The 576716-nt window shown below is 41.5% G+C and overlaps 2 protein-coding genes and 5 long non-coding RNA genes across 10 annotated transcripts; 6 read left to right on the top strand and 1 right to left on the bottom strand.

The window, feature by feature from the left end:
- Positions 1–7469: 7469 nt before the first annotated feature.
- Pcdh8 (protocadherin 8) lies at positions 7470–11819 on the bottom strand. Of its 2 annotated transcripts, none has more exons than XM_005070924.4 (3): positions 9195–11819; positions 8812–9019; positions 7470–8444 (listed from the first exon to the last, which is right to left on the bottom strand). In XM_005070924.4, the coding sequence occupies exons 1-3, from the start codon at positions 11817–11819 to the stop codon at positions 8068–8070; spliced, it is 3210 nt and encodes a 1069-aa protein (XP_005070981.1). In that variant the 3' UTR covers positions 7470–8067. The 2 variants fall into 2 exon arrangements, with proteins under 2 accessions (XP_005070981.1, XP_005070982.1); XM_005070925.4 differs by having other exon boundaries at positions 9486–11819.
- Positions 11820–180032: 168213 nt separating this feature from the next.
- Positions 180033–182460, top strand: LOC121138753. The gene is made up of 3 exons (XR_005875614.1): positions 180033–180116; positions 181013–181173; positions 182358–182460. It is a non-coding gene; the product is annotated as an uncharacterized LOC121138753 (long non-coding RNA).
- A 14197-nt stretch (positions 182461–196657) lies between these two features.
- Positions 196658–207398, top strand: LOC121143510. The gene is made up of 3 exons (XR_005880740.1): positions 196658–196866; positions 198358–198522; positions 204143–207398. It is a non-coding gene; the product is annotated as an uncharacterized LOC121143510 (long non-coding RNA).
- A 16641-nt stretch (positions 207399–224039) lies between these two features.
- On the top strand, positions 224040–246315 carry Olfm4 (olfactomedin 4). Its single transcript, XM_005071027.4, has 5 exons — positions 224040–224307; positions 229633–229785; positions 235323–235535; positions 237643–237802; positions 244328–246315. Exons 1-5 carry the CDS (start codon positions 224053–224055, stop codon positions 245143–245145), a joined length of 1599 nt encoding a protein of 532 aa, XP_005071084.2. The 5' UTR covers positions 224040–224052; the 3' UTR covers positions 245146–246315.
- Positions 246316–259093: 12778 nt separating this feature from the next.
- Positions 259094–269680, top strand: LOC121138750. 2 transcript variants are annotated; one of them, XR_005875609.1, is made up of 3 exons: positions 259094–259195; positions 262471–262567; positions 269433–269680. It is a non-coding gene; the product is annotated as an uncharacterized LOC121138750 (long non-coding RNA). The 2 variants fall into 2 exon arrangements; XR_005875611.1 differs by lacking the exon at positions 269433–269680 and adding an exon at positions 263107–263246.
- A 24289-nt stretch (positions 269681–293969) lies between these two features.
- LOC121143470 lies at positions 293970–561169 on the top strand. 2 transcript variants are annotated; one of them, XR_005880658.1, is made up of 5 exons: positions 293970–294098; positions 302399–302525; positions 554969–555100; positions 559824–559983; positions 560293–561169. It is a non-coding gene; the product is annotated as an uncharacterized LOC121143470 (long non-coding RNA). The 2 variants fall into 2 exon arrangements; XR_005880669.1 differs by lacking the exons at positions 554969–555100; positions 559824–559983; positions 560293–561169 and adding an exon at positions 374617–377791 and having other exon boundaries at positions 293973–294098.
- Positions 436087–445159, top strand: LOC121143488. Its single transcript, XR_005880697.1, has 3 exons — positions 436087–436311; positions 438687–438878; positions 444877–445159. It is a non-coding gene; the product is annotated as an uncharacterized LOC121143488 (long non-coding RNA).
- Positions 561170–576716: the final 15547 nt, after the last annotated feature.

Raw genomic sequence — 576716 nt, 5'->3', positions numbered from 1 at the left:
TAAGGACAACCATCTAATATTTAGCATAGAAAACAATTTGATGTTTTCTTCCACTTTATAGTTTACTGTGCTTGCATAGAGCAATGAGGACATTTGACAGTTATCTGGATAACAAGGCTACATGAATTTGGCAGCAAAATGGGCAAGATTATTCCAAATCTCTATGAATATGCCATTTTATACAGGGACTCTCTGGAGTTGTGTCTAAGGAGATACTGCAGCATCAAGTCTGGAATTGGGAGACTTTGTTTCCTGCAGACAAGGTCATTTGGATTTGGGCAGGGCTGATGTTGGAGTCATTAGGGCAGTCAGGGTACACGGAATACTGAATGTGATGAGTGGATCTGATTTGAAAATGTATTTAGCATGGGCCTTACGCAGGGGATATGGTAACTTGTAGATGTAGTCTCCTGTGTTAGATGTGTCACCATGACCTTTTGGGCTCTGCCTTGTGAATAATTCCATTTAGCAAGCAGTTTCTGTTGAATTCCTGTTATGTACCAGCCAGTGTATCCAGTGCTGTGTGTACAGAGATGAAAGACACAGGTAGTCCTTCACTTCTTGGGATGAAAAGGTAAGAGAGATAAAGTGGGGAAACAATTGCCTTCAGTTTAGGCTAATGCTGAGAAGGCATACAGGAGGAGCCCTGTCTTGCTTGGTTGGGGACTGGTAGAGGAACCTGGAGGAAACTACTGAGCAGAATCCTTCTCTAATGAAGTGACCTCTGAGTTGTCTTGAAGGATAAGAAGAATAAACTGAAGACAAGAAAGGCTGGTTTGGGAAAGGAGATAGAATATCGTATTCAGAACAGGGTGGAGAGAAGAGACACGGTAGGACTGGATAGCCATGTGTGCAGGGGGGGGCAGCAACTGTTCATGGGAGGCTGAGGAAGGAGACAGGGTCTAGAGCATGAAAGGTTTAGGATGCTAAAGAATACATCTCGAACTTTATCTTAAAGGTGAATCAGTCATAAGGATAACAATCGGATGAATGGGAAGAGGGTGCATTAAGAAGACTTTTGGGATAGAAATATGGCAGCTGGGAGTTACCAATGCATAGATGACAGACAGGAGTTTGTGCTGGAAGAAGCCATGAAGGTTTGAACAGGGAAGGGCACCTCATTCTTTGACAGATAGATTCTGATTTTAATCTCAGCTCCCTTTTCAAACATTGCCCATTTGAGCTGTGATAGATTTGACTACCTCTCTAAGCCTCGCCTTCTCCCTATGAAAGATGGCTCAGTGTAAGGTTGTGAGGATTGGGTGAGGTAATACCAATGAAGGGTTTGATGTAGTGACCAAATCATGTACTACAATAAAAATGAGTGTAGGGTTGTGAATGTAGCTCCGTTGTGGACACATGTTTGTTTGGTTCACAGTATAAGATGGAGAGGTAAGATTGACCCAGTCTAGTGAGGACCTCTTTGGCTAAAACTCACCATGGTGAAGAGAATCTCTATGAGAAGAGATGAGTGAGAGAGATCCCATGGTGTGGGAAAATGGTCCCAAAAAGGAGTTGTACTATTAGGAGGTGTGGCCTTGTTGGAGAAAGTGTGTCACTGTGGGGGCTGGTTTTGAGATCTCTTTTGCTCAAGCTTCCCTCAGTGTGACAGCCAGTCAACTTCCTGTTGCCTGCAAGATATAGAACACAGCTGTAACTCCAGCACCACACCTGCCTGCACGCTGCCATGCTTCCTGCCATGACGATAATGGACGGAAACTGTAAGTGAGCCACCTCAATGAAATGTTTTCATGTATAAGAGTTGCCATGGTCATGGCATCATTTCACAGCAATTAAAACCCAAACTAAGACACGTGACAACAAAGGAAATGAGAACAGAGTCAGGTTGGTCTTTCTTTTTCACAAGCTCCTATCTTGGGAATTAAATGCATGCCCCCGCCCCTGGAATTTACTGAAATCTTCCCAGAGCAACCATACCATTGCTTAATCAACTTATACTAGGTCCTATCTCTTAAATAATTCACCATCTCTTAGCATTGCTATGTATGGAACAAGCTTCCAACACATAACCTCCTCATCAAGTTGTACAGCCCCCTTGAAAGCAGAAACTGAAACAAAGATGCGGTTTCTGGGAACACGGAGATTAAAAACTACTGACAGCCTTTGACTTTATAGAAGTTAAGTGCAGCAGTAGTCCTCAGCTCAGGCTATGCTGAAGAAACAGGATGTACCTTTTTCTTTGCTGTGACCAAAATATCTGATGGGAACAACTTGTTGGAGGACAGCTTATGGGGCAGGAAGGAGTTATTCTGCTTAACATGTCAGAGGATTCAATCCCTCAGTACAAGAAGGACATGGTAAAGTAACTCATTTCACACCCTTGTGGACCAGGAGGCAAAGAAGCTGATACTCTATTGGTTTTCTTCCTCATCCTCTTCTTCCATTGAGACCTCCTACCCATGGGGTATGCTGTCCACATTCAGGATGGCTCTCCTTCTTCAGTTAGTCATCTCTGGCAATACCGTCGCAGTCACACCCAGAGTGTCCCCATCAATTTCCTAGGTCAGTGGTTCTCGTTCTCAGCCTTCCTAATGCATCAACCCTTTAACACAGTTCTTTATGTTGTGGTGACCCCCAACTATAAAATTATTTTCATTGCTACTTCCTAACTGTAATTTTGCTATTGTTATGAATACTAATGTAACTATATGATATGTAGGATATCTGATATGTGATTACTATGACAGAGTCATTTGACCCCAGAGGGGTCATGACCCTCAGGTTGAAAACCACTGTCCTAAGTGGTTCCAAATCTAGTCAAGTTGAATATTATCACACACTGGAAACAGTCTACTTGGGAAAGAATCACAGGAACCATTAATGAGGAAATGAGGAGAGTGGACTTGGGTGTCTTTACAAAACCAGTAGGAGTTTATTACTGGGAGGGCAACTGGAGATCCTCAGGGGAACTTCTAGAACAGAGCTCAAAATGGGATTCTTCCAAGTCATTGGAAGGTGTGGGTATTTCTGCCAGGTCCTCCACTCATTGACTGAGATTGAAAGCTTTAAGTCCCCAGTGTGTTCAGATTGGACCTAGGAGGTCTGAAGTCCTAGGTATTTCTTAAACTACAGTGATGGGTATTTAAGATAGACACTGTCAAAGTGTCTGAGGGACTTCAGTGTCTGAGACGGACTCAAACATCTACATAAAGGATATAGGTAGATCACTGTATTGTACACAGAGGGGTGAAGGGATCATTAAATACATTTAGAAGGCAGAACCAACAGGTCTTGCTAAAAGATTGGTTATTAGGTCCAATGAGATGGCTCAGTAGATAAAGGTACTTTGCCACTAAGCCAACAACCTTAATTTAATTCCCAAGACCAACATGACAGGAAGTGAGAACTAACTCTTGCAAGTTGTCTCTTGATCTCCCCATGCGTGCAGTGATGTGAATGGGCACATGCACACACACAACAAACAAAATAAACAATAAATGAGTAAGTTTAATTAAAAAAGGAAGACTGATATTAGGAGTAAGAAATAGGGGGCATTACCACTCCTAGGTGAATAGCTGTAGGGTTTTCATTCCCAAGCAGTCTGCCCTAGGCACATATAAGTAGGAGCAATACTAAATGGGGTCAGCAGGTTGTACTTATGTATACATACAAACATACATATATATGCACATATGTAACAAGTACAACAGAAGAAGGGAAGGAGAAGAGGTCATGGATTTGAAAGCATGAGGGACACAGGAGGAGTTAGAGGGGAGAGAGACGGATGGAAATGATGTAAACCTGGTGTTCATGTATAAAATTCTAAAAACCATCAACTAAAAAAGAGAGGGCATTAAAACAATGTTTATATGTTTGAGTATGCGCTTCCATCTACCGGACTTTAGACAACTGCCATGGGGGTAGTTCGGGGTTAATTGCCTCAGAGAAGAGGAAATAATTCTCATTTGGACATGCTGAGTCGGAGGTGTCTGCAATCCAGTCAAACGTCAGACTGGGTTAGCAAATAGCATTTTCCTATCTCCATGTTACTCTGTTCAGTTTCAATTAGACATGTTGAAATTTTTAAGAGAGGTTTTGTGGAGCAAGTCCTAACTCTGATAATAAATGAAGATTCCCCCTCCTCCCCACACTGACAGAGCACATGTAATATGGGGGTTTAAGTAGTGACTGTAAAAATAGCTTGGTGCGTGTTACTGTCTGCTGCTCACTTAGCTGCTCTTGATCCTGTTGGTGAGCTCTCCTGCAGTTTGTTTTCCTGTGAGGGAAGGGACGATAAACACTCTTTGAGTTACTGCACAGCTGTTGAAAATCAGGACAACATTTTGAGGTCTCTTCGGAGTTGTTGCAGAGCCCAGCAGTCTATCGAGTATTGTCTTCCCCTGTTTTAGTCTGCTTTCAAAACTTACTGCATTCCAATTATACTGTTGTCGCTGAGTTCAGTACCAAAGTGAATGTGCTTGCCTTCTAAAATTGAATCTTCAGATGATAAGAGCTTATATTTGCCAAGTGTAATAAGCCAGATAGTTAGCTAATTATAGCATGGAACTCATCCTGATTATATATATTTTTCTCTCCATAGGCATATATCTTTGCATTTGGAGACACACATCCTGTTTTTGCTCTATTTCCGAATGCATTTTTCAATAGATATTGAAACCACTTACATTTTAATTTTCTGAAGTGGTTTCTTTGATGGGTATTTTATTATAGGAAGAAGTTTAGGGCACCCAAGCCAATGGAGCCAGAGACAAAGACATGAAAGACGTAAAGTCTGGTTTGGCTTTCTTTCCTGGTGACCTTCCTCTTCCCCCAGGGCCATCCCCTGTCCCGGTGCTCACTGCCAAGGTGCAGTGAGCTTCCACCCACAGAGTGGCATTTCCGTCACAGTCACAGACCTGAGAGGCTCCCGAGTTTGCATGTGATGCTTGTTTGTAAACTGTTGGCTATGCAGGGGGTGCTGGTCTACTTGGTGAAAAAGGAAGAGGCAGGGAGGTCAGATGCCCTGAATCTACTTCTTCCCGTGTATGGTGGGGTGGGCTGAGAGTAACTCTGGAGACAGGTCCAAAGGAAACAGCCAAGAGGAAGCAGGGCAATATGCAGTGAGATGTCACTCTAGACCATTTTCTTAAAATGTAATCAGGAGTAGACATTTCTAGAGAAAAGTAGAAAACATCTCTCACTCTGGTCCTTAGAACACACCCCCTTCCTCTTTTTTAATCTAAATAATTTTAAGGAGTGAATTGTTTGCTTACTTTGTCAAAACAGTGTCTTTTCCTCAAAGAAAGAATAACTGGAGGTTTTGAATTTCAATTTTTTGGACAAGTAAAATGTCTTGCTCATTTCAAAATAAAATGCTTCTGTCATTATTTTATTTTGAATATTTAAAAGTTACACTTACTGATATATTTTGAGTGTTGGGTACACACACATGTGCTAGGGTGTATAGAGGTCAGAAAAACAACCTACAGGAGTCAGTTAGTTTCATCATATGAGATGGGGGTGAGAATCAAACTTAGATTGTTAGACTTGGTGGCAAGCACCTTTGCCTGCTGAGTCATTTTTTTCTTAATTTTTTTTCATTGCAGATACCGACCCCTGTTACCCCTCCCTTCCCTTCATCTAACCCCCTACTTCCTCCCATCCCATCTCCCATTCACTCCTCAGAGGGGGTAAGGCCCTCCTTGGGGAGCCAACAAAGTCAGGCACACCAAGTTGAGGCAGGACCAGCACTCCCCCATCCCCAAGGCTTGAGTAAGGTATTCCTCCATAGGGCATGGGCTCCAAAAAGTCAGTTCATGCACCAGGGATAGGTCCTGGCCCCACTGCCAGGGCCCATTCCCAACAGATCACTGCTGGGCCATCTTGGCAGCCCTCATTGTTTCGATTATGAAGGCTCCAGTCACCAACTATAAAGAGACAGCAAGCTTTTAGCATCTTCTGCTCCACATTCGATGGGACTGACTCAAGAATAAACTCCACTTGTTACGGGATATCTCCTTGGGGATCTGTCTTCTAGAGATGGGTCTTCCTGACTTGGCAGATAAGGTTGGTAACCAACAAACGTCTGGTGTTTGCTTTTAGATCCCGAGGACTGGGCAGCCAGCCTGTCAGGCACACGTGCAGTTTGGTTGCTGGGAGAAACTGCTGAACTTTGCACAGGCTGTGGGTGGTGCAGCATTTGTGTGCCTGACCCGCTGTTCAGCTTGGAGCTACCACTGGCTTCAATTATGACTTCCACAGGCAGCTTTGAGGGATTCTCTATTCATTACAGTGGCTCACTCTATAATTAGCAATAAAGGAACACAGGCACTTACAAATACAAAGGGCTAAACAATAATCAAGCAGAAAGGCAAGACATTGAACTTTTCCTTCTAACTCTTTGTTTCTCTCAAATTAATAAGCCTTCTACAAACTTCTTCCACTGCTTCCGTTTACTGAGTAATCTGGGTGCTTTCTCTAACTTGCTTATGCCTCAGTTTCCTGATTTGAAAAGTAGAGTTTAACTATGGTTCCTGTGGCATGGAGGTAGTTGGAGGATTAAATTCACAAAGAACACTCTGAGAAGAGCTTTGCATATAGAAAAGCCTCCTCAGCAAATGCCAATTCTCATTATTATCTTCATTTTAATTTTAAATGAAATCGCAGAAGACACAGACGTAGATGGTTTCATGTCTTTTTATCTTTTGCATTCTGGAGACAGGGTTTCATGTAGTCCTGGCTGACCTTGAACTCCTGGTCCCTCTGCATCCATTGCCCAAGAGCTGGGGTGAAAGTCAAGTGCCGCCAGGTCTGATTTACTGGCTGTCTCAAACCTTCCAAGTCCCCCTACCCACACCATCATGCACCCATGCAAGTTACTGGCAGTATTTTGTCAGTCTTGTTTCATATAGTTCCCTGATTTTCCTGTTGAATATGTTGAAGCAAGTCCTAGGCATCGTGTCATTTCATCCACAATGTGTGTCCCCCTGCCCCTTTCTTCTGCAGTGCAGGGAAATCAAACCCAGAGCAAGCACTCCCACACTGCACGATGCCTTCATCTCACCTGTGTATCTTTCTGACGCTACCACCTTAATAAGAGGTTTTGCATCGTCTTCAACTCAAGGCCAGCCCCTAAAGGAGTTACTGGGCTCTGCTAGAACCTCAACAAATGTTTGCTTAATTAGTGGATGAACAGCTCAAACTTAGCTTTCCTTCACTTTTTGGTAAATGCTCGATAGACATTTGTTGAAGGGGTAAATGAGGGCAGGAACTTCATATAGTAGCAGATGCATATGGACTCATAAATGCTTTTACAAAGTCAACAAATGTTTCTAGCTGTTGGGCAAGGTTTTGCAATATCCCCAATCCCACTGGCTCAGCCTCACCAGAAGCCCTAACAATGCCTGAATAATTAGCTCTTGAAAAGAGGTTTTATTCTGGTACTGGAATTATTTGTGAATGTCTGACTTCAGGCAACTCCATGAAAAGCAATTAGCAGATTCTTCAAATACATGACAAATCCTTTATTACTGTGCTTATAAGTGACACGGCTTACAGAGAACCAAATGTAATTAAATAACATTAACTTGAAATCTACCACAGACTCAAGATCTACAAGTTGTTAGACTTGGCAAGGCAAAACTTCTCAAACAGGTTGTTTCTGGTGAAAGATAAAATTCCATTAAGCAATTCCAACATGTTTTGTTTTTGTTTTTGTTTTTTTTTTTGTCTTACAGACAATCCTTTGGCAGTAACTTCCACTTAGCTTTTATTATATAAAAATATAACAAAATTTCAGTATATACAAACATTACATTACACAATGTACAGGTTAAAAACACTAAGAAAATGGCAAGCCACAAGTGAAATTAAAGTGAATAGCATGATAAGAAAAATTAAATACTGCACACATTTCATAAAAATTACATTAACTACATTTTTTTGTTTGCAAATACCAAACAGTACCAATGTGATTGGAAATAGCTTCCAACAGCTTCATTTTAAGGCACATCTTGCATATTTATATATACAACACTGAAACCGGTCAATAACTTAGGGACGTCTCAGGGTGACCTGTATATGTGTGTGAAGACATGCAGCATAAGGTTACACATTTTCATTGGCCCCCTTCTTCGGGGACACATATCTACCACCAGGAGGGGACTCATAGAGGGGTACTCCAATCTCCTGCAGGTCTGGGAGCCTCCCTGGACGAGGAGGGGAGAGCAAAGTGACTGTCCTGTCATAGTCTCTATGCAGCACTTTCTCATAGACGCTCTGCAGCCCCACTGTCTTGGGCAGCTGAGCTTGATAGTAATTGTCCCTGCGCAGGGGATCCCGAGGCAGGGATGTGCTCTTACAGAAGGTTGACATCTGGGCTGGTGGGTGAGGAGGGGGGTGCGCATTGGGTCCTGCACAGGATGGACTCCAGCAGCGATCAGAATGGCCCAGGATCTTGCACTCAGCAGTGCACGCCCACAGTCCTAGGGAAAAGAGAAAGAATTTCTTGAGGTCAGTACACGTAGGCCTCCATCTGCAGAGGGTCAGGGGAAGCTGAAGGGGAAGGCGTGTTTAAGAACCTAACGGCATATGCTTTCCATAAAGATAACTTTATATGATGCAAAGTGTAGCTCTTTTTCTGGGAGGAAAACAGCGACAACGACACAAAACATTAAGCAGAATACCCCTCTTCCGTGGCTGGCGTCACATCTGACAGGATTGGGGTCCAGCTGGGGCTGGAGTATTGAAGAGAGGGATGAGGGAGAGGGTGTGGGACTGGGCTTTTTGAGGAGGCAAGCAGTTGGGAAGGGGAGTGGACCGCTGACTTGGGTTGGGGAGAAGCATCCTTACCACTCTGCATGTGGTTAATGAGGTCCTTTTTCAAAGCGTCCCCACTGATGTCGGAGTCGCTGTCATTGAAATCACTGTCTCCTTTTCCGCTGTCTTTGCCGCTGAATTTCTCAGCTTCTCGGCCAGAGATGGTGTTGAAAGAATGGCCCTTCCAAACCGCCACGGGGGGCGCAGGCTCCTTCCCAAAGCCTGGAGAGGCACCGTAGGGCTGCAGTAGGGAAGGGGGGAAGAAGGTGTGAGGGTTGGACAGGACACACACACAAAAACAAGTGTCACAGGTTAAGCATCGCCCCGAGAGAACCCACCCTTACCCCTCCTGTCTCCCTTCTCCCAGCCTGTCCGCGGAGCACGGAGGGGGGCGCCCAGCCGAAGGAAGGCCTCACCTCGGCATGCGCGCCTCGGAGCCGCTGCTGCCCCTCGAAGTGACAGGCGCTTTCCCCAGTGGCGCTGCCGCCCTCCGAGCCCGGCACTTCGGCCGCGGCGACCGCGGGCGGGGGCGCGTCGGCCGCGGGGCTGCCAAAGGGCGCTTTGCCGCTGCCAGGGAAGGTGAGCACGTCGAACATGTTGGGCCTGGGCCCAGCTCCCCGGGCGGTCTCCTCCGGGGAGCCAGGGGCCGAGGCTCCGCCGCCCGCCGCCCCGGGCCGCTCTTCCCGGAGGGCCCCCCCTTTGCGCACCTCCTTCTTGCGGCGGTTGCAGGTGGTGGCGATGGCGATGATGGCGGCAAGCAGCAGCGTGCAGCTCCCGGCTAACACGATGATGACGATCAGCGGCGTGTCCCACTGCAGCGAAGGCCCCGACGGTGCGAGGCGAGAGCCAGGTGGCCGGGAGTGCTCTGGGCTCCCGGCACTGGCAGGTGCAGCTGGCCCGCCGCCGGCTGTCACCACGAAACTGACTGTGGCGGTGGTGGTGAGAGGGGGGTGGCCGCCGTCGGATATGACCAGCAGGGCCCTGAACACGCGGCCAGGCGACTCCTGCGAGAGGTCTCCAGTGAGCACGATCTCCCCCGTGCGGCGCCCTATGGAGAAGGCCTCGTGCGGCTCCTGCTGAAGCAGATCGAAGGCCAGTTCCCCGTTGGAGCCTTCGTCCGCATCCCGGGCCTGGATGCGCGCCACAACCGTGTCCTTTGCAGTCCTTCCAGGGACTGCTACTTCTAGGGAGCCATTGGCCGGCGCCGGGTGCACGAGGATCGGAGAGTGATCGTTCTGGTCCAGCACCCTCACTTGCACCAGAGCGTTGCTGGAAAGCTGAGGCGATCCGCCGTCGCTGGCCTGGATGCGCACGTCGAGCTGGCGCAGGGTCTCATAGTCAAAGCTACGCAGAGCGTAGATGGCCCCGGTAGCCGGATCTACTGAGACATAAGTGGACACGGCTTCCCCAGAGCGGCCCACTTCGGCCTCTACCAGCCTGTAGGTGACCTGACCGTTGCGGCCCAGGTCCGGGTCGCGGGCGGCCACTGTGGCCAGGTAGGCGCCTGGAGGGTTGTTTTCACGGACTGACACCTCGTAGACTGGTTTGGTGAAGAGCGGAGCATTGTCGTTTTCGTCACCCACGCGCACGGTGTAGGGCCTCACGGTGCGCAGAGGGGGCGCACCACGGTCCTCGGCCACCAGCGTCAGGTTGTACTCGGCGATGCGCTCCCGATCCAAAGACGCCGCGGTCACCACCAGGTAGCTGCCCGCGTAGGCCGGCTGCAGGCGGAAGTGCTCGTGCCCGTAGAGGGCGCAGCGCACCTGCCCGTTGGCGCCCGAGTCCCTGTCCGAGGTGCTGACCAGTGCCACCAGGCTCTCCCGCGCCGCCCCCTCTGGCACCAGCGAGGTGGCGCCGGCTTCCTGGGTCCCGGGCCCCGCCGATGAGGCCGTGTCCGCTCCTCCGAGTGCGGCGGCGGCAGCTGCGGCGGCGAAGGGCGAGGCGGCTGGAGCCCCCGGGGCGGCCAGGGGGGTGATAGAAATATCGGGAGCGTTGTCGTTGACGTCTCGGATGCGCACGATGACCTTGCAGGTGGCTGTCCGGGGCCCTGGGCCTCGATCTTGAGCCCGCACGTCCAGCTCGTACGTGTCCTGGCGCTCGTAGTCCACCTGTCCGGCCAAGGTGAGGCGGCCAGAGCGGGGGTCGAGCCGGAAGAGGTGGCGGGCTTCGGGAGGCGTGCGGGCGCCGAAGGTGAACACCACGTCGCCATTGGGACCCTCGTCGGGGTCCGCAGCGTCCAGGTCCAGCAGCAGTGATCCCACAGGTGCATCCTCGGCCAATTCCACCTCGGCCACAGCACCCTGAGGGAAGGCCGGGCTGTGGTCATTGGCATCTAGCACGCGCACGCTGAGGGCTGCTGTGGCGGAACGTGGGGGTCGCCCTCCGTCCTGAGCCACCAGTTCCAGGCTGTAGGACGCCTGGCTCTCGCGGTCCAGCTCCTGTAGCAGCACCAGGTCCGCACACTGGGCACCATCCGCGCGCGTCTGTAGCTCCACGCGGAACGGGCTGTGAGGCTCGGCCAGGCGTACACTCTGTAGCCCGTTGGCACCCACGTCCTCGTCCACAGGCACCTCCAGGGGGATGCGGGTGCCTACCGGAGCACTCTCTGAGACCTCCACCGGGATCTGGGCTCGGGGAAAGCGGGGAGCATGGTCGTTTACATCCCTCACCTCCACCTCCACGTGCACCAGTCGGAACTGCTCCTGCGAGAAGCTGACCACATCGAAGGCCAGCACACACTGCGGGGCCTGGCCGCACAGACGCTCCCGGTCCAGGCCCGCGTCCCCGACGGTCAGCTGCCCGTCTCCCTCGCGCACCCGGAGCAGAGAGCTGTTGAATTGCTTCATCAGGCGGAAGCTTGTGTCTCCAGACACTTTCATGTGCAGGTCCTCTGCAAGGGTCCCGATGACCGTGCCAGGGGCATCCTCTTCGAAGGTGCTGTATCGGACTGTCTTGCTCTGAGCCACCGAGAGCACCCAGCAGAGACTAAAGAGCTGCAAGGGGAAAAGGCAAGGGCTGCCCCAGCACTTCACAGGACTCATGCCGCCAAGCCCCAAGTGCTATTCCAAAAGGCTAAGCTAGAGTCCTCTCCTCTGTGCAGATCGGAGCGTGAGTCTCAGGCTCCCGGGAGCACGCTGTTTGCGAGCCCTGTGTGGGTGAAGTCTGTGAGCCGCAGCTCGGTCTCGGTCTCGGGCTGGCTCGGAGAAAGCTCGGACCCGCCCTCACTCGGCGCCTCCTCCTCCTCCTCTCCCTGGGCTGGAGCTGCGCCGCCGTGCGCCGCCTCCGTGTTTATAGCTGCTGATATGCAAATCACCGGAACCGGGCAGCCAATGGCCGCTTAGCCATCGCGCCGTTCCTCTGCCAACCGCTGACTATCCTTCTAATGTGGAAAGGCTTGGAGAACACAAGAAAGGAAAATGAGGGAATCTTTCCTTTGTTTTAAAAACTCCTGCTTCCATTTTCTGCTAGCACCTTGCTTGTAGATAAGTTAGCACCGGGCTCTGGAGTAAACGAAGCGGATGGTTTTGGTGATTGGGCACCCGGCACTCCTGCTCCCCCCTCCAACAGCCCTTACTAAGCGCGGACAAGCTGGGTTTCTCTTCAGAGGCTCCGGATCTCATATCTTACCCCCTCCGCCCCTTTATCCCGCATCTTGAAGGCTTCCACACTTGCTTTGCGGAGTGAGGCTCTGTTCACCTCTTCTCCCAGTTTCCCACGGTGCCGGGAACAGCCTGTCAATGAAGCAGCCTGAAGGATAGACCAAAATTGATTTTATTCAAATTTGTGTATGCGATTGTGTTTTGCTCGTGTGAGCCCTGGTGCCACTTGCCTTTCAGAAAAGAGCTCTCTGATACATGTTAGTATGCATGTCACTGTTCGAATGGCTTCCTTAAGCCCTAGGTGCTAGCAGGCAAGGAAAAAAAAGTTCCAAATAGGATTTAGCATAAGCTTGAGGAGATTTGGAAAGGTTTCAAAGATCAGTCCGAATCAAAGGCTTATGAAGCCCTCGTTAGTAGTGGAAATAGAATGGCGTGGCAGGCGATCCCATTGGAGGCCCCAACGTCTGTATTATTTCACGGTGACACGCAAAGGGGGAGAGGAAAGTTGAACAGTTTCCACAGCGAAGTTGGGCTAACTTGAATATAATGAGCAAACGCCACATGTATCCATTATGCTCCTCTATTCATCCTCAATCACTGCCATAATTCTCAGGCTAAACGGTGATGGGCGCTGAATTCCACACAATACCAGGTTCGTATTAAAGTGCATTTAGAGACCTTTTCCTCCTGATGCCTTGTTCCGCCTATTTAGAGGATTTTCTTTCTGTTCTAATAGGGCCTCACTGGGAGCAACACTCGTCTGCTTCCAGAAGAACAAAATCGCAGCATGACGTTGAAACCTGGCAGAAACCTGGGGTAACTTAACCATCTGCGTACGAAAGTGTGGAACTTCAGCAGTACCCGCACCCCCTGCGTGGGTCCTCGAGGTGCCTTCACAGGTACTCCCCCACTCCCATAGCTGAAGGGCGGGGAGCTGTGTCAACTTGGAGCAAGACTGATTCTATTGAGCAGGGAATGTAAATACAAAGGCAGAAGGGTTACAGACACACACCACACACTTGAAGAAGTAAAGAAGGCGACGAGCTCGGTAAGCATTCGGCCAGCGTTCTTCTGAAGCTGGATCAGGGTCCTTGTGTACGGACCTTTTCAAGTCACCCCCCCTTCAGACTCATTCGGGGTGTTTTCAGAAGAGGAGCAGGGGTTTGCCCAGAGTAGGAGAGCCCCTGGGAGCTGGGTCTGGGTGAGCAAGATGGAGTGATGTTTGGAGCTGACTGGGAGCAGGAAATGCAATCTTAGCCATCAGTAAATAAAAGCCTTCATGAGGCTGAAATGGAGGTGGGCTTCCTTCATCTCCTCCACCCTCCAGTCCTGGCGCTCGCAGGCAGTGAGGTCAGATGTCTGCAGCCACTCGGGGACATGAGAAGGGAAAAACTCCAACGGAACCCTAATTTCTAATTTCCCCCTCTACTTCCCAAGTGTCATTTGCTCATCCTGCTCTTGTTCAAGAGATAGTCCTTGGGTGGAGGTACATACATACATACATGCATGCATGCATACACACAGACACACACACACACACACACACACATTCAAAATAAATGCTCAATCTTCTTTCGAACCCCAGAACACCCTGATGTGGGCCCACATTTGACCTTTGGCTCTTCCAAGCTCACTCCAGCTCTTCCATCACGGCCTTGCTGGAGCCCAGACTGGAACATGTTCAGAACCTGACTGATGGACAGCAGCCTCTGTGCTTCCGCTGCTGGGATAACACAGGAACTCGGTGTTTCAGGCTCAAGCGCTACAGAATGCCACGGCCTGAGCATGGGAGCGGGCATGAGGTGGGTCTCGACCACAATTCTGTGATCAGACCCTGAGATCCCATATTGGATCGCGGGAGCTCAGAGGAATGCTGAGTCTGTATACCCTGTCCTGTGCACTTCAGTCACCTTTTTTTTTCTCAAAGGCTGAAAAGTGTTTGGAAGGAGCAAAAGGATCGTGAAAGCAAGTTAGAAGCCCAGTCGCTGCAGGAGCTGTTGGGGAGGTTAGCCCCAGGTTCAAAGACAATATATTGTCTGCTGCCGGGACTTCAGCAGCTTGGAAGTGGCAGCCACTGAGGCAGAGGGAAGCCGGGGCTGAGGCAGGACTGCTGAGAGCACCGTGAGGTCCTTACACAAGGGCTGGGTGTCCAGGTGTAAAGGCACGCGAGCAGGGAGCTCCCGCTGGCTCTCCAGATAATGGAAATACGATTTAAAGCAGCGCATCTGCGGACACTGTGACTCCCCGCGGAAGAGAAATGCCCGGGGGGGGGGGGCGAGGGCTGGAGGAAAGTCGGGGAGGGCTGACATCGAAGGGAGGGGGTAGCAAGCCCCTAGCGCGGATCCACCCACAAAAGCTGCCCTGATCGTCTGGTTATCATGCCAAAAGGTCTCAAAGCAGCCCCTTTCTTTCGGTTTTAGCAACTTCGCCGGCAACTGTCTCGCAATCCTGAGAACAAACAGTGCTCCACAATGGCCGAGTTTTCTCGGGATGCAAATGTCGCCGGCTCGGCGGATCTGGGTTTCTGTTACAGCGCCTAATGCCGGCATTGTGAAGCTCGCGTGCAGACCTCGGGATTGACACAAGCATCACGTGACGGATTAGGGCTCTAGGAAAGTTTTCAAAGCGGCGACAATGGGGGGCTCAGCCTGATCCGCTATCTCCCACAGTTTAGAGGGAAAGAAAATCAGGATATATTCTCATATGTAATAGGATTATCTTTTCCATTTCAAGTTCTATACGGCATGTAATTTATTTTTAATTAGGATTATATCTGCCAGGAAAGGGAACTAGACTTCTGAAAGTGTAATTCTAAGGGTGGGTGGAGAGAGGGGCTATTTTCTAACATTTTATCTTAAAAAACAACACCAGCAACAACAACAAAACCCAGGGCCCGTGCATTTTCTCCCCATAAGCTCACTCCATTGACTAAATCCCCATGGAAGTATGCAGCTCTGCCATAAAGAACAAGTGAAATCACGTTTTGTAAAAATCTCTTAGAATTCCCGAATCCCTGCGTTTTACTTGGATTGACGTGTGGACATGCACCGGAGCTCTTTTGAATACTAGAAATGCTTACCCTAATTTCTTTCACTATCAGTGCCATCATAATGAGTTTTTAACTTTATACTAAGGCAAAAAACAGCATTCTCCATAACATGATTACACTTCAGCAGTCAAACAATGGGATAGTTTTGTGTGATGGTAACTGCTGTTTACACAGTGATTTTGCATTAATTCCAAAGCCAGATGATCCTAAACTCTGGGCCACTTCCAGGTCTTGGCCACCCATCCTTCTGTGTTCTTTGGGTGGTGGGAAACTCTTGGGGAGGTGCTTTACCTAGCAGGAAGTACCACAAGGTCTTTGTCTTAGGCTACTATTATTCTTGGTCTCCAATCTCGTCATCATTGAGAAACCACTGATGTGTTGTGTGACCCTGGGCACATTACCTGATCTCTCTGTGTCTTATTCTCATCATCTGTGAAAAGGGGCACCTGCTAAGACTGTCTCTGCTAAGACTGTCTTGAGAACCGTGCAAGATGATATATTACCAGGTGGCTAGGAACACATTTTATTCTCTTCAAATCACAGGGAAAATAATATCAGAGACTATGCAACAGACACTCTTACAGGTGGGGAATTTGTTCAGGAAAGAAAAAGGGAAAGGAGAAAGAAGGAAGAAAGAAAGGGGGAAAAGAAAGACAGACCTATTCCTGTTTTGCTTCTTTACTTTCCATTCTCTGGAAATAGTAGGCTACAGTGGTGCTAAGGTGCTTAACGGAGAAGATGATCTTGTGAGAATTTGAGTAACATTCCCATTCTCTGGTTATTTGAAAGTCTTCTCTAATTGAAACAGACTGTGATTAAAAGTATCAGCAGACCTTTTCCCTACCTGGTTCCATAAAAGCCATCTGTCATATTTGAAACCAGATGCATGTAGTTATTTGATGAGCAACAACCCCTGGTTCCCGAGGACTAAGAGACTTTCCTCTCTGGCATGCTACAGAGCAGCAGACAACCTCCTGTGAAAAATGCTTGGTCCTGTGCTTCTTCTTGGCATTGACCCACTAGAGCTGCCATGATCAAACACTGCCCACCTAGTGGTTCAAACAACAGAAAAGTACTTTCTCATGCTTTTGGAAGCAAAAAAGTTCATGCTCAAGTCCAAGGTTGAAGGTCTCCCTTCTTAGCTTGTAGATGGCTTCCTCTCCACATGACCTCATGTCGTCTTCTTTCTGTGTGCATGAGCAGTCCCCGGTAACCTCTTCTAATTTTAATTTTCTCTTTAGAGGTCCTGTCTCTAAGCACAGCTGCATTTTGTAGTGTTTCAGTGTTGACCTCTCAGAGCATGACTATTCAGATGACAAATTCAGTCTATTACATCCTCCTATTACATCCTCATCTTCTGTTAAGTCTCAGACGCTGTGACATGTGCTATGAGAATAGAAATCAAGAAACAAACAACCTAGTGCAATATAAATAAATGGCTGAGGGAAAAAGAGTAGAGAAATTTCTTATCTATAATTTCAAATGGGTAATCAAGGTCAACATGCTGGCTACTTTTTGTGTCAGCTTGACACAAGCTAGAGTTCATCTGATAGGAGAGCCTAAACTGAGAAATGCCTCAATAAGATTGGACTGTAGGCAAGCTTGCAGATCATTTTCTTAATTAGTGGTTGCGAAGGGAGGGCCCAGCTCATGGTGGGTGGTGCCCATTCCTAGGATAGTGGTCTTAGAAGAAAGCAGGCTAAACATGTTACAGTGGACAAGCCAGTAAATGGAACTCCTCCTCTGCTTCAGCTGCTACCTCCAGGTTTCTGTGGATTTTCTTTGAAGATGAACTGGTATGGAAGTATAAGTGAAATAAACTACTTTCTCCTCAAGTTGCTTTTGCTCCTGTTTTATTATAGTGATAGAAAAAATCCAAACAAGACAATCAACATCAAAAGTAACTCCTTAGACATGATGTGATGAAAATGGTCCTTTATGTCTGTGATCTTCCTTAGAATCAGATAAGCCTTGTCTAACCATGAGAAGCATATTGCACAAACCTCAATTGTAGGATAGTCTGCAAAAACTGATCAATATTCCTCAAGACTATCAAGGTCATTAAAGAGAAGGAGAATTCAAGAATTCAAAAGGTGCCTAAGGAGATATAAAAAGCAATGTAGCTTCCTGGAACAGAAAAAGGACATCTGTGGGAGCTGGGGAGACAGCTTAGTTGGTTAAATGCTTGCCATGCAGACACGAGCCCTGAGCTCTGATCCCCAGAACCAGAATGAAAGCTGATGTGGCTGCCTGCTCTCAGTGTTGAGGAGGAAATAGAAGCATCCCTGAAGTTTGGGATGGTCACGCTAGTCAAAACAGAGCTCTATATCTACTGAGAGATCTTCCTTTAAAAATAAGGCATGGAGTAGTGGAGGAAGACACTTGGCATCATCCTCTGTCATCAACACCCATGCTTACATACATGCATGTGCATGTATAGATGTATGTGCCCACACAATACATAAACACACACATAATTTTAAAAAGGGGGAACATTAAGGGGAAGCCAAGGACATCTGATTGCACTTTGAGTAAAATCAGTATCTCCACACCAGTCATTAAACTGTAACAATTTGGATATGAGACATTCTGCGATGAAGGTTCCCAATGCTGATGGTCACAGGTGGCTCCTTACAGAAGAGTAGAACACTTGGAGACATGTCACAGGCTCCGTAGGCAGTGCTGCAGGCATGCTGATGAAGCCCAGAGGGAGTGGGCAACAGTGTGGTGATTAAGAGGGAACCTAGGAAACCTTCCAAGGAGAGATACCAGGAATGGAAATAAAGTAGGGTAAAAGGGAAGGGAGGGGTGGAGGTGAGAGGGGTGTTCTATGCAAGGGTGACACTGAAGTATGAAAAGAGCTGAGTGGAGTGTTTGATCCATGAAGGGAACTGGCAGGTACAGTGACAAGGGAACTTGGGTAGGCCACATTCAAGAATTTGGATTTTCTGCCATAAGGAACTATTTCAGGGATGCTGCCCCTGAAATCAATAACTAGGCTTGTTAGGTTAAAGGGCAATGGAAGAGGAAGTTCAAACTCTCACATGGAAGAAAATCATAGTGCAACCCAAACTGTGACTAGTTTTCTAGAGGTAAGGCTAAATCCTAAGAGTCTCAGGGGACAGAAAGATGCTTTGCAGTGGTACTTGCTTATCAGTAAGCCGAGGCGAGCATTTGATTTCCTAGTATAAGACCTTCCCCTCTAACCAACTCAAGCAGCGTGGGAGCAGTTCCCAATGACCTCCATTCATCACATACCCACTGGAGAATGCAGCTATCTGAGAGCCTCTTCTTGGATGTTTAGTTTCAGGGAGCACACACAGTAGATATGACTGGGAGAGAAAGTTCTCATTTGCTTTGCAAGTTAAGGCTTCTTCATTATCAACTAGGATGGAATCTTTATCTCAGTGTGTCTTGTGTTGGTCATCTGTCAAGGACAAGGAGTAGGATGGGGTCAGGTATTCCATGGCTGTTTAAGGTGTTCTTGAAAGTAGAGACGTGAGGAGGTACTTGGGAAAGTAAGATTTTTTCTGGATATTTTTGGCTGGAGACGGTAGGGCATGGGCTAGTGATGCCTGGTTTATGGTTCATGGACATTTTGAGTCAGAATTAGACAGATTGCATAGTTTATGGCAGAAAAAGAGGCTCTAGGAAATCAAAGGAACCCTCAGTAAGGAGGGAATGAAACACAAATCTGTGCTTAAACTGTGTGCCGGAGTTCTAGAGTTCAATAAATTGAACAGATTAACTGCTTTTCAGAGACTAAAGCATGTTGCTACAAATTTAGGGTTTCCTTATTAATAAATTTCATAAGATTTAAAATGACTTAAATCAGAAGGAGAGAGTCTTTTTTTAAGACAGAGAGAATTTTAATCACTACCAGTTACTCCCCCTGCCTCCACCCTCCAGAGTCTTTGTTCTGGGTGAGTGCAAAGGACTTCTGACTGAGGCCCCAATTGCATCTGGGACTTGAACTCCCATGCTCTAAGTGGATCACAATCCACTTTTGAAATGGAAATGAAGTCCACAAGGCAGTCCCAGCACTAAACCCAGAATGAGGTCCACCCAGGGCTCGGGATAGCCTGGTGTTATAAATTTTGCCGTTGATCTGAGAACAGTTTTAGGCCATTGATCTCATGTCACCCAGAATCGAGACAGAGTGATGGCTGATAAACTGCACAATGACAGGCTGTAGCCTTGGAAAAAAAATCCGAATCAGGGGGAAAAAAAGAGAGCTGGTGGATTGCTTATCAGGCTCTGAATTCCCCTCACTCTGAATTCCTTCTGACCACTTCAGAAGCATTTATTTCCAGGTAATTTTACAGTTGTCTCTTTGTCCTTCAGAGGTGCTCTGGTCTATGAAAGCTCTCAGGGAATTTAGATGAAATCATTCTTACATGTATTGCTCCACAGCCCCCAGAAGTCCTATAACACTGCTGCAGGCCCCAGCCTGGAGGAGGCTCTCACCTCCTCAGATAGAAATGGTGCTATAAACAACCATAAGTGTTAATATTCATTTATGATTTCTTACCGGAATGATCCAGCCTCCAGGCCTCAAACATTGCTTGTATTAATAGAGGTCAATGTGGAAAAGTGTACAGGGGCACAGGGCCAGAGTAGGAGACAGGGTTCTTCCTGGATGATATTTTAATGAGTGGTCCCCCCATGACACATTTTGTATCCTTGTTTGAGTCCAACTCCTCTTCGACAGGGTGGCATAACTCTTGTGTTAGCCCAAGAAGGCCTGGGATACTTCCAGAAAACAAAAATTGAGTAGGCCAGGTGAGGAGCCTGGGCTCAGACTAGGGGAGTACAGCAGATCATTTGTGTTGGGGAATGGACAAAGGCTAAATTCTTTTTGCTCTGACCCCAGCTCCCTTTCGGTGTCCAGTGTGGGAACCAGGCATAGGGAGGAACGAGCTGTTCTCTTCATTGAATCTCGAGCCCTCCCAGGCACAGCTGTCCACAGGGCATCAATCTTGCTTTGCTTTGCCTTAGGAGCTTTGTATAGTGGCCTCTCTTCTCAGGGCCGGAGGAGAGGGTTAGATGGTGGGATCAGGGTTCCCACAGGGAAGAATAATATGACAAACTGTCAGAACATGGCGACTGTGTAACTTCTGTTCCCTCAGTGGTCAGGGGGCCCTGCTGGGCCCCGAGTCCTACATGGCTGGGAGCTGGAAGGAGGGAACAATATTCAGTGTATGAAAGATTACACACCTTTCCATCAAACCCAGTGGAGGATTTTGTTGGGATTTTGTAAAAAGAGGGCTGGAGTGGCTTTGCCCAGGAGTGGAATGATGTGAATAGGTGATTTTGGAAGGAGAATTCTATGGGTAAGAAGCTATTGGGGTCTATTGGGATCAAGCAGAAAGGCCATGGGGGTCAACAGTGGAAACAAACTTGCAGGAGGAAACTGAGATGGCCATAGCAAAATAGCATTTGCCCCAAAATTTTGAGAGTATTTTGCCCAGGATAATCGCATTAGCGGGTTCATCAACCGATGCTTCAGGGACAACCAAGCCTTAGTAACTTCAAACCTTCTTTCTTACTCTGTATGTCTGTTGCATTACTGAGGGAGGTGCTCTAGGCTTCCTTAGTTGGAGACCTGGGTTGATGAAGAGCCACCACTTAGAACTTGGTCTCTGCTAACGCAGTCGGTATGTGGCCAGTTGTACACTGGCTTTTATGTTTTGTGCTCTGTTTTTATTTCATTGCAAAGCTCATTAGCCTTTAAAGGGAGCTTGAGGAAACAGAGTAGCACCATTGGATAAAACTTTAAGGAAGCTCAGGTCTAGAACAAGTGCTCTGAGCTTGCCTCTCCTCCTTGGGTCATAGATGAGTCTTTTCCTTTCCCCCTTTTTAAGTGGGAGGAAAATGGCAGTTGTGAGAAATGCTACTCAAAAGGCATATGTTCCTTGAAATTCAAGGAAGGTCAGAAATAAATTAGAAGTGTCCTCATGTGACACATTCTTTAAAGTAGAGGCTAAATTACAGCTTCAGACTAATTAGTGTGAGGAAATCTCCGGAGAGTGAAAGATTGAGTATTGGTAATGGGATTACATGTCCTCTTGCTTGTGCTGGGGGAAAACTTGCATAAAGCATCTTCATTAATCATAGTCCTAATGGCTTTTACTTTTAGCACCATCAACCGACCACCAGGATCAAAAACATTTTACTGAGCAACTTTCAAAGTGTGTAAGGAGGTAGTGCAGCGTGCTTTGTAGTTGGGTTAAACCATCTGCCTTTTAAGAGTCTAGGATCACATGTATGGAACAATTCAAGGCAGCTAAACAAACATCAGGAGAGGTAAACATAGAGAGTGATGCATTGCAAAGGCTGAGGAATAAATGTAGGTAGATTTTTTGTTACTTTGTTTTTGCAGGGTAATCAGTAGAGAAGGGACCATGAGCCATTCTTTGAAAGAATTGAATTTATTTATGTATCATTCACATTGGTAGGCACTGGGACATAATCTCTTTCCTTATCTTTTGTATATTATGATCAGAGAAAGGGCAGCTGCACCCTTGAACAACTTCAGTGGAATGTGTTTACTTATAGAGTACTTGCTAAGCAGGTCTGATAACCTCAGTTTGGACCCCTGGAACCCAAGCTAGAGATCATGGTTGCATGTCTGTAATCCCAGCATTGCTATGGTAAGATGGAAGGCAGAGACAGGAGAATCCTCAGAAACTTATGAGTCAACTCATCTTGAGAACCACACAGTGGCAAACAACAAGAGAAACACTGCTTTAGACAAGGTTATGTGGAAGACTAGTACCAGAGGTTGTCCACTGACCTTCACATGAGTTCCATGGCATGCAGAAGTTCTCACAAACAACCATGAGCACATAAATATCCACAAAAATAAATAAATGTTAACAAAGTAGAGGTTTGCCTAGGAAAGAGAATCAGATTTGGGAATTCATTTAAGAAGGGGAGAAAACATCTCCATGACTTTTTGAGTGAAGGAAGTTAGGCTAAGCATTGGGTGCGGTAGTAAGGCTAGGGCAGGAAAATCACCACTCTGTGTGCCCTGCAGTTCTACTGGGGCTGCCATTTCTCAAAAGAGCTGGGATTGGAAGACTTCTGGGCATGGTAAGTATCATTTCACATCTTTTTGGAAGTCGGCAAGGAACACAGGAAACATGAGACTGTACTTAATTATAGAGTTTAGATAGCTGAGGAAACATGGGGTGCCATTCAGGTGTGCTGGTCTAAATACATTATTTCAAGCTGGTTAAATGATGTAGATAATTCCTACTTTAACTCACTTGTCCCACACTACCGTCTCGCCAGCAAGAACGACGCGGCACACTTAGGATCCTTCTGCAGAACAGCTTTAATGCGTCTTGAGAGGGAGAGCATAAGCTTACAGAGCGGAGACCCGGGGAGTGAAAAGCCCAACCCTTATATAGCTCAGCAGTCCCCGCCTCGGACGTGTCATCTCCTGACTGGCTCCTGCTCTTCAGCCCATATGACGCCACGGGAGAGGCAGAGAGTAAGGGATGGAAAAGTAGCAGGCACGCACGCACCAAGGTTGTTTACTCCAACCGACAACGGATGTCGGCACCATCTTGTAACGGAGAATGTGGGGGCGGCTCCCCACACTCACTCAGAGTTGAAATGAGGGGCCCACGTCTAGTTATGAACTATAGAACATTATAGACATAAACTACAGTGTTATGGAGACGCTGAAACTATGGGGGCACTGAGTCAGCATTACAGAGGCAAGGATATGGGCAGTGGATAATGAGCTAAGGGAAAGGGATCAGAAAGGCAATAAAGAGGCTAGATCTGACATCCCTGGGAAGGTTTCCGAGGCCTTTCAACCAAGGAGTATGGAGCAGTGGAAAGGGGGAAAGAGTAACGTTCAGTCTTCTGGGGATGGAAGAAAGTGGGCATGGATTAGACAACACATCCTTTTACTGTTTTGTACTAACTGCATGGTCCCAAGAACCACAAAGGAGCAAGAGTTGTAGTGAGTGAGTGGACAAGTGAGGGAGTTAGCAAGAAGGCTCATGAAAAGTCAGTCACACTTTGGAGGCTGAGGCAGGCAGATTGCCATGAGTTCAAGGCCCAGCCTATATAGTGAGTCCCAGGCCAGCTTGGGCTACACACCTTTACTAACAAGACAAAACAAAGTAAAACAAAAACCTCAACAAAACTCCAAAACACCCAAATAACATTCTTTCCCTACACATAGAGTCTCTCTGTGTCAAGATTGGAGATCTTCTGAAGCAACAGACCCAGATCCTTGATTTTCTTGTTTTAGGGGAAGAGGTGTCAATTCAATGCCATTTTAATGTGTTCAAGACACCTTCCAGTTAATTCTAACGAATTTATGCTGGTAGAAACAATTAGGCAGATTCGGTGTTACTCAATTTAGCACTGGCATCTCAAGGTTGGTCAGGCAAGGCTTGAGGCTGTACCTTGGACAGCACCACTCTAGCTGCTGGAGGGGAGCTACAGGAGATGCAGGCTGGGAACAAGTCCCATCCATTCTGCGGGCTCTGGGTTCCAAAGGAAGATACATTTGATCCCTCTTCCTTGAAACCCCCAGAATGATTTGTGTCTCTTATAGCAGGGATGGTGGCCCCCACAACTACCTTTGTCCAATGCGGGGCTGGTCAGGTCATCTTCAGTCTGGCCCCTGGGCAGAATCTTCCCAAGGGAAGACAGCAAGATCCCAGTAGCATCATTCCCCCCAGGCTTCAGCTCTCTTCCTGTTCAACCCAGCTGGGAGGCAAGTCAAGTTCAATCACAGATAAGCTCATATTACATGTCATTTATCAAAATCACATTCCCATATTAAATTCTGTCTCTTAGAGGAAAAGCTATAGTCTTAGGACAGAACTTGGGAAATTTGTCACTTATCTTGTGTCCTTTTAATCTGCCCTGGCTGTCTCTTCATGCCCTTCTGCCCTGCTCTGTAGGTGGTTTTCATGGCCTCAAATGTGGCTTTCTGCTGATAATAATAGCAATAATATTTCTAATAATGGTTGTGAGTGTAGAGCACTTGCTTCTTGTCATGCGTCGAGCTAGGCGGTTCACTCACTCATTTTAATTCTCAAAGCTGCTCTGCAGTGTGGGTATTATTACAACAATTTTCAGGGAAACGAAAAGTTCAGAGAAGTTAATGTCTTTAAGGGCTCCCAGCTGGTGAATGGCAAGGAACGACTTCAATTCTCTCTGTTTTGAAGGGATCTTACTGTATAGCATAGACCTAGAACTCATTACATAGCCCTGGATGGCCTTGAACTCCTGATCCTCTCTCCTGGGTGCTGGGACCACAAGTGAGTGTTGCCACACCCAGCTTGAATCAGATTCCCCCCATCTTTTCCATTCTATGAAACCACACCTCATCACAGCCCTGGTTCCCAAGGGCTCTTTGGATTCCTTGGTCTCCTTCCACAGACCACTCGGGGTTTGCTTCTGAACTCCCCACTTTTGTTCACCCCCATGTTGAAGTTGGGGCTCTTATTTGGATACTCAGCTGTACTTTCCCAGGCAGCAGGCAGGCAGATTACCTCACTCCACGACTTTTTTTAAAAACCATTTTTTAAAATTTTACTTCTGGTATCGCTTCGTGTCAGCACTAGTTGCTTAGTCCCTCAGCAGGATGCTCTTCATTCTCTTCTGAACCCTTTTAACCTGCAATAAAAAAATGGCTTATGTAACCTTCATCAAATGAGTTTTGTATTATTTGGAACTTTCAGTGTATGTTTCCATCCTAGTCCTCTCTACTCAGCACTGGGTGATTGAAAGAAAGCTATGACGTTGAGACAGCAGTGGATCATGCACTTTTGTTCCTCCTTTCCTTTGGGTGGTACAGTCCCATACTGGGCATGGGCGTGGCAAGCGGAGCATGGGGCTGGAGTTCAGTCTCATTGGCTTTCCTAGTCATGAGAACTTGTGCAATGAACAATCTGTACATGGTAACACTGGAAGTGAACCTTCAGCTTGTCTTACTTTTCACTTCACTGGAAGCATGATTTCAAAATATCCCACAAATGATACAGTAAATGGTCTTGGACTAATCAGAATGGTCATAACCTTGGAGCAGCATCTACATGCTACTTGCTGACCCGGACACTATCCTTTTATTGCTGTGTTGAGGGAACTTGGAGGGGCCCTGGGTAGTTGCTAGGTAGGGCCCGGAGTTCAAAAGCAGGTGGTAGTAGTTTAACATTTTGACGTCAGGCACAGCTTTTTTGGTGCACATAAGCCAAATAGTAACTGTGTTTATCACACTTGAATTCTTTAGCATCTGATACAAATATACCCATCAATGGTACTTAAATATTTTTCACACTTCACAGTCACTATATTCCCAATGACAACAAGGACCTCAACATAAAAAATTTTTACAGGATATGCTCCTAAAATTTAGGAATTTGAAGTGTATTTATAATGGCAGTTTTTGGTGATTTGCAGATATGCATCAAGGGATCACTTAAGATATCACATTCTCTAACTTCTTCCAATTACTTCACTTCCAATTTCCCTTCAGGAGGAAGACCAGTTCCTGGCTAAGAAGAGGACCAACAGAGACAAAAATGTGCAAATGGGCTACAGGGTAAAGAGATGCACAGATGTTAAACCCAAGAGGTGTTCTACATAGAGGATAAATCTGGTTGCATTCATCTAGACACTGTCTGCCCATCCAACTGCCTGCCCATCCATCCATCCATCCATCCATCCATCCATCCATCCATCCATCCATCCATCCATCCATCCATATGTCTAGCGGATATTAGTCTATCATCTATCATCTGTCTTTCTATCTGTCTATCACTTATTCTATCTGTCTGTCTGCTATCTATCTTTCTTTCTTTCTTCTTCTTCATCATTATCCATCCATCCATTCATTCATCCATCCATCCATGAATGCCTATGTCCCTGTTCCCTGATTATCTATGGATAAAACATTGATTGTAGGATTTTTTTCATTGTGTAGAAAGTAGAAACCTTTGGAAGAACCAGAGGGCATGGAGAGACAGGGTTATGTTTCTGGGGCTGTGGATGAAGGTGAGGTTGAATTTCCTCTCTCTTAGGAAGGAAACAGGTGTGCTATGCCACGTGAAGGGGCGGTGCTTCTAGGGAACCTATCTCCTAAGGTTTCCCAGCCTCACCCAAGGGAACCATATGTTGTTCCTGTGCACCTGCCATGAACACTGATAGACGAGATCATTCCAGAAGCCCCTGGGACCTTTGCTTGAGTCTGCATGGGAAGCTGATACTGCCTGTGTTGTATTTCTGACCTGCTCATCAGGAGGTATGTTAGAATCCTATTTAGTGAAGAAAATAAACTGATGTGGATTTTTCACATCTGTGTTACAAACAACATTCTATATCCTTTTAAAAAGCCTTCTCCTGTGTGCTCCTTCCTTTCCCCCTCCCTCCTTCCCTTCTTTCCCCCTTCTATCTCCATCTCTCCCTCTCCTTCTGTCTCCACTCCCCTCCCCACCTCATCTCATCAATGGACTGATCCCTTGATGAAGCTAGCATTTCATAAAGATGAAGTTAGCAGTTTTGGGTGACATTTTTTGGGTGTCTCTCCACTGAAGACAACAGAAACCAGTAAGCAGCTAACAGCCCAAATGTCAGGGAGCCCTTGGCCAGCTAATTCTGCCATGGTCATTATGGTGGTGGGGGGGGGTTGGCTGAATTTGGGCCTCACTCTATGTTTCCCTTTGACTGGAAACTACGGTGCAGACAATCAAAGTCAATCTGTGGTCCTGGAGGAGATGCCAAGGATGACACTCATCTGGGCTCTGACTTGAGCCCATGGGTCTAATAGGGCCCTTGGGTACCTCAAATCCCATTTCTTCTTCCTTAGTGAAAGGGCTGTAAATCTGAGCTGGGCAGATGGCCATCTAGAATACACTTCATTTCTCAGCCTGCCTTGTAGCTGAGAATGGCTCTGAGATTCAGTTCTGGCAATGGGATACAAGAAGAAATGTCATGTGTAGTTTTTGGGAAACGGCCTGGGTTCCTGTGACTCTCCCCCGTCACTCCCATCTAGAATAAGGGTTGGCAAACTGTTGCTGGAGAGGGCCAGATAGTAAATATTTTCAGCTTTGTGAGCCATCTGGTCTCTGCTACAGCTTCTCTACTCTGCTGCTAAACTGTTGAGCAGCTATAGAATATACTCAAACAAATGGGTGTGTCCCATTTGTCCTTGTATGTTCCAATAACAACTTATTTAGCAAAACAGAAGGAGGGTCAGATTTGGCTTGTGACCTGTAATTTGCTGACTGCTCATCTTTGGGTGTATATGGAGTGAGTAGGTGGGCTGAGGAGGGTGGACTTGTTGGAACCCGAGGTGAAAGCCCTTTCCTGAGAATGGCAGAGAAATAAGCTGGAAGAGGCCTCCACTCCTAGTCATTACAGAGCTGCCCTGCAAGCTCTGTGCATTTCATTTATGCAAGAGAAGTAAACATCCATCTTGCTTATGCTACTGTCAGTTGCAAACGGACCTAATCCCGAGTAATAGATCATTCATGTGTGGGTAAGCCTAGCCCACTAAAGCAGGAAACTATTGAACAATTAGACATCAAAGCCCCAGCAGGAATGAAGTACACATTTTCCAGGAGTGTGGGTCTGTGCTCTGTTTGCCTCCAGGATTTTCCACCTATCTCTGTTAACCACAGTCACAATCAGAACGTTGAGAGTGGTCTTTGTGCAAGCCACACAGTGGGGAGCGGCACACAGGGAAAACTGGTATAACTCAGTTGGGGAGTGTTAGCTGGATGCAGCATCCCACAGCTGGAGCTGCCAGCTCCCTAACCTGGACCCCAGGTGCTCTGACACACGCTAATGAGATTTAGAAGGTGTAAACGCAAGTGTTCCAGAGTTTTGGCACTTTTTAGTTTGGCTGTCAGTCAGAACCCTTGTCTGGAATCAGTATTCCTGAGAAAGCCTACAGAGCCCAGAGGTAAACCTTCCCATGCTTTAGTTTCTTGTGTCCTTGGGACTACAGAGCTCTTAGGAAGATTTGAAAGCACAGCTGTTAGAACAGAGCATCTCATGCAGACCGAGAGAACAAAGACCAGGAATGGGCAGATAAGAACTTTATGGAAAAAAGGTGCAATTTGGCTCAAACATGTTTCTTGCCCTACACCTGCAGAAATGAGTGGCTTGCCCTGCAAGAAGCCTTGTCCCTCTTTCTAATGCTCTAAACAGTGCTACTGCTGCTGTAATGTGCATTTATGTACTGTTTTCAGTGATGTAAAGGGCTCTGTGTGTGTGTGTGTGTGTGTGTGTGTGTGTGTGCACGCACACTGGTGACTTGATTGTGTTGTTCTTGAGCCTAATTTCTGTAAATGATAAAATTGTGTTGCAGGGACAAAGGTTGGATATGCTTACTAGATCATGCTTTGCTGTCTGGTTTCAGACATTGTTGTACCTGGTTTATGACATCGTCTGGCTAACTCCTGCCTTCCCCATCAGACTGTCTGTCCCTAGAGAGTAGGGGCTGTGTCTGTATAGTTACAACAATATTCCTAGTAGTCAACAGAGAACCTGGCATACAATAGGTGCTCTATAAGTTCTCTATCTTTTTTCATTATGGCAAAATACCTGGGGAAGTATAGGAAAGATATTTATTTTAGAGGTTTCAGATATCTTTCAGGGGCATATCCTAGTAACCACTTTCATCCAGCCTCACCTGTTACTTCTACCTTATGGTCTATCTTACTGATGCCACCACATTATAAACCCATCGACGGAGTGATCTCTTGATGAAGTTAGCACCTCAATAACCCTGTCTCCTCTCAATCTTGCCATCAGTCAGGGACCAAGCCAGAAACCACACTGAGGGCCCACATATGAGCCATCTGGGTAATACTTTACATCTAAGCCACGGCACACATGGATATACAGGACCATCTACTTGGAATGCCTTACGTTGATGTGTTCTGTTCTCTCAGATCAATTATGTAACTATTTTCCTAACATGACTGGCTCTGCCCCTTGCCTCCAGCTTCTCATGCCCCTCTCAGGAGGGGCTACACCTCAGCAAACACCAAAACATCTGGTTGTGTGGCAGGTGGCTGGCCAGAGTTTTCCAGAGGGTGTAGGTCAAAAGGATGGGGAGCTGTGAACGGCAAGAGAATTCCGCTTCAGATGGCTGCATAACTATCTGCTTTCACAGGCTGCAGGCTAATCAGAATTTCAAAGGATACTTTTAAATGTAATAGAATTCTACCTGAAAGAGCAATGAGCGGGGCCCTGGAACTGTTTATTCCTCTCGTTTCTATTCTAGGCTTGTATCAAAGATAGCTGGGGACTTCCGATTTTATTTCCATTCCTGCTCAGAATGGAAAAAGCTAATGTGCTGATGGAAGATGGTGGTGGGGAGACCACAGTGATGTACTCCACCGGCTTCTTGCCTCGGGTATACCAGGGGGCAGAGGAGCACAAACAGTGAGCGGAACACACGCCATTTTAATCAACTGCTGAGCAAATTTGCCTCCATCATTTGTAAAGGTCCTGATGCTGAGGTCTAATTGCCTCTCCCCTGTCCCAGGTCAGCTCAGGCTATTCTTCCTGGATTAGATAAACCCTCAAACAGACACGGTTCAGTCAGTAAAGAGCATGCTAAGCAAACACGAGGACCTGAGTTCAGATTCTAGCACACACACACACACACACACACACACACACACACACACACACGTGTTGGGCCTGGTGGCTCATGCATGTAATAGGAGTCCGTGGAGGCCAATTTCTGGAGTTCACTGGTCAGACAGCCTAACTAAATCAGCAAGCCTCAGACCAGTGAGACACAATGGCTCAAAAAGCCAAGTGGATACAGTGACTCAAGAATGTCACCCACAGTTGATCTTTGGTCTACACACACACACACACACACACACACACACACACACACACACACACTAAACAGTCTATACTTTTCATTGTTTGTCTCACTTTTGCTTTTGGCCATAGGAATCTTGGATAAAGTTTGTTATAAGGAAAAAACAGTCTAACTACCAACAAAGCCCTGTCTCAAAATTCTGGCAGGAGGGGTCCGGTGCCGGGAGGCAAGTACGTGCATATGGTATTTAGGAAGGGTTGCACCTGCCTTGTCTCCCACCAGCTGCCAGACTGTTGAGAGCAAAGTGCCGCTCTTTCTGGAAATCCTCAGATGGGGAACCTCCACAAGGAGCCGACAGAAGCTTTCTGGGATCGATTGCACGGAGACTGTGCCAACCACTATTTTTGAAATTTGAACTGAGTTAGCACAGGTAATGTATTTAAAAGCCGTGGTTTTGAGGTTTTGACACCCTGCGAGTCTTACATATGCCCAAGACACGACAGAAACAGCGCACATCTGCTGTACTCTGCCACACGCAGAAAACTGTCATCTCTGTAAGTTGCTTTGTGACTAGGTTGCTGGTGTTGCTTACACTCAGTGTCTCATCTGAACAGTGGTAGAGCCTTCAGGCCACAGCACAGAGATGGCCAGTGTAAGAGACACTCTCTTCTCAGACCTCTCAGCCTACCCTGTGCAAAGACTCTAGGCTACTTCTCCTTACACCTTGACCTTCAGGCGCTGTCTCCTCCTTTCTGGTTCCTGGAGTCTAACCCCTTACAGACAACTTCTGAAGTATGAAGTGGGGTTCCCAGCTGTACCCACATTAAACCTACAAGGCCCATTAGAATCTCAATGGTTATGGAGAGTTGGAAAGTTGCAGGTCCGGAACTCAACTGCCTTGGGCTACTTTAGCCCCATAAATAGGCATTTACTGCCTCATTCTGTGTGTGACGTAGCATGATTGTGACTGCTAGGCAAATCCATGTGGAATGTATGGCTGCACTTCCAAGCTGAGGATGTTACCAGAGAGTGTCTGAGACCTATAACAGATTTCCATATTTTGCTGGAACCTGGCCATGTGATGTTCCTACCAGCGTTTTTTAAAAGTATTTTGATCCCAGATTGATTGTGGGAGGGCCTAGGCCTTACCCTGGATGAAATGACAGACTCTGGAGATCCACCATGGAGGACCTCACCCTCCCTGGGGATCAGAGTGGAGATCGGGTGGGGGGCCTGTTGTCTTGGAGAGTGGGGGAGGAGGGGAGGGAGAGGGAGCTGGGATTGACATGTGAAGCAAGCTTGTTTCTAACTTAAATTTAAAAAAAAGGGAGAGAGAAAGAGAGAGAGAGAAAGAGGCTGAGGGTAAAGGATGCTGGGTTTGAGGCTAGTCTGAGCACCAAAGTAAGACCCTGTCCAGAAGCAGAGGAAGTTTCTTTTAAAATTGGGAGAGATGAGGGTACGTTGCATGGTGAAGGAGAAGCTGCAGTCAGGCTGCCAGATTGCCAGAGGCAGAGAGCACAGAAGTTAACTTTTGCAAAGGGGGGATGCAGAGACAAGCAAGGTCAGTACCACAGGCACAAAGGGCTCTCCAAAGAGCGTGCTTAGAGTTACTGCGTGCACATGCTCTTTCCCAGTTAAAATGAAGGAAAAAAAAGAAGGCTAAACAATAATAAGAAAACCACTAAACATAAAAACTAAAATTACTCAGGATTCCACCATGTCAAATTAGCTACTGTTAGCATTTTGCATGTATATTCAGCGTAGTTTTAAATAATGGCGATAGTGATAGCCTCAAAAAGTATCTTTCTTCCGATGGATGTACTTCAGATTCTCCTCTGCTGACAAACTTAACTTATTTTCCTAGATGCATTTCCTTAAAATAAATCTGAAATTAGGAGTCACTTGGTATAAGTTCATACTTGTTGAATGACTCACATGTCTCTGAAAAAAAAACATTTATCAATATAATCACATAAATGAAACATTTTTAAAAGAAAAAAAGCATTTTGATATATTATTTTCTTTGTTTTAAAACTATAAAAAGCTCATGGAACAGTTGCCATGGAGGAACATAGCACTTGGGGGTCATAATCACTTATATTTGAATTCAAAATAAACTGTCTCTTATTCCCTTTGAGGTGAGAGCTATGTTTTTTAATTAATTAATTTAGTGTGTGTGTAAGAATAGTAGGAAGCATGTGGCTTAATTGATGGTTATCCCAACAATTCATGCCTGAGCATTACTCACTAGAAACTCTAGTTCCTTACAGATCACTGCTCCCAAGGGACACAAGTAGCCAAAGCTGTGTTTAAAAACACTCAGGGCTCTCCTGTGCTTTCTGTTGAGTGCAATAGTATCATCTGATTAATAATCAATGCCCATCTGACACCTGAGGGTCCAAAGAGATAATCCTGAAGTAAGCTTACTGATTTGGTCTGATTTGGTCTGTTTCTACTCTTCACCACTGGCTTCTTTTAATGAGTCCTCTTTAGGTTCTGGCCTTACTTCTGGACAGCCTGAAAATCCATGGGCTCCCATAGCCAAAGTGCTTTAGCCCACAAGTCATGAAGGTACACTGACTGCTGTTGCTATTAGTGCCTTTGTAGCATTCACTCATGTATTTACTGACAAGGATGTAGCTGTGAGAAACTCTGTGAGGGCTGGGTCTGAGGAATGACTGGTTCTGTCCTAAACCCCAAGGACTTGAATTAAGTCCCAGGGCATGGCAGTGACACACTGTGAGATGTTGAGATTTCCTTGGGTCTTTGATGTTGACGTAGATCATGTGTATGATTTCTCAATTTGTAGCCATAGGTCAAGACCTGGCTTTCCTGGGTGCAGGATGTTTCTCCATGTGTTGAGTGATGGGAATACTTAGTTTAGTGCATTGCTTCTGTACTGCAGAAGAGAATGGCTTTCATCTTTTCCCTCCATAGAAGTCCAGGATAGTATGTCAGAGCACCTGGAGGGACGGGACCACCATATTTTATTCATCTTGGCTTCTTCGGCTGCTAGCATAAAGCCTAGCATGTAGCAGGAGCTTTCACAATGAATAGTACGTGAATGGGATGTGTCTGCTCAAAGTGCATACCTAGCTTCAGGATCAGTGGGGTCACCTTCCTAGATGCAAAGAGAACTTTATTCTTCCAGTGTGTGGTGCTGCTTCTGAAATAGAGACCAGCAGGCAGAAAAGAATGGTTTGTCAGTTCCCCATGGATGAATCCAAACTGGAAACGGCATAAACTAACATGATGTACAGACCTGTTCTGCATTCTGCAGTGTGCTGTGGGTGAGGTAAAGACCCTTGCTAAAAGTAGGGTTTTGCTAGAAGAGGCTGTGCAAAGAGACAGATCGGAAGCTTTGGGGACAAAAGCAATGTACCTGTGTCCCTTCTACACATATCCCCCTTGAACTGAGATTATGTTAGTTCACCAAATAGCACATGGAATTTGGGATTAGTTACTGAAAATGTAATATGTGTGTGTGTGTGTGTGTGAGAGAGAGAGAGAGAGAGAGAGAGAGAGATCAATAAAAAACAAATTTTTACCAAGTAGAACTGGCAGAAGATATGGAAATAATAAATTAGGGAAGGTAATAGCAAGGGCTGGTGTGTGGGTGCCAGCTTTAAGTAGGTTGTAGGAAGTTAGCTGAAAACTGATGCTGGTAGGAAAGATCTTACGTTAATGAAATGAGGAAGTGAGCCACCCAGATTTCTGATGGAAGAAAATGACAGAGGGAATGGGGATGGAAAAATATAGGTGCATTGTGTTTGGCATGGAGAGCAGTGTAGATGGCAGTGGACCATGGTGGATCAGGGAGAAACTGCTAGAAAAGGAAAGGAGAAGCAGATTACATGTCTTTTTTAAACTTTTTAAAATTTGAATTAGAAACAAGCTTGTTTTACATGTCAATCCCAGTTCCCTCTCCATTCCCTCCTCTCCTGCCCCCCACCCACCCCATATCCCATCCCCTTTCTGCTCCCTAGGGAGGGTGAGGTCTTCCATGGGGGATCTTCAAAGTCTGTCATATCATTTGGAGCAGGGCCTAGACCCTCCCCTGTGTGTCTAGGTTGAGAGAGTATCCCTCCATGTGGAATGGGCTCACAAAGTCCATTTGTATTCTAGGGATAAACACTGATCCACTACCAGAGGCCCCATAGATTACCCAGGCCTCCTAACAGACTACATGTCTTTCTGTTTCCTCTGCACTTCTAGTTTTCTCTGCCTTGTTCAAGAGCCTACAGCAGGCCAATCACTAGGCAATTTGAGCCAAAAAGTGTCAGAAAGGTAAAATAAGTAGTTGTAGTCTTAAGACTAGACCACACGTGGAGATTTGCCAGCTCTGAGTCTGGTATAGTAGAACAGGAAGGAAACCTGGAGCACTGAAACTAGCAACCATGAGTGGTTGAATAAGACTGCTATTTGAAAAGGTATGGGCAGGTGTCTTAGGGTTTCTATTGTTGTAAAGAGACATCATGACCACAACAATTCTTATAAAGGAAAACATTTAATTGGGTGGCTTACAGCTCATAAGTTCTGTCCATTATCATCAGAGCAGGACATGGCAGCATGCAGACAGATGTGGTGCTGGGGAAGGAGCTGAGAGTTTTACATCTTACAGGCAACAGGAAGTGAACCCTCTCACTGGGCATGACTTGAGCATTTATAAGACCTCACAGCCTGCCTGCACAGTGACATACTTACTCCAAGAAGACCACATCTACCCCAACAAGGCTGTACCTCCTAATGGTGTCACTCCTTTTGAGGGCCATTTTCTTTCAAACCACCACATTCCACTCCCTGGCCTTCAAAAGCTTGTAGACATATCATAATGCAAAAATGCATCCAGTCTAACTTGAGAAGTCCGCATAGCCTATAACAGTCTCAAATTTATTTAAAAGTCTAAAGTTCAAAGTATCTCCTGAGATTCTTGCAATCTCTTATCTGTAATACTCTATAAATCAAAATTAAAAAGCAAAGTACATACTTCCAACATAAAATGGCACAGATATACATTACTGTTCCAAAATGTAGGGAAGGGAACACAGTAAGGAAATACTGGACCAAAGCAAGACCAAAAACCAGCAGGACAAACTCCAAACTGCACTTCCATGTCTGATGTCAAAACATTCATCAGATCTCCAAGTCCTTTCAGCTTGTTGACTGTAACATGCTTCTTTCTCTTGGACTGGTTCCACTCCCTGTTAGCAGTTCTCCTTGGCAGGTGTCCCATAGCTCTGTCATACCCAATATCTTGGGGTCTCCAAGGCAATCCAGGCTTCACCTTCAGAGCTTCACAAAATGGCCTCTCCAGGCTTTCATTTAGGAACACCCTGACACATGCCTGGCCTCAGTGACCTTCCTTAGTCATGGAAGAAGATTCCATAATGCCTTTCTTCTATCCTTGACTCTAAATCCAGAACCACATGGATGAAACTGTCAACTTCTGTTGCTTCCTGGTGCTGGAACATAGCCTCTTATTCAATTACATCTTTACCAACTTTCTGTTTTCCATAGTTTCCTTCATTGGCTAAGCTTGGTTGTCCTTAACTTTGCTCTGTAAACCAGGCTGGCCTCAAATTCAGAGATCTGTAAGCCCCTATCTTCTCAGTGCTGGGATTAAAGGCATGCATTACCATACCTGCTTTTCTTTAATTCCTTTTCACAAGTTGGAAACTTAGCTAGATGGGATCTTTCCCAGAAGTCACTATTGCCGTTATTCATTTTTTAATCTGCTTATCTCCTTGAACACAGGACTTAGCTCCATTTCACTTCCTGGTGCTCTTTTTCTCCTCAAATTGTACATTTTGTATTTTCCCTTGCTCAGCTTGTTCCTTTTCATTATAAATCCTTATTAGAGTCAACACTAATAACCACACAGCCGAGTCTATATTAGGCTGTTTTGAGATTTTCTCTTCCAACAGAATTAATCCAAAATTCTTCATGTTAGCCTCAGGTAGACGTTTTGGACAAGGGCAAAAAGCAGCCATATTAATCACCAAAATATCACAACAGTCTCTAGGCAACATACCAACATTCTTTTCCTCTGAAATATTTTCATCTAGGTACCCACAATTCAAATCATACTCAGCACCACTGTCTTCCATGTTTATACTAGGATGTCCCATTAAGCCTCACTTAGGACATTCAACTGCCTTTCTAACTAATCCACAGTTCCAAGGTCCATAATCCTTCAAACAAAAGCATGGTCAGGCTTATCACAGAAATATTCCAGTCCCTGGTATCAGCTTCTGTCTTAGTTAGGACTTCTATTTGTTGTAAAGACACACCATGACCATTACCATTCTTATAAAGGAAAGCATTTAACTGGGTGGGTTATAGTTTAGAGGTTCAGCCCATTATCATCATGGTGGGACATGGAGGCATATAGGCAGATGTGTTCTTGGAAAGGGAGCTGAGAGTTCTCTGTCTTGCAGGCAACAGGAAGTGAACTGTCTAACTGCACATGGCTTGAGCATATATGAGACTTCAAAGCATGCCTTCACATACTTCCTCTACAAAGACCACACCTACGCCAACAAGGTCACACCTCCTTTCAGGTGTCATTTTCTTTCAAACTACCACAGCAAAGTACAGGGACAGGAACAGGGGATAGAGCAGTTTCTGTGGGCCAATAATTTCAGGAGCCATTGCCTGGGAAAAGTATGAGGAGTGAACAGTTATTGAAGCCATGAGGTCAGTATAGGAGGCTTACCTAGAAGGAGCTGGGAACCCTGTGGCAGAAGCCTCATGCTCATCCTCCCCCGCATCCTTCTGATACTGACTCCTAGGGACTGACTTCATGTGCAAACTGGAGGTCAGGCAAACTTACTGATGTGGTTCATGTGGGCCACAATAGCCCTGTGGAGGAGGTGATTCATAGGCATCCAACCTGAGTAAGACTGAACAGAAGATGAGAGTGAGAAACCACAGCCTAAGTGAGGTGGAAAATCTCAGATTTGCAGAGTGGGAGATGCTCTGATGTACCCCTGCTGCCTAGAGAAGACAACCGATTGTCAGCTTATTAGCTAGTAAATGTTCACACTGGAAGCTTGAGTGTGTGTATGTGTGTGTGTGTGTGTGTGTGTGTGTGTACATGTGTGTGTGTGTGAGACTCTGATGTCCCCTCTTCCTGTTACGTGACAAAACTTCTCCTGGGGAGACCCAATACACACATCTACTCATTCCAGATAGGGAACCCTTGATAGAACAAATTACAGATACCACCAAAGTTCAGTTTGGTGAACCATGAGTTGTACTGGGGTTACTTATAGGGATACAGGTGAGGGGTTACTAACAGGAGTATAAATGGCTCAAAGACAGCTGTATTACCAATCTCAAACTTAGCATGGGTGACATCTCACAAAGTGGAGAACCTGGAGCACACTGCCTAGCCTGAAGTCACGTTGGAGAGTGTCCTTTCTGGGTGGCCTCAGTTGGTCTAAACCTCTTCCAGGCAGCTCAGCTGGCTTCTGCTTCTTTCAGGCAGCTGATCTGGTCTCAAGCCTTTTTTGCATCTTGGCTTCCTTAGGGTCAAGTTCAGCTTTTATTGTTTACTCCAGCAGGGAGGGGCCTCGTGAATCTGGTCAGTTTCAGAGACTTCCTGAATCTGTTTTGAGCCATTTACCTTCATGTTTAAAGAACTTCCCTGTAGGGAAGTTTCAATCTCTGAGAAAACTGTTGCACCACACTGCCTGATCTGCTACTGCTACACATGCTCACAAGGTAGAAGATCGCCTTTTAGAGGGATGATGCTGGCAGAGTCTAATCTCTGGCCTATGTGGATCAGAACAGTCCAGTTATCTGCACTGCCGCTGACTGTACTGTTTCAGTTAATGTGACATAATGGGGGCTACTCCTGGGAAGGAGGATGAATTGTGAGAGCCACAGCTGCTGAAGGACTGAGGATTCACTCCAGTCAGTGGTACTGAAAATCGGAGGTGTTTGTGGATTTGTTTCATTCTGTTACTGAAGCTAACTTTGAAGTTGATGCTACAGGTGACCGGGAATCTTTCAACTTCCACTACTTTTTAGACAGAGCCTCAGTTCTCCAGAGGCCTGCTGGGTTGTACAGAAACAGAGTCTTGCCCACCTGCAACATTCACCCTGTGTGGGTCCTCTGCAGCCTCAACCACTCTGGAGCCTCTCTGATTTTTCTGTCTGTCCTTTAACTACGTTGCTTTTAAACGTGTGCTTTAGCTCAAAATTTTCTGGTGGAAGGCCTCTCTGATGCTTGGATCAGATGTGGTCCTCACTTGCTCTCATAGCACTTTCCTTGCCAAGGCATTCTCAGGTTTGTAGTTGAATGTATTAGTTGAATAATTTGTTATTTACTGTCTGCTCCCTTCACTCCTATTTGACTGTAACCTCCGGTATTTGCTGCTGACAAATGCCTGTGCCTAGGAACTATCAGTAAATATCTGAAAGAATTATTGACCACAAGAAAAAATGAGCTAAGAGTGGGTGTACACACCCTGCAGAGGAAAGACATCAGAGGCATAGATTGGAGAGGACACTCCCGCCCGCCTTCTCTCCTCTCCGCTGGTCTTCCTTGGTCCTGGGAGGAAGGCAGACGGAGGCAGCTGGCAGGAAGCAGCAGCGGACAAGAGCAAAGGCGCAGGAGAGCTGAGCAGCCGCTGCCTGGATACCTGGGGAGGATGAGAGAAGCTGTTGTCAGATGAATCAACACCGAGCAGATGCTCTCCAGCAAAGGCATGCTCACCCAGGCAACATCAGAAGAAAGACTCAAAAGGGTGAGAACAGAGGACTACCCACTCTGCTGAGTGATCCACAAAGGTCCAGGCTGGAGGCCTCATGTGATTACAGGTTCAGGCCATCAGAAATTATCGTAACAAGAGGACTGTTGACATCTGGGGAAGTCAAGGGCCAGCAACATCAAGCTGGCTATTTATAAGATGTGTGTAGCTCTCTAGACCATCATAACAACAAACACATCAAGGCTTTGATAGCCTGTTATTAGAATTCACCAGTCTCAACCTAGGGAGTCATCAAGGGCAAAGAATAAAATGTCAAGACTAGAGTCTATACCTTTATTTTATGATGACAGATTTATACGCCGGGATGGGCTGGGCTTCACGAAGGTGTTCACATGACAAACCTAGGCCTGACAGGTTCTGAGAAATTATGTCTGGCCCTGAAGGAGGGTAGAGTTAGAGTTTACAGGGAGTCCAAAGAGATTAGTTAGGGGACCCACAGGAGGGACAGGGACAGTTCTGGTGAGAAGCGTGAGAAAGGTCGTGGGGACAAACCAGAGAGTTGAGCATTAGGAGGGAGGCAGGCAGACAAAGGGGGTGTCCCTGTTTGCACAGCCATCACAGAAATCTTCATTCTTGCCTCAGGTTTTGACCTAAGGGTCACTAATGGCAACAGCTATTCTTTGATGTTGGCCAGTTAAAGAACTTGGCTGCTAAAGAGTTATTGTCCCCTGCTTTTACTGTTCTGGAGTTGGAGGCTTCCTTCTTTTCTGCTCACCTGTTGTTGTTATGGGGCCATTTTCTCCAATCATAAGCTATCATGATTATAATACAGTTGTCACTCTGTATCTGTGGGTTCTGTGCCCCCAATTCAACCAACTGTGGATCAGGAAAAAAATCGTGTTTGTACTGGACATGTTTGGACCTTTTCCTTGTCACTTTTCCTTAAACAATGTAATATAATATTTGCAGCTGGTGTGTTTACACTGTGTTCGGTGTGAGGGGGCCACCTAAAGATTTAAAGTATGCTGGAGGATGCTGATGGGGTATGCTCACACACTGTGTCACTTACACGAGGGCCTGAGCATCTGAGGTGGATGTTGGCAGCAATTCCCCAGAAACCAAGGGACGATTGTAGTCAGTACAATAACAGCATGCCGTACAATATGCATGTTTTAGAACCATAGTAAAACGTAATTGAAGACAACAAGCAGTGAAAATAACTGGTAGGACGTGAGAAACAAAGCGCGTTCTTGTGTGTTGCGGATTCTTGAGGAAAACAAATGCTTCTGGTGAAGTGGGCACTGAAGCCCGAAGGATGGGGCCAGGCCTGGTCACACCCGTCAGCAGTCAGCACTCACTCTATTTGTGACCTATAGAGGTGGGGGCCTGTGCTCGTTTCAGACCCCACAGCCTAGCATTTCAGCGTGCAATAGCCGTTCTCCTAGTTGTGAGGGCTTGCCAGCCAAATCCGAACGTCTGCCAGGAGGCTCACACCGCGCGCTCCCACTGTGTAACCTCGCAGTAGTTGGGCAGCAGAGTCGTAAAATACGGCTCTCCTTCCCCCAGCCTTGAGCTTCTCACCGCCCACTCCACACTTGGACACGCCTGCTTCCTGCTCTCACTTCACACAGCTAATCATCCGATGTGACCCCGGTGCCCCCTCTCCCAGGCTAACGTGCCTTAGTTTTTACGAATTGTAAAAACCTTCCTTATGGTGTTACTATTTGCGCTTTAAATAGCTACAGAGAAGAAATAACACCTAGTGATCTGTTTGTTTGCTTATTAATTCTGTGTCCCTGTTCATTCTTTCTCCCTTTCGTATGATAGTTTTTACTTCCCTTTGAAAAGTTCACACGTGTATGCAATATATTCTGATCTTGCCCATTCTCACACTTGCCCCCTCTGGGACCCGGCAACCTATCTCCCTCCCGACTTCATGTTCTTCTTTTTGGGGTTGGGGGTTCGAGACACGGTTTCTCTGTGGCTTTGGAGGCTGTCCTGGCACTAGCTGACCTCCAACTCACAGAGATCCGCCTGCCTCTGCCTCCAGAGTGCAGGGACTAAAGGCCACCGCCCGACTTCATGTCTTTTTTAAAAACAAAAATTGTTACCAGTAGCACCTCAAGTTTAATTAGTGCTGACCACGTATGCATGGATGTGGGTCCATCGACTGGGTATGGACAACCTGTCAGTAGGTGGCCCTCAGCTCCTTCGTGTTCCATCTGGCTTCAAGTCAGAGTGTCACCCTCTGCTATCTTTAGTTTGAATCTGCTAACCACATAGTCTCACAGTCTCTCTCTCTCTCTTTGACAATATTGGTTTCACTCTTAACTTTTAAAGGATCTTTGTTCTGGCTATGGAACTGTGGGTTAATGGGGTCATTCCTCTGCCCCACCCCCACCCACGCCCAGTGTTTTAGAGGTGTGATTCCATGGACTTCTGGTCATCCTCCTTCCCCCCTTCTCCCCCTGCTTCTCCAGTCCTCTTTTCTTTCTTCCCATTTTCTGGCGATAACTCAGCCAGCATTTCTATTATTGCTCCCTGCATGTGAAATCTTATGTTCTCTGATTGTTTTCAGAATTTCCTCTTTACTGTCAGTTTCCAGCAGTTTGACAATGAAGTACCTACATGTAGCGTTCTTTGTATGCTGCTTGAGGCTCACAGAGCTGCTTGGCTTTATATGCTGAAGTTTTTCATCGAATGTAATTTTCAGCTATTCTTTCTGAAGAGTTTGGCTCTTGATTGAAAACCCATGTGTTAGTTTTCATTGCAGACTATGGGCTAGGAGAAAGAGTTGGCTCACAAGCCTCTGGGGGAACTCTCCCTTCCTACAGCCCCTGCCCAGCCGGTCTATGACAGCCTATGAAAGAGTTGTGGTTAAGGACTCAGGACTCTCAGGCGGGTCGGGCGTTTTGCAGCTCTGTATTGCTAGCCTTGTGCCATTGTCTGGCTCTCTCTCTTTCATGCCTCATGCAGAGACATCTTCAGACGCCTTCGCTGAACCACTCTGCTATAGGGGAAGAGGAAGCCTTGAAGATGCTGTTCTTCTCTTAGTGCTCACTGGTCTCCTACTCTGGTCCTTTCTGTTTCTCTTCCCTGGAACACCCCTAGTCCAAGAGACCGTAGGAGCCTTTTACTGTGGACTTTGTCAAAAGTGAGATAACCTCCAGTTGCTCTGACCTGCCTGCCCAGAAAATGGTTTGCTATTTCACAGGTAAATGAAGAATTAAGAGAGGCAGATGAAGTAAACAGGGGACGCCGTACCTTCTCTAGTTCTAATTCTTTCTATTGTTAAAGTGTGACTGGAGACTTGTAAAATTACAAACACTTTCTTTTCCTTGAGGATTCCATAGGTGAATACAATAAAAAATGATTACATCTGTCCTAGTTTGGGTTTTTATTGTTGTGAAGAGACACTATGACCACAGCAACTCTTATAAACTAAAACATTTAATTGGGGGTTTTACTTACAATTTCAACAGTTCAATCCATTGTCATCATGATAGGGAGCAGGCAGACATGGTGCTGGAGCTGAGAGTCCTGTATCTTACAGGCAACAGGAAATTGACTGACAGTCACACCGAGGGACGCTTGAGCACCCCACAGTGATACGCTTCCTCCAACAAGACCATAGCTCCTAATAGTGCTATTCCCTTTGGAGGCCATTTTTTTCAAACCACTTCTTGAACTACTTCTTTTTCTTGCTAGTAAGTCCAATTAGTGCTGTGCGTGGGTGTTGGGTCATTCTTTGTATCATGGGAAGTCTACCAATGGGAACACTGTAAAAAAAAGGCCGGTTTCCCTCCCTCTGTAGCTATCAACCGTCAATAGCTCCTCAGCATGTGGTGGGACCTGAAGACCTCTTCCCTTATCTATGTTGGAATTTTGAATATTGGCTGGTTTTGCACAGATTGTGTCCTGAAACAGCATTTCACAGAACTTCTTTCCATCCTTTGGCTCTTACATTCTTTCTATTTCCTCTTCTACAACGTTCCCTGAGCTTTGGTGGGAGGAGGGGGGTGAGAAAGATGGCCCCTTCAGAGCTGAGCATTCAATATCTTATTCCTAGCACTTTGACCTAGGATGTATCTCTGCATTGATGGCTGCCCAGTGCGAGAGACTTCTCTCTTAGCTCTGTTTTTTTTTCTGGGTTTTAAGTCCAAGGCCTTGTGTCTGTGCTGTGTCCTCCACCACTGAACGACAAGCCTAGTCAGTGCTTTCATTCTGGGCTTGTTCCTTTGTCTCCTCCCACACCTAAGAGCTCAGTTCTTGTTTCCCAGCTGAGCTAAGGTCTTGGTATTTCTTCAGTAATTTCCCTCCTCTGCTATCATCATCTTCTCCTCAGGGGAATCCAAATTGCACCAGGTAGACTGTTTGATATTGTCCTTAGGACTTGGAGGCTCCATTCATTTTATCAGCTTTTCCTTCTCTTTTACAGATTGGATAGATTTTTATCGATCTGTTTCCCAATCTACTGGATTTTTCTTCTGTTGCCTTCAATTTACTCAGAAGTACATGCAGCAAGTTTTGATTTCCAGTTTTAAGTGCTCTCTCCTTTCTCTCTTGAAAGTCTGTCTTTTCATTTATGAAGATTTTATTTTACCTTGATGATTTTGATGTATTTCCCTTTATTTTTTTGAGTTAGTCTGTCTGATAAATTATAGATATGCCACTCTTCTTGCCTTTACTTATAACTGTATATATTACATTGTGATTCTTGGTGTATCTACTAATTTTTGATCACAAACTGATATTGTGTGTGAATCAGTGTAGGGAGTGTAGTTTGTGATATCTCTTAATACTAACGTTGTTGCTTATGTAGCCCAGGCTGGCCTTGAATTTGCTATGTAGCAGAGGATGGCCTTGAATTTCTGATGGTCCTGTCTTTACCCACTGAGTGCGATGATTAGAGGTGGGCTGCCATGCAGATTTTTGTGCACTCTGCCAAGTGAGCTACATCCTCCACCCCTCTTCCTTTTAAAATTATTTTTGTTTTAGTGGCAGTTAATTACTTACAGATCAAAAATGAACTTGGGTGGGTCTGCTTTAATGCTTTCTCAGGGAGTATCTGTGGAAATCTTAAGACTTTCAAAGACTTTTAAGTTGTGGAATTTAACTTTTTAACCTTTTACTTAGTTTGTGAGAACTTGGCTGTCAATTTGGGAAGGGTAGACTATTGTAAGCTGGGGTGTGAGCTTTACTCCTGAATCGACTTCCAGTGTTTCAGCTGGATGCTTGGACTGTGAACAAAGTGTTATCAAGGTCTCCAACTTACAGACTCTGCTTAGCTTTAGCATGTCAATTCTGATCCAAACTTTAGAAAGGTCCCATTATCATAAGCCTGTCTAGATGCCTTTTACTCATGTATAGTTCAGCCCTGGGTTGAGCGGTTGCCGAACTTCACCACATGGACTTACGAGGACTGCATTGCTTATATCCTTCAACTTTTCTGCCTAGTATGTTACACTGATGTCAGCTGCTCCAAACTACAACCTCTGCCTAGGCAGCTCATCAGGACCACAATGCTTTGCTTGGATTCCTTTACTACAACACTGCTGGAAATGGTCCTTTGGCACCAAGCTTGGATTTCAGCTAGTCAGTTTGCAATCTCTCAAGAAACCATAGTTGTCCCTGCTCTACAAGTATGAGGGCATGAATTTGAACTCCCAGCACCCTCCTATAGCATTAGGACATGGCTTGTGCTTCTGTAACCCCATCACTGGAAGATGGGAAAAGGTGGATTCTGTGAGTTCACTGCTCATCCAGCCAAGCTGCGTGGTGAGCATCCACTTCAGGCAACGGGGGACAGGGATTGAAGAAGACATCTAATGTCCTGCCCTGGCCTCTGAATATGCACACATGGACATGCATATGGATACACTCACATACATCACATACACACACTATAGCACACACACACGCACGCACGCACGCACGCGTGCGCGCGCGCGCGCGTGCGTGCGTGCGTGCGTGTGTGTGTGTGTGTGTGTGTGTGTGTGTGTGTGTGTGAGCAATACAGTGATTCTGAGTTTTTGAAAATAGTCACCTGATATGATTCGATAGTTTTAAGTTGTTTGGGCAACAGACATAATCCAGCCACTATTGCATTTCTTTTCTTTTTTTCCTTTGGTGCTTGGAATCATGCTCAGGGCTGTCATGAATGTAAGCAAGCACTCTCCCACTGAGCCACACCTCCAAACCATACCATGACTCTTTGAACAAGAGAAAGTGCTGATGAGTGTGGGGAGAGCTTAGAGTCGGAACACGAGGAGTATTTTCAGGCTTCTAACCTGGAAACTAAGGTCAAGAGGATGAGGCTTGCAGAAATGCAAGCAAAATTAAAGCACAATGGAAAAGACTCCTGTGAGCTATTTATAAATTGAATAGAAAGGATGAAGAAGGCTGAAAATAGGGCCAGAGAGGGTCTAAAAAGTCATTTCTTAAGCGGTACATATCGCAATGTTGGCAGATGAAACGGTATGATTTGAGCCATTTATTGAAAATAATTCAGTGTAAGGATGAAGATGGGGAGAGGGTGGGTTTTTGCTGTGACCACACTGGCCACAAGGTGAGCATTGCCAAAGCTCGATTATGACACGTGAACATGTGCGATAGTATTTTTCTACTTTTGCAAGTGTTGGGCATTTTCAAATTTAGAAAAATTAGAGGAAGGAAACACGCTAGAGCTGTGAACGTAAGGGATAGAGGTATGGGTGAGTTTGACTGTCTCACGCTTCGCTTCAGTGATGTCCTTAGGGACATATGTGCTTGAAGATGTCCCTGAAGATGCAAGTACACCAGAGCTGAGGCTGCAGCATCCATGCTGCTGCCTTGACCAACCCTGATTCAGGGCAAGCTCTTTATATCAGCTGGGAAAGCACTGAGCAGTTCCAGTCTAGACTGCAATAGAGAGGTTTGGTCAGACCTTATTCACATCTACCTGAGTGGTTCCTAGAGTGATCTTTTGATGTGTTTTATTGTATCTCCGTTTCTAGTAGTATTCCCAACCAGCTGTGTTCTGGGATCTGCCTGGAATCTCCCTAGGTCTTGCTGTCACGAACTGGTTTCCCTACAACTAACCATGGAGTCTGTAATTGAGCCCATCAAGCTTGTTTCTGAAGGCGCAGAAATTTTATTTTCATTAGTATTTTTGAATTTTAATTTCTTTTGTGTGCACGGGGTGGGGCAGTGCATGCTGAAGTTAGAAGACAACTTTGGGCATCAGGTCTCTTTTTCACCATGTGGATCCTGGGGATCAAACTTAGGACCTCAGGCTTGGTGTCAGGTGTCTTTACCTGCTGAGCCACCCTGCTGGCCCCCTCAGAAAATGTAAAGCTAGGGATTTTTCTTTAAGTGATTGGGAAACAAAGAACAAAGGCATCACCATTTTTTTCTCTTGCTGTTTACTTTCTTTTCCATTTATTCAACAAATTTTGCTTAGGTAACACTATATATCAAGTTTTGTGTTATTTGCTGATTGGGAGATCAAGCTGATCAAAGGACAGACCTGCCCTCAAGAATATGGGAAGGGGAAGGTAGGTATGGGGGCTTTGAGGAAGAGTTACAGGTACAGAGATAGATGTTTGTATGGGGAGTTGGATACAAGGGGCAGTGGTGATCACCACTATAGTCTTTTTCCTTGGGGGTCAGTTTCCCACTGCTTTTTCTACTTATGCATTATCCAGAGTCCTTTGAATACCAGTTTCCTCATTTCTAAATAAGGCTACTTACAGCTTTTATAAGTATCAACGTTTTTTATGTCTAAAAGGAATTTTGCAGACCGTGGAGGATGCTGCTGACACTGTTGATGGAGATGGTGGGGGGATAACGATGCTCTTTCCTTCTTTCCAGGCATGCTCAAGATGGATCACTGTGATCACTGATTTTACCAGGTGACATTCAAGGGACCATTGCCATGCACACTCAGCCACAGTAAGATAACCTGGGGGCTGCAGGCATTTCCAGGAAAGATCCATAAGCAAGAGGAAATTTCTTTTCTACATGGGTAATAAATCTTCTGACTATTGACTTTTAAAAGCGTAGAGCAAAATGTCTTTTTTGTCTGTTTAATACCAAGCACCACCTTAACATTTGTTTTGCTGCACAGTTTACTGAGGGCTTCCACAGTCATAAATCATCAATGGCTCATCAGAACCCCTTCACTTGGCAGGATAGATTTAATTTTGACCCTCACTCACAGCTGCGGAAAATATAAGCCAGAGACGTTAAATAATTTGTCCAAGATATATAGCTAGCAAGGACAGAACCAGCGCCTGAATTCTGGTCTTTTCTTTTCTCATTTTTGAAATCATCAGTTCCTCATGGCAAGTATCTGTAATGGACAGGACTCCTCTTTGATGTCTATAAAAGGTTTCAAACTGTTTTTTTAAATGTTTAAAAAATCATCCCTATTTTGACATATCTTGGATGTCTGAAATGCCCCAGTCTCAGTGCAGTCACAATAAATCAAGCAAACAAATAACCCATCCCCATTGTGCTGTGGATTATTTCCCCATGAGGCAGATGTTTACTTTTTATAAATGAAAGCTCATTGTTGTCAGGAACATTTAAGAGGCTTAACCTGTCTCCTCTGGCATATGGCGCTGGCTTTTCATGATAAAAGTCATTGTGTGCAGTGGTAGACTAAATTGCAAGGCTTGTTCTGAAACTTCATCAGTTACTGCTTGTGAACAACACTGTTTTCCTATGCAGAGGCTCATCTGGACCTCTTCCACTGAGAAGGGGCGGGAGGGGGTGAGGCTGTTTCCTTTGGTAGAAAATACTCATATTTTAATGGGTATGATGTCATGAATTATTAAAGTAGCTCAACTTTAAAGCTGAGCCGAAAGAACACATAGTGAAGAATGACCTTGAGACTCCTGAAAAATGGGAACGTTGACTGCGTGCCTGCAGACTCAAAGATGGATTTCTACTTTAGTTTATATTTATGCAACTGTGAAACTCGGTCCCTTGTTCCCAAAGAAATCCTTTGTGCAGCCGTGTGGAGAAAGTTATTACATTTTAGAGCAGAAGAGCTGTAAAGTTTCTTTCCCCGGGTCTCATGAAAGCTAGAGTGTGCTGGCGAACTTTGTGCTGGGGGAATGACCCTGAGGAATGAGATGTAGAGTCTCTCAGAAGACAAAAGGAAACAGGCAGGCATTGTTCTTTCTTTCTTTTTTTAAAGAAAGTACCATTAGGTTCTTAGAAAGAATTTGTGTGTAACCCAATGTCCCTCCCTCTACAGTGTTCACTTGCTTCTGATTCAAGGTGAATAAAAGGAAATAAACCCAGAAGCATGAAGGTCTGCCAGCTGCTCTGTTGCCTGAGCACATGACAATGCCTGTAGCAATCCCCACCATAACGAGTGCAGGTGCCCAGGGAGGCTGCCAGAGTGCTCATGATGCGACAGGGAATACTTCAAAGATTTGAGTTAGGCTCCAGGCTCATTCTCTGGACAATAGTTTGCTGGGAAAAATCATAGAAACTACAAGTGGAATGAGGTGTCCTTGCTACTTCCAAAATGAGGCAACGCTATGTCTAAACCTACAAAGAGGTATGACTTGTCTCCTATGCTCTTTGTAACATGATTGAGTTGAGTTTCTGTACACTTTGGGCTGTCACTTGGTGGTAGGTTGCTTTTCTCAGCACTGAAAGGCCTTGGGGTTTTATCTCTGTAGTGATGATGATGATGGTGACGATGATGATGATGACGATGAAGAAACCCATAGGAAGGGAAAGAGTATGACTGGAGAAGATGGAAGAAGCAGGATTTGTAAGTCTATTAAATGTTTGGTATTGTCTCCAAAACAATGCCTAAACATAAGCTATAACCCTATTAGAGATTGCAAAGTTCAGTGTGTAAGCTTTTTCATATCATACAGTAGACAGCAGAGCAGAACTTTATGTGACCCAATACCTGACACCAGATACTGAATGGTGAATAATGAATTCAACATTATTTTTATTTGCTCATTTATGATTCTTTGAGAAAGAATCATTCTGTGTAGCCACAGGCTGGCATCAAACTTTGATCCTTCCATTTATACCTGCTGGGTGCTGGGATCATAGGTACATGCCACCATGCTCAGCTGAATTCACCATTTTTACTGTTTGGCTCAGAATGACGGTGGCTGCCCTTTCTGTTTTCTTGTTTGTTTGAACTCTTTGGTCCTTACATGTAGGATGTCTTCTTGTCCTTGTGGATCCACTTCTCCATCCTTCTCTATTCTCTCTCCATCCTTCTCTATCCTCTGTGCCCTGGCAGATGACAGGCTCCTACTTTATAGGAGCCCTGTCTTCTGGCTTATAGTTGGGTTGGGTCAACGAGAGACACAAACAAGGCTTTGGTGAAAGCAGATGTTTGGAAATGAGTTATGTATCAGTTTTCCTTTGTTGGTTTTGTTATCAGGACAGTATATCTTATTAATAATGTAGCCCAGGATGACCCATTCCTGATCTTCCAGCCCCCACTTCCCAAGTGCTGGTTATAGGCAAACCCTGTATCTTCCATCTTTCTGATGGCTTTTTTTTCTTGAACACTATGATGCCTTCCCTCTTCATCCTGTTTTCTTTTCTGGGTTGTAGCTACTGCTGCTAGAGCTTGCTTCTTTAGTCTTCAGTAGTTCTCTGCTGTTGCTAGCCTGTGAGAACTTTGTGGATTAGGCCCACCATAAAACAGTTGGATTAGCCAAATAGATTACTACTTTTTGAGACCATAAGTGATAGAGGCATATGGTACTTTAGTGATGATGTAATGTCCAAGTTTTGCACACATCAATGACTATTTTTTTTGTTTTGTTTTTCGAGACAGGGTTTCTCTGTGGCTTTGGAGGCTGTCCTGGAACTCGCTCTGTAGACCAGGCTGGTCTCGAACTCACAGAGATCCGCCTGCCTCTGCCTCCCGAGTGCTGGGATTAAAGGCATGCGCCACCAACGCCTGGCTTCAATGACTATTTTTACCATGAGAATGATGACTTTTTTTGTGTCTTGTTTACCCCTTAAGAATTTCCTATTTATAACTTGCACCTGGGCTATTTTTCACCATTCATTCCTTTTTTCTTATTACATGGTGTCCACATTTTCTTTACCCCACCACCTCAATTTGAGTCTGGTGGACCAGAGGAAGCCTATTTCCATCAATGTTTTAAGACTGAGTCTCTGTGGTCTCTGGGCAGGAGTTGGTCTTTATTAGCATTTCTTTGCAAAATCATCTTTGAAATTGTCTTGAGAAAACAATGCACAGTTTTAGACCTTCTGGGGGGGGGCGTGGGGGGTATGGAAATCATTATGTCTCCAAAAAGAAGAGAGATAATGAAAATATGTTCAGTAAATAACATTTAGGATAATAAAGGATTCTAAAATAGGCAGAAGATTTAGATTCAAGGTCAATTTCTTCTTTTGTTGGATTGCAGCAAGAATTTAATGGTAATAAAATCTTTTTCCTGTATAATACTTTTTATATTAAAACTTGAGGCATTTAAATGAGGGATTTTATGTCTGCATGGTCTTTATTGAGCATGAAGGCTTAAAAAAAAACGCCTTTTCTTTTCTTAATACCTTTTTTTTTTTGAAAAGCCACTCCATGCCTCCTGAGCCCACAGAAGTGAGGATTGACAGGTTGGAGGTGACCAGAGACACTCACCAAGTGCCTTCTCTACACTGTCTGACCTCGGACCCTGTCACTCTGGGTATTTTTGTCTCCTGGATAGACACTACATCTTTGTTGGTGGCATGACAGCTTTATGAGGTGGACTCATGTCTATTTTAAGAGGAGTATGGGAGCATTTTAATGTGTTTTCTTTTCTGCTACTGGCAACTTACGTATAGCTCGTGTCTGTCAGTGGGGTAAGGCTGGTGGTCCAGCAGCACCTGGTTGCAACATTCAATAACACAGGTGAACAGTCTTATGACTCCAGGGGGGAAAGGCAGTGGTGTTTTCTCATAGTTTGGATTAAAATAGTTTAATCTCTTGAAGGCATAGTATAGATACTTACTGGAAAATTTGGTGTGTGTGTGTGTGTGTAGTGTGTATGTGGGTACATGTATGTTTTGTGTGCACACATGTGTGGCAGTCAGTCCGATTATCTTGCTAAATCCAGTATTCTAGTCAGCCAGCTCTGGAGACCCTTTTGTCTCCACACTCTCACTACTGGGGTTACAGATGTGCATGGCCATACCTGGCTTTTAATGTGAGTTCTGGGGGTCCTAACTTGGGTTCTCATGCTTCACTAGCAGGCGTTTTGCCGCCTGAACCATTTTCTTAGGCCCTGTTCTTTAATATAGAGGAATCCACGATCCGCTCCTGATGCTAAGATATCAAGATAAAATATCAAGACCTGGGTTAGTCTTACAGGTGGTGCCCTGTAAAAGTCTGTTAAGGGAGTTCAATTTGGGTACATTGGAAGTGAGCTGTGAAGGCTTAGGGGTAGGTTGCTGTCAGGTGTACCTGGTAGGAAAGCTCAGTCACACAGCAACTACATTATTTTTTCTTGGCCATTGGTGATTTTTGTGGATTAAACCATTGAATTTAGAATATTCATTACCGAAGTGAATTTAATCTAGAAGAAGCAAAACCAGTAGGCTTATAGCTTAGGAGTGTTTAAATTTCACATCCACAGAGGGAATTCTTTGCCTATAGAAGTGGATTATTGTTGGTGGAGATTTGACCTGTAGCAGGATGCACCTTGCAGTCTATAAATAGCTGCTCTTTGTGTTGGAAGACATTACCTGAAGAAGACAGGCCCTACACTTTACATTTTAGATTGCCAGAACTGCATTTCTCATTGGGTGGTTAATAACACCTTTTAAAATCTAAACATCGCTAGTACATTAACCTGACCTGACTGTTCTTGGCCACAACTTTATGCTTTAAAAATAGCCCTGAAGCAGGCACACTGGAGACAAAATTATTTAAACAACTGTTTTCCCCCTGCAACATCATGTAGACCTAAATTGTTTCTGTGTCTCTCTGTTCCCATGGCAGCACACAGTATGGATATCACTGTGGGAAGTTTGAGGGGTAGGGGTATAGGCGAGTGGATGCTATACTCTTTTGAGCCCTGAGACCAAAGTTTTCTTCAGTTTTATTTTCTAACAGGCTCAACCATTTCTGGAGGTTTCAGCGGCTATTCTTTAATTTTTATTTCTGATATTGCCAACTAGGTGTTTACCCATGGCTTCTGGAAATTAGTCAGAAGGGGTTTCCAGGAAGGGGAAAGATGGACAAACACTGCTCATTTATTTAGTGCCGAAGGCACTGGCTGCCAAAGAAAGGCCACTGGTGGTCCTTTTGCCTTTGTATATGTCATTGGACTTTAGGAAAAGACGTGACAAAGAAGAAACAAAAGAAATGAGAGAAGAGAGCTGAAGGCAGAAAACAAAGCTTGCTAAAGTTGGGAGGTGGTCACTATACATCCATCTATCTATCTATCTATCTATCTATCTATCTATCTATCTATCTATCTATCTCATAGGACCCAATGAATGCTATTTGCTTGCTTCCTGAGCAGATGTGGGACACACACACCTGCACAAACACTCACCCCAAAGGAAAGAGGGGGTGTCCCAGCAAGAGCCAGTTCACTTTAGAATTCTGGGTTTGTTTTTTGGGTTCTGAATTAATTAGATACCATGTTGAATTCCAAATGTGATAATTAGGCAAATTAGTGCTGCAGTGAAGTTATTAATGAGGCAAAATATGCTAATATGCTTTTGATAAAGAGCTCTTCTTCTGCCTTACCAAGAAATTGGCAAACATCTTTTATTTGAGGCCAGACAGCTTCTCAAGTGATTTACTAAAAAGCTTCTCGGCCGTATGTTGTGAACAAATGCTGTAGATAGGGGTTAATGTCTACATTTTTGATGTGGATAAGCCTCATTTCTACGTAGCAAGCCCTGATGCTCTTTGCCTGGCGTCCAAGCATCAGCAGTGTCCAGAAAGGCCAGAACCTTTCCTGTGTCCCCTTGATGCTGGCACGAAGGTGGCAAGTCCTGCTCACTGGGCTCATTCCTCCAGACAGCACCACCCATCAACACTCAACCCAAGGTGAATGGTGGCTGCCACCTCCTCCCCCAACGCACTCCTTTCTCTTCAGCAGACTTGGTGTCTCCTTTGGTTTTCAGATGTTCAAAAGTCCTTAGCCCAGAATCATTAGGGAACACATTTAGTGGTTTGGAAGTGATATGGCAGAATTTTTCTTTCCGATCTGAAGTTCACTCTGTAGATCACATTGTGCATGAAGAACTCTCCTGGGACCAAATGCAGGCGCATCCTACCAGAGAGAGTTGGTTACTAACAACAAGATGAAGGAAGGTATGAAAAGCAGCTCTCCCCCCCACATGGTTATTTCAATCCCTTCAGTCACAGGCACCATGAAGGCATGGCCTGTAGAACTTCTATTCTCTTGAAAATGTGACATTTGCTGCAGGTTCTACCATGCTTCCCTCATCCTCCAGGATGGGTTTGCCTTTTGTAAGTGTGCAGAGGGAAGTCCCTGACACTGTTTAGTTACTGTCACCCTTGCTTTGTCCTTGGCTGGTGTGCTTCTGGGTTGCGCCTGATAGCAGGAAAGAGGCCTTTTAGAAGAAGTGATGGCATCGGACATAGAACACCTTACAAAGAGGTGGCAGCAAATATGGAGTTGGCTTTCTCCTCAGACTCAGCAGGCCAAGGTAGGTGGCTTGCAGTTGAAGCACATCTTAGTTGTGTATTTTCTATGTTTCCATGACAATCTTTTTTATATTTTATTTAAAATGTTCTATTCATTTTACATACCAACCACAGTTACCACACATTTCCCAGTACCTTTAAGACATAGGCTTCTGGTAGGCACAATTGCCCTCCTGTTGGATGGATTGACAGCACGGAGGATGTATGTTTGAATCTGCGAAGTCTGTGAGGTGGAGACATCAGGGAATGGGGAAGGGGTCAGAGCAAGGACGAGAGGGCCCAGGCGGGATGCTCATGGGTCTTTGGCATGAAGCTGCTCCCGAGGTATGTAAACCCATCCTCTGATTCACTTGGGAAGCCTCCAGGGAACATGACTGAGAGACACACTGGAGTGAGAAGGCCTTTTGGTGACTACAAAGTGGCAACTGTGTTGGCAGGAGGTGGGTGTGAAGTTACAGCTGATATGCAGTTTCTAGAATATTCATGCCACACGAGTCCGGCACCCTGTAAAAGGGATTCAAAGGCGACACTAACACAGCCACACAAAGTACACACGGAGAAGAGTCGTGAGTTTAGCGGGAGACCGTCATTGCCTCCTGTGGGTGAGGGTCTCCTTCCGTCCCACTGGTGAGGTGTCCAAAGGGAGGTGGACGCGGAACATTTTTCCTTATTAGTCCCTGGCTCCTCTGTGGTGAAGTCATAATGACATGTGTGCGATTCTAGCATCCAAAGATGAAATAACTTATTTTTAATTTTTTGAACAACATATTTCTAAACAAAAGCCAATTACTATATTTGGTGCTAAATTGGGAATTAGAAGCCAGCAATCTGTTTCGTAAGTTGGAGGAAAATCTGGCTGTTTTGAATTTATTGAGTGATGGCACAGTACTATATTTTTATGAGCAAATTAAGATATTTTCAGGGTCAATTGTGAATATACTTGGTTTTCACGTCATGAGCCGATATTAGAACTTAACCCTTGAGTAAAATCTGAATTTACTGGGTATTAATAAGCGATGAACACATTTGCATGTAGCTGGCATGAATCAGAGACCTTAAACTTAGTTTCAAAGCAATATGATGCCTGTCCCTCCAGTCGCTGCAGGATTGCTTATCTGAATCCATTGCTCCAGGAGCCAGGGACTTTGCTGAAGCAATCTGCGATTTTCTTTCTTGGCTGGGATAAGGTTTTAACTAGGGCTGGGGGATGAGGATCTTGTCACAGGTAGGGGAGGTCCTGGCTCTGGGCTAACATCTATGTACACGTCTGCTGGATGTCTTGTCCTCATTCTCGTGTGGTGACCACTTGTCCACCCTGACTGTTCCTGGCTGGTGTCCTTGTGTGACCCTCTGTTCTGTTCCTGGCACACGCCAAGGAACGCTGTTCCCTGGTTCTTCCAGAAACACAGGGAACCCACAAAATTCCCATGGTCTTCCGTCTTCACACATCATGTGGTGTGCCTTTTGTCCCTGGCCCCCGTGGGAACTGGATCCCTGAACCTTAGCCATTCCTCAACATGAAGTTGGACTCTTCTCTCTTGGAATACCAGGTATGATCTGGGCAGGGCAGGGATAAGAACCCTCCCTAGAGGTCTAGAAGCTTCTAAGCCTCAGATTTCTCCTATGGTATCCTTTACCTAGGTGAGATACCTTTTTTTTTCCTCCCAGGAACAGGAGAATCTCTTGTGACTGATCACACTGTGTTCAAATCTTTTGTATATGCCCCGAGTTCCAGGCTTTTGAAACCCCAAACCTCTTTGTCTAAAACCATTTTTTCCTTCCATATCAGCCCTTCCCAGAGGAAACGGAACTAGAATTCTTATCTGGTGGCAGGACAGAAAGTATGGCAATTGCTGGACACACTGGTGAACACCAGGAAATGCTCCAAGAGACTACCATGACTGATAGCACTCAGCACAAAGAATTACCCACATTGTGCCCAAGTCCCTGAGGGGCCTTGTTTCTTTCCTGTATGCCACTACCACCAGCTTAGTGCTCTCAGGAAAGTGAGTACAACCTGGCTGAAAGAGGCCGGCACACTTACTCTTACTCCTGAGAGTAAGAGGCGGGGGTCTTCTTCCTTGCAAAATTATAGAAACTGTCTCTCCCAACAGTTCATGGCATCCCATGTCTAAGTACCTCTATGCAGCAAATCACACTGTTTATTGGCTGATAACAGTCTTTTCATGTATTTCAAAACACAGGTGCTAAAACGTTTGGTGTTGTAGGTAGTGGCAGTCATCTGGACAATAACATTAGAAAACAGATATCCCTGACTATGGAAGATACCATTTGCCTCCTGTATTAGTCAGTTTTCTGTTGCTTTAAGAAAATATCCAAGGCTGGGTACTTTATATAGTGTAGAGAAGGAAAAGAGGTTTTGTTTAGCTTATAGTTCTGGTGGTTAAATAGTCAAGATCATGTGACCTTACTGGATTGGTCTATGGCGAGTACCTACCCCTGCAGAGAAGAAAGGGAAACAGAACCACAGTGATGTGCAGAAATATCTTGGAGAGATGGGAAGCCAGGAAAGCAGGCAGGACCTGTCTTGTTATGTTACTGATTCCCTCTTGAGGAAAGTAACCAGTGTTCTGTAATAACTATGTTAATCCCACCTAAGGACAATTCTTGGAGTGACTTCCTACTTAAACATCCCCCCCCCCCCGCCTCTCTCCCTCCCTCCCTCCCTCTTTTCTTTCTTTCTACATTTTATTGATTCTTTGTGGATTTCACATCATACAACCCAAATTCCATTCATCTCCCCATATCCACCCTCTGCTCTTGTATTACCCAACAAACAAAATAAAATTTAAAAGAAAACCAAAAACCAAAACCAAAACCAAAACAAACAAGCAAACAAACAAAAAAGATCTCAGTGTGAAAGGTATTTGTGGCCCAGCAAGTCACACAGTATGCCCTGTAGTCCTTATATCTTTGCTTGTGTTTATTGCAGTGAGTCACTGGTCTGGTTCTGGGCCTCTGGCTTCTGCTACCGTATCAATACTGGACCCTCACTGGGTATCTGTCCTGTTGTTGCCTTGTGTCATGGAGACCTTGCAGCTTTGGATCTTCAAGTCTGGCCCCTTCATACACTCCAGCAGTTTGTAGATAGCTGAGGTGGATGTTGGGGTGGGCTAACTCACAGGCCTGGCTTTGGGCCTGGGACCCACCATTTCTTAACACTGGCATTCTTGAGGCCAAGATTCTCAGTCCCTTGAGGGGATACACTCGATCTGTATCCAAACCATAATGCCCTGCAAACCCTGCTGAACTCTCTGGAAGCCTTTGAGAGCTAAAAGATCATAGGCACGAGTCATGGAGAGATAGACTCTGTAAGCTTGGGAGACCCAAGACAGCAAAGAGTTAGAAGATGTGGTGCCAATGGAGTCCCTTATATTTTTTTGTGACAAAGAAAAACCAAAGCTTTTAGTTTTTTCCCATTGGAACTTTTGGTTTTATATTATGAAAAACATAAAAATCATAAAGCTTACCATTTTATCTAAGTGTTATTAAATATATTAAATATTTATATATATTATATATATATCAGCCACTCTCTCTTCAGAACCTTGACATTATTCTGTATTGAAAAGTTACCCATTAAGCAATGACTACCCATGTTTTCTATTCTTGGTCCCTAGCCTGACTGATAACCTCTGCTATAATTTCTGCCTGTATGAGTTTGGCTTCTCCAGGTACTGCGAGTAAGTGGAATCATGCAATGTATGTCATCTCTGCTTTCGGTCTTCTTACCTAGCACATTGTTTTCAACACTCATCCATGGTCTAATGTGATCTGAACTGTCTTTCGTTCTGTTCTATGTTTTGAAGGGAAGAATGTTTTCCATTGCATGCTGTGCTGTATTTTCTTTGCCCTTTCTTCTGTTGATGGACATTTGGGTTGTTATGTTCTGTTTGTTTACAATGCTGCTAGAAATGTTTATGTACGAATGTATGTCCATGTCCCCACTTCCTTTAAGTTATTTACCCCAAAGTAGGGACTGTGGAACTCCATGGCATTCTGAGTCTAAGTTTTTGAGGAGTCATCATCTGGTTTTGCGCAGTATTATTACTACTTTGCAGTTCTACTGGAATTTCACTTTTTTAAAATGTTTTTTTACATCCTCACTTGCCACTTCCTGCATCATAAAAATGTGTATGGAATAGTATCTCATTGTGGTGTTGCTGTGTCTTTCCTTAAGAAACAGTGGCGCTGAATAACTCTCCAGCAGCCATTCCTAACCTGTGGTTGAATGACCCTTTCATAGGGATCCCCTAAGACTACCAGAAAACACAGATATTTACATTACGATTCATAACAGTACCAAAATTACAGTTGGAAAGTAGCAACAAAAATCATTTTATGGTTGGGGTTCACCACAACATGCAGAACTGTATTAAAGGGTTGCAGCCTTAGGAAGGTTGAGAACCACTGCTCTACAAGCTTATTTGGAAATGGCTATTCAAGTTCCTTGTGCACTTGAAAGTTGTTTTATATTTTTTCTGTTGTTTGCAAACCTCAGACATTTTTTAGTTCATCATACTCTGTTGCCCTTAATGTAATGTCTCTCTGCAGGGTGAAGAGGGCCAGAGGACTCGGGGAGACAGAGCACTGAGCTCTTCACCACACAGGATCATGTCCGGTGTTCCCAGCATGGGAGGCTCTGCCCAACCTGGCCTTGTAGTTCTGTCTGCTTTGTTTTTCTGTTGCTCGAGGGCACTCCTTTGTCTGTCCAAGGAACTTTCACTCCTCCAAGCCTTTGCTGGCCTTACCTCTTCTCAACCACTCCCACGTGTTTTTAGGACACCTCATTCGTTCACCCATTCATTCACTCATGAAATGTTCTAGTACACAAACTATCACCGGGTACAATGTATTGTGCCAGATTCTGGGGAAATGTCAGTGAGTAAAGCAGTTTCTGCTTCCAGTGAACTCCCTGCTTACGGGAGGAAATGGCAAGTTATCTGGCAATCACCATTCATTGTGAGTAACTGCTCAAATGGAAGTGAAAAGAGTACGGGAGATCATCTTCCGGAGCTGAGAGCCGGTGTTAGAAGTATTTATGGGCTGTTGTGAACAAACTCATCTTCTACCCATTAAATGTAAGCTTGTGTTTCATTATTTTTATCTTTATTTTTATTTTTATGCCTCTTAACCAAAAACCATTCCCAGTCAGTCTCTGGCGTCTGTAAAACATAGCCTGTCTTTGTGAAGAGTGTGGAGCTGTTTCCCTGCACACCGAGAGGCTGGCTACATTCAAGTGGAGATTGGAGGGGGCATCTGGAGGCTCGCTGGACTGACTAGACTTACAGAAAATCCACAGCCACTGGGTAAAAACATGTGGTTTTCATTCCAGTACCATCCACAGTGTGCAGCACTGAGCAGGGACTCCCAGTAGTCTTGGACTCTACGAATCATGGTGGGAAGTATTAGTTCATTTACCAACAAGATAGAGGGAGTAAAGTCCTTCTAGAGGTGACCTACCATGTTGAGTCTGAGCCAGAAGAAGCACATGGCGAGAGCTTTATTTCTCTTGAGAAGATGGCTTGTCTGCTTGTCCGGGCTTTGGCATCCCTAGAGGAAGGTGCGAGGATCCTCCTGAAAAACTCAAGAGGGAGTCATTATAAAAGCAGAAAGTGTATGTGTTGGGGGGCATTACAGAGAGACCAGATCAGTGGTTATATAGACAGCTTCATACTTGAATGCAGGCTTTAACTAGGCAGCAGAGAAAGGACACTTTGGCGGATTACCGTGAAGGAAGAATCAACTGATATGGATTTTGAGGGGTAGGAAGTGGGAAAAAAATAAAAAGGATTTAAGATATTGGTTTTAGGATTAAAAGGGGGGATTTAATTTGCAAGATAAAGGATTTACTGTTAGAATAGTGACAATTAAGCCCTGAACGCATGCAGTTGGAATTGCAGCCCTCAGGTGGCCCTCAAATGCCCCAGTGTGGGGGAAGCTGCACTCTCCTTGGCATCTTCTGCTTTGTGAGGACAGGATGCACATGACGGAAGCTGCGTATAACTGATTGTACAGAGAGAAACTCTCCTTTTAGCTAAAACTTGTTATTTAAAGGATTATTTATTCTCTCCTTTGAAATAGCTCCTTCCCCGGCTTTGACAGGGCTCCAGTGCCTGGCTGACATCAGTTCCAGCAGGCAGGATGAGAGGCTTAAAATCCGACTGCAGGAAGCCATCAGCTCATCGAGCAAATGATAAATCATCCCAAATGCATATTGAGCAGGGATCTGTGATATTTCTAAAACACAAACAAAACTGCTGCTAGATCTGTCCTTCCAGTTACCTGCACTAGCCCTGGGTCAAGCATGAGCGTGACAGCATTTGGGGGCTCTCAGGCTGCATGGGTGTTTATACATGGCTGGGGAGAGCAGTGCGGAAACGTGGATGTCCTGGGAAAGGCACACTTTCCACTGATGCTGAGTCACTCGGGTGCTACCCCACAGGGAAGTGAACTCGGTTATGTGGGCTGAGTGCCGAAGCACAGCCCTCACCAGTGTGCCTTGCTTCAGCAGACGATTTTCAGCACTGTTTTCTACCCTTCCCTGCTGCTTAGGGGCTGTTCCAGATCCATTATTCAAGCCAAAGCCACTTGGCTGTGCCCTAGTGGGAGAAAGACTGGGAAAATCATGGATCTGCCTTTTAGTAGCTGTGAGATTTTGGGCAAAGTACTAACATCTCTGCTTTGGTTCCTTATTTGTTAAGGAGAGGAAATAATATGCCCCTTTAGAGAATGATTGAGAAGAACAAGTAGGGCATGTTTGGTAGAATGTGCCCTTGATGGTTGGCACCTAGGAAGTGGTTTCAAGAGAGATCTCTACCATGGTCAGGTGAGCAAAACGTAGAAGCGTCTTCGTTTCTTTGGAGTTCTTGGTGTCCTGCTCCTCTTCCTTCCTCTAGACTCCATTCTGCCAGGTAGTGGCAATGGAATCTTGCTCTCAGTAAAACAATGCAAAACCAAAGCCAGCAGGAGCAACAACTTGTCCCGCAGAGATAGGGGTGGAATGAAGATAGGAGATGAAAACTTACATCTGTAATCCCAGTACTCTGGAGGCTGAGGAGCTGGTTCTGGGTCATCCCGGGCTGTAGAGGACAGTGGCAACAGAAGGAATCCTGATCAGTTCAGGGTCTTGCGCTGTGCACATTGTTATGGAGGAGAGCTGGTCCCTAGTAGCTGTGACCTCAGGGCTCCTCTCCCCTGCATTTTCCATCAGCCCTCTAAGCTTCTGTCTGCAAAGATGGCAGCTGCGTTTTATTCCACCTGCCAGGCTCTCCAAGCCTGCCTTTTACTCCTTTTGTTTACTCATTCTGTGGCTGATGAGTAAGAACTTGTCCGCTTCACCACTGACCACCTACAGTCCCTCTTCCGCTTTCCCCGGTGCTACTTTCTGGCAAGCTGGCTTCCTCTGGAAAGCTTGTAAATGCCCTCCAACCTTGTGAGGTCTTCACTGTGTCTTTTCCGCTGCACGTGATAGCCACATGGGATGTCTAGCTACCTTTTCTCACACTCGATTTTTCTGTCTTCCTTGTTGTGCCCAGCCCATCGGAGCAAGAGCTTTCTGGAGATATTTTGCAATGTAAGAAGTCTTTGCCCTTGACTGAAACTCCCAAGCCAAGAGTTGACTTTTTCTTTCTCATGGCATTTCCGAGATGCTGTCTCTTTCCCAAGGCAGTGAGTACTGGATGCTGAAGTGTCTGCCTGGGGAGACAGGGGTGGGCAGAAAGAATGAGGGTGTTTGCAGCATGTGTGAACGTCGCTTAAAACCTCAAGGCGTGTTTCTAGCGCATGGCCGTTATTACATCTGCCCTCCACGCAGTTTCTGCCCCACGGGGCTGACTGCACATTGATTTGCTTCAAGGCTGGAGCATTTGAAGATGATTCTGTTTTGACCTGTTGTTGGTAAAGTAAAAGAAAAGAAAATTAAAGAAGCAGAGAGAGAAGCTAAAAAGAAAAGTCGGACCCTTTCGGTCTGCAAAGCATTGGCTGAACATAGAGCTAAATGCAACTCTAGCCTCATTCTGCTTTTCTGTCTCCCAAAGGTCATGCCATTTTTCTTGATCTGTTTTCCTATTTCCCTGCTCCACTGTTCATCATTGGATGCTCTGCTACCTAGGCAACAGCATTCGGGGCAGTTCTCAACAAGTGAATTACTGGAGAATATTCTGAGATCCATGAATGCAGAATTTTCTGTAATCTGGAATTTGTCTATTGTTATTACTATTTTTACTGTCACTGTGAAGCCTCGTGTTCGCTCAGGGAGTCCGTTTGGATCCCTGTGTGTATCTTGGGTATTCAGGAGACCAATCATACTGATGCCAAGGGCATTTCACTTCATCTTGTTTTCTGTTGTCTGATCAAAGTTCTTTTGAACTGTACTATTTTGTCAGCTGGACATCAGGGGTCTAGGCTTTGGCTTTTACCTGTGTGGCAACCATGGGGAAAATGTAGGCAGCATTATTTGGACACTTGCACAGGATTTGCTATTATGCTAAAACAAGATTTGTAAAAATTGAACTATGAAAGCAATTCTAAAAGGTTTGCCAGGGGCAGCAGCAGCAGTAGCAGAAGCAGCAATAGTTTAGCTTTGGTTTATCAATCAACTATTTTACATCTGGTACTCTATTATTTATAGACATGGCCCCATTCAGCTTTACCAACTAATTTTAAAGGCTGATGTCTTTCTTTTATTTTATAAATAGGAAATGGGCACTAGAAATTAAATGACCTGTCTTTGGTCACAGAGTATAAGTGGAGCCAGCATTTGAAACCATGTAGGTTTAACCTCGGAACTCTTGTCCATTGGGCTGGAGTGGGGCCATGCTGCAGTTCTTGCTGGTATCTTTCTGGTACTTTTGAATTACTAGACTGGTCCATGCCCAAGAGATAGCAGGCATACATCAAAGCTAGAAGAAAGTGATTGATGGCTTAGATTGGAGGTTAATGTTCTGTGTTCCTAGGCATTTCCTTTCACCAGGGGCATGAAGATAATAGGTCTAAGCTCTCCTTCTCAGTGGTCCTCTGTCTCCATCTGTCCTCACTGCTTGGTTCAGATTTAATGCCATCATACCTCAGAGTGCTGGGAGGTGTCCTGAAGCCTGTTTTGTTTACCTCCAATCCAGGTTGTTAATAGCAACCAACAGAATCTTTTTCATCTGAAAACCTGTTTACAGCCACTCACATTCGTCAGGGAAGGTTTCACTTTTCCAATGGCCTCCCAGGCCTCTAATGGTCTGGTGCCTTCAGCCTTAGGCTTCTTTTGTTCACAATGCACAGTTCTCTGCTTTGAGCCTTGAAAACAGAATCTCTCTCCTATCTCCAGGCATTTGCATGTTCTGATCTCTTGACAACAGTGGTTCTCAACCTTCCTCATGCTGTGACCCTTTAATACAGTTCCTCACATGGTGGTGACCCCAGCTGTAGACAGAAGTTTCTGTCCATCCTGGTCCTGTAGCTATTCAATCCCAAATAAACACACAGAGGCTTATATTAATTATAAACCGTTTGATCCAAAGCTCAGACTTCTTATTGGCTATCTCTCTTAATCATTAACCTATTTCTATTAATCTGTGTATCTCCACATGGTCTTGGCTTACCAGTGATGGCCAGATCTCTTGCTTCCTTGGCAACTACATGGCATCCCTCTGACTCCGCCTACTAACTTTCTCTATTCCTGTTTGGACCCCCCCCAATCCTGTCTGTCCATTGGCCAAAACAGCTTTATTCATCAACCAATGAGAGAAACATATATCCACGGCATCTCCCGTCATCCAGTCACAAAATTATTTTTCGCCACTACTTCATCACTATAATTTTGCTACTGTGTTTTCTGATGGTCTTAGGTGACCCCCATGAGAAGGTCATTTGACTCCAAAGGGGTCGCAGCCCACAGGTTGAGAAACACGGCTCTGCAGGTGTACCACATTTCTGTTATGACCCATCTAGCTTTGGTCATATCACAGTTGTCTGTGTGTGTCACTCCCCTGGGCAGTTTTCCTGAGCTTCTCTGACGGGATGAGGGGTACTTCTGGTGTGCCCCACCACACCTTGTCCTACAGCACAGCATATGCTGTAGCCCTGTTACTGTCCTTCTGTATTGATCTAGCATCTGCCATAAGTCCCAGTGAACAGCTCTGGGCCTGATATCTGGTCACCATTGAACACAGCTGTCCCATGGAATCTCCAAGAAGATTGGTTCTGTCCTTGGCTATGGAGAGATAGCCAAGTCTGTATAAGAAAATGGTACGGGGTTTGCAAAGAACTTCTGCAATCTCCCTCATACTCTTATCTACCTCTAATTTTTAAAGATTTATTTTATTTTACTGTGTCTATATTTGTCTGTGTGTGGGCATGTAAATGTGCATTTGGGTATCTGTGAAGGCCAGAAAGAGACAAGAGATCCCCTGGAACTGGAGTTACAGGTGGGTGTGAGCTGCCTGACATGGGTGCTGGAAACTGAACTCAGGTCCTTTGTAGGAGTAGCAAGGACTCTTACACTGAACAATCTCTCTAGCCATATGCCACATGCTTTAAATCACAGATTACTCATAATATCCAGTACAGCACCTATGACACATAAATGTTTCTGATTTTGTGTTGTTTAAGAGTAATGGCTGGAAAAAAGACTTACATATGTTCAGTACACATGCAATTGTATTTCAAATATTTTTCTATCTGGTTGACCACAGATGGAGAACTGTCAGACAACCGTATGTTTTTGTTGGATAAATGTGGAGTTAGAGGTGATGTTTTTTTGTCACATTTTCTGAATCAGAATAGCATGCTGAACCTTGGGTTTGGGAAGGTCATTATCTTGAGAATCAGTTTCTCAAAGCAACAGATGAAAACGGCATCTGAAGTCCTTGATATGGTCTTTCTGGAACTGTGGGCAGGCTTTTATTAGATGGTGAAAATCTAAACATTTCAAAAGGCAAGAGATTCAAAATGACACTTAGAAGTACAGATCCAACAACTCTCATTTTTTTCCCCATTTCTAAAGTCAGTTGGTTACCAAGCTGAGAGGCCCAGGAGAGCTCACATCGCAACCTGATTCATGAATATTCCCTCATCCCATTTTACAAGATTAAAAGGGGGGAACTATAGCTCATTGCCACTTCCTCACTGCCCTCCGTTCCCAGGACTTAAGCCCCTGAATACATCTGCTCTGGGTCTTCTTTTTGAGTAGATAGCCAGAGTCTGGAAAAGGCCCCACGCTAGGAGGACCAGATGGGACCATTGACTGCGTGGAAGAGTTAAGAGAGCTCTGACTCCTCTTCCACAACCCCCTTGGGATTTTCATACAAATTAAGTCTCCCCGGCCCCTTCTCTTCACCCTCCTGCTCTTCCCCAGTGTGGTTTCCCAGGCTTCAGGCTTTGTGTCTATTTGCAAGGCACACACAGCAAAGGCAAAAGCTCAGACTCCTGTTTGCTGTAAATGCAGTGTTCAGACGGAGCCCCACAGCCCCGCCCTGGATGCGCAGTCTTCTCTTGTTGCTCTAGCATCTCCCTGAGCCCTGGGAACAGGGCAGGACAGCCAGCAGAGGGTGAGCAAACAGACAGGAGCTGCATTTAGCACCATCTGCCGCTTCCACCGAGGTCACTGGGATAAACCGATTTGCTAGACAAAATGGTTAACAACTCATGAATAAAATCCTGAAGAAAAATTCCAAAAGGGATTTCCATGCTGTTTGGTGTCCTTCATACCCCATGCCCCAAACTGCTTTTGAACATGTGTTTTCCCTGGGTTCCAGTAGGGGGCAGCTGCCATTAGGCCTGGAGAGAGAACTCTTTTTTTTTTTTTAAACTTTCTAAAAACTATGTGAGATGTTTGTTTTCCACAGAAACAAGTCCCCTAAGTGGTTATCAGTACCAAGTGGTCAGCTTGAAAAACATACATATACTAAATGGACCCAGCAGGCTGTATTTGTTTATATATAAACAATAATAATTAAAGAAAAAGGAGTCCTGAGTTTGGAAGGGGGATACCTCTGGCTGAGTTGGGGAATCGGGTGAAAACAGTAGGGGTGTACAGAATTTTAAAAAACAAGCATATAAAGTAGAACATATCAGCAGTAAAATGCACACTAGCATGCATGTCCCCTAACAAACTCTTTGAGGTTAGGAAGAGCAATGCTGTCTACAGTTTATATGGTACATAACTCCCAACTTCCTGTAAGACTCCTTCCTTCATGCAGAAGGAGGAACTCTGGATTGAGTTTGGGTAATGATTTTCTTGAACATTCAACATATTCAAACATGCCCTTAAACACTGGTGTTTGTGGAACATTCTGCCATTCTAGTGGTTGGGAGCATTATATACATATAATTGTATTTTTTCTTCTGTTTTCCTCCAAGATTATGTTTATTCACTTTTTTGTTTCTCTATAACGACAATAACAACATTGTCCTTGGTGTAGTTTATTTACCTGTTCTACAGACAATGGGTGTCTGGGTTGTTTCCATTTTTTTTTTTTTTGGTAACTGTGAATTACACTGTTGAGATTATTTCTAGTCTCTATAGCAGCACAATGGGTATGTGTTTCTATAGGAAGCATGGGAATAGATGTCCTCAGTTTGACTGGGTAATGTCCTGCACTTTCCCAGAGTGCAGACTCTAAGATGTCCAGACAAGCCATGAATTTGCTAATACTTGCTCTTGTCAGATTCGAAGGCTAGTGTCATTTCACCACTGTCCGGTCACTGAGTGACCGTGATTCATACGCTGATCACCTGGTCCTTGCCTGGTGCTCACAGTCATTTTATTTGTAGTCTTTCCTCAGGCCGGGCACACCTGAGACACACCATGTTGTCCTAAGTCTGGGTGGGTAGACACAGAGGTCTGCTAAAGCACACCAACATGCTGTCTTTCTCCAGGTTAGATTCCTGCCAGGCTCCGATGACATGACGGAAGCCAATCAACCCAAGTGTTCCTGGGAGTCAGGTTAAAACCCGGGGTCTGGTTTGGTAGATCTGGCATGGAGCTTAAGATGCCTCACTTCTAACAAGGTTCCAGGTGACACTGTTGCTAATGGCCCAGGGTTTCTGGGGCTTTGCGGGGAAGGGCTTCTCCTGGAGGTTGAGAATCAGGTCTTAGAGCAGACTGAAGACTTCCTGTGAGTAGCAAGCTCCACCCACTACTCGCTGGTACCCAGAACTGAGTGGACACTAGACAGACATTCATCTCTTTCTACAGAAGTTGAAGTCTAATTGAGAGTTATAGATTTCCCCTTTAGTGTAGCTCATACCATCCATCCATTATGCACAGGTTAGCTTTCACCTTATCATATGTTAGGCCAGATGACAACTTTGTATGGTTTGTTTGTTTGTTTGTTTGTTGAGATAGACTTTTGGATTGGGCTCTGCCTAGAACTCACCAAGTAAGCTGGAGTGGGCTGGCTGGTAAACTGAGATGAGCCAGTTTCCACGTCCTTAGTGTTGAGATTACAATGCCACAATGCCTGCCCCTGCTCTTCTGTATGTGTGTGTTTTCTGAGGATCAAACTCAAGATCTCATGCTTGCCCTTTTGACTGAGCTATCTCCTCAGTCCTGATTGTATTTTAGACGCCCTCCCTCTACCCCTTATGAGTCAGCTGGGGCCTTATAGCCATTTCCTCTTAAACACAATGCTTCTCAAAGCATTCTGAGCCCCAAAGCATCACTGGGAATTTGTCAGAATGGCAAAACCTCAGCCTTACCCTAGACTTTTGAGTCAGAAGCTGGGAGTGAGGCCAACCATCTTGGGTAACTGTTACTTCAGGTAACACCTATGAATACATGTTGTAGGCTAAGACCTGCCTTTCTAAGATACCTAGTATTAACCTTAGGCAAATTTCCAAAGCAGAAGGCCTTGGGACGCAGAAGCCTCTGAGGGGTCTGCTCAAGTTTCTGGAGCTTGTTACATAGTGGATGATTTTACACCTGGGAGCTTGGGCAATGATTCCAAGAAGGAGGTTTGAAGGATGGCAGCTCCAGGTAAGGAAAAGCAGAGGCAAATGATCTACCCCCTGGGGATAATTGTTTGGCTTTATGCAAATGTTCTGAGCCATAAAACCAGCCAGTGATGTCCGGGAAATATACATTTCCCATGCAGCATGGTCTAGAGTGTTATCAGTGCTGGGTTTCCAAGCCCCTATTACACAAAGCCTTAACCGCATGAAATACGCCACACCTGCTAAACGAAACGCACATGGGGACATTATGTGAGTTTCCAACAGCATTTTATTTTGCATAATATAGTTTTTTTTTCAGTCTAGGAATGGTATATTAAAAAGTCAGCAGGCACAGAGAGCTTGCTTTGAAATTATTATTACTTCGCTCTGGTGCAGCAGACTTTTATTTTCTTCTTCCTGCTGCTACCGCGCAGAATCACAGACTATTCTGTCCAGAAGGAACCCTGGAGATCAGCGGCTGTGTCTTTACAATTCATGGGTGAAGATATTGCTGTCTGAAGGTGTAGGTTGATTTGCTCTGAGCAGAGCACTGTCTGTGGGCTGGTACCTGCACTACTGATTATCAGCCTATGCTAAACCTGTTGGTCCTACCTGCCTCCCCACTGGCCCACCTGGAATTCCAGACCAGGTGAGGGACCTGGGAAAGGAAAATTACCTCATGCTTTCTCTTGTGCATCTTAGCTTCAGAGGGCTGTGTGTGTGTATATATCACTGGTCTTAGCTTAGATGCCCTGAGTATCTTGCCTCCTTGAATTTACAGGTCATTTTGAAGTATAATTCAGGCACAAATATGTTCCATTTGCAAAAGAGCGCAGGGGAAGGTTTTGGTCTCTAGGAAGCCAGTATCATTCCTCTGGCAGAGCAATTTATCAATCACGTGTGTGAAAAGGGAGCTGCCTGTGTGTTGCCCAGCATAATTTCGGAAGGGTGTGGTACCAGCCTTGGTGTTCTGTTGTCAACCTCGTGAAAACCTTAATAAGTTTGGAAAAGGGAGTCTACAATTTCATTTTGTACAGGATTCTGCAAATTATGTCTGGGCTCTTCTCAAATCTTTCCTATTCTTCACTCCACATCCCTCACAACTCAGCTTCTCCAAGTAACCTTTAATGATTTCCCTGGGGAGTATCGCTCGAGCTCGATTATGCCTCATCTGAAATGCTTGGGACCCAAAGTGTTTTACACTTTGGAATACTGGTATAAACATAATGATACATTTCAGAGATGGGACATAGGTGTAAACATGAAATTCACTTAAGTTTTATATATCCATCATACTAATAGCTTGGAGGTAATTTAATTTAGTTTTAATAATTTTGCGCATGAAACTAACTTTGTGTGAATCAAACCTTAGAAAGTAAAGTGGTCACTCACAGCCACTCATATGGATTGACTGTCTGGGCATTTCCACCATTATTGACTCAGAATTTATGTTATCAATAACCAGTCAAAAATTTCACATTTTTTCACATATACTTAGCAGTATAAAATATGGCTGCAGTTATTTCATGGGAATAAACATGAATTTTCTACTTGTGACCTCATGTTGATGCTTGAATAGTTTCTGATTTTTGAATATCATAAGTTTTACATTTGGAGCAGGGATGTTCAATCTGCATTAGAATGTTAATTTTGTATTAGTGATGAAGATAATCTCTAATGTTCATTGCTCTCTACCAATGCTGTGAGGTTCCTCAGGAAAATGGGCATCAGTCTATCTCAATATTCAACAATTCCAATCTTAGGCATATACCCAAAGAATGCACATTCATACCACAAGAACACATGTTCAATTATGTTTATAGCAGCATTATTTATAATAGCCAGAACTTGGAAGCAATCTAGATGCCCCTCAACTGAAGAATGGATAAAGACAATGTGGTACTTTTACACACTAGAGTACTACTCAGCAGAAAAAACAAAGGAATCTTGAAATTTGCAGGCAAATGGATGGAACTAGAAGAAACCAATCACAAAAAGACAAACATGGTATGTACTCACTCATATATGGATATTAGACATGGAGCAAAGAATTACAAGCCTACAATACACAACACCAGAGAATCCAGGAAACAAAGAGGACCCTCTAAGAGAGACATACATGGTACCCCAGAGAAGGGGAAAGGTGCAAGATCTCCTGAGAAAATTGGGAGTACGGGGTAAGAAGAGAGGTAGTTAGGATAAAGAGAAGGGGAGAAGAGGAGGGGAGAGGATGACATGAGGGAGCAGGAAGATTGAGTTGGGGGAAGAATAGAGGAGAACAAGAAAAGAGATGCCATAATAGAGGGAACCATTTTAGGTTTAAAAGAAATCTGGCTCTAGAGAAATGTCCAGAGATCTACAAGGATGACCCCAACTACCAATCTAAGCAATAGTGGAGAGGCTACCTTAAATGCCCTTCCCCAATAATGAGATTGATGACGACTTATATGCCATCCTATCATAGTTAGGAGGCCTGGGCAGTCTATGAGGCCTCTGGTAGTGGATCGGTATTTATCCCTAGTGTACGATTGTACTTTGGGAGCCCACTCCACCAGAGGGATACTCTCTCAGCCTAAAATATGGGGGTGGGCCTAGGTCCTGCTCCAAACGATATGATAAACTTTGAAGATTCCCCCATGGAAGGCCTCACTATCCCTGGGGAGCAGAAAGGGGATGGGATAAAGGGTGAGTGGGGGGCAGGGGAGGAGGGGAATGAGAGGGAACTGGGATTGACATGTAAAACAAGATTATTTCTAATTTAAATTAAAAAAAGAGAGGAGAAAAAAGACTAACCAAAGCAAAACCCCCTAACCCTTTTCAGTTTACATTTTATTATCTACCTATCTACCTATCTATCTATCTATCTATCTATCTATCTATCTATCTATCTATCTTACATCCCCATGCAGCTTCTCCTCCCTCCTCTTTCTCCAAGTTCCTCCCCCAGTCCTTCCCCAACCCTATCCATTCCTCCTCTCCTTCTATTCAGAAAATACCAGACCTCCCATGGTTATCCACAAAACATGATATATCGAGTTGTAGTAGGACTAAGCACCTTGCCTTGTATTAAGGCTAGGCAAGGCGCTGCAGTATAAGGAGTAGGGTCCCAAAAGCCAGTAAAAAAGTCAGAGACAGCCCCTGCTCCCACTGTTAGGAGTCCCATAAGAAGACCAGGATGCACGACCATCACATTTATGCAGAGGGCCTAGGTCAGTCCCATGCAGACTCCCTGGTTGTTGGTTCAGTTTCTGTGAATTCCTATGAGCCCAGCTTAGTGGATTCTGTGGGTTTTCTTGTGATGTTCTTGACCATTTTGGCTCCTACAAACTTTCCTCCCTCCCTGCAGTAGGATTCCCTAAGCTCAGCCTAATGTTTGGTTGTGTGTTTCTGCATCTGTTTCCAAGAGTTGCTGGATGATACCTCTCTGATGACGAGTGGGCTGGGCACCAATCTTTAAGTATAGCAGAATATTGTTTGTATTCATTATATTGATTTTTCTCCTCCAGTCATATCGGTTTTATCCCAGGTCTCTGGGCCATTGGGGTGGGTTCAAGGTCATGGTATGTGTCTCAGACTGGACCAGTCATTGGTTATCTATTCCCACAATCTCTGTGCCACCCTTACCCCAGGACATCCCATAGGCGGAACAGAGTATAAGTTAAAGGTTATGTGGCTGGATTGGTGTCTCAGTCCCTCCACTGGAAGTCTTGACTGATCAATAGGAGAGGACTAGTTCAGGCTACATAGCCACAATTGCTAGGAGTCTTAGCTGGGGCCATCCTTGTAGATTCCTGGGAGTTTCCCCTGTACCAGGTAACTTGAAATACACACTCTTCCAGTTGGTTCTTTCAGTAATCTGCCCCCAACCCACCCGCGCCATGTTCCCCCATGTTCCTATCTTAACACTCCCAGTCCACCCATGAAATATCTCCTATTTCCCTTCTCAGGGAGATCCGAGTGTCCCCCTTGGGCCCACCTCATTATCTAGCCTCTCTGGGTCTGTGGGATGTATCATGGTTATCTTTTACTTTACAGCTAATATATACTTATAAGTGAGTACATACCATGTTTGTCTTTCTGGTTATGGGTAACCTCACTCTTAATTTTTTTCTAATCTCATCCATTGTGTTAGAATTTCATGATGTCATTGTTTTTAACAGCTGAGTAATACTCCATTGTGTAGATGTACCATATTTTCTTTATCCATACTTCAGTTGAGGGACACCTAGGTTATTTTGAGTTTCTGTCTATTATGAATAAAACTGCTATGTACATAGTTGAGCACGTGTCCTTGTGGTATGATTGAGTATCTTTTGGGTATATGCCCAAGATTGGCATAGCTGAGTCTTGTAGTAGATTGATTCCCTTTTCTGAGAAACTGTTATACTGATTTCCAAAGTGGCTGTACAAATTTGTACTCCCACCAACAATGGAGGAGTGTTCCTTTTGTTCCATATCTTCTCCAGCATGAGTTGTCATTTATGTTTCTGATCTTAGACATTCTAACAGGTGTAGCATAGAATCTCAGGGTTATTTTGATTTGCATTTCCCTAATAGATAAGAATGTTGAATATTTCTTTAAGAGTTTCTCAGCCATTTGAGATTTTTCTGTTGAGAATTCTCTTTGAGATCTGTACCCCATTTTTAATTGGATTATTGGATTGTTGAGTTCTTTATATATTTTGGAGATCAGCCCTCTATCAGACATGGGGATGGTGAAAAATTTTCCCCATTCTGTAGACTGCTGTTTTGCCTTATTGACAATATCCTTTGCCTTACAGTTTCATAAGGTTCTACTTATTATATTGTTGATCTTAGTGTCTGTGATATTAGTGTTCTGTTTAGGAAGTTGTCTCTTGTCCAAGAATTGGCTATTTCTTACTTTCTCTTCTGTCAGGTTCAGTGTAACTGGATTTATGGTGAGGTCTTTGATCCATCTGAACTTGAGTTTTGTGCTGGATAAGGATCTATTTGCATTCTTCTACATGCTAGCATCCAGTTATACTACTACAACTTGTTGAAGATGCTTTCTACTTTCCATTGAATAATTTGGATTTCTTTGTCAAAAACAAGGTCCATAGGTGTGTAGATTTACCTCTGGGTTTTCAGTTCGATTCCATTGATCTACCTGTCTATTTTTATGCTAATGCTATAGCTCTATAGTGGAGCTTGAAGTCAGACACAGTGATACATGCAGTAAGTTCCTTTATTGTACAGTATTGTTTTAGCTATCCCAGATTTTTTTTTGTTTTTCCATATGAAGTTGAGTATTGTTCTTTCAAGATCTGTAAAGAATTGTGTTGGGATTTTAATGGGAATTGTGTTGAATCTGTAGATTGCTTTTGTTAAGATGACCATTTTTACTATGTTAATCCTACCAATCCATGAGCATGGGAGATCATTCCATTTTCTGGTATTTTCTCCAATTTCTTTCTTCAATCATTTTGAAGTTTTCTTGTCATACAGATTTTCATTTGCTTGGTTAGAGTTACACCAAGATATTTTATATTATGTGTCACTATTGTGAAGGGTGTTATTTTCCTGATTTCTTTCTCAGCTTGTTTATCATTTGTATATAGAAGGACTATTGATTTTTAAAAAGTTAAACTTGTTTCCAGCCACTTCACTAAAGGTATTTATCGACTGTAGGAATTCCCTAGTAGAATTTTTGGGGTCACTCACGTATGCTATCATATCTGCTGTGAATGATGATACTTTGACTTCTTCCTTTGCAATTTGTATCTCCTTGATCTACCTTAACTGTCTTATTGCTCTAGCAATAAGTGCTATATTGAATAAATATGGAAAGAGTGGACAGCCTTGTCTTGTTTCTGATTTTAGTGGAAGTGCTTTGGGTTTCTCTCCATTTAATTTAATGTTGGCTGTTGGCTTGCCATATATTGCTTTTACTATGTTTAGGTATGTCCATTGTATCCCTGAGCTCTCTAATACTTTTATTATGAAGGGGTGTTGTAGTTTGCCAAAGACTTTTTCAGCATCAATGAGATGATCATATGGTTTTTTATTTCAGTTTGTTTATATGGTGGATTACTTTGATAGATTTTTCACGTCCCTGCATCTATGGGATGAAGCCTACTTGAACATGGTAGATGATGGTTTAAATATGTTCTTGGATTTGGTTTGTGAGTATTTTATTGAGTATTTTTGCATCTATGTTTAGTGGTCTGCAATTCCCTTTTTTGTTGAGTCTTTTTGTGGTTTGGGTACCAGGGTGACTGTGGCCTCATAAAATGAATTTGGAAATGTTCCTTCTGTTTCTATTTTGTGGAGTAATTAGCTGTGGTATTAGCTCTTCTTTGAAGGTCTGGTAGAATTCTGTGCTGAAACAATCTGGCCCTGGGCTTTTTTTTTGGTTGGGAGTCTTTTAATGACGGCTTCTATTTCCTTGGGGGATATAGGTCTACCTAAAATGTTTATCTGATCTTGATTTAGCTTTTGTAAATGATATCTAGTGATAAAATTGCCCATTTCTTTTAGATTTTGCAATTTTATCAAGTACAGTTTTTTAAGTATGGCCTAATGATTCTTTGGGTTTCCTTAGTGTATGTTGCTATGCCCCCTTAATTTTGTTGATTTGGATATTCTCTCTCTGCCTTTTAATTAGTTTGGATAAGGGTTTTTCTATCTTGTTGATTTTCTCAAAGAACCAACTCTGTGGTTTGTTTCTATTTTATTGATTTCAGCCCCGAGTTAAACTATTTACTGCTATATACTCCCCTTGGGTGTGTCTGCTTCTTTCTGTTCTAAATCTTTTAGATGTGCTGTTAAGTTACTAGAACTAGAATTCTCTAATTTCTTTGTGCAGGCACTTGGTACTATGAACTTTCCTCTCAGCACTCCTTTCAACGTGTCCTATAGGTTTGGGTATTTTGTGTATTCATTTTTATTGAATTCTAGTAAGTAATTTATTTATTTCTTCTCTGACCCATTGGTAATTCAGTAGAGAGTTGTTCAGTTTCCATGAGTCTGTAGGCTTTCTGTTATTGAAATTCAATTTTAATCTACGCTGGTCTCATAGAACACAGGGAGTTATTTAATTTTCTTATATTGGTTGAGACTTGCTTTGTGACTGAGTAATGTGGTCAATTTTGGAGACAGTTCCATGAGGTGCTGAGAAGAAGATATAGTCATTTATGTTTGGGTGAAATGTTCTATAGATATCTGTCAGGTCCTTTTGAGTCATAATGTCTGTTAGTTTTATTATTTCTCTGTTTAGTTTCTGTCCAGATGACCTGCTGTTGGTGAGAGAGTGAATTTTTGAAATCTTCCATTATTAATGTATGGGGTTTGATGTATGATTTAAGCTTTAGCAATGTTTCTTTTAGGAATATGGGTGTCCTTGTATTTGGGGGCATAGATGTTCAGAATTGGGACATTATCTTGGTGGATTTTCCCTTTGATGAGTATGAAATATCTTTCTTTGTCTCTTTTGATTAATTTTGCTTTGAAGTCTGTTTTGTTAGCTATTAGGATAGCTACACCTGCTTGCTTGTTAGGTCCATTTGATTGGAAAATAATTTTCTAACCCTTTACTCAGAGGTAATGTCTATCTTTGATGTTGAGTTGTGTTTCTTGTATGCAGAAGAAGGATGCATCTTGTTTTGGTATCCATTCTGTTAGCCTGTGCCTTTTTTATTGGGGAATTGAGTCCATTGATATTGAGAGATATTAATGACCACTGGTTGTTTGTTCATGTTACTATGTTGTTAGTTCTAGTGTGTGTATGTTTTCCTTCTTTTGACTTTGTTGGTGTGAGATTGTCTATTATCTGGACTTACGTGTGTGCAGTTAACTTCCTTCGGTTGGAGTTTTCCTTCTAGAACATTCTGTAGGGCTAGATTTGTGGACAGATATTGTTTAAATTTGACTTTATCATGAAATACATTGTTTTCTTCATCTATGGTGTTTTAAAACTTTGCTGGGTATGTTAGTCTGGGCTGGCAACTATAGTCTCTTTGAGTATGTATTACATCTGTCCAGGTTCTTTTGGCTTTTAGAGCCTTCGCCTAGAAGTGTCTGTCTTTATATGTTACTTGGTCTTTTTCTTTTGCAGATTTTAATATTCTTTCTTTATTCTGTATGTTTACTGTTTTGATTATTATGTGACATGGGGAATTTCTTTTCTGTTCTAGTCTGTTGGTGTTCTGTGAGCTTCTTATACCTTCATAGGCATGTCCTTTAGTCTAGAGAAATTTTTCTTTATGATTTTGTTAAGTATATTTTCTGGGTTTTTGAGCTGGGATTTTTTTCCTTCTTCTATTCCTATTATTCTTATGTTTGGTTTTTTTCATGGTTTTCTAGATTTCTTGGATATTTTGTGTTAGGAGTATTTTTTCTTTTGCTCTAATGTTTTCTTTAACAGATGAATCTATTTCTATGGCATCATTAATGCCCGACATTCTCTCTTCCACCTCTTGAATTTTGTGGGGGATGCTTGTATTTGTAGTTCATGTTTCCTTATCCAGATTTTCCATTTTCTAAATTGCTTCAGTTTGTGTTTGGATTTTCATGTCTTGGATAGTTTCCTTCACCCATTTGTTTGTGGTTTTTTTTTTCTTGGATTTTTTTTTGGGGTGGGGGGAATTTGTTGATTTCCTCCAATCTTTTATTTGTAGTCTCTCAATATCTTTCCCTTTTTCTTCTTTTTCTTTGTCTTTTGACCTTTCAAGACAGGTTTTCTCTGAGAAAAAGTTTTGTCTATCCTGGAACTCACTCTTTAGACCAGATTGACCTCAAGCTCATGGAGATTGGCCTGCCTCTGCCTCCTGAGTGCTGCTGGGATTAAAGGTGTGCACCACCACCACCTGGCCTCCTTGATTTCTTTAAGAAAGTTTTTCATCTCCCCTTTCAGGATCTCTATCATCACCAGAAAGTTGGTTTTAAGGTTGCTTTCTTGTACTTCAGCTGTGCTGGAACATTCAGGGCTTGCTGTAGTGGGATGCCTGAATTCTGGTGGTGACATATTGCCCTGGCTGTTGTTGTTTGTGTTAGACACCTGGATTTGGAGTGATTACAGGTCTAGGTACTAATTTCTGGAATTGCCTTCTTTGGATGTGTGTCTTCTTCCTTAGTTTCTGTTTTGTCTTTGGTCTTCTGGACTCCATGGCCCATGGTTCAGTAGAGAGTGTCTACATGCCCTGGGGACTGGACTTCTGATGGCCTGGACAACCTCTGGTCCAGCAGAGCGTTGCTGCCTAAATTTGGGACTGAAGTTCTGTCTATGTATGTGCATGCCTTCTGAACCGGTTGGGGATCCTGTGGGGTCCAGATGCCAGCTTAGCTTCTCGTGGGGTAGGAGGCTTCTGTGGGCACAGATACGGTGATGAGGAGAGGAGGGACAGTTGGATTATGCACAGGTGGCAGTGTTACCTGGGAGTCAGGATGCTGGCCTGGTCTCTGGAGGAAGTGGAGGATACTTCCAGGGGTGTGGGCCAGGATGTGGTGACCAGGAAAGGAAGGTTGGTTGGGGTTAAGTTGGGTGGGCACAGGCAGGGTGTGTGTGTGGTAGGTGATCTTACCTGGGATTCAGGATGCTGGCCTGGCCTCTAGGTGGTGGGAAGCTTCTGCCAGAGGCATTGGCTGGAATCAGGTGGCCACCCCCTCCTATTCTGAGATAGCATCTCTCAGTTGTCCAGGTTGAGCTTGAACTGACTGGCCCACGCAGGCCTTGAACTTCCCCTGTGCCATCCTCATGAGCATCTGGGGTTACAGGTCTGTCCCACCAGGCCAGGCTCTAGGTAGATACTATTACCATCATACCACTTAACTTAAGAGCAGGTGGAGACTTACAGGTATTAACTGGCTTCTGCTGACACAGGTAGGAGTTAGAGTTGGCACTCACGTTAGCCTGCACGGAGCAGACCTACCCTCCTGCACTATACAATCTTCAGGTGTTGTTTGAACACTGCCATGGTTCTTGTCTCTCCACCGTAACTGTAGGGAAGACGTTGTGCCCTTCATTGCAGAGATGGGCCTTTTATCTAGTTTCACCAGGTGCCACGCCCAGCGCAAGCAAGGCCCTCCACGAATATTTATTCAAGAATGCATTTGGTGAGCTGGGTGGTGGTGGCGCACACCTTTAATCCCAGCACTTGGGAGGCAGAGGCAGGCAGATCTCTGTGAGTTTGAGGCCAGGCTGGACCGACAGCCTCCAAAAAACAATACAGAGAAACCCTGTCTCAAAAAACCAAAAAAGAATGCATTTGGTGAAATGTAATGTATATTTGCCATATCAGAACTTCCTGCAAATTAATGAGGCCTTCAGGTTTCTGCTTAGATTTCTCTGTGAACAAAGCTGCACAACGTGGATGGTGAGAGGGCTGTGATACTTTATGTTTGACTTCATGAATTATTTATGGAATTAACACTGGAATCATGATTAATTTGTGGAGGTAAAGAAGTTGCTGCGTGGCTTGGTGCCCAAATTTTCCTGGCAGGGATAAATTACTTTCCCAGGGGCTGCAAGGTGAAGCTTTGGGATGTTGGTTTCCAAGGGCAACACATACTTGGACTTCCGTCTTTCTTCTCTCTCTCTCCTAGTAGAAAAGCCAAGGAAGCACAAATTATACCTAGACCAATGGTAAAGGCTCTGTCTCTCAGTAGTAAGCCAATTTGGATCCCCTGGACATTTGACTAATGGGTGTCTTTTAAGATCACTGGAGGAGTGGTCTTAAATCCAAGGATGCCTGTTGTGTCCCTAAGAGGGGGCAGAAGTCCCTGGCAGGGTAACACAGGCGTGGAATATAGAACTTTACTGTAACGGTGACCAGTGTCAGAAATTCATGTCCCTAAGAGTGGTAGTGTGGGTCATCCCTGCAGGCAATGTTCATCATGTACAAGTCCCAGAGAACAGAAAGGAATGAATAGCTAGGGACAAGGACAGAAACAGGGCAGAGAGGAACGAGTGACACCAAAAAGGGCAGGGGCAGGACCTGGGAAAAGTAGAAAAGGCGGAGGGGATTCAGGAAACTGACAATGGGAGATGGAGTCTGTGCTGTCTGTGGCCATTGTGACTTGGGGTTCGTCGTGACGGTACCTCTGCTAGAAACACGCTCTCTTTTGCTCTAGGTCTGCTCTCTTCTGCTCCAGGTCTGCAATGGCTCTGTGTGCTCCCAGTTCCCTGCTGGCCTTCAGATGAGCAAGAGGCCTGTGTTACCCAAAGAGGGGAGAGCTGGGAAAGCAGGGAGGGGCCGCAACTGAGTGGAGTCCCGATCCTGCTCCATCAGCAAGCTTGCTTTCTGAGACCCGCAGTCTAACCATAATCTCTTTTCATTTCCTCAACGTATCGGGAGGAAATAACTGCGGCTGGGTTCAGCAGCCCTCACTTCTGAGCAATAAACTACAAACGATTTTAAACTACAAATGATCAGTTTACTTTGATGCTGCTGGAATTCCCTCTGCTAGTCTTAGCGGTCCCTCACCGTTCACTAGCTGCCGAGTCACACCGGCACACAAGCTCCACCTTGGCAATGAGCCCTTGACTCTCCCTGCCTGTCACAGTGTGTTAATTTATTCTGCTGCTCCTCTGCAGGCTTGAGCCGTGCTCTGGGCTGACTTGCCGTTGTGACCATACTCGGGGCTCTAACCCTGTTGTCCCAGCCTTTACAGTGGAAAAGAATTATTCTACACTCCATTTATTTCCATAGAAAAGAACGAGGGAGCCCTGCAGGGTGAAGGCGAAGGCGAAGGCGAGGGCTCCAGATAAGTGTTTTCCCCTCCATATTACTTATTTATTAAAGCCAGTGAGGCATAACTAAGAGAAAGGAAAGGAACCAAGGAAATAGAGAGTACAATGGCCCCTTAGTTTTTAATGGGAGAGATGGCTGGAAGTGATTCCTAAATTATTAAATAAATCGATTTGATTCTAGAAGCTGGCCTCCAAGGTGTGTTTGTCAGTTTCATTATCATTGTCTTCAAGGGTAACCAGAGTCACTCACAGAGAAAGTTTTATTTTCCCCTCTGTTTTCTACGAAAGACTGCAATTCATAGCCCCCTGCCTAATTAACCACTCTGTCATGTGGTGGGAACAGTGTTCTCTTATTTCTGTTTCCATTCTGATCCTGTTTTTCTCAGTGGCTCACAGATGTGTAACGAGATCTGGTCAAATGTAGGGCAGACACCCTTTGGAGGCTCCCAATCCCATTTCAATTACAGGACCGTTGGCTGTAGACAAGTCCTATGGTAATTTGTCTACACAGGAGAGCTCTGTCATTTAGCTACCTGCCAAACAGAAGCCAGCGAGTACCGTAATCATAGATTGCGCCATCCCCGGTGATAAGGACAGCAGCACCTTGGTGCACTTTAGGGGAATGCTAGGTTTTATTTGGGGGGCTGGTGGGGACTGCAGTGGTGTTTGTTGCTTTCCTTTGCCCCATTTCCCCTGAAACGCTCTGACTGCTTCCAGCCCAAGGGTACACACAGAAAAAAGATGCCTGAACATCTACATTTTTTTTCTTAATTATCCTCCCGAGGAAAGCAGGCCAAGCACCAGGGTGCAAAAAATTTAAGCCATAAATAACAAGCCGAAGGGAAATAAAAGAAATGGCACAAGAATAAACTAAGCTATTAACTGAAAGCTTTGCACCACCGTCCTCCTCCTGAAAAATCTACGGGAAGGTAGTTAAGTATTTATTTTCCAAAGGGTGTCATTACGACCTGCAGCAATTAAAAATGGATGAAGGAAACACGGGCCTTGTGATTTCCGGAGGTACTTGAGGCCCTTTCGGGTAAACTGTTCCCACTCCTGCCCTGAGGACAAGAGGTGTTGAAGGACAAGGTTGGGTCTTTTGGGGATACTACTGCCACTCAGGACTCTGGTTGAAGGCAGGGACAAGAGGATTTGAGCAAAGTCCTGGGTAGAGGAGGGGCCCCTCCCTGCATCACCGCATAATTGTTTCTGTCAACTTGGTACACCTGGCGTAAAGAACTCCATTCACACCTGTAAACCTGTCAGGTTTCCAATTATTGGTTGACTTTCAATTTTCCAGATGCTCCCCCCAGCCTTGGGGACGTGGAACAGTTGTGCATGCCTTGGCAACCTGGATTCTTGGAGAATGGTGCATGCGGTGGGTATATGGGGGGGGGGCTTCTCTATCCAGTGCTGCAGGTAGCTAGCATTACATACTCAATCTCACTGAGCCTCAGGAGTCCTTGGGATGGTATCTCTCCCCCCTCCCCCCGCCCCCAGGAGCACCTGTTTTGGTGGTTAGGGCTGGGCAAAGTCTGAAGGGGTCTGTCTCAGCAGGTGTTTAGCCGCCAGAAACCCAGCCCTTTGCCAGCTGCTGGTCGCCATTCTGGGTGCAGAAGGGAATGTGCGGTTAAAGTGTTCTGAAGGCTTTGCTCGTCACTCAGCTCGAGAAAAATGCTGTAAGAAAAGCTGGCTGCAGCAAACTGTGCATAAGAAAAACTGAGTTTTGGAGAATGAGCCATGGCAGACTGTTCAAACTCTGGGTGTAAGTGTGCGTATAAAGGGCTGCGATGGCTTACATAAATTCCAGGATGCATGCTGGGCTCTTAAAATGAAGTGCAGGGGTGGGGTGTGAAAATAGGATGAGGAAGCTGACATGAGGTAGGGGAAGGCAGCCATGCTGACAACATTTATCCCAGGATCTCACTTATGCAAAACTAATATTTCTAGGTATATTAAAGTTGAACAGCTTCACTCAGCCCATCTTTCCTCCCAAAGTGCCGCCGCTGCAGAAAACCTCCTGGTGCCAGGTACCAAGCGATCAGTTTTCTGTGGGCCCCTTTTATGCAGTATTTAGCCCAGTTGCTCCACAGCTTCTGTGTGTGTGTGTGTGTGTGTGTGTGTGTGTGTGTGTGGTGAATAAGAGGCAGACAAGGAACAGAGCATTTGCCACAGCGCAGGGGAATGCCTTTAGTAATTGCTTTTCTTCACCCCCCAGTCCCATGTCCTGATCAAATGGCCAGAGGTAGGGAACCTTCTCAGAAGGCCTGGGCTCTCTGCACAGGATGTGGTGCCCTTTGGGCAGAAAGACTTACAAGAAAGAGATCTCCAGAGACCTGTCCTGAGAGTGTCTGGACTGCCAGCCCTCTAGCGACTGTATGGCTGTCTCCTGTCTCCTCAGGGAGGGACTGACCTGAGATCTAAAGACAGAAATGTCAGGGTGGCGCTTTTACCTCAAAATAGAGAGGAACTGTCTAATCAGTTGAGTTCCCAGATGTCTGGCTGAGCCACCTCCCAGATGCCCAGTTCAGAGCAGTGGGTGCCAAGGACACATTGTCTGTCTGTCTGTCTGTCTGTCTGTCTGTCTGTCTGTCCCACAGGGATCTTGAAACAAGACAGGAGCAGATGAAGAAGTGCTGCTTTAAAAACCCGAATTAAAGTTTAAATTTAAAAAATGAGGCAGAATAAAATATTTCCCCTGTCTCATGTACTTTGTGTTTCCGGAGGACTTTGTTTCACTTCATCAGTTGAAAATTTCGTAGCCAAGTCGAGATGCGTAAAAGACAAAATTTCAGAGTTGGAATGCAGAGCAGAGTCAGACGTTTCAGCAATAATTTTTATATTGATTATACATCGACACGTCACAAATGTTGAGTTAGAGCACACTTTTAGATCGATTTCATATTAAAAAATGTGGAAAAAAGTTACTGGCAAAAGGAAATTCCATATGGCGCTTATGATGACACATGTGCTCTTGGACAGCTCTCCTTCATATCCCTGCCAACACGGGCAGCTTGTGATTCTCTAGAAGCCTGCCAGTCCCTCGTGTGGATTCGTGCTTCCCTTTAGATCAAAAGATCTGAAAACACAAACACATGTGGCTTCCATGATGGCCACCCAAGACATTTTCTTGATGACAATGCTGGGAAGCATGGCAAGGGCCCAGACTGCAGAGAAGCAACCAGAACATCTATGTCTGGTGCTCTGAGAACTTCCAGTGAAACTGATTGCATAAGGGCTTAGCTCGCACATTCAAAAGCGGGTATTTAAAGCGATAGGCTGGGGCTTCTTTTAAAAATCAGAATATATAACCTGACTTCTACTCACAGCCTTTCTGAAGCACTTAAAGTTGAATAAAGATCTTTTATCGTTCTGTGCCATTAAAACACAGCCCGAGAAAGGCCTGGAAACACAGTGGCAGACTCTAAATTAAGCAATAAGATATGCACTTTTAGTTTCCCTAATTACCTACCATTGAAAGTAGGTTGGAGCTAAAATAAACACGTTGTCTTGAAATAAGAATTAGTATGTGCCAGTGCTTCTGGGGGAAACCCCATTAAACAATTGAATTTTAGAATATTTTGCATTGTCAAAAAACCCAAAGGCATTCTTCCCTTTAGAATTGAATCTTCATTTAGAAGGTTTTTTTTAATTGCTTGTTCCATGTGTTTTACAAAGTGCCTTTATCGAGCTATTATGACATTTTGCTCATTATGTATTGAACCCTGTCACATCCCATGAAGGAAACAAGCACCGTGCCTGTGGCTCCTTGAGAGGCCAAGTGTAAACACATGCTTCCACTGGGGAAGAGCTGGGCTCATTTTGAATAATTTTGTTGGGAGGACTGGAAAAAGATCCTGCCTTTTCAATCCACTAGGAATATTTTAGAAATGGAGATGAGAAGAGGAGAGCAGACAGCAGGGTCCACAGTGGGACAGGGCTTGCAACTGAGGATTTAGGGCCAGGTGTCCTAACCTAGACCTCTGTCTCATCCTGCTAGAGTTACACGACATGGCTTTCAAGTTAGAGGTAAACAGTAATTGCACCATGCAAGGAGATGTATTAGCTTTTCTTATCACAGTGGCCAAATGCCTGGGAGAGACTACTATCTATTTTAACTTACGATTTCAGTGCATGGTTGTTTGGCCTCATTCTTTTTGATCATCATAGTGGTGGGGGCATGTGGTAGAACAGAAACCAGAGTAAAAGGGAGGAAAGCTAGGACAAGATACAACTCCTAGGGACATGCCCTCCCTGAGCTATGTCTGCTAGCTAGCTTCTACCACCCAAAGTTTCTAGACAATCTCAAAACATCACTATAAGCTAGGGACAATGAGTTCGACACATGAGCCTGTGGGGGAAACATTTCATATTCCAACCACAGCACAGGATATTCTCCTTTTAGAGAACACTGAAGCAAAGATGAACTCATTATAAACGAGGCTATGGGTATCACGGCATGGACTCATCACTACTTCATGATTCCAAAACTTGTCCCCTCTTCCATAAGTCAGACACGAATAGATCAGGAGAGCAAAGAATCCTAGAGACTTGGGATCAAGGCATATCTTACTCTAGCTGAGAGAAGAAAATAAGAAATACAATTCAATCTGGATTATAAACCCAATCCCAGAGCTTGTTATTGGAAACTGGATCAGGGGAGGTGTTGATGTTAGGGCTGGGGGAGACAGTTTAACTATCGCCTTTTATAGTGGAAGTTTGAGAAGACAGTTTAAGTATCACCCTTTAAAGTGAAAATGCTAAACAGTTTAGCCTAGGCTGTTATCAGGCTCACAAGTGACATGTCTTTTTAAAGAGGAAAGAAAATGCCATTGTGAATACCTGGTCACAGGATATTTTAAAAAAATGTACCTTGCATTATGACCTTGTTGTTTTGGACAGGCTGACTCTAAAGAGAGGGTTTCAGAACCTCTCACCTCTTTCTCCAGAGGAACACTTAGGGCTCTGTCATACAATAACCATAAAGGAGCAATGGCCCCATAAAAGTCCCTAAACTCATGCTCCACTTTAACCTATAATGGTTGTACAATGTAACAAGCTGGGAGAAGGAAGGATCTCCTATTTTAGTTCTTTGCTGATCTAGGAGAAGTAACTACCACGTGTCAGGGGCTTTACATGTCCCACCTTCTAATTCTCACATTAATACATAGTGTAGGTATTCCATTCTGGAAATGGGGACATGGTGATTAAGTAACATGCCTGCATTAAAGGCCATTGAGCAGAGGAGTTAAGATTTGTTACTAGGTCTTCCTGACTTCAAAGCCGTGCTCTCTTCCCAGTACAGTATGTTGCTCTTCCCAAGTTCCTTTCAGTCTCTAATCAGTGTCTTTCTGGCTATAATTTCGGCTCATTATCTCAGTGCCTGGAAGAAACTGAGTATTTCTTCTTAATATTCCATTAAAACTCCTTTTCTGTGTTTGAGGATGGCTACCTCAGCCTTCTGCTTTTTAAAATTGGCTGTACCTGTGCTAGAGAACAGTAGTGCTCCTGTCCTTGAAGCAGCTTTCCTGGACTTCATTGGCATGTCATGTGTATCTACAACTCCTGCTTGTAGCAAACCAGCTGTGCTTTTCTTTCGTTCCCTCATCCATCCAGAGGAAGTGGTGGAGTATAGATTATGCGTCAGGCACCTGACTGGATGCTAGGCAGCCAAAGAATGATGCTGTGCTAAAGAGCATAAAAGAGGCAGCCAGATGTGTCTGAATAGGATGGGAGCCACATCACAGGCCTGAGTCCAGTGTGATAAGTGAAAGCATGACCAGCGGATATGGGGCTGTTGGGAGGAAGGACAGGCAAAGCATATCTTACATGCAGAGTCTGGGGCATGGTCATGCATTGTGGGAAGTGTTAGAGGTAATTTGGTTCTACAGGAGTATGTAAGATACACATTGGAGAAAGGCAAAGGACTATTTAGTACAAAGGTCAGATGATCATGGGCACTTCATATGTCAAGTTCAGGGGCTTATACTTGTAAATTTTTAATTAAGAAAAGAAGAAAGTAGAGGATCTCCTGGCCTGGACACTTCAGGTAGGTAGACTCACCCCCAATGCACCAAGCAATCACAAGTCTGCTGATAGCACTGTGCTAGTCCATCTCCCATCCACTGGGAGAGGGAGTGCCTCAGACCTGCCTGCACCCACTGTGAGAACCATCAGAGTATTGGACTTGCTTGTACCCACAAGAGAACCTTGAACCTGTACCCACCTGGAGAGGAAGAAACCCCACCTGCACCCACTGGAAGAAGGGATGGGAAGACAATAATATAAGAACACATTCAACAACAGAAAAACCAATATGACGCCACCAGAATCTAATGACTCTACACCCGCAAGATCTGAACATCTCAATACAGATGAAGCAGAAGAGAATGACCTTAAAAATAACTTCATGAAGATAATAGAGACCCTACAAGAGGAAATGAGCAAACCCTTTAAAGAAATGGAAGAAAAGCAAACCAAAAATTGCAAGAAACAATTCAAACAGTACAAGGGGTTGAAAGCTGAAGTGGACACAATAAAAAAACACAGTCTGAGGAAATTCTGGAATTAGAAAAGATAGGTAACTGATGAAGAACTACAGATACAAGCATAACCAACAGAATACAAGAGATGGAATAGAAAATCTCAGGTGTTGAAGATGCACTAGGAGAAATAGATTCATCGACCAAAGAAAATCTTAAGTCTAACAAATCCTTGACATAAAATATCCAGGAAATAAGGGACACGGTGAAAAGGACAAATCTAAGAATAATAGGTATAGAAGAAGGTGAAGAAACCCAACTCAAAGGTGCAGAAAACATATTCAACAAAATCATAGAAGAAAACTTTCCCAACCTAAAGAAGATATGCCAATGAAAGTACAAGAAGCATACAGAACACCAAATAGAGTTGACCACAAAAGACCCCTCATCACATAATAATTAAAACATCAAACATACAGAATAAAGAAAGAATATTAAGAGCAGCAAAGGAAAAAGGCCAAGTAACATATAAAGGCAAACCTATCAGAATGACACCTGACTTTTCCATGGAAACTCTGAAAGCCAGAAGGAAATGGATAGATATTCTACCAACACTAAGAGACCACAGATGCCAGCCCAGACTACTATACCCAGCAAAAGTTTCAATCACTATAGATGGAGAAAACAAGATATTCCATGATAAAGCTAGATTTAAACAATACATATCCACAATTCCAGCCCTATAGAAAGTACTGGAAGGAGAACTCCAACCTAAGCAAGTTAACTATACTCACAAAAACATAGGCAAAAGATAATCCCACTTTACTAAAAGACAAAAGAAAAAAAGGCAAGGAGAATCCACACACAAGACTGCTACCACCACCAAATAAAAAACAAACAAGAATTAACACTCAGTGGTCCTTAATTTCCCTCAATATTAGTGGTCTTAACTTGCTTATAAAAAGACACAGGCTAACAGAATGGATACGAAGACAGAATCCATCCTTCTGCTGCATACAAGAAATACGCCTCAACTTCAAAGACAGATGTTACCTCAGAATAAAGGGTTTGGATAAGTTTTTCCAATCAAATGGACCCAAGAAACAAACTGGTGTGACTATCCTAGTATCTAACAAATTAGACTTCAAACTAAAATCAATCAAAAGAGATGAAGAAGGTCATTTCATATTCATCACAGGAAAAATCCATCAGGAAGAAGTCTCAATTCTGAACATTTATGCTCCAAATACAAAGGTACCCATGTTCATAAAAGAAACATTATTAAAACTCAAATCACACATAAGACCTCACACAGTTATAGTGGGAGACTTAGACACCCCACTCTCACCACTAGACAGGACCACCAGACAGAAACTTAAGAAAAAAGAAAACAAAGGAACTAACAGAAGTTATGTCCCAATTGGATTTAACAGACATCTATAGAACATTCCATCCAAAAACAAAAGACTATACATTCTTCTCAAAGCCACATGGGACCTTCTCTAAAATTGACCATATACTCACAACATAGGTACAAAAAATTGGAATAACCCCCTGTATCTTAACAGACCATCATGCTTTAAAGGTAAAATTCAACAGCAACATAAATTGAGAAACTCTACAAACTCATGAAAATTGAGCAACGTGCAATTGCACCATTCCTGGGTCAAGGAGGAAATAAAGAAAGAAATTAAAGATTTCCTAGAATTCAATGAAAATGAAGACACAACATACCCAAACTTATGGGACACTTTGAAAGCAGTACTAAGAGGAAAGTTCATAGCACTAAGTGCCCACATGAAGAAACTAGAGAATAGTCACACTAGAGAATTAACAGCACAACAGAAAGCTCTAGAACAAATAGAAGCAAACTCACCCCGGAGTAGATGCCAGGATATAATCAAACCGAGGACTGAAATCAATAAAGTCAAAACAAAGAAAACAATACAAATAATCAATGTAACAAAGAGTTGGTTCTTCAAGAAACCAACAAGATAGACAAACCTTTATCCAAACTAACCAAAAGGAAGAGAGAACATGCAAATTAACAAAAACAGAAATGAAAAGGGGGCATAAGAACAGACACTGTGGAAATCCAGAGAATCTTCAGATCATACTTTGAAAACCTGTACACCACAAAATTGGAAAATTTAAAGGAAATGGACAAATTTCTGGATAGATATTATTTACCAAAATTAAATCAGGAATAGATAAGCAATTTAAACAGCCTTATAACCCCTAATGAAATAGAAGCAGTCATCAAAAGTCTCCCAACTAAAAAAAGTCCAGGGTAAGATGGTTTTAGTGCAGAATTATACCAGAAATTCAAAGAACAGCTAACACCAATACTCCTCAAATTGTTCCACACAACAGAAGCAGAAGGGTCATTGTCAAACTCTTTTTTGAGGCTACAATTACCTTGGTACCCAAGCCACACAAAGATACAACTAAGAAAGAGAACTATAGACTAACATCCCTTGTGAACATTGATAAAAATACTCAATAAAATACTGGCAAATCAAATCCAAGAACATATCAGAAAAATCATCCACCATAATCAAGTATGCTTTATCCCAGGGATGCAAGGATGATTCGACATAGGAAAAATCTAGCAATGTAATCCTCCATATAAACAAACTGAAAAAGAAAAAACACATGATCATCTCTCTAGATGCTGAAAAAGCCTTTGACAAAATCCAACACCCCTTCGATAAAAGTCCGAGAGATATCAGGGATAACAGGAACATACCTGAACATAATAAAAGCAATATACAGTAAACTAACAGTCAGCATCAAACTAAATGGACAGAAACTCAACACGATTCCTCTAAAATCAGGAACAAGACAAGGTAGTCCACTCTCTCCACATCTCTTCAGAATTGTACTTGAAGTTCTACCTAGAGCAATAAGACAACAAAAAGATATCAAGGGGATACAAATTGAAAAGGAAGAAGCCAAACTTTCACTACTTGCAGATGATATGATAGTTTACATAGGTGACCTGAAAAACTCTACCAGGGAACTTCTATAGCTTATAAACACCTTCAAGAAATGGCAGGATACAAGATTATCTAAAAAATCAGTAACCCCATTATATGCAGACAATAAATGGGCTGAGAGAGAAATCAGAGAAACATCACCCTCTACAATAGCCACAAACAACATAAAATATCTTGGGGTAATGTTGACCAAACAAGTGAAAGACCTGTATAGCAAGAACTTTGAGTCTTTAAAGGAAGAAATTAAAGAAGATACCAGAAAATGGAAAGATCTCCCATGCTCTTGAATAGGTAGGATCAACGTAGTAAAAATGGCAATCTTGCCAAAAGCAATCTGCAGATTCAATGCAATCCCCATCAAAATGCCGGAACAATTCTTTACAGAACTTGAAAGAACAATTCTCAACTTTATATGGAAAAACAAAAGACCCAGGATAGCCAAAACAACCCTGCACAATAAAGGTACTTTTGGAGGCATCACATCCCTGACTTCAAGCTCTATTATAGAGCTGTAGTCCTGAAAACAGTTTGGTATTGGGACAAAAATAGGCAGGTCAATGGAATCAAATTGAAGTCCCTAATATTAACCCACACACCTATGAACACCTTATTTTTGACAAAGAAGTTAAAATTATACAATGGAAAAAAAGAAAGCATCTTCAACAAATGGTGCTGGCATAACTGGATGCTGGCATGGAGAAGACTACAGATAGATTCATGTCTATTGCCATGCACAAAACTTAAGTCCAATGAACCTCTTAGAAGAGAAAGTTCGAGGTACCTTTGAACAATTCAGTACAGGAAACTACTTCCTGAACATAACACCAATTGTACAGACACTGAGATTGACTATTAATAAATGGGACCTCCTGAAACTGAGAAGCTTTTGTACGGCAAAGGACACAGTCAGCAAGACAAAATGGCAGTGTACTGAATGAGAAAAGATATTCACCAACCCCATATCTGACAAAGGGCTAATCTCTAAAATTTACAATGAACTCAAGAAACTAGTGTCCAAAGCACCAAATAATCCAATTAAAAAGTGGAGTATAGAACTAAATAGAGAATTCTCAACAGAGGAGTCTAAAATAGCTGAGAGACACTTAAGAAAATGTTCAACATCCTTAGCCATCAGGGCATTGAAAATCAAAACAACTCTGAGATAACATCTCACTCCTGTCAGAATGTCTAAAATCAAAAACATCAATGACAGTTTATGCTGGAGAAGATGTGGAGAAAAGGGAACACTCCTCCACAGCAGGTGGGAGTGCCAACTTGTACAGCCACTATGGAAATCAGTATGGAGATTCCTCAGGAAAATGGGAATCAGTCTACCACAAGACCCAGCAGTTCCACTCTTAGGCATATACCCAAAAGATGCCCATTCATACAATAAGGACGTCTGTCTGTTCCACTATGTTCATAGCAGCATTATTTGTAATATCCAGAACCTGGAAGCAACCTAGATGGCCCTCAACTGATGAACAGATAGAGAAACTGTGGTACATTTACACAATGTAGTACTACTCAGTAGGAAAAAAACCAATGAAATCTTGAAATTGGCAGGCAAATGGATGGAACTAGAAGACACCATCCTGAGTAAAGTAGTCCAACCACAAAAAGACAAACATGGTATGTACTCACTCATATATGAATTTTAGACATAGTGCAAAGAGTTACCAGCCTCCAATGCATACTGCCAGAGAAGCTAGGAAATAAGGAGGACCCTAAGAGAGACATATGTAGTTCCCCAGAGAAGGGGAAAGGAACAAGATCTTCTGAGCAAATTGGGACCATGGGAGGAGGGGAGAGGGAGGTAGGAGAAAGAGAAGGGGAGAAGAGGAGGGGAGAGGAGGACATGAGGGAGCAGGAACGTTGAGTTGGGGGAAGCATAGAGGAAAGCAAGATAAGACATACCATAATAGATGGAGCCATTTTAGGTTTAAAAGAAATCTGGCTCTAGAGAAATATCCAGAGATCTACAGTGATGCCACCAGCTAACAAGCTAAGCAATAGTGGAGAAGCTACCTTAAATGCCCTTCCCCAATAAATGAGATTGATGACTACTTTATATGCCATCCTAGAACCTTTACCCAGTAGCTGATTGAAGCAGAGGCAAACACCCATAGCTAAACACTGAACTGAACTCCTGGAATCCATTTTCAGAGATGCAGGAGTGATGGGCATAGGGGCCAAGACCAGGCTGGTGAAAACCACAGAAACAGCTGACCTAAACAAGGAGGAACACATGGACCCCAGTCTGATAGCTGGGAAACCAGCATAGGACTGATCCAGACCCCCTGAACATGGGTGTCAGTGAGGAGGCCTCAGCAATCTATGGGGCTTCTGGTAGTAGATCAGTATTCATCCCTAGCAGAGGAATGGACTTTGGGAGCCCATTCCACATAGAGGGATACGTTTTCAGCCTAGACACAGGGGCAAGAGCCTAGGCCCTGCTCCAAAGGATATGACAGACTTTGAAGATCCCCCATGGAAGGCCTAACCCTCCCAGGGGAGCAGAAAGGGGAAGGAATAGGGTTCTAGTGGGGGGCATGGGAGGAGGGGAGGGAGAGGGAACTGGGATTGACGTGTAAAACAAGCTTGATTCTAATTAAAATAAAATCAGAAAAAAAGAAAAGATGACAATATGAAGAAAAATTTAATAGATGAACATATCTGTCTTCTTTTTTGTTTTGTTTTGTTTTTTTGTTTTTTGGTTATGGAGACAGAGTGAGTGTGATAGCTCTGGCTGTCCTGGAACTCACTCTTCAGACCAGGCTGGCCTCCAAATCACTGAGATTCACCTGCCTCTGTGATTAAAAATGTGCACCACCACCACCTGGCCCCATTTGTCATCTTATTGCCAATAGTTTAAAAATGTTAGTTACTACGGTTTTTTTTCCATTTTACAAAGAGATCCAACAATACAGACATATTTAAGGTCCCTTAGCCAGTGTGTCTAACCTAATTCTACTCTTTGTGCTCCTTTCCCTAGGCAATTATCATTCATTAGATATTTAATCTTTCAGGCCATTTAAAGCATGTTTCATACACAAAAGCATTAATTTTGATTCTTGCTTTTTTTCTTCAACTCTTTCAAGCTCTGTTCGCACTGATAGGTCACCTCATTCATTCTGAATGTTGCATAAAGTCCCATTTTATGAGACGACATTTTATTTGTCCATTCCTTTATTGATGAGGTGTTGGTTATTTCCAGTTTTGTGCTATCAAAATGAAGTTGCCATCAGTACCTTACTCTTATTCCTCTAGGGCAGCAATACCCATTTTCCTTGATGATAAAGGAGTCGTTTGGAGAGGCAGGGTATTCATCAAGAAAAAAAGAAAACAACCCAATGGAGTAACATGAAAAAAGGAAAGAAACACAACAGAATAACAGGAAAAAACCTCCCAGATTTCTCAGACCTTACTGTAATGAGATATCCACCCCTTCTGCACCTGTAGCACTGACCTTTTGGGCATGGTCACAGGTGCAGATGTGGCAGAGAGTGGGTTTTAGGTCTGGGGCGGGACAGGTGGCTTTCTTCTTGCTTCTGTTCGGGTCACAGACAGCATTCTGGTTGAATCCTTGGAGCTGCAACTTGCCTTGGTCACCTGCTTCTTGTGTAAGTGCATTCTCCCCAAATAAAGTTACATTATCCTATTTTGAAACTAGTCCCATGCATCTTGATCAGTGCATCCACACCTTACCCCTGAAGACCCTTACTCAGAAGCCTGGTGATTCATGGGAAGGTTATTTTTGGTAACTGTGGCTCTGGTGACCCTTTCCACTCCCAGGTTCTGGTTTATCATGTCTTTTGGGGTCACCCCAACCTAGTTCACTCACTAAGAGGTCTTATCTAGGTATTGTAATCTAAGCAGAGAGATTTTAGAGCACATCCCCGCTTCTTACCAGGGAGGAAAAACAACTTACAAGAGCAAAACCCTTGAAGCCAACGCCATCCGGAGAGTTGGTTAGAGAGCTGGGGTTGACTTGGTGATCTCCTGACTTCTGAGCCGTTGCTCCTTCTGTCTAAACTACACTTGTAAGCCACAAGACAATCTTCTGTTTCCACAAATAAAGCTTACCCCTCCCATCTCTAGGAAATAGTTGCTAGGAAATCAGCCCACTATGATGGACGTACAATAACACTGATGTCATTCTCTATTAAGGAAGGGGTTCAACACAGTTGACCAAAGTGCATGAGGCTACTCAACATCTGTCTGTCACACAAAGCTCTTTCCCTAGCCTTTGTTACCAGAATACACACCCATCTCTCCTGTGTCCTTGCCTTCTGTGGCTAACAGAAGCTCATTTTTTTATAAAGTTGATGGCAGTGGCTTCCTGGTCAGAAAAGCTTTGAGGGAAATGATGCCAGGGACTGCAGAGGAGCCTGCTCTGACCTGCGGAGAAGAGGGGATTTTTTTAAGTCAGGAAAGAAGATATTGCTCTCAAGTGGAAACCTTTTTGAGCCTTTATGACAGCCTCTTGGAAGGAAATTCTTTTGTGTTGAATGTATTGATACAAATTCAGTGCCCAAGTCTAGATCTGCTTTTTCAGAGGGCAAAAGTCCTTTCAGTGTTGCTATTTCTACATGTTTAGTCAGATGTGCCACCGGCCTCCTAGGCAGAGTAATTCTGTAGATAGTGGCAAAGATCTTTTATGTGATTTGGCATCTGAAGAATAGGGTTTGAGTCCTGGCTCTGCTGCATCTGAGCTGTGTGACAATTAATTGTGTGTCCTCATGTGTCAACTCAGCTTCCTGGGTTTAAATTGGCAATGCAAGGGCCAGCTCCTCAAGGACGTGGACTGCTCTTCATCTGTTCCTCTGCTGTGGGTTGGGCACAATGCTGGGAACTGGAAATGTGAAGTGTGGTATGGTCTCCACTCTCCTGGTGCTTACAATGTACATGAAGAGATAACCAACCAATCAATTACATTAGTATGTAAATCAAATGAATAGCTGCCTTAGGGGACATAGAGTATACAGTTGTCTGAAAGTACAGAATTCTCCCTTATCATCAGGGATACTGAAGCCTTACACAGCACTGAACTCTGTGCTGTTTAGACCTATGCAATCATGTACACATTTAATGCTTTTCCCTCCTAACTAAGCGCTTACCACACATATGCAACCATATATTTGCAGTTTGATATGCATCAGCAAAACTCATAATGTTTTCCTTATTGTAGATGTTGGAAAACTCAGCATGTGAATTTTTCATTATTAATCAACAATGTGCCTCTTTCTACTTAGAGGAAGCATTATATGACTTCTTTTTGGCATGTTCAAGTTGCCAGTGTCTTGCTATGGGGGCTTTTCCTAACCCAAATAATGGTTTCTTGAACAACAGTGATGCAGCTTGGCAACGGCTGACCTAATAAGTGGGTTGACTTCTGAAAGACTAAAGAGCAGGAGGCATATGAGCTTTAGATACACCAGTCAAAGGGATGGTTCACCATACCACTTAGAACAGCATGCAGTTTAAAACCCATACGTTGTTTTTTTTTCTGACATTTGCCATTTAATAATTTGGACTCTGGGTAACTGAACCTACAGAGAGACTGCAGAGAAAGAGGACTATTGTATCAAAAGAACCTGAGCCACCTGAAAAGGTAGAGTGAGGATGGAGACAGAAAATGGTTTGGGGAAGGCCTCCCGGAAGAAAAATTACGTGAGTGAATAAAAAGTGAGTCAGGGAGATTTCACAGTTCAGAGTGGAATTAGCATATTCTTTTAGAAGGAATAGCACGTTCAATGTCCCTGGGTTAGGGGTGTGTGCAGAACATTTTAGTCAGTGAAAAATGCCGATGTGCTGAAGTTAAGACAGAGAGGGGCGAGTGGTACAGGGGGAATGTGGAAAAGCAGGCAAGAGCCAAGCCAGGGAGGGATTTGCAGGCGACAGCAAGGATGTGTATGCTGAGAGCAAAGGGTGGCAACAAAAGGCCTTTAAAGTTTGTATGTGCACACTGTGAGCTCACACATGGGCACACACTTTGTCCAGATGTGGCTGAATGGAAGAGTGGCCAGAGGGGATGCTAAGAGCTGAATCACAGTCAAAACAAGAGACTGCCATTTGTCAGCTTAGGTGGATGGCACGGAAGACTCTGACAGGGAGGGAGCAATGAAAGGGACAGCTTTCTTGGTTTCTGGTTCATAGAGCAGGCTGGACAGTGGTGACATTCTCTGAGACAGAACCAGGTAGGAAAGTCCAGTTTTCAGAGGAGAAGGTCCTGAGTTCAGTCTCAAATGTGTTGAATGTAAGCCTCTCAGTTTTCATTAGTTCTCATTATGTAAATTTAAATGGGGAAGTTGAGGGGGCATAATCTCTCCCCTCCACTTGTCTCCTCTGACACTGCTTCCTTCCAATGCCATAAAATGAAAGAAAGGAAAGATTTTAGATAAAAATGTAGGTCTGACACTTAGAAGTGGACCTGACCAGGAGGTGAAATAGAGTGTGTCTATTGGGGGATAGTGGTGGCTGCAGTCATTACTGGGAACCTCTGCAACACATCCATGTGAACATAACTCACCCCTTACATTCTCTGTATAAGAACTCCAAGGTGCATACAGCCTCTGTAACTTACCCGTAGTCACACAGTAGGTAATTTGGGAACAGAGACTATGGCTCCAGGTCATGTATCATCAACCACTTCTGTATACTGCTCCCACTAAGCTGTCTACAAGTCTTTGCTAACCCTCCCAAAAGTTGCTTAGGTAGCATGCATTGGGAAGAAACAAATCTGAAATCCTTTCATCTTCTGCCTTCTGCCTTCTGCTGTAGATTTCCTTGCCATGAGATTGAGGTCTGGATCAGTTACCTTTTATTTCTGCCATAAACCACCAAGTGACTTAGAGAAGGAAGGGTTTATTTGGACTTATGGTTCCAGAGGGATAAGATTCCATCATGGTAAAGAACCTGCCAGCAGGCAATAGGCATGGCAGCTGGAGTGGCAGGCAGAGGGGTGAGAGGTCACATCTTGAGCCACAAGCATGAAGCATAGACAGAGAGAGACAGAGAGAGACAGAGAGAGAGACAGAGAGAGACAGAGAGACAGAGACAGACAGAGAAACAGAGACAGAGACAGACAGAGACAGACAGAGAGACAGAGACAGAGAGACAAAGAGAATTAGAAGTGGTGTAAGTCTTTAAACTTGAAAAGCCTGTCCCTAGTGATATATTTTCTCAAGCAAGACAACTCCCCCTAAGCCTCTGAAGAGTTACTATAGAAGCAAGGTATACAGACAGCATCCAGATCTTCATAGTATACAGCAATGACTTGGGACCAAGTCCTCAAGTGTCTGAGACTATGGGGACATCTCATTTAAACCATCGTGAGGCCCTTCCAGGTTTCCTAACTCATGTGTGATAGATGCACTTTCAGTCATGTCAGAAAGTGCTTTGTTGCTTGCTGAGTCACACTAAGTCACAGGGGGTAGTTTGTGGGGTGGCTTTTAGTAATCCCATAGCTGTAGTAAGTCTATATTTCAATTTTTCTGTGTGTTTTTTTAAGTTTATGTGTGTTCTGGAATAATTATGAATAACTCTTCCATTCACTCAGGAGCGTCTCAGTCTAGATGGTAAACAGCATGGTCTCTTATGATGGTCAGTGATGTGTCAACTTGGCTAGGGTAGAGTGCCCGGCTACTCAGTCAGACAATGACCTAGGTGGTATTGGGAGGGCATTTCGTAGAGGTGACTCAAGTCTGTAAACAGGTGCTATAGGTAAAGATTATCCTAGATAATATGGCTGGCTAGCTTTAATTGAATGAAAGACTTTAGAAGCAGAACTCAGGTTTCATAGAAGAAGCATTTCTGCCTGTGAATAGAGGGACTGACCCACACCCAAATGTCCTCATCTAGTCTCTCTGAGGGTTTGCCCTGTGCCAGTGATGGAGTTTTGGTGCTCAAATGTTTGAAGGAGGAACACATTGATTTCACAGTAATGCTTTACAGTAGAGAATTGTCTTATCTAGAAGTTCATAACACTCTCCATAAGGATACTGGGGATTCTGAAGATGGGGAATAAGGAGAGAGTGGCCGTTGGGAGACCGGTAGAGGATGCTGCTGTGAAGGGCCATGGAGCTGGAGAGGGTTGAGAGGTAATTGAAAACAGGAAAGCACTGAAAGGGTGTGTGTCAAATGGTGGCCCCAATGAGGATGAAAATGACCCTACAGGAATCCATGAACAAGGAAGTCAGAAGGAGAGCTTGTCAACCTGGAGCACAGCATTGGAGTGACAGGTTTACAAGGTGATGCAGTTTCCACTGACAACAATGTGTGCGGTGCTGGATATGGGTGGTAGGGACTTAGTAAAGGACCTGAATGATCTACACAGATATTTATGGTACAGAAGAGAATTCAAGGTTATGACAAGATAAAAGGATGGACAATAAGAGCAGAAAACATGGGGAAGGAACCAAGAGTTCTATATCTGGATTGGCAGGCAGCAGGAAGAGAGAATCACACTGGACCTGGCTTGAGCATGTGAAACCTCAAAGCCTACCCTCTCAGTGACACATTTCCTCCAGCAAGACTATTCCCACTCCAACAAAGGCACACCTCCTAATAGTGCTGCTCTCTATGAGCTTATGGGGGCCATTTTCATTCAAACCACAAGGACATATCCTAAGCAGTGAAGGGAACTAAGAATCAGAAAGCAGAAGTCATTATCAGGTTGTTCTCCCATCTCTGGGTAGCCCAAGATCACTCAGCATTTGTGCACAATGTCAAATTCAGAGGGGGGTCTAAACCATAAGAACTCAATGCATAGTCACAATCCAGTGATACTTCTATGTGTGACTTCTGTGTTTTCAACTTAGAATTTATCTTCTATTGGTCATGGGATAGCAGTACTGTGTGATGGCATTGTCAACTGAAATTCAAGGCATTTTGAATCATATTAAGGCTTTACAGGGTAAAGGGGTTTCCCCATCCTATGGTATTAAGAAAGCTTTTAATGGAAGACAAAACGACATGCTCTTTGTGCCTTCTTATTCGTTTCTCCTCTGACTGCTCCTTTGTGAGCTTTGTATGTTTAACTAGAGCACTAGTGTCCATCCAGACTACTGGACTCTTCCAGGGCTCCTCTGAGGGATGATTTCACAAGTGTATCACAGAGCGTCCAAATGTAATTGTAAAGACATTTGCTTCATGGTAATTTAAAGCATTAAGGAAGGATAGTAATTTCACTTCTTAGCTAAGGAACTAGGTGTAGGGAAGGTCAGACTGAAATGAGATCACGTACTGGCGGGTGGCAGAGATTAGCTGTGAAGTTGCAGGTACCATCTAATAAGTATGATGTTTAAAGTAGCCCAGGACCTTGCATGGCTTATTTTAAATATTGCTTATAACTATCTTATCCTTGCCATTTTCATCACCACTGTTCCAACTTGTATATACAGGACAAGGTGCTGATAGGAAAGTTATACTTCCCCTACAGGTGGATACTTGGCAGGTGGCAGGATGGGAATCCAAGCTGCCTGCCTCCTGAATGGCACGGTGAGCACCTATCCTGTTCTGCTCTATGTTATGCTGCTCTCTTGTACTATTCTGCTGCAAATACATAGTAATTCACCTCTGCCAGACAATGATAGCTATGACTGCCTGTAAGGTACCAGAGAAACTGATAAAACTGATTGGAAGGGTTTTCAGGTTGTTGTGACTCAGCCACACCCTACTGCTACATGTGAGAACCTTCTAACTGATTGTTGAGCCATGTGGTAGGCTCATAGGTATCCTATGGGGGCTATAGAGGTTCGTTTAGATGGCTCGTTCTTGTGAAATAATCCCCTATGTCTATCATTTTAGAGAAATTCTTTGGAATCAAACCAAGAGGGTGGAGAAAACTCAACCCTGTTTTTCTCTACACTTGCTAGACTCTGTAAAGTGATAGGATTATATCCCCCAGTGGTGACGAGTAAATATATCTAGATGACGGAACAGACACAAAGAAGGCAAGTGTTATGGCCGTCTGCTGACTGAAGGGGAGAAGTAGTATTTTTTTAAAGAGGGGTGCCCTAGATTTTCATTATGCCCCAGTCATTAATAAAAGCTATTTCATTGTCCCAGTCTAGGACCAGCTGTGCATGACAAGAAGCGTGGACAACCCATTAATACCTAGGCCAGTTATCAAGGGTGAGATGGAGTTCACAAGAAATTTTTCAAGGAAATCGCTCTCTTTTTTCCTGGTTGAGAATCAAACCCGGGGCCTTGCACATGCTAGGCAAGCACTCTATAACTGCTACCACTGAACTACTTTTACAGCCCTGAGACTTTGTATTTCTTATAGGTACAACGGCTTTCTACCAGACTAAGCCATTTGCCTCTTGCTGGCTGAGAAGTTGTTGTTTCAGAGGCTTGGGTTGCCCTGAACTGCAAGGTCAGAGTTCCTCCCAGAAAGACATATTGCAGAAAGAGATTTTAGAAATGTAATTATTACATGGCTTCATAACCACACACACACACACACACACACACACACACACACACACACACACACAGAGGAGAAAAATATTCTCACAATCCTGCCATCTCAGAAAATCAAATTCTCAAGTTTTTCATGTTATTATACTCATAGATAAAATATAGTTTAAGGTTTTCTTGTGTATTTGTTTAGGGTTTCCCCCCTCCATTATAATGTTTCTCTATGTGTTTTATTTCCTATAATGGAACACATCTCTATTTTTTTCCATTGATGTTTTTCCCTTCAAAAGTCCTCCAGAATTTCTGGAACAATTTTCTTTTTTATCATTTATGATTTCCAAATCAATTAAACATATAGTAGGATGTGATTTACTTGTATTCCCTTGTAAGACGAGGGAAATAAATCCATGCATCAGAAAGAAATACTTTGCTATTCTCTTGTAATATTTAATTAAGTTTTCCATATCTCTGCCAAAGCTTTATGTTTATAAACACAAGGATTCTTTGCTACGAGTGATATTTTGTCCTGTGGGGGATGTCTGTTTATGTCTGCAGGTAATTTTGGTTGTCATTATGACTAGTGGACACTCCTACTACCACCTACTGGGGACAATCCAGAAATGTTGCTCCACAACCTAAAGTGCACAGGATGGTACCCACTGAAGGGAATTAATTATCCAGCTACAAATGTCAATGAAACTGAGGCCAAGAAACAGTTCCAGTGTAAACAGGTACTTCACAGTTCCACAAGCAGATGTCTGTTGTACCTCTGCCCTGTTTGGTGGGTAGGGCTATTTCCTTGGATTCTTGGCAAATTTCTTATACATCAAGTTTTGTCTTCCTTAAAAAGCTTACCCTAATGCGAAGGGGTTGTGAAGGGTAACTAACACAAGAATGTTGGAAAAGCCATATGAAAGGATACTGTTTTATATACTTCAAACATAATATAAAAGTTTAATTGAGTTATATTATATAGAGAACTGTAATCATCCCAGAAGCCATGGATTGCCAAATAAAAGGCCCAGTGCCAGGACAGACTATCTCTCCTTGAGTTGTTGTTCTAAATTATCCCCAAACCTGCACCCTTTCCCCCAACAATATATGCTATTGCCTCTGCCTTTGGTTGTTCTCTAAAACTTGATGGTAAAACCATATTGCTGAAGATACCATACACATTGGTCACAGGACATGGAGAAATGAAGTTGGTACAGATAAGGAGGTTTCCTTCTTTCTGTCTAACTTTCTTAGTACTTGAAGGTACTGTGTAGGCTACTGGAGAGGAAGAGTCATCAACAGTCTTGCAACTGTGAATCCTGTGAACTTCAGTAATGACTGACGTGAAAAGACAGGCCCACGGATGTCATAGTGACATTATGTCATAGTGGCATTAGCATTATGGGTGTAACCAACTGTGTTCTGATTGGATTTAAGGCCCATCCACAGAAGGTATCACTTGCTTGGTACCTCGAATCTAGTCAAGAACTCTTGGAGAGCTGAAAGGCCCCATAGGCTAACCCAACACTATTATTCTGCTTAAATGCATACGGTATCAAGCTGTTCTCCAAACTCATGTGTCTGCACCGATAAGTTAGTGCTACCCTCAAACCCCATCAAAGCAATTTCTTTGTGCTTTGTGTGGACAGTGATTAACTCAGGAACGCATAACTGGTGAGAGTGTAGAGCATGTCTGTGGATTTCTCAGACACAAATGGGACCCCATCCCCAAGGCTCAGAGACCAAGACTGAAGAGAGGGTGGAAGAATTGTAAGATCAGATGTTGGGGAAAACTGAAGTGAAACAGTGTCTGATGTGATACTACCCCTGCGCTTGTGGACTCACAGCAGCTGCGGTTGCCTGAAGAATACATGCACAAGACAAGCCACTAACATTCTGGCATGGAGTGAGAAGGAGGTCCTTAAGGCCCGTCCCTAACTGAGGAGCTGTAGACAGTTGATGGTTTCTGGGGGAAGGAGAATAACTTTTCTTTATGGGTGTTTGTGGCTCCTGGTAGATTGACTCCCCCCCCCCAGCAGATGGCCTCCCATTCAGGAATATGGGGGGAGCAAAAATTGGAGTTGATAGGTTATCATGGGTCAAAAAAAAGAGGACACCACATTTGTCGAGGGTAAGAGGCTTGGAAGAATTAAGAGGAGGGGTTGAGGGTGAATACGATCAAAGTACACTGCATGATATTCTCAAAGAATGAATTAAAACAATTTAAAAGTACACCCTGGGTTAACAAAGACAATTGCCAGGCCCTTCTAGGAGTAGGAATCATCCTTCGACTGGGTACCAACTTTCTGACACACAGCAAGGCTGTTTGTGGTTCCAGATACTGAAGTCTAGATGAATGAGGCCCCTCAGGCAACAAGAACGCACTGGAGAAGACGCCACACCACATTTTGTTTGGTGAGTCAGTCTGGGCTGCACCCAGAGAGCTCTGCAGCTTGGCCCACACTGCTTATCCACATTTTCTGTTGTGAGTTTTCTCTTAAGTACTCACTGCTGTCTTGCTTGCTGCCTGTTTTTCTGAGTTTACCTCTGTCTCCCATGAAGGAAGGTTTTCTGTATGTTTTGTTTGCTGCTGTTTCTTGGCACCCAGAACAGTTCCTGGCCCATCATAAAGCACACTGTTTAACTATTAAAAACAAAGCAAAACTAAAACAACTGAATGGCCAGTTTACCAGCACACATAGAGCTGTTATTCTAGAGCCTCACCACACCTACTCACTCCCTGGGGAGAAGAGCCCAGAGAGGAGAGGGAGCCCTGGGCAACAGCCATCCATCCTCCATGGCAGATGGCAAAAGACATCAGAGGGAGGCACAGATGGGAACAGCTGCAGGTCGTCACTCTAGCAGTCATTATTAGGTATCTTTTCCCTCTGGGGGGCTGTGCTCAGTGTCTAGGGGCCTGTGCTGAAGTGTCCTTGTATGGCCTCTTGGAGGCTATGGACTTCCCTTGTTGCCTCATCTGAAAGCTGACAATCCCGTTGTCTCATGGCCTTTGGACTTTTCCCTTAGACCCCTTACAAACCAGAATCGGTGAACTCAGTGTGTGGACGGCATATCTTTTGAAGGCCCACAGTCACCTCTGATAGTCTGTTTCTGAGTGTGTGTATTCTGGACTCATGGGAAACAAGACTTCTAACAGCTTCTGAGCGCATGTAACCCACACCATCCTTCAAACATCACCACCACCAAGTAAATGGAGGCAGCGGGGACGGGGTGGGCAGAGGTGATCTGGCATTCCTTGGGCGGACGATGACAGCCCTGCTGCCGGCCTTGCAGCCCATCAGCTGGCAGCCTTGGAGAGCAGCATTATGTTTCACGTCACTCAAGGCAGGTGAGCCAAAGGCATGTTTCACTGGCTGCCTCTGCAGCTGCAGCTGCAATCAGGTGGCCCTGTCTGCCTCGCCTTGGCAGCTCAGGTTCTTGAAAGGCTGGTGACAGGGGCAATCATCTATACTTGGCATAGCAAACCCAAACACACTCTGAAAGGCACAGCTGGGCCAAGCTCAGCAACTTTATTCATTAGGCAGTTAATCTCGAGGCTGTCAGCCTAGGCCACAAGGGCAGGCTCAGCCGGGGAAGCTGTGTTCGAAACAATTCAATCCTGTGCTGCAATACTAAGCCTGTGCTGGGTACAAAGCACTGGAGGTGGCTGCCTAGGAAGGAAAGGATGGGACAGTTCCTTCCCCAGAGAGCTCAAGTGCTAACTGCTGTAGGAGCCACAATGGAGGAAATGAAGGATGGCTGGAGTTCAAGGTTGGATGCGAAACTATTAATTTGAACAGTTGGGACAAATAGAAGTCCCAAAGCTTGGATACAATTTCTTCTTACTTCCTTTCCCGTTTTTTTTTCTTCAGTGTAATTGATGGGGAGAAAAGATCTCTCATTACCTTTAGGGATGTCCTCCTCTGACTTCCCAGAGCCTGTGAAAATATTACCTTGGCAAAAGACATTTAGGAGCTGTGGCTCAGTTAAGGATGTAGAGATTGCCCGGGACCATGTGAGCCTGCATGGAATTGGAAGAGACTTTGTAGTGGGGAGACTGGAGGCCCACATGAGAGACAGGGTGGAAAATCCTACACCACTGACTTAAAGACAGAGGATGGGGTCCAAAGCTAGAAGCTGGGGAAGGCAAGATGGCAGATTCTTCCCATGAGCCTTCAGGAGGGGCACAGCCTTCCGATGTCTGTGGACTCCTGACCTCCAGAGCCATAAGGACATAAGAGTGTTGTCAGACCAACTAACTCTTGATGCCTTGCAGTTGTAGCAATGGGAGACAAATGTAGGCATATTCTCCTTCCTTTTCTTTTCCTCTCCTCTTCTCTCCTCCCGTTCCCTCCCTTCCCTTCTCAATTCTCACCTGAATTTTCCTTCTCTTCACCCCCCCAGTTACAAAACTAATGCATATTAATTTTGTGAATTTCAAACAATAGGAAAAGGTACAAGTTCAAGAAGAATTTCCCAGATAGTCCTGTTTTCCAGCTTGATGAGAGCACAGTAGCCCAGAGTGAGCCTCTTAGGTTTACCGCTCAAGTCACTAACTGCTTACATGATGTTAGGCAAAATTTGCCTTGGTTTGTTCATAGGACTGCTATTTTATTAGTGCCTAGAAGAATTAGTTGTAGAAAACACTTGCTGAGCGGCAACTCTTAAGAGCATTCTGTGCCTTATTATGTTGTGTTCAAACACAGACAGATCGACTTAGACAAACAATACATATGGGCTTGTTTTTAATAAGGTGATACAGTATAATAGGTACTATTATGCAAGGACCTTGCTTGTTGGGTGAAGGGGGTGTATTGGAGTGTTCTGATAAAGAACTGAAGGATTAGAAGAATGAAATCTCTCCTTAGTTACCTACTGAGGCCTCAGAGGCAGAGTGAGACCTCTGAAATATGGACAAGAATGCAAGGCAACTTGAGCTGAGAGAGTATCAAGAGGAAGGAAGGTAAGAAGAGAGAGACATAGAGAGAGACAGACAGAGACAGGGAGAACATGAATGAGCCAGGGTCTCGTGTATTTCAGGCTATCCTCAAACTTGCTATATAGTCTGACTTGACTTGATCTTGAACTTGACCTTAGGATCCTGCTGCCTCCACTTCTCTAGTGTCTAGATTACAAGCATGCATTCCCATGCCTAGTTTATGTGATGCTGAGGATGGGATCCAGGGTTTTGTGTTAGCTAGAGAAGCACTCCACCAAGTAAGCCATATCCCAATCCACAGCTGAATAATTTCTTGAACTATGGAGCAGACAGTGTAGGTAGCAAGTAAACATTACTATGCCACACCACAGTACCTGGGTGCTGGCTAGTTTTAATGCCAGTTTGACACAAGCTAGAGTCATATGGGAAGCAGAGATCTCAATTGAGAAAATTCTGCTACCATGGGCAAGCATGTAGTACTTTTTTATTGATTGACAATTGATTTGGGAGAGCCCAGCTCACAGTGCGTAGTCATGTGCTGGGCAAGCCTTGAAGAGTAAGCCAGGAAGCAGCACTCTTCCATGGCCTCTGAACTGGCACCTGCCTCCAGGTTTCCACCCTATCTGAGTTCCTGTCTTGGCTTCCCTCCATGGATATATAAGCCAAATAATCCCCTTCCCCTTCAAGTCATGATGTTTTATCACTTCAATAAAAACCTTGACTAAATCACTCGGCTAGACTCTTAGGTGTCTTTCTTGACTTTCATTTTTGTCACTGCTAATGTACAGTTAATACAATACTGTGTGAATTTTGCTACTAGCATCCAGAGTTTCCTAGGCTCCCTCATCACTCTTGTTCTCTAGATAGTAAGTGAAGCATCGTATCTTTGTAAAGGGCTCTCACATCTCTCATCCACACACTGGGTTGTGTTTTCCAGTTCGACATTCCTTTTATGTGCTTCATACGATCCTGTGGCTGTGTGTGCATTTCCACACTGCTCCACTGCTCTGCATTCGCCTAATTATGTGTACATTTCTTCCACTAAATTGTGAAGGCCTGAGTATAAGGCCTGGATTTTACTGATCTTGGTATTTGCAATGCCTACCCTATTGCTTGACCTTCTAAAACACACAGGGATGCTATTTTGAATGACCTTGGGTAGAACAGGTAGTTGACCAGAGTTGGAAACATGGGTTGGGGCTCTGGTCAGAGGTCAGAGGTGCAGAGACAGAATGTGGGTATCCTTCAAAGATGCAAAGTAATGGTTCTGGCTACAAGAGGATCCACCAATGATGCTGACTTAGGAAGTGGTTTAAAATTTAGGGATTGCAAGATAGATACCATCAAAGGCAACCAAGAAAGTTTTCAGAGAGTTGGTTAGGTACCCAGGCTGGTTACATAGCAAGGAAACTAGCCTGTCTTGAAGAGGAGGGGAACAGGTGTGATGGCTATTCTTTCCATGTCAACTTAACTACATCTGGAATTCACCAGTACCCAGTGGCAGGGTACACTTGTGAGATTTTTTTTTCTTAATTAGATCATTTGAACTGGGAAGATTTACCTTTAATGTGGGCCACATCTTCTGCTGGCATCCTATATAAAGGACATGGAAGAAGGAAGCTTGCTGACCTTTGCCTGCTTTCTCTTGCTATCTTACTAGTAAGTCCATCCCTTCACTGGCAAGTCTACTTCTTCAGGATTCCAACACATACTGAAGGCCAACTGAGACATTCAGCCTTATGGACTGAACAACCGCTGAATTCTTCGACTTTCTGCTGGCACACAGCTATTTTTGGACTAGCTGGACCATAGGATGTAAATCATTCTAATAAATCCCATGTTTATTCATATTATAAGTTCTGTGTCTCTAGAGAATCCTGGCTAATACACTGGGCAACAGAATGCTGTATGAAAGTCAGGTAGTTGAGGAGTGTGTTATTTCTTACATTATGACAATGCTGGAAGCAACATTTGGGGGGTAGCACTGATGGTTTCAGAGACACCAGTCTGTCATGGTAGGAAAGGTGTGTCAGAGCATGGAGGTTCACATCCTGTGGGCTGGATGCAGAGACAGAAAATGCCCGTATTAATGGACCTTTTCCTTTTGTGCCATTTAGGTTCCCAGCGTAGTGACACCCACATTCAGGGCATGTCCTCCCCATTTGGATAATCTTCTCCAGAAGTATTCTCATGGATACACTAGAGGTGTGCTTTATCTCTCAGTTCAGTCAAGTTGGTAGTCAAGATTAACTATCCCACAGAGGAATGAAGACGATTCTCTCTGTGGTGTTTGGGGAATCATTCCTGAACTTTTGTGAGTTGTGGCAGCGGGGATAAGGAATAAAACAGAGCTGGGTGATGGGACTTTAAAAGCCTCTGTGACCCAAGGTGCCACAAAAGGAAAGAAAAGGAGGATGGGAAAAAATCGTACCTGAGCAAATAGCAGGGTGACTTCCCTGACTGCAGGATGAGTGGGAGGGCTTGGCAGAGGCTGAAAAGTGGAAGAGATGGGATCAAGAGAGGGGAGGGAAGCTCAGGGGAGGAGAAAGAGGTCAGCTTCTGTGAGAAAGAATGCTTTCTCACCAGGTAGGCTCTGCTCATCTCCTGGGCACTTCCCTGGGGAGGGAAGGAACAGGGACAAGGCTGGTGAGACAGTAGGCAGAGCTGAGGCACCACAGTGCCAGAAGTGTGGGTGGTGCAGGAGGGTGGTGTCAGCCACCCTGGGGACTTTAAGCGGTCTCACATGACTCGTGATTGTCTCTGGTAAGGACTTGCTTTTCTAGCCCTGTTGGACAGGAGGCTGAGGAAGAAGGGGCAGGAGGAGGTGAGGAGGCATGATTTGAAGAAGGAGGGTAGGATGGGGAAAGCAGAGAGGGTCTCCTCCTCTTTCCTCTTCCTCCTCCTCCTCCTCCTCCTTTCATTTTCTCTGCCTTATCCTTCCCCCAACTCTGTCCTGTCTCATCTATTCTTATTGGCTATATTTGGGATACCCTCATCTGTCCATAATCCTGCATGAAATACTCTTGTCCAGGTCACAAAGTCCTATGTGTGAAGTCATACCATCTTCACCATGTGGGAAATCACACTGTCTTCACCATGTATGAAATCATACCATCTTGCTGAAGGCTTAAGTCCTGTCAGACTTTGCACTGACCAGACACTGATACAACTTTACAGAGTAGCATCTAGCTAGACTAAATGCTGTCTCATTCCTCCTGGTTTGGAAGATGAGTGTCTAAAGGGAAATATCTGTGGGCCCATTGTTTTCAGAAAGCCTCATACAAATCTTCAAATGTACTGGAAGTCCTCTAAAAGCAAGTTCCAGGCACGCTACGTCTGTGTGCCCCGACCCATGCATACGTCTGGAGGATTCTGAGCAGACGACTCTTTCTCAGTGGCTTATGCATTACAGTGAACTGGCTGGAATCATGGTGCTGTTGAAACCCAGCCTAGGGTTGTCAGCTTGAGAGGAGAGTAGAGCACTGGCCCTATCAACGGGAAGGCTCTGGTCCTTTGTCAGTTGCTGTTAGCCTCCAGGTGCAGCTGTTTACTTTTTTGGGATTCATTATTGGGGCATGTGACGGTCGCTGAGAAGCCTACAGATATCAGCCTTGAAGATGTAAGTCTGGTCAGCAGATGGCCCAGTGCAAGTTGGCAAAACATACATTGGTACTTTCCCTGTGGAGGAGTTAGGTCATTGACTTTTGGTCATGAATGCTGCCCACAGTCATATCATCAGGGATGACAAATGTGCATGTGTGCCAAGAGGCAGTCGGGCAGAAGCTCCGTGACATTCTCACTGCCCCAGTGCACTCTAATTCTCTGGTTCCCTCCCATTCTGCCCTTCATATCTCTTCCTTTTGTGCTCTTTAGTTGCTTCTAGGCAGGGGCTACGTCATAGTCTTAGAACCAGGGTTATAGTTGGGAAACTTTTGCTTAGAAGACCCTTCTGAGAGGCACAAGAAAAAGCGTACTGCTCAGTAGGCTGGTAGTCTACCTTCCTAGGGTTCAGGACCCCACTTTCAAAGTCTTGCCTCCTCTCTCGTCTTACTTTGTACCCCAGTGATCCCTCACCGGGTACCCAGATCCCTAGGGGACTGAAAACATGCCTACCTGCCCTTTTGCCTCTCTTCTATTGATTTCTTGCATTTCACAGATGGGACATATTTGATTTATCTGAGCAGCACAATGAAAGCAGAAGCCAGCCTTTGTCTAAAGTCTTTATTGTCTTCCGCACGCTGCTATCCATGTTGCCTTGGAGAAGGTGGGGGTCCAAGGACACATGCAGGGAGAGCTCCCACTTCCACAGAACTGTGCACCCAGGACCTTGCCTGGAGGAAGCTTGGAAAATGGGCCTCTTGTTGCAGAACAGGAGCCTGTCTTCCCTTCAGCCACAGCCTGATATTTGTCACTTTGGATTATTTCCCTTATACCTGGCACCAAGAAGCACACCATCAATTGCAAGGATTCCCAGGGAGCACTGTTGCGGCATGGAACACAAATGCCATTTCCTCTCAGTTCCTGCTTCCACATGGCCTGCCCAGTGCATTTGTATTGTCTCCAAACCTGGCACTTTGAAACAAATGAAAAGGCCCCTGAATGACAAACACAGCGCAGATAGTGGGAGGGCCATTTGCAGGGAAATGGTTGCAAGGAGAATCGGTACTTTATGAATATTCACTGAAGTGTAAACCTGCACATTGCTCATACGCTTTTCTGCATTCTAATTTGCCCATGAATGCAAATGAGTCCTGTTTCAAATAGAGAGGGGGAGAGCGAGCTCTTTGCAGAACACCTAATTGAAAGATGTTTGTACATCGTGTTTGATATTTAGTAAACAGAGAGACAAATCTGATCATTTTCTAAATGAGACCTCAGAAACAATAAAAAATAATGATCACAAAAACCTGGAGAGTTGGAAATGTGCAGAGCTAAATGCTTCCTAAAAAGAGGGACATAATTACTCTGTCTCTGGGTGCAATTAGTGTCCTAATTATACGAAGGTGTATTTTGCTTGTCTCCTCACTAAACCCTTTGTTGAGATTTAGTTGACTCCTCAAGGAGCCATACGACAGAGGGGATGGGCCCTGTATGCAGAGTAGGCAATGGATGGTCCTGGGGGGAGAGGGGGTAGATAGATGACACTTGGGGAAGTGCCTTCATCCTTCTTTTAGACTGACAGATGGCTTCAGTCTGGGTTGGACTGCTTGCTGCTGCTTTCAGTGCAGGAGTGTTACCTTTTTGGATTCATGAAAGCCACTCAATCAAAGATAAAAAGGCAGGCCAGTGTGGGAATCAATAAAATCTCTACTTTCAGCTGGAGTGTCTAATAGTAATTCTTCTCGTGTCACTGCCTGGTTAAACAGTCATACTCCTGCTAAAAGCCCCATAAGACATAATAGATTCATGTGGCTTTGCTCTATTGTGTTGCATGTGGCCTGGAAAAGGGAAAAGGGGGTTCTGGTTTTTTTTCCAAAGACAAATGAGACACTGAGGCATTGTGTGTCCAATTGCATTTTCCCATTGTACTCTCTCACATCAGAGCGGGGAGATGGTTTCCTCTGGTGGAGCTTTTCTGGACATACCTGATACAACCCTTGCAAGCTCTCCTTTGGAGACATTTTATACTGATCTTCAGTCATTCTGTTGCATACATTCAAAGACTGTGTGTTTGTGTGTGTTTTTATTGAGAGAATCATAAAAACAAGTGTTTTTTTTTATCTCAAAATGAATCCGTTGAAAACATTGAGATCTGTCTCTGAGAAGTCAGCAGAAAATGCCGTACATTTCAGGGCTGAAATGGAGAGGACAAATGGCATCACAGCAGAGTTGCAGGCAGGGACTTTGTGATGGTGTCTCATAAACAAGTGGATTTGGAGCTAGGAGGCAGAGCTGTTCTGAAAGTGGTGAGTGGCCGTGTGGTCAGGATCTGCGTGGGCTGTTTTCACTCTTGCTAGCATATGCCAGGGTATGTAAGTAGTCCCATGACTGGAAGCAGTAAACCATAGAAGAGTCATGCTTTCTCTTTCAATCTTCCCTTCACCAGTCTTATAGAGAATACACACACACACACACACACACACACACACACACACACACACACACACACACACACACAACAACAACAACTGAATTATCTGCTCGGTATTAACTAGAATCAGCTGGGGCATAATCCACACACCACCTTCTAGGGATTTTGAATGAATTTCACCATCTGGGATGAGAAATGAGTGATGACAAGCCACCCTTTGTTGACCATGCTCAGGAATGCTTCTTGTCAAGCCTTCTGCTTACCCCTCCTCTCCTGAGTTCCTTCAAGCAGCCAAGTCCATGTCCCACCTTTTGGTCCCTCGGAAGATTTGTCTTCTACTGTCATGTCGATCCAGAGCCTTATCTGGCATATCAGGAGGGATTGTAGCAGACAGAAAAATATTTAACGTTTTCCTCCTGGCTGACCCCTCATTCTCCTCCCCAGGAAAACCTCAGCAGATGTAGACAAGATTTTAATAGCTACATAAAGAGAAGTGCATGACAATCTCATTAGGGGCGTCAGAATGGCCCGCCGGAGGATCTCAGAGGGGACAATATATCAACGTCTACTTTGTTACGGCATCCCTGACGATGGTCATTTGCCCCTCCTCATAATCGCCTATTCATCACCCAATTGCCCAGCTTCCAATAACGCTTCACCCTCACTGGCCTGGGCCTCCCTTTGAGGCCTGCTACAATTGTTGACACCACTCTTTAAGTGTGGCTAAATCAGGACCGGTAAGTGACAATCATAAAAAAGCAGTTAGTGGGCCACCCCATTGCTTGCTGTGATATGGCACATTAGAACTCTTTTCTTCACCATGAGTCCCAGGCTGCACTTCATCCAAAACCTAACATCTGCAGGAGGTCAAGGCAGTGAGGCCCACGGGTAGCAGGGAGGGCTTCCCAACCATCTGCCAAGGAAAAAGGAAGATTCTAAACATTCCGAAGACCTTCCTGCTTCAAGCTATTTATCGTGGTCGAGGGTAAAAGAGTTATTAATGGTGCCAGCCCATTGTCTGCCTTATGCATCTCTGAGGACGATGGACATAATTAAAATCAAAGTCAAAGCTGACTTCATTTCCCCCCTTAGAGGCTTAAATGGCCCGGAGTCATTTCCCACTCTTTCTTTTCCACTTGTACCAGTCCTCCTGAGCTGCTGAAAAATTCAACATTCCTATAAACTACAGTACTTTGTAAAGGTCACACGCCAGTTAATCTGAACCCAGGGTCTGGAGCCCAGTGCATAGTCGCTGCGGCGGTAGCTGTCCAGCCCGGTGATGTGGGGGCAGCCTGTGGAGAGCAAAGAGCTGCACGAGACAGAATACAGAGCCCTTTAAATATTGCCCAGCATTTCCTGGATCAGCATGATATTTAAAGATTTTTGTTCCACCTGCCTGCGAAATATAGAGTCCAGCCGAGAGGCAAGAAAATGAATATGGATTTCTTGCCCTTTCAGTGTATTCACTCCAGAAAATAGCCATTTCTTCCTTTCTTTTCTTTTCTTTTTTTTTTTCTTTTTTGCCGAGCTGGGAACTGCAGGCTTCAGGCAGCCACGATTACAATCATGCATCATGAATGAAATGTGCCATTTGGAGAAAATCAGCCACTCATTCCATTTCAAAACCCCACACAAATCAATAGTGCTAGCAGAGGTTTGGGGCCGAGCTGGATGTTGTACTTGAACTGAAGTACTTTCTCAACACACGTCTGATACTCAGAGCAGCAGGCAATGGTGGACTCTGTGCCTGGGGTTTGAACCAGGAGATTACCAGCCTGCAGAAGCTGGGTGAGTTCTCTACATGATGAGCTAGAGAGACAGTGTTGATCGTTCCAGCACTGGGCATGGTTACAGATCATGCTTCCTTACTTGGGTTCTTCCTGCAACTAGATTTCACTAAGCAATGTGTTTAAAAGATTTATGTGGAGTACTTGGAGATAGGAGAGCTTCCACTATAGATGCTGACCCTTTCTTCTTGTGGCTTTTAGATATCAACAAGGGAGATAGAAATGTTACTGGATATCATAATATAGCATAAAATGTACAACACTTGGGGGATTTTCATCCTTTTACTTCCCATTTTCTTATGGGAGAAATGAGGAACTCTAAAGAACCAAACCCTCAAGGGATTCACAGTCAGACGAACAAACATTCCCGCCACACCTTGCTCCCAGTGTTTGGTTTCCCTTGTCCTAAAGGACATCACAACTCAGCTGCAGACATATCTTCATGCTGATGAAATGTGAAGTCGCAGCAGATGTGCCTGATAAGTGTTATGGATTTGAAGATGTTTTGGCAGTTCAGAGTTCCTTGGGAGTTTAGAGGGGAGAGAGATGGTAAAGAGCCCAGTCACTGCCAGATACACTTTTCTCTGCACTGTCTTAACTATTCCCTTGGCTCCCATTACTCACACATGGACACGACTCCTAAATCCATGTCTTCAGCTGAGATATTTCCCATGAGCCTCTCTCTTGGCCAATCCTACTCTTTTTGCATCTAAGCAAATGCAAGTAGCTTTTGGTCCAAGAGGTTTTAGTCTTTGTGCCAAGTTAGATCTCCTCTCGCATATTCCCATGTATCCTGCTCTTTATCATCTCACTCATCACAACCTTTCTTGCAAATACATGTCCAATTAATCTGTCTCTTACGCTGCAATGGCCTCAAGGAAGAGACAATGTCTAGTTAACTCACTTATATCTCTAGGTCCATTACAATGCTGGGAATTTGATCTGTATTGTATGTAGTTTCTTATATAAATTATATAAGAGCAATTATCTAATTCTTCTAGAGAATAAAGTTAAAGACTATCTTTTGTTACCGCTTACATCCAGACCGTTTCACCCTGTTTGGTTCAGTCTAAGTATGGCAGTATGCTGTCATGTAATGGGTTGTGGGGTCTCAAGCAGATTTTTTTTTTTGAGAATCAGAGGTTAAAATAAGGCTTAGATGTCAGCATGTTATTTGAAGATGTAAGTGAAGAAAGAAAGGAATCAGGGAAGGATGGGGAGCCAGCTCTAGGTTGTATGCCTTTGTGCTTGTCACTGCTGTCTATGTTATAAACCACACACATTGCCACCACCAAACAACTGATCCAACCACCCAACCAACTAACAAAACTAGCCATTTGCTTGACTGGTACATTGCCCACCCATACAGAATGTTTCTGGATACAAGGCAGAAAAAAACATGCCACAGAATAGTCTGCAGAAGGAGAAGGGACAGGGATTTGCCCTCACGCTTCTATTCCCATAGGCAAAAATTGAATATCACAGGGAGGGGACTTTCTTATATTATTACCTGGTGTGTGTGTGTGTGTGTGTGTGTGTGTGTGAGAGAGAGAGAGAGAGAGAGAGAGAGAGAGAGAGAGAAGAGAGAGAGAGAGAGGGAGGGAGAGAGGGAGGGCAGGAGGGGGTAACTAGTGAGTCTCTAGTAACCTTGCTTGCCATCCCTGCTTCCTCAACTCTAGGATTGCAGATGTGTACTGCTCACCTGGGATTCATATGTGAGTTCTGGGGATCATATTTAGATTCTCAAGCTTGCACAATAGGGGTACTTTCCAGCTGAACCATCTTCTTGGCCCCAGTGCGATCTGCTTAAAAGCTACCCAGGAAGTTCGAGCCCATGCCTACGAGGTGACGTATCCAAGTTGCACAGTTGCTATGAGGAGGCTATTGCCTTTAAAGAGCAAGGCCTGCCTCCAAGTTGGTCCTTGATTAGAATCTGGGGATTTAAATTTCAGAAGAGTTTTCACCATTTCTTCCTGAGAATGGCTGACTGTTTCTCATTGTTTTGGTGTATGTGTGAGCAGTGTGGTTTATATTGGGTCCTTGATTCCCTTCCAGGAGTTTAGAATTTTGATGTGTGCTGGCAGGGAGGTACCTATCTGGCCAACACTCAGTAAATGCCTCTGTGACACTGAGTCTGTAATCCACTTCCCTGGTAGATGACAGCATTTCACGCGTGTAGTCACAACCTGTTGCCTGGGGAGTTAAGAGAGTCCTTTTGGAAGCTTGTGCCTGATTTCCAATGGATTTTGTGCCAGTGCTCTTTTTCCTTTGATGATTTTGCATTGTACTCTGTGACTATAATAACTTTTTTTTTAACGATCCCACGTGGAGTTTATTGGTGGACGGGGAGGGAAAAGGGGGGTGAGAGGTAACCAACCCGTGTGGAGTAGAGAGAGAGAGATATGAGACAGAGAGAGAGACAGAGTAAGATGAGAGTAAGAGTGTAAGAGGGAAAGAGAGTAAGAGCAAGAGCAAGAGAGTAAGAGCAACAGAGCGTAAACGGGCAGGGGTCAGTCCTTTAAAGGGGTCCTTTGCACCTGCGTGGTTCTTACGGAACTCTGGGCTGGCCAGAGTGTTGCCTGAGTGCATCCTGCCAGGTAACAGGGCAGGCCAGAGTAATGCCTGAACCTTTCATTCCCACCTTTATTTATGATTAAAAAGAGATGGGGTGTTAGACGTGGCAGGTTCGGGATCAAGGACGTTGAGTTCTTAAGACTGCTTCCTGCTGACCTTGGGGCGTCGATCATCTTTGGGGGAACCTGAGAAAGTTGGGGTGGTGTTGCCACGCTGGTTGTTTTACTGTAGTCTAGGCTGTATGGGCCTCTGTAGTCCAGGCTGTATGGGACTGTCTGGCGCCTCTGTAGATCTGGCAAAATGTTAGCAGAGTAGAGAACAAAGTTAGTTTTAAATTTTTCTTTCTTAGGTCCTGGTATTTGAGGGGAAGATTATAAGATGAGGGAGGGGGTTCCCGAGGGGTCCCAAGATGAGGGAAGGGAGTTCCAGGACCAGGGAGAGGTTGAATAATATCTGGAGTGAATCTGACCTGTTTGGATGGGTCCAATTTGGCTTTCTGGAACTTACAAGAATCTTTTGAGTTTGTGAAAACATAAGTATTAGACATATCAGCAGCATATTTGTGTTAGAAAAGACTTGGCTGAAAGCATTAACATTTTAAAACTGACAGATATTTTAGCACAATGAAAAGCACCTTAATTTTCAGCTTATAGTTATGATCATATAGTGGTATAGTTGTTTAGTACTGTTGGAGTTAGATTAGTAGCTTATCAGAACTTTATTGATTAATGTTAAGACTATGAAAAGTAGTATAATGAAAGAGAGAAACCTGGAACATATTTTTTAATGTCTCAACTTAAACATCTTATATAGATAAACTTTAGAGTACTCGTTCCTGAAATCTGTTTTATGAAAGAGCTTTGCCTTGTCTGTTACTTTAAGCTGGCAAAGCTACCAGCCGTCAAAAGCATCAGAGTTCTTGAGAAGGATAAGATTTTACCTGAGATTGGAGAATGAGAGACTTAGTAGCTGACCGCATGGACAGCCACCCCCAAGGTCCTCCACAGTTGTTGAAATCAGAGGCTCCAAGAACGCCTGCCTTTTGCTGATAGTGAGACCTGTGGATTGGGACTTTTTAGGAAGACTTTCCTACCGTTGACCCAAGCAACATGGAGAAAGTCGATTCCAGTGTCCTCTTGTTCACGGCCTGAAGAGTCCTTTGAAGCAGTTGAGGTGAAGGGCAGGGTTGCTCAGTGGCCAGCATTGCCACTTTTGTGGGCAGTTTCTTCAGTGCCCACCAGTCTTCTTAGAGGAAATGGGGTGGTGCCAGCAGCTAGCCTGTCTCTGTTATAAAAAGCTTTTAAATAAAACATTTAAATGCCATGTTCTCTAGATCTCTGAGCATTTTGAGGACCGTTTGTCTGTTTAGTATATCTTAGTAGACAAATTTTATCTTTAGTGACTTGCCTTAAGCGCATAGATGGCTAGAGAATAGAAGTAATAGAAGCTTTACCTTTGTAACCAGCTTACAGGAATGACTGGGTGTTGTATTTTGTTAATCTGAAGTAGACCCTTAACTTTAAATGTTTATCATCATTTAAAAGATATAACAATTTAGAAATACTTGATATTTAGTATAGTTGAATTAAAGTTACCGTATTTTTTACACATACATATAGACACATTAAACAGGATTGGGTAAAAGTGTTTGACCCAAACTTATAGTAAACAGATTTAAAGAGACAGTCAGTGATGAGAAGTAAGATAGAACAGGGAACCCTGGAAAGGCACAGTATTCCATAAACAAGCCATGCACAACAGGGCCAGTGAAAGATGAAATTAGAGACAAAAGTAAAAGCGCAAAAGAGACAAAAAGTAAATGAATTGTATCTGTTGGCAGGCTTTGCTGACAGAAGCTGGCTGGTCTGAGTGGGCGTGTCTACAGCTAGGTCACGTGGTAAATATGGCGGACTCAGTAAACACGTTTCCAAGCTAGGCCACATGGTTTAGATCGCCAAGATGGCAGCCTCTATAGGCACACTTCCTTCTGTCAGCAGAAGTGGCCTTTTTCCTCCACGAGTGAGGCAGAAAGATGTGTGACCACCGTAGGTCTAAGAAACAAATGAATGGCCCGTGCCAGGATATAAAACCCGAGAGACCCTCGTGGGTCCGAGCAGTAAAAAATTTAAAACTCAAACTTCATTTGTGGGGAAAAAATGAAAAAGTCTCAGAATGTCCTGAGCAGATGCTAAACTGGGATAAACAGGAGAGAGGCAAAACAGAACACTCCCAGGTGGAAGGTGGTTCCCGCCCTGAGGCAGGTTTAGCCACCATGGGAAGTGGCGGGAAGCCTCTGTGACTGGCGGGAGTTTTTAAAGCTAGAAGAACGAGATTTAGAGGAAGAAAGAATGTTGACGAGAATGTTTAGGAGAGAGGTAGAGAAAAGCTTGAACATAGGGCAACTCCTTCCATCGACCAGATCGCTGGCAGTGGTTAGAAAGATCATATAGAACATCCGGATCTAGAGAGACATTAGGTGGCCAGTGAGATTTATTATCTAAAAGGTACCTAGGCCATTTCTTAGTACTGAGAAAAGTGAGTCTGGATGCCTTAACTAGAGGCATTAAGTGAAAGGGTTTTAGGTTCTCCAAGAGGCATCCCAGAGGAGAGGATGGGTTAATTTCTTTTGTTGGTTTGTTACCCATGGGCCCAATCTAAAGGAAAATAGAACGGCCAAATAAACTCTTCAGAGCTCGTCAGCCCTAGAGTCTAGTAAGGGCGGAGAAGACCACCCGAAAAGGAACCAGCGTCCTAAAGGTGAAGAACCACCGTGGGGGGCGGCAACCGTGATCGTGAAGATCGTGGCTGGATGAATTCCCCACGTTTCCAAAAACACCATAAGGGTGGCAGATGCTCAGCCGTCAGCCCTTAGGGTTTAAGGAAAGGTTTCGCTGACTTAAAGGGGGTCCTTACCAAATTGCAGCCGGTGTTGCATGTAAAATGTAGCATTCTGGTCGATGGAAAGTGGGCCGTTGGTCCGATGTTACAGGTTACCTGCGTGGTCACCTGCCAGGTCGGCAGGCAGCAGAGCCGCAGGGAGAGCATGTCCAGGTCAGGGAACCAATGCTGTTAAAATGTTTAGGTTTATCCAGTAAGGAGACACAAACCGCGACTCAATGATCCCACGTGGAGTTTATTGGTGGACGGGGAGGGAAAAGGGGGGTGAGAGGTAACCAGCCCGTGTGGAGTAGAGAGAGAGAGATAAGATATGAGACAGAGAGAGAGGCAGAGTAAGATGAGAGTAAGAGTGTAAGAGGGAAAGAGAGTAAGAGTAAGAGCAAGAGAGTAAGAGCAAGAGACGTGGCTATAATAACTTACAGCTGGGAATACAACTGTATGCTGTAAGCACTCCAATGACTCCTAGAACCTGCGGGACCCCTGGCACGGAGTGTGGCGTCTGACGTCAGGTGGAAGCACCAAACTGGCCTCAGGAGTTGGTTCAGCAAGGTGGTGACTATGGCTAAACAAGAGGTGAGGCCAAGGAGGTACAAAGATGTGTCAGATACATGTAGCAAAGGATTCCAGATGGACTTCTGCTGCTACCAGCTGTGCAAACTGCTGGGTGAGTTAATGTCTCTATGGATCAGCTTTTTTCTGGATAAAGTAGCAAGTATGCTGTCTGCATTGCAGCGTTCAAAGATTGGTATAATGTATGAATTTCTTTCATCTGTTTATTTTGGGGAAAAGGTTTCTTTTTTGCAGTTAAAAAATAAACCATAATGGCTCCTTCTATTATGGTATCTCTCATCCTTCTCTCCTCTGTTCTTCCCCCTACTCAACTATCCTGCTCCCCTATGTCTTCCTCTCCCCTCCTCTTCACCCCCTATCTTTCTCTGAGTTTCCTCACCCCACTCTACCCCCCTGTGTTCCCAATCCTCTCAGAAGATTCTATCCTGTTCCCTTTTTCTGGGTTACCATGCATGTCTCTCTTAGGGTCCTCCCTGTTTCCCAGACTCTAGGGTTGGAGATTGTAGGCTAGCACTCAACTGTTTCAAGCCTAAAATCCATATATGAGTGAGTACATACCTTGCTTGTCTTTTTGTGACTGGGTTACCTCACTCAGAATGGTTGCTTCTAGTGCCAACCATTTGCCTGCAAATTTCAAAATTCCATTTTTTTTCTGCTGAGTAGTACTCCATTGTGTAAATGTACCACATTTTCTCTATCCACTCTTCAGTTGATGGACATCTAGGTTGCTTCCAGGTTACGGCTATTACAAATAATGCTGCTATGAACATAGTTGAACAGATGTCCTTGTTGTGTGAATGTGCATCTTTTGGGTATATGCCTAAGAGTGGAATTGCTGCATCTTGTGAGACTGATTCTCATTTCCCTGAGGAATCTCCTTACTGATTCCCAAAGTGGCTGTATGAGTTGGCACTCTCACCAGCAGTGGAGGAGTGTTCCCCTCTCTCCACATCCTCTCCAGCATAAATTATCATTGGTGTTTTTGATTTTAGCCATTCTGACAGGAGTAAGATGGTATCTCAGAGTTGTTTTGATTTGCATTTCCCTGATGGCTAAGGATGTTGAGCACTTTCTCAAGTGTCTCTCAGCCTTTTAAAACTCCTCTATTGAGAATTCTCTATTTAGTTCTGTGCCCCACTTTTTAATTAGATCCTTTGGTGTTTTGGAGACTTGCTTCTTGAGTTCTTTGTAAATTTTGGAGATCAGCCCTCTGTCAGATGTGGGGTTAGTGAATATCTTTTCCCATTCTGTGGGCTGCCTTTTTGTCTTGTTGACTGTGTCCTTTGCCTTACAGAAACTTCTCAGTTTCAGGAGGTCCCATTTATTAATTATCGATCTCAGTGTCTGTGCTACTGGTGTTATGTTCAGGAAGCTGTCTCCTGTACCAGTTCGTTGATGGGAACCTTCTACTTTCTCTAAGAGTTTCAGTGTGGCTGGATTTATGTAGAGGTATTTGATCCATTTGAACTTAAGTTTTGTGCAAGGTGATAGACATGGATCTATCTTCAGTCTTCTACATGCCAGTATCCAATTATGCCAACACCATTTGTTGAAGATGCTGTCTTTTTTTTCCAGTGTATAATTTTAGCTTCTTTGTCAAAAATCAAGTGTTTGTAGGTGTGTGGATTGGTATCAGCATTTTCAATTTGATTCCATTGGTCTACCTGTCTATTTTTGTGCCAATACCAAGCTGTTTTCAGGATTATAGCTCTATAATAGAGCTTGAAGTCAGGGATGGTGATGCCCGGAAGTTCCTTTATTGTACAGGGTTGTTTTGGCTATTCTGGGTCTTTTGTTTTTCCATATAAAGCTGAGTATTGTTCTTTCAAGGTCTGTGAAGAATTGTGTCGGTATTTTGATGGGGATTGCGTTGAATCTGTAGATTTCTTTTGGCATGATTGCCATTTTTACTATGTTAATCCTACTATGTTAATCCAAGAGCATGGGAGATCTTTCCATTTTCTGGTACCTTCTTTAAAAAAGACTCAAAGTTCTTGCTGTACAAGTCTTTCACTTGTTTGGTTAGCATTATCCCCAAATATTTTATGTTGTTTGGGGCTATTGTAAAGGGTGATGTTTCTCTAATTTCTTTCTCAGCCCATTTATCATCTGTATATAATAGGGCTACTGATTTTTTTGAGTTAACCTTGTATCCTGCCACTTTGCTGAAGGTGTTTATCAGCTGTAGGAGTTCCCTCATAGAGTTTTTCAGGCAGTGAGATGTCCAGAGACCTACAAGGATGACACCAGCTGGCAGTCTAACCAATAGTGGAGAGGCTACCTTAAATGCCCTTCCCCGATAACATGATTGACAACCTCCTTGTATGCCATCCTAAAGCCTCCATTCAGTGGCTGAAGGAAGCAGAGGCAGACACCCACAGCTAAACACTGAGCTGAACCCCTGGAACCCAGCTGCAGAGAGGGAGAATTGATGAGCAAAGGGGTTATGACTTGGCGGGGGAAACTCACAGAATCAGCTGACGTGAACAAGGGGGAGCTCATAGACCCCAGACTGATAGCTGAGAGGCCAGCATGGACTGATCCAGATCCCCTGAACATGGGTGTCAGTGAGGTGGCCTCAGCATCCTTTGGGGCTTCAGGCAATAGATCAGCATTTAGCCCTGTCATCCAGATGGACTTTGGGAGCCCATTCCACATGGAGGGATGCTGTCTCCTCCACCTGGAAACATGGGGGAGTGCCTAGGCCCTGCCCCAGATCATATGACAAACTTTGGAGATCCCCCATGAAGGGCCTCATGCTCCTTGGAGAGTGGAGTGAGGATTGTAGGAGGGGTTGGTGGAGGGCTGAAAGTGGACAGGATAGGAGGGGAGGGAGAGGGAGCTGGGTTTGACATGTGAAGCAAACTTGCTTCTAATTTGCATTAAATAAAAAAATTTAAAAACTATAATTACATCATTTCCCCTTTTATCTTCTTCCTCAAAACCCCTCCTGTGTCTCCTTCCTGTTTCCATCCAACTTCATGGTCTCTTTTTATAGTTGTAATTGTTACTACACATGAAGTAAATACATAAATAAAACCTGCTGAGACTGGTGTTAGTTGTATGGATATGATTTCAGGGATGTCCACTTGGCATTAGATAACCAATTAGGGGGTTCATCCCTGGGAAGACAAATTGTTCTTCTTAGGTGTCATTAGGCGCTTGTAGCTCTTTACCCAGGGGATGGGGCCTCATGCAGTTTTCCCCTTCCGTGTTAATGTGTGCTGTCATTGTTCAGGTCTTCTTAGGCAGCCATATTGTTGGGGTTTCATAGGTGTAGCTTCCCTATCATTTCTAGGAGACACAATCCTGCAGCAGACTTTTGACTCTTGCAGTCTCCTTGTCTGTCATGTTCTCTGAGTCTGGTGTAGAGGTATCAGCTGGGGTCGGCCACCCCACAGCCAGTCATTCTCTACCTTCAGCCATCTGTTCAAAGAGAAGCTTCTTGGATGATGGTGAGAGCTGCACATATTTTCGGGTATGAGGGTGATTACGCACAATGCAGTTAGGAATTGTATTGGTGCAGCAAAGCCAGTAGTAGGCTCTCCTGTAAGATCTATGACCTCACTTGTTCCGGGTAGTTGGCGAGGCTTAAAGACTAGGCATGATTTCCCTCTTGCTGAGTGGGTTTTAAGTCAAATTAGGTGGCTACTCATTACAACCAAGGTATGAATTCTATGAAAACACCTATAGGTGTGTCATTCAGGGCTGGTCGTTGTTGCTGTTCACAAATCCTACAGTTGGGTAGGACTAGTGAGTGCTTCCTTCCCTTGGCAGCATGGATAGCACTTTCCAGTACAATGAAAGCTAGTTCTCAAGAAAGAGGCTTCCAGGTCAAATCCAGTTTGAATCCCGAGTTCTATGTCCATAGTATATGTGTCTTCAGCAATAGGGGCTTACCTTCAACTCCTCAGGGACAACTAAGGACAACAGCAGTAGCATGCATTGTTTTGAGAGTGAAACCCTGGGGAAATGTTTCTTGCTCCCCTACCTTCAGGCTATAGTGGTTTGATGGAGTAACAGGAAGGTTTGGAGAGAGTGGAGGCACCACTGTGAGTGAAGATGGCCTTGGTATATGAGAAGAGAGTCATTGTTTCAATCTCTCTGTTATGGAAGGGGAGACTGTCTAGTAAGATGTTACCTGCTTTTAGGACATGCTATGGCAGTAGGTCTTCCTGGATATAGAAGTATTCCCAAAGAAGCTCTCTTGGAACCCATCAGGTTATGACCACTCTGGTTCTACTCCTCGATAACAGTTATTGCATGGCTTTTCCTTGGGAGTCTTTCCACTCAACCCAAATAGAGAGGTTAATAACATACTTAAATCAAAACCACCACCAACAGCAAAAAGATTCTATTCAAGTCCAGTTTGATGAACCAATGAGTTTTCTTCCAGATTCATGGTCAGAGTTGACTGATGTTATCATGGGTGGTTTTGGGGGTAACTGCGTCATTGAGAAGTCAACCCCAGTTAGGGCAGTGGTTCTTGGAAGCTGTGTCATTAGAGTTTCTTTTGTGACTTGTAGGCAGTCATATTAGAAGATTCTTTCTCCAGTTTACTGCCTCTATAACCTCTAGGAAGGGCCTTGTTAGTCTTGTGAGTTTTGTAAACTTGCCATTTTTAATGAGCCTCATAATCTCCTTCTCTCTATCTAGAAAGACAAGGAGAGAATGCTTCAATCTGGAAAACCCAGGTCTATAATATTGACTGTCCAAGGCTTGGCAAGGCCAAGATGACACAGAAAATTGTTTTCAAAAGTTGTGCTAAAATTGTGTGTGTGTGTGTGTGTGTGCACATGCTTTATGGGTATATGGATACTTGCATATCATGGCACATATGTGGAGTCAGAAGACAATGTCAGGTGTCTGTTCTAGCCTTTCACCCAGTTGAATCAGGGCATCTCCTGTTTCTGCAGCACTGCACAGTCCAAGCTACCAGTTTCAGTCAATTCTCCCGTTGGTGTCCTGGGATTATAGATGTGTGACATTACATCAGACTTTTTGCATGAGTTCTGGGCATTGAACTTGGGTTGTCAGACCTGCATGGCAAGTACTTTTACCTGCCAAGCCTCCCTCCCACCTTCCATTTGGGACATTCTTATTAGTGTCCCATTTTCTTTGACAATGAGTGTGACAGACTTTGATGATCCCCCATGGGAGGCCTCACACTCTCTCAGGAGTGGATGGGGGATGAGTGGGAAGATGGTGGGGACAATGGGAGGATGGGAGGGAAAGGGAACTGGCATTGGTATGTAAAAGTATCAAAATATTTATAATTAGAATTATTTGGCTATTAACATTAGACTTGGACTAACTTAAACAAGAATCCATTACTGGAAAGTTTCAGAGTGGCTTGTGAGGCTTCCTGAATGACCAGATTTAATGTAGGGATGAACCTGGGCAGGTCTCAACATCTCAGCCCCATGAACTTTCTAGAGTATGGTTATCAGATGGAAGTTCTAACTACTTGGCCCTCTTGTTCTTCAAAGCTGACAGGACTTTGGAGAAGGAGTATGCCTGGGAGTTAATAGGAAGAAAACAGGGCAGACAGTTCTCCAAAGAAAGGAGATGGCATGGACTGAAGCAGGTAGGTCATTGACTCAGATCTGTTTTTCTAAAGGCACCTCTGTCCTAAAGGGCTTAAGCCACTGGCCCACTGACCACTACTTTGATTCTGGGACTTCTGGAGCATATTTCTACGTGTCTGTCTTAGTTAGGGTTTATATTACTGTGAAGAGACACCATGACAGCAGCAACTTTTATAAAAGAAAACATTTAATTGGGGTGGCTTACGGTTCAGAAATTTTGTTCAGTATAAATATAGTGGGACATGGTGGTGTGCAGACAGACATGGTGCTGGAGAAGAAGCCAAGGAATCTAAATCTTGATCTGAAGACAACAGGAAATGAACTGAGACACTGGGCAAAGATTGAGCATATATGAGACCTCAAAGACCACCCACACAGCGACATACTTCCTCCAACAAGGGACCTACTCCAATAAATCCACACCTCCTAATAGTGCCACTCCCCATGAGCTTATGGGGGCCAATTACATCCAAGTTACCACAGGGTCTTTGACAGATTTTGTTATTTTTGAGGAGTTTTTAATGACTTCCATTCCTTTATGACTTTTAAATGTATCAAAACATGCAAATCTCTTGCAGTCACCTTGACTTAATCTTAATGATTTCATCAACTATATTGCTTTCACTATTTGCCTCCCTAATTCTTTGAAGATGCTCTGCTGTCTGCTTGAAGTGATTTTTACTAGTCTACAAATGCTTACTCACCTTCAAGCTCAAATGTCACCTCCTCTGTGAATCCCACCCTCCCTGAAGTCATGCAATTAGAGGCAGAAGCTCATGTACATATCCAGGTCCCCTGGCTGCTGCTAGCTTTGTCATCACAATAAAGTGGGTACTAATTAGGGCCATGGAGTCAAATAACCCCAGGTTTGAGTACAAGTTCTCCATTTATGCTCTAAACTAACCTTGGGGTATGACTTATCATCTTGGAGACTTTGGTTTCTCTTTTTTAAAAGTGATTTTTAATGTAACCAGTTTCACATGAAAACCAAACAAAATAGTACATGTAAAGAGGTTTGTACAATGCATGCATGACTCACAGTGAGTATTCAACAAATGTTGGCTATTATTGTGGTACTGTATTTCTGTCCTGGGAAGATTATGTAAATGAATTAAAATGTAGAGAGTTTCCAAATTCCCTGGGGCAAGTAGAGTAGCTGTAACATGCAAAGTCTTGGAAAGCCCCTGGGAAGAGTCAGCATTGAAAGTCTGCTACTATAAAAGTTGTAAACAGATATGAAAATACTAATTAGGCAAGGGTATAACTTGCTATCCTAAATAATGAAATATAGTCTGTGGTTGTTCATGGTTCAAAATAATAAATTCTAAATTAGCCACTCAGAGCATTATTAATAACTAAACACAGACTGCAAACAAACGGAAGTTGTACTTTTGATGCTCATGAATTTAGCAACAAGAGAAAATACCAAGATCAGACCCTTTTGAGATTAACTGGGCTCAGTGAGATAGTTTTGGTTTAGGGGGAGATCACCAGCCTTAGACCAAGAATATCTCAGTTGGAGTCCTGATTCTGCTGGTTGCTGGGTATGTGATCTTGGGGTCAACACATGATTTAAGATCACTTCTTCACCTATACAAAGAGAAGACACTCTCATCAGGCTGCTAAGTGAAAGGCAAGATAATCTACAAGAAAGGAGCTGAAACAGTGCAAAATTGCTTTTTAGACTATAAAGTATGGCTGATTCAGGAGTACATTTAGGAAGACAAAGCATTTACTCATCTTCCTCCTCTTGTTACCTTCATTCGTTGATGAGCATGGTATACATTTCAATGGGGGCTAAAATAGACTTCAGAAAGTGTGACATCCATGTTCAAGTACCAATAATCTAGTTGAGAAGGCAGTGCCCAAGCATTGCATAAGCAAATGCTTCTTTTTACCTGGTTGTTTCATTTATGGCCAGGGAGACACAATGGGAGAGAATGGTTAGGGGTCACTCAAGGCAAGCCATCTTGGATAAGATCATAGATAGCATCTTGTACTACAGTAGGGAAAGGGTAGGGGATGAGAAGGAGCACAAAAAAGAGTAAGACAAATGAGAAAGCAATAAAGATGTGCTTAGCAATGGCCAGTCAATAATTCTTTGGGGGCACATTAATGTTGGGTATAATATGAGTGAAATGCTGTCTAAGGTACCCGCAGGAGAAAGTGTGGCTTCCCAATCCTAAGGGCTTTAGCACTGGATTGGGGAACAGAGGCTGGTGTGAGACAGTCCTGGCAAAGCTCTTGCGTCTTTGTGGGTTAAGTGCCACCTACACTGAACTGTGGGGTTAAGTCATTTGGCAAATTCTGGCTGATGTATTTCTACAGAGGGAGACTGTACCTTTAAATCCACAGCTCAAGAAAACATGTCAGTTTGCCAAGTTTCTGCTAAGCCATCCTGAAAAAAAATATTCAACAGCTTTCACCAGCCAGAGGCTCCAATATCCAATCTCTGTCTCAAATGATAAATGACATTTGTCAGTTGACAAAGTGAATGGCCTCAACCATTTGAGGACATGGTCCTGCTGTGCATAGCGCTCCTGTTGAACCAGCCAAGAGCACCTTGAGGTGAGAAAAAGCCTTTTTATTCACCAGTCTCCTAGAGATAGCCTGGAAGCAAGCTGCCTTTTTGTTGCTCTGAGGGCGGCTCCTTCGCTAGGAGCTGGCGCCTTGCCTGAAAGTACCTGTCAGGGCCAGAGACGATTTGTCAGGTCTGTGCAACCCGATTAGCCAGGGGTTGGTTGGGTACCTTGCAAGTGGACATGCACTTGAGCTATATTTCCGCTGGGATATTTCCTCCCTTTTATAGTGACCTTTATTTTTATTTATTTATTTATTTTTTGGTTTTTACGAGACAGGGTTTCTCTGTATTGTTTTGGAGGCTATCGGTCCAGCCTGGCCTCAAACTCACAGAGATCCGCCTGCCTCTGCCTCCCGAGTACTGGGATTAAAGTCATGTGTCACCACCACTCGGCTATAGTGACCTTTATTGCATTAGGACAGAAGTCAACATGGCACGACAAACCCTACCATAGTGACACTGGTGGAACAGGAAGAGAATAATTAATTTCACTATTTTGGTGCATCTCTCAAAATTCAGGGTGTTTAGTATGCTCAGTCCAGCCCACTGGATGATAGTATCACCACTCCAACCATTCTGACTGTTAAAATAATTTCCAACCTTTACTTCCAAGGATTGTAGAGAACCCCAAAGCACAAAGGAATACCGAATACCCATAGGTGTCCCTGTCTCCCAGCTGGTCTGTGATGGCTTTGCTATTTTCCAGGGTCCCAGGGGAAGGCCAGGGTCTCTGCGCTTCTCAAAATTGGTCTCTGTCAGTGTAGGATGGGCAGGGGTGGCCAACTGAAGGTTCAGAGTTGGGCTGCCCCCTCACTCCGCTTTCTGAGCTAGAAGTTCATTCCTTGCTAAGCCCCATGTATGTTCTTGAGCTCAGGTTGGGACTGGGATGTGGCATGAGGTCTAAAGAGCTGGGAAAAGCTGACAAAAGGCAACAGGTCAGACAGAGGAACATTGCCGAGATCTCATCGCAAACAGTTCCTAGAAAAAAAAAAGGTTTCCAATTTGTTCTTGTCTACAGTAAGGGCTATGGAGTGAGGATAGCTTCAAAGTTATCTGGTCTAACCATCTGTGTCATGGTTTCTAGTATGTGGTACAATGGCAGTTTGCACTGAATTGTGTAGGGTGCTTGTGGAAAAATGAAGATTCATGGTCCCTAAGACCTACTCTGCCAGATTCTCTGGGTTTCAGATTAGGAATTTGAGTATTCCATAAGAACCCTGGGTGATTTTTCAGGTTGGGGGTCTGAGAGAGCTAAGGATCCTCCTGACACTTGAGTCCTGCTTAAGAATCATGGTTACTGATTGCATATATGTGAATGTCTTCAGTGGAGCAGGATCCACTTTCTTTGGAGGGAGCTCTCTGTCTCTCTATATAGTCTTGCTTACCAAGCTTTTCCCAAGAGTGTGATGTCACTTATGGGGGGAAGAGCCCCCAAGCAGACACATTGATACTCTAAAATTAAATGAAGTTCCCTATTGTTTGGGAGAGTAGGTGTAAACACTAGAGAAACTCAATGAGAATTCTGATTTTTTTTCTACATCTGTATTGCTCAAATTTTTCTTTTACAGTAATTTGGGTAATTAAAATAATGATTCCAACACTGATATTATTTTATTTGTTCCTGAGTCTATTTTACACACACTTTACCCTTCTGTTCTGGGGGTGCTTATGCAGTGGGACACCCAATTCTTCTCCATCTGTTGGAGTGTCTGAGCACAATTGGCACGACTCTTCTGCAACACCAGCTCTCCAGGTCACGTGACCTTGGTTCCTAGGCCCTTATGTTTTGACTTGGTACAGAGCTCTAGAATACTGTCACTCGTCATAGAGTGGAGATGCTTTTCAGGTTCACTGTACATGTTCTCTGCTTTGTACCATGTGGTTCAGAGGGAAGGTGTCATTCCTACCTCTCAGAGCCCACTCTTTGGTTAGCACTGCTTAAGATGTTTTCTGGCATCCACACCACACTGACAACTCCTACTGGGCAGAGAGTCGGCTGACACCCCTACATCTCTTTCATACTGGCTCTCACCACCTTGCATTGCTTTCACTGGCTTTCTGGGCCCAAGTGAAGAACCTTAAGCTAATTCCTCTTAAACTTCGTCTTGTTAGGCTTGATTCGTTGATCCAGGAGGCTGATGCCTCTTTTCTTTTTGGATCTTGATTTTGCTCTCAGCAGAATTTATTTGACTGCAGGGGGGAAAATCCCTCTTTATTTTGAACTGGAGATTCTCCTAGAAAGTCAGCCTGCATATGGCATTTCCTAATACCCTGAACAAATGCAGAGCTTGCTGTCAGCCTGATTGGACAAAGCTCCCCTTCAGGGTCTGCTACCTGCAGGCTGCTAATGCAGGTCCCACAACATAAGCCACCAGGCTTTGAAAGGGAGCTGTGAAGACAGAAGCCCAACACCCCCAGACAGATGGGGGTCTCTGCTCCTCTGAAACACCCCCTGGGAAGACTCTCCAAAGCATCTCTCCAAAATGGGATGCCTGTGTATTGTGAGTGGCTTTATTGCTCAGAGCATCTGGATATGTTGTGATAAACAGCATGATAGATGATTTTAACGCTTCTAGAATGGGTTGCCCAGAGAGAAGGAATAGAACAGAGAACGGTTACCTCTCTATTGCTTGGAACAGAGCACATGAAGCTGTCACTAGATTTGTTCTTCTTACTTGTCCTTACTTGTGGTAATTTCAGCACCATGGGTCTGAGGAGGACTTAAGGTGATGATTTACTACAGGAAGTGAGCTAGATCGAGTGTTCATTTACATTTTCAGCCAAGATTCTTTGAGGCTTGGTAAAAGTCACTATGCTAAGCATTGGGGATAAATGGCAAGAATGCCAGGCATATGTTCTGGGATCACAGAACTTTGAGCTTAGTCAAAGAGGCATATGTTAATAAAACAATTGCTTGAATACAAGTGTAATTACAACAGTGGTAAGTGCAATCAAGAGAACATGTTGTTATGACTATGAGTCTAATTTCAGTCTAGAAGGTCAGAGAAGGCTTCTTTGAAGAGGCGTTTCTGCTGGAAACTGCAGGTTGAGTGGGAGAGAATGTGAGGAGGAGGAAGGTCTGGCCACTGTGTGGGAGACTCTGCAAATGGGGACATAAGAAAGCCCACGTGTCTGCATGAGGGGAGCAAAAATGGAACATGTTGCCATGTAATGTCAGAAGTGTCAATAATGATTGTGGTAATGATATTAATTAATGGTTTCAAGGTTGCTATGTTCCAGTTACTGTACTAACTGTTTCATATGTATTAACTCATCTATTCTTTCTGATGAACTTATAGAATTGGTAGTACCGATAAATGAACTCAGGAAATTATGCATACTAGGCAAACACTTTACAGAGTCTCTTTTTTAAAAAAATATTTCAATTCTTCTTATTTCAATTTTATAGGAGAGGAAATTGAGACACATGGAAGTTGAGTGACTTTTCCCAATTGGGAAGGGGCAACATTCTTCAGGATCTTAGGGTTCCTTTTAAAGCTGTTGGTACTTGCTTTAGGGACCATGAGAAGCTAACAAGTATTTTAAGCATGGAAGAAACATAGTAGCATATGTTTTGGGGAAGTCTGGCAGCAGTCACAGACTCCAGGTGAGAGATGCTAACAGCATGTGTGTGCGGGCTGTAGCCACGGAAGGGAGCAGATTGGTTTGAAAGTGAGCATGTGTTTAGAGTAAACCAAGATGTGCTAAGAGATTGGGCAGAGAGACGGTATCAAAGGCTTCATTTTTGTCAAATGAGGCAAATTGTGGATTCTACTTTGAATTCTTGAAATTTGATGAGTTTTGAGGGAGCCAATCCATGCTCAAAGAGAAGGACCAGTCTTTGATTCTAGAAGGTGCTTATGGAATGATAGTGAATGAAATAGCAGACTGGATAAGACTGCCCAAGGAGAGAGTATTTGGAGGATCAAGAGTACATGGGATAGACCCAACCTTCATGAACTCCAAAGAGTAATGGCCATCCAATGGAAGGTCACCTACCGAGGTACCTGGGAGTAAAAGCCAGATGAATGTGATGACACAGTTTCTGGAGAGAATGTACTCATGAGAGAGGCTGGGTGATGAGTTCAGTGTACTCCTGAAGGATGGAAGTCATCCATGGGACTCAGCAACATGGGAATTGTATTTGTTTTCATAGTTGCCACAACACATTTCCACTCAGTGGCTTGAGACAACATAAATGTCTTCTCTCACTTTTCTGGAATCGGGAAGCTTGAAACCAAGGTGTTGGCAGTACTGTGCTCTCCCAGAAGGCTCTAGGGAGCAGTTTTCCTTGTCTCTTCTTCTGGTTTATCGACTTGTAGATGCATTACTACATTCTCTGCCTCCATCTTCGTGTGGCCATCTTTCCTGAATGCTTAAGTGTCTGTACCCAATTATTATTTGATAAGGACCCCAATCACATTAGCATGGACCCACCCTAATATTCCTATTAAGTTGATGCCATTTAATGGAAACTTATTTTCAAATCAGGCCACATTCACAGGTTCTGGGGTTAGTACTTGAACACATCTTTTCAGAGGACACAGTTACCTCAAAACAGAAGCCGATAGTAACTTCACTCCTCTGTCCCCATGCCCAGACAGGATTTCTCTATGTAGCCCTGTCTGTCCTGGAACTCTTTTTGTAGAACAGGCTGCCTGCCTCTGCCTCCTGAATGCTGGGATTACAGGTAAAGGCATGCCCCACCATGCTTGGCAAAGTCAATGGTAACTTTGAGAGTTTTTGGTGGAAAAAATGAAAGGTGAGCAGAGTATGTTAAGAAAGGACTGGGAGATGGAAAATTATAACCAGGACAGAAAAAGTTAAGTTTTCCCCACTAAGAAAATTGGTCTCCTGGGCCATGAGAACACAAACCGAAGTTTGAAATGTTCCCCTAGGCTCCAGCTCCAGCACATCTGTGTGGCCTTGGAGAAGCCATTTGACCTCTTCAAGTCCTAGAGCAATCATCGGAGCCCTTTGGCCCACTTTTGGAATAACCTGGAGATCTTGAGAAGATCTTGGACGATATGGCCCAGAGGGGTTTTGTGGATTGACACAGTAGGCTGTCTTATAGGATTCTAGGGAAATTTCCCCAAATCTGGATATATGTAGACACAGAACTATGGAAGGCCTAGGTAGAACATCAGGACTTAGAGCCTCCTTCCTTTCTACCCTCCCACACAGCCTGAAGACTGGGCTGGGAGTAAGCTCCCTCAGGTACTTGGAGCACTTGGTCTCAGGGAAACTGTATTTGCGCAGCTTGTACAATGGTGTTCCTCTGCATTTAGTCATAAGTGGTCTCACACTCACTCTTGGAACCTCTGGCACATGTAAAGAAGTTAAAACTTAGACTTCTTAGCTCTTGGGTACCAATTAGGATCGCTGAGAGCCGTGTAAGCCTGGGTCTCAAGTTCAGCATCTTTTACCATGGCAAACCTGTGGTAGCCAAGCCAAACCTGTGGTGCCAAAGGGTGGGCTACTTTAGCATATGGTCAGGAAAACTGGCCTGTAGGTAGAAATTGGTTGACGAGGCTCACCTGAGCAAACCCAGGGTGGTTGGGATCCGGGCAGACAGTCTAGGTGCCAGCCACCATGGATGAGAGTCAGGCAAGTAGACCTGTGAGGAGGGGCAGATCTTCCTTCCATGAGGAAGAGCTAGTTGGCCACTGGGGCCCAGATGCCAGCAATGTTAATTTACTTATTGTTGGATTTGTTAGGTGTTGGGGCCAGACCTTGGACTGGTGCTGAGAGCTGCAGTAGGAGGCTGGTATTAAGGGATGTTGGATGGGGCCCTAGGTCTGGCAAGGGCTAGCAGGGGATTTAAACAGGTAGGGAAACTCCCCTCAAAGCAGATATATGTATACATAAGCTCCTAAGATCTCTCTCAGTGCATATCCCCATGCATTTACTATGGGTCAGCAAGAGGGTCTGCATTCCTAAAACTGGACCACAGTGTTGTTCCCTAGTATCTTACACAGCCAGTCTTGGAAAGTGATGCAGAAAAATGCTCTGGGATGATGCCTTTCATGTCATTTCATGGGCCACACTTTGGGTAACAAGGTGAAGGAAAGTAGGATTGATACCAGCATTTACTCTTATTGCTTGATTTGCAGGGGCTGAGGCTGTAGCTCCCAGACTCCCAGAGCTGTCTGCAGCGACTGTGTATCTCTCTGGAGTCCCATGGTCTGCTGGAACATCTGTGCTCTTTCCAGGCCGACTTTCTGAAGCAGACCATTTTGACATGGCTCACTTGCCATCTTTAGTACAGCCAGCATGCCGAGTCCAACTTAATAGGCCTAGTGTTGACCTGTCTGTGTCTTGCTTTACTGATTCTTAATTCAGACATTTTCTTTCAAGAGTCACATTGACTCAGCCCTGTCAGCCCACACTCATTCACACAGCTCTGCCGAGAGACCAACAAGCAGGGCTTCAGGTCTACTGTCAACCAGGGTGACGGGTACACACCTTCTGTGAAGATTTGAGGAGACGTCTTGACAAACTTTTCCAAATGGATTAGGAACTTCTAAGACAAAATTTGGAATTTCAGTGTATACCTTGGTGTCTTTCCAAAATGCAGATTCATTTTGGATTATTTATGGAACTAGATGGTTGCACACCATAATCCTTCTCTTGCCTAAGACCTCTGGGGAGAGCAAGGACTTGGCACAAGTCCCAAACATACCTCAGAGAGAAGTGACTAGGTAGGATGTAGAGGGTGAGGCCCTGTGGGTTGAGACAGCACAGGTAGAGGGGAAAGGAAATGCGAGAGATGTTTGTTCCTTGGTTTATCTACATCAGGGTGAATTCCACTGTGAAGCTGGCTGCAGAGAGAGAACCAAGGCGCAACGATCCAGCCATGTGCTTTGAGGTGTGGGAGGGTGACTTAAATCCAGGTGACAGTAATGGGATCCAGAACAAGGAAAAGCTATGGCCCATACATCTTCTAGTGCAATTACAGGTAAGGAAACAATATGCAAAAATTCTGACCTGCTCAAGGTTAAACTCCCAGTCAGCATCCGAGCCAGCCAAGCATGCTGGTGTTCTGACATCCAGGACGAGGTGAAAATGAGCTTTTCTGAATACAAGGGGGCCCACAGGAATACACACTTCCAAGCCTTTTGTTCACACAGAAGGAAGTTTGCAAAGCTGTGGTGGAGGACTCTCTGAAGAAGGGCAAACGGTTCCCAAGGGGGAGGAGCTGATTGCCGCAGGAGCTCTGTTGCCAGCACTATTAATTCACCCCTGCTGGATCTGTCCTGGAGGCCTTCCTGCACAAGAATGTGAGGAGTGTTGGCAGCTGGCTGAAGAAGCCCTGCTCCATCTCAAGGGAGGAAGGTGGGACTTCTCACAAGGTTGCTCCCTGGCCTCCACCCTGGGTCCCTCTCCTAGAAGAAAGGGTCTGTGCTTTCTTTGCAGCCTGAGTTAATGCTGCCTAGGATGCTGTGTTCCAGGGATGGTAGCAGATCTTGGAGAAGGGATGGAAGCTAAGCCAGAAGACATATTTATGCAAATCAAGCCTGAGTTGGGCTCCAGTAGGGCTTTGTCCCTGTCTTTGTCCCCTTCCCCTCAACAGAGCTTCATACAGACACCTTGGAAAGAAGGAAAAAGACCTGGGAAAGCATCCTCCATGCTAAGATCCTCAGGAGGGTTGTGTGCGCATGGGGAGGGCAAGGAGGCCTTCCCTCTGGAACTATTTCTTGCTAAAATGGTCCACAAGTTGAAATGCCTTTGGGGCAGAGGGGATTAGCAGAAAGAAAAGCTGGTTCAGGACACAGAACTGGGTTAACGGCTGCATTAGGTTTAGGCACAAGCCAAGCAATTCTTCTGTGGTCTAGAGGTGTCTAGAACTTTTTATTTGGAAGAGTTAGGTCACTTAAGGCTTTTGTGTACTGTGGTACAGGCTATGCACTGAATGGTTCCAGGGGCCATCTTTCTCATTTATGTAGGTTATTCAATTTGGGGTAACCTAGGGCAAAGCTTTGCGCTGTAGAGACACCCTCTATTTTTTCTGTCCACAGCCCTGTTTTCTTGTCTGGCAAATCATGCTCTTGAACTTTCTCATCTTCCCCCTTCCAACCCACCACACCTGTTCTGATTTCCGCAGCATAACTGACCATCACAGAGATGACTGACTAGTTTGTCACACTTTAAGGAAAAGGAGGTGACACAATCAGAGAGCCTGATGGGACCTGAGAAATCATATACGCCAGAGATTACAAACTCCACCCAGGAGCTTGACTTATTTCTTAAATTCAAATATGAAGTCTGTTCAGTGGGGTATGTATTTTCTATTTCTCCCCAACTCCAGGATTCCGTGCTGCTTCACAGTTACCTGCTTAAGTCAGTCAGCTTTACTTGTCTGTCTCAGGGTGGGTGCATCTTGGATTGGTGGAACCGCACAGAAAGTTCTTATTTTAAAAATTGACAGACGGAGGTTCAGGTGGTCCTATCTGCCATGTTTTCTTACTGTCTTTTCTCTTCAAGGAATAGTGTTTGTCTTTTTTTTTTTTTTTAAGAAGTGAGCTGGAAGGGAAAGTCTGAGGAGTGAACTTCAAGTGAGGAGATACTGCCCAGGGTCTCATTGGTTGCTTGCTGACTGGACTGTCTGAGCCACGTTGTTGGACCACCTAGCCTGAGATAGTCTCTCCACTTCATTCTTTGATTTTTCTCCTCACAGAAGGTGGGAGGTTCTCCTGGCAAAGGTTAATGGTTAGACTCTCTGAGGAATCCACATTTTATCAGAGTTTATGTGGCATTAATAACTTGGTCAAAACACACAAGTATCATTGTTTTAGTTGTTCATTGGTTAGTAGCTGAGAAACTAATGGGACTACTGTGTGAAATTTCCAATTTAAATAAAATGGCCTAAAAATTGGATGGATGGTTTAGTAGGCTTCTCAGTTTTGGCTGCTTTCTGCATGTAATCTTATGGTTTTTCTTATTTAAATAAATTATTTTTCATTTTATATACCAACTCCAGTTCCCCCCCTCCACTTCTTCCTCCCATCTCCTCCCTTCCCACCCCCCATCCATCCTTAGTGGGATTAAGGCTTTCCTTAGGAAGTCAACAAAGTCCAGCATACCAAGTTGAGGCAGGACCAAGCCCTTCCCCGTATCCCACTATAGGGAACAGGCTCCAAAAAGCCAGTTCATGTACCTGGGATGGGTCCTGATCCCACCCCCAGCACCCCACCCCCCAGTAGATCAAGCTATATAACTGTCACTCACATTCAGAGGCCTTGGTTTGGTGGCATGCAGGTTCCCCAGCTCAGTCCATAGTCCCTGAGCTCCCACTAGCTTGGGTCAGCTGCCTCTGCAGTTTTCTCCATCATGATCTTGACCTGCCTTGTTCATAAGATCCCTCCTCCCTCTCTTTAACTGAATTCCAGGAGCTCAGCCCAGTGCTTGGCTGTAGATCACTGCATCTGCTTCCATCAGCTACTGAATGTAGGTTCTGTGGTGACAATTAGGGTAGTCACTAATCTGATTAGAGAGGAAGGCCCATTCAGACACCCTATCCACTATCGTTGCTAGGAGTCTTATCTGGGGTCATCCTTGGGATTCCTGAGAATTTCACTAGCACCAGGTTTCTCCCTAACCCCATAATGGCTCCCTTTATCAAAGTATCTCTTTCATTGCACTCCCATCCCCCAACTAGGTCTCCTTGATTCCTCATGTTCCCATTCCCCATCCCCTCCCTTCTCCCCTCTCTCCAAGTTTACCCAGGAGATCTTAATTATTTTCTCTTCCTGGGACCCCCTATGTGTATCCCTCTTAGGGTCCCCTGTTTAACCTAGCCTCTCTGGGGCTGTGGATTGTAGCATGGCTATCCTTTGCTTTACATCTGATACCCACTTATAAGTGAGTACATGCCATGTTTGTCTTTCTGGGTCTGGGTTACCTCACCTAGGATAGTAACCCCATGTTTTATGGAAAGGTGTTTTGCTATAAAGTCAGCATTGTTTCTGTATAGTAAGGATTACACCTGGCTTCTGTCCCTGGTTACTGGAGGTACTTTCTATTATGCAGGGATTTCTCAAGTAATAATTTTTGTTATTTGTTTAGGCCCTCTGGACCACACCTGACAGCTCATGGTAATAAGGTAATGAAGTAATGAGGAGACGGTGGACTCCGACATCATTTATACTAATGAGGTAACTAAGGATTCATGTTTCCCAGGTCAGAAAGACTATACCTGTCATTAGAGGACTGGGGATTTGATCAGGAGAGGCAGGAACTGGAGATTGTGTTCTCTCACAACCCAACTGAAGTTACACGATCCAAGTCAACACATCTGTGTAATAAAACTCATATCCACATCAAAGCTTGAATGGGTTTCCCTGCTGAACAGTATTCTTGCCTGCATGCATTGCTATACACTGATACATATAGAAAGCATATAGAAATCCCTAATGGCAATAGATGCTGTACAGTGGGACCCTGTGGACTTTACATATGTATCTTCATTTGGTGGGTTTGAATATTATCTTTTTGCTATAATAAGCAAAATGCTTTCCTGAGTTCTGTGAATTATTCTAGCAAATTATTGAAACTGAAAGGAGGAATTTGTAGCCAGCTGGCTAGAAGTGAGAATAGTCTGGGGACCCCTAAGCTGCATCTGGTATCTAAATATGGGCAGTTTTGTAGAAATCTTGACCCCCCCAAAATTGGCCCAATTCTGGGTAGTAAGAATTAAAAAAAGGTGGTGGACAAGAGGCCACCTGTGTATAAAGCCCTAGAAGTCTCTACAGATGTTCCTTCCACATGTACAGTACACACTTTCCAGTAATTCCATGGGTACTTCTTTCTGCTCTCTTCATCCTCTTCTGGGTTGAAACAATCAATTCTGGAAAAAGTCTTCAGAGTCTTTGGAGATACTACTTATAGTTTTATTAGTGGCTCTCAGAGTGAGCAAAATATTGATCCAGAGTGTAGACTCTGGAGCAGATGGCATAGGTTCAAATCTTGGCATCACCATTAACCATCCTTGGGACTCTGAGCAAAGAAAATTACTTAGGCTCTGTGTTTGTTTTCTGATCTGGAAAATGGTGATAATGACAATCCTTGGCTCATTTGTTAAATGAGTAATTACACACAAAACACTTAAAAGTGGCCCAGAGCATGGGGAGATCTCCATCAATTATTATGATTATTATTCTCTATTGAGCTTTGCCAGACGAGGCAGTAATATGTTCTCTAAAGTGTTTGGGCTTTGGAGATGGATAGATCTGGGTTCCAAGGCCTGTTTCTGTCTCTGCCTGGCTGCCCAGCTTTCAGCAAGATGATGCTTGATTCTCTGTGCCCAAATTTCTCACCAATGTAGCAGATTACTGAGATTTGTAGCAAGTTTTAAAAAATGTATTAAATGATGTCATCTTAAGCTCTTGATCCATGATAGATGCTCTATGAATGGGAGCTGTGGCTATCAGCTCTCCTGGCAGGTGCTTGCAACCTTTCAACAATGCCTGAGGTCAGAGGAGGGGTGAAGTCATGCAAGTAGGAAGATAAGCTCGGTAGTGGTATGGGTGAGCAGGCATTTTGAGTTTCCAGCCCCGAAAGGAGACATCAAGTTTGGGTGAGGTTGCTTAGGAAGATGTCTGGTGCCTCTTTGGTGGATGTTCCCATAGAGCAGGAGAGGACGGTACCAGAAGCTCAGGGTTGATCACCAGAAAGTAAAACCCATTGCAATTCTCTGCATTGGGTGTTGATATTCATATGGCATGCTGTTTATTTATTGAATAGGTATTTGACAGACGTATACTCAGTAGAGCACATCAGCAGGGATGGTGTTTTACCAGCAAATAAATTAGAACCACAGAGTTAGTGAAAGCGTAACTAAGTACATGGCATAAATATGTCATTTGGCCACTATGAATTCATTCATGTATAGGAATCCTTAATGCATCTCTATCAAATCTTTAAGTGAAATGTTCTCTTTATATCAGACTTGATTTTTTAATTACTGGCAGCTATAATTTTCATGTATTGTGTAAGAGCTAGGAAGTCTAGCTAGAGACCTTAGAGCCAGCCCGGTGTGGTTGATCCCTTGGTGGCAGGACTGACTCCTCCCCTCCTTCCTTCTGCAGCCCATCCTCTTTCTCCTCCTGATGTAGATGAAGATCCCAATGAGGCTGTGGGGGATAGGGTGGGGCTTGGGAAGCAGGGGAGGAGAACAAACTAAGGCCTAGGTAAGGCGAAGGGAAAGAATGAGGTGCTGGGTCATCTAAGCCTGCCTCCACCCCTCCTCATGTCCAAGGCAAACATTTCCAGAGTGCTCTTGAGTGTGGCTTCAATTCCCCATTCCCTACTGAGAAGGAGCTCTTTCTGAGGCTTGCATTTGAAAGGGCAGTCACCCCCCACTGGCCTTTGCCTATTTTTTCCCCCTTGTGAAGAAGAAAGGAGGAAAATGGAGTCTAAGGCAGCAAAGAAGAGGCTGTCATCAGGCCCATTCCTCAAGCATCAATCATAGGTGGGGCGGGAAGGCCGTGAGTCCTGGAGTCAGGATGGGTGCAGCAGGGTCCCAAGCTGCTTGTTGAAACGCTGGAAAGTTTCCTTGTCTATTCAGATGTTATTAATGTGATGGGAAAGAGCTATCTCCCAAGCTTCCTTATAAAGGATTCGTACACTAAATGCTGTGTTCCACCTTGCCTTCCCTAACCTCACAAGTACCACACATCTTTAATTGTATATTGTCAATGGCAACCTAGGATTCTTATTCTGATCGTACTGGAGGTTCACAACTGCCCAGATGTCAGAAATTCCTATGCTGAAAACAGCATCTCTGATGTAGGTCTTCATAGCACACATCTCAAAGGTTCCATGGTAGAAGATTCTAATTCCAGACTCTTAGCAGTCAACCCAACCCCCTCTGCTTTTCACTTCCAGATGATGTAAGAGAACTTGAGGGCAGCCCAAGAAAGAAATCTGTTTCAATCAGTTTGCATGATCCAACCCTTTTTCTTTTGTGTGCAAGAAATAGTAAGAAAGTAAAAATATCTGGCATTTGCCCGGGACTCAAGAACTAATGGGTAATGGGAAGCAGAGAGTTGGGGAACTGATGTCCTTTGTCACTTCCTAGATATCAGATGAGCTTGTTCTGACCGCCTACACTGGCTCAGAGTTCTTTCCCGGGTAGATGACTATACCTGTTTTAGTTTCTGACACTGGAAATGGCAAATACGCTTTACTTCATGCTTTGTTCTGGCAGCAATGTGTTATTTACATGATATTTAGAAGGTCCTTTGAGTCACTGAATGGAAAAACTTTGGAATAGAGTTTGACTTCCTAAGTTGTCTCACCCACCTCATCACCTTCTTGAGGGAGCCTTTTAGTAAGAACCTCCTTGAGTGGTGCAAAATGAATTATGTTCAACCAAGGACAGACAAATGTCAGATTGCTGTAAATAGCACCATTGGTAACTACTCATCCATGACTTTACCATCCTCCATGGTTTTATTTCGTTAGTCAGTATACTATTGTAAAGCAACCGCTGGGGACATCCCTGGTGGCTATTGGGATGTGTGTGTGTGTAGAGGGAAAATGGAAGGCACAAAGTGTCATTTCTAAAAAAGAAAAAGAAAGAAAAAGGTCAAGTTTTTAATGGTTCCTATTTCAGGGTGGGAAAAAAAATCCCAAAGGTTTGAATGTCTTTGTTTGACCTTTGATGGAATAAAGTATGGACAGTGGGCTTCGTATTAGGGTCTGGTGACTTCATATTAGCCTGAGGTGTTAGTGAAGAGGATGTTAGGATGTTGTACAGTTTCCATTTCCGCATCCCCATATGTCCCAGATTAGTTAGAATCTACTGCGGGAGTGAGAAGTGGATTTAGGAGTCCTGTGGTTGACACACTGAAGAAGGTGCCTTGCCTGTCCTTGAGATGAAGAGAGACTCCGATGGTTACCTTACTATGGGGAGAGCTTGTGCAGATGGGAGCTGATGTATCTGAGGTCTGCAGGGGTTAGAGGTGGCTCTGACGCTGTGGTGTCTCAGTCAGTGAAGGTGGGAATATAAAGAAAGGCATGGTAGATGCCTGGTCAAAGCACAGATTGTTTCTTTTTCTCTTTTAAAGTATTCAACTGGCTGCAGCTGCCACTTTCCTTGTCACTATAACTAAATACCTGGCAAGAAGTAACTTAAGGAATGGTTTGTTTTGTGAGGGTACAGTCCGTCACGGTGGGAAAGCATGGTAGTAGGCTTGTGAAGTGACTGGTTAGTTTGCATCCTCAATTCAGGTTCATGGGATGGCACCACCAAAATTTAGGGTAGGTTGTACCACCTCGATTAATCTAGAAACTTCCTAGTAGACATGAGCAGGCACAGAGGTGCATGCAGGTATACTTGGAATGGCAACCTCAAGTGTCATTCCTCAGAAGGTATTTGCTTGGTTTTTTGAGACAGGGTCTCTCACTGGCCTGGAGTGCTGAGTAGACTAGACTGTCTGGCCAGCGAGCACCAGAGATTTGCCTGTCTTTGCATCCCTAGCGCTGAGATTACAAATGCACACTGCCATAACTGCCTTCTCTTTTTAATGTGGGTTCAGTTGCCTGAACTTATGCTTGAGAGGCAAATATTTTACCAACTGAGGCTATGCCCCCATCTCCCATTCTTAATTTTTTGAGGGATTTACATATTGTTTTCTATCATGGCTCTGAGAGAAAGAGAGTTTGGAAAGAGCAGCTCATTCACCTCAAGCTGTTTTTCCTTGAACCTTGCTGTCCCTTGGCACAACTTCCCTAGTGTTCTCTCTACCCTGGATGTTAAAGTGGAGGGCTGAAGCAGTTAAGGCATTTCAATAGGACTTCTGTGGTGTGAGCATGCGTTTGGGTAGTTGCTTTGAGTAATAGCCGATGGCTTGGAGAGAAGGTTGCCTTCCCATTCAGATTCCTCAATGGGGCTATGGAGTTTCTTTTTTTGTTGTTGTTGTTGTTGTTTGTTTGTTTGTTTGTTTGTTTTACGAGACAGGGTTTCTCTGTATTGTTTTGGAGGCTGTGGGTCCAGCCCGGCCTCGAACTCACAGCGATCCGCCTGCCTCTGCCTCCCGAGTGCTGGGATTAAAGGCGTGCACCACCACCACCAGGCTGGAGTTTCTTTTCTGGTGGTAGGGCAGTGGTACCAACAGCATTGTTCACAAAATGCTGTAGCTCCAATTCTAGTGTAAGTCACTGAGCTCTGCATGGGTTTCTCTTACCATTAGATTGAGCCAATGACCTCAGAACATATTGTGACAAGGGCATGGAGTTATGGAATGAGACCTGGACAGAATTTGCTGAGGCTGGTGTGTGTGTGCACTCGTCAAGTGGAAGGATGGATGCAAGATACAGAAAGAGCACACTGGGCTGAAGTTTTTCCCGACTTGCAGACACTAAACTCCCTAAATCATCACGGAAAAGCCACGAGAAATCTGGCAGGAAATCAGGGTGCAGATTGCCAAGAGATGGCACAAAGCTTCATTTTCCCCCCCACAATGCCTGCAATGAACTGGAAGGGCTGGGTGGAGCAGAAAAACAGATTTCCTGCCTCCTCCACCGAAGTCCCTTTTCAGCTGCATTGCCACAGTTTTACAATGTGTTAGAATTTACATTCACATGTCTGTTAACCATTCTGCAGTGCACTGAAAGGTTTTTATATGTCTGACCCCAACCTTTACCATATGGTGTCACAAACTGTGGAGCTGCAGACAGTGGGAGGCGGGAGGTGGCGGGTGGGGGCGGGCCTCAGTGGGACACATAGGAATTCTGTCTTGGTTCTTGGGAGGTCGTTCCCACAAAATCCTTTGAAAGGGAGAAAAGCCCCTCTGTGTCAGGCTGCTAAGTTCGGGTCCTGATTGGTGCTAATTTTCATTAGAAGTGTTAGGGGAATTTGTGGGTCACTTGCTGCAGATTTTAGACATCCAATTTGACATTATTTTTTAGGACCAGAAAGCACACTATATGAGCTCTCAGAGGTTAGAAACTGTGACTAGCTTGGCTCAGGACAGCACCTTCTGCGCTCTAGGGAATCCTGCAGGCAACGTTTCTAAAGCAAGGCAAGGAAGTGTTTCAAGACAGGTGCCAGCTTCCTGCTTTGAGGTAGAATGGCAGAAGAGTTAGGAGGATTAGTTTCTTAAAAGTTAGTCAGACTTACTTGTCCCTATGTAGGACAAATTCTGAAAATAAAGTATTTCCCTGAGTATGAACTACTCAGGAAGAAAGACAGAAATAGTTACTTGACTGTTTGAGGCCTGGGATGAATTTTTAGATGAGTCTTAGTCTCATTGGTTCATTAGAGGGACAACTGGGAGAGACGTAGGCTAATGCCAGTGTGGGTGTCCTATCAATGGCATACCCAAGAGAGCCATGAAGTCTTGGCCATTATATACATTTTCCTCCTCCCCAGGCCTGTCTCTTGCTGTACAGGAACGCGATCAAACTGTCATACCAGATTGTATCTTCTTTCCAAGGTCTCCCATGAGAGACAGACAGACCCAGCGCAGCATTTCATTATCTTGTCTTTCTCAACTAATATTTATTGTCTTGGGCCTTCTTATGTGTAGAGCGGTCTCCACCTATTATTAGTGCTAAGAGTTTAGACTAATCTGTAACCCAAGAGAGGCTGCTTCTAGTCCTAGTGACTGCAGATCTCTGTGGCCTTTTGTTCATTCAAGTGCATAATACATGCTTAGTATACACTAGGTGCCAATGTCTGACAGTAATGGAGATGGACCAGGAACCCCCAATTTTACACTTGGGTACCATGCTGTGGCTTTCTGTGGTTTGATCAAAGAAGATAGCATCTTTATTTGTGGAGCAGAGCATTTTTGATACATTTTGAATGAGTATGTCTTCCCCTGTTTTCTTCAGGAACTACTCATTAATTATCCAGTAGCAAGTCCAAGATGTATACCTACAGCATACAAGGCCTCATGATTTTGGAAGCATCTGACTCTGTTATCGGCAGTTCATAAAGAACAGATGAGACATCTATCACCCGACCTCTGATGACTGACAGTTTTCAAGAGTAGCTCCCTAGATGACAGTGGATCTCAGGGGCCAGAGTGCGCTCACAGTTCAGTTTCATAAATATATAAGCTAATTCAAATGCCATTCTCCTTCCATCTTTCTCCAGCCTGCTCGTTCACTCTGGCTTGGCTGCAGTGAGCACAACTTTCATGGCCTCCAATTTGGAATTTAAGTCCTTGTGCAGAATGCTCATTAGCTCCCAGCAGGAGCATGGCCCATAGTTATTTTTCCCTTCTTTCTTTCCTGTATGTTTTTCTCTGCAAACCTTTTTTCCTTAATTGATCAATTTTCCTGTTCAGAAACAGATATAATCAGACACATTGCTTGGTAGCATTTCAGAGAAGGCATTGGCTCTTTCTGCTTTAGACAGACATTAGATTGGACACCCTGGGGGTTGCCTTCCTTTTCAAGAAAAATTAAATGACTAAGTAAGAGGGTGCTAAAACACACTTGTATTACAGCTTGGCATTTAATTGAGAAACTTGCTAATGTGTCCTTTGAACTCTTGCTTTCCCCTTCCCTGAGGAATTGCCGATGCTTTGCTTTAATGGTGGCATTAAAATCTCAGTGTGACTCCGGGTGGCAAAGCTTTGGGCTCTCAGAATGCAAATTGTGGTTTTTCACTGAGTTCATTGGTCTAGTGATCCCGACAGCATCACATCCAAGTTACTGACAGTTAAAGAAAGTTTCTAATTTGGAAGTTTTCTCAGCTCTGGGGATCTCAAAGTATCCTTTTGGCTGTGGGTATTTCACAGCTCTGGCACTTCATGAGGCCAATCTGTAAGGAAACTCAACCACAGGTAGCAGACAGCTAGAAACTTCTCTCTCTGGATAGAGAGTGGGAGTCAATAGGCTTAGGAGAAAGGCAGACCCTGTCCTGAATCTGCCCACTGTCCTCCTTCATGGTTAAGACTCAATAACGTTTCAAGCTTCAATTTCTGCACTTTCAAAATGTAAGTAGTAGGCATAGTTCTCAGTTCATAACTACTTTTTTCACCCCTTTGGTGTGCGAGCGCAGAGGCAGAGACAAAACCCTCTGGTGTTTTTCTTCACATATCCTCTGTCTTTCTTTTGAGGCAAGACCTCTCCTTGGTCTAAAATTCATGAAGCAGGCTAGGTTGGAGCCCCAGGAATCCTCTGTACTCTATCACTGAGATACCTGTCTGGCCACCCAGCTTTTTTCCTCCGGATTTTAAAATTATAATTAAGAAAATGCATTAATTTTTATGTAATGTCTTTGAGTGCTTTCTTGCATGTATGTATGTATGTATGTATGTATGTATGTATGTATGTATGTATATATGTATGTATATGCCAGGTACCTGAAGAGGCCAGAAGAAAGCATTGAATTCCCTGGAACTGGAGTTATAGATGGTTGTGAGTCACCATGAAGGTGCTGGGAACAGAACCCAGGTCAACTTCAAGAGCAACAACAGCTTTTAACCTCTGATCTGCCCTCCAGCTCCTTAATTATAATTTTTGTTAAATGCTTTCTCTTTCCATTTCATACAGGTATATAATGTATCCTGGTTACTCTTGCCTGGCCCAGTCTGTCCCCCTCTATTCTCCTTTTCCCTCCCCCTTCCCCTCCCTACAAGTTCCTTGCAACATTCCTGTCTTTTTGTTTTGTTATGTGATCCACCGACTTTAACCAAAATCATCTGTGTGGCCATGGGTTTAGCTGTCCATTGCAGCCTTGTGGGCTACTCTGTGGACAATAAGTATCCCTCTCCCAGAATCCACTAGGTTTTTTTTAACATTAGTTCTGGGGATAATGTTACCATGAGCTACTTCTTAAGCCCCCGCCTACAGTTTATAATTAATTTGAACAAAATATAACTTCTGAAATTTTCTGACAACTGAACTCCCTAAGTATTATAAGGCTGCTCTATTTTGCCAATGAATAAGCCCTTTCATCCTTGCTTATGTCTTCCCATGACAAAGTACTGGAGAGCAGACCTTCCCTCTGCTACCACTCACCAAATCTAGCACAATGCCCTTGGAGCCATCTGAATCTTGGCCCCCTGTTAACTTCAGATACCTATCCCTGGCTCCTATCCACGTGGCTCGATCAGGTTCCCTGGTTCTCCTTCTGTTCTTTCATGAAGCTCCTGCAATAACTTTGTTGTTTTCAGGTGACACTGGGGCATGAAATTCTTTCCTGTTGCTGGGGCACCATTGTCTTGATTCATTGTCTGTTTCTCTCTGGATGCTTTGTGTCTCCCTGGACTCTACTTGTCTAGGCATATGATGTTTTCTCTGGGGTCCATTGTGTCACTCCTCCCTGTGCCTTCCTTCTCCCTAACTAGGAGTAATTTTTCCAGTCTCCAGGGAAACCCATGCTCTTAAATTTCACACAAACATTTAACCTCTGCCCAAGGTCCTTTTGAGCTTTACAAGCACATCAAATTTTTGGAATAGAATACCAGAACCTCTCCTCTCTATTCTTTTCTCTACTTTCTGCCTGTTTCATCTGCCCCCCTAATGTGATGACTATTGACTGGTCTAGCTGCTTGAATTGGGAGTGGTGACTAAGTGAAAAAAAAAAGCAGCAAACTACCTAGTGCAAAACAGAAAATCAATGAATAATTCCAAATATTATCCTGTCACACAGGGATAATAACATCCTCTCTGAAGCATTGTTGAAGAGTTCAGGCTGAATGTGAAATGCTTGTAGTGATATGCTCAAAGACAGGGCAGGAAAGGGACCCATGCTGTCTCTGCATCCCTGTGGTTCCCAGGGTCCCTCCTGCTCAGCCGCTTTCTCTTTTTGTTTTCCTTTGCCACTGTTCTTTGCTACCCATTTGTATGTCAGCCATCAGGGAATCACCCTGAAGTGCTCTCCTTTACCTCCTTAAAAATCATTTCTCTGAGTTTGTCTTCTCCTTCTCACTCCCTCTCCTTTCATGCATGTTGCGCGTGCACACACACACACACACACACGAACTTGCATGTGCACATGTGCAAACTTGTGTGACCACACAGGCATACATGCACACACACATGCGCGCACACACATGCATGCTCACAGATACACATACACACACAAACTTACATCTGCACACATGCACACATGCAGACACACATGCACACACATACACACATGCATGCTCACAGATACACGCGCACACACACACACACACGAACTTGCATGTGCACACATGCACACATGTGTGAACACACAGGCATACATGCACACAATGCATGCTCTCTCTCTCTCTCTCACACACACACACACACATACACACACACACACACACACACACACACACACACACACACACACGGCTTCCCATGACCGACCTGATAAGAATGAAATGCCAGTCTGATGGCTTAGCCTATGGGACCCTGGGTCTATGGCTGCCTTCAGTTCTTCCTGGAAACCTTCTGCTTTGTCTCCCATCCTACCTTCCCTATATCCACTGACACTGAAAAAAATGTATCTCCTTCCACCAGATCCTCCCATTGATGGCTGTGTGCCCACTTTCCGGATGACTCGTCCTACAGTGGAAGGCGTGGCCTCAAAGCTCCTCACATTAACTTTCTCTTCCTTCCCTTATTTGTTTCCTCTGCCTCCTCTCACAGTAAAAGTAACCTCATATTCTTTCTTCATGCTTTCCTCTTTCCTTGTCCCTTCTCCTCTCAGTACCCAGGGCTGCCTGAAAAACACAGGACACCCAGTGAACTTAGAGTTTCAGAGAAACAGTGAGCAAACTTTGTGGTGTGACTATGTCTTAAATACTGCATGAGGGCATACTTGTGCTTAACATTCGTTCAGTTTATCTAAGGCTCAAATTTACCTGGACATTCTGTGGATTTTTTATGCCCTATGCCTGCTTAAGTTTCCCTTTCTCCTTTGTGAGGCTTTCCTTTCTCCTACGGGCACTTTCATTTAGAATGAAAGTCTGCTCTAACCTCTTCTGCTACAAAACTTGAACAGACATGAGTTTTCCCCCTGACTCTATTCTCCTCCAAGCCAGTACCCACTCTATGTACTATTCCAACTTCCTTACCTGCCTATGTTTTACAGCATAGTTTGACAATTCAGTTTCCTTTAGAAACATCACAAGTATTCCCCAAATTTTATCTCCAGCCATCTTCATATCCAGTTAGGCTTTTCATTAGTGTCTTGCAGACATTTCCCCCAGCGTTCTGTATTCCCAAATGTCCAACAGTTAACTTTAATTGCCCTCTTGCAATTTATTCCTCTTTCTGCTGTAACTGCTTTAATTTAAAAGAATCTTCATAGATCTAGTTGCCCAGGCAAGAGCCTATAGAACCACATTCAACTCTGCCCCTCCTCCCTAATCTCCAGTGTTTCTGGTAATAGGTTTTATGGTACCTGCCTGGAATGGACATTTCTTGGGGCTATCTTCTTTATCTTACAATCACCATGTTAGATTAGGCTTCTATCACTTTACATTTGGATTAGTAACATTATTGAGTCAAAGGCCATGCTTCATTTTCTGTGTTTGATATGTATGCCAAATAAGCCTCCACGATTCTTGCCAAACTACATTCTTGTCAGCAAAGGATAATATTGTTAATTTCAAGTGAGCCTCTGCCAAGACCAAGTATTTTCTTTAAGAATAACTTTGGCAATGTGTTAGGTAAAAATATCATTTTGTTGTTTTAATTGCATTACTAATAAAGACTTCTTAAAGCTTCCAGAACCTCTGGAAACTCAGCTGGACTTTCAGCTTCAAATCACTCATTCTAGACCCCTTGGCATGTACAGTCTGCTCCCCAAATGGCTTCCCAAATGTTGCTCCCTGTCTCCACTGGGTGAAAGAGTACAGAAGGAGCATTAGATGACAATGTCCTTGAGATCAGGTCCTGTGCCTCCCCACACCATGTGATGTATCTACAGCACTTAGTAGGTGCTTAGCGCATAGAAGTATGATGCATAGCAATGAGCTCAATGGGAATTAAGCCTTTGTTGGAGGGAAGAAAGAGCAAAGGAGCATCTGGGAAAGAAATTACATTGGGTTGACTGATAGTGTGCCAGAGATATTCCAGGACCCAAGGTTCCAAAAGTGACTGTCTTCTTTGATGCTGCTCATATATGTAAGTTATGCTAGCAAAGTAGACCATTTGGGAAAATTAAAAATGCACACATGGTTGTATGTGCCAATCTTGCCTAGATCCTGTTTTACATGGCTCCTCATATGGTAATCCTATACAGGCCAGCTCTTGGTATCATCACTGCTGCACCCTCTAGTGGCCATTAGGATATTGCACAGCTGTCAAAGAAAGCTTTTCAGATTGAAATCCCCAAGCATGCAAATCCCACAATATCACGAAGCACTAACTCTGCTCATCTGCTTATTCCCTGTGTGCTTCTTCAAGGTCCAAACCCATCGTGGAGGAGGCTTGACAGCAGCCCACAATCTCCCTCTTCTTTCTTAGGGCACAGAGACACAAGTGCGCAGTAGCTTTCAGCAGCATCCCACATTCCATAAGGAGACTTGTGAATTCAATTCTAATAAGGACTCAGAGTTCTGTGGATGGCTGAGACTCCCGGTGATAAGATTACCAGTCGGCATTATGTTGCATGTCTGCATTGATTGCGAAAGAGGGGTATGAGCAGAAATTCAAAATGGTGGGAATTCTTCCACAGTTGTGACTTCAGGAAAACAAAGAGCCGTGGATTTGTATTCTGAGTGTGCTCCCACTTTTAGACTGACTGACGCTCACAGTTCACTCTCATTTTTCTTTAGGGAAAAAGAAACAATAACTCTGAAATACTGAGAGACTCTCTCCTTAAACTCCAAGCAGCACTGCAGCACAGCCTGTGCACAGACTGTCAGTCTATGCCCAAGTTGTCATTTTCTTCCTGATGCTTCCTTCCCTAGAGCCTGGTGGAGTCTCCTTGAGGCAGCTGAAGGAGTGACAGGTAGACGTGTTGCGGGGTTGGGCTGTTTCAAGCAGTCACATGAGGTGTGGAAAATGTGATTTATAGGTATTTTTTTCCCCAAGGGAAAATAGATTTCATTATTTTCCACCTCAGGTAAGGGGTAAACCTCTGGGCTTGACCTTGGAAGGTTGTTCAGCTATAACAGTGTGGCTGAAATGCTGATACAGACTAAACCTCATTAAATCAATATTGGTTATTCAAAATCATGCTTGATTGGATGCAACTGCTTTTCCCCAGCTGCCTGATGCCCCAGCCTTTCTTGGGCAAAAATGTGAGATGCTATAAAGTGAGTTAAGCTATTGAGATTTTCTGGTCCTTAGAGTTTTGAATTAATAAGGTTTTATTATTTTGTAAATTGAAGACAGTCCTAAAACACCAAGTCTAATATTGATTATAATCTACTACTGTCAATGTATGTTTATTAATAAAAAATCCTGTCTGTTTCTGTAAAAAAAAGTCATGCATTTTCTCTTCCTATTTATACAGGTGTATACTGCTTATTGGAAAAAATAAGCTTATGGGTCCCTAGGCAAATAGGAGTTATGTAAATAAACAGCCAATGGCTAATTATCCATGGCAACAGGCAACTGGGACAGCAGATGGGTGTGCTCTATCATCCGTCTTCAAACCTTCGCTTAGCTGGAGTGAGGGCAGGATGTAGGAACTGGGAAAAGACAGAGGATCCCAGGTGATACTGGACAATTTCATCCTCTGTCTTGTCACCAAACGAGTGGTGGGAGAGATTAGAGCCTGTTGTTTGGGTTTTCAGTGAAGAGTGTCAAAGTGCCTCAGAAGGGATTATGCAGGCAGTCAGATGCTAGGCTCATCCACAAATAAAAAAACAGCAGGTGCTAGCTGGTACAAACTCCTCAGCCTGTTCTGATGGGGATGGAGAGGGTGCAGGTTGCCAGGAAGTTGGCACTTTGGAGTCCACCGGGGCAGTTCTTCAGATCCCTTTGGTCATCGCCCATCGACTAAAGGGATGTCAGGGCTGAATTAAGGTGGGCCTTGGTCTGGATATCTTTTTCATTTTTACCTCTTTATTCTTTCCTTTGCTCTTCTGGTTGAGGTCTTTCACAAACCTCTTTCCCCTAAAGCCTTCCAAATTTCTAGATCTCCTCCCTGGGGAATGGGAATGCATCCAGATGGTATTAGGGCAAAGCTCCCAGGAGTACAGATTTGAACTGGCTTTAGTGAAGGCTGAGAAATAGCCTTCTGGCTGCTTTAGTGTTCTGGCATTGGACTGTGTATCATCAGCCAGCAAACTGGACAGGAAAAAGGCTGTCCATGGCTTGTGGATCCCATTCTTCAGCTGTTCCCTTTGTTTCAGGGACAGTTCTGTTACCATGAAGTCTAGAACACAGGGAGCAAAGATAGGCACTTGCCCACTGAAATGCAAATGTTTGATAACATCATATGGCATGGGCCATAGCCAAATTTCTGGTATGCAGCCTCCCACAGCCCTTGACTTTACATCCCAGTTAGGACCTTGAGTGATGAGTCTCATATTGACTGTTTTGTGAAAGCTGTTGACTTGCTCATCACGATGTGGCCTTAGCTATGAGCAGTACAAGCCTATTTTAAGAAATTCTAATATATGGAAAGAATAGAATAATTTATAATTGCAGGAAATAAGGGCATATCCAATCCCTTAACACAAGGTGTCATTCCACTCTATTTTTTCTTTTTTTGGTTTTTACGAGACAGGGTTTCTCTGTATTGTTTTGGAGGCTGTCAGTCCAGCCTGGCCTCGAACTCACAGAGATCCGCCTGCCTCTGCCTCCCAAGTGCTGGGATTAAAGGCGTGCGCCACCACCGCCCGGCGTCATTCCACTCCTGTGCAGTATAACTTTCCTAATAATTTTGCAGTCTTCCTCAATTTGGTCACCATACTTTTGCGATTAGCTTCTACAGTCAGAACAGTACAGTTTAAGGTAACCCAAGGGGTGCCTGGGCAGGAAGAGTTGCAAGGGAACAAATGAATAGCAAATTTATAATCCAGGATGGCTAGATTAGAGGAGCATTGAGGACACGTAGCAAATTGAAGACATTTCTCTTTTATTCACTCCTGGGTTTCATTTATTTTACCCAACACATTGTTTTCCCGGGACTGCTATGTAATGAAGCTCGCTCATGATTTGTCTAGTCATAATTAGAGTCTTCCTTTTTCTTGTTAGACAGTGATGTCAATAATGACTGCAAACATGCTCTCTCCCTTTAAAAAGGCAGAGAGCCAGCATCATTGTATCTGTGAGCTGATGTCAGATTTATTATGCAGAGATGCAAGCTTCACACGCCATATGTGTGCCAAATTTTCATCAAGCCTTTGGAAGGCTTCAATTGTGCATTAAGAAGGGATCTTGCTTTGTTTCTGCTGAAATTTTTGTCCTATTAAATAAAGAGTACAGAAAAGCCACACCTCTCTGCTTAGCAAGACTCATTTCAGAGCAGGCAAGAATGGAGGAAGGAGTTCAGAGAAGAGGGGGGGATAATCATGGAAGTCGAGGTGAGGGGTCAGGCAGAGTCTGATGAGGGCCATGGAGGAGGGGAAGGAGGAGTTAAGGGAGAAAAGGTAGAGATCAAGGGCCAGGGCAAGAGTGCACGTGCATGAGTGCGTGCATGCGTGTGTGTGTGTGTGTGTGTGTGTGTGTGTGTGTGTGTGTGTGCATGCTTCCATGTAGTATGCCTGTACAGAGGACAAAAGAAGCTGACACAACAGAGGAAAAGTGAAGTCGATTGACTTGCTTTGGCTGGTTCTCCTCACCTGGGCTCACACTCAGACATGCTAGAAAGGATAGTTTAAAAATAGCCTGACGTTATCACATGTAGTTGAGCAGACTGCTCCTGAGGGAGTACTTTCCTGGGTCCCAATGCTAGGATCCCAGCCATTTTGCACTGCAGAAGAGGTAATTTACTTCACACAGTGAGCACTTGGCTCCCTGGGAGAGGATTTCTTCCTTTCTGTCTCATGACAGAATGGGGTCTGATATTCCCAGCCTTGTTGGTGGGAATTACAAACCCATAAACCAAGGCTGAGAGATAATGAATGGGTTTTGATATTACTTGGGTGAGAAAAAGGCAGCCAATCTTTCCAAACCAGACCACTCTTGCTTGACAATTCAAGCACATTTTAGAAAACAAAGGTACCTCAAAGCTAGAGATGGGACACACATTCCTTTCTTCATGTTTGGTGATGGTGGTTATTTAGGCACTTAATTTTCTAGTGTTTACTCCAAAGTGCAAACATCTCAGCTCACCTCCCCTGGGCACAGGGAAAATAGGTTTGGGGTTTGATGAGCTGCCTGCTGCCAGTTGCTCTGTGTTGCATCAAGGTTTCTCCATACTGGACTCAACAGTTGCATTTTTCACCTACGAAAGAATTGCTATCAGAAAAGCAGACAGCGGATAATTGTATTTTGTGAGTTGACGGTGAAGCGACTCGGCTTCAGCCGAGGTCCAAAGGCTGATAATGTTCAACCAGGAGAAATGGTTTGTGTGAGAGAATTCATTTTGGGGTGCTCATTTTTACTGCCTGGGATTTCTTTTTATTCTTCTCCAACATGCAGTCCGAGGTTCAGAATTCTTAACGGCTCTGGCAACCGCTGCTGAGTTAGTGAGAGCACAGCGCTCTAAGGAACACGGTGGGTTCTGGCTATTAGAGGGAATTCTCACCCTTCATCCATCTCCTCAAACCTACCAGGAAAGAAAAGAAAATACGTGCCCATAAATATCCTCCTAGACAGGCAGCAAATGGGCTGGCACCTAGCCACCTGGCTGTACTGGACAAAGAAATGTGGGGCTGTTGAGTAGTCCCCATTCCAAGCTCAGGCTGGATTGTTCCTGCTTCTGCCCCAACCAGAATAAAGACACTTCAGAATTGTGCCAGCTACCCATGGGGGGCATGCATGTCAACCTAAAATCACAAGGACTTTGCCAGCACTGAACCCGTCAGAATGACTCTGCAGTTTTCTGGGTCTCTTGTTTTGATTGTGTTGTCTGGAATTTGAGGAAGGTGGAACAGAGACACATCTCCCCCCATGAGAAACATGCTTAGGGAGTGTGAGGAAGTAGACAATACCTGTAAATCTGTTCTTTGCACATAGCGGACTCTTTCCCACCTCTGTGCGTGCTATCCAACCCACTGGGAAATCCCTCCTTTCTCCCATTAGCACCCATTTACCTAAATTTTACTCATTCTTCAAGACTCATTAAATCCCATCTGCTTCATGAAGATTTTCCATCTATGAGTTCTCTCCCTCCCCTGATCTCCTACTGTACCTACAATCTGTGCTGAGATTTAATGCGAATATAGATGAAATCTTGCATCTCTTCTGACTTTTTTTGCCTCCTTCCTAAGGTTTGTACAATAATGGTACATAATAATCATCAAACAATATCTGTCATTTTTAGGGGGAGAGTTGCCTCTCACTTTTCTCTCTGCAGCAAAGATCACCGACTTAGAAAGTCATGGTTCATGCCTTGCAGGCAAAGTTTTCCCAGTGGCTTCCTGGGTCTGGAATCTCCTCATAGGGTACTGTGAAGGGTGAGAGATACTTTGAATGTTCCTAAGTCTCTTTTATTCTCGTTGCTATTATTTTATCAGACCAAGTAAAGACAGAATTACTGTGGCATGGGAGGGATAGACTTCCAGGCAAATGTGAAGCGATGATGGAATGTATGTAAATAGTTCCTAGGGTCAGGTTGTTTTTTTTGGTTTCTCTTTAATCTCCGAGGAGACCCCTAAGCAAATAGTGAGATTATGATGAAAACATGAAGCTAATGTCAGGAAGACACAGAACAGAAGGAATCCACCTTGCTCTCAAGGTTGGTGAAGTTGAGCGGATCATGGAAAGTCTCACAGGGCAGGAAACCTTTGAACTGAGCCTCAGGACTCCAAGTCTAGACATAATAGGGAAGTGCCAAAGAGGTTTGACCTAATTCTCATGCTCCAGATGTTGGCATGTGTGGATACTTAAAACACAGATGTTCTCTCTTGGGCTGCCACAGGACAACAGGGTCAGAGCAAGTGCTATTGTAGGAGAGTGATTCCAACTTCAGCTGCTGGGTGGCTGGGTCCCCATGAGCATGGTGGCTAGCAATTACAGAGTGAGTCTTGGAGAATTTTCTGACAGAAGGCAAGGGGATCTCTATTGGGAAGACTGAAATAAAACGGTTAGTGGTTAAGGACAGAAGGCTCAGTCCCAGAGGCCCTCTGTCAGGGATGTGTGTTAGAATAAGATCCAAGTAGGCCACCCTTTCATTGAGTTATCCCCACACTGAACATCGAGCTCATCAGAAGGCCTGCTGGTGAGTGGCAGTGGCAGGTTGCTAAGCGCTGTGTACACCATTAATTAAAAACCAACAAGAATGTGGCTATGGTTCGGATGCTTGCCAGCCCCAGTGTTTTTTAATGCCACCTTCAGGATTTGCAAAGAACCTGTTTGGCTTGGCAGGCCTGGATAGCAGTTTGGCTCTGGCAAGCTTTGTTTAAAAATGAACCACTCTGAATTGAAACCAGTGGAGAGGTGATTCTCTGTGGAGTGAGCACAGGCTGCCTTCTGTCTTTGGATTCTAATTAAAGGCCAGAGAAGGGGGAAATTCAGGGGCTAGAGTTGAGCCACACCACCTTTGTGTCCTGAGTACTGATGGAAACTTTCCTGGGCATGCTGTGTGGGGCATATCTTCAGAGGATTGTTGCAGGGCTTCTCTCTGTGGTTTGTTGGTTTGAACAGTTTGGAGGTTGGTTAGTACTGATGTATCTATCATTCATTCGAAAACATGTGTTGAGTATGCTGGATGTGCAAGCCACGTGCTAAGCATCAGGTCTGGAGATGGACTTTGTGTCCTTCCGGGGTTCACAGTGTAATCACAACCACAAATCACTGGACAATGGATTGAATGACAGGTGAGGATCCGGCTTGGTTCAAGAGAATGAGCAAAATTAGTCTCCAGTTTAATCACCCATGCACTCAATCATCCTTCATTGATTAGGCCTAATGTGCATTCATTAAGTGATTTCTAGGTGCCAGAGAAAGTGAGGGATTTTGCCTGAGGGTCTCAACCCTTTCTGTAAGTGTCAATAGACTGTTGGAGAAATAGTGTGATGATGAAGAAATATACACTGAATGCTGGGAGGGCACAGAGCCAGCCACCTGTTAGAGCAGGTGGTGGACAGTTGGGCAGAGGAGGTTTCTCAGGGCAGGAGGCATCTGAAGTGGGTCTTGAGAAAGGAGCGTTGCCAGGACAAGAAAATGATGGATGGTGGACGCTGAAGGTAGGGTGGTCCAGGCCGTGACAGCATAGGGAGAGCCTAGGGAGGTGATGAAGCTAGGAGTAATGCTCACAGAGCCCATGAGGCAGGTGGAAGCGGGCCAGCGCTTTTTCCTTGGAAATCTGTGTATCCATGTTGATTAGTATGCTACTGAGATGAAATTTAAGAAGCTTTCAAAAATTACACATTCTGACTTTGAACTGGAGCAGTAAAAAAAAAATTAGGCAAGCAAGAGACATTCAAACCTTCCAAATGCAAATTCATTTTTATACTTCAAACTAGAAGCTCAAATTAATGTTGTTTGTTTTTCTAAACCCTCTGCTTGTTATTGAGAACAGCCTCCAAGTTTCCCAGAGAGATGATCATAGCAAGAATGCCACAGATGTACTTTAAAACATCTGCTTCATCCTTCAATTAGTTCTGAGGATGAAAGCAGCTTGCTTATAGGCCAGGATCCAGGGACCAAGGCTAAAGTCACTAGGGCCACTAATTCTCATTCTGGAGATGGGAGGTTGTGTGTGTGCTCATGAGCTTGTGGACATGTTCATCTGTGTGATGTATGGGTGGCAGTCAGAGGCTGACAGGTTGTCACTAGGAGTCTTTCTCTATTGATATTCACCTGATTGACTGATTGTTTTACTTCAGAGTTGGGCCTCTCAATGAACCTGGAGATCACCAATTGGGTCCAGAAAGCTCGAGGGATCTGCCTGTTTTGGCCTCCCCAACTCTGTGATTACAGTTTTATTAGGAGGGGACTGGGGTCCGAATTTAGGGCCTCATACTTACACAGCAAGTAGTTTGCTACCTGAACCATTGCCCCAGCCCTGAGGGAGGTGCTTTTGTGAGAAGTCTTGTTATTCTGGATTTCTAGAAGGTAAAATTTCAGGGACAATTTGTAAATTTTAACACAGGCTATAATGGACAAAACTAGCAGTATTTCGAATCATTTCACAAGGGACATTTTAGAACACGCATACAGTTTTGCTATTTTGTCAATGTGGAAAAGACCCACTTATGCTTTCTGACTATATTAATTTTTAATTTAAATTTAATTAAATTAATTCAAATTAAGAAGGTGACCATTATCAATTTCCTTTCCTATTAGTTCCTTAATGCGTTGGCAAATTGCATTCTAAACTCCTCCTTCAATGAGCTGGGTACTTATTCATGGGTTTCCTAAGAAAAGATGAATTTGATCTTGATATGCTAATCCCATAGCTGTGGCAGCAATCAAGGAGTAGCTAGGGAGAGAAGTGTATTCTGGTATTAATTATGAATCAGGCATTAAGAACTGGTAAATAATTAAAGCTTCATGTGTCACAACACAAGTTAAGATCAGTGTGTTTTTTCATGACTAAATGCATTGTGGGGGGCTCTTTCTAGTTTTATTTTTATATTGGCCGAGCATCAGCTGGGATGCATATCAGTAACCCTTGTTGACAGGAAATGCACAGTACAAAACTGTATTTACTGTAGTGCATGGATAGGAATTAGCGCTTGGATAAGAATATGTTCGATTTAAGAAGCTGTGGCCTCACATTCCTAGATTTGGATTCATCAATCTTCTGCCCTTTCCTTAGGGTTTTTCAGTCTTTAGGAAGACTGTGCAGAATAACCATATGCTGGGGTAAAAGGTCAGAGTGGATCTCCTCTGGGGTTTGGCCCTCAAATGTGGTGTCTGGACCATCAGCAATGACATGGCCCAGAAGGCAGAGAAAATGCAGAGTCTCTGTTCCATTCAGACCTACTGAATCTGACCCTGCATTTGAATAAGGCTTCCAGATGGTTATTACATACCATGACTTGAGAAGTCCTGCTAAGGCAACTTCCAGCTTGGGGAGTTGGTGGTTTTCCAATCTATGTAGTCTTCCTCTGTGATACAAAGGAGCTAAGATCAACTCCAGTCCTCCAGATATGCCAATTGTTACCCTAAACTCATGAAAACCCAAATACTCAGATAGCACTCAGGTCTGTCTGAGGGCTTCTAAAGGTGTTAGAGGGGACGCTGTTGGATTTGGATCTTGGCTGTGCTCCTGGCAACATCAAGTGCTTTACTAACTTCTTAGTGGTTCAGTTTCAATGGGAAACCATTGTCTGTCTCACAGCACTGTTGTAAAGAGTAAATTAAACAATGCACACAGGAAATAATGCCGTTAGCACAGCTCTCTAAATAGTAGTTGTGATAATAATGGTGGTAGTGATGATGATGAAGGTGCCAAGAAAAAGTTACTTCCCTAGGAATCAACAGATGATAGAAAAGAGACAATTCACTTAGTGGTCAATGAAGGATGCTTGGCAGTTGCTTGGAGGGTAATTGGGTATTTTGTATTATGATGGTCTCTGCCCGTCAGATTCCTTGAAGGGTTGCTCAAGAGGTTTCCCAAATAGACTAGCCAGCAAACCCCATGGACCTCAGGTTTACAAGAGCAGTGTCCTCGTACCTGACTTCTTGATGTGGGTTCTGAGACTCAAACACAGTTCCTCAGGCCTTTGCAGCATGATTTTGCCCACTGAGCTGTCTCCAGAGCCTGGTAGGAGAATGTTTAAAGAGAAGTTGTCATGCTGTCTCTGCTTTGACCTTGTCATGGTTTTCTTCTATATCAAGAGTCAGCCAAATGTCCCTTCATGAAGATATGTGTTACCCTTTTCTCTGGAGGAGAAAATCAGTACCATTCTGGTCTTTTCTGAAGTTTAAATTCAGGAAGAAGGAAAAGCAAATGTTCAAAGTAGTGAGGCCTGAAAGTCTTAGAAATTTCTATTTCATAAAGATGGCTTAAAATATGACTATTAGAGACTTCTGTTAACCACTCAAAGCACAATGATGGTAATGGCATTCAGCCTGTCTCATTTTCCACCCCAGGAGACTCCCCTTTCCTCAGTTGTTCTCAGCCATTCCTGGTCCTGTGAAATATGAAAATGATGCTTATGACGATAATAAATCTTAACCTTTTCAAAAACAGAATGAGCTGTTAGTGGGATGGGGTTAAGGAGCCAGATGCTCAGGAATGTTTCCATTGTCCTTTGAGAATGCCAGGGACCCTTCTGAACAAGATCAAGAATGAGAAGGGGCCGGGTCTGCCTTCTCCCATTAGCCACCTCAGGTCACCAGGTCAGGGCACTGGCCTCCAGGAACCCACGAATATCAAACAAGAAGGGTGCCTTGTTCCTTATTCTCCAGATGGAAAACTGTAGAATTATCCATTATGGCATGAATTGCCACTTTATTTTCAAAGCAGTAAAAGAGAAGAAAAGCCAAACATAAAAAGAAAAAGAAAACTTCATCTTAAACCCTTTCAATTTTTCAGCCTATAAATATAGAAGTCAGGACAAGAGTCCTCTCTTTTAAAATATTTTATGTCAGATTGAACCATATATAATATTTAGCAAGTTTATTTTCTCTCATCTGGGAGGTAAAGGATTTTACCAGCTCCACTCACAGCATAATTTGTGGCTCACTGTTGAGATTTATTAGAACCAAACCCTCAACTTTCCATTTAAGTTTTGGGCACTGAATTTGATTGGATGTCAATTGGTTTTGAAGTTTTGAACTTGGGTCCAAAATTGGTTGCTTGGAGAATCTATGATGCTGGGTAAGGAGAGAAAGAGGACACAGGAGAGGAGAAATCTACCTCACACCTTTCCTCCACAGGGATTAATTTCTCTCTCCTTACTGCTGGTTGTGTAACCCACAAAGGTGTGTGGTGATGCCTTGCAAGGTGTTTTTTCCTCATTTGCCTGACAAAGTGGCCTGCCGGTTGCATGATATGGGATGTCCTTCTATATGCTGTAAATATGTGTTATTGGTTGATAAATAGAGCTGATTTGGTCAATGGCCAAGCAGACTATAGCTAGGCAGGAAATCCAAACAGAGATAGAGAAAGAAAGAAGGCAGAGTTCGGGAGACACCAGGTAGCTGCCGAAGAGGTAAGATACCAGAACATTTCCAGTAAGCCACCTCCACATGGCGATACACAGATTATTAAAAAATGGACTAATTTGTAAGAGAGTGTTAGCCAGTAATAAGCCTGAACATTGGCCAAACAATTAATTTAAGATTAGCCTCCGAGTGATTATTTCATAAGCAGCTATGGGTACCCATGAGTGAAACACTGTCAACTACAGTTACAGTCTTAGGTTCAGAAACCCCAAGGTCTGTGCATTTATCTTGCCTCTGTCACTTTCTGTCTATGGAAGGTAAGGCATGATGTGCCTCAGTCTCCTTATTTTCAAGGTACAAATATTAGTTATGTCTACCGGGTGGGACAAGAGTGAGAATTAAATAGTTGAGTTAATCTACACAATGAAAGTAAAAGCGAACCTATTATAAATTAATTATAATTGCTTGCTACTTTTCATTCTAGCTTTTTGAACTTGAGAATACGGGAAAAGCTTCTCATATTTTCGTAGTGTCAGGTGTAGTACCATTTTATAGTACACATTAATTTCACAGAAGTGTATTATATGCCTACATGGGGTAGGCCCTTTACAGGAAACATAACGTCTGCCCTTCTAGCTTGGTGGGGAGATGAGAAGATGTGTAGTGTTTCCAATAAAGGAGATGTGGGATGCTATTGATCATGTATCCTGGGTTCTTATCTCTGGTCTATAGGATACAGCTTAGGTTTCCCGGAGGGAATTGATATCTTGGAAGGGAAAGAACAAGGAATGTTCCCAAGGGAGACACACACCTATGAAAGTCATCCTGTGAGCTGATTGAATGAGAAAACGTAAAGAAATTTTGGTTGGTTTTTAAGAAAGTGAGGGAACCTCAACAACTTCTCAAGTGGTTTTTGTTGCATACAGAGTATCCAGATCCTCTTGACCATCATGTTTTAATTCCCCAAATAAAGACTGAGTGATGAGTGCTGGGGATGTAGCTCAGTCATGCCTGTTGAGTATGCTCAAAGTCCTGGGTTTGATTCCCAGCACCACACAGACCATATCGTAGTCCCAACACACAGAGGCAGAGTCATAAGGGTCAGAAATTCAAGGTATTTTCAGCTATATAGCAAGTTCAAAGCTATTTCAGGCTATCTGAAACCTTGTCCTTATTAATAGAATGAATGATAGAGGAGGTCCACCCGAAAAAGGTCCCTGTGCAAAAGACTCCATGCTGAGTCAAGACTTATGTATATCCACATGCTTCAGTAAGCATATTTTTCCTTAATTACTTTCTTACACATATATTTTACTGACATTGCCCTCTGAATCTTGCAATGTCTCTAGTCACTCACCATGATGGTGCTCATAGAAGAGTTCACTACAAGTAATGAATAGTTTTTCTCATAAAGAAAGCAGATCAAGCTTCTTTCCTTTCTTATCTAGAACTTGTCATCCATAATCTCTGCTCTGTCATTGTTGGAGTCTGATTGCCATCTGGATCTTTCTGATTACCCCTTTTACACTCAGCTTCCCCCTTACTGTGTTTCTTATCGTGAAAGTCATAAACTGAACGTTGATATGGAAGACAGAGGGTCAAGCAACAACAGATTGCTCACTCATTTAAAAGCTATGGAGGATAAGAAGTAAAACTATACAAGCTCTTACCTGGAAATCAAGCAGAGGTGAGTCATCATCTTCCTCTCAGAGCAGAATGGAAGGAATCCTTGTCTGTATTCCTGTATTCACCATGTTTCTCTGAAGATAAACCCTTGATTGAGTTGGAAGCTTGGCTGCTTCCTGCCCCTGATAGCTGAATCCCCTTGACTCTCAGTAACCTTCTCAGCATTTCACTCAACAAGATCAATAGCTTTCCATTAATCCTTCTGGACTTGGAGGAAGCAGAATAGATGAGAGAAGGCAATTCAAGTGATAGATACTTCAGAATCACCCAAAGCTAAATGGTTATTTCATATATTGAATCCAGGAGAGAGATTCGCTATAAATGTACACATTTTCCCAAGACAGGTGAGTGACTGCATGGTTTTCTGGAGCAAGGATGAATTGATTGTCAGTCTTTCTTTCTTTCTCTCTTTCTTTCTTTCTTCCTTCCTTCCTTTCTTTCTTTTTTCTTTCTTATTTTCTTTTGTTCTTCCCTTCTTCCTTCCTTCCTTCCTTCCTTCCTTCCTTCCTTCCTTTCTTTCTTTCTTTCTTTCTTTCTTTCTTTCTTTCTTTCTTTCTTTCTTTCTTTCTTTCTCCTTTTTCCCCCTTTTCTTTTTGAAACAGGATCTCACTGTGAAGCCCAGGCTGGCTTGAAACTCAGTACATAGTCCAGACTGCTCTTGACATTCAGTCCTCCTGCTTTCCCTCCCCGAATGCTGGTGTGATAGGCATGGTGACCAACATTTAGAGAATAAGCTAATTTTTGTGCTTTCTTTTTCCACACAAAAGAGAATGTCTGCAAAATAAATCTCTCCCTGGAGAACTTTTCAGAACCAGTGAACATGTGCAGCGGCTTCCTTTTTTAAAAAAGCACATGTTTTGTTTTAATGGAGAGTTTATTATTCTGTACATGTGGGAGATAGAATTGGGTTAGATGAGGATTTCTCACAAGAAGACAAATAGTATGAAGACAGAAGTGTGCACAGCAGCTTCTATCGCTGCTGCAGGGTAGCCATTCCAAGGGTTGGCATATGAGCCCAGGGGATAACAGCAAGGCTCTCTACAATTTGGATTCGGAATTTTCCTAAAAGCCCATTTGTGAGCATCTTTGTACCCAACCCACAGTGCTACCAGGAGGTGGCAGAGCCTGCAAGAGGTGGCAGGTAGAGGACAGTGGTGGGCTATTACAGGTCCGTCCTTGACTAGGACGGTGGAACTCCAGTCTCATTCTCTTTGTCTTGTAGGCTGTTGTGATGTGATCACCATGTGCCTTTGTGCAAGCCCCAAACCAACGAGTTCTTAGCTGATTATGAGCAGAAATCCTCAAAACTGTGAGTCAATATCAAACATTCTTCTTTTGTAACTTCAGTATCAAAGGTGTTTTGTTACAGGGTTAGAAAGCCGCCTAAGAAAGGCTTTAGTGAAAATGGAAATGACCACTCAACAATAGTAGCAACGTCAGCTGAACCTTTGAGCAGAGTTTTCATAATTTCTTTCTGGTAAAGACAAGGCCACTCATTTATTTATATGCAACCTAAATGATTATGTAGGTCTTGTATTTTAGCACTTTCTTTTAAAAACAGCATCCTTGAAGGGCAAATTTGATCAAAACATATTGTATGTATGCATTAGATTATCAAATATCGAAACATTGTATGCATACATTAAATTATCAAAAATAAATTAAAATATTATTAAAATCAGCATCTCTTAAAAGTGATCAAAATAGGGTATAAATGAAATGAGAAGTATCAGACTGCCTAAGGCTTGGAGTGGGAGGTAGCAGAAGCTGCTCTACGCTCAGCCATCTATCTCTCAGAAGCAATCATTTTGAGCTTTTATAGCTGTTGCCTTGCAGTTATTGCTGTTTTTAAGCTTATCAGTGTGAGTCATTAATTCTTCTCTTTAGGTAGTGTGGTCAGTTACTACACACTTTACTCCTTACACCTTCTGACTCTGACCTTCAAAAAATGTTTCTCAGATAAGGAAATGATGTGACTACATTGTTATGACTTTCTGGATACCTGTCTGTAGAATGAATTTTTCCCAAGAGAACTTTCTAGAATGACAGACTCTCTCTCTCTCTCTCTCTCTCTCTCTCTCTCTCTCTCTCTCTCTCTCTCTCTCTCTCTCTCTCTCTGTGTGTGTGCAGTGACTTCCTTTTTAGAGTCAATGGAGTCCCATGATTATTTTTCCTTCAGTAGCTGTTGTTTTCACTCAGGTTTGCAAATAATTTACCTGTTCTGTGCATTGTTTGTTTTCAATACATCCTGAACAATTTCCTATCTAGGAAGTCTTTTATTACCACATATTTATAACATAGCAGTGGGTTTCTATATGGTATGTTCATATATGAAAATATTATATTTTTATCATATTGCTCTGTGGTACTCAGATTGAAAGAACACATCAGCCTGTGACCATACCACCTAGAATGATTCCAGTCTCATCCGAAAGGATGTCTCACACTCCACCTGGGTATGTCCCCCTTCGTCAGTCTTCCGTGCAATTCTTCCTTTGTTGAGCATTTTCCATGAAGTATCATCTTCCTTAAGAGGAGCACTGTATCCTTCCTTACCTCTGGCATGTACTAGATGAATGTTCATTAAGAGTTTGATGAATGAATGAATGACTGTATTTCCATGGGGTGTTGAACAAATGAGTTTAGGCTTTATATGCTTGAATGAGCTTACTTTCAGATGTAAAATATGGTAATATAATTGCTTGAATCCATCAATTTCCTTCCTCCTTGTCTTTACATTGTACTCTTGAGTTCATTATGCAAATATTCATATGTTCTCAAGTATAACCTGAATTGAAACCAAAAAGTGGGTAGTACAAGTACTATCAATCACGCACAAAGATTAGCTATGAATACTTAAGTCTGGTAAGAAATAGCTGATATTTATTCAAAACTTTCATGCAATCTTTACACCTGGACAAGCTACTCCATACATATTGTTGTTACCTTGCATTCCTCCTTAGTGTTAACACTGACTGTAAATCATATGCAGTATCTTCTACTGTGCTCTGCACTTCCTGCCCCTCTTACTGGAATTTTCCTCCCTTTGTCCTTCACTAATCTCTTTACCACAGGTCATGCCTATGATTTCTTCCTGGCCTAGCTCAACTGTCTTTGACCAGGATTATTTTTCCCTATTTAAATTCTTCTTTGCCAACTGGAATTGAATTTTTAGTTGCGTGATTTTTTAGATTAGCGACTGCATCCCCTCCTAGACAGCAAGCATCCTAGGTGTGGGATCCCATTTGGATTTGCTTTTGTCTCATCTGTAGCATTTACATCATTAAAACCCTCAGTTACACCATTAAAAGCCTCCTTCAAGGACTGTAGATGGAGCTCAGGGAGAAATCCAGAGAATCATTAGGTCATACTTTGAAAACCTGTACTCCACAAAATTCGAAAATTTAAAGGAAATGGATGACTTCCTGGACAGCTATCAATTGCCAAAACTAAATCAAGAACAGATAAGCAATTTAAATAGACCTATAACCCCTATGGAAATAGAAGCTGTCATCAAAAGTCTCCCAACCAAAAAAAGCCCAGGTCCAGATGGCCTCAGTGCAGAATTCTACCAGAAATTCAAAGAACAGCTTATACCAATTCTTCTCAAAGTGTTCCACACAATAGAAGCAGAAGGGTCTTTGCCAAACTCTTTCTATGAGGCTTCAATAACCTTGATCCCCAAGCCACACAAAGATACAACTAAGAAAGAGAACTTCAGACCAATATCCCTCATGAACATTGATGCAAAAATACTCAATAAAATACTGGCAAATCGGATCCAAGAACACATCAAAACAATCATTCACCACGATCAAGTAGGTTTCATCCCAGGAATGCAGGGATGGTTCAACATACGAAAATCCATCAACGTAATCCACCATATAAACAAGCTGAAAAACAAAAATCACATGATCATCTCACTAGATGCTGAAAAAGCCTTTGACAAAATCCAACACCCCTTCATGATAAAGGTCTTGGAGAGATCTGGGATAACAGGGACATACTTAAACATAATAAAAGCTATATACAGTAAACCAACAGCCAACATCAAACTAAATGGACAGAAACTCAACGCAATTCCTCTAAAATCAGGAACAAAACAAGGCTGTCCACTCTCTCCATACCTTTTCAACATGGTACTTGAAGTTCTAGCTATTGCCATACGACAACAAAGGGGGATCAAGGGGATACAAATTGGGAAGGAAGAGGTCAAACTTTCACTGTTTGCAGACGATATGATAGTTTACATCAATGACCCAAAGAACTCTACCAGGGAACTCTTACAGCTGATTAACACCTTCAGCAAAGTGGCAGGCTACAAGATCAACTCAAGAAAATCAGTAGCCCTACTATATACAGATGATAAAAGGGCTGAAAGAGAAATCAGAGAAACATCACCCTTTACAATTGCCACAAACAACATAAAATACCTTGGGGTAACGCTAACCAAACAAGTGAAAGACCTGTATCGTAAGAACTTTGAATCTTTAAAGAAAGAAATTAAAGAGGCCCTCAGAAAATGGAAAGATCTCCCATGCTCTTGGATAGGTAGGATCAATGTAGTAAAAATGGCAATCCTGCCAAAAGCAATCTACAGATTCAATGCAATCCCCATTAAAATCCCAGCACAGTTCTTCACAGACCTTGAAAGAACAATAATCAATTTTGTATGGAAAAACAAAAGACCCAGGATAGCCAAAACAACCCTGTTCAACAAGGCAACGTCCGGAGGCATCACCATCCCTGACCTCAAGCTCTATTATAGAGCTATAGTCCTGAAAACAGCTTGGTATTGGCACAAAAATAGACAGGTAGACCAATGGAATCGAATTGAAAACCCGGGTATTAACCCACACACATACGAACATCTGATCTTTGACAAAGAAGCTAAAAATATACAATGGAATAAAGAAAGCATCTTCAACAAATGGTGCTGGCATAATTGTAGACTGGCATGTAGAAGAATGCAGATCGATCCATGTCTATCGCCATGCACAAAACTTAAGTCCAAATGGATCAAAGACCTCAACATAAATCCAGCCACACTGAACCTCTTAGAAGAGAAAGTGGGTGGTACCCTTGAACGAATTGGTACAGGAGACAGCTTCCTGAACATAACACCAGTAGCACAGGCAGTAAGATCAACAATTAATACATGGGACCTACTGAAACTGAGAAGCTTCTGCAAGGCAAAGGACACAGTCAGCAAGACAAAAAGGCAGCCCACAGAATGGGAAAAAATATTCACTAATCCCACATCTGACAGAGGGTTGATCTCCAAAATTTACAAAGAACTCAAGAAGCAAGTCTCCAAAACACCAAAGGACCCTATTAAAAAGTGGGCTGCAGAACTAAATAGAGAGTTTTCAATAGAGGAGTCTAAAATGGCTGAGAGGCACTTGAGAAAGTGCTCAACATCCTTAGCCATCCGGGAAATGCAAATCAAAACAACTCTCAGATACCATCTCACCCCTGTCAGAATGGCTAAAATCAAAAACACCAATGACAATTTATGCTGGAGAGGATGTGGTGAAAGGGGGACACTCCTCCATTGCTGGTGGGAGTGCCAACTGGTTCAGCCACTTTGGAAATCAGTGTGGCGATTCCTCAGAAAAATGGGAATAAACTTACCACAAGACCCAGCAACTCCACTCTTAGGCATATATCCAAAAGATGCCCATTCATACAACAAAGATGTCTGTTCCACTATGTTCATAGCAGCTTTATTTGTAATTGCCAGAACGTGGAAGCAACCTAGATGTCCCTCACCTGAAGAGTGGATAGAGAAAATGTGGTACATCTACACAATGGAGTACTATTCAGCAGAAAAAATAATGGAATCATGAGATTCGCAGGCAAATGGATGACACTAGAAGAAACCATCCTGAGTGAGGTAACCCAGTCACAAAAAGAGAAACATGGCATGTACTCTCTCATATATGGATTTTAGACATATATCTGGGGAGTGCCAGCCTACAATCCTATGGCCAGAGAGTCTGGGAAACAGAAACTTTATTTAGTGGCTGATCGAAGAAGAGGCAGGCTCCCTTGGTTAAGTACTGAGCTGAACTCAAGAAAGCCAGTAACAGAGAGGGAGGACTGATGATCAAAGGGATTAAGACTGGGCTGGTCTAACCCCCAGAAACAGCTGACCAGACAAAGGTTAACTCTTGAATCCCAGGCATTAGCCTGGGAAGCCAGCATGGGACTGATCAAGACCCCCTGAATCTGGGTGTCAGTGAAGAGGCCTAGGGATTCTATTGAGCCTTGGGCAGCAGATCAGTACCCATCCCAAGTATACACACGGACTTTGGACTCCAATAGAACAATGTGAGGTGCACTCTCACCCTGAACTCTTGGGGAAGGGTCTAGGCCCTGCCCTATATGAAATGACAGACTATGGACACCCCCATGGAGGGCCTCACCCTCCCTGGGGGAATGAGGGGATAACGGGGGGGGGCACGGGAGGAAGGGAGGGAATGGGCGAGGGACCTGGAACTGACTTGTGAAGCAACCTTGATTCTTATCTAAATTTAAACTGGAAAATAAAATTAAAAAAAAAAAGCTTGCCTGGCATGCACAAAGCCCTGGGTTTGACCTCTAGCATGGCAAATCACCAACTAACCACCACCTCCTCCTCCTCCTCTCCTCTGCCACCACCTCCTCCTCCCCCTCCTCCCCACCTTCTCCTCCCCCTCCTCCTCTACCACCACCACTACCACAACCAGCAACAACAAAACAAATCAGCATTAAAACATGACCCAAAACACACACACACACACACACACACACACACACACACACAGAGAGAGAGAGAGAGACTTATTTACTTATTTATTTATTTGTCCTAATTTGGTTTCTGTTCCTGTGATAGATACCACAAATAAAAATAATTGGGAAGAAGAAAGGGTTTATTTCAACTTCCAGGTGACAGTCTATGACTGAGGGAAGTCAGGGTAGGAACTCAAAGCAGGAAACTAGAATAGAAACTGCGGAGGTATACTGGTTACTGACCTTGCTCTCTGGATGGCTCAACTAGTTTTCCTGTACAGCTTAGGCCTGACTGTGTAAGGATGGTGTTTCTCACAGTAGGCTGCACTCTCCTCTCCTACCAATCATAACTGAAGACAATCTCTCAGAGGCATGGCAGCAGACCAGTGGTCTAGACAATTCTTCTATGGAGGTTCCCTCTTCCCAAGTAACTCTGGATTGTATCAAGTTGATAATAAGACTAACCAGGATATTTATACACCTATTATTTATTTATTTACTTAAAAGTTTTCTAACTAGGCTTTTGGAAAATTTCTTTCTGAATATGTTAGTGAAAAGTTTACTTTTGGGTGAAGGACTGAGAGGAATGAGTAGAATTGGGAAATAGAGATTCAGTGGGGTTTTGTCCTATTGGGTATGCAAAGAAAATATGAAAATTTCTCTTCATAATGAGTTTATTTAAATATGATGCACTATAACACTTCATCTGTCATCATGAATATTCAAGTCTTCCCACTTCAGTGAATTTTCTAAATAAACATCTTACCTTATTCAGTACAGAAACATTTAAAATATATTTTATATTTTTGAACAAAGTATTTTCACTATGCATAGAGATCTTTCTGTTTCTTTGAAAGAACACACTGACCCTAATCATTTTTCTGGTGACACTGTCACTTTTAGGGACATTAGAAAGTAAAATGTACTCATGATTGATTGCCACAAGTAAGTACGATATATGGGATAAAGAAATAGGTTAGCTATGAAGATCTTGGTTTTTTTCAATTTAAGAAATGAAATATTAGTCAATACTAGAATGTATTTCAAAATATGGGTATAGTAAAACCAAATAATTGCACTGCATCCGTTGTCTGTCTCCAGCCCCATCCTAAAACTGGGATGTCTTAATGGCCTCTAGGATGTGTTGGTTTCTAGACTCTTTACTCAGAACTTTATTTGGAGTTTTCTTTATGATTATCTTTCATTTTGATGGCTTCATAGTGCATTTTTGAAGTCTGAACAATGTTTTATTTAAGCTTGCACATTTGTGATTGTTTCTAAATTGGGCCCAGCATTTAGAAACACACTTTCATTTTGCTTAGTATTATGCTCACAAGGGCTATCGTTGTCAGTGGTACAGCTGTTTTTTTTCTTTTAATTTTCTGATGCATAATACACCATCCTGAGACTCATTTGTTTTTCGGCTATGCCTTTATGCTACTGCTATGAGCATACTTCCTCTGTGTCCCTAGTGCATGTATCTGAGAGGTTATCTCTGGATCTACGGTTGGTGTTGCTGAGTCATAGGTTACGTGCCTTTTAGACTAGATAAAGCCCAAATGCTCTCTGTAGTAATTGTGCGAATTTACACTCCCAGAAGCAAATTTAAGCATTTTAGTTCAACGTTCTATCACTTTGTGTTGTCAAACCTCTAATTTTTACCAAGCTGGCAAGTGTGAAGCGGTATTTCATTATGGTTTTAATTTGCATTTCTCTGATTACTAATGAGGCTGAGCCTTTTCTGCACATATTTATAGGCTACTCATGAGCTCTGTTTCTGTGAAGTGCCTGTTCAGACACCCTGCCCATTTTTGATTGAGTTTTGTTTGCCTCTTTTGCATGTTGATCTCTAGTTCTTTATGGTATATGTCCTTGAAGTTTTGAGATCTTTTATTGTAAGAGGTACTGCTCTTTTATTTACTACTATGAAAGAAGTATACTAACAAATACAGAAATAGACACAATGGATTATAAGATGCACCCCAATTAAAGAGCTGCTAAGACAGAAAAGAAATTTGCAATTTATAACAATGAAATATTGTATCATCTAGATTTTAATCCTTTGCCAATTAAACATATTTTCAAACATAGCCTCTCAGTTTGTGTTTTGTTTCATTATCCTTGTATATTCTCCTTTTGAAAGCTAGTTTTTAATTTAATGTAGTTCAATTTTAGCATGTTTTCTTCCACATTTTGTGTTTTAACAAGGGTTTCCTGCCTCGAGACAATAAAGAAATCTCCCTATTTAAAAAATATTTTCCTTTATATGTTTTATAGGTTTGCCTCCCATGTTAACAATTTTTAATTAACTTGGAATTGATTTTGGATTATGTTATGAAAGAATCTGCAAAGTAATATTAATTGCTCTAGTACTGGGTAGTCCTTCTTTTTTTATCTGACCTGTAATTCTATCTTAATCTCAAGTCAAGTATCTGAATCTGTGTGCATCTGTTGAGGGCTTGTAAGTCAACTCCATTGGCATTTCTCTTTATTTCAACACCACCACACAGTGCAGTGTGGATTTACTGTGAAGCTTGCTATGGTTTTGATGTTGATGGAACCTATGTCTTCAGCTACTGGTGTTATCTTGGGAAGCTCTGGAAACCTTAGAGGTAGGGTCACTGGAGATTGGGACACTTTGTTCCTGGTCCATGAAGGGTGTAGCTTTCTGCACCATACACTCCCACCTCCATGACATTCTGTTCAAGCTTGTGTGGCCCCAGTGTCATGGATTAAATCTTCTTAGACTACACATCAAAACAAATTCTTCCCTTTTAAAGTTGTATTTTCAGAATCCCATTACAGCAATACAAAATTAATAAATACAGAACCAATGAGACTTAAACCTCAATGCCTCATTCAGCATTTCTGTTGTACATGGATCCCTGATTTTTTTGTATTGTTGTGGTTTCTGTTCAAATGTGGATAAATTATAAAATACTTATGTCTTATGTATCCTATATCTACTCTTACATGAAAATTAATTACTAGTCATAAAATATTTTTTCCTTGTAGAACTAGGGATTTGACCTAGAACCGTGAACATACAATGATATAGCACTTTACAACTTGATTCCTATGGAATATTTTACATATTCTTGTGTGTATGTGTGTGTGCGCGCATGCATATGGCAAGTGTAGATGTCACTCCTCCTCAGGTGTCATCCATTTTTAAAAAACATATTCTCTTTTATTTTTATTTTAAATTTAAATTTAAATTAGAAACAAGGTTGCTTCACATGTCAATCCCAGGTCCCTCTCCCTTTCCCTCCCCTCCTCTTATGCCCTCCCACCAACCCCTCCAATATCCCCTCATTTCCCCAGGGAGGGTGAGGCTCTCCATGGGGGTGTCCATAGTCTGTCATTTCATCCAGGGCAGGGTCTAGACCCTCCCCCAAGAGTCCAGAGTGAGAGTGCATCTCTCATTGTTGGATGGGCACCCAAAGTCCATTTGTTTACCCGGGATAAATACTGATCTACTACCCAAGGCCCAATAGATTACCTAGGCCTCCTCACTGACACTCATGTTCAGGGGTTCTTGATCAGTCCCATGCTGGATTCCCAGCCATCAGTTTGGGATTCAAGAGCTAACCCTTGTCAGGTCAGCTAAAAAACATATTCTCTTACTGGCTGGGAATCTTCAAGTAGGCTAGGGATCCTACTGTCTCCATTGCTCTGATGCTGGGATTACAAGGGCACACCACCAAACCTGATTTTTGTATGTATGTTTTGGGTATAAAACCCAGGTCTTCATGCACTTTTATGACTAAACTCTCTCCCCTGCCTATTATTTCGGCCTTTGCTTTTTACATGTGTTTTAGAATAATTTGTCAAATTCCATAAATAGACATCAGCATTTTCATGGAATTATATCTGTGCACCAATTTTGAAAGCTGTGACACCATTTACAAAATTAGGCTGTCCAATTTATGAATTTGGTATATCTCTCCATGTTTAGCTCTTCTTCAGTGTTTCAAAATGGTTTCACAGTTTTTTAAAGAGCATTTTATGTGGCTCTTATTGGACTTAGAGTACTCTCTGTCTTTGGTAGGATATTATTAATAAATACCTTTTAAAATAAAATACTCCATTTCCAAGTGCCATCAATGGTTTATAGAAATGAAATTGATTTTTTAAATATTGATTTTGTATTTAACAATATTATTTAATTTTATTGCTATTTCAAGTAATTTTTCTCTAGGCAATCATGTAATATTGATATTATCAACTTTGATTAACTTTTTCAGCCATATTTTCCATTCCTATATCTGCTTGCTTCTGCCTCTTGATTGCTGGGATTAAATGCCTGTGACACCACCATACCCAGACCATTCTTACATATTTTATTTTTGCCTTCCTTCCAGCCCCTCCCACATCCTCCTTATCTCCCTACCCACTCAACTTTATGTTCTTTCTTTCTATGTTAAAAAAAACCCCAAAGCAGAAACAAAAACTAAATCCAATGAAACACAAAAACTTAAACATACAAAAGCCCTATAAGACTAAAAAAATCCCAAACACACACACACAAGTCACAGAGTTTGTTTTGTGTTGTTCAACTACTCCTGGGCCTGGGACCTGCCATGGAGTGTAGATGATAGACCCAGTAGTATTCCACTGGAGACAGCTGACTTACTCTTTGCTAGAAAGGGTCAGTTGCAAGTAACTTATTGATCAGAGGCAAGACCCCATGTCTACTTCCTTCTCTCACTGCTGGGAGTCATCTAGCTTGAGCCTCTGCAGATCTTGTACATGCTGCCACAATCTTGTGATTTCACATGTGCATCCATCCTCTTATGCCTGGAAGATACTGTTTCCATGGGCTTACCCATCACCTCTGGCTCTCACAATCTTTCTCCTCCTCTTTCACATAGATCCCAGAGCCTTGAGGGGAAGGGTTAGATGAAGACATTTCATTTAAGACGAATGCTCCAAAGTCTCTCACTCTCTGCACACTGTCCAGCTGTGGGTCTCTGTATTTGCTCCCATCTACTGCAAAAAGAAGTTTCTCTGGTGTGTGATGAGCAAGTCACTTATCTATGGGTATGGCAGTATGGCATTAGGAGTCATTTTATTTCTCTGGTATTTTAACAGAAAAAGAATTAGGTTTTCCCTTAGGCCTATGTCCTATCTAGTCTCAAACACTTGGTCACTTTAGCAGTGTCAGTTATACTTTTCGTTTCACAGAGTGGGTCTTAAATCTAATAAGAAAGTGACTAATTACTCTCTTAACATTTGTTTCACAATTGCATTAGTGCATCTTGCAGGCTTGTAGATGGGTGATGTTCACAAGTAAATGCCTCCATTAGTAGTGTGTATAACACCTTTCAACACCATGAATGCTAACCAATAGGGGTAAAGCCACTAGTTAGGCTCCAGCTTGACTTCTCTGGGTTTGATAACACAAGCATTATTTTCAGGAATAAAGTCCTATCATTAGTTTGTGGAGAGCCTTAGCAATAGCCTGTGATGTTTGGGGTGGGGTGAACATTTAATGATTCAACCTGTTCCTGACACCGGAGGTTTTCCTTGCTGTCATATGATGTTCACTTGTGACTAGTATTTGTGACTTCTTTTATATTCCTTTCATTTATGTATATGTTTTAGGAAGCTTCTACAGCAGTAGGTTTTCATTTGTTTTTCCAAATGGCCTTTACGTTAGTTGTCCCTCCCCATAGTCCCTTTTTTACCCTACTCCTCACTCCTTCCTATTTAATCCTCCTATCTAAGTTTCTCTTTTTCTCTACATAACACTACATTCTATTTCTCCTTCCTTGGCAGTTCCCCTCACCCTAGTTCCTTACTAGGTCCTAACTCCTTTGGTTATTTGGAATGAAACTCATATCAACATCTTAAAATACAACATCTGCATATAAGAAAAAACAGATATTTATTTTTTTGGGGGGTTAAGTTACCTCACTCAGAATGTTTTTTTCCTTCAGACCCATCCATTTACCTGCATATTTCATTTTCTTAACAGCTCTGTGATATTCCACTGTGTAAATGTATCACATTTTTATTATCCATTTGTCAGTTGATGGACCCACAGGATCTTTTCAGTTCTGCCTGTTTTGAATAGAGCAGTAAGGAGCATGGAAGAGCACTTATCTCTGTAGTAGGGTGGATCTTGAGGTAGAGCTATTCCTAGTTTCCTGAGTAACTACCACACTTATTTCCATAGTGGCATTGCTATCAGTAATGTGTAAATGTTCCATTTCCCCAGGATCACTACCAGCATGTGTTGTCATTTGTTTTTACAGTCTTGGCAATTCTGCTTGGGATAAAGTAGTTTTAATTTGCATTTCCCTGATGGGTAAGGATGTTGAAACATTTAAGTGTTTCTCGTGTTATGTTTCATCTTTTGAGACCTCTCTGCTTAGTTCTGTATCCCATTTTTAAATAGGTTATTTGTTTTCTTGATGCTCCCTTTTTAATTCTTTATATATTCTAGTTACTAACCATCTACTTGATGTTATACATATATGATAAATATCTTTTCTGTAGCTTGCTGCTTTGCTGGAATGTTGATGTTCTTTGCTGTACAGGAACACTTCAGCTTCATGAGGCCCCCTTTAAAATTGTTGTTCCTAGTGTCCATATTATTGATATTCTGTTGAGAAAGTCTTTTGGGGTTCAATGCCATTCCCCACTATCTCTTCTCTCAGGTTCAGCGTGTCTGGTCTTATGTTGTGGTCCTTGATCCATTTGAAGATGAGTTTGGTGCAGGGTGATAAGTATAGATCTGTTTTCATTCTTCTACATGCAGCCATTGAGTTTGACCAACACCATTTGTTGAAGATCCTGTCTTTTCCCCAGTGTATATTTTGGACTTCCTTGTAAAAATATAAGGTGTCTGAAGGTGTATCTGAGCCTTTAATTAGATTCCACTGACCAGTGTATCTATTTTTATGACAATCCCATGCTGTTTTTATTACTGTATCCTTGTAGTACAACTTGAAATTTGAGATGGTGATACTTCCAGCAGTTCTTTTATTGTTCAGGATTGTTTTAGCAATCTTGGGACTTCCTCAATGTTTGAAGGGAATGCTATTGAGGTTCTTATAACTGCTATCCAGGTGCTCCTCCTGAACTACAACACAATCTAATAGTATTTTCCAAAGCACAAAAGCATTTCATTTTGGTAACATTGGCTTTATTACTTCATTTTTAGCCATGAGTGCTTTTAGTGCAATATCTAAGAAAGAGTTGCATATGTCAACACCATGAAGATTTATGGCTTTTCTGTGAATGTTACTTATTAGCTATAAATTTTCATCTTCCTCTGAAAAATATTTGAATTTATTGAAATGACCACACTTTATTTTATCTTCTAATGTAGTGAAATACATTAACTTGATTTCCTAATGTTAAGCTGACTGTTAATCCTGTTATGAATTCGAGTTGTTCATGACATTTTAATAGATTGTTAGATTTGGTTTGATGATATTTTACTTAGTGATTTTGCATCTGTGTTCATGGATGAGATTGTATACATAATTTTCTTTTCTGTAATTGTCTTTTCCAGCTTTAGAAATAAGGTTGTGCTGCCAAACCAATAAATTGAATTGAATGAAGAAATATTCTGTTTTTTGCTCTATTCTGGAGTAGACTTTTAAAAGATTGAAATTATTATTCCTTGAATGTTTGTATAGTTTATTGAATAAATTATTTGTGGTTTTTTGCATGGAGATATTTGAAACTTTCGGTTACAAGTTTTAAAAATTTATTCTTTCTAGAATCATATATAATGTATTTTGATTATATTCACCCCAAGTTTTCCCAGATCCACCCCCTTTCTTATCAATCCAATTTTATGTATACTCCTCTTCAAAAACAAAACAAACAACAAAATGTGAAGACCAGTTTGTGCTACCCAAATGTTCTTAGATGTCTGGTTTTTCTCTGGAATGTGGTTGACTTACCAGGGGCAATATCCTTAGAGAAAACTGACTCCTTCTCTCCCAATAACCAACAATTGCCATTAGCATACATCTAGGTATAGGATTTTGTACTCAAACCCATTTTCCACAGTGGACTTGCACAGATCTTGTGTATGCTGTCAGTTTCTGAGAGTTCATATGTAAAACTACTCGATTGTATCCAAAGACACCGTTTCACTGCAGTCATCCATGGCTTCTGGCTCTTAACTCCTTTCACTTCCTCTACCACAATGATCCTTAAACCTTTGGGGAAAAGGGTGTGGTATATATATTCCATTTAGGGATGAGTATTCTGCTACCTCTTGTTTTCTGTGATGTTATTTTTATTTAACTTGATATATGAGTAATTGGTTGAGTGATTTCTTGATTAATGATTGATGTGAAAGGACCCAGTCCATTGTGGGTAGTGCCAAGTCTGAAAAAATGGTCTTGGCTTGTGTAAGAAATGATGTTGAGCAAGCCAAGAGGAGCAAGTCAAGCCAGTAAGCGGCATTCCTCCATAGCCTCTGCTTCAGTTCTTGCCTCTCCATTCCTGCTTTGAATTCCTGCTTCATTCTCCCCAGTGATGAAGAATGACCTGAGAGTTTTAAGCTCAAATAAATCATTTCCTCCCCAAGTTGCTTTTAGTTATGGTGTTTTGTCACAGCAATAGGAATGTGACTAAGGCAGGGGCCTTGGACAGTTGTGGGTATTTTCATCACCCAGTATTTACTGCAAATAGAAGCTTTTCTGATAAAAGTAGTGACATATACTAATCTACAGGCGTAACAGTAAGCCATAAGGAGATCGCTGTGTCCATTTAGCAAAATAACAGTAATGGGTTTTCCTCAACTGTGACCTGTCTAGCTATAGGTTCTTATCTCTGTAACAGTGCCAGGTACTGCTCTTGTGGAGCAAGACATACACCCAATCAGGAAGTGGTTGGTTACTTCTCTAATGCTCATGTCTCTGTTGCACCAGTGGGCATGTCTTGCCAGGCTACTCATTATTGTAGCACAAAAGGCTTATAGCTATGTAATAGTGATGCTTACTTTTCTCCTTTGCTATCATTCATAACTCCTTCCAGCAGTATGAAATCTAGAAAGTGGGAATGACTCTTCCAGGCCAGTACCATCTTGAAGAATCCCTTTCTCCACGAGTCAAGTATCTGGTGTCCATAGTAACAGAGTCTTAGTATCAAGTTTGGGAAGGTAATTGTCCCATTGCTGCAATGAAATACCTTGACCAAAGCAACTTGGGAAGGAAATGGTTTATTTCACTCACAGTTCCACATAACAGTGAGGGAAGAAACTCACACAGGGAAGGAACCTGGAGGTAGGAACTGATGCAGAGGCCACAGAAAAGTTCTACTGGCTTGATCCCCATAGCATGCTTAGCCTGATTTCTTATAGAACCCAGGATCACCAGCCCAGGCATGGCCCCACCCCCAATAGTCTGGGCCCTCCCCCATTAGTCATTAACAAGAAAATGCTTTACAACCCAGTCTTCTGGAAGCATTTTCTCAATTGATTTTCCCTCCTTCCAGATAACTCTAGTTTGTGTAAGTTGACATAAAAGTATACAGCACAGTAACCAAAATCATTGTCAATAACATGTAATGTTTGTGGGTCTTCAGGATCTTACTGGCCAAGGACTCCAAAATAAGTCACTTATTCCTGGCACTAGGCTTTTTATTTGTTACTTCTTTGGTCTAGTAGGGGCATTGTTGCCCCACTATAGAGAAACTCCACTTGAAAACTCTCTCTCTCTCTGTCTCTGTCTCTCTCTCTCTGTATGTATGTAAGTTTCTATTGTAATATTTTCTATATGACTTAAAAAAAGATCTTTAGTGTTATCTGTCCCTCCCCATATGTTCTCCTCTACCTTGCTATTCCCTCCTCCACTCTAATTTAACCTTTTCTGTTCCATTATCACCTTTAACCCTTTATACCAATGCATTCTATCTTCCGTTACTCGAAAAGGACTCCCCATGGTTCCTTATTAGTTTCCTGACCTCTAGGGTTATTCCAAATGAAATATTTGATTCAAAGGTTCAGAGAGGAACATTCACCAATGAGAGAGAATATGAAACATTCACCTTTCTGAGGCTGAATTAACTCACTCAGAATAATTGCTTCAAGCTGCATCAATTTACCTGTGAATGTCATAATTTTATTTTTCTTAGGTGCTGAATAATATTCCATTGTGCAAATATACCACATTTTCATTATCCATTCATCAGTTGGTGAACATATAGGCTGTTTCAAGTTCCATGCTATTGTGAATACAGCAACAACAAACACGGATAAGTCAGATATCTCTGTAGTGGGATATAGAGTCCTCTAGGTATATGCCCCAGATTGGCATGGCTGGCTCATGTGACAGATCTGCTTTCATCCTTTTGAGGAACCTTCACACTGAGTTCCATGGTGGCTACACAAATCTACACTCCCAACAGCAGTGAATAAGTGTTCCTCTTTCTCTGCATCCGTGCCAGCATTTGTCATCATTTGATTTTCAGATCTTAGCCATTTTGAGTGGGATATGAAGAAATCTCAAAGCAGTTTTTTTGTTTTATTTTTAGAACTTAAAAGGGATTTACCTGTGACCTCTTAGATATTAGCTTGTAAATACAAGACTGTAAATGTATTAAGAGACTATTTCTGTTAAAGTTTCCATTGTGTTTCACTTCAAGTCCTCACAAGTTGAAGTCTCATGAGGGATCTATGTTGGGCTATGTGAAACGCCTCATCTCAGACTTTCGTTTTCATGTGGTGGATAACTTCATTTCTAGACATTAACAATAGAAAGTTGCTCTACTATGGCTTCTAGGGGCTTCATCAACTAGAGTGCCTACAGTGTTTCTTTTCTGTCTTCGGACTGGGATCTTGATTTGGAAATGAAATATTTTATTGAAGATGCTGATGAGGGTTGTGTAAAACACAGAAGTGTGAAATATCTTCCCCAAATGAAATCATTTGTTAAATTAAAAGATTACATTTAGCTTTTTACAAGAAAGGAAAGACCAGGTGCTGAAGATGGCTGGGATTGTCCATCAGAAAAACCACAGAGAAATTAGATTTATGGTTCCTGTCTCCAGTACTTGTGGTACATCTCAAACTTTTCTTAAAGTCAATACCTGAGAGATAATTAGATACTTTCATTGACTTTTCCCCATCAATGACTTGGATGTATCAGAATTCCTAATTAATTCAATACAAACTCTAGCTTCTATAATTTGCTTGCTGTTTCCAACTGCTATGGAAGGATGGGTAGAATACATCATACTGACTTTACAACAGACAAAGATGTTGGAAAAGGGTATCATTTTGATGACAGTGATGTCTTCAATGCACCTGAAGACCAAATTGTGTCCAAAGCAGCAAACATATTCTTCTACCAGAGATGAGTATCTTCAGTGGAACTGGCTCCTCCTGTCTTAACCAAGAAACTTCAGCTGTCTCCCCGATGGTTAAGGATGTTGAACATTTGTTTAAAATGTTTCTCAGCTGTTCACATTTTGTCTTGGGAATGCTCTGTTTAGTTTCATTATCCATTTGTAAAATTGGATTGCTCATTTTCTTGATGTTTACTTTTTTGAGTTCTTTGTATATTTTAGATAGTAACCCTTTGTCAGATGTATAACTAGGAGAGAATTTCTTTTTCATTTTCTGTTCTTCCTCTCACTAGGGTGGTGGCATTCTTTCCTGTCCAGAAACTTTTTAATTCCATGAGATTCCATTTGTTAACTGTTAAACTCTTTAAAAATATTTTATTATTTATGTGTATAGATGTCTTGACAGTATGTGTGTGTGTACCACATGCGTGCCTAGTGCTTGAGAAGTCTAGATGAGGGCATTGCATCCCTGGGAACTGAAGTTACAGACAACTGTAAGCAATCATGTGGATTCTGGGAGTCAAATTCAGGGTCTCTGGGAGAATAGTCAGTGCTCTTAACTCTCCACTCAAACTGTTAATTTTAATGACTGCCTATAGGGTCTAATTTTTGATAAAGAGCCCAACAATACACATGGAAGGAAAGACAGCCATATTCAACAAATGGTGCAGGTCAAACTGGGTAGCTATATAGAAGAATGAAATTCTATCCCTATCTCTCACTTTTGAACAAAACTCAACTCCAAAATGATAAGATCTGATACACTGAACTGGTAGAAAAGAAAAATTCTTTACTTTAAGTTCTCAATTTTGTCTTAGACCTATTTGTGATAGTCTTATTCTAAACTTTACTACATGCAATTATATGTAACTTTTTAATTCCTGAGAACACATGTCTGTGTCTTTTCTCTTGACATATTAGTAGTCTGCCAATATTGTCTTTTATCAAAAGTCCAGTCTTAGTTTTGCTAGCATTCTATATTGTATTTACCCTTCTAATGATGAATCACCAAATTTCCCCAATCCTTGTTTTCTAGAACATGTTATAATAGGCACCCTATGCATCTGTGGAGGCACACCTAATCAGAAGCAGGATTTCTGGGCCATAAATTCTGTGTCTCACTGTGAGTAAGTAGCATGATCTGGCATCGAAGAGTGGTTCCTATGTGCACATTCATATCTCTACTTGGATTATTTTCCCTTCCCCCTTAGTAGTTCAATAACTATAACATGATATGTGTTCTTACTTGTGCTTGTGTTGTCTGGTTATTGGTGTATTTTCCTATGTGTGTACTGCCTGTTGTGAGTATTCTTTTGTAGGGCTATTCACACACATTCCTGATTTAAAAACAAAACAAAACAACAACAAAACCCCTCTATTATGGTTGACTTGAAAGCATTTCTTAGTTACCTTGGTCTTTTGTATGATTTAGATTGTAAATATGTTCTCCGATTTTGCTGGGCGTTTGTGCATCTTTTATCATGATGAATTTTGCTGAGTAGAAATCCTTACATTTAATGCACTTAGCTTCCATTGTTATGGCTAATGATTTATACCTCTGAAGTTTTGAAAAGTCCTTTCCAAGACCACATTATAAAGAAAATCTGTATTTGTTCCTAGAAACTTGTCCTCTTCCCCTTTATGTTTGTGTTCCTTATTCCCTCAGAGACTGTCTTTGTGTGAAGTGTGAGGGGGAGTTTGGTTTATGTTCCTTTTTGATGCAAGACAACTTTCTTAACAGTGTCTGCTAAGCCGTCTGTTCTTACCCATTGATCTTTATGCCATTTTTACTGCATAATAGATTCATATATATATCTATAAATTTGTCTGTTTCTCGAACAAAACATATTATTTTTTGAATAATGCCCTAAGTCCTGTTTTTAGATGCTGCACCTCTTCCTCAAGGCCAAGTTAACTGTGCATAAACATTTATTGTTTCACGTAAATTTTTGATTAAGTTTGTCAATGGTCTCAGTAAGTCTGAATGGTATCTTGATTAGGGTTGTGTTTAATTTACAGGTTAATTTTGGGAAGACAGATTATTGAAATGAAACATTTTTACTCATCTGACTGCTCATGTCTGACAAAGCTGTCATATTCAGAATACACGAAGAATTCTTAGAAATAAACAGTACAAAGAAAAACAACACCATAAAAATCGACAAAGCAGGGCCAGTGAGGTGGGTAAAGGCATTTGCCACCAAGTTTGAGGACCAGAGTTTGATCACAGAGTTCCATCCTCGGACCCACATGGTGGAAGGAGAGAACTTATTCCTGGAAGTCTTCTGACTTCTACATGCACCCATACCTACACACACACACACACACACACACACACACACACACACACACACGTATGGTGTATTTAAAAATGGACAAAGCATTTGAACAGAGTTTTCAAAAGAGAAAACATGCAAATAGCTAATATGCATGTGAAAATATTCTCTATATTGTTAGTCATGGGGAACTGTGAATATGAACATATTAGTAGTCTGCGAATATTGTCTTTTATCAAAAGTGTTGGAAATAAGAGAAGTTGTCTATGTCAGTTATTGGAGTGTCAAAATTTCAGCTTGGTGGAAATATAAATGTGTAATTATATTTTTGAAAAAGTCCTGGCAGTTATATTTTTATGAATTTACACTGACACCACAACCCAAAAAATACTATTTCTGTGTTTTTACCCACAGAAATAAAATGTATTTCTCCAAAAATTTTGTATAACAATGCTCATAGTTGTATTACTAGTAACAATTCCAAGCTAGAAAAAAACATCAAGTTATTTTTATAGGTAAATACTATAATGTTACACAGATGAATCTCAAGAATATTATGTCAAGCAACTGGACTCAGGAAGAATAGGTCATATCACTACATTTACTTGAAGTTTAGGAACAGACATACAAAACTAAGATTATAAAAATCAGAGCTGTGGTTTTCTCCAGGGAAGCCATATGGTCAGGAAGAGCCACTAGGGGATTTTCTGAAGTGAAGAAAAGAAATATATTTTTTTTAGGTGGTAGTTATGCCTATACACAATTGTCAAAATTTGTATCACTGGATATTTAAAATTATGTGCATGTGTTATTCTATATAAATTATTCCTTAGCCTCTCATATTTCACCCATAATATTTTGAGAAAAGAAGCCAAAGAAGGGTTGAAGCTCAGTGGTACAGCACTTGCCTAGCATGGATTCGATCTTAGTGCCACAGAGAAGGGAACCAAAGACTGAAGTGTTGTATGGTATCAAGGAATTGGGCTACATCTTTTATTATACCATGAAGAAAATAATTTATGTTTTATATACTTAAAAAGATTCTTAGTATTATTTATTAATATGTGTCTCTTTGTGCCTGTATCAAGGTTTGTACATACGAGTGTAGGAGCCTGAGGAGGCCAGAGGCACCAGATTTCCCAGAGTTGGAGTTGCAGGCAGTTGTGAACCAACTGGGAGTGTATCAGCTCTTCTGCTGTAAGTACTCCCAACTGATGCAACATCTCTTCAGCCCTGCTTTCGTGGGTGTCACATGATACATGATAAATACATGCATAGAGTTGACCCTGTGTGTACTATTTCCTCTCCTTATCATCTTTTCTTCATCAGATAATTTGAGGAACATTTATTTCCCAGATTGAATTTCACCCTGCAGATTTTATTTTAGAGTTTGTTGAGGGACATCGTCCAGTTCTAGGTCATTCCCTTTCAGTGCACTGCGATGCGCTCCTGTTCTCTGGTTGCCATGAGCACTCAGCTGTCTAATTGTCCCTCCTCCATGAGCAGTGTGTGTATTCTTGCATGTCTTATTTTTGTGCTGTTCTGCAGTTTCACTATTATGTATCTAGGCCTGAGTTTTTCTTTTAAAAGAATTCTGCTGGTTTGGAGGTTGGAGAGATGGCTCAGCAGTTACGAGCATTTGTTACCTCTGCAGAGGACCGACGTTCTGTTCTCAGCAGTCACACCTGGGGACTCATGACTGCATGTAACCCCAGTTCCAGGGCATCTGATGACTTCTTCGAGGGTGCTTGCACACACACAGACACACACATACACACACACCACACACACTCACACACACTCACACGAATAATATAAATCTTTAAAAATTCTGCTGCTTCGATTCTTCAGAGGTCCTGAGTCTGAGCTACCTACCATTTACCTTGGTGATTACCTCTTCCCCAACTTCTCCCTTCCCCTTTTGCAGCCTTAATTTAATACAAGAGCCCACTTCATTCTGCTTACCCTGTCTCTTAAGCACTTTTCAGTTTTTGTCCTTCTAGGTCTGAAGTTCTGCAAATTTTTATCACTACTAGTATCATTAGCCAGACCCAATCTGTTACTGAATTCATCTGTTGGATTTTAATTTCATATTTTTTTCATGACAAATAGGTTTGGCCATTTATTTCCCTATATCCAACATGTATTTTCTTTCATTTAAAAAATCATATATGTATGGGGTTTCAAGAATTATTAATTTTTTTATAAAGCACGTATTGTCTAGGGAACATATTTTTCCTTGTAGTCCTGCCTCCCTCTCTTCAATCCCCATCACTTCCCAGACAGTTTCACCTCTACTTTCATGCCATATAAACACACATGATTTTATGAATCTACATAAAAGCTAGAGTTAGAAATGAGATAAAACATATTCTTTTTTCTGAGACTACCTTAGCTATCTTACTACAATTATCTTTATATGTCTCTATTTTCTTGCAAATGGCATTGCTCTATTCTTTCTTATGGCTGATAAAATTCCAATGCCTATGGCACCACATTTATTTTATCCATCCCTCTGCTGTTGGATACCTAGGTTGTTTCCATAACTTATACACTGTGAATGGTCCTGCAATGGGAACTGTTGTTTAGGTATCCTGTGCCATGTTGACCTTTTGTGTTAAATATTCAGCTGTGCCACATCTGCGTCCCATGGGAGTTCCATTTTAGTCTTTGAAGAAGTTCCATATTGACTTCCATACTGGCTGGACTCATTTCTGTTCTGTCCAGTGGCAGGTATGAGGGCTCCCTTGTCCACTTCTCGTTAGCATTTGTTACCATTTCTTTCTTTAACGACTGTCTTTCTGATTGAGGCAACATGGGTTCTCGTGTAGTTTGACTCGCATGTCTTTGTTGTGTATTTTTCTTCGGTGGTCTGAGTCTTTGTTCTGGGATGGGCCCCGTTGATAACATGGAGAGCAAACATGGCAACCTGTTTTGTGATCTTTGTTTTTGTTTATTGTCACAAGATCCTGTTTCCTGGAATGTATTTATCACATGGCATTCTTAAGACTTGAGTTGAAGAGAATATCTTGTGTTTGTTCCTTCGGGAATTCTACCTGCTGAGGACCACTGTAGAGTCAGGTTCTGGCCCAAGGGACAGTAACTATGGGCTGAAAAGCAACATGAGGGTAATCTATGGACTACAAACTCTGAAGGGATGTTTCTACTTTAGTCAAGATGTAAAATAGTGCAGCTTTTAACCAATTCCTCAGGGAAGGTGTGAATTTACTCCTATTTTATCCAGTGTGGAAGTGTAGCTTCCCAGGAGGAATCTCAGGTCTGACACTGCTTGGAGAGGCCATGGTCCTTATTTCCTGTTCCCTTCAGTTCACCAGGCTGTGAAGCTTAAATTTATCAGATTAAGCAAATGCCCTTAAATTTCCTCCATGCTCCACTGAACTTCCCAGGATCGATCTTCATTTAGTTTTTGGCCTCTGAAATTTCATTACTTTCTTGCTGGTTCATTCTCACATTTACATAGACTAAAACAAAATCTATGTAGCTAGCATATTTGTTTACACCTGAAAGGGTTGATTAAGATAGCTAGTTTGTCTTGAGAAACAAGAGATTTATGTATTCATGTTTCATTTTATTCTTATAAAATGCCCATTTTATGTGTAAGTAAACATTTATTTTTCACAAATTAAGACTATATCTGGTATACTAATGTAGCTATATATGCATATAATTTATAAATGAACAAATATAGTTACAAGAAACCACATATCCAAATCACTCCATAACCCTTATCTATCCACTGAATGCTGTGGAAGTGGCAAAACGAAAGCTTGTAAGGCTTCTGGAACCTTCTGGAACTTCCAAGCTTCATTCTTGAGATTTCTTATTCTAGGGAAGATTCTAAGAATTATGCAAATTCAACTGGTTATTTTCTAACCTCCCAAGTCTAGAAAGCTTTCAGAGATGTGTTGATTTCCTCTTGGAGGTAGTGACTAGCTGTTGTTTTAGTCGGTGTTACCAACAGTTGGCTACAAATGACCCACCTATATGGTACCGGCCTCTTGAGAAAGTAATGGCTGTGTCTTCTCCAATGGGTTGCCCTTCAGGGCTCTAGTTATGACAAAGCTCTGTCACTTCAGAGAAAGTTTCTGAAGTTAGAGAGAGATGAGACTCATGATAGAGAAACACTTGTCTTTGTTAGATTGATAGGACCTTGGTAGAAGAGCCCACTTTTCGCCAGTTGCTGGCTAATGTCCTGGTTGGGAAGAGCAATAACCTCATTAATGAATTATCTCTTACTTACAAGACAAATTTGACTCATTTCTTTCCTTAAAAGATGGTGTCATTGATTAAAGGTAGCCATTTGTGACCATGGGGAGACATATCACCTCACCCTTTGAAGATGGCTGATGTTTGCATTCTCTGCTAGGAAGCAAACTAGTTCTCTGGATCACCTGGATACTTCCAAGTTATCTAAAGAGTGGCCTTACAGTTCCAAACAACTGTCAGAAAGAAAAAGGGATGATTAATACAAGTGTGTGTGTGTGTGTGTGTGTGTGTGTGCGCGCGCGCGCTTCCCAACTCTGGGCTACATGATATACAGAACATACATGCTGGCAGTGATCATACTGTTGAGCATGGAATTCACAGGCATGGTGAGATCCACGATGATGAGTCCGACTGTAGCAAAGCACTTAACTAAAGCTCCAAAGCCAGAGTGGAATCCATCACACCAATTTAGTAACTTACGACCAAAGCCGAATGCTAATTTTTACAAAAAAGGCATCAACGTTTCATCTTTGAAAAGTCGACTGAACTAGGTCGGATTAAAACTCAAGCCTATGTATTATTAAAATAATTGAATTGGGCTATCAAAATATCAGACGGAGCTTGAGTCAGGATTCCATATGTTCTTGATTAGAGATAAGTTTCTCCTTTATGAGCTAAATTAGACTGGTTGAGAGGGAACGGCAGTTTCACTAACAGACAATGAAATGATGGCACTGGTCCGATTAGCCTTCAGAGGGAAGGTACAGATGTGTCTGGAATCACAATGCCCTGCCTGACTTTCCTGGTGACTTTCCCGAACCCTTCTTTAACACGCCATTCACGAGTCTATGTCTTCGTTCTGTGAGGCATCTTTGACTGAATCTAGGGGTGGTCATTGTAGCCTGCTTGTGATTGACCTTTGACGGAGCCAACTGGCTGAACTGGCCGTGTCACTTCCCTGGAGGCACGGAGCCACACCCTGCGGGCTGTGCTTTTCATGAATGGCGGAGGAAACATTCGCAAAGGACACAGTTCCAGCATCCCACCAGCTGTGCTGTCTTTTCCGGGTGAGGCTGATTGCTTTTGGCCCTGCTAGTGCAGTGTTTTCCATCAAATCAGTCTCTCCTCTGTGGGGGATATTTATTATGTGCCATTTTCAAAATAAAGGGGACGCGGAGCAATCTTCCGGCAAAACCATAAAACATTTTATTATCCGAGACGGTGAGGGGACAGGTTTGACATACAACACTGGGAACGGCAACGGCCGAACAATGTGGTGCTAAAGCGTGATTTAATGAGGCTTGGAGGATTTAGTTCAGTCAGAAAAGTTCCACTCTGTCTCGGGCGTGGGGGAAGCTGAGCTGGGGTGGGCACCTGAATGAGAAGCATCTCTCTAGGTAGGCATCGGACAGCAACTGCTATCTGCCTTGTTGTCCCTGACAACCATTTTCGGGAGACTTCAGTGGTAGAAACTTCTGGCTGATTTAGTGGACCCCAAACTTGGCGCAATTTCTCAGTGGCTTCCGTTTTACAAGGCCAGCAGTTAATCTAACAAAAGCCTGAATTCATTTCCCTCTATACCCATTGATTGCCAGCTGAGAGCTGGATGCTGTCAACTCAACTTTTTTTTTATTTTAAATTGCATTCCACTGGAATTGAGGTCCTTTGCCCTCTAATCAAAGGCACTGTATCGTCTTGGGCAACAATTTTTATTTCTACTTTTCTTTTAGGGAGAAAAACTCATTAACAGATGGTGACTGGTTTTCAAGTCAATCATTGTCTTTGAATTTGGTCATATATGTCTTTCCAAATCAGCTGACTTGCATCTACCTGTATTCTTTTTGTAAAACAAATGGGTTGGTATATCAGTCTGTGAGTCATAAACATCAGATATTCACTGACAAGTTCAGGCATCACTTCATTATCTTCTGTATTGAAGTAGATGTATGTGTTCATGGAATATCTAGCATGTATGCTACCATGAGGATGGGGGTGGGGGATTCATGGGAATGTGGAAGAGGTAAATGTCTGAGTTCTTGTCCTGAAGGGGCAGATGATCTAGAAGGTAGGAATAGAATGTAGAAGGTGTGCATGAGTGAAGACAGAATTGACATTGCATTATTATATAAGCTCAGTGGAGATGGTTTGGCCTCAAACAGTGGTTTTAAATGATACTGGCTAACAGGGTTGCCTGGAATTGTTTAGAAAGACAGTTGATTAAGTCTGGCATTTGAGACCCCAATTCAATATGTATGGAAGAGTACATGTATAGTCACAGCTGGGTAACAGTGTCCTAGGAGAGATACAGTTATGTTTTGGGTTGTTTGCTTTGCTTTAAGATTGAGGTTTTACTCTGGATTTTTTTCTTTCTCCAGGTCACTAGGAGCTTCCTTTTCTCTAACCCTTGTGTGCATCTAAGCTATAGCTTCACCATTTCTTTATGGAAATTTCTTTTCAAGTCCAGTCATCTTAATAGCCTGGGCCATCAGAATATGTCCATAAATGTTTGTTGAGTGGGAGCATGAAATGATGGGGCTGGGAGACTTTAAGCAAGATTCATGAAATCTGTTTAGGAAGCATTGTCTTCACATTTATCAATATGGAGAGAAAGGTTGGCATTATGCTATCTTTTCCTTACCTTATAAATATTACATGTGACCCAATTAAATAGATATCTTTCTCTGGTGACTCTGGATTCTTTTAATGATAAATGTACAATACAAATTCTAGGCACTCTCAAGGACAGTTGACCCTAGAGTAATACTTTCATTCTAGCTTGTGTCAAGTGGGTGAATTTTGATGAGCTTATAACAGAGCTGCTTCTAGTAAAGTAAGTCCACTAATGTCTTCTAAAGGAGATGGCTGACTTTAAAAATGTTGAGAACAGTGAGGAGGCCTAGGGAATCTATTGAGCCTTGGGTAGCAGATCAGTACCTATCCCAAGTATACACACGGACTTTGGACTCCCATAGAACAATGTGAGGTGCACTCTCATCCGAACTCTTGGGGAAGGGTCTAGGCCCTGCCCTATATGAAATGACAGACTATGCACACCCCCATGGAGGGCCTCACCCTCCCTGGGGAAATGAGGGGATAACGGGGGGGGGGGGAAGGGCTCGGGAGGAAGGGAGGGAATGGGAGAGGGACCTGGAACTGACTTGTGAAGCAACCTTGTTTCTTATCCAAATTTAAACTGGAAAATAAAATTAAAAAAATAAAAAAAAGAAACAGTATATAATTTTAAATAAATATGTATAAAAAATGTTGAGAACATGTCTGGGGTCCAGAGTCTAAGTAGGAAATAGCAGTCCAAGAGCCTAGTAGTGACCCAGGGGGCAGTGACTCCCCACAGCTCTTCCATCTCATTGGTATCATTGGCCTCTAAGTTACTCCTTTCATTAAAGCATCCCTTTCAAGCCTTGCTTGCAGGTTCATCCATTTATTTGGTGAGGAAGGAATAGGAGATTAGTATTTCCAAGAGACCTGTGGTTAGGACTCATCTATAGTGACAAATTAACTATTGAGGCCTTTCTTTTTCTGTGAATTCATTAAACTGTGTTTATAAGTACCTCCCTCCCTGTTGTGATATGCAGCCTTTGTCATGATGAAAATGAGCCACCTATTCTAGATCACAGGAAGGGAGGCTTCTGCCTCTCAGAGCACATGCTGGCTATTTAGGTGCTGTAAATTTTGTTCCACGGGTTTCTGAAATGCAAGCTCATTTGTTTATTTGAGATCTCTAGCTCAGAGCCTTCCTTGGCATTGTCTCCATCTCCCTGGTGCTCACTGCAGGCTGGGCTGAGGGCTGACCTCCCTCCGCTGTTGCTGACAAGAAGCTGGCCTTCTGCCTTATGTTTAATTAGCAGATTTTGTCTTTCGAGATCAAAAGTGCCTTAAATTCTTTCCTATTTGGAAAAGCCAAGGCCCAAGGTAGTCACTCTTTAAGTGACTTGTCCCTCCAGAGTCTGGTTTTTCCATGGTGCCCCTTGTCTATTTATTCTGAAAAACAAAAACAAAAACAAAAAACAAAATAGCCCCGAGTTCAGGCTGCCATTAGGGAAACGTGACTCATTTAAGGGGAATCAAATATTCCTTCCCCTTCTAAACTGCTCTGGGGAGAGAACAAGAGAAGTGTTTCATGCTGGTGGTTAAAACAGGGGTGTGTTTCTTTTCTTTCCTAGTGTAAATGGTGATTATGTTATGACAAGGCAGATTTTGTCAAGACAGCAGAGCGTAACTAGCGACAGCCATTTGAAGGACTTCGGAAGGAGCTGTGTGATTAGTCCCAAACCCTTCTCCAAAGCGTCAGGCTGGAGTCATTTCCTGATGTCAGGGTGCTTCAGCATCCGCCTTGTGAGCAAAGCGATTCTGCATGTCAGATCCTGAATTTAAATGAATGTGAAGCTCTGTGGAGAAACCTCACTCCTCTTTGCAGCCACAGCTGGGCAGCCACCAGAGAGTTTTCAGGCTAGACATGTTTTTCCCCCAACATCTGTCAGCTTAGCTAAATCAGAACTCCAAATGAACAGTGTAATACCCAAGATCATTATCTGGATTTGTGACACTCCCTCCCACTTCTCCCCAGAGGATTTGGGATTCGAAATGAAAAACAACATTTGTAAGGGATCAGAAGAGGGAGGATTTTCATCTTTATTATTATTACCACTAATAATGCATTTTCATTAACATGGTTTTAATAGTATGGAACAAATAAAAATGAAACATGCCCCCGTCCACACTGACATGCTCTTTTGTGCCTTTTTGGTAAGGTACCGTATCTGCCACTCATTCAATCCAAGATAAGCCTATTAGTTAAGCTCCTGTCTACAGGTGCGGTCTACAAAGCTGTAATTTTCCACTCTCAGTTAACTGAAAACTTACAGATGGTCTCTTGGTTTAACATGTTTTCACAACATCAAAAGAGATACTCTCCATGTTCCAGATAGAAGGAGAGTTAATCTGCTAACCAAGTCAACAAGTGTTTATTGAGTGCCTACTTGATGTTCATCTAGGCGTTACTGTTGGAGAGCATGCATACTGAAGAGAGATTCTACCTTAATGAGAAAACATGACCCAAATTCATAAGCTTGTGGCCTGGTGGCCAGAGCACAGCATCTGAAATGTGTCTCACATGGTTTAGAAGTCCACAGGCCGGCAGGATGGTGTAGCAGGTAAAAGCATATGCCACACAATTCCTGGATCCACAGCAGAAGGAGAGAATCTCCACAAAATTGTTCTCTGACCTTCACATGTATGTTTATTTCAAACACCACACATACACGCGCACGCATGCATGCATGCATGCACGCATGCACCACTCCCTCTAAAATTAATGCTTAAAAGTTTAAGCACTATAGACATCTGGTTTCTTTTTGTTAAACTAGAGAGACACTAGTGTGTTAGGATTTGCTGTGTCTTGAATGTTCCTCACAGGCTTCCTTCTGTGTTGAATGTTTGCTCTCTGTATGGTGGTGCTATTTTCAGAGGTTCTAGAAACTTCAGGAGGTAGGCCATGAACGGTGGAGGAAATAGGTCACTGGGGGCCAGTCCTTGTAGTATCTTGTCCCCTGCTCTTCTTTTCTTCCTCTGTTTCCTACATTAGCGTAAGGTGAATAATATCCCTATGCCACACACACTTGCTGCCTAGATGTTTTGCCTTACCCAGATCCTAAAATCCATAGTCTAGGGACCATCTACTGACCTATCAGAGACCATGAGCTAAGATAAATCTTTCCCTGTTTAAGTTGTTATACCAGACTTTCTATCATAGCAAAGAGAAAGGTTAGATAATCTATGATTGCTGTGAGCATTAGCAACATCTGTAGAGCACCTGCTACATTGGAGACAAGCCAAAACAATGTTTTAAGTCGGTACATTACATAGCATATCATCATTTAACTCTCAGTATTAGTTATAGAAGAGCTTAGAGGCTGGAGAGAACAGTGCCAGTCAAATAGATGGGTAAGTGCTGAACCATATAACTAAGGTAGCACTTAGAAATGACAGAGCTGGATTGCTAGAAGGGAGCCTAGAGGAAAACAGGTCCAGCCAGCTCCTTCTTCCAGCACAGAAACAGAGAGGGGCTCAGACAAACTGCTCAGTAAATTGCTAGAAGGTGCCAGTTTGACCTGTATGTATGACCCTGCTTGGGGAGATGGTGCTGTGGAATAGAATCGTTATCAAACTTGGTGGCATATCAGGATATATCATGAGACTTTTGGGATGAAGAGGTAACAGGTAGTCTGTTCAGTGACTTGAAGTGAGGCCCAGAAGTAAGCTTTCTTAGCTAGTTCTTGGCTTGCAGTTCAGTCTAGTGGTGTAGCATAGAGCACTTTGGACTTGAAGTCTCAGTTCTGAAACTTTCCTTGACAATTTTCATGATCTGAGCAAGTCAACTTTTATGTTCTTCATGGGCTCAGCTGTCTCTTGAAGTCGTTCCGTTTCACCGACCGAGATTCTAGTTACTCCCCTTCTCATCATCACTCAGTACTACTGTTTCAGCTCAAGCCAGTGTATGACTTTTCTCACTGTGGTGACTGAATTCCTTACAAAAAGTAATTTAAGGGAGAAAGGGCTTATTGTGGCTGATAGTTGGAGGGGATCATTACAACATGATGGAGATGTGTCAGCAGGAAGAGAAGGAAGGCATGACAGCATAAAGCTGACTGGTTATCCTTCAACTAATCAGGAAGCAGAGAGTGAGGGACCAGAAAAATAGGGCTGGGCTATAAAATCTCAAGTCCTTCCCCTAGTGACTCACTTCCTCCCATGAGGCTTCACTCTCTTAAAGGCTCTACATCCTCCTCAACAGCATTTCTAGCTGGAGACCAAGTATTCAAACATTCAAATCAGAGCAGCCAGGATTGACATTTGGAAAAGATTTGACTTTGTTTGTAGTGGTTGTAGAGCCTACCAAAGTGGGAAAGGGAAGGAGACCATAAGCTGTACCTTGGCAGGGTGGAAGTTCCCTGGAGAGATGGAGACAGCTACAAAGTCACATGGTCAGAGGAGAGTTTCAGTCTGGAGAGCTCTGCGAGGTGGTATAGTTTTAACACTTTGTTGGAATACTTCCCAAATGGTGTTTTCTGGAACATTGGCTGTGAAACATACTCTGAAGAGATCTCTGTGTTAATAAGTTTGGGAGATGCTACATGCCGTATTATGGTCTAGGAGACTCATGGTACACGCATCCAGGGCTTTGAGGAATCCAATTAACCTTACTTAGTCTGGAATGTGTCACATTTATTTGGTCACAGAGCACTTAAAAGCAATAACTATCAATTAATGTTCCGTGGAACACTTTGGGGAAACACTATTATAGAAAACAGGGAGTCATTATGAGTTCTGTGTTCAGTTGTAGAGAACTTTTAGGGGAACTTGGGGAAGTGATCATTAGGAAGAATATTTAAGAAGAGCAGGAAATGAACTGGAATCTCTTAGTTTAGAGAAGAGAAACCGTATGTAAACCATTTCTAGTCGTGTGAATTGGTATAATGAGGAATTTGATTGATTGTTCTTCATATTCGTTGAGCTTAAAAGCCAGAAGGAATGGGCTTAAGAGTTAGGCCTGGAGATTTAGGAGGAAGAAGAAAAACAGAAATCTTTCTGATCAGGGATATAAACTAGAATAGCTTATCTAGGGAAATAATGTAATTTCCAGAGTCTCATCCATTTCGTGTAATAAAATGAGGAGGATAAACTAGATAAAAAGTCAACTTCTCTATGTTTTTGTGCCTGTCTTTTGGTATGCAGAGGCCTGTGTACTTCCTGTGAGAGCCACAAAGCACCATGGTCACTGAAACAAGGATCTAGCAACCTGAGGAACCTTATACTTGGAAATATCCCCGTTCTTGTTCAATTTCCTACCAAGGCAGGGCTATTTTTTGAAATACTTCTTCCCCGAGGCCTCCAGCAATGTTCTGGGAATAACTCCAGTGCTTGAGAGGTCATTACTTTTCTATGCAGGTCATTTCATTTACAGATATCTTTAATTGTTAGGAGGTTCTGCCTTACCAAGAACCAAATTTTACCTCACTGCATCTTCTCCATGTTAAATGGAATCATTTGGGTTGGAACTCTATAAAATATGGAGACTTCTTTTATCTCCGAGATAATCACTTATATGTTTCAGGACAAGTACCACATCTGAGCTAATTCTTCTTTAAGATAAGGAGCCAAAGTTCTTCCTAAACATATTCTAGTTTGGTAATGACCTTACAACATGATGCCCAAAGACTATGGGTTGATCATAGGGAATTGTATCTGTGATGGTCAATCTTAATTGTCAACTTGGTTGGGTTGGGAAATGCCTAGGATAAGTAGTAAAGCCGTATTTCTGGAGGTGTCTGATGGTATTTACAGAAAAGATCAGATTGTGAATCACGAGAGTTCTAACCTATTAATGGAATCCCTTGTTGGATCCAATACATATGATGAAAAGTAGGTGATGGGGCTTAGTTGGAGAAAGTAGGTCACTGAGAATCTATCTTAGTGATTGTATGTGTCCTTGTCCTTTCCTATATTCCATTCTTGCTGTTTTCTGGTTGATGATGTGAACATCTCTGATTTGTCAAGCCCTCCTCACCTTGGTAGACTATAACCTCTGAAACCATGGTCTTGTTGTGTATTTGATAACAATGATGATAAAAATAATGCATGGTATCTTTTGAAATGGACAAAACCTTAATTCAAAGAGACCATGTATATAGGGCATAAGTGTGAAACTAAAAAATTGTACTCCGAAAATGCAGAGAAATCCCAGGCATAGGAGGTAGGTGTAGGAGACCTGCACTAGAGTAAAGAAATGTTGGTGAGCACAGTCTCAGAAAATGACATTTTGGGAGGTGTTAGGAATTAGAAAGGTTTGTTGACTAGTTTTTATGTCAAATTGACATTGGTTAGGTTCTTCAGGGAAGAGGGACCCTCAACTGAGAAATTGTCTCCGTCAAATTGCCTGTAGGCAACTATGTAGGTCATCTTGTTGATGAATGACTGATATGGAAGGGCCCAGCCCACTTAAGGCTGTGCCTCCCCTGGGCAGGCAGTCCTCGGTTGTATGAGAAAAAAGGCTGAGCAAGCTATGATGAAAAAGAAGTAAACAGCACTCCTCCATGGCCTCTGCTCCAGTGCCTTCCTCTAGCTTCCTGCTTGAGTTCCTGTGCTGACTTCCCTCACTGATGGAGTATGTGACCTGTGAGTTTTAAGATGAAATGAACCCTTTTCTAGTTTTTTTATCACCACAGTAGAAACCTTAAGAGAAAAGGGTTATACTTAAACTTTCTAAGTCACTGAGTTCTATAACCAAAGGCATGTTCCAAACAATTAATGAAGTCCTAACAACCCATGACTCATCTTTCTGTGACCTATATAACTTTTAGCAGAAGTGGGAGATAAGGTTTCATGATGTTCCTGTTGGGGGTAGGCAGGGACACCTCAGTGCTTCAGAAAAACATCACTGCTTCGTGATACCTTCTGGGACCATTCTTGGGCCGCCTACAACGCACCATCTAGAAACAAAAGCCAGGTCGTGATCATTTGTTCTGTTCATTCCTATTTCTAACAGAGAGTTGCATCAACCAGCGTTTGTTCGGCAATCATGTCCCACAGTGTTCAAAAATATTTTTCTCTCTCACATACTGCTATCAATTAAATTGTTCCACATATCACTGTTAACTCTGAGCTTTAGCACAGGGTTTCCATTTGTTCGTGCCACATCTAATTTTATTTCTGTGTCTTTATTGATGTTGGTAAGCTGGTTCTTCGTGCAGTACTTGGTGGTGTTCCTGAATTGTCATGATCTTCACTTTGGATAAACATGTCTTCCATTTCTTCCCCAATGTTTTTGAACATATTCACCAGGGACAACCAAGGGAGAGGGTTCTGTGGGATGCTATTAGAGAATTTGCTTGAACAAGACGTCAGCATTTAATTGGCTCTTTGAATAACTGTCCAGCCAGCTGGCTTTCAGTCATAGCAAGGACTACTTTCCAGAATGTTGGTTTGCCTTCTTGTTTATAGAGAAGTAGCAGCTCACTAAAAGTTGAGATCATTATTTAGCAGCTGAATTATTCTTTTTCCACCAGATACTCATATAAATCTGGCTGATATAAAACCAGAAGTATTTTGATACAGAATACAGAAGTATGTTGTACATGACAAAGATTTAGCTGTCTTTCTCATGATATTGATCATGCCCTTTCAGTCACAGATATGTTCAATAGTCCACTGTGTAACAAGTAACAGGTATCTCTGACACCACTGGGTTCAAACTCTTTATCCAGTTAAAAGAATTAGCTAACTTAACTTTTAATCTCTTTTTTTCTCTTTGAGGTGTGTGTGTGTGTGTGTGTGTGTGTGTGTGTGCGCGTGCGCGTGTGTGCATGTTCCTTGGTTCTGATTTTCTTAATAGGCCACAGTCACTAAGACTGTGACTCTTGACTCCCCATTTCCACCCCTTGGATAGTTTGCTCCCTTCATTTGCTCTGACTAGTGTCTACTCTGCTGCTGTCTGAAGGCTCACTTCCTTCAGGAAGTCCTATCCACATAGTCCCTCCCATCCAGGCTTTCCCCTGTGGTCTTACCTGCCACTCAAGTGACCTTGCCTGTAGACCACATTCTCCAGACTTGGTTATAAACTCCTTGAGAGCTGAGCCTGTTCCTGGGTATATCAGATTCTCAGTGAGCCAGTTGAAGAACAGGCTCACCAAGAAGCACATCCAAGGGGACTTTGAAAGATCTCAAGTTCCTCTGTTAACGCTTGGAGTGTGACTCTGAACAAGCAGCTGCTTTGGGCTGGGGGCTTTAGATGATTGCAGAGTTTTAGGCTAATACAAAGAATACCGCATTAGGAACAAGTATCCCTGATCCATATTTGCCAAGAGCCCTGGGAAGTGTGCTTAACCAGCTCACTTGCTTCTCCCAGTCTCAATGTCTGCATTAGATAAAGAACTGGGACTGTGCAGTGAATAAATACGGAGTTGAATACATGTGACTTTTGGGTAAATCCCTTCATGCCTCAGTATCCTTATTTACAAATTCCCCATTACTTGGCAACACTCTGGTGTGGACTGGGTAAGCCCAGCTCAGTAACAGGGAGGAAAGGTACCAATGTATTGAATGTGAGTATACATCAAGTCATCGGCAATGTTGCGTAGCACATTATCCTCTCAGCACACATCCTGCAGCAGGAGGAAGAGGCTCAAGGTCGTGATGCTTGTCAATGTTAGAATGAGCTTCCCACTGTGATGCCAAGCTCATGCCTCTCCCATTTCACTTTGTAGCTCCGTTCTTCAGAGTCTGGCTGGACCTTGCACAGAAGCCCTCCGTACCTCTCCAGGGTTGAGACTGGTCCTTGGATGTCCTCAGCCTTAGGTCAGGAACTGGTGCTGATGGGAGGCTCTCCAGCCCGCAGGAGAGAGGTCTGGCTGTAGCTGGATGGCACTGTCCATGTGGCTGGCGTGCAGCTCTGCTTTCACACTCTCCCCAGAGGAGCCGGAGCAGGCACAGGGGCATCCAGGCGGCATGCATGTTTTATAAAAAGCCATCAGGAGCACCATCTTCGGACTGCAGTCATTTATCTGCACTTTTTCCTTGTAAAATGTTACTGACTGTTTTACACCGAGGGCAGTTTATCCTGAATGGGATGTACAGGCATTCAATTCACCTCTACTTCCTGCCAAGTCTACTTTTTCACCCCCCACCCTTGCTTCCGAAGTTATGTATGGTTCTAAGAGAGGAAACCATTTTCTATCCGAAGGGGAAAAAAGAGCTGACAGTTTTAAAGAGAAACCTTCCATCATAGGAAAGAACATTTGGTTGAAGAGATAATGCCTTTTTTGTTTGTTTGTTTTTAAATGGAACACCACTTTAGTGGTCTTGTGGTTCTCTGAAACTGACCTGGTCAGATGTTAAGAACTCCACAGAGATGATTCCTATCAGAATATCTTGTGAGGGTAAATGGAGGACAGATATGATCAGGCCTATTTTTCTAATGGGGAAATTGAAGCCCAAAGAGGTTAAATCACTTGTTTAAGACCACAAAGGTGCTGGTAGAAGCAATTGCCTTAGCAGCCAGGTTAATAACAGGGAAAGAAGGGAGGGAGGAAAAAAAACCCTCCTTCTGGTTAAGCACCCCTCCTCACCCACTCCAGCTCTCCCACGAGCATCTCCCAGTCTTTGAAACTGCTCTTTTCGTATGCGATTTGACGGTGAGTCTAAGTTTCTGTGATATTAAGCAATTGCCTGAAAGTCACACTTGGTTATTGCAAAGTAGGTTTCCAACCCAAACCTTGTGAGTCCGAACTTGTCTCCTCCCCAGACCCTCCAGCTGCCTTCATTAGTATCCGCCACTCGCCTGCCCTGGCTTTTGCAGGGAATCTAAATATAATGGATGGCTGTGCAGAATGCCAGGGTATTTTAATTTATAGAAAAGAATAATGGGGTTCAGGTGAATGCCCTCTTCGGTATATTCTCTTTGGAACGAGGCTTAGCTTTATTGTCCTTTCACTTCCCGTTAGTTCTAGCTAAAGTGATTCCATAATGACATATAAACCCAAACATGAGTAATTGATGGCAGCCTCAGGAGCTGGAGCAGGATAAAACCAGACCAACTCGAGTCTCCAGGGTGAAGAATTAACATTTATTGGTTTAGTGAAATGAATTTATGTCCCAATAAAGCCAGTTACGGACTAGACAGTGATTTAATGAGGTGCCTTTTATAAAAAGAACAAATATGAACTTCTGGGCCTGGGTTAGATTGTAACTAATATGTCACTTGCTAAAACACTTTATAGATATATTTGGGGAAAAACTGTAGTATTTCCATAATCCATGAAATTTATGTTTAACCCATTCTGTCTACAGAATTGGAAGCCAAAGGGGAATACAATCCACATCTCCGACCACCTGAGCAGCACATTTCTTCACCAGGCCCACAAGATCAGGGTTCTGAGTGTGTCTGGAAGCCTGAAGGGTAAAGATGAAGAAAAATGCTACCATAAAGGACAACAAAAGAGAAACTGAAACTAGGTAGGTCTGACTCCATTTCAGTCTTGGATGACCTGGTCTACAGAAGTAAATGAGGTCAAAGGGCAGAGAATAAAGGCTTCCAGTGCATTCTTTGGGGGTGGGGTTGGGGGCAGAAAAGGATCCAGTGGCTCCTGTCTCTTGTAGTTGACAGCCCTGGCTGCCATTATATGCCAAGGGATTGCTTTCTTCCCACTCTTGTTCTTTGCTCTTCACACAGAGAACTGTGGAGTTGGTTGTCTCTGGTGATAAAACTGTGCAGGTTCCAAAGCCCAGTCATTCCCAGTCTTTCATTTTGTGCTGTAGATCTAATCCACCAAGAAATCCCATAGGCTCTACTTTCAAAATGATATCTAGAATCTGTTCACGCCCCACAGTCTCCACAGCTTCCTCCCAGGTTCAGCTGACACTTTCTTCGCCCAAGTGGCTCAATAAATTCTTAACTGATCTTTCTGCCCCTGTTTCTGATTCTGCCCTGAACTGTTTCAAGTATACCGTTTGATTTTCACGTAGCAGCCAGACGTGGGGGGGTCCTCTTAGTAGAATCCATCTCCTTATGTTAGATTTTCATTCCCATGACAAAATACCTGAGCAAGCAACTTAAAGGGATCAGGACTTTTTTTGGCTCATGGTCTCAGAGGTATCAATCCATCACAGCTGAAAGGACATGGCAGAGCATAGGAGCTCACTTCATGGCAGCCAGGAAGCAGAAAGATGACAAAGGCCTGTATTGGTTGGCTCACTTGGTTTTTTTTTTTTTTGGTCCATGCAGGCCTTCAACTTCTAGATGGTGCTGCCCACATTCACCCTTTAGATAGTCCTCCCTGGAAATGTCCAGGCACCTCTCAATCCATTCAAGTTAATGGTTCACCAGCACCTTTTTCTTGATTCCAACGTGACAGTGGCTCCCCATCTCCCACAGAAGAGAGCAGAACCCTACAGAAGAGCCCACCAGCCCTACATGGTCAGGCACCTCCCAGAGTCCCCATCCTCTGATCTCATAGTCTGTAACCACATTCTTGAGGCATTCATACTGCCCCCCTGTTCTTCCAAGCCGGGTTGTATTTCTTCCTCCCTGGCTCTGCTGCCTGCATGCCTCTTCTTCCAGATATCTATGTATCCGACCCCTTGGCCACTTCATGTTTTTCTTTACACCCAGCTTCTCAGGGAAGGTCACTCTATCTTCTGTAAAGTGGGAACTCCTTAGCCTCCCAGTCGTCTTGACCTTCTACCTAGCTCTACCTTTTGCAGAGCACATATTACCTTTAACCTGCTATTCAATCTCCACTTGTTACTATGGATTTTGTTTATCTCCTGTCTCATAGGTGTAAATTCTACAGGGATGGAAATCTGCCTGTTATGCTTATAGAGCCAGCTGGGAAGTCTAGGACAGTGCCTGACACATAGGAAGTGATCAGGAGATGTTTGTTGAATGAATAAATGAACAAATAGGCAAGAAGTCAGCTGAAAGCCATCCTGAGGAGTTCTAATACTGAGAAAAAGAAAGCAGGACTAATTCAATTTTGTTCTCATAGTCTAATCTTTTTTTAAAGCTAATTTGTCATCACAGGTTTCATTTGCTCTTTAACTCTGGAAAAGAAGACTTATCAAATTGGCTTGAAGATATATTTTCTACAACTAGGGAGTTTTGAGATCTTGTTTTTAAAAAAGGCCTTCAATGAGATGAAGAGGATTTTTTCATTGGAATAATTATGACTGAATCTTCTGACTTGATCATATTGGACACTTTGAATTTGAAATGAAGTCTAACAATATTAGGAGAAATGCAACCTCTCATGATGTCACCACTGATACTGACAAAATGTTTGAGCACCCACTAGTTGCAGAGCACTGGGGGAAAATCCTGAAAGCTTTGAATGCACGGTGCACACATCTGTGCTGCTGTCAGGCCAGATGTACTAGTTGGGGAATTTTATGTTCCCAGTGCTTGGAAGCAAGGGTGTCATATTTCATGCATTTAAATGTACTCTGTGAGAAATTGTCTCCTAAGCAGAAAGGGTGGTCACCAGCGAATAAAGCAAAGAGTGTATTGGTTCAGCTAGAAATGTCCAGCAGCACTTGGGATGATTTTAAAAGAAAAGACACAAAACTTCTCAGGCACCGTGTAGACCACAGTTGTCATCCTAATTCACATTTGTACTGCACTGTGCAGCTTACAAAGCACTTGCTTGAAATAGACCATGTTGTGTCTGGTTTCTAGGGCAGGTTTGCCAAAAGCATGGTCTCTGTGGTGCATCGAGGATGTGGGGTTCAGGGTTGTCTGGGGCAAGGGGAGCTGCAAGGAGTAGCCTTCAGTCAGGCTGAAGGTGGGACAGTTACACACATGATGCTGTGCTCAAGAGTAGAGACTCCACAGCCGGGTCCTCTGGTGTCCCACCCAGGCCTGAGTTTCGCTTGCTGGTGTTTTGATTTTATCATCCGTAGAATGGGTTGAGTCATAGTAGGTTTACATATGCTGTTAGGAGGGGTCGGGGAATTTATAGAACAGAGTTCTCCAAAAAAACCTCTGGCATCTGGGGCGTTCCCAGGCATGTCAGCTATCAGAATTTAGGACCAGAGGAGGGGTTTGCTTGTCGTTCACTTCTCCTTCCATTTACTTGTCTGATTGTTGGGAAAAAAATCCTTCCTAGCAGTCATTCAGTTAGCTATGCACTTTTTAATATTATAAATGAACAGGACAATATGCAAATCAGATGAAAACCCAGAGCCCTTGAATAATATATGTATTTGTGTGTCTGTACAGTTTTGCCTGAAGTCCTCATTGAGAATATCTGGGTTAGGATGCATCAGAGAGCCCAGTTTGAATCTTTGCTTGTTGGACACTAAGTCTCAGATGCCTCTGTCCACACCACAATGAGTTATTTGAGTTTTCATATCGAGAATATAGGGTACTAGATGGGTAGACCCAAGACAGCCTTGGAATATCCTTTGAGGGACATTTGAGAAGCAACTTGATGTAGGCAGAGAATAGGCAAACAGTGGCACGGGTATTTCCAGACATGGGATTTTAGATGTAATTGACTTCTTGGGGCAGCCACCCTCCTCATCTCCACGATTCCCCCGCTCTTTGCCTCCTCCTAGGCTCAGTCAGTATCATTTCTCCCTGGGGACAGTAAGCTGCTGAGAAACCCCGAGAGGCAGAGAGACTTCCCAGGGAAAATGAAGGAGCTATGAACAGATCACAGTAGGGACTGGAAAAGCCACCTGACAAAGGCGAAGGCACCACAGAGGCAGAGCCGTGTAATTGGTTGTCAATATATGTATTCCAAAACACGGTCTCCAGGTATCCGACTTCCCAGCGAGATAAAAAAGAATCTTTCAGTGTGAAAGCTTGTTACATCTCAAAGGAAGCACGCTGGTACTTTGCAAGGACAGAGCAAGAAGGCAGCATCCTGAGAGCTGCACAGCACAGGCTTTCTCTGACATCTTGTCCTGTCACAGATGGGGAGGGGGTAGGTCTTTAGATTTCTGGTTTCCTTCTCTTTCTATTTTGCAGCTTCCCAGGGTGATGCAACCTGGTCCAATGCGCAGAGTTTTCTGTGGAGGCAGCAGCTGTGCAGTTTGGCCAGATCCATGCTGCAGAGGAAAATGCTGAGTCTCCTCTGCTGCTAAAAGAGGATAATATAAAAAAGAAACATGCTTCCCCATCTTAGGGACTCAGGGAGATTAATTAGATGTCACCTATGAGGTGTTTGAGGCTCTGGCTGAAGGAGATGCTAAGCGCCAGTTCCAAAGTTAGCTTCTTAACCCACCCCATATAAATGAATGCCCCCCCCATTGAAAACAGCTATAAGGCTTGATGATAGAAGCAGCTACTAATTTAATTTACTCAAAGACAATGAAAAGAGAGAGGAGATGCCACCCTGGCCAAAGCAAAAAGGACCTCCTCCAGGATTCTTGTCCTAGGGACTGGTGAGAATAGATGGGAATATCATGGCTGGGGCCAGGTAACCAGATACTTGGAACAGGAGTTTCCACCCAGCACCAAGACAGATGGTGTACCCATTGCTTGGAAGAGTAACTTTCTTTCTTACCTAATCTTTCTAGCTCAGAAGTGGGTGAAAGCCCAGGTTTCCTTCCCAGCATGTGGTGAAGACAGATGAGAATGCTGTGATGGCTTCCTGCGTGGGTGGTTAGCCCTTTTCTCAAAGCAGAGTATGACTTGATAGTCATTCTGAGCAGAATACAGACCTAACTTGATGCAAGAGTCTGCCACTTGTTAATTTATCAATTTTTAATAAGTATTGATTGCTAATCAACAATTGGCCATAGTCTGAGGAGGAGGAAAATGATCAAGATGGTGAAAGAAATAAGAAAGACCAGCTGGAAAGACAAACAACTGTCAAGCATGAAATTTCCTCTACTCACCCTCACCAGAATAGGGGCTCTACAGGGGCAGACTTTGTCTACTTTTTGAAAAATCTGTTTTGCTCACTACTATATTCCTAGGACCTGGACTAGGTCCTGCATGCCTGTTACTAGTTGCCCAGTAGGTGTTTGCTAAATACATGAATGGAGAAGGCAATTTCAGGTGAGGTCAATGGAAGAAATTAATCCGAGACAGTTAAAGGAAAATGAAGTAAAGGGGTGTATGATGGAACCCTTGGTCTCAGTTCCTCTTACCTACCCCACAGTAAACCCTGCAAAACTCGGGCAAGAGTTTAGATGTGAGGAACAGATTCTAAGCACAGAAAATCTGCTTGGTAAATACTTCTATTTACTTGTTTGTTTGTTTGTTATTTATTTATTATCCTGTCTGTGCATGCTGAAAGTCAGAGAACAACTTTTGGGAGACATTCTCCCCTTCCATCATGTTCTGGGACTCAAGTTGTCCGGCAAAGGTCATTGCCAGCTGAACCGTCTGAGTGGTCTCTCTCAGTTCATACTTTAAAATCCCTCCTGTAGCAACTTGGGGAGGAGAGCTAGGAAAGCAAGGGAAGCTAGCTATGGACTTTTCCCATGGTCTAGACAAGAGTTCATGATGGTTGTTGCTGGCAGGCTGGGAGGTCAGGTTCCAGATGCGTTCCCAAGATAGAACCAACAGAATTTATTAATTGGAGTAATGCAGAGAGCAAAAAGGTGGTGGGACCAGCTAGCCAGGGAGTGTGAAGCCTTAAAGTTAGTTTTCAGGGTAATATCTTGAATACTTACCAGGACATTTTGGCCAGACTTGAGGCGTTTATACATGACAAGAATGTGTGGAACCCAACTTTTGAAATAAAATATTTAAAAGAAATTTTAAATGACATTTTTTAAATCCTATGTATGTGTGGTTGTGCATGTGGAGGCCAGAGGACAGCTTGCTTGAGTTGTTTCTCTATTGGCCCTGGGGACTGAACTCAAGTTGTCAGATTTGGCAGCAAGCACTTTCACTCACCTAACCTTCCAGGCAGGCTTTTAGAATCAAAGAACTGGTGATATCTAGAACCTAAAATATCTTGTCTTATTCAAACCATGGTTTAATTGTTTTGTCCTTAAAAGGAAAGCAATAATTTCTCTAAATGGAAGTTTCTCAAAAGCCCAATATGTGGAATAATTTGATTGTTTTGAGAAACCCAGGTCTTCTGTATTTGTCTTCATTTTTCCCCCTATGTCTCTCCAGGTGTTCTCGCAATAGCAACAAAGACATCTTCCTCCCACTTACTGCTCAATTGATGCTAGAAATACCGTGGGTAGAGATTCATCCTGTTCACTTAAAACACCTCATCCTCCTAAACCGCAAAGCTCAAGGAGAAGAGCAGAGGAGGGCTTTGCTGAACCCCACACATCTTTAGGACTGGAGTCAAGGTGGTTGAGGGAGGCTGCAGGATTGTGATGATCTGGAATCCGAGGAACAGGAACTCTGCTGAGGAGCATGCAGCTGATACATCAGGCCTGCTGTGGTTGCTGGAACTTGCATAATGTTGAATTTTGCCTTCTAGATTTGTTCCTCTGACCTCATCTTCAGGACATTCTCAGTGCCTTCCCTATTTGCTTTGATGAATCGAGCTGAGACATTGTATCTTTCCCCATCCGTGTTCCTGGGTGATGATTCACATCGTTGTTAGTGACAGATACTTTCAAAAGGGCTTGGATATTCTTCTATGTGGGAGACACATTCTAATGGGCAATTAGACTTTGACCCTCCCCTCATTTTCAGAGTTGAGTAGAGGAGGTAACTGTCAACAACAGACAGTGATTCTCTTAGCTAGTTAATATCAAATTCCCAGGTACCCTCCCAGGCACTGCATGTGATTTTACCCGTGGTGGGAAGGATAAGGCTCTGGGAAATAATTGCTGACTAGGTGGATAGAAGTCATGGGCATTCACCCGGCATGCGGTACATCCATTTAAGATTGTGTGCAAGGAGCCTAGAAAACCTGACTGTTGGACCTCTAGGACTCTGATATGCCTGGAGACGAGCTAAGAGGCCACCAGAGGAGCCTGAACCCCAGAAGCCATCACCACTGTGGCAGAAGTCACTAGAGATTGACATCCACCTGGATTTAAAACTCTATGAAATGAGTTGACAACAAAAACCAAGTGACCACAAAAACCAGCTGCCCTGAACTTTAGATGGACACCCCAAACCAACTGCCACAGCTTTGGATTGCTCAGCTATAAAACAGGATAACGATAGTCCCATTTACCCTTCACTGCCTTTAAGGATCTCAAACAGCTCTGAGATTGTTGTGTATCAGCCCCCAAGAAACAAATCTAAATGTGCCCAGAATACGAGTAGGCAGGCACATTGCCTTGCTAACTGGGGAAAGATGTAGGGTAAGAGGATGGTGAGGCCAGTGACAAACTGAAGCACACATTTCATGCAATTTGGATTCTACAAAGCAACATTGGGCCATATGAAACCTCTGTGGGCAAAGCTTGCCTTTGCCTGTGAATTTTCCATTCCTGGATGCTGTAGAATAGGGAGGTCTACCAGCCTATGGAGTGAATATAGGAGGACAAGTCTTTTCATTGGTGCCTGTAGCAGAAAGCTCCTAGGATGTGGTGCTTGGGGAGGCTTCTCCTTCAGATGTTTTCTTGTGGACACTAGGAACTGAAATCCTAATTTCAAGGAATATAGGGCTGAGTATGGGGGAGAAGGGTTAGACAGTGAGTTTTATAAGATTAATGGTTTTCACTAAGACGTAAATACATTATCTACAATGGAAAACCTATTGATTCTCTTTTGGCCATTGGTGCCTAAGTACTTTAAGACAGGAATAAAAATCTGGTGTACTCCTTAACTTTGATATTGCCACATGACTTGCATGGAGTCTCAGGCACCTGACTAGGGACTGACTGGCATTTCAGACAGTACATCTAGGGCCCTGCCCTCAAGACACTTGAAACCTAGTGAGGGAATGTAAGGGCAGGATGGGGCCCATTTGCTCACCTCCTTATATTCAGGTGCCTACAGTACATGGGAAACAAAAACGGGTGGAAAGAACACATCCCTCTTCAATGCAGAAATGCTGAAAGCGAAGGTTAGCAGGGATCCTGAGCTTACTAGAATAGTCTAGAAGAGGATGGACTGCTGGTGGGTAAGCTAAGGATGGGGATTGATGAGGAACAAAAGGGGTTGTTAGGGATCCTTTGCTCCCTCCCGCAGGTCTGGGAGACTTGAGGTGTTGAGCACCCAGCTTGTCCAAGCATCAGGAAGGCTGACAAAGGGCTAGAATTCACAGAATCAGGGGATGCCTGGAAGGTGGCAGGATATGTCTTAGGACCCCTTAGGGCTCTTAGGAACCAACTGAGAAAACTTGGCTTATCTGCCAGCAGGCTCTCATCTGCAGTGGGATGGGAGGGTGAGGGATTGCTCCTCCGTCTTTCTAGGCTGATGGAAAGCAGGTGTTCCAAAGAACTGAGTTCTGTGATGTCTGCCGCCACTGGCCTCGTGAAAACCTTCCCTGGGTGTGAGTCTCAGACCATTTCCCGAGGTTCATATTCCAATTCTTGACCTGGCATCTGCTGAAGCGAGTTATTTCATTATCAGTGATAATCTTAATAACCGCAGGATTTTCTCTTGGTAGATTTACCCCCAGCATCGGCACTGTTAATTGCAACTCTTATCAATAGCTACTGGAGCAAGCTGCTTTGCAATGAAAACAAAGCTTCAAGGCTGGGCTCACAGCAAGGTCAGAATGTCCCCTGAGAGTCTGGAGGCAAGGATTTCAGCTTGTGAACAGACTTAGTGTTTTTTTTTTCTTGGTTCCCACAGGCTCTCCTTCCTTATTTCAGCTTCACCTGCCATGCCAATACTCAGTACATGGGGCCCGGTTTTGCAGACACTGAGCATGCCCAGTGACTCCACACCTGCAACTGCTGAGTCCTGCTGCTTCTCCCATAAGCATGCTGGCTTACTTAGGTATGCTAACTTTAAAAAGTGGGGGATAACCAGAGCCGACCCTGGAGTTGCTGTGAGGAACTGTGGGCTGGTTGAAAGGACATAGGTCTGGGGGCATGCAGCAATTGCTTTAATTTCTTGTCTTCCATTTACCACAGTACTCTGTGGCCTTGAGTTCTAACAGCCTTTTAGGAGTCTTAACTGTACACTGCATTTAATCATACTGAATCATACTGACTTCCACTTGGTACAGGGACACCAGCCTTCATTTCAATTGCTTGAAAGTAGGATGGTCCATGGAAATTATTTTTTTTATCAGAACAACATAGATATATTTATTACTTACAATATACAGGAACTGAACATGTTTTCTCTTCTCCTTTTCCGTTTTAATTTTAAATTAGAAACAAGCTTGTTTCACATGCTGATCTCAGTTCCCTCACCCTCTCCTCCTCCCCTGCCCCCACCGACCCCCTATCCCATCCCGTTTCTGTTCCCAGGGAGAATGAGCCCTCCATGGGGGATCTTCAAATTTGTCATTTGGAGCAGAGCCTCATGTGTCTAGGCTGAGAGAGTATCCCTCTCTGTGGAATGGGCTCCTAAAGTTCATTCACATACTAGGAATAAATACTGATCTACTACCAGAGGCCCCATAGATTGTCCAGGCCCCTTAACTGACACCCATGTTGAGGGGGTCTGGATCAGTCCCATTCTGGTTTCTCAGCTATCAGTCTGGGGTCCATGAGCTCCCCCTTGTTCAAGTCAGCTGTTTCTGTGTGTTTCTCCAGCCTGGTCTTGGCCCCTTTGTTCGTCACTCCTCCTATGCAACTGGATTCCAGGAGTTCAGCTCAGTGTTTAGCTGTGGGTGTCTGCTTCTGCTTCCATCAGCTACTGGATGAAGGCTCTAGGATGGCATATAAGGTAGTTGTCAATCTCATTATTGGGGTAGGGCATTTAAGGCAGCCTCTCCACTATTGCTTAGATTTTTAGTTGGGGTCATCCTTGTAGATCTCTGGACATTTCCCTAGTGCCAGACTTCTCTTTAAACCTATAATGGCTCCCTCTATTATGGTATCTCTTTTCTTGCTCTCCTCTGTTCTTCCCCTGACTCAATCTTCCTGCTCCCTCATGTCCTCCTCTCTCATCATCTCTCCTTCTCTTTCTCCTAACTCCCTCTCCCCTCCCCCCATGCTCTCAGTTAGCTCAGGAGATCTTGTCCCTCTCCCCTTCTCCAGGGACCAGGTCCACGGAGGTTCTACACAGCCATTTTAACCCCAGGTTAGATTGTCATCTTCAGATTTCACTTCTTCACTCTCTTCTTCATGTGCTTGGCCCATCCTTAAAGCGCATCATACCTTTGTGGGTATGTTATGGGGCTTTATATGGAATCTATTTTGGGGTTACTTAATTCAAGTTTTAAAATTTATATTTTCACCAAACATGAACTTGTCAAACTGTATACATTTATGAAGTATTAGGAGATGTTTCAATACAAACATACTTTGTATATTTAAGTCATGTTAAACATACCTGTCTCTTCCTTCATTTATCACTTCTTTCTAATGAGAATGTTCTAACTCTTCTTGTATTTGAGATATACAATACATCATGGGTTTCTATGAATAGTCTCTTGGATGATAATAACATACTTGCCCCTCCAATGGACTGTAGTACCCATCGATCCATCTTCAGCCCTCTCTTGCCAGTCTCTGGAAACCACCATTCTGCTGTCAATATTCTAGAAGAATTCCAAGTCGCAGTGTGATAATGCACAGTGCTGGTCTTTCTGTGTGGGGCTTATTTCATTTAGCACAATGAGTTCCATCTGTGTTATCACAAAAGACAGTTTCATTCCTTTTATGGCTGAGTAGTCTTACTTGTGTCTATGTACTACAATTCTTACCTTTTCACCAGTTGAAGAACACCTTGTGGAGCCTTGGGAACTGACCATATCTAGACCTTCTACTATTCCATGCCTACTATTACCTTTTGCTGCAAAATGATCATGCCTCTCCCTCAGTTCACTCTGCCAAAGACACTTGCCTCAATGGAGTGTTGGAAAGAAAACAATTGAACCCAAGAGATTCAGACTAAAGTGTCAATGACCAAGCAAACTTTTGCCTTTGCAGGAGTATTTTTCTTACAAGGGCCTTTGTACCTTTCAATGGAAATCCTGACCAATGGTAGAGTCACCCTGGAGGAACTTCTGGCTGGATGACAAAGGGAAGCCAGGGTTTCAGGTGTTGTGGGGGAAGGCAGCTTTGGAAAGGTTGGAGAAGTTGGATGGTGTTCAGTTGGTCTACATGTCTGGCTGCCTGAGTGTTGGTTCCTGAAGCTCCTTTAGACATTTGAACACTTCCAGGTTCACATCCAAAGGAAAAGGCCATCGGCACCCACACATTATTCTTTCAGAGATCTGAGGGATAAAGAGCTAACCTGTTCAAATGATTGTGTAGAATTTGCATGGCCCATTGTATTTTCGGAGTTCTTTTTATCTATTAATTAGTTATTCATTTATTTAATGCAGTTTTTAATTGTGTACTTATTCCATATTGCCAAGGTGGAATTATTCAGAGGAGCATTTAAAGGAAATTAACAGTACGACAGAACTTATAATTGTGCTTTAATCTTAAATTAATACCTCTCCCATTTTCACGTTACCAGGACAATTATCCCAAATGGTAGAAGAAGCAGGAAATTATGTATTGCCCTATGTATGACATTCCCTCCTAGAGCATATGCCATTTATCATGGCTTTTTAATCTCCTCCGCATGCATGAGAAGATAAAACATCTTAATATTTCAGTGTTTGGAGAAGATTAAAGTGCCAGCAAACAGTCTTGTTTGTTTTGTCCACTCCTTGAGCTGCATCTAAGTGGGTCAGAGTGACTTAGGTGACTTGAATACACTTTCAGGAATGTGGATGTTGACTTTGAGTTTCTAGGGACCCTGAAAAAGTCATGTAAGGACCCCTAGCAGTATTTCTTCCTTCCAGTACTTGCCCTTTTTAGACTGGGGTCAACATGTGTGACTCAGCTGAGCTGAGAATAAAGACAAGGACGGCCCTTGGACCCCTGTACTGACAGGGGATTTCTTTTATCTTAGAAGAGAACTCCTGAGTTTAGGCCCTCAGCCCACAAACTGAAGTACTGTTCTGCTTTGTCTGCTCTCAGAGGAGATCTGAGGAAGATGCTCTGGGCTCTTGCAACAAGCTACTGGACATTGCATTACTCAGGCTTCTCCAGCAAAAGAGCAACCATAGTGTGTGTGTATGTGCATGTACTCGTGTGTGTGCACCTGTGTGTGTGTGTGTGTATACTTGTGCATACACTGGGATTAAATATATACACTGTAACATTGTGTAGCTGAGGGTGGCCTTAAATTCCTAATCCTTTTACTTCTACCTATGATAACAAGTATACACCACTATGCCTGGATAATACACACACACACACACACACACACACACACACACACACAATCTATCTATCAATCTATTAATCATCATATCTAAAGAAAATTGGATACTGTGATTGTGGAGCTGACACAGTCATGACAGTGGTGGCTGGAAACTCATGTAATTTGGTGTTATAGTCTTGGGTCCAAACATTACAAAATCTAGAGGCAGAGTTCCTTTTAGGTGGGAATTGGTCAGGTTTTGCTTTTAATAACTACATTTACTTGATAAGACCTACCTATGCTATGAAGAGAAGTTTGTTAAGTCAGCTAACCAGAAATCTTAATCATGCGTAGGAAGAATTTTACAGCAACATCTTTGGCCAAACAAATGACCATCATATCTAGCTATGTTGACATATAAACTTGGCCTTCAAAGAGCCCAAGCATCCTTCTGACTGTAGGGTCTTTTCCAGATGACAGGCAGTGGAGGTGTGCCTCCTGCTTTGAGTATGCCCCGGGAGCTTGATTGATTCAAAATTTACTCTGTTAGTTGATTCTTTCTTTTGAAGAAAAACTAAGTGTAATTCTTGTAGGATTTTCAAGGTCAGCCAAGGTCATTCTCTCCTATTGTTATCTTTCCTTTCGTCCATTCCAGTTTTAGCCTCCCCCAATTAAGCAGAAAGACAACTTTCTACAGCTCCCCCCTCTTTGTGTGTGTGTGTGTGTGTGTGTGTGTGTGTGTGTGTGTGTGTGTGTGTGTGTTTGTATGTATGTAAGCTAGAGGACAACTTTGGGAGTTACTCACAAATGCCATACAAGGTCTTTCACTGGTTTGTTGTTCATTGATTCAGCTAGGCTGGCTGGGTAGCAAGGCCCAGGGATAAGTCTATCTCTGTATCTCTGCCTCCCCAGTGTTGTGCCTTGCCAACCGAGTTATTTACTAGCCTCTACATTTTGTGTAACTTAGTGTGGAGAAAGATCATGCTGGGCAGTGTCCTGAGTAGCTGTGTCCTTTCCTTCCATCTCTTCTCCCAAACAATAGGAGCTATTGGTCTGTTACACATGGGACATTGCTCCAGAGACTGTGGTCATACCCAATTGCCCAAGATATGTTGCAGATCCGCAACTGAGGCTCTGTGGGGAAACTGGGAAGGGGCCCTATTGGTCCCTGTGGACTCAGGGTTTGCAGGAGAGCTGAGGCCATTCTAAGTCAGCTGGCTTCATTCCCCTTCCAGTCCTTTTGGAAGCCCTTCTAATAAGGGAGAGTAACACTACTAATTTAGCCTGTAAAGAAATAGCTCTCTTTGAATTCTACCTCCTTGGCAGACTCCCAGGTTGTGATAATCAGCAACCAGACCCACCTGTCACAGCATCTCAGGGACCGCTTTGTTCTCAGGGAGCTATGGCTTTGGTAATCTAGTAGCTGTGGTAGATAAGTCACTATATTCGTGATAAGACAAGGCGTTTTCATGCCAGGGATCCTATCTGCCTTTAGTTCCCAGACCCTAAGTGGGATATTCCCCCAGGTGATGTCCTCAGTATTCATGTCCTGTTCAACATTGCTCATAGTCATAGATACTAGCTCCCCTTGGGCTTCCCGCTCTGACAATACTCCAGGCCAGCCTGTGCTTCTTCTGCCAGCTGGACCATCTCTCATTGGGAGCCAGCCAAAGCAAGTCTCTTGCTTTGTGCTGTCTCCCTCCTGTCATCATGTGTCTTCTTTTTCAGCCCTTCCAACCCACCCATCACCAAGTTCCCTCTGTTCTACTAGCAGAGGCATCTTCTCTTTGAACTTTTCGGGTCTGGAGACCCTCCCCTCCCTCCGTTTACCTTTGTATTGCTAAAAGCCCTGTCTCCTCTCACCACCTTGTCATTCTCTACCCCATGGTTGCTCCTCCGTCGTTATCTGATATATTTTGGGGTTCACCTTTATTGCTACTCAGAGACCAAGATACAAGTTCCATCAGTGGCATCCAGACCCCTCTGTGATGTCATATCCGCAGAGGCTATGGACACTTCAGTTGAACCTGTAGGACAATACTTTCGCATGGGTCACAAAGACTGTGTCTCCTTTACCTTGTACCTGGGACATATTACACAGCCCATTGTCCTGCCGGGTCTTTCCCATGAGCCCAGGAGGGAGGGACATTTGTTCCTCAACTTCACCTTCAGCCTTCCTGTCCTTTTTCATGTAATATCACATGTTCTAAGGAATATGGACCATAACAGAAGGCAGGAGCTATGTGGATCATAAGTGCAGTGGAGTTGACATGAGGTGATCCTAAATTATATTCTTGTGCTCAATGCAATCATAAAGGTTTCTGGAAGTAGAAAGAAAAACAGAGGAGTTGTTGCCGGAGTAATATCATATGAGGAAGGCCCTCTACACAGGCAGGAGACAGTCACATGCTAAGGAAGGGAGCTGGCCTCTAGAAGCTGGAAAAGGCCAGACAACAGATTTCCCCCTTGGAGTCGTCAGAAGGGAATACAGCTGTGACCACATCTGGGTTTTTAACTCAGAGAGAAAGGTGCGGGACATCTGACCTCCCCAGAAGTAAGATAACAGCTGTAAGCTGGTCTAAACTATTCATCTTGTTGTGCTTTGTTACACAGCTATGGAAAACCGATAAACTCCTCACATGGATATTAGGTACTCTGCATGTTTGCTTTGTGGCCCCAGGCCTGTTCCCAAGAAACTTGATAAGAGGCACAAAGCTGGCTTTTGTGAGTCCTGCTTCCTTGGATCCCCTTATCACTTGGGGTCTGGGGTTGGGAATGGGTGGAGGGTGAGTGAGAGTTTGCATTTTGACTCCTGACCATTAACTTTTCCTGGAACCAGGAGCCAATTCCTGATTTATTTCAATTACTTTCTGTTAATGGATGGTATTTTAAGATTAGAACCTGCCTGGGGGTATTGTATTTAAAAGGGTAGTAGTGGAGTTAAGAACTTGCTGACATAGAGAGGGAAGTCAGAATAATGAGTATCAAAGGGCTTTGACTGCAACCAGTTTTTACACCCTACCGAGCAAGGAGCCAGGAGACATGGGTTCGGAACTCACTTTCTCCTGGATGTCATTAGACATGCCTTTTCAACCTTACAGCTGTCTGAGCTGAGGCCCTGAGCTCCTTGTCTCTAGTGGCCCAGGGTACAGGACAACTGTGGTCCACCTTCTAGGTGTGCTCAGATTAAATGTTACTTTCCTATCATAACACACCTGCATACCAGACTCCTCATTTTGCTTGCTGGATTTCTGGATTGGATGCTGTCATCCTTATGTTCCAAGATGGCCTGTGTTATAGCCAACAACTCCCAAGGCTGTTAGCCACAACCACCTCTGTACTTTCTTTATCAGAGGTGGGGCTTCTCTCCTCATGCTCGTCTGGGTTCAGATAGGTGAGCTGTGCAGGACCTTGGCCACTTATTTTTATTTCTGGACAGCTACACAGTTTCTTTTTCTTCTGCAGGGGGTTAGTTCTTAATCATCTTGCTCCACCAACTCCTGTGAGTCACTCTTTGGTCTGCATCTGATGTGTGGAACAATGGCACCCCCCTTCTGCTCCGACACACCTATGTTCTACTCCGTGGGCAATGGAAGGACCACTTGGGGTCAGGGTCATGGTAGGAGTTCTTAGCTCTGCTGCCAGCCAGTAGGGGATCCTAAAGCCCTTTATTCTCATACAGTTTCTTTATTCCTTACTTATAGCAGACAGACCTAGGAAACAGACAATCAAGAAGCCCCTCTCAGAATCCCTTAAGAACTCTCATCGCCTTCTTGAGGTATCCGAGTCCCTTCACTTCCTCAAGTAACTTTCTGACTCCTGCTTGCTCAGATTTGGTGGGTGCTATTTTCTTACACTCCACTAACATGTTACCTTTAATTTGATATTTGATTTAAAGTGGCTCCTAATGGTCGGTTTCCTTATCTGAGTCCTCTTTTTAAAAATGTGAGTTTTATTCTCTGACATTTAATATAATTATATTGTTCACTTCCCCCTTCCCTTTCCTCCCTTTCATATATACATAGATATGTATATGTACATATACATACTTTAAATATATAAATAGAACATGCTCAGTCTGTATAATGTGACTTGTATTATGTTTTGAAGAATGATCATTTGGTATTGGATAATGAATTGGTGTGCTCTTCCCTGGGGAAGACTATTTCTCAGCATTCCTTAGTTGCCTGTAATTCTTTGTGTAGGGCTGAGGTCTGGTTAACTTTCCCCCATCCACACTAGCATGTCTATTGTTGCTTCTGTTCAGGTCATGCCTTTAGGTCCTTTTTAGATAGTCGTGTTGGTGAGGCATTATGGGTGTAGCTGCTGACATTCTAGGAGACAATCTCATCATAAACTCCCTGTTCCTCTGGCTCTTACAGTCTTTCTGTTTCCTTCTTCTGACATGATCCCTGAGCCTTAGGTGCCTTTCTTATATATCCATACATACATACTTTGGCCCATTGAATAGTGTAGTCCTCACTCTTTACCAAGGAGACTTCTCTTTGCCATGGATGGAGACCATTACAGATGTCCACAAGCAGTCAACATGAAGAGTTGTGGAGCCCAGTCCCCTTGAGTCCTCTTTATTCCTAACAGTCTATAAGCTTCTTATTCTGCAGATGGGGTGTATAATTTGTTCTTATGGAATCTCTGTGTCTAGAGCTACACTATCTTCTCTAGCTACTGCTAACCAATGGTGGCTATTGGATACTTGTTCTGACACCTCTGAATTGAGATATACAGGAAGAACAAAACCTACCCTAGGTTTCAAAGACTTGGAACCAAGAACAAAGTGGTTGAAAATTCTTATTTTTGCCGTTTAGTTTTGATAACTTATTGAAATATATCGTAGGATATGAGGTTTTAAAGACATCTTTCTAATTTTAATCACCAGTTTCATGTGACCACTTGTAAATTTAAGGCCTATATGGTTTGCATTTGCGGTTCACATTATAGTTCTCTTGGTCTCTGCTGGCCTGGAACATTCTGTCAGCCACATCTGTTGACAGAACAGATTAGTGGATGCATCCATGATGTCTTTCTACCTGAGGTTCAGGGCAAGTCCTTTTCTCCTGGTGCAACCCCACAGCTCTCAGGAGGGCAGCCTGGCTGCCAGAGGTCTGTGTCTGGACCCCAAAGGATGGAGTAAGCTGGGATAGAGCACCCTGTTTCAAGGCTGACGACTCATTCTTGCAGGCACACGGTCCACCTGTGTTCACATTTTCACCAGAGTTTGACACAGCATCTGGAACAGAACCGAGCAAACCCTATTTTGAACAGTTACAACATCCTCTGATGCCGCCGGGGTGTTTGCCTTTCTGAGCAGCATGGAAGGACACTTTGGTCCTAGAAATTCCTCCTCGTGTTTGAGAATCAAATAAGACGTACTGATTAGCTTCAGAATTTCCCCAAGAATCTTTTACAAACAGCACGAACAAAGACACCCCACCCCCAGGGAGATTAGTTGTAGTTTCCCTTGTCTATAGAAGTCTCACTTTTTCCTCATCCCGCCCTTTGAGGACTGATTGTGTAACTAAGTGGGGTGGGGAAACTTACCAGACCTTGCCTAATTGTCCCCCGAATTCTGAATTCTGATTTCTTGAGGATTTAGTGGTTGCTTCGAATAGGCATGGGTGTAATAAGGGCATGGTATTTGGAGGGTAATAAAGCTCTAATCGAATACAATAATTCTTTAGCCTAGCTGACATTTTAACGCCATGTTTTTAGTACATGGTAGGCTTTAGTTCTTAAAAGCATACCCAGTATTTATGTAGTGCTCATAAATTCAAATTCTTTTTATATAGTATCTCTCTTGGTACTTATATATGGTGCTCTTTTTAAACAAAAGTCTTCTCAGTGTTGTCTATCTTTGATGTCCACAAATTTCCTCACTACTAATCCCCTCATTATGTTTCTAGGTCCATCAGACTCTGTTGGCATCTGGCTCGGAAAGGTCACTATGACCGACACGCAACACCTTCAGGTGTCAACTCTTAGTCTTCACATCTCATTCGACCCAGCTGAGTCATTTGACACAGCTGATTGCTCTTTCCTCCTTGAAATTCTTGTTCTCATTTGGTTCCAAGGACGTCACACCTGCCTGGTTTTCTCTGACCTCATGGGCAACTCCTTTCCGTGTCCTAGTCAGAGAGCTCGGCGCTGCCTGGATTTTTACTTGTAGATCTTTCCAGACTTGAGATCTCATGTGTCTTTTCTTTTTTATTGATACTCATTACTGCTTTCATTGACTGTCACAGTTTTAAGTATCACCGATACACTAAAGATTCTTCAATCTTTATTATGTGCATAGGTCTCTCTTATTTCTGGAATCATATATGACACTTACATATTATCTGGGCCTGGGAAATCTAAGAGCCATCTCCAACTTTACACTCCTGAACAGAGCCTCAGACTTCCCCTCCCAACACGCTCCTTTTGTGGTCTCCATTTCAGTTGCCAACTTCCTTCTTCTGTTTGCTCAGTGCAAGTACCTCCGAGTTTCCCTGCATCCTCTTCCCCTCAATGCCTACAATTTTCATCAGGTGTCCCTTCCTGAATATGGCCACGTCTCATACTTGTCAATAGAGCTGGTCACCTGGTGCCTGATCTGAAACCCAATCATCCCCTGCCAGGATTAGCTCAGGGGTCCCCACCCCAGTTTCCCTCTTTGTTTCTGCTCAGGACTCTCTGGTCTCAAAGGAGCAGATCCAGCCAGAGTGTTAATCAGACTCGCTTCTCTGCTCAAACAGCTTCCACACACCCAGAGCAAGAACCCAAGGCTTCATAATGGTGTTAAAGATGACTGCTGACCTCAGATATCTCTCATCCACCTCCTTTCATGACTGGCCTCCTTGCTGTCCAGGGAACATCTCTCACAGGTGTTACGCTTACTCCTGGGGAGTACTTTCTCTTCACACAGCTCTGTGTCTTTCTCCCTTATTTTGTCCCTGCAACCACTCCAATGTCTCCTTCTTGTGGAGCTGTTCCCTCACATGCAAGCCTGCTGCATACCCTACTTCCTTTCCCTATTTTCTTCATTCCCTATTGCATTTTTTTTACTTACTTAACATGTCTACCTGATTCATAAAGGCAGAGCTCTTTAGTTCTGTTGCTGTATCCCCCAGAACCTAGACTAATCCCTCGTATGTAGAACATTCATCAAATATTTGCAAGTAAATGAACAGTTAGTTTAAAAAAATCAAATCTGCATATTGTTATTCTTTTCTCCTCTACTCTGTGAATGAAGGGACTGGGAACTCAATAAAATCCAAAACATGTACATACAAAATGAAACATAACCAAGCAGAGGCCCAGTAAAGTGGAAGCATTTGTCCCAGGGAGAGGAGGAGAGGTGTAGGGTCAAGGTGTTGTGTAGACTATTTGTTTTGGTAATGGTTAGTCTAATCACCAGAGGGCTGGAACAAAACAATATGCTTAAAAAATTCAGGTTCGTGTGTTTTACAGATGTACTTATTTAAAAATAATCTTATAAAATTTTCATGATGAAATCAAAGCCATAGCCATTCTCAGCACAGTAGCAAGATTTGCATACACTAAGAAAATATGAAAGCATGTAATATCATTATGTATAAACTGAAATGCAAAAAAATTTGCACTGTGATTAAATTAGAGGAGCCTCTGGCCCTGACATTATGGTATTTCTGGGCTGTGAATTGTCAATTGCTGTTTGATGGGCACTGGTGCCAATTCTATGTAACCCTTCTGCCTGATGCTACTTAGTCGGGTTTTGACTATATGGATTAGAAAATGTTTCAAGTTGAATTTGGAGATGTTTTTCCTCTGGTAGGAACTTTCTTAATCCTTCCAGAATGAATTAGATTCACCTTAGTACATTCAGATCACCTTCATGGGCAGGGGCCTTCCAAGTCACATAAGGCTCCCCATCTAGAGGGCTCTCACACTTGGTTTAAGGCATTGCTATCACTGACCTAAATTTCTAAATCATTTTTGAATTGGGGGGGGGTTGTACATTTTTATTTTGCTTTGTACTCTACAAGAGCCAAATCATTCCAGTAAGTATTGGCTGGGTAAGCTGAAGAGGGCTCAGCGAGGACCAGGATGGATGGGTCAATATCTTCGAACATAGTCACAGATGAGGAATTCTTACTTCATAGTTTGTGAAATTTATTTGTAAAAACTCCCTGCACATGTTTGGACATTGCTTCATTTAATAATTCATTAACTTTTTTTCCATTCAGATAACAGCTTTAAAATTGGTTTCCTGGTGTTATGGTTTCCCAGAATTTACAAATCTGAAGTTTTGTTAGAGACCTTGTTATACCTGGAAACATGTTTCTCACATTATGCTATTCCCCTGAGGAGAGAAGGGGAAATGCAATATATGAATTATTACATTCCTTTTTTAAAAGAAAAATTTATAGTTCAAATTTAAAATCTTTTTTTTTAACTTAGGAAGCTTTATTGGGGGAAGGCAATGGAGAGAGAGAGAGAGAGAGAGAGAGAGAGAGAGAGAGAGAGAGAGAGAGAGAGAGAGAGAGAGAGAGAGAGAGATCTGCCTCTTCAGAGAAATGGTGGAAATAGCTCAAATATGAAGTCTTAATGACTAAATATCCAAGGCCACAAGGGGAGGAAATCAAGTCTGGCCGGTACGGACTGTGCCTAATCTGGGTGTATGCCAGCTAGAAGGGTTGATGTCACACAGCTTAAGCTCACCATGATGATGAGAAGTATCATGTCTGTGGTCATGAAATCTTTGATGAGGAAAGCCTCATCAAAGGAGCCAAAAGCATAGACGTTTGTGTGAAATCTCTTCATGTTTAAGAATGTGGGAATCAACTAAATTGCATGTGAGTGCTTTTGGAGAAATAATTCTTAACCTGGTACATTTACTTGCTCTCCTATATCATTGGTACATTTTCCATTTTTTTCTTACAAGTTTTTTGAGACAAAGGAAAATGTCTGATGTCATTTTGAGTCTTTTTAGAGATAACTTCCATGGTATTTAACACTTGTAAAGAAACTTTAGTTTGGAGCCTTCATCTCTTTGTGGCAACATCACATAGATCCATCAAGAATTTGTGTCTTTCTCACAGTGAGAGTGCACATGGTTGGGCATAGCAATCAGCTATGAAGAAAGCAGGTCTTGCTAAGAACTCAGCTGACTTGGATGTGAAGCAAGCAGAACTTTAACAATGGGTCAAATAATTAAGAGTAGAAAACATTTTACTTCTTATTGGAGAAGCCAACCTACCTTGTATTTGAAAATAAAACAATCCATAGTATTCAAAATACATGTAAAACTTTGGAATATAGAGGAACGAAAGTGATGGAGTTTCTCAATGCACTCTGAAGATGGCAAGAGGAATTTCAGATTCTTGGTTCCAGATGTCTGGGCAGAGCCCATTTTGTGGTATGGAGATGTGGTGCCTCTTTAGAGAATCCTTGGAGGTGATAGGGGTTTTTTCATGACAGAAGAAATTCTCCTGAACACCATCATATCTCATTAGTCTGAAATATCTCTATGGAGGATGTAACATTCCACTTTCCCTGAAAGAATAATATTTTTACCATTCAACATCCCTATTCTCCTTTGCCATTTGAGCAGAAGTTTGCACTGGATTCCATTATTGCTTTTTAAAATTAGTTTAGTTCTGTGTTCTGTCAATATTTTGTGATATTTCTACAACCCAGAGTGTAAGAATTTGGTTGAAATCTATAATCTGGTGTTAACGTGTTCTACATCATGATGACTTGGCTAAGTCTACGTAGTTCCTAGAGATGTTGATTTGGGGGGTCTGATTCAGACTGAAGATCAGGAACTCAATGATGAGTTTGATCCAAGGATGAGTTCTAAGGACTGACTACGCAAGACTTCAAGGGCATGGGTAATAATCCTGGCCTAGAGCATTCAGGTGGCACTACTGCTGTTCATGTGGTTTTTCTTGCATAGTATTCACTCCCCTTTCTTCAACACTAATTTAAACAATTTGTGCTTTCTCCAGTAGTTATTTATGAATTTTCTTCATAACTCTTATTAAGTTGACTCATTCATTCATTCATTAGTATTCTCCTCAGTGTACAGATTCATGATATGATCTTCTTTCTCCAGACATTCACCATGTGGTTAGTTCTTCCCAGTTAACCTACCTGTGTCTGTCTAAAACTTCTTCTGGCGTTATGCAATTGGGCTTGTGTTCAACTTGTTTAGTCCTTGAAAGGGCCTGCCGTTGAAAATGACAAAACATTTTCTTTAGCAAATGTGCATTTTCCTTATTTTCTTTGTTTCTTTCTGGTTTTCTTTGTTTCTTTTCTTCTCCTTTTCTTTCCGTGTGTGTGTGGGGGGTGTGTGTGGTGTGTGTGTGTGTTCATACATGTGCAAACTAGAGGTCAATCTATGGTATCATTCCTCAGGTGCTGTCCATCTCTTACTTTGAGGCAGGGTCTCTCATTTGCCTAAAGTTCTCCAAGTAGGCAAGGCAGGATGGCCAGTAAGCTCTAGAGATTCATCTGTCTCCACTGCTGGGATTGCAGTAGTTTCTTCTTCCTTTAGAACTTATGGTAGGGCATGCTATTCTCCATGGGCTAGGCTCTAGTACACTTATTAACAAAGGGCTGATTTTTAAAATGAGTAAATGCTGTCAATTGATTTGTACTTTTGCACTTGCTTATTGATATTGCTAATTTTTTTGATGATTTCTAGGGTTGTAAACAACCAATGTGAAAGGGTCATTTAAACACAGCTTGTATTGTCAATTTGTAGACCAAACCTTGTCTCTATTGTCTTTGCATGTATTGTATACTCTACAAGCACTGTTTTCTGAAATTTTGTGAAAATGTATCTAACTTTTTTTATGATGGAAGGATTAAATTAAATAAGGTGATATCAATTCAGATCTTTCTTGTGTGCTGCGTCTTCTCAGGAAGCATGGCTTTGGTGAGTTACCCAAGAAGTGCATAAATACCAACTTCCATGCTGTCAACCCAGTATTACTGAAGAGAATTTCAGTGACTTCCTCACTATTAGAGAAGTCCATGTTGGGCTACATTTTTATAAATAAAACAATGCTTGCTTTACAGCCCTGATAATTTTCTTGTATTTTTGAGGCTGTCAAATAAGAGGCTTGTTGTTTCTTACAGCAAAGGTGTTTGCAGCGGAACTGATCAAACTATTATTGCTGATAATCTCCTTGTAGAGGCATCACCACTGCTTTTGTGTATTTGAGGTTACTAAGTTTGAAAACATGGAGGCATCCAGGAGCAAAGCAGCTTCTAACACAATGGAGTGCTGGTTCTCTTGACTAAGTCACCCCTCTGCTGGGGAGAACTTCTGCCTGTGTTCTGTAGGTTACAACCCCTCTGGTAAGGGGTCTTCTAGAGGGCTCACCTTAGAAGCCTTCAAAGGTAGCCATGACAACATGCAACCATTGCTAATGAGATATCCCCCCCCCAACAAAGGACCCAACATGCTTTTTGAAACAGGGTAAGGAAGGCTCATTATAGCCACAGGCGGAGGCTATCAACAAATGAGAACAGATTTTACCCTTTGTTTTGGTGGGAGTCAGGAGGAAGAGGGGAAGAGAGGGAAGGTAGAGGAATGCTCTCTTTTCTACATCCACATCTATAGCCTTCAATGTTAGTATAATGAATTCAGTGCTTCAGTTTTCTTTCTCACAAATGTCCTATGCTTTCTGTGTCTTGAGTTAAGCATTGAAAAGACTAGAAAATTTTGTCAAAAAGGCCAAGGCTGAGTTACTTCCAACAGGGAATAAGGAATTTCACAGTCTACATCCTGCTTAAACAGCTCCAGGAAAAAAAACCAATAGGATATCTAGTTCAATTTGAATATTAAACTGACAATATTTATTTTATTTTATTTTAAATGTATCCCAAATAGGCACAGTGCCTACTTAGGTTAAAACTAAATTGTTGCTTATTGAACTTTAAACATGGAATTGCATATAAGGAACAATAAGAGAGATATGAGCTTAAAAACACATTTCTTACTCTTTGAACAGCTAAACTAGATCAAGGTGAAGACCTTGATCTTCACCAAAGATTTCCTTTGGATTGATGTTAGGTGGCTGATGTTTCTAAAAAGCTCTGGCCTCTGGCATCTAGTCCCTACTAGATTTCCTAGCTGCTTCCAATGCTATTTCCCATGCAACAGGCATATTATTGACCTGAGTAGATTTCTAGGTGACTTGACAAGTGTCAGTATGGATAGTGGATGGAGGCAGCACCATCAGCCTGATTGATGAGTGGACTCTGAGATTGTGGATACTGGTCTGAGTGGTGTGTTCATTCAGTCCTCTTGAGTCAGGGACAGTGTAGAGCTCTGGATCAGGGGAACAGTTCAAGGGGAATTTGGGGTAGTTAAAAGAATCAGACTAGCTCTTATATTGCCCTTTCTGGCTTTACTTTCTCATCTCTCTACTTTCCATTCTCTTGAGGGTGTGAGTCATGGACCAAGAAAGGGTTTAAGACTTGGTTTCTTGAACTAGCACTATGATGATCTAGAGAGTCCATAAAGCTCACCAGGTTAAGCCATGGAAGAACCCTGCAAACCAGGTCTTCAAAATGCTCCTAAGAAGGGCTAAGGCAGAGTATAGACTCTGCCTGATTTTTCTGCTTTAGACTCAATAGCCTTACATAATGATCCAGGCTTTGGGGAATTAAACACAAAACCAGAAGGGCCTTGACATTTGTTTAGCACTTTAAGACATATAAGCAACTTTCTAAATACCACTCCACTGAGTTATACTAATTTAGGGATTGTTGCAACTTCAGAGAGGCTAAGTGACATGCCCAAGGTCGCCAGCTCCTGAATGACAGAACTAGGTTTTACTATTAAGGTCAATACAGTTTTCCTTCTGCAGGGAGGAAAGCTGAGGTCACAGAGGTACATGTGATGCTGGAGAGATGCAAAGGGAGCTGGGAGCTCAGGGCCAGGTCAGCTGGCTGACAGAGAAGGCACCAATGTGAAGAGTGAGCTGTGAGTCCTGAATACCTGGCTAGCACACACAGCACAAAAGGCAATGGAGGTCAGAGAATCACGTCCACTGGGCTTCTTTGCTTGGGTTGGGAGCAATACCCTAATCTAGAGGAATAATCAGTGGGTTATCTGAGTCCCTTATTTGGCTGGGTTCTTTCTTTTCCTTCAGAAGCACAGAGTGCAGAGTTCTGCGTGGACTTCTGTAAAACAAATTCTTGGTGTTGGTGTTGTTGTTAAAAGAATTTGGTATATGAACAGACAAGGCAAGGGACATGCCAGTGCCAACCTGGGCAGCAGGTTTTGAAGAAGAAGGCTTCAGACCTCTTAGAGGAGAGCTGCAGTCTCCAAAGTGAGCTCACCTCTGTCTCTGTCTCTGTCTCTGTCTCTGTCTCTGTCTGTCTGTCTCTGTCTCTCTCTCTGTCTCTCTCTCTCTCTGTCTCTCTGTCTCTCTCTCTCTCTCTCTGAATTCAAGAAAATGGGAGTGAAAACACGGAAGTCATTTCTAGGCAGAAGGCCAAGGGTTGCTTTTTTTTTTTTTAATCTTGGAGCCTCCAAACTGTCTCATCCACAAAGGCTACTTTGATTCCATCTCCTTCAAGGAAGTATCAAGTTGGAAACCAGATATTGGCTTGAGGAAACTTGTGTGAGTTAATATTTGTCGGGCTGGGGGGGGTAGATCTGTATCTAAGGACAGGTCACAGAGTGGGACTCTGTGGTATGGCATGGACAGGACTCAGTTGCAGACGGTTTTTACTGTCCTAGGGTGGGTCACATGTTCCCCGGCTGTTTCCTCTTTCTTCACATACTGGCCATGGGGAAATCCCCACTGGGCACTATAAGAAGCCTGGGTTGTAGGAAGAAGCCAGCATTGTACCAAAAAGGCAAGATGAGTTACAGCCTTGCTTTTCTGCTGGCCCCTTTTCTCTGCCTTGTCTCTGTCTCCGGGACTTCAGAGACCCTGACCTCCACCTCTTCCCTGGAGTTGGCTCCAGTATCACCCCAGGTGACAACTCCCCTGTTACCTCCAGAAGCCACATCTTGGGAAGAAGTTAGTACTGTGTCACAGGTGAGGGATTCTGGGTAAGCTATGTTCAATTCTCTTCCTCTCGTTTTTTTTTTTTTTTTTTTTTGGGCGGGGGGGACCTGAATACAATTTCATGGATGACTAGACCCGAGCACTTTAAAGGATTTATGACCCTTTCTGTTTACTATAGAAGCCTTGGAAATGAATTAAAACCTGGATGAAGTAATTAAATTGTTAGCAGGAGAGAGAACATCCCAGATTTCTACTAATGCACTTGGGGGAAGGCATGTTCTAAAGAGATTCTCAACCCAGGTTGACCAGTAGGATCAGTGGTGTGGAGAATCCTAAAAGTCCAGATGCTTTGGTTCTAGCCTGTGCTGGTGTTTACAACTCAGGCATTTAAAAAGTCTACTTGTTCTAATATGTAGTCTGGGATGGGAGCTTTTAGGATAGAGATCCCAGAGAAGCTGCTCTTGCAAAGTTTATTCACCTGATTTGCTGCCCAGAGGGAGCCTTTTGGGGGTAAATAATACACTCTGAGGGAGTGAGAGTCTCCATACAACAGCTGGAGCCCTGGTAGTTCCTGTCTACCTAGTTTATGAGGCTAACGGGAGTAAGGACGTGGTAAGGTCAGTAAAATGCTTGTGTAGTGAAGGGTCCTTCACACTAACATATACTGGTGTCTGTATCACTACCACCCATGTAAGAAGTCAGGCAAGGTAGCACCCATCTGCAACTCCATCACTGATTGGAGGAGGCAGGGACAGGAGGGTCCCTGGGCTAACTTGTCAACCATTCTAGCTTTTTGGTGGTCTCTAGGTTCAGTAACAGATCTCATCTCAAGAAAAATAAGGTGGCAAATAGTAGAGAAAGGCATCCGCTACCTCCCCACATACGTGCATGAGCACACACTCACACAAGCACACACACACACACATACACACACACGTACACACATAGAGAGAACATGGGTTAAAAGGAGAGGAACTATTAGTCTTAGGAAAATGCCACTGCAAGTGGAAATTTCCCAAGGGAATGCTAACTCTTCTCAATCTTTTTCATAAGGAATTGCTTGGGCTACTTCCAGTGTCAAACAATTGCAGCAGGGAAATGAACCAACAAAGGTACCATGTACTACAGGGATGGCCCAGGAGAGGCTCCCTGTAAAGATTGCACAGATTGCCTGTATAGATATTGCACAGAGCCTTTTGGCTTTCCTTAAATAAAAGGGGCATGGAGAAGCTGCAGGGCGAGGGACAGGAAACTGCTGCCCACTTTGCCTCCGGGCCTTTTTGCAGAAGTGCTCCTTTGCAAAGCCCCCAGGTTAGCCTTGCTGTAGTGTGACGTGTGCTTGAGGGTCCCCAACTCCATCAAAGCGCCTCCTTCAGAACAACGGGGCGTTTCATTTAGAGATCCTTCAGCCAGCCACTCTCATGAACTTGTCTGAGTGGAAGGATGCATAGGAAAAGGGGTGTCTCTTCGAGCATTTACATTAGCATCATTAAAATGTATAGACAATGAAAATGTGATCCACAAATGGCTTGCACGGGGCCTAGAGGCCAATGACATCAGAGATATTCAGTGCATGCCTAATGAATGCCCAGGCCAGGTTAGGACATATACAGCTTATTTAACCTACAAGTTCAGTAAAAGTAGCGGTCCCATTCTCGGGATGGTAAATCTGAGGCTTGCCAAGGCAAGGCCATGGCAGAGTCACTAAACTGAGAGGGTACATCTCCCCAGATTAGTCTGCTCATAGTTTGGTTGTTTCATTCAGGCTTTTATTCATTTCAAAGGAACCTGTTTGTGGAAACCATCTCTTTGGACACAGCTTTCTATATTTCTGGGGGTACAGGTGAAAATTGCTTTTAAAAGGACAAAGTTCAGAGGATCACAATCACAACACACCAGCTCCTTGGTCATCAGAAAACCCATATCTATTCTTACTTTGTATGAAAAAAATTCTGGGGTTAATGAGAATGGGTTACCTGTTTGGTTGTCTTTTTCTCTTTGTAAAGTGAGGTTAGCAATAATAATTTGCTATAAAACTTCACTACCCATCGAAGCCATCATTTGGATATAACATCTTTAGCTGAAGTAATAGAAAATAAAGTATCAGTGAAGAAACAGAGGAATTTAAAGTGCCCACTGTCTGGTAAGAAGACCCATATTTAAAAGTAAGTAAGAGCTAGTAGTTAAATTACAGAGGATTCAATTTCTTTCGTCGTTTGCTTATCTGCCTGTGGCGAGTGAGTCAGTATCACACTCCAACCTCCTTTTTATAGTGGACCAGGTGTCAATTCCACCATAAACCTAATTTTCTAGGGCTGACTGTCATCTTGATGAGCTTGTTGGGAAGTAGTGGAAAACCCTTTGATAACTGTCATTGAGCAAGTTCCAAACGTATCATTTTCTGTACTTTAGGAACTCTGAGTACCATTATTTTATGTCGTGAATCTTTGTGGGCACTTAGACTTGGCTGCTAATTAGAACCAATTGCGACCTTAAATCACAGATGTGAGTCGCACCGTCTGCTGGAGGGCTCAGAACACTGCGCACGCCTCCAAAGACTTGGCCACTTCCTTTTGTACATCTAACAGAGGCTCCTCACAGTCACTGGCAGGGTTAGAGCCACAGTGGTCTGTATGCTTCTGTCATCAGGGTCTGAGGCTGTTGGAAAAGTCCTTAGGGCGCTCGGAAAAAAGCGAGCCTGATTGGGCTAGAATTGGTTTTAATCAGCTGCTAATTCCAGAGCATGGGGTATTGCAGACCTTCGTAAATGTTAATTGAACATATATGAAGCGAGAACTTAGCCATTTAGTCACTCTTGTGGGGCACATGGGTTCTACTTGCCCTCCACAAGGGGATTATCCATCCCTCCAAAGGCCAAGGGGACAAGCACTTGTCTTTGTGTCTCGTTCTCCACATTTCATTCAAGTAGTTTGCGCCTTCACCGCAGAGAGACTCATCACCATTAGCTTCATTGTCTTTGAATTCCAGGAGCAGAAATATCTCTAATGGGAGACACTGATCAAACTTATGGACCGTTTTGATGTCAGCTGAGCATGCTGGGCTGATGATAAGCAGGATGGACTCTACAGCACTGGGACAGAGACGTTCAGTAGAAGCCAGTGGAATGGCTGTCAGCAGGGCTCATAATTATTTGCTTGTCTTTCAGGTGAACTTCAGGACTGAAAGTTGTTAGCTAGTGGTTCCTAGTTGGTTGTCTAGAGACTTCTTGATGATATCCGCTGTTTCCAGAATTGACAGAGCTTCTCGGAGAACTCCAGGAATGGTCCCCCCTGTCTCGTGAAGCTAATTAACCTCCTCTTGTCAATGCAATGCAAGAATTTTTTCTTTGCTAGATGGTTGCTATAATAAGGTATTTCTTAAAAAGTCTGTAAAAGACTTGCCATACCTGTGGTAGAGTATTTTGTCTTTAGATAGAGTAATATATCTGAGTCCAGTAGAATCCAACCTCTCCAACAGGTTTCTGGTGTATATTGTCCAGCCTTTATTTAGTTTTTGCCAAGACCCTACTTTACCCCCACTCTAACACCTTGCTCCCATGTGAAGCATAAATCTGCTTGCTTCTATGCCTTACTACCTGATTCTTACAGATGGAAGGATCTGTTTGGACAAGAAAGTACAGTGTCAAGACTTCTCTTGGCATGGAGGGCTGGGAAGGTAGCATAGCCGATAAATCCTTGCAGATACAAGGTCTTGAGTTTAGTCCCCAGAACGTGCAATTTAAAAGCCAAGTGTGGTAGTGTAGGTTGTTGCCCTGTAGTGGAGAGGCAGGATGAGCAGGATCTGTGAGACTCATGGGCCAGCATCCTAGCCTACTTTGTAAGTCCCAGGCCAATGAGAGACTGTCTCAAGAGAAAAAGGCGAATGTTACCCAAGGAATGACACTTGGGGTTGTCCTCTGGCTCCTACATCTTCCATGTGCGCGCGCGCACACACACACACACACACACACACACACACACACACACACACACACACACTTCATTTTTATAATCTTAGAAAATCTTAGGTTCCTTTAAAAACCACCAAAACCACCACCCTTTGCAAGAGCCTTAAATGGCCCAGAGGTCACTGCCTGAGTAAATCTCAATTACAGGTGCGTCTGTGCCAAGTTTGTTCAGGGGTCATGGAGATCAGCAGAGGTGGCTTGTGTGTGAGGCAGACTCACTCAACTGCTGCCAGCTGATGCGAACTTTGAAGCTTGGCTGGAGTCTCTCCAGGCTCAGAGAACTGCTCTCTCCTCTTTAGTGTCACAAAGAGTCCCTTCGGGCTGATATTCCATAGGTGAGCTTTGGGCTGGCCTTCAGATGAGATCATTAAAAGGCACAGCCAGTTGGCTGACAAGACTCACTCTGCAAGGCAATAGCAGTAATGAAAAAATGTTAATTGTGCCAGGATCCCCTTGGGGTAGTTCAAAGGGGACAAAAGAAAAACAGAATCTTTCAAACCTGTCATTCTAAAATATGCAGTGGCATCGAAGTGTGAGCCTGAATATCTTAAAGAAACTTCAAATATTTTAAAGCGATTTTTTTTGCAAGTGGTAAGCTAGAGAGTTTCTATTTGAGAAATTTGCAAGAAACCTCTAAACTTATATGCTCAATTTTTGAGCAAATAGATGGCTTGTTTCCATTTGGAAAAATGTGAATGTTTTAATTTCCCAGCTGAAGAGAGGATTTGAATTCTCACTGGATATCTTTACCACGGCCCACAAACCTCCATGTTTTCTTTATTCTAATTGGGAGGAACTGGGCTAGGATTAGAGAGAGAGAGAGAGAGAGAGAGAGAGAGAGAGAGAGAGAGAGAGAGAGAGAGAGAGAGAGAGAGAGAGAGAGAGAGAGAGAGAGAGAGAGAGAGAGAGAGAGAGAGAGAAAGAGAGAGAGAAGACTAGTAGAAGGAAAGAGAAATGACAGCACCCAATCACCTGTGGCGTGCCAGAGACTCAGCACACATCGCTTGCTTACTTCAGTCAGGGTATCTGAATTTCGTAGGGGAGGAAATAGACTTAAGAAGGTGTCACATTCAGCAAATGGAGAACAGATGTTCAAACTTAGTGCTCTTGGCCCCTCTTTATTTCTCTTCCTTTGCACCGAGATAGAGCAATTTCTTTAAGATTCCTCAAGCATGGAGAACCTTGCTTTTGATCCAAGCTGCTGACAGGGGCTTAGCCAACAGGTGGAGATAGTGTTGGCTTGTCTATATGACACTGTTCATTGATGTGTTGGACAGTACTTGTTTGCCTCTAGTCACTGATTTGCCAACCCAATTTCTGTCATTCCTGTTGCCTAGAAGGTTCATTTCCCAGCTTATCACTGACACTTGCCTTTTTACTATTTACAGCCACTTTCCAATTTCACCGGCTCTGTGGACAGCCATGGGACCTGCCAGTGCTCTGTTTCCCTGCCAGACACCACCTTCCCTGCCGACAGAGTGGAGCGCTTGGAGTTCACAGCTCACACCCTTTCTCAGAAGTTTGAGAAAGAATTTTCCAAGGTAGGTGTATTCTTCTCCAACAGTAGCTTGATGTATAATAGATCTCTGAGCTCCTCTTAGTAGAGAGTGAGAATCGGGGAAGAGAGTGGGATGGAGGCTTAGCACACGGTGTAGAAGTCACTGCAGGCCTCTGGTGCTGACACAGTGGGAAAGTGGGAAACCCTCGGTCCTGGTCCTTGATTGCCTGTGGTTTCCTCTTCTCTTTGGCTTTCATTTACCCTTCTGGATTTGACTTGTTTGCTCCTCCCTCCTCTCCTCCCTCTTTGGCTCTTGTCTGTCTTCTTCACTGTCACGTTTTCCCTCAGTTCTTTTTTTTAAGTATTTTATTTATTTATTATGTATACAGTCTTCTGCCTGCATGCAGAAGGCACCAGATCTCATTCAAGGTGGTTGTGAACCACCATGTGGTTGCTGGGAATTGAACTCAGGTCAACTGGAAGAACAGTCAGTGCTCTTAACCTCTGAGCCATCTCTCCAGCCCTCTTCCCTCAGTTCTTAGTCATTCTCGTTTCCATTGGTTTCCTATTCACTTGGCCTTACTCCTTCATCCTGTCCATTCTTCCTAGTCTTTCTCACTCTTCCTTTTTCTTCTTTTTATTGCCCTGTTCTTGTTGGTATTCTTTCACCTTTAGATGGCCCTTTCCTCATCCTCCTTCTTCTGGTCCTTTTGTTTTGTTTTGTTTTTTTTACTTCTGAAATCTTCTTTTCCCTATTCTTCACTTTCCTTCCTGCCTTTGTTCCTTCCATCTTTTACTTTCTCACCCTACTTTAATGATGGATATAGTTAAATCTAAACGACCCCCTTCTTTTTATCCCCCCAACCCATAGTTATTTTTGGTTGTTAGAACAGGAGCATTTCATTCCGTGTGTCTCCTGTGAGTCCAAAATCGAAGGCTTTTTTGGGGATTGAATGGAGATCAATGGGTCTTGCAGCCTTGGAGGAAACCTTAGCTAGAACCTTCTGGTCTCTGCTCTGTGCAGCCAGAGGAATTTATTCTAAAGGAGTTGTCTTTCTCTGAGCCTGCTGGAGCCATGTGACTCATCATTCCAATTTCAGGCCCTTCCAGCTTTTTAGCCAAGCTACAAATCAATTAGAAAGGCTCCCATTTTATGCCCAGGTGAAGTCCAGGCTAGAATATAATCACATTATGCATTATTTAATACAACCCCATTAATTTACAAGGAGTTCTGGCTTTCCTGCAGCCTTCTAAATAAGTTTTCCTGAGCAATTTAAGTCTAGCCACCACAACATTCAATACAGTTATCCTTCAAGACAAAAATTTCGGTGAGCCTGAGACCCTGCTTTCGACCTGAATTGGCAGATAAATATTCTAAGTTAAAATGAGTGTCCAGGAGAAATATGTTTGACTACTCCAGGAAACTAGCTTCTTAAGAAATAAAATGTCCTTGAATTAATCAGCAGAAAAGGCATAGCACTAAATTATAAATTCCCACCATCAATATTCATAGCCTTATTCCAGCATAATCAAGTAGAGATAAGAAGCTATGCATAAAAACATAACAAGTGGAGGAAAAGCCTAGGTAAAGGTCTTTTTCAGTTAGAGTCATTTGCTTTGAAATAGTGGAAGCCACTGATTTGCATGCCATCGTTGCTGGCAGGAGGATGAAGGGCAGTTTGAAACCTCAAGCTGCCCCAGACAGTGGACATGGCTTGCCATGTTTGTGAATGTGGGGCATTTAATGCCAGTGCTGTAAGTGGGGTGGGGCAGGTGAAATCTGCTTTTTGGAGAGAGGGACCAGAATAGGTGGGAAATTCTTCAGTTCTGAAGGTGTCAGTAGTTTGTGCCCCCCCACCACCAAAAAAAAAAAAAAGGAAAAAAGAAAAAGAAAAGAAACGGAGGCCTAGAAAAGGAGTTAACCATCAGCTGAGGTTTGCATGGCTTATTTGCTGTGGTGGGTGACACCAGTGATAAAAGTTAGCAGCCTTCATTTGTATTTGTCCAAATGCTTCCAGTATTCCTGTTCTTTCAAGCGTGCCTTTAATGGAGGTAGACCGTGTCTCCTCAATCCCACTTTACTGATGGAAAGCTCAAGGTTCACACAGGTAAAGAAGTGACTTTCCTGAGGTCATGCCTCTCTTGACTGCTATAATAAGGCCAGGGAGTTGAGTCTTCAGAACCAAGCTGGACCCCTTTCCTCATCCAGGCTGTTTTTACTCTTCTGAGGAGACTCAAGATACAGAGTAGGTCAGTTATGCCTTCAAATCCTGAGTTATCTCTTCAGCGGAGGGCTTCTCGATTTCTGGGTGAGTTATTACAGCTGTCCCCAGGCTGTCTTAGAAATAACCATTTATCTAGGGACGGGGTGGGGCGTGGGATGCCCACTCTGAGCAGGTGAAAGGCTTGAGACTGCCTACTATTAATTCATTATCTGTCAGTACACAGGGAAGTCAGGAAGCTGCCACTGCAGGAAATGCGGAAAGCATTGTAGACTTTTCTGTTGCTCAGGACACATCCTGTGTGATCATACTTAGGAAGGAGATGCCACAAAAGGCAGCTCAGGTTGCCTTTTTTTTTTCTTCTTTCTCTTGAGGTTCCTGCTCTTCAGGGCAAGTTATTTAGTATGACACATTTGCTAATAGATGCTCGTGCCTGAGAAGCTCGAGGCAGCCTGGGAGGTATTTGAACAACCCATAAACAAACAACATTGACTGAGCAATGCTTCGTGCAGTGGAATAAAAGTAAATTAGAAGGTCAGATTGAAAACCATGGGAATAACTATTTCTCTGCTAATTTCTAGAATTTATAGAGCATCCATTAGCCAGGCCCTTAATGTACGTACATCATCTCCAGTCTCTTCAAAATCTTGCAAGCTTGATGTCATTACCCTTGGTTTGTGAAGTATAGTAAAGCTTAGAGAAATTAAGTGATTTGCGCACTGGGTACTGAAGTTATATTTGAGCTCAGGCAGTTCTTGTACCAAATATTGCATGTTTTGATGATATTTTCAGGGTCAATTAACCTAATTGCATTTGCTTTTAAGGATATGTTGAAAATAACAGTATGTTTCAAAGTCCATTTACTTATTTCAAGTAATCTGGCTATAGTTATGATCCTGGGTTTTGAGGAACTATGAACCAGACTAATTATTTAGCTGAACAGCCAGACACACTACCTCCTTATTTATGAGAAGACTACCTTTATTGTAAGAAACAAACACAGAAACAAACTCCAAACAAACTTTGATTTTTTTTCTTAATTCATGGCATGTTCAAGTGCATACCAAATAAAATAAAGCAGAAGCTGTGAATGCCAGCCTGGTGATTTGAAGGCAAGCATCGTGAGTGTTCTTAGGCTCACATTTGCCACAGTGATGAAATTGGGGCAAAGATGTTGTTACAGCTGCATGTCCTCTCCATGTAAGACCCATATTCTTGCTAGCATCTTTTTACACCATTCCTGTCCTCTAAACAATCCTCAGTCATGGCAGTCAAAATATCTCTTGACATTACCCAGTATCCTCTGGAGACAAGATCCCTGCTTGGGCTTCCCCTCCTCTGTTGAGAACAAGTATTCTAAGTCAAGGAGGGAAAAATGTGATAAAGGTACTAAATGCCAGCAGTGTGGGACTGGACTCATCACTGGGTATGCTAGTCTGCCATTACTGAGCAGAAACTACAAGATCTCAGAGCTGTCTGTCTATCTCTGCGCACAAAATCTATACAACTGTAAATTTCATACGCCAAGCTTTCTGGCCCATTTTCTAGTTTTCTCCTGCACACCACAATCGGGGACAATTCCAGTGTTTCCCAGATACCATCCAGCTTCCCTCCAAACGTCAACAGAATGGATCACCCTTCAAAATTTCCTGCCAGATTTAGAGAGACCTTTGTTTTGTTGCTGAAATTGGGGCAGACCCAGCACATATTCTCACAGGTCACAAACTCCAGGCCATGCCTTGGTTTTCTGTGATAATCAGGGGGAACCTCATTTTATTTAGCAGAGATGACAGTTGCATCACTCATTTGCACAGAATGGTAGCTTTAACGTGCCACCAAAGTGTTCCAGGAAAGCTGAGGGTTTTTCATTTGTTCCCAGAGCTGGCAAGGCCAAATGCCAACAAGCACACTCATTTCTCAGACTTCTATTTCTGTAATGGATTGGTGCATTATTGTTATGCTTTCACCAGAGGCAAGGCTTTATGACCAATTTTTTAAAAAGGAAATCGGAACCTGAACACCTTATGTCTATGTTCTTTTTTTGAGGGGTAGGGGCTTGTTAAATGTACCCCCACTCTTTTTTTAATCTGTATGCACCAAAATATAATGATCTTCAATCAGCCTCCAAGTAATGGGGCATCTGATGGCAGTGAACGTCGCTTGCCTGAGGAGATACAGTAATGGTGCCAAGGGCAGCAGTTCCCATGCTCGTTAGAACCCTCTTCTCCTGAGGCCCTAGTTCTGAAGGTCTGGGGCCCATGAGTCTATTCTAATTTGCATGATGGGGTTAAGTGGAAGGGCTCCCATGACAGGCATTAGGACAGGCTTTGTCATTGCAAAGACCACAGGTCAACATCTGTCTGAATTCATCCACACACTTGCCATTAGTGCAGTTTGGGGAGAAGTATTACTTAGGCTCACATTTGAGAAAGAAACTGAGAGCAGCAACTTTTTAATGAGCAGGTCTTTGAAAAAGCCGTGACATTTCTTTTAGAGATCAGATACAAAAATGTGTCACCGACTGTTTATTGAAATATCCTTTCGGAGGTTCCAATTATACACTCAACCAACGAGGGGATTTTTGGAAGTATTTTAACTTAATGATCAGACATTCAAATATATGCAACAAATGTGTAATTTAAAGGTCTGATTGCAATAATCAGTTCATGGAACAAATGTGAACTCACTTAATGAAATGTGCACATTACAGTTGTGCCTACACTGTATAGTACGTTGGGTCATTGTGCTTCTTTGTAAAACGCAGAGGGGCTCAGAATTCTTGGCACATGATTCCCAAGGAGAGGATTCTACTCAGTGGAGATGTCCCCTCTTCTAGAAAATACTGAGACTTTGAGAGAGTAATGGCTCTAAACAAAATGATGGTAGAGGTAGTGTTTTGTCCCCAGAGAACATTTAGTAATGTCTTGAGACATTTTTGGCTGTCATAAATGGGAGCAACTGAAGATCCTACAATTCACTATATAGCTGCCCTCCCTACCCCAACACACAAGAAAGAGACCTACTTAAAATGTCAATAGCACTGAGGTCAAGAAATCTTGATTTAGAGCAAATGACCAGAGAAGAGAGATGATCCCAAGCAGTTCAATTCAATGAGCTAGCATCCTCAGACTTGAAAAAGGACATTATAATAAACATACAGATTATTTTCAGTGTAGGTAAATGTGACCAAAAGCCACAGTAATATGCTACTTTTAGTGGATAAAAAAGGGTAGCTATGTTTTGAAATGCTCCTTTGCAAATGATGACAAGGACCAAATAATCTTCAAGTAATTGTAGTGGAGGAAGTCTATTTGATGTCATCTTGTGAGTTGATGTAAGCTTTTTGCTTCTCCTCCAGGTGAAGGAGTATGTCAAGCTAATCAGTGTGTATGAGAAGAAGCTCCAGAACCTGACTGTCCGAGTAGAGGTCATGGAGAAGGACAGTATTTCTTACACAGAACTGGACTTTGAGCTCATCAAGCTAGAAGTGAATGAGATGCATAAGCTGGTCATGAAGCTGAGGGAGAATTTCGTTGGAAGCACAGACATTATTGAGAAGCTGGAAGTGGAGGTAAGGAATGACTCATTTAGTAAATCAATATTGTGTTTCATTCAGTGACTGAACAAGTGCTATCACCTGGATGGGATCCTCTTTCCTCAACCCTAATTTTGCTACTGTCTCAGGACCATGAGGCAATCTGTGTTCTGTTTTGGATGAATGCCTATACTTGTATAATAAGTTAAGCGTGTTGGGAACATGTTGACTGAGAAGCAGATGTTGGAAACGAAGAATTCTGCCCCAGACCTAAATCTCCTTTCTGTTCTTTAGGAAGTGAGGGTATAAATCTGAATTGGCCATGTTAAACCAGGTATCTTGTCTGTCTTGGATTTATCCTCAGGAAGCTAGAATTCAGTTTACCTGATGTGGATATATTCCCTTTTGAATGACCCCATCTTTCTCTTAGAGTTATTCTCTACATACTTAAATTTCGTGTGTATCTGACCTTACATAGATCTGTTTGGAATTGTTTTGTACAGGGTGATAGATATGATTAAATTTTAGGTCTTCCACATAGTTTGACCAGCACGTTTGGTTGAAAATGTTATCTTTCCTTCAGTGTGTGTTTTCTGCTTTTTTTTTCTTTTTGTCAAAAAATTAGTTGCCTGTAGTTGTGTGGAGTTGTATTTGTCTCCAATTCTATTACACTGATCAATATGTCTGTTTTTATGCCAATGTCATGCTGGTTTTTTTATTACTATGGCCCTGTAGTACAGATTGAAATCTGGGATGGGGATATGACCAACACAGCAATAAAACAACTCCCGATGACATATTGCTACATCCATAGATCAGTGCACCACTCAACACTCTGCAGAGAAGCATCCCCTCGAAATAGATGGGCATGAACACAGAGACTGACAGCTGGACAGTGTGCAGAAATTGAAAGACATTGGGGTGTTTATGTCTGAGTGGGATGTGTTCATCACACCGCTGCCCTCACTGCCCAGGGACCTGTGGAGAAAGAGGGAGTGGAAAGTTTGTAAGAGTCAGAGGTGGTGGACTATTTTAAGGAAATAGAATTTTCCAGATACAGCAGGGCAGATACATACACAAGCACACAGAAATCGACATAGGTACATACGACCTGCACAATCTAAAGCCCCTTGAAAATCCGAGCATGAAGGGATGGAGAGATGGTTCAGTGGCTAAGAGCACTGACTGTCCTTCCGTATGACCCGGGTTCAATTCCCAGCACCCACATGGCTGCTTAAAACTGTCTATAACTCATAGAGACATGCTGGCAAAACACCAATGCAAATAGCCAAAAATAAATGAATTTTAAAATTCTGAGTATGAAGGCGGGGGAGTGGGTATAATGTCCACCTCTGGCCAAGAAGCTATTTGTAAGTGATAGCTGCTGAGAGAGGGAAAATTAGTTTTCTTTAATTGGATGACATCAACCACAGCTCAGAACTCTGTGTTTTTAGTTGTTTTTTTTGTTTTTGTTCTTTAAGAGAGAGAAAGAGCATGAAGTTGAATGGATGGGGAGAGGGAAGACCTGGGTAGAAAAGAATATGATAAAAATATACTGTGTAAAATTCTCAAAAAGTAAACTGAAAAACTAAGAACATGCAAGTATTAAGGAAAAAATAGATTTCTTGGGAGTATGTTTTAGCAAAGTCTTTAAAGATCTGTGGATAAGATTACCATATTAATGTTATGGTTGGGCAATTTGTACCAACAAGAATTTACCAGCGCGGTCTTGACATGGCTATAATTGAGAATTCTAGTTACATATTTTAGAATTTATATTTTCTCTAGCCCTCACCATTCATTAGAAACTTAATTATAATACAACATGAGTAAACACGAGTTTATAGGGGAAGGTTATTAGAAATGAACCTTAATGGACATTTGTGAGTGCCTAGAGTGAGACTTACTCTATTATTAAAGCTGTTAAAATCTTTGCCATTTTCTTCATGTCACACACATTGCCTGAGCTGTGACAGGCATTCAGTCTAAACCATAAAATGTATTCTTCCAAATGAAACCATCCAGACCAATCTCTGGTGTATTCTGTGGCAATGTTTCACTAAATGACAAACTCAGCCCCAGAATGTTTATGAAAGAAATTGCACAATAATATAAAGTCACTCTGAATTTTTTATTTCCTTAGATAAGGAATATGACTCTCCTGGTAGAGAAGCTGGAGACACTAGACCAAAATAATGTCCTTAGCATTCGCCGGCAAATCTTGGCTCTGAAGAACAAGCTGAAAGAATGCGAGGCCTCTAAAAGTGAGCTGGTGCCTGCCACGCCCCCTCCGCCTGCTCCTGGTAAGCCTGCTATACTTGCACTTTTTTTTTTTTGCCACTTGCATGAGACCTCATAAGGAACCTTGAGCTGGGTGGGGAAAGGATTTGAAACTGTGGGGATGGAGGAATCCTGGCCTTTTTGCAGTTCTGGTTTATTCTTCCACATTTGAAATCTTCCCACCTTCAACGAGTTCTATTATTACTATGCTGGGGTTCACAGAGAAAAAAGCACAGTGAAGTTTTCTAAAACAAAATCCACCATTGCTCACATTCCTTTTGTATTTCCCTAGCAGGAAAAGCCTGTCTGAAGGGGAGAGGAGCTTTGGTACCAGGGAGGGCAGAGCATATGGGATCTTTATGTGACATTGCCTTCTGGTAGATGGAAAGTGCTGACCGGCTCATTTATGTTACAGGCTGGGTGTTTGTGTGCCTCTGTTTTTCTGCCATCCCTTCTTCCTGCCCTCTCTTCTACACTCCTCTGCACTTTACATTTAGTCCTCCCTGAAGTGCACTCTGGGTACAGGCTGCAATCTGAGTCCTGGGACTCACTGAGAATTAAAGGGACAGGGGCAACACATACCCTGGACATGCCTTGCTACCCATCCAGCAGGACAGGAGGCATCTCCCTCTCCCCCAGGTTAACTACAGAACAGTGTATGCTGGGGGAAGGAGAGACAGGTACTTAAATCCATCCACGGATGGAAACAGTGGAGAGAATAGCTTTGGAATCCCGGACTTTGCCAGCCATGTGCCTGCAGAGAAAAGATCCGTCATCTTACTTGTAAAATGGGAGAATAATTGTGCTCACCTTATAGGGTTGCTATGGGGATTAATGAGGCAGAGCTTGGGAAGCTCGGGGCTCTGTAATCAGCACCCATACACCAGAAATGGATATTATTAGTAATCACGATAATTGAAGTGAAAGCCTGGCTGTGAACAAAGATCGGGCTAAATCCTGCTGCACTCATGTACCTCCCTCCGGCCTCTCAGTCAACAGAACTCAGCCCCATCCTTCAGAGATTCCATAGCAAGGGAGCGTCTCTCGTGGCTCATGGTCTTGAGCGTCTGGGCCTCAATGGAAACTATGGCTTGTCATCAGATTGTGAAACCTTTGTTTTGTTTTGTTTTTTTAACAAATTCCAAGTTGCATCAGTCTTTTTCTTTGGACTGTAGATTTCTGGATCTTGCCCATATAGCTGACTTCTTTAAGGCTTCATTCAACTGGCTAGGATTGTAATTATGTGCCTCTTGGTCCTATTCAGGAGATGTGCCCTCCAGTTGTGGTCAGGGGTGTGTTCTAATGTGACTTACAGAGGGTGTTTAGGGTAAGGATCATGGTCTGTCTTCAGAGACAGAGTAAAGCCAAATTGGTTTGGAAAGTGTTATAATCACTCCAAAGCTGGGAGCTAGTTCTGATGGACCATGGCAGTCTTTCCAGGAAAGAGTCAGAGCAGTGACATAAGCCTGGCAAGGATGAGCAAGCAGCCATTTCAATGGATGGGCTTGAGTCTGGAGGATGTTCCTTTGTTTGAAGGCACACCAGCTCTCAGTGACACAGTTTATGTTGTCAAGTGTCTGTGATCTCTGGTCATCTCAGGACTCCCTAATAACATGAGTGTCAGGTGGCAATCACCTAAGGGTGATGGTGGGGGAGGGAAACACGTTGCTCAGTATTTAGGAAAGAAAGCAAACGAGCCGTTTGAGTTATTTTTAGAAATATTAAAAGACTTTGCCTTAGGCCTTCACACTTAGACTTCTGTGAGCCATCTCAGCCCAGCTGTGCGGCTTAAGCAAACCCAGCTCAGACTTCCACTCACTTTCTCACAACCTTGGCTGCGCCTGGATCCCCGCCAAACCACTTGGCCCTCCTCCAGCTTTGTTCATTTTATATTTATGATGTTTATATTAAACTGATTTTTGTCATGTTTTTAAATCAATTTCTTTCACTTGCTCTCTTTATGTTTGGATTGGTTGATAATGCAGAATTGGAAAATCCCCAGGCACCACAAACTTGTGAGCCTGTGGAGACTTTAATTAAAGTTCTTCACTATTATGGGACTTTAAAATCTGGCCTGTCTGCCTTTTTTTCACTGTGGAGTTGCACAGAACCAAAAAAAAGAGACCATATTTGAGCTCCAGCTCTAAAATAATTCTGCACTCTTTGGGCTCCACCGTGGCAGTTGTACTTTGCTAACCTAGTGGTCAGCTTGAACTTAGACCCAATGTGTTTTGTTTTTAATAAAATGCAATATAATATGTGTATGTGTGCACGAATGTGTGTATGTACATTGCTGCAAAAATCTTTTCCTACTTCATTTTACAGAACTTTCTAACTTAAAATAATTGATCTTCTGTTTATTAACATTTCCCCCTCAAACAATTGACTTCAGTCTATTTTTCTTCTCTCCATCTAAATGGCAACAGCCTACTGGAAAACACATGATGAGAATTCCCAGGGGTCACTGTTTTGTTTGGGGAAGTTAGGCTTTGCAGGTACATAGAAGGTATTCAGTATTTGGTGGGTGTTAGAATGGGACATAAACGACATGGGGTGACATGATAAAATCATAAGCTTAGAGATGCACAACCAATGACTCAGAATCAACTTATCAATTTTCTAACAATTATAATCATTTTGCTTGCCTAATTCTTGGATTGTTTTGGATTTTTTGGAGACAAGATTTCACTCTGTAGTTCAGGATGGTCTGACATTCATGCCGAGCCTATATCCTAATGCTCTAAGTAGTCGGCCAAAAAGTATGAGCCACTACCACCTGGCTTAATTGCCTAGTTCTTACAAGTTAATTGTATTTTCTCTAGATGTAGTACACAGACAGCTTAGCTGTCCAGGCAAGAATCTGCACTGACAGACCCATAATTAAGCGTTCTCTGCAGGCATACCATGTTTGGCTTTAAAAATCCACTCTATTAGCTTAAAAAGTTTACATAGCCATGTTTCAAGGCTCAGGACTATGAGAATACCAGCTAATGGATTGCATAGTGAAGAAAGTACCTTTGCATAGAGGATTCCCTGCTCCTCATTCTGTAAAATAAATAAATCATATGTGTAGCAGGGTGGATCTCCAGTGTTTTGTAAAATTAGGTTGGGTTTAATGATTTGCTAAGTCTTTTATTCCTATTCCCTTGTGTGGTCATCCTCTGTTTGCTAGATTGCTAGAGACTACCAGAATGGGTGAAGAAATACCCATAAGCCATCTTCCAAAAAACAGCTATGTAAAGCGGAACTGGTATGATCTGATTATAATGATGGTGGTTACTAGCGATTGAGTTGTATTTGCAAGCCTTATCGCTGTTCTTTTCAACACTCCTGTGGTTTAGGCGTTGTTTATTTAACATAAGGAAACTTGCAACATGCACCATGATATACAGTAACAAAAGAGTAGAATCAGGATTTGGACTGTAACACCTTCTCTGTACCAGGCTGGTGTGTGTCTGTAGCTGCTCTAACTAAGGGGGTGACCCTGTGACTTCTAGAATGGGAAGGCAGTTCAAACAAGGCAACTGGCTGATTAACTCTCAGTGATCTTTGCCTCCTCACTTGTAGAGTTGCTGGAAGGACACGCTGGTTCCTGAAAATTTGGTGCACATGTAAAATGATTCACTGGCCCTTGGCAGTTCTTGGATTATGGACTGGACAATTGCTTGTTGCCAAAGGGTCCTGGTGACGTTGGCATGGGAAATGACAAGAAAGGGAATAGAATATACTTAAGGTCTTGACATGAAGGCAGGGGCTAGGGAGGGTGTGAAATAGTGATGGGTGAGTGAAAGATTCCTGTAAAAGGGATGGGAGGAGAGGGCACTCTGTTGAGCAGGGGGCACGGGCTATCAGTTTGGATAGTTTCCTTGTTGCTTTTATTCCAACCATTGGAGAAGCCCACCACCCAAACACAGCCCCTTTTCCCTGACTTGTCACTCGCCACTACTGTACTGTAGCCACAGCCAGCAGTATTGACAAAATGCTTTTTTTTTGGTCCCTATTCCTACTTCCTTTTAACCAGATCCAGAGTGCTAAAAATATCCAAAGGAGGTAGAAGGTAAAAGGAAAGTAACAAAAATGGATTGGAGAGTATTTAGAAGTGATTGGGAGGTAGGAGAAGAAATTAGAGTGTCATTTGGTTTTAATACTTATACCAGGCCCAGTATAAATTTCTGGTCTGCTTAAGAAATAATAAACCTTAGTTATTATCAGTAGGAACATTACTAGTACTATATTGGAAGTAGAATTATTGTTTTGATGATGGGACCATTACTGCAATGTTAGCAGTATTAATCCTATATGTTGGTTCCTTTATGTCTAAAGATTTCACATCTGCGACAGAACAGACTATCTTTAACCCCTTGTTAACATGAGGATAAGTTATATGCATCACCAGCTTTTCTGAAATATTATGTTACTGTTGGTTTGGGATATTTTCTTTCCAGGAAAGTCACGTTCAATGTAGCAAGCAACCCTTGAGTCTTCCAACCTGAAAGCAGGGAGGTGACTTTCATTTCCTCACAGTGAAATGTACTTGCATAAATAAGCTCTCTGCTAGGTATTTTAACCAGAAAATCCAGTTTTGGCATATGGAAACTGGAGCAGTTTTTGTTATCATTAAACTGAACATACTGCTAACTTTATTTTAATAATTCATGCATTGTTTCATAAACAAAGGCAAACAAGCATTCATCTGAGAGATCACTTTTATGGGAAGAAATAATAATTTATAATTTTATTTATTATTTCCTTAGCAGAGAGCAGTCTCTTGGCTGAACACACGTTACCTTTTTTATTTATGAAATGGTGCATGCATTATTAAAATAAACCTGTGACTGCGTTCTGTTTAATGATATGCAAAATTATTTGAGGTTGGGTACAGTGTGGTTTTATTTCTTTACCTGTTGTAAGGTTGGCTGACTTTCCCACCAACTGTGGATTTATGAGAGCATTTAAAGAGCACATATTTAATTCGGGGACTGAAAAGTCCCAGCAGATTGGAAAAATAAAAGCAGGATTTCTAGTAATGGTTTCACTCCCCAGAAGTCCTTGAGTAAGGAAGGGAGAGAGAGAAGCATTTAACAAGGAGGGGCGCAGGCAGTCACTTGGCTCTCCTTACTTCCCAGAGCTAATCTCAGACGGTTCTGTGAGGCTCTGCTTTGGGCTCCAGTGCACACTTGTGCCCTCCATGACTCCTTGATTCCTTCCAGGCACTCAGAGCCAGAGATAACGTTCATGTACTGCCTCTTCCTTTCCCCCCTCCTTTGCTTACCTCCTTTCTTTCCTCCCTCCTTCTGTCCCTCTTTTCCTCCTCCTTCCTTTCCTCCCTCCCTCCTTCCTTTCCTCCCTCCCTCCTTCCTTTCCTCCCTCTCCTCCTTCCCTCCCTCTTTCCTTCCCTCACTCTCTCCCTTCCATGATCCAAGTAGTAAACAAAGTAAACTAACCTCAAATTTACTTGAAGTTGAATTTTTCTTTGTTATCCAAGAAAGTAGCTTATTAGTTTTTTAAGGATGATATTTGCTGTAATATGAGAGACAATATGTTCAGTTCTTTGGATAGATGTTGTAAAAATGCTGGAGGAATTTTATTTTTTTTATGGCTCACAAACCCTTTTGGTTGGCAGACATTTCAGAGGGTATACAAGCAAAGGGTCAGTTGCCCAGCCCAAGTAATTTATCCATGGGTTACCTGGAATGAAGAGTCAATGGATCAGTGCATCTGGTCCCACCTGATGGTACACATTTTGACAATGACTGTGTCAGAATGGGAAGGATGAAAAGTTTGCCTGCCACTCTATGGTGCAGCAGCAAATGGATTATGAAGAACAGGACTCATCTCTCTGAGGCAAGATGGTCACCAAGTGATTTATGTGCAGGGGTGTTCTCTGGGCACAGATTAGGCAAGTTCATGGCAAAATGACTCTAGTTCCTCAAGGTTGGCGAGCTTGAGAATCCTACCATTAAAGGACTCTGCCTTGACCTATGAAATACTGTCTTTATAACTTCCATTCTGAGATCAACTCAGAGCAACATTGGTATCTGCTGAGGATACACACTTGGGGTCCCAGGGAAGGCAAGGACAGTCCCCCGGGTCTATCTTTCATTAATCATAGTTTTTCCTAGAGCTGACCCTAGTAAGTAGCATCTTTGGCTTTATGAGGAAAGGACATGTTTCTAAAATGGTATTATTTTCTCAGTTTTGCTACAAAAAGTTAAGATACTTGCAAAATGCTTTCTGGGAGAAGAAAATATAGGAAACAACAACTTTCCCCCTTTCTTTCTGGGTTCTCAAAGTTTAAAAGGCGGCTTTATATAGTTATATTACATCTGTTTTCCAACTTGAAAACCTGCTGATGAGAACATGAGGCAGTGCTCTAGATCTGGCAGTGGGCTTACACCAAGATGGAAGCAGAGGGTGACTCCTCCTCCAGAGCTACCATTGTGATTGACCATGGCAGGGAAATTGTTGAGGGTCGATTTTGGCTCTAAGGATGTTAAATTGTTTAAGCATACACTTTCTCTGAGAATGTCTTCTTTCTTCTTTTGTAGGAAGCTGTAGTCATGGCGGCGTGGTGAACATCAGTGCTCCATCTGTGGTTCAGCTCAACTGGCTAGGGTTTAGTTATAAATATGGTGCCTGGGGTCGCGAATACTCTCCTCAGCATCCAGAGAGAACTCTGTACTGGGTGGCACCTCTGAATTCAGATGCAAGGGTTCTACAATATTACAGACTTTATAACTCACTGGATAATTTGTTAATCTATTCACATGCTCAAGAATATCAGATTCGCTATGGCCAAGGGGGTGGTACAGTAGCATACAACAACAACCTGTATGTGAATTGGTACAATGGGAGGAACATTGCCAAAATTAACCTGACTACCAATCAAGTTACTGTGAATCAACCTCTTCCTATGGCTGCCTATAATAACCGCTTCTCATATGCTAATGTGAATTGGCAAGACATTGACTTCGATGTGGACGAGCAAGCACTGTGGGTGATTTATGCAACTGAGGCCAGCACTGGTAACATAGTGATTAGTAAACTGAATGACACCTCTCTTGAGGTGGTAGACACGTGGGTTACCAAGCAGTACAAACCATCGGTTTCTAATGCTTTCATGGTATGTGGCGTTCTCTATGCTACCCGTACTTTGAACACCAAAATGGAAGAGATATTTTACTACTATGACACAAACACCAGGAGGGAAGGGCATCTATCCATCCCAATGAGAAAGATGCAGGAAAGAATTCAGAGCATTAATTATCATCCCTTTGACCAAAAACTTTATGTCTACAATGATGGTTATCTTCTGAATTATGATCTTGTCTTCTCACGGGAGCCCAGGCAGGTGAAAGAGAGATGAAACATTGGTTGCAAATGCCCTTCTCCATGTATTTAGACATCTGCAGGGAAATCGAGGAGTGTGTTTCTTTAGGTGTGATGCTTATTAGAGATATAGTTCTAGCACGATAGAGATGTAGGATATTTCTCTCAATTTGATTTCTCTTGGGAACCATCATTCTCTTTGGATGGATTTAATGACTGAAATAAGGTCCTTCTAGGTGAAGCTTTCAGAGGTTAGGGGTACTAAAAGTCTAATGAAGTCTCTAGTGAGGTGAAATCTGGAAATTAAGAAACTTAGGGGGATTCGATATGGGGATTCTTTGTCTAGGAAAATTTGCATAGCAATCAGTATGGACCATGTAGCCCATAGACTTGTCCATGGGGGAAGAAAACTGGGGATTAATTCGGTAGATTAACATCAAAAGGTGAATAAGGGGCCAAATATCCACCTTTGTTTTTTCACGAGCTCTCTGCAACCTGCTTTGTGCGTCCTGGGCTGGTAAATTTGGCATCTTAAATGATATCTGTTAGACATTTTGAGTTTTCTGGAGAAAAAAAAAACCTTTTTCACATTGAGTTATACTGAAAATCAATCCTAGAGGGGTTTCAAAGGACATACTTGACTTTTGTTTTCACTCATTCTTTAGGTACATAACTCAGTAGAACCCTTTACCTCACAATTCAGTATCCAAGGCAGCCATAATACTAGAAGTGGACTTAGCAACCAATTGCCTTTATCTACTGCTTATGTGTTTTTCTTAAAGGTTAACTAGTTTTCTATGAGACAGATATAAGATAAAATTAACTTTCTTTTGTCTTGTTATTCAATTTTGGTTTATATGACGTGAAGACTGTAAAAAACTTCAGTTGGCAGTGACAAAATGGTAGCATTTATAGTTGTATAATAAAGATCTTGGAGTAAGTTGTACCGCTTGTTTCATGTCATTCCTATGTTTAAGCCTGGAATTTATAAGACAGCGAATGTTTTTTTCCAGAAAGGAATATAGAAAAGCTCTTTGAAGTATCTGGTTAATCAGTACCAAGGCTGAGAGCCTGGTGGGTGCAGATGTTCCAGTTGCTTCAGATGAGTCTATCATAAGGTCTTGGCTAGTTTCCATCGATGTTCAAATCCTCATTTTTAAATGCTGTATTCCAATTTTTTAAATAAATGATTAAAGTGTGCATTGAACCAAAGACTTCTGTTTTATTTACTGTTTTTAATTTTAAAAAGACACACAAACACCCAATTTAATGCAGTGACCACATCCTGCTCTGAGGTACAGACAATGTATATCTCCCAAACATCTGTGCACATGCTAACAGAAAGTATCAATGACTTTCAGAAGAGCCAAAAGTGGATGATTCTTTATTATCCATTTCCCTTTGAAACCCATTGTTTTTTTGTTTGTTTGTTTGAGACAGGGTTTCTTTGTATTGTTTTGGAGACTGTCCTGGAACTTGCTTTGTAGACCAGGCTGGCCTCAAACAGAGATCTGCCTGCCTCTGCCTCCCCAGTGCTGGGATTAAAGGCATGCACCCCCAATGCTCAGCTGAAACCCATTCTTTCTGGCAGCTCTTAACATCTGGGTCTGCCCCATGATCTTCAGGGATATAACCTTATAGGCTTATTCATTTGCAAGACTGACCAGTTATTTTCAATGCTAGACTATATTTGTGTGACTTATGTTCCTTTCACAATTATGCTTCTAACAGTGGATCTAAAAACCTCCAGATCCCTCTCCAATAGTTGGTGTTGGATAGAAAACAAAGGGACTAAGAGGCTTTCATTAGAAAGAGAAACCTTTACCAAAGATGTGTATGAGAACAGTAACCCAAGTGGAAGGATAGAGAAACTAGGCTATTTATTCTTACCAAATTCTCATTTTAAATACATGCCAAGCTATTTTAAGCAATCAGAAATTATACTATTTGGTATTTTTAGCAAGATTTTCTCCCCTATCTGTTCAGGGCTCAGTATGGCCTTCACATTGCAACAGGATATGAAGATAAAGATGTACATGCTATCTGAAATACAGGTTTAAAACAGTGACATTATATTTAATCTGGCTTAAGGCAATTTTCCAGATGAGTGTTTCTATTAAGTACACGGAATGACCTCTGAAAATTCTGGAAAGGAGGCAGGAAGCCAAGGTAACCCTAGCAATCAGCTTCTCATTCAAACTGCTACAGAAGTGTTAGCCTGAAAATTCCCTTCAGACCCTCCTTCCTGCTGGCCATGACATGTCAGCTTGCAATGGCTGCTGGCAGAAAATCTCTCTGCAGGGAAGGCTGGATGATGGAGGGGTTTGAACTCAGGGGTTCATGCAGTGCCGTTCTACAATAGTAAAAATTAGCTCACGATTTATCAACTATTGTCGGCTTGACTCACATATTTGTGTGTGTGTGTGTGTGTTTGTATATGTATATATATATATATATGTGACCTTTGGAAATTTTATCTTAGATGTCCTTGTGTGTGTAGGTACTTGCACACACGTAGATGGGCATGCACGTACACTTGGAGGCTAGAGGTCTTTGGGTGTTATTGATCAGGAGCTGTCTTTCCTCTTTGTTGTTTGATACAGGGTCTCCCTCTGTACTGGGGCTTGCTTATGAGGCTAGGCTGGCTGTCCAGGGAGGCCCAGGGATCTTCCTGTCTCTGCCTCTTCAGTTATGGGGTTACGAGGGTACCCCACCACACTTACCTTTTTACATGAGTGCTAGGAATCAAACTGAAGTTCTCATCCTAGCATGGCAAGCACTTATTGATTAAGCTGTCATTTCAACTTCCTCTATGCATACATACTTAAATAACGGTTACTGATATATAATTTATATCTGTAAAATGTGCCTGGTTTTGATGTATAATTCAATGGATTTTGACAAATGGATAGTAATGTGATGTCTACCATAATTAGGAAAGAAAAAATTTCTTTCATACCTTAAAAGTGCATCTTGTCTCAAGCCCTTTTACAGTCAACGCATTTCAGCATCCACACCACTAATTGGTGTGTTAGACATACACAGTAGTTTTATTTTCTTCCAGGTCATCGAGATGGAAGACCACAGTAGCCCTTTGTGTCTGGCTTCTTCAGTTTTCCTTTTGAGGATAACTAGTGGATCTGAATTACACTAGGGCTTTATCAGGGCTCTTAAGGCTTCTTTCATTTTCCATTATTTTTCTTGGGGCTGCATAGAGTCCTGTGGGGTCACTAACTGTACTCTAGTGGCTTGGAGCAGCCATGAAGAGGAGTGGTTCCAGCTCTTACCAGTACCTCCAAAGCATGAAAGTTTCCTTGTTCCCAGCCATGCAAGAGACGTTTCCTCAACTCTCATTGCTGTGCTTTCAACATCTCTTACTCAAGTGAGATATGATGCTAATTCCTGACACATGGGGTGCCTCTGAGTGCACCATCATACAAAGCTGATTTGATTCTTGTACTGATTATTACGGTATGGCTGTAGGCAGGTGCCTTTGACTTTCCTGAGTCTCAATGTCATTTTCTATATGCTCATTCTGTGTGACCACCCAGATCAGAGTCTTTTGGGGTGAATTAAATGATGCTAAGCACATAAACTCTCAGGTTTGTGCTCTGCCCTTCACAAACAGTTACTTCTGTTTCTTTAGATTTTAGCTTTAGCACAGTCATTGTGTTGAGAAGGTAAAAAGATAACTAACTGGGGGTTACATTTCTATTTATGAGAGCTGCTGCAAGCAGTTTCTCTCTGAGCAGGTACACTTTGTCCTGAAAGAGTTACAAAGAATATGCTGTCTTTGTCCTTGCATCCAAGATTGATCTGTAGACTTGATACTTCCCATGCTTTGACTCAAAAAGATAGCCCAAGAAGTGCAGTAGAAACCCAGCCCGTTGTGGTTTTCTTTTTAATTTAGCTGAAGGCTGGCTTCGTTATGCTCTGTGAGTAAATTTAAAATAGATGCATATGTTCCCCACTTGCTTTGCTCTAGTCAACTGGAATATCAGTCTTCAGACCAGAGATGGGTATTACTTTGCTTGTCACTTTTAGTTAAGTATAGCTACCTTTTACTGGTTTGTTAAATTACGAATCATGGTGGCAGGCCTTTTCTCTTTAAGTTGTGTACCACTCTGAAGGGAAAGCCCTGCAAAAGAGGGACAGGGCACAGTGTGGGGCTACCCTCAGGATAACGTAGTTAGGATCTGAGACCATCCTCATCTCAAACAGATGTCATATCATGAAGAGTGATTAACCTCCTCTGTTCCTGAATATTCTACAACAACAAAAGGGTGGATTGCAACACAACAGAAATTAAAATGCAAGCACATTTATGAGGCATAGTCCCAACAAGTAAAACAGACCAGCTGGCCTGGCTCGTGGGTAAGGCATACTATTTAAGTTGTTAACTCAATTGCCAGGCCACCACAGTGGTAGCATGGGATGAAATTTGCATCTGTTCCTGGAGCTCATTCAGGGGGAACCACCCCTGAAATCAAGGTCCGTGGTGGAGAAAGACGGCCTTCAGTCTGCCAAAAGAGGATCTTTTTCATAAGGTATCACCCCAGGATTTCTTAGAGCCAGGATTCCTGTTATTAGGATGATCTCACAAACCTTGGCTCCCATGAGAATTACTTAAGGAAGACCTATGTGACTGAGGATTTTCAGATGGCTTGGATCTCAGTGGATGTGAAGGTAACTGAAGATGAGATGGAATGATGGCAGGGTTCATAGGCTGCCAAAGGAATTAGATCCCTGTGCTTCTAATTTCTACCCAGGAAATATAAATATATTGTCATTCCAAGTCTCCTCTTTTCTCCTCTCCTCTCCTCTCCCCCCATCCCTCTCCTCTCTCTCTCTCTCTCTCTCTCTCTCTCTCTCTCTCTCTCTCCTTCCTTTCTCTCTCTTCCTCCTTTCTTTCTTTCTTTCTTTCTTTCTTTCAATCTTTCTTTCTTCAAATTCCCATTTAACTTTCCTGAAAACAATAAACAAACATAAGGCATAAGACTTTCATTGCATGTCCACTGTGGTGCATTGAGAAATATCCATTGCTTTTGAGCTAATTATATGCCCCATATAAAGACTAAATTTCTGTCCTTTTATTTACATTCTGACAACCAACTCTATGTACTTTTGAACTGTAGCCAACAATTTCCTCTTTGTGCTTGGGGAACTTGGATTGAACTCAGGGCCTCATATAGACTGGGCAGCAAGTGCTTTACAATTAAGCTGTACCTCCAACCCTCAATAATGTTTTTATATAGGTATTAAAAGTGACTTACTCTAACTTTCACCTTAGTGGCTATTATCAGATAAGTTTCATTTTAAGAATAGAAACAGCTTCACTAACTGGGGTTCCACTACCTCTATTAATCAAACCTGATTAATTTAGTGATGCTATGACCAAATCCATGGCAAGGCAGTTTGAGGGAGAAAAAGTTAATTTTGGTTCATGGTTTGAGAAGAAATAGTCAGATATGACAGCAAGGGTCTGGGAGCGGCTCCGTGGTAACGGTAGTGTCTCACCACTCTTAGTTTGCATCTCACCAGGTCAAGAAGCAGAGAACAGAGGTCTTTAGAAAAATGGGGACCAGCTGTAGCTCCTGTCCTAGCGTGGTTTCTGTTGCTTCAAAAAACACCATGACAACACCAACTTGCGATTATTTCAGGTTACAGGTGATAGACTGTATTCAAAGGAAGCCAAGGCAGAAACGCAAGACAGGAGCTTGAGGCAGAAACCATGGAGGAACCCTGATGATGGGCATGCCTTCACTCTAATGCTGGGCTAGCTTTCTTATGAATCACAGGGCTCACTAACCAGAGAGGGTGATGCCCATGGTGGGTAGGGCCCCTCATACACATGCTCAGTCTTAATGCAGGGGCAGCGGCTTGGTCCTGCCTCAAATTAATGGGCCAGGCTTTGACGACTCCCCATGGGAGCCCTTACCCGTGAGGAGAACTGAATGAGGGTAGGCTGGGGGAGGAAAGGAAGGGAGCTGGGAGGAGGAGTGGGAGGGAGAACTGTGATCGGAATGTAAAATGAAATAAAATAAATAAATGAAAAGAAGAAAATATCGTACAGATACGACATGAACCAATCTGGCAGAGGCAATCTCCCAGATTCCCTCTGCTAACTCTGGCCTGTGTCAATCTGAAAGTTGAAGCTAACGAGGAGAATCCCTAAGGCCACCCCCTAGTGACCCACTTTCTCTGCTATGCCCCACTTGCTAAAGGTTTCATAACCTTCCAATACAGTGCCAGTATCTGGAGACTAAGTATTCAAATGGGTGAGCCTGGAGGGAACATTTTATATTCAAACCACAACAAATGGCTTGGCACAGCAACATGTTTTTTCTTCTTCAGTTCTGTGGCATGGATTTCACGAGTTTATCCTCATTAGTATTTCTTCTAACTTCTTCCTTATCCGCAGACCGTTTCTTCTCTCGTTCGTGTCCCAGTTGTGTATTTTTCTGGTGCCACCAGGACTTTCTTTCTTCCAAAATGATTCTCTCTGAAGAGCGACTCCAGGACTCAGACTTGTTCCAGCTAGCTCCTGAGGTCACTGTGACTGTCCATACAAAGCAGCTAGATAGGAGAAGAATAGGAAGGATGAGTGGTAGGTTGACTCAGCTCTCATCTGAAAGCAACGTTCATCATCTCTGTCTGTATCTGTTAGCAGAAAAAAAAATGGCTTTAGAGTAGCCAGTCAGTCTGCTTAACCACTGAAGGCATTACAAAGAATGAATTTACTTACTCTGGAAATCATAGGGAAGGCCAGAGGTGAAGCAACTAGAGACTGCCATTTAACATGTGACACTGAGGTCATGCTGCTACTACAATCCAGAAGCCAACGACTTGCATCTGCTAGCATCCTAGGTGTCCTCCTCGCATCCCTCTAGACGGGTACCAGACAATGGATCCCAGAGTCTGTCTGCTACAGCTCAGTGATTCTCATCTCCTTGGCCCTGTAGAAATCCTCTACATTCCAAATCTGACATAAATGGGCTTTGTTGACTAAATCTAAAGTACACACAGAAAAATATCTCCAAAGAACACATGGAAATGAGACTTTTAAAATAGTACACAAGTTAACAGGTACCCCTATGGCAATATCATACATATTTTGTTTCAGTTACTGCCTCTTTCCCTTCCGTCTCTGCCCAACCCTATACCATTTGTGCTCAAAACCATCCTTTCCTTGTGATATAGTGAAGAAGACAGGAGAGGCTGGGAATCAGTGTTAGTGTCACTATTGCTTTTGTCATTACTGATGCTCCCATTTTGCCTTAGGTGAATGTTCTCTCAGCACCTATAATTTATCTTCTGGACATGCCTGACTTTAGATGCTTCTCAATTTGTGCCGGGGCTTGTCTTAGACAGGCTTACTGTTAATTTTAAAATATCAAGTTAAAAAATGCACCGAATAGCTCCAGCCTACTCAACAACATCACAGCCAAGCAACTTGGTACACATTGGAATATTGTCTCCCCTCATGATTGTCTGGCTGACTGGGAGCTGTATCTGGCTGCTACTGCCCAGCATCTCATGAGTATTTTACTGAATATAGCTAGCCTGGGAAAAAGTCCAAATTCTAAATGTGAAGTAGGATTTCTGCAGAATCTGTATTGCTTTTGCACCATCATAAAGTTGAACCATTTTAACTCAAAGCCACCTGTGTATGTATGTATAAATATAGATTTAAATATATATATTACACAAATACATGTTTTTATATATTTAATCATCTCACTCCAGTGATAGCTTTGTCTGATACCAACATAGCAAGGAGAGGAGAGTCTCTTTCAACAGTGATGACTCTGAGTGAGCTTCGAAAAGGGAATTGACTTTTACAACTTCACAGCACCTCTGTTAGACTTCATTAGAGATGAACTTCTCTGTGTAGTGAATCACTCATGTCATCCATGCTGCCCTAGCAGGTGAACAGATACCCTCACACCTCCTTTGCCTTTGGTAACAATATTTTCTATATTTCAAATCACCCAGAGTTTCCAGAATTTGATTTGGGGTATTCCCACATCCTTTATCTCATTTCTTCCCTTGCCTGGTCAATGGGATCGTTTGACTGACAAGCTGCTACTTGGGGGAGGTTTCCTCAGAATTCTGAGGTGGTGCCACATCTGGGGGCCACACAGGCTTTCAGCCAGCTCCACCCAGATGGTCATGGGTGCACTGTGCTTTTCTTTCCACAAGGAACCCTTCACTGGAACTCAGGCGACACGTTTTTCTAGCCAGAGTTGAGAAGTCACCGAGGGAAGACAGAACTGCCCAGGAGAAGGAGCAATTCCAGCAGTCTGCACTCAGGGAGTTAGTTTGGGAAGGGAATATCTCATGGCGGTGGTCTAGCCCTGCTGAATTAAAAACATCCAGGGAGCTTTTTCTCTCTCAGTAGCAAAATAAAGTACCACATTCTTGTAGCAAGAGCACACTTGTTCTTCTTAAATGTTTTCTAGCAAAAGTCAGACGGTTGCCGTCACCTGACCTTGACATCGCCTTCCTTTCTGATTGAGCACTGGGCATTCTGTATGCCTGTGAGACGGCGTGCCTCTGGCTGTACCACATTTCTCTCATTTAAGCAGATGGGAGAGCAGCTATTTGAGAGAATGGGGCATGAGGCCAGAGAAGGTACAACCAGCAGCAAACAGACCAGTAAATATGGTTGTTATACATCTGGTAGGTTGTTCAACAGCGAAGTGGCTAATGGCGATGGTATTTAAGTGGCCATTAGTAGACTCTGGAATCTGTGAACCCAGTTAAGAAGCATTCTGGAAGCTCTCTCCTAGTGGTGTCTGTTGTCATTTGGCTATAGACCCCGCCAGCAGACGACCTCAGGTCTGCATGACTGTTACTGCCTGCAGGGGCAGAAACTTCATTTTAGTCATCAGGAGATGGAGATTGTAGAGTAGGCACCAGTATCTGTGGGGTTTACACAGAGGTGTATGCCTGCCGTGTCAAGCATCCCCAGTGTGAGCTCCTCATTAACCTTGTATCGACAAAGGCTAAAGTCAGTTAATCCCAGGGATTCAATAAGCGTGAGGGTCAGTTTATTGCCCTCCTGCCCTCTGGCAAACCTTAGAAATGGGTGGTACTTTTCATTATGAAGGGACCTTGTGAGAGGAGGGGTAGGTTGTTTTCATGCATGGCATAGACTGAGGTGCCAAAAGCCGCTCCTTGGCCTTAGGGATCTGCTCACAGTTAAAATGCACATATCTTTGGGAGAGATACTTTATTCTAATGATTTGGTTTTCAAAACCTTGACTGAAAAATTTAAAGCATGAGGCATATAAGATTTTGAGGGGGGTGGGGCTGAGTGCAGATGAGGGAAATCAGGATGATCCACGGTGTGGAGTAGTATAGGCAACAAAACAAAAATAATGCACACATATTTCATACTGTTTCTTTTTTTTCTTTTTCAGCTCCTTCCCTGGGGAAGAAAAGTCTTGCTTTTGTATTGCATTATATAAATATTAAAACTAAAACAACAACCTCACTGTTGTCTTAGTGTGGTACAGGCTACACAGTCAAGAGCAGGGATACAGGTCCTGCTCTCCCTCAAATTACATCCTGTTTAGGGGTGTGACTGCTTGGCCCAGACGGACAGTTGAATTCATGTGTTGCCAAGTTATTTGTTTGCTTGTGTTTGAGACAAGTTCTCAATATGCTGTCCAGGCTGGCTTCTAACTCACAATACTTCAGCCTTATCTTCCTGAGTATTGGGGGGTTTGCAGGCATGCATCTCCATGCCTGGCTTCAGGAGTAAATACTGCCGTGGACTTTCACTCTCAGAGGCGTTCCGGTACTATCACTAACTCATTAAGTCACCCTAACTGTCGCTACCTCAAAGGACAAGATAGCTTGTTTTGTATTTCTTGTTTATCTTTTTGCTCTTTCTGTTACTGCTTTGGGCAAGCAGCACGGAGACACGTGACCTCTACTGTCACATAGCTATTTACTGATGAGCAGAAACATGATTCCATTGGAAAGACGACAAGACTGGTCTCAAAGAAACAGGCTACACCGAATAATGGTGTAGTGATATGAAACACCCAGCCCCTGGGTACCTGATTCCTCCTCAGGCCCTGGATGCTGCCAGAGACCACTGCCAGGAAAACAAGGATGAGGCTCTGGAAATGGCCCAGGAGCTTGAGTGGAACTTTTTTGAAAGAGTTATGCTGACGATGTGGATAAGTGATTGGGGCATCTGATGGCAGACGTACTTAGCCACATCAGCTCTTAACTCCAGCAGGCACTTTAGACTGACATCTCGGGTTCCTCTCTAGGAGAGGGAATCTTGCCCTGCTTGGATGACTTGTGCTCAGTTCTGAAGAGATCCCTATACAGAGACACATACCATCACACAGACACTAAACACAGCGATATGATACCATGAGAAACCTCACAAAAAAAGATCAGGTTGTGGGGGCATCAGAGCACAAGAACCTGAGTTTAAATCCTCTCACCCCCATGATTTACTAGCTGTGATGTTCTTACCAGGTTTCCCAGTCCTTGAGTCTCAGTTTCCCTTGCTCTGAGGTTTAGCGGTTGTGAAGGTAAAGATTACCTTGTAAAATGTATTCCAAATTTTGGTAACATGGCTGACCATTGGGTTAGCTTCCAGGTGTCATGTTTCAAAACTTGAGCGTGGGGCAGTGGGAGGCATACTGAAGAGAGAAATGTTCTCTCTTTTGGTGATGAAGCCATCCTTGACTTCATTTTAGTTTTCATGTTCTTATGAGCAACATCCAGGTCTGGCCCAACTACTCCAATCTCATATGTGCACAGAGTCTAGTGTGTATCAGACTGCAGCTCATTCCATCTGTGATTGTTGTACTGTGGCTAACTGGAAGAATGAAGCTGGCTAAGGCACAGGAAAGTTTGGCATACAAGAAATTCAGGGTTGCTTAATTCTTTGAAGTTTCTGCATGTCATTCCTGGAGGGATTTAGATTTGGTGTTTCACCGTTAAAGACATCGTGGAGATCCTGCTTCTGTAGTTGGTGTTTTCTTTGGGCCACCAACCAGCTCCCAAATAAAGACACGGAGACCTATTATTAATTATGAATGCTTGGCCTTAGCTTACTGGGTTTGTCCCACTAGCTTTTTAAATTTAATGTAACTTGTTTCTATTAATCTACATATTGCCTTTCTTTAATTCTGTATGTTCTACTTTCCTGCTTCTTCCATGACCCCTGGTGTCACCCTGTCATCTCTTTTTCTTTCTTCCTTGAGCCAAAATTCCTCCTGATACTTACTCTTCCTGCATGGATGTTCTGCCTGTACCTCCTCCCTCACTATTGGTCATTCAGATTTTTATTTGACCAATTAGGTATCTTAGGCAGGCAAGGTGAAACAGCAATACATCTTTACATAATTAAACACATGCGATACATCTTTATACAGTTAAATAAATATTCTGCAGCATAAAAGATGGAACACATCCATACACAGTCAAACAAATGCAACACATCTTTGCATAGTTAAACAAATATTCTACAAGGCTTCTCTTTTTATTTCATGTGCATTGCTGTCTTTGCCCGCACATATGTCTGTATGAGGGTATGGGATCCCCTGGAACTGGAGTTATAGACAGTTGTGAGCTGTCATGTGGGTGCTGGGGATGGAATCTGGGTCCTCTGGAAGAATAGGCAGTGCTCTTAACTGCTGAGCCATCTCCCTGGCCCCTGTCCTACTACCCTCAAATGGTATGAAAATACTAGAGTCTCTCTTCATTAAAACCTGATCTCAGCCACTTTACATCACACAGCATCTGTGTTTGGCCTTGATTTTCCTGTGCACTGTCATAAGCAGGATATCAAGTGGTGAAGAGAAAAAATCAAGCCAGCTGCTGCCAGCCCAATGAGTGCATTGTCAGGGGAGAAAACACACCACATGTACCAGAAGTAACTTCCTCTTCTCGTCTTAGAAATGAGTTTAGCCATCCAAGGGATTATGATTCCCTTGGAGACAGGGAGGAATGTCAGAACTCAGTGTTCTTAGCAGTTTCCCAAGGGAATCATGGGTAAAAATTGATCTGCTCACCCCAAGAGAGCCATGTTCTCCTTACTGCATTGTCCCACTTGGTCTCCCTGGCAAACCCTCATTTTGGATGCTTTGCTGTGGAAAGCCTTGCCTGTGATATGTGAATGGGGTTTCAGGTCTGGGAAGGATGGCATTCAGAGGCCCTCCTTTCCCTGGGGAGAACTTCTAGCCGTATAACATGTTGGGTTCCTTTACCTGGAAGCCTACTAGCTTTGTCAGAAAAATGTAAGACAGACATCACTAGAGCTGGAAAGGTCACATGCACAGCTTTGTTTTATAGATAAGGAAACAGACGCACAAGTGGGAGTACTCTTCCAAGGCCCTACAACAGCTTCAAGTGGCCGAGCTGCATCAAAAGTGCCAGCGAGCTTTGTTGTGCTTCTCTTTGGCCCTGCCTGTTGGAGAAACATAGTTAGGGTTCACGGGACGGGGGGGAAGGTGGGGTGGAGAATGGCTCATCTTTCTAATTTCGTTCTGTTCCAAAGTGAAAACAATGACATTACAACAAAAAACAAACAATCCAAAAAAAAAAAAAACCACATTCTTACTTGTTCTTTATCTACTTGCAAACTCTAATGACTGGCTCTAGTGCTATCTAACATAGCTTACTTAATTAGAGAATTGCTAACAATGGAAAGTAGTTGTCTTTGGCCTTTTGTAATGCCTTCGACTACAACAAAGTCATCATTGGTACTGCAGTGACCTTGCCATTAAAAGGTAAATTACAAGGCAGAAAGAAAACCAGAGTCTACTCTGAAGGTCATACGCCCCTCTACTGAATATCTGATGCTCCCTTAATAGTAAAACATAGAGGGAAAGAAGGACATTGTGAGTTAAAGTGGGAGGGTTAATATAGTAACCGAGTGTAGAGAGATTGAGGCCACTGAATCTGACTTTGGCTTTGACCACTGCCCTTTCCCACCCAGGTGACTTTGATCAATTAACCTGGGTAAGCCTCTGTTTCCCCAACTGTAAAACTGGTCCAATAATTGTTTCTGTTTTGTAGTTATTACAAGGATTGAATGGGATGACACATGTGTGAAGTTCATAGTGCCTTACCTGGAACTTGATAATCTTCCACTGAACGCCTATTATTTTGATACTTACAAATGTAAATTCAAAAGTTCATAGATGTCTGAAGAAGGAAATGAAATCTGCTTCAATTCAAGAACCCTGGCATGCTACCCTAAAGTATATATAATTCAGTAGGTTATTTCTTCTTAATTCAACATCCTTTTGAGAACAGCTTCCCCTCAGTTTTCAAAAATATGATTTAGAAGCATGGCTGTGTAACCTTAATGTGCCCAGAGCTAAAGAACACACTGTTTTCACATCTTTAGATTGAGGAACTATCTGAAGAAATAGGATTTTTAATGTATGCAAGTGTTCCATACACATATAATAATCTAACCTTTCTGCTATTGTTGAGATTTGTTTCCCTTGTTTTTCCCTCCCTCCCTGCCCCTCTGTTCCGTTCCCTCCCCTAGCCCCCATCCCCTCTCTTCCCTCCTCCTTCCTTTCCGTGCTCTTTTCCTTTCTGTGCCTTTGTGCGCTTCCTAGCACATGAATCCTTGTGTGGGCCTTACTAATCATTTATGACAGATTCCTATGTGTAAGGCTTTTCAATTATAATCTTTCTTGACTCTTGAGAAATTATATATATGTATGATCATATTCAAACCCTCATTTCCCTCTCCTAACTGCCTCCATATCTCCCTAACATGTCCACATCTTAACCACCTCTCTCTCTCTCTCTCTCTCTCTCTCTCTCTCTCTCTCTCTCTCTCTCTCTCTCTCTCTCTATCTCTATCTCCTCAAAAAGAATCATTCTCCCTCACCCACAGCTGACAATAGCACTACATTAAAGCACGGGATGTGGAGAACAGCTCCCTGATCTGTTAGGCTTCCATTCTGCGCGCACCACATAAAGCATAGTCACCTACTTGACCTTCTGGTTCCAACCTCTTTCTCCAGCCTGTCATCCTTGTGACTGCCAGCATAACCTTCCTCCTTATTGTTCAGAGGTTTCTGTTCCCACTGGTAAGCACATTAAGCTACACTATGGCCATCTATAGTGTAGACACTGGTTATACCACCCTAATTGCAACCAAATTGCCTTACTTGCTGCTCTCTCAATGAACCTACCCCTTGCTATACTCATTACTTTCTTTGTTGTTTCCCTGGGTCTCTCTACTGAAGCTTTTCTATCCATTCTTATTCCTGATGCCCTTCTATCCCTATGAGGCCTGTGATAGGCCTCCCCTTGTCACACTGGAATCTCACCCTCGACGGCCATGTGATGCATATTCTTTCCCTGATCCAGCTTGCTCCGTATTAAATGACTTCCTTGGTTGTCTAACTCTCCCTTTGTCTAGTCTATACAGATGACACATTCCCAGAGGGCAGAACAGAAGCTGCCCACCTGTGTCTATCATCCCAGGCACGGAGCGCTTTGTACGTGGTAGGCGCTCATTTGTTCCAAGACAGAAGTCCTCAGACACAGCTCTCCTCTGGCTGTTCAAGTGTGGGAGCAGCACAGCTGCCTGGATTTATTGCTTTTCCCAGGAGAGGCAATTATAAAGCTTTATCTTCCCTGGTTGGCTTCCAGCCAGTGGCTCTGCACCTAATCTCTAATTTTCTTTTTGTTTAAAGAGATGCTCATTTTATTCAGCCAAAGTAACATGATGACAGTGATAAGGGAAGTTGCAACTACTATTGAAAGCCTACTATGTGCTAGGTAGTGTCCTTTACCTGCGGGGTCTTATTTGTTAATCCTCTTGAGAATTTTATAAAACAGGATGGCAAAGTTTATGGCAGAGAAGATAAGGCCTCAGAAAGGTCAAAACTACCTACCCCAGAGTCATGGAAGTAGTCAATTAGAAGCAGAGTCAAGAGTTCAACCTTGTTCATTCCAACCCAAGCCGGCTCCACCGAGCTGGGAGTGAGGACTTCCAGGCGGGCTGCTAGGAGACTCTGGCTTGGATTTCTTGGGGCCCCAGGTGAGCAGACTTTTGCAGAGGGGGAAAGTACACACCCCTGTTGCAGTTTAGCTATGCTTAGCCTCTTGTTTCATTTTATTAGTGGAAGTCCCTAGGAAAAGTCAGAGAAAAATCGTGTGATGTCTCTGCTTAGGTCTCAGTACTCTTTGTATGAAACGAGTAGCTTTTCTTTCTTTCTTTCTTTATTTCTTTCTTTCTTTCTTTCTTTCTTTTAAGAGAGAGAGAGAGAAGAATTTATCTGGCTTCCACGTTATTGTTCATCATCAGAGGAAGTCAGGACAGGAACTCAAATAGGGCAGGTACCTGGAGGCAGGAGCCAATTCAGAGGCCATGGAAAGCTTACTGGCTTATTCCCTAAGGCTTGCTCAGCCTGCTTTCTTTTTTTTTCTTTTTTCTTTTTCTTTTTCTTTTCTTTTTTTTTTTTTTTTTTTTTTTTTTTGGTTTTTTGAGACAGGTTTTCACTGTATTGTTTTGGAGGCTGTCCTGGAACTCACTCTGTAGACCAGGCTGGCCTCGAACTCACAGACATCTGCCTGCCTCTGCCTCCTGAGTGCTGTGATTAAAGGTGTGCACCACCAATGCCCAGCTTCAGCCTGTTTTCTTATAGAACCCAGGACCACCTGGCCAGAGGTGTCCCACCCACAATGGGCTGGGCCCTCCCCTACCAATCATCAATTAAGAAAATGCCCTACAGGCTTGCCTACAGCCTGGTCTTTTTTTTTTTTCCTTTTTTAAAAATTTAAATTAGAAACAAACTTGTTTTACATGTCAATCCCAGTTCCCTCTCTCTCCCCTTCTCCCCTGCCCCCCACCAGCCCCCTATCTTACCCCCTTTCTGTTCCCCAGGGAGGGTGAGGCCTTCCATGGGGCATCTTCAAAGTCTGTCATATCATTTGGAGCAGGGCCTAAGCCCTCCCCCTTGTGTCTAGGCTGATACAGTATTGTTCTATGTGGAATGGACTCCCAAAGTCGATTTGTATACTAGGGATAAATACTGATCCACTACCAGAGGCCCCATAGATTGCCCAGGCCTCCTAACAAACATCCTGGTGCAGGGGGTCTGGAACAGTCCTATGCTGGTTTCCCAGCTATCAGTCTGGTGTCCATGAGCTCCCCTTGTTCAGGTCAGCTGTTTGTTTGGGGTTTTCCAGCCTGGTCTTGACCCCTTTACTCATCACTCTTCCCTCTCTGCAACAGGATTCCAGGAGTTCAGCTCAGTGTTTAGCTGTGGGTGTCTGAGAAGCGAGTAGCTTTTAAGACTACAAATACTGTTAATTCTGCATAGATTTTATGTTTGCTCCTGAATTGTCCACGCTTCCAGATCCACTACTGTACCAATAGCCAAAGTGTGTGCTGGATATTAATTTATATAAAATCTGACACTCTGCTATACTACAAGGTATCTATTTATTGGATAAAAGTCATTAAAAGTAAGTATAATTTCTGCCAAGATTAAAATAATCTTAAATAGCTCACTTTATGAATCCAAATTGGTTATGTTGGGGGAAACTCCATGGTGATATTTGTAAAGAACCCTAGAAAACATCAGTTTAGCATAGTGCTTGAAGTAAAGTAGTTGATAAACACCAACAGAATAAAAGAAAAAATGGATTCAGCAATAAACGATTAGATAAGCGATGCTTTGGCTTTTTATCCATGGCAAGCAATAGGGTAAATGAAATTGATTAATTATTAATAGATTCACTTGGAGCAATTCTCTCTCTGAGGCTCAGTTTCATCAGTGCTAACAGGTAAGTTCAAGATTTACCAACCACCAATCATAAATTTTTTGCTTGTACAATTTCAAAGATGCTGGCAGAAGACATGCGAGTTTTGGGGCATATACAAGGACTTTATTACTCATTGCAAAGCAGAGTATGGACATCCCCGTATTTATATATATTTCCCTTGCAAATAGCCAAGAGGGATTTCAGCACACACAATGAGCTGTATTAAATGAGGAGACGCCAAGCATAGACCACCTGGGTTTAAAACGGCCAGTAAGTGTGCTTAGCATTTCCTCTGGAAGAAGCCACTTATCCTATTTTCCAGGCTGTTAGCTCTATCGATGTCCCTAAGAAGATACTCTGAAACAAAGGTAGCTGGTGTCTTGCTTGCAAGACTTATAGGATGCATGAGAGTCCTGAAGAATTGTCTTCCAATACCAACCTCATAGGCAAAAAGAAAAAAAAAAGGAGCATTAAAGGCTTAACACTTTCTATCTTTTGGGTTAGTAAATGCTATACTGTAGCCTAAATGGCTATAGGTCTCAGTGCCTTAAGCCATGGAACTGATTTCTCCATAACACATTTTCAGGTGGAATCAGTTGAGGACTCTGGTCCAGATCATCGTCTCTCTGGACTGCAGGCTGAAGGAGGAGGCACCGCCATATGGTTCATTGCCGCAGCAGAGGGTGAGTGTGTAAGATGGAATGCTGGTTCTTCAGAATGCTGCTCACATTTCATTGTTCAGATGATCAGATAAAGGCTGGACTCAAAAACAAAAACAAAAACAAAAAATCTTGGGATGTTTAGTTGGCAGGCATCTTAGATTACTGCCACGCAAATACAAAGTCCGTGCATATGGCTAGCACATGAAAGTGTGGTCTCTTTCTCTTTCCTTTCTACTCCTTGAGCCATTGTTTGGGCAGCATCAGAAGTCTGCCTGGCTCTTTGATCCAGAAGTATCTCATGGTGGTTATGGATTCTGATTGTTCTCAGTCAGTAACAATAGGATCTTCAGAATCCCAACCCTGCAGCAATGTGCCCAAGTTTGCAAATCAAGTTAATCAATACTAATTATTACTACGAATTCAAGATCATAAGCTTGTTGGTCAACATTTAAGAAAAGAAGAGCATGGAATTTCTCCCAATCCACAATTACTGCCCAGAGATACTAAGTAGATTGAGAAAGATGCTGAATTATTTTTGTTCACGATATTTTTGTTCACAGATTCAACAGCGGAAACACTTCCTGCCCTGCCCTGGTCACCACATCTGACTAGAAATCGGTGCATGCCAATAGCACAGGATCAGCATTACTGATCTTCACAACCTTTCCAGTTCTCAGATGAAAAGAATTGACAGTCCAATAATTCCCTTGTTTCTTTTTTTTACTCACTAGTTCCACCCCCCCCCCACGCTTGCCAGACACTATATTAAGAATTTGAGTATAAAACTGTCACTGTTGTTGGCTCCAAGGCACTTAGAGTCTAGCAGACTCAGTCTATATAAGAGTAAAAACAAAAGCTAATCCTTATTCCTGGCTTGCTCAATGGGATCTGAGGACAGAGCGGTGTTAGATGTTCATATTTTTTAAGGGTCAACAACATTGTATGGTTTATTTCCCTCACTAACCCCATGGGGATAGTAGCAGGAACCATGGCCACTATCCTGTGTAGTCAAAGTTCAAAAGATTATTTTCTACACTCTTGGGTGCCAGAGAAGCCAGGTTAGATCAGGTCCCATACTCATTTTATAGCTTCATTAATACATAGACATTTCTTTTTTCTCTTATTGAAAAAAGATTTTTTTGCATATAGTCTATCTTGATTACAGTTTCCTCTCCCTCTACTCTTCCTGGTTTCCATGATTAAGCTTCCTGTTCTTTCTTTTGTTGAGATCCAGCTTTAATCCCTGGTAGTCAGATAGGATGCAGTGTTATTTCATTTTCTTTTTATTTGTCGAGATTTGCATTTAATTCAGTCAATTTTGGAGTTTCATGAGGCGCTGAGAAGTAGGTATATTCTTTTGGTTTGGGTGAAATGTTCTGTAGATATGTTAGGTTCATTTGGTTTATAAAAGTAGTTAGCTTTGCATTTCTTGCTTTAATTTGTGTCTGGATGACCTATTAATGAGAGTAGGGTATTGAAGTCTCCCACTATCAATGTGTGAAGGTCAATATGTGATTTAAGCTGTAGTGGTGCTTCTTTTATGAACTGCCCTTGTGTTTTGTGCATACATGTTAAGAATTGCAATGTTCTCTTAGTGGATTTTTCCTTTGATGGGTATATAGATTTCTTTCCCTATCTCTCCTGATTAGTTTTGGTTCAAGCCTCCTTTGTCAGGTATTAAAAGGCTATACCAGCTTGTTTTCTTATGTGCATTTGCTTAGAATATCTTCTCACACTTTTTTAAAGCTTGAGGTGATAATCTATCTTTGATGCTAGGGTGTGTTTTTTGGATGCAGCAGAAGACAGATGGACCATGGTTTTACATCCATTCTCGTAGTCTGTGTCTTTATCTTGAGGCATTGAGACCATTGACATTGAGAGCTATTAGTAAGCAGAGTTTGTTGATTCTTGATATTTTATTTTTGGTGTGTTGTTGTTGTTGGTGGTGGTGGTGGTGGTGGTGGAGGTGGTGTGTGTGTGTGTGTGTGTGTGTGTGTGTGTGTGTTTGTGATTTGCTGGTCTGGGATAATTTATTTGTGTGATTTCTTGGTATGGTTAACCTCTTCATATTGAAGTTTTACTTCTAGAACCTTCTGTAAGGTTGTATTTGTTTATAGATACTGCTAATTTTCTCCATCTATGATGATTGAGAAGATTTTCTGGATATAGTAATCTGGGCTGGCATCTCTGGTCTCTTAGAGTTTGTAGAATATCCATCCAGGTCCTTCTGGATTTTAGAATTTCCATTGAGACATCAGGTATTATCCTAATAGTTCTCCTTTATATGTTACTTCATCATTTTCCCTTGCAGCTTTTATTATTCTTTCCTTTTTCTGTATGCTTAGTGTTTTATTACGTGCTGAGGGAATTTCTTTTCTTGTCTAGTCTATTTGGTTTTCTGTATGCTTCTTTCACCTTGAGAAGTAACTCCTTCTTTTGGTTAGGGAGATTTTCTTCCATGATTTTGATCTGGGTTTCTTCTCTTTCACCTATTCCTGTAATGAGAAGCTTTTTCCTGTGAGAATCTTTCCTGCCAGCCTGGTTCTAGAGCCGCATCAGTCCCAAATAAACACACAGGAAGCTATATTAATTATGAAGCTGTTGACCTTGCTTGTTTCTTACTGGCTAGCTCTGACTTAAGTAATTACCCCATAATTGTTAATCTAAGTATGTCTCTTACCGGAGAATAGTTCCGGGCTCCTACCCCATGGCGTTACATCTCGAACTCTCTTGTGTTTCTCCTTCCCAGAATCCTCCTGGACTCCTAGACCCACCCATCTAGATTCCTATTGGCCAACAGTGCTTTATTAACAAATGTACAGGACTTCCCCCATCATCTCCTCTTTTCTGTTTAAACAAAAAGAAAGGTCTTAACTTTAACATAGTCAAATTATATATAACAGAACAGTTATCAAATAAGAACATAGTTACAATATTTTAGCAAGATTTAAAGAAAATATCATCCATCCCATCCTTATGAGTCCAAAGTTCTATATGTATCTTTTATCATAACTAAGGAAAACTATAATTATAACTATCTATCTTCAACTCCATCAAAGACCACAGAAGGATAATATATAAACACTAGGATTGACAGAGATATCTTACTGCCTGGACAGTCACCCGAAGTTCCTCTGTAACGTTGGGGCATCCATCTTCAGCCCATAGGCCACAATGTGTCTGGAACACTTCTCAGCAAAGCAGGAAATTTCAAACTGTCCATCTGCATCAGCAGTGGGTCAGTCATTTTTCTGTGTCCTGCAGAAAGTCTCGTAGACTCTTTCATGAAGCAGGAACCTGTAAGACTGAGTTTAGCAGTCACTTTCCTGTGGGCCCTGCATGTTCAGTTTATACAGCAACAGTCAAACAGTCTAGGCAAGAGCAGTTTCTTGCCTAAATGGCTAATCTTGCCATGTTGAAAGCAAACTCCATAATGAGTTTCTTCGATGCCCATCTTCCTCTCAGACATAATTGGTGCTGCCAAGAGCAGACATTTCTCATTGTCAAGAAAAACCCTAAACCATTTTAAATGCCATTTTCTGAAGGCCTTTGAAAGATTTGAAGATTGTCTATCTTAAATACATCTCTATATATCTAGAAAACCTAACTTACCTAACTATAAATTCTATTATAAGTAACTATCTATAGTCTGCATTCAATTATGCATTACATTTTAAAAGATAAGTATAAACACAATACTTAATCAAGAGGAGAAATATACACATCACAAAATTGACCTTGAATTTGTGTCAATAAATGAAAAACAATACCCATACCATAATTCCCTTTTTTGCCATTAAAAAAGATTGGCTGTGATCACTAGCCAATTATAAACAATCCCATTTAAATGAAAACAAAGATTTATAAACAAGATGGGAATTAGGACGTCGCTCATTCCAAACTGCTTCATGCTGGAAGGGGGCGCTGTTTATACCATGGGGATCATGACAAAACTCAGAAACCTGTATAAGTCCTTATTTTCGGGGTCTGTAAGACTGCATCATCTTAGCTGTTTCGATTGTTGGAACACCTGGTCCACTGCTTCCAGGGGTCTTGTTTCGTCAAACCACAGAAGCCTGGAAGGAATCCTCAGCTTTTCATTTTCTGTAGAAACATAAATAAAAACTCCTTTTCCAAGTAACTATATCCTTATACTTAAATTTTGAAGTGAAGGCATTTTTAAAAGATATAAGTTGGATTAATTCAGCAGCATTTATAATCAAGTGTACTTTAGTAGCTGTTCCTTCCTGAGCAATTTTAAAACTGAAAAACATAATAGCATACAGTATCCAGACTCTCTGTGTATTTTCCATCTTTACGTGGCTTATTTATTTATCTATTATTACTTTATTTATTTTACTTTTATTTATTTTTCTTTGAGACAGGATTTCACTTTGGAAATCTGCCTGCCTCTGCCTCTGGAGTAAATCCTACCAGTGTGCTCCACCACAACACCAGCTTTTGTATTTATTTACCACTTTGCCGTTTCATTTTCTCTCTCAATCTCATGTATATTTTTAAACACACTGTAAACCTTTAGAGGTTTTGTTCATCCAAGTCTGACTTTACTGTAAATCTTTACGTTTTTCTGGCCACGTGTCTTATCTGTAAAACTGCGGCTGTTTCCAAGATGGCGGGCGTAAGCGTGATTCCAGCTTACCGCCTCAGTCCATGCTGACATCCAGCAAAAGCTGTCACTTCCAGCTGTACGTACACACCTTTTAATCGTTAGCAGATTCTCTTAAAACAACCTTGCTGCTGTTTTGTTTTTGTTTTTTTTCTTTTTATGCCGAGTCAGGAAGACTCCGGTAAGCGAGCCATGTGAATCTCGGCTTGTGGATAGCAAAACAGAGCCCACCTGAGAAAATGCTGCTACCAAAAATCTGTGCTTCTCTCTGTTCTTCTGTTTCTAAAATTCCTTTAAATCTTTTGTTATTTTGCGTGGAAATTCACTCTTTTTCTTTGAGAGGAGCCTTTCTGCCAGCCTGGTTCTAGAGCCGCATCAGTCCCAAATAAACACACAGGAAGCTATATTAATTATGAAGCTGTTGACCTTGCTTGTTTCTTACTGGCTAGCTCTGACTTAAGTAATTACCCCATAATTGTTAATCTAAGTATGTCTCTTACCGGAGAATAGTTCCGGGCTCCTACCCCATGGCGTTACATCTCGAACTCTCTTGTGTTTCTCCTTCCCAGAATCCTCCTGGACTCCTAGTCCCACCCATCTAAATTCCTATTGGCCAACAGTGCTTTATTAACAAATGTACAGGACTTCCCCCATCATATTCCTATTTTTCTTAGATTTGTTCTTTTCATAGTGTCCCAGATTTCCAGGATGTTTTGCACCAGGAATTATTTTTTAGATTTAAGATTTTCTTTGACTCAGGTATCTATTTCTTCTGTCCTGTTTTCAATACCAGAGATTTTCTCTTCTATCTCTTGTATTCTGTTGGTGAGGCTTACCCTGGAGGTTCTGTTAAAGTTTCTGACTTTTTAATTTCCTGATTTCTCTAAGTTTTGATTTTCTGTTTTGAATTTCTTTTCACTTTCAGGTTTTGAACTGTTTTATTCATTTGTTTCCACTGTCCATGTTTTCATAGATTTCTTTAAGGGATTGATTCATTAATTTCCTCTTTAAGAACTTCAATCATACTCATAAATGCGTTTTAAAGTTCCTTGCTTTATGCTTCACTTATGCTGCATTTCTCAGGGTTTACTACAGTAGAGTTGCTGCGCTCTAGTGGAGACATATTGTCCTGGATATTGTTGATTATTTTTGTGCCAGCATCTAGGCATCTGGGGTTTGTAATGGCTGTAATTCTAGTTGCCAATACCTGGTATTACCCTTACTGTTTTTTGGGCAGATGTCTTGTTCCTTGGTTTCTGTTCCCTTTCTGGATTTTAGGAGGCTATAGCGGCTGTGTGTTTCCTGGCAAGAAATTCTTCTGGGATCCAGCCAAGTGTGGCTATTGAGGGTTCCAGATTGAATGGGTTTCTAGGTCTTGGGAGTTGGTACTTAGGAATGAGGATGGGAAAGAAGTGGAGGTGCTGAGGAGTCCATATGAGGGAGTTGTCTGGGTATTCCACCAGGACCTGAGAATTGGGGAGAGAATGAGAGAAGCTGTAGCAAGTAGGTTTTTTTTGTTTTGTGTTGTTTTTGTTTTACTGAGGCAGGATTTCTTTCTGTGTAGCTCTGGCTGTCCCAGAATTGGCTCTGTAGACCAGTCTGACCTAGAAATCACAGAGATCTGTCTGCCTCTGCCTCCTGAGTGCTGGGATGAAAGGTGTGCACCACCATCACCCAGCCTGCACAGTAACCTTCTATAAAGCTGGGGGTGATACTAGAGGACTGTGCTTGGAGAAGAGGGAGAGTGAAGATCTGAAGCTAGATTGCCTGCATAGCGGGCTTATTTGCTTCTCTGACTGGGGTTTTCCCTGCAAATGCTTACAGGGAGGGTGAAGGTTGGAGGGGAAGATCTGTGTGATCCTCCATCTCCACTGGAGATGGGGGCCTAGAGGAATGGGAGACCACAGGATGTGTGGTCTGCTACAGAGCTGGGGGCAAGGTTGGATGATGGGAATTGAAGGAAAGGAAGGAGATGTGAAAATCTACAGTTAGCCAACCTGCTTCTCTGGTTGGTATGATTTGTGGGTCCCCAGGCTATCTATCTCTATATCTATCTATCTATCTATCTATCTATCTATCTATCTATCTATCTATCTATCTATCAACCTGCAGCTCAAAATCCAGCCTTGTTTGAAGGCTGAGGGCCTCTAAGCTATGTTCTTCTTAATTAATATGTTCGGCCAGTGAGTGAATTAGTAACCAAATTGGTGACACGCTGATTTGGTGCCAGACACTGAAAAGTGCCTATCTGTTCCACAGATTCCACATATACTGCTGTTTGCATAGCAGTCAGAAAGCACGTCGGTGATACTCATCACTTTGCAGAAGAAGAAATTGAGACCCCAGAGAACCAGACACTTTCTTGCTATTTCAAAGAGCCAATGCTATCATTCCACCAGTCCGTGTCAAAGCATGAAGCTGCTCCTGTGAACTGCTGGCAGGTCTGGCCAGAGAATAGTCAAGCTTATAGCAACGGCTCTTGCCAGACCAGACATCCCTAAATCCCCCTGCAATAACACTGGGTTATGAAATCCAGGCAGCTCATATAAACACACTCGTTTTGAGAACACCTGCCTTTCCTCACTGTGGAAGTGCACCCTGTGTGGCTTCTCCCCTCCTAATCTAATGAATTTCACAAACACTGACTAAATGGCTTCAGTATGGTGGACCCTGGAAGCTACCAGGGTGAGTCCAACATAGCTCTCTCCACGGCTGAGTAGTGAGACGAAGAGAGAAACTTCGATACACAGCAAGTGCAGTTCAAATAGACTTAGGGTTGTTGAAAGTCAAACACAACAGAGGATCTGGGAGAGCAGGGAAGAGAGAGAATCTGGCTTTGGGGAAGCTTGGAGGAAATGTGATTGTTTTTCAGTCCTTGGAAAGGGTAAACATGGGCACCCCAGTGCTAATGGTGATGGAGGGGAGTGAGTGGGGAGAGAAAAATGTATGAGAAGGAATTAAGTCAGGCAGGCAGCAGAAGTCACTCTTGCTTTTGGAGTCTTCCCTCTTAGGGAGAAGATCTCCGCTCTCTCACCACAGTGCCCTGCCCAGAACTTGCAAAGCCTGACTCATTTCCACAGAGTCCTTGAGGGAGAACAGCAGGCAGGAGCCTGGTGCAGCCAGGGAAGGGGAAGGGGGCTTGCTTCAAAGGTTAACTGAGAGGAAAGGATGCTGAGGACACTTGGGAAGTCTTATCTGAAAGGAAACCATCTGCTGCTAAGACCAAAGAAACTGTTTTCTGTCTTTTGCAGGCTTCTGGGCTCAGTTGTCTGATGTCCATCCCCCTGGGTTTGGTGAGCATGAGGGCCTGGTGGTTGCTCCCTGGCCTGTGACAAGTTGTAACTCGTGCTTGACACTGCTTGGTCCCCAGCTTCTGCACCTTTGTAGTGATGTCCTCAAAGTGAATCAATGACAGCTGTGCCTTTATGCCACCCCCCAGGGGATCTCTACTGCCTCTGTGTGAATGTGCCCTAACAGGAGTAATAGGGTAGGTTTTCAATCAACAACATAATCCTGGGTGCTCACATCTGGGGCAAACAATCCCAACGTTAATCCATCTGGAAGGAGCACGTCTTCTGCTGCTGTGTCTTCTGCTTTTCATTTCTGCATCTTTAAATCTCGTTGTGAAGACAGAACGAGCCCCCTGTAAGCCTGTCTCCTACCCTTCAGGCGGCTTTTTAAATGTTTCTTTATGCTTGGTCTCCTTATGCTCCTCACAAACGGAGCTCCTTTTGTCTGAAGGCAACACAGTTCTTTCAACAGCTAAGAAAACCTGGCTACCCCTCTCCCTTGAGGAAAGGAGCCATCATAACTGGTTTTCCTCACACCTGAGAGGAGATTAAGGAACGATGCATCAGTTGGTGAAGAGTTCCCAGCTCCTGTGACCACCTTAGAGCAACAAGGGCAGGAACCATAATCTACTATACTTATCCATTCTCTCAGGCAACAGACTCAAGGGTTCAAAATTGGACTTTGTATATTTATTCCTAAACACCTCTTTCCATATACTGTGTTTAGAAAATGTTATTGATCAATGGCCTAAGTCTGGTACTTCTGGATGTTTCCAGTGTCATTTGATGAGTAACTAGCATCAACATATCTGCTCATAATAAACTCAACACTGGTATATAGGGGAGGTGATTCTGAGGATATTTCTAGGCTCAGATGTTAAAACACCAGTGCAATGTCTGATCCAAGACTTGTTTCTAGGCCATTACATTCCTTATGTCCTTTAAACCAAGACACATAGAAATAAACTTTGGAGGAGAGTTTATGTTCATTTACATGTTGCAGATATGTTCACTTATAAAGTCAACCAGACCATTTTGATCAGTGAGTATAAAGCAGGCGGTTTTTCTAGATACTGTGTTATAGAAGAACATAAGAAAAAACCCATATATTTTCCCGAATGAATGTTGTATGTGAGGAAACATACATAAAAGAGATTAAAAAATGGGTAAATTAAAGATGAGGAGAACCAGCAGGAGCCTATGGGATAGAAATCTATAAACCATCATCAGGAGACAGATTTTATTCTTTTTTATTTTTATAACAGTCTTATTGCACATACCAATCCGAGTTCCCTCTCCCTCTCATCCTTCCACTCCCCTCACCCCTCCCACCTTATCCCCATTCCAAGCCCCATCCACTCCTCAGAGAGGGTGAAGCCTCCCATGGGGAAATCAACAAAGTTTGTCACATCAATTGAGGGAGGACCAAGTTTCTCCCCTTGAATCAAAGCAATTCAACGAAAATCAGGAACAAGACATGGCTGTGCACTCTCTCCATATCTGTTCAATATAGTACTTGAAGTTCTAACTAGAGCTAGAACAAAAGGAGATCAAGGGGATACAAATTGGAAGAGAAGAGTCCAACTTTTACTATTTGCAGATGAGATAATAGCATGCATAAGTGATTCCAAAAATTCTACCACATAACTATAGCTGATAAACACTTTCAGTAATGTGGCAGGATACAAGATTAATTTAAAAAAATCAGTAGCTGTCCTATATATAGACGATAAATGGGCTCAGAAAGAAATCAGAGAAACATCACCCTTCACAATAGCCGTAAACAGATTTTATTCTAAAGAGCAACTCAAAGGAATTTGATGGCTGTATGGTGCACACGCTGGAACACATTAGTTAAGCTACTGCAGAGTGTCTGGAGAGGTTTGACAGTGGCTGAGATGCATGGAAGTGAAAGGAAGAGATGACATTCACAAAGGTGCTGTAGTTAGATTCAACCATTTAGGACTGGACTAAAGAAATTGCAGTCATGTGTCTGTTTCTTATTATGTAAGCAATATGATTGCATCCTTTTAGGGATCCACCTTGTTTTCATGTGTTCCAAGGGCAAGAATGTGACAATAAGGTCTTGGTCCAGGACATTTGAGCTTTGAACATGGCTTTGCAGGATTTGTCACATGGATAACAATAGAGTGGAATTGGAAGCCATATCCATTCTAGTCTTTAATTCAAGTCCTCACTGCTTGCTAGCTGTATGAATACAGCAAAAGAATCTGTTTTTCTTTTTTGCAAATGAAACACTCCAATTTTTATTTCTGCATAGACAGACATTCTAAATCAGAGGAAGTTGTGAAACAGAATTCAGGAGCACCAACAAATTGACAGCTGTAAGTTTTCTGAATGTTCAAAAACCAAAACCTACTTCACAATCAAACACAATGAATCTGAAATTCTTGGGGTATAGCTCTATCCATGTTGTTTCATGTGACTTCCCTACAGGCTGGGTCAGCAGCAAAAAATACCTTTTAGTCTCTTTGAAACATATTCATGTTATCTGTAAAAGGATACATAGATCTCAGAGCTGGTGTGAAACTTAATGACATAAATAAAGTACGGACTTGATGTTTCCCTCACAGGGAGAAGTGGGGGCAGAGGCAGAATGTTCTATCAAAGGAAGGACTCCTTCCTACAGTATCTCCTGATATGAGTTTGGACCTTGGTGTATTTGCATCCCAACCACGAGCATCTTTGTATTCATAGGTAAGTGTCGGTTGGTTTGAGAGAAGAAAATGTTGCCTTGTTTGTGGAACTTTGACAGAAAAAGTTTGTAGGACTAAACAAATCTTTTGTTGGTTTTCATTTAAAGAATGGAACTCATGTATCTTATGCTGTCCTTAAACTTAATCTATCCTTCTGCTTCCACCTTCCAGGTGCTGGGGTTATGGGCATGTGCCAACAGCATCTGGTTTATGTAGTGCTTGGTATCAAATCCTGGGCTTTGCTGGGTTAACAAAGCAATCTTCTAACTTAGCTACTTCCCCAACTTTACAGAAAGTAATCCAGCTAGTGGTTTGCATTTCTCCTTGCTTCTAATGAGAATGACAGCAGAGTAGAATTATGAAGAATCAGCATGAAGAAGATACCCATCTTTAACTTGTGATGTGGTATCCTCTGGGTAACCTAGAGATGAGAGGTAAGCTGTGAAAGGAAACCCTGTAGGTCTCCTTCTCTTACTGGCTTTCATATCAGTGTGTGATCTTGAGTTGATAAGAACAAAGGAGCACCTCTGTAGGCATGTGCTAACTCTCTTGACACAGGAGGCTCCAGGCAGAAATCAAAACTGAGAGTTTGGGCCCTAGGCAGGCATGCAGAGGAATTTTTTGCCCTTCTCTGGGCTTCTGGTGTTTTTTTCAATGATGATGACTAAGTAATTCAGATCATGAATCATACCATAGTTTAACTTTGATTGATTGGTAGTTGATATCTGAGTATTAAAACTTAAGTCTCTATTATGGATTCTCAAGACAGTTCTCTTAATTGGCAGGGGATAAATGAGGAAGCAAGAGCAGGAATATACATTGGTTTAACTTTGATTTATTTGTAGTTGATATCTCAGTGCAGAAACTAAGCCTTCCCTCACAGAGGAGGAGCAGTGTGGTTGAGTTATGACTTCTGTTGTGAGCAGAGTATGGAACTATCAGCATATAGGACAAGCTTGACCATCTCTAACATGCATATTCAACAGTTCTCTGCATTTGCAGAAGCTAAATATTCTACCTCATGAAGGCCCAAGAGCAGAAAGTGAGGGCAGTGTCCTCCTAGGGTACCACTTTCTGAAGATGGATAGACTGCATTGTGTAAATCAGATGACTTGATTTTTCACAATATTTTCATTATTTAAAAATGTGTGTGTGTGTGTGTGTGTGTGCATGTGTGCTGTCTGTATGTCAGATTGTGTACATGAATGCAACTTTCAGAGACCAGAAGAAAGCACTAGATACCCTGGAGCTGGAGTTCCAGGCAGTTGTGATCTACTCAATGTGGATGCTTTGAACCAAACTCCATCCTCTGGGAGAGCAGGAAGTACCCTTAAAGGCTTAGCCATCTTTTCAGTCCTTTGTTTATATCCCTACTTATTACTATAATTTTCAAAAAACATTGCAGTTATGACTGTTTTGTCATGGGAACTGGTAGAGAGGAGTATACTCCCCAAGAACAGTTGGGGTAGTGGACTCACACAGAAGACAAACACACCCACTGAAGATGGAGGTTTCTGTCCTTCCAGGTTCCATAGCCCAAATAAACACACAGAGACATATATTAATTATAAAAACGTTGGCCGATGTCTAGCGCTTCTGATTGGCTAGTTCTGTCTTAATTATTAACCAATTTCTAGTAATTTATCTATTTCCACGTGGTCTTATCTCACTGGAGAAGGGTCTGGACCTGTAACTCCTTCCTCAGACACATGGTATCTCCTCCCTGCCTTCCTATTCCCAGTCCTCTCCTGATCTCGTAGCGCCGCCTATGCTTTCGCCTGGGTATTGGCCAAACCATGTTTTATTCATCAACCAACAAGAGAAAAATATATACAGAAGGACATCTCCCATCACACCCTTCTTCCTTGCACAGATTTTCTTCTCATTGCTAGCTCTGGGTGAGCAGAGTATCTATCCCCTGGGTCACATTTCACTTTTCTTTCAGTTTCATTTTTTCCAGAATGCTGCTGAAGACTACTGCCAATGCTATTGATTTCAACCCCATGAGAAAAAGAAGACAAAATACATAGCGAATATTAGCAGAATCTTAAACTGAGTATTTACCAAAAGCCTTTGTGTCTGTCTTTCATCTCACAATAGTCCTAGTTCTGTTTCCTAGTAGATATGACATTGTAGGAAACAAATTCTCAAAAGTGGCCCTCACACATCAAAAGAGCAATACCTGGAGTATTTCATGTCCCAAGCTGGCCACCTGCCACTGGCCTAGTGGGTGAGGCATGTGTGTACATTCATGTGTGAGTGTGTGTGCCCATATATGCTCTGTGTGGAGGCCAGAGGACAACTTTGGATGTCTTTCCTCAGGTGCTATTTATAGTCTGTAGTCTTGTCTTTCCTTTTTACTTCCTTTTTTTCTGAGTTCTAATCCCTGCCTCCTTGAGTAGAGCATGCTCAGTAGGCTAATCTGACTGGTCAATGAACCCTAAGGTTCTGTCTATTTCCACCATTGCAAAACTGTGATTTACTACTACTGGATTTGTTTTAACATGGGTTCTGGAATTGATCTCAGGTCCTTATCTTTCCCTAGCAAGCACTTTAGCAACAGAGATACATCGCTGTCCTGGTAGGTGGTTATGATGGAACAGCCTGTGGGGGATGGGTTCCAGGGGATAAATGGTCAGGTACTGCCTACCAGCATCCCAACACCCAGGAAGTGGGCAGAGATGCTTTGTGCTCCATGAGGAGGGAGGGGAACAGTCTTATCCCCCAACATGCACACTTTGAGCCAAGATTCCTGCAGGAGTTCTCAGGAGATTAAGAGTCTGAACAACACTTGGGTCAGGGGACCCTCTGAGCCTCTGCATTAAAAATACTTTAGCCACAAGATTCATTGTATGGGCTGTTTAAAATTAATAAAAGATTTCAAAGTACTGCATGGAATATTAGCCACGTAACTGTCACTGAGTTTGAATGGGAATTATATAGCTAAATCTCCAAGCAAGGTGTCCTTGTGTTTGTGTTTGTACTTGTGTTTATGTTTGTGTTTGTGTAGTATATAGTGTATAGTAGTGAGGGATGCTGGTATCACTGTGAATATTCTTAGAAACCTTTTGAGTATGCTATAATTACATTATTTCTACTTGTGTAGTGTTATTGTTCAATTGATGAATACTCACTGCTAATTATAATAAAAATGATTTAATTTCTCTTTTAAAAGAAAAAAGTCTGTCCTTGAAATGGTCCAAAATGTTATAAATGCTTGAAGCAGGCATGCCCCAGACAATCTGTACCATAATTACATCTGTATAGCTTAAAAACAAGGTGCACTGTCATTACACCTTCTGAGTGAGCTGGCAGAAAGACTAGAGGGGTTTATGAGCAGAGTTTACACTGAAAGCTAAATTTTGTTTATCTCAATAGCAATGCTTTTCCAGCATTATTCTCTTCCGGTTTCAATGTGTAGACTAAAGCCTGGGGATTTTTCCATGAGTTAGTGAGGAAGCAGATGAGATGGGCAGCCCCCAGCCTCACAGATAAGGGTGGAGGGAGAGAACACGATGCCACAGGGTACCCTCACTCTCCTGTCTGTGTGGATCTGGAATTAAGCTCTTTGACACAGGAAAATGGCAGAGTATTGAAAAGCTGGGCAGCGCCAGGGTTGAATTGTAGCTTTGCCGTTTATTGTATGACCCAAGGCATGTTTCCTTACTTCTTGTGCAAAAATATAGAGAATAACATTACCTTCCTTCCAGCATTGTTGTGAACGAAGGGGAATTGAAAGCACTTAGCACAGCATTTACTTGGGAACTGTTTATGCAATGTTGGCTATTATTTTTAAAATGTGCTTAATGAATGTGTGGTGAATGAATGAAGAATATTTGTTCTGATCACAAGATGCTCGGGGCAGCCTTTTCCATTTTAAGTTATACCAGAGAGAAAGCCTAATGAAGTGCCAGTCTCTCCCAGGGACCTTGCAACTTCTGGTCGTCAGCAGCCTGTTAGTCTTCCATTTTAACTGGGCGTCTGCATTCTGCAAAGCCAGCAATTGGGGCTCTTGTGGGAGTGGAATTAGGACTGGAATTAGGACTGGGCCGGAGGGGGCTGGAAGGCCCTTCTGTAGCTGTATATAGCTAGCATTCATGGAACTCTTGCTGGCACTTCAGATTAGAACAACCCCACCTGTAGGCTCAATTATAATTATTCTCACTTTACAGATGTTACATCAGGTACACAGAGGTTGTCCAGGATGCTTCCAGAAATTCCACCACTGGTTACTTATAGAACTGAGTTGAGAACCCAGTGCAGCAGGCAGGCTCCAGCATTTCCCTCTGGCCCACTGTCTTCTGCCATATGAGTCTGAGGCCGCTCCAAATATGATTTATACTGAGTCAGGACATAAGCTGTGAACAGGGCATTGGTCTTCAGCTCTACAGAAACACAGTTCAGGGTTGGGTGTGGTGGTGCACCCCTGCAATCCCAGCACTTGGGAAGTAAAGGAATTGTGAGTGTGAAGCTACTCCGGGCTACATAGAATGATCTTGTTCAAGAGAGAAAGAAAGGATGGAAGGAAGGAAAGAAGGAAAGGATATGCCCTGAGTGAGCTACCCAACTGACTTCTGGCATGAATTACACACACACACACACACACACACACACACACACACACACACACACACCCCACACCCCGGTTTTCATATCTTTTTAAGTCTTTCACAGAATTAGATAGGCAGGAGAAGATTTGCAATTGCAGAACCCTGTGCATCTAAATTAAAGAATTTTGAAGACAAGTGAATGAATGGATATTCAAATATGCCATGCTTGCTGGCAGGGCTTTCATGGATTCATCTTATTTCCATTTACCCTTAAACGTGTTTTAGGCTTGTCCACCTGTGCTGAAGATAGAGTCCCAGTCCTCCCTAGCATGTCTGCTTCACTTGGGAGAACTCTCTCTGGTTTGGGCAAGAAGAACTGGCTGTCACAGGGATGGTAGTGGGCAATCAGATGACTTCAGTCTGTGCTGTAAGTGTACACCCAACTACCCTTCCTCTTCAGGGAATGCGGGACTATGTAGATCAGACACGAGAAGAACTTGGGAATTAAGGAAACTGACACCTGGGGGACTGCTCCATTTGCAGAAGTTTCCAATCCTGTTGGAGCTGCAAACCTTTATATTCAATAAAGTTATCACCCAGGCATTCCATTCACGAGACAGTTAAGAGTGGAGATGACCTGTGGAAACCAGTACTCCTCTCTCAGTGAAATCCAAAGAGTGGAGATAAGGGCTTGACCTTTCACTGTACATTCCTCTCAACTCCCCTCTGTCTCTCTGGTGAGCAACTGGTCCATTTGTCTTTCTTCTTTCCTTCTTCTAGTTACATGGGGGCAGCTGAAGTCCAAGAAGGATCTGTAGGTGCTTCTAAAGGGTTGGACTAAACATTCACGCCACTCCAGTTTCTCCTAAAATTGGAGTCCTGATGGTGGTGAAAAGAGTTGGAAAAGTAGAATAGTTTGGTAGGATGGGTTTGGCAGTCAAATTTCTTAGGTTCAAAGCAATGTGTTCTTACTGGCTGTGGGATGCTGGGGGGCTTTCTCCCCCTCTCTGAACCTCAACTTTTCATTTGTAAATTTTGAATCAAGTGAAAACAAAACTTTCCATTGAGTGGCTTTGAGATTTAAATGAACACACATGGTGGCAACTTGTAGTGTTCTTGGCCTCTCATATGCAATCAGCATCAGTTAATATTTTGTCTCGTTTCTCCTCCCAAAAGTGAATTCCAGAGCACCCTAAGGTATGAATGACAGCCTTCCTGACAAGTGTCTGTTTCTTTGAGGCAAAGGAAAACAGAGTGGCATTAGAAAGAAATTTAGCAAAGGATTTAATAGAGACAGAGACACAACAGAGATGAGACCACCGCCTCTCTGCCCTCCTCTACCAGTGGGTCCTGAGCAATGGGAAGAGAGGGGCTGTATCTCACACCAACTCAAAGGGACACAAAGACCAGCTTGAAGTATAACGGTTTTGCTTTATGAACTGCACTACCTCATCCCAACCATTTTATAGTAAGCCGTTTTCTTTCTTTTTCTTTTGGAGATGGAGTCCCTTTTATTATGGGAAATGTTGAGATATTTTGGGCTTGTAGCTGTGCTCCAGGTGCTGGGCTGGCAAAGCATCATGTCCTGGCCAGGAGACTTCCTGAGATGTTTAAGAAAGCTGCAGGGCAGAAATGCTAGGTTACTTTGCAAATCTAGCCTGCTAAATATAGCAGGTGATTATACAGTTATTTCGTTGATTTTTTTTCCTAATCACAGTTTACTGGAGGCCTTAACCTTTAGAATGCTTAACAGCAGGAGGCTTGAAAAATTCTTCTGGTATTCTATGATAAACATCTTTGAATGACAATGTATTGATATCTTGGTTACACAGAACCAGTCCCAGATTATGACCCATGGTGCCCAGGGCTGTGGTGGGAGTGATAAGGACACAAAGGGACCTCAGGTGACTCTGAAGTAGCACATTGGTGAACCCCTTGACTATGGAGTCCGAGGCTGGGCATGCCATTGCTTTAAGGAGCTAGGTCAGATGATACCAATGATTAATATTTCAGTTTCTGAAAGCTGAGACCAACAAGAGCTTTAAGAAATCTATTATTTAATGCTGAGGGTCAAATCCACATCTCATGCATGCCAGGCTCTATCATATGGGTTACAGCCTTAAGCATAATAGAAGTTAAGTTTCTAGAGGACCCCAGAGGAGCCAAAGAAAAGAACAGCTGCTGGCTGTCTACAGAAGTGAAGGTTGTTTAGAGAGACTCCCTGCTCACAAGCTTCCCCCAAACTTAGGTCAACTGATGAAGAAGAACATTGGGAAAAGGCTCAAGACCCTCCAAACATCTAGTCTGCAATTACTTTCTCTAGGTGGGGTTTCTGTCTGTCCCTTAAGTTGGTCTCCAATTCCCACCTGTCTTGCTTCAGCCTCGCAAGTGCCAGGGTTACAGAAGCACACCACCATACTTTGCTAGGTCATACTTTTTAAAAAAACTTCAGTAAGTATTGCTATAGAGGTTCTAAAGCATTCTTTTTGTCTCTAAGGCTAGGAGAATCAAAACAAACAATCCCCTAACCATAGATTAACTGTTATATAAGCAACATAGTGGATGTATGCATGAATGCATTTTAAAATGATCAAGTCCCGAAGGTGAAGCCCCATTCTAAATTCTATAGTGGACACATGATACATGTTGGTGTGTCTACTCATTTCTCAGGACAGAGAACAGTTTGATGAAGGTTCCACTGTGAAATCTCATCTCTTGTTTCCAGTGTGGAAAATTCTACCTGGGTCTGGGGGACTCTAATTTTTGCATTAATTTGCTATATTTTGGGATACAGTACCTACAGAAAAATGGGCATGTCAGCATCTTTATTCTTGTGCCTTTGGGGGAAGAGAGCTAGCGAAGAGCAGAAGGGCACTCAGAATCCCAACTGCCCATTCAGCCCCCTCAGCATTTGTTCTTCGAAAAAGGCAGCCAACCCAGATAATTAAAGTAAGAACCCTGACGGAGTACTTTGTTCAAAGTTCAGCCACATTTTGGGATGGAGAACTCTGTGTGCCCACTTCCCTTGTTAATAGCTTTGCTGACCTTCTCCAGAGAAAAAGTCATTAGAATGTTGAGTTATGATCTGTTTCTTGTAAAATCGTGCCAGTCCCCCATTTATAGCCCTGTATTTCAACCCATTCTAATTACCTCTTTGAATATACTTCTCAGCTCTTAGAGAATATTTTAAACCCTGATCTAAGCAATCAAGCATATTTCTTGGTTGGAAAACTCTGCCCTGATATTTGCAGGTCTCTGTGAATGCCCCGACTTCCAAAAATAGCCATATAATCCTCATCTGCTTCAGAGTTATTCTCATGTCATTTGCTGACCTAACTTTGGAAGACGACCTTTCACACTAGATGTTTAGTATCAGGAAACCAAGAAGGATGAACACCAAACCACTCCCATCTTTTAGTGTGGTTGCCTGCGTCTACCCGGAAGTGAGTCTTCTTTCCTCCCACTACCAAACATCTTCTTCCTCTGCCTCCGAGACGGGTGGTCAGCTCAGAGTTTCTTGGGGGTCTTTTCTAATGGGGTTCTTGAAATGCTTCTGTAGCCACACAAAATACTCACAGGATTAGAAAACTCAGTTCCTTTGGCTTATGATATTAAGAGGCCTTTGGTTCATGTTAAATTTGGATGTGCCCACCTCACTTACATATATGAATATACACATATAAATATATATACATATATTATCTTTAATATATACATATTAACATCTACCATTTCAGGTAATTCATGCGGCTTAAAGACTTCTGGAGGTCTCTGCTCCTTTTTTGCTGTCAATGGAACTAAAATCACCAGCACTACTGAGAGGAAACATTTTTATAGACTTTCTAAGTCTCTCCACTGCTGAGAAGGATTGGAAAAAAAAAGAAGCATTTCTCTTGTCTCTTTATTTCTAATCACTCCTTCCTTCTAACGGGACTGAAGCACCATGAGAAATGGCACTCTTTTACGGCAAGGACTCATTTGCCCATAACGAACACTGAGCACAAAAGCAAATTAAACAAAACCAACCCTATGCTTAGAGAGACCATTAGGAACGATTTGACATTTATTGAACAACAGATGGCGATTAAAAGCATAAAAGCTAGATTGCCTTGCTAGAAACAAAGGGTTGTTCTACTGAGGAGGCCTAACGTTTCAATTAAAATACCTCTCAATGTCAATTAAATCATATGAAGATAAGACTGAAAATGGTTTCTAGCTGCACTCTAATCAATAGTGCAGTTAAAATCCTCATCAAGAAGCACCCAAGTTTTTAGTTTGACAGTTTGCTGAAAGATTAGCCAGAGCTTCAGGAAACCATTTCTTTCAGTATAGGGTTCAAAAGGTAAACATTTAACCAGGAGTGCCTCGTATGTATTAAACAGATTTATTTCAGCGATGAGGAGGAAGCCTCATTGCTTTTGCTGTGTTTCAAATCTCATCCACTTTTCAGTATGGATTAGGCATTAGTGAGGGGTGGAAAAATAACCCTATTATTTCCACAGCTAGGATTTCATTTTAATGAGCTTCATATTCTTTTGGGAAGCAGCAAGTTGGCAGAGGGAGAGAGAGAGAGAGAGAGAGAGAGAGAGAGAGAGAGAGAGAGAGAGAGGTGACTTTGTAGTGAGGCAGACTTTACTTTGAACCACACTGTGGTCACTTTGAACAAGTGCCTTGCACAATCAGAGACTGCCACATTTGTAAAGCTGCTACCATGACACTGTTCCTGGAATGTTGGCACATCCTATGGACTCAGTGAATGCAGCCCTTAATCGGTTTCCCTGCTGCCTAGGAAGATCTATCCAATGCTCAGTTCTGGAAGGAGGTCACCAGTTCTGTTACATTCCATGGTTATCCTGTAGATTGACTTGTTTTTCTCTCAAGTTCACACTGAAGTCCACCCTCAGTTTCTTAGAATATTATTTCATCTGGAAGCAGAGTTGTTGTAGGTGTAATTAGTTAATTACTAGGGTAGGGTGGGTCTATCACTCAGCATGGTCTATGTCCTTATAAGAAGGGAGAATGTGGAGATAGCATATTCCAAACAGGGAGAGTGCATATGAGCATCACGGTGGAGAACAGGCCAGTTCTACAAGCCAAGAGGGGTCAAAGATTGCCAGCCAATGACCAGAAACTAGGGAAGAAGTACTTAACAGATGTCCTCACAGACATCAGAAAGATCCAGATTTCCAGACATCTTTGATTTGGACTATGAGACAATACATTTCTGCTATCCAACCAGTCCTGCTGGGGACTGTTTTCTAGCAGCAAGAACTAACACACATGTTATGCTAAATACCCTGAGTAAAAACTGATACTGCTTCACACTTTGGAAAACTCATAGGGCACTTAGCAAAATTTAAGTCTCTTGGAAAACTTGCTAGTAAGAAACCATCTCGCCGGGCGTTGGTGGCGCACGCCTTTAATCCCAGCACTCGGGAGGCAGAGGCAGGAGGATCTCTGTAAGTTTGAGACCACGCTGGACTACCAAACGAGTTCCAGGACAGCCTCCAATGCCACAGAGAAACCCTGTCTCGAAAAACAAACAAACAAAAAAAAAAGAAAGAAAGAAACCATCTCTATACTCAACCCAATGTTTTCCAAACATTTGACTATGAGAAAGTTTTCTCCCCTGCATAAATACCTATGTTCTTGTTTTAGAAAAGAATACTCTGGAGTGCTTTGTCTTTAATTCCAACCCCATAACTTATGTCATCTCAGTTCCAGATCTGTGATATTAGCTTCCATTTGGGGTCTAACTCCTTCATCTACCACTACTGGCAACTGAGCCCTGTTTTCAGCATCACTCCAGAGCTCCTCATTCACCCTGCCTGCAGGCAAATTGTGGAAGCTCTTACCTGGTTCTTCATTTCTGCTCTTCTGCTGCAGAGAGTAATGAAACTGAGTTGAAGTCTATAGCAGTGAAATGGTTACTGTTGGAACTGACTCTCCACTGCTGCTTCTGTTTTTATGCTTGTCTCCTCATGGCCAGACATCTCTTCTCTCCTGTAGTAACCTCACATCTGAACAGAACTTGAATATCCCTCTAGTCTTCCCACCAGCAATATACTCTCCTGTTTTCTTATGGGTTAAGACCTCTTGTTTACTCTTTAACCCCTTTCAGTTCCAACATGGAAGTACTTACATTACTGCTTTTCTTCTCTCACATTATTACTTTCTGTTCTCCAACATGCATCAATAGTCATGTGAAAGGATTTCTCGGTGCCTATACCTACTCACATGCCTCTACTACGCCCATCTCAGGAATGGGTCCACAATGTTCCAGGCATGAGGGGTCAAGGGAATGCATAGGAGGAAATTAATGCTTTGGTAGGAAAGCATCCCAGAGACAAGCATATAAACATTCTATGTTAAGTCACCCACAGTGCTACGACCCTTGTTAAACTGTAGGCCAGAGCCTCTGGGGCTGGTTGTTAGAAGAAGTCTGCCAGGCAGAGAGGGCTACCAACCTGCAGTAAAGATCTGCAATAAAGATCTGGCAGGAGTAAAATTGCAAAATTGAGGGAATTTAATAGAATAAACAGGGATTTATAACTGACTGAACGTCAGGGAAGGATTCAATGTAATTTCTAAATTTCTAACCTTGGTGATCTAAAGAACCAAGAAATTTTCTGAACAAAAAGATAGATGGAATACATTAAAATATGTTTCTCAAACTAAAGTCATAGACACTATGAGGAGAACACCACTAACAATTTAAACAAGTCCTACCCCAAAGCAAGAAAACCTCTGGACTGGGGATGGAACTTGATGGTATAGCACTTTGGTATAAAGCCCTAAGTTCTACCCAAATACAGCATTCCAGAACAAGAAGGAGAGAGATGGGGCTGGAGATATAGCTCAGCAGATAAGAGAATTTACTGCTCTCGCAGAGAACCCCAGTTGGCCTTCCAGCACCTACATGGTGGCTTGTAACTAATCATAACTCCAGCTTCAGGGGACCCAATAACGTCTTCTGCTCTCCATGGGTGCCAGGTCAGTGCATATACTTACATACATGCAGCAAGACACATCATACATATAGTATAAAAATAAATGAATCTTAAGAGAGAGAAGGGATACCGCAATGCTAGAAATCAAGATAGCAAATTTGTAAATGTGTCATCTTTTCCAGAATGATCTGGCACAGAGGTGTTAGTACTTACATGTTGACATCAGTGTGGTGACAGGAAGTCCATAATTCTTGGCCTGGGGTGAGGAGAACAGGATTTTGACACTTTATGTGAAGATAGAAATGTTTTTCTGTGAAGGGATGAGAACATCCTTATTCACAAGAGAGGGTTTGTGTCTGAAGCAGTTAGCTGCTGCCTCAGACAAGCTGTGGTCCAGGGCAGGGCAGGCGTGGAGTAGTGGGGGTGCAACATATTTCTTATAGGCTTGAGTTATGCTACCTGTATAAAGCAAGGGCTCCAGGAACACAACCCAACTCTAAATCTGCCTTGGCACTGATTAATTTCATGATGCCCGGGCACAGCAGCCATAAAATTAGCTGACTGGGAGACTAAGAAATACAAAAGTAGTGATACATAGATGAATTCAAAGCCTGGGCATTTGATAGCGCAAGGGCAGAATAGCAAGAATAATGATAAACCTTAAAAACCAATGGAGGGAGGATAAAAAGATTAACTATGATCCCACAGTCATAATATCGGCAACTCACTTCTTTACGGAACAGTCATTATGCAGTGAAATGTATTTTCAAAGTCCTAAGGGCAAATAATTGGGTTCTCAAAATTCATAATGAGCCAACCTTTTAATTATACTTCCTGAATATGTAACTGTGCTTTTATACCTACTCAAGAAATTAAGTAGAAGAGTGAAGTGAAGATAAAGGCATTTTAGGTCCACTAGGATCTCCATTAGTAGACAGTACAGACTAAATGATGACTAAACGTTAGACTTTGACTTGAATCCTAAAGAAGGAAGGAGGTGGATGTGGGAAGCAGAGAGAACATGTAATTATGGTTGCAAGTTTAAATGAATACACTAAAGAAAATTATGTGTGGTATATGATTAGAACAAGATGGAACCAAAATATCAACCAAACAAATTGTAAGAGCACAGTATTAGGGAAGTTGGGTTGGGGGATTCAGCAGGGAGTTAAAGTGCACAGAAGTCGGTTAAAGGAAGGTGGATATGTGAACTAGCTTGAGATTCCGAGATAAAAGTCTAAATTAGTCTCCCTATATATCTCTATATACATCTATATCTATCCTATATATGATAAATGAAAAGTTTAGGTACAATTACTCAAAAAATGGCATAGACTATTCAACTTTAAGTAGGTGAAGGAAAATAAAAATAATAAAGTGTGGTTGACTAGTAAGCCAGAACAAGAAAAATTTAAAATGGTAGAATGAAACCAGAACAAAGATAAAATAACAGATATGATATCAGAACTAAAGCATAATAGTGTAGTATGGAACTTGAATTTCTGTGCCTCCCTTGGGCTTTTTGCTCATGATGAATGCAGGCCGGGTATGCTGATGACTATAGGAAGATGAGGATCCAAGATGAACTCAATACACCAGTTTTTCCTGTCTGGTTCAAGGCCAAGGTCTCTCTGACTTCAGCAGACGCATGGAAACCTTGCTGCAGCTGCAAGATTACTAAAGGAGGAGGAAAGCAAATGGGACTTAGAAAAGAAAATTCTCAGGACCCGAATGACATCACTGAGCCATTAGTCATACTGTACCTTGAACATGTCTACCTCTGGGCTTCTTGTCATGAAAGAGAATGGATGTCTTTGTAGTTAGAGTGGTGTCATTTATTACCCAAGTCATTTATATCCATTTTAATTGCTACACCAAGTACTTACAAATGAAACCAAGGAGATCAAACTTAGTTATCAAAAGGCAAAATCTGAGAAGGTAAAACAATGCAATGTGCCATTTGCATGAAATGTCTCTGAAACAAATAAAAGATCATGGGAATCTTTAAAATTAATAAAGGAAAAGGATGTACCATGCAATGACTAACTAAAAAGAAGGCTAGCATAATAACTTTAATATAGACAAATGAGGATGTAAGATGAAAAATAACTTAGAAACTACATAGAGAAAAATATATGAATATGTGTGTTGGTAAGCTTTTGACCACTCATTGAAAAAACACTTGAGAAAATTAACTTAAAGGAAATTTTAAAAGATTAATTTGGTTATTACATATGCAGTTTCTGCCTATATGACAGAAGAGGACACCAGATTGAATTGTAGATGGGTGTGAGCCACAATGTGGTTGCTGGGAATTGAACTTAGGACCCCTGGAAGAGCAGTCAGTGCTCTTAACCTCTGAGCCATCTCTCCAGCTCCCTAAAGAAAAAATTTTAATTAGCTCAGGGTTTCAGAGGTCCCCGTCCATAGTTACTTGGTTCTATTGCTGTAGGCTTGGGGCAGAGTGGAGTATCATGTAGGAAGTGTGGTGGAATAAAGCTGTTCACTTCACAGTGGTTAGGAATCCAAGAGGAAAGTGGGGGAGAGACAGGGGTAGAGAGAGAAATTATACACTGTACCTTTCATGGTGTCCATGAAGCAAAGCAGGGAGTGGGGAGGGAGCAAGGTTGGGCAGGGGAGAGAACACAATATACCCTCCAGGGTAAACCCCAGTGGCCTGCTTCCTCTCACTAAGCCTCATTTCCTGAAGTTTCCACTGCTTACTATAGCTGTTCATTCATGAGACCAGAGGTCTCATGAGCCAGTCACCTCCCAAATGACCCACATCTGAGCACCGCTGGGATGGAAAGCAAGCTACCAACACATAAGATTTTGGAGGGCATTCAAAATCTAAACCATAGCCACAAATAATAGCCCATGAAGAATAAGAATACAATTAGAGAAATGCAAGTCAAAGCAGGTTCCGAGGGTTATGTTAACAAAATAAAAATAATGTAGAGCAAAACACTATTGATGATAGTGATAAAAAAAATAGAACAACCCCAAGAGAAGGAAAACACTAAATACACAAGGCAAATGCCTTACATGTAAATATGGTGAAAATCTTAAGGCACTACTGATGACTGTAAGGAAGACATGAATGCATGTGGACTATAACATGCTCATGGATGAGATGACTAGATAGTAAAGATGCTTATACTCAATTTATCTAAAGATTCAATGCCATCTCTACAGAATGTTGTTGATTCCTTGTGATGTGGTCTTGAAATTCATAAGAGTAATAACAGGATGTTTTGTGAGCTAAGATAATTTTGAAAGGGAAGAACAGTGGGGGTTATCACTTTGCAGATAGTTTCTACAAAGCTACTGCATTGAAAACATGTGACTGGCAGAGAATCTACAAGCAAATCATTGGACTAGCACAGTGGCCACAGTAACTGACTGAGATGTGGAACTTAGTTTGCTACGGAATTGATACTGTAATCACTTGGGGAAAATACTCTATAAAACACATGGTGTTGCGACAAATTACTTTCTGCAAGAAAAACAAATGGAAATTAGATTATTAATTCATGCCATACACAGGCAAGTTCCAGGCAGAAGTATGAAAACAGAAACCCTAAAATAATCAGGGAAAATGTGTTGCAAAATATAAGAAAAACTTGAATTTGATAAGGAAGAAGTTATTTTTTTAAACCCAAAAAGCATATGCCACAGAGAAAATGGTAGACAAATTGGATTCCATCAAGACTAGTGGGATGAGAAATTATTTCCTGCATATATGATAAAGAATCAGTATCAGGAATAAACCAAAGATCCATACAAATGAATTCAAATAAGACTAGTGGTGAATAGAAAAAATAAATCAAAGGCTAGAGAAGGCAAATAGAGCAAGGAAGATCTTTCCATTTCCTGGTATCTTCTTTAATTTCTTTCTTCAAAGATTTGAGGTTCTTGTCACACAGGTCTTTCACTTGCTTGGTTAGAGTTACACCAAGATATTTTATTTTATTTGTGGCTATTGTGAAGGGTGCTATTTCCCTGATTTCTTTCTCAACCTGTTTATTGTTTATATATAGGAAGGTTATTGATTTTTTTGAGTTACTCTTGTATCTGCCATTTAACTAAAGGTGTTTATCAGCTGTAGGAGTTCTCTATTAGAATTTTTTGGGATGTCATATATATACTATCATATCATATGTGAATAATGATGCTTTGATTTCTTTATTTTCAATTTACATCCTCTTGATCTCCTTTAGCTGTCTTACTGCTCTAGCTAGAACCTCAAGTATTATATTAAATAGATACAGAGAGAGTAGACAGCCTTATCTTGACCCTGATTTTAGTGGAATTTCTTTGAGTTTCTCTCTATTTAATTTGATGTTCGCCTTTGGCTTGCTGTATATTGCTTTTATTATACTTAGATGTGTCACTGTACTCCTGATCTCTCCAAGGCTTTTATCATGAAGTGGTGTGGAATTTTGTCAAAGGCTTTTCAGCATCTAATGAGATGATCATGAGGTTTTCTCTTTCAGTTTGTTTATGTGGTAGATTACACTGACAGATTTTCATATGTTGAACCATCTCTGCATTTCTTAATCATGGTAGATGATGTTTTTGATGAGTTCTTGGATTTAGTTTTCCAGTACTTTATTGAGTAATTTTGTATTTATGTTCTAGATCGGTCTGTAATTCTCTTTTTCTCTTGAGTCCTTGTGTTGTTTGGGTAGCAGGGTGACTGTGGCCTCATAAAATGAAATTGGCAATGTTCCTTCTGTTTCTATTTTGTGGAATAATTAGAGGAATATTGGCATTAGCTCTTCTTTGAAAGACTGGTAGAATTCTGTGCTGAAACCATCTGGCCTGAGGTGCTTTATTATTATTATTTTTTTTGGTCTTGATTTAACTTTGGTAAGTGATATTTATCAAGAAATTTGTTCATTTCTTACAGATTTTCCAATTTTTGGAGCACAGGCTTTTGAATATGACTTAATGATTCTCTGGGTTACCTGGAAGTCTGTTGTTATGTCTCCCTTTTTGTTTCTGATTTTGTTAATTTGAATATTCTCCTGCGTTTTAGTTAGTTTGGATAAGGGCTTGTTTATTTTATTGATTTTCTCAAATAACCAACTCTTAGTTTCACTGATTCTCTGTATTGTTCTCTTTGTTTCTATTTTATTGATTTCAGCCCTCAGTTTGATTATTTCCTGCCTTCTACACTTCTTGTGAATATGCTTCTTTTTGTTCTAGAGTTTTCAGGTGTGCTGTTAAGTCAGTAAGATGAGGTTCCTCTAGATCTTTAATGAAGGTATTTAGTGCTATGAACTTTCCTCTTAGCACCGTTTTCATTATGTCTCATGAGTTTGGGTATGTTGTGCATCCATTTTAATTGAATTTTAGGAAGTCTTAAACTTCTTTCTTTATTTCTTCCTTGGCCCCGTGATAACTCAGTAGAGAGCTGTTCAGTTTCCATAAGTCTGTGGGCTTTCTGTTGTTATTGAAATCCAGCTTTAATCCATGGTAGTCTGATACAAAACAGGGATTTATTTCAATTTTATTTTCATCTGTTGAGACTAGCTTTGTGGCAGAATATGTGGTCAATTTAGGAAATAGATCCATGAGGTGCTAAGAAGAAGCTGTATTCTTTGGTTTTTGGGTGAAATGTTCTGTAGATATCAATTAGGTCCATTTATGTCATAATGTTTGTTCTGTTATTTCTCCCTTTAGATTCTGTCTGGATGATCTGTTTGTTCATCAGTGAGAGTAGGGTGTAAAAATCTCTCACTAATATTATGTAGGGTTCAAAGAGTGAATTAAGCTTTAGTAATGTTTCTTTTACAGATGTGGGTGCCCTTACATTTGGGGCATAGATGTTTGAATTGAGACATCATCTTGGTGGGTTTTTCCTTTGATGAGTATGAAACGCCTTTGTCCATCTCATTTGATTAAATTTGGTTGGAAGTCTATTTTGTTAGATATTAGGATAGTTACACCATCTTGCTTCTTAGGTCCATTTGATTGGAAAATGTTTTTCCAACCCTTTACTCTGAGGTAATGTATATCTTTGATGTTGAGGTATGTTTCTTGTATGTAGTAAAATGATTGACCCTGTTTTCATATTCATTCTGTTAGCCTGTGTCTTTTTGTTGGCGAATTGAGACCATTGATATTGAGAGATGTTAATGACCAATGATTGTTGTTTCCTGCTATGTTGTTGTTGTTGGTAGTGTGTGTATGTGTGTGTGTGTGTGTGTGTGTGTGTGTGTTTCCCTTCTTTGGGTTTTGCCAGTGTGAGGTTATCTATTGCATGTGTTTTTGTGGGTGTAGTTAACTTCCTGGGGTTGTAGTTTTCTTTCTAGTACCTTCTGTAGGGCTGTATTTGTGGATAGATATTGTTTAGATTTGACTCTGTATTTCCATGTAGTGTGGGCTGGCATCCATGGTATCTTAGAGTCTATAAGACATCAGTCCAGAACCTTCTGGGTTTTAGGGTCTCTGCTGAGAAGTTGGGTGTGATTTTAATAGGCCTGTTTTTTATATGTGACTTGACATTTTTACTCTGCTGCTTTTAATAATTTTCTCTGTTCTGTGTGTTTAGTGTTTTGATTATTTTGTGTTGAGGGAATTTTCTTTTCTGATTTGGTGCTCTGTAAACTTCTTGTATCTTTATAGGCAGGTTCTTCTTTAGGTTGGGAAACTTTTCTTCTATGATTTTGTTAAATATATTCTCTGGGTTTTTGAATAGGGCTTCTTCTTCTATTCCTATTATTCTTATATTTGGTCTTTCCATAGTGTCCCAGATTTCCTGGATTTTTTGGATTTAATACTTTTCTTGACTGTTGAATCTATTTCCTTATCTTAACACCTGAGGTTCTATCTTCCATCTCTTGTATTCTGTTGGTGATGCTTGCATCTGTAGCTCCTGTTCACTTATCCAGACTTTCCATTTCCAGGATACCCTCTATATTTTCTTTATTGCTTCTGTTTTTGTTTTCAGGTCTTGAATGTTTCCTTCATCTCTTTGTTTGCTTTTTCTTGGCTTTCTTTTAGGAATTTATTGATTTCTTCCAATTTTTTGTTTGTCTTTTCTTTAACGGATATTGTTTTGGAGGCTGTCGGTCCAGCCCGGCCTCAAACTCACAGAAATCTGCCTGCCTCTTCCTCCTGAGTGCTGGGATTAAAGGCATGCGCCACCAAGGGATACTTTTTCATATCCTCTTTAAGGACCTCTATCATCTTCATAAAGTCATTTTAAGATCATTTCCTTGTGCTTCCGTTGTTTTGGATTGTTCAGGTCTTGTCATGGTAGGTTCTGGTGGTGCTATATTGCTCTTCCTGTTAGCGACTGTGTTCTTACAGCTGTGCTTGTGTTTGGGATGATTATAGGTCTAGGTGTAGATGCCTACATTTGTCTGTTTTGGATGGGTGTTTTTCCTTTTTCCTCTCTGGTTTTCTGGCCTAAATGGCTAAGGGAATTGGTGACTAGTGTGTCTTCAGGTCCAGTAGGTTGTCAGCTCTGGGGTTCTTGGGACCTAGGTTTCCTATATCTGGTCTCGCCTCTGGTAAAGCCAAAGTCTCCTTCCAAAGTTATAGACCAGGATATGGAGCCTAGGGGAAGGGGTGCAGTCTGGGGTCCTTAGGGCAAGTCTGGCCTCTAATATAGCTGTTGGGGCAGGGGTCCCCAAATCCAGCCTGTGCTACAGTAAAGCTGAAGTCTGCTTCTGAAGTTTTAGGCTAGGATACAGTGTGGGGTTCCTAGATCCTGCCTGGTGTCTGGTAAAGCTGAAGACTTCTTCCAAAGTAGTAGGGTGGGGTATGGAGCCCAGGATTTGGGGGTACAGTCTGGGATTGTTGGGCAGGCTTGAAGGGCATTGTCTTAACTGGAGTTCTTAGGACCAGTCTGTCTTCTTGTAAGGCTGCAGGGGCTGTGGGCCCTAGTAAGGAGCCCAAAGGAAGAAGTGCAGTCTCTAAATATATATGTCCCTTTTCTGCTGGTTTTGTTCATTGCTGTCTGTAGGTCTTACATAGGATGCGGCCCATAGATAGAGTAAATGGCATGGTTTCTCAACAAGCAAACATCTCCCAGAGAAACAAAGAATCATTTTTCTTGACTTCGTATTTTATTTCCCTGTGTCTTTTTGTATTGTCTGCATTATTTGATTTTGATAATGTGACTGGATATCTTTTGTTATTCTCTAATTCTTCTCAATGGTAAAAACTTTTATAGGGTAAAACTACTTTATATTTGAATTTCTTACAGTTCATAGAATACTACCTTGGAAATCATGATATGAGTAAACCAAAATTTAAGAAAGGTGAGAATCATATAATTTTCACTGGAATAATGTACCTGCTATGAACACCAGGGCTTTCCAAAGAAACTTCTAGAACTTTAATGTATTAATTGTTAGAGATTCATAGTTTTGGGAGGTAACATTACATCACCTCCTGTTCTAAGACATTTTCCTTTGGTAGACAAAAAGCAATCACTGAGTTTATTTACTTATTTTAGAAAAATTGTACTTAGTGGAACTAAGTGTTATGGCAATAGTCCAAACCCCTGGAAATCCTCTCTGTTGGATTTTCTTCTTCAGACCACGGTGGAGCTCTTGGCCTTTTGATTACTAGACTGAGGAGTGACTTTTGGCTTTAACTGGGTCTTAATGTGTGCTGTAGGAACTGAATCACACTGTGGAGAAAGGAAAGCAGGAAGGGCAATTCTGCTCCATTCCTTCTGCCTGTTTCTTCCTCATTTCTCTACTTAAACACCACAACTTCATTTTACCACCACCTTCCTTCTTACACTCTGCCTGCCTCCAGGCCACTCACTTATTACTTAGTGTCATTTGTTAAAAAGAAAAATCTCCATTTTTTATGCCTGCACTTTCTCCCTTTACTATCTGTGTAAAATTTATCTTTATTAAGGATGACAGAGGAGAGTATTTATTTGGTATATTAAAGACACATACTCTGTAAAATGCCCTAGACAGAACTACTGATACCCAGTGAATGTGCTCTGGAGGTTTAAAAAATAAAAGACCTACCTAGACAAGGGAGAAATTTAGCAACCCAAGATGCCTGGGCATCAGTGGGCAGAAATAATTGCTAATTAGCATCCTACCAGCTTGGGAGCATTAATTGGCTTTGGGGGATCTGCTTCCTGGACCTAAAGTGTATTTTCATTTCAGTTTGCTGCATAGGATGGAAGGAGAATGACAATTACCAAACTAGTTGCATTTCAGTAATTCAACCTAATGGAGCCTTGTCATTTGAATGATTATCCAGTAGTTGGTCTTTGTTTCTCTGCCAAGTTTTGAGAAAAACAAACTCAGATATTCCTCAAGCCTGAGAAAACACAGCCTTCCCTCCAACATAGCTGAAAGAATTTGCTCATGGATCCAGGGATGCTCACAGAAGGACTACCATTCTCCATGATTGTGAGGGAGAGAGGAAAGAGGTATCGTTTGTAACATTTAATTTATGCTTCAGAATGGATCAAGCAATAATATCAAAGGGAGCATTTCAAATTGATATCCGTATTTTTTCTCCTAGAGAGAAAATTTGTCAGCCGTTTTGTGATTTATTGAGACTAAAGGAAGGCATGTATGAGAACAAGTTTGATGATTAATTAAATGAAATTACTTGAGCAGAATACCCATGATGGTGTTGTCTTCGAAGTAAGACTCACTCAAGTAAGATTGATGCCATTTTCCATCATAAGATTAATTAAACATTTTTGTTAATTGCACATAAGTCAGTGTGTTTGGGTTCTTTTCAATTGATATTCTGAAGCAGCTTCCATTTGTGTTCCTCCAGAAGTCTGCTTGGCTGCTGGTTTTCTAGCAGCCGGATTCTAGAAGCCAGATTTCTCCCATTTTATTTGTTTCAGGGTTCTCAATATTTAGTAGAGCTAACTGTGGAGATAATTATTGCAATGGCTTTTGCTTTGGGCTTTGATTTTTTAAAAATCCTGTGATCATCTTTCTTGGATGATCCTGCCATGATTATTATCAGGGCTGCCTCTTGACTCAGCCAGGCTCAGATCTTTTTGTTAGAGCAATGGTGGAAATGGAGCCGACAGCATCTGCAGCTGTGTGGCTCTGCCTGATGCCTGCCTGATTTGAGTTGTTGTGGATGGCTCAGCTACCCACTTACAAGCAGGGAAGTGACGAAAATGATTTCTTTGACTGTGTTTGACACTCTGAGGCGTTGTTAGTTCTCTAGATATCTTAGTCTCCCTTTGACAATTTACCCCAAGTCCCCATTTCTAAAGATTTAATTCCTGATGAATTCAAATTTGTCTTTTTAGGCAGAGTCTGGGAAAAGAGTATATTGCCTTTTGAAACAAAAACATAAAAACAAGGTACTTTGTGTGTCTTGGTGTGCACGTGGACCACTGACAATAGCTCACATTCTGCTAACTCTTTGTTTGAATGCCTCTTTGCAGCATGTTAAAGCCAAGCAATGTGGCTAGGCAATCGACCCCGAGCCTCTCCTCCTACAATTTCTGCACATTCGCTTTCTATATTTTTATTCCCTGGGCCAAATTCTCCATTCAGTCTGGCAAGAGTTTACATGCTACAAATAGCTCCCCTTGAATGAGGGGGAGTTTTCTAGGCTCTCATCAGAGAATGCAATTTGGGGCTGTCATTTAGTTCCTGTCAAAGCCTGCCTGAGACAATTGATATTTCAGAAATAGAGTTTATAGATGTGCAGTCTCTCTCCTAGGTGCTAAACCACATCACCGGAAAACTTCCCACAGTGGTGCTCATTAGCTTAGCCTCTCCCAGTGAACACCCTTTGACAAGCCATGTTTCAGTGCCAGGTCTTTATCTTTTCAAAAGTATTAATCTTAGAAACAGTGAAGTAAAGCATATTTCTGGGACTCCTGTAAGCTCTCCTGAAACTTCCTGTGTGCTGTTCAGTGTTCTGTGCGCGAAGTTACATAAGAGATTCCTTTTAAAGTTATTAGGAGGGAAGAAGCAGAAACTTGGCTTTCTTAACGAAACTTGGTTTGTTGGCTGCCAGGAAGTTCCAAATGCAAATAAATGTGTCGTGAGACTGAGCAATCTCAATGATGTTGCTGAAGGAATGTAGGAGTAACTGCTCCTTTGTCCTCTCATATCTACTCATCTATTGATTCAGTAGACATTGATCCAAAGATAACTGTGTTCCAAGTACCACCCAAAGTCCTGGAGAGAAAGAACATGAACCTTATTCTAAAATGGATTGCAGCCTAATGGGACAAAAATGGACAAGACGGGGAATAGGATGAACACTAAAAGATAGGGCCTCACAGGTTGTTATGGGGGAAGAAAGGGACTTCAAGCATTGCTTATAGACACCAGGGAAAGTTTCTATGATTAACCTTGGAGGAAAAGTACTGAGTGGAGTCAGGACAGAGGGCAGAGCTCTAAGGCACACAGGAAGAAAGAATGCATAGACTTCACAGATTACAGGTCATGAATGAAGCTGGAATAAGGGCAGCCCTCAAACCTCAACAACCTTACTTAGAAATTTGCTATTTTTCCTCCAGAGAGTATGGACTTGAAGATGTAGCAAACAAGATGGCAGTATAAAAGCCTCCTGGAAACCTAACAGAAGACAGCTTGGGCATGGGGCCAGGTGAGAAGACAAGAGTTCATACAGCGAGTGGCTGGACAAATAACAGGCAATACAGAAGTGACTATGCTAAGGCTAGGATGAGGGGCGGAAGTTGAAACAAAGGAGGAGAGGAATAGAATTGGAGTCAACAAAACTTGTTGGACATTGGGTGTGAGGGAGCATTGTCTAGGAAGTCACCCAACTTTGCTGCCAAGGATACTAGGAATCATGAAGAATAAGGGAATTGGAAAGACAATCCCTGGCACCACACAAGTTGGGAGGCAATCCATTACATTTTATTTGTGTGGTGTCAAAGCAGCTGAGGGAAGACAGTATACAGGTCTAGACCTTAAGTGAGTAATCTTAACTGAAGACCTAGGAAATGCCAGTCTTTGAGAAAAGTAGCAAGTGTGAGGACAGACTTTTGGTGAGGAGAATAGAGGCTACCTACTCTAAGAATGGGCAGAAACACAGGAGCACTCAAGGGATCTTCAGAAAGCATGGGCAGGAAGAGAAGGATTCGTTAGCACCAATGGTGGCCCATACATTCTCTATCTTGCTTTCCAACTGATGGAGCTTTTAGAAAGTGATTGGTCCTGAGGACTCTGGTTAATCCTTGGAGTCATAATTTAATGTTATATGGAAGGTTGTAGAAATAGGAGAGATAGGTAAATGGAGGCGGTAGGTCACTGAGAGCCATGCTTTTAATGGAGATAGCTTTTCCCAGGCCTCCTTCTTCATACTCTCCTTTGCTCTTTTGCATCATGTTGTCTCTGCTAGGATGTTATGCTTGAAGCAATGAAGCCCCTGAACCTGTGAGTTAAAGCATGTCTTTCCTTATTTAGCCTGAATTTATCAATTATTTTGACACAGACAACAAAGCAACAAAAAGCTAAAATCCCACTAGCACAAATACTACCCTCTCCATGCTCCGTGCATCCCCTATTCTGTTTTCCCTATGAAGTGGAAACCCATGCAGTTCACAAGCAGACCCCAAGAGTTAGTCTCAAGACCTCACAAGAATGCTAAAGACTCCTGGATGATTAGTCAACTGCCAATCCCTGCCATGTCTCCATGCCTGCTTTAGTCAAGTATTGTCACTTTTTGCATGGGCACTGTCGGTAATTCCCAATTGGTCCTTGACCTCCATCTTGCTGTTGGATTCAAATTTACTCACATGTTTTCAATGCTAGAAATCGTCCAGTCAATCCTTTGTGTGTATGTGTTTGTATATGCATATGGGGGAATTGTGTGTGTGTGTGTGTGTGTGTGTGTGTGTGTGTGTAGGTTAAAAGTTGTGTCAAGGGTATTCTTCAATTCATTTTCGTTTTTGAGAGTGGGTCTTCCATTGAGCCTGGAGTTCACTGGTTGGTTATACACTGACTGTCTGGCTGGCAAGCCATGGGGATCCCAGCCTATTTATTAAAATTTATTTATTTATTTATTTATTAGTGTGTGTGTGTGTATGTGTGCGAGTCTTTATGTGGGTTCTGAGGATGTGAACTCAGTCCTTCATGGTTGTCCGGCAAGCACTTGATCCACGGACCCCTCTCTCCATCCCCCATTCCAATTCTTAGAGCTTTGGCTTTGAAGCTCGTCATTTCAAATTTAAACAGGCATTTTGATGTCATCCTTTTCACAAAATGTAAAGAAAGAAGTACCCCCAAACAGCTTCTGTCCCCCAGCTTCATACCACCGCCAAGCTTGCTTCCATTCCTCCAGCTTACCCTGATCCTAGAGCAGGTACAACAAGAGACACTCTGACATACTTTTTTGTGGTATTGTGCATCTACCACCTCTGTTCTGTCTTTGGCAATATGTCTGCCGCTGATGACATGGGATGTTTGCCTCCCTCACCAGGCTTTCGTGCTTGCTATCCCTTTGATTGGCAGTGAGTTCCCCCCATTCAGTTTTGATAGTTTATACAAGAAATAATGTAAAGGCAGTGAATTCTGAACAATAATGGACAATTTTTTTCACGTCACAGTTAATCTTGATCTTGTTTATAACTTTCCCCCTCAAAATGGATTTATAAAATCCTTCCCATTGCCACATTGCAGTTCAAAAAGACAGATTAGGAGAAAGAAAAGTCACCTCCAAGTGACTACATGCAGCTACAATTTGTAGACAGAGCACACTTTAGAGGCAGCCAAATCGCCTCAGAAATAAGCTTGATGACTTAAAGGTAAACTCTGAACAATTGTTGACCGAGATACTGAAAATTCTCTGTTGCTGGATTGAAAGCTCTCGTGTAAAGAAGCCGTCTTGGCAGGGTGCTGTGGTGTCAGACCCAGAAGTCTGTAAACCAAGAAGAAGATCAACAAAGCATGCAGCCCCAGGGCAAAGGGAGAAAGCACATTTGCAAAGTATCTGTGGAGAGACATTTTTTCCTAGCAAGATCTGACTGCAAGTTTCACCTATTCTGAGGTAACAAGGTGTCTTAGTTGGGAGCTCTATGGCTGTGATAAAACACTGTGATTAAAAGCAATTGGGGAAGAAGGTTTTATTGCAGATTTCAGCTCATAGATCATACCCAGTCATTGTGGGAAGTCATGGGTAGGAACTCAGGCAGGAACTGGAGGCAGGAGGAGCTGATGCAGAGGCCATGGAGGGGTGCTGCTTACTACCTGCTCATCGTGTCTTGCTCAGCCTGCTTTTCTATGTTACCCAGGACTACCTGCCAAGGGGTGGTACTGTTCCCAGTGAGCTGGGTCCTCCTACATCAATCATTAATTAAGACAATGCCTTACATACTTGCTTACAGGTCAATCTTATGAAGGTATTTTCTCAAATATGGCTAGGTTTGTGTCAAGTCGACAGAAACCAGTGAGCACAGGTTATGTGTGCCCGGGCTAACCCCCAAATTAATCATCTAATAATCTATATACAATCAATTCCAAAGTGAGCATTGATTTAGCCATTCTCGGTGGGGAAACAAAAATTTTAATCTAAAAACCTTGGTTAAAATTAAGTACAATTCTAAGTCATATTGCCGTTTGATAAGCCTGCAGAGCAAAGAACTCTATATGCCAAAGTGCTTTGAATTTTGAAAGTGCTTTATTGATGTGATAAGGATATTTATATTCTGTGACCATATCGACATAGCCAGAGAGCACAGCCAGGAGAGCAGGCAGGAGAGGAAGGGCAGTCTTTAAATTTAAATTTACACAGGCTTTGTCTGTTATTACGGTTATTGGAAAAGAGCTTCAGTCTTCTGGACAGACTTAGGAACTGTAAATCTTTTTCTAAGATATTCACTTAATGTTAACCGTGAAATCACTGTTTAATATTCATAGACTCCAACTCTTCTTGGCCACACATATAAAAGATTCTATAATTTACTTAATCTATTTGTCTTGTAGAAAATGGAATTTGGCTAGTTAATTTTTAAAGGAAGCAACAACTTTGTATTAATATATGTAAAAATTGTTCTTGCATTAGTTGGAAAATCCTTCCATTTCTTAACTATTCTTTTCTCTCTTTGCAGGCTGCCCATAAATACATGCCCTGAGCAGATATAAAACCAGTCATCGCAGGATGGGCTTGTGTGACACACTAATTTTAATTTATTGAGCATTTACTCTGTGCCAGGTGTTGCATTGCAGATGATAACAACCATCCCCTGCTCTCCCTGCTTGATTCAGATAGAGTTTAGTCAGTGGAACAAGGCCACCATGAGCAGTGCGGTTTGTCAGTGATATTCTGAGTCAGGTTCCCATGGCCTGCCTAGAGTACCTGCCTACCTCCAGTGCCAGTTCTTTCATAAGACACCTAGAGTAGGAAAGTTGAGGGGTGAGAATTTATACCGAGAGCCTAGCATATCAAGGCTCCATGCTTTCTGGAATAGTGGGCCTATTGCACTACCCTGGACAGAGCTGGCAAAGTGAATGATTGCAATAGGGTGTCAGTATGAATGTTTACAATAGGGTGTCAGTATGACTCTAGGTGGACGACTCAGAACTTCCAGAAAAGTCTGTGGTGGTGTGGGTATGCAACTACCAAAGATGGATGGCAAAGGGGGAAACCTCAATGAGGTCCGTGGGAAGCCCAGTCTCTGTTGGTCATTGCATCTGAGGTGGTGGATACCCATGGCCACAGTTGTTTAGCAAAATAACATCAGGAAGAGAAATGGAGCAAGAAACAGATTGGAGTCAGAGCCTGCTGGCCTTTCTCAGACCAGGCTTTCTCCGCAATCGTTATCTGACCCCAGAGAAAGATCTCTGCCCTCCTCTATATTGCCTCACTTCCGTGTCCCAAATTCGAAGCAACTTTCTCTTTTGGTTAATCCTAAAGTGGAGTTTCACAGAAAGCAGGTGTCTTGAAAACATTGGTTCTGACTCACTTTAGCTGACATAGTGTGTTCAATACACTTCCCAACAGTGCAATGACATAGGGTTGTCCCCAGGTTTTAGAAAGGAACAAAACCTACTGGTATAGTTTGCTTGAGGTTATACAAACACATCACTAGGTCTAACAGATTTCAGAGCCTTTGGTTTTAAATACTACAATATACAGAGAGTTTTGCTTTTTAAAAAAAGTGACAAAACAATCCCATTTTAAAAGTGCATACTTTTTTTTTTTTTTTTTTTTGCTTAGTTCCACGTATTTGATTGACCTGGATGTTTACTTCCTGGAAACCCTGGTTACTACTAGTGCTGGATTCCCTCAGCGAGCATTCTTCTCTGTTGAAATAGAGCTTGAGCTGCTTGGCTTTGAGCTGACATGCCTGAACTCACTGAGGAGGGGTGGTGAGCTGTGCCTTGCCCATTAGTTCTGACATCAGGGGCAGATCTTTTCACTGACTGTAGATGTGACTTCTCCAGCAGCTTCCAGGAAGGACTGGATACTATAATTCAGAAGTGTGAGGGGGAGGTAACATTTTGAGGGGTGACCTTTGACCAATGATAGAAGGGAGCTGAAGGAATGTGGCTGATAAATCACTCTTGTCTGTCTAGCATAGACTGTTCTGAGGAGTGCACTGCCAATCTAGAAGGTGGGTCACGTGATTGGTTATTTTATAGGAAGATGCAGTTAGTTCAGCAATATACTATTTGGTTTATGCATGCCCTTTTTCTTTTCTTCATTCTTGTCTTTGCATTTGGTATCCTTGTACTACACCTACTGTGAAGCCTTGGCCTCTAATATTTGCCTAAGACTTAGTTCTCTAGGGAACCAGCCAAAGGGCCTAAATGTAAGCAAATGCTAAGTAAATGCCAACAATAGCCTGTGTTCAATATTGTTGGAGAGGGTGATAAAAATATGTTTTTAATTTCTATTTTTGTATTAGTTTTATAGTTCACTTTTTAATGCTCAGGTTCTTTGTTCCCAAACACATTAGTTAAATTCTTAAACTAATCCTTAAATGGTCACACATTACTTGATGTGACAATATGCTATAATTATTAGTTAAAATGTTTACATTTAGAAAGTGATATCATTAAGCCAAGGGAATGAGTGGCACAGGATTTTATCTGGTGCAATGGGAAAGACATGATGGAGAAGGGAGCTGATTAACTCACATATGCACCATTGACAGTAATCTAGTCCATCCTAATAAAACAAGGGCACGTGTAAGACTTGCCTATCAGAAATCACTTTCTTACCTCCTGTTAAAAATTATGTGCTGTATCAGTACTGGGAAGGAAACAATTGTAATTGGCTTTAAAGCAGCAAGTTCATGCAGTCTTTAGAAAAAAAATGTGTAACTGTTATTCTTTGCAGTTTTTGAAAACAAATAAGGAAACAAACGAAACACTTTAACTAGATATCTGTCCTATATGTAATTGTTATGATTTGGACATGGAGTATTCCCCCAAAAGACTCACACATTGAGGACTTGGTTCCCAGATGGTGGCACAATTTAGGAATATCTGAGAATTCTAAGATCTGGGATGTATCTGAAAGATGTCATTAAGCCTGGGTGCTTGAGTGTATCTTGTCCCCGACAACTTCTTGAACTGTATCTCTTTCATATCAACCCTAAAGAAGAGCCTCTACCACACACTTTCTCCATTCTGTCTTGTCCAAGCATGTGGGGGTCAAGAAACCACATCTTGAAATACCTGAAACTGAGTCAAGACCTTCCTTCCTTCATTTGTTTCTGTAGGTATTTGGGTCACAGAGATAGAATGTTGTCTTTGCTTTCTTTTTCAGGACAGTGGGAGAATTCCTGTGTGCTAGTGCTCGGCTAGTGCTCTCCATTTATGCAGTCTAGATCTTCTTGGAGGGTAATAGCTCCACCCACAATCACGATGAGTCTTCACACATCAAGGTAACCAAGGTAATTCCCCTTCACCTGCGACTGCTCAGAGGTCCCTCACCCAGGTAATGCTAGATTCTGTCAAGTTGACAACACTAACACCATCACAATATCAATAACTCAGAAGCTGACTGGATTTAACTGTAAAGCACATTACAAGGAATAGGTATGAGAAAATATGAGGCATGTGGGGATGGATGACAAATACATTAGGATAGTTTTAAATGCATGTTTAATATTGTAGAATATTAACTTAATGTGTGCTACTTTTGTTTATACTCTGGAACATTTGTTTAGTGATGCAAAGATGTGTTTGATTAAATAAAATTCACCTGCAGTCAGGAGGCTGGGTCAGCAACTAGCTGACAGGAAGGAGGAGCCAGGTGGAGAAGGATTTATAAGGAGGGGTGGGGTTGGGGACAAGGACTTCTTGGGAGATGCTAGGAGGTGAGGTAGGTGAGTTGCTTCCTATTCAGCCTCTCTGGGAAACAGGGTTCTACCTCAACCTTTGAATCTCAATTTCTTTAGCAGGACAGAGATTTAAATAAGTTTTCTTAGTAGCTTTGAAAGAGTCAGGAACAGAATTCCCTCAGGCAGAATTCCCTCTTGCCACACCTTCTCTTCCAGCCTAACCACTGCTGGAAGAGAAGGTGTGGCAGTTGCTGAATAGGATAGCCATAGCATAAAAGGCCAAAACAAATGAAGAAAAACAAGTTTCCAAACTTTACAATAACGTGCATGGTGTTTATATTTTTGAGTGAGTTTGTCTGCAGAATGGGCAAATGGGCTTCCTTTATTAAAAGAGAGAACTCTCCCAAATTAACTTGGCAGGCTAAATCCCAAACTGCAGATAATTGAAAACAGAGGTTGAAAATAAACATGCTGAGGCAGCAGTCTCTTAAAGCAGAATGCACCATCACTGCACAATTATAACTAGGTTTACCAAATGGAAGACTGAAGAAGAAAGTGTCAGTTATAACATTCTAGAAAAAAATATTTTTAGCAGGACCTTATATACATGAAGACAAAAGTGGCTGTGCATCCCTATAATCCCAGCACTTGGGAAGTAGAGGCAAGAGGGTCAGATGTATGAGGTCCCCCTTGGCTACATACTGAGTTTGAGGCCAGTTAGAGTCACATGAGATTCTGTTTTAAAACAATAAGATAGCATACATAGCCTAAGTCATTGCACAGTCATCACGATAGTTAATAAAGACTATATTTTCTATGAAGATTTTACCTTTTCTTTTCTTGTTAGGGGCAGAATCATCTCAATGGAAAATTAGCAGTCACAGGGTAATGTTCAATTTCACTAAATTATGGAACAATTCTGTCCCTCTGTGTTATAAGGAGCCTTTAATGCTATTGCTGCAGGACAATCAGAGATTTTTCCAGCTCTTGGCACTTGAATTGCAAAGAAGAATATTAATAAGATAAAATCCTAGGGTGGGAAAAAATCTTTCAACTCTGAAACTCTATGCCTGGAAGAATCATAAGATAGCATTTTCTCATAAAGTCCCTTTGCTTTAGAAGATCCACAGTCCTGATTATTATTCAAACCTAATTTCAGCTCAGAAAACTTAAGTAAAGGACAATCTTCAAGTTCTGAGGATTATAAAAGATGACAAGAAGTATGTACTTTTGATAAAAAAGGGAGGGTGGGGGGAAGCACCAGGGGCAATAGCTGCCCACTAAAAGACAGCTCAGAGCAGCTGTCAATCAGAGTAACAGGGAGACAAGTCATAGCAAATCACTGTGTCAGACTCCTGGGCAATAATCCCGTTACTCTATAAATGCTGTCCAGCTAGAAAACATTGCCGTACCATAAACAGACATTATGACATTCTCAGTTTATTATTACATTTTTGTTTTCATTTTATGTTTATGCACTTATAAAGGCAACTGAATTATGCATTGTCCTTGTCAGGGCTTGAAACATAGCCTCACATTCATTTTATCCCTTCAACAAATATTTATTGAGCTTGCTATTTGCCATGCACCATGCTAGATTGCAGGACTGTTAGAGCAAAAAAGACTGAGACTTGATCCCTGATCTTCAGTAGCTTAAGGGCCAGTGGGGTATAAACTTTGGATGTGTATTAGAGACACCTATAGGGATTCTTGGGCTCCTTAAGGGTGACTTTCTTGTAGATAGTTGGATGAACTGATTTTGGGTCCAGAGCTTGCTATACTCATTCATTCATTTACCCCTTTAACATATTTGTGTTATGTGCCTGCTCTGGGACAGTTACCTCCCCTCTTGAGAGTAGCTTAGTAAAGATGCTGAATCATGGAATGGTGAAGAAGCTACTAAACACAAGTAATGGTGCCAAATTTTCAATAAGTAGATTCAAGCAGTGTTCTAAACACGCCAGGACTGATAACAAATCATTTAGCATGATTGATTCCAACTTAATAATGTTCATCTGTGTTTTCTTCTCCCCTCTCACCCAGGGTTGCCATTATGTTGCTCCAGACATGTCTGATTATTGAAGGGCTCATCTGGTCCTGGGGTATTATCCTCAAGTGCTTAGGGTGTTGGCTGGGATGGTATACAGTCCCCAAGTTTGATGCTTGTCATCCATTTCACTGGGGTCTGCTGATACCAATCAATGCCCCTCTCCCCTTCTGTCCTTGCATGGAGAATCTTTTCTGAGGCCCCTGATGCCTTCAGAGTTACCCCTCATGGACTTCCTCTTAGTTACAGAATAAAATTGAAGTCTGAAATTTCCTATTAGACGTTTACCCTTTCATCTTTCCTTTCTTCAAATGTGTTGTTTAGGCAAGAAAAATATTGTGCTTCTAAATTCTCTAGGGCTTTGCATTTCACAGTCAAATGCTAGGACATCTAGATTCCAATTCTCACTTCTTTAAGACATTATCATATAGCTGATTCTTTAAAATTGCTTTGAAGCTAAAAAAAAAGTTGACAATTTTTCTCTTAACAACTTAACCTGAGGGCAGTGATAAGGGAAAGGGTGGGTGTGCTAGTTATTCACCAAAGTAATAATATTCATTCTGTACACTTATAGTCTCTCTTTATTTCTGTGGGTCATGGATTCAGACAGGGTGCATAGCAGATGAGTCTTGGCTTCTCTGCATGTCTGGGGCTTCTGTTGGAAATTATCTGAAGTGAAGGGCTGAAATCATCCTAACACTAGTAAATGTGCTATCTTGGGGTTGCTGATGGCTTGGGGCCTTGAGGGGCAGTCAACTGTAAGATTCACACATGGCCACTCTATCCGTGTGCTATGGGCCTTATCACAATATGGTGGCAGAGTTACCAGGGTAAGATGTGTGTGTGTGTGTGTGTGTGTGTGTGTGTGTGTGTGTGTGTGTATGAGAGAGAGAAAGAAAGAGAGAGAGCGAGAGAGAGAGAGAGAGAGAGAGAGAGAGAGAGAGAGAGAGAATAAGAGAGAGAATCAGGCAGAAATTCTGCTTCCTTTCATGATGAACCTTGTAAAAGCTATTGCATCTTTTAACAAGTTAAGGCAATTACAAAAGCCCATCCACCAGTAGTGCTGAAGGGGAGGAGATGTGGCATGCAGCCTTGTCTCTACCTCTGACTGGAAGGCCCGTCACTGTCATATTAAGTATATGTGTAGTGGAACATGTATTGGTATATCCACATTTAGAAAATGCAATCTGCCATAGGGGGATTAGCAGAAAATATGGGCAATACAAAATGCCAGGGAACTGTCACAATGCTATTTTGTCACATAAGTGACTGTAACTGGCCATCACTATTCATGTGTGCAGGTGTGAACAAAGAGAAGTAATATGTGCAGTCAAGGAGAATGGAATTTTGCATGCTGTGGTAGGGGACAAGGTCTGCCCTAGCACATTTATAAATAGTTCAGATGTTGCTTCTCATTTGTTCTTTCATTTACTGTCTGCGATGGTTTAGTTTATGCATCAACTTGACTGGACTAAGGGAGACCAATAGAACTGGGAAACATTATTTCTGGGTGTGTCTACGGAGATGCATTTGGAAGAACACAGCATTTGAGTCAGTACACGGGGTTATCGCGATTGTCAGGTGATGTTCATAGACATCATCCCATCTATTCAGGACTGGGAAAGAAAAAAAAAGAGTAAGGAAAATTCTGTCTCTTTGTGAGGAAAGGACATTCACTGCCCCCTGCCCTTGGACGCTGACACTCTCATCATTAGTCCTCCAGTGTTAGAGTGAATCATCCCATGGACTTCCCTTTTCTCCGGCATGGGGCTGCACATGGAGGAAACCCTCCAGAATTTTGGGAGCTAATTATTGTGCTGGGTATCCCCTGATATGCAGATCTTTACACAACTATATACATCCTATTGATTTATTTTTCTGAAGATCCCCGCTGTCTTGTAATTTTCTACTTTCTCCAAAGACTGAATTTATTTATTCTTGATTCCACCCTCCATACCCAACTCCATCACAGAGTCTCCATATTTTGTCCTCTCTCTTTCCACATCAGAATCTAGTAGTCCAGTCCTGTGCTGGAGGATGAATTGAAACAACCAGGCTCTCAACTAATAAGAGCCATCTTTCCCCAAACAGAGGATAACACTGGTATGCAAAAGGAGTGATGGACAGCTACTTTGCTCTTTATTTTCTTCGAAATGAAATAATTTTATTCTGTTGCTCAAATAATGCATGTCTGAATTTTTACCACCTAGATTTAAGTATTGCACTATTTTGGCAAACATCTTTTTATCCGGCTGGGTGCCACCAGTTACACTCACTCACACATAGCTTCCTATAATAAGTAACACTGTACTAACAGTCACACGTCTTACTTTCTTATTCAATAGTAGGCGGTGTTTTTTTATTCCTGTGTCAATAAATATAGATCCACATCATCATTTTTATTGACTGCACAATATTCCTCTGTGAGACATACTGTAATTTATTTAACTAATCTCTATTGAATAATAATTATGCCAATTGTAAGTTTTTGATATTATAATCAATGCTTTAATGAACTTTCTTGTACATCCATTTTTATGTACTTATTAAAAATTCTCCTTGGGATAAACTCCCATACAGGAGCATTGCTAGAATTCTTTCTTCTAAAAAGGACAATAGAAAGCTGTTCGGGGGGAAAATATGGGTATGCAGCTTAATTGCAGAGAATTCATGCAACAAAAATTCCTAGAAGCCTGTGTGGTGTCAGGAGACTAATCTAGACAGCTTGGGATGCAAAGATAAAACATCTACAAAAGAATCTCGCCTAGTGGGGAAGATAGACCAACACTTAAGCCAATAATTAACTACAGTGAGATGAAAGTCCCAATGGATATATGAACAAAGTACCAGGAGAAGGATAAAAGAAGGCAATTAAACCTGGGTAGGAGAATTAACAGAGAAATCAACAACCCAGTTGCTCATTCATCAATGAGGTAAGTGTGCTGTTTGCTGGAATTGCCAAAACAAAGTCCACAGAGTGGATGGATTAAACTACTACACATTTTCTTCTGTCTTCCTGGAGGTTGGAAGTCTGAGATAAAAGTGTTGGCAGGAGGAGCTCTGTCTTTGGGAAGGAGAGCCCTGCCTAGACCTCTTGTGTTGACTTGTAGACGGTCCTAGTCTCCACATGCACGTGTGTTCCTGCGTCCACGGTGTTTCTTCTGATGAATGCCGTGATCATACTGGGTTGTATTTTCCCCCCTCTCCCCTTACCTTCTTTTTCTGTCAATATTATCTTAAAATTCGCCCACATTCTAAGGCACTAGAATGTTGTATGCTAGGAAAAAAAGACAAGAAACGTATGGATTTGGTGGAAAGGGCCTGGGGACTGGGGAACGGGATTGAGAAACTGTGGTGCAAGGTGTGTGTATATTGGCAGGCAGGGAAGTGAATGGGCCTGAGGAGGAGGTACCTTATCCTGCAGGGAATAGCAAACTAGGGGTAATTTTAAACAGGGAAGTAGCATGATCAGGTTTGTCTTTCAGTTAGATGTTGCTGCCAGAATACCAAATGTTTGTGAGGGAGTGGGGTACCTGGTACAACCACCAGCAGCTGTTGGGTTTATAAAATGCAACAACTCTATTGGAAAGGAATTGACAGCTCCTGAAGAAGTAAGCCATGCACCTATTATGCGATCAAGGGTTCCTATCCTATGTATGTCTTCATAGGAAAGCATGTCTCAGCAATGATTCGTATGCCCACGAATGCTAATAACAGCTTTAGGCATAGCTACAAGAAACTGGAAACCGTCCAAATATCTATCAACAGGTGACTAAATAAACAAATTGTGAAGTATCCATCCAAAATAATGCCACTTAGCTATCAAATTTATACTCAAAGCATGGATAAATCTTCAAATAGTTGTGCTGAATAAAAGAATCTACATATAAAGACAAAAGGATCAGATGCAATATTATCTCGGTTACATGAAAAGCTAGAATGCACAGACATAATCATTTCAAGGACCAGGGCCTTCATTCACACTGGGTGACTGCTCTACTACCAGGCTACATCCCTAGCCCTAAATAGTAGAACATGCACATTGGCATGGGGTTCTGTGGGGATGAGGAAATCTCTGGGAAATGCATGACAGATTCATGAGTTTAAGTGTATATGAAGCTTACTGAATAGTGACTTTAATATAGGCACTTTATTGTATCTTAGTCATATCTTAACTTTTAAAAAAGAAACAAAAAACTAAAAGTGAAACCTAAATAAACAAGAAAGGGAATATGCAGGTTGGATAAAAACAGAAAGTGGTTTGAGGAAGGGAACACGGTTAGGCTGTGCCTGTAGAAGACCATTGGGAGATTCTTGGAGTCAAGGTCAAGTTGGGTAGTGTATGTCCAGTTGACTTTACTCATTTTCTATCCTGAAGTTTAAGCTTGTAGAAATTGAATTCTGGGCTTTAAAGAATGCCTGTTGTCCCGTCGTGATAGTAGAGGCCACCTGTCTTCCTTTCCACTCTCTTCTTTATGCTGGCCATAAATTATGGGCATTCATGAGCACGTAAGTGCTGCCTAAGATGGGTAAATGTCCGTTCTGCTCGTGTGGATCAGTTAGGCCAGGTAATGGTGAGTGCTATGATGAAAAAAAAAGATAGAGGGTAAGGTATCAAATGATGCATGGGCAGTGGGTATGGAAACATTTATTAAGAGATATACTTAGGAATGTCTATTCTGTGGAGGTGACAATTGACCTTAGATCAGTGGTTCTCAAACTCGCTGTGCTGTGACACTTTAACACAATACTTCATGTTGTAGTGACCCCATTAGTAAAATCATTTTCATTGCTACTTGCTACTGTTATGAATCATAATGTAAATGTTTTGAGATATTGAGGCTTGCCCAAGGGGTTGTGAACCACAAGTTAACAATGATTGCTTTAGATCTATGTTAAATGGCAGAGGGGAGCTAGCTGAGATCAGGGGCAAATACCTTATGCTGAAATATCAGCAAGTTCCCGAGGGGATCTTGGAAGCAGCATGTTCTGGAGTAGTTTGGAATGGCTGGAAGAGGAGCTACAAAAGGTAGGGGCTTAAGTAGGCTCCTGGTTTGTCACTACCAACCTGGATCCAGGTGAACCTTTTGGTAGAATGTACTGTACATATCCTGTCAGAATGAAGTTCAAGCTCAAACACTGAAAACGTTAAGAAGTACAAAATATTATTTGGCTGATATAGCTTCACTTCCTAATGGCCTTTATCTCTCGCTTCTTTTATCTTTTTGTAAGATTGAGGTTGCAATGGGATTTGCTATGCATCTCATGAGAGAGTGAGTCATGGAAAGTCTTAAGAAAGTACTTTAATTTACCTTCTACCTCAAAGCTCATGCTGAGTTTGAATGCTGAGTTCAGAGTTAAATGGATCTGGGGACTGGGAATGTATGTCAGTTGGTAGAGCACTCGCCTAGCGTGCACATAGCCCTGGGTTTGATCTCCAACACCACAGAAAGCTAAAGCCATGTTGGTGTGTGCCTATACTCGCAGCTTTAAGGAGGTAGAGAAAAGAAACAGAAGTTCACGGTCTGCCTTGCATTCATATCCAGGTTGAGGTCAGCTTGGGATACACGCGACCTGGTCTGAATGAGAAAGCAAGCAGAGAAATGGGCAAACAAGTATGAGTGGCTGAGAGCCAGCTACTCACAACATAGTATTAGTGGTTTTCCCTATAAATTCTACCTTTTAAGATGCTGTGATTAATGGCTCTAAAGACAAAAGTCAGGAGAAGAATACCTGATCACTATGCTCAAGATCCTCGACTCTCTCCTTAGCACTACAAATAAATAAATAAATAAATAAAATGCAGTAGTAACAAGGATTGGCAGGCATTGTTGGCCACCTAATATGAGACAGACATTTCTGCTTACCTTGATGAATTCCCCCCCCCAAATTCTATTATTAACACCATTTTTCATGAAAGAAACTGAGGCTGGGAAGCATTAAATAACTTGTCTCAGGTCACACTCTAAAGAAATGGCAGCTGAGGCTTCAAGTTGTGTCTGCTGCCTCTTGACTGGCTTCTGCCCTCACCATCTTGCCATGACAGTCCTTAACACTGTGCTCCAACATCCATAATGTCACCTTGTCAGGGACTGAATAGAGACAGAGCTCTTAAGTAAGCAAACAACTTCCTTGAGAAAAGCCCTAAGGCTTTATTCTCCGGATTGTCAGACCTACTATATGTCTGAGCATTTCAGAGGAGCCATGCCTAGCTTCCACCCCTCCTCTGCTGACAAGAATTCTCCAGAGGGACTGGTGGCAAGAGGCTGAGGAAGGTGGCCAGGTCAGCCAGGCATGATTGAACAGTGTTCTAGTATCAAATACCTGATAAAACCCTGAGGCACCTGGGCACTTGATTTTTAAAGTAATCCTGTCAGTTTCCTAATAAAAGTAATAAATTAACCAAACAGCGGATTCAGTGGTATTTTATGTCCTGAGGGTATTGCTTTCACACTTCAACTTGATAGCATGATTTATCAAGAGATAAATTACAGCTGAGAATGAATGGATTTACCGATGTCAGGGAGACGACAAGTATATTCTGAGGATGTTACCTATGATGGGCACGTACCTGACGAGCATACTTGAAAATCCTCAAACAAAAAGTATCTCTTTGAAGGCTGAACAACTTTAATTTGCACTTTGGGTATATGTTACTGCAAGGACAGAAAGATTTTGATGTTCAAGTATTACTCTATCCAATTCCCTGTAACCTGAAAGGGTATGTAGCCACCACAAACCTGTTGGAAACCAATCAAGCGGATCAGTAAATGAAGGAAGGTGGGGTTATTTGACAGATCTTCAGATCCCTGCCTGTGAGGCAGGCAGCAGAATTGAGAAAGGGCCAAGAATAGAGGGAAAAGGTGATTGGACTCTCAGATTTCGATGAACATTTTCCTACGATGCATAGGAGGATCCTGTATTAAACCTGTGAGCTGAGATCGCACTCTTCCATCTACAATTGGTTCTTATTGTGCATGTATCATTCTTGTTGTGGAAGTCCATGCGATTATCGTCAGAATCATAGTGGAGTTGCTTTTGTGAAACCCTAGCCCCCTAAAACACACACAGCCAGGAGAGTATGAATGCAGAGGATCCTATGCATATGTGAGTGGTAACACATGTGATTCACAGAAGACTGTCCAAAATGCGACCTTGAACTACGGCTACCCAACCTAACCGAAGTCATATCTGTAGGAACATCTGGCCCACAACTGTCTGTTTAAACATGAACCGGAGGCATGTTTGCTATTAGTCATTACAAGCAAAGTATCTCTTTATTTTACCTTCTGTTTCCCTTGCCTCATTCTCTTTGCACACATTCAATGTTTACTAGCAAAACACATATTCCTATTGCAAAACACTGTTATCCTTATTCTTTGGAGATGCTCTCTCACTGATTTAGGCTGACAATCATGTGACTAAAATGGAATTTGTTGGTTGCTCACTCACTGAGAAAGGCCTCCTGATCCCTGCATGTGAGGGCAGGCCACAGGTCTGAGTAAGAGCAGAGAGCGGAGGGCAGAGATGACTAGGGTGCTAGGATGTAGCTTACCTGAGATGCAGGAAGATGGCGCTGTATTTAGACTCGTAAGCTGAGCATGAGCTCAGCGCTTCAACAGCAGTAGATAGAACTCTTGGCGGGGAATGGCTTAGTGAACGTGTTCTTAAAGATTTTTGAATTTCTTACCAGAAAGCTTTTATTATTTTTATTACTATTATTATTAATTGTTTTGTTATTTTGTGGACCAAAAAATACAGGAATGAGGAGAGTAGAGGGTTGGAATGGATGTATATTGTTAGCTCTTTACAGAGTCTTGAAGAAAAATAACTTTAAACTTGGAGTGTCCTAGTTAGCTTTGATTATCAATTTGACACAGACTGGAGATACTTCAACTGTGGGATCAACCAGATAAGATTGGCCTAGGAACATCTCTGTCTTTCTCTTTCCCCCATGTGCATGAGTATGAGTGTGTTTGTGTGTGTGTGTGTGTGTGTGTGAATATGTGTGAGTAAGTGTGTGTGTGAATGTGTGTGAGTGTGTGTGTGTGCTGATTGTCAGTTGATGTAGGAGAGCCCAAGCCCACTGCAGGTAGCATTGTTCCCAGGCAGGCTGGCCCTTGGTATTATAAAAAGGTTAGCTTACCGGTGATGCTATAAGCAAGTCATCAAGCAGCATCCTCCCTGGTCTCTGCTGTATGTCTTTAGCTGTGAGTTCCCTGGGTGGAGGTAATGCTGTGTGAAACAGCAAGCAGTCATGCCTTGGGTTCCTGTGCTGATTTCCCTCAATGATGGACTGTGCAGTAAAACAAAACCCTTCTTCATTTAAGCTTCAGTCAGTTAAAGTGTTTTATTATAGCAGCAGAAAGAAAATCCAAACACAGAATATCGGTTTTTTCCCACTTAAAATATTGTATATATTCACTATATAAGGAGACATTCACACATATATACATTGCACCTTGAACACATCCCTTGAATACCCTCTCCTTTTCACCCTACTTCCTACTAGTTCCCTTGGCTCCTCTAGACAATTTGTTGAAGTGTCTATCCCTTTAAAAAAAAAGCAAGTTAAGGATGTCTTGAACCTTAGACATTTAAAACATATTTTTAAAACAAACTCAAAGTTTTGGAAGCATGCAATTAACAAGCTAACAATCAAATTGTGCTGAAGAAATCAAAGCAAAAAAAGTCATTAGAGAAAGTAGATGTAGAAATAAGATTTAGCTTCAGAAGCAACCAAGCAGATAAGCTCATTAATGAACAGTCCACTCACGGAACAAACAGGATTTAGAATGCTTCTAGCTTTCAGATGCTTTAACGCCAGCCGTAGCTAGACAACTATGTACACAGATTAAAAGAAAATGGTGCAATGCAGTTCCTCGTTAAATCGTTTCCAAGTTTACCAATAGCCCCGAGCATCTGTCAAGGTCCCAAGGTGGTGCTACAAAGAACTATTTTAAACCTTCAGATTCAGGGCACCTGAAGAAGTAAAGCTGCCTGTGGTTTTCCATTCTGCAGATGATATAGATATACATATGTGTGTGTACATATGCATATATATACAGATATACATATACATATATGCAGATACACTGTATACAGGTAGTCTGTGAAATTCTCTAGGCTGGGATACTTTTTGATTGGAAAACTATTTAAGTTACTCTCTCTTTTTTTCTGATAAAATACTGGGAGTGTATTTTTAATAAAGTACATATGTGTGAGGTGGAACTCCTGAATTCAGGAAGGTGATGGGAGAGAATCTAGTTTTCTGGCTAAACTTTGATGATAGAAATTCAATATCCTGGGTATCGACCTCCAGATTAATCCTCCAAAATGTCCTAAGGGTACAGAAGTCATCTCTAACACACATTCTTTTTACTAAGATGAAATATGCCACAGGCTCCAATGACTGGCAGAGCAGAACTGGAGAGAAGCTTAACTCCTTTTTCCTGATAGAGTCTGGAGAGTGGAAATGAACTCTGATAGACATTAAAAGCAAGTGATGCCCTTCACTCTTACACAGTCACCCATGTTCTAGGGGACTGCTGATAGCTTTGGGGGCTGATACCGGGCAGCAGAGCAATGCAGGCCAACTGTATATTCAAAGGCACCAGCCTGCTTCTGAGCCCATTCTCAACTGTACGTGAAATCAGAAGTCCGAAGGAGAGGTTAGGGCGAACTCTTCCACCCCTCCTGTTGTTTTATCTTTCCATTTGGTTAAAAAGATGGGAGGAAAAGGTGATGCTATTCACTTTGTTCTCAACAAGTTACACACTCTGGGACAGACTACCATGGTCTCAGCCTCAACACAAAACTCTTTCCTTCCCCTCTCCTCTTTCATTTGGTTATGGAAGGCCACTCCTTTTTTGGGTTTATTCAAATAACTCCCAAAGGGTTGGAGCCTTTTACCTACTTTTGCAAATACTTAAATACTGTACATGTTTAAAAGTCATGCTACAGGAGTCAGTGGGAAGAAAGGACACCTTCTTGACACAGGTCATGTTGAGGAAAACATGCCCCTGATGGGTTTTTACTAACTGAACTTTCCCATCTAAGCCTTACACAGGTAAAGAACTAGGGCACAATAACAGTACAAGAACTTGGGTACCACTTTGTTCCGTCCTAATTCCTACCCTGACAAAGATAATCACTGGGTTGACATCTAACACAGTAGATCAAGGGTTTTTTTTTTGTTGTTTGTTTGTTTGCTTGTTTGTTCTTGAGACAGGGTTTCTCTGTGAAGCTTTGTAGACCAGGCTGGCCTCTAACTCACAGAGATCCACCTGCCCCTGCCTCCTGAGTGCTGGGATTTAAAAGCATATGCCACCACCTCCTGTTGTAGATCAAGATTTTAAGCATCCACTTTAAGTAAGCGAGATCATACAGCATGCTTCTATTTGCATCTGACATCTTTTACTCGGCAAAGGTGTTATGGATGTGAGCTGACATGTTGCTGCTGCAGTGCGAATCCATTCACACCCACGGCTCTTCATCTGCTATCAGCACATCCCATCTGACCTCTCTTGGAGGGATGAAGGCTGGGCTGCCTCAAGTTTCTGCCTCCTGGAAGCGGTGAAGGTATAAACAATCGTGTATCTTTTGCTAAGTGTACATTCACACCCACGGCTCTTCATCTGCTATCAGCACACCCCATCTGACCTCTCTTGGAGGGATGAAGGCTGGGCTGCCTCAAGTTTTTGCCTCCTGGAAGCGGTGAAGGTATAAACCATCTTTTGGTAAGTGTATGTGCTATTACTGTTGGTTATATAGTTAGGAGTGAATTGATGGGCCAAAGAGGACACATATGTTCGGTGATTAGTAAATGCTGAAACAGTTTCCCAATGCAGTTGCCACAATTACTACTCTGGCTCGAGAGTCTGGTTTTCTCTGTCTTCTCACCATTGCTTGATGTGCATTTGACAGTTCCCTCTTGGTAGCTGCATGAAACACAACATGTCCTTTAAAATAAAAACAATTCTTTACTGACTCTTTGGGAGTTTGACATCATGTACCTCAATTCTGCTCACCTCCCAGGCCCTTGCCCCATATCCTCCCCTCATCCCTGCCACGCCCCTCCACAAAATGAAATGAATCACGGTAAGCAAGCAAGCATTGAAAAAAAGCAAAAACAAAACAACAAAAACAAACAAACAACAAAAAAAGAACCAAAAAAAAAAAAAAAAAAAACCAGAGACCAAAACCAAAACCAAAACAAAACCCACAACAACAGAAAAATCTCTGCCTTTTTCCTGCCTCTCCAACACCTCTTATTTGTTCTGGTAGGAATGGAGGCTTCAGTGTGCTATGTAGTGTACCTCTTTGTCCCGCCAGTTTTACTGACAAATGCCTATTGCAATGAGTTCCTAGCCTGGTTCAAGGCCTCTGGTTTCTGATACACCATCATCACTGGATCCTCACCGGACCTCCTCGGGGATATCCTGTGCCTGCCGCGAGTCTTAGAGATCTTGCGGGTATCCTTCCAGAGGACCAGTCCTTTCTCCAGCTCCAGCAGATGCTAGATGGAGTAGATGCTAGGGTGGGTCAACCCAAGGCCAAGCTGTGTGCCTAGATCGTAGTCAACCTGGTCAGTTCAGGCCCCCTGGGGCTACCTGCCTTGGGTGAGGGAATAAAGTCAGCTCCACTACACACATGCCCTCGGAGTAGGTTCACCCTGGCCTGTGGTGAGGGCTTCTAGAGACCGTGGCTCTCCCGGTGCCTAACTGCTCAGATGCTGCAGCGCCAGGCATGTGGTCCTTATTAAAATAAGGAAATACGTGGTGGAGAAATGGGAAGAGACAGAGAAACAGAATGGTTCGTGTGTTATAGAGAGCTACGAAAGGAAGAAGTGAGGATCATGAGGAGTGGGCAGATGTTGGAAGCCCGCTTGCCACCTGGATCCATGGAGACGGCGGTGAGGAGTAGACTGAGGGGCAGATCTGCATGCTACCCTGGGCCACAATGATGATCTCCAGGCTGGGCCGCTACCATGTTGTTAAAAATATACATAGTGTAAAACATGAGTGTTCTGTTAAAAGTCGGTGTTAAAAGTATGTTAAAAGTAATTTGTGCTTCGTAGATTATATAAAACAAATCTACTGAGGACCTCACTGGGAATCGAGGGTGACAGGCTACTCAAGCGCGAACAGTGTTCTGAAGAGGGGATGGTCCCTATTGTAGGAGAGACAGCTGGGTTGCTTTAAGGTGCAGTGTCTTAGAATTTAAATAAAAACGACGTATTTCATACCCTATTTGATGTTTCATGCGCGTTTTAAAGAATTCAGATCAATACCTGATTGCAGGCAATTTGACCACTGCTTAATCTACATCAGCACAAAAAAGTGCTGTGCTAGCGAGTCCGTTCACATGCTAATCCTCGGAAGCATTTTTCCCCGAGGAAATCTAAATTCTGCTATCATTTATTAATTTGACTTCCGTTATTTCTACAAAGCCGGGTGTGGAAAGCTTGCATATATGTGTTTCTTTTTCAGTTATAGCTGCGTAATTCACTGCTCTAAAATCACATAAGCATATTGACAGAGAGCCTTTCTTTGTACCGACCACCAGCAACTTAGGATGCCAAATGCCGCTCGGACTGGCTGAGAGTAGCTCTGAGTATGGTCCTCACATAATGCGACAGATGTACCAGCAAGTAGATGGTACTGTTTCAGCTATTATCTTCAGGCATCTTCTGGCTCCATCATTCGGCTCTGTCATTATCAATGTGCCAACCTTAATACTCATGCTGTATGTAGCCCAATGCTTGCAAAATGGCCGTTATACTTCAGGCATCATTGTACAGTCAAGGAATGAAGGGAGAAAAGGATAGGTGTAGCCGGGTCATTTCTACTGGGCAAAGTCAAGAGCTGTAGGACACTCCTGCCTATATGTTTGTGTTAGTTATCTATTCTGTGGGACAAAACCTTTTCAAAACAAGTGGTAAAACAGCAATATAATAGGGGATAAAGTAGATGAAGACAAACACAAACAATTATTTTATAGTTTCTATAGATCAGGGATACTTAGAGCCTTAGCTGGAGAGGTCCAGCTCAGGGCTTCTCATAGCTGCATTTTTATGAGAGTATGCTGTTTGTACAGATGGGTTTTACAGTGACTTTTTCATACAAGTGTATAATATACTTTGATCAGACCCTCTGCCTCCCTTTCTTATCACTTCCGTAGCCTTTTGCTCTCATAATGTCTTGAGTAAGATGTTGGCAGTGGCTGCAATCAATTCAAAGCATGACTAGGCAAAGTATAGACACCATTTTGTAAAGCTTGGGAGTCCATGTTCAAGATTGGTTGGATCTATTTTCCTACACCGTTGGTCTGATTAACCTCAAATAAATGCTTCCTTGGTTTTTATTTTCTGTTTGTTTTTGTTTTAGAAAAATAACCAACCACCGAACTCACTAACCACGATTAGAGTGGGAGGAACCATTGTTGATATGATCCCTCTCCATGGTGGCAGTTGCCATGGGGTCTGTCACGGACTATTTGGATCTTTCAAGGTCTCTGTGCTGTCTTTTCATGACATGGCAGCTTGCTTTCCCCAACAAGTGACCTGAGGGACAGCAAGGCAAATGCTACCATTTTTATAAGCCAGCTACCCAAGGCTAATACTGTAGTTTAAGGATGTCCTGTCCAAATTCTGGTATTGCCCATGTGGTAGTAGTAAGAGATGACTAGTTCACGAGGGCTTCTCCTCTGAGATTAGGGTCAGTGTGCTTAGGGAAGAGGCTTAACTCATCAGCCTGCAGTGTGACCCTCTGTCATTTGTTCTGTGGAAATACACCAAGAACACACAACCACTAGTGCCTTGATCCCAGACTTTCAGACTCCAGAACTAGGTGATAACTGTCTGGTTTTTGTTGTTGTTATTGCTCTTTTTTTTTTTATAATCCCACAACCTCAGGTATTTTCTCATAGTGACACAGAATAGACAAAGGCTGTGACTTAGATCTTCTGGAAGGAAGAAGAGCATATTTTTTGTGAACATATTTTTATTTTATTTTAAATGTGTGTGTGTGTGTGTGTGTGTGTGTGTGCCTATGTGTGTGTGTGTGTGGGGGTCAGAGGTGTTGGTTTTCATCCTCCATCTCTTGTGAGGAAGATCTCCCTTGTAGTTTGCCAATGTACTGCATGCATTCAAGTGAGCCTGCTCTGCAGCTTCTGGGGAATTCTGTCTCCTATCTCATGATAGGGATGTTGGGATTACAGACACATACTAATACGTCTCATTTTTACATTGGTTCTTAGAATCCAAACTTAAGTTATCAGGCCTGTGTGGTAAGTGCTTTTACCCACTGGACCATCTCCACAGCACTGAACATATTTCTAACCCACGACAGTCTCCTTGACCAATCTGGATTTACTTGTTCAGTGCAACTGCTGTGAAGCACTGGCTGTTAGTGGCTATGCTCGCTCTTTCACTTAGCAAAGCAGGGCTAAGCTGGCTGGGGGGAAAGAATCGAGTACTGGGAAATCAACCAGCTCAGTGCTTTGCAGTTAGCAGAACTGCCAAATTATTCTAGAGTTTATCTGAAGGAACAAACTGTAGATACAGTTGTTGTTATGTAAATAAGGCTTTTTGAAGGTTAGTAAGATGACAACTGCAACAATTCAACTTTGAGATGAACTAATACACCAGAAGTGAATGGTGTACAATATATATACTAAAGGCATAGATCCTAATTCATAAGAAATTAATATTCAATTTGATGCTCTATTGCAAACACTGCTAGAAACTATATATGAAAAAGATCCATTTAACTCCTTGCTGTATAACTTAGTAAATTCTAGAAGAATTAGAAGGCAAAGCATGGAAAATGAAACCATGTCAAGAAATTGGGAGACATTTTAGGTAAATATTTACCTGATCCCAAATAGGGAAAAACTATGTAGGCTTACAGACAACAAACTAAATAGCAAGGGAAAAGATTAATTTTAATATTTAAAATTAAACACTCTATGTCAAAAACACCATAAAAATTTAAAAGCAAATGAGATTATGCATTATTGATATTTGATGGGGTATGTTTATTAACAAGAAAGATATCGTAGCTTTGCTTGAGGTCTACAGCTCTTTTCTATAGAGCAGATATTTCAGAAATTAAAATAAAACAGTGGGAAAACATTAATAGGTAATGAGTTAATATAACGATAATAAAACTTCTATGTTCTCAAATAAAGTAAGCAAAAACATAAACCTAAAATTCACAGAACAGAGAGAACACATGGCCAATAAGCAAGAATAAAAGCTCAACTTCATTAGTAACCATTCGGGTGGAAATAAAAACAGAAATAAAATTTAATGCTTCGCCTATAAGATTAACTCAGACAGCTCCATGTAAATGTACCAGAACTGTCCAGATTGTGTTTCAAAGAAGTCTAGCACTGACTCTGGCCAGGGAAGCAGATAGTCTGATTTCAGATCTTCACCCCAGTTCCTCCAAAACCAATCTCTTAGTCTTGTGCCTAGCTCTGTATCAGATCAAAGGCTGACTCTGGCCCTCCTATTCCTATCTCCTGTAGATCCACACAGATTTTTCTCATCTAACTCCCCTCCACTTACTCTTTGTATTATCCCACTCATCACTCCCTGGGAACCCACAGGGTACTCCAGCCAGGGAAGCAGGTAGGTTAACTGCAGGTCTCAACCACTGTTCCTCCCAAACAAATCCCCCAGTCTCATCCTCAGCTATATAGCAGATCATCTGTTGCAGACTTCCCTTTGTCTCTGCCTTCATTTCCAGGGAGTCACCTAGATCTATCTTCTTCAACCTTCTGTCCCCCAACTCATCCCTTTATCCCTACCTCAAGCAGGCATTCCTTAGGAACCCTCTGACCTAGTCTACCAGAGAAGCAAATAGGCCAATTATGCAGGCCCTCTAGCTTCAGGTCTTCACTCTCCCTCCTCTTCTCTAAACACAATCCTCCAATGCCATGCCCAGCTTCATAATAGACTACCTGCTGTGTACTCCCTCCTTCTGTACCTATTCTGGGGGAACAGATCCTGGTGGAACACTCTGCTTGTCTCCCTCTGGTTGACCCCTCTGACATTCCTCTTATCTCATCCCCATCCCTAAGTGTCTGCCCCCAGTGAATAAAAACATGTTTTCCTCAGAACCCCAAGTAGCTTATGCTTGGCAAGACCTCAGAAGTGTCCCCTACCAGGCAACACACAGCCACAACATTCTCCTAAAAAAACAGAGAGGGCAACGGAAATCAAGGAACAAAACATTCACCCAACAAAGACAAGACCAGATACCTAGAATTACAATCTTTCTAAAGCAGATGTCTAGAAGCCAGTTTAAAAACAAAATCAATAGCAGCTTGGACAGTATATCTCCACTAGAGCCCAGCAATCCTGCTATAGCAGGCTCGGCGTATTGCAACATAGCTGGAGCACAAGAAAAAGACCTTAAAATAGACTTTATGGATGTGATAGAGGGTTAGAGAAACGAATAAATCTCTTGAAGAAATATATGAAAACATGGACAGACAGTAGGAACAAATGAATAAAATAGTTCAAGACCTGAAAGTGGAAATAGAACCAATAAAGAAACCCAAACTGAGGTAAGTCTGGAAATGAAAAATTTAGGAGCTTGAACAGGAAACTCAGAGGCAAGCCTCTCCTACAGAATACAAGGGATGGAAAAAAGAATCTCACGCAGTGAAGACACAATAGAAGAAATGGATATCTCAGTCGAAGAGAATGTTATATCTGAAAAAAAACCTGTCACAAAGTATCCCGAAAAATCTGTGGCAATATGAAAACAAAGACAAATCTAAAAAAATAAATAGGAAGAGAGGAAGGATAAGAGAGCTAGGTTAAAAGTCAAAGAGAAAATTTTCAGCAAAGCAATTGAAGAAAATTTCTCTACACTATAGAATGAGGTGCCAGTCAAGGTAAAAGAAGCATACAAAACACTAAGTACACTAGACCAGAGAAGAAATTCTTTGCACATAAAAATGAAAGCACTGGATGTACAGAACAAAGAAAGAATATTAAACACTGTAAAGTAAAAGAAGACCAAGTAACACATAAATGTAGACCTACCTCATGAGTCCTCAACGCATACTTTAAAAGCCAGAAGGGCCTGGGCAAATGTTCTACAGACTCTAAGAAACCACAAATATCAACCTAGAGCACTACACCCAGCAAAACTTTCAGTCACGATAGATGGGGAAAATAAGGCATTTCAGATAAACCAAGTTTAAACAATGTCTATTTACAAATTCAGCCCTACAGGTGTACTAGAAGGAAAATTCCAGCCTAAATAGTTTAGCCAAACCCCCCAAAACAAGGACTAAATAATTCCAGTACCAGAAAAAGTAGGAAACACACACACACACACACACACACACACACACACACCAACAAAATAATAGGAATCAACAAACACCACTCATTGATATCTTTCAATATCAATACAATCAATTACTCAATAAAAAGACTAACTGAATGGATATGAAAACAGGATCTTTGCCTTTGTTGCATCTAAGAAACACACCTTATTATCAAGGATAAACATCACTTCAGGGGAAAAGGATGAAAGAGATATTCTAATCAAATTAACTTGAGACACAAGCTGGTTTGGCCATTTTAATGTTTCACATAAAGACTTGAAACCAAAACTAATCATACAAGATAGGGAGGGATACTACATACTCATCAAATAAAAAAAATTCACCTAGGGAACATTACAATTCTTAACATCTATGCACCCAAAACATGGACAGCAATATGCAAAAAAGAAACACTTCTGCAGCATTGACCCTCTCATACTGATAGTCAGGGACTTCAATACTTCATTCTCATCAACAGATGGGTTATCCATACAAAAACTAAACAGAGAAATCCTGGAACTAACAGACTTTATAAACCAAACCAACTCAACAAATATTTAGAGACCATTTCACCCAAACACACAAAAAATATACCTTCTTCTTAGTAGCTCGTGGAACTTTCTTCAAAATTAACCACATATCTGAGCACAAATCAAATCTCAACATATTCAAGAAAATTGAAATAACACCCTGTTTTCTATCTAACTATCATGGATTAATGCTGGATATTGACAACAACAGAAACAATAGAAAGCTTACAAATTCATGGAAATGGAACAAATCACTGATAGATTAAAATGGGTCAGGACAAATTAAAGACTTCTTAAAATCGAATGGAAATGTATATACAGCATACCCAAATGTATGTGGTATAATTAAGGTAGGTCTAAGCCCCTAGTGAAGTAGAAACAGTTACTAAAATTCTCCCAACAAAAAAGTTCCAGGGCAAGATGGTTTTAGTAAAGAATTCTACCAGATATTCAAAGTAGAGCTAATGACAATGCTCTTTAAATTATTTCACAAAATAGAAACAGAAGGAATATCATCTAATTCATTTTAAGTGATCATAGACACCCTGATACTCAAGCCACACAAAGACCCAACAAAGAAAGAGAATTACAGACCAATTTCTTCTTAAGAACATAAATGCAAGAGTAACCAATTAAATACTTGCAAACTGAATTCAAGACGCATCAAAACTATCATTCACCATGATCAACTAGAATTCATCTCAGACATGCAGGGAATATGGGAGAGATAGCTAAAATTAAGGGCCATTTGAGGAGTAGTATGGAAAACTACACACACACACACACACACACACAGACACACACACACACACACACACACAGCAACTAGCCATCTCATCACAAAATGCAGCTTCCAATACCATGTTTGGGTTATGCCTAATTGAGTTGTTGTCCAAAGTGTCCATGGGAACCCCAAACAACACATAAACAATTTATTGAACATGGAGTAGTCCATCCGGTGCCTATGTAGAGCCTTCACCCCTATTTTCTTTCGTTTTTGGTATAGGAAGATAATCTGTAGACTATCAAAAGAGAAGCCTAAACACCAAGCCAGTCACAAACCTTTTGGTTGATGAAAATGGTGCCCTGCCTGCCAAATATGCTAAGTCAATGGTGGTGTAAATCTTGTGGGAGTAACCAACCAATATCTAATAAGACCACTCCATGAGATAGAACCCATACCCAACACTGCTTGGTTGACCAAGAACCTGAGAGTAGATATCTCAGAGATCTAGAGTAAAACCAAAACTTTCGTCCCAACAACAACAATAAAACAAACGAATATCAATAAAATGACTCCTGAAAACATCCTGCTGTGTTCTTAGATCATACGTTGCTCATCGATCATCAGGGAAGATTCCTCCTACAACAAATGGGAGCAGATATAGAGACCCACAGACAAACATTATGCAGAGAATGAGAGACCTCAGAACATTCATCCTTAAACAGGGTGCCTCCTCCAAATTCCTTCCCTGGGGCCTCAGAGAACACTATGAAAGAGTGTAAGAGCCATAAGGGATGGAAGACACCAAAAAATAAGGTTCCCATGATCAAATCTCATATAAACTCACAGAGACTGAGGCAACATGCACAGAGCCTATGTAGATCTGTACCAAGTCTTATTACAGTGTTTCTAAGGGGGTTCCTGACTGTGCATGAGTAAGTCTCTGCTTCCTGTGAATTTTTCTTGGGCTCTTTTACTTTTGTTTATTTCTTTTGTATAATTGCAATGTGTAGTTTTTATTTTACCTTACCCTATTTTATTATTCCTTAGAAATCTGTTTATGAACGAGAGACAGAAAAGGCATGGATCTAGATGGGAGTGATACGGGATGTCCTTCTATATGCTGAAAATATGTATTGCTTTTATTGATTGATCAATAAAGCTGATTTGGCCAATGGCAAAGCAAAATACAGCTAAATTCACACAGAGAAGGAGAAAGAAAGAAGGCAGAGTCTGAGAGATGCCATGTAGTCTCCTGGCAAAATACGAAATAATAGAAATGGGTTAATTTAATTGTGAGAGCTAGTCAGTAATATGCCTGAGCCATTGACCAAACAATTGTAAGTAATATTAAGTCTCCGAATGACTATTTCATAAGCAGCTGTGGGGACCGGTGGGTGGGAGAAAACTGGTCCAGTGGGACTGGGCGAGACAGAGAAAGCTTCCAACTACGTGGGAGATGAGTAGGGAAGAGCAGGGAGGAGCAGAGAAAGGAGAAATGATAATCAGGATGTACTATGTGAGAGAAAATATCTACTTTCAATATGAAGAAAAAACTAAGTAAATATAAAGAACAATTGATTAACCTTCATTAAAAGCCTTCAAAATGTTTGCTGATTTCCATCTGGTAATTTCATCATAGGGATGCAATCTAAATGGATAACAGAAATGTTTGTGAAAAATGGTTATCTTGGTTTTACTTACAGAAGCAAAGAGAAAGCTATGTAAACATCCTACATTAAACTCTTAGCTGAAACAAATCATGGAAGGCCCATGTGATGGCACATAAAGCTACTGTCAAGATCTTTTAATGAGTTTCAGTGACTTTAAAAACAAGTTCATGGTATATTTTTTATTATAAAGCAACTTGCAATGTATGAAGTATATGGAGAAGCATTTAAAATATTGACTGTGTATTATTTAAGAGCTAAAAGGGATAAGGAAGGTATAACAACGTATGCATAGTATTTCTTGAAAACTGTGTTTGAGGAAAGGGGTGTAGAAAATGCTCTTTCTGTGGTCATTAAAAAAAACTGAAAATGGGCTACTTAATGGTATGATTGAGCCTGTATTACTGCTGTTAAAAGAGTTGCAGTGTTTATGTGGAGTGTATGTGTGTGGGGGCGGTGGGGGCCAGATCTTGTATAGGGAACTTATATATAAAAATGCTAAATCTCGTTTTGTCAGGAAGTGGTAGATTAAACCCTGCAATAATGCATTAACTCTTTCAGGTCACTAAGGGACCAATTAGTGCACTATGCTAAGGGGCACTAAATTGTATCCTACTAGCCTGGAGGACAGCAGGCATGTCCCGAAGCACTAACTCATATCACCACTGGGAAGCGATTCAAATCTGGGAAGAAGCTGGTTCATTGAATATTAATTGAATGGGTGAATAAATGAAGGGAAAGCAAAGAAGAGAGTAACAAGCTAACATGTATTGATTATTTACTATGTGCTAGAGGCTTCCCATTCATTATCTCACTTAATTCTCGTGGCAACTCTATGAGACCCCTATTAGCATTGTTAGTCCTTTACAGGAAAGGAAACTGAATCCATACCAGAGGCTTGGATGCCTTCCTGTCTGCCCTATGGGTGTTGACCTTAAACACTCACCTGTTTACTTTAGTCAGGAGCAGAGTCCCTCTTGGCCCCAGAATATTCTTTTAGGATAATAGATTCATAAAATTCCACAATTCAAGACCTCACCTCCTCCCTTTTCTTCCTTTTTTTCTCCTCTACCACTACCTCCTCTTCCTTCTCTTCTTAAGACAAGGCTTTGATGTGTAGCTTTGGCTGTTCTAGAACATACTATGTTTCCCTATGCCATGTTTCCCCTTCTTGCTCTCTTTCAAATTCATGACCTGTTTTCTTTGTTGTTACACACACACACACACACACACACTCACACACACACACACAAACTCTAGGGGTTTAAAAGGCAGAATAAGTACTCTCCAGTTCTAAGTGGTATCTCTCAGTAGTAGATTTATTGTGTAAATTCTTCATGTCCCATCTCTGTATTTTTTCATTAACATGTATCACTTCTGCAGCAAAAACAAAACAAACAAACAATCCACATCTAGTTTTTTAAATATTCAGAGGGGAGTTAGAATTCCAAACATTCCACCTGTGTTTCCAACAATTATATGTCCTCTGTGAAAGTGTAAAGCTGCTGGTTGACCTGGCACTGTAATATTTGCTCAGAGATAGGAAGGCCCATAGGATTGGAGGAACCTGCAAAAGAGCTGTCAATCTGATGCTTAGGGCAAAAGATCAGCAACCCCATAAGCAGGGAGACGATCAGTCTCAGATCTGCTCTGCTGCCATCTCCCTCGTGCAATTTCTCAGCCTGCGAATTATTCTGGTGCTTGTATATTTATTTGTTAAACACACAACAGAGGAGTTATTCTCCAAGTCTCTATCAGCTGAAGTATTAACAGCTTCCAGCTGAGAAAATATCTTTTCACTTTGCTTAAGCCTAATCATTATTTTCTCCCTCCTACATGAGTTTCAGTATCATATAAAAGATCCCAATACAAAAGGCCATGTGGATGATTCTTTGTGAAGTTGCTGGTAGACTTACAGTGTATAATTTGAGTATAAATCTATTTAAAGATGTCAGTCGTTTAGATTTTCTTTCAGGAAAGAAAATTATTGCCCCCTCATTCTTTGAGAGCTGAAATAAAAATACACCCAAATGAAGAAGCAGAAAATAATAAGAAAAGACTTCTTTTTAGAATTTTCATTTTATTTCTTGAAGACTGTCTTTAAAAATGAAAATTATAGACATGGGAAACTGAGTATTCAAAACTTTTAGTTGTCTAAACAGTTGAGCTGTCTGGCCTCCCATAGGAAATATTCAGAACAACAACTCCTCCCAGTCCAGGATCCATCTAAGAAATGATTTCCTAGTCAAAATGCACAGAAAAACCAATCATGGAGTGCCTATTCCAGTACATACATCTACAACACAACTCCTGCATCTAAGGGTCAGAGAATACAGTTGAAAATGGGGCAGAATGATTACAAGCCAGGCTACCAGGTAGGCATTATGTTGTGAGGTGGTGGTGCCTTCTAGTTATTAAAAAGAAGCTATATTAATGATACCTCAACAATATGGCTGATGAAATGATAACTGAACAAGCAAAACTAATGGATGAGCTAACATGGAAGAGAGATGTCATAGTCAATGCCCTATTTCTGTGAAGAGATACCTTGACCATAGAAACTCTTATAAAAGAAAATATTTAATTGGGGCTGGTTTACAGTTCAGAGGTTCAGTACATTATTGTCATGGGAGGAAGCATGGCAAAATGCAGGCAGACATGGTACTGGAGAAGGAGCTAAGAGTTCTACATTCTGTTCTGTGGGCAGCAGAAGAGAGACAGACAGAGACACTGGGCCTTGCTTGAGCATTTGAAACCTCAAAGCCCACTTCCAGTGACACCCTTCCTTCAACAAAGCCACACCTTCTAGTAGTGCCTTTTTCATTCAAGCCACCATGATTCATCTAGCAGGACCTAACCCATTCACGAAGAACTATAGACAACTAAACAATGCTGAGAATGGGTGAAAAATGATTCCCAAGGATGAGTTACATGATTGATTAATTCAATACCAAGTGGTGAGTCTTGAAATAATCTACATAAAGGCAATACTAAGTAAGGGAAGGGTGTGTGTGTGTGTGTGTGTGTGTGTGCATGCTCACATGCCAGAGGCTGACCTTGCTTGTCATTCCTCAGAAACTGTGGTGGTTTGATTAAGAATGCCCTCTCCAAGACACATTTATATGAAAACTTATTCCTCAGTTGGTGGAACTATTTGGGAAGTTATTAGGAGGTGCATCCTTGTTGGAGGAAGTAAGGATGGGCTTTGAGGTATCAAAAGCTCACACCACTTCTCAATTATCTCACAAGCCTAGTGGTTGTGTCTCAAGATGTAAGCTCTCGTACTGATCTCCAAAGTGACTGTATGTGTTGCCAGAACCTGGAAGCAACCTAGATACTCCTCAACTGAAGAGAGGATAGAGAAAATGTTGTACATTAACATAATGAAGTGCTACTCATTAGAAAAAAACAATGGAATCTTGAAATTTGCAGGCAAATAAACGTCACTAGACCTTCCTTAGTGAGGTAACCCAGTCACAAAAAGACAAATATGGTATGTACTCACTCATAGGATTTTAGACGTGGATCAGGAGAGTGCTAGTCTACAATCACACTGCCATAGTATGGGAAACAGGAAGGGCCCTCAGAGAGATATGCAAGATACCACAGAGAAGGGGAATGGGACAGGATCTCCTGAGTGGACTGGGAGCATAGGTGGAGAGGACAGAGAGCTGGGTGAAAGTGAGGGGGGAAAATGAAAGGGAAAGGAAGACATGGGGGAGCAGGAAGGTTGAATTAGAGGAAGAATGGAGGAGAGCAGGATGAGAGGTACCATAATAGAGGGAGTCATTTAAGTTTGAGGATAGATCTGGCACTAATGAGATCTCCAGAGATCTACAAGGATGATACCAACTGGCAATCTAAGCAATAGTAGAGAGGCTACCTTAAATGCCCTCCCCCAATAATGAGTTTGATGACTTCCTTATATGTCATCCTAGAGCCTTCATTCAGTGGCTGATGGAAGCAGAGACAGATACCCACAGTTAAACACTGAACTGAACTCCTGGAAACCAGTTACAGAGAGGGAGGAATGATGAGCAAAGGGATTATGACCTGAACAAGGGGGAGCTCATGGACCCAGACTGATGGCTGAGAAGCCAGCATGGGACTGACCTAGACCCCCTGAATGTGGGTGTCAGTGAGGAGGCCTTGGCAATCTATGGAGCCTTGGGTAGTAGACCAGTATTTATCCCTGGTGTATGAATGGACTTTGGGAACTCATTCCACATGCCCGGGATGACATGACAGACTCTGAAGATCCCCCATGGAGGGCCTCACCCTCCCTGGATAGTGGAGTGGGGGATGGGAGGGCTGGGGGAGTAGGGGAGTTGGGGAGGGAGAGGGAGCTGGGATTGACATGTAAAGCAAGCTAGTCTCTAATTTAAATACAGATAAATAAAGAAAAGAAAAAAAACAGATGTAAGCTCTCAGGTACCTCTCTAGCTCCAGAGCTTCCTGCCTGCTGCCATGCTCACGGATTTCACTCTCTGCAGCTATAAAACCACAATAAAGTCTTTCTTTTATAAGTTGCCTTGGCTATGTGATAGTTGCCTATGTCACAGTAGTAGAAAAGTAACTAACACAAGACGATCCATTTTTTTTTTTCTAAGACCGAGTTTGTCATTGGTCTAGAGCTTATGGAGTAGGTTTGGCTTTTTGGCTGGTGACTCCATAGCATCTACCTGTTTCTGCCTTCCCACTTCTGGGATTACTAGTGTGTGCTCCCATGCCTGGCTTTTTAGATAAGGATTGAACTCAGATAATCACATTTGTGTGACAATATACCATATGAATTTAGCTTCCCAAGTGCTGGAACTAAAGGTATGTGCCACCACCACTGCCCCGCCTCAAGTTCAAATTTTATTGATTGTCTAAAACATATTGTTTTCCCTATGACAATTCAATTAAAGCCTATGCAAAAATCTATTTATGCTTTAAAGTAACAGTTCTCTATTGCTATTTAATCAATCAGTCAACCAGCCAATCAATCAACCAACCAACTAATCTGTTCTGTGATGCTGGGGGTTGGCCTGGGTCCCGTGTGCCAGACAAGTGTTCTACTGCATAGCTATATCCGTAGTCACTTTGTACATGCTGTTTTGAGATAGCTTCTCTCACTAAGTTTCTCAGGATGGACTTGATCTCACATCCTTTTGCCTCCCAAGCATCTGGAATGATATGTGTGCCACCAGGCCTGGCTTCATGCAATTTAGTTTTTTAAGAAACTATTATTTCTCCTTGGGAATCCATGCTGGCTTTGGATGAGGCATTTTTTTTCAGTCCTTAAGATATCCTTTTTATTTTGATAAGCTAGAGCCTATATAGAATAATATACTCTCAATACATCTGTGATCACATTAATATCTTCTTAATGGTGTGATCCAAATGACTGGGTGGCTGATTGATAGGACAAGGAAGCATATCTTAACCATAGGTTATGGAAGGTGGATTCAGGGAAACTTGAATAAAAGTCTTTAGGACAGCTCCTCTGTGAATGGCCTTATTGATTACATTTGGTTTTGTTTTTATTTTCTTACAGAAACTCCAGATTGGTGTATGGTGGGCCCTGGGATCTGCAAGCCCCGTCTTTGTGTGTGTGTGTGTGTGTGTGTGTGTGTGTGTGTGTGTGTGTGTGTGTGTGTGGTGTGTGTGTGTCTCCTGTATCATTTCCCATGCATTGTGACTGTTGGAGGCTACGTTGATAACACATTGATGATTTTATTCTTTTTTTTTTTTTTAGGAAAACTAATGCTTATTGATTGTCAACTGTTCATTCTTTTCTTTTTACCCTCTCCCTCTCCTCCATACCCACTCCCTCCCCTCAGCCCCCCAACCCCTACCCAATCCCCACTCCATTCCCAAGGGAGGGTAAGACCCTCCACAGGGGATCTCTAGATCTGTCATTTCTTTGCGGGGAGGGTCCAGGCCCTCCCCAAAGTGTCCACATTGAGAAAGCATCTGTCATTGTGGGATGGGTCCCAAAAGTCCATTTGTGTGCCAGGGATAAATACTGATCTACTACCCAAAAACCCCATAGATTTCCTGAGTCTCCTCACTGACACCCACATTCAGGGCGTCTGGATCAGTCCCATGCTGGCCTCACAACCATCAGTCTGGGGTTCAAGATCTTCCCTTTGTTCAGGTCACTGTTTCTCTGGGATTCACCAGGCCAGTCTTGACCCCTTTGCTCTTCACTGCTCCCTCTCTGTCACTGAGTTTCAGGAGTTCAGTTCAGTGTTTAGCTCTGCTTCCATCTGTCGCTGGATGGAGGTTCTAAGATGGTATGTAAGATAGTCATCAAAATCATTATTACAGAGGGGCATTTAAAGTAGTCTCTCCACTACTGCTTTTAAAGTAGTCTCTCCACTACTGCTTAGTTTGCCAGCTGGTGTCATCCTTGTACATCTCTGGAGTTCTCACTAGTGCCAGATCTCCCCTCAAATCTAGAATGGCTCCCTCTATTATGGTATGTCTCATCCTGCTCTCCTCTATACTTTCCCCAACTCAACTTTCCTGCTCCCCCATGTCCTCCTCTCCCTTCCTCTTGTCTCTCTCACTTTTTCCTGGCTCTCTTTACCATACCCCACCCTGAGCTCCCAATCTTCTCAGATGATCTTGCCTCATTCCACATTCTCTGGGGTACCATGTATATCTCTCTTAGGGTCCTTCCTGTTTCCCTGTCTCTATGGCAGTGGGATTGTAGATCAGCACTCTCCTGATCCATGTCTAAAAGCCATATACGAGTGAGTACATACCATGTTTGACTTTTTGTGACTGGGTTACCTCACTCAGGATGGTTTCTTCTAGTGCCATCCATTTGCCTTCAAATTTCAAGATTCCATTGTTTTTTTCTGCTGAATAGTATTCCATTATTTAAATGTACCACATTTTCTCTATCCACTCTTCAGTTGAGGGGCATCTAGGTTGCTTCCAGGTTCTGGCTATTAAAAATAGTGGTGCTATAAACATAGTGGAACAGATGTCCTTGTTGTATGAATGTGCATTTATTGGGTATATGCCTAATAGTGGAATTGCTGAGTCTTGTGGTAGATTGATTCCCATTTTCCTGAGGAATCTCCATACTGATTTCCATAGTGGCTGTACAAGTTTGCACTCCCACCAGCAGTGGAGGAGTGTTCCCCTTTGTTCACATCCTCTCCCCAGCATAAACTATCATTGGTGTTTTTGATTTTAGCCATTCTGACAGGAGTAAGATGATATCTCAGAGTTGTTTTGATTTGCATTTCCCTGATTGCTAGGAATGTTGAGCACTTTCTTAAGTGTCTCTCAGCCATTTTAGCTTCCTCTATTGAGAATTATCTATTTAGTTCTGTAGCCCACTTTTTAATTGGATACTTTGGTGCTCAGGAGAATTGCTTCTTGAGTTCTTTGTAAATTTTAGAGATCAGCCCTCTGTGAGATGTGGGGTTAGTGAATATCGTTTCCCATTCTGTGGGCTGCCTTTTTATCTTGTTGACTGTGTCCTTTGCCTTGCAGAAGCTTCTCAGCTTCAGCAGGTCCCATTTATTAATTGTTGATCTCAGTGTCTGTGCTACTGGTGTTATGTTCAGGAAGCAGTCTCCTGTACCAATTCATTCAAGGGTACCTCCCACTTTCTCTTCTAACAGTTTCAGTGTGACTGGATTTATGTTGTGGTCTTTAATCCATTTGGACTTAAGTTTTGTGCATGGCGATAGACATGGATCTATCTACAGTCTTCTACATGCCAGCATCCAGTTATGCCAGCACCATTTGTTGAAGATCCCTTCTTTTTTTCCATTGTATAATACTAGCTTCTTTGTCAAAAACCAAGAGTTCATATGTGTGGGGGTTAATATCAGGGTGTCTATTCGATTCCATTGGTCTACCTGTCTATTTTTGTGCCAATACCAAGCTGTTTTCAGGACTATACCTCTATAATAGAGCTTGAAATCAGGGATGTGATGCCTCGGGACGTTGCCTTGTTGAACAGGGTGGTTTTGGCTATCCTGGGTCTTTTGTTTTTCCATAAAAATTTGAGAATTATTCTTTCAAGGTCTGTGAAGAATTGTTCTGGGATTTCAATGGGCATAGCATTGAATATGTAGATTGCTTTTGGCAAGGTTGCCATTTTTACTATGTTGATCCTACCTATCCAAGAGCATGGGAGATCTCTCCATTTTCTGGTGTCTTCTTTAATTTCTTCCTTTAAAGACTCAAAGTTCTTGTGACACAGGTCTTTCACCTGTTTGGTTAGCATTACCCCAAGGTATTTTATGTTGTTTGTGGCAATTGTAAATGGTGATGTTTCTCTGATTTCTTGCTCAGCCCTTTTATCATCTGTATATAGTAAGGCTACTGATTTTCTTGAGTTGATCTTGTATCCTGCCACTTTGCTGCAGGTATTCATCAGCTGTAGGAGTTCCCTGGTAGATTTTTTTCAGGTTACTTATGAAAGCTATTATATTATCTTCAAATAGAGAAAGTTTGACCTCTTCCTTTCCAATTTGTATTCCCTTGATCTCCTTTTGTTGTCTTATTGCTTTGGCTATATCATCAAGTACAATATTGAAGAGGTATGGAAAGAGTGGGCATCCTTGTCTTGTTCATGATTTCAGAGGAATTGCTTTGAGTTTCTGTCCATTTAGTTTGATGTTGGCTGTTGGTTTGTTGCATATAGCTTTTATTATGTTTAGGTATGTTCCTGTTATCGCTCATCTCTCCAAGACCTTAATCACGAAGGGGTGTTGGATTTTGTCAAAGGCTTTTTCAGCATCTAATGAGATGATCATGTGATTTTTGTTTCTCAACTTGTTTACATTGATGGATTTTCATATGTTGAACCATCCCTGCATCTCTGGGATGAAACCTACTTGATCATGGTGGATGAGTTTTCTGATGTGTTCTTGGGTCTGATTTGCCAGTATTTTATTGAGTATTTTTTGCATCAATGTTCATGAGGGACATTGGTCTGAAGTTCTCTTTCTTAGTTGTGTCTTTGTGTGGCTTGGGTATTAAGGTTATTGATGCCTCAATGCCTCATAAAAAGAGTTTGGCAAAGACCCTTCTGCTTCTATTGCATGAAATACCTTGAGGAGAATTGGTATAAGCTGATCTTTGAATTTCTGGTAGAATTCTGCACTGAGGCCATCTGGCCCTGGGCTTTTTTTGGTTAAGAGAGTTTTGATGACTGTTTCTATTTCCATAGGGGTTATAGGTCTGTTTAAATTGCTTATCTGTTCCTGATTTAATTTTGGCAGGTGATATCTATCCAGAAAGTTGTCCATTTCCTTTAAATTTTCAAATTTTGTGGAGTACTGGTTTTCAAAGTATGACCTGATGATTCTCTGGATTTCCTCAGTGTCCGTTATTATGTCACCCTTTTCATTTCTGATTTTGTTAATTTGCAGGTTCACATTCTGCAGTTTCATGAGTTTGAATAAAGGTTTGTCTATCTTGTTGATTTTCTCAAAGATCCAACTCTTCGTTATATTGATTCTACTTTATTGAGTACAGCCCTCAGTTTGGTTATTCCCTGGGGTCTACTCCTCCTGGGTGAGTTTGCTTCTTTTTGTTCTAGAGCTTTCAGTTGTTCTGTTAATTCTCTAGTATGAATATTCTCCAGTTTCTTCATGTGGGCACTTAGTGCTATGAACTTTCCTCTGAGCACTGCTTTCAAAGTGTCCCATAAATTTGGATATGTTGTATCTTCATTCTCATTGAATTCTAGGAAGTATTTAATTTCTTTTTTTATTTCTTCTGTGACCCAGGAGTGGTGCAATTGTGCATTATTCAATTTCCATGAGTTTGTAGGTTTTACGCAATTTGTGTTGTTATTGAATTCTAACTTTAAAGCATGTTGGTCTGATAAGATACATGGAGTTATTGCATTTCTTGTACCTATTGGGGTTTGATATGTTGCCAAGTATGTGGTCGATTATTGAGAAGGTTCCATGTGACACTGAGAAAAAGGTATGTTCTTTTGTGTTTGGAAGAAATGTTCTATAGATGTCAATCAAACCCAATTGGATCATAACTTCTATTAGTTCCTTTGTTTCTTAGTTAAGTTTCTGTCTGGTAGTCCTGTCTAGTGTGAGAGTGGGGTGTTGAAGTCTCCCACTATATGTGTGTGAGGTTTTATGTGTGGTTTGAATTTTAGTAATGTTTCTTTTATGAATGTGGATGCCTTTGTATTTGTTCAGAATCGAGACTTCATCTTGGTGGATTTCTCCTGTGATGAATATGAAATGGCCTTCTTCATCTCTTTTGATTGATTTCAGTTTAAAGCCTAGTTTGTTAGATATTAGGATTGCTATTCCTGCTTGTTTCTTGGGTCCATTTGATTGAAAATCTTTTCCCAATCCTTAACTCTGAGGTAACATCTGTCTTTGAAGCTGAGGTGTGTTTCTTGTATGCAGCAGAAGGATGGGTTCTATTTTCGAATCCATTCTGTTAGCCTGTGCCTTTTTATGGGAGAGTGAAAATCATTAATATTGAGGAATATTAATGACTTTTGATTGCTCGTTCTTGTTTTATTTTGGAATGGTTGATGGTGGTGGAATTGTGTGTGGATATCCACTCCTTTTCTCTTTTGGCTGTTGGTAAAGTTGATTTATCTATGTTTGTCTAGTTGTAGCTAAATTGTTTGGATTGGAGGTTTCTTTCTAGAACTTTCTGTAGGGCTGGGTTAGTGTATACATATTGTTTAAAGTTGGTTTTGTCATGGAATATCTTGTTTTCTCCATGTATATTGTTTGAAAGCTGGTTATAGTAGTCTGAGATGGCATTCATGGCCTCTTTGTGTTGATAGAATGTCTATCCAGGACCTTCTGGCTTTCAGAGTTTCCATGGAGAAGTCAGGTGTAATTCTGATAGGTTTGCCTTTATATGCTATTTGACATTTTTCCTTAGCTGCTCTAAGTATTCTTTCTTTATTCTGTATGCTTGGGGCCTTGATTATTATGTGGTGAGAGGACTTTTTTTTTGTGGTCCACTTTATTTGGTGTTCTGTAAGCTTCTTGTACCTTCATTGGCATGTGTTTCTTTAGGTTGGGAAAGTTTTCTTCTATGATTTTGTTGAATATGTCTTCTGCCCCTTTGAGGTGGTTTTCTTCTCCTTCTTCTATACCTATTATTCTTAGGTTTGGTCTTTTCATGGTGTCCCATATTTTCTGGATGCTTTGTATTAAGGATTTGTTGGACTTTGGTTGATGAATCTATTTCTCCTAGTGTGTCTTCAACACCTGAGATTCTCTCTTCCATCTCTTGTATTTTGTTGGTTATGCTTGCATCTGTAGTACCTGACCATTTCCCCAGTTTTTCTATTTCCAGCATTCCTTCATTTTTGATTTTTGTTTTTGTCCCCATGTCAGTCTCAACCCTTACACTGTTTCTTGTAATTTTTGTCTCATGTTTTCCTCCCTTTCTTGCATTTGTTGAATTTTTTGGTTTGTTTTTTCTTCCATTTCTTTAAGGGATTTTCTCATATCCTCTTTGAGGCCTCTATTATTTTCATAAAGATGTTTTTAAGGCCATCCATTCTGCTTCATCTGCACTGGGATGTTCAGGTCTTGATGGTGTAGAATCTCTAGACTCTGGTGGTGTCATATTTGTTTTTCTTTTGCTGACTGTGTTCTTATATTGCTTCTTTCCCATCACTTCTTCCAGTGGGTATAGAAAGAGTCTCTTCCTCTCCTGGTGGGTAGGCAACCAGGGTTCTCTTTTGGTGGGCGCAAGCAAATCCAATACTCTCTGGCCTCTGCTCTCTGCTTTCTGTCCTCTGTCCTCTGTCCTCTGTCCTGAGTGCGGGCAGAAGTGAACCAACTCTCTCTGCAGGCTCCTGGTGGTTTGGTCATCATTTCAGAACTAGTCGACCTGGCTGCAGTCCTCAGGTCAGGAGATCTGAGAGAGGGTGAGCAGGAGGAATTCGGGTCTAAAATGGGGACCCAGAGCTCATCTCTCGACAGTTTTATTTTTATTCAGGTAATCACTAAGACTCTGTTTGAGAACGGAGTTACAGTATTATCACTCCAAAAGTCTCTGCTTCTCCGCAAAGTTAACCGTATTCTAAGGTTTTTTTAAAACTGCTCAGCTGATACTGTGTGGTTTGAATCCACAGGAACCTCGCAGCAACTGGAAAGGAAAAGCCAGTTCATTGTTGACATGACCTCCTGCTTAATCTGAGCCATCCTACCAACCTTGGAACTTTAAAAGGGCAGGAAAGGAGTGAAACAGGATCTCTCCGCAGCCCATGCCCACAGAGATCACTCAGTACTTCTGGAACGTTCTTTGGCTTCCCAGCTTCCTGTTTTAGAAGTGTTCTTCATGCTCTTTGTCTCCTGGAATTTAAAGTTCAGTTCAGATTGCAATTCCTTTGTGTGGTTTTCATAGGTCCCCATGCAGGTCTGTTTGCCTCTGCTCTAAACTGACAAAGTGCTAGCATTTAATGGACCCAAGGAGACTAGAGCTTCGGGAGCGATCAGAGCTATTCCCATTTGTCTCTTTTTTTCCATCCTAAGCGCCTTTGAGCATTGTGGCCTTGTATCTAGCCAGCCAAAAAGAAAGGAGACTTGTCTCCAGTAAGCCTGCAAAGCAGCAAAAACAGGTCAGAAATTGGTATATACTGGTGAACATTTATGCCTTGTTTGTGGGTGGAGGCCTGAGTTCCACCAGGAAGTTTTATTTTTATTTTTTCAGTGTTTGATATGTGCAAAATCTCCTGCTGGACACAAAAATTATAAAGAATGACAATAGTTAAACATTTTATGGTACTTGTGAGGAATCAGAAGGTGGTCTAAGCTCCTGGCAGCTGTCATTCATTTAATCCTTGAGACATGAAAGGTTGGCACCATTATTATCTCTGCTTAATTTGTGGCAACATTGTGAGTTCAAGCAACCTGCCAAGGTTATACAAGTGACAGAGCTGGGATTTTAACAAAAGCACTGGGATTAAAAAAATCTGTAATCTCTTAGTCTTCAAATATTACTTCTAACAAGAGGTGGGATAGAATACTATTTCAGTTTATTCTGGTTACATCCCATAGAAATGAGTGTAACCAGCAACAGGAGACAATACGTTTTGGGTCACAGCATTATTGGATAAAGTCACAGCTGAGGCCGGTGGTGAGACACTGGTTTCTCAGCATGCACCCAGCAGAGAGGCAGTCCTCACAGTGGGCTGAAGGACTCCTACAGAGGGCATTATTGGACACTGCTCATTAGAAGTGACCAGGATGCTCACTATCTAAGGAGGACAGCTTTCCCCTTACAGATTCTGCTTGTGTTCACTAGTAAACCTAACTGCATGCTGCTGGGGTGCAGCATTGTCCCACTGCATCCTAAGAAGCACTCTGAGGAGACCCTGCCACAGAAGCAAGCATTCCAATATTTCCTTAGAATGTTCATCCAAAGCAATAATAGTTCATGTGGCTGCTGAGAAATGACTGAATTGAAGCCACATGGGAGTGTAGCCAAATGTTAGGTTGGCATTGCAGTCTCCATGAATATTTCCCTGGGGATTCAGGGATGTTTGGAGTAACCCTCCATCTTAAATGCTGCAGGGTTATTTTTTTTCTTCAGCCAAATAGGTTTTCTGAGAAAGAGGAGGTTTTAAGGGCTTCTCTGGAGATGTATGAGCATATAATCATCTGCTCTGGGGGGAAATGGTTCCTGAGCTCTGGCATGAATTTGAGAGGTTGTTGCCTTAGAAACAAGAAATGTTTTGTAATTCTCTTCCCAGAACAACCATTTAGGGTCTCTAATTTGATCTTTTCTACCCACAGTTTCTAAACCTTTAACCTCAGGTGAGAAATTTTGATTTTTCCCCCAGTGAGGAAGATAACTAATATCCTTTCTCATTTCCACAGACATTAGGCACATGGGGAGGGATTGACCCTTTTCTTAAGAGAGGTCCAATTGTGATGATAGTGAGGAAATAAGCCATGACAGGACCCTTGAGGGTCTGATGACATTTGCCCTGTTTTGCCTGCTACTGCGGGGTTTCCCAGGATGCCAGACTTTTGTTGTAAAGCCTGAGCAATCCTATTAGGGACATGAGCATTTCTCCAGGTAAGGACTCAGAGCTCTGTGATAGCTCTGAGCACTGGATGTCTCTGGTTCCACCCACTCCTAGAATCATCTGTGAAGGGCAGCCCAGGTCACGGTTCCTGCTGGGCCTTCCAATGCTTGTTTTTTTTTTAAAGAGTCACCAATGGCAGACAGCTGCATTAGAGAAGCTGTTGGAAATATTACATAAGGCCAGATTCAGTCCAGTGCATTCAGTTTCACTCAATTTATCAAGCTTTCATGGAGTTCCTATGAACGCACAACAGCAGATTAGAAAGTTGGGGATACAAAGATGAATAAGACACAGTCTTGCTCACCGGGGCTCTTAGTCTAATGTGAGATATGGAAGTACAAGCAAAGGGGCATCTGTCAGCAGGAGGCATGCTGTAGCCAAAATGGCACACAGGTGTAGGGAGGGACATTATGTTCTCAGTTAACTATTAGAGGACAAGCTTCAGAGATGAAATGATGCTTCAGTGGTGAATGGGTGCTTGGGTAGGTGCTTCACAGTTTGAGGAATGAACACTTCAGGCACAGGTGATAATTTATAGAGAAAAAAGAGATGAGCAATGATCTGCTTGAGTAGAAGTTCATGGATATCTAAAGAGCAGCATATTTGGTCAGACAATCAGGTCTGAAGTGGAAGAAATGTCATCAAGTTCACCAGAGGAATGGGGCATTTCTATTAGACACTGTTGGCTCCCTGTGTAACTGACAATTTTGGGCAAGTGATTCTCTTTTATTATTACTGGAGCTTCCTTTATCTTGTTACTCTGATCAGTGGCTTGTGAGGTGTACCAGGATCAAATTCTGACCAAGGGCTGTAAGGCGATTGTACCTGTGGTAGCCATCTTGTGACCATGAGAACAGAAGGCTTGAGGACAAGCTGATTGGCTGATGGCAGTGAAAGAGAAAGCTAGAAAGAGATTACCATCTGGTTTAATTTATTTTCTATTCCCATGATACACCAACCAAAAACAACTTCAGGAGGAAAGGGCTTGATTGGCTTCAAAGTTACAGTTGAGGGACCCAAATGCAGGAACTCAAGGCAGGAACTTAGAGGAAGGAACTGAAGCCGAGGCAATGGAGGGATGCTCTTTGCTGGCTTGCTCAGTATTACATTCAGGTACCTTTCTCATACTTTCCAGGACTACCTGCCCAGGGGTGATGCTATTCTCTGTGGTCTAGGCCCTTCCACCATATCAATCATTAATAAAGAAAATATCCCCACAGACTTTCTTACAGTCCAGTATGATAAACTTATTTACCCAGTTGACGGCCCCTTCCTCAGACTGTGTGTAGTTGACAAATAGTATAACACCCCACAACCCCTAGGGCCTAGTATATGAAATAAATTGTCCCCATATTCATAACTATTTTGAATAGTGGTCGCTGTTACAGATAGTTGAGTATAGAGTATCATATTCTACAATGTTGGATTTTAGATGACAAAGAAAAAGATCATGGCCATGAGCTTTGTTTTTAGCACATTATCCCCTATATATCAGTACTCATGTTTCTTGCATTCAAATCATAGTGCAAAACCTCACTCAGCCATCCAATCATGTTTAATTTTTCTAGAACTTAGTGGGAAGTACCATTTTAATAACAGAGGTGGTGTCTTACACAAGCTCACTTTCTGGATGATTGTAATCTCCTAGTGAAAACAGGTCTGTCAGTCAAGTTCATTGCATGTTGTAGCAAGTATTGGTAACATTAGTCTCCAGGCACTGAAATCGCCATGTGAGGTCTCTAATATCAGTCTAATTAAACTGAGAGCATTTACCAATGAAATGATACCTGTACCAAGCTGGCGGAAGTTCTTTGAAATAACTGGTCATCTAGACAACTCCATCTGGCTGTATTATAACTATATTGTTGCCACCCCCCCTCTGTTGTAGTCCATCTTACTGAGACCCATTTCTGGATGGCAGAGACCTGTTCTTGTGATTGCCTTGTCTCAGAACTCATGCATTTGGTTTCCTGATCCCATCTTCTCAATTGACTTTATCCTACGTTGTATTTTTGTTGGTTGTTGGTACTAGCTTCCAGAGAAGTTCTGTGTATATTTTGTGATTCCAAAGATTTTAGCTCTTGATTTTCAAAGATTTTTACTTTTGACGTCTACTGTTAGAAATATTCTTGCTTAAGGAAGGTGATTTTAGCCAGTTTGGCTTCTCCTTATTTGCTTTCAGATGGTATCTGTTTCTGAACCTCATGTTACTCTCCAGGGCACTAATAATGGTTGTGAGTCACATATAAAGTCATTTGGGAACTGATGTAGAAGGTCTGGCTAGTTATCTTTGGCATGGATAAACACTGAATAGAAAATAATTGCCTTCTTACTTTCTGGAAAGGGTAGGTGTGTGTCAGGGGTCTCAAAGCTTTTCAATCATACCAAGAAGCAGCATACATAGCAAAATGGCCTCCCATTTACCAAAACTTTTAGCAACTTCAGAGATGCCATTTAGTACTGGAAGGGTATCAACTGCCTCTCAGCATTATGGAAAAGGCCTTCCTCTAAGGGAAAAACTGAAAAATGGTCTCTAACTCATGCAACTTTTTAGGTAAAAGATTTATAAGTTCCTGGGACAAGAAATGCAGGTAGATGACTTGTGTGTGTGTGTGTGTGTGTGTGTGTGTGTGTGTGTGTGTGTGTTGGGGAGGTCCCATGGATTAATTTTTAAAATTTATATTTGTTTATTTATTTGGTGTGTGTGCCTGAGCATGAACACATGATGTCTAGTGTATGGTGATCACAGGACAACTTGTATGAGTCTCTCCTTCTACTGTGAGGGCTATAGAGATGGAATTTAGCTAATTAGGTCTGGCTGCTAATGCCCTTACCTGCTGAGCCATTGCACCAGCCCTGTCCTGTAGATTTAAAACAGCTTAGTGTTTATGCTCTAGGGTCATTAAGCTTGGAAGTCAGTAGGCAGTACGCAGCAGGGATAAGAAGTAGTACATGTCGTATTTTAACAGCAAGATATGCCAACCAAATGTTAAGCTTCACTCATGCCTTCTATAGATTTCCAAAAAGAATTGCAACTCTTCTAAGTTCATAAAAACAATCAATACCACTTATAAATACATCAAGCTACAAGGAAAAATGAAAGAAGACAGAATCTAAATCCCACCATATGATGTAACTATCTTTAACAACTGTATTACCATTTTATTCATCTCTCTGTGCAGAAATATAGAGAAAAAATCAGGAAATGATAATTGGAATATTCTAAAACACTATGTAACCTATGAAGTATATTAAGTATACTACTGACTTAACTTTAAAAACTTATAAAAGTGAAACGAAAAAAATAGTTAATTGATCACTAAATGCATGCGTATGTTCTTGTGTGTGTGTTTACCTCTGTGTGAGTGGTTAGGGAGGCTAAAGTCTACGTCAATGTGTTCTTCAACCATCCTCTGTTTTATGGTCTTAAGACTGGCTTTCTCACTGAACCTGGAACTCACTGATTAGGTCAGGCTAGCTTGACAGCAAGCCCTAGGGATCCTCCTGTCTCCACATCTCCAGCACTAGGATTGCAGGTGGGTACCACTGCGTCCAACTTTATACGTGGCTGCTGGGGATCCAAATTCAGGTGCCTGTGATTGTGTGGCAAGCATTTTATCAACTAACCATCTTCCCAGATCTCTGATCAATTTTAAGTAGGAGACAAATTCATTTCTGACACACTAAGTTAAGGAAATACATAAAATATTGCAAAGCATTGGGTTTCATGAAGTTTGGGGCCTCCAGTATCAAACATGGGCATATATATATATATATATATATATATATATATATATATATATATATGCCCATGTTTGATATATATATAGTGCTTGCTACTGAGGACTGGAATTTAACCCTCAGGATCTCCATGGTGGAAACAGAGAGAGCTGACAACCCACAAGTTGTCCTCTGACATCACAGGCAAGTACACACACACAAAAGACAAATAAATGTAAAAAAGTTTAAAATATAAAGAAACTGTGTTACTGTTTTGTGCCAGTAACTTCTATGTGCCATTTATACCCTGGGTATAACAATTGTCAATAAAGGTCCTTCCTGTCAGTCTGTGTGTAGATGAACTCCATGCTCTCCTGCAGCCCTTGTCCATGAACTCCCTACTTTTGTCACTTTCATTGATCTACTCCATCGTGGATGAATTTATTTAATAAGTACTATTATTCCTCAGTCCCCAAATAACAGTTACATGTTGTTTTTGGTTTTCCCCCTTAGAACTCCACAGATTTTTCTCATGTCTGTAACTGACCATGGCTGAGGCTAGTCTGTTTTTTCTCTTTATATATGTCTTACATTTTTTGCTCAAGTGGCCATTTTACATTTCCCTATTGTTCAAAATGCAATAACTTACTACCATATGTAATCTGTTTTTGAACTGTGAGGTTCTCTTTGGGTTTTTCCTTTCATACGCTTTTTGGGGGAGAGTGCTGCATTTGTTCTGGTTTCTTCTTTAGCATGGCAGGTACCTGTGTGTTGCCTCTCCTGGGATTGCCTTCCATAGCTCTCTTCCTCTCTTTATTTCACAGCTTTGTTATTGTCTATTTCATTTTGTGTGAGTTAGTCTTATCACCTTAGTCTCATTTTAAAAGTCACCATAATATTACATTATTGCTGCTGTGACTTTCAACCTGTAAATTTTATTTTCTAAGACTTATAGCTTCTTATGAAGTATCTAGTGCCTATGCATAATTTTTCCAGTGATATTTGCTTTGTGGCTGTATGCTTTTCTGGTTTTTGAGCTATCTATTCTGAACTTTTACAATTACTGATTGGCACTTATCTCAGGCAGGCCGTAGGTAGCATTGGATACTGATTTAGAGCAAACATCAGTCAGGTATGGTGCGTGGGCAGGATGGGAGGATCCCCATTTGACTCAGAGTTCCAACAGCATCTGACACTATGTCCCACATGTCACAAATTCATCATGTTGAAATCTGACTCACTGCCTCCCTCTCCCCACTCATGACCACCCAGCTTTCCATCTGCTGCCTTATCTTGTCAGGGAGGATGAGAAGTCCTCCTTGTCTGGGTTCTACCCCCTATCATTCTGAAAGCTAATTTGGATCTCCACAGGCTCTTCCATTGTCATCTTGAGGACTGTCATGATTACAGACAAGTCTTGTATTTGGGTCAACCAGTAGAGTCGGCCTGCTCATCATCCCACCAAACAAATAATCTTATTTTCTAATGCTGAATAATTTTACACATATGGGTTTCTGGATTGTTTTAAAATGTCAAATGATCTGATGATACTGTGACTGTTTTTCTTATAGCTGTCTAGAATCACCTGCCCTCATCTAAAATGGTAAAGTTCTTACAGTCCTTGATTCTCCTTGACTTAGCCTATGTCAGCACTTAATGTGGTAAGCTCCAGCACCTGCAAAATTTGAGTGGGTAATTACTTCTTAATCAAAGGGCTGTTGAGTCAACCTTTTGGGTGACTATTTTTGGAATGTGCAGTAGGTATGTGGCATCATGTCAGATGCTAGAGATATATAGACAACGAGAGGTGTTTCTGTTCTTAGAAGTTCTCAGCTAGGCGAAGACAATAAAAACCTTGACAGATAGTAAAAATCCTTATGATATATGCTTCTGCTATCCATATGACGTAACGTGTATCAAGCAGCTTATGAGAAATGCAATAAGTCCTAGAACATGTCTGGGAAGCAAATACTGCTTATAGTTAATGGTTGTCTGGAAACTATTTGGGGATGGTTTTTGGCCGATCTACAGGCTTTTAATTGGTGGATGTGTGTGCAAATGGACTCTCCAGACAAGGCAGAGCTACAAGTAAGCCAGAGTACAGAGATGGACAGGGAGAGAAACCAGCACTGAAGCCCATGCTGCTGGAGACCCTGGCTTCATTCTTTGTAGCTGGGCAACCTGTCTAAAGGTGAAATCAGCAGTGCTAGGCCTGGGATACATCCTTTGTCCAGAGAGAAGCTGCTTCAGGCTTCATCAAGGAGTGCTGGGATCAAAGTAAAGTTTTTTTATTGGATTATGTTTTTATCCTTGAGGGGATGGATTAAAATGAGAGAAGTGAAGCAGAGCTGAGGTTTATGGCTATCTTTTATATACGGATCTCTGGGAACTTAAAAAGTGTCAGAATATTTGTGAGCTTTACCTGGTAACACTTAAGTTTAAAAACTGCAAATATTCTATGTCCTTATGTGTGACTCTGTAGCTGTGAACCCTTTCAGACTAAAGATGGTTGAATCCTTTCGACTGTGTGAGCTACCTTCTTTATGTGTGAGCTACCAAAATGATCTCTCATTTTGGAATTCTTGTTACACACAAACACTACAAGTTCTGGATCATTTCCCAGGTGTTTCTCGGTTTTTAAAATAATTTGCCATGTTTATCTTTTATGATTCATGTTGGGGGTGCAGGAGGGAAACTTCTAGAAATGGTACAGGAATTATAAATCATTTAGCTTTTTGTGCAAAATCCTCCACAATTTGGATTTGTCGCATTTTAAAAGGCCCTGTCATTATTAACCACTAGTAAGCATTTTATGTTGTTAAAAATAGCACAATAAACAGTTTTTAAAAAGAAAACTTGGATCAAGTATTCCTACATCAGTCCTCAGGAATATGCCAACAAGAAGTCTGTTTTGTTTGCATTTTAAAGCAAATGAAACTGAGGTTCAAAAGTTTCTAAAACTAAAGTTCCCACTGTAGCCTAGAGAGACATTAGCAATAGTTTTCCTCCATGCATGACCTCAAAGAAGGTGGCTTCATGCCCTTGCCTGAATCCTGAGCAGGGGAGAACAGGAATTTGGAAACTCATAGCCAGGGGTCTGGTCACAAAGGTCCCAAACAACAACAACAAAAAGCAAGTATTTAGTTCATGATTCCGTCCCCACAGCTTCAATTTTATGAGTGGAGACGAATGTGATGGGCTTGGAGAAGGCATTATAGCATATCAGGTAATCCTAAATTGATGTGCCAGGTTCCGGACCATAACAGCTAGACCCAAACGCTTCACTGGCAAACTTGTATGTCTTATTTCTTGTAGGTCAAGTACACCCCATCAAACTCTCAAGACAGTGGGGGAAAGAAGGGAAGGTCATTACAGGGGAGTTGGAGAAATGATGGTCTGCTCCAGTGTGCTTAGTATATTACAGCTACCTGTCATGCTGGGCTCTCTATACTGCCTGGCTCCGGTGAAGAACAGAAGGCTACCTCTTTGTGGATCCACCATTTTCTCCTCACGCTGATTGAGATGAGCACTCTAATGTCCTGCCTCATCATCGCCACTGTTGGAATAAGCCCAACTTTCTTACCTCATACTCAAATTTTTACTCCTCTGAACTCAGGCAAGCATTTTCTCCTTTTCCCAACATTGGAAAAAATCTAGAGATACAAGTATTGATTTTGACAACTTAGAAAGTACTTTTAGACAGTCCCATAGTCATACAAAGAACAGGAGGAAAGTGAAAGTTTTGAGAAGCTAACTCAAAGGTACTGTGAGGGGATCTAGAAAGAACCTGCTTTGATTTCTTGTGAATTTTGTGTATATAGAGAGACGCCTCTGAGGCAGTGGTTCTCAACCTGTGGATCATAACGCTTTGGGGATCAAACAGCCCTTTCACAGGGGTTGCCTAAGACCTCCAGAAAACACAGATATTCAAATTATGATTCATAACAGTTGTAAAATTACAGTTATGAAGTATTGATGAAATGATTTTATGGGTGGGGTCAGCACAACATGAGGAACTGTATTAGAGTATCACAGCATCAAGAAGGTTGAGAACCCCTGCTCTAAGGGTATCCAGATTAGCAAACCAGGATATTTGCCCAGGATTTTCTTGGTTCCAGTTACACATGGCCCTCATGCCTGGGTCCTATGTCCTCTGAACATGTCCTGTTCCTACCTATTTGATCTTCCTGGAAAAGAAAAACCACAACAACAGAGGATGTGAGGCAGTGTGAAAGACTCCTTCTCTGTAGCTTCTTTGGCAGCCTGTCTGTGCTTGGCAGCACCTGCTTTGCTATAGAAAAACAGTTGGTTAAGATTATAGTATCATCGATCATTGAACAGTCGTAAAGAACAGCTAACAATGAAAAAGCTCAATATGGATGACAGGCGGGACTCTTGGTTTCCTCTCTGAGTCAGCAGCACGACAGACTCTGAAACAACCAGGGGTGGTGTAGGACTCGGGGGTGGCACCTTATGAATACACTGGGGGTTGAGTTCGGTTTTGGAATGCTACAATGTGGAGGATACAGGAAGAGATTTGAACGCGTTTAAAGGAGAGTGATGCATCCTGGGCAGGAAACACTTGTAGTCTTGACATGTTGACAATGCATTCTTTACAGAAGAACCTGAAGCAGTGACTCCAGGGATTAGACTCATCTTCATTCCCAGTAGCGATGGCAAATGGCATCAGAAACGAGTTCTTTAAACCACTTTTCAAACCATGACGAACTGAGCTACGGTGAAGGGAACTCTCAGAAAGACTGAAATAATACAGCAGATGATCTCCTAAAGCCAAGATTATTTGGTTGTCTGGCTTAGTGGGGTCTTGCCAGTGACCTGTTTGAACAAGTACATACAAAGATGCCAGCTATGGGCTGACATCTATTCTATGTTCTCAGTCTCTCTTCAATCCAATGTGAGCTGGCTTTTGTCCAAGCTCCACCATTGAGATTGGTTCCATGAAGTCGCTGGTAACTGTCATTTGCCAGACTCTCATTTTCTCTGGCCCTATGACATTCCATTTTTTCTGAAGGCATGAAGCACTACATAGCTTTCTGGAACTTGAGTCTTCTTTTGACTACTATGGCATCCAACATACCCAGTCATTTTCTTCCAGGATCATTGACTTTTTATTTGCCTGTTCCTTAGATATTCTTGCTCTTTTCACCATCTAAATGTTGGCATTCCTCAAGCCTCTGCTTAGGAGTCCCTTATCATTTCTACCTCAGTTGATTCTATTCATTGGCTTTAAAGCGAGTCTACAGATCCCTTGACATTCCTCCCATCTAGAGGTTATATCTAGGTTTCTTTCCCTGGAGTTTGGATGGAACACAAGGTTTTGTTAATAATCAATAGAACATAACAAAATAATTGATTTTACATTGAAGGCAAAGTTAAAGGCCATGAAGCTTTCATGTGTCTCTCTTGGGGTTTTGGTCTTTGACACATTGAGCTGACAGTGTCAACAAGAACAGTTAGGAAACCAGGACTTTACAGAGGCCATGTATACTGCTCTAGTTAAGACCATGTATTGTGGCACAGGTAAACCTTTATCATTTTGCTTATCTTTATTAATTTATTTCTTTGTGGTGCATCTTAGGCACCATGTTATATCCTAAGCATGTGGATTCTAAAGAGAGTAATTTAGACTGACTTTGATCTGGTGATGGTACTGACTTCCCTTTACTAGTGCCGGGGTTATAGAGGGTACCATGATTCTGGGCTTGCTTGTCAAATTCTAAACACATGGAACGCATAGGTATCATGAAATGTCTCCTTTCTGCCACTAGGTTTTGGGTGTTTTTTTATTCACTAGTGTAACTAACACCGTCCTATGACATTGAGTATCACTTGTAAATGCTCATGGATCCAAGTCTACTTTCCTGGTCTCTTTCCCAAACTCCAGACTCTTAAATCCAATTACCCAAGTGTCAACATTAACTTTTCATGTATTTAAGAAGCAACATCTGAAATTCAGTGTGACTCAGAAAGCTTGGCAGTGAGCCTTGACCCTTAACTCTGCTTCTTGCCTTTTCCTCATCTCTGTATACATCCTATTTTTCAAGTCAAAATTCTACTACTTTTGTTTCTACCCTTTGCTCCCAAGATGGCACCAAATGTCACAGCAAGTTTTCAAGGTTACGTTAAAGTCTAAGTGAATGGGCCTTCCTCTCTTCAAGCCATCTCTGAGGATCTCTCATCAAGGGGTACTCTCTAAGTAGAAGATTGCAACATTGAACCTGAACTTGTGAGGTGAGAAGAGAGAAGAAAGAGAAGAGAGGAGACAGAGAGAGAGAGAGAGAGAGAGAGAGAGAGAGAGAGAGAGAGAGAGTGAGAACATGAGAGCCCACTCCTTGCTTTCTGGTTTTGTGACTTAAGTGTTATCACCATTGACATTTCCTATTAGCTAGAAGCAAGCCACTAATTCTGGGCCATACTCATATGTATAGTCACAACACCACAAAGTGGCAAATGTTTGAAGTTATCTACCACAAGAATAAGTGAGCCTTCAAAGTCATGTCATTTCATCCTAACTCCTAAAGACCTTTGCTGCTCTTTAAAGTGAAATTCAATTGCTATTGTTTACTGAATCCTACATGTTAAGCCTTGCCCCACTTCTCTGGTCTATTATTATTATTATTAATTCTCTCCCTGCTTCCTGCATTATCTCACACACTCATCCCCTGGGTTTTGCATAGATATTTCACCCTGTGCATCTCTTTCCCTTGGCTTTGTCTTTCTGGGTCTTCTTTACTTCAAGGTCACATCCTGCCAGGCCTGATGACTCAGCCAGACAGAGATCTCCAAGTCTGACACTCAGTTTCTTTCAGTTTTTTATAGTGTTCCATGTTTATTATCCATATTTATTGCTCCATGTTTATTAATTTTTCTCTCTTTGCTCTTCTCTTCCACAAGTCCAACTGGTTGATTGTTTGGCTCTAGTTCTTGCTCATTCAGTCTGCATCTCCAACAACATCAGTCTCTGTTCTGAGTACACTTTCTACTATTGAGTTTACAACAATAACTAATGGCTATATGGCATTCACAAGGTGCAGATATTGTTTCAAGTGCTTCTTTTCTCCAGCTCATTTAGTTACTATGCCTGAATTCTAGGGAAAGGAGAGGGAGGCACAGAGACAGAGTTGCTCAAGATGACATAGGTATTAAGTAGCAAATGTAATTTAATAATGATTTAATCTTATAAAAACCTCCTCCCAATGACAAACAAATGAACATAAATTCCTCCCATTATTACTTAACACAAAACAGGCTTGGTTACCAGATCTGTAGAATTCCCATCAGTATCAAGCATTGTTCTCAAAAGGATGTTGAATTGTAATCTCCCAATTTGCTTATTGTCTTCATTAACTATATTGCTACTATTTCAGTGACCATATTCCAACTTTGCATGAGGAAAGCATTGAAATGTAAAGAAAAGCAGACTCCAAATGCCCTCTGAAGTTAACTGTTTACCCAGGAACAGATTATGTTCATAAACATCTCTCACAACTGCCCTGGCTGTGGTCCTGGGATAGTTTTCAGAGGTTGCCCTGGATTTTTGGCAGCAAAAGAACAACTCTTAGCTGGGTTATGATCTGAAAAAATATTCCCTTGTTCCAAAGATATTACTGGCTACATGGCTCTTTCTGTGTTACAATATCCAGTGTCCCCTCCTGACTATAACAGAGCAGTGTTTACTGTGTGATTGCTCCATTCACTGTCCATATGGAGCTATACCTTCAGGCTTGGCTCCACAGCTCCATTGTCCACTTGCTAACTTGTTGTGACACACATTTTGGAATTTAGTCAGTAATGTTCCAGTGAAGAAATATCTCCTGCCCAGATGATGATCAAACAGCAGAGAACAGAGTCATATTAATCCCCGAGTGTGAGATAGATAGACAACATGGCTTCCTATTCCTTCCCCACTGAGAAGGAACAGCAGTAATGTCTTGAGAGTCAGGAAGACACTGGTCACCAGATAGAAATAATTTATTGAGAAACATCCAGGGTTCCTCTGGGAGATCCATCTCAAAGCTTTCTCCTCAGGGAGCCAGGCTTTTTGGCTGGCTGTACAGAGACCCTGCCTATGCCATTTTCTTTGATAGATGCTATCTCCGGGTAGAAAAAGAATGCTATTTTTTGTTTAAGTCAAACATTCACCTGAACAAATAGCAGATGTTGATGAATATTAATTTGTGCTTAGATTAATTCTTCAAAGTGCCAATTTAATTTCTGTTTTACTCTTCAGTCCTTGATTGTAATGAGCTACTTCAGGATGTGAGGGGACATACACCTGGCTGGGGGTAGGGCTGGCGGTCTCCCGAGAGTGGTTCTGGGTCCTTGGACCATTTTCCTGGAAACAGGACAATTTTAACAGTTCCAGTTGCCCCAAACATTACTCATCTGTACATTGTCCCAGTGGAGGTATGATATGTGAGGGTATAGTGGGGGAGGGGATGATAGAAAAAAGAGAAGCCAGAAACTGAGTGAGTGTCCAAACTGGATTCTATGCTCCAAGCAGAAACGGTGCTACAGGTGCTGTAGTGACCATCTCAAAGTTCTCACCTATAAAACAGAGCTATGGAGAAGACTGAATGAAGTGATCATGTCCTGTACTTAGCAAGGGCCCTTTACCAAGTATGCTTCACACAAGAAGTTTTCTCCTCCCATCCCTCCTAATGGACAAACCCATCCTCAAACAAAGGAAGATGGAACCTATACCTTATTGGATTTTCAAAAATCTTTCCATCATTATTCATGTGTGGTGCTCAATTTTCTAATTCTCTGCCTGCCTTAGTAACTTGGTAAGTAAATGTGACATAAAAGCTTCAATTTTGAGTTTCTTACCATAATAATGAATGTCATTAATTTTTAAAAGTATACTGTAATACCGTATTCTATATTTGTCATGTTCCTTTGTTAACTTATGTTGCTTTTCATATCTTGCTTGTAGCAAACTGCTCCCTGAGGCCTCATCTCCATCTTGCCTTGTTCTTGCCTTCTCATTTTTGCTTCCTCCTCCACTCCCCATGTAATTCTCAGACCCTAGCCTACACACACACTCCAACTATAACCAAGAAAGTACTGAGACGTGCTAATATGTAGGATGCAAGACCTTTGTTGTGCCTTTGAAACTATTGATGGCAGGTTTCATCGGGCTTCATGGATTCATAATTTTTCCAGATTTTTTGTTGTGTTTCTGGCTGATTTAAAATAAATGAAATTTGTTATCTTACAATTGCGGAGAATAGACATCCAAGACTGAGATGCTTTGGAGGGAAGAGTCCTTTCTTGACTCTCCAGGTCCTTGTGGTGGCTGTCTACTCTTGGTTTTCTGTCACATGGCTATGTATCTTCAGTCTCTGCCTCCTTCTTCACAGTGCATTGTCTCTGTGAATACCTGTGTATTAATATCCCCTTTATATAAGGATTTTAATCATTCTGTGTTATATTACAACATAATGGCCTGATCTGAGGTTGGTTGACTTTACAAAGACCCTGTTTCTTGGAGAAGGTCAGACTGTGTGACAATAGGCTTGAGAACTTTAGCACACCCCTTTCAATACATAGGTGATGTAAATCATATCTTATTCCTTCCTCCTTGGGATTCTGGTCACTCCTTTTGGCCTTACCTGAATTCCAAGGGAATAGCAAAGTTCTCAAGTTTTCATTCATAAAATTTCACTCTTTAGCTCTTTCAATATGCTTGGCCTAGTATCTCATTGAACTTCTAAGTAGCCTAGAAAGGTACAATTTCAGACCCAGTTTACAAAGGAGAAGAGAGAAACTTAGGCACATTAAGGAGTTAACTTGCCTATCGATTTACAGTGAAAGTGCCAGAGGTTGTATTTAACCTAAAGTTCTCACTTAGAGTCTATTGGTCAGGTCAAAAGTGTATTGATTCATCAACAGCTTTTATTTCCTCTTCCATTATTTCATCTCAACTCTTGACCCTGGGAACTCCTATATGCCCTTGATCTCTTCTCTCTCTCAGTGTTCTCTGGACATTCTCTTTGGCTGTTTTAGTGATATTGGCCCTTGCTTTCACCTCAGATCAGCAATATGGGCTTCTACTGTGTGCTTTCTTCCTGGCAATGCTGTCTGTTGCCTTCCCACGACTTCTCTCTTCCCTGCCCCTCTCCTTTTGGTGTCTCTCTCTTTATTCTCATAAACCTTTAAACACTGCAGCATGCTGACCCCAATGTCATTCACCTTCCCTGAATATAGCTGTCACTTTCCATCTTCTATTTGTATGTGCTCTGGACATCAACACGTCTCCTTACTATTTCTGCTTCACACGTCTCATAGCTTCTGATGTGCCTTGAATGACCTTGGAACTGGAATATAGCCCTGTTCCCTATCTCTACTGCTCCTTCCAAGCACAAGACTGGTCACACGAGGGATAGCACATGCCTGTTCTCAAGTACCCAGAGATGTGCTTTTGTTAAATTGTGCTTTTTCAATAAAACTAAAGGGAATCTAGATTATCCACCTACTTCCTAAGGAGCTCAGTGACCTGCATGAAAGAGCTAGTCGAACTCATTTACCAAATCGCTTGGCTGACAGTTCTGCTTAAAAGAGTGTCTAGGCCAAGAAGGGAGAAGCATAGCCTTTATTTGACTTCCAGAAAAAGAAATGGACTTATTCCCTTGTTGAATTAAAAGAATTCCCAACATTCAGGCTCCTTATTTTCTTCTGCCTCCATTATTCCTGCTCATATTCTCATCTTCTTTCTCTCTTTTTATGTGCTATTTATATCCTGGGAAGTGTCAAATATAATTCCCTTGTCTTAATGCCTTGCCCAAGTTCCATATCGATATTTTTGGCTATCTGCTATCCATTTGGATGTCCCTCAAATACCTTTCACTTTGTCTACCATTCTTTCTTGCTACTTGCTTCCCTGTTCTAGTCTGTATTTTAGTTACTGTTATCAGTCACACTCCATCATCCAAATGAAGTACCATTCATTGTGCCTTCCATGTCTGATTGGTTAACAAACCCTGGTATTCCAACTTAGAAATACTCTTTTATCTTCTTCCTCATGATCCTTGTTCTCATCAACATTTCTTACTGAACACAGCATGTTTGGCCAATATTTCTTTTCAGGCTCTTTTTATAACAGTCTAAATAGGCTTATTAGTAAATGTGATCATATCACTGTCTCACCTTGAAATTGCTGCTGTCTTCCCTGCCTGGGATAAATCTGCAAATTCCATGTATTGAGACTCTGGACTTTCTTAGATTTGACTGTGACCTGACTCCGATTCTTCAAGCCTTGTTCTTCTCCCCATCACCAAGCATACCAAAGTCCTGCCAAGTAGGGTTTCTGTTTGTGTCTTGGAGAGCACTCTTTTTTGCCTTTGTATTTCTGCATACTTTTGGTTCTTTTTGCCTTTTTATTACCTTTTCACCTTACAAATTCTTTCTCATCTTCATGATCTACAGCAATGTCAAGTTCCTTGTGAAATTGGTAGGAATTGTCGGAGTTGGTGGCTGTTGGCTTTCTGTTTAATGACCAGTTTCTGAAAAAAATTAACTTCTAAAGAGACAAAGTTCATTTTCCTTGACTTAGAGTTTTGGTGATTCTAGTCCGTAATTTGTTGGTCCTACTCTCTTTTGAAACTTTAGTGAGACAACCATGACAAGAGTATGACATGGAAGAAAATTGTGCCCCTCTTGGTGAGTGAGGAAACAAAGTTAAAAGAGAGAGGGAAACTGGGTTTCTCACAAACCTCAGTGACTTAAAAACACCCTGTGAGGCTCTACCTTTTTGAGTTTCCACTTGAATATACTTGAACAGTCCACTCAGTATTTAACACATGACTGTTCACAGTCCCAATGACAGCAGCGCCTATGTTGTGTTCCCTGGCACTTGGTCCATCGGTGTGTGGCATGACTATGATAATTTCTGGTTTTCTCATTTGTTTCTTCTGTAGACTGTGACCACTCTAGCAACCAGCACAGTGCCTGGATTCAGCAGAAAGGCCACAGATGCTTTTGAAAGATGATTCTTCAGAGTGCCTTGCTCAACTCCATTTGTTTTTGTCCATTGCCTTCTTCACCATCTTTATTTCCTTTCAAGCCAGTTGTCCCCATGTCAGTGGAACTGGGAGCCATTATGTTAGCGAAATAATATGGATACAGGAAAAAATAAAACCATAAGATCAAGTTCACACATGAAAAATAGGAAACATCATTTCATTGAGAGTAGAGTAGTTGTTACCATAAGCCAGGGTTAGAGAGAAAGGAGTAAAGGAGAGTGTTACCAAAATACATTTAGAGAGGAACAATAAGTTTTAATATTCTATAGAAGAGTGAACCATGGTTTAAAATAGTATATTATATAATTATATACTACATATAATAGTGTATTATATATCTAATAATATATCTTAAATATATAACCTATATATCATCTCAAATATATATATTGTGTGTGTATATATATTATGAGGGCTGAAGATGTAGTTCAATGATAAGGCACTTACTCTGCAAAACACAAACGCAATATACTAACAATGACCAAAATTAACCAGGAATTCAAGGTTATGAAACACAAAGAAATGTTACATATTTAAGGTGATAGAACTGCTAACTATCTTGGATTTATATGTATATATATGTGTGTGTGTGTGTGCATATGTAGAATAATTATGTGATATCTCATACTATGTACAATTATTATAATCAACAAAAGATTTTTTCCTAAAGAGTGGTAGGATCATATTACTAGTGAACAGTCTGCCTCCCTTGGCTAGTACAGGAGCTAGAGAGTTGCCACAGTGTGTTTCTGAGCTCCTAGGCAGTCACCCATAAAGGCACAAGATCAACCCATGTTTTTATTAGTATTCATACAACAATACAACTGAAAGCAGCAGTAACTACATCCTGAGAGCCAAAGGAAGCATCTTATTAGGATGTTATCTGACCTAGGGATCCCCACAGTTCCCTATGTCATAACAGCTAGCACATAGCAGGCTGATTCCTGGCTGTCTGTGAGAAAAAAATGCCCTATATGTCCATTGTTTTCGTGAAATAGTTTAATTAGAAAATAGATACATGATATTTCCTCCTGGCTTATGTCTGATGGAGAGGGATTAGTAAAAGAGTGGAAAGGTGAGTCCCCATCCTTAGACTCAATGCCCTGGAAGATTCACTCACTCATTCATTCACTCATTAGGGAACACTTCTTAATTGCATATCTATTTTATGAGACTTTATGTGGGATGCACTTCCCATAACCTGCTGTCCTATAGTTCTGATCTGAAGTTCATCTGGAAATGATCTTACTGTCTATCAGCTCTTTCACACTAAAGGCCAGAGGATGTGTCTGCCTAAATTGCTTTGCACATGTTCATCTCTCAGGCTGGAGGTTTTTCGGTGGCAGCTAATGGTTGTCATAGGGAGGAACAAAAAGGGCTCTTGGACATGCTTCTTTTTAAGCGTCCAGGGAACATTTTCTGGCTCTGCAAAGATTGCTTTACAGAGCAATTTTCACCATTATCTGCTGAGAATAAAACCTACTTTACGAAATTAAATTAGCCAGTCTTCCCTCCCAGATTCATTTTTCCTCCTTTAGCGTGAGAACCCCATCTCTATTTAGCAGGCCATGTAACCTCTCCTACCTCGTTGTTCAAATCATTTAGTAAAATAAAAAGGCTTTAAAAAAGGAGGTTGCAAATACAAACACGAGTGCAATTAAGATCTCAACTCCATTACATTAATATAAGCACTTTGCATGGAGTTCATTACGACGCGCATCAGGGTTTTAATGTTTTCTCCAGTTAGTGCCATCCTTAGTTAGAGGGAAATGGCGTGCTATAGGAAACAACTGCCTGTTGGGTTGGAAAATAGTTTGAATAGGATTCCATTGTGATTAATTAAACTCACACATGATAAAGTATAAAGAACTAAACAGTTGTTCTTCAAATTGACAGCCTATTCGGCAGGCAACAAAAAAATAAAGATTTATAATATTAAATTTAAATTTCCTTGATATAATAATACATTATGGAAATTACTCATTTTCCTTCGTTCTGCTGGAAATGTGGTAAGCCCTCATGCTTTTTCTTCCTATGTGAAAAGTAGAGGCACAAAACAGGAATGAGGAAAATAGAAGAAGGGGGACTTAATGAGCAAGCATAGGAATGATAATATGGATAAAAGCCTTTATTTTCTCTCCATTATCCCCAAATTATTTTCTTCAAACATTTTGTCAGAGGAGTTGTCTGAGCAGTCAGATCTAAGTGTGTGCTGCCTTGGGGAGCTGGGGCCAGGACACCTTCTGCTTGAGTAATAGCCTTCTTGGAAATTGTTGCCCGTATACAACACTGCTTTCACCTCCTTTCAGTTTCTATGCTAGACTAGTTCATTCCTTAACTCCCCTCAGCAGGACTATCAGGAAATAGCCATTGTCAGCTCTGAAAATATGAGGCAAGCTACATCAGTGGCGTCAGGACCCTGTAACTAGCATGTCTTGCAAAGGGAATAATGAACTCTGCTTTAAAAATATTTTTTCCATTCAGTCTTTCCTCCTCTCTGCTCTGTTCTCCCTTCACCTGTCGTTCTGTCTCCCAGTGTGATGCTTCCCATCTGTTATTTCCCAAGCATCCTCATCCCTCCTCAGCCAGTGCATCAAATTCCTCTTCCAACCACTACCAGAGTCCTAGCCCCTTCCTCTGCTAGATCTCCCCCTCCTCCACCCACCTGTCCTCTTAAATTCTATCTAAGTCTCTCAGTTGCAATCAAGATCCTCAAAGCCAAATAAGGAGTGATGGAGCACGTCTCTGGAGAGTGTCTTATATTAACTGGCAAGACTCGGGAACTGCTATTAATGAATAAAGGCAGCTCTGGAGGTCAGCCAGTGTTACTAGGGCAGAGCATTCAAACAGTCTTTGTCTTTGGGAAATTTGGTGGGGGACTCAAGTGCGGGCAGAGAGGCACTTCGGAGGCTATAGCAGAATCAGTGTGGTGCTTAAAATGTTGGTCCTTCTGCTATTGGCCTTTGCCCCCTCTGTCATCTACAGTGAGCCCCAGGAGCTGTCTGAGCTACTGAGCAAGACAGGCCTGATGAGGATGGTGATGAGATTTAAGCTTTAGCTATTGTTATGGGAATCAAAGAAATGTTTCCCTTTAAATTCCTCCATTTTGGAAGGGAGTGGCATTCCCTAAGGGAATGACAGTTTTCTAAGGTTTTGATCAGTCTATGACTGAAGGCGATTATAGTCATGACTGTTTTCTGGAGAAGTGAACTTAAGAAACAGAATTGTCAAATCTTTCTAACACAGAAAGTGATAAAATATGACACAGAAGTAATGGGCTTAGCCCTGATGTTCCTTTAATAGACACTTTGAGAAAGTCTAGAAGGAGTTTCCACGAAAGCCTGTGGGCTGGAGCCCTACCCTGTGACTTCCCAGCCTCCATGCACAGCCCCACACACCTTGCTTTACAGACAAGGTTTATCCAAGAACAGAAACAAAGGATTAAAAATGTCTTGGGAGTCAGCATATTAGGGAACTAGTAGTATGTAAACAGTTCCTCTTTGGTGGTTTTTCAGACTTTGGGGCTAGCTTGTAAACTTAGAAAAACAATAAATTCAAAGCCTCAGCTCCAAACTTATTTATATATCCTAGCTGCTAATGCAGAGATGGGGTCCTGGGCAAGTGGGACATGGTTCTAGTTTATAATGTCCATGGACCTCTCAGAGATCTTAGAATGAGAGTGCTAGATGATTACTTCTTCTATTCCCCATCTGACTCTTATCTCCCTCTCTACACAGGATTGTGTAAGCAGAGGGAGATTTATCACAAGTCTTTCTCAGCTGAGCTGGTTCATTCTCTTCCTGTTTGTTAATGCTCTTAGCAGTGTAGTGATGCCTTTGTCTCCCTTTATTCTTTGCATGGACTTGTGCAAATGTGACCAAGAGATGTTTGTTGAATAAATGAGGGTATGGACTATTTTAAAATTATTTTTATTCATTTTTATTATACTTTGTACTTCACCAACTCTTCCAGGAACAAGAGAGCAATTCTCATCTTTGTGTCCCTTCATGATATGCACGCGCAAAAACTTCTAGAATGAAATTTTGTACTCCTTTTTGCTTGAAAGGAAATGTTGGCCCTCTGCATTTGTGAGTTCTGTATCCATGGATGCAACTACCTGCATGCTAAAGACACTTGAAGAATTACATGTGTACTGAACATAGGTGGCCTGGATCTCTTGTTGTTATATCTAAGCAGCAGCATATAGCAAATATTTGCTGCACTTATACTGCATTCAATATCCAAGTACTATATTCTCCATAGTGGACAGTCTTGGATTTTAATAACCATGGGCAGGGGAGTGCTAGCACCAATTACCCATAAATACCCAGAATCCAGTGGACTTTCCTCTTTGCCCTCATACCCGACACACTGGGTGTAGGGTTGGTGGCAGGCCATATAAACTGCAGATCCCAGTGTATCAGAGTGGCTTAGAAAGTGAGGGGGTGGGAGACTGGCAAGCTCCAATTATGACACATCCGTGAGTAAGAAGGTTTCTGGTCTGAATGTTCTGTTCTGAGAGTTTCTGATGCTAATCCTTAGCAGCAGTAAATGAGCAATAGTTTTCTCTCTTCCTGCCAGCTGTAAAATGAAGAGTTCAGCTACCTTCTGGTTTCATCTAAACCTTTCAGAGCATTCTACTCTGAAATAATACCTTTGTCTTTAGCCTCCACAGACCTGCCAGGAGCAGCAATTCCTTTCAAGCAGGGCCACCCAGGGGCAGAGGGTCATGTGACTAGGTGGGTGGGAATTGAGTTGTAACCACCTAGGAGACCTTAGAGGCACAGGCCATCTAAAACTTTTATTTTTATTTCTTCTATGTGTGTGCAAATGTGCCCATTGCTGTGTGTATGGATGTGAGCATGCATATGAATACCCAAATGTCCACATCTGGTGTGTTCCACAATTAAGGCATTCGCCTAGGCTGGCCAGCCACTAGTTTCAGGGCCTTGTCTTTTGTGCTTCTGTCTCCCCAGCTCTGGGATTACGGGCATGCACCCATGGTTTTTACGAGACAGGGTTTCTCTGTACTGTTTTGGAGGATATCTGTCCAGCCCGGCCTCGAACTCACAGAGATCTGCCTGCCTCTGCCTCCCGAGTGCTCGTGTGCCACCACCGCCCAGCCTTCTTTCTTTTTGGATGCATGGTCTCACTATAGCTTTGGCCTGGATCTCATGTTGCAGAGACTATATACAAAACCCCCATAACCATTGGCTGGTTGACTTCATCCTTTCTGCTCAGAATACTGCTCTCCCACACATTTAAATTCCTTGTGGTTCTTCATGCTGCCCACTGCTGTCCCTTTCCTAGGTTAAGAAGTGGTGACCAATTTTGTTGCCGTTAGAATGTGACTACTGTGAGTAGCCCCTGTATTTTACTCACAGGCACCCATCTCTTACTCAGTTCTTTGCTCCATGGGATTAATAATCTTTGCCCCATGACCTTATGCTATATTCCCAGAAAAAGACACAGTTCTAGTAAGATGGGCCGGTGTTTAGGTTGAGTTCACCTTTCCCAGTTGGAGGTAGGAGAAGATGTGCAGTAATTCTCTTTTCTATCCAATTCTTCTCTTCACATTCCTTCCATCCTACCCAATAGAATACATAGCTAGCCTTGCATTCACCCAGGTAAACAGGAAAAGAGATGTATAGGTATGATCTACATCTTCTTTCTAAAAAGACAATTAGAAATTTCCCATGCAGAATCCCATAGGGTTCTGGGAGATGCTAAAAGAACCTTCCTTGGTTAAGACACTAGTGAGAAGGCTTGTCTCCTCCCAAAGCAAAACAAACAGAAAAAAATCTGTAACAAAGTAAACATAAAGATATGCATTTCACATTGGATTTTAAAAGCATTCTCACCATTCTTGGACATTCAACTCAAGAGAAAGGACAGAGAAAATGAAACAGTTTTCGGAGAGTGTCTTAGCCATTGTTCTATTGTTGGGCAGAGACACCATGACCACAATAATCTTACAAAAGGAGTTTTACTTGGGGCTTTACTGATAGTCCACTATCATCATGGCAGGAGGCATGGTGGCATGCAGACAGACATGGTACTGGAGAAGGAGCAAAGAGTTTTACATCCAGATCTTCAGGCAACAGGAGGGGCAGTAGGACTGGCTTGAACATTTGGAATCACAAAGCCCATTCCCACTGACATACTTTGTCCAACAAGGCCACACCAACCTCAATAAGACTGTACCTCCTAATCCCTATCAAGTAGAGTATTCCCTAATACCAAGCATTCAAATGTATGCACCTGTGGGGGCTATCCTATTCAAATCACTGTAGAGGGTATCTGGCAGAGCTAGCGCTACCACCTTTCCCACATCACACTCTGTGTCCATATCACATGACTCAGATCTCTCCTTAGTTCTTGAGAAGGCCACTATAATGCCCAATGGCAGGATTCTGTGTCATCAGCAAACCTCAACATATTGTGTCAATATCTCCAACAGTGCTCAGTACACCATAGGGCTGACATCAGAGGCAAGATGCTAAGGTCAAGGTCTCTTCTGAATAACCCTGGTATCTCTCCCAGAGACTTTACAGGCATTCAATAAGGATATGGTGAATGAATGGAGTAGACAGCCCATTTGCCTATGGTCAGTCATTCCACTGTGGAAAAGCCTTCCACTTCTGAATGTCTCCTGGGTGTTTTGTACACAGACTGTGTTGATTTTGGAGGTCAACCTAAGTGTGGATCATTCTTCTTGTAGAGTTTTCCAAGTCCGTGGCAAAGAAAAGTCTTCCACAAATGTCATTTCCCTTTTGATTTCAAACAAACAACCCTACAAGAGTGGCATTTCACACTGTAGGACAAGAATTAGCCAACAATCCATTTGGAGAAATTTGCAGTCAAGGTTGTAACAGGAAAATCATGGAGGGGATTAAATGAGTTAGTATTTAAGAAGCACACAATCAACACTACATAAGTACTTGCTAAATGAAGACACTAAATAATACTGTTGCTATTAGTCTTATTAGATTCTAAGACAACATGCAGATTATTTCCTAAGCACTGAATTTCTGATATTTTAAAGAAAAAAAAAACTTCCTTTACATTGTGGAAGTTCCCAAAATATTACATAGATGTACTCTTGGATGAAGGTTTATTTTATTTAACACCTTTCAATAGGGCAACATCTGGATGTTATCACTGCTTAGCAAGATGAGATGCCAAAATGACGAATTCTGGAAATGCTGTGCATTAGGCCCTCTTGTCTTTGCCTGTAATTGCCTTAAAGATATAAAAGAGTCTGATTGTAATAACTCCCCTAGTGCATTTCTATTCCATGAAGAGAAGATAGCAGGAAGTGGTATCTCTCTAAGGGTATAAGTGAGTAGAGACACAGCTAATCCAGCAATACGTGTGCCCTGCATCTCAAGGAAGCACTGAACAGCAGTGCAAAAGGATTGCTGGTAATCACACACACACACACACACACACACACACACACACACACACACACATATATATATATACATATATATATATATTCCCTTCACCCGTTAACTGGAATAATTATTCCACTAAGATTAGAGCCCTATAAGTATTCCACACTAGGTGGCCCTAGGTCAGAATACATTAATTATTTATTTCCTGAAGTCCTGTTCTCCGGTGATAGGGATGGAAATTTGGCAGACCAGGTCTTTTCTTGTTAAGCAAGTGAAATGGTTGTTTCATTTTTAATCGGGATCCTTTGCCCTGACAGATGACTCTGAGGACTGCTGTTAAAAATGGGAAGAATTGGCCTCCTGGTGATGCTTGTGGGAAAGGGACCCAAACATGGCAGGACCTGAAATTGTATTCCTTGCTATACCATCATAAGCCCTGGAAAGTAAGATAGGTAGGGTAGGGCGGTCCAGAGTCACCCTTGAAATCATGTGGCCAAATAGCATGACCACTGTAGTAGCTACTCTTCTTGGAGCTATGACAAAATTACTAACAAAAGCAACCTAAAGAAGGAAGGCTTTTGACTCACAGTTTAAGGGTATATTTCAACATGGTTGGGAAGGAATGGAGGTAAGAGCTTGAGGCTGCAGGTCATAGTGCATCTGTAATCAGGAAGCAGAAACAAAAGAATGTTGGCATTTAGTGCCTTTCTTCTCTTTCATTCAGTCAAGGACCTGAGGATGTTCTTGGTGGCGCCCACATTCAGGGCAAGTCTTTGCTCCTCGATTAAACCTTTCTGGAAACATCCTCATAGGTACACCCAGACACTTGTTTCTACGGCGATTCTAAATTCTGTCAATTTGGTAATCAACGTTAGACACCACAATTGCTAAGTGAAATATAATCAGTTTTAAAGAATGCTTTTGTTTTTGTACATGTATACAGTCTATCCTTAACATATTTAACCCTCAGCCCTTCCCAGTATCCCCTGACCCTGTGTGGTACTTCCTCCTTTCACCTTAATGCCCTCTTAATAGAAATAATAGCCTCTGAGTCCACTTAGAATTCCTTGTCTATACTTGGGTGTGGGCCATTCACTGGAGTATGTGCAACCTACCAGTGGAACTATTCCTAGAGAAAAGTGACTGTTGCTCTTTATGCTGCACTAACTCCTCCGCTGGCAGTGGAGCCTCACGAGCCCTCTTCCACCCATGGTAGAATTGGTAGAATGTTGACCTGACTCCACTTTGTACATAACTTTGTCAAGCAACCACCACAAAAACGCACTGCTGTGATTTAGTGAGTGTAGTATCCATGTCCTTCAGCCTTTCCATGACCTTTTCCACAATTTCCCTGAGCCTCACAGTGGGGAAGGGAACACTGCTAGTCACTTATTCTCGTCACTTTAACCAGCAGTTATGAGTCTTTAAATTGACTGCTACCCACTTCAAAAAGAAGCATCTTTGACCAAGATCAAGGTCTGCTAGCTGGGGCTGGAGAAATGGATCAGTGGATCTGATCATTGGCTGCTCTTCTAAAGGACCCAGGTTCAATTCCCAATAAGCACATGTATCTTACAACTAACTGTCTATAACTCCACTTCCAGGGGATTCAACTCCCATGGTCACCTACCTGTTCTGCATGTGGTACACAGATATGCATGCAGATACCATACTCATACACATTACAAAAAATAAAGATCTAATCATAAAGACATTGGTTATCCCCACAGTAGTCACTCACAATTGCATCAATAGGCACACGTTCGTAGAAGGTTGGTATTGTAGTACACTGTCCACTGCTGGGTAATTTCACTAATGGCCTGTAGCCTGCATGACACCTCCTGGCACAGTGAAAGTTAAGCTAGCAATGTTTCCTGATCAGTTGTAGCTGTGTTTCTCTTTGTCCTGCAACCAAAGCATGTTGAGTCTTCAGCAGTAGCGTCTTATCATTTAGCTCTGGTGGGAAACCAAGAGCAATAACAACAGTCTTGTTGTTTCAGGGGAGAGACTTTGGGGACTCAGATCAACAACTACTAGAGAGCTAACCCATTCCTGGCCCTGAGATTTTCATTTAATATTCCATGTGTTCTGGGGAAAAGATTCACATTTTTAATTAGCTCGAAAAGCTGAGGATTCTATAATATTTCTCCACACATCCTTAGTTTGGGCTTTGCTTGTTTATATTTTTGAGGCTATTGTGAATGAAGCAACTCCCCTGATTTCTCTCTCATTATCTTTGTCATTGGCTTATAGGAAGGTTGCTGATCTTGTGTGTTAATTTTGTGTCTTGTCATTTTGCTGAAAATGTTTATTAGTTTTACGTGTTTTCTGGGTCTTTAGGGTCTCATGTATAGAATCATAACATTGACAAGTAGAGTTAGTTTGACTCTTGTCTAATTGCCTCCACTAAGATTTTCAGTACTATATTGTACAAGACAGAAAAAGTGGAAACTCTGGGCTTGTTCCTGAATTTGAAGGAAATGTTTTGAGTTTTTAACCTATTTAATATAATGTTGGCTGTAGGTTTTACATATATAGCCTTTAATATGCTCCTTCCATTTTGAGTATTTTTAGGACTTTTAACATGAAGGGATGTTAGACTTTTCTCAAAAGCTTTTTCTGTGGCTCTAATTTTCTAATGCAGGCATATGGAGCTATAAACTCTTCTCTTAAGACTGCTTTCATTATATCTCTAACATTTTTGGTATGTTGTTTTCATTTTCATTTGAGTCTAGAAATTGTTTAATTTCCTTCTGTTTTTCTTCAAGGATCCATTCATCGTTCACTAGTATGTTGTTTGGTTTCCATGAATTTGTGTGTCTCCTGCTGTTGATTTACAGCCTTATTCCATTTGCAAGAAATTGCTTGAGTTTGCCTATATTTGTTGAGACCTGCTTTGTTTCCTAATATATGGTCTATTTCAGAGAAGGTTCATGGTCTACTGAGAAGAATAAGCACTCTGCAGTTTTTGGACAGTACATTTTATAGATGACTGTTAAATTCATGTAATCTACAATGTTATTTAATTTGTATATTTTAAGTTTTCCTTTTGTTAAGAAGACCTGTCAGTTGGCAAGAAAAAGGTATTGAAGTCACCCACTGCTATTGTACTGGGGATAATCTGGGATGTTTTGTCTAATAGCATTTGTTTTATGAATTTGGGTGCATCTGTGTTTGGCATGTATATGTTTACAATCATAATGTTCTCTTGGAGGATTGTTTCCTTAATTCATGTGAAGTGGCCATCTTTATTTTTTCTCAAAAGGATTGGATTGAAGTCTGTTTTTTTGACATATATTCAAACAGTAGCACCTGCTTGTTTTCTAAGTCCATTTCCTTGAAATACCTTTCCCTATCTCTGATGTCTAAAGTTGTACCTGTCTTTTGTGATGAGGTACATTTCTTGGAGGGAACAAATAGACTTTTAATGGGTGTTGACACAATTTTGCTACTCTGTATCTTTTGACTGGAGAATTGAGACCATTAATATTGGCAGTTATTACTGAAAGTTATGTATTGATTCGTGCCACTTTATAGTATTTGGAATTTTTTCCCCTCTTCCTCTCTTGCGTAACTATTATCCTCGTGTGGTTTATTCTTGCCTGGAGCTTTGTTGACGGGTTTGTTTTACTCTCCAGTCAGAATGATTCCTTTAAGTATCTTTTGTAGAGCTGATTTAGTGTTCATCTTAATCCAAAGCATTCTTTACTATAGCTTCTATCCATATCTTGTAGACTTCGGATATCTTTGTTGGGTATAATGTTCTGCTTTGGGAGTTATCTTCCAGAACTTGAAGTACATCATTCCAAGTGCTTCTGATCTTTAAAGTTTCAGCTGAATAATCTGTTGGGTTTACCTTCACATGTGACTTGATGTTTATTGACACTTTAATACACTTTTTGTTTTGTGTATTATTTATTTAGGTGTATGGTGCATGCACACATACATGTGTGCACACGTGTGGTATGCTTGTGCAATCACATGTGCACATACATGCATGCCATATTGTGTATGGAAGCAGAAGACTGTTGAAGTCTTTCCTTTTCAGTAGATCAGGTTGTCATTTTTGGAGGTAAACTCCCTTCCCTACTGAGTCATTTTGCCAGCACTAGTATTTTTTTTTAATTTTTTAAGCACTAGTATTTTAATCATAGTATGATGGGTTGGTTATTTCCTGGCCTTGTCTGTTTGGTGTTCTAAATGCCTCCTGTGTCTGCATTGGCATTTCTTCAATTTCCTATTATAACCCTTTGAAAAATATTTTCTATTCCTTTAGAAGGAAATTCCAAAATGTCTATGACTATAACTCATAGATTTGGTCTTTTCAGAGTATTGGTTGTCTTGGAAATCCCATTGGAAGCTTCTTAATGATTTACCTTTGCGCTTGTGGTGGCTGCAATTCTGCCATCTTGTCTTCAAGCTCAGATTTCTTGTTGTCTCTCTGGTCCATTCTGTTATTGGGGCTTTCCACAGAACTTTCTATTAGATGGATTACAATTTTCACAACCAGCAGTTCAGACTGGTTTTGTTTCAGGACTTACCTTTGTTGAGTTAATCTTTAATAACTCTCATTACCCTTATTACTTCACTCAGTTGTTGGCATTCTATGTAGGGACTTTTTCACTTATCTTCACTTATTTGAATCACTGAGTTCTTTGTGATTTCATCTAACTCATCTTCAGTAGATGCTGTTACTGCAGTATTAGTAATTTCTGGTGGAGTTATGTCATCTTGGTTTTTCTTGATTCTTATGCCACTGCACTGGGATTAATGCATCTGGAGTTATTTCATTACTTGGGATTCTTTTTATTTCAGTTGATGTATTTGCATTAATCAAAAAGGCTTTGGATATGGTGGAGTTGAGTGTGTAGCTCATAAAACAGCTTCCCAGCAAAGTACATGGACCCTATATTATTTCCTGAGAGGTATACTGAGAACTACCATAGCTATTGGATATTATCACTATGTAAATCTGATACTAACTGATCAATAACAGTATCTCCCTTTGATTTAAATAACTGTTGGATGATAAACAAAGGCAGTATAGAATAGGTTCAGATTTTAGTTAATAAGATTATGATTAATTGTTTAATAAATAGGGTGAGTAAGGATAGGGATAAGATCCACTTTGAAAAGAAAAAAATTTAGATAAGTAAAGTAATGGGGAGTTGAAAGTTGGAAGGGTGTTAAATTCCATATTTAAAGATTGTTAAAACTGTAGGTCATTATAATTAAAAAGTGGAAAAGGGAGAGGTAAAGATGAGATAAATACAGGAATAAGATAAGAAGTATATGAGATGTGAGTGTAATGTCTCTCATTACAAGCCTATCATTAACAGCCATCTAAGAAATAATAAGAAAATTAAATTAAAAATAAGCCAAATTTAAAATAAATTGGAATATGATAGAACAACCAAACAAGAGTCTCCCTCCCCCAACCAAAAAGAAGGAGGAGGAGGAAAAGAAGAAGAGGAGGAGGAGAGGAGGAGAAGAAGAGGAGGAGGAGGAGAAAAGGAGGAAGAGGAGGAGGAGGGGGAGGAGGGGGAAGAGGGGGAGGAGGGGGAGGAGGGGGAGGAGGAGAGGAAACACATATAGAGAGGCAGGGCTTCTCACACTCAAGAGTTGGTTTTCCGTAGGCTACAAGGGATAGAGTAACAAGGAGAGCAATGCGCTGACCATGGTCCTGAAAGGACTCTCCTGAGGTTGAAGGAAGTGGAACCAGAGAAGTACTGCTGAGGGGAATAAAAAGAGGCAACTGGTGAGAGCTTTGGTGTCCATCATAGCTAAGTATAATTGCTGTTTTGGAATGGTGATACATTCTGTTTAGAAAAGTTACATCAACCCTTGATGCCCATGGAATATCCTGACAAAATTAAAAATTCCTGAATAAAGCCAGCAGATTAAAATGTATACCGAGGCTATGAATTCCTAGGAAAACCCATATACCAAGAAAAAGAACTAAAACAACTACATTTTAAAAACAGTTAATTTTGTCCAGTTTAATTTTTTTCATTGATTTGTTGTGGGTTTCAACATTATCCATCTCCATCCCATTCATCTCCCCATCCCTTCCCATTTTCTTCTACCCTGGAAACACCCCTTTCCGGGATTAAACAAAATAAATTTTAAAATAAAAGGAAAGAGAAAAGGAAGAAAAGGAAAATACCATAATGGAAGTTGTAGTGTGACACAGTGTTCATTGCAATGAGTGGCCTCTGGTTTTGCTGCACCATAGATACTGGTCTGTCACCGGTGCTCCTCTTGGATATCTTGTCGTTGTCTTGTGCCATAGAGATCCTACAATTTGGGGCCTGCAGGTCCCACCTCTTCACATGCTCCATCAGGTCATAGATGGGGTGGATGATGGGATGGGTCAACTCATAGCCCTGGTTCTAGGTCTGGGTAATTGCTAGGTTGGTCAGTCTTCCAGCTCTCCTTCATTCTCAACACCAGGGTGAGCTCTTCAGCATTGCCCTGGATAGCTCACCCTATATAGTAAGCAACAAGGGGTGGGGCCAGTTCTCCTGCTTTCATGTCCCAGAGTTCATTCACCCATGCCTACTCCACCAGGGCCAAGTCTACTGCACAGTGATGCAGCTGGTGAGATACAGGGTCTGTCTGTCTGTCTGTCTGTCTGTCTGTCTGTCTGTCTGTCTCCCTCCCTCCACCTTCTCTTCCCCCTGTCTCTCTCCCTCTCCCTCAATCTCAGGGACAGCTCTCTCACCTGCCACAGCTCTTATGTTGGGGGGGAACTTTTTCTCTTCCTTGCCCACATCATCATATGTGTTAACCAATTACAGGGCACATTTTCCCCTATGTATTGGTATATTGGGTGACTCCCCCTAGCAATGTGTGATTCTGACAAGAAAGTTATCATAGTCAATACCTGTAATGTGATTTCTTTCCCACCAGCTGCCTGTGTCCTGCTGCTGTCTCTGCCCCCAAATAACACATAAGACACTATATTAATTATGAAGCCGTTGGCCATTTGCTATGGTTTCTTAATGGTTAGCTCTGACTTAATTATTAACCTATAATAGTAATATATATTTTTATAAGGTCTTGTCTTACCAATGATGCTGCCTTTTCTGCCCTCTCTTCCCAGGATCACATGGCGACTCCCTCTTGACTACATTTCCCAGAATCCTCCTTGACTCCTAGTTCCACTTATCTTGATTCCCTATTGGCCAGGAGTGCTTTATTTATCAACCAATAGGACAACATATACACAGAAGGGCTTCCCCCATCAAATACCTTTGGTCTCTCAATAAGGTCTTTGAAACTTAGAAATCTGCCTCTCTGCAACTATCTTCTTTGGCAGACAGTTGGTCAGTGTTAATGTCCAGGAAAAGAGACCTCAGTTGAGACATTCACAGATATCCAAGAATGAGAATTATGTCATGTCTAAAGTTGTTAAACTCTATCTCTCACAGAGATAGAGAACAAGAGTGTCCTGGATTCTCTCTGCTGGCAGACAGGAAAATACTGTTTCAAGCTCACCTCACATTGAACCTTAAATCATGCCAGCTCTTCACTTACCAGCCTACTAACAATAGATCTGTGCCTTAAAGCTGTCACTCGGCACTGTGCCCTCCCCATGTCTCATCATGGTTTTGCTCCTATGGCCTTGGATCCTTATGTTGTCATGGTAAATGGCTCATCTCCTTATCGCTTTCTTTAGGAACGTGCTTTTGACCAATGAGAGAAACGTCTTTATCACTTCAAGCCTCTTGAAGGAGAAGAGTTTTTAGAATAGAAGAAGCAGTACAGGGAAGTTAGAAGCAGGACAGGGATATTAGAGTAGAAACAGAACAATAAAGAGCACATGAAATAAAGAACACGGCCTTCAGATTGTGTGTGAACTTGCTACAGAAATCTTTTACCCCTTCCTTCACTGCTGAGAAGCATTTCACCTTTGGAACCCTGGATAGGGGCTGGAGCAGGTCTCACAGGCCTTTCAAGGAAACATGGTGTTTTACATAGTGTAGCATTTTATTGTGGTCTGACTGGGCATATAGAAATGCAGGAGGAAGACAGTAAAGCTAATGGTCTGTAAATCCAGAAAACAAACAGACAAAAATAAAACAAATGTAAGAGAAAAGAAACAAAGGGAGAAAGAAGCTGTTTCCCTAGAACTGATTTCTGTGTCACACAGAAGGTATTTAATGTTAGCCAGACTTTCATTACTGTGACAGAGCAACTGACACACACAGCTTTTTTTTTTAGATTTTTACTTTTTTATTTAAATTAGAAACAAGCTTGATTCACATGTCAATCCCAGCTCCCTCTCCCTCCCCTCCTCCCTTATCCCCAAACCATGCCCCCCAGTCCCCCACCCAATCCCAACTCTGTTCCCCAGAGAGGGTGAGGCCCTCATGGGGAATTTCCAGAGTCTGTCATTTCATTCAGGGCAGGGCCTAGGCCCTTCCCTGAGAGTCCAGACTGAGAGAGCATCCCTCATTGTGGGATGGGCACCTAAAGTCCATTTATATGCCAGGGATAAATACTGATCTACTACCCAACTTTAAACCAGAATTCTTTACTTTGCTTTCATGGTTTGAACCCAGAGCCCTTGGCTCCATCAAACCCACAATGAGACAGAACTTGCTGATGATGAGAGCATATGGCAGAGGCTGTTCACATCACAGCAAACAGGAAGCAGAGGGTAGAAGAGGCAGAGGGGTTGGCAGCAAGACACAGATCCCCAGCACACATCCAATTACCTGCTTCCTTCAGAAGTTTCCTCTTTTGTAACAGCATACCAGCTTGTGAAATAGCCTTTAACAGAAAACCTGTTGTTGGGACTAATATTTCATATTCAGCTGAATTTTGTATTTTTTATCGAGTTGCTTTCTGCATAGCTCTGATTTCTTCTGGTTTTCTAGAGGACAGGGAAGTAGCACATGTTCATAATTTAATAACAATTTGTCAACAAAAACCTTTTTTATTTTTTCCAAAGGTCCTCCCCTCTCTTCTTCCCAGCTCCCACTCCCACCCCCCATCGTGTTCCCAATCTCTTCAGGAGATCTTGCCTCATTTCTCTTCTCTGGGGTACCATGAATATCTCTCTTAGGTTTTATCCTGTCCCAGACGCTCTGTCAGTGGAATTGAAAACTGGCACTCTCCTGATCCATGCCTAAAATCCATATATGAGTGAGTACATACCATGTTTGTCTTTTTTGTGACTGGGTTACCTCACTCAGGATGGTTTCTTTTAGTGCCATCCATTTGCCTGTGAATTTCAAGATTCCATTGTTAAGAATTTATTAAGAATATTAAGTTAATCTTTCATATAACACTTTGAAGATAGAGATGCATAAGTGTTAATTGCTATTATTGACCCCCATGACCTTTTTACTTTTCTCTTTACCATTATATCAATGACAAAAATATCTTAACTTCAGTGAAAATTATTGTTCTTTATGGGAGAATTTTTTAAATAAAGTAAAATCTTAGTAAACTTGTGTATGAGAAAATAACTTCTTTCAAGTTTCTTTTTATCATTCCCAGAGGGCAAACATGTGTCATCTATCTATTCTGTAACGTGTCTAACAAAAAATGCACACTTTGTCACTTTTTAAGTATGTTGGCAGGGGTTGGTTTATCATTAGGAGACAAAAATGCATGTTTAAAATCTTTGGTGTGACTCCAAATCTGTAGGAAACAAAACAAAACAGAACAAAACAAAACAAAACTATCTTTAGTTGACAAAAGAGATTGGCATAGTAAAATGGTCACTATGGGAAATTTTAGAATCTATTGTACCAGAAATGCTGATATTACCTTAAATTATTTCCAATATTTTCATTCTCATTATTTGGAATTGCTTTCAGAAGACACTTGTATATGCCATGTTAAGAGGTGATGCCATTACTTCATGTCACATCACATATAAAGAGAAAAGTGTAAGAAAAAAGTGAGAAACTTGTCCATGAGAGCTGTCTGTGTTGGTGTATGCAAATCTTAGATAGTCAATAAGTTGGGAACTATTGTGATAACACCAAGAAAGTCAGTCTAATGCTATAACATCCATGTAATTTAGGAAACAGTGAAGTGTTTTGGAGCATTTAGAATTTCTGTTATATTGCATTGCTTGGGAAAAACTAAAAATTGTATTTGAAAGGCAGTTACTGGAGGAAACAAAGCCAATGGGAAAAATAACAGCACAAGAGCGTGCACACACACACACCTCTTTCCCTTATGTCTTGTTTTGGTAGCCTAATCAAATGATGAAACCAAATTCAACCTCCACCTCTACCCCTAGTTGTTTCTTTCTTCCCTTTTCCCATCACAAGCAACAATAGCCAGAAATATTTGTTACTTTCCACTGTTTTTCTAATCAATGAGATTTGTTGCCAGCAAATAGGAAGGAGAAATAGTTAATGAGCAGCTGCAACACAGAGCTGGCTCTACTCCTGCTACAGCCTCTGGTTTCTCCACTCTTTAGCTCTGTGTGTGTGTGTGTGTGTGTGTGTGTGTGTGTGTGTGTGTGTGTGTACATCACTTTGCCCCATCTGTTTTTCCCTTCAGTCCCTCCCAAGTCCTCTCACTCCAACTTCTTCTATAACACCCCCACTCATTCTCAAAGAGATAGTCTCTTTTTCTTTGATTATTATTGCTACACCTATTGCTACACATATATGTAAGCACAAATATATAAATAAAACCTGCTGAGTCCATTTTGGTTTTTTATGTACATATGGTTTCAGGGCTGATCACTTTGTATTAGATAAGCAATCAGGAGGTGTATCCCTGGGAAGAGCTAATTCTCCCTCTCTCAGCCGTCATTAGTTGCCTGTAGTTCTTTGTCTATGGGTGGGAGCTTGTGAGATTTCCCTCATTTCATGGTCGTATGTCTATGAATATTGCCAATGTTCCTCTCTGACTTTGCAGCCATTTCTAGGAGAGACTATTTCACAGCGGACCTGGCTTTCTGCCCACTATAATTTTTCTTCCTTTTCTTTTAAAATGTTCTTGAGCCATGTTGCAGGAGCTGTGATGTAGATGTATCCACTGGGTCTGGGATCCCCGAGATCGGTTGATCTCTCCATTATGTGTGCCTCAACCTTCTTTTTAAACCAGCTATCCAAACTGTCAATTTATTTCTCTAACTCTCAATAGACCTTTGTTCTATTGTTGGCTTTCCTTCCTTTCTTTGTGTCATATAGCAATATAGTTTCATTGGTTTACTAAGGCTTCTGTATCCATACACCACAACTGGGTAGTTTAATTAATATAAATACATTGTTTCATAATGGTGGAAGCCAAGAGTTCAAGGTCAAGGTGCCAGCAAGTTTGGTGTTTCTGAGTTCATTCCTCTCCCTAGCTACTGGTTGGTTTGTGGGAAATCTTTGGTATTCCTTGAATTGTAGACACACTCCTTTCTCTCTATGTGTTTGTCTCCAAACTTCTGCTTTTATGTAGACACCAGTCTATTAGACTAATATCCATTGTAATGATTTTATTTTAACTTGACGTCTCTGTAAAGCACTGTTTCTAAATAATGCCACCCTTTGATGTCATGAGGACAGGCACTTTAGCGTCAAATTTGGCAGACACAGTTCAATGCACAATGAGCCTACAGGGGAACACATTAAGAAATGAGAATGTGGGAAATAACCTAATAACTGGACATTTTGCCTTGTGGTGCATATGAATGGAAAGCTATTTTCATAAGTAGTCTCACTGAGGGTCTGTTTTAAGAAATCATCATATCCATCTCATGTAGGTTTCTGTATCACCTTATAGCTTATACATATGCTACCACACATTTCCCTTGCACTGCAGTTCCTTATATATATAATTTATCACCCATAAAACCATAAACTGCTTGAAAGTAGTAATTATTCCATCTTTGTCTGCATTTCTTTACATAGCACAGTACCTTGCGTATAGTAGATATCTATTAGTTTCCACGAACTCTCTGAAATCCATACAGGCTTATAACTGCATAGTTTTAGGAGTTTGTTGTTAATAATTATGCCATACCAAATACAGAAAAGCAGGGTTTGATACAAGACCAAACAGTTCCAAACTTTCAGTGACTTAATACAGTGAGGCTCATTACTTGAAAGTCTAGCAGTTATCTAAAGTGGTCATACTATGTGTGGGAGTAAAGCATCCTGTGTAACTTGGTCTCATCTCTGTTTCATCATTAGATGTCATGAAGTGAGAAGAGCAAGAAGTAACTTTCCTGGGTTTTCACTGCTTCACCTAACAAGTAATGGAGTCCCTTCACTACCAGTACATTGGCCAGAAGTAGTCACAAGCCCTCTTCACTGCAAAGGACGAAGAGACAGAGGACTAGAAATCAGACTGGATTCTAGAAATGTCCATCTGAGGCATTTTAATCTTAAGAGTATGTAATGACTTTAGCACTCACTGAGTCTTACTTTATGCCAGCAGAGCTTCAGATTCTAGAACTAGTCAGAAAAGATAGACCAGACATTGCATTTACGTGTGAAGCAAGAGTAACAACAGTGACCAGACACATGGGATAGCCGTGCACAGAATAAATTCAATACAGAAAGAAGTTCATGTGGTAAAAAAAAAATAATGTCCCTGTAGACGCAGGTTTCTCTAAGAATCTTAATCTTGTATTGCAAAATTAGTGCTGACATTTGCTTTCTTATATAATTATAAATACAGCATTATTACTCTTATTTGATATAACCTAGAAATTAATTGAACAGAACACTAAAATAATTTGGAACTTCCAATACGCAATTTTGGTTTTTAAGGTCAAGTCATGAGAAAATTATTTCACACAGCATACTATCAAAAGATAGGGAGATTTAAAATGGAAACACATGTGCTTTTTTCATTACATTATTGCTTATAATAAATCACATATAGCACCCATGCATTACTGATTTTATGATTTGCATTAGGCTTGGTGTGGGGAATTCATCTGTGGCCCAATTTATTTGACTGGAATAAGCAATATGTCTCTTCTACTTTTTGAACTGACTATGTCATTGAATAAATAGAATCACTGAGATTCTCCATGAATCCTCTGAAAGTGGCTAGCTAAACTTCCACACCATAGGTCGGCTGAGTATCAGGAACATTCTCAAGTAATCAGCCCCGATATCAAGGTGCTTATAGGGTCTTTGCTTGCATCATGCATGCTAATGTACCATGGATCAAAGCTACTTGTGTGGCCAAAATCTATGAGTGTAAGGTGAGCGTCATGGTTCATTATGAGCATTAGCCCTTTCTACTGCAACTGCATGGCCCTTAGTAGTCCCTGTTACTCCTACTGAGACAATTCACTCTTAAAGACTGATTCCACATTATCACAGGCCTCAGGAGGCAGGCTGTTTTCTGTATCAGGACAAGTGGGAATGGAGCTCTTCCTGTTTGGCTGCTTTGAGCTTCAGCACCTGTGATCTGAGACAATACACTGCATGTCCCACTCTTCCATCCTTGCTAATAAAATGGCAGAACAGAGACAGTAGCAACAGCCTCCGTTCGCAAGGACCACGGGGGAACCGCAGAGTTATAGCTGATGTTGCTTGTCCTTCGCAGTCCTGGAATATAGTTGGGTATGTACTACCACTTATTTTATGAGTGAGAGCTGAGTTCTGATACCTGAAAGTGACTCTCTATGTCTCTGGATTACAATGCACTCACTTATTTCTTCAGCCTTCGTCTTTCTTGCTCACAGCAGGTTGAGAGCACAGGCATGTCATTCCGTTTCGAAAAGTCTTGGTCTATTCAATCCCGTTCACAGATGCTCACATTAGCACAACTTTGAGTCTGTGTAATTCTTGTAAATCTTAGAGGTTTGTTTCACTAGACAAATATCATATCTGAAGTTCCGTAGGGCTGATCCTTTCCTAGAGCACCCAGCAACCCCCCAAGCTACACACCATGAATCTTATGCTTTTGAAACTTTTCCCCTTTTTTGTCCCTCCCCACACACACACACATTGAATGTCTATGAGGAATACCCCGAGGAGTCACAGTTTCTTTGAGAACTGTAAGACAGTGCTGTTATTTCTTCTTAGGTATCAAAAACACTGTCTTTAATTTGTTGGTTTGCTTTCAGGTCCTATTTTACATGACCATGTCCTGAATTTGATGTTTTTCTTCAGGCAACTTCTTTCTCTGAAAATATTTTCCAAAAGAGCACTAAAGATAAAAATTACTTTTTATTTTTGGCCCCCACCCCCTGAAGTGCTTTCTTAAAACTCGACTGGAAAACAAAAGTTAATTTTTAGCTTATTTTACTGTCATAATATATTTTAGGCAACCAAAGGATGCCAGGTGTTTCCTTAAACATTCTGCATGAATATCTCTAGAGCTGAACCCACAATTAATTAGGTAACTTTCTATTTTCCGTGTTAGTGCAGGTGATGGTTTTGCCAGTTAATCTGCTTATAAAGAACAGGTTCTATTTCTCTGGCTTCCAGAAACCATTCCCCCATTATCGCTCTCTCTTCCACTAAGGGTCTTGTTGGTATTCCTCAGGTCCTGTCAATGCATGATTTCAAGTTCTACATATTTTAAGTTCTTGTTATAGCTGACTTCGAGGTGTTAATTTCTAATTTCCCTATTGCCTCAAATGACAATTTTACTTACTGTTTTCCTGATACATAACTTAGATCCACTTTCTTCACTTTCTAATAGATTATCCTGTTCTCATTATCACCAAAATTAAAAAAAATCTCCTTCAAGTTTCACCTATATGGCAATAAATACACTATTAATTTAGTCTCTTCTATCTTCTAGATTAAGGTATCTGAAACTTCCCCTACTTGTGGTCCTTTCTGCCTGAGATATTTTTATATAACTCCTAGGCTATAGGCATATGAAAGAGACATACAAGTCAAATATTTCCTGGTAAAACATCATATAAATTTATTGTTTATCATATCTATAGTTTTATCATCTGTTAAAGAATAGAGCTCATTTGTCCACTACCTAGTTAAGGGTGTTTATCTGTTTTATACAAAGAATTAAATTTTGGCTGAATATGTGATACTGTAGAACATAAAAAATCTTTGATATTTTGATTCTATAGTCATCAATGCTAAGAATGCCACTTTGCATAAATGTATAGTACAAAATAGAGACACATGTTTTGGATCATTTCAGATATTATTAGAAATTCTATCCTAATCCCAGGCTAAAATCCATAATTTTTAGTGAAATTAAAAGAGTAATTGAAAAAAAATAAACATTTTGATATAACACGGTCTAACGACACAGCAATTTGATATTTACACTCTAAAGAATGATAGTAAGAAAAATATTCAGTCTTTGTTTTCCTGAAATTTAACCATTATGTTTGTATAAGAGCAGAAAATGTTGTATGTATCTGATAAAAACCACTAAAGCTTGTAACATAAACATCTTGAATGTGAGTTTTATTGTTCACTGGTTAGCATTGCATGGTGTTGTATGGTGTCACAGCATGAGCACTGTAATTCTCCATGCTGTGTGTGCAGAGCCAAGGCTAGAGTGGACCTTCATAATGTGACATGGGCATGCGTTGCCAGAAACACTTCAGGTTCATGTCCTGCTTGATTTGAATTCAATTTTAGTCATAGCACATGCAGAAACAAACCTTCTGCTTTTGCCAAGTTTTTCATTAGCCTGTGTTCAGTTATGTGACCCCAAACACACTGAACCCTCCAGCAAGAGAAATCCACAAATCAACAGTTACAGCATCACACAGCCTTGCTTGCCATTAGCAGAAGAACTTAACTATCAAAGATTTGATTAAGACTTTAGAAAATTGCAATCAGATTCCTTCCTGCCTGCCTTCCCTCACCTCTTCCTTCCCTAAAACATTTACTAATCACTTTCTATGATCCTAGTACATACTGTTAAACATTAGGGCTTAGAAACACAAGTCTTTTCATTGTGAAGCTTACTTTCCAGTATGGGATTGTTCTTCTTGTATCCTAAACATCACATGAAACATAAAATACGTTTTGGCTATTTGTTAACTCAAGGGAAAATTTTAAAATAAGCAAAATCTGTTTCTGGTTCACTCACTCGTCCCATTTTTGAAGGCTCCAACTCTGAAACTCACTGTGTTAAGTTTTTTGGGACATCTTCGTTTGTTCCTTGAATTCCCCTAGAAGTGTCTCAGGATCTAGCTACAGTTTATTCTTTTTTTTCACACTGATACATATATTTTGACTTTTGACTTTTGTTTTCAGTTTTTAAAGATGATTTAGATTTTATGGCCTTGCTTTTCCCCAACTTTCTCAACACATTCAATACTGTGATAATGGGTAGTTGTTGCTTTCTATGATAAAACAGTAACTTTTAGATGGTGTTTTAGAAATATAATACGGCAACATAAAGGATGTCTAAAGCTATTGCCTGGCTTTGGATGAAAATTTGCAGTGCTTACTTGGGTCTTTTATATGTCCTTAAGTTGCCATGTGTCTTCTATATCACTTGAGATTCTCCAGGAAACCATGACCATGTCCTACAGAAGGAGTGCTTTCATGTGTAAGCTAAACCAATAGTCCTTATGGCTGCGATACAGCTCTGACCTTACACTTTTCAGGTATTGCTATCTTGAACTTGTGAACTCTGTGTTTTAGTTTTTGAGCACACATAGCTAGAAAGTTTGCTACTTCCATGAATGGGAAATGCTCGTAAGAAAAGTAATCAGTGGGGAGAAAGCATTGAACTTCTTCAAATGAAAACTTTCATGTAGTGCCCGCTGGCTTCAAACCTTGTGATCCTCCTGCTTCAGCTTCCTCAGTGCCAAAACTATGAATATGCATCACCTCATCTTAAGTGATATTTCCTTCCCACATAAAATGCAGCTAATAATATCTGCAAGAAGCTTTCACAAGATGAGTTATATTTTTAATTCTGACCATCCTGGGGCCGGCACTGTTCAGAAATGTCTGAGTGTCTTCTCATCCAAACAAAATACGTTCCTTTTGGTGGTGGCCAGGAAAAGTTCTTCCCCCTGTTTCTCTGAGACAAGTCAACATCCAGCGACAGATTGATGCTCCTTTTGTTTCTACTGCTACCTAGAAGACTTTTCTTTTCCTTTTAAAATTTAATTTCTTTAAAGGAATAAAAATAGAATCTCAAAGTGTTCTTTCTTTGGGAGTAGTTAGGTGTGAAAGAACTTAACATCACCATCTAAATAGTTATGACAAAGCTACTTCTTTTTCCAGGGCAGGGAGGTATAATCCTATTATCTTTGTGTGGTTATCAGCACCACTTGAAATTCCAATTAGTGCAGCTAATCACCGTGGACACCTCTGGTACTCAGCTGGCAAACAGCTAAGTCTAATTAATACTTTGGAGTGGTGGGTAAATGACATTTATTTAAGTTCTGTAGACACATTTTCTAAGTAAAATTCTGATTTGAAACTTGCTTCATTGCCAATGGACAATTTCTAAAAAGGAAGGACAACAAAATAATCATGTATGAAATTAAGAAAATAATATCCTTAAATGTTTTATACAACTGCAAAGAACCTAGAGGGCCTAGGAAGAAATGTATGTTATTGGATGGACAGTCAAAGATAACATTTTTCATCCTAATTTTGTTAAAAAAAATCTATAAGACAGGAGAGACATTGCACTGGCTAGTTTTGTGTGTCAACTTGACCCAAACTAGAGTCATTAGAGGAAGGAGAAAATGCCTCCGTGAGATCCAGTTGTAAGTCTTTTTCTCAATTGGTGATTAATGGGGGAGGGTCCAGTCCATCGTGAGTGGTGCCATCCCTGAGCTGGTGGTCCTGGGTTCTATAAGAAAACAGGCTGAGCAAGCAAAGAGAAGCAAGTCAGTAAGTAGCACCACTTGGCGACCTCTAGATAAGCTCTTGCTTCCAGGATAATGCCTTGTTTGAGCTCCTGTGGTAACTTCTTTCCGTGAAGAGCAATGCAGGAGTGTAAGCCAAATAAACCCCTTTCTTCCCAACTTGCTTTATGATCCTGATGTTTCATTGCAACAATAGAAACCCTAACTCAGACAGGCACGATCCATTTAAACTCTAGTTTTGTAAAGAATCAGTAATACTTAACTCTTTAATACTGATTTATTTGGTTGCAAATAAGTTAAAATAACAAGTGGGCCCTTGACCTATGGGCTTCTGGTAAGTGGACTATAGTTACCTGTGTCAAGTCCATGTAAATTAATACGTGTGTGTGTGTGTGTGTGTGTGTGTGTGTGTGTGTGTGTGTATGTGTGTTTGTGTGTGTGTCCAGTAGTACTTTAAATGGGAACTGATGATTGGCTTAGGAGCAACCATTGTTTCTCCGTGTAGAAATTCTTCATTAGTTTACCCTAAGCTCTCAAACTCAGAGGAACATCATATTGTTCTTGTGGATGTGCTGAAGGTTAGTGAAGAGAAAGTGCAGTGTTGACCTATGAACTAATGCTGGCCACAGTTGTCTATGTATGCCTTATAGGAAGGGGTAGGCTTGCAACGTAATCAAATCCAGCAAGACTAAGAATCACTTCTGATCATGGCGTACGAATAAACTCTGGGAGCCCATTCCACATGAAGGGATGCTCTTTCAGCCTGGACACATGGGGAAGGGCCTAGGTCCTGCCCTGGATGAAACGACAGACTCTGGAGATCCCCTCAAGGAGGGTCTCACCCTCCCTGGGGAATGATGTGGGGATGCATGTTTCTAATTTAAATAAAAGCATATATTGAGGGGAAAAAAAGAATCAGTTCTGGTAACCATATAGGTGACCACTTTGGGTCTGGAGACAAGTTCCACAACCCTAAGATTAACATCCAGATTAAGCAGACTTTCCCTAGTGGAACCCTATGTTTCTTCCAGCAGAGTAAACTTTATAACCAAACAGTTGCTTCATTATTCTCCCTTGAAAAACTTCCATATTTGCAGACTCCTAGTTTCTAAGCCCCCAGAAAGTGACAGAGAAGTCTAATGAATCTCAAAGAGTTGCAAATTTCTTTGGTTTTGGAGCTGAAGTCTCTGACTGGGTCCTGGTCTGGGAAAAGGGGACGTTTATTTTAAAACAAGAATTCTGTATTTAATTTGGGGGTGAGGGATATGAAAGAGCTGAATGTTTGCTTGGGCAGAGATTGGAAACCTTTTGTAGGCTCTTTGAGTTATGAAGATGAAGGGATCCACAAGGCTGTTCTCAGGGAAAGTGGGTCTGTAAGCCCTCGCAGGAACCAAGAGCCTCTCCCCAATGTATAGGCATTATTCTGTATAATTATGGATATTTTCACTTCCAAAAATATTTTTTTTCTAGAAGCTGCTATTTCAAAGGCCTTCAGTTCTGTGTGTCGTTATCAAATAATCTTTTTTGTACTCGGGTGTTTATTATTGGATTGCAACAATGATAAAGCTCCAGGGGTTTTTGTCTTCTTTGGTATGCTAATTAGCCCGTTTCCTTTTGATCTTTTTCTTACCAAAGAGAGTGAAAAGCTATCTCGGCAGGGAATCTTAGTGCTGCACATTCATCTCCTCATCTCCATAATCTGAGGATCAGAGGAAGACAACAATGTCACTGCTGAATGAGGACTTCTGGGGGGTGGGTAGTTAGAGCTGAGGCTGCCCAATAATCCCGCTGACACCCCAAGTTGGGCACCATGTAGGAAGATTGCAGAGGGAGCATAAAATACTCATTTGACTGAGTGTAATTGTTTTTATTTCTTCTCCATGCATTCAATCCTTGTAAATCTAAGCCATTTTGCCCAATTGTTAACTTTTAGGCTTCTTTATCCTATTCATGTGTTTAGTGACAATGACTGAATGCTTAGTTTGAAAAAAATAGCCTGAAGAGTTAAAAAGAAATGCAGCTGACAAAAATCTGCTAGACTATGAAGCTGCCTTTCAAAAGACACAGTTAAGCCATATACAGAGTAACTGGGGAAATACCCAGGCGCCTGTATGTTGGAGGAACAGGTTTTTTAAAAGGTTACGTTAGGGAACAGATAGGAGAAAATACACTAGGATTTTTTCTTGGGCTGCTCATTGGTCTCCTGGAGTTGTGAATATTCATCTTTTTTATTATTAAGATCTAAGGGTTTTAGACATAGGCCGAGCAGTTGAATGGGAAAATTCATTTGTCATCAACTCATCTATAGAGAACACACACACACTATATTACTATATTATATTATATTATATTGTATTGCATTATAAGGATCAAGCGAGTAAACTTTAAATGTTGTAGTCATAAGAGCTAACATCAACCAGTGTAATCACACGCAAACACATACAAGTTAAGTTGAACCACAGGGAATTACTGTTTTTACAAGTAAAAAGTAATTTCATCTGACTCTACCTAATACAATTTACCATTTGTAAAGTTGAATCAAGATAATCAAGTTTTGCTTTTTTGTTTTTGTTTTAATCATTCATGTGCTGGAGAAGTGTCTCAGCTGTTAAAGGCTAAGTGCACAACCAAAATTCATCCACATTCACCAGAGTGTGGAGTTCTTTAAAACCATCCCAGTAGAGGTCCGATTTCAAAAATGCTATGTGGCCTAGGGCGTGTTTTTAGAAGACTCCTGAATCTGATGTTTTTATTACCTGACTGTATAAAAATCAATCTTTATTTACCCTTCAAGAAGGAACTGGATCTTGGAAATAAGACAAAGTCATCAAAATTACTTCTTGTGATTAGAAATAGTTTTCACTACAAACAATGACTTTAAGTGTTCTTTTAGGGAAGCCAATTTGAATATACAGAGATTTCCTTGGGTACCACATCTACCAGTAGAGCTACAGGCTTTTGCATGTAAAAGATGCTTTGGAAATCAACTGTTCCATCAGTCCTTCAGTTTTCAGGATGGAAATTAATAATTGAACCTTGGGCATCTTGCCACAGAGATTTGGATTTATTAGATTTATGAAGAGATCTAAACATCCACATTTTAAATCCATTTGTCAGGTAATTTTGAGGCACGAAGTTGTTACCATGCTTGGAATGGACACTTCTGTTTATAGAGATGGAATCTGAAGTTCAGTGACGTGTTGAAAGATACTCTGATAGACAACAGTTGCCCAGAACAGCACAATTCTATTGAAAGACTCATGGGGGCAGCAGTTGGAGAAGGCAGGGGGCTTCCCAAGGGACTATTAGAATTTAAGACAAAGTCTGGTATTTATTGGTTAGTTGCATTCAGCCACTTTGTTTTGTAGCCCATAGACTCTCATTTGTAAAATGAGAGTTACACTGACCTAGAGCTCACAGCTTCCAGTGCTGTCTATGACCTTCTGCTAACCTGTTACTTCACTTACACCTAAGGGTTTGAATTAGATTTCTCAGTACTTATTGCTTTTCCTGTTCTGTCTCTTTTCATGGTCTTTCCATTTTCTCTAACATCCCCTCTTTCCATTCCTTTCCATGACTTCTGTCACACTTGGGGTCTTGGAGTGACCATCAGACAGAGCGTCATTGTTGAATGGTAGATCTCATTATAATAACTCCCTGGAATTCTCCCTAAGAGGTACAGCTGGGTCTTTGCACATTTTGTGTTTATGCCCAATTAAATCCTAGCTACGGCCCTACTGAGTTGTTATTGTTGCAAAACAAAAATCCTCAACTCTGAAACCAGCATGTCCAGACGTTGAAGGACTCAGCACAGAAATTCCTTCTCTGTGCCAGCGGGTGCCAAGCGAGTGGAGCTGGAGATGGGAAGGGCAGCCTGCACAGCTGGTAGCAGCTGTACTTGCCCATGGGCTCTTCAGACCTAGCTTTGAAGCCAGAGGCACTAATGATGGGGACAGAGAAAAGAATAACAGCAGGTGGCATCCATGCAAGGAGCCAAGGAGGCACTTGTATCTCCTTCCCATCTGTCCCCAGCACCCTTGCGCTCTCCCATTTGCTCACAAATGGATAGGCAATGGGTGACCAAATGCTGCCTGAGGTACCTGATGCTGTTAATTACTATGACTGTTGAGAGCCAATTATCCCCACAAAAACCAAAACATCTTCTTGTAGCGCTCAAATGGACATCATTTCATCCTGGGTGGAGACAAACGGAGCACCATGCTTATTTTAAACTGAAAAGCAAAACAAAAATACTCTGACACAGCTTTTAAAGTCACTTCATCTGTATTGTTGCTTTTCAAATGCTATAAGGACTCAAAGAATGGGAAACAAGATGTAGATGGGGGGACTCTGTACAGACACGTTTATATAACTGTTTTTAACTGTGTTGTATGCACATATATAAAGTGTATACCTGCATGCCTACTTTCATATACACTTAGTAGAACAAAGAACACTTCGTCTGTTCACTTTTGAGGATCATTCTGGTCATGGTTTTCATTTACATCTCCTGTGAATGTCTCCACTCACTCTTTCTAAATCCCTATTTGATTTAAAGATGTCATCTACCCTTTGTAAAGCCGCCAAGTAACACAATGGTACATACATGTCTTCAGGTTTCTTGTTGAGAACCTACTTCAGGGCTTCACTTATTAAGCATAAATGATTGCATAAAAGCCTTGGAGAAAACCCTTATCTTTAGTGAAAGTGAACTGATGCTTACATAAGACTAATGAGCTGTAAACCTGAAATAATTTTCTGATTTTCCGGTCAAAACATTTCAACTAAGGAAAAAGGTAGAAAATGAATTATACATATTTCCTGCTAACTCTGATTAGTGTCATTGGACAACTGCTGGAATCTTTTCTTTGTTCATAAGTACAAGCTGAGTCATTGCTCTCTTGTGCCTTTAATGGAAGGAAGAAAGATAATTTGTATGGCAAGTATGTGTGTGATTTAGTCTCTTCTGTACATGAAGGAGGCTTCCACAATGACGCCAAGCACCTGGAGGAAATGGATGCTGATAAAGGCATAATTAAGCTGTGGAAACACCTGGGAAAGGATGAATTTTTCCGATATGCTTCTAATTCCTCTTTGTTTCTCCACAGGAGGCTCCATATGCCCTGGCAGATGCCCATATTTGGAATCATCCTCCATGTTCTTAATGAGAGCTTAAGAGTTTTGTGCCACCTACTCATTCCTACCTTCCCTGGAGTGCTAACCTTAGGCATGGGGGATGAGCAGGTCATCAAAAATAGCAACTCTATTAGGTTTTAGGTTAAGGTGGTTTAGGTTAAGGTTTGGGGGAAAGTGGTATCTAGCCACTGGAGTTCTAAAAGCAACAACAAAATGTTTCCATGTCTAAGAAAAGCCATTTTAAATAGCCCAAGTTTGTGATTTCAGTATATTCCCCTGAGAGGTAGTATCAAGAAGATGTGCTGTACTGTTATGACTCATCTTTAACCCATATTTAGTATTTAGAAGAAATTCGGACATCAAGTCGAAGAAAACTTCAGTTATGGGAGTTGGGGTGCTACTGGTTATCTGTCACAAAATTCAACCTGTAACTGAATTAAACCTACTAGGTGCTGGTCCTGGTGGTTCATGATTGAACTGCAGGCAGTGCCTATAATGTGAATTATCGATCTTAACTGACAGCCTTCCAGTTTGGGATGTGTGTGTGTGTGTGTGTGTGTGTGTGTGTGTGTGTGTGTGTGTGTGGTGTAACTGTGAGCTTTCAATGTACACATAATATAGAGCATCATGTAGGCCTCTTCATAGAGAAGCAAGAGACTCTTGTGAAAAAGGTTATTCAAATTATATGGCATTTGAGTAATTCTATTAACCCAGGACATACCTAAATGTACTTTTGAAAATGGATTTATAGAAAAGAAATGGACTCTTTTCAGTAAGCTTCAGGTCCCTATCACATTGTGAAGTGACGTTTGGACAGTGTCCATGGCAATCTGTGCAGCCGTCCATGTAGCCCTCACTTGTAATTGGTTCCTTGTAAAGAACAGTGTTAAGTGGCTGCTCATAACCAGGACTGAGCAGTATGTGAGTGGGAGGAAATGCCTCAGCTCCTTACTCATGTTCTCTGGAAAACTAACGTGGGTGTATATCATTATGTAGCCCATGGGGACACTTCGGGATAAATATTTTCACTCTTCTTTTTTTTTAATAAAAAAGCATGTCCATATCTAAAACCTCTTTGGAAAATGAGCCAAAAGGGTGGATTTTTTTCACCTTATTTTCTTAAAAATTTTCTGGATTGTCTCCATTCTAGCTTCTCTTTGGGTTGCAGCCTGAAAAACTGACTTCTGAACACTATGTTCTCGCTTGCCTGCCTAGTTTCAGATTGGGTCTTAAATATGGTGAGTAGAACTCTATTAGTTGTCTGTGGAGTTTAAGCATCTTGGGGTCTGGATTTTTGTTGTTGCTGTTGGGAGCCACTTGGACTGACTCAACAGAGAGTCATTTAGGACATTTTGTGTCACCCAGGATGACAAGCTCTGGGGAGACAATGATGAACAAACTCCACATAGTTCTCTTGGACTGGTGGGGGAGGCATTCTCTGAAGAAAGAGAAAGGGGCCTGATGTATATGGGAAGACAAAAGAGAGAGAAAAGGAATTCTTTACATAGTGTTACTGCATGAAAGATATATGAACTGAGACCTCTCTGACAGGTACGAGTTTGTAATGTGGCAGGATAGTGAGAAGAGTGTAAGGATATTCCAGTAAAGGCCTGGGATTATTAAAGCAAATCCAACTGTCAATTTTCCATCCTCAGAGTCACATTTTTGTCCTGCCCTAGCTGATGTTCCCATTGCTGAACTGCAGCTCTAGAGAAACATGAGATGCTCCGTTTAACACAGCTGCTCCGTTTCTATGCCATGTGCATTATGTTGATTTCTGTGTTTATGGCAAACTGATTCCTTGATTTTTATATAGGTAGGTGTAGTTCAGTTAGCAGAGAGCTTGTGTGCATGTGGGAAGCCCGGACTTGATCTTGGCTCTGCACATCTATAACGCAAACACTCAATAGTTGTGTAGAGGGAGGAACAGGAATTCAAGACACTTTTAGCTACGTGATCAGTTCAAGGCCAGCTTGGGCTACAAGAGAGTTAGATATCATGTAGGAAGAAAGAAAGAAAGAAAGAAAGAAAGAAAGGAAGGAAGGAAGGAAGGAAGGAAGGAAGAAAGAAAGGAAGGGAGAAAAAGAGAAATGAAGAAAGGAAGAAAACAGAGAGAGAGAGACGCACACACACACACAGAGAGAGAGAAGTGGTAGAAAGATGGTAAAAGTCAGGCTACAAGAAGAAATGCTGTGAAAGTCTCTACTGGAAGTGTCTGCATAAACAAGACCTGAACAGTCACAGTATCAATAGACATGCTAACACAGGAGGGAGAGAACTTCACAGGGTCCAACCCGTAGAACGGACAACTAAAGACTACCATGTGAGGGAAAATCAGCCTCTTCCGGGGATGAGCCCTCCCTCTAACCAGTTATTCAGTACCAAGCTGTCAGCCCTGAAATGGTATACACACAATACACACAAACAACAAGAATGGATGTAGCAGGTTGTATTTATATATCCATGCAGTGTGTGTGTGTGTAAAATAAAGAAAAAGAGGCTCTCAACTTGAGGGGGAAATGAAAGGAGTTGGGGGGAAGGAAAGAAAGGGGGAAAGTGATGCAATTTTATTTTAACTAAAATGCATTAAAAATAGACAGGCAGGCAGGCAGACACACAGAGACAGAGACAGAAAGTGTGTGTGTGTGTGTGTGTGTGAGAGAGAGAGAGAGAGAGAGAGAGAGAGAGAGAGAGAGAGAGAGAGAGAGAGAGAGAGAGAGAGAGAGAGAGAGAGAGAGAGCTTCCTGATAGGAGAGCATTTGATTCGCTATTCCTCAGAGATGCCCTGGCCCTGTGCAGGATCAGGGAGGCCTCACCCCTCCCTGTAACTCTATGAAAGCCAGGCTGTGGGGACAGCTCGCAGTTGGGCTGAGCTTATCCTCAGTTTACTTCCAGACACATTCATCAAGTTAGGGCTAGTTCCATATTGGTCTCTACCTGGTTTTAAATTCTACTTCATGTTTTAGATTGTGAGACATCAGGGTTTAAGTGTTCTTTACATGCATCAGGATGGAAAAACCAATAAAATAAAAACAACACAGAACCAGAAGTAGCTTGTCTGATATCGCAACAGACTTATACATGTTGTGCACAGGGGTCTGAGCCAGAAGTGCTCTCCTTGTAAACACTGAGTGAAGATTTATTGGCGCTAGGTAATGACTGCATCAACAAGAGACCAAAGCAAACATTCTTTTGAAAATATGTCTGACATTCTGATCCTCTTCCTGCTAGGGGAGAATGTAAATCTGCAAAGGTCAGAAAATGCTTCCCTTCAAACGCATGAGGATTGCTCTGAGATATAGTTTATGCTAGTAGTCTCAGTTACAGAAGTACCCATCAAACAAAGCCAACCTGTGATGTAATTCCTGCATGTATGTTTTTGGTTTTTGTGGATTTATTTAATATTAAGAATTGGGTTTATGACCCCTGAGTGGATATTTTCCTGTACAAACATGTGTTTTGGCCTTTGCTTTGCATAAAAGATAGTTTTCTTTTGTTCGGGATATCATTTTCATATGTAGAATTGTCTCTACCCTCTAATCTTCTTTAATTCCATAGCATAACATGTTTCATAACATGGGACATGTGGTGTGGTGACCTGGGGTGCTTAGCAACATTTATTTAATGCTTGTGACCAACTGTTACAGAAAAAAAGCATTGGCCTTCCACTGGAGACAGGCAATTGGGACCTCCGGGTTCTGGCTTCCGTTGTCTTCTTGTCTTCTGATCTCTGCTCCAGGTGTGGGAAGATTCTGTGATTAGGTGTTGTCTATTTACTTTTTTGTTGCTGTGAGGAAACACCATGACCATGGCAACTTACACAAGAAGATATTTTTTGGCGTTCATGGTTCTTCTTGTTTAGTCCATGATCACCATGGTGGGGTCAGTAATCAAGCAGACAGGCATATCACTGGAACAGTAGCTGAGAGAAGAAAGAGAGGTGAGAGAGGGAGGGAGGGAGGGAGGGAGGGAGGAAGAGAGAGAGGGAGAAAGAGAATTAATAGGGAATGGTATGGGCATTTGAAGCCTTAAAGCCTATGTCCAGTGACACTCCTCCTACAACAAGGACATACCTCCTAATTTTTCCCAAACAATCTGCCAACTGGGGACCAAGTGTTCAAACATATGAGTCTGTTGGGGTTATTTAAAACCACCACAGATGTAGAAATCTTACCAGTTCTACAAGCATTTATCAAGTTTGTGTGTGCATCCACATGGGGGGCTTTGGTGGAACAGGGAAAACCAAGGCAAAGATGTATCAGAATCAATCCTTGTCTGGAAGGGCACTAATGTTTCACAGGAGTTAGGTCAACTTGTTAACAACAAGGCGTGAAGTGAGTTTTATAGTAGAAGCATATGCACAATACTCTGTAACCTAAAGAAAGGGAAAGCTTTTAAAAAGGCAATTTCTCTTGAGCTGTAAACATCCATACAAACTGGAACTCATTATCTCTAGGTTGATATATTCTCAGGAGCTGTGATATGAATAGATCCAACTCCATTTCACATGTATATTTCAAAATTGCCTCTGGTTTTGGATTCTGTAAAAATATGTTTTATTGACAGTATGAGTCAAAAGACAGGTAATACATAGTTAAACAGTTATAAAAAAAACCCAACTGTGTTTAGTTTAGGAAAACCAACTTCTTCCAGCCTCTTTTTCTGGATGGTTTTGTTTGGCATGCTATCCTGAGCATCAGTGTTTTAAATCAGGGCTCAAGGGTTTTCCTATCAAATCACCTCCCTTATTAGAACTTGTATCTCCTGGACTTGGAGCCTTCTTAAAATGAGCTGCAGGACTCACTTACCCTGGGTGCTTTCTGTCATGGAGAAAAATCCATTCTTTTCACCAGATTCTCCAAGACATAAAATCACCATATAGTCTCTCTTGATTTTATCTGCTCAATATTTCAATATTGTGTCAGTCAGCTTCGTGTCCATATGATAAAATGCCCAAGAAAACCAACAACAAAAATATTTTAGTTCACGGCTTAAGGGTTTCAGTCTGTGGTAGCTTATCTCCAGTGCTTTGGGTCTGTGGCCAGTCACTGTGTCATGGCAACAGGAGCAGGGCAGAAAAAAGCTGATTGTCACAGTGTCTGGAGGCAAGAGAGGAGGAGGAGGGACTGAGGTCCTAACATCCACTATGAAGGCATGATGCCAGTAGGCCCTTTGTGTAACTCAGGGTCACCTCTTAAGTGCTCTGCTCTCTACCACCAGTGCTGTCCTGGGGACAAAACTTTTAGTACCTGGCCCTTGGAAGGAGAGCATTTGAGATTCAAAGTGTAGCATTCTGTTTATGTCCCATCAATAGCTCATGTCCATCTCTTAATTCAAAATGCTTTTTGTCTTTTTTAGGAGTCACCAAAGTCTTAACAGTTCCAGCATTGGTCAATAGACTATGTCTAAAGTCTCCTCTGAGTCACAATACAAATTGTTAGCTGTCGGATCCTATAAAAATCAAAAGGAAGGTATATACTTCCAAGGTAACAGAGAAAACAGAGTAACCATTTTCTGAAAGAGACAGAAGCAAAAATTATACCGAAGCAATACTGAAATCCAGCATGGTGAATATTACATTCTGTAACTCCATGTTTGGTGTCTGGGGCATGGGATGACATCATGTGAGCTCCCAAAGGGCTTGTGCAGCATTGCTTTCATGCCCTTGCTAGATCTAGTCCGGTCACTCTCTTGGGTTGTTTTTTTTCCTATGGTTCCCATCAGTAGGTGTTTTATATTCCTGGTATCTTTAACTTCCTGGGATGTTCACTGTATCTCTGGCTTCAATCTCATAGCTCCAAATACCACTTGCTTAGGATTATATATTAGTGACAGGATTATGATCCTGCCACAAACTACTCTAGCTCCCAGATTTTCCTTTTAAATCATGGTGTGTGATTCTGGGATGACACAATTTCATATTCCATGTATCTGCAGAAGAAACATCATGTGGATAACGCTCAGTCTCCCACTTGCTTGAGAAGTGGCTGGGTCTGCTGTGACCATGGCTTCAGCAGCCTCTTACTGCTTAGGTAGCTGAAGAAAGGAAAGTAAATTTTAAGCATGCAGTTTCTCCAGGCAACCTTACATCAGAAGGATGGTTTGTGGTGTTCTACTGAAAGCAAAGTTTTTTAAGTGAATTCATCCTTTTATACACCCTTGAGTTTCCGGTCTCAGGGATGGGGTCTGGCCAAACCTTGAGACTGTCACAGTTGTGGTCCTAACTCAAGGCTTCTTTTTAGTGACTACCACCTCCTTGACCAAAACCTTATGTGTACTTCTTTTCTGGCCAAATTACAAGTTTTCTGATCCCTATGCTCTCTCCTTTGATCCCAATTCTTTCTGTAAATATGTCTAAAAGCAATACCCATGCTACTGCAAGGTGTGGTGCGGTCTTAAAATTTCCTCTGCCAGATAAAGCCGAACTCACATGAAGTCTTAGGGTATGAATAAAATGTAGACAAGTTCTTTGTCAGAGTGTGAAACAGCTGCCCTTCAGTCCAGTTTCCAATAAAGTTCTCATTTTCATCCACTTTGTGAGGTAGTGTTTACTGCCCATATTGTGTTCTTCTGAACTCCCACTAAAATCATCGTTATTCTTAGGACACTTCTTGAGAAGGGTTGTGCAAACCTTTCCAAATTTGCCCCAGAAATAAACCTGAGTGGCTTCTGACCCATGTAGTCAAGTTTAGGTACAGGAATACCTCTGGCTTTCTATATTGATTTTCCTTGTTAATCAGTCACGATTGCCCTGACCAAATAACTGAGGAAATAAATTTTTGAGGGGGAAAGATTTTGTCTCACAGTTTGAAAGGTTTTGGTTTAGGATTGGCTGTTTCCATTCATTTTGCACATGTGAAGAGGTAGACGCTGGAAATGGCAGGGTGTGTGTGGTAGAGGACAGAGGTTCCGATTCTAGTGTCTGGAAGTGGAGAGAGAACAGAACACACACTGGGATCAAATGCGCACTTCAAGAGTGGCTTTCAATGTCTTTATTTCCTCCAGTTAGTCCACACACACACACACTAAATTCTATTACTTCTCAGTAGTGCTGCTTTGTGGACTAATATATTTCTCTTTTATGACTATTTTATAAATACTTTAATAATTGCAAACTTTGTCTTTTGATCATGTCTTCCATACCCACTCAACTTGGTGTCCTCATATTTTTTTAACCTATTGAGTTCAGTTTGCACCACCATGAAACTCTTAGATTTGTGGCTATCAAGTGGAGCATGACCTACCTATCAGGAGTCACATCCTGTTATTTATTTATTTATTCTGTTAAATTTTCATTTTACATTCCAACCACAGTTCTCCCTCCCACTCTTCTTCCCCCGCCCCTCCCAGCTCATCCCCAGTCCACCTGGAGTCACATCCTTAAAGAAAACTAACTCCCCTTCTCTCAGTAGCTATTGATTACCAATATTCTATGTCTAGGGGTCAGACTTCATGCCCACATCCTCTCGCCATTCTGGTTTTCTTTTCTGGCTTGAGTTTGCATGGGTCTTGTGAGTGATGTCACAATCGTGTGAGTTCATATGTGAACCTGCCCTGTTGTGTCTGGAAAACACTTTGCTATGGTCATCTTTCTCTTGTCTCTTCTTCCTTGATGATCCCTGATCCTGGGGGAGAGGAGACATGATATAGATGTACCAATAGGGTTGGTCATTCTGCAGTCTCTTACTCTCTACACTTTAAGCAATCGTGTGTCTGTTTGCTAATTGTCATTTACTGCAAACAAATAGACACACAAGTCCAACCAATAAAACACTTTGCCCATCAGGTTTCAGAGAAGCGCTAACCCTGAATGTAAAGATAAGCCGTTGAGAGCTGGTTTAAGTGGGGGTGGCAAGACAAGACTGGAGGAGAGGCAGGTTGGAGAACTGCGATTGGAATGTAAAATGAAATTTAAAAGAACAAATAAATTATATAAAAAACTTTAGAAAAACAGTTGGTTTGATACTGTGGTAAACTATGCTTTTAACACATGGCCTTTGATGGACATTGATATCTAAATGATAATAATACCAACTAAGTGTTGATTACTTTAAAACTTGTACTTCTAGTCTCTGCTCCTCTAACTTTTATCCTTGTATGTCCACAAATCTAAGAGTTTCTAGGTGGTGCAACAACCAGTATTGGTCCTTTGTGCCAACAGCACAAACCAACTACTTTGAAGATTAAGTTAATGATGGTTCTTTTTAAAACTTACTATACATTTCCCACTTTATTGTCACCATCAACATATGTTTAATTACCCAGTATAGAAAACTGAAGATTGTTGGGCTGATTCTTACTTGATTTTTAAGACAATGTGAACAGTACCCACTTCAGGAAGCACATGGCAGCTGTTTTCTTTGGGGCTCTTTGAGAACTCTACATATATCCATCACTACCCAGATATACATTAATGATTTCTTTATTTTTCTAGTTCTCCCATTAATCTACAAAATCATTGAGAGAAGTGACCATCTTTTATAAATCCTTATTTCATTTATAAGTCAGTACCACTAGGAGGTCCATACTCAGTAAATGTCTTGGAACCAGTAAAAAACGAGAATTGAGGACTGGAGATGCAGTTCAGGGACCCAAACACATGCTTTACATATGTAATTCTCAGCATCTGAAAAAAGTGACAGAGGAGGGGAAGAGAGAGAGATGGGGGAAGGAGGAGAGGGTAAAGGATGGGGATGGGCAGGAGGAAGAAAAGATGGAAAGAAAGACATGGATGTATGTTGTATATTGTATCCTGAAATTCATACATAAGCTAGTGACCCATATTTGTAAACAGGGAAGGCAGCTTAGTTCAATGTACCTTCTAACATAAAAATATTTTTAAAGTCAGATGTTAATGCTGATTTTCTGTCACTCAGCAGGAAGGCAATGCCTACTGTGTAGTAATTGCCTATTTTCCATGAGTCCTTTATAAACTTGAAAATCTTCCTCTCCAGAGAAAATAGTTCTATTAACTTAAACATTTTAGTTTTAAAAAATAATGTCTTGGAATAAAATAATTAATAATTCACAGCATCTTGTGGCACTTTGTGTTAAAAACGAGTACAAAATTCCTGAGTTCTGTAAAAGCATAAAGAACAAGTGTAGTAATACTGTATCCATTATTGAAGAGGGAAACACTTTTAAAATGGGGATTGGCAGAAAAGAAATTAGGAAACACTCCTTGGTCCTTCACCTATTGCTACAGTGTTTATATTCTCTGAAGCTCATATTGGAGTTTAATTCCCCGAGTTCTGCTAATAACATTCAAAGGTCACAATTTTGGGAAGTAGTTAGGACTTGATATGCAATGAGGATGGGGCTCTTATGATCATATTAGTGGCCTTCTAAGACAAAGAAGACAAAGTTAGTAAGCTTTCACTGTCTCACAATAGATGCCTTGTCACTTTTAGAGGTTGTAAAGAGCCCCCACCAAAGGAAGGACTTACCTCTTACAGCCATTTGATTTTGAAATTTTCATCCTTTTAATCACGAGGACAGTAAATCTTTATCTTTAATAAACTATGTCTCATGTGATGTTCAGTTATGGAACAGAAAACAAATATTCTACCTGATCTCTTTTGATGATTATAGTCATGTTTTTCTGAACTTTGTAGAAAAATAAATTACAGTCTTGCGTCTCTTATTCTCCTCATGGGCTAAGGGTAAAGGAGTGATTCCTCCTATTCTCTGATGTAAAAAGATGTTTGAAACAAAGTGTGTGGCTTTAGTCTGCGGAGAGTTTAATATCTGACTCATTTGGATGACACATAGAAGCTTTTTTGTCTCAGTGACATCACAGGAGCAGACCCCCGGTCCAGACAGTGGAAGGAGACCAACCTGCCTCCTCTGAAGTGTAAAGCCAGAGATCATGTTTTAGCTTAGAAAATCCTAAAGGCAAGAGGCTGTATGTGGTGCTCCTGAATATAGAGCAGTGGAGAGAGGATCTAGTCAGAGGGTCTTGTACATCTAGAGGTTGGAAATGAAGACGTGTAGCTTTCTTGTGAGCAGGCTGGACAGGATCATAAGCAGCAAGTTGAGAAGAGCCTTGGAAGGACCCTATCTAAAGCATACTGCCTGTGCACAGTGTCTTAGAAAAGTGGAATGGGGGTGGCATTGGGCTAACAAGGGGGCAAAAGTACAAAGCGGATCAACAGTTGGGTGAATTAAAGGAAAAAATGTAGTATTATGATAATGATGGTTCTGCTTTGTGGGATTTAAATATCTCCCCATCCACAAGGTGCGTGCACGTCACAATATCTAGAGAACGATTAAAAAACCCAGTTTTAATGTTCTTTCATTATGTCCTGGTAGAAATAAAAATGACAGGCTTTATTTTAGGGTAGCTCCTAACACAATAGTAAGTTTGCATGGGTGATGCATGGTTCACTTGATGAGGATGATTGCTTTGTGATTCTGGGACTCACAAAGTGGAAGTGGAGAACCAGCTTCCATGAGCTATCTTCTGGAATACGCACACACACACACACACACACACACACACACGCACGCACACACACACACACACACAACCACCACCACCACCACCACACCACTCACAGTAAATAAGTAAGTGTAAAAATGAACAATAATTTAAAATACATATAAAATGTACAAATTAGACAATGTAGGGAAAATGGAATGATATAAAATGTTTAACTAGAAAATAATCAGGCAAGAAATAAGAGCAAAGGGATGATAAAGCACGTGGAAAATGGAAAATATACAATAAGATAGTAGGCTTGAATTCCTTGCTATCAATAAATGCTCTAAATAAAAAGATTATTCCAATCAAAAGACAGGTAATTTCAAATTGGAATTTTGAAAAGCTTTATATGGGACCAAGAAGATGGGCAAAGAGTTCAGTGCATAAGCATGAGACCATGAGTTCTGATCCCTAGCACCAATGTAAAAGCTGGGTATAGCAGCACACACTTGTAACCACAGGGCTGGGTGGAGACAGGCAGATATCAGGAGTCCACTGTCTAGCCAGTCCAGTCCAACAGCAAGATCCACATCTAGGGAGAGACCCTGTGTGAAAATACAAGATGGAGAGCAATAGAGGAAGACACTCAACATCAGCTTCTGGCCTGTATACTCAAGTTTATGTTACTCAAATCAACTTAAAAACGTGTAGGAGTTGGCAAAGTTGGAGGTGGAATTCTTGCCTGACATATTTGAGGCCCTAGGCTTTAATCTTCAGCATTTAAAGCAAAAGCAATGGAGAAAGATAGAGAGTAAGATGTCAAAGATATGCCTCGCTATTACTAGCCAAATGAAAATTGTTTTACTAAGTAAAAGATCATGAAACAAATGTTTAGAGGGATATTTCATGGTAATGAAAAGGTTATTTGGCTGAGAAGCAATACCAATGGATTTGCATAGATACAATATCACATCTCAAAATTTATAAAGTAAAACTGATGGGAAAATACAAGGCTATAATAGTTTTAGGTATTATAACAGACATACACATATAGTTTATTTTATTCATGCAAATGTGTGTGTGTGTGTGTGTGTGTGATTATACAACACATATACAGGTACTCACGGAGGCTTGGAAGAAGGCATTCGACTCCTGAGAGCTGATGTTACAAGTAGTTTGAGATGCCTGACATGGGTTCTGGAAACTGAACCCCTGTCCTTTAGAAAAATATTTAACATTCTTAATTGCTGAGCCACTTCTACAGTCCCAGTACATACATTTTATTAAACACGCATAGAAAAAGTACTCAAAGATAGAGAATTGAACAGTATGCTTAATGTACTTGAGCTAACTAAACTGCTTAGAACATTGCTCTCTTCAAACTGTAGTACAACTAAAACAAATGCTAACCAACTTCAGATATTAAATTCATATAGGGCAAGCTCTCCATATATTATTATAATCAAAGACTGAGACACGATGGAGCATGCTCTCTGACCACAGTGTAATGAATGTAAAAATTAATCATGAAAAGATAACTAGAAGCTTCCCAAGTGTTTGGAAAATAAGTAATCAGTGTAATGAGGTAAACCATGGCTAATGATAGCATCACATTAGAAATTGGAATTCAGAAGGAGAAAGGATAGTGTGTTGCTGACATGATAATCACAGTTCAAAGGAAGGGGAAATGTGTTCCTTTCTTTTCATTCTTTTTGTCAGTGTTTGAAGAAACATTTGCCAATTGACACAGAAATGCCATGGTAAGGCTTTTAAAGTTTGCTTTAAAAGTGTAGTGTGTTATTCTTATAGACAAACGACCGACTTAGAGTGACTTTCTGGTATAATCCAAACAATGAACACTATGCTCAGGGACTAGGCAGACATTTCTATCATCCTAGATGGCCAAGTCTGTTCTTTTCCTGGGAAGCCCTGCTCTTGTCTAGTAGGTATTCTGGAGCACAGGGGGGTACTTTACCACAGTAATTAACTAAGCATAGTGTGTGAAGTAATTAAGAATCCCACTCTCTGTTCCTTTGACTGTAGTGGAAAGCGAGAGATAAAACAAAAGAGACAAACTATGTATTTTTCTTCCAAATCAAAGCAAAGATGAACTTTTAATGAAAACACATTTTTTCATATGCAGACTTTCAAGAGACTGTTTCTTTGTAGGGAATATCACATTATTAAATAATAATGATGATGTCAGTAAATCATGAAATGGAGAGTGGTGCTCTTCAGTTTTTCCTATGTCTCTCTGTGGAAGATGATGGGCTACCAATGCCAATAGCATTAAAAGCCTGTCACACTTGAGATCTGAAGGCGCTGCTGAGGCCAGACATTATGTTACAGCATTAGCTAGTGCACTCTGAGGCCAGCGTCTTCCACGGAAGGTTATCGCAAATTGAGTGCCACAGATTAATCACAAGAGCTAATTTTAGTGAATGAAGAAGCCTGTTTATTCCTCCCATTGCTCATTGCTTTAACCTCTAAGGCAAACTCGAGACCATTCACTGAGACCTCTGCTGGTTCCACCGGAGATGTAAAATTCTCCCTTGATGTTCTGATGAAGGGGCTGAGTTTGTTATATCGAGCCCATAAAACAAACTCCATTCTTTCTCAAGTAATTGGCTTCCTGCTGTCAGACACTCTGAAGAGATGTCTGACAAGCGTTTGAATTGGTGTCTTAGTCCCTTGCTTATGCATCTCTCAGCATGCTCTGTTTATATTCCCTCCTGTTAGCACTCCCTTCACTTGGTAAAGGCAAATTTGGATTTTCAGTGCCTTTTTGTACAGGCTTATTAGTGATTTGTAGCTGTTTAGAGTTCTCATGTCTTCACAACGGTGCAGCTCATAGGTAAGTGAGGACTTATGAACTTGGGAGGCCTCGGAGATCTGAGTGGCCCCAAGTGGCCCCGGATGTTTGACCTTTTCCTGTTTTGGTGTTCCTGTGTTTTCTCTGACAGACTCACGTGGCGTTTATAAGAGACAGAAAGTAGTTTTATTTTCAGTATCATGCCCTTTAGTCCATTTTAGAGTGCAATTGCAAAATTCTCCTTTCAGAGTATAGCTCAAATCTACCCTAAGAGATTACTTTGGGGAAAAGATGTCCCAGATCTCAAAATGCTGGAACTGAAGTGGTTCTGGGGCGTAGATTAATAGGTAACTAAATCAGAACAGAAACGTTTCCAATGGTGACTGACATGCAAAAGCAATAATAGAGACGCTGGAATTCCTCAGCATCAGGGTTTACTTGACGGGGTCAGCCTCAGGAGGCTCTTGTTGAAGCAGTGAGTGAAGAATTCAGGAATACCACTTTGTGTCTGTCATTAACTCCTTCTTCATTGGAACCCATCCCTGCCAGGAAGGGAATTGCAAGGATGAAACAGGATCTTATCAAGTGTCTGGAGAATATGAAGTAAGGATTATAAATGTATTTTGAATCTTATTCATGAGTCAGGGAAGTTTCCATCTAAAATATGTGACTAGAATGAACATATTTTTATAGGGGTGGGATACAGGGCCTAACTATGTAGCTCTACATAATCGTAAACATCTGATAGTCTCCTGCTTCAGCCTGAGATTACAGATGTGTAGTACCATATATACATTAAAGCAATAACTTAGAAGATGGAGGCCCAGGAAGGCAGGACTGAACCACATGATCAACTTGAATTTTTTTTAAAGTATATTTCTCTAACTACTGAAAGGTCTCGACACCAAACTTACTTATGTCATCTTCTTGTCCTTTGACTTAATTAAAGCAAGTCATCTGATATTTATGTTCTTATTTCTCTATGAAACCTGAGAAGTTTGGGTAAATGTTAAAAGTTTGTGACTTATGCCTTACAGCACTTATCAGATTTGAGTTAGTATATTCCAAGTGGCTACTGTGTTAAGGGTTGATATCATATGTGCCTATGATAGTAGAGATGTGGTAAACAGATAATAGTCTGCACCCAAGGTCAAAATCATCTGCACCCATAGGAAAGGAGCCCTAGACTTGTGTTTTCAAGCAGAAGATGCATTATGATCAGCATTCCATCTTTCAGATTGTATGGGTTGTTGAATCCTCTCTTAGAAGCAACACATAGTGACAATGAAAAGTTGCTGCAGAAGCATGGCACATGTGTATAAAGTTTAGGGACATTACGAGATGCTTAAACAAATGTAATGGATTTTTATGGTGACAGCACTGGCGATTCACATTTGTTAATTGTTGACTCCGGCTATGTGACTTGTTTTAGCAATGAGACACTGGCAAATGTAACACAAGCAGAGGCTAAACAAACGCTCACCCACAGGTTTGTGCTATCTACCTCCTGTTACTTTTGTAAATAGTCTTGGTGTGAAGAAGCCTTCTGGCCTGTTGGCGACATGTGACTCAGCTGCCAAACTTTGGAGGGGAACTTAGTCAAATAAGTCCCATTTGTGCTACATATGACTGTAATCACATGGCAGATCCAAGATGAGACCAGAAAGGGCCTCCAGTTGGGCTCAGCCCTGACTGTTGTCTTACAAAAGCAGAACAAGTGAGATGGTAGTTATTTAAGCTGCTAAGTATTGGGGCTTAGTTTGATATGTGGCAAGATCTCTAATTGGGTGGGGAGTTTTGTGGAGGGAAGTAGATAAGAAAAGGTAGTAGCAATCTGAATTTTCTTCCTTGGATATAGGGCCAAATACTTGGGTCTAGTTTTTAGAAACGCATTGCTTGCTTGAAGGGTGATCCAGGATGCAATGTCATGTTTTTTGTTTGTTTGTTTTGTTTTGGTCAAAAATATTTAATTTCAGGCCACCACAAGGTAGTGACATATACCTTTAATTCCAGCACTTGGGAGGCAAAGATGGGCAGATCTCTATGAGTTCACGGCCAGGCTGGTCTACAAAGCTACACAGAGAAAAACTGTCTCAAAAAAAAAAAACCAAAAAAATGGTTTCAGGAGAAACACAGTTAGTTTGTCCCATTGACTCTATAGAGCACATGGCTGGGCATTCCTGTCCAAGATTTTCTTTCATAATAAAGCACACAACAATTAATCTGTCGGTGGTTGCTAGCAAGAAATGTTGGGGAATATTATGAGAATGTTAAAAGTTTGTGAGCAAGAGGTGAAGAGATTTAGGAAGAGTAGTCTTATCGAAATGTCCGTATATGAACTCCAGCCATCCTGCTTTCAATATAACTCTAAGATAGTAAAAGAAATTTACTTTTTCCTTGTCCTAAAGTTGGAGCCTTCCCTCTGGCTGTCACAAGTCAGAGTTAATATAAAACAAAGCCCTGAAGACTTCTGCTTTTCGTCATAAATGACTCTAAAACTGGTAGAAGATATGAGGCAACTTTTTTTTGGTATTAAACAAGAACAATCCTCAAGGGAAGAGGAAGGATCTTCTGATGTTTGGCTAAGTGCTGGCCCAGTTTTTTGCTGTCATCCAAGAAGCTGGAGCACACATGCAGCATGGTGGCCCACCTTAGCTGAAGAGGAGAAATAGCAGTCAACAGCTACTATAGTGGTCGGAGGCATCACAGAAGGGATCATTGTTGTGCTTGTTTGGAGACAGCGTCTCACTATGTAGCCCTGGCTGTTCTGAAACTCTTTATGTAGATATGAGGCTGGCCTCAAACTTACAGAGGTCCACCTGCCTCTGCCTCCAGAGCTGGGATAAAAGGTGTGAACCATCACTGCTAGTATCCTGGCTTTGTGCTGGGCTTTGAAACAGGGAAAGAGGAGAATTCCTATGAGCTTATGGCTGAGGACTAGATACACGAGAGTAGGACCGAGATCTAGAATAGAGACATCAGAGACTAAACATTGCTGAAAGATGCTGGGGTCCTGACTCATCCTGACAAGACAGTCCATGTTAATCCCCCGAATATTCATCTGAGGATCCATAAAGGTCACACCATAGAAGACTATGCCTTACAGTAAGGCCTACCATATAACAGCACTTTGGAATTATCAGTCCAAATAAATGAAGATTTGAAAGATTGCTAGGAGTGACAGGATTTGGAGCTTCAGTCCACTAAAGAGAGGGAAATGGTATGTAATTATGGATTTCTGCAGCTTTACACATATGCCGGCATGTTCATATTTAATAGCTAGTCATTAAATTGTTCTCAAGCACATCATAAAAGAATTATAAATAATATCTTTTACTAACAGAAATGCTAAAACATCAAATATTTAGCTAATCAAGACCAGCTATATCTTAAATAAGGTAGGAAATACATTATGATCAGATGGGGTTTATTCTAAAGCTACAAGAGTGACTCAATACCTATAAATCATGCAATTTATATCTCTGACAAAAGAGAAAATTGATGTGATGATGTAAATAGATGCAGAGAAAAATTTGGCAATATTTAATGCTTGCTTATGATAAAATCTCTCAGAAAACTAGGAATAGAAAAGAAATTTCCAAATTAATGGAGTATTTTATATGTACTATATAACTATAATATATACTTTATATTGTAAAATATAGTTAATTGTAAAATACTAAATGTTTTTTCTCTTGTACAGGGAACATGAAAAAGACTAATTACCATTTCTATTTAATATCGCACTAGAGGTTCTAGCCAGTAAAATAAGGAAAGACAAAGATATTAATAAGAAGTAAGATTGTCTATTTGAAAATAACACATAGAAAAACCCAGGAAGTTTATTAAATATAAAAAAGAAAGAAATGACTATAATTAATGTATGGTTTTAATAATGTCATTGTGTATGCCAATTAAAAATTATATTTCCATGAGACTGGAAAGACTGATCAACAGTTAGAATCATCTGCAGCTCTTCCAGAAGACCTGATTTGGTTCCTAGCACCCATGTAGGGCAGCTCACAACCATCTATAACTCCAGCTCCACGGCATCCATAGATGCCTCTTCTGGACTCTATGGCCAAACCCGGTCCCAACACACACACAGAAAAAATACTGTATTTTCTGAATATTAGTGACAAACAACTCTAAAAAAGAAATGATCATTATCTAGCATAGTAACAAACCATAAAGTACTTTAAAATAAATATAATAAAATATAAAGTCTTACGTGTTTAAAGTCATAGTCATCCCTGAGAGAAAAATTTCAGAATCGCAAATGAGTAAGAATATGCAGCATGTTTGCAGACCGGCTGTCTCAGGATTGTTCACTTGTCTATAATCTGAAAGAGAGACTGAAGGCAACACCAGTTCAAAATCTCACAAGTCATTTTTATAGAAATTTAGAAGAAGCTGATTCTATTATTTATACAAAATTTTAAAAGAAAACAAAAAACCCTTTTAGAATAGTGAAATTCATCTGGGAAAAAGGTTAGAAGGCAAATGCAGCCTGGTTTCATTATTTATTTTAAATACAGTCATCAGGAGAGAATGGAATTGTCAGGGAGACAGACAAATAGTGGCATGGAATGGATTTTGAAATAGAGCTACTCATACACAAACAATTTCAACAAAGGCAGCAGTATCATTCAACAGAAAAGTGATCATTGTTTTCAACAAATAGAACCACAATGTTGACCCTTTACTAATATCACACACAAAAAAATAATTTAAAGGGGATAACATATATAAAGGTCAAAGCTTTAACTATCAAGTTTTGAGAAAAACTAGGTTAGGAAGAAAGTCTCCGTAACATCAGGATAAGTAGGTGTTATCTAGACAGAATAGAAAAGCCACGAAATACCACCTTAGAAGGCAATAATTTGCATTTCATCAAAGTGAAGAACTTCTTCAAAGTAGCCCATCAAAAAACACAAAGGTAATCGATAGAGTGGAATGGAAGCTCACCCTGTGTCTACATCTGCCAAAGACTTTACCATCAGAATATACAAAGGACACCCATCAGTCACCAACTAGAAAACAGGAAATTATTGAAAGAGGAAATAGATTGGACACTTCACAGAGATAAATGTGCAAAATAACCTTTGCACTTTAATAAGATAAAAGCTGTTAAAATAGAAAAAAAAGACTCGAAAGGGGGCACAGAGAGAGAAAGAGATACAGAGAGACAGAGAGAGGGGAGGAGAGACAAAGAGAGAGAAAGGGGCAAGGAGAGCCCATGAGGTAAACGAAAGGTGCTGAACACTGTTATTCACCAGAAAAATAAGCTATCACTTCACACATTGGTGTGTGTGTCTTAGTCACTATTCTTTATTTTAGAAGCACTCTTATTTGCATATCAATCCCCCCATTCCCTCGACCTCCCATGCTCCCCACTGACCCCCCCCCCAACCAACCGTCAGCCACTACTCAGGGATAGTGAGACCCTCCGGTGGGGATCATCAAAATCCTTCACAACATTTGGGGGAGGACCCAGGTCCGCCTTCCCATATCTAGGCTGCAATAGCATCCCTCCATAGGGAATGGGCTCCCTAAGTCCATTTGTGCTCTAAGGATAAACACTGGCTCCATTGTTAGAGGTCCTATAGATTGCTCTGGCCTCCTAGCTAGCATCCATATTCAGAGGGCTTGGTTTGGTCCAATGCTGGTTCCCCAGCTTTACAACTAGGGTCTCCGTGCTCTCACTAGGTCTGGTCAACTGTTTCTGTGGGTTTCTCCAGCACAGTCTTGGCTACTTTGCTTATCCCTCCTCCCTCTCTGTAACTAGATTCCAGTGGTATAGCTCAGTGTTTAGCTGTGGGTACCTGCTTCTGCTTTGATCAGCCACTGGATGAAGCCTGTCAGAATGGCAACCAAGGTAGTCATCAATCCCATTATAGGTGAATGGCATCAAAGGCAGCCTCTCCACCACTGCCTAGATTCTTAGTTGGGGTCATCCCTGTGGATCCCCTAACTTCTCCACTGTGACAGACCTCTCTCCAAACCTGTACTGGCTCCCTGTATCAAGGCATTTCCTTTTTGCTCTCCTCTATTCCTTCATGGTCCTCCTGATCCCTCATGTTCTCCTACACCCCCCCAGGCTCCCAATTTTCTCAGGGGTTCTTGTCTACCTCCCCTTCTTTGGGGTATCATGTGTTCTTCTCTTGGGGTCCTCCTTGTTTCCTAGTTTCTCTGGTGGTGTTCACACATGTTTTAATACAAGAAAAAGCACTGAGTACTCAATGTGGTTAAGTGGATAAGGATGTTGAGAAGTTGGAAGTCTTGTTCACAGCTGGTGGAACAGCTGCTTTGCTTTTCTTCTATTTAAATTGTTTTACTTTTCCTGGGGAAAATGAAGCAGTGCCTATTTACCAGAGATAGAGAGGGCACTAACAAACCACAAAGAAGGGGTTCTGTCAAGTCCACTGTGGTGCACCAATGAGTTCACTGGGATTACTTACAGAAATATGAATGATTCTTAGGCAGCTGCACAACCAGGAAGTGCCAACCCAGCATATGTGATTTATAAAACACCACCGAGGAATATGTATCTCAATCATACATTTCCTGTACACTCTAGCAACTCAAGAGTGTGTGCAGCCAAGGCAGCGGGTAGTCGTGACTAGAATCTCAAATGAAGGTCTGTGACCTTTCCCCTTCCTTCGGTGAGGAAGTATCAACAGTCTCATAGCTACCATAGTCCTAGTTTTTAGCTGTGTTGTTCTGCTTATTTCATTGTCAAGATAGTATGCCCATGACCACTCTGTTTTATGCTGGCAATCATTGTACCACCTCTGGAGGAAATATATCACAACAAATGTAAATGTGCATCATTTTGGAAAACAGTTTAACAGTTATAAAATTAAGCACATATTTGCTATTTATGCTAGCAATTGCACTTATTTGTATTTATTCACCTTCTCTTTAAGATGAAAAGTACGCAACAATGTGTATACCAATATCCATAGTTACTTATTTATAGGAGGCAAGATTGTAAACAACTGAAAGGTACATACAACCATTCAAAGTTGAGCATATCCACACTATCAAACACGGCTCAATAACACTACCCAAAAGCAAAATGAAATACATTGGTGCATCTAAAATATTACACAGCATAGAAGAGAGCGACAAAAGATTCAGTCTACGATTTCTTTTAAGTGAGATTTAAAGTAGCCAAAATCTAGTGGGTAGCAACAGAATTCAGAGTGTGGATTGCTTGGGGTGGGTTTGAATCGAAGTGGTATGGCACAGGGGAACTTAGTAAGACAATGGAATTACTCTACATCCTGATTGAGATGGCAATTTCATGGGTATATGACTTTTCTGAAAGTGAGCTGCAAAGTTGAAATGTGTGTATGTGTCTGTGTGTGTGTTTTATTGTGCATTAAAGTTGATTAAAAAACTAATATCCTTTATTAATAAAGATTACAAAACAATGACAAAACTGAAGCCCTGAGGAATGCTGCACCAAGTGGTTCCTTTTATTGGAGAAAGGGGGTTTATTACTTATCTCCAGGCAGTTATGGAGAATATAAAATACTGAATAGCAATATCATAAAATTGAAGGAGAGTGCAGGCTTCAATTCAAACACAACTACGATGAAACCTTTGCACATTAACAAATTTAAACTTCACAAAAGCAGGAGCAAGAGAGACTTTAACTGTCTCAATTTCATACTAAGGAAAATGAGCCTCTGAGAGGTTAAATGAACCGCTTAGAGTCATATAAAAGCGGAAGTTGGGTTACAAACCTAGTTACTATTTACCAAACCCAAGGCTATTCCTTTTCCATGAGCCCTTCCTTAAAACAGTTTCTTTTGTGTGCGTTTTTTATTCAAATTTTTATTTGTTTTACATACCAACCAACCACAGTTCCCTCCTCCCCTCCTTTGGCTCTTCCTCTACCTCCCCTCACAACCCATCTCCCATCCATTTCTCAGAAAGGGTAAGGCTTCCCATAGGAAGTCAACAAAGCTTGGCACAGTCTCCCTCCCCTCTGCATCAAGGATGAGCAAGGTAACCAACCATACGGAACGGGTTCCAAACAGCCAGTTCATGCACCAGGGATCCTGGTCTCACTGCCAGGGGTTCCACAAACAGACAAAGCTCCATAACTGTCACCCACTTGGCCTAGAATCCATGAGCTCCCAGAAACTCTGGTCAGCTGTCTCTGTGGGCTATGGTCTTGATTCCCCTTGCTCATACAATCCCTCTTCCCCTTCTTTTACTGGACCCCTGGAGTTCGACCTGGTGATTGGCTATGGATCTCTGCATCTGCTAGATGCTAGATGGACTTCTATGATAAGAGTTAGGGTAGTCACTCTGAATACAGGAGAAGGCTAGTTTAGGCACCTCTCCACTATTGCCAGGAGTCTTAGCTGGGGTCATCCTTGTGGATTCCTGGGAATTTCCCAGCACCGGGTTTCTCCCAGATGCCATAATGGCTCCAATAACCACAGCAACACTGTCCTTTTCCTGTTAGGTCTCAAATCGTATTTTCTTTGATGCTATTAGATAGACAGACGGTTTCTCAGTGGTCGCAAAGCGTTCTTCTGTAAATCTCCATCGCCGGTTTTCCGGAGGTGCCAGGATCTTTATCTTCTTCGTAGGAGGTACAGAATCTTTGAACAGTTAAATTAAAAATTGAATCTTGCATTAGCATTTTTCCTCTCCCCACCTGCATTCTGATGAGAACAGAAACTGGCACAATATTTGTGGGGAGAAATTCAGCAATGCATATTAAAACTCTTAAAATTTGGCATATCCTTGGACTGAGCAATTTACCTTCTGGGAATTTATCCCAAAGAAATCACTGGGGATGTTCGTATAGCTGTGTGTGCAACAGTGCCTCTCACAGCATTATGAACAAGAACAAAACTGGGAATCTAGCCACTGTCTGGGTTAGAGATTGTTGTTTTTCCTGTCTCTTCTTCCTTAGAAATCAGAAACCTTGTTTGTCGATGTATATGTGATCCCTGAGTAAAAAGCATGACAGATCCTGGTTCCCACTCTTTTTCTTTTTTCAACTAAACTGTGACCAATAAAAATGTATGTGATTTCTAAGATGTCTCCTTAAAGAAGAATATTTTACTTGGACCTTTGTTTTTTTTTCCTCAACTGGACTGTGTAAGTGATGGTAGGGTATGAAGCACGTATCTTTGTAACATAAGGCAACACTCTAAGGAGGGTGGATTGTGGGCCCTGGCGCTGTGGGAATCACCGCATGAGCTCTGAGAATTATTATGCATGAACGGATACAAATTTCAATCCATTTTAAGTGATTGCATTTGAATTTTTCTGTCACAAATAACAAAATTACTCACAAATGCAATGTTCAATTGCAAAGGGATGGTTAAATTATAGGAGGCTACAGTATAGCACATATGCCTTATACGGTATAATCCTAAGCAAATGTTCAAATGACAGCATACAAGCATACAGAGGATTTATTAGCATGCAAAAATTACAATAGGGCAAGGAGGAAAAGGATAAGTCATATTCAAAAGCATGTCAAAGATTGCATTTGCAAGAATAATTTCTGCTATATACTTAAAGATGTGCATACTTATCTATATGCATTTCTACACATACATACATGTGTCTCCCTATATACATAACATACATCTCATTAGCCTCCTTTTTTATCTCTTAACACATTTAACTAATGTGTGGACAGCTGTTATGTTTGAAAACTATATAATATATGATACTATATATACATGATATGTCCTATCCTGGACATGTATACGTTAGGAAAAATCTATTAAAGAATGTGTAGAGCAAGTTTAATTGTGAAGCACCACTCTTTAAAGACACCTACTATGTGAGCAGATAAGCAAAAGGAAGAAATAGAACGCTGTGGAAGGGCCTTCCTCTTGCTCTGTGCATTCCTGTAAGATGTGCTGCAGTCACACAGCTCCTCCTATGGCAGAGATAGGTTTGGTTGCTCTTTAACACAGCATGATCCAATTACTTAGTAGCTGAGTAGTGCTGTGATGTCTGGTATGGCTCTAAATGTGTTCCTTGAAGGGAGTCCTTGTAAGTAGCATAGTCTCATTTGTGTAGTTTCTTCCAAACACATATTGGACAACAGCCATCTTTAACATGATGCTGTTGTGAACTCTGATATCACAGTGCCCCCTTCTTATGATATTAAAGCTTATAACCAAGATTGCCACACTAATTATGTAACATCATAATTTTGTCATGGAGCTTTGCTCTAAAAAAGGCGCATGACTAAGCGGGGTATATCCAACCAGAACAGCAGCAAAATGAGATGCATGCCAGCATATGAGGCAGGGCATGCCTCCTTCTCCAAAGTGCTGGCCTTTGGACAGCTGCTAAGGTCCCTGTCCTGAGAGACCAGCTATTTAGGCAGAATGAGGCCATGGCTGTCTGATATGAAGCATCTCAGGACCCCACTGATCCCAGATTTTACATTTGGACCTTCCTGTGATTGGCAGGCACAGGGCCTGAGAAGCATAGCTTGAAAGCGTGTGTCTGTATAACATTTCAAAGCTCATAGGGCAGAAACGGTAGGATGGTCACAGGCACAGCATGAACAAAATAGATCCAGGAGAATACCACAGCTGGCTGGACTAGAACAAACTTAAGGACCAGAAGGCAAAAAGTAGTAGGGAGACGGGGCAAATGAAAATTTAACTGATGTAGTAATTTCTTTTAATTATTAGCTTGTTGAAATGCATATGGTAAGCTTCTAGGTAAATTTGGACCTAATCTTGGGGTAAGATGCAACCTCACATGTTTCTTCCAGCCTATCAATGTGTCATTAATAGACATTCAGTTTTAGGGAGGTCATTAAAAGAGATAGCATGATCCTGAAGGTGAGTGGGAGCACACCAGAATTCCTCACCTATCACACTGATGGGAATATGAGATTTAAAACTGATCTGGAAGATTTAAAAGCAATAAACCTAGTCCCATGTGAGAAGTCAGAACAAACAAGAGAAGTGTTGGCTGCTCTATTTTGCATGGGCCTGATTCTCCTTGGCTCCCTCAGTCTGAGAAGTGTCCCCAAATCCCTTCCCTCTAAGCCTCTTGATGAAGAATCTGAGAGACAGAAGCTGTTCTGTAAACTGTCAGCTGTCCCAAATAAGGCAGCCAGGAACAAGAGAAATAGATGAATGGCAGTTTCTCAAGTATGAGGGGGAGACTCGTCTACCTTGAACTAAAAGGACATCGGAAGAGGATGTGGGGAGGGCAGGTAAGTCATCTCAATGGTATCTTCATTTGCAGACTGACAGCAGTGTTGCTGACTCAGGATCAGTTAGCAAAGACATCAATTATTGGCTGACAGACAAAGACAGGAAAACTACTACTGGATACAGGATGCTCCATATAATGCAGCACACATGATGCTTTGCATTGAGGGTGGTTGCATTTATCAAGGAACATAAGTTAGAGAAAGGGAAAAAAGCAAATATTCCAAATTTCTGCTGGAGTTCCCTGGGCCTTGCTGACTAGGATACACAGTGTAGTGATGCATCCACTCATCAAGAAAGCTCATTGGTAATCTCATACTCAGGAGATTGAGGCAGGAGAATCATGAATTGGCAGGCAGACTGAGTTACATAGTAAGATTTCCAAAAACAAGGGGGCAGCCATGCAGCTCAGTGAGAGAATATTTGTCTAGCATGTGTAAACACACACACACACACACACACACACACACAAAGAGAAAGAGAAAGAGGGTGAGGGAGACTAAACACACACACACACACAAAGAGAAAGAGAAAGAGGGTGAGGGAGACAGGCAGAGAGAGAGAAGAGAGAGAGAAGAGAGAGAGAGAGAGAGAGAGAGAGAGAAAACACTCAAGGATGAATATAATTACTGATTTCTACATCTCACAGTAAATTGGACCTTGAGAAGATTTGCAGTGCTGCCAATCAAATATGGGCACAATTACCCATGATCTCTGCCCATGATCTGTCTGTTTATGTCTCACATTGAATTGTCCCCAACACATGTGATAGCAGATTACTGCAATAAAAAAAACAATTAAAATGCTGCCTGGTAAAGGGGAAACAGCAAAGCATTGTTCACAGCACAGGGACAGATCCTGATGCACAGAGATGGCAGGACTGCTGTTAGTGGTGGTGGCGATGGTGACAGATCCCAGCAGGAGCCTGAGGAGCTTTCTTTATCCTTTAGGGATTGGGACTCAGGTGAAACCGGATCCTAGCTTAGCTATAGTAAAGGATTTCAGGAATGGAACAATATAAAGCAGAGTTGAAGTTTATTAAAAGAAAGGAAGGTGTTCAGGGAGGGGATAATGCACAATCGAGATCAGGGGTGTGGGCTTCTCAAAGAAGATCCAAAGGTGTCCTAGCAATAGACATATTGATGGTTTTCAAACTGCTAAGAATCTGTTTTACTTTATTGATTTTGTTCTTTGAAGATTTAACACATGCACATTGTGAATCTGATTACTTTCTCATTTCCGCCCTCTTTCATCTCCATCCCACCCCTGCCTCATCCCTACCAGATTCATGACTTCTTGTTTCAGTTTTGAACCTTTTGGTGTAGCCAGGGCCATCTGTGTGAGCACTGAGTTGGGAGTTGGAGCTTCCATCAGAGGCTGGTCATGTAATTTGTGGGTATGCAAAGAATAGAAATTATTCTTCCAGTTCCCCCATCTATCAATCACCAATAGTTCAGATCCTTCCATCTATCAGTTCAGCTGTGGGAGGTAGGTCCCCCTTAGTACCCCCTTCATCCATGTCTGATTGATAGCTGAACCATTGTTGTGCAGATCAAGTGTAGGCATCCAAGCTTCTGTGTGGTCTAAAATTTATATTTATTATCTTTTTTCATAAGTGGTATTTTTAAGGTCATTCTGTAGGTGTCTAGGACAGGATTGCAATGTGATTAAACAAAACCAGGAGTCACTAGGGTTGGACAGGAGGGACTGACCATGTCCCCTCCCCCATGTTGCAGTTAGCTTCAGTTGTCAACTTGACAGATCTTGGAAGAAAAAAACTTCAATTGAGGAATTGCCTCCGTCAGGTTGCCTTAAGAACATGTCTGTGGAGAGTTTTCTTGGTTGCTAGTTGATGTGATGGGCACTACATTCCTGGGGAAATGGGCTGTGTAGAAAAGCTAGCTGTGTGAGTCAGATGGAACGAGCCAGTAAGCAGTGTCTTCAAGGTTCCTGCCTTGAGTACCTGCCTCGACTTCCCTCAATGATGGATCTATAAGCCAAATGAAACCCTTTCACCTCAATTTGATTTAGACCATAGTGTTTTATCAAAGAGGCCGAGAAACAAATTAATACATACGTTAAAGGGGATTTCTGGTGAGATTCCTAGAAAATAACAACTTTGTAGCTAAAAAGGAGAAAGTCCCTAAGCAAACGTTAATTGTTTTGGAATCCTTATTTCTCAGCCTGTGAGAGGCTTCAACTAGACTCCCGGTGGGGGGGCTCATTTCCATGTTCCCACTATTGTCCCTCTTTCTCTATCCATTCTATCCCAACTTGACTAAAGTGTGTCTTCCAAGACCTGCCAACATATCCTCCCCAGATTCTAATCACAGAATCTGGTATCCATCCTTTGTGACTACATCTGAGATGGGCAGGCAGACAAATATTCCAGGTAAAATGCCATTTTTTTATTTTAGAAGCACTCTTATTTACATATCAATCCCTCCATTCCCTCACCCTTCCATCCTCCCATGCTTCCCACCAATCCCCCAACCTACCTCCCACCCACTGCCCAGGGATAGTGAGTCTCTCCACAGGGGACCATCAAACTCCTTCACATCATTTAAGGGAGGGCCCAGGCCCTCCTTCCAGTATCTGGGCTGCAATAGCATCCCTCCATAGGGAATGGGCATCCAAAGTCCATTTGTGCTCTAAGGATTAAACACTGGCTCCACTGTTAGAGGTCCCACAGACAACCCTGGCCTCCTAATTGGCACCCACATTCAGAGGGCTTGGTTTGGTCCAATGCTGGTTCCCCAGCTTTACAACACTAGGTCTGGTCAACTGTTTCTGTGGGTTTCTCCAGCACAGTCTTCTTTCCTTTGCTCATCCCTCCTCCCTCTCTGCAACTGAATTTTAGGGGTATGGCTCAGTGTTTAGCTGTGGGTACCTGTTTCTGCTTTGATCAGCTACTAGATGAAGGCTCTTGGAATGGCAACCAAGGTAGTCATCAATCTCATTATAAGGGAATGGCATCAAAGTCAACCTCTCCACCACTGCCTTCATTCTTAGTTGGTGTCATCCCTGTGAATCCCCTAACTTTTTCTCTGAGCCAGACCTCTCTCCAAACCTGTACTGGCTTCCTCTAACAAGGCATCTCCTTTTTTGCCCTCCCCTATTCCTCCCCTCTCTCAGTCCTCCTGTTCTCCTCCCCCTCCCCTTCTACCCCTCTTCCCTCCCCACTTTCCTCTCTCCTATGTTCCCAATTTGCTCAGGGGTTCTTGTCCCCCTCCCCTTCTTTGCACGATCATGTGTTCTTCTCTTGGGTCCTCCTTGTTTCTCTGGTGGTGTGGATTGTAAGCTGGTAGTCCTTTGCTCTATGTCTAATATCCATATATGAGTGAGTGCATACCCTGCTTGTCTTTCTGTGCTTGGTTACCTCACTCAGGATGTTTTCTTCCAGTTCCATCCATTTGCCTACGTATTTCAAGATTTCATTACCCCCCTCCCAGTAGTACTCCATTGTGTAAATGTACCACATTTTACTCATCAATTATTCCGTTTAGGGGCATCTAGGTTGCTTTCAGGTAGTGGCTATTACAAACAACAATACTATGAACATAGTTGAACACATGTCCTTGATACCCAAGAGAGGAATTGCTGAATCTTGAGGTAGCCTAATTTCCATTTTCTTGAGAAACCACCATACCGCTTTCAAAAGTGGTCATACAAGTTTGCACTCCCACCAGTAATGGAAGAGTGTTCCTCTTTCTCCACATCTTCTCCAGCATAGACTGTTGGTGTTTTTTATTTTAGCCATTCTGGCCGGTGTCAGATGGTATCTCAGAGTTGTTTTGAGTTGCATTTCCCTAAGGATGTGGAGCACTTTCTCAAGTATCTATCAGCCATTTTAGATTCCTCTACTGAGAATTCTATATTCAGTTCTGCACCCCACCTTTTAATTTGATTGTTTGGTGTTTTGGTGGCTAGCTTCTTAAGTTCATTGTATATTTTGGAAATCAACCATTGATCAGATGTGGGGTTGGTGAAGATCTTTTCCCATTCTGTGGGCTGCCTTTTTGTCTTGCTGACTGTCCTTTGCGTTATAGAAGCTTCTCAGTTTCAGGAGGCCCCATTTATTAATTGTCGATCTCAATGTCTGTGCTACTGGAGTTATGTTCAGGAAGCAGTCTCATGCACCAATTCATTCATGGGTATCTCCCACTTTCTCTTCTAAGATGTTCAGTGTAACTGGATTTGTGTTGAGGTCGTTGATCCATTTGGATTTAAGTTTTTTGTATGGTGATAGGTATGGAACTATCTGTAATCTTCTTCATGTCCACATCCAGTTATGCCAGTACTATTTGTTGAAGATGCTTTCATTTTTCCATGTAGGTGTTTGTTGGTATGTGGGTTAATATCAGGGTTTTCAATTTGATTCCATTGGTCTACCTTGTAATGTATAGTCTTCCTTGCCAGCCGCCTGGGCCCTGCCACAGTTGCTGTCACCAAATAACACACAAGAAACCATATTAATTATGAAGCTGTGGGCCATTTGCTTGTTTCTTACTGGCTAGCTCTGACTTAAGTATTTAACCCATAATTATTAATCTAAGTATTTCTCTTACCAGAGAAAAGGGTCCAGACCTTTTATTTCTCTGGCAGCCTACACTCTGTCTGCCTGTGTCTCTCTTTCCCAGAATCCTCCTCGACTCCTAGTCCCACCTATCTTGCTTCCACATTGGCCAACAGTAATTTATTCAAACCAATTAGACACACTTTTACAGAATGACATCTCCTAATATCTCCTCTTTTCTGTCTAAAATAAAAGAAAGGTTTAAACTTTAACATAGTCAAATTATATATAATAGAACATTTATCAAGTAAGAACTATAGTTACAATACTTTGTCCAATAACATTTAGTAAGATTTAAAGAAAACATTCTATCATCTCTCCTATATGTGTGAGTCTAGAGTCTTATATGTAGCTTATCTTTTATCATAACTAAGAATAACTATGATTATAACTATCTGTCTTCAACTCCATCAAAGACCACAGAAGGATAATATATAAACACTAGAATTGACAGAGACATCTTGCTACCTGGACAGTCACCCAAGTTCTGCTGTAACATTTGGGCATCCAACTTCAGCCCATAAGCCACAATGTGTCTAGAAGTCTTCTCCGCAAAGCAGGAAATTTCAAACTGTCCATCTGCATTGGCAGTCTGTCCGTCATTTTTCTGTGTCCTACAGAAAGTCTGGCAGACTCTTCCATGAAGCAGGAACCCTTAATACTGTTCAAATTCAGTAGTGATTTTTCTGTGGGTCCTGCATGTCCAGATTATACAGCAACAGTCTAGGCAAGAGCAGTTTTTTGCCCAAATGGCTAATCTTGCCATGTTGAAAACAAACTCCACAATGAGTTTCTTTGATGCCCATCTTCATCTCAGACGTGATTGGTGTGCCAGGAACAGACATTTCTCGTTGTCAAGAAAAACCCTAAACCATTTTAAATGACATTTTCTAAAGGTCTTTAAAAGGTTTGAAGATTATCTATATATCTCAAATATATCTCTGTATATCTAGAAAACCTAACTTACCTAACTCTAAGTTCTGACTATTATAAGTAACTATAGTCTGTATTTAATTATGTATTACATTTTAAAAGATCAATACTAAAAGCACAATACTTAATCAAGAGGAGAAATATACATATCACAAAATTGACCTTGAATTTGTATCAATAAATGAAAAACCATACATATCACAAAATTGACCGTGAATGTGTATCAGTAAATGAAAAACCATACCAGTAAAAAGTATTCATTTGCATACCATATTCCCCTTTTACCTTTAAAAAGAGATTGGTTGTGATCATTAACCAATTATAAGCAACTCCATTCAAATGAAAACAAAGATTTATAATCAATATTTGGGAATTTGGACGTTGCTCATTCCAAACTGCTTTCTGCTGATAGAGGGCGCTGTCCATACCATGGAGATCATGACAAAACTCAAAAACCTGGCTAAGTCCTTGTTTTTGTGGTCTGTATGGCTTATTGTCCCAGCTGTTTCAGATGCTGGATTGACCTGGACATTCCTTCAGGAGGTCTTGTTCATGAAACCACAGAAGCCTGGAAGGAATCCACCTTTCCATTTTCTGTGGAAACATCAACAAAACTCTTTTCCAAGTGCCCTGTTCTTATATTTAAAGATAGAAGTCAAAGCATTTTTGAAATATATAAATATGTAAGTTGGATTCACTTATCAGCATTAATAATCAAGTATATTTTAGCAGTTGTTTCTTCCTTAGCCACTGAACAACTGAAAAACACAATAGTATACAGTATCCAGACTTTCTGTGTATTTTCCATCTTTACATGGCTTATATTATTCTATTTCTTTTACTTTTATTTATTTTTTCTCTGAGACAGGATATCTCTTTGGAAATCTACTTGCCTCTGCTCTGCCTCGGGAGAGCTGGGATTAAAGGCATGTGCCACCACACCCAGCTACTTTATTTTTATTTTTTCCAATATCTTGTTTCTTTTACTCTCCCAAGTCTACCTATGTTTTTCTTCATCTGAATCTAACTTTACTGTAAAACTTTATGTTTTCTGATCATGTGTCTTATATAGGCTAAAGAACATTGCTAAAATTAAAGCGGAAACAGCTGCTGGCTTTCCAACATGGTGGGCATAAATTTGACTCAAGTCACCGCCTCAGTCTATGCTGACATCCAGCAGCATGGTGCAGGCTTGGAGATGTGGTCACTGCCACTGCCAGAGCTCGTGCATACCATTCAATTGTTAGCATAGCCTCTTAAAAGGACCTCGCTGGTTTTTTTCTGCTTATGCTGAGTCAGGAAGGCTCCCTTAAGTGAGCCATGTGAGTCTCTGCTTGTCTCTAGAGACAAGCCCACCTGAGAAAAATGCTGCTACCAAGAAGCCTTGCTTCTCTCTGTTCTTTTGTTTCTAAAATCCCTTTTAATCTTTTGTCATTCTACGTGGAAATTCATATCCCACATGCTGACACTATTATGTAACGTTTAGTCTTCCTTGCCCTGCCACAGTTGCAGTCCTCAAATCATATTAATTATGAAGCTGTTGGCCATTTGCTTGTTTATTTACTGGCTATCTCTGACTTAAGTATTTAACCCATAATTGTTAATCTAAGTATTTCTCTTACTGGAGAAAAGGGACCAGACCTCTTGCTCCTCTGGCAGCCTACATTGTGTCTACCTGTGTCTCTCTTTCCCAGAATTCTCCTCGACTCCTAGTCCCACCTATCTTGCTTCCATATTAGCCAACAGTGCTTTATTCAAACCAATCAGACACATTTTTACAGAATAACATCTCCCAATACTACCTGTCTACTTTTGTGCCAATACCAAGCTTTTTTCAGAACTATAGCTCTATAATAGAGCTTGAAGTCAGGGATGGTGATGCCTCCAGAAGTTCCTTTATTGTACTGGGTTGTTTTGGCTATCCTGGGTGTTTTGTTTTTCCATATAAAGTTGAGTGTTGTCCTTTCAAGGTCTGTGAAGAATTGTATTGAGATTTTGATGGGGATTTGCATTGAATCTCTAGATTACTTTTGGTAAGGTTGCCATTTTTACTATGTTGATTCTACTTATCCAAGAGCATGGGAACTCTTTCCATTTTTTCATATCTTTATTGTCTTTCTTTAAAGACTCAAAGTTCTTACTATACAGGTCTTTCACTTGTTTGGTTAGTGTTACCCCCAAGATATTTTATGTTGTTTGTGGCTATTGTAAGGGGTGATATTTCTCTGATTTCTTTCTCAGCCTGTTTATTGTCTGTATATATTAGGGCTACTGATTATTTTGAACATCCACTAGTTTCAAACATTTTACATTGGTATGGGGCTTTGTATATTGATACAATTTTAAGTTTGTTTTTGTTATATTGTATGTATGTTTCTACTCTTGTTTAATGTACCTATGCAGCTCACTTAAAAATATAATGTAAAGTTTTAGTCCATGAAAACTATTTAGGATAATATAGAAAGACAGGTTAGAAATTGCTCATCTATAACAATCAAATTTATAGTCATGATAGGTATGTTTTCAAGGTCAAAATGATATATATTTTAAATATACAGATGGTCTTCGAACACTTCAAAGATCTACAGAGTATGGCATTTAAATTTTTTAATAAGGCTTTTTATGACAATGAGATATGTCTGTTCCTGGCAGCACCAATTTGCTTCAGAAAAAGGATGGTGAGGGTTGAAGAACCTCCATATGGAATTTGCTTTTCAATGTGGCAAAGCTAGCCACTGGGCAAAGAAACTCATTTCCATAACTGCTGACAGTTTTCTGTGCAAGCTAGATATGCAGGACACACACACACACACACACACACACACACACACACACACACACACAAATGACTGCCAAATTTGCCAAGATAAAGTAGGACGATCCTTCAAAATCCCTGCTTGATAGAAAATTCTGTCATATATTCTAGGCCTATAAGCCTAGAATATGAATGCTCCAATGTTGCAGAGGAACCTTGGGGTGAATGTCCAGGCAGACAGCTGTTTCTGTCATTTCTATCATTTTGGAATTTGTTTGTTCTATACTTCCTGTTTACTCAGGTAATATTACATCCTTCTCAGGGCTTTAATGGGGTTAAAGACTCGATAACTACAGTATTACAGTTTTCTTTGTTACCAAATTCAGAAAATAAACTTACTTAAGAGATGCAAAGTTTATAATGTTTAGAAACATAAAATCTTTAGTTATTTGTCTAAGGAAGTGTTTCAAGGTCTAAAAAGATATTTTTTAGGATGGTGGTACAAGTTATGATAAAAGTGGTTTAGGTATAAAACTTTAGACTCACTAAGATAGGATAGATAACATAGTACTTTCTCTCAATTTGCCAAATACAATTTGGACTGGACATTGAGAATTTAATTCTTACCTGGTAATAGTTCATATTGTATGTAGCTTTTCTGTGTAAGAGTTAAAACCTTTCCTTTTTATTTAGACAAAAATGGGAAATGTTGTGGGACATTTGTACTCTGTGTGAAAATGTGTAGCTATGCATGATTAGTTTAGTAAAGACCTGAATAGTCAATAGCAAGGTAAGAGGTTTAGGCAGAATTTCTAAGTAGAAAAAGAAAGAGGAGGAGGAATCTAGGTGCTCAGGAGATGCCAGGAGACATGGAGAGGAAACATGAGGTACAAGATGGAAGAGAGGTAACACCTTATGATAGAACATAAATTAATATAATTGGTTTAGTTTAAGTTGTAAGAGCTAGTTAGGAACAAGTCTAAGGTATAAGTTGAGCTTTTATAATTGATAAGAAATCTCTGTGTCATTATTGGGGAGCTGACAGGCAGGACAGAAAAAGACTCATTATATTTGTTTGTATTTGATGAGTTCCACCTTCAAAACTCAAGAATGTGCTTGCGTTCTCTTCCAGCCTGAAGATTTTCATTCTGAGTGCAGAACCCTCTTGACTCCCCTGGGTCTCCAGCCTAAATGGCTTCCATCAAGGTCTCCTCAGTACCATTCAGAACATTTTCACCCAGACTGCATTCCAGCAGATTTCCTCTGACTGTGGGATAATTACTATCTTCCCTCAAATAATGTCTTTATATTCTATATTTAAGGGAAGTTTGAGGGTCATGGTACCAAGATCCAGTGAACAATCATTCTTGTTGATTTTTTTCTCTTTTTGTTTTGTACTAACTTTAATTTGGTTTAGAAGTGTTTTTTTTTTCCTATGTGAAGCGTGCCAATTATCATCTCTCTTGGAATGCTTGCTTCAGCCAGAAACTATTTTAGCATTAATATATTTTTATCCATTTCTGCTTTCAATTGGAGACTCACAATTATTGGTAATTTAGTAGGAGACTTTTCCCTGCAAGTGTAGCCAAGCCGTTTTAATCCTTGACCTCCCTGTCTCTGGCTTTAAAAGCCACATGATCTGAATCTAAAATATGAACAACTTTATCAGCAACTGTGCAAACACATCCCAAGAAAGCAAACCAGCCTTCCAACTCATGGATAGGACCCCACAGAACTCTTTCCTGGATTCCTCAGCAGACTGCTTGTGTTAGGGTATCTTTCTGATAATTTTCTTCCCAGTTTTGGAATACATTAGTATTTTATAGTGAGCTTGTGCTGGAACTCAAGTAATTAGCTTCAATGTAATGGTGGGATTCACTGTTTCACTTAAATGATTTTAGTAGGCAATCAGGGATAGTTGTATCAAAGTGTTCCACCCTGTCTCAGCTTTTCCTTGTAGCACACTGATTTTGCCCTCAGGAAAGCACCTCCAAGTATGGTGATTCTACCAATTTACATCTTCTGAGCTCAGTAATTCTCTGGGTGTCCTTAATTGGGAAACAGGCTTCAACTTGAGTCAGTTGCAGAAGTAAGAAGGAAAGAATTTATGGTCTTGTCTAAGCACAGGTCATGTGGACATTCTGCTATTATTCCAAAATTATCGGAGAAGGAACCTATCTGTCAGACTCTTATTACAAGAATTAGCTTTCAGAAGAGATGGTGAATCTCAAAGTAAATTTGGATGCTGATCAGGCAAACTGCTAATGTCCTCCTATACTCCCAGTAGCCAATGTTAAACTTAATCCAAGAATCTAGTTTTATTTTACGTGTCTGAGACCAATATTATTTGATAAGTTTTGATTGTTATAGGGGTCTCATATTATACCAAGTTCCAGATGTCAAGTCTATGATGTCTTAACCTGTTTTATAGTTTTGAAATCAGACTTTGTTGAGAGGAATTGTATAGAAATGGCATGGTGTTACGAGATTTTCACTGATATTTCACAAATACCTTCATATGGGAGTCACTAATCTAGGCATTCTATTATACATTTGTTAAAAAGTATGAGCAATGACTCTGATTCATAATAGGAGTAGATTATATGTTATTCAATTAACAAATCACAGCACAATGTATAAATGCATACAATGAAAGACATAGTTGTCTGGAGATATCACTGGGCACTAAAAACTGGCCTCTATTCTTCCCATTTTCCTGAGGAATCTCCACACTGATTTCCATAGTGGCTGTACGAGTTTGCACTCCCACCAGCAGTGGAGGAGTGTTCCCCTTTCTCCTCATCCTCTTCAGCACAAACTGTCATTGGTGTTTTAGATTTTAGCCATTCTGACAGGAGTAAGATATCTCAGAGTTGCTTTGATTTGCATTTCCCTAATGGCTAATGATGTTGAACACTTTCTCAAGTGTCTCTCTGCCATTCTCTATTGAGAATTCTCTATTTAGTTCAGTCCCCCATTTTATAATTGGAACCTTTGGTGTTTTGGAGACTTGCTTATTGAGTTCTTTGTAAATTTTGGAGATCAGCCCTCTGTATGATGTGGGGGTTAGTGAATACCTTTTCCCAATCTGTGGGGTGTCTTTTTGTTTTGCTGACTGTGTCTTTTACTGGCATTATTTTTATTCCAGTCTCCATTTAATTTGTTCTGTTAGGGAGTGTTGAGGCAGGAAGAAATTTAGGCCATGCAAATACAATCTGCATAAGTTACCTGACTGATATCCATATCCAGATGATCTATGTGCTGGTTCTTAGAACTCCAAACAGAGTCTGGTCATCATTTAGGATTTCATCACTGTTCAGAGAAAGCAATCATGGACATTATATATCTAGATCCACGGCAGCAACTCCTTGCTCCATAGGCATTATTTATCTCGATGCATGGCAGCAACCCTTTACTCCAGACCTCAGTGCTTTCCCACTGCTTCCTTAGATCCACTGATATTTAAAAACGGACCACTAAGATCTCTCTCTCTTCTATACCTCATGTTCAATCTTGCCTAGTGCATTACTTTCCTTGAGTGATTCATTCCAACCAACTGACCTATCCAATCCTTCTACAAAGACTTGGTGGCTGTATCATGTTCACCTCACATCCAGGTTAGCTCCATGCCTGGCCATTCCAGTTGAACATGGTTTTATCTTCTCAGTTCGCATTTGTACTCCATAAAACTATGCCATTTGGCTCATGTGATATCTCTGAACTTTAGTGGTGAAGTTAATGCTGTCTTCTCATGAGGCTATGTAATCTATGGTATCACCTGTGTAATTGAATAGCTGTAGATAAAGGGTCTTACTGATGTGGGCATGTGCTTCTGTGTGAAGTAGAAGTAGAGGGTTTGGGTAGGAGGAAAAACAAATGGATTAAAGAAAGCACAATGAGATGTCCCCTCTCAGTCTTTGTTTTTTTAATTTCCACTTGCTTTGCTGCGTTCTCATTGGAGGAAAGTTCCCTGCCGGATGAACACGAGAAGGTTGATTCTTTAGGTAGTGAGGTTCAAATTCAAAGTTAGCTTCAGTAGTTCACTCGAATTTGAGGCATTACTGAATCAAAACAGTAAAAAGAGTTTTTCATTGACTTAATTTCCTTCGTTCAGTGATATTAATAAAGTCAGTAGTGTAAAATTGCCAGTTTTATGTAGCATTTGAAGATTACATGGTTTCAATAAAAATCTTTATTAACATGATGAGAAACGTTATTTTATGTGAAAATTACATCATTTAAATGCTTATTTTATGCTAACGGTAGCTTGTGATTAGTGTTGATAGTCTCTAGTAGCTTTCTGTGATTTTTCTTAGGTTAAAGCACTTAAGTGATTGGTAAAATAACATTTGTTTCTATACTATGTGTGTAGTTTGTATTTTGGGTGACTTTGGGATAAACTATTTTTCCCTAAGTGTATTTTTCCAAAACATCATAGGTTTGCTTATAACTTTTCATATAAATGACTACACAGCCAAGGTGTGATGATAAATTATCTATGGAGTGGGGTTGCATGTATATGAGTTAATGCTCCCTTCTTGAGAGGTAATATACACAGTTTCTCTATTTGACAGGCTAATTCTACTAAATGCTGTAATTTTTCAAGGTATGATTTTCAAAAAGGGTTGTCTGTCTCTTGAAAATCTGTTAGATTGATTTGTTTCTTTTAATCAGATTTAATAGCTTCAACTTTCAGAACTTACTCCTCAAAGATAGCAACATTACATTTGATAATACTTTGCTCACTCAGCTCTGGGATGTTTGTTCAGTTGAGAAATGAAAATGTGTCTCAGGATAGGGTACCATGTGCTTTGTTTCTAAATGGGATTGAACTGGTTCCTGGCTTAGACAGGTATTGGCACAGAGTCCTGTCAAAGTCGGTTTACTCTGACACACGGGCAGGACATGTCTGCTAATTTTTCACCCTAGGACTTTCCTGTGTGTTAATTTTTCCAAATGTTCATTACCAATTTTATTCAGCTGGAAAGGAGGATTATAAAAAAGATCCAGATGCTATTATAAATTGGGAAGCTACCTTTTTCTATATGTTTTTGATGAAAATTACTTTAGTGCACATACAATGTATTCGATGTATAACAGGACACATTGGTATTTATGTGCTCAGCAATAAAATAGGCATTATTTAAATGATCAGAGGAAAAATCATGTGTTACAGATGTGATGTCTTGACATGTTCAGGACCAATAGCACATGTGGTGTTTGGGTTTAGGTGTACTTTGTTCACCAAACCCCCTTCTTTAAAACCACACCAAGCAAGAGGGACAGACTGCTTTGTGTCTGTTTCTTATTCCCATGGCTTCATTCCAACCCTTGACCCTGATGTTTGTTTTGCTTTATGTTTGACTCCAGCAGAAATAAAAATATATTTTATGGACCTACGGTTTGGCAATATGCTGGAAAAGAGAACACAAGCAACCTAAAGCAAATTTCTGCCATAGTGCTTTTGATATTAAGAGAGCTTCTCATCTAACAGCATCAACAGAATGGAACATGAGCATACCAGCAGCTCAGGGCTGTAAACACAGCTTCATGATGACACATTCCTCGAGGGGACAGAGCATACAGTTTCCATATTATTCATCTTGTCGTTCTATTGGCATAGAACTGGCTTTTGCCTAAGAAAATGTCTCTTTCCCAAATCTCCAGCTGCCCTTCATTCATAAAGCAGCATTTTAATAAGGTAGTTGTTTACTACAAAACAATGATAATACTAATAACGACTCCCTAACAGCAAAGCATATTCCTTCCCGGCAATGGCCTCCTTGATGCCAAACAGCTGGAGGAAAGATGGGTGGAAATGCAATCAGGCATTTAAACACCATTGCTGGATGTTTCCAAACATAAACATCCAGATGTATGGCATTGTGGAAGTAATAGGTTTGATTACTTGCTTTTTGCATACTTCATCTGGATCTTTTGATGCTATGTGGATGGAGTCTTAGATTATTCTTCATTTGTCTGTATCCCAAATGGCTCTTTCTGAACATGAATGGTAAGGCAGTGCTGACGACTGGTCGTGGCTGAGCCTGGCAAGGGAAGCTATGTGAAAGAAAGGAGGAAAAGATCCAGAGTGTGGTAAATGGGTCCCTCTCCTGGTTAATGCACACGCAAGCGAGGACTTGAAAAGCAGCTGAAGCAGTTTCAGTTTCACTTAGAGGGTATATAAGAACAAAGATGCTGAGTGGAAAGGCAAGATCCTTCTATCCTTCTCAGAGCCAGAGCCTGAATAACCAGGGGCTTCCTGGAACTTTTAGTTCTAGGAAAGAAAACCTCCTCACATGCCATTGAAAATACTGGCTTCAAAGAGTCGGCAACCACTAATGCTGAGGTACAGCTGTCGCCTTTTCAAGAGGCTGCCTCATTAGGCATGTTTGAAAGTCTAGAAGATTTTAAGGAAGAATCTCAGACTACTCCTCCAAAACCAATCCAAGTTTCCTGTTCTCCTTCTCTGATATTGGTGATTGGTAATTACCATGACAGTCTACACCAAACTGTGCCACTCTGCTTAAATACTTGATTAACCATCTCAACAGAGGTAGCTTGGTCTCAGAATTAGATTCACACGTCTTAGTACTAAAATAAATGACAATTCCTTTCCAAGAATGAAGGGGGAAAAAGTAGTCATTTACTGACACGTCCCTGCAGAAATCAATAATGCTACAGAGTACGGCAGAGCCAGGAAAATCTTGTGCATATGAGTAACTCAGTCTGTTCACTGATTCAAGATGACTAGTTAAAAGAGCATTCTGCAGTGATGATGTCTCCCCAGCAGGAAGAACAATGTCATCATTAACATGTGGGATGGTTTAGCATTTAGAGCACTTCACACATAAAGAAACTTAACACATGACTATTTATTATGCTTTAGACAGATGGTTTAATGCGTTTTTAGCCCTCAACCCGTCAGACCACCCGTGGTTTTCTTCAGCCAGGGGCTTTTAAAAAATAATTGGCAGACAGCAATTTTCTAACAAGACTGACTACAGTATATTTTCCTAAATCTCTTTCTTACCCTTAACTATCCCTTACAGTAGTTCATGGCTGACAAACTTCTCTGACACGGTTTCCCCACATATAAGTAATTGCTGGCATAAAAGGAGATGAAGGGACTTGTTTTTTTTTAAATCATTAATGGTTCTGTTGCAATAGAAAAGCTATTCAGAAATGATTGCCTTGTGAAAAAGTACTCTTTTGATTAGACATTGTCTCACTCTGGAGAAGTTTTTGTTCCAGAGGCCTCCAAGAAAGAAATGACAATGCAGTATCGATGGAAAACTGTGGGTTGAAAAAAGTACGTTGTAATGAGTTCATATGCTTATCTCAGGTGGTAAAGGCCGAAGGTAGCTTTCTCTAAGGAATAGGGTTGCTTAGTAGGGAGTAAACAGACTGTGGATGCCATGGTCTTACTATCAATTCGAGGAATGCACACATTTGAAAAGCAAGTATGATGTATTGGTGTGGTACAAGTGGTAAAAATTTACAAAGAGATCTTAATGATCCCCTGTACAACCCTGGGCACCATTCATCTCTCCAGACCTTTATATAGCTCAGGACCCAGAGATGCTGAGGGCAGTCCCAAACACATAGTTACAGGCATATTTTTCCTACATACCAACTCCATCCGTACTCAGTGGAGTCCTATTGAGGTATGCCTAAGCTTTGGGTGGGAAAAACGACTACACCAGCAGAACATTTAATGAGGAATGAGCTTAACCAGTCAGCTATCTCTGGGCTTGAAAGAGCTAGAACTCTGAGCCCAGATTCTGCAATTGTTTTTTGTTTTTGAGGGACAAAGGTTTTGTTTTTGCGTGAGCCTCAGATTCTCTGGTGACACTGTAAGGAGTTGAACTCACATTGTGCCTGGTGCTCTGGTGTTTTGCACCAAAATGGCCCATTTTCTCATCTGTGAGGAGGAAGACCCAGGTACAGCCAGGGGTTCTCTCACAGACCCCGTGGCTCTGTTTAATCTCAGCACAAAAGTCAAGTCAGTCCCACCTGGTGAAGTGATTCAACAGCTATCTGCTCTAGGTGTGAGAGGATAGAGGGCAGGTGACTGTAATGCAGACAGGAACCTGGAGTCTGTGCAGTCAGGCCCCCTGATGCATACTTCCCTTCCATGCAATCAGCTTCTGTGCAAGGAGGTGGGGTAAGGGATGCAAATGACCTTTCCCCTGGTTTTCTCTGGGCTTAGATCCTGGTGGAGGACTCAGAGAAAACTCTGTAGGCACAGCACCCGCCCTGCAGGTGCCTGTGATACTGATGTGAGTGCAAAAGAGCCACAAAATCCGCTCCTGGCCAACCCTCGTGGCCCCTTCTTCACACAGCTACAGTAGCACAAGGACGTGCCCACTCCGCCAATCTGGTGCAGCTACATGAACCGAGCCTGGACAGCCAGGCTGCCTCCAGTCTGGAGTTTGTAGTCTAGGACAGAGTTGCCAGCCTCCTCTCGCCTCTGCTTCCAGTTTGCTTGGGCCAGTGACTATAGCCCAACCTTTTGCAGGATGCCTTGACTGAAGGGGAGCTGGCGCTACACCTGGACAATGTTGGATACTTCTGAGGGTCCCAAAGGCGAAGTGGTGTTCACCCTGGTTCCCCACATCCTGCTTGAAGCCCGATTCACTTTCTGGGACTATGTGCGCTCTGGCAGCCTCACCTTCAGGCATCAGAACATTTACTAGCTGGTCTCAAGCTTGGACACAGGGTCTGGATCGTCACCCACCTGGTCATCATGAATATCTGGGTTATCGATGCTCTGGACGTGGTCACCATCCCACTGGCATCCCACGTGCCCCATCTCTCTTCTATTACCACTGCAGCAGAGATGACCTTGTTAGAAAGGCCCTTGATTGACATGGAGGCTGGAGTTACCCGATTGTAAACGGCCAAGCAGTCGCCAATGCTTTGGAGTTGGTCAGCACCACGGATAGAGATCTGGGTGTTGCAATCAGACAAAGAAAGCTGCAGCCAGCCAGTGTCACCTAGTGGCAACACGGTGTCATTGGCTAGCGAGTGCTTCTCTGAGGATGACCTGACTTTGGTGGCAAAAGGGCTGTGGCGCGCCCTCCGCAGTGAGGTCCCATACTGTGGACGACAAAAAAGAAACTGCTTTCTGCATGAAGGCACACTTGTAGTGTCAGTGAGCAAGAACAACCCTCCCGATGTGTCTCTGACCACAATAGTCACCTGGGACTTGAACCTGAGCTCCCGTGATCAGGTCACTTACTGGCAGCCGAAAGCTGAGGATGGTCATGACAAGATCTTGTGCCCTCCCTCCCCTACCCCACCCCCCGGGCGAGGTTATCCTCTTGCTAGACCGAGGCCAGCCAACACCGGTCTGCAGTGGCCGCATTGCTACTCTGCTTTAAGTGCCGGTGGACCGGGCGCCACCTGGTGGGGGAAGTTGTGTTGGTCTCGGCCTTGTGGTGGCACCAAGGAGGGCTGGTGACTGGGACACAGCTTTAGGAAGTAGAGCGGGTTTTTTATTAGTGGGTTGATTCTTTTTGGCCAGTGGCTGAAGCCTCCTGCTAGCGTCCATTGTCAGTGTAAACTTGTTCCTAGTACACAAAGTAAGAAGTGTTCTCAAGACAACAGCGAACAAGAGGTGCCCCAAGCCTCAGAGCTTTTAGGAACTGATTCTGGGAGTCTCGATCCAAATTCTTATGAAACTGTGGCCACTTTTCATTTCATCAGAGCTCCAGCAAGTGGAACTACATGATGTTTTAGTGTGGAGGCCGTGGGCAGCCTTTGTCACTTTCTTCTACAGAGTCTGGGTTCCACCTCCCATACAGCTCTATTTTAGACCTCACTAACATTTAATCGATTTTCATGCCGGGGGGCCTTATGCAAATGCAGTGCCTGATTATTTGGGACTTGAAATGTCTAACTGGTGCAGGGGAGATCTGCTCAGAGGATGACAGGAGGCCTGCTGGTAATGTTCATGGGAGTCGCCTGCACTTGCTGTCTGTTTGCCCATAGTAACTCCTCTGGGTCTGGTTTTAACACAAAACTCCCTCAGGGTCAGCTCCAGATGATTCGACTCCTGGTAAGGGAAGCAGAGCCTGCACTGCCAGTGTCCTTATCTAAGGGTGAAATATTAGTGACTGCTGCTCCACTCCTTCTAAATAGGGTTCAGACTCAGTTCTTTCTGCTCCCCAGCCCCTACTGAAAGGATAAATATGCTGCAAGCGGAACGTAATTTCTGAATATTTATCGTTACAGCAGAGCAATGTGTTTGACATTCTGTACATATTTTATGGTTAACCAAGTAATTCTTTTCACTTTCAGGACACATCTGAAGCCAGATGAGTTTAGTGTGAAGGGCAGTGGAGAAGGAGACAGTGAATTTGAGTGACAGCAGTTCTGATACCAGTAGCGAGGGACTCAAGAAAGCAACCTATCCGATGGTTGTGGATAAGCTCAAACCCTTGTCTTTGAAGCTCTTATTCTCAAAGTCATCATCATACTTCTAGGGAGAAAAAGAGTTAGACACGTTGTCCCAGAAACACAGTGAATGTGTCGCAGCCATTTGGGAATGCTACAGCAGGATGCCCCAGGTGAGCAGCTTAAACAGCAAACATCTATTGCTCGGATATTCTGATAGGGGAATTTCCTATAGGAGCAGGTTTTATTTGCTGAGAACATGTGTACGTGGCTTTGCTTGACTTCACTTTGTTTAAAGACTCCGTACACAGGCAGTCTCATACCCGTCAACCCACCTGCTGTGCTATTTTGAGGTTTTTGTCTCCTGCCAACACATTTTCTGATAGTCAAATTCTTTGTCACGGGTGTTTGCTTCTGAGGTGGAGTCCTTCTGGGAAAGAGCATAATGAGTTATGAGGAGGTTTTGTGTTTATTTTCATGAAAGTGAGTTTAGGCCTTAACTCTACCACAGACAGAGCTTTACTCAAAGATGGTATCAATGGGAGGTGTTTGTGGTCCAAATGCACCGTCACTATGAAGGATACATTTGTGAATAATGTGTTTAAAGCCTTATACTTTTTTTTCCAGTTTAAATTTAGATAAGAATCAAGGTTGCTTCACAAGTCAGTTCCAGGTCCCTCTCCCATTCCCTCCCTTCCTCCCGTGCCCTCCCCCCCGTTATCCCCTCATTTCTCCAGGGAGGGTGAGGCCCTCCATGGGGGTGTCCATAGTGTGTCATTTCATATAGGGCAGGGCCTAGACCCTTTCCCAAGAGTTCAGGGTGAGAGTGCACCTCACATTGTTCTATTGGAGTCCAAAGTCCGTGTGTATACTTGGGATGGGTACTGATCTGCTGCCCAAGGCTCAATAGAATCCCTAGGCCTCTTCACTGACACCCAGATTCAGGGGGTCTTGATCAGTCCCATGCTGGCTTCCCAGGCTAATGCCTGGGATTCAAGAGTTAACCTTTGTCTGGTCAGCTGTTTCTGGGGGTTAGACCAGCCCAGTCTTAATCCCTTTGATCATCAGTCCTCCCTCTCTGTTACTGGCTTTCTTGAGTTCAGCTCAGTACTTAACCAAGGGAGTCTGCCTCTTCTTCGATCAGCCACTAAATAAAGTTTCTGTTTCCCAGACTCTCTGGCCATAGGATTGTAGGCTGGCACTCCCCAGATCTATGTCTAAAATCCATATATGAGAGAGTACATGCCATGTTTCTCTTTTTGTGACTGGGTTACCTCACTCAGGATGGTTTCTTCTAGTGTCATCCATTTGCCTGCGAATCTCATGATTCCATTATTTTTTTCTGCTGAATAGTACTCCATTGTGTAGATGTACCACATTTTCTCTATCCACTCTTCAGGTGAGGGACATCTAGGTTGCTTCCACGTTCTGGCAATTACAAATAAAGCTGCTATGAACATAGTGGAACAGACATCTTTGTTGTATGAATGGGCATCTTTTGGATATATGCCTAAGAGTGGAGTTGCTGGGTCTTGTGGTAGGTTTATTCCCATTTTTCTGAGGAATCTCCACACTGATTTCCAAAGTGGCTGGACCAGTTGGCACTCCCACCAGCAATGGAGGAGTGTCCCCCTTTCACCACATCCTCTCCAGCATAAATTGTCATTGGTGTTTTTGATTTTAGCCATTCTGACAGGGGTGAGATGGTATCTGAGAGTTGTTTTGATTTGCATTTCCCGGATGGCTAAGGATGTTGAGCACTTTCTCAAGTGCCTCTCAGCCATTTTAGACTCCTCTATTGAAAACTCTCTATTTAGTTCTGCAGCCCACTTTTTAATAGGGTCCTTTGGTGTTTTGGAGACTTGCTTCTTGAGTTCTTTGTAAATTTTGGAGATCAACCCTCTGTCAGATGTGGGATTAGTGAATATTTTTTCCCATTCTGTGGGCTGCCTTTTTGTCTTGCTGACTGTGTCCTTTGCCTTACAGAAGCTTCTCAGTTTCAGTAGGTCCCATTTATTGATTGTTGATCTTACTGCCTGTGCTACTGGTGTTATGTTCAGGAAGCTGTCTCCTGTACCAATTCGTTCAAGGGTACCACCCACTTTCTCTTCTAAGAGGTTCAGTGTGGCTGGATTTATGTTGAGGTCTTTGATCCATTTGGACTTAAGTTTTGTGCATGGCGATAGACGTGGATCGATCTGCATTCTTCTACATGCCAGTCTCCAATTATGCCAGCACCATTTGTTGAAGATGCTTTCTTTATTCCATTGTATATTTTTAGCTTCTTTGTCAAAGATCAGATGTTCGTACGTGTGTGGGTTAATACCCGGGTTTTCAATTCGATTCCATTGGTCTACCTGTCTATTTTTGTGCCAATACCAAGCTGTTTTCAGGACTATAGCTCTATAATAGAGCTTGAGGTCAGGGATGGTGATGCCTCCGGACGTTGCCTTGTTGAACAGGGTTGTTTTGGCTATCCTGGGTCTTTTGTTTTTCCATACAAAATTGATTATTGTTCTTTCAAGGTCTGTGAAGAACTGTGCTGGGATTTTAATGGGGATTGCATTGAATCTGTAGATTGCTTTTGGCAGGATTGCCATTTTTACTACATTGATCCTACCTATCCTAGAGCATGGGAGATCTTTCCATTTTCTGAGGGCTTCTTTAATTTCTTTCTTTAAAGATTCAAAGTTCTTACGATACAGGTCTTTCACTTGTTTGGTTAGCGTTACCCCAAGGTATTTTATGTTGTTTGTGGCAATTGTAAAGGGTGATGTTTCTCTGATTTCTCTTTCAGCCCTTTTATCATCTGTATATAGTAGGGCTACTGATTTTCTTGAGTTGATCTTGTAGCCTGCCACTTTGCTGAAGGTGTTAATCAGCTGTAAGAGTTCCCTGGTAGAGTTCTTTGGGTCATTGATGTAAACTATCATATCGTCTGCAAACAGTGAAAGTTTGACCTCTTCCTTCCCAATTTGTATCCTCTTGATCCCCCTTTGTTGTCGTATGGCAATAGCTAGAACTTCAAGTACCATGTTGAAAAGGTATGGAGAGAGTGGACAGCCTTGTTTTGTTCCTGATTTTAGAGGAATTGCGTTGAGTTTCTGTCCATTTAGTTTGATGTTGGCTGTTGGTTTACTGTATATAGCTTTTATTATGTTTAAGTATGTCCCTGTTATCCCAGATCTCTCCAAGACCTTTATCATGAAGGGGTGTTGGATTTTGTCAAAGGCTTTTTCAGCATCTAGTGAGATGATCATGTGATTTTTGTTTTTCAGCTTGTTTATATGGTGGATTACGTTGATGGATTTTCGTATGTTGAACCATCCCTGCATTCCTGGGATGAAACCTACTTGATCGTGGTGAATGATTGTTTTGATGTGTTCTTGGATCCGATTTGCCAGTATTTTATTGAGTATTTTTGCATCAATGTTCATGAGGGATATTGGTCTGAAGTTCTCTTTCTTAGTTGTATCTTTGTGTGGCTTGGGGATCAAGGTTATTGAAGCCTCATAGAAAGAGTTTGGCAAAGACCCTTCTGCTTCTATTGTGTGGAACACTTTGAGAAGAATTGGTATAAGCTGTTCTTTGAATTTCTGGTAGAATTCTGCACTGAGGCCATCTGGACCTGGGCTTTTTTTGGTTGGGAGACTTTTGATGACAGCTTCTATTTCCATAGGGGTTATAGGTCTATTTAAATTGCTTATCTGTTCTTGATTTAGTTTTGGCAATTGATAGCTGTCCAGGAAGTCATCCATTTCCTTTAAATTTTCGAATTTTGTGGAGTACAGGTTTTCAAAGTATGACCTAATGATTCTCTGGATTTCCTCAGAGTCTGTTGTTATGTCCCCCTTTTCATTTCTAATTTTGTTAATTTGCATGTTCACTCTCTGCTGTTTGGTAAGTTTGGACAAAGGTTTGTCTATCTTGTTGATTTTCTCAAAGAACCAACTCTTTGTTGCGTTGATTCTTTGTATTGTTTTCCTGGTTTCTACTTTATTAATTTCAGCCCTCAATTTGATTATTTCCTGGCGTCTACTCCTCCTGGGGGAGTGTGCTTCTTTGTGTTCTAGAGCTTTCAGCTGTGATGTTAATTTTCTGGTATAACTGTTCTCCTGTTTCTTCATGTGGGCATTTAGCGCTATGAATTTCCCCCGTAGCACTGCTTTCAAAGTGTCCCATAGGTTTGGGTATGTTGTGTCTTCATTCTCATTGAATTCGAGGAAGTCTTTAATTTCAAGATCGTCTCAGTGGCTTTCTTGTTTGTTGGGTATACCACACATATCTTTATCACAGTCCTGAGAGTCACACATCTCACTTTCTTGTTCACATGCCCTCTTATCATGGTAACAACCAAGCCTGTTTGAAATGCCTCCACTCATAGTCCAGACGATTGAATTGTAAAAGCTACTGCATTTTGACTGTATGCACAGTTTTCAGCACTTATGGAAAATAATCAATTAATGAAACCAAAGATTTTTAATATTTTCCTACCACCACTCCTCATCATATAGGTATACAAATTAAATCTTCATTGCATTCTTAAACTGTTTGATTTTTAAAAATTGCTGTTTGAGCTGCAGACTTGGGTTTTGTAGAAAATGGAATTGTTAAAGAAAATTTGACTTAGGATAGCACATGATTTTCCAACAGTTCCTAAAATGGCCCTACTCATACTCTGTACTCTTGCACTGATTATTTATGTGAACTGAGGTTATGAGTCCTGACAATCATAAAATCAGAATATTGATCAAATTTGAAAAGTGTTGAAGGTGCCTGATCAGGTTTGTCCAAGCTATTGACTGCAAGACTCAAGTGTCCATGGATGACTGTGAAGGGCCCCCAGCATATCTGAAATTACAATGTCAAGCTGCGGTTAAATGTGTACCCAAGATTTAAGTTTTTAAAAATAAAAACAAGCAATCATGCACATTTCCTTAATGTACAATTTTGCTCTCAGCTTTAGTAAATGGTTAAAATCGTATATTTATCAAAAGCTTTTAGAATCAGACATTTTTTAAAAAATTGAGAATTTCCCACTTGTGAATGCTATTTATAACATTTTCACTCCTTCTTCTCTACCTCAACAATATGTAATGTTGTTGCATGTAATGTATGTAACAATAATAAAACAACACACACACATACACACACTACTGAGCCATGTAGTGTTAATCATGTGTTTATGGTTGACAGTTGGGACTGGATAACTTATTGGGTGATTTTTCCTAGAGAAGTCAGATTGAGAAGAGTATTTTAGTAGTCATTAATTACCTCTCTGGGATTTCCTCCATTTATGATTATCATGCCCATTGTTGTTATTGTTTAGTCCTTGTGATAATATTTTCGGAATCTCATGGTGATGCTTCCCTTTCATATAGTTTTTCAAAACACTGTCTTGAAGCAGAGAATCATATTTGATTCAACATGGAATAGGGAACAAATTGCAAACATAGAGACATATGATGCCAGACTTTAGTGGATGCAGAGTGAAGAGAATCAAGAGTGACAGGTAGGAGAGGTGAGTCAACATTTGGGAGTAGAGGGACAATGGCTTTTATATTCTTTCTGCCTTCTCTTTCAAGACTGTGATTATTAACTATTAGGGCTTTTCTTTTTGGCTAAATTGGTATAAGCTAGAGTCATCTGGGAAGAGGACCCTCAGTTGAGAAGACACTTTCGTCAGATTGGCCTGTTGGCAAGTTTGGGGGTCCTTCCCCTGACTGATGTCGGTGGTGCCACACCTGACAAGTTGGTTCTGCAAGGTGCGAGAAATCAAACTGATAGTCCTAGCATTAACGAAGGCAGAGGGAGGTGGATCTCTGCAAGTTCAAGGCTAGCTTGGTCTACAGAGTGAATTCCAGCCACACAGAGAAACCCTGTCTTGAAAAACAAAAATAAAAGAAAAAAACAAGCAATAAGACAAAAAAAAAATAGAAAGGAAGAAACAGTGAAAGAAAAGAAAGGGGAAACAAGGAAAAGAAGCCAAGCTGAGCAAGCCATGGGGAACAATCCAGGAAGCAGCATTCCCCCATGGTCTTCCTCTAAGAGCTTCTACTGTTGCCTTCAGGTCCCTGCTGTGAGTACCCTCATTGATAGCCTGTGACCAGGATGTGCAAGCTGCTAGAGGCCATTTGCTCTTCCAGTTGCTTTTGGTCTTGATGTTTATTACACCAACAGATAGCAAACCAAGCCAGTGACATTCCCTGAACTTTAACTGAGAGTGTTGCACTGTAGATGTATCAGCAGAGGTTGGGCACTCCGTGGCCTTGTGTTCTCTCTGCCTTTTTTTTTTTATTGAGATGAGACCTACACCTATCTGTGTTTTAAGAATAAGTTTAGAATAGAGCTACAAATCATACTGATTTAGGAGAGTGACAGTGGTAAGTTTCTCCTCTAGGGTCATGACCCCACCAGCCACAGTTTTGGCTACGTTATATAGTACCTGGCATGAATTCCTTCCTATTGATCAGGACTTAAGTCTGATTAGACAGTTGTTGGTTCCCCTCAAGACGCGTCAGCAATTGCTTGATTTGTCCCCACTTTACACGCTTATATAACTGGAATCACGTATAAAATTTCTGAGGGGAAGGGGTTGTGAATGGAAAATGTTTAAGAAGCCCTGCTCTAAGACCCTCACCCATCGAGATCTGCATGCTGGTTTCTTATGGCTACAGCTACATTTTAGAGTCAGATTCAATGGGATTGCTATTTTGCCTAAGTTCCACTGTGTTCACTTACTTTCTGAAAACTTCAGGGTTCTCTTAGTCCCTGAGGATTTTACAATTAACATATCCTTTCAGATCATTTATGTTAAATTAGCCTCTTAAAAATCCCGAAATTCTGGAGCTTGACTCTATTCTCTATGTATGGAATTACTGGCTTAGTTTTCATCTTTATTGAAGCTCTTATTCCTAGCACAATAAGCAGACCCTCCGGATCCATCATAGTTCAAGTCTGTAGTGCAGGGCAGTAATTCTACCAGGAATTTGCACTCACACCAAGAGAATGTTGTTCTCAGTAAAAACATTCACATTACTACATATCCATATTTAAAAATATCCTTTAATTTATTTAATGTGTGCCAAACTTTTTGTAGGTGTGCCAAACCTTTTGTAGGCTGTTTGCACATATTAACTCACTTAATTCACATAACAGCAGTATTAAGATGGATATTATCATGAAATCCCACTTGCATATAGGAAAATCAAGGCATACGGATCTTGGAATCATTTGGTCAAGGGCCTCGGCTGTGAGTGGCAGGGCTTAGCTCCAGCCTGTGTCAGAGTCCTTTTAAAGATTTAGGACCAATTTACATTCCTGGGGACAGACGTTTCTGTCTTTGAGTTTGCATGCGATGTTCTGGCTTACACTTCAGTTACTACTCAAACTCTCTGCTGCCTTTCCCACAAAACTTTCAGTGGCGCTGCTGAAAGGATGACGTGGAGGTGAAATCACAACACTTGAACTAAAAGCCGGGAGCTACATGACATGCTGTCCCGCGAAGGGATTTTAAAAACACTGTGTTTCTTAGTATGTAACACCGAAGATTAACAAGCACTCTAATAATCTTCGGAAGTTACTTTTTGTATGTGATAGGGAGAGAATGCGGGGCTTTGTTAAAAGTTTAGTTTTGACTGTAAATCTGCTCATTCCCCAACCAAAACTTTGTTTAAAAAGAAAAGAAAAACAACAACAACAAACAAAAAACCCAGAGATATCCAAGCATTTGATTTCTACTTCATTTCTTCAGTTTACCAGAAGGTGGCGCTGTAAGTCATTGGCAGAAGAGCACAAGAAGGAAAATGCGAACAGCCAAAAGTGTTGTTTATGCTTTAAGGTACAGTGTTATACAGCGTTTTGACATTTCCTCTTTTTGGGTTTTAAACTATCTTGTTTTATTTCCAAATATTTTCAGATTATTCGTAAAGAAAACATCTAAGGGTCTTGAAAGATTAAACCACAAATCTCAAACCAACAAACCTCCAATTCCAGTCCTATGTCACAGGAAGAAAATACTTACAAGGCTGAACTTCCTTCAGTGACCCTTTGCCCTCATATTTCCTAGCTGAGAAATATGAATTTCCAGCCAAGGCACTCAGAACTCAAGCGATGTTATTTTCAAGTCTACACTTCTCAAAGCAAAGGGCTGCCAAGAGTATATGACATAGTTTACAGCTGCAGGGCAGCAGGGCCACCTCCCCCTTTCTGGATGTAATGATGAATTAAATCACCTTTCCCTGTGCGGATCACCTTGACATCCTGCAGAAACAGCCACTTCTCCCTGAAATGTTGCAGCTCCTGTAGACAGTTATGCTTGGGGAATGTGTACATTTACATTTCTGTCAAGTGTTTTGCAAGCCCAATTACATACACAAGACTCCCGATTTTGACATAGCTCTCCTTAAATTATACCAAGTCTGTGACAGAGTGAATGATAACCTTATATAATCCGGGATGTTTCATGAGTCTTAAAAGTGGTCTTTATTGCCTTGAATGCAGATGAACATTTATTTTTTATTCTAAGACCCTTAGTGAATGTAAATAAAATATCCCATCTAGCTGTTCATTTACTTTTGAATGTGCATGTCATTTTTATTTCAGATAGCTTCCAACTGAATTATGCTGAAAACCCACACCAGAATCATGAAGCCAGTATGTGGGGAGAGGTTGTAGACAGGTTTCTCAGAGAAGTAGGGTCACCTAACCATCTCTCTAGCCCATCACCTGAGTGTTTAATGGGTAGACAACAGGTAGATGTTAGTAGTGGGTGAGAATCTAATGGAGACATCTCAATGACACTAACCCCATTGTGAGTAGCTCTGTCAGGGCCCAGGGTTACAGGGAACGGTAAAGACAAGAACTAGAGAGGGCTAATGGCATCCGCCATCTGGCTGAGTTTCTATCAGGGTTCCTCTTTTATTGGAGCCTAAGAGGAGTTGGTGCAGAAGAGCAAGGGCAAAAAGGAGGACTTGGGTTCTAAATGCAATGGCAGCACGCATGCATAGCAGCGCTCGCGTGTGTGTGTGTGTGTGTGTGATGGGGGGAACTGTATGCCTCATCTGTACCTAACTAGGTCTATGAGTGGTAATCTTGTAGCTAGGGATGTGGAGGACAGCAACTTCTAACTAGCATCGTTTCTGCAGGACTAGGAAGATCTTAGCCTGTGCGTGTACAGTGCTGATATCATTGACTGGAAGGACCTGGGGTTGTGGATGTCTGACAGGCAAGAACTATGCTGCCCAACACAGTGACTGTCAGTCTCACTTTTGAAGTTTAAGTGACCATTTTAAGTGAACTAAAAATCAAGGAGAAGTTTGTTTGCTTAGTAGCCACACCTAGCTGGCAGGTCTGAAGTAGACCTGAACGTGATGATGAAACTTCTCCAGCATCGTAAATGGTTCTAATGGAAAGCAGTGATCAGGAAGAAGCAGGCTTGGGGGTCATCTCCATGAACCGAGGTACAAGGGTAGTGCTGCTCCATGGTCCTTACCTAGCATATGTATAGGGAGAACCGTGTGCACTCGCTCCACTGGGAGGATTAATCATGTCAACTCAACTGCACTGAGACATGCCTACATGGCAAGTAAAGCGCACTTTGAGTGTGGCTGTGAAGGTGTTTTCAGAGATCACCAATAAGAGACAGCAACCAAGGGAAAGAACTCACCTTGCATGTGGTGGTACCATCCAACCAGCTGGACTCGCTGGATGAAATGGGAAGATGTAAGAGCAAGCTAGGGCTTTTGGTTCCCTTCTCCCTGAGTGAGGATGTCTGCTCCTGCTAATGTGCCCATAGACATCTGACTCCAGTTTCTTTGGTCCTCGAGTGTGGACTCACCCCAGCAACTCCCCAGGGAGCTTCCAGGTCTTTGCCTTGAACCTCAACTGTGTAATCAGTTCCTCTTATAATGAGGCTTCCAGTTCCTTGGCCTGAGCAGCTACTGGGTTAGATGACTTTTCCAAGAGCAGATTGGGCTCTGCCACTTCCTATCACGCCATGTCTCCTTGATAATCATACATAAATATGCGCATGTAAATATATATTCTTTAGGTTCTGTTCCCCTAGAGAATGATGACTAATACCCCCATGCTTCCCTGGCCTGTTATATCCTTTTATGAGCTCCTGTACTTCAAAATAGATTGAACTTTCTATCATTTACCATAAAATCTTTGAAAAATCTATAATGAGAATTTTCAGTAGTGATTTTTTTTCAGGCTGGAGAATTTCCAATGGCTGCTTCCCTGTGCAAGCTAGGACCTTAACTTTGCCATCCTCTTACTTGGTGCAATTACCCTGCAGCAGTCATGATAAAGCCTGTCTTCTCGAACCCTGACAGACTTTCAAACAATAATCCAGGACTCACAAGACCATGATTCATCTCTTATCTGTGCTCGGGCAAGAAACTGGTAAGTACTTTAAAAATCCCTTTGGTCTCTGGACTCACACAACTTGCTGTATAGGTTGATGTCTGGATCCTATGTTGTCTTCAGAAATTAGCACGCTATGCCACCTGTCATTTCTCCAGATAGAGTGATCTCAGCCCCAGATTATAAGGGAAATGCGAGTATTACTTTGCTTCACCTAAATCATGAATTAAAAATAAAGTGGACACTTGTCTTTTGGGACATATCTAATATTTGAAGACTACTAGAATGTAGTTGTCATAGGCTGACTGTGTAGCTAAATTGTAGCATGCTTGCTTAACATATATGGGCCTCTGGATTCCTCAACACTATAAAAAGTTATCTACTCATTCATTAGGATAGCCCAGGTATTTGTTTCAGGGTGTTCCATGGGTACTGAAATCTATAGATAGTAAAAGTCTATGAAGAAAATGGTCTTATGTTAGCATAGATTTATGCTTATCCACCCATACATTCAGGACATCTCTACATAATTTACAATATCTAATCCAATGTACATGATATATACCAGTTATGAATATTTTGTTTTAGAGAATAACAGTAAATATAAACGTGTACCTGTTAAGTTTATTAATACTTTTTTTCTTGCTGAATGTTTTTTACCTGTAGCTGGTTGAATGCATGGATGCAAAAGAACTGGCTGTAGTTGCTATATAAGCGAATTCTGAAGTGAAAATTTTTTAGAAGTTAAGAATCTAATACTATTTCCTAACTCATAAAGCTAGAATTGAATCTCTTTGCCTTACCTAACATCTAGTTCACATGTATCTGTGCCTTAATCTTGATTCCTGAAGCAATTTATAACTCCGAAATTCTGCCTGCTTATGACCACAGTCTCAGAGGAAAAAACCAGCGGGTAATGGCGAACTTTTGTTGTACATGAGTTTATAGATGAGGAAACATATTTAGAGACAGAAATTTGTATAAAGTAGCATGGTAGTTGATGGGACTCAGAGCTGTAAACAATGTGGAAGGGACAATGGTAAAGAGTGTGGCTTTTAGGTTTACAGCTAGATGGAGTTTTGTCTTTATGTGTTTATTTAATCATTGCCCGGATGAAGGACTAGAGCAGTAGTTCTCAACCCTCCTAATGCTGTGACCCTTTAATATAGTTTCTCATGTTGTGGTGACCCCCCCAACCATAAAATTGTTTTTGTTGCTACTTCATAACTGACCTTTGCTACTGTTATGAATCATAGCATGATCTGTGTTTTCTGGAGATCTGAGGCAACCCCTGTGAAAGGGTCATTTGATCCTTAAAGGGGTTGAGACCCACAGGTTGAGAACCACTGCACTGTAATATTTCCAGCTGCCTACAAGGTTACTCAGATGCTTTCCCAAGCAGTGACTTGTCTAAGAATAATTCCCCTGCAGAACATATATGGCACAGCCATTGTAGAAAATTATGTGGGGTTCCTCAAATAGTTAAAAATAGAAATAGTCACCAATCCAACCACCCCACTTCTGGTTATCAATCCAAAAGAAACACAATCAGCATCTTAGGGAGATAGGCATCCTTGTTTTCATTTTAGTGCTACTCACAAAGGCCAAGATGGGGCATCAAATACACACACACACACACACACACACACACACACACACACACACACACATGCTTGTTTTACCCATATTGTAAACAGTAAGATTTCCTTTTGTTCTGATGTTGAGTAACATCCATTTACCTGAGTGTGTACAACTGAGCCTGCATCTTTGACTAGATAGCATTGTACTAATAATGCAGACACAGAAAGAAAAAAAATACCACATGATTTCATTCATATTGTGTAATAACAGACAAATTCAGAGAAGCACATCACTGCATCCACAGTTGACAATGCTAGGGTGTTTTCCAATTTCTGTCTTTTGTGAATGATACATTAAGCTACACATACTGAATTCTCTTGATCACATGCTCAGGTTTAGTGTTGCTGGATCAGGGAGCAATGTATTTTGAGTCCTGAATTTTCTGCCTCCACTGCTGTTAACTGTGCAATAACTACTATCTGGCTCTCTGAATGATCTAAGCAGGCTCTTAATTTAATCAGGAACTTTCTATTACCTTAATTAGTAGCAGAAGGGAAAGATATATATTTGTTCAGCGAATAAGAGAGTCTTAAATTATCATTAAAAAGCTGATACACCACAATGTATGTAGAACATTTGATAGCCTCTCTTTGGAAAAACCATAACATCCCCCATCTTCGACAGACTTGTTTTACTCACTGAAATGTATACAGTAAGAGGGAAGTGAGCAATTGATTCTCCATTTACTTGTACACTGTAATTAGCTAACAAAGAAACAAATCAATTTAAAACCAATTTCCATAGTCTACCCATGCACAGAAATTGATTGCAGACCTGAATTTGCTGAACAAAAAGCGAAGCTAGCTGATCTCAATTTGTATTTCATTGAGTAAATGTCAGCTATTGAGTCTCAAAGCTTACTGCTGGAGAAGCAACACAACTGTCATTCCTTAAAGAGGCAGGACACAGTCACTGTGAGGTTACAGTAGGTATGGCCTAGGTGTATCACTCGGTGAAGGAAGATGAAATATTTAACAATAGTGGAAGGAGAAACCTCTGCCAACTGCCCCTTCTTTCAGACTCTTAGCTCATCTTAATTTAATGCTCATTGATTCTCATTGGTGGATGCTGTGCAGAGCAGCCCTTTTGTAATGGGAAGTTAGACAATTGGGCTGAAACTCACTTTACAGGCCAACTCAATTCTCTCAAGCGTTCTTGAACACTTGATAATGCAACATTACATTTTAAGAGAATGTTTTGATCTGTGTATTACAGAATAGGTTTCCCCAGTGCATCTGTTTTTTTCCTCAATGAGTGATCCATGTTGTCATTGTGACAGGATCTGTAATCTGTTTGATAACCTGCAATGCCTTCTGCCCTGGCACCGCACAGAATGTGCAATGCTGTACTTTGTGTGGACACCAGTATTTATGAAACAAAGTGGCATGATGTGATAGAGAAAATAATGTCTTCTTTCTCAAAAGAAATGCCACGACTCCTCCCCTGACCTCCCTCTCTTTCTCTCTTTACCTATAAAGTAGGAAGAATGGTACTTCCTCCCCTGGCCTCCCTCTCTTTCTCTCTTTACCTATAAAGTAGGAAGAATGGTACTTCCTTCACTGGGATTTTGTGATAGATAACTGAAGTGTGCATATAAATGCACAGAGCAATGCCTCATTATTAGTGATATAACAAAGTATTTGTCCTTTCTTAAATAGAGTTTTACATTCCAAATATTACTATATTTTCCTGTCTTTTTCTTCAGTACATCCAATTTCCTATCTCTTAGTTGGCTTATGTTATACTATTAAAGTTAAATTTATTATTTTTATTTACTTATTTAATACTTGTTTCTTACAAGTATTGTGATATGTCAAGAATATTTGCCTCTGTCCTATCCCTACTTTCCTCTTCTTTTGCTTTCCCCTTTTCCTGATAATTCCCTTTGTTCCCATAGACAATTTCCTTCTGCTTTCATTAATACACACATCACTCATTCTTCTTTATGGCTGAAAACATTATCACTGAGTATATACACCAAATATTACTTATTCATTCCCCTGTAATTCGACTTCTGGTTTGGTTGCTTAATTTAACTCTTGTGCACAGTGCTGTAGTAAACACTGATATACAAGTTTCTCTGACATTCTTAATTGGAGTCATTCAGGCAAATGCAGGAGAGCTAGATGATCTATTTCAATTCTTAACACTAACTTTTCAAATAGATGAGCAATAACGAACTAAATTCCCAGGGGACACAACAAAGTATGTGGGAAAGACAAGGTGTTTTCTCTGTAGTCTTGGCAGGCCTAGAACTTGCAACATAGTCCAGGATAGCCTCAGTTTCTGGAGTGCTGGAATTACAAGTGTGTAATGCAGTAGTCCTCAGAAGAAATGTATTTCACAACACTTCTCTTATGGTTAGAGATGGTTTCATTGTCTATATTTATTTTTTTAAGGCATCAAGGAATCTCTGCAAACATATGATGACATTTATGTGGCAAGATCAGTATGCAGCAGTACCATAAATAATAGTATTTTTGTTCAAAAATCACACAAAACATGTTATCTCACCTTCACCAGCCTTGTCATGTATTTATATGCAATCCAAATAACCCCTTAGACCACCCAATCCTCATCTCAAATACTCCCATAATAAAGCTGTAGCAACGGCTTCAGGAAACATGAAGTAACTAACAGCAAAGGATCTACTTCACACTCAGGTTTGCAACTGGGAGCAGCATGGATAGGGAAGTGTTTGTAAATTTTCTGGAAGGACTCTAAAGTGGAGCACGAAAATCTATAGCAATTTCCAACTGTATTAGTCAGGTTTCCCTAGAATAACAAAACTTAGAGAATGAGCCTCCCTATGTGTATAGAAAGGGGGTTTATTAGAATGACTTAGAGACTATGGTCCAGAGAGTCCATCAATGACTGTGAATGCAAAGTCCAATAGTCCAACGGTTGCTCAGTCTGTGAGACTGGATGTCTTAGCTAGTCTTCATTATATGCTGGAATCTCAAAGAATTAGGCTCTAATGCGGCAAAGGAGTGAACTTGCTATCAAGGAAAGGGCAAGCAGGCAATGAGTAGAAGCTTCCTTCCTTCTTCCATGTCCTTATATAGGCTTCCAGCAGAAGGTGTGACTCAGATTAAAGGTGTATGTCTTCTGACCTCAATATCCATGTTCAAATTAAGCAAAAAATCCATCACATGTGTGCTCTCTATTTTTGAATTTTAGTTAATTCCAGATGTAGTCAAGTTGACAACTAAGAATAGCCATCACACCTACCTACTTACGAGCCAGTCGACATGCATACATTTACAAATATTTGGAAGAAACCTCCTACATCCTTTATGCTTGTATTTTCTGCTTTAGTCTTACTGGTCTACATCCTCTGGAGTAGAGATGGAATAGTCTTTTTAGGCAGACAGTTCAAGCTCTGATTTCAAGATCTAGGACCATCTTCCAGACGGCCTCAAGGCCAGAATATACTCTAGGAAATTTAGAGAGGCAGGTCCCTGAAGTGAAATGATTATCTGTTTACCAGAGTGTGTGTCCCCCAAACACTCTTCTTTTGCTTATCATTTCATTTCCCACATAGGTTTTTTCCTCAGGGAGTGGCTGATCTGCCTGCCTAAAAGCACATATCCTAGCATTTTCATCATGAATGAATTGTGATTTTCATTTTATGCATCAACACCACGAGGTTTCATTGATTGGTTGTTTTGATTCTGTTTCTCAGAGAAGGATGTATTTCTTCTGTTGGACAATCAGGGCCCTGAGTCTGCATTTCTGAGAGCTGGGCCATATAATATGGTCAATTGAAGCATCTTACAGCTTTCTAGTGATTTCCCAGGCAACATTTCCCCCTGACCCCTGAACTGGACAAACCAGAGCATGGGATGTTCTTTCTTAATTAAATGTCCATACTGGCCATGTGGTGGAGTAATAACTTATGTAGTATGGATCTGCATGTGTGCAGCCTTATCAAATGGCAGGCACCATTATTATGTTTCCTCTGCATATAAGAAAACTGAAGTAAAATTACTACTACAGGAGCTTCAATGCAGGGCAACCTTCTGGCTCAGCACACAGTATTACCTGTAGCCTCTCTGTCCTTCAGTTTGTTAGTTATTCACCTCATTATATCGAGTCTAGAAATCTAAGCACTTAAACTTCCACTTAGGAGTTTCTTTGTTTAGGTCATCAGGGGCAAACTAATATCTGGAAGGCACATTCACCCACTGGAAGCTCTGGCCTGTTCCCTGGCTGAGCATCCTTCATCCATCTACCACCATGGCTTCTGGTAGACAGGACATGTCCTGAACAGGGGAACAGTTTCCTCTCTCAGTGTCACTTCCTTTGAGCCACTACTGTTCAGGACGCTGCTGAGATTTTGATTTAAAGAGACAGATACTGGGCAACTTCTATTAATGTTTTCTTTCTTCTGTAGAAAGATGTGGATTCATACAACCTTTCAAGTGGATTCATGCAACTTTTTCAAGGAAATTTAATTTTCCATGACTGCTGCCAAATCCAATTTTGAGTTTTACATGAAACACTAGAAAATAGTCGTCTGGTCAGAGGTCATATTTCTAATTCATTGATTCGTTAATGCAACTTTACCTGTTTGTAACCTCGTCTTCTTTATTGTAATCTTTAAGATGCTAAATTGCCAAAATAAAACTACATTTTAAAAAACATAAAGTTGAAAATGTCTTTGTTTTGTCTTCTTCCTCCTGATTATGGTGGTACCGTCAGAATTGTTGTTATGTTTGTTAAAGTGGAAAACATTCGCTAAAGCCAAGACACTATGAAAACATGTTTTGAAAATGCTCAGTGCACAATAACTAATGTTAAGGACATATTATACACCCAAATAGTTCTGTAATGCCTCCAATGATACTGTGCCCTTGTGTGTATGTGTGTGTGTATGCGTTTATCTTAGTGTCCTAGTTTTTATGTAGATCATGACATATGTAATTATGTTAATTAATTTTAAGATGATGTAGAGTGTCAGACTATTCTGTCTCTGGCTTCCCATGTCTTATTCTCCCCCTTTTGCATATTGCTCATATTCCTCACTCACTAAGGCTTCTCTAGTGTTGAAACTAAGGTAAGCAGATGCGTAAAGTCAAAGACCTAATTTTGGTTTCTTTTACGATTTGTCTGGTGAAGTGTGTTAGCAAACAACCAGTTCCAGATACGGAACTCAAGTTTCCACCATTTGTCCAGACACCTGAAATAATCTGGGCCAGGGTTAGAGCTAAGAATGACATTTCCATCATTGCTATGAACATCTTGTTCCTGAAAAGTCTATCATCTTATTCCTAAGAGCCCACACAGCCACATGGTTATAAAGCCCAGTCAGTCATCCACATTCTTTCAGAAAGGTAAAGGTTAACTTGGGTTCTTGGTCTACACGTCCAAGAAAGTAGGTGTAAAAAGCCTCAGAGTTATTGACTACACAGTTACATTTATAGACTCTATTTAACCAAACAAATACAGAAAATGGAAAGAATCCAGTTCCATGGCATGAAAAGTTTTAAGTAATTATTTTGTCTTGAACCAAACAAATGAAGGAAGGGGTTTATTTAAAAATGCTCCATAGCTTGCAGGTTAGTAAATTTATTTACTTGTATTTCTTTGTGGAAAAAAAAGGGTCATAAAGGGCATGTTTTACCAGCCCTGGGACTTGTCTTTGGACTCGTGGAACCTCTTCTCTGAGTTTTCCTTCTTGTTAGGCACCTGTTCTTTCCAGGAGGGAAGGAGACGTCCCAGTCTGGGGACAGACGGTGGCCCAGCTGTGTGTCGAATGGCATCTTTTCTGTAACCATCTGCTCCCTGCTTTGTGAGTGCCCACCAAATGACAGTCCACAGCAGTTTGTAAAGAAATGGATTTTTACTGTCACTGATGGGGCAGAATTTGGGATGGGAAAGAATATAGGATGACTTTATTTCATGTGCTTCTGTTTCCTTTTCTCTTTATACTGAAGATGGGATAGAGTTAGGGCGTATCCTAAGACTCCTGTGGATACTGTCTGTGCAAAGTGAAAGTTACTGGGGTTATATTTGTGGCTCATAGCCACTCTTCATACTTCAGAGTGTAAAGACAAAGACACACACTCAGATGAGTTTAGATACATGGCTGTAATCCCTCTGACAAACAGGATGACTCATTTTAATCTTTTCATTTCTATCTTCAGGGGATTAGCTGATAGGTATGGAGGCCCTGCCTTCTTCTTGATATACTAGACAGTATCTGTATGTGAAGTTAACATATCATGGACCTATATACCTGGAATGCATTTTCCTCCCAAGCACCTGGCCCTCAGTCCTCAGACCAGCATATGGGGAATTAACAACAAGTAGGGAATTCACATTTTGCCAATCCTAGGAATTGTCTTAGCCATCCCCTTTGTTTGTTCGTTCAGCTTTTGTCTTATGTATTTTGAAACAATGTTATGTAAATTCAGGCTCAGAGTTTGTTTTATTTTTCTGACAGTTTGCTTTATCTCTCTGGTAGATTCTGTCCTTTAACATAATGTCTTTATTTATATCCTCTAATGCTTATTTGAAATTCTAAATAATTATAGAGAACACATAGCATGAGCATTGATATCTTAGCCATTTATGTTAAAAATTATTGTTTCATTGTTGCTGTTAGGATATGTGTGTGTGTGTGTGTGTGTGTGTGTGTGTGTGTGTGTGTGTAACATATATGTGCCACAATAGAGTGTATGTAGGTCACAGGACAACTCTTGGAGTAGCTTTTCTCCTTTAACTGTTGGTTCTGGGATCAAAGTCAGTTCATTCAGCTTTCAAAGTCAGGTTTTTTTTTTATCCCGAGCCATCATCTTGCTAGACACCAACTTAACCATTTTTTAAGTGGACAGGTCACTAGTAGTGGCATATTCCAGGAAAACTTATTTACTAAAATCTTAATATATGTATATATCTTAGTATATTTCATATGTATGTGCTTATATATATAGTTTAACTATATGTATATATACTTTATACTATAAGTATAAAGCATAGTTTTAGATGCTTTAAAGTATATGCTTTTTTTTTTCAAGACAGAGTCTCACTATTTAGATCTGGCTGGCCTGGAACTCAAGGCTGGCCTTGAATTCACAGAGATCCACCTGCCTCTGCCTCTGGAGCTACCACACTCAGCTAAAGTTATATATATAAAACTTTTTAGTATGCATGACTTGGCTTTTCAAATCCATTTTTAAAAATTAGCTTAAACATATTCATTTATATTTACAGAATTTCTATTAAATATGTAATTATCCTATTTCCCTTTTGTCTTCTTTATTGTTTCATGCCTTCCTTTAAACTAGTCAAGTTTTTCATTTATTGTTATTTTATTTTCTCCTGTATTTTCCTTTGGTTGTAGATTATCTTACTCTCTTTACTCTTTTTAATTGTTAGCTTAGAGACAATTGTGTGCAGTGGACATATAATCCATGTTAAAACTTTTTTACCGCTTCCTGGAACATGTGAAAACATAGAAGAGTTTGGATAAGCTACTTACATATCCTTTTTCTTTTCTACACCCAACCATTCACATCTTACCCCCCATTTTATCTCAAATAATCTCCTCTTTCATTTTAATTGTGTGTGTGTGTGTGTGTGTGTGTGTGTGTGTGTGTTATAAAACCTGCTCAGCCTATATAGTATTATTTGCGTGCTAGGACTTTAGGACTGACCCCTTGGTATTGGATAAGCAATTGGGGGGCTGTTATATAAAAAAGACTTTTCTCCCACTCTTAAACATTCCTTAGATTTCTGTAGTTCTTTGTCTAGAGTTGGGTCTCTATGAGCTTCTTGCCTTCCACGTTAGTATGTCTACTGGTGCTGTCCTTGTACAGGTATTGTTGTTTTAATCTACATATGCTCTAAATTTCATGTAGAGTATTCTTACTATTTTCATTAAGTCAATATTTATTTAGTTTGATCAACTTATTTGTCTTCTGTAACTTTCAGAGTTTTTCTGCATTTTCATAATATATTCTGCCTGAAGAAGTCGCATTACTAAATTCTTTTACTGTAGATATGCTGGGTATCAATTTCCTGTATTGAAATTTTTCTGAAACCATCTTCATTTTAAAAGAAGATCATTCAAAAATGGATTTTTGTAGCTGTAGAGATGGCTCAATGGTAAAGAGTAGTTGCAGCTTTTGCAGGGGACCCAAGTTTGGTTCCTAGAGTTCATACGACCCCTCATAATTGCTGGAATTCCAGTTCCAGAGAATTTGAAACTTTATTATGCCCTCCCTGGGTACCAGGCACCTATGGGGTAATGAACTTACATGTAGGTAAATACTCATGCAAATAAATAAAAATGAACTTTAAAAAGTGAAATTTTGTCAGTGTGTAAGACACATAAGTTGTATACATAGTGACTATTAAGCTTCAAGAATATCCACAAACAAAACACCATGAAACCAGCAGCCAGCTCAAGAAAGAGAACTTGACAAGTGTTCCAAGAGCCCTCAGGCCCTTTCCAAACACCATCCCCCCAAAAGGATTCACTCTCACAATCCCAACATCATCAACTACACTGGCCTGTTTTGTGTTTTGTGTGGAGGTAAGTTTTACACGATCTTTTATGACTGATGTTTACCCGTGATACTTACGAGATGCATTGATGTTGTATTTAGTGACATGGCTATGATAATCTGTATACAGCTATATAAATATTTATCCATTTTACTATATGGTTGATAGTTTTGGATGACTTTATAGAAATAGACACAGATATTTTGGTATGAAATTCGTGTCTTTCACACATAGCTTTTATTCAGATACTTCTCACCATCTCCAAAGTGAACTAATTTGAGCATCAATTCTGTGTCCAATGTTTCACTGACACATGACTTACCCAAAGACAAAATTCCTCAGTAGCTGTGAACTTGTGAAACCAGACAAAGATGTGCTTCCAATATATTACAGTAGAATTGACAGCAGATGGTCGTTTTCTTTTTAAAGGTGGGAAATTGCCCAGAAAAGGGAGTGTTGGATCCCAACCAAATCTTAAACCCATCTGGAAAATTCCATTAAGTCCATAAGGCTATAGAATAATCCTATTTGTCTTGGCACTTTGCCTTACAGTCCTATTGGGACTTCACTATCATGTCAATCACTCCAAGTCACAACCCCACACCAGAATCTAAGGCATATCTTCTACCACTAGGCACTGAATGGTAGCTGCCTGACCAGTGAAACCAGGGAAGCTATATCCTTGCCTCTGAGGGCTGTGTGTTTTGAGCCTAAATTGCCTTCATGGATACCCATGATTTTTCTTAAGGGATATTTTCCTAGTTGAATAGCTGTATTTCTTCATCTGGTGGAATCCATCTGTGGCGGCCTTCCTGCAGTTTGCTCCATCTCTGACTAGACTGGCAATATTTCTGGTGATGTAATCCCATCTCCGTTCCTTGTTCCTGCCCAAATAATCACTAATATTAGTGGTTAATCTTTTTTTGGATGACTGTTTATCACACCTGGGTATTTTCCACAGAACATGTATTTTAAATTTTTTGTAGTATGGACAGATAACAGATTTTTTAAAAACTCTCAGGTCCTGGTTCTCTTTTTATGATTAGCAATATATTCCATGTGTATATCTCCTTTTTCATCTTACTATGTGCATAAAGAGAAATCTGATCAGACCTTCAGCACTTCTTTTAAAAGTCTCTTCAGACAATCATGCACTTATGTTGCTCAGCAAATTCTACCTTCCACAAAACACTGGAAAACAATTCAGCCATAGTCTTTGCCACCTTAGTAAGAATCACTTTTTCCTCCTCTCTAACAACAAGCCCTTTCCCCTGAGACCTCATTAGAAACATGTTTTACGTTGCTATTCTTACCCAAATACTCCACCCTCTACCCATTACCTTTACCAAAGCTATCCATGAGATTTTACATATTTATTTGATAAGCAATTCTTTTTACAGTACACAAGTTCCTATTACTGAAATGTCACAGACTTAGAGCTTAAACAGCAGAAACTATGGATTCTCAGTTGTGACCAAGTAACCTGGATTGCTGTCCCAGATTTCTTGCCTGTGGTTTGCAGAAGGCTATCTTTTCATTGTTCCTTCTGATAGCCTTTGTTCTGTGTATCTCTGCTGCAACCCTTTTTGTAGAAGGAAATTAGTCCTACTCAGTTAGGGCACCACTCTTAAGACCACACTGAATCTTAATTTACAATTTCCCCCCCTTTCTCCAGACAGAATCTTACAATAGCTCAGGCTGGCCTCCAACTCTTGATGTAGCCAGGGAGACCCTGAACTTCTGATCCTCTTTCCTACACTCCAGAGTACTGACATTACAGACTTGTGCCCTTATGGCCTGTTTATATGGTGCTTACAAGAAACTATAAGCATTTGTTCTTATACCCACAGATAAACATAGTTGTAACCCTATCATCAAGAAAGATGTCACAGATGCAGTCTACCTCAGAAAACCAACCTTAACCTTTTAAAATGCAGAGCTTTACTACCTCATCCCAATGGATATATCTTTTTTCTTTAAACAGGAAAAGGTAAGAGAACACCAGAATCAACTCATCTTCTCCCATCTTCTGTTGCCCACTAAACCCTATCACTAAGAAATAGACTGTTTTTTTATTCTTTTCTAGAGACTTTTAGCTTTAATGTTTTCCCCCTCTGCAAGATGTTCAAAATAGAAGCTTACATAAGTGAAGGACTGTCTCTGTACAATTTATTTCCTTTCAAGCTTAAGGAGAATTTAGGAAGAACACATTTCAACTTATCATGCTCTTCAGTTTTCTTGAGGGAAGTTTCCAGAGTAATGAAATGGTTGGTGACTGTTGAATAAGGGGAACAGAAAAAGGAGATAATTTTGTGTTTTTCTTTACCATTTAAATTGAATCAAAATGTATAGTTACATTAGTGGGTAGTATGTGGTAGATTTTAAAAAATATAGCCTTCATGATGCAGAAAATTCCATTTAATGATACAATTTACTCAACATTTTCAAATATTGAAAGGATGGATGATCTATGAAACTGTATTGTGCATGATGGTGAGGGGTGGGTAGGTGATGAGAATGGAGTGGAAACACTGTAATTCAGTGTAAAATCCTGATTTTATGGTTTGGAATAGACTGAGATGCCATCGAATCCTGCCCCTCTCATTTAACTGGGAGAAACACAGACCCAGAGAGAGGTTAAGTGGCTTGCTCACTATGCAGTCTAGTTAATTACTGAGAAAAAGAGAAGAAAATGCTCTTCTTGAATCTATTGTCTTAAAAGAAAAAAGAATCATATCGAATACATGGTGCCAAAATGACTGATTCTTAATTATGAAAATAAAACACAGTGGGAAACATGGAATCCCCTCTTCCCTGAGTTCTCTTTGTACACTCCCCTACTAAGATGCAAACCTCCCACAGAAGCACATTTGTCCTTGGATAGGCCTTTCAGCTCATCTGATAGTGAAGTATCAAACACCAGGTCCCAGGGTTATCCATAAGAGGCCCAGGACAGAGTATCCAGAGAGATGAACCTGTTATGAGACTATTCCAGGCTTTCCCTGCTGGTGAGTATGATGGGACCAAGTAAGAGTTAGTGTCCTCATTCAGAACCATCTGGAAAAGAATGAAGGTGGTGTATCCTGAATAATAGGCTCTAGTAGACAGTAGACCATGGTAGGGGGATGGGGCTTCCACTTTTTATTTTTTAACTTTCTCTTGACAATGACTGGAGTTTCAGAGTTAGGTTTTATTCCTGAACTCTCTTTTTCAGTAATTGATATATCTGTTTTTGTCTTTAATTTGCCATTGTAACTACTCTTAAGCACGTATTTCAGTAGTGTCAAGTACATTCTTGTAACCATCGTGAGAACTCTTCATCTGTGGAAGCTGAGACTGAAGCTACCACATGATTCCCTAATCTTCTTTCCTCAGTTTGTCCCTATGAGGCAGAGTGTCCTAGATACATCATATGCATGAAATTGCACAGTATGCTTTTCATGGCTGCTTTGATTCACTTGACAAAATGTGTTCAATGTTTACTCACATGTATTATGTGGTAGATTTCTCCTTTTTAATGAGAAATAAAATTCCATTGTATATACACACTCCACTTTAATTACCTACTCACTGTTGGGTTTTCACTTGGGTTCTTCCTGTCTCTTTCCTTTACAATTAGCAATTTCGGATGTGTACAAGAGATCCAAAATAAAAGATTGGAATCATCAGTGTATACATTAAAGTAAGTTGACAGAGAGTATAAAAACCAAGGGAAGAGGGGCCAACCTAGTCTGTGTTTAGAAATAGGAAAGAATGCCACAAAGATCATGTGGTCAAGCCTCACTCTGGCCTGTCAGCATGCAACTAAACCTATCTGGTGCCTTGCAATAACTTAGTGAAAGACCACACACACAGATACACATACACACACACACACACACGCACACACATACACACACACACAGTATAATCAGAAATCATAATGTATTTACCACATGCCATAGGCACAGCAAGGAGAACAGCTGACTTTGACCAGACAACATTTGGAAGTGTAAAGATGAGGATGGAGAAAGGCTTAATGGTCTTGTAGGTTGAGGAACACATACCCACTCAGAGAATGAGTAGAAATGGACAAGACCCAAGACTTCTGCAGGCAAAGGGCTCCAGAGATATGGAATACAGGTTATTATCTACAATAAAATACAACGATGAGGTTGACATGAGACTTTCCTAGCTTTAAGCATTGGTGAGTGTAATTGGGTCATATTAGTACTAGTATATTCCACATTATTCAGCCCTCCACAGAGGCTTATGCCTAACACTCCTGTAGGACTATCTGGAGCTCCACTTTCTCTGGGGCCATGTATCTTAACTAGATTCAGGATAAGTTGCTTCTGTTTGTCTGCTCTGGTACTTTCACTGAGATTCTTGGAGCTTGTTAATGCTGACTGTGTGTTCCATAAGAGCATCCATTGCCTGTGCCAGGAAGTTTGGCTGCTGGTCACCTTTGGCTATCCAAATACCAAGTCTGTCTTGTGGTCTGTGTCTGTGAACAATATGGTCAGATTAGGTTCTCTCCTCTAGCGTGTGTGTGTGTGTGTGTGTGTTTGTGTGTGTGTGTGTGTGTGTGTGTAGAGGGGGGAGAGAAATGGAAATAGAGACAGGGAGTAATATATACACACCGAGAAAGATAGACCCATGAAATTGCACTTCTTATGTTAGAATCTTGTAAACTTTTCCAGATACCCTTCAACTTGTTTGCCAAACTCCTCCTTCACTAGATTTGGGGTTATCCAACTTGCTATACTGTTTCCTCTGAATTTATTTCTTCCACTATTGCAGAGGTACCAATACCAATGCACCATTTTCTTTCTTTTGCTTTTGTTAATTAAATAAAAACCCGAATTTATAGAAAGAAATGGACAGTTAGTCAAAGGTTCTCTGTTTCATACCTTGTATGTGTGATTATCAACTTTGGTCTAATCAGTGTGTTTTGAAAGTCTGAGGGCTTCTTGGCATCTGAAAATTGTTACTGAACTTGATTGATTTCTCCCAGAGTCAAGGAAGTCACTGGTTGCCTTGTTTATTTGCTGGCTGGTAAACTGAATTATTGAGTCTAGGAGAAATGTGTAGATTTCAAAGTAGATAGTTATGGCGGGAAGGCCATGTAAAGAACTGTAGCAGGCATTGAGATGAAGGATAAAATACGAAGTATGACGGAGGAGGGAGCTGGGAAGAGATCATTAGGGAGGAAGAAATGGGAATGGACCTAAAAGCATATGGGATCAAGAGAAACTGGAGACAGATCTGATGTGGTAGTTGCTGGAGAGTACAAAAGAGATGGGGGAGTGAGATGCATCTTGGGAGATTTGAGTCGTGGATGATGAGATGGACATCAACAGTCCCATTTCCCATGAGGGTTAACTTATTTGACTGAGGTGAGTGAACGGACTGATGGCTGAGTTCTGGACCTAATTGTGTTAGAAACACCACAGCAGAATAGTTTCTACTTCATTACCACATGGCCTTTTCCTATTATTCAAAAACTTTGCACAGAACATATTCAAATAATTTTCTAAAATGTCATTAAAACTAAGAAGGTACTTAAAAGGACATATGAGAAGCCACATTCAACAAGTACAGAAATAAATTAGAGATGAGAAAATATTAAAATATCTGACCTGCGTGGGTATCTGCATAATATTTAAAATGATCTCATCCATTTAGTTCTAGTGTTTGGTGTCCTTATCTGAAATATGAAAAATGTTCTGTGAGTGAGGCAGGTGAACTGAAGGAGGATATCTTAATATACAGTGAAATATAAATTAATAAGCTCTCTAAAGCTATTAGTAAAAGTACTGAAATACATTAGCAGGTGCCTGGGTTCAGTGTTTTTTGAAACCTGATTTATCACCAAAGTTAATCCAAAAGGCATCCAATCTATGCTGGGTTAAAGGGGTAACAACTGGGAAGACTTCAGTGAAGTTGCAAATTGTGAGGGGATCAGAATTCATACTAATCTTCTGTGACGGGGAACCCTAGCTCACAGAAGTTAAGAAACTTCTGCCTCAGAAAAGGGTTGAAAAGATATCTTGGCTGTGGCTGTTGAAAAGGGAAGTGTCGTTATTAGCAGGATTGACTTAGTTAAGGACTACAGTAGCCACCAAGACCGATTTCCCTGACTTTCATGTCAGCAGGGCTTCTGCATTTTAAAAGCCTACTGCAAACCTGTTCTTGCAGAGATTACATGCAGTATTTTCCTTCCATCCAGCCTGCATGTCTGTACACACTTGACCTTTCTTTCCTGACTCCAGAGGCTCTACCCTTTTCAATCAGAGCTTCTTGGGAATGCTGTGATTCAGATGTGCCAATCTTCACCCACCAGTGGCTTCTCTTAAGGCTGCTTTGTTATGTTAGGACTCCTTTCATTCACATGGGCATCTATTATGAACGGGAGTATAAAGAGAAGGGGGTGTGGATTGCATTGCAATGCTCCAAATGTGTCTCTCCCTCCAAATACTTATCATGCTATTTTTTTTCTATTCAAAAGAAAACATCCCTTAGCTAATTCACATACCACAGTCTAAGTGATGACTTCGTAGAGTCACTATCTTCCTTGTTATTAAAGCCAACAGTCTAGATGCTATATTTGGTTTTAATTTCAGCTCCTATATCTTCTTGAATTCATAATTCTTAGATTCCCATCTACATTTATTCTCATTTTGGGAATTTATGTTACTGTTGCTGATGCCTCAAACAAGCCTCTCCAAGAATATGTATGTTGATATCTTTATATGGATAATGCCCAGTTCCAGATGGCTTTCTTGACCGAAATATTTGAAGTTATATAATTGAACATACTTGTCAGAATGTGGGTGGTAAGCTACTGCTTGTCACATATCTGTATCATAGCTTTTCATTTTCTTCATTACAAAATGCAAGCTTTGTAACAGTAGGAATTGTTCATAATTTCTGTCAAATTTTGGTTAGTATACAGAATAGTGGAGTTCGTCATGGCATTGTGTTATGACAGTGTCTTACGCCTTAACTCCTGACACTTTAGTGAAAACTACAAAAAAGGTTACTTGTAATCTTCTGTTGCCTAAAGATCTTAAACTGCCTAAAGGTAGACAATGGGGTTGTTTTTCAGCTAGGAACACAGCTAACTGGTTTAATTGAGGTATCATTTTCCAGGAAAGCTGATTATTAGACTGATATATGGGGAGTCACAAAACTTCCACAACTATTTCAGAATCCTCATTAACAGATAAAAACATCAATGGAGGCAAACAACTAATTATGGAGCATTTGCCCTTTCTGAGTTGTTTCTAGACAATTGACACAGTCCCACTAACAATGACCTGGCATGATTAGTAGCAATACTTCTGTCTTAGCAGAAGAGGAAATCCAAATTTGAGACGGTTTCTCTTATGTTCTAAAGCTGTGACTCAGGTCATGGACTTTCTGACTCCAAAGCCCCTTTCTTGTCACCATCATGTCATCATCTGTAAGGACCCTGTCAATTAATAACCTTATAATAGGGCTGGAGCGTTGGCTCAGCAGTTAAGAGCACTGGCTGCTCTTGTAGAGGATTTGGGTACAATATCCAGCACCCACAGGACAGCTCACAACTTTCTGTAACTCCAGTTCCAGGGGATCTGACACCAATTCACATAAAAAAGTTAAATAAATTATTTTAAAAGTTTTATAATGGTAGAAGGAGGACCAAATTAGAATTAAGTAGTTTATATTCTGTAGAAAAATAATTTATGACCAAAATTTGAGCAACAAGCTGGATGTAGTCACTAACATGACCCTGTCTTAATCCTCACCCCTTATCACTGACAAGGGAAACCTGAACATAAATGTGGCTAAGAGAAGTGTATTCAGTCTTCTTTGCTTTCTTAGTTTTATTTCAATTAAATACTCTAGGAATTAGTTTGTTCTGTGTCTGCTTCATCCCGTCTTCTAGAACTGTCTTCTTGTCCTAAAGAGGATGTGATTGTTATAATAATCACATTACCCAGACTTCCTTGCAGCTGGGTTCTTCCCACGGCAGAGTGCTACTAATTGAGTGCACACATGTGCAGCCTTCATCTGTGACTCATCCCTTTTGCTGTCACAGCTGTGACGGGGTCTACAGGGTTCATAACTGAATTGTTGTGGCAGCCACTTTCTTTGTGACCCAGTTCTGGACTGAGATTTCTCGAGACTAACTTCTGAAAGCTCATGGCAGAATAATTGGCTTATGTTTGGCCCCTTTCCCTATGATCCTATGGTTTATGCACATATTCATATGCACTGCATTCTGCACTATTATACTTATTACGATTCAAACCCACCAGATTGCGTAGTTTAAGTTGAGGACTTGGAAATGCAAAATTCACAGTGTGGCCTGGCCTGAGCGGAATGAGGAGCCCCCTGTATAAGGACGAGTTAATCACAAACACAGAAGAGTCTTAGTTTATCTGTTGGCAGTTGTACACAATCTACAGCTGAAGCCTGAGTTTCCATGGACCATCCTACTATACCTCTAACAACTTTTCTCTTTCACTTTATTATTGCCCAACGTTACAAGCGGCCAGATTTTAGGCCATCACTCTCCTATGGAGTGCACACTACAAAATTTAGTTGTAGCTATTTATTGACAAAATTAAAAAATCCCCCAAAACGTGGTCTCTATATTCTGTTTTTTCGGCTTTTTGACTGCTGGCCTGTGTAGACCTTTGAATGTAAAGGCTGTATTTGCTTTGATCAAGCAGTAGTTCTTGGAAGTTTACGACTCCACCCCTATGTAGAACTCACAGGTTCCCATGTTCTCTCCTCAGCACCATTCCTCCACCTCTCAGAAGCCTTTCCCTTTGTTTCTATGACTACCACAGTGGCTACAATGCAAGCAATTCTGATTCACCTTATTTAGGCTACCAAATATGTGTCACTGTAAGTCACAGAGCATATTGTTCTGAGTTTGTACTGCCAAACACTGTAAGATAACCTGCATTCGGAGAAGGACAAACTACAAGGTGTTATGCAAATCGCAGTTTCTACTGTTGGCTTACTTCCTGGTAGAAGTAGAGTCACATATTACAGAATTTTAAAGATGACCAGTTACTTCTACAATACAACTTCTGCACCTAAGGGTCATGGGTCATTGCAGAAGATGGGGGTGGAAAGATTTTAAGAATCAGCAAATTTATCCCTGGCATACAAATGGACTTTGAGTGTCCATCCCACAATGAGAGATGCACTCTTACCCTGGACTCTTGAGGGAGGGCCTAGGTCCTGCCCTGGATGAAATGACAGACTATGGGCACCCCCATGGAGGGCCTCACCCTCCCTGGGGAAATGAGGGGATATGGGGTGGGGGGGGCTGGAGGGAGGGCATGGGAGGAGGGGAAGGAAAGGGAGAGGGACCTGCTATTGACATGTGAAGCAGCCTTGTTTCTAATTTAAATTTAAATAAAAAAAGAATCAGCAACTAGGGAATTTGCTGTGAGATTGTGTTCCCTAGGAGTGTCAGAAGCTAAATCCATAGTCTCATCGACATGACTGCCTAAACATGAGCTGAACAAGGACGACAACTATAGACATGTTAACATGGACAGGGGAAAGCTCAGGAGGCATCAACCATACACAAAGAACAACAGGCAACTAAGCAATGCTGAGATCAGGAGAATTGCTCTTCCCAGGAAGAACAATATATCAATCTATTGTCCAATACCAAATGATCAGACCTGAAAACATACATATCCACAGTATTACACAGACTGAGCAGTTTGAATTTATGTATTTACACTTGTTTGATGAATAATTAATGAAAAAGGCCATGAATTTAAAATAGAGGGAGAGGGGGTACATGGGATGGTTTGGAGAGATGAAAGGGAGGGGTAAAATGATGCAATTATATTGTAATCTCAAAAAATAATTTTAGAAAGCAAAGAAAAAGATGGCCTGACCAGTTGCTTTTAATAAACAGTTTTGTGGAGACCTAAGACTTCACCCGCATTCCTTGGGACCTTGTAGATAGATCTGAGCTTCCCACATCTCTTCACCTTATGTGGCTTTGCTATTGCTTTTTTATGTTCTGCTGCTAAAAGCAGTTTGAAAACCACTGATCTCATGAACTCTTCAGCCCATGCATTAATCCCCTTTACAATGGTTCTCACAGCTGGTTATCTAGAATTGCTTGATTATATCCAGTGATAAGGGCTCATTACTTTGCAAGGTAGCACATTCTATTTTAAGAGGCATTCCTGTAGATCACAAGACCCTACTACTGAAGATTACTTGAGTTGCAGTACATTAAGAAATCATGCTGGATCTGAGCTAGAAGTCTCTTTCCTGCTGCTGGCTTTCATGATGCCTGGAGGTGATAAGCTAAGTACGGGGAGAGAAACAACCTATCAGGGATCCTATCCAGGTTGAGATTTCAAGAATTACAATTATTACATGTCTGGCAAAATGTGCCCACTGGTAAAATAGTTGCATGATTATTTTAGGGGAAGCGAGTAACCTCTTCATATTTAGATTTGAGGCTTGCTTCACAAGCAGGAAACCATGTCCTGTATTGTAAACCTGGCCAGGAGCCTATGCCTGGAAAGGTCAAAGGGCTATGAGAGAACCTACTACTGTTGCTTCGCTAAATGGACATGTGTCAACCTGTCTTCTAAACACTCGGGTTTATATCCACAGACAGTGCTGCTCCAAGGCTTCCTCTTTTTGCAGTGGGCAATGTTTACTATAGACTGTCACAAATGAGAAAAGTGTGGAGGTCAAGTGACTGGGAGGTTTTAGCCATGAAAGGACAACCATGTCACCCCTTTAAAGAGTCAGAGAACATCTGGCAAAGGGAAAAGAAAAAAGATGAGAGCCAGAGATTGAGGAGTCCTGTGAAGCATTGTTTTCTGGACATGACACAGCCATTGCTCTCATGAACTCACTGCAAATGTGGTAACCTGCATAAGACCCATGCAAGATTGGCCCCATCAGCGCTCCATTGGGCTTTGGGTAGGGATTCACGAGGTCCCACCTTTACTGATGGACTGGGGAAATTGACACGGGTAAGTTGCTCCTGTCCCAGTAGATAACCCTCCTACTCATGCTCATGCAAGAAGTCAAAGTGAAACTTAGAGGGTTTAAGAACATAAAGTAGGATGGGTAATTGTTGAGAAGAACAGCTTGGGGGTGAGGGGGGTGGATGAGAACGCTAATGGGAGGGGATTTACAAGGACCCCAAGTTCAGTATATTACGTGTATGAAATTGTCAAAGAAACTTTGGTCAGGATGAGAGAAGAATTTAAAAAATTAAAGTCACAAGGCCATTTGTATATGTGTATATGAATAAAAGTTAAATGCAAAAATGTATTTGTTAAAAATCCTTAGGTCTCTTTTATTCCCAGGGGCTTTGATGTATTGGATCATTGTGTAAAAGTGTACAAGTGATTCAAGAGTTAACCTTTGTCTGGTCAGCTGTTTCTGGGGGTTAAACCAGCCCAGTCTTAATCCCTTTGATCATCAGTCCTCCCTCTCTGTTACTGGCTTTCTTGAGTTCAGCTCAGTACTTAACCAAGGGAGTCTGCCTCTTCTTCGATCAGCCACTAAATAAAGTTTCTGTTTCCCAGACTCTCTGGCCATAGGACTGTAGGCTGGCACTCCCCAGATCTATGTCTAAAATCCATATATGAGAGAGTACATGCCATGTTTCTCTTTTTGTGACTGGGTTACCTCACTCAGGATGGTTTCTTCTAGTGTCATCCATTTGCCTGCGAATCTCATGATTCCATTATTTTTTTCTGCTGAATAGTACTCCATTGTGTAGATGTACCACATTTTCTCTATCCACTCTTCGGGTGAGGGACATCTAGGTTGCTTCCACGTTCTGGCAATTACAAATAAAGCTGCTATGAACATAGTGGAACAGACCTCTTTGTTGTATGAATGGGCATCTTTTGGATATATGCCTAAGAGTGGAGTTGCTGGGTCTTGTGGTAGGTTTATTCCCATTTTTCTGAGGAATCTCCACACTGATTTCCAAAGTGGCTGAACCAGTTGGCACTCCCACCAGCAATGGAGGAGTGTCCCCTTTCACCACATCCTCTCCAGCATAAATTGTCATTGGTGTTTTTGATTTTAGCCATTCTGACAGGGGTGAGATGGTATCTGAGAGTTGTTTTGATTTGCATTTCCCGGATGGCTAAGGATGTTGAGCACTTTCTCAAGTGCCTCTCAGCCATTTTAGACTCCTCTATTGAAAACTCTCTATTTAGTTCTGCAGCCCACTTTTTAATAGGGTCCTTTGGTGTTTTGGAGACTTCCTTCTTGAGTTCTTTGTAAATTTTGGAGATCAACTCTCTGTCAGATGTGGGATTAGTGAATATTTTTTCCCATTCTGTGGGCTGCCTTTTTGTCTTGCTGACTGTGTCCTTTGCCTTACAGAAGCTTTTCAGTTTCAGTAGGTCCCATTTATTAATTGTTGATCTTACTGCCTGTGCTACTGGTGTTATGTTCAGGAAGCTGTCTCCTGTACCAATTTGTTCAAGGGTACCACCCACTTTCTCAGGCATTAGCCTGGGAAGCCAGCATGGGACTGATCAAGACCCCCTGAATCTGGGTGTCAGTGAAGAGGCCTAGGGAATCTATTGAGCCTTGGGCAGCAGATCAGGACCCATCCCAAGTATACACACGGACTTTGGACTCCAATAGAACAATGTGAGGTGCACTCTCACCCAGAACTCTTGGGAAAGGGTCTAGGTCCTGCCCTATATGAAATGACACACTATGGACACCCCCATGGAGGGCCTCACCCTCCCTGGAGAAATGAGAGGATAACGGGGGGGGGGGGGAGGGGAGGGCACGGGAGGAAGGGAGGGAATGGGAGAGGGACCTGGAAATGACTTGTGAAGCAACCTTGATTCTTATCTAAATTTAAACTGGAAAATAAAATTAAAAAAAATAAAAAAAATAACCATCCAAAAAAAAAAAGTGTACAAGTGAGCATGGATGAAGGAAGTAATGAAAAATGTGGAGAGGAAACTAGCTGCATCTGGGCTAAACACCCTGGAGGAATTTCATAGCCTGTAGTCAAGCACTTCATATACATATATGTAAGCGTGAGCACGTGGCGTGTGTGTGTGTGTGTGTGTGTGTGTGTGTGTGTGTGTTTGGGAGGAAGACAATCCACTCCGTAGTTACACCAGGTCAGTTCAAAGGCACCACTGTGGTACTGCTTTTATCCCCTTTCTATTCGTGACCATCCAATTCAGGAAACAAATCCATTAAACCAAATAGGATTAAGCTACAGAACCCAGCTGGGGTTGTGGCTGTCAGACAGGCATCTCCCTGCTGGTGTTAATGGGTTGTGGTGCAGAATCCTAGCCTCTAGCTATCCCACCACCTAGGCAAGTGCTAGGCTGAGGGCCTCAGAACATCACACACTTCTCTAATGTGTCACAATTACAGAGACAACTGTGCTAAGTAACTTTCCACTGATCTGCTCTGAAAACTTGCAGTGTGTTCAATAGCCCTCAAAATTTTTCATTTGGGACCTGTGGAGAGACGGTATGGTGGTGGTTACATTGAACAGTGGCAGAATAAATAGTATTTTCAAGAGATTTTTCTTCCCTTTCCTTTTGAAGTGTATAGCCTGTAAAAAGAATTCGAATCTGTTTTAGCTGCATTTGTATCTCAATTTAGCACATTGAAAGAGAAAGAAGCAAGGTTGCAAAGATAGCACAGGTGCTAGTGGCTGCAAAATTGGATCACACACTTGGCTAAGAGACAAGCTTCCGTTTTGCTGGGAACAATACTTTATCTTTACAAAGAAGCAGTCAGCTCAGACATTCCATGAGGGCAGCATGTGGGAAATGGTGAGCCCATTAACGCTGGTCAAAGTGTCCTGTGTCAGACTCAGGCATCCATGGATCCTGGGTGCTACTCTCTCCAGGATTGTCCTTGGTAGGACAGGACAATTCTTTCTTTGTTGTCTCTGGTGAGTGAAGCTTTGGAACACTGATTACTGGAGAGATGCACTAATTATTTACCCATAGTGCAATCCAGAAGCCAAGTCATCTGCAAAATGTCTTTTGCTCTTATCAGGGGTGCCAGGTCCCCATCTCTACCTACAGACTTCAGAAACAGATGCAATCAAGATGAGACAGAGGTGGTGACTTTCAAGGCATACCCACCCTGGTTCTGTCATTCATTATCTTCCATGGAGAATGCAGGTCAGCACTTCTTTCAGGGGACAGGGAAGGGCTATTAGTGATAGTCTGGTTTTCTCTGAGACCCACACTCCAGTTAATTAGGTGGTTCTAGGAAAGACCCAATACAGAAGGCTCTGCATGAAGGTGGACCATGTACTAATAGGCAGGTGAGGAATTCTTTAACAGGAGTCATGGGATAGACTGGTTTCTCTACTTTACTCTTCCAAGAGCAAAGTTCTTTCTTTATTACTAAGAAGTAATTTCTTTAGTCATGGGACATTGTCATTTGGAAAACTTTGTAGCCATGGAGGTTTACTAGTAACAGGAACTCTCAGAGGTTTTCCAGGGTGGGCATGAGTGGTACATGAAGGGATCTCATTAACCCCTGAATGCCTGCAGCAAATCGATTGCACATGTATTTTGTTGTGACTTGTCGTTTGGAAGACTCCCTGACTAGTTTCTCCCAGTAAGTAGTGGGAAATTTACCCAGTGAGTTGGTATGTCCCTAAGAAACTCATCTGCCTGCCTGCCTGCCTGCCTGCCTGCCTGCCTGTCTGTCTGTCTGTCTGTCTGTCTGTCTATCTATCTATCTATCTATCTATCTATCATCTGTCTATATATTATCTATTTATCTATCATTTATCTCTCTACCTACCTCCCTATCTATCTCTATCTCTATACTTTTATCTATATATCTTCTTGGGGCAAATTGAGAAGGGCTGATTACATTTAAGAATGTATTTTTGTGAAGACCATTTTAGGCTTGACTAGAAATTTGATTTCCTTGAAAGGAAGCCCCATGCTAATTTACGTTAGCTTCTATTAAATTGCCCACTTATACAGAAGCCCCTCTAGCTAACACAGAACTGCCCACCCGCTAACCCAAAATGCCCCTCTAGCTAACTGCTTATCCTAGCGTCTATTAAACTGCTTGATTGTGCAAAACCTCCTCCTGCTGATGCTGAGTGAGATACTAGGTTGTAGTTTTTGCCTTCAAAAACCCCTTACTCTAAACACTAGGCTCTATCGTTGGGTCCTGAATTCCTGAATGTAGTCTCGGCCAGCTGGGAAAAAAGTTTCAGTTGGCTGTAAGCTGTGTCTGAGTGGTCTTCTCTGATGGTCTCCCTGTAACCCATTGTCCTCTGGAGCAGACCTGCAGTAGGTAGAGAACCACCATGGCCATCCATCTTCTGAATCACCTTCCTTTCCATTTTATTATTATTTTTTAAAAGATGTATCTCATACATCTCGTGTTGCAGTAAACCTCACTCTGAGGCTGAAGATGATCTTGGTTTTCTCTTACCTTCACCTCCTAAGTGCTTGGATTATGGGCATGTACCACCACATCCGGTTAATGCACTGGTGGAGCCAAATCTAGGGCCTGGCAGACACTCTGCTGATTAATATGTATTCTCAGCCCCTCAGTTTACCTTTTGATGTGTCCTCCATTCATGGACCAATACTCACTTTCCTTTCACAGAGACTGCTTAGAGGACCTTCCATATTTTTCCATGTCTATTGCCTTTGTCTATGCAGTTTTTTTGCAGGCACAGACACGTGTCCCTTCTTAGTTATTTGCCTTCTTGTTTTTAGGGACAAGGTCTCTCTATGTGTTCTCGGCTTTCCTGGAACTCTCTAGGAAGACCAGGCTGGCCTTGAACTAGCAGAGATCTACCTGCCTCTGCCTGTCAGGGTTCTGGGGTTAAAGGTGTGTACCACTACACCAGTCATGTGTCTTTAACTGAGATCTAACATATCTTTATTTGTCATCTTCTTGTCTGTTAATGGGAATGAAGGTTGAGAAAAGTATAAACCTATCTTGTGGGACCTAATGCAAATGTCCATTTTAATGGCCTCCAAACCTAGAGATGTGTCTGTGCTCATGACTAGGAATTAGCCAAGCTGTGTCAACCCACTTGAGGCATAGATAATCAAATGCACAGCTTCTCTGACAGGCACTGATTACAGACACCATTAAAAAAGAAATGGTCATAATACAGGTGACAAAGACTGAAGCAGCCTTCCACTTGGTAAGCTATTACCACGAGGACCGTGACAAAGCCACAGAGGTCTTGCTAAAGAGCAAGAGCAGCTGCTTCTCTTCACAGTGGGTGGTGGCTGAGGGAAAAAAGGGCTTATGTAGACAATCATTTACATTTTATTAAAAATAATTGGAAAAGTTTACAGACATTTCTTGCAAATATGCAACTGTCAGGCATGGATGGAAAAGATACATTTTTCCCCAATTGTGGGAAATTCTAATGTCGTAGCAAAAAATCAGGAGTTTGATGATTAAATGTGGAGAGCTGTCATCTCGGCATTATATTAAAATAACTCGCCTCCAGCAAGTGCACAGTATTTCTTCCTTTAAATCTGTCATTTCTTGGGAGGCCACAGTTCTGGTTGGTTGAGTTGGTGACTTTGTAGCCAAGGAGGTTTAATAGTAACAGGAACTCTCAGAGGTTTTCCTAGGGTGGGTGTGGGTGATAGTTGAGGAGATCTCATTAACCCCTGAATGCCTGCAGCAAACAGATTGCACATGTATTTTGCTGTGACTTAGAGGGACTCTCTGGAATTGGAAACTTGAAGTAGAATGCTTGCAGATAAATTGCTTTCAGCAATGCTCCTCAGACCACAATGTCAGGCTGTGGGCAGAATGAGCTGCATTTGTTTATGAAATCTGTTGCTTAGTGGGACAATCAGTGTCTCATTGCAGCCTCTGGTCACGATATTTTTAATGATGGCCACACAGTGCTGCTTTTACATGCAAACTATGGAGAGCTGAACATTGGAGGAAAAGCTTACATCAGTAGAAGAGAGGAAAGGGATTGCTGGGTCAGAGACTGCATCTCCCATACAATTGAATTCAACAGCTGTGTCTCTGCTCTTGTCTGTCTCTCTTTGCTTTCTTTGAAAAGGCCATTTAACCTCCCTCCCTAGTGGAATGTTTCCTGTGGCTCTCAGGGCAGCCCCTCCTGGTTCTCTACTTTCCTGATTGGTGTTGTATGACATAATAAAAAGATTGCTCTTTCTATGCTACTGTTTGTATCATACTTTTCTTGGCTTTTAAAAGTTTATCCACATCTCATTCCAGAATGTTCCTAGCCAAAGAGATAGAAAGGACATCATAGCAAGTCTATGTTCAACCCATCATGGTATGTAGAGTCTCCCTACCATGGTATGTAGAGTCTGCCTACCATATAGCTCAGTCTCTCTCCCTCCCTCCCTCCCTCCTTCCCACCCATCCCCTTCTCCCCCCACCCCGCCCCCCGTCTCTCTCTCTCTCTCTCTCTCTCTCTCTCTCTCTCTCTCTGCTCTGTGTGTGTGTGTGTGTGTGTGCATATGTGCCTACACATGTGTATATTATACAGAAGCCAGAGACAGGGACTCTCACTGGCCTGGAACTCTCTATATAGACTAAGCTGGCTGGCTAACAAGTCCCAGATATTCTCCTTTCTATTATTACATGTATAAGCAGTACCACACCTGGGTACTTTTTTTATTTTTTGGGTTTATATTTTGGGTTTCTCTGTATTGTTTTGGAGGCTGTCGGACCAACACCTGGGTATTTTTAAGCATGCATGTGCCTCTCTCTCTCTCTCTCTCTCTCTCTCTCTCTCTCTCTCTCTGTCTGTCTGTCTGTCTCTCTGTGTGTGTGTGTGTGTGTGTGTGTGTGTGTGTGTGTGTAGGTATGCTCATGCCACAGCACACTTGTAGAGACCAGAAGACAATGTAGGGTCTCAGGGTTTCAGTTCTTGCCTTCTACCCTGTTTGAGGCAGGGTTTGATTCTGTGCACGTGAGGCTAGCTGGCCTGTGACTTTCCTGAAATTCTCCCCTCTCCAGCTCCCATCCTGTCAAGAGAGCACTGGGGCTACAGACATCTACCATGTGTCTGGATTTTATGTGGACTCTGGGGATTTTAGTCCTGGTCCTTATGCTAACACTGCAAGTGTTTTATCTACTGAGCTGTCTCCAGAGGCCCCTTCTTTTTGTATATTAAAAAATGTGAGTTCTATCAAGTGGTGGTGCACGCCTTTAATCCCAGCACTCAAGAGGCAGAGACAGGTGGATCTCTGTGAGTTCAAGGCCAGCCTGGTCTACATAGTGAGTTCCAGGACATGCTCCCAAGCTGCAGAGAAACCCTGTCTCAAACAAACAAAAGCAAGCAAGCAGTCAAACAGTTTGGGGATCTAACTGGGTCCCTGGGTCTGCAAGGCCAGCACTTTTACTGAGCTCTCTCCCAAGCCCCTGGTGTTTGGTTTTCATTCTTACAGTGGTTCTGAACATGACACAGTGAATAAAGTAAGGCAGAGGAATCACGCCACAGCAAATAGCTAAGAATGTGAGTTTTCAGACTCAAAGCATTCCCATTGCTTATTTCTACACGACACTGTGCCAGCTACTTAACCCTTGAGAACTCCAGTTTCTTCCTTAGAGGTTTTCTAGGGATTAAGTGTCATACGTAAACTAGTGCTCTTAGCACTGAAGGTGTTTACTACTTGGTAGCTATTATTTATGGTTGTATTGTAGTAATAAAGCGGGGGAGTTCTGGCTGATGGCACCACCATTAGGGTAGAATTCCACTTCCACATGCCTGGCCACCCGGCAGCTGAGTCTCAGCAGATTCTTCCCTGCCCTTGCCATCTTCTCTGATGCCTAAGGGCTATGCATGTTTTCCACCTTTCAGCAAATCCACATGCAGCCTGGGAGGTCATAAAAAGCAAGTGAAGAGCGTGCAGAAACGCAGGTGCAGTTGGGGTCCCTTAGCCAAAAGATGCAGCATTTCTTCAAAAGTCCTTAGATGTCACCTCTCCTTTCTCTGCTTAGCTGGAACCGCCCCCAGAATTGCCTCTTCAGCGTGACACTGCCTGGGTCAGGGAGTCTGGAAGAGGAAGTCACCATGACCTTCCTCCTTCCCAGAAGGAGAGACAACAAAAAAACCTGAAGCCATCAAAAGCATCACGGTTCTTCCCACTCTGCGCGTCTCAAAAGCCTCACTCTGACCCCATCGATCAGTCATAAAACACAAAATCAACAGAGCTGTTTTCTATCTCATGCAGAAAAACCAACACTGACCACCAGCCTTGTCAGTCAGGCTCATAGAAACACACAGACAAAGTGGAAGTTGTCTAAAACCTGATCCCTTGTAGCCAATCAAGGCTTTTTTTCCCTGTCCTAGTCCCAGATGACAGCTGTGGGGCAGAGCAAAATCCTGCTGTTAAGTACTGAGCAAGGGAAGCACTTCTCATTGTCCCTGCACAGAGGGTGCCTGCAGCAAGCCAGTGACTGACAGTCTGAATGAGTAGTTATTTCTCCAGGCTCAGGTGCAATAGGTACATGCAACCCGGTACCTGACCTTTGCAGCTGAGCTTGGCACCCAGGGGTCAGCTTGCTCCTGCCATTACCTGGTAAGGTTAAAATATTGTCAAGCTAATTGATGAGGAAGCTCCATTCATGCTAGTTTCCTGCTGAAATAATTCTTGAATGTGCTCCAGGATCCAGTTCAGTTTCCTTCCTCCGGCATTCATGGCTTGTTATGATCTGACTCTAGTCTATTTGCCTAGGTGTGTCTCTTATCCCAGGGCTATAGCCCTGTGTTACAGACATGCTGAAGTACTCTCCTTGTCATGCACTCTTGCTTTTGCTTTATTACTGTTGTTCCTACCCTAGGTGTTCCCCTTTCCTGACTCTTCATCTCTAAATGCCATTTGCTCTCCAAGACTTGTTTAAAGTATAGCTTCCTCCTTGATATGGTTCGTGTGTCCCACAGCAACAGATGCAACTCTTTGCAGATACCCCTCTCAAGGCATTCAATGTTATCCCTCTTTGTTATGTCTTATCTGCTTTTTGCTAGACCCTGAGCTCCGTGAAGGCGGTGCCCCATCATTTCACTCTAGCTTTCATTCCTGGGATGTCTGACATTCATAAAACATACTTAGTAAGAATTGGGTTTGAGTGCAGCCAATGATGTTCCCTTTCGTGGAGGAGCATCGTGTGAATCTAGGAGTGGATACGCGTGGTTGTGCTCATGCTAAACACATTGGTACAGTAAGAGTCTGTTCAGATAGTTTCAGGTGTGGCCAGTAGTACAGTATTTTAAATATCATTCTGAGGTGAAAGATTTACTCAATATAATTTTGTTCACTGCTCAAGGGGGTTGACTTGTATCTCATACTCCCTCATCATCAATGATGTCTCAAGGTGTTCTATCTACTATCTATCTATCTATCTATCTATCTATCATCTGTCTATCTCTTTTTCCTTTTTCCCTTCCCTTTCCTTTAAAATAATCGGTATTTATCACCTTGTTACCACTCTTGTCCTTAGGAGATGAATACATAAGCATCATTTAGAAGGTATTATTAATATACTATCTTATCTGCCCTTTATGTAAATTACTTACTGAACAAACATTAAGATATGACATTGTTTCTTGTTCTACGGGTCAGAAGAAAAACGTGATCCTTGCAATTTTCTAGGAACTGGCATTTTGGAAGACACATGTGGTGGCTGATTATTGCCACTGTCACCACCACTGCCACCTCCACAAACAAAAGCAGGTGTGTATTATCAAAGCGAATTATTAAGCCTGCTTGCAGCATCCATTACATACTCTCTTGGCTTAAGGGGCTGAGATGCCTTACATATTTTCTAATTTTTACTGCCTATACCATATTATCCCCATCTTGTCATTTATTTAGAGTGAAGTGATTCACTAAAATACAAGTTCTCGTGGCAACCCTTAGTCATAACTTTGTTTTAAGAAAATGAACTCAACATGTAAGGGAGTTATTATTTGTGCCAGGCGAGGCTGTTCTCCAATACTTTAATGACTGCAGCTGGGGAACTATGTTTCCCCGTGCACTTGAACAGTATGCGTTTCCAGCACTGGGATGCTGGGGAGTGACCAGTAGGCTACACTGCCCATTGACACCCTCGTCTCAAGAAGCAACGGAAGCACTGAAGCAGCAGAGATGACGATGCACGGAAGGGCTGCGTGATGCGCTCTGGTCTTCACTTCTTAAGCCTCGAGCACCAGGCGCAGAAAGGAACCCATGCCTCCATCAAGCTGCCGCCCCCGAAGCATGAAGGAGAGATCAATGAGAGATCACCTCCTAAGCGATGGCATTAGAATGTCCATGCTCCTCCTTCTTGCCCCAGAGCAGTGTCTTTTATTTTCATTTCTATGCTAACAAGGTACACCTGTCCTAGCGTGTGCTCTGAAGAGGTTCTTTCATGCTCAGGGCCTGGGGAGCTTTAACATAGTTAGATGTACTCTAACAGCGGGTTGCCATCAAAAATTTCTATAATAGGATTAAAATAAAAGAGAAATGTACTTGCGGTGGAATGGCAATGGTTATTTAACACATTTCAAGTGCCTGGTGGGAAGGTGCGACACAAACACGGCAGACGGACCCGCTGTGTGGGTGAGCTGCCTTCTTAACGATGAGGGTTTTGTGTGGCTGATCGCAGATTTTTGCAGCTCAGCCTCACAGGGCCCAAAAGCTGTACAAGTAGGTATTTGGAAAAGGGCCTTATCATTACCGGAGATGATCTTATCTAGTTATGTCTGCATCTACGTGTACGGCTTGTGAGTCTCACATAGATTGTGAGCTCCAGTGGGGGGCGGGGAAGGCTATTTGTCTGCCTTGTTCATTTCTCAATTCCTAGCATCTGGAACTCTGCCTGGTACCTAAGAGAAACTCAGTGATAATGTGTTGTCTGATAGGAAGGTTCTAAGCATGGGGTCTGATGTGAGCACACCCCTCCTTAACAACATCAGCATCAGTTGCTTACCTCTAAAATGGGCGTGGGAACACAGTGGCTTTCTGGTGCTCTTGTGAGACCATCTGTCTAAGGCTGTGCACATCAGGCTGTGTTTCATGATCTGGAGCGGATGTGCTGGTAAAGCTTAGCTTCAAGACTTTCAGAGGTGAAAACACTTTGCAGGTCAGGGGTGCTTGCTTGTTTACTACAATGATCCAGCACTGGTGGCCTCTGCAGAGAAAGCAAGCGCTAACTGTAGGAGAGACAGACCATTAGTACATGCATAGGATGCCCTGGAGCACGTCAGTTGAACTAAGTCTCAGAAATGTGAAGCATCAATGTCATCCTGGAAGACAGAAAGGGAATCCCAAAATAGCACCGGCTTTTGGTATCTAGTAAAGCATTCAGAGCATCTTAACAATTTTTTTTCCTAGTCATGAAGGTAGCTGACTCGTGTTGCAGTAATTACCTCCACTCATCTGTGCACCTACAAGCATTCTATCTTTCCTGTCTTTTCTCTGTGTTTATTTAGTTTGTGTGGGGGGGGGTGGTGTGGGTGTGGGTGTATGCCCGCGCACGTGCTCGTATGCACACGCATGCGCATGTGTGCACACACATGCTAGTGATTATTACCCCATTGTATCATCACCTCTCATCTCCTTTCTTTGCCCTTTGCCCTCCTACAACTCAGGAGACTGGTTTCCATTATTATATCACCCATATAAGTCATCTTGCCACTAGCCTCATCTTCAACCTGATTTTTTCAATTCTGCTTCAGACCCTTCTATCTCCCACTCTCCGTTTCTAATTCTCTGTCTGAAGTGGAGGAGCTCATTGTTGTTCACTTGCACAGTGAAATGGCCTTTTACCTGGTTTTTGCGTCTCTACCCTTTTCATTGGCACTGGGACTGATTCTTATCACTGCTGCCAAAGCTAGTCTCTAAAATACTTCATTGCTTGAAGGATTCTACGAGCTGCTTCTTCTGACACTGCTTGCTTGGACATCGTGTGCCCAGTTGGGAGAGACTGCCTGACATCTGCAGCTCCCAGACCTCACCTCTCTCAGAAGGTCTGCCTCAGTGTCTTGGACCTACACGAGGGATCTACTGCCACCCATTCTGTGCCATTTCTGGACTTGTCATCTTGCCCCTGCTCCTCTTTTTTATCATTTAAGACCCTAGTGACATCTTCTCGGTGTGGGTTTTCTCTGGCGCTTCCTGAAAAGTGGGTTACTTTGTCTTCCCACCATTATTCTTTTCTTACTCTTTGCACCTACCTTAGTGCTCCATGGTTCTTTGTGTCATTGGTCTTGCCATCTAGCCCAAGCATTCCTTGAATCCAGGAAATGACTTTGGTTTTTGATGTTTGGTACTAATGTAGAAAGCTTATCAGAGCATATTTCCTAGTATTTTGTGTAGGTACAGTCTAAGATGTCCAGTGGATGCCTGAAATTGTGGATATATATATATCATTAACAGTAATAGCAAAGCATAACTATTCTAACAGTATAAATTAAATGAATGTAATCTCTTTTCCCTTCTCTCTCAAAAGACCTTCTATTATGCCATTCGCACCCTGATTTTAGGCATTGTAAAACTGTGTTAGGCTGTGAGGTAAGGGTTACTTGAAAATTAGTGCTGTGATATCATGACAGTTGAACTGATAACACACACAGCTATGCAGTGATTAATGGGCAGGTAGCATATATGCTATGAATATGCTGGACCAATTGATGATTTACTGTCTAACTATAGCAGGTTGAGTTTTTCTTTAATCACAGGAAGCAATCATAGGCTACGTACTTATGCAGTTTTCCATTGAGTATGGATACCACTGTGTGACTATAATACACAATCAATTCTTGACCCTCACCATCATGAATATTCTCAAGAAAATCACCCTCTAAGTTACCAAATCCTGTTCATGCTACCAGCATGCTCACTGATGGCTGGTCCTGTAACAACTTGTGTGTGTGCAGAATGTACTCATTCTGTCCTAGTACTCAGTACCCCTTACAAATTAACCCACAACTGATAGCTAGAGTAGTACTATATTTATGAAAGCACAAGAATGTTCCATACCTGTTTTACTTTTCTATTTGGAGGAGGGGCGAGGAAGAAGGATTTACTTGAGGGATTACCAACCCCTAAGCCACAGAGGTTGGAAAAGTAGAGCCTCTTGGGGAGAACTCCAGCAGGTAGAAGCATACTAGAAATCTCATCTGTGTGCAGACAAAAGGTCACCAAAACCCTGGGGCTGCTAGCCTAGACACAGGGCTCCTATGCCCCTTCAAGTCTGATCTCAGAATGGCAGCTCACCTGTGGAACACACTGAGCAAGGAGAGTAGAGAAGGAGTTAATGCCTGCTGGTAGCGCCAACTCTGTGATCAATATCAGCCTGGAGAGGGTTTGGCTAATCATATTTCGGGCAGAAGCATTGCTGAAGTCCTTTGTTAGATCCTAAGTGAATTGTGTGTTGGGCCAGACCAATGCGCTGCCACTCTTAGTTTTAAAATGCTGTGGAGCTTGAGTCAGGGATCAGATGCAGTGTTTATTATACTGGGGTGGTCAGGCCAATTTAGTTTTTTCATGTAACTCCAACCCTTCTACCCACAAAATACATGAATAATCACAGTATTAAACAATGGAAGATGAAACAGTATCAAAAGCAAGGATTCTTTCTCCAAGGCTGCTGATATGGAGTCCCCAATTACCCGAGGCTGCCTTGTCACTCACAGGGGTGAGCCACTGTGTGCCAGCATCACAGGATCACAGAGAAGAACAAAGGTGGTAATTGTTCGGGGCTTCAGTATGCTGAATGAACGAGACAGGAAAAAATGAAGGATGAGGGCAATGTGCCTGCCTCTCCTTTTCCTCTGTCAGTAAACTGATTTTGATCTTCTGAAACAAAATTTGGTACCAGATTGCAGATATGCAATGCATACTTTGCTGTGTTTTCAGCACAAAGCAGATTTACGGCAGCTGAGATAGTTTGTCAAATTCCTGACAACTATGGAACTCCAGCACGTTGCTGTGAGTGTTGCTGACACTGGGGGAGGAGTGGGGTCTGTGGCAAAGATGTCCCAAGCTCCTTCATCTTCCTACAGGAAAATGCTAGAGAGATTTCAAAACACCCACAAGAAAAAAGCAATGAAATTACATCCTGGAAACATCAGCAGGGGCCACTCTGCTCTCCACTCACAGTAGCTGGGTTGCCTGGGCTCTTCAAAATGGATTCTCCCCAGACACAGAAGAATTTCTGGGATGGCTTAGAGTGTAGAGTCTAGAGATCCTGAAAGCGTAAATGTATCTATTTTATTTTCATTGCAACCTTAAGAATATCAGACAACCAGTATTTAGCCTATTCCTCAGACCAAGAAGATAAAACATCAAGAAACAGCTCCTCCATTTCTTGTCTCCTTTTGGAGGATGAAGTTGTCGTGGTGCTAATGTGGGCATTGTCCAATTTTTATTGCCTTTGGAAGTAAAACACATTCTTCCCCCTACAAGAGATTGTGGCAATGTGAACATAAATGCCTCATTATGTTCTTTTATTTCACAAATGATAACTCTTGGAATAAACTACAATACACTTTCTGAAAATGCATTTTCCATTTTTTGCTATTTTAATTTTAGTAAACTGCTTTAAGTGTGTGTTTGCTTCCCTTTGGAAAATCCTGATTTCTTTCCCGTTTCAGTGGAATAAGTAGTCTAGCAAATGGCCACAAGATGGCAGTGTCACTGCATAGCTGAAGAGTATCCAGACCTGGACTCAGAAAAGTACACCAGCTTGTCTTAACTCTGCTGAAAATCCAGAAGGTGGCAGATTTTAGCTATTTATGAAAAGACAAGGCTGGCAAACAAAGTCTTTTTTTTTTAAATGTATTTTTATTTATTTTTCCAGGCGATTATGAGCTGAATCAAATTATTTCTGATATTTAAACTATTTCAAAATGTATCACATTTTTAAGATCATGTAATACAAGGTGAAGGGGCTAGCAAAACTAACAGTGACACAAAATCAAGGTGAAATTGACCAATAAATTGAGAACTCCATTACAGGAACAATTTCCCCGAGTTTGAGTCACAGCGTTTGAGTGATAACCTAAACTCGTCTAAACTTTGTGAAATGTTCAAGGCGAAGACAGAAGGAGCTAGCAAGGGACTTGCAGGAGGCAGAGGGGCAGCATGGGCAGTGATGTTTATATTTTTTCAACCAACTTTCCTAGTCTCTCAGAGGACCTTCTGCAGACCTGTGCTAGAGAGTTCAGTTCTTTTCAAGGTTACTGATTACCTGAAGGGATCCTAGTTTAAAAAATGAAAAATGACAGCCTGAACACAATAGTCCAATTTAGAGGGATCACGTACCCCGGACAGCTTCTCTGGCTGTTGCATTTGCAACCAATATGAAACCACATCTGTTTTGTGGGAGATGCTTTTGCAGTTCCAATTCTTCACCTGCAACCTTGGGTTGGTTTCTGGAAGTTTATTCTAAGGGGATATCTGCTTTTCAGTTGGTTTTGGCCCGAGGCAGTATAGATGGGCTTGCTGTCTCAACTCCTGCAGGGACTACATGTTCATGGTAGGGTGCCTGGGTGGCAGGATGGCAGGGCAGCAGGATGGCAGCATAGAATCATTCTTTGGAGTGACAGCTCTACAGGACACTCTGCACTCCAATATGTCAGGGAACCGGTGTTCTCACCAGCATCATTTATCTCATTTAAATATTCCAGGAGAGTAGGCTCTGAGCTCAAGTTAGATTCATTGTTTTCCCATCTGAAAATGGCCTGGCAGCCTCTTTGAAATGAATGAGGGGGTAAGAAGGGAAGAAAAGAGAAAGAAAAATGGTGAGGAAATGCAGTAAGTGAGTGATATATAAGGTGAGTCCAGAATTCAATATCCAGGACGAGGGCACACACGTCTCAGACCCCAGATATATAGCTCCGAACTGAAGGAGAAATGGGCGGGAAGAGAGATAATCTTTATCTCTGCTCCCAAGCCTTTGGGAAGAGCTAAGGCTAAATCACTCTCTGAACAAAGCAGGAAATGAAGCCTGTGCCAGGTCACCCATGAGATTCAGAGCACAGGCCACCCACTGACTGGGTGTCTTCTTCCTTACTTTCCTGAGTCCAAAGCCATTCTGCATATGTAAACTTCAGTAAGCACTGCTTAGGTCTGGGCTGAGCCATAGGATTTCAGTTTTATTTAAGAAGTGTTGCTGGATTTTGCTGGGATTTAGCATCTGAAATCTTTGCAAAAGGCAAGACAGGGAGGAGGGATGGACTGTGGCATTTGCCACAGCTCAGTTTGTTTCTAGGAAGGGCATATTAGAAATTCATTCCCTTTCCTGACATTTCAAATGTCCATCTGTGTACGTGAGGTTTACTCACTCATTCAGCCACACAACCTTTTGTGCTTTCCCTCTCTCTTTTCCTCCCTCCCTCTCTCCATGCCTTTCATTCATTCTTTCTTATAAGTCATCATGCAACTGGATTTTGAATTTTTTGGATTGGGATTGTACTGTGGTTCTCACAAGGCAGTATCTCATTCTACAACATATGGTATTCTGTGTTCAGTTTTTGCTGATTCCTCCTTCATGTATGGTATCTGAACTGAGTTACCTCCAAAGACTTTTTCTGATCAAAGAAGTAAAAGGGGGCTCAGAAAGTGCTCTAGCAGTCACTTTTAAGGCACACGTCTCATTGTCTGCATTGGTCCCTATAATCAAGTAAGCCCCCAATACAGCCAAACCAATCTATTGAAATTGATGGCTCTCTGAGTTTGCTTGAAGTGCCTGGAAAATATTTCAATTTTCCAATCAGTTGGTTTAAGTAAGCCTGTGGCATTTGCTAGGAACATGCTGCTTGAGGGACTTCTATTGGTGTGATTTAGTTACCTCTCTGCACATGTTCCTGTTCTAAACTTTCCATTGTTAGCAGACAGGAAAACTCCAGCGAATTGCTTTCTGAGTTAGGAATCTACAAAAAAAATCAACTTTTCTAACTATTTTCATCCCCAGAGGTCTCAGAACTTACTCAGTGGTGCTATAGAACTTCCTCTCATTAGCTGATTCTGAGATGGCAAAGTGGTGTTCCCAGAGTAGAAGTGCAGAGAACACAATGCCTGTGTCAGTTAACTGGGATGATTCTGGGAACCTAGGAACAAGAACATTCCTGGTCTCTGCAAGACTTTGTCCTATCTGGGATAACTGTGAGAGGGTGTTGCTGGGGACACCCTAGGAACAAAGATATTCCTCATCTCTGCAAGAGATTTCCTCCTCTAGATAACTATAAAAAACAAACAAAAGATGACTAAACCATCGAAGACCTTAGAGTTTGGTTATACTTCACCTAAAACTGGTGAAAGGACCCCTCAGTTCAATCTCTTTTCCCTTCCCATGTCAAAGGAGAAGGGGGTAGTTACATTAGTCCCTGAAGGCAATTCACAGATAAGAGAGCTTGTAAGAGTATTTTGACAAGAACCATGTGCCATGCCAATGTAAAGAAGTACTAGGTTATAGGCTGGCACTAGGAAAGAAGGGTGTGGATGTCAAATCTGCTGGTCCTGGTACACACCAGTTCTTTTCTAAAACTGGGGAGCAGTCCTGTCTTGCTGTTTTGAACTCTGGTGTTGCTGTACAGTTTGCTTTGCCTTGAGAAACACAAGTGTGTGCCATCTATGTCACTTGCAGGCAGAACTCTAGGAACCTGGTCTGAATACTACATGAAGAATGACATGTGAGGCATTAAGTAAAACTTAAAGCACTTTGGGATAATATGTCCTCATGAAACCTTATCCCATATTCCCAGTCTCTCCTCAAACATTGACTTCTTGCCTTATTTATAATAATAATAATAGTAATGTAATAGTCATAAAAACAAAAGATCTGAGATTTAAGGGTCACACATTACATTTTATGAACTTGGCTATAGGATTTATAAATGCAATTTGCATATGAGAGCTTTGACATGAAGTTTGTACCACTGCTTTCTGGATATGAGGAGCAGAGTGCCACCAACATGGCAAAACAGTTTATCAGTACCACACAGCTAGGAAGACAATGTGAGGTTTGAAACCAGATCTTTGGAGTCCCTCCATACTTCCTTTCTATGGCTAAAAGACCAACACATGTTCATGATGTAAACATAGAGATTGCATAATTTGGGGACCCATCTTAATGAAGAGGAAGACTATGCTGACTGGAAGTTCTCACTTGCCTTTCTTCACATCACAACGAGTAAAAGATTGGCTGTGCTGTCTGTTTCTTTTTATGAGATAGGGTCTTGTTATGCAGTTGTGAGTAACCTGGAGCATATTATACAGACCAGGGTGGTCTCAAAGTTTCAGGGACCTTCCTACTTTAGCTTTAGTGAGTGCTGGGAATTATGGGTATATACCACCTTCATGGCTATTTGATCTATTTATGAATCCAGTATCAGGTATTACTTAAACTTGCAAAGTCATCCCTATCTTCAGATTCTTACTCTAAGCATCTTCTAGGGAGAAATTTTGCAATAGATATGATTTTAGCTGGCACAGAGGCAACAAAGGAACTTTTAAAAGAGACTGTGTTTCTTGACATTATCATTCTGGGGTACTAAAATAAAACTAAACAAGGCAAGCATTGCCAGAAGGTCATTGTAAATTTTAAATTGCTATTTGTAGAGAAATATTGCTTAGATCCAGTTGAACCAGGTTAAATCTCTATAGTGAATATCACTAAAGCCAGTGCTCAGCTCTATACCCCCTTTACTTGTGTGGATACTGCAAACTTTTGTGTTAGTAGGTTCTAGGAAGTGTATAGAAATAGAATATTAAATAGAATATTATTATTACCTTCATTAACAGAGACCTGATTTTTAAAAGTCTATTCTAACAAGAGACTTGGATAAAAAAAACCAAGAGAAATGCTAGAAGATCTGATTAATTTAGATTGAGCAATTAATGATGTGGCATAGTTAACAGTGCTGTTAGCATTACTCATTAGGTAGGCTGTGTGGGAGGCAGCCTTCGTCTTGGGGAGAAGGCTGTTAGAATCAAGCGCACCACATATCTGAAAGTCAGCCCCAGTAATCAGGCTCCTGTCTTTGAGGCTTACAGAGGTTGAAAAATCAGATTTTGATGGTGTGTGCTGCTTTGCTGGGGATTTAGTTTAGCAGAGGATGAAATGGCTAAGGAAATAGTCATTTCAACAGTTTGTGCTTCCTGTAGAGTTGAAGCTGTGCTGTGGATGGTGCTGCTCATATACTTACATCCCACAAGGGCTTGAGATATGCTCTCTGGTTATTTGTATATTGCCACCCTTGGCACAGAGTCCTGTGGCTTGAGACCTCCTTGCCTAAGTTTTCTTTGTTGGCCTCCTGGTGTATTTACACAGTAGCAGCAATCATTGAAATAAAATCACTAAGAACTTGGATACTACAAGATATGTCCCTAAATATCTGGAGGCTCACTTTGTATTGAACTAGAGTGATTAGATAAAATGACCAGGGTTTAGGGGCATATTTATAATAAGCTATTTGATGAATCATAGGCTACTTCAAGAGGGGCAACACTGTTTTCCTTCCATGTCATTGTGAGAGGTAGGAAAAAGATATCTCCAAAGTAGGTGGGGAAACCCAAACCTTTCTGATGAGACTGTCATACATTATTAGAAAAGCTTCAAAGTCAAACACGTGTGGTGGCTTGGGAAATCCCTCATGGCAGTCCTAAGCTGGCCCTGGGAGAGAAACCTTTCTGATAATTATCCAGCACTATTTAAAGAGAGTAGGTAGAATGTCCAAGAACAATGTCTGGTGTCATTGGATCTGGGCTGTCTCAGTAGTTGAGGCAGAACCATGAAGTTCAAGGACTTGGTATGTATGAGCTAGGCAAGATCAGAATGTCTGCTCACATGAGTATCAGGCAAAAGGCTCAAGTTTTCTGGGAAAGATGACTCAAGATGCTCAGCATCGTGTCACCATGGTGAGCATGTGTTCCCAGATGTAGACTTGTGTAGTTCAAACTTAATGGAGCAAATTGATGAGGAAGTTCTGCTTTATAGGTGGAGCCAAAATGAAAAGGGATTAGAGACTGGTATTACTTAGACAATAAGGGCTCATTGTAGGTTCCCTATATACTCAGACTGTTCTTGGACCAAAGAGAAGTTTCTTGGCATGGCAATACATGAATCCAGGAATTGTGAGATTCTGCAGATCTCAGGTCTCGAAGCAATGTCTCATTTTAAGTTGTTAAGAGCTGATGTTACAGAGGTCATTGCTTGACCTCCTAGCCTAACAAGTGAAGGACAGAGCAGGGAACCTGCACCAGAGTGTGGACTTTAGAAACTGAAGCTCTTGTGATTTGGGTCAGAGAAAAGTGGGTAGACGGGATAAAAACTGCCTAGTTACAAGGGACAGTCCTTTCTCACAAGGTGTGTAATTTTCAGTGGTTAGGGTCTTCACATCCATTGATATCCAAAAAATGGCTGTCAAATGGAGATGCTGAAAGCAACATCTTAATCCATTTTATCTCTTGTGTCTACAGACAATGTAACATGGCCTTAGCATCCAGACTTAAAACACAAATTGTTTACACAAAGGTTATTATATACACGTTCCAATTTTAGGTATAAACCCTGTAATGCTGGATGTACCCCATTTTCAAATCTCTTTTACAGTGTACTCTTTAGTTTCATAGCACTGGTTTGAATTTGAGCTTTGACACTTACTGACTTGACAGTAGACTGTAGTTTCTTTTAATGCCACATTTCTTGCCAAAAAATTGGCATAGTAAGACAGACAGTCCTTGTTGGGAAGCTTGGGTATATATAATGCAAAATGTCTGGCACAGAGTGACTGTATAATAAATGGAAATATAATATGTATGCATAACTCTATAGTCTCAGCACAAAGCATTGGGAAAATTCATAGTGAATAGGGGTAGTCAATGGTTAAATTATTTTATTCATTTTGGACTTTTGGTATTGGTCAAAGACAAATAAAAACCATCTGTAAGGTCTGGCATTTATTTTTGAATATATGCCTCATGTAATAGTGATCTGTGACCATCACCCAGCGGTGGCCACAGATGTGAGAACTGTAAGAGACAGAGGAGTGTTTATGGTGATGGAATGAGAGGTTGTAAATCACTGATATTTTGCACTGTCTGGAAACACTAACACCTATCACATCTCCAGTTATCTTCATTTTAATAAAATCTTTCAGTAAATCGAATTTTGTTTCAGGTTTTGCCAACATAAAAGCCAGAAGGACATACACATGCACATACAGGTAGCATTAACTGGATTCAGTTATATAGTCATATACATATGAAGCTATGATGGAGACTGAGAGAGACATAGGAGAAGTTGGACGAGGGAAATAAGGGGTAGATATGATCATATTTTGTTACATACATGTATGAAATTATCAAAAATAAAATTTAAAGAGGGAAAAAATATAAAGAGACTGTCAAAAAAACCCAACAACTGTGGAATCTATCTTCAGCACAACAGTACTTAGACTAACATGTATCCTTTTCTAGTTAAGGAAGACACATTGGAGAAGTTAGGTGGTAACAACTGAGGTTCTTAGCAGAACCACTTCTGATTACTTCATCCTCATAACAAAAGAGGAGCTCGTGTTTTATGGGGCAAGAAGAAAACATAAGTTCACTTTAGGAGACAAATTCATATATAGAAGCTCATTGAGATTAGTGGGCGATGAGAAAAGGGAATTTCAGTTAACACAGGACATGAGCAGTTGATGCTGAGTCAGTTGCCCTAGTCCTACCTGGTTTATTCCCAAGAGGCACCTAGTTGGAACAACGACTAGCTCTTTCAGGGCAAGCAGGAGTCAAGTTCTTCTGCATGGATATGAGGAGTGAAGGTCACAGGGGTAAGTAGGGAAGTGAGAAGGGGTCTGATAAGAGTTCACCTGGGGTAAGGCACCCTGCACATGTTGTTAAGCAGAACACTAATGAAGCGTCTTTTACAGATGATCAAGCCTCGCTAGACTCGTGAAGGGTTTGAAGTTCAATGTAATTCTGTAGGAAACTGAAGATTTCTTCATTGAATTGGCATTAATTACTTTTTAAATGTAAATTTTCAGCTGCAAGCCTTTTTTAATATTAAAAAAAACCTTTCTAAGCACATCACGGTAAATCAGAGACTAATTGGTCACCAAATTATAGGTTTTGAAGCTCAGTCTCTCTCTTCTCTCATCCTTTTTTTTTAACCATAAGTGAGTAAAAATAATTAGCAAATATGAATATATTTTTATTCCATTAATAATGAATTGCCAGTGTTAGTCCATTTTTAGGAAAGTAAACATTTGAATTTTGGACAGAAGGATGCGGAGATACTATGTGGCACATTTTGCTGTCATTCCAGGTTGAGTCTGGTTAGATGCTGAGGGTGTGTTTCCTAGAGGACAAGTAGAAAGGGAAGTGGTGTTAGGGTGTTAGGTTTTGTCAATGGGTATAAGCAAACTCCATACAAATGCAAGAATACCAGGGGCTTCCATTTGAAAGGTAAGCTGGAGGGAGGGTAAGCTGGTCTGAGGTCCATAGGAGATGTGAGGCAGAACCTGGCCCCCAAATCCAACTGGGTGCTATTTTCCCTGCTTGATAGTCGTTTCAGCTCACTTCCTATCAGCCATAGCTATTTATATGCAGAGGCAGATTCTACAGCTGTAAAGAAAGTGCCTTTGAAATCAGAGTTTCTTCTCCTTTCTGCTTAAGGAAGATTTATGCAGTTGTTTTTAAAGATAATCATGGAGAAGGGGCAGAGTTGTTTCTACAGGGGAGGTTCCACTGTGTCTTCTTCTTTTCAGATAACATTAAAAGTCATGCATTGTTCGAATACCAAATACGTGCTGAGAATGTAATTGCTGCCCATTGATTTAATAGTTTTGTTAATGTCGCAGCCTGGATTTACACAGATACAGCTTCCATCACTCAATGTAGCATCTTGGTGCAGTCAAGAGCTGTGGTAAGCCCTAGCTGTATGAAGACACTGCCTGTGTAGCATAGTAAGATGCTTTACAGTAAACCTTTGCTTGAATGACTGGGAGTACTCTGAGATAATGATAAATACCAGCACAGTAAACACACCAACCAGTAACATGGTTCTTTGTCATCATAACCAAGCATTTTATACTGGATATAACATGTGCCATACTTTTGCAGGAATAATAGGCAGTTATCTGTGTCTACCAGTATTACTGCAAACATGTTAGCAATGTTTTGTGTGCTGAATTTACAGCAACTATGGCATCAATGGGCTTTCCATTGCCATTAGAATCTTATGGCACCACTGTCATATGGACCAGAATATCAATGTGTGGTTCCTGATTATGTTTCCTCTGTATTCATTCCCATTCACCACATACCTCAATAAAAAAAAAACATATGATCCAATTCTTTTCTTGTGAATAAGAAAGAAAGGTGTTAGACTGCTGGGTATGTCTGCAAAGATCCTCCAAGTCCTCAAAATTATTCTGTAAATCAATCTATTCCTTCTGGTCTGTAGAGGACAACAGATTTAGGGGATTTAAAACTGGGAAGTCTTGGCTGTTTGGAAGGTATGTACTTACACAAACCTAAACAGTTGCTTTGTTTGGTTGTTTGTTTTTTTTTGTTGTTGTTGTTGTTCGAAGTAGGGGGATTGTAACATGATAGAACATTACTCATTGGCCTGAAAAGTGTTAGAATCTAGGCTAGGCTCTGGGGTGCAGGAGGTGCACAGGAAGCTAGTGTACCCTTTGAGCCTCAGTCTAGAGACGGTACCCTTTAGTTCTCTGGACCCCCTTCAGCCATAAAATTCTATAATTGCTCCTGAAAGGACTTTCCCTTTTCCTGTGACATGATAAGCACTCTGGAGTTGTAAAGTGATCTCATAGTATTGTGACACGAATGAAAATGTATATTTGTAAGAGGTTTGCTGAGAGTAGTCCAGGTTCTATTCTAACAAAATGGCCTCTCTAAGCAAACAGGGGTGTGGCAGAAATGAAGAATAATACCACCACTTAGTATTTCTACCTTTCAGGATTAAAACAGTAGTTTAAGCATCATAAAAATGTACTAGTTTGACAAATAGCATATTTAAAACCTGATTTAACAAAAAATTTTTTACCTTTGTAATTTAAAAACTGTCACTTGAATGAAAAATATAGGCTAGTAAGTTGTCCTTTCATATTTAATGTTTTCTTTCCCCCTTTTTATTTGTAATTCATTCGGTTAAGCTGTGGCTACAGAAGTGACAGCCATGGAGCTGAGAGTGGCCAGGGCTCATCGCATTCATTATTTGGAAGATGGTGGATAGGGCTCTCACACCAGTTCACGTTTGAAATGTTTCAACGCCAGCCCTTGCTGGATTTAGCACATTACCCATTTATCATCCTTTACATGTTCACGTGGAGTGACACAAGAATACTGGATTTAAAAAGAACAAAGACAACTAAAGGATTATTTTTCCTACTAATCATAATCACAAAATTTCACATGTTGATGAAATGGAAGACTCTTATAGCCCTAGATTAATTAATATGAATTATATCAAGTCAGAAAGAATGTGGAGCAAACATGATAACTCTGGACACCCGGGAGCGTGAACCGTAAAGTCTGCTACTCAGGATTAACGAATGTTCGTTCCAACAGACGTTTCCTCTTCAGATGAGAGTTAGCAGGGAGCTTGGGCAAGTCACTAGGTTTCGTTGACCTTAGTGGTTTGATCTACAAAATTAAAGGAGTGAAACATATGCAAGCAAACATTTCTGTGTGTTGTGAAATCTATAGCACGTTCTTTTCTTTCTTCTGCAGGGCTTGTTCGTGAAGAAGGCTTTTTAAATTTGTTGGATTCAAATGGATCCCATCTTGTTCAGAGAGGCAACGGAGCACGGAAGGGACAGCCTTCCTGGAGCCTCTCTCCTGTAGCCTACTGTGGCCAGATCGCAAAAGAGTTTCTCTGATTGTCAGTGAGGATTATCAGTATCACCCCTCGGAGTCTTTTGAGGCTCCAGTGATAGAACTAAAGCTCTCAAATGCCTTAAAAGACCATCTAAGTGAAAGGTATTAGTATTAAAACCAACACAAAACAGATGAAAAGTCTTTCTAAAAGATATTGATAGAAATTTGTATGCACACAAATGCTTCATTATTGAACTGCTTTTCATGTTGATTCTTGCTTCTGATTGCAAACTGTTGATCAGAGCATAACGGATGTGTTCACAGAAGTGGCTTTTTATGAAATTAATGACTAAATTTGGATTTCTTTGGTCAGTGCATCTCAGGATCACCAATACCTTTGTGCTGAGTGGGGTCATAGTCGTTTGGAACTTCCTTCAGTGACCAGTTGAACCTCGAGACTTGGAGAACATCTCTAGTGACCACCAAGGTGTGGCCTCACCTATATTCTATAGCCTACTTTGTGCATTCTATTAAAAGAGCACCAGGTACTTCAACTCGTTAAATGTTATCACCATCCTTATAAGTTAGATCACACATTATGCTTATTTTTAAGTTGAGAAGACCAGCTCCTTGAATGAGGAGACTTAGCTATTAAGTAACAGAGGTAGGATAAAGAGTTTGTCTGTGTATGTTTTAGGGATTCACTCACTCTTTCCACAAACACATCTTTCCAAGGCTCTAATTGTCAAAGCAAGTATACTTTTGCCCAAACCATTTTATTTATCTTGGTGTCATCTGTGGCTTGTTCTTTGATTGGGATTTGCCCCTTTCCCATGCTGGCTAAATCAAATCCTGAATTTCCGTGTGATGTCAGGTGATCTGTGTGGACATGATAGTCTAAGGACTGCCCACTAAAGAGAACAGCACAGGTCAGACTCTCCTGGTGGCTTTCTAAAGGTCTCTTCTAGCTATATGTGAACTTTCTCCCAGGCAGATCCACTGTGGCAGACATCATTACTACTTATCTTTCAAAGTTCTCAGGGTCATGAAATCTCTGAAGCTTCGTTGACTGACTGGGAGAGGGATCAACTTTTATATCCCCCGAATATACATGTCCTGACCTTTCTTGCAACCCACATTGTGAAGATGCCTGGATATTTGTGATTCTCTGAATTGCGAGTCCCACTCTGTCCCATTGTCTGCTAGCCAGTCCATCAATTAAAAGTCATGTGGAGGAATTTAGATTTTATGCACTTGGCTTTTAAGCAGTAGGGTTACCTTCAGAATAATCTAAATTGAGAGACTCATCTTGTGTTCTTCAGTGTGGTAAAAAACAGTGAGAGAAAAAAGGCTCTGGGAGGCATCACAGATTCTAAAAACCAAGGTTTGTGGAAGCTTCTCTTGGTTATCACTTGATATATTGATTCATAGTTTCTATGTGATGTAAATTAACTCCTAATTTGAAATAATTTGTCAAAATTAGTCAACTCATCTGAGAGTTGTTATGAATAGACACATAGACATATGTAATTTATTGTACAACTAAATTGGAACACAGTCCTTGTTTTGGTCAGAAATATGGTATCTGCCATATATTTATAACAACATCTGTGTCATTATTAATATGTTAATCCCCAATGTCAATTTTGGGGGTGGGCATAAATTTAATTTGTCATTTTACATGCAACTATAATTGTTCAAGTGAGGCTTTTCACTCTTCTAAATATTTACCATGAGATAAAAGATACTCTTTTAAGCCATGGAGTTGCCAAGTCCCCTTCCCAGAAAATTTCATTCAGCTACCAAAATCAAAGGCCGAAGGGAGCAAGAGCAGGCCATTCCAGATGCAAACATTTCTCCCACCTTGGGAGGGATCTGCTTTCTTTCTCTTTTCTGATTCATAGTCTAGCATATGATTGTGTCCTTTGTCTCTTGGCAACTCCTCTCAGGTGATCAGGGATTGTTCTATGACTTTTCCCTCTACACTGCTCCAACCCCCCCAAACAAATGATTCAAAATTCCATACTTCATAGAGAATAAGGGAAAGGGTTTCTGAAACACTTAGTTTGGATTATTGCTTTTAATGCCTCCAAATGTATATAGATCTAATGTTTTCCAGAAACAAATAATGAAATCCAGATAATTGAAAAGATAAATGCAATTAATATCTGAAGAAAACCACATGATAATCAAGTCCTCTCTGCTAACTTTGTGTCACATTTTTTTTCTCCTCAACATGGATTGAAATGGTCCGTCTCTTCTTTGTCGACCTCATGCACGTCTAGAAGGGAAGCCCAGGGAAAGGCCACACCAGCATGCAGGCCAAGAGAGTCTCTTCTGTTGCTTACATTCCTAACTTAGGCACAGAGACCCTTTGACTTTTTACTTTGAGACTATATTTTGTGGTTAGAAGGGAAAATACTCCAAAGACAATACTTGAAAATAGAGTCAATACAGATAATATGTGACAGAAGCCTGAGACAATAAGGAATATGAATTTAAAAGAAGTAAACGAAACTTAATTATGCCTCTAGTTTTCAGAAAAGTTGGAACAAAAGCTCTGGAGTAACTTCTAGTCAATTCCAGGAATTAACGGCCGTGGGGGTTAGCCTTGCTACACTCTATGGTGAACTCTTGGCTCTCATCTTTTGGCACATGTTATTTTCTTTCTTTCCATAATTATGGGCAGAATAAAATTACATTTTGTGTTTTTTGGCAGTATTGGTAATAAACTCTAGGGCCCTGTGCGTGCTAGTCAAGTGCTTTCCTATTGAACAATGCTCCCAGCCTTTGCGTTTATAAATATGACTGTAGTTAGGCCATTACTTCTCACTGGCTAGATGGGTAAAAATGAAGGGACATGTTAATCTGGTAGGGACAGAAAATATTATTGCAACAGAGACCAGTTTTAGTTACCAATTTGGGGAGACAGCTCTCTTTTCCTAGAACACTGGTACAGGGTTATGTTGGGGAGGTTCACTCTCATGTTCATGACTGGGCAGATACCATGCTGGTTGAGGGAGTATCTATTATTTCTCACACAACGAACTCTGTATTGTTTATTCTGACTTAGATTGTGACTTTTGCTTTGTAAAGTCTACAAATAGGTGAAAGAATTGATTCATATGATGCCGAAGTGGGGAAAATTGGTCTGCTACTTTCATTTCGCCGTGTGGCAGTAAAGAAAAAGTAAATGAGAAGTGTTTTGTTGCTGTCTGTGTGCAAATAAATAGGGCTCTGTGACAGCTGTGATAGCTGTTGGGTGGAGCCTACACAAAAGGATTCTCAAGCACCACAAATGGTCATCAGTGCAGACAATGGCAAGAGGGTTTATATGGAAGCTTTTAATTCCTGATTCATGAAACTTGAATGTTTATGATAGGCCAGGCTCTGGCTAAGGTTGGGGAAGTGGCATTGTGTTATGAAATGAGTACCAGAGTCTCAGAACCCTGGCAAGCCATCTTTGCTCTAGACTTTCCAGAATGGCAACCTCAAACAGCCTGACACATCTCACTCAGTATCCAATGTTTTTTCTTCCATCTGTAAATGAAATTGATTATTATTTTCAGGGTTTAGTAAAATTAGTTCATTTGTATTGCCTAATATATAACAAGTTGTAATTATTGTTAGTTTAGTTGTATTTTTTTTAAGTCCCACTTCTCCTACAGGTGGGTCATGGGGACTGTTGAGAGAAGCAAGGCATATTTTCAACCTTAAAGGGTTTTCATTCCACTGGGATAACATGCCCACAACCAGTTACATATAGGCTACAAAAAAATCACTGTGAGATAGATATGGAAGGTTACATAAAAATGCCGGGATAAACTCTATTGGGGGAAACTCGAAAGGGGTTTTGGGGGCAGGTGTTTTAGCTGTGGTCCTGTCCTGAATGAGACAAGGCCCTTGTTTCTTATCTTATTGGTGAAAGATATTCAGGAATATGCAGTGAGAGCTAGATTCTTGAAAGGGGTTACTAGAGTACAGAGGAACTAAGCAATTTTTTTTAAATACAGAGAGACCCAGGAAGAAAAGCAAGAAAACTATGTCAGGTTAACTCTCAAAGGTAGAGCAAAGTCTAATTACCCCAATTGAAATCTGGCCTCTGTAACAAGCCCATGATGTCTCTTGAACCCATAAAGACCTGCTGTGGAAGCAGAGGCATGCCTGAAATAATTAGCTTTGTATTTCAGTTCTTGTTTGGGAATTCTTGGTTTGTATCAGCCTTTTCCTTGGAAGCTGAGGAGGTATTTTGAGAATGGTTAGAAAATTGCCTAGATGGTGGCAGGGCTGGAAAATGTAAAATCAATAAATAATCAGGGAGAATTTTAATTGAATATATTTCTAAGGCCATGCTGACATGTGCACTTCAAGAACACTCACTAGGGAAAGCCAGTGTATCCCTCTTGTAGGTTCCTTTGTTTCTGGGGACAGGACAGAGATGGGCTTTTGTATTCTTTCTTTAGCATTATTTTTTTTCCTGCCTTAATTAAACTGCATTCTGACCTTGCAATTTTCTGCATAAAGGAGTATCTATTGTTTTCAAAATCTTAGTTTTAACACTTTATATAGAAACTAGGAACAGGGAGGAAGGTAGGCCCATTTGATGTGATACCAATGGGTCCTTCAGTGCAGAGAAGTAGCTACTCTTAAGGGAAGAGAGTTGTCTTCAGTGAGTTCTTTGTGGTCATTGTGTATTGTGAAGTCTTAAGGTCATTGGGTCACAAGATACAAATCCTAGAGATGGCTCTGTGTTGGTTCTATTTGTGTTTTCTCTAAATATTGTCTTCGTACACCTGTGTAGCATTGCAGAATTTTTGCTAGAGTTTTTTGAGAGATCTACAAGCCCAGGCTTGGGTTTAGGAAGTAAAATAGTCCTATGTCCCAAGCAGGTGGAAGGAATCAAAGCGAAAAAGCTCAGGGGAATTTCTTTGAGGTTTTTCTTGCAGGTGTCCCACTTTGCACTTGGTTCTACAGCCCTGTGTTTGTGCTGGGATGGCTCTTGCTTCCTTAACCTTTGCATAGACACTGTTGCTCAGTTGAGGAAAAAGGTTACTGCAGAACGATTTTGTTTCTACATGGGTTTAATTAGTCACCTTCCAGGTGCCCACTTCTGTGTTTGATGCTTCCAGGAATCTATAGAAGATTTATGAGGAACAGCCTTTGATTTTGGAGACTGCCAGAGTGTTGCAGGAAGCTAGTAAGTAAATGTTAGTGTATATGAGTCTCCTGCAGAGACTGTCAAACAGGATCCCCTCCAGGAGATGCTGTTTCTGCAGTGCTGGATGAGGCTTGTCGACCTAAGTTTTAAGAGGTAAACCGGGCTGCTTATGCCTCAGGCTTAAGAAGTTAGTAGTTTTAAGAGCCAGCAAGATCCAGTGTTCAAATATTCTGTTACTAAGAGATTTGAAAGATATTTGCATTTTTCAATTTTTATCTGTTAACCTTGTCATAAGTTATGACAAGGATGACTGCCTCCTAGGATGGGTATAAAAATTAAACTATCACCATTTCTAAAAGGTTCTAGTAGGACACATTTTCTTATCATCCCTTTCATTGACCTAGTTGTGAAGATAACACAGGCTACTTTAGCTTTAAAGTGGTTTTTTTATCTGCCAAAATGAGAAAGATGTTTAAAATCTCTTCCACACACCTGGTTCTTTGTGTTGCCTAAATTGCTTTGTTAATTTTCTGTTTGTTTGTGGTTTTCATTGAAGGTTTTGGCAACATGCAATGGCTTTCTCAAACTCTGAGGTGTTACCTCAGGTCATAAAAATTGGGTAGGTGGGGGAAATGGGAGGATGTGAGGGAGAGGGAACTGGGATTGGTATGTAAAAGAAGATTGCTTTTCATTTAAATCAAAATTAATTTAAAATATATAATCTTTTGAGGAGTCTAGATTTGGGGATCGAGAAGAAAAGCTACTCTCAAAGCTTTGGATAAGGTTTTCTGGAATGGCCAAGAATAAGCCCCAAGAAGTTAGTATAGAGGAAAGCTAAGGCGATAAACTCCATTTTGAGGTACATTAAGGAATACAGCTCACTGGTGAGAAGCTTTACATCTAGAGGTCCATTTCCTTGGCACATATCAGGTTAAAGCATAAGGTCTGCCTCTTGATTTACATCAGGCCATACTCATGCTGGTATATCACTTGAGAGAAACCTATTGGCTATCAGAAAGCTAAGAAGAATTTCTAAGGGATCAATCTACATAAAGTTACCATTATCTAAAGGAGAGTTTAAAATTTGGGTCAAATGTGCTGGGGCCACCTGGAAGCTAAGGTGACAAGGGTACTTGAAGATGGAAGAAATATCAGGATTATGGTAATGGATTTTAATCATCTTGGAATCAGTAGAAATTGAAAGTAGGTAGGGGAGGGTAATGCCACTGGATACAAATACATGCTTTGGGGTAGAAATATATGCTTTGGGGTCCTCACCCTGAGAAGACTGTGAGTAATTCTTTTAGACCAATAGCTATGTCTGAAGCCATGAGACTCATCAAAGCCAAATAAATGACTTTTGGATATTCTCTCAGTCTCTTGAATCTCACTTCTATTCTTCCGAAATCTGAACCATCCCATGGAATAGGAAATAAACCTTGACTTACGTTAATGCTATTGAGCTCCTTTAGAAGAGCTTTCTCAGTTAAATCCAGAGGAGTAGTCATTTAAATGTTTCTCCCTTACAGCGTTATACAGGAACAACACAGAGTGTTATAAAAGGAAGGGACCTTTAGGAGTTATCTAGTTCAGTTGTTTTATTTTCTCAAAAGGAAGCCGACCCAGAAAAACTGCATAACCTTTTCAAAGTCACACAGCTGCTCAGTCACAGAGTTGTGTCTGGAACCCCAGCCTCTCCTGCCACTCACATTCTCAGGCTGTGCTTTCTCGTGATGATTGAATACTTGCTTGAATTTCCATTTGTCTCCCTGGGAGTCTGGATTGATGTGTGTGCTCAGGCTGGGCAGACCACTGCTCAGCACATCAAACAGAACAGAGTCCCTTTGCATTTTCTCTTTGAGAATACTAACCACAGAGCATGGAGATAGAGCTGACACTCACTGCTCATACTGATGACAATTTCATTAACTGTGTTGCTGGGTTTTAGCAATCCACTCATCTCATAATTGTGCTAAGCTCATTCTGGTGAAACGTACATGAAGATGTTTGAGCAGCTCATAACAATGAAGTCACTGTTAAAGTTTCAACAAAATTTGCATTATATACAAAGGAATACTTAAAAACAGATCAGAAGCCAATACCAGGGCCCTAGCCAGTGTCCTTCTGTATCTACAAACTTACCTTTAAGCAGTCGTTTGTTAAGAGCTATCATTGAAACAGCTTGGCTATAAAAGTCAAGCATCCACTCTTTGCAAGCTTCTGTCATTAAATGTATGACAGAGGCAGTCAGTGTCTGTGACCACACACCCACTGGCAAGGTGGCACTTGCAGAAGGAAAGGGACAAGGACAGTTTCTCTTTGGTCTTCTCTGCCCTTCCCTGCTACACAATGACTATTTCTAGCTCTACTTTGAAGCTCAGGGTATAAAGAGACCTTTAACAGCATCAACATATTTTCATTCTGTAAAGTTATGTTTTGATGCCATAAAGCAACGGATTCAGGATTTCTTTGTTTATATGGGAGCCCAGTGCAATGCAGATCTCTGTACCATTGAGCCTGTGTTGTGTCTCACCCAAAGGTTAGCCATTTGAACGAATAAAGCTATTTCCCTTTTTATTTAGTTTTTCCAGACTCAGAGAGAGGAGTATCTAGATAGCATCTCATGTTGAATAGATCAAACATCCTTGATATATATGGTAATTTCTTCCTTTCTGTCCTGAGTGTTTACCCCTCTTGTAGTGTTAATTGATCTGCCAATAGTCAGTCAGATCTTCCACTTGTAAAAATATATGAAATGAAGGCTCTTACTTAAGTTGGACCCTTTATTTCCTAGCTTCACTTAAAGGAAAATAACAATATTATATTTGTACTGATAGCTTTTTCTAACTTATTCAAAGAGCACTTGTACTTGTCCGAATCTAAGTGGCTTCCACCAATGAGGTTTGTTTCTTGATGACACTATAAAGATTGGCTGGTTTACTTGCACGGTCATTCTTTTTTTTTTATAATTTATTTACTCTTTTAAGCCATCCTTCAAAGCATGACGAAGACCCTTAGAAAAGTGAAGAAGCTGTACAACCACGCCATAGCTTTTAGAACTTTGAGGGAACTAACATCTTATTAAAGATACATAGGCACATGCAGTATTGGAAGTAGCAGAAAATAGAATCTGATCATATGCTCAGCAGAAAATAGGCAACATCTGTTTGAGCACCCATAATGACTACCAAAACTTCCCTAAGCCATCTCACTCATTTCTCACTCATTTTTGAACGTTTACTGTAGATGTTTTCTGACCACTGAAATGGAATTAGACATCTATTCTGTCTTTAAAGATGATAGCTCCCAAAATTTTAGACTTCACACACTTTTGGTTTTCACAGGGTAGGTGGGAGATAAAATTGTACACCACTCAGTTATTTATAAAGAAAATCAACAAGTTCTAAGATTTTGAAGTTTTAGCACCTGTAGGAAGCATATAAGCTCCTAACAAGGATCTGTTCTCTGGATACATGTGGTTTTATGCATAGCTTCCCATACTGTCCTTGCTGCTTCTGCAGCTTCCTGCTGTCATTTATGATCCAGTACTTGGGAATTTCTACTCCAATAGTTACAATTCCAAATTGACTAAGGGATGCAAATCATATCAGCCATACAGACAAGGAACAGAAACAGTGAATGACAGACAGAAGCATAAATTAGTAAAGGTTTACTGATGGTGCAAATGAAAAGTAGGCTGATAGGTTAAGAGAGAAAAATAACTATCTCCAAAAGCTGGTTTGAGAAGGATAGACTGAGCAGGTCCAGCTAGACTCTATCTAGAGGGGAAAATGTGAAAACCCTTAAGCTGAGAAAAAAATGGAGGTTTTGGTTAAGAGCCTGGATCTTGGGACTTTTCAAAACTGCGAGTGGAGAAGACACATTGGAAAGTAGCAAAGACATGAGAAGTTGGACCCATACACATCATATGCCTCCAATGAAAACACTCTGGTATCCAAGTGCTTAGATAAACCATTTCTGCTTGTGAGCATTTGGGGCTTCTGTGTCTGTGGAGGTTGACTTGTACAATCTGTATGGAGAAAACAGGTTTGGGATTGGAGAAGTCTTCTTGGATCATCTCACCATGGAATGTGCTTATTCTAAGGATGAGTGAGGGAGATTATATAAAGAAAGATGCTTCTGATGTGGGTCAGAGTATTACTCATTCAGTGCAAAAGATACATTTGTGCTTTCTGTCTTAAGTACCAGAAAGGTTGACATCATCTATCAGGAAAACAATGATAGGGTATACATCCAACATTATCTGTCTCATCTGCATAGAAGGAAAAGAAATACACCAGAGTACATAGAATTATCCAACTTTTTGGAGCCCTTTCTTTTCCCAAAAGAATTCCAGGCAGTGAGGTCCTATGATGAGAGGGCCTCCCCTAGCACCTGATGATTTGTGTATTCTCACAGAGAACATCATAATAGTCCTTGGAAGAGAGATTGGCTTGAACTTTAGAGCAAGTTCATCAAAATCCAGGTCAAGAAAGGAGCAATTTAATTCTGAGAAATGTAGGTCGAGTTAGCCAAACTATCCTTTTGAGACAATCACCCAAGTCACTTGTAGATATAATGCATTTCTACAGAGGGTTATTATGCAGATATGCAAATTTGTAGTTATGAAAATTTATTACAGAACATGTGGAGAAAGCAGGTGTGAAAACATCTTTACCTTAAAAACCCCACAATAACAATTTGCCCCTTATTTAGTCTGGGTTTTATTAGGAATTGTGCCAAGTCACCATGGTGACCCAGGCTCTCTAGCACATGGGAGAGCTGCATATGCAGGTAATGCAAGGATTTGCAAATATATGTGGGGTGGGTGGGCCAGCAGGAGCCCTGGGCTCTGGTGACTCTGCTTACCATAGCCCCTGGGACAGTTTTTAAGCATTCCAAGGCCTCTCCTTTCTCATCCACAAAATCACAGATTCTGATTTACAACCCCCAAATCTGTTCTGATTTCATGATTTTATTAGCTTGTAGCTCTCAAATTTAAGATTTTTAATGGTCTTTGTCAAAACTATTTTGCAGAATCTTCCAGTAATCTTCAACTTTGGGCCCATTCAAAATCCTTTCAGAATAGCCTTCACTCTTCCTGTTTTTTCCAGTCTCTCTCTCTCTCTCTCTCTCTCTCTCTCTCTCTCTCTCTCTCTCTCTCTCTCTCTCTCTCTCTCTCTCTCCCTCTCCCTCTCTCTCTCTGTCTGTATAAACAGAACTTATTTGTAAATTAAGCTTTCCCATGCTGCTGTCTGATTCATTCAGTGGTGTTACAACCCTCAGCTTGAGATGTGACATTTCTTTTCATTTTGATGAAATTGTGATGTCACATAACTTGATGCATCCAACTAAATTAGGCGGAAGGAGCAAGATAATTACAAATGGGAGTGTTTTCTCTGTATACACGTGTCTAGGAAATCAACATTGATGGGAAGGAAAACACAGGCAAGATATTCAATATGAATTTGCTCCATGCTACTGTGGTTTTTGACATAACACTGTTATAAAGATCCTAGTGAGTGTTCAGATTTGCCCTTCAGGGAAGAGGCATCCAGGGTCATCTCTTTATATTATACAACAATCAACTAACCCCAATATTAGGCCAGTGGTCTTTGATGTCAATTTCTTACCTCAGAGGTCCACTTCTTCCTGACCTTTGCAGTCATCTTTATTTGTAAGTGCTGTAATTTAAGAAAAGCATTGTGGGAGAGATAGATGCCATGAGACAGGGTTCAAGCAGATGGGTTTTTACTAGAGAAAGGGATCATATAAAGGTGAAAGGGAAGGGAGACTGGCCTCTGGAGACAGGAACAGCAGGAGAGAGGAAAGAGGGGGAGAGAGAGGGAAGAGGAGAAGAGATGGAGAGAAAGAGTGCAGAATAGACACAGAGAGTGGAACAGAGAGAGAGAAAGAGAGAGAAGGATGGAGGTGGGCAGGGCCCTTTTAAAAGGGAATGTAGTGAATATTCACAGGTGGTACTCTTAGTGGCTGCAGCTGAGGGCATGTCTTGTCAGAACCCCAAGGACAGGTCAGTACAGATGCCTGAATACTAACATTAAGTCCTAGCTCCAAAATCCTTGAAATTATGAGTGGAACATTATCTTCTGGTTTATGAATAGAAAGCTTATGACTCCTGAAGAAAAAAGAGCTGGTTTCCTCCCAAGGCCTTCCTTAACCCAAACAATAAGGATACGTTAACACTGAGAATTCATGCTATTTTAAGTTCACTTCAGAAATGCAGCTTCATAGTAAAGATATCAAAGTTATATGGATATTTGTTGTCTTTTGCTTTTGTCGGGATGCTTGCTCTATGACAGGAATGAAATCTGATGCTCAGTGTGGCCGTCTCCAAGTTGAGCCCCGAGTAATCTGATGTGGTAAAGAATGTATCTCTTAAATTTTCACCACACCAAAATTGAACGATTGCCCCTTCTGCAGATTGTTTGATGTGAAAATTTCCAGGGAAATTTAGACAGGACAAGCAATCCAAAGTAAATATGGGAAATTTAAATTATATAGAACTTTGCAACCTTGCCACAGGTGAGAAACAGGAGGTTTTATTATTGACAAGCCAAACTAGTTGAACCTACCCCTCAAACTTAACAGTTCTGAGTACATATCTGCTGTTTCCCAGATTCAATTATTCATCTTAACTTCACAATAGGAAATCACTCTGCATTTGAGGAATGAAATGCTGAATTAATATTTAATACTGCCTCTTTTGCTCTGTTATGCTTTACCGGTAGTCTTTTCATTTTCATTTCAAGATAGGGTCTTGTTGGTTAGTTGAGGCTGGTCTGGAACTTCTACATAGCCCACTCTGTCCTTACACTTGTCGCAATTCTTCTTTTTTCTCCTGAACATAGGAACCATCATTCCCACTTTTCCTTGTTATTGCTGACCATTTGACATTCTCTGGCAGACTTGCCTGTCAAGATTACATTCATACCTGTTCTTTCTATCTCTGTAACCCGCAGTCAGGATTAACCCATACTAGTTAGACACAGACCACGATTGTAATCCCTGCAGCTGTCTTCTTTTTTTTTATTTTATTTTCCAGTTTAAATTTAGATAAGAAACAAGGTTGCTTCACAAGTCAGTTCCAGGTCCCTCTCCCTTTCCCTCCCCTCCTCCCGTGCCCTCCCCCCAACCCCCCACCCCCGTTATCCCCTCATTCCCCCAGGGAGGGTGAGGCCCTCCATGGGGGTGTCCATAGTCTGTCATTTCATATAGGGCAGGGCCTAGACCCTTCCCCAAGAGTTCAGGGTGAGAGTGCACCTCACATTGTTCTATGGGAGTCCAAAGTCAGTGTGTATACTTGGGATGGGTACTGATCTGCTGCCCAAGGGCCTAGGTAATCTATTGAGCAGTTGTCTTCTTGACTCCAGAACTTTCGTGATTCATCCTACTTGGCACATTCTAAGAGATCAGCACTGTTAAAGGGTACTTTTTATGATATTCTTCTGCCTAATAATCAATGGTTTTCAGTTTTCTACACAATGATGTTTCAAACCATGGAGGTGGCAGTGAAGATCTATAGTTGTTAGCCTCAATCTCTCAATAGTTATTACAGCAGCTCTAGACTACAGCTGTACGAAACTAGAAAGTAGATGTTTTCAAAGCACATTATTATAGTTTCTCCTTCCCTGGTCTCTCTTCTCCACCATTTTAATACCGTAGAGCTACAAAACCATAAGGAAAACAAAGAAACATTTTCTTAAATGCAGCCTTCATGATGGTATTATCAGGAGGTGGAAACTTGGAGAAATGATTAGTCAGGAGCATGGAGTCTTCATCTTGTGTCCTTAAGAGACAAGATGGGTGATCCCTTTATTCTGCACTATGTAACCTTACAGTGAATTACAAAGCAGCAATCATGATCTGACCTTGAGCTTCCAAAACTGGGAAAAACGCATTTGTGCTATTTACATCTTAATCCTGAAATGACTAAATCAAATGAAATCCTACAACAGAAAAATGACTCGAGACAAAAGTAAAGAAAACTAAAGTGATAAAAGTAATGTACCAACATCAGGTCATTAACTGGCAAATGTGCCATATTACTGTAAGGTTGTAATGTGTACTGTGCAGGGAAGGGCTGGATCTGGGTGCTATTGGTACAGTCATCACAACTTTCCTATGAATTAGAAACTATTCTAAAGTAAAAATAAATACCATAGGATACGTAAAGGATCTAGGATGTATAAAGTGCAACCATGAGTGAAGAGTGGGGAGAGATGAACTGTGTGGCTATTACATCTCAGAAACAAAAAATACAAGAATTTCTTGAACGTTATGTAGTTCAGTTATTGATCTGCAGTGTGATTATGGAATAGACTGAGCTGGCTGGCTTCTCTGAGAGGGTTGAATATAGTCCTGATGCACATAGATTTCAGCACTGACAATGGGCACAACTTTAACGGACTAAGGTGTAGGTGGCATCCTTCACAAGAGCCCTTGATGGCTCTCTCAGTGTGTCCTGTGTCACTGTGTCTTTATGCTGTCATCCGAGAGGATCCTTATTGAGTGTCACTGTTTGTGGGCTATCAAGTTTACCTGCAGCTGGTGACCAAGACGTTAAATTTCCCTTCACCTTAACTTCTCTGCAGAGTCTGCTCCCAGGTTGTAAACCCCAGGAGGTAATTTTAAACTTCTCCTCTTCCCCATTGGAATGTAAATCCTTAGACAGCCATTCCTTTGAATCGTAATTAAGAACTCTTCTGCTCTCTAGAGCAAGATAGGATCCTAACCTTAGCAATTAGCTAACTTTGCTGATCCAATCTACAGGATTACCTGCCTGCTAGGGGCTCCCATTACCTATGAAGGTTCATGCCAGTGCTTAAAAATCCTTCTGCCTTTTGTTTTAGGGTAGCTGAATTCAGTCCCCTTCACAACAGCCTTGGCTCCAGGTCTTTCAGCTCTTCCTTGTTGTTTATGACAATTTTACCCAGTGAGGTTTTGCTTTGATATGAGAATGCATCACATGACCAGATGCATAGAAGAGTAAGCAATTTGGAGAGGAGAGATTTTGAGGGTCCATAGAACTTTAGGAACTGTATGCAAATTTGTTGGGGGTCATTTAAAGCAGGAATTCAGTAATAGGAAATTCTGGATAATTGTGGCAATGGAGCAGATATAAATATTCATTTTTCTTTCTGAGTTACAGTATATTCCCAAACTTTACATTTTGATTCAAATTCATTTGATGGCATTCTCAGCCACCATCCCTTCCTGACTCTCTGGGGGAATGAAATTCTGAATTCAAGTTACAGTTCTTTCTTAAGCTGCAAAAATAGGGGAAAGCTGCTGTACCTAGCACATTGGATATTCTCAACATCAGCTGTGACTGAAGTCTCCATTTAACCACAACTTGCAAGGCTCAATGCCTGCTTCTGATGGCCTTTGATCTCCCATTTTCATCTCTCCTTGTCTGATTCTCACTAGTACTTCCTGTTCTAGTCTGTAATACAGTTTCATCTCAAAGCTCCCGAGAGCTTCATCACCCTTCTGCTTGGGAGACACCCCCAACGTTTTCCTCTTTGGGGTCCTTGCTTATCTGTCAGTTACCCAGAAAGAACTTCGGGGGCATCTTATTGAAATTAGCACCATTTGTCATACTGTAGCCCCACACTCTGCCTTCTTTCTCCTCACAGTGCCTGTCATTATTTTTCTTCACATTTATTTATCATTGTTTGCTTTTACTCTGGAATTCTAAGTAGCATGAGAATAAAATATCATCTATTTTAGTCACTGCTGTATTCCTAACACTCAGAGCTGACTGGCACATGGCAGGTATTCAATAGAAATGTTTTCACTAAATAAGAGGACAGAAGGGTTTGCATATTAACTTGCTTTGAAAAAAACACCAAGTTGGAAGGCAATTTAGAAGACAAGACTGGAGAACTTTGGATTTTTCCATTTCTTGCTTCTGAACCTACTCAAATTTCTCTTCCGTCTCTCCCCTCCCCCCAACTCCTCTTTGCAAAACCCCTGTCATTGATCCCTGACTTCCTTTCATCAGCTTTGTTTTACTATCTTCCCATCTAATTTCCAGTCTCCCCTGAAATCTCATTGTTTCCCTCTTGCTTCTTAATCTCCGGAGCCTCTCGGTGCTCTGTACAGAGTATCACTGTATCATCCAAAGCACATCCATGCATCACAAGGCTGAGCAGTTCTGGAGGAGGAGATGGCAACATAATTAAGCAGTGGATAAATGATTTAAAAAGTTGAGGAGTCTTATGAGCTATAACTAATTTAATAACTATCAGACACACCCAAACAACATGAATTTTGTAATGGCTTTGGAAAGCAGTCGCTGGCAAGCACTAGAAAATACTGTACATGAATTGAGACAAGGCTCCCTTTGGATAATTATTCCAAATCATTTCTGACATATATATTAAGACAAAGCAGGGAAGGAACTCCTTGTGGTAAAAGATTCAGAGCCTCTATTCTTGTGATTCTCCATCTCACTTTCTACTCTTTTGTTGGAAAATTTAGAGCATTTAGTTTCCATCACCCTGAACCTAGCTTCAGGACCACATTGGCCCTTCTACCTTTCTTCATTGGCTCTTTAATTATGACATTCAAAGCTCCTTTAAAAGGAATTCAGAGAAACAAAGGACCATCACAATAGTACTAAGACACTAAACAGGAAGAGTGAACTAAGACAGGGATAGAGAAAGTGATGTGGATCTACAGAAGCCTTTTTTGTTTTCCTAGTAAAAGAATATATGAAAATTATGATTTTTGAGATTTCTGAGGAAGCTATTTTATATTACTACAGGTGACAAGTCTGAGGATTAAGGAGTTCATGGAGGAGAAAGAATCAAGAACATGGTTTATTTCAGGGATAGCCAAGTAGCATCCCAGAAATTTTTCCCAGTCATCAAAAGTGAGTCTTCCTGGGAGTCTGGCAAGAACACAGCTACACTCTGCTGTAGGGCTTTGTAGTAGAGGATCATGAAATTCTATGGCATGGGAATTGATGATTGTGGTATTTATAACAACCAGTACAAGGAATGTTAGGAAAGCAATTAGGATAAGGTCAACATTAGGAATATTAGAATGAAGACTGGCAGAGACCTCTCATGCTCCTTAGACCACACAGTTAAGTAGCCTCTATCAGAAAAACTTCAGCAACTAGCTAGGATCCATTCAAAAGACGTTGACCACCACTCCCTCTACTACAGATTTATTGCTTTGTTCTTATTGGTGGGGTTCATTCAACATTCCCAGTTTGTGTTGGAGAAATGATGGAAAGCTGTGGTATTTGCAGATAAAGTCAGATTTTAGTCACATAAACACCATCACTATACTTCAATCTGTCCTTGAATGAGTGTACATTGTCCACTTATGTTTGACCTCTGATGCAGGAGCCAATCATAAGCCCCCTCGTTAACACTTAAACAACTCATTAAACCACTCTACCACATCATTTTTAGTTCTTGTAATTCTTTCTAAATTATAAGAGATAGTATTTAAGATCTTAATTACTATTTGCTCAAATTCAAATTGACATCAAGGTGATGTGAACTTGATTTTATCTACTTTGCTATAAGCCCCCAACCTTTAAACTTTCTCCAGTGCAGACCTTTTGAGTGCCTGTAAATGAAAGTGCTCAGTAGAGGTTTTAGACTATGCAGTCACTCAAAAATGTTTAGGGAGTTATTGTTTTACTATGCAAATAAGACTGTTTCACACACCGAGAACCCTAAGCACATATTTTCAACAGCCTTCTAGAGACAGTCACATAGAAAAGCCAGGAAAATGTTTTAGGTCAAACATATATTGGTGTGGTCTGAATTCATTTCCTGGAATTAAAAACAGATATCCCCCATGTCAGTAAATCTAGAAAGCTTAGACATTGACAAAGTTGCACTATGGGAACCAAGTTTGAATTTAGTCAAGTCAAACAACCCAAACCAAAAAGAATCCACCCCACAAACTCTATGTAAGCTAGCCACCAAATTTCTCCTGGCCTCATTTCATGCCCATTTGTCTTGCTTTCCCATAAACTCTTCAAGACCCTGGGCCTCTCTCTCCAGCTATCTTTCTTTTCAGAACTCTTCTTGAGTCTTCTTTGACTTCCAGAAAGGGAAGACAAGCACCAATTCTCCCACTCAAATCCTTTGGGTAAAGCTTTTGTTATCAGCAGTCTCCTCTTCAATTAAAAAACACTAAAGCTTACTTGGTTTTTCAGCTCTGAATCCATTTAGTCCTGTTTCCCCAGTGCGATAAACTGTTAAGTTGCAAGAAACCTTGTTTTACCTCCACCTCTCAGAAACCCTCTGAAGTCAATTAGAGCTGTAAGGCAATTACATCTAACATTAGATCTTCCTTTAGTCCTTGGGTCTGTTGGGGCTGAGGAAGGGATTTGGGAGTGGGCATTGGTATTCAGGTAGAGATGGATGCTGTGTCAACTTCTGTCTTTTTTCCAGTCCTCTGTTCTACCTAGAAGATTGGTTTGAGTAAGCAAGAAGGGATTATTACATTCTCTCCCCCCAGGCAGGGCTAGTAAATCTCCAGCCCCTCCAATTTTGATTCCCTGGGTATATTCAGAGCAATTATAAGTAAAGGAAACACCCAGTGCTCCTGCAGTAATAAATTACACGGTGCTCTCCTAATTAATAAGGCAACAGTGCTCTGGCCAATTATAATCATAAGGTATCAACCATTTAAACAATCTGCTCTTAAAGATTGGGAAGTAGAACTGAGCTCATGGTATGCAGTAGGGAAGCATCTCACAGAGCTGAAGACAGGCACACTGAATCCTGACAGGAGTGATGAAGGACCTGGGTCAATGTTTCCAGAAGTGGCCTGGGAATCAATGCTGCTGAGTCTTTCCCAGGATCATAGTGTTTTGGATGATCTTGAGCAAACAATTTAAGCATGTTAAGTCTGAAAGAACCAAAGACATCATTTCTGAAAGAGTCTTAATAAACTCTGATGATTTTCTTTTTGGGGGTGGTGGTGGTTACTGTCATGAATCATTGGGCAAAAGACTCAACAATAACTACAAGAAATATGCCTCTTTAAATGATTGCCAAAACAAGTCCTGATGATTTAAAAAAGTAGCAGAAGGCAGCACTGCTCCATGCATGAGAAACAACAGCAAGGTTATAACTTTCTTTTCTCACCAAAGGGGAGATACAAGTATTGTTATAATGACATGGATGTGGCTAACACAGACAATAACTTGCAGTCTACTTGAGAAGCTGCTTGCCTTGGAAGCTATTAGCCAAATATTCATCTGCTCAGAAGCCCAAATCCCATTTTAGGTCTCTGTAAATGAAGAAAGAATGACACGCCAGTGGTGGCTCACGCCTTTAATCCCAGCACTCGGGAGGCAGAGGCAGGTGAATCTCTGTGAGTTTGAGACCAGCCTGGTCTACAAGAGCTAGTTCCAGGACTGCCTCCAAAGCCACAGAGAAACCCTGTCTCAAAAAAAAAGGTCTAACTATTCTCAAGAAGCATGTAATTACTGGTTGACTACCTTATGGGGGATGTTGACAAATGCATTGTGTGATCGTTTCTTTTGGGTCTTTTCCTCCTGTACTTATTCGCCTTCTTCCTTTTCCTCACCCGTCCAGTGTGGCCCACATTTGAGTCTAATAGCCAATCTTGTATCTATGGATCAACTTAACCATTATACTTTGCAGCTGATGTTAAATATTTTTAAGTGATAAGTTTTATTAGAAATGGAGGGGGGAGAAAAGATGTAAAGAGAAAAAGAGAGGACAGAAGAGGGAAAATTTCTATCTGACCCTGGGGAACAACAGGGAAGAGATGTTAACTCTTTAGGAGCCCCTCAGATATACTGTACCTGTAGCTAGATTTCCCATGAATAAGCCCCTCAGATATTCTGTATTCATGTATAAGCCCATGCATGATGTAGAATTCCAGACTTCATCCCATTCCACAGAGGGACAATGTAATAAAAATTGGTGTTTTCTAGTTTTTAGAGTTCCAGAATTTCCTACAAGTTGTAAACTTCTACCTGGGTTTCAAAAAAGATTGCCACTCTGGCTTCTACAAGCAAAGCAGAGTTTCTAGGTGTGAGGCTAGATCTCTCAGAGCCACAGACACTGTGTTCTCCTGATATTAGTAGGTCTAGAGCAGTGGTTCTCAACCTGTGGGTTGCAACCCCTTTGGGGTTTGAAAGACTCTTCAACATGGGGTAGCCTAAGACCATCAGAAAGCACAAATATTTACATTAGAATGCTTAACACTAGAAAAATTATATTATGAAGTATCAATAAAAAATTTTGTGGTTGGGGGTCACCTCAACATGAGGAACTGTATTAAAGGGTCACAGCATTTGGAAGGCTGAGAACCATTGGTCTAAAGTAAGAAAGGAAACAGTTATCTCTTAGGTCTTACAGCATTAAAGGCAGGTCTTAAAGAAAGCACACCAAGGAGAATCAGAGGCCTGGTAGGGATATTGTCATCAAAACTACTTGTGTGCTTAAATAATGTCTGCTAAAAATGATACATTAAATTGTAAAGCAAGCCTACAGTTTTGGCCTTATTTGGAAACAGGGCTGCTGTTGGTGTAATTAATTAAGTATAGATCATTAAGGTAAACTCTAGTCCAACATTCCTAATGTCCTTTTAAAAAATAGAACTTGGATGCAGACATGCACACTAGAATGCCAGGTGAAAATAAAGGCAGAAATCCAGGTGATGAATTTACAATCTGAGCAGCATCAAAGATTGCCAGCAAAGTCGTTGAAGAAAATCATTCAACAGAATCACCCTCCCAGCTCTGAGAAGGAAGCATCCCTACCAATATCTTGATCTCAGACTTCTAGGGTCCACAACTGAAACAGGAAATTTTTGTTGTCAATTCCCCTAGCTTGGGACACTTTGTTATGGCAGCCCTAGAAAATGAAGATGGTACCCATGTAATTCCTTCACTGTCTGGGACAATGACAACTCTTACTCCAGAGACTTTGAGGGATAAAGTCGATTACTTGGTAATAGTTCCTAACAAACATTTGGAGCTTAATACATTTTGGCTATTGTGACTGCATAATTATTATGCCTATCATTATGTCTGTTTGAAGACACTCTTATTCCCTTTTCTGTGATTCTCAACACAGCTAGATTATTAAGTTCTAGAGTTGGTTGAAAGCTGACTCCCTCAACTGTGCAGAATGATTCATGGGTTTATAAACCTAAATTTTAATTTCAGAGCTGAGTTAAGGAGATCCGAGCCTGCCTTTGTGCCAGTGCAGAATGGCAGGGATGTAATGCAATGTAATACACATCCACTGGGAGATGGCAGAAGAGTTGCCTCCCATAACTTAATCTTTAAAGCTACTTATGGAAGGCTTTTGTTGAGACAGACAGGGCTTCCACAATTAAATTACCATATGTTAAAGGGTTTCATTATGGTGTGATTCTGTTATTAAAATCAGAAGCAAATAAGCATTGTGGGCTGCCTGGCAGTGAGCTGGCATTACCGAGACTGACATTCTCTTTAATAGGCACGGGAATGTGAATCCTCAAGAAGCTCTAAAATAGCATGTTCTCAAAACTGCGTAGTTGGTAAGTTGTTCTTGGTTTCTCATTTCAAGTGAAGGGCGTCCACTGAGAAGAATGATTTTGCTAGTTTTTACAGCAGGCAGCTGTTCCCTGAGAGAACAGCTCAGTTAGAGAGAAGAAAAGGCATAAGCCCGGGTAGTTCAGGGTGTTGGGATCAGTAAGGCTCTGATGTCCTGATGACAGAATGATGGCATGTCCAGATCTGTCTTCCCCATCAGCCTCATCACAAAGCCAGCATCTTAGATAAGGCATTTGTCTTCCCAAAGATGTCTCAGATGCCAGTGAAAGCTAGTGCTCCTGGACAAACAGAGTACCTTTTCAGGAGTTTGTCATAATTCTCAGCATGCCACCTCTCACGATTGCCAGGAGCTGCTTTTGTGTACTTGGGGTTACCATCTGAGATGGACTCAGAGATGCTCAGATACAGACCCAATTCTGATGTATGGTTTTCTGAAATCAGTGACCTTGCTTGGCCAAATGGAGCCTCCCTTCTCATTCCTATTTTGAACCTTTTTTTTCCTTACTGGAAGAGACCTTTCCATAGCTTTTCAAATCTGGTTGGTTTTTTCACTTGCTATTTGAAAAAGTAGCTGCTGGGAATAATAGCTGAAATAAAATTATATCAGACAAATGGTTGTTTCCAGCTAATGTGCCGGAGGAAATAATCAATAGCTGTAGTGTTGGAAAATCAAGTATGTTGACATTAATATTACTATGTTTTCTTCTTCTCACTAACATTTTAGATTGTGCCTCAAAAGCATTTATTGTTCAAGGCTAGCAGTCTTATTTCAAGTATGTCTTAATTCAGCATCCATTCTTTACAGGCTGTTAATTGTTATCTCTTACATATGGTATATACTTTCATTAGGTTTGTGTTTATTTGCATATATATGCAATTTTTCTTCTTAGCAATATGAGTTTAGTATATTTTAATCTATTACCTATTTTCATTTGCATATGTATATTTTTCTCTGCTCACTAATAGGCTGCTACAGCATGTTTTATGGATTTGTGTTATTTATGGTGATGATTGCTATTAGGTAAAATACACATTTTGTTTTCTGAGTATAATTTACTTTATGCATTTAACTATGCAAATTATTAATGAAATGCTCTAGCAAATATCTGACTTACTCTTTATGATATCAGCACATAGCCACTGGCCTTTCTAGTTGCCACTGTGAATGCCTTACCTCTTTTGACTTAGTTCGAATCACTACTGTTCTAGGGCCTCGTTTTTTCTTAATCACAGTGATATTGACACATATCATTTTGACTATGCTTTATGTGAACTGTGTTCTATGATGTGTATATTTATCTGGAGCGATTCATAAGCTCAGATATTTTTGATCCAGTGATAAGAGCTTTTCACTGTGAAGTGTCTATTACACATCAGGAATATACCTGAATAAAGTTTATTTTATATTTTATTAAAAGTCTTAGCATATATATGTATATATGTATGTGTATGTGTATATATGTATGTATATTTGTGTATATATGTGTGCATGTGTATGTATAGGTGTATATATGTCTGCATATGTATGTGTATGTATATGTGCATATATGTTTATGTGTGTGCATGTGTATATGTATTGTGTATGTTTGTATATGAAATTGCATTATTATGCAAATGTTTGTGCATATGGGTATGTATATATGTATGTGTATTATCCTCTTCTGGCTCATTTTCGCCCCAAATTTCTTTCAATTTACTATTTATATCTCAAAAAATAAATTATCTTTATTTCCTTTGGGATGATGTGTCTAGTTTGTTTGAACATCTCAGGAGCCTCTTCCTTGCTAGGTAGTGTCACGGGTTTCCTGTGCTTCGTGTAGGTTTGTGTCTCCCAGAATCTTGTTATTTCAAAGGGCGAGTACAAATCCAGTGTCTGTGACCATGTGTGTCTGCCTCAGTTCTTCCCAAATGCTTTGTTCGGCTTCTTAAGAGACTGTCCACATGTAGTACACACCATTCCTCTTAGCACACCAGAGCACTGTAACAGCTTCTGATCACTCAACATGGTGCTCTATTCTCTATACAGCTCAGTATGGGAAGAAAGTGGCTCCTGCTTCCACTGAGAATCCCCGAGTCTTTGCTCAGGTTGGGCCTCAAGATGACTCTGCTGATTTCTGTTTTTCAGATTTCAGCAACCTCTCCTAATTTATGTGATGTCCTTTTGGGATTGCTTCCCTTTCTATAGTCATCATGTTATTTCAACTGGATCCTTTTCAAGATTGTAGTCGGTAAAGGTACGTGTACTCCCTCCATGTGCAGAAGATCCCTCTGAGGGTAGACACGTTCACGACTGTCTCAGGAAACAGTAACTCTTGGAAATGCTGTATTTCCCACAGGACTTTCCTTATTCCTTCAGAACAGAGCACCACCACAGCCCAGGACCACTGGGGGAAATATATTTTCAATGAAAAATGTTCTATTTTGTTATGGAAACCTGAGCATCTACAAAGTCAATGAAATAATATGATGAAGACCCCTGTGACTGCCACCTTGCTTCCATATCTCTAGAACGTCTCTAGACCAATCTGCTTCTTTGTCTCATGTGCTTAGACAGTCCTTTCAATTAATACTTTGAAGAAAATCTGAGCATCAGACTGAAAGGAAAGCTTGCTGTAGGGGAATAGAGTTCCATGCCACACTATGGGTTTCTTATTTATGGTTTTTCTGCAGGGATAAACTATTCAGTTAATACAATTAATAATAAGAATCAGTTAGTAGGATATATTGCCTTAAAAATATAAGCTGCTGCTTCTACTCTGGCTGCTTAGGTGTTATTTGATTCTCTCATTTTTCTTCTGTAGGCTTCCAGGATTGGTTGTAGGAGTGAGGAGAAAGAGGCAGCAGCCTGTGTTCAGTGCTGGCTAACAGCTCCTTAAGCAAGGGTTCTAGGGATTCCTATGAAATACGAGTGTAGCTTTTATAAACATTTTATGAGGGTAACTGACATGCAATACCCTTCTTTTATTTTAGGTCAAGAGGCAAAAAAAAGACACTACCCACCCACTCACATATTCACACATTCACAGTGTATTCCTACACATGGTTCCAGTGTGGTATATAGAGACGTATGAGTCTCAGTGTTATCAGATTTTATACATCTTCAGCTCCTATGCTTGTAGTAGAAATTCTTATAAAGCATTCTTTATAGCTCACATTCACTATTCCATTTATAGGCTTTTTAATTATCTATATAATAAATAGCCTAGAACACAACCTCAGATGTTGATCTTCATCGGTTATTAGAGATTCTTAAGTAGTGTGCTGGACAGTTTTATGTCAACTTGACACAAACTAAAGTCACCTGAGAGGAGGAACCTCAATTAAGAAAATGTTTCTATAAGATTGAGTGTAGGCAAGCTGGGCATTGGTAGCACATGCCTTTAATCCCAGCACTTGTGAGGCAGAGGCAGGAGAGTCTCTGTGAGTTCCAGGCCAGCCTGGTCTACAGAGCGAGTTCCAGAAACACCTCCAAAGCAATACAGAGAAACCCTGTCTAAAAAAAAACAACAACAAAAACAAAAACAACAACAAACAAAAACAAAGGGGGAAAATGATTGGGCTGTAGGCAAGCCTGTAGGGTATTTTCATAATTAGAGATTGATGGGGGAGGTTCCAGTTCATTGTGGGTGGTGCCATCCCTGGGATAGTTGTCTTGGATTCTGTAGGAAAGTAGGCTGAACAAGTCATAGGTTGAAAGTCAGTAAGCAACACCCATCCATGGTTTCTGCATCAGCTTCTGCTTCCAGGTTCCTGCCATGTTTGAGTTCCTGTCCTGACTCCCTTTGATGATGAACAGTGTTGTGGAAGTGTAAACCAAATAAACCCCTTCTTTCCTAACTTCTGTTTTTAGTAATGGTGTGTCATCACAGCGATAGAAACCTTAACAAAAACAAGCAGATATATCAGAATTGGGAATTTGCTTCTCTGAGCTAGGTAGTCACCAGAAATTGTACAGACAGTTAAAGCAGATTCTGCCCCCATCACCCAGTTCTGATCTATGTTTTCTATGCAGGGATAAACTATTCAACTAACATCGACACCTGCTCCTGGCTTCTCAGGTCACTGGTAGAGTTGTCTACTCCTTGACTGAATAGTTGTTGGCTATGAGCTTACCTCGTCATATGTCCTCCCGAGGTCTGTGCTTGCTTCCTTTGCCTTTTCAGTCACACACATTTTATTACCTATGACCACTACCATAGCTCTCCTCTGTGGACTAATACAGGACCTTCCTGTTATTTTTTCCTCAGTTCTGTCTCTGTGATTAAGTTTCTCAAACTTCACTTTGACAATCACAGTTCTGACCAACAACCAACACCCCGTCTCCAGCCCCCCATGATCCCTTGTCCTATATGAAAGGAGTCTGATTGCCTTGTCTAGCACTTCAGCCTCCACAGCCATCACTCTCCCCATGCCACATCTCACTTCACCCCATTGGTTTTTCTTTGTCCTGTGTCATTCCCATTGAAAATAAACCCCATAATTTTAGACACACCAACTACAAAATGGTATTTTTGCTACCTCAGTTTGACTACCTCTTTTGCCTTGCTGGAACAGCCCTGTCTCTGGCTTATTCTTCTAGATCTCCTCAAAAAAGTATTTATTTGGCCTCCTAGTTTTCCTGATTTTGACTTTTGAGGGTCCCTGGGCTTCATTTGTCCATGCTCAGAGTGTTTGCTTTTTCCCTGCCTTATATATCATAGTTATTTAGGCATTACCTTGACTCTCTGTCAGGAGATATAAAACCCTGATGAATGAGAAGCAGCTCTTCCATTTTTAGAGACAGCCTTCTTACATTTTTGTATCTTCCATAATGTAGTACCCAGTAAGGATGGTTGAATCATTCACACTTGGTGTTCACTGGTAAATGAGAAGTTGAGATCTATAAATATTTCACTCTTTTCTTCTACACCTACTCTCCAAGTCCCAGATATATACTTTATAATGCCAATCATTGGCTAGCCATCGAGCTTACCTCTATTTTCCGCACATGATGTATTTATGATGTGTGGGGCTTATGACTAGCACTGAGACTTACTGACCCAACATGATGTGTTTTTAGACTCAAATTCCTATAATTGACCCTTGGGTTTCTGTTCACTCATTATTAATCTGGATAGAGATGCTGTGTGGAAATCCAGCTCTGGCTATGAGAAAAATGCTGCAACTTCTGAATTGCTATGGCCGATTAGAAATTGTATTAGTTTTTGTACATTGTAAAATTAAGGAGCTAGCTCTGCACATTGCTGGCATGCTAGCCAAATCTCTTAAGCTCTCTCTCTCTCTCTCTCTCTCTCTTGACACTCAGTTTCCTCATCTATGAAGTGGGGATAATTATTTATTACATGTTTTATAATTATTAGATAATTATCACATTTACAGGTTTGGTGTGAATGTTAAATGACTTAATGTAAATAAATTAATGAGAACAGTGAGGGCATGCTGGATGCAAGCTGATAATCAATGTTCACTAACTACTGTCCAAAGGAACCCGGGGGAATGGAGCTTGTGTGGAACTTCATCAGTCCTGGGCAGGGACTTACCACTCCATGGTGAGCTAGAGCAGAAACCACCATGTTCATAGTGGTTGGAGTCTTTCAGTCTTCAAAAGCATCAACTTGTAATATATCCTAGGAGACCCTTGGGATCTCTCCCATATTTTTATTCCTGGCCACTGTGCTGTGTTTCTGCCACTTCTAAAGTGCTTTACTTTCTCTTCAGGCTTCCATGCATGTTCTTCTGTATATAACATTTATCGAACTTCATCGTTATTCTTTCAGGAATATCTTCCCTGATTGTCACTTAATTTTTGAAAATTTAAATTATTTTTCATAAAATATATTTTATTATATTTCTCCTCTCCCAGCTCCTCTCAGGTTCTCCCCACTTTCTTACTCACCAACTTCATGTTCTTTCTCTTCCATTTTTCCTCTCTCAAAAAAGGAAAAACAACAAAAACAGATAAATAAAAATTTAAAAAAATCAGTAGGACAAAAAAAAGAAAGAAAGAGAAAGAGAAAACCACCACCATCATCATCACCACCACTATCATCACCACCTCAAGCAAAAGCACACACACAAATCACAGAATCTGATTTACAATGATCAACTACTCCAGGACATGAGGACTGCCCTGGATCGTGGTTGATATACTCAGTGACATTTCATTGGTGAAAAAATGACCTTTTCTTTCCCATCAGACATGAATTACAATTAGCTTCTTGGGTATGGACGGACTTTATGTTCATTTCACTTTCTCAGTGATGGGGTATTGTCTGGTTTGAACCTGTGCAGGGCTTGTGCATACTGTCATAGTCTTTGCTATTTCCTATGTGTATCAGCCCTGTTAGGTCAGAAAGACACTGTTTTCTTAGTGTCATCTGCTACATCTGGCTATTTTAATCTTACTGCCTCCTCTTCATCATAGATCCCTAATCCTTGAGATGACATCCCATTTAGGGCTGATTGCTCCAAAATGTCTCTTCACATTGTTCAACTCTGAGTCTCTGTGTTAATTACTATCTACTTTAAGAAGAAGCTTCTCTGTTGAGATTTTAGTGATGTCTAGGTCTATGGCTATAATAATATGCCATTAAGATTCACTGTACTACTATGCTTCTTTAGGAGAATAATAGTATAACATTTTCCCTTACAGTCCATGACTATCTAGTATCAGGTTATGACCACTTTAGCAGTGTTCTGTATGGGTTCCAATCAAAAAGTGGTTTGTTACTCCCGTACATTTGTACTACTATCACAACAGCATATCTTGCAGAAAGGTCAGGGTCGGTCAGGGATTCTTAGCTAGATGAAAGAATCTCCTTCAATAGTATGCAAAGGACCTTCTAGCACCAAGTATGCTAGTCAGGAGGCACAAAGCTTCTAGTTGGATATCAACTAGGTTTCTCCTTGTTTGATGGCACACATAAAGGTCTTACCATCAAGTTATAGAGAGTGACCAAGAGCTTGATCTAAGACATGGCCAATGACTCAACGAGATGTAACCTATTCTTGGCAATGGAGATTTTACTTGGTGACAGAAGATGTCTTGTTGGGGCATTGGCTCCTCCATTATATGGTAACTTCATTTAAATTCTTTTCATATAGGTAAATATTTTAGGAATTTTCTACTGTGGCAGGTTTTCATATGACCTTTCAAAGGTCCTTAGAATTAGTTGCCCATCCTCATAATTCCTCCTTTACCCTATCATATCATCTACTTCCCTATTTAGTCCTTCTTTATAACACTATATTCTCTTTCCTCTTCATTGTAGAAGTCTCTCTTCCTCCAGAGACCATTACTACCTACCTAAATTCTGTGATTATTTATATTGACACACACATATTTAAAGCTCAAAAGCTAAAATACATAAGTAATAGAAAACATGCAATGTTTGTCTTTTTTGTGTCTGTGTCACATCACTCAGGATAGTTGTTTCTATCTTCTTCCATTATGGTGGTTTGAAATAAAATGACCCCCAAAGGGAGTAGCATAATCACAACACAGAGTACTAACCACTATAGGATCACAGCCAAGGGTGCACTATCGAGAGTTATGGCCTTGTTGGAGGAAGTGCATCACTGTGGGAGGGGGCTTTGAGGTCTCTTTTGCTCAAGCTTCCCTCAGAATGCCTGTCAGTTGACTTTCTGTTACCTGTAAGATGTAACATTCTCAGATCCAGCACTATGTCTGCCTGCGTACCACCATGATGACAATAATGGACTGAACCTCTGAAACTGTAAATGAACCATCCCAATTAAATTGTTTCTTTATAAGAGTTGCTTTGGTCATGCTGTCTCTTAACAGCAATAAAAACCCAAACTAAGACAAAGGTGTACCTGCAAATGTTTTTCCCTCAATATATGTTTTTATTTAAATTAGAAACACGCATGCTTCACACGTGAATCCCAGCTCCCTCTCCCACCCCTCCTCCCTTGTCCCTTCACCAGTACTCCCCTAGCCCCCCATCCAATCCTCACACGATTCCCCAGGGCTGGTAAGGCCCTCCATGGGGGACCTCCAAAGTCTGTCATTTCATTCAGGGTAGGATCTAGGACCTCCCCTATGTGTTCAGGCTGAGAGAGCATCCCTTCGTGTGGAATGGGCTCTCAAAGTTCATCCGTATGCCATGGTAAACACTGATCTACTATCCAAGGCCCCAGAGATTGAGGCCTCCTCACTGACACTACATTCATGGAGTCTGGAATACCTGAAAATTTTAAAAGTTAATTTTTTCTTACACCCAAATTGTATTCCATTGTATAAATGTACCACACTTTAGGTATTCACTCATGGGTTGATGGTTTCCAATTTCTGGATATTAGGACTAAAACAGCAATGAGCATGGCTGAATAAGTATCTCTGTAGTAAGATGTATAGATGGATCTTGTGATAGATCAATTTTTAAGGTTTTTGATACTGATTTCTAAAGGGGCTATACTGATTTGCCCTCACATCAGCAATATCTCTGCATCTTACCCACTTCCTTAAATCCTTATCAGCATGTATGTTTAGCTGGTATTGGTCTTATTCTGATGGGGGTGAAATGAAATCTCAAAGTACTTTTCACTTTCATTTACTTGATGGCTAAGGATGTTGAACATTTTAGAAGTTTTGGGTAGCCATTTTTATTTCAACTTTTGAGAATTCTCTGTTTAGTTCTGTATTACATTTTAAAATTTAGTTATTTGTTTTTTATGATGTTTAGGGTTTTCTTTTTAGATGTTAATTTGTTATAGATACTAACCCCTTTTTAAACGAATAATTGGTGAATGTATATTTCCAATTCTGTAGGCTGACACTTTGCTTGAATTATGGTGTCCTTTTCTGTACAGAAGTCCTTTAGCTTTCTGAGGTCCCATTGTCTGTCTTAATGCTTGTACTACTGGTGCCTTGTTCAGAAAGTCCTTTCCTGTGCCAGTGAGGTCAAGCCTATTTCCTATTTACTCTTCTATTGGCTTCAGGTTATCTGATCTTTGACCCATTTGGCGTTGAATTTTGTGCAGGGTGATAGATGTGGATCTGTTTCAAGTCTTCTACATGCAGCTATGTACTTTTACCAACATTTATTTGAAGATGGTGTTTCTCTAGAGTGTTTATTTTGGCTTCTTTGTCAAAAATCAGGTGTCTGTAGGTATGTGACATTACGTCTGGATCTTTTATTCTAGTCCATTGACAAACATGTCTGTCTTTTTGCCAATACTTGCTGTTTTTATTACTAAGCTCTGTAATACAACTTGAAATCTGGGGTGGTGATAACTCTAGCACTGCTTTTATTGTTTGGGATTGTTTTAGCTATCCTGATTTTTTTTATGTTTTCATATGAAGTTGAAGATTGTGCTTTTCAATTTCTGTAAATAATTGTGTTTTGGGGCCCAACTTCTGCTTGGGCCCCACTCTGGGATCTCCCTGCCTGGGGACTGCAGGCAGGCCAAGCAAACTCGAGTCTGCTGACAGCACTGTGATAGTTCAGCTCCCACCCACCAGGAAAGGGAGTGCATCAGACCCACCTGCACCCATCTTGAGACCCAACAGAATATTGGACCTGCTTTTACCCACCGGAAGAAAACCTAGGACCTGTACCCACCAGGAAAGGAAGAGACCCCACCTGCATCCACTAGAAGAAGGGACAGGAAGACAAAAATATAAAAACACATCCAACAACAGAAAAACCAATGTGACACCACCAGAGTCTAGGGACTCTACACCAGTAAGGCCTGAACATCCCAACACAGATGAAGCAGAAGAGAAAGACCTTGTAAACAATTTCATGAAGATGATAGAGGCCCTAAAAGAGGAAATGAGAAAATCATTTAAAGAAATGGAAGAAAAGACAAACAAATGCAAAAACTATTAAATATTTCAAACAGTACAAGGTTTGAAAGCTGAAATAGAGACAATAAAAACAAACCAAACAAACAAAAAACAAAAAAAAAAACCCACATTCTGTAGTTTCCCAACCGAAAAAAAAAAAAAAAAGCCCAGGGCCAGATGGCTTCAGTGCAGAATTCTAAGAAGAGCTAATACCAATACTTGTCAAATTGTTCCACACAATAGAGGCAGACAGTTTATTGCCAAACTCTTTTTCCAAGGATAAAATTACTTTGGTACCCAAACCACAGACCAAAAAGGCTCATCAACATTGATACAAAAATATTCAATAAAATACTGGAAAATTGATTCCAAGAAAACATCAGAAAAATCACCACCACGATGAAGTAGGCTTCATCCCAGGGATTCAGGGAAGTTTCAATACACAAAAATCTATCAATATAGATCAGCCCCTCCAAGACCCCAACCCCAGCGAGTCCAGCTTCAGGTGAGATTGGGTCTCCGGCGGGGACCGCCCGCCCATCACCAATCCCCCTTGATCTTCCGGGCAGCTCCTGGCTTCCAGAAGACCCGCCCACACAGGAAAGACATCAGCCCTCCCAAGACCCCAACCCCAGCGAGTCCAGCTTCAGGAAAGACATCAGCCCTTCCAAGACCCCAACCCCAAGGAGTCCAGCTTCAGGAAAGACATCAGCCCTTCCAAGACCCCAACCCCAGCGAGTACAGCTTCAGGAGACCTGCCCACACAGCAAAGAAGTCAACAATTCCAAGACCACAAACCCAGTGAGACCAGCTTCAGGAAAGACATCAGCCCTACCAGGACCCAAACTCCGTGTCAGCATCCCCAGCTTCAGCTGCAGGAAGGAAGGAGACCAGTGGAGATGGAAAGACCCCACCAGCACCCACTGAAAGAAGAGATGGGAAGAAGACAGAATAAGAGATCACTCAGCAATAGAAGCACCAACATGACCCCACCAGAATCCAGGGATCCAACACCAGCAAGACCCGAAAAGCACTACATAGACGAAGAAGAGGAGACAGACCTTAAAAATTATTTCATGAAGATGATGGAGACCCTCAAAGAAGAAACGAGGAAATCCCTTAAAGAAATAGAAGAAAAAACAAACAAAAAAATCCATGAAATGGGGGAAAAATTCAAGAAATAAACAAACCTCTCAAAGAATCTAAAGAGCACCAAGAAAGAACAACCAAAAAAATTAAGGAAACAACTCAAACAGTTGAAGGATTGAAAGCTGAAATAGAAACGATAAAGAAAACACAGAATGAAGGGATGCTGGAAATAGAAAAGCTGGGTAAATGATCAGGAACTACAGATGCAAGTATCACCAATAGAATACAAGAGATAGAAGAGAGAATCTCAGGTGTTGAAGACTCATTAGAGGATATAGAGTCGTCAACCAAAGAAAATCTCAAAACCAACAAATCCTTAACACAAAATATCCAGGAAATAAGGGACACCGTGAAGAAGCCAAACCTGAGAATAATAGGTATAGAAGAAGGTGAAGAAATTCAACTTAAAGGTACAGAAAACATATTCAACAAAATCATAGAAGAAAACTTCCCTAACCTAAAGAAAGATATGCCTATGAAAGTACAAGAATCTTACAGAACACCAAATAGGCTTGACCAGAAAAAGAAGTCACCTCGCCATATAATAATCAAAACATCAAACCTACAGAGTAAAGAGAAAATATTAAGAGCAGCTAAAGAAAAAGGCCAAGTAACATACAAAGGCAGACCTATCCGAATTACACCTGACTTCTCAATGGAAACGATGAAAGCCAGAAGATCCTGGACAGATGTCCTACAAACGCTAAGGGAACAAGGATGCCAGCCCAGACTACTATATCCAGCAAAGCTCTCAATTACCATAGATGGAGAAAACAAAATATTCCATGACAAAGCCAGATTTAAACAATACGTATCCATGAATCCAGCTCTACAGAAAATGCTAGAAGGAAAACCTAGAGCCAAGGAAGATAACTACATTCACAAAGACACAGGCAATATATAATCACACTTTACAAAACACCAAAAGAAAAAGGGAGGAGAAACTACACAAAATAACTTCACTAACAATAAATCAAGCACAAACAAGGATCACCAATCAATGGTCATTAATATCCCTCAATGTCAACGGCCTCAACTTGCCTATAAAAAGACACAGACTAGCAGAATGGATACGAAGACAGAACCCTTCCTTCTGCTGCATACAAGAAACACATCTCAACATCAAAGACAGACGTTATCTCAGAGTAAAGGGTTGGGAAAAGATCTTCCAATCAAACGGTCCCAAGAAACAAGCGGGCATAGCAATCCTAATATCTAACAAATTAGACTTCAAATTAAAATCAATCAAAAGAGATGAAGAAGGGCACTTCATATTCATCAAAGGAAAAATACATCAAGACGAAGTCTCGATTTTAAACATCTACGCCCCAAATACAAAGGCACCTACATTCGTGAAAGAAACATTACTAAAGCTCAAAATGCACATAAAATCTCACACACTAATAGTAGGAGACTTCAACACTCCGCTCTCACTGCTAGACAGGACCTCCAGACAGAAACTTAACAAAGAAACAAAAGAACTAATAGAAGTTATGACCCAACTGGGTTTAACAGACATCTATAGAACATTCCACCCAAATACAAAGGGATATACCTTCTTCTCGGCACCACACGGAACCTTCTCTAAAATTGACCACATAATAGGAAACATAGCAAATCTCCACAGATACAAAAAAATTGGAATAACCCCCTGCATCTTATCAGACCACCCTGCATTAACATTAGATTTCAACAATAACACAAATCACAGAAACCCTACAAACTCATGGAGATTGAACAATGCACAATTGCACCATCCCTGGGTAAAAGAACAAATAAAAAAAGAAATTAAAGACTTCCTTGATTTCAATGAGAATGAAGACACAACATACACAAACTTATGGGACACTTTGAAAGCAGTGCTGAGAGGAAAGTTTATAGCACTAAGTGCCCACATGAAAAAACTGGAGAACAGTCATACTAGAGAATTAATAGCACAGCTGAATGTTCTAAAACAAAAAGAAGCAAACTCCCCCAGGAGGAGCAGACGCCAGGAAATAATCAAATTGAGGGCTGAAATCAATCAAAGTAGAAACCAGAAAAACACTGAGAAGAATCAATGAAACAAAGAGTTGGTTCTTTGAGAAAATCAACAAAATAGATAAACCTCTGTCCAAACTAACCAAAAGACAGAGGGAGAGCATGCTAATTAACAAAATCAGGGATGAAAAAGGGGACATAACAACAGACTCAGAGGAAATCCAGAGAATCATCAGGGCATACTTTGAAAATCTGTACTCCACAAAATTTGAAAATTTAAAGGAAATGGACATTTTCCTGGATAGATATCACTTGCCAAAACTAAATCAAGAACAGATAAACAATCTAAACAGACCTATAACCCCTAATGAATTAGAAGCAGTCATCAAAAGTCTCCCAAATAAAAAAAGCCCAGGCCCAGATGGCTTCAGTGCAGAATTCTACCAGAAATTCAAAGAAGAGCTAATTCCAATACTCCTCAAAGTATTCCACACAATAGAAGCAGGAGGCTCACTGCCAAACTCTTTCTACGAGGCTACAATTACCTTGATACCCAAGCCACACAAAGACACAACTAAGAAAGAGAACTATAGACCGATTTCCCTCATGAACATTGATGCAAAAATACTCAATAAAATACTCGCAAACCGGATTCAAGAACACATCAGAAAAATCATCCACCATGATCAAGTAGGCTTCATTCCAGGAATGCAGGGATGGTTCAACATTAGAAAATCTATCAATGTAATCCACCATATTAACAATCTGCAAAAGAAAAACCACATGATCATCTCACTAGATGCTGAAAAAGCCTTTGACAAAATCCAGCACCCCTTCATGATAAAGGTCCTAGAGAGATCAGGGATAACAGGAACGTACCTGAGTATAATAAAAGCAATATACAGTAAACCAACAGCTAACATCAAACTAAATGGAGAGAAACTCAACACAATTACTCTAAAATCAGGAACAAGACAAGGCTGTCCACTCTCTCCATATCTCTTCAATATTGTACTTGAAGTTCTAGCTACAGCAATAAGAAAACAAAAGGAGATAAAGGGGATACAATTAGGAAAAGAAGAAGTCAAAATTTCACTATTTGCAGATGATATGGTAGTTTATATAAGTGACCCAAAAAACTCCGCAAGGTTACTCCTAGAGCTGATAAACACCTTCAGCAATATGGCAGGATACAAGGTAAACTCAAAAAAATCAGTGGCCCTATTATATACAGATGATGAAGTGACTGAGAAAGAAATCAGAGAAACATCACCCTTTACAATAGCCAAAAACAACATCAAATATCTGGGGATAATGTTAACCAAGGAAATTAAAGACCTGTATATCAAGAACTTTGTGTCTTTAAAGAAAGAAATCAAAGAGGATACCAGAAAATGGAAAGATCTCCCATGCTCTTGGGTTGGTAGGATCAACATAATAAAAATGGCAATCTTGCCAAAAGCAGTCTACAGATTCAATGCAATCCCTATCAAAATTCCATCACAATTCTTCAAGGACCTGGAAAGAACATTAATCAACTTTATATGGAAAAACAAAAGGCCCAGGATAGCTAAAACATCCCTATACAATAAAGGAACTTCAGGAGGCATCATCATACCTGACTTCAAGCTCTATTATAGAGCTATAGTCCTGAAAACAGCTTGGTATTGGCACAAAAATAGGCAGGTAGACCAATGGAACTGAATCGAAAGCTCTAATTTTAACCCACACACCTATGAACACTTGATTTTTGACAAAGAAGCTAAAACTGTACAATGGAAAAAAGAAAGCATCTTCAACAAATGGTGCTGGCATAACTGGGTACTGGTATGCAGAAGACTGCAGATAGATCCATGTTTATCACCTTGTACAAAACTTAAGTCCAAATGGATGAAAGATTTCAACATAAATCCAGCCACACTGAAACTTTTAGAAGAGAAAGTGGGAGATACTCTTCAACGAGTTGGTACAAGAGACCACTTCCTAAACATAACACCAGTGGCACAGGCACTGAGATCGACAATTAACAAATGGGACCTTCTGAAATTAAAAAGCTTCTGTAAGGCAAAGGACACAGTCAAAAAGACAAAAAGGCAGGCCACAGAATGGGAAAAGATATTCACTAACCCTACATTTGACAGAGGGCTAATCTCCAAAATTTACAAAGAACTCAAGAAACAAGTCTCCAAAACACCAAAGGATCCAATTAAAAGGTGGGGTACAGAGCTAAATAGAGAATTCTCAGTAGAGGAGGCTAAAATTGCCAAGAGACACTTAAGAAAGTGCTAAACATCCTTAGCCATCAGGGAAATGCAAATAAAAACAACTCTGAGATACCATCTTACTCCTGTCAGAATGGCTAAAACCAAAAACAGGGAAGACAATTTATGCTGGAGAGGATGTGGAGAGAGAGGAACACTCCTCCACTGCTGGTAGGAGTGCCGACTCATACAGCCTCTTTGGAAATCAGTATGGAGAGTCCTCAGGAAAATGGGAATTAATCTACTACTAGACCCAGCAATTCCACTCTTAGGCATATATCCAAATGAGGCAAGTTCATACAACAAGGGCATCTGCTCCATTATGTTCATAGCAGCATTATTTGTAATAGCCAGAACCTGGAAGCAACCTAGATGCCCCTCAACTGAAGAGTGGATAGAGAAAATGTGGTACATTTACACAATGGAGTATTACTCAGCAGAAAAAAACAATGGAATCTTGAAATTCGCCGGGAAATGGATAGCACTGGAAGAAACCATCCTGAGTGAGGTAACCCAGTCGCAAAAAGACAAACATGGTATGTACTCACTCATATATGGATTTTAGACATGGATCAGGATAGTGCCAGTCTGCACTTCCACAGATAGAGAGTCTGGGAAACAGGAAAGAACCTAAAAGATATGCATATATGCATAGTACCCAAGAGAAGAGGATGGAGACAAGATCCCCTGAATGGATGGGGAACATGGCGAGGGGTGGGGGGGGAGTGGGACCTGGGAAGAAGAGAGGCGGTGAAGAGGAAGAGAGTTGGTCATGGGGGAACAGGAAGTTGAGGGGGTGGGGGTAGAATAAGGGGAAGAGGGAATCATAGGATCGAATACAGATCAGGCACCAGAGCGACCTCGAGTGATCTAAAGGGATAACACCAATTGGCAAGCTAAGCAATAGTGGAGAGACCACCTCGAATGCCCATTCCTGATAATGAACTTGATGTCTATAACCATCCGGGAGCCTTTATCCTGTGACTGATGGAAGCAGAGGCAAACACACAATTAATCACTGAACTGAACCCAAGGAACCCAGTGACAGAGAGAGAGGAGTGATGAGCAAATTGGCAAAGAATGGGCTGGCAAAACCAGCAGAGACAGCTGATCTGAACAGGGGAGAGCTCTTGGACCCCAGACTGACAGTGGGGAGGCCAGCATGGGACTGATCTGGACCCCCCAAATGTGAGTGTCAGCGAGAAGGCCTGGGCAACCTATGGGGCCCTGAGCTGTGGATCAGTGTCTATCCCTGGTATACAAACAGTCTTCGTGTGCCTATAGCACAAAGAGGGATGCTCTCTCAGCCTGGACTCTTAGGGGAGTGCCTGGACCCTACCCAGAGTAAAATGACAGACTCTAGATATCCCCTATGTGGAAGGATTTGGCAATAGGGTGGGAGGGTGGGGGGGAAGGGGAGTGCGGGAGGAGGGGAGGGAGAGGGACCTGGGATTTACATGTAAAACAAGCTATTTAAAATTAAAATAAAAATGATAAATAAATAAAAAAAGAAAAAATCTATCAATATATTCCATCATATAAACAAACTGCAAAAGAAAAACCACATGATCATCTCACTAGATGCTGAAAAAGCCTTTGACAAAATCCAACACCCCTTCATGATAAAGATCTTGAGGAGATCAGGGATAACAGGAACATACCTGAACATAATAAAGTCTATATAGAGCAAACCAACAGACAACATCAAACTAAATGGAACAAGTCAAGACAGTCCACTCTCTCCATATCTCTTCAATATTGTAATGGAAGTTCTAGCAAGAACAATAAGAAAACTAAAAGAGAACAAGGGGATACAAATTAGAAAGATAGAAGTCAAACTTTCACTATTTGCAGATTATATGATAGTTTACATAAGTGATCAAAAAAACTCCATCAGGGAACTTCTACAGCTGATAAACACCTTCAGCAAAGTGGCAGGATACAAGATTAACTAAAACAAATCAGTAGCCCTACTATATACAGACGATAAAAGGACTGAGAAAGATATCAGAGAAACATAACCCTTCACAATAGCCACAAACAACATGAAATATCTTTGGGGTAATGCTAATCAAAGAAATGAAAGACATGTATAGCAAGAACTTTGAATCTTTAAAGAAAAAAATTAAAGAAGATACCAGAAAATGGAAAGATCTCCAATGCTCTTGGATAGGTAGGATCATTGTAGTAAAAATGGCAATCTTGCCAAAAGCAATCTACAGATTCAATGCAATCCCCATCAAAATACGGGCACAATTCTTCGCATACCTTGAAAGAACAATTCTCAACTTTATATGGAAAAACCAAAGACTCAGGATAGGCAAAACAACTCTGTACAATAAAGTAACTTCCAGAGGCATCACCATTCCTGACTTCAAGCATTATTTTATACAGCTATAGTCTTGAAAACAGTTTGGTTTGGGAACAAAAATAGATAGGTAGACCAATGGAATTGAATTGAAAACCCTGATATTAACCAATACACCTACAAACACCTGATTTTTGACAAAGAAGCTAAAATTACACAATGGCAAAATGAAAACATCTTCAACAAATGGTGCTGGCATAAATAAATGTTGGCATGCAGAAGACTGCGAATATATCCAGGTCTATTGCCATGCACAAAACTTAAGTCAAATGGATGAAATGCCTCAACATAAATCCAGCCACACTGAACCTCTTAGAAGAGGAAGTGGGTGGTACCCTTGAATGAATTGGTACATGAGACAACTTCCTGAACATAACACCAGTAGCGCAGACATTGAGATTGACAATAAATAGGACCTCCTGAAACTGAAAGCTTCTGTAAGGAAAAGGACACAGTCAACAAGACAAAACAGCATCCCACAGAATGGGAAAAGATATTCACCAACTTCACATCTGACAGAGGGCTGATCTCCAAAGTTACAAAGAACTCAAGAAGCTAATCTTCAAAACACCCAATAATTCAATTAAAATTGGGGTACAGAACTAAATAGAGAATTCTTAATAGAGTAGTCTAAAATGACTTACTTAAGTAAGTGCTCAACATCCTTAGCCATCAGGGAAATGCAAATCAAAACGATGCTGAGATGTTGCAGGATTCCTGCCTGGGTGCCATCACTGCTTTCTCAGTCCCCAAATAACACAAAAGACACTATATTAATTATGAAGCTGCTGGCTGTTTGCTACAGTTTCTCATTAGCTAGCTCTGACTTAATTATTAACCGGTGACTACTAATATATATTTCTATAAGGACTTATCTTTCCAAGGACGGCATCCTGATGTGTCCTCTCTTTCCCAGGATCACCTAAGAGATGCATACATGGTTCCCCAGAGAAGGGTAAGGGACAATATCCCTTGAGCAAACTTGGAGCATGAGGGGAGGGGAGAGGGAACTAGGGGAAAGAGAAGAGGAGAAGTGGTGGAGAGATGAGAACATGAGAGAGCAGGAAAGTTGAGCAAGAAAAGAGATACCATAGTACAGGGAGCCATTATAGGTTTAAAGATATCTGGCACTAGGGAAATGTCCAGTGTTCTACTAGGATGACACTAACAACTAAGCAGTAGCAGAGAGGCTACCTTAAATGCTCTTCCCTGATAATGACATTGTTGGCTACCTATTTTTTCATGTAAAAGTTGAATAAAATGTTTGATATTTTTATTGTCTAGCCACTGTAAGAATGTATTTGAAGTTAAATACAAGCTGCAATATACACGTACAATCTCAAGTACTATCTGAGCATTCATGTAAATATTGACTATTGCATAAACATCATATTACACTTTCAACAGAATAACACTACACAAAAATCAAATTAAAATCTAGAATAGGTTTGAATTTGAATTCTTTTTTATTTTTAAATTTAAATTTAAATTAGAAACAAGGTTGCCTCACATGTCAATCTCAGGTCCCTCACCCTTTCCCTCTCCGCCTCCCATACCTTCCCACCAACACTCCTACACACTTTCTTTCCCCTGGGATGGTGAGGCCTTCCATGGGGGTGTTCATAGTCTGTCATTTCATCCAGGTCAGGGCCTAGACCCTCCCCCAAGAGTCCAGGGTGAGAGTGCATCTCTCATTGTTGTATGGGCACCCAAATTCCATTTGTATACCAGGGATAAATACTGATCTGCCACCCAAGGGCCCATAAATTGCCTAGGCCTCCTCACTGACACCCACATTCAGGGGGTCTTGATCAGTCCCATGCTGGCCTCTCAGCCATCAATCTGGGATTCAAGAGCTACTCCTTGTTCAGGTCAGCTGTTTCTGGGGTTAAACCAGCTCAGTCTTAACCCCTTTGCTTATCAGTCACTGGGTTACTTGAGTTCAGCTCAGTGTTTAGCTGTGGGAGTCTGCCTTTGCTTCCATCAGCTATTGGATGAAGGTTCTGTTTCCCAGACTCTTTGACCATGGATGGGATTGTAGGCTGGCACTCCCCAGATCTATGTCAAAAATCCATATATGAGAGAGTACATGCCATGTTTGTCTTTTTGTGACTGGGTTACCTCACTCAGGATGGTTTCTTCTAGTGCTACCCTGCCTGCAAATTTCAGTATTCCATTTTTTTTTCTGCTGAATAGTACTCCATTCTCTCTATCTACTCTTCAGTTGTGGGGCATATAGGTTGCTTCCAAGTTCTGTCTATTACAAATAATGCTACTATGAACATAGTGGAACAGATGTCCTTGTTGTATGAATTTGCATCATTTGGATATATGCCTAAGAGTGGAATTGCTGAGTCCCATTTTCCTGAGGAATCTCCATACTGATTTCCAAAGTGGCTGTAAGAGGTGGCAGGAGTGTTTTACTTTCTTCACATCCTCTCCAGCATAAACTGTCATTGGTGTTTTTTATTTTAGTCATTCTAACAGGAGTGAGATGGTATCTCAGAGTCATTTTGATTTGCATTTCCCAGATGACTAGGGATAATGAGCACTTTCTCGAGTGCCTCTCAGCCATTTTAGACTCCTCTATTGAGAATTATCTATTTAGTTCTGTAGCTCACTTTTTAATTGGATCCTTTGGTGTTTTGGTGAATGGCTTCTTGAGTTCTTTGTAAATTTTGGAGATGAGCCCTCTGTCAGATGTGGGGTTACTGAATACCTTTTCCCATTCTGTGGGCTGCCTTTTTGCCTTGTTGACTGTGTCCTTTGCCTTACAGAAGCTTCTTAGTTTCAGGAGGTCCCATGCATTAATTATTGACCTCAGAGTCTGTGCTACTGGTGTTATGTTCAGGAAGCAGTCTCCTGTACCAATTCGTTTAAGGGTACCGCCCACTTTCTCTTCTAAGAGGTTCAGTGTGGCTGAATTTATGTTGAGGTTGTTGATCCACTTGGACTTACGCTTTGTAGATGGTGATAGATATGGGTCTATCTGCAGTCTTCTATATGCCAGCATTCAGTTATGCCAGCACCATTTGTTGAAGATGCTTTCTTTTTTCCATTGTATAGTTTTAGCTTTTTTGTCACAGATTTTTTTGTCATAGGTATGTGGGTTAATATCATGTTCTTCAATTCAATTCCATTGATCCACTTAGACTTATGCTTTGTAGATGGTGATAGATATGGGTCTATCTGCAGTCTTCTATATGCCAGCATTCAGTTATGCCAGCACCATTTGTTGAAGATGCTTTCTTTTTTCCATTGTATAGTTTTAGCTTTTTTGTCACAGATTTTTTTGTCATAGGTATGTGGGTTAATATCAGGTTCTTCAATTCAATTCCATTGCTCTACCTTTTTTGTGTGGGTTAATACAAAGCTGTTGTCAGGACTATAGCTCTATAATAGAGCTTGAAGTCAAAGACGGTGATGCCTCCTGAGGTTCCTTTATTGGACAGTGTTAGTTTGGTTTTCCTGGGTCTTTTGTTTTTCCATATAAAGTTGATAATTGTCCTTTCAACGTCTGTGAAGAATTGTGATGGGATTTTGATAGGGATTGTATTGAATCTGCAAGATTGCCATTTTTACTATGTTGATCCTACCTATCCAAGAGCATGGGAGATCTTTTCGTTTTCTGGTATCTTCTTTAATTTCTTTCTTTAAAAACTCAAAGTTCTTGTCATAAAGGTCCCTAACTTGTTTGGTTAGCATTACCCCCAAGATATTTTATGTTGTGTGTGGGTATTGTAGTGGGTGATGTTTCTCTAGTTTCTTTCTTAGTCCCTTTATTGTCTACATATAGTAGTGCTACTGATTTTTTTTTTAGTTATCTTGTATCCTGTCACTTTTCTGAAGGTGTTTATTAGCTGTAGGAGTTCCTTGGTAGAATTCTTCAGGTCACTTACTTGGACTGCCATCTTCTGCAAATAGTGAAAGTTTTACTTCTTCCTTTCTAATTTGTAACCCCTTGATCTCCTCCTCATGTTGTCATATTGCTGTAGCAAGAACTTCAAGGACAAGATTGAACAAATGTGGAGAAAGTGCACAACTTTGAATAGTTCCTGGTTTTAGAGGAGTCACCTTGAGTTTCTCTCCATTTAGTTTGATGTTGGCTGTCAGTTTGCTGTATATTGCCTTTATTATGTTTAGGTATGTTCCTGTTATCCCTGATCTCTCTAAGACCTTTATCATTAAGGGGTGTTGGAGTTTGTCAAAGGCTTTTTCATTATCTAGTGAGATGATCATGTGGTTTTTCTTTTGCAGTTTGTTTTTATGGTGGCTAAAGTAATGGATTTTTTATGTTGAGCCATCACTGCATCCCTGGGATGAAGCCTACTTGATCATGGTGGATGAGTTTTCTGATGTGTTCTTGGATTCGATTTGTCAGTATTTTATTGAGTATTTTTGCATCAAAGTTCATGAGGGAGATTGGTCTGTAATTCCTTATCTCAGTTGTGTCTTTGTGTGGTTGGGTACTAAGGTAATTGTAGCCTTGTAAAAAGAGTTTGGCAGTGATCCTTCTGCTTTTATTGTGTGGAACAATTTGAGGAGTATTGGCATTAGTTCTTCTTTGAATTTCTGGTAGAGTTCTGCCCTGAAGTAATCTGGCCCTGGACTTTTTTTGGTTGGAAGACTTTTTATGGCTGCTTCTGTTTCTTTATGGAGTGACAGTTCTATTTAAATTGTTTATCTCTTCTTGATTTATTTTTGGTAAGTGATATATATCCAGAAAAATCATCCATTTCCTTTAAATTTTCCAATTTTGTGCAGTAGAAATTTTCAAAGTATGACTTGATGATTTTCTAAATTTCCCTAGTGTCTGTTGTTATGTTCACCTTTTCATTCCTGATTATGTTAATTAGCATGTTCTCTCTCTGTCTTTTGGTTATTTTGGATAAAGGTTTGTCTATCTTGTTGATTTTCTCAAAGAAACAATTCTTTGTTTCATTGATTCTTTGTATTGTTTTATTTGTTTCTACTTTATTGATTTCAGCTCTCAATTTGGTTATTTCCTGGTGTCTTCACTTCCTGGGTGAGTTTGCTTCTCTTTCTTCTAGAGCTTTCAGGTGTTCTGTTAATTCTCTAGTATGGCTATTCTCAGGTTTCTTCATGTGGGCACTCAGTACTATGAACTTTCCTCTTAGAACTGCTTTCAGAGTGTCCCATAGGTTTGCATATGTTGTGCCTTCATTTTTACTGAATTCTAGGAAATTTTTTATTTCTTTCTTTATTTCTTCCTTTACCTAGGAGTGATGCAACTGAGCATTGTTCAGTTTCCATGAGTTTGTGAGTTTTCTAAAATTTGTGTGTTATTGCTAAATTCTAATTTTAAGCCATCGTGGCCTGATAAGATACAGGGAGTTATTCCAAGTTTTTTGTATCTGTTGAGGTTTGCTTTATTGTCGATTTTAGAGAAGGTTCCCTGTGATGCTAAGAAGAAGGAATATTCTTTAGTGTTTGACGCAATGTTCTATAGATGTCTGTTAAACCCAATTGGGTCATAACTTCTGTTAGTTCCTTTTTTTTCTTTGTTAAATTTATGTCTGGTGGTCCTGCCCAGTGGTGAGAGTGGGGTGTTGAAGTCTCCCACTATAAGCATGTGGGGCTTAATGTGTGATTTGAGTTTTAGTAATGTTTCTGTAATGAATGTTGGTATCTTTTTATTTGGGGCATAGATGTTCAGAATTGAGACTTCATCCTGATTAATTTTTCCTGGGATGAATATGAAATGTCCTTCTTCATCTGTTTTGATTAATTTTAGTTTGAAGTCTAATTTGTTAAATATTATAATAGCTACACCCACTTTCTTCTTAGGTTCATTTATTGGAAAGTCTTTTCCCATCTTTTAACTTTGAGGTAACTTCTGTCTTTGAAGTTGAGGTGTGTTTCTTGTAAAAAGCTGAAGGATGGATTCTGTCTTCGTATCCATTCTGTTATCCTGTGTCTTTTTATGGGTGAGTTAAGGCCGTTGATATTGAGGGATGTTAATGATCATTGATTGTTGATTCTTGTTTCTTTTGGATTCATTTTTGGTGATGGTATTGTGTGTGAGTGTTTTCCCTACTTCTGACTTTTGGTAAAGTGAAATTAGCTATTGCCTATGTTATTGTGAGTTGTAGTTAACCACCTTGGGTTGGAGTTTTCCTTCCAGAGCTTTCTGTAGGGCTGGATTTGTGGATATGTATTGTGTAAATCTGGTTTTGTCATGGAATATCTTGTTTTCTCCATCTATAGTGATTGAGAGTTTTGCTGGGCATAGTAGACTGCCATGGAATCTTTGTTCTCTTAGTGTTTGTAGAACATCTATCCAGGATCTTCTGGGTTTCAGAGTTTCCATGGAGAAATCAGGTGTAATTCTGATAAGTCTGCTTTTATATGTTACTTGGCCTTTTTCCTTTGCTGCTCTTAGTATTCTTTCTTTATTCTGTATGTTTTGTGTTTGGATTCTTATGTGGTGAGGGGACTTTTTTTTGGTTCAGTCTATTTCGTGTTTGGTAAGCTTCTTGTACTTTCAAAGGCATGTCCTTCTTCAGGTTGGGAAAGTTTCCTTCTATGATTTTGTTGAATATGTTTTCTGCACCTTTGAGCTGGGCTTCTTCGCCTTTTTCTATACCTATTATTCTTAGGTTTGGTCTTTGTACAGTGTCCCATATTTCCTGGATATTTTGTGTTAAGGATTTGTTGGATTTAAGATTTTCTTTGGTCAATGAATCTATTTCCTCTAGTTTATCTTCAGCGTCTGAGATTCTGTCTTCCATCTCTTGTATTCTGGTTGTTATGCTTGCATCTGTAGTTCCTGATGGTTTGTTAAGTTTTTCTATTTCCAACATTCCCTCAGTTTGTGTTTTTTTTAATGTATAAATAATAACTTTATACTTTAGCAGTTATTTTTTTTGCTTTATCCTTTTATTACTCTTTTTTTTCTTTTTTTTTTTTAAATTTAGATAAGAAACAAGGTTGCTTCACAAGTCATTTCCAGGTCCCTCTCCCTTTCCCTCCCCTCCTCCCGTGCCCTCCCCTCATTCCCCCCCCCCCCGTTATCCCCTCGTTCCCCCAGGGAGGGTGAGGCCCTCCATGGGGGTGTCCATAGTCTGTCATTTCATATAGGGCAGGGCCTAGACCCTTCCCCAAGAGTTCAGGGTGAGAGTGCACCTCACATTGTTCTATGGGAGTCCAAAGTCCGTGTGTATACTTGGGATGGGTACTGACCTGCTGCCCAAGGCTCAATAGATTACCTAGGCCTCCTCACTGACACCCAGATTCAGGGGGTCTTGATCAGTCCCATGCTGGATTCCCAGGCTAATGCCTGGGATTCAAGAGTTAACCTTTGTCAGGTCAGCTGTTTCTGGGGTTAAACCAGCCCAGTCTTAATCCCTTTGATCATCAGTCCTCCCTCTCTGTTACTGGCTTTCTTGAGTTCAGCTCAGTACTTAACCAAGGCAGTCTGCCTCTTCTTCGATCAGCCACTAAATAAAGTTTCTGTTTCCCAGGCTCTCTGGCCATAGGATTGTAGGCTGGCACTCCCCAGATCTATGTCTAAAATCCATATATGAGAGAGTACATGCCATGTTTCTCTTTTTGTGACTTGGTTGCCTCACTCAGGATGGTTTCTTCTAGTGTCATCCATTTGCCTGCGAATCTCATGATTCCATTATTTTTTTCTGCTGAATAGTACTCCATTGTGTAGATGTACCACATTTTCTCTATCCACTCTTCGGGTGAGGGACATCTAGGTTGCTTCCAAGTTCTGGCTATTACAAATAAAGCTGCTATGAACATAGTGGAACAGACATCTTTGTTGTATGAATGGGCATCTTTTGGGTATATGCCTAAGAGTGGAGTTGCTGGGTCTTGTGGTAGGTTTATTCCCATTTTTCTGAGGAATCTCCATACTGCTTTCCAAAGTGGCTGAACCAGTTGGCACTCCCACCTGCAATGGAGGAGTGTCCCCCTTTCACCACATCCTCTCCAGCATAAATTGTCATTGGTGTTTTTGATGTTAGCCATTCTGACAGGAGTGAGATGGTATCTCAGAGTTGTTTTGATTTGCATTTCCCGGATGGCTAAGGATGTTGTGAACTTTCTCAAGTGCCTCTCAGCCATTTTAGACTCCTCTATTGAAAACTCTCTATTTAGTTCTGCAGCCCACTTTTTAATTGGGTCCTTTGCTGTTTTGGAGACTTGCTTCTTGAGTTCTTTGTAAATTTTGGAGATCAACCCTCTGTCAGATGTGGGATTAGTGAATATTTTTTCCCATTCTGTGGGCTGCCTTTTTGTCTTGCTGACTGTGTCCTTTGCCTTACAGAAGCTTCTCAGTTTCAGTAGGTCCCATTTATTAATTGTTGATCTCACTGTCTGTGCTACTGGTGTTATGTTCAGGAAGCTGTCTCCTGTACCAATTCGTTCAAGGGTACCACCCACTTTCTCTTCTATGAGGTTCAGTGTGGCTGGATTTATGTTGAGGTCTTTGATCCATTTGGACTTAAGTTTTGTGCATGGCGATAAACATGGATCGATCCGCATTCTTCTACATGCCAGTCTCCAATTATGCCAGCATCATTTGTTGAAGATGCTTTCTTTATTCCATTGTATATTTTTAGCTTCTTTGTCAAAGATCAGATGTTTGTACGTGTGTGGGTTAATACCCGGGTTTTCAATTCGATTCCATTGGTCTACCTGTCTATTTTTGTGCCAATACCAAGCTGTTTTCAGGACTATAGCTCTATAATAGAGCTTGAGGTCAGGGATGGTGATGCCTCTGGACGTTGCCTTGTTGAACAGGGTTGTTTTGGCTATCCTGGGTCTTTTGTTTTTCCATACAAAATTGATTATTGTTCTTTCAAGGTCTGTGAAGAATTGTGCTGGGATTTTAATGGGGATAGCATTGAATCTGTAGATTGCTTTTGGCAGGATTGCCATTTTTACTACATTGATCCTACCTATCCAAGAGCATGGGAGATCTTTCCATTTTCTGAGGGCTTCTTTAATTTCTTTCTTTAGAGATTCAAAGTTCTTACGATACAGGTCTTTCACTTGTTTGGTTAGCGTTACCCCAAGGTATTTTATGTTGTTTGTGGCAATTGTAAAGGGTGATGTTTCTCTGATTTCTCTTTCAGCCCTTTTATTCAGTTTGTGTTTTATTTATTGTATCTGTGTCAGTTTTCAGGTCTTGAACTCTTTGAATTGTTTTCTTAATCTGTTTGATTGTTTTTTTCTTGACTTTCCTTTAAGAGATTTGTTGATTTTTTTGTGTTTTTGGTTTTTTTTCTTACATTTCTTTAAGGGATTTTTCTCATATCCTCTTTGAGGGCCTCTGTCCTTTTCATGAGGTTGTGTTTAAGGTCATTCTCTTCTCTTTCATCTGTGTTCGGATGGTCAGGTCTTGCTGGTGTAGAGTTCCTATACTTTAGTGTGTCATGTAAGTCTGTTGTTGGATGTATTCTTATACTATCATCTTCCCATCTCTTCTTCCAATGGGTATGGGGGGTTCTCTTCCTTTTCTGGTGGGTATGGGTTCAAGGCTCTATCCTCCCCTCCTCTCTACCAGAGGGTAGAGGGGCAAGCCCCGAATGGTGGCCAATGATGCTAGCTGCTTTTATCTGCCTCCAGGTCCCTCTGGGTGTTGAGGGCCAGGAAGGGTCTGGCAGCTGAGGTTCAGGGGACTCAAAGAGGGGGAGTGGGCTAGAATAGGTCCTCAGACTCACCTCTTTACTAGAGGGTGAGGGGCAAGTCTGAAATAGCAGCCTATGATGCTGGCTGCTTTTTTTCTGCCTCCAGGTCTCTCTGTGGGTTTTGGTGACAGGAAGGGGCTCAATGGATTTTTTTCTTTAACAAGTGTTTAGGTTCTTTTCATCTTTTCTGATTAGGATTAGCTAGAAGTCTGTTTTGTTGGACATCTTTGATTCTTGGGTCCATTTTCTTAGAATACCCTTTTCCATTCTTTTGTGCTAAGGTGGTGTGTATCCTTGGTGATGAAGTAGATTTCTTGGTTGCAGCAGAAAGATGGATTTTGTTTTCTAATACAATTTATTATTGTATGTCTTTTTGTTGGGTAATTGAGAGCATTATAATTGAGGGTTATCAATAAGCAGTGTTTATTAATGTCTGTTATTTTGCTGTTGTGGAGTGAGAATCTCCCCCCCACACCCCTTTGACCAACTGCTCTGGGATTATTTATGTCTTCTATTCTCTTAGGTGTAACTGTCCTTCTTTATTGTTTTCCTTCAGTCTGTCCTCAGCCTTCCTAATGCTGAGACTCTTTAATAGGTTCTTCATGTTGTGGTGAGCCGTGCCCATAAAATTATTTCATTGGCACTTTGTAACTGTAATTTTGCTACTTCCATGAATTGTAATGTAAATGTCTGGTATGCAGGATGCCTGATGTGCAACTCCTGTGACCCATAGGCTGAGAACCACTGTTGTACTGTCCTCTATAGAGCTATATTGGTAGGTCTTGCTAAAATTTGTTTTTATTGCAAAATGTTTATCTTTCTCCGTTAATTATGATTAATAGTCTTGCTGGATAAAGTAATCTGTAGTCTCTGAGATCTTGCCAGCCCTTTTAGCTTTTAGAGTTTCTATTGAAGTCAGGTATTATTCTAGTGGACCTACATTAATATGTATTCTTCTCTTGCAGAAATTAATATCTTCTCTTTGTTCCATTCATTTAGTGTTTTAGTTATATGTCATGGGGAGTTTCTTTTCTGGTTATTTTTATTTGGTTTTCTGTATGCCTTTTGTGCCTTGGTAGGCGTTTCTTTCTTTGGATTAGGGAGATTTTGTTCTATGAATTTTTAAACAATAGTTTTTGTGCCTTTGACCTGGGTTTTTTCTTCTTCCTCTATACATATATTAATTGGTTTAGACTTTTCATAGTGTTCCAGATTTCCTGGATGATTTATGTCTCAATTTTGTAAAATTTAGGTTAGAAACAGTCTTATTTTACATACCAATCCCAGTTCCCTCTCTCTCCCATCCTCCCATCCCCCCCACCAATCTCCCATCCCATCCCCTTTCTGCTCCCCAGGAAGGGTGAGACCTTCTATAGGAGATCATCAAAGTCTCTCGAATCATTTGGGTAAGATGGAGGCCCACCCCTGTGTGTCTAGCCTGAGAGAGTATCCCTCTATGGGGAATGGGTTCCCAAAGTTCATTTGTATACTAGGGATAAATACTGATCCACTACCAGAGGTCCCATAGATTGTCCAGGTGTCCTAACTGACACCCATATTCAGGGCACCTGGTATGGTTCTATGCTGTCAGTCTGTGAGACCATGAGCTTTCCCTTGTTCAGGTCAGTTGTTTCTGTGGGTTTCCCCAGCTTGGAATTGACTTCTTTGATCATTACTCTTTCCTCTATGGAACTGGATTCCAGGAGTTCTACTCAGTGTTTATCTGTGGGTGTTTGCTTCTGCTTCCATCGGCTACTGTTAAGGATCTAGGATGGCATATAAGGTAGTCATCAATCTCATTATAGGGGAAGGACATTTAAGGTAGCCTTTCCACTATTGTTTAGATTCTTATTTAGAGTCATCCTCGTAGATCTCTGGACATTTCCTTAGTGCCAGATTTCTCTTTAAATCTATAATGGCTCCTTCTCTTAAGATATCTCTTTTCTTGCTCTCCTCTATTCTGTCCCCAGCCCCCGACTCAATCTTCCTGTTCCCTCATGACCTCCTCTCTCCTCCTCTTCTCCCCTTCTCTTTCTCCTAAATCCCTCTCTTCTCCCTCTGTGCTCCTGATTTGTTCAGGAGATCTTGTTCCTTTCCCTTTCTCAGGAGGACCATGTATGTCTGTGTCTCTTAGGGTATTCCTTGTTTCCTAGCTTCTCTGGCGGTGTGGATTGTAGTTTGGTACTCCCCTGCTCTATGTCTAAAATCCATATATGACTGAGTACATATCTTGTTTGTCTTTTTGTGACTGGGTTATTTCACTCAGTATGGTTTCTTCTAATTCCATCCATTTGCTTGCGAATTTCAAGAATCCATTGTTTTTTTTTCCACTGAGTAGTACTCCATTGTGTAAATGTACCACATTTTCTTTATCCCTTCTTCAGTTGAGGATAACCTAGTTTGCTTCCTGGTTCTGGCTATTACAAATAATGCTGCTATGAACATAGTTAAACAGGTGTCCTTGTTGTATGAATGTGCATCCTTTGGGTATATGCCTAAGAGTGGAACTGCTAGATCTTGAGGTGGACAGATTCCCATTTTCCTGAGGAACTGCCATGCTGATTTCCAAAGTGGCTGTATGAGTAGGCACTCCCACCAGCAGTGGAGGAGTGTTCCCCTTTCTCCACATTCTCTCCATCATAAACTGTCATTAGTGTTAATGGTTTTAGCCAATCTGAAAGGAGCAAGATGGTATCTCAGAGTTGTTTTGATTTGCATTTCCCTGAGACTTAACATTTTCTTTGACTGAGCTGTCCATTTCTTCTATTTAGTCTTCAAGACCTGAAAGTCTCTCTTTTGTGTCTTTTATATATGTTTGGTTGTGAGCCTAGCCTTTAACAACTAAGCCATCTCTCCAGCCCTCTTTTGTGTCTTTTAATTCATTGCTGAGGATTACTTCTGAGGTTTTTTGTTTAGCATCTGAACATTTTTGTTTCTAGCTTTATTTCATTTTGGTTTTTGGGTGTTCTTTAGTGATTCTATTTCTCTATTAATTTCTTCTTCATATATTGAATTATTTTTATTGTTTCATTCAACTGTTTGTGTTCTCATTGTCTTCATCAAAGCATTTATTCATAGCATCTTTAAGGTCTTTGAACATATGCATAATTGATATTTTGAAGTCCTTGTCTTGGGCTAAATTGCAATTCCCATGATCAGTAAGGTTTCTGGCTCCAACATTATCTTTGTTGCTCATGTTTAAGATTTTTGCACTGGGATATAAATATCTGGAGTTATGCTGTTTGAAGTGTTTCTTGGTGTAGATATTTGTCCTTGTTGCTTTTGGGTAGTGTTCCATTCTTTGGTTGCTTTTTTCCCAGTCTAGGTCATAGACAGATGAAGTGGCTCTTGAGTTCTTGAATCCTAGTCCAGTGTGGGGTCACTGGCAGAGAGCTGTTCTGCATTTTGGCAGAAATTCATAAAAGAAATGAGATGGGTTAGAATGAAAGGTGGAGCAGAGTAAACAGAGTAGATGGGAAGTATTAGTGGCTTAATCCCTAGGGGATGGAGGTGGGCTAAGAGGAGGGCTCTTGTTCACACAGCAGTACTAAGGATAAGTCCATAGAGACCTGAAAGGAGGATAGGAAGAAGATAAATATCCCCTACCTGAGTCCCAGCCCAGTGTGGCAGCTTTGGGTCCCTAGTAGAAAGAGGCTCTGTGGGCCAATGGAGTCACAAAGAACTGGAGATAGCCTAGATGGGAATACTGAAAGGGGTTGCCAGGAAGAGCTAGGGGGACACTGAGTCCATACCAGTAGACCAAGTTCCTAGGTTATGGGGATGAGCTCTGATAGAAACTTCTTTACTCCTCAAACTATATTTCCTATAAATTGCTGTACTAAAGAAAGATTCAAAAGCATTTAATAATGAAACATGAAGATCATGGGACAATTATAACAGTGACACCCTGGGGATCTGTGGTTTCGTTCCTCTAGTTCCTTGGCTATAACAAACTCTTGCAGGTTCATCCAGAGAAGGAAAGGGTTCCAGGTAAATATGGAGTACTTTCCTGGAAGTCAGAACAGTAGCTACTTACAAGATAGTCTGGACTCAGTGTATTAACGTTTGTCTCTGTGACAGTTTTTATCTTCAAAGATCTGTCTTGATTATGTTTCATTATTCTGTTTCTAGTAAAGCACCTATCACATAATTCTGATGGTCTATTTCCTTACATGTATTTCCTGCCAACCTTCAAGTCCTTAACAATATTTTGGCTCCTGCATGCAGTTAAGATGCCTCTAGAGTCTTTCTGAGATTATTTTCCTGTTTGTCTTTGTATCTGTTCAGTACTCTCTTGCTTTTTCTAAATAGTGCTCACTCAACACAAGTGTCCCTTCCTTTCCATTCCCATACCTCTCTATTCTCTACCCATCCAGACTCGTTTGCATTGAAAACCACCATCACAATCATGAAAATGATGAAGATGCATATATTATGAGGACATGGAATCTTGATTCAAATAGCGATTCCAAACTCAAAATTGTCAGGCAGTGTCGCTTTTGCTAGCAGACAAATTTGGAGGGCAAAGTGAATATTTTGCTATTTCTCAAGTGACACTTGTAAAACCTTTCTACAGCATTGACTCCGCTTACATGGTAATGTCAAACAATCTGTGGCCTACTATGATTATATGGGGAAGGCAAAACTTCCATCATTATTATCAATTCTCATACATCTGACTTCAGTAAGACAATGACCTTTTAGGGTGTTAAAACGGGACATTAGCCAAAGTAGGAAGAGTACGGGAGAGAAAAGGTCAGCCGAAACCAACAATGCGTTCCTTATAAGTTCCCTGGATAAGTGGAGATTGTCTCAGTAATAGTGCACCCCTGCTCCAGTCTACTACTGACTCAGAATTTTTGCCTACTTAAGCAGATTATGGTGAAAGAACAAATAATAACTTACTAATATTATTACTTACCCTAGCTATTGATAGTGAGTACTATATTTGGCTTAGAGTCATTCATATGGATGAATGGAAACAAGCAATGTTTCCTTTGTTTTTAATGGATGCTAACTAAAGCTGACCAACCCAGTCGGTCTATTGTGTAACATTGACTTGAAAACCACTGTGAAAAGTGAAGGGCAAACAGAAATATGTTTCCTCTCCATTTAGGCTCTGATGAACACATTATACCTTAAGAAGGTTCCATTTTGAAATGCACAGCGATATCCAAGGAATTTCGTTTGGGATTGTAAACAATAGTATCAAATACAAAGTCAATGGAATTTATTTTCTTTTGTTTTCTATAATTCCTCCATTTTGAGAAGAACTTTTAATTAATCTTTTTTTTTCCTAAGTGAGAGCACATTTCATAAAACCATGATTTATGGTTTTGTAGTTTAACATTTCTTGGGAGGAACAAAACTTCAGGCCAAACACCACCAACTCTCAAGAAATCCTTATTTGCTTTTATAATAGGAAATAGGATTAGAATCTAAACGTCATAGAATCTGACACATTATTGTGCACGTAATAGTTAACTATACTATAGGATTCATTAATCCCCCCCCAGTACATCTGTCACAAGGCTAGCTGAAATTCATATGACCCCCCCATGGGATTTTACTAGATGCTACATCTAGGGTGGGATAGCCTATCTATTGAGCACGAGACTTTATTTAAATAAGGCTAAAGACAAGCAGGTGTAGCACATTTCCTTCTTCTAACTAGCTCTTACTTTTTCTCGGCTTTGCAGACAGACATTTGCAGGAAACAAGAACCATGCCGTCACCGTTCTTTCCTTCCTAATCCATGGCATCCTCTCTCGATTGGCCCAACCTTCAGCCCATGCGCCTTTCACCCTGAGCCTTCCTCTCCACTTAGTCTTGAGAAAGAAGGACTCAGCTTTGCTCTTTGGTAATTAATTCAGAGTATTTTCTTCTGAAGGCAGTTAAACTTGGGAAAATGTAGTAAAACATTTTGAAAACCAAGTGGCACTTTCCAACCCCACTTCTCCAACACCACCATCTTAGTTACTTCTGCATGCTGGTGACAGAGTGCCTGATGTAAACGTTCTAAGGGAGGAAAGAGTTGTTCTGAGCCACGTGGGTGGCCAGCTCCACTATTTTGTGTCTGAGGTGAGGCTGAATGCCGTGGTGATGGGAGTCTATTCTGTGCACTGTACAGAATAGGAGGCTGCTCACCCCAGGACAGCCAGGAAAGAAAGAGAAGGACATTTGCCCAAGGGTCTCTAGTAACTTACTTCCTCCCGTCTGCTCCAACCTCCTAATCATTCCAGAACCACCCAAAATAGCACTGCCAGTTTAGATTAAGTCCCCCTTTGGAAAGACACCCCCATACCAACTAGACTCATCCTGTTGTTTGGCACTCAGAGATTGTGATAAGTATGGTTTTTAAATGCTGCATTCAGTGACATTTCATCTGTCCCATGAACCAATGCCAGTCTACAAACTGTTTCTTGCCCTTAATATGATATGTGAAAAAAATAAAACCAGAGACTTTAGAAGAAGAAATTGTGGCAATTTTATATTTGTTAAACCTAATATTAAAAAATGAACTTTTATACGCATTTGATGTTTTTATTTTGCCTTTTTCAGCAAATCAAAGTTATTGCATTTTGTTAAAATAATATTCTTCTGTCAACTAGGGGAAAAATCCAGAAGAATCTTTATCATTGAGAAATACTGATAAGTATGATTATTATATAGACAATTGCAATACCTGATATTCAATAAACTAAAGACTGAAAAGCCACACAGTGAACAAACTTTCTATTATCAGAATTAGTATCTTCCAGTTCTTTTCTTACTGTTGAAAGGCCATTTTGTGTTTTCTTTTCTTTTTTTGCATCTAAAATTTTTTTTTTATTTAGGTTAGAAACAATCTTGTTTCACATGTCAATCCCATCTCCCTCTCCCTCTGTGTCAGTCCCATGCTTTCCACACAGTCGTCAATCTGGAGTCCAGGAGCTCCCCCTTGTTCAGGACAGCTGTTTCTGTGGGTTAAACCAGCCCACTCTTTAACTCCTTTGCCCATCAGTTTTCTTTTTCTGACACTGGATTCCAGGAGTTCAGTTCAGTGTTTGTCTGTAGGTATCTGCCTCTGCTTTCATCAGTGGCTGGATGAAGGTTCTGTTTCCTAGAATCTCTGGCAGAAGGATTGTATGCTGGAACTCCCCTGATTCATGTCTAAAATCCATAAATGAGTGAGTACATACCATGTTTCTCTTTTTGTGACTGGGTTACCTCACTCAGCATGGTTTCTTCTAGTGCCTTCAATTTGCCTGAAAATTTCAGGATTCCATTTTTTTTTCCACCGAATAGTACTCCATTGTGTAAATGTACCACATTTTCTCTATCCACTCTTCAGTTGAGGGCATCTAGGTTGCTTCCGGGTTCTGGCTATTACAAATAACGCTGCTATGAACGTAATGGAACAGACATCCTTGTTGTATGAATGTGCATGGGTATTTGCCTAAGAGTGGAATTGTTGGGTCTTCTGATTCTCATTTTTCTGAGGAACCTCCATACTGATTTCTGAAGTGGCTGTACAAGTCAGCACTCCTACCAGCTGTATAGGAGTGTTCCTCTTTCTCTATATCCTCTCCAGCATAGACTGTCGTTGGAGTTTTTGATTTTAGCTATTCTGACAGGAGTGAGATGGTATCTCAGAGTTGTTTTGATTTGCATTTCCAGGATGGCTAGGGATGTTGAGCACTTTCGCAAGTGTCTCTCAGCCATTTTAGTCTGCTCTATTCAAAATTATCATTATTATATCTGCTTTACATTAGGTCTATTAATATCTCATACAACTGATGCTTTATCAAATATATTTTAGGAAACATTGAGCTGTGTGAAGTAAATTTGATAAAACATATTTTTTAAAGGAGCAATAATATATTTTTGTATTTAAAAACCTATTCAAAATAAAGGACGTGGTGGTAGAGCTTGTGACTAGCATGTAGGACACCCTGGTTAAACCTCCAGTTTCACAAACAACACATGCCTCAAAGAAAAAATAAAACCAGTCAACCAAGCATCTCCTTCCCCGAAAGCCTCCAAAGATCAGTGAACACCTGCCCCACACATATATCACACCATATTGTATGTTCAAAACATGATTTAAGTACTTAACTGTGATGTAAAACATAGGTGCAAATTCTCATGCAGCATCAGGACACTCTAGAAAGCTGGCCGACAGAGCGGAAATCACTTGAGGTCAGATGAAGGAACAAGAAATAACAGGGAGAGTGAGGAAGACTTCAACTGTTTTTTTCCTTTCTGTGTTGTTGTTGCTATTTTTTCCATATAAAAATCAGGACTCTGCGTTGGAACCATTGATCTTGTTGTGAGTTTCCATCATGTTCAGGACTGTTTTCAGCTGTCCACAATTGAATGTTATTTGAGAGACTTTACAACAGACTCTGGAGGCTTGGTTTACATGCATAGGAAGTCTGACCATTGATTTCCTGAATTACATGCACACAGGAAAACCAAATTCTTGGACTCCTAGTGATACTCAGGCTGCACTTTCTTCCTTGAATGACAAAATATTTGAACATTCTTAGACTGAAGTACAACAAAGAAATGGACAGAATGTGGTTAGTTAATTTCCTCTGGCCCTGAATTTAAAAGTAAAGTTGCACTAGAGTAGCACTGTGCAGAGACTTCCTAAGGGCCACAGGCAGCAAATAGACCCATAGGGTGTTATACCTTGACAAAGTTTTAGGGTTCTGGGTCTCTCTCTCTCTCTCTCTCTCTCTCTCTCTCTCTCTCTGTGTGCATTGTGTGTTTGTGGACATGTGCATGCATGTGAATGAAGGTGGATACCAATGTCAGCACTGGTTGTAATTCCTCCTCAGGTACCATCTAACTTGCTTTGAGATAGAAGTCCTCATGGCTCAGGAACTCGCCAAGTGTGCTAGGCTTCTAATCAGGATTTTTTTGTTTCTACCTCTCCAACCCTGAGATTACAGATGTGTACCATCATGCCCAGAGTTTTGTTTCTAGTAATTGACATCCTTTGCTTGCAAAGCAAGTTCTTTACACACTGCTCTGTCTACACAGCCTTCACGTAGGTTGTGATTGTTGGAAACTTGATCTTGTAAGTGCTTCATAAATGACCATATGTTTTATGCCAACTCCAATAGTCCCAGTGATTAAAATCAGACTAGTGACGGCATAGTAGTGAAGAGTGCATGGGCTAAGTGCTGGTTTCTTAGGGTAAACTTTGACTAAATAACTTGGGTGTTTCCATCCTGTGGTGGGAATGGAAGAGATAATGCAGTGCTTATGGGGATGTGGTATAGAGTCAGTAACTAATGGTCAGATTTTGTAATTTGTGTTGATAGACACAATGTCAGATAGACTATGTTTTCAAATTGACTTGATTATTTTATGTTACCTTGTGGGCAAGCTACACAGGAAGCCAAATTATTAAGCTTTGGAAAAGAGTTACTACTGGATTTATGCATTTTAACACTAGGCTATGACCATAGGATGCCTTTTGTGAGATTCATGCTTGCAGCTGGCTAACAGCTTCCAATAGCTCATGGGCCAGAGTTCTTGGCCTGAGAGCTAGTCTGTCTCTTCATGGTGACTGCTTGCTTATGAATGCATGCTAATGGAAGGTAATAAAGGACCGTGTGCTCTGATTTTGGAGTGTCAGTCTTTGTCACCTTAATTCTTTGCTCACAGAGATCATCTCACTGCTGTTCCAATGTATGCATATATCTTCATATGCAGGTTTATGGATTGAGCAGCAACGATTGAGACTCCTATTGGTAACCAATCTACACTTAAAGCAATAGGTTATTCAAGGTGAAGATTGGCAGATATAAAACAACAATTTCGGAAATCACATGGATCTTACTGAGTACTACGAAAATTCGACAGTGGCCTATTGAATTGAAACCTTAGTATATATCAAAATTATCAAGTGTCTTCTTTACCAGTTTGAACAACTTTCTGAGCTAGGAGCTTGACCTTAAAGAAAACCATGACACCCCCCCCAAAAAGAGTACCAGAATAATCTTTTATATTGTAGCTCTCATCAGTGTCTCAGGATGTTAAATAACAGTTCTTTAATGGTTCTTCTAGCCACTGTTGAAAGGCAACAACAAAGTCCTCTGTTTTTAATGAATAACAAAGATCAGGCAGTTTTGTATTGCTTTTGTTTTACTGTTATAAGTCAATATTCATAATTGGTTGTAAGGTAGCATCGGAAAACTGAGAGATTCATTTGGGTCTGGGTGATGGTAGAAGCAAATATTAAGAAGGGCAGATGTTCCAACTCTTTAATATCCTCACTTAATACAGCAGAATGACTTTGTGCATCATTCATTTCCCTTGAATTTTAAGACCAGAGTATATAAAAATAAACTTTTAATTAGCAATCTAGTGAAGAAAATAGACTCATGTTTAGATATGACATTATAATTTTTTCTCACTTCTGGGGCCTTTTAAAAATAATCTCCATCATTTCAACTTGGCAGTGAACCTCCAGCCTCACACTCAAAATTAACTTATAGTTTTCATTAAGTGAAGTCTAGACTGCCTGAGTCTCCCCACTCCCTGCCCCATTTCACTACATAAGTGATTTGACTTGTTCTGTATCCAAAACTTCTTCCTAAAGACAAAAAGTGGGAGTTACGTACAATTGCTTTCAGACCTTCCACGGGGTAAGTACAGTGTTCAATAACTTCATCAAATAAGGTATAAATTTTATGGTGCAAATGCCAGGCTTCACAGGTCGGTGAGCTTTTTCAAATGGTACACAGGCTGCCTATATCAAATTTGTACAAAAGAATTGATTTTGGTGGTTGGAATAAGGCCATTTCAGTCTTGCTGCAAGCTTTCCAGAAATAATGGCACTATATTAGGAGATAAATTATATATAGATTACTGTTTTTAAGTATTATTCAGAATGTTAACAACGAATATAATAGACTTTCTATTGCAATCCTAAATAGCAAGTGTCAACCTGATTTTTACAGTTCTCCAGTGCCTCTCAGCAGTCGTGTGGCTTCTAGGGAAAGCTGTGCTGTCTGGCCTGCAGAAACATCATGTTTTATTCTTGTTCTTTGTTTTCATCCTTTTAGGTCTGCTGTGCCTCTGTTACTGGCAAGACCTTTGATACCTGGCAAGTTGCACTGCTGAGAGGCAGGGGCAGACATGTGTGCCAAAGGGAGGTCCTTTCTGTGCTTTGTTTTGGTGTGGGATATTACCTGGCAGGACGAATAGTCAGTACATGGTGCATATGCACGTAGCCTTTAGTAGTGAATCCTGTGCCCTTGTCATCCTTTGGGTGTGGATCATGACTCAGAAAGGGAGATTTTTCCCAATTTTTCAGCTTCATCCCTCCAAAAGGTCACAAAGTTTTTGTGTAATACACACAGACAAGTCCTTTATTATTAATATTATTATTGCACATATTATTTAATAATTTCATACATGTATAGAATGTATACTCCAATTGCCCTCACAGCCCATACCCGTTATCTTCCCTTACCCATCAATTTCTCCTCCTCCATACAGGTCCCTTTCTGATGTTCATGTCTTTTTGTTTTGTTTTGTGAACCATTGAGTTTAATCAGAGCCATCCATGTTATCACTGATTTGGAATTATACATTGGAGACTATTAGCCTCACGAGTGGGTGAACAACTGAATACAATCCATCAGTAGCCAGTTGTTCAGTATGGAGAAGTGGGACCCCTTGAGTTCCTTCCCCATCCATGACTTGTTTTACCCTTGATACAGTGGCTGTGCTTTAAACTACTAGTGACCACTAAGGCTATAGTCTGGGGGCAACTCTGTTCCCCAGACCATGGCTCTGTGCTACCACTAAAGGTATTTCTAACTAAATCTCTATTGTTCTATTAAACCTCAAGATTCAATGGCTAGGGCAGAAAACCTGTGAGCTCAGAGTTAGAGTAGCAACTGGCTAACCTTCTGCCTTTTTACTGGTGTTCCAGAAGCCACTCCCTTCCTCACTACCCCAATTAAAAACATCCACAATAAGCTCCTCCCTGCTACTTCCTGTCAACCTGTTGCTAACCCAGTCTCTCTGAGCCCAGGTTAATTTTATTTAATTAATGCAAATGCAATACATTTTTACGTAATTAACAATACAGCATGAACAATGTAATACATCTTTGCATGGTTAAGCAAACATTCCACAACAATGATTGACTCTTGTCAGAGACAAAGGTTTGTGAAGGCCCAGTGCAGGCAATCATAGCTGTTGTGAATTCTTGACTGCAATGGGTTTGTCTTGCCCAATGACAGCGTTTCATAGCCATTCTTCCTGTCTTCTGATTTTCATATTATTTCTGTATCCTCTTGTGTGTTATTCTATAAGCCTTGTAGAGGGTAGTACAAATGTTTTGTTTAGGGCTGAATCTATTCCTAGCAGTTGCTGGATGAAGCCTCTCTGATGATGAATGTGCTAGGCTTCTGTCTATGGTGATAATAGCAGACTATCACTAGGAATTTTTTTTTTTGGTCAGTCATGCTTGGCTCTATTCTAGGTCTCTGGGCCATACAGCATCAGGTTCCTTCAGGCCATGTCAGGCATGGACTCCCTCTAGTGGTGTGGGTCTCAAGTTGACCCAGTCATGGGTTGGCCATTCCTACAAGTTCTGTGCTGTCTGTCTTTACTCCAGCATATCTTGTAGGCGGGACAGACTGTAGGTCAAAGGTTTTGTGGCTGGGTTGGTGATTCAGCCCCTCCATTGGAAATCTTGCCTCACACAAGAACACAGCCCACAGAACTTGCTAAGCAGGGTTCATAATGGCTTACAGATACAGAATCAACAATGTATCTGATCTATAGTCCTCTGCATATATCTTATGTATGATTGTGTAGCTTAGTGTTCTTGTGGAACTCCTAACAGTGGATATATATATATATATATATATATATGTATATATATGGGCTGTCTCTGACTCTTTTGCCTTCTTTTGAGGCCCTTTTCCTCCTACTGGGTTGTCTTCACTTCGGTTGATATCCTTGGGAAGCCTGCTCTTTTCTGATGGGAAATTGAGGAGGAGTAGATCTGGAGAAGAAAATGGCAGTTGGGGGGGAGGGGAGGGTCTTGGTGGAGAAGAGGGAAGGGAAACTGTGGTCAGGATGTAATATATGAGAGAAGGATAAAAACAATCTTGTATTCTTGTTGCTTTTTTAAAATTTATATTAATTTTTTGAAGGAACAAAAATATCAGCTCAATCTAGAAAAGCTTTCCTAACCATCTAGCTAGGACCTTTATTTTAACTAGGACAGTACAAAATAATAATAATAATAATAATAATAATAATAATAATCCATCACAAAATAACTTCCACCCATCACCCATTTGGGGGTTTTTAGTGCCTAAGTGATATCTGCATCTGGCATACCAAGTTATATAGTTCATGTAATTTTTATATCTGCCAGATATATTTTAGAATGTAAATGAAGAAGGCTAATTAATTTTAATACAATCATCTCAAATTAACTTCCCTCCCACTATTGAAATGACCTCTCTAGATTTATCCTGCTCTATTTCTCTGTTAAGTGCAAAAACATTTCTTCTCTCTCTGGGCTAGTCATGCCTACTCAAGCAGTGTTTAACAGAGCTCTTGTCAAGGACAGCATAACCAGTCAGGTTGGTCTGAATTTAATCAGCACTCTAGTCCAGTGCTTATTTTATCACTTAGAATAATAGCAGTTCTCAGATAGTTAATGTATTTTTTTGGTGCTATAGTGTTCAGGGTCACTCCAGACATGGGAGTCCCTTATGAACAAAAGTAGATTTGATTCTCTCTTCTGGCAGCTACACATCAAGGGCCTCCTTTCTCCTGCTCATCCTTTCATGTTGGACTTCTGGTCCTTGGTCCTCCGCCCTGGGGATTTGTGTCTTCCTTTGCGTGTTCTTTGTCAGGAAAACTCTGAGCTTCAAAGGGCGTCAAAGGTCATTTGTACATTTCATAGAAGAGAAGCCCAGGGCTACAGAGGTCATGAGACCTGACAGAGGTCACACCGCTAATTAGGGTAGGGCTGAAGCTGGACTGCAGGTCTTTTGACCTTTGCTCCAAGGACTTTACTATCACAGGAAGAAAGGTACAGTGGCAGTACAGGCCTTAGAGATTCCATGTGGCATTTTAGAATAGCAAGCTTTGGTTAACCCGTTTCTCTTTTGTTTTACAGAGACTTATTCTCCCCCCTCCCACCCCAGTTCTCCCATTTTCTTATATGGAAGATGAATCTGATACAGTGCACAGAGAATTGATTGTTTCCCATGTAAAGGATGGAAACAAGCAGCATAAGTAGTTAGGGATATCCCAGGGTGCTTAGTGCTCTGTGATTCCCTGACAACTCTGTAAGCATGCCTGCTCTGATTGTCCTGAGAGAGGCAGAGGCAGGAAGAAGCTGCCTTGAGAGGACTGGAGACTAGAAGAAGTGCAGTGTTGCAGTGAGTAAGCGAGTAGTGTTTCTGGCATTGGGATAGCTCTCCCCCCAATACAGGAAAAGAAAAGAAAGAAGGGAAAAGAGAAGAAAAGCAGAATCACTGTCCCTAAAACTTAGAAGGCCTGGAAGCAGACAAGATTCACTTCTAAGGCTTCAAGTAAAATGCAGAAGGCACTGTATGTGACAGCCCAGGTCCCGGAAGACCACCCATACATCTTTTTAAAATTTTTAAAACAATTTTTAAATTTAAATTTAAATTAGAAACAAGTTTGCTTCACATGTCAATCCCAGGTCCCTCTCCCTTTCCCTCCCCTCCACCCACGCCCTCCCACCAACGCCCCCAATACCCCCTCATTTCCCAGGGAGGGTGAGGCCCTCCATGGGGTGTCCATAGTCTGTCATTTCATCCAGGGCAGGGCCTAGACCCTCCCCCGAGAGTCCAGGGTGAGAGTGCATCTCTACATCTTTTTATGTCGCACACAGATCTACTGGGAGTGTACTCTCTGTCTCTTGGAGGACTTCCCTGACCCTGAGCAGTAATACCATGAGTCTGCATTTGTCACAGGAGGATTGAGGTGCTTCATCTTCTAGGTGTCTGGGTATAGATACTTGGTGCAGGAAGTTTAAAAAAAAGCGAGCAGACATGTAAATGTTCTCCAGGTTCTTTTGATTTTACAATACTTCCATTTTTCTCCAGACCTTCATTTCTGTGATGGTCCTGATCCCCAGAGTCTAACAAGCCTCTAAACCACAAAGTATGAAAAAACATCTTTTCAGAACCATGTGATAGTTTGAAGGATGGAGCTGTATCAAGGGTTGAGTGATATTCCAATTTGGAGTTTTTGACCAGTTCTAAATGAAAGTTGCTACCTGATCACGACCATGGGGTATCAGCTCTTCTCATCTTACCCTGTAAATCTCAAGCCTTGTTTCTCTTCCACCCAGGAACTTTTCATGTTAACAGAAGCTTCCTGATGTGTGTTAGCCAAAGAAGCTGTCCATCATTATTTGAGTTATTTAAATAGCTTCCTTCCTTCCTTCGTTCCTTCCTTCCTTCAATTCTTCTCTCATACAATATATCCAGACCAGACCACAGTTTCCCCTCCATTCATTCCTCCTAGCTCCCCCAGTCTCCCCTCTTCCCCAGATCCATTCCCCCTCCATTTCCCTTCAGAATGGAGCAGGCCTCCAAGAGACAATAAACAAGATACAATAAGACAAGGCAAAAGTCCTCATATCAAGACTTAACAAGGCAACCCAATAGGAGGAAGAAAGTCTCAAGAACAGGCAAAAGAATCAGAGACACACCCATTTCCACTGTCAGGAGTCCCACAGAAATACCCAAGCTGAAAGATGTAATATACGAAGAGGACCTGGTGCAGATCCATGGAGGCCCCATGCTGCAGATTTAGTCTCTGTATGCCCATTTGAGCCTCGTTCCTGTGGTTGATTCAGTGGGTCCTTTCCCTGTGGTTGATTCAGTGGGTCCTTTCCCTGTGGTTGATTCAGTGGGTCCTTTCCCTGTGGTTGATTCAGTGGTTCCTTTCCCTGTGGTTGATTCAGTGGGTCCTTTCCCTGTGGTTGATTCAGTGGGTCCTTTCCCTGTGGTTGATTCAGTGGCCCTGTTCCTGTGGTTGATTCAGTGGGTCCTGTTCCTCTGGTTGATTCAGTGAGTCCTGTTCCTCTGGTTGATTCAGTGAGTCCTGTTCCTCTGGTTGATTCAGTGAGTCCTTTCCCTGTGGTTGATTCAGTGGGTACTGTTCCTGTGGTTGATTCAGTGAGTCCTGTTCCTCTGGTTGATTCAGTGGGTCCTGTTCCTCTGGTTGATTCAGTGGCCCTGTTCCTGTGGTTGATTCAGTGAGTCCTGTTCCTCTGGTTGATTCAGTGAGTCCTGTTCCTCTGGTTGAGTCAGTGAGTCCTTTCCCTGTGGTTGATTCAGTGAGTCCTGTTCCTCTGGTTGATTCAGTGGGTCCTTTCCCTGTGGTTGATTCAGTGGGTCCTTTCCCTGTGGTTGATTCAGTGGCCCTGTTCCTCTGGTTGATTTAGTGGTTCCTTTCCATGTGGTTGATTCAGTGGGCACTGTTCCTGTGGTTGATTCAGTGGCCCTGTTCCTCTGGTTGATTCAGTGGGTTCTTTCCCTGTGGTTAATTCAGTGGGTCCTGTTCTTCTGATGTTCATTCTTTCTGACTCCAGATATCTTTTCTCTCCTTTTTCCTCTAGGTTTCCCAAGCTCCTAGGAGAGGGACCCGATGGAGTCCTCTGATTTAGACACTCCACATAATATCTGACTTTGGATCTCTGTACCCACTCCCATCTGCTGCCAGAGGAAGCCTTTCTGATGACAACTGGACAAGATTCTTACCTGTGAATATTATTGAGAACCATTTCAGCAGTTTTATTTATTTGCATACTCATGTGCAGTTGTGTTTGGTCCTATCCTAGGTATCTGGCTATCCAGTTTCCTGTTCCTGGCCACACAGCCAGTGCAGAGCATGGGCTTCCTCTTGTGGCATGGGCCTCACATTAAACAAAACATTGGTTCTGTGATACCACTACCCCAGCACATCTTGCTTGCAGGACATATTGTTGGTATCAGGTTTTGTGACTAGGTTGGTGTCCAGATTTCTCTTTCAGTAGCCTGCAGAGCACCTTGCCATACCAAAGGGACTAGAACATAGAGGTGAAGGCTCCATGTAGGCATAAGAAGCAGTAATGCTCACAACTAAAATGTTCTTATCTTTGGCTTCTAGAACAAGTGCAGAAATGACATATCTCAGGTACTAAGTTATAGTGTGATGAGGCTGAGTTGAGAAGGGAGGAGGATGTGACGTTTTATTTGGGGACAGTAGAAAAACACTCAGAAGTCGATTTAAGTGTGTTTAGAAAGTCTCAAGTTTCAAGGCAGTGTCTTCCCTACTGCCCAGGCTGCCTTAGCACCTTTGAAGGAAGCCTCATGTTAGACCTTATTTTAAACCAACTAATCACAAATTTGGGCCCATGGAGTCCTTCAGGTTTGATGATTTTGTAGATCAAATCTGAGAACTTACTGTACTTGCAATTATGGCTTCATTATAGCAAAAGAACCCAGATTAGAGATAGACAAACAGGCACACAGAGAAGAATCTGAGACTGTCATAGATACGTGACAACACAAAGTGTCAGACCAGGAAGTGGATTCCAGTTTCAGTGTATAGTGATGTCACTAAAGCTTTATTTTATAGGCATGGTTGATTAAGTTTCTGCTGGCATCTGCAGCCCTTTTCCTCTTCTCAGAGGTCAGCTACTCTTCACATGGCCCAATCCTCCAGTTCTTTAATAACACACCTTTGTTTTCCAGTATAATTAGTTCCTGTCATAAGTATCTCCATGTGGTTGGTCCCATTCTCCACCATCTTTTTAGCACAGGCTTTCATGTGTGGTCTGAGGGCCCATGATGAAAAACAGACACTTCTATCATTGGGAAATTGCAAGACTTTAGAGGCTCCTTCTGAGAAGCTGAGGCAGAGTTCACACCTCAGTCAACATTGATGTGGGGAATTCTACAGTGAGAACATCAGAAGAATGTTGACTCAGAGCCCTGGTAAGGTGAAGTTGGCCTGTGTCACTCTCCTAGTTAGCCTCGGCTGCTGACTTGACAGCACAGGGTTATTAATTAGATGCCGGGGGGAGTCTCAGTTGGTGCCTTGGTAACAGTGGCCAATGGCCATGTCTGTGAGGGCATTTTTTATTGTAAATCATAGTAAGAAAGTTCAATCCATTGTTGGCAGTGCCACCTGGTCCTGGTCTTGCTGGGCACTAGCCAGAGAGAACAAGCCAGTAAACAGTGCCCCTCCACGGTTTCTGTTTCAAGCTCCTGCTTTGGCTCCCCTTTGATGATGATGGGCTGTAAAATGCAAGATGAAATAAAACCCTTTCCCTCCATGTTGATTTTGGTCATGGTGTTTATCAAGGAAGAAGAGGCCCCAAGGGAGGGAATGGATGGAGAGAGGAAAATGTTGTTGAAAGTCTCATGGCCACTTGAAATGTGCAGAACTGTATGCACCCGTGCTTTGCTCAGAGCCTGGGTAAGGGATGTCACCTGGAGAGGAATAAAGTTGTGTTTAGTCAGTCTATACCTCCCAGTGGGTTACAAGTGGCTATGAATCCGTGGTCTACGGTTCCAGTCCCACTCCACCGCAAACAGAAATAATGCTGTCAAGGTAATAAACACGGCTGAAGGACTCTCAATCCTTTAAAATACAGCTGCGTGTGTATGAGAGAGGGTGAGGGGAAGAAAAGAGGAAAGAAAGGAGAGCTGTCAGAAAACATGGGTAGGTTATCTGTAAATAATTAGCATTTGCGTTTGCATTTTAATTTGTTTGAGTCCCTCACTAAGAAACCTCGTTCTGCTCTTCCTTACAAGTTGGTGCAGGCAGTTTGTCTTTGAGGCCAGAGCACAGCATGAGTCTAAGTGATTTGTGTTTTCTCAGTTCTCTAGGTGGTAGGGACTGGGTAGCTTATTGGACTTCAAAGGGTTTCTCTTTATGAGAAGGCAGTGCGGGAGTTATGATGTTACCCAGAGTAGGAAGAGACCAAGGGGGATGCTTCTTTGAGATCACCTGGAGCCTCTGCAGGAAGCAGACAGTAGCTCTGTGGATAATGGGGTAGAGGCAGCAGAGGTTAATTCTGGGCATTTTGTATTCCTGTCTCACATCTCAGCTCTTTGAATAAGAGAGACTGTAATGTTAGACTACTCGTCCTTTGCTCCAAGAAACTGCTTTTAAACTACTTTCAGTGTGGGCAAGTGCAAAGATCATTATGCAGAGATTCAGAAGGGGTAGGCTTGCATGAGACTGATCACTCCTCGCTAGCTGTGGAATCCTCAGTCAGTCTGCTAGACTTATACCTTGGTTTTCTCATCTATATACAAAAATGGCAATAAAATATCCATTTTAAAGGGTTATTATCAGAGTTAATGAAATAACGCACATAAAAGTGTGTAGAAACCTGCCTTTAACGTAATGTTCAGTTCGTTTGTCCTTGCCTTGACTGATCTCTTCGCCACACCACTCCATGATTTAAAATCACTAGCTACTCAAAGGCTCTCAAGCAGTGACTTTGACACAGAATTCTGCATTGTCTCTAAAAAGTCTCATTCCCCAGAAAACCCAAGTTCTGCTTAATTGCTTCCTTCCTCCCATTGCTCTCTGTATAACTCAGTTTGAAATTTAACCCTGTTTGCCCCTTGTCAAGGGGACTGTGCCTAGGGGGGGTAGCTGTTTCTGAGGAATTGTGCAATTTAGGAAAATTAAGTTTCAGACCAGCCGTGTGACTCTGACAGCTTCTACTGCTCAGTACTTAGCAATAATGGAGAAAATGCCAGTAAAAATGACAAAACGGCAGAGCCTTGACCCACCAGGTAATTGTATATTGAATATGTCTTGGCTCAAACCAGGGATGATTTTACTTAAATGAACCAAGGGCAAAACTGCTTGTTATAAGTCATATAAAACAAGCCCAGTGCCCAGGGTAATTAAAGATGCAAACTAGCTGCAAAAGATTTTTGAAAATGGAAAATGAATATTGCTGGCTTTTGAGGGGCCAGGAGAAGAGGGAAGATGGAATGGCTGTGCTTAACGTGTTGATGCCAGGGATGTTCGTCGACACCAGGAAAAGACAGGCAGCCATTCAAACTTGGTTCTTTGAAAACATATACATATATTCTAGAAAAGATTAGCGATATTGGTTGCCTGGTGCTCGTAACAGCTCTAGTCATCTTGCAAATGCACTGAGCGGGGTGGAGAAAGTGAAGAACTTGAAGGAGATAAGTACAAAAGCACAGGGTGAATTTGTGCAGGGAGGAGGATTAAAGCCTTTAAGTGGTTTAGTCACTTGATCCTACTAATCTTTGTTCTCTAATGTGAGAAATTCATGGGCTTTAGGAAGAGAATACTGTAGGTTCTTATGTGAAACCAGGGCTGACTGTCATTGTGTAATCCACCCATATTCGCACCCTATCTCTTCAGTAATCAGAAGCAGCCAGCTAGGGAAGGCAGGCAGAGAGATTAGCTCTCCATTTCCCAGCACATTGTGTTTTTGTGTTGCAGCATCTTTAATTACTGAAAAGTAATTCACTGAATAGCACCCTGGTGGCTTGAAAGAGTTAATGCACTTTCCAGAAGTGCCTAACCTTCTCCCAGGGAGTAGCTTAAGTGCAGAGAAAATCTGGCTCAATAAATACTAAACAACAAGAATCAGCTGATAAGGGTCAAACTCCACACAACAAAATTGAACCAATGGTCCATTTAATCCAGTGCCTTCTCAATAAATCCCTTTCACCATATAGCACTATTTACCTGGTGATTTCCATGAATTGATGGCCATTCTTTCTCCATCCTTTGAGGTCAGGTCAATATCCATTCATATCCTACTCATTTCGCCCACCATCCATCCATCCATTCAGCCATCTGTCTCACTGAGCCTCTACTGTGCAAGTTCTGTGATAAATAAGAAACAGTTTTTGCTGTAGAGGACTCACTGTAAAAGGGAAGTAGGACGAGATGAAAGCACATAACCACCCTGGGAGAGGCTTGTAGAAAATCTGCTCCAGAAGCCCTTGAGAACCAGTATCTCCTCACTCCCTGCAAAAGTGCTCCCTGTATGTGCTCCTCCTTGAGAGCATATTTCCTTGATCACATTATGCTGGGATTTCTCCTCCCGCTCTGTCTCTCTGTATCTTTCGCATTGTTTTTCACTTCCTCTATGCTGTAGACTCCTTGAGGGCAAGGTCTCTTTCTGATTCATTCATCTTCTTTGTTACCAGTGTCTAGACCAGCCACTGGCATGGAGAAGTTAATGATAAATACTCACTCATAGATAAATGAAGGAAGTTATATTATTTTCTTGGGAGCATAGTTATATAAGATATAGTGTTAGTATATGCCTATATACCTGCATATTATCCAGATATTTTGAAGAGGAAAACTTGCAGATGGTCATAGAATCTCAGTGAATCAGGCAAAAATTGAAATTTGTATGTATAGTATATAGCTCTTTCAAAATGAGAAATATAAACTCATCATACTTGTACATACACACACATATGCCATATACAATTTTCCTTGGCTCCCTAGGTTTCTCATTTACTTCATAAACTATATTCAATCTCTATCTATGCATTTCTTATTTTGCCATCTTTACTCTTTAAATCTGTGAACCTTCCTGTGGTTACCGGCACTGCTCTAGTATGTGACACCATCATTTCCTAGCTACTTTGCAGTAGCTGATCTCATCCTGACAGATTCCAGGCTTTTGCTTGCCTCTTCCATATTTGGCCTTCATATTGAATCCAGGCTATCTTCTTAGAAACCATTTGTGTTTATATTTCATTGATTTCAGCTCTCGATTTGATTATTTCCTTTCTATTTCTTTCTCTTCTCTTCCAAAATACATATGGGCACCCAGCAGACCATTCTTTGTTGTCCTCCATTCTTTGCACACTGAACTATAGATTCTCCATTGTCATATTATTGTTGATCTTTTCAATTGCTTCATAGCAAATTCTAAGTCTCTGTCTTTGTGTCTGTCTCTTAGATTATTTATTTATTTATTTAATTTTTTAAACAGGATATTACTATGAGGCCTGGTTGTCCTGGAACTCACTATGTAAACCAGGCTGGCCCCAAACTCACTGATCTCTGTCTGCCTCTGCCCTTCCAGTGCTGGGATTCAAGTTAACCACACCTGCTTTGCTCACTTAGCATCAACAACAAAAAGGGTTTTATTTTAGTTGTTTTATGTATCTGTGTGCCCATGTGTTTGCAGATACCTTGAGAGACCAGAAGAGGATTTCAGAAGACTTATACATGGTTGTGAGGTGCTCAACATGGCTACTGACATGGAAACTCTAGTCTTCTATCAGTGATCTCTTAACCTCTGAGCCATCTCAATAGTCTGGTAAGCCTGGGCTTGCTTGCTTTCTTTATTTTATTTTTCTTTTTTAAATTAATTTAGTCTTTTACATTCTAATCCCAGTTCCCCTTCCCTTCTCTCGTCTCGCTTCCCCCTCCCCACTTCCCATTGGCTCCCTGGAGAGGGTAAGGCCTCCCCTAGGAAGTCTACTAAGTGTTTTCCATCATCTCATTGAGGCAGGACAAAAGCACCTCTCCAGTCCCCTGGGCCTAGGCTGAGTGAGGTATCTCTCCACATAGAATGGGCTCCACTAAGTCAGTTTCTGTATTGGTGATAAATCTTGGACCCACTGCTAGTGGCCTCATGTATTTACCCTTAATAACATTCTCTCGTATGCATCTTATCACAAAGCACAAAAGATCTAACACTTAGGATAAATAAATAACAAAATAAGGCAATGTTTCAATACAGGGATGACTTAAATTTTTCAATAACAGAACTTCTCTGTGTATGTTCAGTGATTGTTCAGTTTGTTGATGCATTTTTATTAGTAAGAATGTTGCCTCTCATGGACTAAATCCTTGTTTCTGAAGAAGCTTACCTAACATTTTGAAACTCAAGGTGCCCTGCTTTACCTGGAAATGTCCTGGCTTAAAACACTTAAAACCGTGCTCCACAGGACAGCCTAATTTTAGTCCTGAAAGTCTCACATGCTGGGAAGTCCCACAGTCCTGGGTAATTGGGCAAATCAGAACCACTGGGCCTTTTGTGTTTGGTACTTCTACTCTGCTTGGTTGTAGAATCTCTAACACCTCCAATGAGGTACAGTGGAATTGGTCACAAAGGGATCCTTGACACAAAGTCCCCGAGACCACACCAAGGTTCAGTAAGATGAGAAGGTAGAACTTAATATCATGATCTAAGGAAGTAAACTGTGGAACAGACACTCAAGTCCATGGGTGGCACAACTCTCTCTTGGCAGTCATGAACATGGTAGGATTTGGAAAATGGGAATCCAGGCAGAGATTTTGTAAGATTGCTGACATTGGGGCAGCTTTAAACTCCCTGAGCCCCAGTGTCTCCATCTGTAAATTGGAATATCCTTACCTACAGGGGTCCCAGGGTCGTCAGACACTAAGATGGTGTGTGAGGGGGTAATTTTCTATGTAAATATGAAGAACTGTTACAATCCCATAACAAAGTCATATGAACACAGGCTAAGGTTATTCCATGGCAAGTTATTGTCAGGACAGTTTTAGAAGGTGTGAATTCAAGAATTTAAGCAGATCTATGCAGAAACATGAAAAAAATCTGTGAGCACATGATACAAGGAACCCGTCTGGGACACAGAGTTGGTTGGCCATGAAAAACTATGCCTTTGGAAGGTGAAGGTCTTGTCTTTTGCAGAATTAGCTTTTAAAAATTACATGACAGTGCTTGGACTGTGTGACCAATTTTTTTTGTGACATTTGCCAAAGTTGAGTTCATATGACATACGGGATGAGTTAGAATTTGAAAAATAAATCGAAATTCAACTTCCACTCCCTCATTACTTTAGTATTATTTTTACGGTTGTGATTGTTTTGGTTTATTGTGAAGCATAGCATTACAATGTTCTTTTATTTTCTTTCTGTAAAACCACAGGAAACCTTTCCATTTGATGCCCTTTTCCTTTTATAGCACTTTAGAATATAAATAATATCTAGATAGAAAACACTACACAATCTATTGCAGAAAATCTATGTCATTCCTCCTCACCAGCTTACTCCTACAACAAACACTCAGTTACACTGTAATGTGTTTGCACCGGAGAAAATTACTGACCTCATGATCTGAACAGCACAATGTTCTCAAAATATATTGCCTCATCTGTTAGGTTTGATTAAACCATTTATCAGCAAAAAATAAAAATTGCTTTTCTTTGCTTAGCATGTCTGGAGATTTGAGAGTGCTTTGTGGGACTGTGTTATCTCAGCATTTGTAGTGGTGCTATGCACTATCATTGGTTGAGGATAATCAGGATATGAGGATGTGTGCTTACAATAGGAAGACAGTTGCCTTCTTTCTTTTATGTGCACTCCTGTTGCATGCGTATTTAGTGTACTATACTGTTGGATAGATTAAACTATCTAGATATATTTGGTTTATTACACACATGCCATACACTCATGCATGCACGCATGCACGCACACACACACACACACACACACACATCCACTTAGGGAGTCATATCATTCCTCCATCCATGATATATATATATATATATATATATATATATATATATATATGCATTGAATTTATTTCACCCATGGAAATAGGTTTATGGTGTGTGCTTTCTCACTTTAGTGTAATATCTGGCTGAAATTAGGAATGTGATCAGACATTAAGCAGTAGAGTTTTTCCTCATGTAATGCTCATTGATCCCTAGGGCTACTGAATTTGCTATCTTCATCTTTTACCTCTACTCTCTACTCAGTGGAGTCAGTGACTCCAATGAATGTGAATTAGATAGATGCACAGTTTGATCCTCTATGATTCAGAGGGGTTATGTGACTTCACAGATGTGGTCAATTTTGATAAGTTTCTAGATGAAGTTGCTTTTGGCCTGGGATGATTTGAGCAAATTTTTATTCGGATCTCATCACAGACACAGTGCTGGAAAAATGTATGAGATCAGTACTGTATTTATGTAGCGTCAAAACTGAAAAAGAGTTGCTTCTTTTTGAAGTTTCTGGAGAGGTTTTGTAAAAGACAGTGGTAACATCCATTGACTGCTGCAGTATTCACTGAGTAGCTATCATGTGCCGAGTACAACTTGGAGACAGGATCAAGACCATAATCCTGTAAGGAGTTTAACATCTAGGGGATGCCAGATAGGCAAATAAACACTCAACAATGGTAACTCCCTGAGTGTTTTTATTATAGGTTGGTATATGAGAATTACAGTTTGCCAGGGAAGGTAGAAGGGAAGTGTCTGTTATAGGTAGAATTTGAAATTGATATTTAAAGAATGATTAGGAATTTGAAACAATAAGGAGGGGAAAATAGGAAAGTTGTGCTTCAAAAGGAGGAAAAATTCATCAAGGTCTGGAAGTAGAAAATGATTATTTAATATCACTGGACGTATACATGGAAGAGGGGTTTGATGATAGATGCCATGACCTTAGTGGGATAGACAGATGGGCCAGTCAGATTCGAAGACTTTGGGTACCGAAAAAAAGAGTTCTTTAAACTTTACAGAAGATGTTTATCGTGGTAAGGATCATAACAAATGACATTTGGAGGGTTGCAATTACACATCCTCAATAGCCTGACTGCTTCCTCCTCTAAGCCAGTGTAAAAGCCCAGAGTGCCATGGGGAGCATAGCAAGCATGACGGGGAAAGCTCTGAGATTACTGCTTAGGTAGTTGTGAACTGTTGAACACACCTGCTGGGGCACACTGTGTCAGATTCACAAGTTCATTTTACTAATGAGGATAGAGACTCGGAGAGGTTAAATTGCTTCCCCTTCCAGATTAAACATCTACTGATCCTTAAGGCTGACTGGTGGTAATTTCATCTGCCTGGAAGAAAGGCTGCAGGGGCTCTCAAAGGAACAGTGAAGACAAAGATTTATAGCATGGCCATAGTAGTGAGAAGCTGAGCACTTGGTGACTGCCTAGAATGGGAAGGGAGCATCTGAGAAGATCCTGAGGGACAAATAAAGGACCCTTAAGTTAGCAGGTAAAGTAGTAAGATTGGACTCTACTACGAATGCTAAGCTTTCCAGTTAGAGAGAGGTTGTTGCTTAAGGGGTAGTAGTTTCTGGAGAGATACAATGGAATTCAAAAGAAGTGGTGATAGGAAACCAGCATTAAACATCTACAGAATTGGCGATGACTTTCTTCATAATCGACTGTTTGAAATTTAATGTGAATGACTTAGGTGGATAACTGAGAACCTCCACTCCTTATAGCAGAATTTACTATAACATGTTTCTCAATCACTGCTTCTGTGACTGGTATAGTTAGTTTTATGAACAACAGAAGCTCAGGGTACTTACTTTTAAGAATGGCTCTGCTTTGTAAGGGCAATGCATTTACCCTGGTTTCATTCCCACAATGCATCATCCTTTGTTTGAGGAGTACTCATGCTGTTATAAAACACTCAGGTGCTAAGGACATCAAGGGGAAGCATTCACAGACACAGAGAATTTTGGAAGCCACTGCAGCCTGTTCCTCAATACTTTGGAAGCTTCCAGCAAGTCACACGCCACTCAATATGCCCCCAAAAGGAAAGCATTTTCTGTTAAAGTTTGCATAACCCTTTTAAGTGCTTGGGATGTCAACACTATGGGCTCAGAGTGTGTGCTGGTTAAAGGCGGTTTATTTCATTGTGTACCAATACTTTTCTTCCTTGGATACATGTGTTCCATTAGACATCATCTGAGGGATTAAACAATTCCATCTTTTTCTTGACTTTTTGGAGATTATTAACAGACAAGCATCAAGTTCATTAGACTCTTGGGGTCCCTTGAGCTGACCGAGAGACAAATGAAACATTAAGTGGAGATGTCTGCCCTTCTGCCTGCTATGGAACAGAAACTTATTGACATGCTTTATCACACATAACAGAAAAAAAATCCCAAACAAATAAAAATCCTTGAGAAACCCAAATACCTCAAAATTCACCCCTACTATCAATATTGGTTCTTTGGATTTTGAAAGTGGGAAAACAAGTTGCATCTTGCCTTTTAAAAAGAAAATCTTTCAATGTCTCTTTCTCTAGGCGTACTTTTTGGAAAACGATCTGGCTGTTGAGTTCTGATTGAAAGAGAGACACCCTGCAATATGCAGACATGAGATACCAGAGCAGAAGATAATGCTTGAAGCCACACTTTTAACATTCAATTTCAGTGCTGTCCAGAAAACCATAAAACTGGGGAGAGGTGAGTAATAGATTTGACAGCTACACATTAAAATGGACCTTATTAGTGAAATATAAATTATAGCTAGGCATTTCTATAACACCCCATGAAGTTAATGATAAGCAGTCAAGGAGAGTTATATCCCCTTAACATTTTTATAATGAGTCTGTTGCTTAGATGACAGTTTACTGTCAAGCATTATGCTTAAAAACTATAGTATTCGACTCACATAAAGAGACAGTTTAGCTTCATGCAGTCTGTTTTGATTTTCCCTTTTCATGAGGTGCATACTCTCACTTTACTTTCTCTTTACATTTTTTTCTTCTGTAGACCAAGCCCTTAAACTTACACCCTACAAAGGACATGAATGTTTGAAGTGGGTGTACACTGACCAGCAGAAAAAGTTATGATGCCCGAAAAGAATACGTTCCCTGGATTCCTAGAACAGGTGTGAAGACTCTGAAGAGGAGACACAGTCTGCTACAAGTGTCAACATTTACAGGGCCTCCTGATGGTGGCTGCAGGGATGTTGTGATGCAAGAGTAAGTTATCCTACTTCGAGGAGGGCCTTGACAGCAAGAAGCGGTGTCCCTACATATTGTGTGGAGGAGATAATGTCCAGTCTTCTGGAAAGAGTTCCACATTGATTATTGCAATTGCCTGCAGTCCTGAGAATAGCTCTTCATTGGCTAAGTGCCGCATAAATGGTGCTGACAGATTGACTGCAGCTGGAGAGGGCCCATGGAGGTGATTCCGAGGGACACTTGACAGAGACCTGCTGCCCCCATAGGGTCACTTTGCTGCAAAGGTCAAGTGCACACAGCTGCTGCCTGTATGCAGTAGGGAGTCTTACTTTTGGAAGCAGATGTCTATTTTGGGAAATAGAAAACATGGCCTGTCAGGTTAGAGAGACTTCAAAGGTAGGTGTTTTCCAAAGGGGTAGTATGAGGTGTTTATGTGACAGTTTAAAATATTTCAAAAAGGCTGGCAAGATTCTGATCTTTGCTCTCTGCTCTGTGTGGTTGCATATGCGTTTTATCTGCCCTGCCTATCCAAGAGCATGTCTGCTCTCTCCAATGGGGAGCTTGAAATAAGCACCTGTGTTTGAAGTTTGGGAAGAGTGCCATTTGTTCCACAACAGTTCTAGTTTGCTTTCTGTTGCTATAAGTAAATGCTGAGATGAAAAGCAACCGAAGTAGGAAAGACGTTTTGGGCTTAGAGATTGTGTTAGTGTTTCTGTTGCCGTGAAGAAACACTATGACCATGGCCGATGGTAACTCTGATAAAGGAAAACCTTTAATTGTGATGGTTGGCTTACAGTTCAGAGGTTCAGTCCATTATGGTCATGGTGGGAAGCAAGGCAGCATGTGGGCAGACATGATGCTTGTGTTTTGATTCAAAGTAACAGGATGTGAACTGCCTCATTGGGCGTGACTTAGGATATATAAAACCTCAAAGTCCACCACCACAGTGACACACATCCTCCAACAAGGCCTTTTAATAGTACCACTCCTTTTGGGGGGCCATTCTTTTCAAACCACCACAGAGACTATATCATCAAATGAATCCAAGGCAGGAACACTCAAAGCAGGAATTGAAGCAAAGACCATAGGGAAACTCCCATGACTGGCTTTCTTCCTATGTCTGGCTCTGCTTCCTTTCATAGACAACATAGGCTACCTGTGTAAGGATGACATTGCTCATAATGGCCTGGACCCTCCTACATTAGTTAGCAGTCAAACAAAGGCCAGCAGACATGTCCACAGGCCAATCTGATGTGGGCAATTCTTCAATTGAGGTTCCCTTTTCTCAAGTATGTGAAGTTAACAACAAAACTAACCAGAACACCACCTATTCTTGACAACCTTAACATTTTCCTCTTTGAATTCAGCATGGACCATCATCTTGGATTTTTTTTGACTCTTTGAGTTTTTTTTTTTGAGTACTGTTAGTTTGTCTCTAGGCCTCCCTCATGCATATCATCTCCAAATACTCATCAACGGCTGTTTCACTGGTAGTGAACACCAGAGTCCAACAAGGGCATGTGTAGACACTGACACTAAGACTTTCCAACAGGGTCTGGAAAGATGGCTCAGTGGTTAAGAGCACAGGGTGCTCTTCTAGAAGTCCTGAGTTTAATTCCCAGCACCCACATCGTGGCTTGCAACCATCTGTAATGGGATCTGGTGCTCTGTCTGGCCTTCAGACAAAATACCATAAGCATAATAAATAAATAAATAAATAAATCTTAAAAAAGACTTTTAAACAATGATTTCTGCTATGGTCAGAGCACCATTGGGTTCAAATGTGTGTCAGGTGCTTTGCTAGATTTATACAACTTTCTAGTACTTTAGTAGTCCTGTGAGGCATTCTATGTGTGTCACAGCATGGCTTCAAATCTCAAGCTTGAGATTCGTTTAAAGATAGTACACCCACAAGTATGACATAAACTAGTCTAGAAATAAAAGGAGCTTTGGTTTTGCATGCCATCTCACTGTCTTGTTTGGAAGTCTCAGCTGGCCAATTTATCTTCATTTTTCATGAGGATACTATTTCATGAGATCATTCTTGCTTCCAAGCTGATTAATGACAAGTGTTAGATTTAAATAATGCCACAGTTAGGAAAGAAGTAGAAAGATACTTTCAAAATGTCTGAGTCAAGGTGTGGCACAAACCTGGTTTAAGACCTAGGAAGACTATCCATAGGGACTTAGTAACTTGGTGGTTTTGGTGTATTTAAAGGAAAAATACCATTGTTACTGCTACTAGGAAAAAAGATACAGTGGATATTTCTAGTGTTCACTGTGGTAAAAGCAAGCATCCAGGGAAAGTGGTTGTCAGGGAGAATTATGAAAGCAAGCAGTTTCACAGTAACAAGTTGGTAGACATAAAAAGTTTGTCAAAGGGTCATGGACAGAGGGTAACACTTCTCAGGTGTTCTCCAGATGTCATCTGTTGAAGGCACACAGCCACAGTGACTGAATAGGATGTTGAGCAGAGGTCTCAGGGCCTTCAAATGAAAGACACAGACTCTGCCATCAGGAGTTTAGATGTAGGAGAGATCTGTGATCAAGTAGTTATTGCTTAGACTGGGGTAGAAAATCCTTTCCAGCCAAGGACCAATATTCCTTTAATATAGCACAATATGTACTTCAGGTTGTCTTTCAGTATTTGGGGCTTTTGAAATACAATATTATCAAAGCCACTGACATTTGATCCATAGAAGATGAAAAATGATGCATTATTTTCAAATGCCTTTTCATAAACATTGTATTCATTATTTCATATAGTTTTTCTCAGGTTTAAAACAGCAACTTGTCCTTATAAACCAGATGAGGGCATGTGGAATGGTTCCAAATGAAGATATTAATATTCACATTATAGCTAAACCTTGCTAATTTGCACTAATGACTGGGGAACCCATTGCAAATTACCAAATTAGTGAGTAAGCCAGCCACCAGGATGTCTAAAAACCCAAAGACAGCACCAGAAAATGAGCCTCTTCCTATAATTTCATCAATGCAATTGAATTTTAACCATTAAGAGTAATTTGTAGTCTATATTTTGTCTAGCTTGCAAACCTAGATGCATTTTAAAGAGCAGTGGTGAGGGTATGAAAATAAAGTTTATTTCTAATACACAGTAGTGATTAAGGATTACATGTAAAAGAAAAGAAAATCTCGGGAAAAGACACTGAAGATTTGTGCAAAGGGTTTTATTTTATTATATTTTTGTGATTATGCCAGATATAACTGTGTTCATTTTCTCTTTTAGAAATCCTCCAGAATGTGCAAATGTTTAATGAAATATTATACCAAAGACTTATAAGCATTAGTGAAATCACAGGCTCCTTATTAGTGAAAGAGGTAATTTTCTGCAGCTCAATTACATGAAAATGGAAAAGAGACAAGTGAGTGTTAGAGCCAGAATCACCGTCTTTTTGGCAGTGACAGCCCAGATCTATAGCCAGTAACACCTGAAAGGAGGACCTGGTATACAAGTCTTTGAGTCCAGCTACGACCTATCCTCTAAAGAGTTGTGGTTTCTTATAATTAACAATCCTTCTCTTTCAAGGCACCCCATTTTATGTTTGCCATTCATAATTGTGTGTGAATTCTTGTTTTGCTTTTCTTGTAAATTATTTTGAAGACTTTGTACGTGAGCATCTACATCCCTTCTGCCCCCTTTTCCTCATCAAATTCTTCCCTTGTTCTCCCTCCCAAACTCATGATGTTTTCATTATTATTGTTATGTGTATGTGTAACAATGGGTTGGACAATTGGAAACTCATGCCTAGATAACGTTGATTCTCCCTTTCTCAGTAGCTTGTCTTCTAGGGTACCGACCATGTGGAATCTCTTTGTCTGTCTACTGGTAGGGTCTTTATGCTTGTTTCATTCAGACAACCTTATTTTTGAGAGTTCGTGGGTAAGTTTTCCCTGTCCTATCTAGGGAAACTATTTAACAGCAGCCATTCCGAGTCTCTGGCTCTTATCATCTTTCTGTGACTTTCCTCTGTGATTTTCCCCAAACCTTAGATATAGACATTGAAATGTAGAAGTATCAATCGGATCTGGGCACCACACAATCACTTATCTTCTACATTTTGACCAGTTGTGGACCTCTATGATATTCTTCATCTGCCACAAAATGAAGCTTTGTATATGAAGGGTGAGAGGTACACTTACCTATGGGTATAAGAGTTATTAATTAAAATACAATTAGATATCACATTGGTTTAGGAAATGGCAATAATGTGGTCTCTTTTGGGTCTGTGACCTCATATCTGCCACAGGTTAACAGGTAGGTTTATAATACCGGGCATGAATTCCCAGCCCCCCTCCTTTTTGTTGGATACTCTTCAGATAAAAATACCACTGTTCACCATTGTGGACATCTTACAACTCTGGTTATCATTGTGGTTCATAAAGTTTGCAGGTAGCATTACTGATTTCTACTCTCCCTTGGCATCTTAAATAGTACCTTCATATATTATGAGAGTCAGTTCTCAGGGAATTAGTGTCCAGGTCAGTCCTAACTCAATTTCTCCATGTTCTGTGTCTGAAATATGGTGTCTTCATAATAGGGCCTTTCCTTCAAGTTGTGGGGGCAACCAACGGCAATGGAGTAACTTATTTTGTTTGGAGGACTCTCCTGGACTCCCTTGAGCATGCCTGGTACCAAGGTTTCTCTGCTCTTAGAGAACATGCGTCTTCCATGGTTGTTGGAGTGAAAAGTCTGGATTTTTTCTGGAGATGTAGAAAGAAAGTAGTGGGGAAAGAAAAAGAAGGACTGAGCATATAATCTAAAATGTGTGGATGTCACAAAAGGAATGAACTGCAGGCTTGGAGTTCCAGAGACCCACTGGCCTCTTTCTTATCTCCTCTAGGCAGGGCACTCCCCATTTTCTATGAGCAAAGAGCTCCTCTGCTTTCCTTGCCTCACACAGGAGGTCAGAGCTTCATCTGTGAATGTGGAGATGAGGGGCAAGGTGTTGGAGATTGTTCCAGACCTTACTTAACTCTGGGGTCCTATAACTCTGCTAGAGGTGGCTGATCTTGGTTTACTAATCTCACATGATAAGTCATATTAGGAAGTGTAAACCACTTGGGGTTGCCTAACTGTGACAAGATTGGAAATTGCCAGCTCCACTAAGCCCCAAGGGCAAAATGGCAGATATTGGAAATGTCTAGTTCTAAAGGAGGCATGCTTCTACTGCTGTGATTCTCCTAGTATCCTCTTCATAATCACAGCGTGCATTGAAGAACTCTCTCCTTCCATAGAAATGATAAGACAGGAACCTTCCTCTCTCAACCAAGTTAGATGAAGAAGTATGTGGCTAGGGAAAAAATCAAATCAAATTGAATGAAAACAAACGAGATACAATCACCCTAGACTCCTTCGCCTTATACTGATCATAGCACCATGTTTGAAGACAGACCTGAATGAAAAGGAAAACACCCTACTTACACACGGAGACTGAATCTAGGGCTGTTGCCATCATATAGAACATGTTTCTGTAAAATACCTTGCACAAGTCTGACTTATGACACATTTTGGGAGACCAGGAAAGAAATGTGAAAGAGATACAAATAGTAATTATTTTTAAGGAAGTTAAAATATAGAAAGCGCCCGAGTCTACAACTAATTTAAACTTGAACTAAACTTCAAATTGTGGGGATTCTACTGTCTCATTGACCTTCCACACTTTGAAGAAGTAAGGGATTTAAATAATAGTTTCAAGGAAAATAGGCTGTTGTTGGTATTAAAGCTTCAAAATCTTCAAAGATGGAAAGATTTTTCCACAATTGTTTAAGCAGAGTTGTATGAGTTACTTGTTTGTTTGTGTTGAAGATTCAAGTGTTCTGTAGTGTTATGCCTGCTCGAAGTGCCTTATGCTTTTCCTCCTCTTCTTGCTGGGCTTTGATGACTTTCACAAGTTGTTTCCCTGGAGACATGACGGTAATGGTCATAGCAGGTACACTTAGTCTCCACCACTCTCTGACAAGGATCCAGTTGATGTGACTGGGTATAAACTTCTTGTAATGAAATCCCAATCCAATTACTGAAGTGTAGAAGTTAAAGTATCAGCAGAATGCACTGAGAACACTTCAGCATCTTTCTTTTTCTTTCTGCCCAGCTCAGATATTATTACTACTTAAACTTTCTTCTGTAGGAATCCATCAATGTCCCCTTCCAAATTCTCTGAAAAAATTCTCCAAAGATGATGTGAAGATAGGCAATTTCCCCTTATCTGAGTTTTCATGGGATTTTAGCCTGAATTTTACTGTAATTTTAAGAGCCTTCTAAATGCTCATGGACAGCATTCAAGTCAAGTTAAAACACATGAAGCAACACATAGCCACAGGATACCATCTAGGAAGAGCAACTGGGGAAAACATTCTGCTATTCAGATGAGTGCCTGATTAGTTCTTCTGAACACTTCAAATGTTTGAAAACCCAATGCCTAAAGCTGATGATAATAATACATTTTCCACAAAAGTTGTTGGAAGTGTTTATCATAAGGGCTAACAAATAGGCACGGCAAAGCCACCTGTGACATAAAGGGTTTGTGTATTATTTTAACTCCGGTAAGAGGGTAAAAGGAGGTTTTATTCCTTTTATTGAATTCAGATTTCCTTTTATAAAGTAACATTCTGTCTAAAACAACTTGAGTTCAAAGAAAGAAGTGGCTAATGTATGTTTGCCAAAAGACTTGCTAAAGTCTAGCGCTAGTGGATTTAACTCTCCCAGTATGTTCCAGACACAGGATCATGGAAGTTAGAATCTGAAACTCTCCCATTGGTATCATCATGTTTTCCTTGCTTTTCTGTGGGTATTTCAGAAGGAAGGCTGCAGTAGATTCACTACAGGTACGTCTGCCGAGAGACTTCTTATCCAGCTGCCATTTTCAGCTCTTTCCTGAGAAGCAAAGTGTGTGTGTGTGTGTGTGTGTGTGTGTGTATGTGTGTGTGTGTGTGTGTGTGTGTGTGTGTGTGTGTGTGTAGCCTAGATGGTATCATTGGCCATCAACATGCTAGGTAAGTGCTCCATCATTGAACCTGTGAACATTATGAACATTCTTAATAAGAATAGTGACATGTTGTAGATGCAGTTTTAGGGAATGTTCTTCTTTGTATATGCTTGTCTTATTGGTTGATGAATAAAGCTCTGTTGGCCAATAGGGAAGCAAGATAGGTGGGACTAGGAGTCGAGGAGGATTCTGGAAAGTGTAGTAAGGATAAGTTGCCAGTTGATCCAGGCAGGAGTGATGTAGCAGGGCAGAATCAGTATATAAGCAGATATAAGCAGGGACAAAGCAGGAAATTTCTCTCTCTCTTCTTTGCAGAGACGCTGAACAGACATGATGTAGACTACTAGGGAATAGAGGCCTAGAACTTTTCTCCAGTAAAATAGGCCACAAGAAATATATGGGTTATTAGGAAATGGGTGAGTAATTAAGACTGAGCTAGCAAATAAGAAACCTTAATCAAAGGCCAACTGTATTTATAACTAATATAGCGTCTGTGTGTTTCTTTGGGGCAGAGAAGGACAGTGGGACCTAGGTGGGCTGAGAAAAACATCGCATTACAAAATGACACACAGCCGGGCAGTGGTGGCACATGCCACCTTTAATCCCAGCACTCGGGAGGCAGAGGCAGGTGGATCTCTGTGAGTTCGAGGCCAGGCTGGACCGACAGCCTCCAAAACAATACAGAGAAACCCTGTCTCGTAAAACCAAAAAAAAAAAAAAAAAAAAAGAAAAGAAAAGAAAAAAAACCACAAAATGACACACAATGTGAGGCACAAACCCATGACCCTGGGATTAAGAGTCCTACCGTCTGCTGTCTGCTCAGCATCTTTGCAGAGAAGAGAAAGAGCCAACAGTGCTTTATTCATCAACCAATAAGACAAACATATACACAGAAGCACATTACCCATCATCTCTTCTTTTCTGTCTAAATAAAAAGAAGGGTTTTAACTTTAACATACTAAAATATATAACAAAAGAGTTATCAAGTAAGAGCTATAGTTACAATATTTAGTTCATTAACATTTGGAAAAATTTATAGAATATATTCTGTCATCTATCTTATCTTTGTGAGTCTAAAGTCTTATATGTAACTTATCTTTAATCCTAACTAAGAAAAACTATAACTACAACTATCTGTCTTTAACTCCATCAAAGACCACAGAAGAATAGTATATATATTCTTGAATTGATAGAGACACCTCACTGCCTGGACAGTCACCCAAAGTTTCTCTGTAATGTTGGGGCAACCATCTTCAGCCTATAGGACACAGTGTGTTTAACAGACTTCTCAGCAAAGCAGGAAATTTAAACTGTCTGCCTGCATTGGCAGTTTGTCAGTCATTTTTCTCTGTGTCCTGCAGAATGTGTGTCAGACTCTTCCATGAAGCACAAACCTTGCAGGACTGTCCATCTTCTTTTGCAAGTTCAGAAATCACTTTCCTGTGGGTCTTGCATGTCCAGTTTATACAGCAACAGTCAAACAGTCCAGGCAAGAACAGTTTCTTCCCCAAATGGCTAGTCTTGCCATGTCAAAGGCAAATTCTATAAAGAGTTCCTTTGATGCCCATCCTCCTTTCTGACATAATTGATATTTCAGGAGCAGTTGTATCTGTCCTGAAAAATCCTAAATCATTTTAAATGCCATATTCTGAAGGTCTTTGAAAAGTTTGAAGAATATCTGTCCATTTGAAATATCTCTTTATATCTACAAAATCTAAAATGACTACAAGTTTGACTATTTCAGGTGACTATCATCTTATTTAACTATACATTGCATCTTTAAAAGAACTGTATAAATACAATAGCTAAACAAAAGGAGAAATACACATATAACAAAATTGACCCCATACAACAAAGATGTCTGTTCCACTATGTTCATAGCAGCTTTATTTGTAATTGCCAGAACGTGGAAGCAACCTAGATGTCCCTCACCCGAAGAGTGGATAGAGAAAATGTGGTACATCTACACAATGGAGTACTATTCAGCAGAAAAAAATAATGGAATCATGAGATTCGCAGGCAAATGGATGACACTAGAAGAAACCATCCTGAGTGAGGTAACCCAGTCACAAAAAGAGAAACATGGCATGTACTCTCTCATATATGGATTTTAGACATAGATCTGGGGAGTGCCAGCCTATAATCCTATGGCCAGAGAGTCTGGGAAACAGAAACTTTATTTAGTGGCTGATCGAAGAAGAGGCAGACTCCCTTGGTTAAGTACTGAGCTGAACTCAAGAAAGCCAGTAACAGAGAGGGAGGACTGATGATCAAAGGGATTAAGACTGGGCTGGTTTAACCCCAGAAACAGCTGACCAGACAAAGGTTAACTCTTGAATCCCAGGCATCAGCCTGGGAAGCCAGCATGGGACTGATCAAGACCCCCTGAATCTGGGTGTCAGTGAAGAGGCCTAGGGAATCTATTGAGCATTGGGCAGCAGATCAGTACCCATCCCAAGTATACACACGGACTTTGGACTCCCATAGAACAATGTGAGGTGCACTCTCACCCTGAACTCTTGGGGAAGGGTCTAGGCCCTGCCCTATATGAAATGACACACTATGGACACCCCCATGGAGGGCCTCACCCTCCCTGGAGAAATGAGGGGTAACGGGGGGGGGGGCACGGGAGGAAGGGAGGGAATGGGAGAGGGACCTGGAACTGACTTGTGAAGCAACCTTGTTTCTTATCTAAACTGGAAAATAAAATGAAAAAAAAATGAAAAAAAATTTGTATCAACAAATGAAAATCCATTCCAATATGAAGTGTTCATTATTATATCCTAGTCCCCTTTTTTTCCTTTAAAAAGAAATTGACTGTCACCATTTCCATTTCTAACCAACCCTGTTTAAATGAAAACTAAAATTTATATACAATAGTTGGGATTTTGGGCATCAATTCTCTCCAAACTGCTCCCTGCTGCTTGGGGGCACTATCTTGGAGATCCTAAGAAGACCCAGAAATCCTGGCTGCAGTGTTCTGCAAGGCTGCCTTGTCCCAGCTGTTTGGAATTTTGGATCACCTTGGCCACTGCTTCAGGGGTTCTTACTTTAATAAACCATGTTGGTCTAGAAGTAATCCACTTTCTGTAGAAACAAAAGGAAGTCTCTTGTCCAAAGTGAACCTGTCCTTAGACTTAAAATTTGAAGTCAAATCATTTTTAAAATATGAAAGTTGGATTAATTAAGCACAGCTAATGTCTTTTAGCAGTTGATGCTCCTTCCCCAGCAATTAAACAACTCAAAGACAACACAATAGCATACAGTATCCAGACTCTCTGTGTATTTTCCATCTTTATGTGGCTTTTTTATTACTCTATTTCTTTTACTTTTATTTTTCCTTTTATGAGACAGGGTTTCTCTGTTTACTCTTGCCTGCCCTGGAATTCCATCTGTAAACCAGACTGACCTTGGAATCACTGAGATCTGCTTGCCTCTGCCTCCCAAGTGCTGGGATTAAAGTTGTGTGCCACTACCACCCAGTTACCCTGTCGTTTCCTTTTTCTATTCTCTCCCAAGCCTATGTATGTTTTTAAACATATTGCAAACCCTCTAGAGGTTTTTCTCCATCCGAATCTGTCTTTACTGTAAACTTTACCTATCTGTGGCCACTCGTCTTTTATCTGCTAAAAAAACCTTGCTAAAATTAAACCCGCTACTCTTTTAGCCACTGTATTTCCAAGATATTGGGGTGGGGTCTACGTTTATTGCCAGCACTGAGAGTCAGGAAACCTCCTGTAAAGGAGCCATTTGAGTCTCTGCTTGTCTCTAGCAAAACAGAGCTCCCCCGAGAAAATCCTGCTACCAAGGAGTCATGCTTGTCTCTGTTCTTTGTTTCTAAAGATCCTTTTTTAAAGTTTTGTCAAGTTTTAAGTGGCGATTTGTGCCTCATGTTGGGTGCCATTTTTGTAACGTGAGGTTTTTCTTGGCCTGGCTAGGTCCCACTGTCCCTCTCTGCCCCCAAGAAACATGTAGACACTATATTAGTTATAAATACTATTGGCCTTTAGCTAAGGTTTCTTATTTGCTAGCTCAGTCTTAATTACTAGAAATACATTTTTTTTTGCCCTTGGGTCACTCAACTAACTAAGATTAATCCGGTCATCCAGTGATGGCATGAGGTTGACTTCTGACAAATACTTTGTGGTGAAGAGAGCTTTGCCTAGCTGTTACCTGAATGCCATCTGCTTATAGCCTAATTTGATCATGTATTATCTGAGGTGTGATATAAAACCTACTACAGTAGAAACATATATATATATATATATATATATATATATATATATGAAAGAAATACAAATGAAATCAATGAATAACAGAGGACACAAAGCTGGAATGAGACATCTCTTGACACCAAATGAAACCTCCAGTGCCAGGAATAGGTTTCATTGAGTGGTTGGATGAAGGGTTTCCATTGAAACCTCCAAACTACTCAGACTACTTATAAGGCTGTTGATTGCTCTCCACAAATTGATAAGTCCCTATTGCTGACAACAGTACTTATATAACTTACTGAACATGGAGAAGTCAAGGTGGTGCCTGTCTTGAGCCTTCACCCTACTGCATAGTGTTCACAGTACTGGAAGACACTCTGCATTCTTGACACCAAAGGAGAAAGCTAAACAGCCAGCAGCTACAAACCCTTTAGACACCTTTTAATCCATTTAGAATCAATCTATTCATGAATCAAAATGTATCATTTGATTACTTGCTATAAAGAAGATACGATGATACCATTTTAAGGGCTCACAAGTGTTCATGAGTTGGCCTTGTTTCAGGAAGCTTATAAATCACACAATTATTAAAGACTCATTTACATGGGCTAGTAAGGGAATGCCGTGTGGCATGAGAGGATGGCAAGCTCAGTTTTGGTGCCTCTTCCTGCCCACACTCGATGAATCCAGTATGAGTTATCTGTGGCATATATGAGGCAAAGGGTACATGTAGGTCAACAAGCACTATGTCAGGAGGATCTGGAGAAACATTACTCTTCAGAAATAGATGTTTCTCAATTAAAAACAAGCAGTCAGCCTTGAGATCATAGAGATGCTGATAACATTAAGGACTGAATTTATATATTTATGAACACAATTACATGTACATACAAATACATACATGTATTATGAACAGAGGGTTTTTTTGTAGGTTGCTGAATAATCTGGTATATGGTAAATGACCCTTAGTACTGTACCACGGAAAGCAATTTCTTTGATGTGCATATTTTATTGTGTTATTTACAGGGAGTTTTTTTTTATGATGAAAGTGAATGAACCAACCACATTACTATTCATTTTCTTACAATTCTATGTGATACTTTCTATAATTAATCCGTAGTCGGGGTATTTTATTGAAAACAAGGCTTTTTGTTTTTGTGAGTGGATTCTCTGAGCAGGCATTGTAGACTCAGTCCAAGGCTGAGAACATACATCCAAACACTGCAACAGTTTATTGTTTTAAGATAATTGTTTTGATTTTTTCATTATCTTCAAGTGTGTGTGTGTGTGTGTGTGTGTGTGTGTGTGTGTGCGAGTGCAAGTGCCTAAAGAGTCTAGAAGTGTTAAATCATCTTAGATCTTGAGTTTCAGGTGGTTGTGAGACATGTGATGTGGATACTAGGACTGAAACACGGGTCCTCTGGAAGAGCAAAATGTGCTCTGAACAGCTGGGTCATTCTTCAAGAGAATTCTGAATTTACAGGTAGAAAAACTGCATCTCACAACATCTTCAAAGTCATTTGTCTGGTGACTTACTAAAGATTTCACACACACACACACACACACACACACACACACACACACACACACACCCAAAAACTCTTTTCTAAGAAATAACTCACTGTGACATCCTGATAACAGGCATGTGTTTTAGCTAAGGTAACTTACTGCATCAGCTTAGTTGCCTTGGTGACCTTCACTAGGCTGCATTAGTATCTTACTTATTCTCCCCTTTTCTTTGCCTTCCAATGTACCTGGGAATAATTCATAACCTTGCTAACCTTTGCAAATGATTTCCCCAAAGGTTTCCCTTCATCAATTTCTGTGAAAACTAACCCATTGTCATCATCTGTTAAAAAGTAATTAGCCATGAGTAACTGCTCTGTGCTGGCATCTTTCTAGCTGAATTGATTTTCTTTTTCTTTTATTTGATGGTAGATCTATTAATTGTGGCCATGTTACAAAGCCATCACCCCTTTCTTCTCCTGTTTCTTTCTCTCTGTTTTGCTGAGAAGGCTCCAGCTTACACCAGGCTTGGAGACTTTAATGCCATGCGAACATTTCCCTAGTTTTATTAAAGATTCTATTCCAAAGCAGAAGAATGGATTTTTCTATCTAGCTTTATTAGATTCGATTTTGGAATATTTTACTTAATGGGTTATTTTCCTGGCAATCTCTGAGCAACATTTATATGGGAAATGTGTGCTCTTTTATTAAATGTATCCCATGATATTTCTCCCCCCACTCCAGTTTTGAGATTAGCATTTGATATGTAAAATAAGAAAACCCTTTTAGTTTTAGATGGTCACTCTATAACAGTCTTAAAACACTCAAATGCAATAACTGGGGGAGCGCCACAAGAAAGGAAAAAGGAGAAAAGAAACATTTTATGCTTGGATAGTGTCTGTTTCTAATGCTCAGGATCTCATCTCCACACTGTATGAAGAAGACACCTTGGAAGACTTTTTCAAAGCTTTGGCTGCTACATGCATGCAGAGTTGGCTGTCCTTTCCTTAGTAGTCTCCATTAGTCACTTTTTTTGCTTCAGGGCACAATTAGAGGGATTAATTTTTATCTACAAATCTTTTTGAGGTTGGGTCCCCATTATCTTGGCAATAGTGTTTTTACCCACTCAAAGGCAATTCGAATGCATAAGGGAAACTACTTGATAGAATTATATATGATCAGCAGCCAGTACTGTGTGTTTAAATAGGTAACCTTAATGTTGTGTGACTAGAATTTGGCAGTAAACAGGTATTTTATGTTCTGCCAAGATTTTACTATCAGATATACTCTCCTGTTAGCTATTTAATGAGACAAGGTACCTTTTTTTTCTACCCGTTTTGCTATACTGCAGCATTGCTTAGATTTATGTCTGATTCAAAAGCAGCTGTTCCCAGTTGCTTCCTGGTACTTAAAGTCTGAACTATGTCTAGTGTTAGCAATTTGAAAAGCCTTTATAGCTTGGGTACTGATCTTCTATGGTGCTGGTGGCTTGGTGAATACTCACATAAGCAAACAGAAATGAAAATAGTACATAGTTCATTAGTAGAGTGTTGAAGCCTGGGATACAGTCTGAATTTGAAATGGACTAAGCCATAAAACCAGTCTTTCTTGGAAAAGGTAATCTTTCTCTGCTTCAATTTGCTGATTTAGAATATAAGGATTATACAGTTTTCTAAACCCTGACTTCTGTAGAGAATGATAAAAATTAATCACTGGGAGTGAGATTGCAAAAGGAAATTGCTCCAGAATGTGAAAGCTAATACTAAAGCTCTGTATACATGCATGTATATGTATAAAGATGGTCTTTTAACAATTTGAAAATCTTCTCACTAATAAAAATGAAGTTCAATTTGGCTATTTTCTGTTTTGCTCATATGATTAAATATTGTGCTCTACTGCACTGAAAAAGCAAAAAAAAAATTCTGTAAATTTTGTGTGTGGAAAAATAACACAAGAAAAGACCAGTCAGTAACTATGTGTGTGGTTTGGCAGTTTGTAGGACAATGCCTCTTAACTTTCTCTGTTCCTTCTTAGAAACAGTCTCAGAAGGACAGTGAAGAAGAAAGAAGAAATGATGACAAGGCCGCACATAGACTCTGGGCCTAAAATAGCCTTTGCTACCCAACCTGGTCCTTGGCAGTCACCATCGCAAACACTGCTGTGTCTGCATGAGATCTGGGGTGTTCCAAAATGCCTGCGTGTGTTTTTTTGTGGATCTGTGCAGGCTAGAACAGACACTGGGTCATAGAAACAAGACTGACAGACTTCCTGTAATCCTGGGATCTTACACTCCTCATGGCAAAGAAGAAAATGTAGAAAGCAGAAACAGAAAAACAAAACAAAAAACAGCGATCAATTGCTGAGATCTGGGCAAGGAAAAAGTTGGGTGATAGTGTGGTACTGACTTCCACTGGGTAGTGTAGGAAGTCTGCTCTGAGGAGGATTAAACAGTGACGACAAAGTATAAGTTGCTGGAAGAGTGCTTTAGGCAGAGGCCCAGAACATGAGATGATGAATGAGCCTGAGGCTGGTGTGAGGGGACCAAAGGGACCCAGATGTTGGAAGCCATTCTAGATTCCATCTTAAGGGTGCTGGGGAGCCTCTAAAGGAAGTAAACTTGGGACACCTGTGGTCCTATTCACATCCCAAGTTTTGCTTTGGTATGAAAAGAGGATGTGCCATGCGTTGCCCTCTGAACAAGATTTTGAACTTGAATGTGCTCCCCTGCCTCTCTTTCCCCCCATAAGCCCCAGCCACTGTCAGCCACTCTTCACCTTCACAGGCCTCTTGACCTGTCCTTTCATATCTACCCTTCCTCTTCCTGGTCAGTTTTCTTCACCACCGATGCAGGGATCTTGAAGAATTTAAAATTAATGAATTCTAGTCCTTAGCTGTTTACTGTGGTTTTATGTTGCCATAAGGATAATGGGTGTGTGGATCTGTGTTACTTTCCATCATCAATACCACAATACCTGATATAGACAATGTACAAAAGGAATTATTAATTTTGGTTCCTGTAACAGAGTGTTTAGTCCACCATGTTGTGAGATAAGAACCATAGAGAGAACTATGGGAAGTGTCCAGGGAAAGACCCTGTCACTTAACTTTTCATCAACCATTTATCATATCACGAATCCACCATGTGTTTAAACCAAACATTAGACTAGACTCTTTATAATTGAATTCCCCCTGGAATGACCCCACAACACTCTTAGAGGTATGCTTCATTTACCTCCTAGCTGTTTTTCTTTGTAACATAAAGTCTTTTCTGGTTTGAATCCTGCTAGTGTCTTCAAGGTCACCTAAGATGGTTTTCTATTCTTCCCTGGACTCACAAGAAAGTTTTGCCCTGCCTCAACAGTACTGTGCATTCTTGAAAATTCTTGAAAATTTATCGTCTCATTCTTACTTCTGCTCAGTGTGTATCTCTCACATTTAATGTGTCCTCAAGTCTGCTTTCTCATCTCCAAAGTGAGAGAACGATGCCTGTTGCTTTGTTG

This window comes from Mesocricetus auratus, unplaced genomic scaffold, assembly GCF_017639785.1.
Source record: "Mesocricetus auratus isolate SY011 unplaced genomic scaffold, BCM_Maur_2.0 Super-Scaffold_2245, whole genome shotgun sequence".
Lineage (NCBI taxonomy): Eukaryota > Metazoa > Chordata > Mammalia > Rodentia > Cricetidae > Mesocricetus > Mesocricetus auratus.
Note: the sequence above shows the minus strand (reverse complement) of the source record. Positions and strands in the feature narration are given on the sequence as shown.

Coding starts and splice junctions, on each gene's coding strand:
- Pcdh8 (XM_005070924.4), bottom strand. CDS start 11,819: ATGAGTCCTGTGAAGTGCTGGGGCAGCCCTTGCCTTTTCCCCTTGCAG. Junction 9,020..9,194: donor TCCGAGGCGCGCATGCCGAG/GTGAGGCCTTCC, acceptor TCCCTACTGCAG/CCCTACGGTGCCTCTCCAGG. Junction 8,445..8,811: donor CATTAACCACATGCAGAGTG/GTAAGGATGCTT, acceptor TCTTTTCCCTAG/GACTGTGGGCGTGCACTGCT.
- Olfm4 (XM_005071027.4), top strand. CDS start 224,053: ATGGGGAAATCCCCACTGGGCACTATAAGAAGCCTGGGTTGTAGGAAG. Junction 229,786..235,322: donor TTGAGAAAGAATTTTCCAAG/GTAGGTGTATTC, acceptor CTTCTCCTCCAG/GTGAAGGAGTATGTCAAGCT. Junction 237,803..244,327: donor GCCCCCTCCGCCTGCTCCTG/GTAAGCCTGCTA, acceptor CTTCTTTTGTAG/GAAGCTGTAGTCATGGCGGC.